General features: G+C 38.5%; 5 protein-coding genes and 2 pseudogenes across 22 annotated transcripts; 4 read left to right on the forward strand and 3 right to left on the reverse strand.

The window, feature by feature from the left end:
• Positions 1-48,139: 48,139 nt before the first annotated feature.
• On the forward strand, positions 48,140-151,246 carry PRICKLE1 (prickle planar cell polarity protein 1). Of its 4 annotated transcripts, none has more exons than XM_058558482.1 (8): positions 48,140-48,262; positions 140,353-140,534; positions 142,203-142,316; positions 142,967-143,104; positions 143,755-143,958; positions 145,249-145,435; positions 146,377-147,240; positions 149,392-151,246. In XM_058558482.1, the coding sequence occupies exons 2-8, from the start codon at positions 140,403-140,405 to the stop codon at positions 150,249-150,251; spliced, it is 2,499 nt and encodes an 832-aa protein (XP_058414465.1). In that variant the 5' UTR covers positions 48,140-48,262; positions 140,353-140,402; the 3' UTR covers positions 150,252-151,246. The 4 variants fall into 4 exon arrangements, with proteins under 4 accessions (XP_058414465.1, XP_058414463.1, XP_058414464.1 ...); XM_058558480.1 differs by lacking the exon at positions 48,140-48,262 and adding an exon at positions 129,843-129,986; XM_058558481.1 differs by lacking the exon at positions 48,140-48,262 and adding an exon at positions 130,450-130,504.
• LOC131415554 (aladin-like) lies at positions 85,966-87,567 on the reverse strand (annotated as a pseudogene).
• A 10,035-nt stretch (positions 151,247-161,281) lies between the features above and the next one.
• PPHLN1 (periphilin 1) lies at positions 161,282-280,002 on the reverse strand. Of its 6 annotated transcripts, XM_058558486.1 has the most exons (11): positions 279,057-279,073; positions 269,999-270,041; positions 266,683-266,774; positions 253,254-253,418; positions 250,535-250,596; positions 227,797-228,008; positions 218,542-218,598; positions 216,005-216,084; positions 209,573-209,692; positions 198,194-198,334; positions 161,282-162,009 (listed from the first exon to the last, which is right to left on the reverse strand). In XM_058558486.1, coding segments are annotated over exons 2-11 (1,125 nt in total). In that variant the 5' UTR covers positions 270,000-270,041; positions 279,057-279,073; the 3' UTR covers positions 161,282-161,814. The 6 variants fall into 6 exon arrangements, with proteins under 6 accessions (XP_058414469.1, XP_058414472.1, XP_058414468.1 ...); XM_058558489.1 differs by lacking the exons at positions 269,999-270,041; positions 279,057-279,073 and adding an exon at positions 279,946-280,002; XM_058558485.1 differs by lacking the exon at positions 269,999-270,041 and having other exon boundaries at positions 279,057-279,460.
• A 177-nt stretch (positions 280,003-280,179) lies between these two features.
• Positions 280,180-299,184, forward strand: ZCRB1 (zinc finger CCHC-type and RNA binding motif containing 1). The gene is made up of 8 exons (XM_058558492.1): positions 280,180-280,262; positions 281,335-281,420; positions 283,463-283,491; positions 289,361-289,472; positions 289,830-289,937; positions 293,154-293,266; positions 293,368-293,443; positions 298,571-299,184. Exons 2-8 carry the CDS (start codon positions 281,337-281,339, stop codon positions 298,700-298,702), a joined length of 654 nt encoding a protein of 217 aa, XP_058414475.1. The 5' UTR covers positions 280,180-280,262; positions 281,335-281,336; the 3' UTR covers positions 298,703-299,184.
• A 53,585-nt stretch (positions 299,185-352,769) lies between these two features.
• YAF2 (YY1 associated factor 2) lies at positions 352,770-417,469 on the forward strand. 9 transcript variants are annotated; one of them, XR_009222548.1, is made up of 7 exons: positions 352,770-352,926; positions 353,342-353,467; positions 355,088-355,465; positions 357,425-357,595; positions 376,817-376,888; positions 376,981-377,080; positions 414,691-414,753. XR_009222548.1 is itself a non-coding variant. In XM_058558494.1 (6 exons), the coding sequence occupies exons 4-6, from the start codon at positions 384,612-384,614 to the stop codon at positions 415,859-415,861; spliced, it is 576 nt and encodes a 191-aa protein (XP_058414477.1). In that variant the 5' UTR covers positions 355,296-355,465; positions 376,817-376,888; positions 376,981-377,080; positions 383,907-384,611; the 3' UTR covers positions 415,862-417,469. The 9 variants fall into 9 exon arrangements, 6 of the variants coding, with proteins under 6 accessions (XP_058414476.1, XP_058414482.1, XP_058414481.1 ...); XM_058558494.1 differs by lacking the exons at positions 352,770-352,926; positions 353,342-353,467; positions 357,425-357,595 and adding exons at positions 383,907-384,796; positions 415,624-417,469 and having other exon boundaries at positions 355,296-355,465; positions 414,691-414,843; XM_058558495.1 differs by lacking the exons at positions 352,770-352,926; positions 353,342-353,467; positions 355,088-355,465; positions 357,425-357,595 and adding exons at positions 375,810-376,012; positions 383,907-384,796; positions 415,624-417,469 and having other exon boundaries at positions 414,691-414,843.
• Positions 417,470-425,658: 8,189 nt separating this feature from the next.
• On the forward strand, positions 425,659-476,901 carry GXYLT1 (glucoside xylosyltransferase 1). Of its 2 annotated transcripts, XM_058558483.1 has the most exons (8): positions 425,659-425,913; positions 434,345-434,437; positions 446,822-446,993; positions 449,581-449,706; positions 452,512-452,763; positions 458,730-458,853; positions 459,494-459,666; positions 469,278-476,901. In XM_058558483.1, exons 1-8 carry the CDS (start codon positions 425,693-425,695, stop codon positions 469,437-469,439), a joined length of 1,323 nt encoding a protein of 440 aa, XP_058414466.1. In that variant the 5' UTR covers positions 425,659-425,692; the 3' UTR covers positions 469,440-476,901. The 2 variants fall into 2 exon arrangements, with proteins under 2 accessions (XP_058414466.1, XP_058414467.1); XM_058558484.1 differs by lacking the exon at positions 434,345-434,437.
• Positions 471,561-473,165, reverse strand: LOC131416177 (cyclin-dependent kinase 16-like; annotated as a pseudogene).
• Positions 476,902-576,716: the final 99,815 nt, after the last annotated feature.

Below are 576,716 nucleotides of genomic sequence, written 5' to 3' on the forward strand. Positions count from 1 at the left end.
TACAGGAATTAATTACATAGAATTATATCTCAAAAAAAGTATTGTCTGGGTGATTTTTATTATTGAAGTACTGTCACTTTTTACTAAAATTACATTTTTGCATGTATGCGTACACACACACACACACAGAAGAAATTGTGATTCTATTTTGAAGACTTATACACTACCCAGAAGCATGAAAATGTTAAGCAGCCATCACTGGTGCTGGCTCCAGTCACATAGTATCTCTTTTCATTAAAACAGAACTTTTTTCAGCAGTAAGAACATGGCAAGACCTGAAGGAGGTCCAGCCTTTTGGCTCAGGAGTGCAGACACAGCTCTACTGTTTCACACTGAAATGCTATTTATTAGATAAACATTACATTGAAATAGCCAAAGAACACACAAGGCCATTACAAGAGTGGACTTTTTTTTGCCACCACTTATTTCTTTTTATGTTATCTTCTTAAAGAAGGACTTTCATACCAGAGCAACCTTGGGGAAAATGAGACCACAAAAAAGGCATTCATGGTGGTGATTTTCTAGACCCTCCATTCTATTATTTTGGATATTTCCTTTTGAACATAGACTCTCTTTCCCACAGCTATGCTTCGCCTCCTGGTTTGCAATGACGTTATGTCTGTGTTGGTGACTTCCCAAACTGCCACTAGAAAAATTAGTCCCACAAATTTAACATAAAGAGCTAAATTCTAGCCTCAGTTGTTCCACTCTAATTCAAGGGCCCTTTGACTGTATATGTACTCTTGATATAAGCATTCATTTTTTTACCATTTATGGAGATGGAAGAGAAAATAAAAGTAAAAATAAAATCCATATGCCAAATATATATCACCAATATGGCATCCAATTCCTCCCAACTCTGTCAACTGATGTTTATCAGGCACCTTCTGCTTGAAACACAACAAACAAAATTCTCCAGGGGCTACTAAGATAAATAAGAAACAATATTATTTTCAAAGAACTCACAATCTAGTAGGAATACCCGGGGGAAAATGACTACCATACACACTTCTAGATGTGTACCGAAAGAGAAATACAAAGAACTAGAAATTTAAAAAGAAGAGATTACCTCTGGAGGAGAATGAAGAAGGTAAATTAAATAAGCTTTAATGAAGGAAAATGATTTGAGCTGGGTCTTAGAGAATGATTGAAAGTTCAAAAGGCTGAAATTGGAGAAAATAGAGGAAAGGCATGTGCAAACAACAGAAACAAGCAAATAAGGTGCGTGTTTGAAGAACAGCGAATAGTCCAGTTGTGTGGCCATGATCCATTCGGCCAGCATGTGCTATGGTTTGTGATGGCAACACCACTCACATACTGCTTCTGCATAGTTCTTTCTCTCCTCCACATGGTTGTCCAGCATCAACTCATGCCAATCAGTGTCCCAGGCTTGTAAGGGGACAGTTGACTTCAATTATAATTGACATGGCCCAAGAGAGCCAAGCACTAAAAGAAATTAGGTTGGACCAAATTCTAATCTAGAGGATTAGAAGATAAATTGAATGAATATTCCTAAATATGAATAAGAAACTTCGGACCCTTAATGTTTACTGCCATTAGCTATAGAATCAAGTGAGGTTCAATAAATATTTTTTTGAAATAATGAATGAGTGATGGGAAGAACAAGAAAATTGATCAAATTTTTTGCAGGTTGCTAAAATTACTAGCAAACTGTTAGATTTTGGTCAATGTATCTGGAAATGGTATTCTTTCAAATTTGCAATATTTTTGTTAACATAAGTACATTTAAAACATGACCTATTTATTTGTTCATATTCAAATCTCTAACCATTCTTGGGCATATGCCTTCTAGATCATGCTTCCACAGCTCAAGATGGGGAGAAATTCTTGGAGTAGCCCCATGTTTGATTTCCTAGTTGTTGAAAATCAGAGTCTACCATTTTTTTTTTAACTTTCTTCTCAGCCTTCCACTTTTCAAACTGAAATGCTATGACAGTATTTATGTTTATAATTTCCTAACATGACCAAGCAAGATAGAAAACGTAAGACTGAAAAGATCAATTGCTGTTGAAAATGCAACCCCATCACAACTTATTTTAAAAGCCCAGGACTAATGAAAAAAGAGTTAAATCTATTTGTTTTTAAGGAAAAGCTTTCTTCAGTCCAACTTTAAGAGATGATTAATTGCCATGATTTTCCTGTGTGTTCCACTGATTTGGCTGAACAGCTTTCACTGAATCCAATGGGCAGTTGGAGCTGAATAGCTTTATATCTTCTGGTATCACATGTCCTGCTTCAAATGTAATTACAAGTTTCTAGAAGCTGAATATAAAGAACTCATTTAGAATGGCTGTTCAGGTTGTTTACCATAGACCGTACATACAGTTATTTAGAACTGTAAACTCATTCAGTTACTAATAGGCTTTTTGTAAAAAAATGAATAAACCTCTTGAAACAGGGAGGTTTTACTTTAATCAGGACCTCAATGTTAAATTGTGCCATTACACCAAAGTCCGAAACTCGGGTTTGATTTTGTGCCATTACAGCATAAAATGTTCATCAGTCTGTATGTTCACATTGACCTGGTTTTCTGGCACGCACGAAACAGCCTTAGCATCTGAAAACCTAAAGAAGGAAATGCCTTTATCTGCTAAGGAAAAATGACAGTTGTCAATCTGGAACTATGACATATAGAAAGGAACAGCTCATGGTTCATTTTTTAGTTTTAAAGCAACAATAATCCCAGGAAAATTCTAATTAGCAAATTGGTACCCTCTGCGTTCTTTTTAACAAAAAAAAGGTAAATGTTTATATTTTATGCCCTGTTTTAGGAGTTGAAAAATCCTAGGGCACTAATAAGTGTGGAAAGCGACCTGTCACATAGTTGAGTGCTTCAGTTTCTGTGAGACGGTAATAATATTACCTAAATTAAACACCACTGGAATTTTCATGAAATTGTATTCATTTTTAATAAGATCTTTTTTGAAACATTAGCAGGTTGATCTGTCCTTTTGCAGTCGGCTTCATTTTTCTTCCCAGGAATAAAATAGATTATCATGGGTCTTTATTTCATCTGGTAGCTCTCAGATTGCTGTTCGTCCATGCCAGGAACAAAATTATGAAAGGTCATCTATCTTCCAATACAATATTTCCATATGAAATTGCGAGACCAGCTATCCTGACTGCTAAATGACTGGTAAGATTTGTGTAGTTACACAATAAATGGAATTTCTGCCATTTCTAATATTCCACCATACATATGTTCATGTGGATATGTAGTCCTCGCCATAATGGGCAAAAAATGTTCAAATAATAATATCACCGAGCTACTGCCACCAGGGTGGGTGTTAAATGGGGTGCACAAGAGATGTAGAGATCCATATTGCTGCCCAATGGGGAAATCTATCTTCAGTTCTGACTCCAAGCAGAGAGTAGCTTTCCCTGCCAGAGGAAGTTTAATACTCCTCTCCCAGTACCATGACATACAGAGTGCTGATTCCATAGGACAACACACAAACCACAGGATACACAAATGCAGGAGCCCACACTAAAGTTTGAGGGGGTGAGGGTGCTTCAGTTAACCTGCAGACTTTTTCACTAATAAGTCAAGCAGGCAACTAGCATTTGCAGAGCATGTTAGAGGGACACCAGCAGATGCCAAATGTCCTGGACCTCGCACAAGTGGTTTCAGGGGGACAAGAACTATTGCCTTTATCAAAGGTTATTTAGTGGAAAGGAATGAGAAACTGCCTTCAAGGAGTTTAGATTCTAGAAGGAATCAGAGGAGAGAAAATAAAAACTTGGACAAGTAAATAATGTCAGCTGCTAGTAGAGGTATGAAAACCACAGGACAGGCTAAGGTGCTAGAGGTTGGCTGTGAGGGATGGGAGCACAAATTGTAGATAAGACTGGTGGGGGTGCCCTCTACGAGGAGGGGATACTTGTATTGAACCTGGGAGCAGAGAATTCCAACTGGAAAGCACAGAACACAAAATTCCTGGGACAGAAAAACTGTATTCGTTTGCTAGGGCTGCCATAACAAACACCACAAACTGAGTGCTTACACAACAGAAATTTATTTTCTCACAGTGCTGGAGGCCAGAAGTCTGAGATCAAGGAGTCAGCAGGGTGATTTTTTCTGAGGCTTCTCTCCTTGTCTTACAGATGGCCATCTCCTCTCTGTGTCTTCGCATGATCTTTCCTCTGTATCTGTGTCCTAATCTCCTCTTCTTATAAGGACACAGTCATACGGATTAGGGTTCACTCTAATGACCTCATTTTACCTTAATTACTTCTTTGAAGACCCCGTCTCCAAATACAGTCACACTCCGAGGTACTGGGGTTTAGGACTTCTATATATGAATTTGGGGGCACACTATTCAGCCCATTACAAGCTCGGTGTGTTCAAGGGGCGGAAAGAGCACTCAAAGGGCTGCAGCATGATGGGAAAACAAGTAGAAGGAGAGGTAAGGACCCCAGATTTTATTTTATGTGTGTTATTCAGGGGATTAGAACAACACTAAGCAAAGCCCTTTCCATGACTTCAGTGTGTCTTATTCCAATACCTTTTGAATGGCTTATGTATTGGGCTGACTTACTGCATAGTTTGTTTTTGTTTTGTTTTGTTTTTTCTTTTTTTTTCTTTTGCTGAGGAAGATTTGCCCTGTGCTAATTACTGTTGCCAATTTTCCTCTTTTTTTTTTTTTGGCTTGAGGAAGATTAACCCTGAGCTAACATCTGAGCCAATCTTCCTTTTGTATGTGGGTCACTGCCACAGCATGGCTGACCAGTGGTGTAGATCGGTGCCTGGGATCCAAATCTGGGAGCCCAGGCTGAGAAGAAGAGCATGCCAAACTTAACCACTACGCCACAGACCTGGCCCCATAGTACATAGTTTTATACATTTTTCTGTGCTATTTTGAAATCATTGGCACATAATAATGATAAAATAGTTCTTAAGTCATAGCATTATCATGAGAATTTAATGAGATGATGCATGCAGACACTTAGCACAGTGTCTAAAACATAGTCAGCACTCAAAAAAATGACAACTACTTATTTAATTATCATCATCTTCATTATTGAGAAGCAAGCCCTAGATCCCAGTCAGGAGTAATGTTCCCCTTAGCTACCCAAAAAGAGGAAAACTAAGGCGTGTCCCCGAAGAGCCTTCTCTGGACACTTCCTCAACTAACTACAGAGAAGCTCAGAAGATAAGAAAACAGTATGCTCACCACCTTTTGAACGCTCTTGCTCTGTTGATTGGGATCCACCTACCTGGGATTATGGTGGCCTAGGGCTGGAGGAGAGTTCACTCCACAGAGGGAAACGCAGACCTTCACCTCCCTCAGACCTGCTGCTGCCTGACCCCCCTGCAGAGCTTTTTGCCGTCCCTTTCTCCATTCCTCACCGTCCAAGGCAGTCCTTTCCGTATAACACTCCTTCCTTAGCACCTGGTATGATCCCTATGCAACATGAGTAAAAATAAATAGAAAGGAGCAGGGGAGAAAGGTTTTTTTTCTCCCCTAGTTGCTGGAAACAAAAGCCCTCAGAAAACTCCAGAAGGACTTTGACTTGTGTGAACAACTATATTTTGTTCCATGGTATGAGCAAGTAAGGAGAGATGCCTTTGTTGAGACTAGTGGAGGCAGCTAAAAAGAAGTTGGTGAGCCAATTATTTGGGGTCCTGGAAAAACTTCCTTTAAAAGATCCAGAATCTTCCTGGGATATCCCCCAGAGATTTACACCAGAAGGAGGTCCCACAGCTACTTTCTCTCAAACTCAGCTAGTTCCTCAGCTGTCCCTCACCTCCCAACCTCCACCCTGCTCGAACCCATGCCACAGACCATGGGAGTCACCACCTATGCTTAGAAACTGAGTCCTCACTCACAATTCCCAAACATATGAGGTGAAGGGAGAGGCAAGAATAAGGATAAGGAAAAAAGAAGAGGCTGAGAAGACAGGGGAAGGGAGATGGTCCCAGTATCCTCTTGGGAAATCTACACACGTTTTCCTAAGGAAACATTGTTATTCATGGTTTTTATGTCAAATGGTCCCATCAGTGCTCTTATCTGGTGGTACCTGAAAGAGCAAAGTCTCTTCTATTGTGGGTCATATAAGCTCTAATGGCTAGCCTGGGAACATAACCTCATACATGGCATTGTTTCCATTGGACAGTACATTATGAGTTCAGCAGGGATTCAATGCATTTTTACAAAATGTTTTTTTTGTCCTGACCACATGTGGTAGACAGAATAATGACCTTCCAAAGATATTCATGCCTTAATTCCTGGAACCTGAGAATATGTTACTTCACCTGGCAAAAGGGACTTTGCAGATGGGATTAAGGTTAAGGGCCTTGAAATGGAGAGATTACCCTGGATTATTCAAGTATACCCAATGTAATCATGAGAATCCTTAAAAGCAGAGAACTTTTTCCAGGTGAAGCCAGTCAATGGGAGACATGACTATGGAACAATAATCAGAGAGATATAACAGTGCTGTGGTTGAAGATGAAGAAAGGGGGCCCCAACCCAGAAACACAGGTGGTCTCTAGGAGCTGGAGAAGGTGAGGAAATGGATTGCCCTGGAGCCTCCAGAAAGGAAAGCAGCACTGTCAACACCTTGATTTTAACCCAATGAGACTCATGTTGGACTCCTAACCCACAGAACCATAAAATAATAAATTTGTGTTTTTTAACCCATTAAGTCTATTGTAATTTGTTATGACAGCAATACAAAACTAATACACCACTAAAGTAATGAGCGTTTATTTTAGGAACTTTGGAAATTTAGGGAAACATTTAAAAAGGAAACAAAAGTCACCCATAATTCTACTATCCCATAATATCCATTGTTAATTGTTTGGGATACATCCTTCCAATCTTTTTTCTTCTTACAACATTAAAGGGTGCCTTTAACCATTTATTTTTAAAAACACAATCAAAAGTAGAATCATGGGGCCGGCCCGGTGGCGCAAGCGGTTGGGTGCGCGCGCTCCGCTGCGGCGGCCCGGGGTTCGCTGGTTCGGATCCCGGGCGCGCACCGACGCACTGCTTGGTAAGCCATGCTGTGGCGGCGTCCCATATAAAGTAGAGGAAGATAGGCACAGATGTTAGCCCGGGGCCGTCTTCCTCAGCAAAAAAAGAGGAGGATTGGCGGATGTTAGCTCAGGGCTGATCTCCTCAAAAAAAAAAAAAAGTAGAATCATACTTCACCTGTTCTCTTTATAATCTGCTTTTCTTCTGTCTTGTGTGAATATTTCCCCACATCATTACATATTTTCTATAGCAGTGTTGTTTTCCTACATAATATTCCTTACAATTGTAAGATAAAAATTATGTTAAAAATTCTTTTTAAATTGACCATGTTGCATTCACCTATAAAGTTGTAATTATAGATTATGTGTGTATACATTTATATATTATAATGCAACTATGTTGTATTAACTTATGAACTTGTACCAGTATATATTATTTATATTTATTATTACACTGTTATTTTTCCATCACCTTGTCTTATCCGTTCCCACTCAAAGACCTTCTCATTTAAAAGTGGTGGCTATATCATCATAACCTATGATCAGTCATGTGTTGGCCAGCAGGTGTCAGGATAGAAAAGGTCAATCAGTGGTAGACTATCTCAATATAAGCACACATATTGTACTGTATAGGTTAGCTATATGTAACTTATCAAAGATTCTCCCTCTGGAAGGGAGATTTAGTTCAATTTTCCATCTGAGATAGGAATCCGTTGAACTCCATCTCTCACAGAGGGCAATATAATCTTTGCCTAAATATTCCCAGTGGCTCAGAGCACTCTATAACATTAGACAGCTTAGTCATGTTAGGGCAACTCTTATTCATAGAAAATATAACCTCCTATTAAACCCAAGTTGGCTTCCCTCTAATTTCTCCCCACTGGTCTAGTTGGCCCTTGGAAACAATACACAATAACACTATACCCTTTCTTCCATGGTAGCTTTTCAAATACTTGAAGACAGCATTCATAATCTTGAAATGTGAGGATCTTCTGAAGGAATGTTAGGATTTTTAGATCATGATTGAACCCTATTTAAGTATGGTCTCTCTTAAAAACAAGTTGCATGGACACTCTGCTGTCAACCTTCAGAGAAATGGCAAGCAATTCACTTATTACTCAGAAGGCAACAAATAGAACAATTCCTCTCTCTTGGGGCCTCATTTTCTTGGATCTAAATTTCAACGTCTTGGAGACACTAAGAATATTCAAAAGGGGTGAAAGTTAAAAATGGTTTCTTCCTCATGGAGGAAGACCAGGGGCTATGCAGGGAAGTATCCTTCCAGAGGATCACAGGCTAAGGATGGGTTAGAGAAAAATGGGCAAGACTATCTAGTTTTATGTTACTGTTTCCATTTTGTTATTCATCTAGCCTTGATTGCAGTTCTAGTAAAACACTCCAATCTTGTCTCAACTGTTATCTGGGTATTCAAATAAGGACCATTAAGCCCCCTTGGTGGTTGAAGGGCAGAATTACCTTCCTAGTAGCAGTAATTAGTAGGAGAGATTTAAGGTAGGGATTGCAAATAGATGTCATCTTTAATGCCAACACAAATCAATTAGTACTGGCTGCCTGGAGCACTGTTAAGAAAGATTCTGAGTCCATATCCAGATTTAGCAGGAAAGAATGCTTTGATCAATTACTGCTATAGATCATGAATATGACAGAGGTAGCAACATAGAAGAATGATTAATACCATCCTTGCCCAAAAGGAAGTTGCATATCAAGGAAAAAGGGTTACAACCTTGAAGGATCTGAATTTTCTTTAATTAAGAAAGAAAATGCCTTTTATTAAGAAAGAAAATGTACTACAGAAGCTACCACTTATCTTACAATTTCAGAATGTTTGCCTCCATTTCCTTCAAATGTTCATCACTTGGTATGGTTTTCAGATCTTTTGACATCCAGATTATCCTCCACGGGGCACGCTCTGGTTTATCTCTGTACCTTCTAAAACGCTATGCCCAGAACTCTCTGGAAAGTGGAATAGAAAACAGCACAATCAAATACACTCTCGAGTAATATTGGAAACAAACAAATGGAATGAAAACCACAAAACAGCAAGACAAGCCTCAAATAACCTTTACCAAATCCAAGAAAAACAATGGAAATGCATGTAACAAGTATGGCACCTCTGAAAACAGGAGACAGGCAGAGAATCTAAGGAAGATGCTCCCAATGGCAGAAACTCCAGTGCTAGGACCAACAAATTTTTATTCTGTATTTTTTAAAAAAAGATTGATGGGGGCCGGCCCAGTGGCATAGTGGTTAAGTTCACGCACTACGCTTCAGCTGCCCGAGATTTGTGGGTTCGGATTGTGGGAGATCAAGACTTGGCCACCCTGAAATATGTCTCTTCACCTTGATTGTTTTCTCTGATGGACGTTTGACCTCCTCCAAACTGCCTAAAGAATTTAACATAGAAGACCTGTTCCAGGAAGGAGTTACTATCATATGATGGCTGTAATCTAATGCAAAATAGATGTTACAATAGGAAAGGCACCAACAAGCCCATCTTATCAAAAATTCTGTCTCTCCCAGGCCACATTCTCTAGGTGGCCCTGTAAAGAGTTGCCAGACAAACATTTACATTTATAAGGGAAATCTCCATTTGTAAAGGTATCTCCCTCTCTGTATTGGGAAGCAGGGGGATGGCCTTGTCTCTGAAAATTCTTATCATTGTGGAAGGAGAGGACTTAAATCTACATACCCTTGATTACTGTAAGTTCTTTCTCCCTTCTAACTCCCCCCACGCCCAACATCCTCCTTTGTCTTTAGCTGAAGATGGTATTTAAGATGAGAATCACTGCTCTTGTGTTGAGAAACTCAGTTTCCCTGGTTTCTCCCATGTATACATGTTATTAAACTTGGTATTATTTTCTCCTGCTAACCTGTCTTTTTAATTATTTGGCCAGCCGTAAGAACCTTGAGGGAAAGGGCGGAGGGGGATTCTCCCTCTTCCCTGACAGGATCCTGGGCATAGACCTACACATCGCTCATCAAGCCATGCTGTGGTGACATCCCACATATAAAATAAAGGAAGATTGGCACAGATGTTAGCTCAGCGACAATCGTCCTCAAGCAAAAAGAGGAAGATTGGCAACTGACGTTAGCTCAGGGCCAATCTTCCTCACTGACAAAAAAAAAGTTTGATAATTGAATAATTATTGCAGGAAATATGGTGAAATACTTCATTAAATAACATCTAAGAAATAAGACATATTTGTGGAGAAATGCAATAGTAGACTTGTACATATATAAAGTAAAAGTACCAGGCCTGAAGCACAATTATAAATGTTCAACATATTCTTGGAGTATTCCAATTTATTTGTTTACACATCTGATTATTTTTCTTTTTTTTTCTTTTTTTTTTAATTTTTATTTATTTAATTTTTTCCCCCAAAGCCCCCGTAGATAGTTGCATGTCACAGCTGCACATCCTTCTAGTTGCTGTATGTGGGACATGGCCTCAGCATGGCTGGAGAAGCAGTGCGCTGGTGTGCGCCCGGGAGCCGAACCCGGGCCGCCAGCAGCGGAGCGTGCGCACTTAACCACTAAGCCACCGGGCCGGCCCTGATTATTTTTCAATGTGCATGAAATCAAAAGTCACGAGACAGGACAAAGTGGCACAGTGTCTATTCTTCCTGTAGAGAACCATGTGGTCTCTAATTAAAAGTAGTGCAGTCCAAAGATTTCTTATAAGGCTGGCTTGGTCCCAGGAGAGTCATGGGGTTGTGTGCTTGTTGTTTTGTTTTATCTTGTTTTATTGTTGTTGTTGCTATTAATTCCAAAGTTTGGCTGATTCAATCAAGCTCTCTGGAACAAAACTCTCCAGGGGACTCTGATGAGAAGCCAGGTTGAGTCCTAGCTAAATTCTTGTACAGTGTAGCCTACCACTTCAATTCTCTAACAACTGCTCAACCCAGCGTACCAGCTGTTAGGATGAAAATTGACCATGAGCTAGGAAAATTCAATTCTTCCAGCTCAGCTTTTATCAGATAACTTCTCTCTGTTCCCAATTCAGCCATGACCCAATACTTTCTCATTTATGCAAATGGTAGATGATGTGTCCAAACTAGGAGGACATAAGAGAAGCAAGGTGCCAAATAAAGACTGGGAGGTCAAACGTGTAAGTAATAAAAGTATTTCTTCAATCATGTTCATCAGTCCAAAGCTATGAAGACTTGGTTCCAAGAGTGCAGATGTTTTTCAACAAAGTAAGAGCATTTGGTGTGTTTTTTGGCAGATAGCAAGATACAGCCCATTTGCTTAGGAAGCCACTCCTTCTTTGATGTGGTTAATTATGACCTCTTGGGGTACATACCGACCTTATCAAAATCCATCTGGGTAGTGCTCGCTCTTGTAAAAATGCCTCCTGTTGCTTTACTGTTAATGTTGCTTTCATGCCAACAGTGTTCCTCACAGTGTAATCCCAGTAAGAGGAGTTCCACACCAGTGACTTGAAACTTGAATAAGACAGACCCAGAAATTGAGACATAAAACTGCAGGTGAGAATGTGGGCAGATCTAAAGATTGTACGTTTCATTTTCATTTTTCTTCATCTTTCCTTTTGTTATCTATTAATCCACGGTTAAAATTTCTTTTCTCCTTATTTTTTTCCTGGGTTACAGAATAGAACTTGCTGATTGTGAGGTGGAAATTTTTTCCCAAAAATGTCAAAAGTACATAAAGAAAAAACAGAAGGTTCTCTCTCACCAGTTCCAGTGCTAACAACGAGGTATGTGTTTGTAATTCCAGACTTTTTCCCTATGTATATACTATACGTGATTTTCAATGTTGTTTTTATTAAAAAACTGAAACAGTTTCACACAGAGACAGCCACACAAAATGGGTCTTATAAAGATTTTTAGGAGAAAAGTCTTAAGTCAGCATGGTAGATTCAGAGGGAAAAGAACCAAAGAATTGCTATGGGCAATAAGAAGAGAGGAAAATAAAACCAGAAGGAGATGAGAAAAAAGTCTAAAGTCATCAGTGAATGAATAATTAAAGAAAGACTTCACTGTGGCCCAGAGAGTTAAACAAAGGCAACAAAAACAGTAGAGAAAAAGATGGGGCTAGCCCTGTGGCCTAGTGATTAAGTTCAGTGCACTCCACTTCAGCGGTCCAGGTTTGCAGGTGTGGATCCTGGGGACAGAGCTACACCACTCATCAGCCATGCTGTGGTGGCAACCCACATACAAAATAGAGGAGGACTGGCATGAATGTTAGCTCAGGGCAAATCTTCCTCAGCAAAAAAAAAAAAAAAAAGTAGAGAAAAAAGAATAAAACATTTATTTTATCCTCAGTGGTATACCCAGGGCCTAGCAGAGTATGTGCTTAACACATATTTGTTTACTAAATGAGTTCCACTGTATAGCCTAGATCAGAATAGAACCCAGGAAGGCAGAGACAAGTTTATAACAGTTAATGAGACAAGAAATTAGCTCAAGAAAAGCGTTTTGATAATGAGAAAAAAATTGACATTTGGTGCTGGCTTTTATGTGTGGAAGAGAAAGAATACAGAGGGAAGTTATATGAAAAAGGGAAAAAGGTAAGACAGATCAAATATAGTCAGTGATAACGGCAGATACAGAGGGAAAACTATAAAGTATTTGTTAGGAAAGATAGCTGGACAGGATGAATTGTGGAGCCTGGGGGAATGATAACCATTTGTGGAGTTGTAGCACGTGACAGACTTTATTGGGTTATTTCATTCATCTTCAACCCTGTGAAGGAGGGATTAATGATATCCACTTAAAGATATGGAAACTGAGGCTCAGACAGGTTTGGTGTCCCAAATCTCTCAGCTAATAAGTAGCAGAACTGACTTTCAAACCCAGGCCTTAGACCTCTAAGCACAAGCCTCATTGCAAGTGACCAAGATTTCCTCCAAAGCAGTACATTGTGGGAGCGGGCTTATCCGATTGATAAGCAGTAGCAGAGAGTCTTACTACTCAGAGCATGATATAGGGACCATTAGTATCATCATCACCCGGAAGCATAATCTCGGTCCCCACTCTAAAATTACTGAACCAGCATCTATATTTTAAGAGAGCCCTAGGCGATTGGAATGCGTCTTAAAGTTGAAGAAGCATTCATATAGGCCATCATATTCCCTAGAACTCAGCACCATTCATTTTGGGGAATTTCAAGAGTTCTCTACAAAAAAAACCTATTTAGTTGTATTTAGTTGTTGCTATTTGCCATTTGGTCCCTGGCAAATTGCACATGGGACCCTCTTGAATCATTTCATCCTTTTTATGTGCGTATCAGATAGTTCATATGGTGGAATGGAATAAAACAAGGCAAAGACCACGATTGCTCCAATTTGGCATGTAGTGGACCAATGCTTCTCAACAGCATCCACTGAAAAGGCAATTTTCCACACAAGTTCATTCCTCTCCTTCCCATTCAAACACAAGACAGCCAATTTTAGCCCTGTCTCTATTGCTTAGACCTCAAAAACAACCCCTCACAGGCTGTGCGTGTTGTATGGTTGGGGAAGGGAAAGTGTTTGCTTTGGAAACTTGCCCTGCGTTTCTGTGCAGTGCTGGGGTTTAGGTAACTAAGACCCAGAAGAGTGAGCGCTTCATTCCGGTGTGGTCCCTCCCACTCACTCACGCACAAGATGCAGCTGGCTCTGGACAGCTGGACGTACAGAGCTCCTCAGGCTTCTGAGCTCTGTCGTCAGCTACCAACGGCCTTGAGAAAGCTACTTGTCCTTTCTTTGCCTTAATTGCCTCACCTGTAAGAAGGGCCTCACCTAATTCACAGGGACACCAAAATTAATTAGTGTTTGTTAAGCTTTGAGATTCCCTAGATGAAAGTGGCTATATAAGTGTAAATGATTATCATTATCGTTATTATTATTATTATTACATAGAGTATGGATGACAGATGAAGCATGGGATTATATGTCAACCTCCTGGGGAGAGTTGATTTCTGGATAAACAAAAAGTGTTGTAGACTGTTATTATCCACCCTCCTTTCTCATGTCTGCTCAGGAGAGCATCATCGTGTTTACTAGACTAATAACGAAAAAAGACGTCTTCCTTAATTGACTTAGTTCACATCACCTAGTGACGAATTCAGATGAGGTGGTAATGACTGAAGACTAGCAAATCTCTTGAGCTGTTTATCTCCAGGATCAAGCAGATCCTGCTACTCATGTGAATTGTAATCATCTAGTGAATGCATATGGAGACAATTCTGAACCTAGCCTACCACCGAACCAAATTACCAAGTCAGTCCAATTAAAAGCTTGCATTTTCCTTTCAGACATACTATAAATGAATGTATAAATAAATGCTAAGAAGAATTTTAAATCTCCCCCAGATGATCTCACCACACAACAAAGTTAAGGAAATCTGTGGGACATTAAGGCCCCTCTGTTCACTCTGAGTAAAACTGAATCAGCCTCGCAGCATACGTTCAGTCCTTTCCATTTGCTGGGAGCGGGCCCTTTCATGTGTGTGTGTAACGGGGTTGGAAGTTCCAGGTGCCAGCCAGGCAGAGCTTCCACATAAGGAAACCAGGAACTTTGGGGGGAATAGCTACAGAAGAGCCACTTAAGTTGGGGTCTCACACTGCTATGGTGTCAGGGGCTCTGTGCACTCCCTGAAATGGCCTAAAGGCTTTTACGTGTATATGAATTTTTCCAGGCAGAAGATTCACAGCTTTCAGAGATGTTCAGCAGATTCTGTGATCTAAAAGGACTGAGATCCAAATGTTTCCCCCCCATCTAACTTCACTATTCTTGGACATACCCAATTTCAGTTCCTCTGAAACTCTAATTCACGCTCCTTTCTGATATGGAAGTGATAACTGCATCTGATCTCATGGTTTTCTCAGCAAATCCTCTACTCTGCAGATCGTTTTTAGGAATAAGTTTGATCAAGTCAACATGAGCCCTAAAGCCTGGATCTGGCTCTGATTTTACACTTACTTAGGGACACTTCGTTGATCCAAACCTTTCTCCATTTGGAATAACATTTGCGCTCTGCCGTCCAAGTTTTTGACTAAACTTCTAACGCTTATCCTGTTCATTTAACTGCCCTTTCACTGTATTAAAATGATCAGACTGTGATGGAAATTTGGTGGAGAGGGAGCTCAGCCTGAGAAAGTATGAATCTTGATTTTATTTCAGATAAGCTCCTGGAAAATGTACGTATTTTCCAAAGCAATCAATCAGAATTCACTTGGCAGCTAAGCCATCCCACAGGCCCCAGATCCCTTATGTGATTTATGAGAGCTTCTCTTTCCAATAAAGTTGAGAGTACCTGGAGAATAGCTTCTCACCCAGCAGTTTTTAACTGTAGCTTTCAGGCTAAGCCAAGAACCAGAAAGAAGCAAATTGGGATGCAAAAATTCAACAAGTAAAAGAAAAGATGGGACAAATTCTATTTGGAGGCAGAACAACCTCCTTAAATCACTTTCTAGCTCAATGACTCTGCATTTTTCAGTGATGCAAATATTAATTGAAATGCTGGTTTACACCATCACTCAGAAAGGGTCCTGACAGCTTTGGTAGTATAAGAGCTTTTTTTCTTTAATTCACAAACCACCTTGGGTCAGTCTAAAGAAGATTGGACTGGGAACTAGGGGGCTTGAGTCCTAGGCCACCACTTGCTTCCTCTGTGAACCATCACTTTCTTATTTGTAAAATGAGGAGGGTCTGCTAGATGCCCTCCAGTTCTAAAATTCTACACCCATGGAACACTAGAGAAATACTCTGAAGATTATTTAGGGGCATCCTGTTCAGGTTTCTGACCTCTCTGGCTACCACAAAGAAACATTTATTGAAAAACTGTTTTATGCTAGGAGATGAGCCTAGTGTAGGATATTCAAGATAAAGAAGACAACATCCCTGCCCTCAAAGAGCTCCCGATCTAACAGTGTACCAGTAATATAATATTATGGGATTAAACTAGTAGAATCAGCAAAGTTCCTTAGGCACATAGTGGGAGAGGGCAAGGGCATCTGAAACAAAAGAGGCAACATGTGCAAAGGCACGGGGGTATGAATTGCCTGGTGTATCAGGAGACAGAATGAGCCCAGCTTTGCCTCCTTCTCTACCCTAGTGAACCAGCCCAGGCAATCTGAAAGGAAACCCCAAGGTCTTCTTATCTCTCTCCCTACAGCTAATCTCTCCCCTACTTCTTTACTCTGGACCCATCTTTGTGTCCTCTATTTCTGGAGCCAAGCAAAAGGCAGCCCAACCCTAGAGAGAAGGACTCCTACTGAAGGTTCCCAAATTCATCCTCATTTATCATTTCTTTACTCCCTCCACCTTCCCTGGCTCTGTGTTGTTTGTGCCTAATCAGAGGAAGGGTGGGACGGAAGACTGGGGTTGCCTTTCACCCTTTCTGCTACAGGGTGAAGAATTATTTCATTTCCACCCAATTTCCTGTTCAAATGTATTTACTTCTTTTCCCATTGTTCAGTTTGACTGGCATTTCTGGAATAGCTCCTTGCGCCTCTCTCCATATCTTCCGTTGTAAAACAGTAACCAGATCTTTTCCCTGGGGGTGTAGAGTGAGGAGGTAGAATGTCTGGGCAAAATACATTCCCATACAACATTAATACAACAAGTATTAATGTGTTGCTCTTCATAGCAGATGACAACATCAAGAGGGCTTCCTGTTTAAATTAATTTTCTAGCAATGGCTCTGGATTGTATTAACTCATTCTTTCATTCCATCTCCCTTGGAACTGAGGGAACGTTACTGGTAGGCAACTGAGCCAACAGTACAAAATCCAGGATTCACACTCAGAATCTCCTGTCTAATGTTGTTACTAAGATACTACATTAACTCATTAGTATCAAACTAGCAAACAGCTGCAACAATCTACAATTCTTATGCTATTGGTTAGAGTAAACTTTCCCAATAGCATTTGGTCAAATAACAGATGTTCCCACAAAAAAGTTTTGTAGTCAAATTATTTAGGGACATCTTGGATTTAAAAAGTTAAGTCTCAGACCCTTTAATGTGCTAATTTGGTTTGTAAATCTTTAAGAAAGTGTTTCACAAATTTATTAGACCCTTTATTCCCAAAAGATGGATGAATCACTCTGAGGAACAGTTAAAAATCTAGGTTGCCAAGTCCCACTCCCAGAGAATGGGAGTTCGCTGCAGCCCTGGAGTCTATATTTTAACAGACACCTCAGGTGGCTCAGATGCAGATAACCTGCACGTTGAGAAACACTGACCTGCACTTTTTCCCTAACATGCTCCTCAGAATACACTTTGGGAGCTCCTCAGAATACACTTTGGGAAACGCAGATGCTGGTGTAGGGAATTAACTGAAAGTCAGTCAAAAAAAGGGCCAAGTTGTTTTGTTCCACTACACCACAATTCTCATTCACATTAATTTCAATACATTTTTTGTTATAGCCACAAGATAAGACCTCGTTAATGAAAAGGGGGCAAATTAGCAATAGAACTGAGAGGGGGCAGCCAGCTATCAACAACAAGACCCCAAGGCTCTGGCATTTAAGAATAATTCTAACAGAGCTAATAGCACCAGTGTCAAGATTTTTGTTGTTTAGTTTGTCTTGCAATATGATCAACCCAATCAAAACAGAATTTCTCCAACATCTTTTTAAAGCCAGAGAAAGAAGAGAACGCTATATTTTGGCGGTGGTAAATTTAAACCATCTTAGCACTTGACACATTATCAGATTTGGTCTCAAGCTTTTTGTGAATGTTGACAATTACCCACTAACACCTTTGAGTTATCAACAGTCAAGTACCGGAAAGTTAACATGCCAATGGGATTCTGATTCTTTTGAATCCACAATATGTGAAATGAGTCATAACTGTAGTGAGCCAGGAATAAAGCATTAACTACACACTGGAGCAGTGTCAAATTGGAGAGTATTCCTAATTTCAACCTCAGTAGGACCTGCTCTGAACCCACTTGCTAATTAAGAAACAGTACCTCAGAGTACACAATGGCAGGCAGCACTGTGGTAAAATGAAATCAATATTTCAAAGAGGGAAAGTGCAGCGCTCTTAAAAATGCAGAGTAACTGTGTTCTAACTGGGTTTCTGGAGACAGTGCTGTGATCGAATATGGGTAATACTCACTATCTGAGGATAATTAAAAGTAGGGTTTTTAAAATCCTCTTGAAGTGAATCAACCTAAAATAAAGACAATATTTCATTTTAAAAGGAAGGGGAAAATTTTGTAAAATAAACTGAAATTATTAACATAGATTTAGGCCGGCCCCGTGGCTTAGCGATTAAGTGCGAGTGCTCCGCTGCCGGCAGCCCGGGTTCAGATCCCGGGCGCGCACCGACGCACCACTTCTCCGGACATGCTGAGGCCGCGTCCCACATACAGCAACTAGAAGGATGTGCAGCTATGACATACAACTATCTACTGGGGCTTTGGGGGAAAAAATAAATAAATAAATAAAATTATAAAAAAAAATTCAGAGAAAATCTTTAAAAAAAGAAAACATAGGTTTATTTCATCTATCTTATGGCTTAAAATTTGGTTGTAAGACATTTAATGCTAACGTTATACAGGATTGAAAGTTGGAGTGAGGACAAATTGCATGAGTTCACTAGACAATATCTTTTATTTCACTTCTTTTCAAAGATAATAACTATGGGCACTCAAATATTTAGCTACGGAATTCCCCTCTTTAATTTTAGAATCATGTATTATTAAAGACGTAAAGGAGTCTTGGAGATCACGAAATCTGTATTGTCAAGACTTTCATTCATAAGTTATAGAAACCCAAGGTACTTTGAGCCAGTTTCTCATCCAAATAAAATACCAAATGCTTACCTGACCCTAAGAATCTTTTCTCACTGCATCTCTCAGCTCTGCTCTCCTTTTTGTTGGTATTCTTCTTGAGCAAGCTCTCCCCAAATGACCAAAATGGCCCTGTAGCTACTTTAGGATTATATTTTACTAGCATAGCAACAAAGTAAAAAGCAAAAGGTCCTTTCCCAATAGTTTCAGCCACTGATGCGAAGTAAACGTTTAACAGCTGGCTTTCCAGAAAAAAATCTTAGCTTGTAGCATTTGCCAATTTCCATGGTGTAAATATTCCCACCATGGCCGATTTCAACCCGCCAGCTTGACATCACTAAACATGGAGTTGGGAAGAGATGTGCGGTAGTCCATTATATAATATTTCCACCATACAAACACAAGACACATAAATAACCTCAAGAGTATAAGTAATAATATAATATAGTACAATAATTAAAAAGCTCTGAGTTTTGAGTACTCACTACCTTGATTTTAATATCATTGAATTGTAAGTTTATATAATCTAATTTTTAATAATGGCTGCATTTAACAACTGATTGGCAAAATTCCTAGAAATTAACATTGGCTCCTGTGGGCCAGTTTGAGCCAGCACACTGCTAGTCCCATCAGAAATCCAGAAGGATGGTTCACAGGAGCCTGGCTTGGATCACATGCCCATTTCAAGATCCATCTCTGAATCCTAGGGGATGTGGCGTTCTAACTAGCCAAGCCTGGTCATGTGCCTGGGGATGGAATTAGATTGCAAGCGTATAGACAGGGAAAGAGTCTATGATGATGAGAGAGTGGTTGTACAATAAAAAACAAGAGAAATAGGCTGGGCAGGCAAAACAACAGACATCTATTTTAATAGGTGAAATACTGCACCTATAAATAATAAGATAACCACAGAATTTACAGTCCACTTTGAGAGTAAAAGAAAATACTATTAATTATTATGCTGGAAACACACATAAGGAATCTAAGGCCCAGCTAGAATAACTGGCTGGCTTAGAGTCACACATATCAAATGAATGTCAGAGCCAAGAATAAAGGCCAAATTTCCTGATTCCCAGTTCAGTGCACTCCATAAACCTTTTCCATTGTAACAGTGTTCCATTTGTCTTTCTTTGGCATGGTTGTCAAATAGAAAATCCCCCAAAATGAAGGATCAGAATACACTTAGTGGTTGAAATTTACTTTTTAAAATTACGTATCGTACGTTCTACATTTCAACGTTTCTTATTCAATGCTTTAGCTCACCGTATATTACTGGTGGGAGTATAGAATTCTGAGAACAATTTGACAAAACTAACAAAAGGCTTAAAATTCTATACACCCTTTGACACAACAATTTAACTTCTGTGAACTAGTTTAAGGAGCTAATCACAGATGTGCTCAAATATTTTACTTTAAGAGTAAATAATAATGTTTGTTGCAGCATTATTAATAAGAGTGAAAAATTAGAAATAACTTAAATGGTCAATAGTAGACAAAGAGTTAGATAAATCGTAATACATCGATCCACTGAACAGCCATAAAAATGATGCAACGAAAAAGGAAATGACACAGAAAAAGAAGTCCATAACATATGATCATATATTTTTTGTAGGAGGAAAGCATGACTGAAAGGATAGACTATACCAAAACATTAACAGCAATAACTCTACATTGAACAAAAGTTGACTTTGTATCTTACAAAGATTATCAATTTTATTTCTTTTTAAAGATTGTTAATTGTACAAGCTGCTCAACTGTTTTAAAACTTGCTATGCTCTGTCCACTGTAATGTACTGGCTTTCTTCACCTTCCCATTGCTGCATTCATCCTGGTTTAAAAGCAGTTTAAAACTTTTTACTGGAGATAAATCTGTCCCGTGGCAAAAATAAAAGGAATGGGGAGAGCATTAAAAATGCAGCTAAAGAAAAATCCCTATGTAAACATTCAGGAAAAGGAGACTGATGTCCCTGGCCTGCAGATGCTAGGATTTGCAATTCTGTGCTGCCTTTTTCACACTTGTTTTAATTTTATTTTAAACTGCTTACTTTAGGAGACTGTCGTAAAACAGCAGAAATCCACATCAACTCAGATTATTTCCAAGAATCTCTCCTGTTTCCCACGTAAAGGATGAATTCAGAGAGCCTCAGGCTTTTGAGAATCCAGCAGACTTCACTGAGGTTTGAGCGACTCTCCAAACACATAAAAGAGTCAAAGGATCTAATTTTGAAATTCGTTTAGCCAGGGGAAACTGAAGGAATAAAATTAACTAACAGATATGAAACAGGGAGGGAAAGATTATGGTAAGTGAATTTCTTTCAAGTTATTTAAAGGAAAGTTTATGAATGCAAATGTTTTTTAAAAAGCACATATTTTTTTTGCAAGTTGTAATGAATTTTTAGGCTATCCAATCTCATCTAACTGAAGATAAAATATTACTCCAGCAATACATATGGCAAGAAGCCCCTGAAGGTAGAAATCCGTTTCTCTAGAAAAATATTTATTTTGCAGTTAATTATAAGTAAAAGAGTGAAAGAAGATATAAGGATGCTTCTACAGGGCCCAGATTTTAAAGTTACAGCTATTGCATTAGAAAAAGGACTATACTTAGAAACTGAAAATATGAGTTTGGGTCTTGGCTCTGCAATTTACCAGCCTGTATTACCTTGGGAAAATAACTTCACCACTTTAAATCTCGAAATTTTGGTCTTAGGGGCTGGCCCAGCGGCGTACTAGTTGAGTTCTTGTGCTCCACTTGGGCAGCCCAGGGTTTGTGGGTTCAGATTCCAGGCAGGGACCTATGCACCACTCATCAAGCCAGGCTGCAACAGCATCCCACATACAAAATAGAGGAGTATGGGCACAGATGTTAGCTCAGGGCCAATCTTCCTCACCAAAAAAAAGAAAAAAGAAAAAAAATTTGGTCTTAAAAAATGGATAAAATCATAACAACTCTACAGTTGGTTAAGCACAATGGCTGGTACATATTGGATGCTCAATAAATATTTGTTAAATGAATTAATGGTGTTTGTGAGATTACTTTGCAAACTGTGTAGACAATAATACTTCCACACCACAACAGCACCTGATAGAATAACATATCTTACTTATTCATTTTTTGTGTTTTCTGAGCTTGAATGTAAGCTCCATGAAAGCAGAAATTTTTTTGTCTTTTCTGGTTTTGTTTCTCAATTGTTTTCACCTTTTGAAATTTAAAACAAGGACCTCAGGGCAGAGAAATTGAAATGACTATGGAAAAGTTTGTGTTTCAGGCCGTCTCTTCTCATATCATCTTGATAACCAGATTAAGTTATCTATAGCAGAAAGAGCTCTTGGCTCTGAATTACCAATGTCTTAACACAGCAAATGCAATTTTCTCTTAATAAGAATTCCGTCCTGATCTTGGGAGGATGTGTTTGAACTGCACCGGTACACATCTTGGGATGAGAAAGCCAGGGAAGATTTAACGTAGGTCAGCTTATATTTTCTAAGAAGAAGCTGATCTCCCCTCCACTTGAGTATAAACTGCCTGAGGACAGGGATTTTCTCTGTCAGGTTCACCAAAGTATTCCAGCACCTAGTAACACACCGCCTGTAACACACCGCCCTTCAGTAACGAGTGGTGAAAAAAAACATTTGGAGAATGAACTTTCTCTCTGATTAGATTTCCGAATACAAAGCTGCACTTGGACAATGGAAAGGCAAGTCTATGAGTTGGGTCTGGAGTCCAAGAGACAGTTACCATAATCTTAAGAGAGTAGGTTAGAGACAGGCATGCTGAGGGCAAGAAAAGAGAAATATTGGTGTAGATTGATCATTCCTTAGAAATAGAAGCCTGAAGATGATGGACCCACATCTTTTTAGGCAGGTGATAATTCCTAACGTAAGTTGAACACACATAAAAAATAAATCAGCCAGTAAGAACAATTTTGGTTTCTACATTTTGGAAGGCAGCTACTAAAAATTGTCAACATCTTTTCAAATAATTGCTCTTGGTCACCTAGAATCACTACCACAGAGAGACAAAGGCTAAAATCAAATTTCCCCACATAATGCCTTCAAGCAGCTTCAATTTTACCTATTTCAGAGGCATTCACCAGAAAATGAATTCTTTTTTTTTCTCTCAGACAAGTCGGGTTGTCTCAATGCTTTCTTCATGTGCATTCTAACATTGACAGGCAATTAAACAGTAGTTGGGAAACTGCACTTAATAAAGTGACAAGGTATGTTTTAAAACATCTTATAGTGACCTGAAAAGCCTCTCTCATCTCAGAAGTTGTGACTTCCTCAGTTTCCCTAATTGTTGACACCTCAAGGAGGTAATTAAAGTTAGGTCTGCTCTATGCAGTGCTCTTAAAAAACAATGTTCCCTTCAGACGTCAGAGGGTAAAAAGAATATAAAGTTGAATTTCCTTTTAAACTGGGTGCAAGAGACTCCTAGCAAAGGCTCCGTAGAGATTTCCTGTAAAGCCAAGAGCCGTGGAAAGGGCCAGAGTTTCCTGCCACACGACAGTGACACAGATTAAAACGAAGAGCTAAATGATACACCTTGTTAGCATGTGCTGCAATTCTTTATCAACACTATGGAAATTGGAATGTTTCTTTTATCCTTCTGAACTTTCTTAAAATGACTACCCAAATTCCCTTAATACACAGGCAGGAATGCACTTGGCAAGCTTTCTAGAGAGAAAAGAAAAAAAAGAGTTCAGCTTTGAAATGACTTGACATGATTTAATAGGAGCTTTAGACAGAGAAAATGGAAGCTGTTGGCCAAAACTCAGGCCATGTTATTGCAATGTAGACCTGGAGACCATAGGGGACATCATTTCTAACCATCACTGGTAGAAGCAAACAGGTTAGGGAAATGCGTAAATAACAATTACAGATGGTGATGGCTGCAAGAACAGAGCCAGGGGGATCAGCCAGGATCTCACCCAACAGACATTTCCACTGAGACTTTCTAAAGCCAGCTACGCGGTCCAAGCCAAAGCCCGACTCTCTAAAGTACAAGAAGCTTCTAATATTCAACAAAACTGAGACACTGGTCTTGAAAAGCTGAGCCAAAACAATTCTCACACAATAAAACACAGGACTTTATCTATCTCCAAAATTGTGTTATAAATTAAAAATGTCCTCCTAGAAACTACTTTTAACAATTAGATATTCTATAGAAAGATACTACAGGCTAACTGTATAGGATCTTTGAGAAACAAAAAAAGATCGTAATTGCTGAAATATCCTTGTGCTTTGACAGGGGTTATGGCTACAGAAAACGAGCAATCATGGTGGTGTTGGCTGTCACCATCTGTGACCATGACTCTGCAGGTATACACGTTGTGCAATGGTAACTCAGAGCTGCCAACAGTCCATTCACATTTAATTTCACTGTGGTTTCATTGTAAACATTGTAATTTGAAATGGAAGGGTTGGTATGACACCCAGCAGTATTTCTCTTAACTGTGTTTTATTTTATTCTTTCCGTGGACCATTCCCTCCATTAGAGTGATGAGTAATCAGTTTCATGACCTGCCACAAGTCTCTGATAAATAATCAATTGATTTAGTGATTTTATGTTACAGTTTACATTTCAATAAAAAGGGGAGAGGGAATTCTTCCCGGAAGTTAGAAAAAAATGAGGCTTACTTAAATGATGTTTAAAATAAAACACAAAAGCACTAAAATAATTCAGAGTTCCATCTTCCACTCCACTTTGACTCATGACATTGCCATGACTGGGGACAAGGGTAGGTAATGACGTGAAAACGATGTGGAAAAACAAAGCAGCAAGAATTTGATAAAACAGGTTATTCCTATATTTGGATTTAGCCAGTTCATCTGCCTGATATTCTGACCTGTGGGTTTATACAAAGATGTTCTTAGGGCCGGCCCCATGGCTTAGTGGTTAAGTGCACGCACTCTGCTGCTGGCTGCCCAGGTTTGGATCCCGGGGGCGCACTGACGCACCACTTCTCCGGCCATGCTGAGGCCGCGTCCCACATACAGCAACTAGAAGGATGTGCAGCTATGACATACAGCTATCTACTGGGGCTTTAAGGGGAAAAAAATGAATAAATAAAATCTTTAAAAAAAAAAGATGTTCTTAGAGGCAGCTGCTGCATACTGATAGGAACTCTGCACTATAAGCAGAAATCCTTTTCTAGAAAAGTCTGAATTTGACCTGTATGATCAAGTCACAAACTCTCTAAGTCTCAGGTACAATATGGGGTTAATAATTCAGATTTCACAATGTTATGTTGAGGACTCAATAAAATAACGAATGGAAAATATTTGGTTAGGTACAAACTATCTGTAGTTGGATGTTAAATTCTAAATGAGAGTCCCATTCAGTTGGGGGAAGCTTAGATCATAACAGCTAATGCCCCACTTCCTACAGTCTAGTCTGGGAGAACTCTGAGCCTCTCAGAAAACGGGGAGTTCTATTGGCTGCAGGGCAGGTGAACGGCAATGCTGAGCAAGGAGCCAAGGGCAGTGTCCTAGGGTTGTCTTATAAACCAAAAACATATCTAATGTTTACTATATATCATGCACTTTTAAAGGCATTTTGCTTATACTAACCTATTTTACCTGACAACAGCCATGTAAGGTAGAGGTACTATCATGATCATTCCCATTTTACAGGTTGAACAACTGAGACAAAGAGGAAAACATGAAGAGATTCCAGGTCACTCAGTTCTGCAGAACCAGAATGCAACCCAAGCTCTGAGGCTCAAGAGCCCGAGTTCTTAATGCCTCTCACCGGCATAGAACAAGACAAGCCCCTGAGGGTTCCCGGCCCTACCAATGCTGAGGGAGGACCAAAGAGGCCTGAGGTCCCAACAGAGAGCCCCAGGCTGCTGGGTGTGGGGTCCTGGGGATCAGAGGCGGTGGTAAAGCCAGTGGTCATCAGCAGTGGTGACCAGATTAAAGTGCAGAAGAGAAAGCAGTATCAGGGCACCTTGCATTAACCTCAGCGGACAGAGGAAGGATGGAGGCTGATAGCCGTGGACAGGGCAGGACAAGACATCTCACCAGGACCAGGTGCTCCCTCTGCTCCAAGGGAGCCCCATGCTTGAAGGGCTTGAAGGTTGAATCCCAAGAAGGTGAGGCGGGGGGAGCCCCTTGAGTAGGGCAAGGAGGAACCCCCCAGGCAAGGCTCTACTGAAAGCGGAGGAGGCCCCGGCATCTTTCATCAACAAAATCCAGTGTTTCCTTCCCTAAGGGAGCACAGAGCCTGGAAACCAAGATCAGCTCATGTGGGGAAAATAAATTTGCAGGCTTGTGTCTGCCCAAGGTCTTTTACTCGCTGTTCCCTCTGCCTGGAGTGCTCTTCCCCAGATCATTAGAGTCTTTCTCTCACTTTATTCAGGTGTCTGTTCAAATGTCACTCCTACAGGGACCCCATTGCTCTCTCTCTGCCCTTACCCTGCTTTAATCCACCAAGCACCGGCTGAAATCACTTTGTTTGTTATCTTTCCTTCAACTAGAATGTAAGCTCTGTGAGCATAAGGCCTTTGTCTCCTTTCCTGCTTATTTTCAATGCCTAAAACTGTGCCTAGCGTATAGTAGATGCTCAGTAATATTTGTTGACTGACTGAACGTGTCAGAATATGTTCATGTCAACCTCAATGCTACATATTTAGGATAACAGAGCTAGAAGAAAACTTAGACTTCAATTTGGTGAATTCTAAGTGTTTTTTTCTTTTAATCAGCAGAATACATTCTTCAAATTCTAAGATACAAGCAGAAAAACCTTAACAGCTCTGTTTGAACCCTGGAATTGAGGAAGAGGTGCTTTCTAGGAAGATTTGTAGAGAACTGCTTGGAGAACATTTATCTAGATCAACTGCTTCATTTTTTAACTAAGGAAATTGAAGCCCAGAGAGGTTATATAATTTGCTGTAAGTCACAAAGTCCAAAAGTTAGTTTTCATGAACTCCAGTCTAAAACAAGACCATATCCGCAAGTTATCTGTTTTATACCAGGCAGAGTGAAGGTTCTGGTTCCAGAAGTAAGCCCCTTGTTTAGATTTCATGTGATGGTTTTTCTGCCTAGAGATTCCAAGAGTCACGGAATTTCTTCAATATTACAAATCCAGGCTCTGGGTTAAGAGTAGTTCCATTTCTTACTTTTTTGTTCTAATAACTAAAATTTGGCAAACACAGTTAATGGCATGACGTGAGTTTCTCTTACCTTCTTAATACAGTTTCCCACACCCAGCCCTCGCTTGCGCACCCAGGATCTTAGGCTCATCTCTTTTTGCAGCTCAGCAATGTTCCTCTCTCCCCTTCCCCACACATGTCCTCCCCTCCTCCCCTCCTCCACACATGTTCCACATCTGTCAAAATGCCCTTCAGCTACACACTCCAAAACACTTACCTACACAATTCTTCCTGAGTATGTGCATGTGCCTCTGTCTCTCTCACACTCAGACACACACACACATGCACGCACCCCACTCAGCTCTTGCTATAATAGACTTTGCCTTCATGTCTTTGGCAATCCAAGCCTCTCTTCACTTGGTGTATCTTTCCCCCTCCTCCTCCAGGCTCTGCCAGACCTGACTCATTTGCCACTTCACTCCACTCCATGGTTCCTGCAGATGGCAGGGGGAGTGGGATCATCAGCCATGAGTACCAAGTGATATGTTATTATGGAAAATTCTTCTCTAAATGAAACTCAGCCATCTGGCAAAACGTGTAACAAGGGGAAACCAAAGCGAGAAGGAAAAATCCATGAAACATTTGCTCATTTCAGGTTGGGAAGCAAGACAAAAACAGAAGATGATCTACTCAAATCCATCTAGTTAACATGGAACATAAAGTAGAACAGCCTAGATTAGTGAAAGCAACACCTGTATTCCAGTTTTGTGTACATAATATTTAAATTTAAGATCTGAATTTAAGTTTTGCCAAGAGAAACTTGTAGCAGGCAACATTTTTAATGGAGTTAGTTGGGGAGAAAATTTGCACCTCTGCCTGGTATGATTCATAAATAACATTTCTTTGCCTTGATCTTCCTAAGTGAAAGTAAAAACTATCCTATGGAAGATTTTTCTTTAATGTCTTTGTTAATTTAAAAAAATATGTTTTAACGTCAAAACAAAAAAAGTATCTAACATTTCTCTTTTATGCCCGTATTCTAAATACTCTCTCTGATTTTTAAATATTCTACTCATGTAACCTTAAATCAGAACAGAAGGTCAAAGGATAGAGTTAGAATCATAATATATTTCTTCTCATAAAAAGCTATACATCACCCACAATGAAGATTTTTCCACTTTATTTTCAACTGAGACAGAATTTTGGCACGAAGTGGAGAAAGAATGTGCATTATGAAAAACAGACAATGCTGACTTTTCCATAACTTGGCTCTATCAAGTAGAAAGTTATTTTCTAATAATGAAAATACAAGACTATTTATGTTTGAATAACAATCATATTTGAATTAGTCACATCATAATTGGGATATGAATTATCGATGTCAAAGGTAGAAAAAGGGAGTGGTGATTATCAAAACGACTTGCTAGGCCCTCTTAGTTCCCCCAGTATGCAAATAAGATGACAATATGCAAATTTCAAAACATCTTAATTGGTCCTTCAAGAACAAATCATTCCTGGCTCCTACCAATAGTATGTGTTCTATGGAAGGAGCTAAGACTCAACATTTGGTCTGCCCGAGAGGACCAGGATCTTTCTGTCAGGCACACATTCCACACATGTGAAACTTCAGACTCGGACTCTGTCTTTCAAAACCTTATTTCTTTCCTGATTGTAGCCACATCATGCTCTTCATTACTTGTTGCCGTGGGCTCTGATCTCCAACCTCTCACATACACCACAAAGTTCCTCTCAAGGAGGGAATCTGTGAATTCACTCAAGGAGGGAATCAAGGAATGACTGTGAATGAAAAAAGGAAGAAAACCTCCCATTTTCCTGCTTGATGATGACAATTTGTTTATACCTTTCTCCCTCCCTCTTTCTATCTTTATCTGCTCCTTTAAGTAGTGGCAGTGTCAACTGAAATACTGACTCAGGAAATGTAAACTAGTTAAGATTCTTTTGATTAGAAGCAACAGAAGAAAACCTCACACTTGCTCAGGCAAAAAAAAAAAAAAGTGAGGAGATTTATCATAGTGATACAGAGGTGATTCACACAACCCCAGGACAGGAAGGCGGCCAGGCCTCAGGAAGACTAGAACAGGAATAGAAAAGAGGTCAAGAATTCCTCCACCTCTCCTCGAGACTCTTCTTCCTCATCCTTCTTAACATGGTGCTACTTTATCCAATTGAGTGAATATAAAATGGACACCCAGAGCTCTTGAATTCAAATACTAAAGTTCCAGTCTCTCAGAGAGACCAGAAAGGGTTCTGATTGGCCCAGCTATACACCCTTGACCTAATCAGTGGTGACCAGGGAGGGTAAGGTCATATTCCAGTAGAGCTGCTGGGAGCCCACAATTCAGATGGGGTGAGTGAGGTGTGACTGAGGGCAGACACAAGATAGTAACTACCCGGTAACTGAACCAGGAAAACTAACCAGGAAATGGAGTCAGGGTGACAGGAAAGAGAAAACTGACATTATTTTAGCCACCAGAAAAAATATATTTGTGACAGACAAGGCTTAAATAAGTATAAACCACATAGAATCCCAACATAATAGAAAGATTAAATGTGTAACTTGGGTGACCTATGAGGAAACACTTCTCTCTTCTCAGAAATCCCCAGGAAAATGATCCTACTGAATTATAGTTTACATAGAGTAAGGCTTCTTAAACTCTCTGATAATTTTCTTTTTAAACTCTGTGTACGAGTTGGGGTCAGTGAGGAGGAGTATGGGAGTACAGGGGACAGCTTGAGAAGAAAACATTTGACTGAAGTGTCACAAGCGGCTCCATTCTGCTGTGCCCTTGAGACCAAAGGAGGGGGAACTTCTTCCAGCCGTGGGAAAGCCTGTATCATCAGCAGAGGCAGCTTCACCTCAATCTGCTTCTTTGGCTGTGGTCCCTCCAGCCTGAAGCAAGAACAGTTCGAAACCAGGCTCTCAGTAAAGACAGCTCCCACCACTTAACATCTCCCAGACCCAGAATCCAGCGCCCTGGGTGTTGTAAGTTCCCGCACGTCTGTTATACATCACCGCGGCAACGGTGTCTCCTAAATATAAACGGGATGTTGGGAAAATGAAGTGCCTTTGAAAAGGTGAAGGATGGACAATGTACAACAGAAGGCAGTCGCCTCATGTTAACATGACCTAAGAGACCATCTCAGGCTTAAAGCCAAAGGCTGGAACCCAGTTGTGAAAAAGGGTAAGGCCTTGTGAGTAGGACTTTTTTTTTAAGGTGTGACTGTCCTTAGAATGTCTCTAGGGACCAACATGAAATTTAAAAATGTATGTTATTGTCTATTAAACATAGTTCCATCCCGGAATGCTAGCATCTAAAATTAGAGCGATTGAACAAGAAGTCAGCAACCAGCAAACAATGTTAAGAGCTTAGTTTTAAGCGTCTGCCAGGTCTCCCACGTAAACTGCAGCCCACTCCCAGGACGCAGGAACACTGATGTGTCACTTCTTTCCATCTGTCCCAGCAGAATACTCATCCTCTATGAGAGAGATGGCAGTAGCGACAGAGCCTTTCCCTCTCTGCTTCTCTTCTCCCCTCTTAGAAGCTTCACTTGTACAGGAAGTGTTATTTGAGAGAACAGGAGGGGAAGAAAGAGAAATGGATGGGGCCAGGACAAACATGAGTTCATTTAAAATAAAAGAATGATGTTGCTGAGCAATCATTTTAACTCCTGAGCAAATGACATTACTAGTTAACTTGGTAATGAAAAACATGCTTTAGAGTTTGTAAGTTCCCTGTGAAGAAAGATGAACTTCATGGGCTTACTTGACTTCTTGCCAGAGAGTTTTCCAAAGACCCTAGGACCATTTATCTCCAAAGGGAGTACCGGCTACAGAGCCTTGTTAAATACCTATGAGATTTTAGCTTCTGTCACCCTCACCCTTCTGGGGAATATCAGTGTTACTGAAATCCAAATGAGATCCAAATGAGCTTTTATCTGAGAAACCTCAATCCTTCCATCCATTAGTCAGTCAATCTTTCATTAATTTATCAAATACCTTTTTTTCCCGGTACCTACTACATCCCAGGCACTGTATTAGATGCTGAGGATGCAACAATGAGTAAGACATAGACGCTACTCTTAGGGGTCTCTCAGGGGGTGGAACAAAAACACTGATAGAAACAATACACAATATTCCTGCCTGGAATCCCACTGAAACTTGCAATCCAGCCTGATGGTCCCAACCCTACTGAGCAGTGTGTGGCACAACATGTTCCAGCCACTCTCCACAGTCAAATGGTTGCAGTGATGGAAAAGATGACATTTTCTGATCACAGGAGTATCAAATATCAAGATAAAATATCACCCAACATATAAGGAAAATCAAGCTGAAAAAAAGTAAATAAATTACAATCTTCAGAGAAAGGGGCTAGGCCACAGAAGCACCAAAAAATGAAACAAAATTTTTTCAAATGGGCCAGCCTGCTGGAGTAGCAGTTAAGTGTGCACGCTCTGCTTCGGCGGCAGCCTGGGGTTCGCAGGTTCGGATCCCGGGCACGGACATATGCACTGGTTACCAAGCCATGCTGTGGCGGCATCCCATATAAAGCAGAGGAAGATGGACACGGATGTTAGCTCAGGGCCAATCTTCCTCAGCAAAAAGAGGAGGATTGGCATCGGATGTTAGCTCAGGTCTAATCTTCCTCACACACAAAAAAAAATTCTTCAAATGAAATTTATAAGATAGAAAGAGTTAAGTACACTCAAACATGCACTCCTAAACCATACATTGGACTCTGCTTTTACTCAAAAATCTCCCTTGGATGATGGTAATCATTTTGCAATATATAAATGTATCAAATCAACATGTTGTACACCTTAAAATTACGCGATGTGATATGTCAGTTATATCGCAATAAAGCCGGAGGAAAAAAATAGAAATCTCCCTTGAAGAGGGAATGAACACAAATAGTTCATTCATTCATTCATTCAGCAGAACCTACAATATGCTGTGTAACATTCTAGGCAATGAGAATACAAGGTCACGATCACTGCACTGAAGAATCTCAGTCCAAATGAGAACACAGATTAAAAAAAAAACCCTGCAATACAACATCCTCAGAGCCATATCATGTTATGTACAAGGTGTCATGGAAGCACAATGAACAGAGAGCCGAATTCCTTCCCAGGGCAGAAGGGAAATAAGAGAAGGCTTTAGACAGAATAAATTTTCAAATGGAGACTTGAAGGATAAATGAGAACTCTAAGAGATAGGGGAAGAAAAACAACACAGCAAATTAGGTAAAGCAAAGGGACTGAAGCATGATTTTACTAATTCTTTTCTATGGAATCATGCAGCTGTCCAGATGGATTAGTCAGCCATGTCGGTCAAGGTGATTATTCCTGTCTACACAGCCTGTACTGGGCAAGTATAACTCTGGGCTTTAAGAAATGACAATTTTTCTAGGAATGTATTCGTATTTGAGCCCTTGACCTGTTTGGAGAAGATTTCTCAAAAGTATTGTATAATGAGAGCAGAAGACTTGATGTTTACCACTGGCAATCAGGAGTTTTATATACCTGTGCGGCTTAACATCTTATAGATATATTTATTGTTTGATTACTTTTTTAATCTAAAAATCAAGGGTGCTTTTAGTAAAAAGTGAAAGGAAAAGTTGGCAATTATCCATGTAATTTGATACATATAGATAATCTTTATTGCATGCGCAAAGGAGATAATTTGGCAATAATCTGGTAATTTAGGCTCTGTACATAACTGAATGATAAGATTTATTTATTCAACAAACGTCTTCTAAGTGCCAGATTTGGTGTTAAATCATTGAAAAGACACAGCCGTCCCTCAGAGAGTGTATATTCTAGTGAGAAAGACAGACAATAAATAGGAATGTAAGTTTCAAAGATAATGAAAGTTGTAACAAGTGCCAGGAGGGAAACACAGAGCTACGTGATAGGCAGCTGCACCTCTCTGGGGCGGCGACACTTCAGCAGAGATCTGAAGTGAGACTGAAAAATTGTACTTCTAGAGCCAACCGTTTCTTTGGGGTTTCTACATAGATTAAATTAACAATTATAGTATAAAAGGGGAAAGAATGCATTTTGGAGTTGGACACAGAATCTGGGTTTAGCCACTTTGGGCAAGTTACTTCTCTTTTTTGGGCATCTGCTTCCTCCTCTGCAATTTGGCCATAATAATATCCACCTAACTGAGCCATTGGTAGAAGTAAGAGAGGAAAATACAATAATAGGTCAGATACATGTTTCTGTATTAAGTCATTTATACCTCCCAGGAACTCTAGAACATAGATGCCATTATTATCCCCATTTTACAGATGAGGCAACTGATCATCCATAAGGTAGATCTGGGTTTTAAATGAAGGCAGTTTGACTGCAGATCCCATGCTTTTTAAATGCTATGTTATGCTGCCCCCGATGTTAGTATCTAGCAAACAGTCACGGCTCAGTCAGTCTTCTTGCCTTCACTTCGGATAAATATAGTTTTAGAAAAAATAATTTTTTTACAAATTTATCCTGAGAAAATAATGGATGAGCACAAAAAGTTAGCTAAAGAATGCTCATCACTACTAAAGAATGTTTATTAAAAAATTTTTTTAATGTTAATGTCCAACAAGTGTGTCATTTAACCATAAAATAAGGAATGTGAGATAATATTAAATAACATGGAGAAATGTTCATTATCTATTAACTGGAAAGTAAGTTTCATTTGTCCAGTGTGATCAATTTTTGTAATATACGTATGCCCAGAAAAAAAAGACCAGAGAATACATTTTCTTTGTGCTTTTCTATACTTTTCAAAAATTTTTATAATGAGCATGTTCTTTCCGTGCAAGAGAAGCAATAGAAATGGAAGTTAGCAAAACACTACTCCTTTTAAAATGGCCCTATTCATCTTTATTTAGTCATATAATATTTTTCCTTGTGGAATAATACTTCTATTAACAAAGATAAAACATTCCAACCATACGCTGCATTCTCAGAAGTTTAATGACCAGGGGTGGACAAATGTAGACTCTACTTGGGCATTTTTGCTGTCTCCCCATTTGGCTGCAATAGGGCGCCTCCTCCCAGAAGCCCCGCTCTCCAACTTCATTGTTTTCCTCACCAAGGATCTTACCCATCTCTCTCAGAGGCAACAAAAGGAGCAGGCGGAACGGTGTGTGTCCCTGATGGAGAGGAGTGGCATCTGGTTCCTTGCTACTTAAAACAATTAAACGCTGATCTTTAATGTGGAACAGAGCTAGAGAATGGGTGGTTGGAACGAGACATGTTAATTGAACGACCATCCTGCCAGGGTAAGGAAATCGGACCTCATTTTATCTGAATTTAAGCGGAAATCTCATCAGCATTCTTCTGACTACAACTACAAATGATACCTTTATGGCTAGAGAGCCCTATAGTGCCCCAACCTATAAAACAGATAAATTAGAGGAAGACTTTCTGCATCACACACAAAAAAGATGCTTTGCTTTACAAAAGATTCACCTCAAGGCTTTTTAATATATGGACCCCTGTGAACAGTTTTTTATTTGTTTACAGGCCATTAACTCTTCGGCTGAAAAATGAGTTGAGGCCAAGTTGGGCTCAAGAGCCAGTGCCCCTATGAACCAGAGATAAGTTAAATGTGGAAACAGAGCTTTCCGGGGGAGAATCACACCCTTTTTTCCTGCCGTGTGTCTGGGAAGGAACTGCTTAGGGAGCCAAGAAAAGACAGGAGATTAGTAAGAAAGTAATTTTAGTGTAGTTCTGAGAAAGCCACAATGGGTTCACAAGCAGCGGGGGAGGAGGAAAGGAAGACAAGGAGGAGCAGGGAAGGAGGGGGCTCCTACAGACCTCAGTGGGAGGCTGGTCCCTGAGGCGGGTGGCTGGGGCTTTGTTGCTCCCGGCAGGACTGCAGTGGAGGAACTGTGAATTACAGATCCCTGTCAATCCAGGGCTCTGCTGTTGAGGCTTTGGGAGACCTCTTGTTTTGCAGACCCAGAACACTCCCAGAGAAGGCCCTCAGGAAGACCTGTCCCGGGGGGCTCTTCAACCTCTACTGTAATTAACAGGCCCTGATTTTTGTAAAAATCTGTAAGTCCATTAACTGGATGGACCCAAAGACGGTTAAAGACAAAAATAAGATAGACCCGGTTTATCTTCTCTCCTTTCCTCAGACTTCCATGCCAAAGCTTTCTCCTCAACCAATTCCAGGCCTGGGTCTCACAGTCTATAATCCTCCCCCCGTGAAAGGCAGGTTGGTTTTAGGTTTAACTGCTCAACAGTTGCTTTCTGTTTCACTTAATGAAAAATTTAATTTTTCTGGCAATTATTGATCTGGTGTCAGTCCTTCATTCTTCGGGCAATGATTTACGGCCAGATTTCATGATGTGCATTGATCCAAGGCTTTTAATACGCTTTTACAGCATTTTATTTTCTACTTTCTGACAACCATAGCATCATTTTCACTGGCGCATACAGGAGTCAACCATAACCCTCCTCTGATTTTAACTTGTCCCTAAACTATTTGGTGCCAGCTCCAAATCCGCGGTTGACCAACAAAAGGTAAGGATCCTTTCTGTGCTGATTACATGGTACGACTCACATTCCAGGAGTGGCCTCTAAAAGCCGTCGAACCTGTTGACCATTACTGCCTAGAAGAACAGCTAAATAGTAATTACGCCCGACCAAACTCGGCTCCTTTGTCATCAAACTCGGCTCCTTTGTCAGATGAACTGTCACATATACAGTCACATGTAGCTTAACGACGGAGACACGTTCTGAGAAATGCATCGTTAGGCGATTTCATCTTTGTGCAAACATCATAGAGTGTACTTACACAAACCTAGATGGTGTAACCTACCACACACCTAGGCTATATGGTACCAATCTTACGGTACCACCATCAGAGACGTGGTTCATCATTGACCAAAACGTCATTACGCAGTGCATGACTGTAAACAGATAACACTAAACAATTTTATCCAAAAGATTTCCCCATTCGGTTACACAGTGCTTCATTTTGGGGCTGAATTATCTTGGAACCAAATCAGGTTGTAGCCCTATTCAAAATGAAACATGATTCAAGAGCTAAATTAAGATTCCTGTAGGGCAGAAATAAATTGGGTTTTGGGTAACCTCTTCCCTCAAAATACTCCAGACCAAAGTCTGTTCTTCTCTGCTTTTTTAATGGGACAGAATTTTGGGAATTCAGCTAAGTATTTCTTTAAGTTCTTAAACAGATAAAGAGCTCAGAAATGAGAAAATCCTCTACTTTGTGCATAGATTTTACTGAGTTTCTTACCCATTATTTTACTCAAGAGCCTTTGTGTAGGTATCCTTTTGACAAATTTCTTTAAGAGCTTAAGATTCTCCTCTCTCCAAAAAACAAAGCCTGTCTTTTGTGATAAACCTTAATCCTTGAGGGCTTTGCAAATTGTCATATTTCCTACCTTATCTTGGTAGCTAGAAAGCATAGTGCCTGGCAAGGAAGACTGGGTGGCTAGGAGAGGGGTGAGAGGGAGACTTTTTATTGTCTACATGTTTTACTTTTTGAATTTTGAAACTTATATATGTATTATCTATTTTAAAAAATTAATAAAATTTAAGTAAGATGACATGATGGCAACTTAGAAGACTGTTCCTTACTCTGCTGTTATGCCTTCCCTGTTTTGGGTGAGAATCGCTAGCTTGTTTGGCTTTGCTTTGTTTACTTTTATAATACTCTTATTGGACAAAATTAAAAGGTAGCAACGCTCTGGCATGCCTGTCCACTCTGTACTACTTGACTTCGTCTTCTTATCTAGGTTTAAGGTTTTGACTCTTATTGAATCAGTGCCTTTTATTATCAGTTGCTTCATATTCTCATTGGAATTAGGCTAGAGATAAACACACAAACACACATCACACACATACACAAAGTTACACACTCCAATCCTAGTGCTGAAAGATTCCTGGGAAGCTCCTGTTCCCATCCCCTAACCTGATGAATGAGTAAGACAGGCCGAGGAGGATTCCCACCATCCCCTGTTAATGCCAGAACTGGACCCAGACCCAGGTCTCCATAATTCCCAGTCCATTGCTCTTTCCATTAGCATTGAAAACACATTTTAAATCAATCAACAATATGATTTGCTTTATAAAAGTACTATTGCATACCGCTTGGAAAAACCTAATGATTGTAAAAACAAAAGTTATCTCCAAGAACAAATTTTCTTTTTTATAGGAAAATGAAATGAGCCCAGATATATTTTTTCCTTTGGCAGTGCCATTTATATTCAGCAACTTGTGTTACTTTGAGGAAAGGGACATGAGTATAGTCAGTTTCTGCTCTGCTGGTTCCTTCCTCCCATCACTGCAAGCTAAAATATCCAAGCACCGTGCGTAGCGTCCTGTAGATTTCTACTCTCCAGCCTCGGCTTTCACCTCTCCTCACACAACTCCCTACTGTCCACCATGCCGATCTGCTTCTGGCTTCCTAGACATGCCCTTTCCTCTCATGTTTCCGTGTGTCTGCACATGCTGCCCCCTCCACCCAGGACATCTCTCTTCCACCGATACCACCCCTGCCATAACTGTTGGTAAAGGCTCAATGTCACTTCCTTGAAAACACTATCCTGGCCTCATAGATGTCGTTAGTTGTCTCTTTCTTTGTGCTTCCCATTAACACTTTGGAGATGCCTCTTTTGGCATTTATCTCACTGTCGGGTGACTATTTATGACATTTGTCTCCCTAATAAAACTGTGAGCTCCAGAGCGGACAGCTGTCTTTTTCAAAATTGTCTCCCTGTTGTCTACGTAGCATTGTGCTCAGCATATAGTAGGTGATCCATAAATGCTCTCAGAAGGAAAGAAGGGAAAAAGAGAAGCCATAATCTGGAATATAAACAGAAAAAAGTCCTCTTGTGTGTTCTCCTTTGGATTGTGGTCAAAGAAAAGAACATTTCCCCCATGGCTAGTGGCCCAGAAATAGCTGCTTAAAAAAGAACTTTTACAGAAAACCATGCAGCATGGGCCTTGGGTAAGAAAGAGAGCAGGCACACTGCTACTTGTTCTCTTCTTTATATCCAGGCACATGCCTGGGAGCTACCACTTAGTGGAACATTCTCTTTGCCTTGCATAAAAGCAGAGCAGCATTCCTACCAGCCTTCAGCATTGAGTGACACGCAGAATGACTTGCGCTGTACTTACATAATAGCTATTATACACAAAACTGAGAACAGTGACAATCCAGCCTGTAATATATGCCACTAATTCATTGACCACCCAGTCCCTAGTCTCTGGAACTTTACTTAATGACACCAGCTTCTCAGCTGGGGAGGAACAAAAGAAAAAAGAAATCTGACAGCTGAGATCTAATCCCACTGTGCCATGTGAATGTGAGCACATTCTTTTCTCTTTCTTCTCAGTTTCCTCCTCTATAAAATGAGATGTTTGGACTAGTGGCCTCCCACAGGTCTTCTAAATCTAAAACCTATAATTTTGTGTCAGAGCATATTGAGGATGTGGAATTATACACTTAATCAACATAAGAGTAATCAACCAATATTTATTGCATTCAGGTGACGTGCAGCCACAGTACCAAGTACAGAGGTACATGTGAGGGACAGAAAGAAGGCTCAGAAACGACGCCTGCCCTCAAAGGGCTGATAATCTAATCAGAGCATTAAAACATAAAAAATATGCCAAATATTATAAGCAGCAGAGGTGCAAAGTGCCAGATGAGAGGGAGAGATCATAAAAACTTTGACACCACATAGCTGATATGTTAGCAGACCTCACTCATAACAGAATAGGGAGAGAATGAAATACTGGCAATAATACAACCAGCTTCCTCATCTTCATGATGCTCATAAATCAGTGAACAATCTATGGTTTTCTGTTAGACATTTTAAATCAGTTTCAGCATGGAATTTAAAAAGTGAGGAGAAAAGAAAACGCAATCCTCCAGTATTAACCCTCAAGACCCTAATAAATACAATGTTAATAAGAGTAACAATAACAACTTGCCAAGCGCCAGTCACCAACTCCACTGATAGGCATTGCACCATGAAAAATCATATGACTTAGATCTGTTTTCAATGACTTTGCTGCCATGGAGAGCACTTCCCTGACAGACGCATCCACCCCAATTGTGGGGAAAAAATAGTATCAATATATTCCTGCCGTGGTTGTGACAAGAGCTTCATTTCCCTTGGCTGTGTTTTGAGAGCTACTCCTCCTTTCTCTTCCTTTTCCTCCTTAACACTTGTCACCCACACACCTTTCCTGATTCTTACAGAGTGAATCCGCAAACGAAGACATAAACATCCTACTGTATTCACATTTCTCTCAGGCCCCGCTGACAGGATGGCCTGACTATTCTAACCTATTTAACCAGATAGTAAGAGAACTATAGCGGTTCACAGGCAAACTCCAATTTCGGATTAGATGAGATTTCATACAATTTGCAAAACAGAAATTCAAGTGCCATCAGAAGCACAGGCTGGGATCTCACCATCTTGAGTCATTCATTTGGGGAGAATATGCTCCTGATTCTTTGACTTCGTGTCAGCTCCCTTCTCTGTGGGGTCTGGGGGTGTTTTTTTTTTTTTTCTTTTTCTCATACTGAATTATTCTGCTTTAGTGGCTGAAACAGTACTTTTTAGCAAGAGTGGGTTGTAACTCTGAAACTCTATAAAAAAGATTAAGTGTGTTGATTTGCTTGGCATCCTAATTTCCTCTGTTTCTCTACAAGCCTCCTTAAACTTCATTATTTCACAATGTAGAAAGTGAAATTAAAAGAGAAATTTCCTGTCAGGTAACTAATCCCAAAAATTAAAATATTACCGTTTGATTATTGTTTCAGGCTCCCACTTGCCTTTTAACCTAATGGAGTTAGTAAACTAATTTCCTTTATCCACTTTGCTCAGTCGCATCATGAGTGACACATTATTTTGCTAATGCTTCAGGCCAGTCATGTACAGGAGAGTGTGCTCGAGTCACACGGTCAGCACACTAACATGAAAGGCTAATTTCTAAGCCCATCAATGGCTCTCACTCACCAGAAAACCACATCCTGGTGGAGGGTGCCAGTCTGGGAGCCAGTTCCCAGGGGATCAGGAAGGCTTCCACCCCCGTCCTACCATGTGACTGTCTATCTGGATTTTCAGAGCGGGTGAGCAAAAGTCAACAGTTTCCTTTTTTCTGTTTCTGCTTGTGAAATGGCACATAGCCACCATTCCACCATTTCCCCCATCCCATCTTAAACTCCAGAAGAAAATGGACTGTAAATCCAGCAATCTCTATTTGAAAGTTTTTCCTTTTTTATACTTATAGCTCATAACCACACTATTGAGCGTGTAATTTTTTTTCTTATGCTTGTTGAGCTTTGTTTTATTTTAATGCCCCACAAAATCTGGGCCGAGGGTGGGAGTCGGGGTGTGGGGTGGGAGCATGACTGGAGTTGTGGAATTCTTTATACTCTGACATCTGGGAACTTCTGCCCCAGCCAAGGCACCAGCGGGGGGAAAAGCTAAATCAGACCTTGCAGGTCATACTTGAAGATATTTATGGAACGCCATGTGCTATCTATAGGAGATATTCAAGCCTGGAGCCAAAAGAATAAGCAACATTCTGAAGCAGGAATTGCTGCCTTTTATAAAAGGAGAGAATATAGAGCAAAATCTAAGATCTAGAGTTTGAGAGGCAGAGGGTTGATTTTAGTCTTCCTTCAGTGATTCAACTACAAGTTCCAAAGTTCCTTTTAGATGAAAAAAGAGAAAATAAAGGGGCCAACCCCGTGGCCTAGTGGTTAAGTTCTGCATGCTCTGCTTTGGCAGCCCGGGCTTGGTTCCCCGGCACGCACCTACACCACTCGTCAGCAGCCATGTTGTGGCGGCGACCCACATACAAAATAGAGGAGAATTGGCACAGATGTTAGGTCAGGGAGAATCTGCCTCAGCAAAAAATAAAAAGAGAGAGAAAATAAAGCACCATTTAACGCAGGATATTTCCAGAAAGGTCATTAGAAACCATCATGTCACTTTCTTAAGTTTTTATAAGCTGTCAAAGTGAATGAACTACTCTTGGGTGTCTCTACATTGCACAAAGAAGATCTGAAATAAAGTAGATAGGGTTAAAACTGTTAGCAAAAAGGACATTTATTTTTCCTCTTTCTCTCTCTTTCTCAAACTCCTAGGAATACAAAATTGAAGTGTCTAAGGCTTGAAGTAGAAATAAAGAAGCCAGAATCAGAGAACCACAATCAATAAAATACCAATCCATTCTCCACGCCCAACCCCCTCCATTTTGGTGGTGGAGGTCTGGAATTAATCTTGTTCCCCAAAGTTGAGGGTCTGCTATGGGGGTCCTCCAAGCAGCAGCTCTGCCCTTATCACATGCAAACACCATTGGATGTCACCCTGCTTTCTAATTTGGCCAGTGGGACTCTGGTCCACACTTGAACATCAGCTCCTTTGCTGACAACCTGATACTCCCTCTTCTTGGGAGGTTAGACCCTGCCTCTAAACCCTGATTGCTGCTTCACCTAGCCCACTGCCTCCCCATCTATGCCTGTCTCCACTGCCCGAATGCCTGCCCCTGGGCTCCTTCAGACTGTGGACCACACTAGTCTTGGTGGATCACCTTAGGGTTTGGGCTGACCAGCCCTACCTGCCCCACCTCACTCCTTTCTCCCAGCAGCCCTCCTTTGAGGTCCCAGTAGTCATTTATAATTCTATGCCTATTAGAACACCTACTCTGTTCCAGTCACAGTGCAAGGCATTGGAGTAACAACATTGAATTAGGCAGCACGCTGCCCTCCAGGAGCAGACTAGAGGACGAGACAACAAATCAAAGATTATGAAGATTGCTGTGACAAAGGAGTGGACCCTGACCCAATGTCCTTCCTCCAGTCACCTTTGGAATGGCCTTCGATTTTTGCATATGTCCTGGGTTGGCTCAGTTTTCACAAGAGATGATCAATTTGGCTCAATTGACTGTTAAAATATATAATTCCTTTCTTAATGACCAGCAGGGAATAGTTGAGTGTTACTCAAAATTATAATTTCAAGATCACTGCTGGCCAAACTCCCGAAAGCCTGGTGCACATTTATTTATGGAGAATGGCCTAAAGGGCATGCAGGTTAGCCAGTCCACTCTGTAGAACTACGGTAAACTGTGGAACATTCTGGAGGTCCCTAAGGCCCAGCAGTCAGGCCCTCTGAGGGCCACCATCAACCTCTTAGTTTAGGCATTTGATAGAACTCTTAGGGCTCCATGGAACACGGCTTGCTCTGAGCAGTCTAAAATTTAGCAGAAGAGGGTAGGTACTACTCTTTTCTTGAAATACCTTCTTCTTTTGAATTCTTTCACACCACTTTCTTCCTCGCTCCTTCCTATCTCTTTGGCTTCTTCTTAGTCAATTTTAGGTTACTTTCTCTTGTCATCCAAAACCGAACTCATCATCTTTCCCCACCAAACTCGACCCAGCCTCTTCCCCTCTCTCCAGGCTCGTCCAAGCCTCCACCACTGCTTTCCCTTTGCCCCTCACACTGCAGCCAGAATGGACATATTTCGGTTTCTCAGATTCACCATATTGCACTCACCTCCTCACTTTTACGTATGATGATCCTTCTGCCTAAAATGCTTGAACACGTGCACACACTTACACGCACATGCACACATACATCTTTCCCTAGGTTAGCTCATCTTTGAGGTGCCTCTTCCACCAGGAAGCCTTCCCTGACTCTACCCCTGTCCCCTCTAACTACGTGGCTTGCCCCTGCTATGCACTACCAGAGCACTCTGGACTATTCACTTTATTGTGATTGTCATACATGCTGTGAAGTGCCTGTCACAAAGTGATGTGAATTAAATCGCTCCTTCTAAAAAACGAGTTTTCTGCAAAGTGAATTGAGGGATGCTCTGAGAAACAGCCCAAGGAACACATTGTTGTGTGTTCTGTGAGGATATTGTACATCATTTTTCTAGAACCTTCTTCCTGATGACCTGGGGTGGGATGCTTCTGTCTGCTCTTTGATTTAGCGATAGTAGTGTTTCTCCCAATAGGACCATTTTATCTTAGATACATTTTCAGTTGTGTAAGAATTATGCAACCCTTGTAACCATAGAAACCTGAAAGCTAAATTGTGTCCCACTTTTTATGGGATGAATTTTATGAATTTCTCTCATTTCTCTTTCTCATTTCATAGCTACTTTCAAACTACAATTTCAAGTAAACTTGCTATATGTTATTGCTGCATAATTGTAAGTGGTCTTAAATCTTTTTTGGAATAAGATCAGGTATAATTAATCAAATAAACAAGGGATAAAGGAGTAGAAAGTTGAACACAGAAAAGTGGCATCTAAACGGTGAGGGGATGTACCAGTTAATATCCTTTAATTTGCAAGTCACTTACACCCCAAACTGGCTTAAAAGACAATAATAAAAAATTTAATCTGAAAAGTTCAGTTGTTGTTTTCAGGTAGGGTTTGATCCAGGGGCTCAAAGAAGATCCATAGGGGTAGAGACTTTGTCTATTTGGTTTACTGTTGAATTTCCAGCAAAGAGGTGGCTGGTACATAAGTGCTCAATAAATATTTGTTGAATGTATTGTTGTGGAATTCTTAAAAGTTCCTGCAAAATCCCAGGACCTCACCTGGGTCACGTGCCCATCCCTGAACCAATTTTTTGATCAGGGGGATCTAGAGCTCTAATTTTCTAGTTCTGGGTCACATGCTCCTGAGAGCAAAACAAGGGATGAATTTCCAACAAAACCTTGGGCACTGACAGTGGGGGAAGATGGTTCCCCAAAGGAAATATGGGGCATTACAAGGAAGGAGAAACAGACACTAGGCAGACAAAATCAACAAATATGCACATCAATGGACTATCAGGAAGGTGAGGCTTGAGTTGAATTTTAAAGAATAAGCAGGAGTTAGCTAATAAAGAGGGCAGTTATCAGTGGATAACATTCTAGGTATGTTCAAAGCACAGAGGCATAGAATAGCTTGACGCTTTCGAAGAATTGTAAATAGTTTAATATGGTTAGAGCAAACAAGGGTGGGGAGCAGTAGGAAAATAAATTAGAGAGATAGGTAGAATGCAAACATGAGGGACCTTTTAGGCTAATCCAAGGAGGGTGCACTTGATCCGGAAAGCCCTGGGAAGCCCAGGTAGGATTTCTAGCAGGGGAACCTGCCTTACAGTATGCCTCTGTAGGTCATTACATGGTCAAGATGATTCACCTTGGAAACACTGAGAGGGGCTGAGTCTGCAGGGCAGGGGAAGGAGTCCCAGATGTGAGCAAACACAGGGAACAGGGACCAAGCAATGCCTAGGAATCAAACAGACCTGGGAATCAAATGGGGTCTGCCAACACCATCAGGTTCTTGCTGTTTTAAGGCCCAAGAGTTCATCTTCGTGTGAAAGTACTCTTCCAGGAGCCAAGAGACATTCACGTCATGACTTGGTTGGGTATTGCATTCATTTGCTGGGACTGCCACGACAAAGAACCACAAAATGGGTGCCTTAAACAACAGAAATATATCATCTCATAGTTCTGGAAGCTAGAAGTCTGAGATCAAGGTGTCTGCAGAGTTGGTTCCATCTGAGGGCTGTGAGGAGGAATCTGTTCCATATCCCTCGCCTAGCTTCTGGTGGTTCCTTGGTTTGTAGACGCATCACCCTGATCTCTGCCTTCATCTTCACATGGTGTTCTCTCTGTGTGTGTGTCTGTTTCCAAATCTCCTCTTTTTATAAGGACTCCAGTTATACTGGTTTATGGCTCACGCTGGTGACCTCGTTTTAACCTGATTATTTCTGTAAAGACCCTATCCCCAAATAAGGTTACATTCCAAGGTATTGGAGGTGAGGAATTCAACATATGGATCTCTGGAAGACACAATTCAACGCATAAAGGTATCCTTAAAAAAAAAGATACATTTGTTATCAAGGCTTTAAAAGAAAAGTAGACACTCCCTAAGTGAATTGATTTATTTATAAAACGCATGGTACTGAAACCAGGTACCTGAGGGTTACTGTAGATACTCAATTAGCAATTTGCTGTTTTCGTGTTTAACTTCAGGGGCAACTCAGGGGTCTCGAGGATTTGTGAGCTTGTTTTCCAGAAGATTTGTGAGCTTGCTTTGCAGAAGAGAGAGATTGCCTTCAGGGAGGTTGTGATCACTGGATAGACGGATGGCCGGCCCTCAGCAGACGCTGAAGCCCAGAAGTCAGATTGCCTACAGGCTTACCAGGAGTGACCCCTTTGTTTCTCTGAAGCTCCTCCTGCCAAGCCCCTTAGCTCTATAAAATCTCCTGTTTTCTGCCCTTGTTAAGGTGAATTTGAGCGAACTCGTGCTCCCATCTTCTCATCTTGGCCAATTCTAATAAAACTTTCTCCATCTCCAAGCACTGATGTCTCAGTGCTTGGCTTACTGTGCATCAGTCAGACACACAAGCTTGAGATAAAGAGGTTCAGTATTAGTATCATGTTGGTTTGTAAGGACAAAGAAAATAGCACCATTAATATAAAAGACCCGGAAGAAACCCAATAGTTCACAATGAGGAATGCTTTTCCAGATTAAATTAAAAAATGGTTCTTTTCTAACTTCTAGGATTGTGCATGGAGACTGGTGTAGAGAAGGGTGGTTGTGAGAAGATGCCTTATAAATTAGCCTTATACAAACTTTCCACCTATTGAGCCTTTCTGCACACCTAGCATTCAATCCTCCCAACAGTTCTCTGAGGTAGATATTATTATCCTCATTTACAAATGACAAAACTAAGCATCACTTCGAGGTTCACTACCCTATTCCAGGTTACATTTGGTAAGCAGTGGGGCTGAGATTTGAATTCAGACTTCTCTGACCACGAATCATCATATGTATCACCCAAAGTAATTTTATGAGAATCCTAGTTGAAGACCAAAGGTTCACATTCGCATTGGGTCCAAAAGATGCTGCCCAGCACGCTGTCCCAAGAGGAAATAAGGCTCTTGAGGGAACAATTGTGGATGCCCTACAGTGCCCAACATGTTTGCTCATACAATAGATGCTCAATAAACAAAACCTTTGTGACATCATCATAGAGCTGTAAGCCCTCTGATAACAGATTCTTTTCTTATCATAAGAAATAGCATTTTCCCCAATGAACAGGGAGATCCAAGTATAGGCTTTATAAATATTTTCTCCATGAGCTTTTCTGTACCCAATTCTGCCTGCTACAAATGCCTACTTGTCCCCTGAAGAGGACTGTCTCACGAAGATGCAGCTGTAGGAGTTCAGTGATGCGGTCCTCCACTCCATCCTCCATCCATTCTATTCCTCTGCATCATTCAGTTTGTTAGGAAACTGCTTTCACTTGAAGGTCTTCATTGAGACAATAGACAGATAGGCACCCAAAGACACTACCCAAGAAAGTGGACTCTTTGCCCTTAAAAGTTCTAATTTTCACTACCTCCATGGGTGGAATAAATCATTTTGTCAGTCTTCTTGGGCAGTTCTGGAGGTTAGATAGAAGCTAAAAGTGTATAGCTTAATAGAAACATTTGTAACCCTGGCATGGTAAACACACACAACTTAAAAGGCCAACTCCAATAAAATGCTGAGGAGCAAGACAGCCTAGGTTGTGTTTCCCCAGATTCCCATCTGGTACAAACACCAGGAGCTAGTGGAGTTATTTCAAAAGAAACAGCCCTGTTTCCTGAGTGATCTGTGCTCAGAGGATTAGAAACTCAGCTCGTGTTATCTAGAGGGGAAAGAGTCTATAGTGCGGGAGATCTGAGTCAGACGTGGAATTACAGAGCACAGCGCTGAGGCCAAACATTTCTCTAGATTTGTACCATTTCCTCCTCTTTTTGTCTTTAGATGTCATCTCCTTACATCCCCTTTTTCATCAGCTCCATTTTTGCTGAGTATTCCCTTGTTTTATTTCCAGTGAAACCCAAGAGACTCGGTGCCCTGAAAAATTCCGAAATTGGCAGTTTTGATTTTTCTTAAAGGGATAAAAACGGCGTCGATCAACAATCCGCCCCCGACCCCCACCCCCGCACCGGGACACACACATCCTCATCTTCTTGGAAGCTGATACAGTATCCTAAAGGGTTGTGGAAGGGGTTGAGAGATCAAGAAGCCCAGGCTTTGCAGAAACACCTGTCAAATTGGGGTTAGCAGCTGTCGTGGGGTCTGCCCTGTACAAGTAGTTCCCACACGATGTGAGACTCCACTGACCTGGAAGTGGAAAAAGTGAGGGGTTCTAAGGCGACACAAACGTCAGGGCAGAACTTTCGAGCAGGCTGAGTCCCAGTTCATCCTGGGCTAATGTGCCTGAGAGCCCAGCCCTGGGAAGTGGTCAGATTGAAAACATGGAGAGCAGTTTGACCAATGAAAAATGATTATCATGATCAAATTAATACCTTGAACACGACTTTAAGTGAGCCGTGCTAACTTGGGTCGGTCTCTGGACATTGGGATGGCCTGAGGTTCTCACACGCACTCCCCACACTTGGAGGTTTTCCTTGAGATGACCAGGACCGTCGAGGAGGGGAAGGGAACGGACTAGAGCCTGAATCTTTCGCTTCTTGCTGCGAGGAGGAGAGAGCCCAGCCTGCGGGATTCTACGAGATAGGGTAGAGCCCAAGTGGGTCCCTAGCGAGGCGAGGCGCGCGGGAAGGAAATCTAAGAGTTTAATTAACTACACACCCCCTCCCCCACGCACACACCAAAGGAAAAGAAACCCAAAGGGGCAACCCCAAAACTGTTTGATCAGAGGAAATTGGGTTTGTCTTCTTCCCCCTTCACCCTTCCTGTCTTTCAATCCATCAGGATTGTTGGTTTAAAAAAATTTTTTTAAAAGGCATAAAATCGGGGGCGGGGCAGAGGAGACGACCGAGCTGCACTTGAGAGCCTGGGCTGCGCCTGAGTGAACTTCGTCTAGCAGGTAACCCGCCCTCCGCTCAGCCCCGCCGGCCGCGCGCCCAGCCCTGCTGCCCAGCTCGCCGGCCGCACGCCCGCGCGGCCGGAGCCCGGCACCGACCTCGCCTCTCGGGGCCGAGCCGGGTGGGCGCGCGCCCAGCGGCCTGGCTCCCGCGGCGGCGTCCGCGCTCCGCGTTTTCGCTCGCGCCCGGCCCCGGCGGCCGAGGGCGGGGTGCTCGGCGGCGCCGCGGCGCGGGGCTCGGAGTCGGTGCGCACTCCGCCTGCAGCCCGCAGCGAGCGCCGCCTCCCGCGGCCCGCCGCCCGACAGCGCGCCCCGGACATGCCAGCCGCGCGCCGCCTGCGCTGACTTCCCCGAGGGCCGCCGCGGCAGGCACGGCGACTGTCCGGGCTCTCGATGGTGCGCGTGCTGCCCGCCCTCACCCAGCCCTGACGCCGCGGACCGCAGCTCTGCAGACCCGGCGCGGCGCCGAGGACCGTCCAGCGGAGGTCTCTGTCCCTGGCGCGAGTGAGTGGCAGCCCAGCTCCGAGCGGGGTCTGCAGAGGGGCTGCGGGCGCGGCGGAGACGGGGGGAGGGGGGCGCCAGCGCCGCAGGGGAAGGGCCAGGCACTTCGGTGTCACTGCGGGGGGTCTGTGACACCCAGACGGGGTCGGTGTCGCAGAAAACAAGGGAGAAGGGCATAATCGGTTTGCTGGGCTGTGTAGACAGTGGAAGCAGATACTGGCTGCAGCACCAGGAGGGCTTCGCAAAGGCTACCCGCATGGCTCCTGTTTGCTGCATCACAACCAACTCTTCCCTTGATTCCCTCCTGCGTGGAAACCGGTTCCGTGGCCCCAGAGTTGGGGCGATGCGGGGCGCAGGGAGGCGAGGGTGCGTTGGTGTGTGTCCGCCGCTTAGGATCGCCTGTCACCTACTGGCGTCCGGAGGGAGGGTGCTGATTCTCTCCTAACGCCCTGGGGAGAGGGCCGATTGCTTTTTGGCAGGGGTGCATCACCCCCTGTCCCCCGACCTCCACCCCAGCAATGGTATTTTCCGATTGTAGCACGTATATGGGAAAGAATGGGAGCGTCTTCCTCCTTTTAGGCAGAAAAAGTTGAAGAAACTGGGGGCATGTTAATAATTAGCAGGACCGGGACTCAGGATGCAGCAGAAAGCTGTTAAATTTTCATTGCCCTCTAAGAAAAACAAACGGCATCGCCAGTGACTGTTGGCAGTGCCGTGTTATTTTTGGGACTTGGGGAAAATTGTCCACAGATTGTCTCCGGGCGGCTGAAGGAGGAGGTGGGGATGAGGGAGGACGGCTGGCAATGCACTGAGTTCCAGCTTGCCTAAGGAGGATTCAGAATCACAAGCCAAACACGTTTGGTTGCTGATTTTGAAGAGTATGGGAGGCAGAACTGCGGCCATGAACAAGGTGAAGAACACGCCATGGGAACCTGCCTAGAGGGAAAGAACATGTAACGATCTGGCCTATCTGGAACAGTTCAGATGCATTTATAAAAGGCATGCATATATAAGTGGCTTTTAGGATGCATTTTGTGAAGGACAGATTATACTTAATGAAATTGTATCTGTGCATGCCGTATAGTTTTGTCTACCTCCTAATTTTAATCAGTACTTCGGAAGGCTGTGTCTGCAGTTGATGTTACATAATTGGTGTGGTCACCATCAGATATTTTTAATGTGCTTTTGGAGTGAAGGGAACTTCTATCCATCCCTTCAGACAGGCCCAAGGTGTAGACGGGTGCGAGTTGCTGAATGTTTGCCCTGGTCTGGCTCCAGATGTGTGAGCTCAGCTGTTGCCTGTCACTTAGGTGACAACTGGCCTTTTCCCACTAAGCCTTTGCTGTCTCCATTCTCCTCAGTAAAGTGTCAATGTTCAGCCGCCTTCTATTATCAGGAGCGGACTCCAGCCCCTTGGGAGGCGGCAGCCTTGTTTGACCATCCCCAACAATATGTCTGTTTTCAGACTCCAGGAAGGGGAAAAGAAAAATCCCATGACAGCAAGATAGATACATTTTGAATTGAGCACCAACTTAATCCAAAGATTCTGCTTTAATCAAGACAGCTCTGGAAGGATGACGCAATATTTGTCAAGCCTTTTTCTCTAGAACAATATTTACTCCCACCAGGGGATTTAAAACTTAAACAGCAGCCATTTATCTTGCTGTCTGGTGGGGCCCAGTTTAGTTTGCCTCCAATGTGGTCCTAGCCTAGGTGGCTGGGCTTGGCCTGGGATGGGAATCTGTCATTGTAACCCAGCTGGAGCTGGAAGAAAGCAAAATACAGCACCTGCTGGTACCAGAGGGTTTCTAAATGCCATCAACTGGCCAGTCAGGAAACACGGAAGGAGATATTTTACAAGCTCTTCCAGAAATGTTTATACAAAGGATTTAAAGGTTAACAATGCATGTGCTCTACATATTAAAATGAAAAGGTGCTAGAAATAAATGGACGTTATCCACAGTCCAGAGTTAGCGCACTTGCTGGAACTCAAAAATCTCTGTTTTAATAAGTCAGGGCTAACAGTAGTGACTCATTCTTTTGAATAAGCAAGGAAGGGAGGGAGGGAGGAAGGAAAGAAGGAAGGTAGGAAGGAATGGAGGGAGAGGGGGGAGGGGGAAGGGAGGTGGGGAGGGAGGAAGGAAGGAAGGTAGGAAGGAATGGAGGGAGGGGGGGAGGGGGAAGGGAGGGGGGAGGGAGGAAGGAAGGAGAGAGGAAAAACTGGATGGTACGTAGAGGTAGCCATATTGATGTGAGCCCATGGGTTTAGTAAATTTATTTTTCCTTCCTTAATTTGGTACTAATTGGTGATTTATCACTGAGTGAGCCTGTTGGTTCATAGGTTTTTTTAAAGAAAAGTGATATATTTTACTAAAGTGACAGATTCAATCAGTTCTGCCAGCAATGCTAATGAAACTTAAAAAGTTGCTCATGTTTTTATAATCAAGGTCCATGGAACCACCATTTGTCTTTATAATAAAGGGGGTTGTAGTGGGTCAGTGTGGTCACCCAAATGAAATCTATCAGCTGGGGAGAAGAAAAAAATGCTTATAGGGTTAATAGATAAACTATTAAGTTTAGAGTCAGATGTGGGTAAAAATCTGGTTGTTCCTAATATCCTCTCCTGTGATAACTCTGAAAAGATACAAGAAAAACAGGTTAAATTTTGAAGTTTCTTTAATTAAGGATTTTTAAAATTAAGCTGAAATCTAAGTTTTAAAAAGTAATGCTGTAAGATAATTTCTCTAAAACATTTTATAGTTACTTGAAAATAAAATACAGAGTTGAGTATTATGAGTGATTGTTCATAATACTCATGAAATGGAATAAGAATTTTAAAAATTATTTTCCAGTAATTAAGTAACTGTTTTAGTGGCATATATCTATAGTTTGGGTTGTCCAGTATTATGGAAAACAATTTTCAGAAAATATTATCACTATTCTAGTTACTACAGTTAATTTCCTGGTTAAAGTAGTTTATAAAGAGTAAATTTTTCCTTTTAAAGAAGGAAAGTAATTTAAAAAGTCAGAGTGATTCTCATCTGTGCATGGAAATGTTAAGGATGCCACTTGACCAGGATAGACTCCTTGCCCTTGGAAAAAATAGCTCTTTTTTCCCTCCATTTTATGTGAAATAATATCAGTTGTTTAACTCTTATTAGTGTGAGAATATTCAATTTGCTTAAATCCAGATGTAATTATTCCACAATAAAGAGGAGTTAGGAATGTGAATGAGTTGTGTTTCTTGGTTGGTTGGTTGGGTGGTTGATTGGTTGGTTGGTGTTTTAAAGGACCATTACTGCTTTTTTTTCGAGTCACAGGATAAAGCATTACCGTATTATGCACTCATATCTTTAGAAGGTCGGTGTGAGCAAACGAGTTGGGAGAGGAAAATACAACAATCCAGGTGCCAAGTCCAGCATCAGTGCAGTTCCTCGAAACCTCAGGCAGCCTATGGAGCCAGCACTCCAGAACAGAGTGCCAGGGACCCAGATGGCATTGGGGAACTGCGAGAGCCCCCTGCTTCTGGACTTCTCCATCCCTGGACACACACAAGTCTAGCACCTTAGCTCCCCTGGTAACCAGTAACCACACCTTCTTGTTTATGGCCATGCTGAACTGAAGTCACAGAGGTTTAACTACACGTGTGTTGGTGAAGGAACATTTTGGAACAGTGGGAAAGGCCTGGCCAGAAATTGCACGGGGTTTCCACCTAAACCTTTGTTTCCTTCATTCTCCTCTCTCCTGAAGGAGGGATGGTGGGAAGAGACGTGCTTTACAAGTTGGAGTGCGCTGATGTCATGACACTTCTGGCACAGAGATACGACAGAATAATCAGATCCCTTTCCTATGTGCCAGAATGACAATTTTTCCAAGAACCATTCCTGAGCCAATGGTCCACTGGCACTGACTATTTCCAGTTACTAGGGGGGATCAAACCTCTCAAAGAGAGTGTAATAATTCTTCCTGCGTCTCTGTTTTGTGTGCTTGTTTAGACTAAACTCTAAATGCATTTTGGTCACTTTTGAAGGGACCTCTCTAAGAACAAGAATGATTGTCCATACAGCTGAACTGATTAGACCTTTCCAGGTTCATTTCCCTATAAAGAGAGATTTTAAATTTAAAATAAAAATAAAAATGTCACCAAGGCAGAAGCCAATGTAAACATTTTAAAACTTAGAACTGTATACTAGCAAGGAGCCATCATTACCTTTACTTAACATTTTTCCCCCCTGTTGGTAAATTGAGTCCTAGGTGAGCCTAAAAAACAACTGACCAATTAAACTGGAGTTGCATTTTTCTCACCAGTAGATTTGGGGTAAACTCTTGGGAGAGACGCCTTTCATTTCTAGTGGATTTCACTTCAGGGGGAAAAAAAAAAAGTCGAGGCTCTGTTATTTCAGTTGTTCTAATACTGAAGTCATGTACTTCTTTCTAAGAGTTTTGTCCGGATTGGTGATTTATAGCACCCACCAGCTTTTGCTTTGTGTATGCTGCTCTCTGTTGGGTCTCTGGAAGGAAAGATTTGTCAATACTCCAGTGAAAATATTGCAGTCAGATGCAGACCCATGAGTAGACTTCTCTGAGCAGCCCGCTCTCACTCAGCTGCCCTTCTTTTCTCTGAGGCGCAGATCCCACAGCTCGCAATTATGGTCTTTGACTTTGGTAACAATTCTGTTTGAAATGTTTCCAATTACACACAATATTGGCGGCGTGTAGCAGCTGCATGCCAAAAAGCATTGCGAAGTATGTTCCAAGAATCAGGCTGTGATTGCTTTTAATTTAAATAAAGGCTATTTGGTTTCCTGTGAAGTTTTTATAACCACCTCCCCCCCACCATGTTTGTTGCCTTTTTAAAAAAAGTGGGATAGAAAGTAGCCACCACTTCATGTGATACAATATTGGCCCTGGTTTTCTAGGATGGCCTTTTGCTTCCTGCAAGCATAACAAACTGTTCAATAAAGGAAATTTTAAAGAAACATTGTATAGCTGCTTGGATTTCCCCAAAGAAGAAAAGGGGAAAAGGTTATCTGATAGTATATTGTAAGTTGCAAATGTTTTCAAGTCCCCCCCCCCCTCTTTTTTTAGGGATCTATCGTTATAATTATCTTTTTAGGTCACTGAGATTATTTGGTGCATGATCTTTCCTTCAAATTCTTCTGTTTTTCTTTTTGCGAGCCATTTACATGTATTAAAAACACATTAAAAGGGTAGAAAGGGGTCAATAAGAATATTCTTATATGGGGGGGTGGGGGGGGCGGGGCGGGGAGGGTTGGGGAGGAGACACCAGCAAATAATTTCACCATTCTACAGCAACCAACACTCCAGATCTGCCCCCTCTGTGGGCTTGAAATCTCTGAACACTGAAACCTTTTAAAACAGTAGTGGTTTAAATCTTTTAATAGCTACCAGATATTCTTGACTTATTAAATCTGAAAATAAGAAAATATAGACTCTCAGGACTTGGAGTGAAGGGATTGGTTACAGGGCTTGGGGGTTCTGTTTCCAGGATAGTTTGTAGGCTCATTTGAAACATAACACCTAGGGCTAGAGGGTATCCAATAGCTGAGGTGCTAAGATGGTCCTCATTAAGGTGTTTTCACATAGGCTCTTTCAATCCTGGCAAAAACATCCTGTAGAATATAGTGCTTCTTTGGGTTGAACAGGAGTTGACTTGCATAAATGCCAACATCTCTTCTGGCATTTTTGGAAATCTTCCATCATGTAATAAATAGTGCTGTATAATCCAAATTTGTAAATGCCGTGTTTCATGTAGCCCCTGTAGAGACAGCTGAAATTAACCCAGGCTGCTAAGGATCGTTGAGTTCCTGGAGGTTAGGTTACTCCCTTAATCCAAAGTACCACCACTAATGAACCAGAGTAGAGGCCTTTGATCAAATCTAGGAGGAGGTGTGAGGTTGGCCTTAAGTATAGCAGTGTACTGTGAAGTACCCATCAACCGATGCTTGGACTTTTTGTTTATCCTTGGAAACTGTCTTTCAATTAAGCAAACCTTCTTAGAGGAAATTTGCTCAGCTCATGGTAAAATGAGGTTTATGTTGCTTTACCAGCTGAGCACACCAGCCTGCCTGCCAGACAATCGCCCCACCCAGGCCCATTGCTATAGTGACAAAATCCACAGTAACTATGGTTGAAATAGAAAGTCTATTAAAACACTTTTCTATATTGGCCAGCTCCTCTGCCTTAGTTAAAATGCTGTCTTCTGAATACACACACACACACACACACACACGTACACACCCCACTCTTTCAGTCTAACAACAGTAACCTGATTTAAACCATGTTATAGTTTCACCAAAGGCATTTGTGTTTCCTTTTTGCTTTTATCCCACTGATAAGCAAATAATATGGTAAACTTCTCAAGAAACTCATAACTTGTTAACTGTAGTTGATATTTCCAACTCTGTTATTTACATGCTTGAATAATCTAAGGATCTGAAAAAGAGCTAGATAGTTTTGCATTTTGTTTTGCTTTAAAATGTCTCTTCCAAACAATTTAGGGAACTGTTAGATGTTAATGTAAGAAGACTACTTAGTGCTCTAGTGTTGAAATACTTGTTATAATGTGTGTCAAAAAGAGCCGGCATTTTAAATTCTTCTGTGACTGGGTAATTAATAAGTGTGTTCAGCGCTTGAAGTGTATGCATGTTACATAACTTTTAGAAAGAGATAAAGTTAGGTCTGAAGTGCATTAGGGAATCACAGATGTTTCTTGTAAGAAGATACATATGCTTCATAGGAATTTTGAACTCCTTTCTGATGCTTAGCTTTGTTCATTGCAAGGATCATATGAATAATTTCATTGAGTTGCCTTAGCTCTTATTTACACAAGCCTTGAGAAAGGAGCCGAAGTGATAAATAACTTGCCCCTCTCACCTAGTTCTGTAATGTTTTAGCCTTTTATGTTTTTGTGAATGCGAAGGGAGGGAATAAAATATACAGAGAAGATGTTTGTGTTTAACTTAATCATATAAGTTCCCTTTGTGGGCCTTCTATAAGCTTAAACAGCTTGGCAGGCTAATAGCCAAGAACACGTCCTCAAGTACTGCCAAACGTGTTAAAAGCAGACCAGGCTTTCTTCATATTGAGGTATTGGGAATATATTCTTTTTTTAACCTTCTGAGTTTTAAGGAATAAACCAGAAAAATCACTCTCTTCTCCCCCTCCTTACCCACAGAAACCAAAATTATTATTTATTGCAGTGCTGAAATGAGAAACTGATAGGAATAATGATATTTGTGTGGGAGTGTTTTAAACTAGCTTGACTTGGCTGCTTAAGCAGGAAGCAACCAGGTTCCTGATGGGTCTTTTTGTTATTTACATGTTTATGTGGCCTATAGACACTGGCTTTTTTACTTTGGTTTCATAGCTTTGGGCCAAATACTTGTCCATTTATCCTGTTTCTTCTTGAGCAGAGATTCAAGAATAGACAGTGGTGATATGGTCTAATAGTGCAGAAAAAGATCGTTTTTCTACAGTCTTTTTCTCAAAATTAGAAAACTTGGCCTATGATATAGCTGTGTGATTTCAGGTCAGCCTCTCAGCCTCTCTGGGCCTCAGTTTCCTCATATTTAAATGAGAGAATTAGGCTGGATCAGCGCATATTAACCAAAGATTTGAATTGTAAACACCTATGAGGCTTTTTCAAAATACAAATACACAGAGATTTTAAGGCAGTAGGTTTTGGGTGGGGTCTTACACATTTGAAAAAGCTTTTAGGTAATTCAATGCACAGCTGTGGTTAAAAGCCACTGAATGAGATGATCTCTAAGGTTTCCTTCCAGTTCTAAAATTTTATGTTTCTAATCCTAGTAGGCTGGATGCTTTTCTTTCCTTCTTTTCTTCCTCCGTCCTTCCCTCCCTTCTTTCTTTCCTTTCTCTCTTGTTCATTATTTATTTGTTTATTCATTCATTCTTAATGGCTACATTCATTTCTAATGTTGCTGTCAAAATATCGTAGATGTGGTTTTAACTCGGTTCCAAGAAAATCTGTGTGCTGCTCCTGTGAGTAGATGGTAATTAACTGAGGGAAGAGCCGTGTTTGTTCATCATCGCACACCCAGTGCCTAAAACGGTGCCTGGTACACAGTAGGCTCTTGAAAAATACGGAGAGCCCAAGAAGTCATGAAACTTCTTGAAAATGTAATAGTATGTTTTCCAGTAATATTTTCAATATGCTTTTTGTCAACCTTTCAGACACCTTTCCAAATTTAAAACAATGGGTACTAATTCTCCATCTGAAAAACAACATAATAAATACATTATTTTCCTTATGTTTCCAGACTTTTGGGATACTCCATAGTGTATTGATTATTTCTTTCCAGGTACTTCACCTGGAAAGGTATCTGGAGGTCCACAAAAAAAAGATATTGAGCATATTATTTGAAAATGTAATTTATATACTGTTAAAGAACAGTTTATCCTATGAAAACGTAGCTTTTCTTGTTTTCTTACCTTTTCATTCCTGTATGTGTTGAATGAATGAATGTCCAGTTTTCTGTGGTCATCCTAACATATCACCTTAAGAAATATAACCCAATCATATCACCATAAAGGTTTCAAAGCTTATCTGACAAATTTACGACTTTATTACAATTTTTCTTATTTTTAAATATGAAAGTAAAAAATTTTAAATAGATCTTTTTTAATACAAATTTCTTAATAAAGTATGTGTGTGTGTGAGTAAGCCCTTTGTCCTTTTCAACAACAGAAATGCTGATTCCCATTTTTTTTGGATTAGTGAAACAATCTTTAAACTAGCTAGTTATAATTATTTTTTATAGCCAGCAATTATTTTCAGCCTTTTACAGTCGTGATTCCATATTATATCTTTCATAACATATAAAGTGCTTTAAAACTGTCCATATCCATACTATACAGGGATCCATATCCACCATGTATATATAATTTTTGTTCTAGATGAGATAAATCAGTCTCAATAAAGTATAATAAGCACACTCAGTTTTTCTCATAATAACTATGATGTATCTGAAAGTTTTATTATCAAACATTGGAAAATTCTTGGTTGCCTAGTTTGGTAGAAATTGATTAAAAGAGTTTATTGCCCATTTTGTTTCTTTGCTTTTTCTTCTTCAGTCTTTGAAAATTTATTTCCTATCATTATCCATTATTACCATTACTGTAGAATATAGACTAAATAAAGAGAACTTAAACCAGTCAATATGACTATTGGCTGTGTCTACATAGTATAAGCAAGAGGAGACATTTGATACTTACCTAGGTTACTGGATTTTTTTGTTGTCGTATTTTGCCATTCTTGTGGGGAGGCGGGTGTTGTTGTTTTGTGGTGTTTTTCTTTTTAATTAAAAGAAGAACTTTAAAAACTCATGATTCTGAAACCTGGATAATTGTCCAGCTTTCTTTGAACTTTTTCACTGTATAGGCATGGCCAGTAGCAAAATCAGATAGCTTCAGCTCATTTTTTCCTACTGTATGTTCACTGCCAAATCAAATAATCAGGGCCTCAGAGTGGAAATTTCTACCTGAATTATCTACTTGGGTTGTTTGCACAATGTAACTGGAAAACTCTCTCTCTTAGGCATTATGTGAAGAGATACTGTGAGGCATTTTAGTCAGGAAAAAGATTAAGCTGTAGCTAAACAGGGTTTAAGGATCATTGGAGATCTATTGAGAGCTGGTGCAAAGTATTGTATAAAGCCTTGTCATTTGTAGGTTTCACTTTCCTGAAGTTTTCGGCTAAGCTCCTTGTTTGTGCTAGGCTTCAAGCTAATAGAAAAGGACACGTGTGGGTTTTTCCACGTGGGATCATGGCTCACTCCATCCTTTCAGGTGTCTGCTCAAAAGTCATCTGATATCAGGGAGGCCTTGCCTGATCTCCCTATATAAAAGAGCAGCACCATTGCCTTCCCCCAGCTACCACCTAGCACTCGAGAAACCCCTGAACCTGCTTCCCTGTTCTCCATTGCACTTGTCACTATTCGCCAGGTATTTACTTATTATAGCTGTCTGTTCCATGAAGACATCTCTATGCTGTCTTGTCTACTGCTTTATTCCCAATCTTACAGTCGTGCCTGGCACATAGTAGCTGCTTAATAAATATCTGCAAAATGAATGACTGCAAGAATATAGGGAGCTAGCTATGCCTCGAATTGGAACGTCCCCTCCCCAATCTAATAATATGTGGCACTGAGCAAGTGAGAGAGTTTTAAGCTTCTATTCTCATTCTTATAATAGGACTATAAAGTTAAAGGGCCACCCTCGTTTTACAAGGCAGGCATTTGTGGACCATTTTAATATTATATATAAAACAAAGACAAATAGACACCAGTATTCTGTTTTTACCTGAGTGAAAATTTCTAGAACAGAGATTTTTGGGGTTTTGTTTTATGGGGTTTTTTGCAGCTAGAATGGAGTTTCTGAACTGTTTTCCCCCTTATCTGAATAAAGCCAGAGAAATCTGTACAGTATGAGGAGAGAAATTGATCAAATACCTCTCCTCCCTTCTCTCCGATGAAATGTAATCATGTAGCAAACAGAGGCCATATTAATAGACTTAAGATTGAACATTTGCAACAAGGAAGCTCTGTGACTTCCAGCTTCATAATGCACCCATGCTACTCTGTAACCTTTGAAAAAAAGAGAGGCAGTATCTTCAGACAGACTTGTGGTATTGCCTTATATGTTAAAACAAGGATGACTGACTGTCTTTCACTCCAGAAATCCTCTTACTTAAATTCCAGAGGTGAAAAGCTAATCCTCTAAGTGATTTCAGCCAGCTTGCTAGGAAACCTTGTTGGCTTGAAATTATTATTTTAATGTCTCAGGTTCCAGGGCTAAATTGGCAGTGAGTCAGCTTTCCTATTAAGGAGCTGAGCCAACTTATTTGTCTAGAAATTATCATGTTTTAACTCAAGAGGTCTTGACTAATAATAAGGCTAATACCTTTGAAGGACACAAAGCACTTTCACATTCATCTCATTTACCTTCCCTGCATCTTCGTGTGGAGGGCTGACCAAGGTTAGCCCGAATTTACTGATGAGGAGGCTGCCTGTTAGTTCAAGATGCAGCTTTGGTTCGGCAGTTCCTAAATAAATTTATGTTTGCAGTTCAGTGTTTAGAAAGAAAAAACAAAAGAAAGAGAGGGAAAATAAACAAGCATTTGTAGCTTATTTAAAATTGTTTGATAATGTTTTATTATTTCATAAATATTGCTGTGTATGTTTGTTCTATATTAAATGCTTTTAGATAATTATAGTCTCTCCTACTACTAATTTGCATGTGATCTTGGATAAGTCACCTAATTTTCTGGACTTCTTACTCACTCTGTGCCTCAGTTTCCTCAATTATAAAGTGAGGCGCCTGATGAATTTTTAGGCTGAAAATTTCCTAAATCTAAGATACTGGATTTGGAGGCTGTTACTTCAGGGGTACAGATAATAAATTGGAGCTGATATTATTATTATTATTATTATTATTTTATTTTTTGTGAGGAAGATTAGCCCTGAACTAACATCCGTTGCCAATCCTCCTCTTTTTTGCCGAGGAAGATTGGCCCTGGGCTAACATCCGTGCCCATTTTCTTCTACTTGATATGGGATGCCGCCACAGCATGGCTTGATAAGCAGTGCGTTGTTCCACACCCGGGATCCGAACCTGCGAACCCCAGGCCACTGAAGCAGAGCGTGAGCACTTAACCACTACGTCACCGGGCTGGCCCTATATTATTTTATTATTAATTATCATCATTACCTGAGTCCTTGACTAGAATTATTTAACAATCTACTCAAAATTATTCATATTTGCCAGGTGCAACTTTAAAAAATGGTCTCTTTATTCATGATTCAGTGTGGCCAATTCAAAATTCAACTATAGCTATGTTTTAAAGACCTAAGAAAATATACATTTCCCCTTACCAAAAGTCTGGTTTAATAGGTCACATTATAATTTAATATGACGAGCTAAAAAAAAATACAGTAACATTAAGAGTAAATTACTAATCTGATGTAGTTATAACAATGGCATACTTATATTCATAATAAAAATTACAAATGTGAGTACTGTCTTTATGCATAGGAAATGTGGAAAATTTATAAGGTGGAACTCAAAGTATTGTGTTCACTTATTTATGTAATCACATAGTGATTATAACTTTGTTTAAAATGTGTATGTCCATTGACCAAATTGGAATTAATTTGGGGAGGTTTAGAGAGGGTTTGCTGGAAAATAAAAATAGCCCAACATCCATTTTAGTTGCATTCCTATTATTTTTTAAAACCATGATAATATTCTTATCTCCCCCACTCCCCAAATAAAAGCTGGTCTAAATGTGCAGCATGTGGTGAAACTCTTTCTGTATTAACCATAAATACTATGTGTTGGCCTATGTCACCACACCTACAGACCTGGTTGTTCCATTTTTGTAGCACTGTCATTAATTAAATTACTAACTTTTAAGCAAATTCTCAGGTCCTTGGATCTTATTCACATTCTAATTAGGCCGAGCCTGAAATTACAAATGGCCCACAGGGAAGTATTATACCGTCTGTATTATATCTAAGAAGATGGAGTTTGTGAACTGTTCAGATGAACACAGCCATGAGCCATGGCGCCTCTCCCGGCAGATTCAGAAATGACTATGAAGTGCTGTTCCAATAGGAAAGACTATATAAATGTGACATTAATAATCACCAGTTGGAATCTGGGTCACTTCAGCCATGACTCAAAGATCAAACGCTATCGGATGCTAATGAGTATGTGAAAGTACTGCAGGAAAGCATTCCATCTCTTAATGACACCTTTGTGGGCCTCCTCAGCAGACTGTGAGAGGGTAGAATAGAAATAAAGTTGCATATGCTCCTCAGTCTAGAGGCCAGCCCTCCAGGTTACAGTTGGCACGCTTTTGCAGAGATGTTTTACGAACAGTTCACAGTGGTTTCTGTTGTTCCAACTCCTTGGATATACAGAACCTTTCATCTTCTGCCTCTTTTCCTGACCATTTATTCACTTCAAAGTAATGGCAGCTCTTTTGCATATTCTCTGCCACCATTTCTCTTCTCTGAAAAGTAAGAAGAAATTGCACTTACAAATGCATTACCATTTAATGTTAAACTTTCCCATTTTTATTTCAGTTTAGGAGCATCATTTTCATTTAATACACATTTATTGAGCCCCTGTGGTTTGCCAGGTACTGTGTTAGGCTCTGGGAATACAAATGTTAAATAAGAGTGGTTCCTGTCTTTAAATAGCTCTCCGTTTTGTAGGGAAGGAACGCATTTAAGCCCTTACTTGCAAAAGATTGTGGTAGAGGCAGGAATAGAGAAATGTACTAGGTAGAGTAGTGGCACAAAAGCAAAGGCGGAAGTCATTTGTTCTATGTGGATGGTTAAGGAAGGCTTCTGAGAGGAGGAGATGGTTGAGCTGGGTATTAACAACTGAATAGGAGTTGGCCAAGCCATTAGAATTGGAGAATGATTCATTCTAGGTAGAAAGAAAAGTATGTGCAAGGGCAAGAAACATGAGACAAGCATGCTACTCAGTGAATTGCAAGTATTTATATTTGGGTCTAAGATTAATTGTGCTCTTGGTTATGGACTTATTGCCACCTTTATAAAACCTCAGTTTCAATCAGAAGTAAGATATGAATTTTGACAACTGCGATCCTCTCTGTCTTTTCTGTGGTTAACTTAAGCTTCTGAATAAGAGCTCTCTATTCTCCTTAAATGTTGCATTTACCTGGCCAGCCTGTCAGGCATTTATCCTTGTGTCTTTTCATTGTTATGTTGGCACAATCTAAACTTATTTACTCTTCGGTTTCACTGCCAGGTTTCCATTTCAGCCTCAAGTGTTTAGACAACATTATATAATGAGTGTTATACTTTTATGACATTTGCTTAAGGACTGTAAGAGCTTTCCATGAAAGCTAATGGTCGGAAAAAAAGAAGCCTGATTGTCACCAAGTGGCCTCCAGATGTGTTTTATTGTGTTGGTATCTCTGTTTTGTTTTCATAAAAAAATTTTTTTAAGCTTGAAAAACCTTACCAAGCAGAAGTAGCAGACGATAGACTCATAGGAGATGAACTGTTTTCTTCATTTCCTGATGATTTCTTGAACTCCCCTTTTAAAAACTATGATTCAGCTGAAAAAAATCCATAACAATATAATTTAAAGTACTGTACTTTTAAAAGCAAATCGTGTATGTTTGTTTTTCAAAGATAAACTCACTTCTTATGTTGGAAGTTTCTGCTGTGTTTCAATAGGTGGGGATATTAAAATTGTGATTTAACATCTTTTGGAATTGCTGCCATCTAATTGTTCAGTGAGCAGTCAGTATGTTTTCAGGCAGTCTGGCATGTGATAAATATTTTGTAGCATATGCGGCTGAACATGCCAATTTCAAAGGGCTTTAATTAATTTTCACAACAACCAGATGCACTCCACTTTATTATTGGGAAGTCCACAGACTGTGGAGTTCAGAGTCTTGCCTGGGTTTGTCTAGCAAAGTGGTTTTCAAACTTTTTGTGGATAGCTGAACACTTTTCTCAAACCCAAGGTTATGTGGAACCACAGCATATAAAGTAGGACTTTTGTTGTTGAGAGGCAGAAAAGAGGTTCATTATAGGGCTGCCAGATTATCAAAATAAATAAACACACAAGATGCTCAATTGGAATTTCATATAAACAGGGAATAATTTTTAGTATAAGTGTGTCCCAAATATTGCATGTCTCTAAAAAAATTATTGGTGGTCTATCTAAAATTTAAATTTAACTGAACATCCTGTCTCTTACCTGGCAACTCAAAGCTCCTGGCTCTAGCCCCATCTTCCCAGCACCCTTGTCTCCTCCCCAGGTGGGGGTCCTGGTTCCGAACACAGTTTGAAAAACACAGATTGAAGAAATCTATACACATGCTGAGAGAGAATTAGTAATATATTTTTCTTCTCAGTCCAAATTTAGAGAATACTATCACTTCCTTGACTATGTTAGAGAATCTCTGTGATCGTGCATCATTGCTGCACATGATCATTTTAGAGAATTATTGCCTTTGTTTTGCCTTTCTTATTTCTTAGAATAAAATACTTTAGTCTCCCAATCTTTGGGGGCGATGTGTGTTAAATCATCTATTTGTAGAAGTCAACAGTTTAACTCCTGTGAGTAAGGAGAACTGAGGCTATAGTCAGAATTACAGGTTGGCCAAAAAGAGTCTAGAAAGAGGAAAATTGATGGGATCTTGTGAGTGTGATTCAAAAGCAGCCCAGGGGAGAGGTGACGCTTGTGGGCTTATCCTTATCTTTTGGTCTAATTAGCCTGTACATGTTTTAGTGGTCCTGGCTTGAGGACAGTACCCATTAAAGTAATTCAGTTATTTTGTTCCAATATTTTAAAGTGGCCCTGGGATATTACTCTCATTTCTCAAGCTGACTCCTCCGTGGAGTATTCTTAGTTATTCGGCCATTATATTTCTCAACGTAATTGAGTGCAATCTGATTAGTGATCAGAAGCCCCTAAGTTTGTTCAGGGTGAAACGATGCTCCAATGCCCAAGGGACTCCCTGGACTAACTGATGAAAAATCTTTTTTTGAACATACAAGAAACTGAGGATGCCTCCTGGAAACCCAGGGGCTTTGCATTTGATGCCTTGCATGGGTGGCCTGCTAATTCTGTATAAGTTTTTTGTGTTTGCAAAATGTTAATAGTGGTTTATTTCATGTAGTTAGATTAGGAATAGCTATGATTTTATTCTTTGTCCCTTTTTCAGTTTTTCCAAAATTTTTGCTATGTGTGCTATTTTTAAAATAAGAAAAACAAGTATTCGTGATACATTTTAAACATTTTGTGTGTTTGTATGAGGAAGACTAGCCCTGAGCTAACATCTGTTGCCCATCCTCCTCTTGTTTGCCGAGGAAGATTGGCCCTGGGCTAACATCCATGCCCATCTTCCTCTACTTTATATGGGATGCCGCCACAGCATGGCTTGATCAGTGGTGCATAGGTCCGTGCCCGGAGTCTGAACCTGCGAACCACGGGCCACCGAAGCAGAGCGTGCAAACTTAACCACTACGCCACTAGGCCAGCCCCTTAAACATTTTTTGGAAAAAAAAAAAAAGCCCATAAGTAACATTTCTATGTTTAAATGTACCAGAGTATAGAATAAGATAATCTTGGATATAGATAATAATTTTTTTTAATTTGCAAATGCTTATATGTCTTTGAAGGTTAATTGTAATGTGAAATCTACCCAAATCGTTTACACTTAAAATTTATCTCTTATTCATTCGTTCATTCATTCAACAAATACTTATTACAGAAACGTAAGATAAATATATTCCTATATGTCACAAGAAAAGGTATGGTGGGTGGAAGGAAAAGGAATGAGAGATCCAAAGATACAACCCCTAATCTCCACCCTTCAGGGCTTTATTATGTAGTGAGGCTGGGCTGGGAAATACACTCACACAGGTCCACCCGAAATGGGAAGGAAAGATGATTGGCCTCAGATAGCAAATGAGCCTTTTTTTTTGCTGAGGAAGATTTGCCCTGAGCTAATATCTGTGCCAGTCTTCCTCTATTTTGTATGTGGGTTGCCGCCACAGCATGGCCACTGATGAGTGGTGTGGGTCCCCACCGAGGAGCTGAAAAGCGGAGCACAATGGACTTAACTACTCGGCCACAGGTCTGGGCTGCAAATGAGCTTTCTGATGCTCAGTGAGAGCAAGTGACTTTCATGGGGCTGTGCGTCACCATCAGTACCTGAAGACCCAGGTCACCCAGGTGCCTATTAGGGGCTCATACTCTTGCACCATAAACACAAGTGCAAACTCCCATCCCAGGAGCTGGATCTGAAAAGTCATCAGAATCCCTGCTTGTTTCCAAACACAGGGCCTGGGACCCAGAAGTTCCTCTGCTCCCCCTGACCAGCTTTAGATACAGGCTGGGTTTGGGCTGGATTGTTCATCTCCCCCAGGCTGGGTTCAGGGATTTTGTTTTTAATCAACTATTTAATATAAGCTACAGGGACATTTTTTTTTTCTATTAGCTTCTTTTTGAATTCTCATAGAGCAAGAAATAGCCTATAATTTTATTGTTAGAATATCCCTTCATAAAATTCCTTTTATTGGTCTTTTTTAGACTCTGAAACTCATACTGTATCTATAATATAAAGCCCAAAATATATATATTTTTCCTTTTATAATATTAACACGGGAAAAATTAAATATTAATTATGTTTACTTCCTTTCACAGTTCAGATAAGCCCATTTTACTCCACATTTCTCAGTGGCCTGATGAAGGTGGAATTTGTCAGACGATTTGAGGGGATTTGCATGATAAAGTCTAGGAAATTAAACTTATTGTATTTGATAAAACAAACTTTAGGGTCAAGGGTAAATTCAGACAAACTATTGCGTATTAAATTGAACTGAATTATTGTTGACATTAATATGTAAATGCTTGTGAAAATAATCTCCCAAATATACAAAATAGTAGCTTTAAAATAAAGCTAAATATTTTCTTCTTTATTTTAACTATAAATATGAATGTTTATATAATTTTCAAGAACTTACTGAATATGGAATTTTTTTTCTTAAGATGCGCATTTGCACTTGGAAATCCACTGAAATAAATATGAAAGAACTTTATTAAACTTTCATTTTTCTTATGAATAAATTAGGTGTTCTCTAGAAGGAGCACTATGAGTGCCATTCAGAACTGCCTAATCATAATTCTGTGAGCTGTTGAAATCAAATAAATGTCTTGGTCAGTTGAGCTGCCAGATGGAATTTTATCTAAAACCTGTACAGCTTCTTTCATACTTTAGGACTCCTGTGAATTTTATCACTAAATCACTTCATACCCCATTTAGAAGGTAGCCATGTAAGCACGGAATATGACAATTGTTTAACAGTGTGTAGTAAAACTTAAATAATTTATGACTCATGGAAGGGAACTGTATCCAATTGAAACTTCCAGGGTAATGGAGGTAGGTGGACATAACCACCCAGGTGTCTTGGAACTGTTCCAGTTTGAATTGGCTAATGAGCTCAGAAGGCTGAGGTCTCGTTTGCTAGTTTACTTGTCCATTAGCACAGTGCCACCTACCATCATGCTGGGACATTGATTTCACACTGATTCACAAAGGAATGCCTTGGGTCACACGGTGACTAGCTAGTCTATAGCAGGTGTCTCTGCGGGACTCTGGTTTCAGAAACTTCGCTGTTTGCCTGATGACATAATCTTTCAGCTATACCAGCCAGAGCAGAATTTCCAATACCACACTGCTCATCTTAAACATGAACCTTGGCAGAGCGATGTGTTTCCATTATTGATCCATCTGTTCCAGGGATTACATCACCACAAAGGAATTAATTTGTCTTGTTTTGAGGGTCATGTTTAATTGCATAGGTCAGCAAAGAATGATAAATGACTGCTTTTTACTTCAAGTCCGTGCCTCCCTTTTTCTCTAAGACTGCTGAACAGTACAATCATTTTCTTAATCGGCACAGCGGGTACCCTAAGGACGACATACAAGCTGAAAAAGGTTACTGCTATCGAAAACCTGAGTTAACCAGTCCGGAAAGTGAAATGTAGAATATCCTTAAACTAACGCTCGAAAAGGAAGCCTCTCGCATCCAACAGGAAGGGAGGCACTAGATGGCAGTCTTGCACAAACTTGAAATGACCTTTCTTCTTAAAACAAACGCATTCCCTGAAAGCAGTCACTTCTGGTCCAAATGAACTTGGATTTGAACTCTACTTTATAAACGTTGGGAACCTAAGAGCATTATGAGGTTTTAATGTCACATGACAGAATTTTGTTTTTGAAATTAAAAACGATTCCATGTATACTTTCAAGGCCCGTTGCTGAACTCATTTATTGACTGAGTTATTTTAAGGCCCATTTTAACTTTACATTTTAAAATGCTGTCAGAGCCTTTTTGGACTTGAAAAGCTAGAAAAAAATGATAGTATGTTCATAAGGTGGAAAATTACACAGCTGTTATAAAGATACAGAGGTAAAGTTGTATGAAAACATATTCAGGATAATTTAAGTGGAAAAGACATAAAATAGCAAGTTGGACGTGTCCCTCTTTGGAGAAGAAGAGTATATACACATCTGTGTTCGTTTTTGTGTGTCTGTGTTGGTCTCTGGGAGACGAAATATGGATTTTTTCTTTCTGCTTATTATTTTTCTACCAAAAACTGTATTTTTTCTGCCATACAATAGAGTTTTTTAAAGGCACACAAGAGAATAAAATTGCATTCCTGACCTAAGATGAGCCTCTTGAAAATACTACTTACTGTCATTTCATTTTTTCCATCAGGCCTATTTGTCACCCTACCTTGTGAGGTTTTTCGTGTGGTACGTTAGTATTACCTGTGGGAGTTTTGTCATTTAAAATAATGCAAAAAGTGTTCCTCATGTTCCAAAGTATGGTAAAAAGGATACTATACATATTAGCAAGTTCTATACAGATCTTGATGACGATTTTTATGTTTAATTTATTTTCTTTAGTTTTATCTCCAGGTGGGTGCTTATTGGACCAGATTCCATCCACAATGAGCATTTATTAAACACCAAAGATGTACAAATCACATATTATCGGAAATTATAAATATTGGGTTGTAAGGTTGGAGATGAAGGTTTGCAGGGGTTATAATGCGTTTCTCTTCAGTGTGTGAGTGTGTGTGTGTGTGTGTGTGTGTGTGTGTGTGTGTGTGTTTAAAGAGGAATACATATCCCTCCTAAGGGTGATAACCCTTATACTTCTTACCTTCTGTCTTAGACCTTAATGTCATTTAGGAATTAATGTTCCATTATAAGGTGGAGAAAAGTATCATTAAAAAAATAATAATTGAAGTATTTTTTTAAATTAACAGCAACGATACACCAAAAGTTTATTTCCATTTGGGAAACACCCAGAAACAATCTGGCAAGACTGAAAATTTCTATACCAGACTGTACTCTAGTAGCTTTTATAAAGAAAGCTCGCAAAGTGCAGTTCCATTCAGAAGGGGTCACGGCCTCGCCCCGTGGCTTAGCGGTTGGGTGCGCGCGCTCCGCTGCTGGCGGCCCGGGTTCCATCCCGGGCGCGCACCGACGCACCGCTTCTCCGGCCATGCTAAGCCTGCGTCCCACATACAACAGCTGGAGGGATGTGCAGCTGTGACATGCAACTATCTTCTGGGGCTTTGGGGGAAAAAATAAATAAATAAATAAATAATTTTTAAAAAGGGGGTCACTGTAGACTTTTGGGGGATATTAGAGATTATTGAAGACTCTATTCTGCCATTTAATAGAATGCCTGGCACAGAATATGTATTCAATACATATTTGTTCATCAATTGATTGGGTCTGTCAGGAGCATTCTTAGTACACAACAGATCGCTTGGATTGACTATCTCTATATACTAAATGTAAAGGCTTTAGAGAAGAGTTTTGGCAAGGTCTAAATCTACTAGACTTTTCATTAAAGTATGTTGGTCCCCCCGGGAGACTAGTTAGTTCCACTGCAAAAATTATTAAAAATAGTAATAATAATCTCTTTTCCCCTTCTATACAGAAATTGGAATAGTAAGGAGATTAGCCAACCCTTTGGCAAAGATGGCACACAAATTCATCCAATTCATTCAGCCTCAGACCTCTGTTACAGTGCTGGACACACATTATAATTCGTCTCTCTACATTTTTCTCTTCTGCACCCTGAACTTTGAGGTCCTTCAGGAAAACAATTGTGTGTTACTCTTGTTTCTATTTTTAGAATCAAGCATATAACAGGGGCTCAAAAATTTTTACTTCATGAGTAAATAAATGTTTCTCAAGTGAAGAGCCAAGTTTGGGACACCAGAGCCTGATGACTGTGTCAACTCCGTGAGAGTCACTGGCCACTTCTTTATCTCTGGTGCCTGGCTGAAAAGGGTGCAAAGTGTGTGATGAATGGAGAGAGAGAGACAGAGACAGAAGGGAAGTTCTTAAGTTTTAAAACTTCAGAGTTGAAGAATGCTTTTATACACATTCTCATTTAATCCCCTTAACAAACGTTGGGTCCATTTTCTCATTTTCTAAATGAAGAAGCAGGTTCCAGATGGTTGAGAGAATCATGTGGGTCACACAGTGACTAAATGGTGGCACCAGACTAGGATCCAGGTCTTATACAGTCCAGTCCTCGCTGTCCCAGTTTGCTTGAGATGAACCCTCAGAGCAGTGGGTGCTGAGACACTGACTGTGACACAGCCATCTCCCCCTGCGGCCACTCTGTTTGCCATTGTCCGTCCCCAAACCTTCTCCACCATCTATGTTTCTCCATCTAGATAAGTAGTTTCAAAAACCACCTAGTTAACCAAACTAGAAACCTGGAAGTTGCCCTCAACTCCTCATCTCTTTTTCGCATTCATTCAACTACAGGTAATTTACCTCCTGGGCATTTCTGGGACCAGCCATCCTCATCTCTGTATCTGAGTTCACTAATCCGCCATCCAGGCTTCTGGCCTCCAGTCTTTCCGCCTTCACACTGCAGAGTGATCTATCTAAAATGAAAATCTGACTGTGTACTTCCCCTCTGAGCCCTCCAGGGCCCCAGCTCTCCCGGCACGTCACCATCTCCCTCTAGTCTCTCCCTTGCCTTGAACCTCTAGCAACACAGGCTAGAATAGAGTGGCCCCCATATCTTGCTTCAGTTGTCTCCTTGCAGGGTAGAGCCACATTTTTATGCCCCCTCCCCCCATCCCTAGTCCCTTATTCTGGCCCATTTTGGGTGAATATAGTAGTCACAGAATCAGACTTCAAAGCCAGACTTCAACACAGCTCCTCAGAGGGTAGTTGTAGTTCTTCGTCGGTTCCTTCAGCCCAGTCCTTCTCCAGCACCCTCCCCTCCCCAGCCTCTGGGATCCTGAGGTCAGCGCTAGCTTAAAAAGAAAAAAAAATGAAGCTAGGGAAGCTGGTTATGGGTGAAAAGCAATTAGCAAAAAAAAGCTGGTGTAAACGAATACACACAACCAATGGATAAGACCAGGATGGGCCAGGCTCTACCACCGAGGAGGATTTGCTGCTTTGGTTGTTGGGGGTGTGAACCCATAAAAAAGGCTCTCTGTTTTCCTCTTCCCTGTCCCTGTGTCCACCAAGGATCCCATCGTATATTCCATGCTGCCTTCTTTAATGGCAGTTCATCCTAGTGGTTATGGCCTTGGAAAAAGCACCACTTTGGGATGGGGGAGGAGGTTGAGGTGGGACAGTTGCTTCATGCCCCTCCTCTACTCCTCCTTCCCCCAAAACGCACTGCCTTCTGGATAGAAGTACTTTCTGAAGTCTCTTGGTTCCTAAGGTGACCCCAGGCCTTTTCTTCTACCCACTGCTCTCCCGTATCTCTCCAAATTGCCTGGCTGACGAGAGTTTAGAAGAACATCCTGTTTTAAAACTTTCAGAGCTAACAGCCCTCCTCAGCCGTCACCCACAGTCTTGCTGTGCTGGCCGAATGTTCTCTCAGCATGGAGAGAGCTGCTGTTCCCAGAAGTCTGGTGATATCTACTGGCAACTCAGAGTTCAGTGAATCTGGGAAGCCCAATTAAGATATTAATATTTGTATTTGTCCTTGACTGTACTGACTCAGTTATGAATCATATTTTTAAATAAGTGAATATCTGTGTTAACTCTTTTTAGGGGTTTTTTGTTTACTTTCAGTTGCCTACTGCTAGTGTTCTTGCCCCAAATAAGATGTATTTAAATAAATGTAAATTAAATCAAGTTAATCCCTTTTGCAATAATAGGATTATTGTTCTTCGCTACCAGTGACATGGAGCCCTACGTCTGGATACATTACAGTAAATGTATCCTTTTGCTTTTGTTTACATTCCACTAGGACTCTGGAATCCAAATAGTTCTGAAGTTGACCCAAAAAAAAAAAAAAAGAAATTAAATCCTCTTACAACTACCCTTCCAAGGATGTTTCTTTGAATACTTCAGTGAAGTTTGGGAAATGTTGGTATTCCTAGATTTTAAAATATGACCTCAAGAAAGGTTTCAGTAGTGTTTTGGAAAGGGACATTTTTCATAGTGGGAGAAGGGGGGCGTGATGAGTCCAGTTTTCTTGATGTTCTTTCACATTAGAAATTGCTCCATATTTAGGGTGACTGTACATCCTGGTTTATGCCTGTTGTCCCAACGAAATTATTAATTGCACTCTAAAAGTGTCGTGGTTTGCATAATAAATTATATGTTTTCTCTATCTATATTCTATTTAATTATCAAACAAGATCAGGATTTTTTGTTTGTCTGTAATTAAGTCTTGCAAGGAAATGCAAAAAAAAAAGTATTGGGCTTTTTAAAAATTCCAATACTTACGTAGTTTGAGAAAAAAGCGGTCAGTATTCTTACTCATCCTGCTTGACGTTGGCTTGCCACAGGTAAGTTTCTGTTTTGGCAGTAACTTCGCTTTTTATCCTCCAGAGCCATGCAATTGTCCCGATCGCAGTTTAAAATTTTTAATTAAATCTGCTGAAAATTTGAATGCAAGCTGTGTCTTTGGTGATCCAGTGTTTCTGAGCAGTAATCTCCATCAACTGTCTTTGTAGTGCAGTTTCTTCCACCTTTATATAATTCATATAATTTATTTTTTCTCTCTTCCTTCTGTGATTTAGGGTACTGAAGCTGCTCTTTGTGTAAGGAGGATGTTCACATCTCTTCTCTACATTATGAAGCTGAGAGTTCATGTTTATCTTTCTGCATCTGCCTGCGGGTCTCTGTCTTGCTTTGGTTCTTTCTTGTCTATTTGCTATTGAATCCTTAGATCTTCGGTTTTTCTTACGTTTATTCATTCATTTCTTCATTTCTCGTTTCTTTCATTGCTAGCCCTAATTTTTTCATTTCTTATTTATTTTTAAGATATCTTCCAGAGGTGCCTTATTTCAGAACTCACTGTTGTTAGTACTTTATCAGCTAATTTCAAGTACACTAGCAACTTTTCTTCACTTCCTTTAGCTCTAATATGTAAATCATATGCTTTGAGTCTGCCTTTTTAAAAATGTTATCAATATCTTTTCCGTCCTCAAATTGAATTTCTCTGTCTTTTACACAATCTCTAGTGAGGTTTCCGTCCCCCTCCTAATCTTTCCCTTTGTAATATTACCATGTTAGCATATATACTCTAATTTTCTAATGCAATAAGTGAGATAAGATATCTCTGCCTTCGATTGATTTGAAAATGGGTGAGACATTACATTTTCACCTATTTGTCTTGGAGCAGATGGTGGTTCAGTGACTGTGACAAATTCCCAGAGTAATTTTGAATTAGCAATATATCTTGGCCATGCTTAAGAGATGACTTTTCATAGTTACTATACATAAGCATTGAGTCACTATCATTAAAAACGGACATGTAAAATAGAAAATAAGATAAATTTCATTTTACACTCTGATAAAGTCTCTAGTGAGAATTTGTCACGTATGTATTAGCCTGCAATTGAAACTCTTTGGGGCCTCTAAAAATATGACCTTTACATTTAAACCAAATTAGTTCATTAATTCTTGGACAGAATGGAATTCGCTTTCTACTGTAAATAATGCCTCTGAAAACATATCCACAGAAGATAGATGCCATCAGTAAGCTATTCTATGACTGAGTGTTATAAAATCTGTAAGTTCAATGGTGTAAAAAAAAAATAGTATTCAGGAGGAGAACTTGGGTGGAGTAACAGGGAAGTTTAGTAGAACAAAGGAGGTCAGAGAAGTGACTGGGAGTGGTTAGAATGGGCTTTCTTACTGAAAAATGCCTTTGTCTGCTTGCAACTTTTCTACTGTGGTGTTATTTTTTTAATGGATCTTTCCCTCACAAACACACACAAAAGGAAAACAGAATAAAGGTTATTACTAAATATATAATCCCATTGTTGACTCAGTACCCACCATCTTGCTATTAGCAGATGACGGTTTATTATTAGTGGTCAGCATTTGAAGGATGTTGGTTTGATAAAGTATGACCCCTAAGCCACTTCCCTAACATGATCTTTCTAATATCTTCAAAAAGTTCCTGAGGCTTATCTCATTCTAATCTTGTCTGGCAGTGTGACAAATGCCTCAGGGAGGAGGGAAGGATATAACCTGTCTTCAGAGATTTATAGCATTTCAGGCATCACAAATCCTGTAAGACATTTCTGTTCTTTTGGGGGATAGGACTCTATTAATATTTTTTATATTATTAACACAAGTTAGCAATATTATTACCAGTTATCAGAACTGCCAATAGTGCATGTGTTTTTTGCATGAAGATGGCTCTTTTGACCAGCCAAGATTAAGGAATATTTTTTGCAGAATCAGATGCACGTCCCTTCTTACCTAACCTTCATTGTGAACAGTGGTGGCCATGTGTGAGATGACTGTCCAGAGTTGGGGACGCTGGCTTCAGCCATGGCAAAGTACAGACATAACTAAATAACTCTCTAGTCCAGAATAAAATATAGAAATAATAAATGCTTGCCTTTAATGCGAAATGGGATCCCATGTTCTCTCTCTCACTGTTTGTCTCTGACATTGTTTCCACGCTATCTAACAGATGGTCCCAGACAATAGAAATGGTCTAAATAAGTTTGAATACTGAGTTCAAAGACTAAGACTATCTAAATGTTGAAAGAGTTCCCGTTTTATCTGTGGTATCTAAAAATTTAATTCTCTACCTTAAGTTTGAAGAACTTGTTTCTGTTTCTTTCTTTTCTGGTCTATATAAAACTATTGGTGAGCACATTAATTTTGTGAAGTAATGTTTAGGGAGCGTGGATAAAATTGTCTTACTTGCATGAAATTTGTGTATTGTATAAAACTCTTCAGCATAGACTCTAAATTTCACACCTGGAATGTAGCTTCCCCTGCTGTGCGAACTTGATAAAGACCTGTTTAATTATGGTCAATCATATCAGGGAGAATCAATAGCAAAGCCAAGGGCAAGTCCGTTGCCTATATCTAAGGAAGGAGACTAGGATGTTTCCCTTCACATGGAAAGTCTTAAGTAGATTTTATTTTGGTACTTTTTTTTTTTTTTTTTTTTTGGTGAGGAAGATCAGCCCCGAGCCAACATCCATGCCAATCCTCCTCTTTTTGTTGAGGAAGACCAGCCCTGAGCTAATATCTATTGCCAATCCTCCTCCTTTTGTTTTTTTCCTTTTTCTCCCCAAAGCCCCATAGGATAGCTGTATGTCATAGTTGCACATCCTTCTAGTTGCTGTATGTGGGATGCTGCCTCCACACGGCCGAAGATGCCGTGCGTCGGTGCGCGCCTGGGATCCGAACCCCAGGCTGCCAGTAGCGGAGTGCGCACACTCAACCGCTAAGACATGGGGCCGGCCCCTATTTTGGTACGTTTTAATTAGGAATGTGCATTAAAGCCTCTTGACATCCAAATAACTCTTCTGAATATAAGACCTTTGACAGCTCAAATGGATTATATAGGTTAACGTTATTTTCTAAAAGCCACCAGGACACAGTTTGAAATGAGATATGATGGCAATGACAAGGAAGAAAAAGTGATTTCTTTGTAAGAGTTCTGATGCATGTCTAGCACTTCACAGAGGTCTGAACTCATTATCACTTTGATTTTCTTTTTGGAAGTAGAAATGCTCCTTTCTCAAACTCCTTACTGCTCCCAATTACTTAATTTTCTGCAGAAATTTACCCTCTACACTGCAGCCTAAAAGCTAGAACTTCTCACAAATGAAAAATGTATACAATCACTCATGCAATTAGTACACCTGGTTAAATGTCAGGTTTTTTTTTTTAATTTCATACCTGTTTGCTAGCTATTTGACTAGGAAAATTAACTAATTCAGTATACTTGCACTTCCAACAATGTCTTCTGCCTTCTCAGTAAAGCTTCCCTTGACTGCGGTTTGCACTGTATCCGCCATATATATCAGCTCTGACTCCTCTATGGGAAAATGAAGTTCTTTAAAAGAAAGTAAAGTCATAAAAGCCAAGGAATTACACTTTATTACTTTCTGTAAGAAGACTTTTAAAACAGAGTGTTTCTTTGTAGCTTAGTGGCCCAAAGGCAACAGCAGTGCTAGTCCCCGCGAGCTTGTGGTCCAGCGCCCACTCCTGGCTGACATCTGCTGGCCCAGGGTAGAGCCGGCTGGACCCAGACAAGCAGTGTCCTGTCAGAGACCTTCCCTGCATTTTCTACAACAGCATCGGAATTTTCCTAAGGCGATTTCACATCTGGAATTTTAAAGAAAGTTTGCCCTTCAATAAAATGGTAGTAAATCTTAGGAAACATTGTGCTTTTTTTGTTTTAATTAACCTGGCATTTCTGTACTAAACCATTAACAAATTATTGGTTGTTCCCTCTCTTTTTCACCCTTAATGGTAATAATGGACAAAGAGAAGAATTATTAAATGCTCTTTTGTGTGTTACTTTTGAATTAAGGTGGCAGAAATATGTCACAGAATATCTGTTACATTTCTTAGATAATATGTATGCACAAATCTAAGGTATAAATATTACATTTTATTCATGCAAAATAGCATCATTCTGAAGATGTAGAATTTGTATGATTAAACAATACTGAGACACATTTCAACCGGGTGGCTTATGTGGGACATGCCTTTATCCAATCCTCAGAGATACTGTCTTACTTGGAAGCCTGATTCGGAGGCTGTCATCACTACAATGTGTCAATTACTAAGCATGTAAAGTATCTCTCTAAAAGCCAATTTTAATGACTCCAGCCTGCTATTAGAATAGTCTAATCAAATTGTGAAAGTGACAGTTACTTATTTTAAAATGTCAAAGCTGTTCGCTTTTTGATTGAAAAAATTGTGATGCTTTTGGAATGAGTATCTTACCGTGTTTGAAGAGCTTTTTTTATATAGATAGGAAAAGTTTGCATGGTTATGTAAAACAGTCATGAAACCTAACATTTTGATTTGCCAGTTTTATAAAAAACAAGATGCCTCCCACAGAAACCTCTGAGTTGTAATAACTCAAGTGTTCCGTGAATTGTGCATGACAGATAACATAAGGATGGATCCAGCCCTTCCAGCTCCTAAAGCAACTTTTAAACAGACAAACATGGACGTCTTTACAAGTAGACCATTTGCAGAGAGGAAGAGAGGATGGTGTGTGAATAGGTGATATAAAATCTGGAGTTCCATTATTGATCTGCCCCCCAATTTTAAGGGAAGCACATGGTCAGGAGTTTGCGAACTAGAGCTGATCTGCTCTAATGTACAAAGAGACCTGAACTACTGAGCTTGCAAGTTATTTAGAATTTGCAATGCATCTTCCCAGACAAACGGTGTGACCAGTTACAATTCCCTTGCTTCCTTCATTTGTCCCTCCCTTCATCCATTTAACAAATACTTATTGCATTGTTCCTCAGTTGAGACTGTTCCCAGCCCAGTCCACAAAAGGTTAAAGCAGAATGCAGATGTGTTGACTAAACTGCCTTTATTTAAAAAGAATTTAACCATTGTCTTGAACCCTCCCCAAAGCTTAGCTTGGTGCAGCTAGAACAAGGTTTCCTGGGACCCAGTAGCACCCAGTCACCACTCTGGTAGAAATGAATGGCCTGTTCTCAGTGTGTGTCCTACACTGAGCTGTAACCTCTTTGAAGGCAGGACAGTATCTCCTCCAACCTGGGTGCCCAGCACCTTGTAGGTGCTCAGAAATATTTGTTGAGCAAATTTCTGCATTATCCATTTGAACCCTTCTTTGAAGCCCATAATGCACTTATGTATAGCAGAAAATTAAGTCACGATTGACTGTACAGACTTGACTAATTGTAGAACTCATTTGTTCAGTCATTTAATAAAGACTTATTAAGGCCCTCCCTACTTTGTGCCAGACCCTGTCTCTGAAGAAGGGTCAAGATGCAACAGCACAGACCTGGAGCCAGACTGTGTGTGTCTGAATCCTGACTACAACACTTACTGGCTGATCCAGGCAGGTTGTTTAACCGCTTCTGTAAAGTGAAGGTAATAATGGTCCCTCCCTTAAAGAGTTGTTGTAAGGATTAAATTAATGGCTTTAAACATAGTGCTTAGGCCCTATATAGGTATCAGTTATTACTCTTGTGGCTGGGGTGTTGGTGGTTATTAGAAGGCAAAGACAAGCATGTCATGAGATGCAGCTGGACAGATAGGAGGACGAGGTCTCCCAGTTTGGGGCTTCATCTTCAGCCCTGGGAAGCCACCGAAACCTTTTAAGCTGGGGGTGGGGATGGGGGGGTATGAAGTCTGCCTGTAGCTTTTTGCCTCTGCCAAGGCCAGAGAACCTCATTCAGTGAATTCAACAAGCAATTGCTTAAGGCACCGTTGTAAGTGGCCACTTGAACATAATCAATAGGGCTTTATGCCTGAGTCACAGAAAAGAATATGGATTGTGTTCAGGAACTGAGTGGGGTGGTAAATGTTTGCTTACCTTCAAAGTGGAATTAAGAGATACATAATATTACAGACCTGCCTTCAGGCTATTTGTAAAGAAAATCAAATTTGGTGATTAAATATTGAAAGGTGTAATTCTTTTTACTCTCTGGACCTCTTAGAATAATGGAAGGTTTATGTGCACTGGGAATAGAAGTGAAGTTATTGCTAATTCTGAGTAACCAAGTAGCATATAAAAAAAAAAATGCCATATAGAAATAATGGGCATTCTAGAAAGATTTTAGAGGGAAGATTTTAAAAAGCTATTCTTTAATAAGTAACCTTTCTTTCTTTTTTTTTTTTTAATTTTATTTTATTTATTTTTCCCCCAAAGCCACGGTAGATAGTTGTATGTCACAGCTGCACATCCTTCTAGCTGCTGTATGTGGGACGCGGCCTCAGCATGGCCGGAGAGGCGGTGCGTCGGTGCGCGCCCGGGATCCGAACCCGGGCCGCTGGTAGCGGAGCGCGCACACTTAACCGCTAAGCCACGGGGCCGGCCCAATAACCTTTATTTCTTATTGTTGTAATATTTAGAATGTATTATAACTTACAAATATACATTTATTATATTTTAAAACTGTGTTAAACCATAAAAAACTGTAATGAGAAAAATTTCAACCCTGAACTCTTGTGTCATTTGAAACATGACGAAACATTGGAAATAATTATTTTTGTACTTTTCTATTTAAAAAATTAATTATGTGTATGTAGTACTCAAGTAAATATATGTTGTGAAAGATCTTAAATTTTAGAGGTGGGGGTAAGAAAAGCACAGAAAAGAAACATTGCTGAACTGATTTTATACTCCCACATAAAGATTATCATTTTCCACGTATTTAAACACAGTGATACTACTTAAATCCAAAAAAAATTTGGGCTAAGTTTATTCTGTTTTCCTCTATCTTCTAACAGAATTTGTGTATTCTAAAAGAGTTTAAGATTTCTTTTTAAAGCTACCCACCCAAAGCGATACTTTTAAATGGACCATCCCATCTAAGTGTCGGTATTGCACTACCTAGTAAGGTACTCTGTGTAAGAAAAAAAATTCTAGATCCATTCTATTTTATTCAAACTAGAGGAATTTTTATATTAACACCTATTATTGCCAAGTGCTCTAGGGAAAGAGTTGATGAAGGGAACAAGAATCTAGATTTTAGGAGGAAAGTTCTATGTTTTAAAATCTCCACGATGAATAGAATTTGGATGTGTTGGCGTTAACATATTCATTCCCTTTATTCTCTTGGGTTTGGCTAAAAGTCTTTTTTAAACTTGAAACTTCCCTTTTTTAGTAGGAATTTGCCTCACCTTGTGTGATGCTTTTGCTGTCTTATTGGTTTCTAGCTCCTCCTTTGAATAACTTGTGAGCTGTTAACTAGTCTAAAAGGGAAATAGAGAAGTAATCTCCCACCTTTGGAACATATTAGCATCCTATTCCAGACTCCTTTTATAAAAGATAATTAGGGAAATAAATTTCCACAGTTTTCTGGGAAATAGTGTCTTTCTCCAACTACAATTTTGGTCATTTTTATAGTGTTTTACTTCATTCTACAAATTTCCATTTAAAAATTATGAGTTATTTTACTTTTTTCCCTTTTTTGCTCATTTGTGTTTTCTAACTTCTTTACAAGAATGAGAGGTACTGTATAATAAGCACTTAATACATACAAGGCTTACATGCATTATCTCTTTTAATCTTCACAATAATAGGCAAAATGAATTCAGTTCTAAGACCCTTTATAGTATCAGCTTATTTAATGCTTACCACAGCTTGATGGGTATTTTTATTATCCCTATTTTTCAAAGAAGGAAACTGAGGCAGACGGTCAGTGATTTGCCCCAGGTCACCTGGGTAAGTGGCAGAACCAAGCTTGAACCCAGATAGTCCAACCATACAACCCATTCTCTTAACGGCTGTACTGTGGTACCTTTCACTCCATCACGTTCAGATGGCCTGATGTTATCTGTATTTTAAAGATGAGGAAACTGTAGCTGAGAGAAGTTAAGTAACTTGCTCTAGGTGACCTAGCTGGGAAATGGTGGAGCTGGGGAGACACCCAGCTCCTCTGATTCTAGAGCCCTTATGTCTTTCAATAACTTAATACAATAGACATATTTCGGGGAAAAAGAAAGAACCTGAGGGTAGCATCCAAATATTCATATTCTAAGACCCCACTTCCCGTTTGCCAGAGAATCTGTTCTGTTGACTCAACTTTAAAACAAGCTCTTTGTATGCATTTCTGATAAAGCTGCGGCTTGCTACTACTGCTCACAGCTACCTGAGCCCAACTCCTTTAACTTCCTCCTCCCTCGATTCCTTTTCCAAAGAAGAGAAAGGATGTCTTCTTCCTGGCAGTGATGCCCCTGGCAGTGGTGGTCCCTCAGGAATCTTGATGATTCCTGAGACATTCCCGCTATTTCCTACAATGTGGTTGGCCATAAGGATAATAAGAAAAAAAATAACAAATATAACTCATTTGTGGGGCATTTTCTCTGTTCTAGGCCCTGGACTAAGTACTTTTCATGCATTATCTTATTTGATTTTCACAGCCCTTTGTGGTAGATACTATTATTGTCTCCATTTTACAGAAATAGAAAATAAGCTATAATGACATTAAGTAACACTCTTGAATGTATACAGGTAGTGAATAGCTAATGGAGCTATTGAATAGCTTTCAATTGGTATCTGCCATACTTTACAAAACCCATCTTCTTAACCCCCATGCCATTCTGTAGGTTAAGGACCGTAGTGATGACTAGTTAAACATTATAGAACTAGACTGGGGTTTTTGGTGGGCTGGGGTGGTATGGATCAGCTGCTTCTTCCCAAGTGGTTTTAAAAATTCAAAATCCTTCATTACACTGGTTAAAAACACTATGGTCTCTGCCTCTGAAATTAACTGGGCTCTAGCTTTGGACCCTTCCAAAAGCAGGCAGTCTTTTCAGAAGGGAGGATGTCCAAATAAACATCCTCCTCCCTTGGACCACACACAGAGAGAAGACACCAGCTTGAAGCTGTTGGCCTAATGTGTGTTTTTCTCTTTCCTCTGCTCTCCTCCTTCTTTATTTATTTGCCACCATACAGAGATGGCACCCTTATTCTTTACAGGTGGATCAATATTTACAGCCATTCAAAGAAGACGTTGGCTCTTCCCGTTCTGTAGACTGCTGGGTAACAAGTTGCCTGTTTTTCTGGGGCCCTTCGCATCTGCTAGCAGAACCACAGTTAGAATTACTAGGAGCTCTGAGAGGTGGCCAGTTCAAAGGAATTTTGTTTGGAGTGCTCATAGCCATCTTCCTGTTTGCTAGGAAAGGAAACTAACCCTGCTACACACCAGAAGGTGGAGATGTGCTTCACGGTAGACATTTATTTCTCCATCTTTATTTTTTCTCATGATCGCCTCAACATTCTGATGTGTGATCACAACCATCTGTACAATTATAGTTATTTAACCTACTGTAAGTTTAAAATTGAAGGTTTCGTAGGTGCATATTAACAAGGGTGGTGCTGATAAATAAAAAATAGAGGCAGCTGATCACAACAGCATTTTTAAAGTAATGAATGTGATTGGCTTTAATTATAAAAAAAATACATATGTCTAGCAGGCTTCCTCAATAAGGCTCTTTTATGCTGACTGCGGCACATTTTTCCTCAAATAATTGCAGAGCTCAGCTTTATCATTAAGCAGATGGTTTCTATTAATTCCCAAGGAAAGTAAATGATTGCAATTAACCGAATACTCAAAACTTGAGTATTTCAGAGTTAAGTCCTATGACTTCAGGTATGAATCTGTGTCACCCTTTTTTTCAAGGGATGCAAAGAAGAGAAACTCTTTTGACAATTTTATAATCTCTCCGACTTTATAGAGGGGCTTTGAAAGTAATTTTGAGAGTTCTCAGAGCTAAGTTAGTGCTAAACCCTGTAGCCTGGCTGGTTCTAAATTTTTGTGGTGTTTTTCTCCGTTTTGGTAGTGGAGAAGGGGTTGAAAATAATCTAATAAATTTGAGTATCAGCTGAAAAGAGTTCAAAAATTCTGTAAATTTCAGGTAGTACCATAGAGGTTATTTCTTTTAAACAAATGCTACTTTGTCTTTTTTTGCCCTGTTGTACCACGTGTGAGACTATTTCATCGGCAGTTTCAAAGAAAAGATAAATTGATGGAAAATATCCCCATGCAAGTCGACCCCTCCTCCCAATAAAATAAACTAGTGTTTGCAGCGGATTTCTTCACACTTGTTGATTTTAACCAGATAATATTGATTCCTCTCTTCATTTTAAAGCTTAGTCATTTGCTCAACACGTTTTTGTCTGAGTGGCCTACTGTGTGCGAGATGCTAGGTCTGGAAGGAGAAAGGATTTTGTTCCTGATTTCGAGGAGCTTACAAAGCAGGTGCAAAGAGACATTGTAAATAATCACAGTTCTCTGAGATACGAGGATGGGAGCATCTCAGCACATGGGCAGGTGTCAAGAGTCAGAGCAGAGATAGTACTTGAGCTAAGGCTAGAAGGATGAATAGAAGTTTCCCAGGTTCTCAGCATGGTGGGGAGGGAAGAGTGTGTGCAAGGTAGGGGGGCCCAAAAGCAGGCTAGGTGCAGGGACCTCTCAGGTAATTAGATGTTGCCGGAATGCAAATTTCAAGGGAAGAGTGTTGGAAGCTCAGGTCAGACTGGTCGGCTGGGGCCAGATAATGATGCCCTTTTATGCCTTGTTCAAGAGGAGTTAAGATTTTATCCTGTAGGTGATACTCTTTGTGGCAGCAGTCTGGAGAATAGATAGATTAGAAGAGGTGAGACCAGACTGGGGAGATAAGTTTGCAGTCTAAATTGCAAAATCTAGGGAAGAGAGAGAGTCTATGGTGACTTTTAGCAACTGCTGGGAGGAGGCAGGCCCATTCTATGAGATAGGGACTGTGGAAGGAGAAAGTAAAGGGTGCCTTCGAGTCATCCAAGTGGACGTGGTCAGTATGCAGTGGGATTGGAGGGTGAGGGTGTTACATGGTCCCTGAGCACAAAGGACACATATGGCTTTGAGTCACAATAGGCCCTACCCTGAGAACTCTGCATGTGACTCATGAAACTATGTCAAGATAAGCTTAACAACAACAGATATTTTAATCTTTGTCTCCCCCTTGTGTTCCTTAAACTAGTTATTTTGTACAGAAACTCCCTTTGGTGTGGATCCTGCTGTAGCTTGTTCGATGTATGTTCTTACCCTGACCAAGCTTCAGGCGTTCCCCTTGATGCCACACGTGCTGAGAACCCTGGGAAATGAGGAACGCTGGGATGGGTACAAATTGTTAATTAATGTTACTCCTAATACTTTTATTCTAGCTTCCTATGGGGAGAGGTGACCTTTATCTAGAAAGCTAGAAACCACACAAGTGCTCTGCCTTCTTCTTACACCAATCACAGCCCCTTCTGAGACTCAGGTTTGCATCTTTATCATTACTTGAAATTGGAGATGGGGGTTGGACAGGATAGCACATTCTTTCCATCTGAAATAATGACCTCCATCTTCCTCGCCTCCTATCCAAATACTGACCTTTAAGGTCCAGCTCAAATTCCACCTCCTCCCTCTGAAAGTGAGCCAGTCCTCACTCCTTGGAACCTATTATTTTGCACCCCTTATTTGCCACTTAGCTTATGCTGCCTTTTGCAGTTAGTTATTCTGGTGTGCATGGATGCCTTCTACTCCAGGTGGAACTCTCCTCAGAGGAGTGCCCTGATGTCCTCTTGTCTTCTATATTATGCTTATGTTTAGGAAGCACATAATAAATACTTTTGTGTTAATATATTAGGGGATTTAGAGATATAGGATATTTTTTTTCCTACTACCTACACTGTGAATGTTTAACCTTGATTTTCCTCTCATAAATTAAAATTGTCAGTTATAAACATAGCTGCCTTTATTAGGTACATAATATTGTTAATCTGAGAACCTTGGAAATAGGTTCATCCATTTCCTAGCTTTTAATCTGATTTGGCCTAATAATAATAGCTCATATTATTTGAGTATCACATATGTTTTCCAGTTCAGTCTTTAAAAATAACATCATGAATTAAGAGTATTATTTTCTCCATTTTGTAGATGGGGAAACTGGGCCTTAGAGAAGATGAGTAACCTGTCCAGAAACACACAGCTGTGAGGAGGCAAAGCTAGGACATGTGCCCGGCTGGGTTCAGTTCCAACTCCAGATCCTGGGCTTTTATCCATTGCATTGTGTTCCTGGCTCTGGTGCATCTGTTACGTTACTTAATCTGTCCAAGAACCTTCTACATACCTACCTTTAGCCTCATTTACAGATGATTCAATCTGTCTGGCTCCCAAGCCCTTGCTCTTTGGACCATACAGCACTTCCTCCTATTAGCGCTTGCTAGGAGGCTGCCTCAGGTGGAAGTTTGAGGTAGCTCAGAGATCTCTAAGAGCCTTCCCATTCTAAGATTCTGTGTTTGTAAAAGCTAGAGGGACCGGCCTTGTGGCCTAGTGGTTAAGTTCAGCGCATTCTGCTTCAGTGGCCTGGGTTTGGTTCCCGGGAGTGGACCTACACCACTCGTCAGCGGCCATGCTGTGGCAGCGACCCACATACAAATTAGAGGAAGATTGGCACAGAAGTTAGCTTAGGGCAAATCTTTCTCACCAAAAAAAAAAAGCTAGATATAGAAGATTGGCACAGATGTTAGCTTAGGGCAAATCTTTCTCACCAAAAAAAAAAAGCTAGATATATAAGAGAAATAACATTACAGGGATAGAAATTATTTCAGCTACAGAAAGTAATTTCAAATCTGCTCCAGATTGCTCCTATTAGTAAAAATACATGAATACTTGGGAACTGCAGCTAATTACAAAAAAAGTAAACCCAAAAACTCAGGGTATATTTTGTCAGAACTGTTAACAAGTCATCAAAATGGCTGGTTCAGATTTCTCTTTCTTCCTTTTCTCTTCTTGAAAAATAGTTGAAACACAATGAAAGAGAAAGACCCAATGACAGAACAGAAGTAGAGTTCTTGGAAAATTCACAAAACTACATAATTTAGCCAGGAAATTTAAGAGTTTTATTGCCTTGTTAGAAAATTTGATGCTCATTGAAGTCAGCTTAAAAAATTCTCAAGTACTAAATGGAAGATTCATCACTTTAAAGGGTTCCAAGTAAAGAAGAATATTTAATTCTTTCATCAATGTGCCTCAAAAAGTCCTGAAAGCTGGATAGAGTCAGCAGCAAGTCAGGTGAAAAGTTCCTTCCATTGTATGAATCTGTTTTCATTTAACTTTTATTAATGTCCACTACTCCCATTTTGTCTCTATATAACATAATGTTGTCTGTGATTGATTACCAGTCCATTTCAAATTTATGTGTGCTGTGATTTAATTAACTTTACCCTTAAGCAATGTGTTTTGAGACATATTAATGAGGTGGGAGTCTTTTCAGAGTATTCATAATTTATACATCTTTGTTTTTTCTTTTGGCTTGGCATCAAACTTTGAAATTCTACAAGGCAAAAGGCTGGATTCTGAGCCTACATGACTCCAAGGAGAGTCTCCCAAATATTTTCAGGCATGTTTGCTCATCATTGTTTAGAAAAGATTACTTTCTTACATCTAAATTCTTTTTTTCTCTGCTGCCAATTGAGAATTTACTTGAAAAAAAATCTTTTGGCTGCATAGATTCTTTTAGAGTCATTCAAATTAGTTTCATGACAGTTCTCCTATAAAAAATATTTTAATGTGTTAAATTTTAATGTTGTCCAAGAACATACTGAAAGGGTACAAATAACCAATTTAATGTATGTGATTTGGGGAGATTATGTATTTCTGCTATATTCTACTCAGTGCATACTTGTTATAAGGAACTGCACAATGCAGCCTTGCTTTATGCATCTGGATATCTGTGTCATTCATCCAATGACATTCAACAAGTATTTTTAAGGCCCGCTAACTATGTGCTAGTTGCTGTCACAATTCAGTGTGGTAGCCCTAGGTTCATACCCACTTCTCCTCTAAAGCAAGAAATAGGAAAGCAGCTAACCCATATCTACTATAATAGGAAGTCAGAGATCATGACTAAAATTTTAAAAGCAAGTATAGTAGTTCTACATGTTATTTAGAAATATGGAGATAAGTATCAGAGGAAATAACTACAAGAGTTCAAAGTGGTTGACTCTGGGGGCCGAACAACTGTGGGTAGAGATTGAATCCTGTCTTTATCTTGATGGAACTCTCCTGTCCTGCAAACGGTAAGGCCCATCATCTTTTGTTGTTGTTGTTGTTGTTGTTTTTGAGTGGAAAACAAAAAAGGAAATTTTTTATTATTAGAAGTGGAAGTGAAGGGAGTTGGGCCAAACAGGTGGTGGCCCTGGGAGAGAGTCTCAAGGGCCAGAGGTTGGGGATGTCTCAGTAAAGAGGAGCAGATCGTGAATAGAGCCTCTGCCGCCCGCTGGGGACTCTTGGGTTTGGCCAAGCGCTGGGCTAAAATGTGGAAACTGGGCATTCACAAAGTACAGAGGGATGTGGGCAATTTGGCCTGTGGACCAGCACACACTGAGCAGAGCCCCTTTGTTGAAGGAAGGATGGAAAGTGATGAGCTGGGCCTAGGCTCCTGGCCCCCCAGAATAATGCCACAAGGAAGTAGTTCAAACACGGGGCTGTTTCAGGTGGGAAAAAGGAGGATGAATGGACCTGTGGATTTCCTTTCATGAGCACAGCCAGACACTCCCCACCAGGGTCCCAGACCATGGAGTGAGCCTCTCCCCCAAGTCTTTCTTCTCCATCTGGTGTGTGTATTGTTATCTCTGACAGTTCTGCCACAATTGTTGCTGACTTCGCACCTCCAATGCACTCCTTTCCCCCCTCACAACGTTCTGGGAATGGCAAGGAGTAAATCAGTGATTCCTCCAATACAGCGATCAGCAGTTGGTTTCTGTCTGGGCTCCAGCAGCCAGTCTGACATCGCCCTGGTACAGTAGGCCACATCTGGGGCTCTCTGACTAGAAAGACACCTGAAGTGGTAGCCGTGACTTTGCTGCCATCCAGGGACCAGAGCAGGTTGCTAACCCCACTTCCATGAAACCAGGGAAGGGGGACACAGGTCTCTGTTTAGACATCTCATACCAACATAGCAGCATCCACAAGTGAACCTGGGTGCAGCCGCCCCCAACTAGGGGCCCAGGCCAAGCTGGTGACAGGTGTGTACTCAGGGTGAGAGAGCAGTTGGGCACAGCCAGAAGATAGTCAGATAGGCCAAGAAGTGGAGTTCAGGGTCCAGATGAGAATGGACCAGGCCACAGCCAGAACAGAGGCACCGAGGGGCTTCCAGGCCAGAGCCGCCACATTTCACTGCTGCAGGTGCTTCAGGGAGGGTACTGTAGTGCTGGACTGATTTGTGACTTAGGCAAATTCAGCAATCAGATCTTCACTCTTGAGAGATGGATGGGGAACAGGGACCCAGGGAGGGAGGAGGCCAATGGACAGAGTGCCGGGCCCCACGGGACCCCTCTCCACCCACTCAAACACCTTCTCCTCTGAGTTTGCAATTTCACCCAGCACCCCAAAAGGCCCATATCATGCCAAATGTTGATGCATCTCTTCCATACTTGCTCCCAGTGATGGATGAAGGCAGTTCTTGTGCCATGGTCCAGCATCCCAAGGGTCTACAGGGGATCCTTAGTCAGGTTTGGTACAGGAAGATTGGTCCACTGGCCCTGGAAGTTGAGAGGCTGACTCACATAGCTATTACCCATCACCAGCTCATTATTGTGCTGGTACAGGGTAACTTGACCCCTAGGCGGCACTGGAGGGAACAACTCAGGGAGCACTTCTTGCTGTCCAGGACATCTGACTCTTAGTTCCCCAGCTGGATTCGAATACATATGGGTAGCCACCTGAGACAAACCGTATTGTAAAAAGGCCCCCATCTTTACTTGGCACATGGATGAAAAAGCCCTGGACCTGGACTCAGCTGCATGAATGTAACACTGGGGGTGGGAGTAGAGGAGATTTTGCCTCACCAGATTCCCAGCCCAAATAATGAAGGTTGCAAAAGGATTTCAATTGGTGAAACATGATAGACTACAAATATAACATAAAAATTAGCTACAAAAGTTGAAAAATTGTTGAGTAATAGGATATCGACACAGTACCAAAAAATTACATATACTAACATTGGCAAAGAAAAAAAATACTTCTATAATGGAGAAATCTGGTGCTCACCAACTTAACCAAGTGATCACTCCTAAATTCAGTAATAGTGGAGTAACCTGATATATTTCTTGATGTGAAACAATATGAAGTACACAACATCACCAATGAAATCTTCTTTCCAAGAACGTCTAACATGAATCTCATCAAGCCTTACACAGTTTACAGGAAATAGAGAGGCTAGCAGAATGTGCCAAAAGACAACACAAGGAAACAATGAACTGCATGATGTCAGCCCTTCTACAAGACTCTTCAAAAAGTCAATATCATTTTTTAAAAAAAGGGGACACTATTGTAGACTAAAAAGACTAGAGACCTAGTGATCAAATGCAATGTAGAACCTTGGTTGGATCTTGGCTAGGAGGAAAAAATACTGTGGTTAAAACATTTTTAAAACAAATTGAAAATTTTGAGAGTAGATTAAATATTTGATTATTTTATGAGAAAAATATATAAAAGCCCTAGTTTTATAACCTTGCTTGCTTTGGCAATGTAGAAAAATAAAGCAAAATGCCACAAGAGCCCTATCTTTGTGAAATCTCGTCCTGTCACAGCCAAGTTCTCAGTGCTTACCTCTCTATAAATCTTTTCTCACACTCTGCCCATGGAATGACAGGATGTAGCTTCCAGCTCTGTCATTTACTCGGTTGCTGATATTTCCTAGGCAAGCCATCTTCCTCTCCGAGCTTCATTTTCTTGGTGAAATAAAGTAACTATGCCAACCTCATGAGGATTGTGTTCAAGTGAGTTCTGCTATAACCTTGTAAATGGAAAAGTGCTGAGTGAATGTGAAGTTTCAAGCCTGTTTCTCCTCCTTGCTCCAAGCTCCCCACGCCCCATGCCTGGAGTGGGGCATGACTCTCTGTTATTGACTAGCACTGTCATAAACATGGTAAACGTGAAGAGGTCCACTACTCTCCCTTCAGAGAAAGGTCAACCCGATGGAGGGAATGTGCACATCTGATCCCTTCTCTCTGGTGTGCTGATGCACAAGCCCGTTTGATGATGGGAGCCTGGCCAGCCTTTGCTGTTGTTCCTGGGACCACAATGTCTCTTGCCCCCAGTGAGCAAAACAGTTCTTGCTCTACCTCAGTCAGTTCTGTGCTCAATAAGAGAAGAGAGAGTTGGCATGATTCTTGTTTAGGCAACAACCAAACAGGAAAATTAAGGACAAAAACAATCCCCTTTGTGACCTGAATAAGTCAAAATTTTCCTCTATACAATATCAATTATACACTTAGTTGCCAACTTCTACATTGTTCTGAGCTATCTGGACCCTCACTTCAGCAGTGCCATGACTAAAAGTTTTCTTCTAGAAGAGCACATCTTATGTCATTGACTGTATCTACGTATTAATACATTTGTTGAAATTGTACTTCAATGTCTTTGAATCATTTTATCTCTGAATGGGGGCTATAGAGCAATTCCAGGTGAGCGGATAAAATACTTGTTTTTAATATACAAATCCCCAAATATCTCTTCTATTTCTCTCATAAATAGATATTTTGTATATCTTAAAAGATTTCTAAGTACAAACAGAAAGTAAGGGGTCTTAAAAGAGCTTGGTGAGGGTGGAGGAAAATATTTATTTCATGGCCGCTGAGCTGTGATAAACCCCTTTCAGATCTAATAAAAATAATTAACATTCATTTAAAGCTTACTGTGTGCTAAATACTTATTTACCATGTTAAGTGCCATGTGGTCAGTATTGCATTTAATACTCACAACAATTCCATTCTCATTCCCATTTTACAGATGAAGAAACTGAGTCCTAAAGAGAGAGTTAATTTTTCTAAGGCCAACATGGTGAAGCTAAGTGGAGAATTTGTATTCAGTCTGCGACTCCAGAATCAAGCTCTCAGCCATTACACTGCTGCCATCTTTCTGTCAGAGCAATTTAGTCTCCTCCTGGGGGAAAAAAAATGCTGTCATTTAGTTACCCTCCTCAAAGTGAAGTGGGAGTTTGAGGAATCTTAGCACAAACTTTTATTGGCTTAGGTTATGTAGCATAAATAAAATCATTGATTTAACTCTTGAAATTTTTCCATCTTTTAATATGTCAAACAAGATCTTAAACAAAACCAGGGAGGTTCATGATGTACACACAGTATAATCCCTGATTAAGTTGACTGGGTGGAATGATTTTACGTTGTACTAATCGCAATTGATTTTCTTCTCACACTGGCTAGAATGCCAACTGGAAGAGATATCAAATATTCTTCTCTAGGACATTGGATTGTAATTAAAATGCTCTGTTTCACTGCTTCTTTAACTTTCTCTGTAGTCCAAAATCAAAACCAGAACTCTAGCATACTTGACATTTCTTTCAGTCTTGTGCATTAATAAATTTTTTTTCTTGGTGCTTTGTAAGGAATACATTTAGGAAGGCACAAAGGACTCTTATTTCTTTAAAAATTTAATGCATAAATATGTGACTTTTAAATACAAAAATGACCTTTTGATCCTAATCACAAAGTTCTTAATTAATAACCCATTACAAATAGTAATAGTAATAACCCATTACAAATAGAAATTTCTAGAAAAATGAGAATTGCTGACAGAAAGTTATCATAAGAGGTGCCTGCTTATACCAAGACAGCTGTCAGCTGTCTCATTAAAAAGGTTGCTCTCTATTTTCAGGGTAGGATGTAAGATCTCAGTAATATAAAGACACAGATAAAATTTCTGGTTGTAATACATTTGTAAATATTTTAATCATTTTCTAATTTTAAGACAGAGCTTGGATATCCAATTGTACTTTCAGGAGACTATTTAGCATCCCTTCAGCTATCAAATGTACATTATATATATTTTTTCTCAACTATTTCTTAAATTATCTGAAGTATGTATGCTCTAATAAAATTTACAATTCATTTTAAAGCCATTAAATGGAATTGATTGCCATGTGTTTTCTTAAAGTTGACATAGTACAGCCACCAATATCTAACTTTTGGGAAATCGAAGGCAATAAATGGTTAGGCTAAAGACCTGATGTCTTTTAAAAAGAAAAAGAAACTGTATTTATCTGTAACATTGCAGTAATTTGCACCAAATATAATGCACTTATAGATAGGAAAATTAATTACCCGTGTATCCCTGTACTGTGCAGTCCATGATGAGGGATGTGAGGAATAAGATGTGGTGCTCTATCTTAAGGAGCTTAAAATTTAATTGAGGCGACAAAAAGATCATACACATGGAACTATTAGCGCACTAAACCTTGCAGTATTAGCTGTAGTATTGAGCTAGAATCTTGATACTCCATACACCAAGTGTGGTCCTCTGACCAGGAGCAGTTCTCTTGCTCAGAGCTTACTAGGATTGTAGAATCTCAGGCCCCACCCCTGACTTAGTGTATGAGATTCAGCACTTTAACAAGATCCCCAGGTGAATACTATGCATATTAAAATTTGAGAAACGCTGAGCTGGCATAATGCAAGCAGTGTGTTTTAGACCCCATGGTGCTGTCGAGTAGAACTGTCTGCAGTGTTGGAAACAGTCTATTTTATTTGCTGTCCAATATGATAGCCGCTAGCTCCTATGGCTCTTGAGCACTTGAAATGTAGCTTGTGCAGCTGAAGAACTGAATTTTTTTTTTCATTGGTGTCTTAAGAGTTTATAACATTGTGAAATTTTGGTTGTACATTATTGTTTGTCAGTCACCGTATAAATGCCTCACTTCACCCCTTGTGCCCAGCCCCCAACCCCCTTGCCCCTGGTAACCACCATACAGTCTGAGGAACTGAATTTTTAATTCTAAATCTAAATTTAAATGGCCACATGGGGCCAGCGGCTACCATATTGGACAGTGCAGGAGGAGAAAGAGCACTGGATTAAGAATCAGGAGATTAAATACTGTTTCAACACAGACACTAACTATATGGACCATCTTGGAGAAGTATTTTTAACTTTCTTTTGCCTCAGGTTTGTCATCTGTAGATGATGGTTTGAATTAGATTATCTCATAGGTTTATTTTAGTATTACTGTTACAAGACTGCTTCTGTTGAAAGAATGCTTCTTTGAACAACTGAGTCTTGAGATGGCCATGCCATTTTAAGAGTGTATCCTGAGCAGAGTCGTCAAGGCAAAAAGGAATAAAAGAAGGATGTACCAAGTGGTGGTTCCCCGAAGGAGGAGAGCATAGTTTGATACTCTGCACATACAAAATAGTCAGAAAATGTCTCATTCCCCGCTGTATCCGCAAGGCCCAGAGCACTGTCTGGTACACAGTCAACGCTCACTAAATATAGGCTGCATGAAAGAATCAATGTGATGATTAAATGAATACACAAATAATCAGAGTTGGTATTCATGTCTGTTTGATTTGGTCCATATTACTGGGTTTTGTTTTATTTGGTTTTGGTTTTTGTTCCTTGGTGGATTTGTTCAAGAATAGTCTCACCTCAGGCCCCAGTTAAAGCAAAACTGAGATAATTCAGTAGGGGTATTTGTGTTGAGTGAGGAGTTTTAATTTAGCAACACCTAAATAGGATCTTTATGTTGAGACTTTGTAGATATAATAATTAGGAACCAAAACAACTCTATAGGTGGATTACATATAGTTTTACCAAACAGTTAATTTAAGAGCATTGCTGATGATATGTATACTTGCCAGTGCCACCCCCCTACCTCAAAGATGGATTAAATTTTCCATGATTTGGGCATGAAATTTAATGAGTTTTTATACCAAATAGGGTAAGAAACCTACACACCCATACACTAAGTAAGGGAGAGGCCTGAGAGATGAAAGAGTGGGCAAGAGAAGTGGGCAGAGGAAGAAGAAGACAGTGATAAGCTCAGGGGCGGTTCAGGCAACCTCAGCATCAGGCGTCCCAAAGGAGGTGGCAGCATCTCAGCCAGGTGAGCAGAGTTCAGGAATTCAGGAACGAGGGCCTTCTGCAGGAGCCTTCTGCAAGAGCGTTCAGGGACCAGGTGAGAGAAGCTGTGAGAACCAAGCAGTGTAGCAAGGACCAAAGAAGAATTCTCAGTTCTGAAGGCTGAGCCATGTGAGAATGTAAGAAACCAGAACCCAGGAGCTCTCGGTTAGTTCTGGGGCACTAGATCCTGAGTTTCAGAGAGCAGTTCATGTCCAACCTCACTGAGGAGAGAGCTGGATGTAGAGTTGATCTGGGGAAATACAGTCATTGGTCAGGAGGAGAGCTGAGCTACAGGGAGCTAGGGGTGGTAAAAACCAGGAAAAGTTCACAGAGCTAATGTTTTGCAGCAGCTAGAGGCATTTTTAATTCTGGCCGTCTTTTATCGTGTCCCTCCTTATATTCTGTCCTCAGTTTCCTAGGCTGATTTCTTTCTTTAGCAACTTCATTTCTGGAAGTAGACCAGAGTCCACTTAGATTCCCTCAGTTCGAGTTCTAAGTCTTTCTGCCCATAACTACTGCTACTACTGATGCTGATCTTTCATCATTCGGATCTCCTTCTCTTTTGGCCTCTGCACATTTGAGCCTTTCATTATACAATTCAGTGGAATATATTTATGTCTAGACCAGAGAACCAAGACTTTTCTTTCTAATCAGGTGCTGCTTTTACTGCACTGTGTTCAATTTGTAGGTAAATTATGATGTAGGTGTGCTAACCCCTTCCTTTGCCCTCTAGAGTAGCCAATGGACTCCAAGGGGGAAAGGGACTATGTCTTGTTCATTATCATATTCCTGCACCTAGTGCAGAGTCGGGCGCACCTTAACCAGCCAATAGCTATTTATTGACTGCTGGCTGTTTGCACCTGCATTTCAAAGTTGTGTTTTCCACTTTGTTGGCTGCCTGCCTCCAAGGAAGAGGAGCAATTTCACTCCAACCACTTGAATTCTCAGACAGTTTTCTCAGTGGTAGCATAATTTAGGATCTTTCTGACCACCTTTCTGCCATTTTGGCTAACACTGGCCTTACTTTGACCCTCATTTCTATCCAGTCTTCTCTGACTCCGGTCCATACTAGGTCTCTTCTGGTAGAAAATCCAACTCAAAATAGCTTCTCCGAGAAAGGGAATTTGTTGGTTCATTCAACTGAAAAGTCTAGGAATAAATTTGTTTTTAGCACATGTTGGAATCCATGTGCTCAGTGATTCATAAGGACTCCATCTCTTCATCTCCAGGCATATGTTTCTCCTGTGCTGGCTTCATTCTCAGGCAGTATTGTCCAACATGGAGGCAGGTGTGCGTACCAGCAGCTGTAAATTTACACCTTTCTCAGTAATTCAGGAAAGTCTCAGATTGAGCTCATATGCCATCAGTCATATACCCTCTCTGAACCAGTTACTGGCCAAGGGAATAGAATGTTCCAGTTGCCTAGGTTTGAAGGGTCATGTACTATGCCCTAAAGCCAAGGGTAGGGTCTGCCCCACCAACACCATCATAGACTGAGAGTGGGGGAGGAATAGTTTCCCAAATAAAAATTCTTTTTACGAGATAAAAGGAAAATTGATGTGAAGAAGACAAAACCCATAGATATCTACTACAGCATGCTCTATGTATTTCTTTGTCCTTCCTCCATGGTTTAGACATGAATGAATTTGGTCTTTAGTGTCCATAAGGTAGTTTTATCTTTCTGGGAACATAAATCTCAGTTTCTTTGTTTTTTTCCAGTATCCTCTTTCAGAAAACAATTCCTTTTCCCACATCTCTGGGGGCAATGGATGTCAGAGTATAAAATTGGGAAGGAGAGGCAGTCCACTAAAGAGTGTAAGAGCTCTGATTCAAATGTCAGCAGATCCCAGCTCTGCCCTTTACAAGTTGTGTCACCTTAGACAAGTTGCTAACCTCTCAGGTGCTTAATAATAGCTCCCTCAAAGGGCCGCTGTAAGGAATTAATCCATTATTATGTGTAAAGCTCTGAGCATATGTCTGGCTCATTGAAAATGCTTAAGGCATATTATCTATTGCTATTGTTGTTAATAATAATAATAAAAGCCGTGGCTTACACACTGTTGCTGGCCCTGTGCTAGACTGCCACAGGCTGAAATGGCTTCAGTATTCTTCCCCTCCTTCACTGTGGTCCAACCAACACTGAACGTCCTGAATTCACCTGAGTCCTCATTGACCCTGGACTGGTACATGCACCTCGGCAGGAAGGCACTCTTCCCACTTGCTGCCTCTCATCCATCAGGTCTCATCATCAATGAGTCTGTCCTTTGTCAGTGGAGAGGCCTTTCCTAACCACTCCCCCCTCTTCCCCACCAAGCCCCAATCTTTTATTTTCTTTCATAGCACTCTCTTCTTGTTATTTATTGCTCTTACCACCATCTGTACTTATTTTGGTATTTTTGCGTAGTTCTCCTACTGACTGTAAGCCCCACTGTAAGTAGGAGCTCAGTAAATATTTCTCATTAAAATAAATTAACATCAAATGTTGTCTGTACCTACTTAAGTGTCGCAGGAACTTTGTTGAGGATACAATGAGGAATGCCAGAATGGCTAAATAGTGCAGAGCTAGTGATGGGGAAATACTGAGAGAGAAGGCTAAAGAGGAAAGGTGGGCTAGTTTTGTCCTAAGAGCCTTTTATGGGGGGGAGGGGGGTGGGGAGTGTTGGGTGGGTATAACACGATGAAGAGGTCAGCAGAATAAGATCTCTGCAGTGTGAAGTGGATGCCAAGCATGCAACATTCATTTCAGTTTAGTCTCACTTTTTCAAAGTAGATTTTGTCTGTATTTAGCATCTTTGCCAATTTTATGTATTTTCTCTCTTTTTGGGTGTGTGTGTGTGATTTGGGGGTACAAGGAGGTGTTGGTGACATTGCCTATTTATTATACAATTCCCCAGGTACTTTGAATGGAAACTTTATAAATAATGGCTATTTATGATTGTTGTCTAGACTTAACAAATGGTTATTTAACAGGCAATGAAATAATTTACTCACAGTTCTTATATTGTAATTACACACACCACATTAAGGGGCAAATGAGGGCCCGCACTCAAAATATGAGTCCTGTTCATAATGGTGAATTATTCTCTATGGACAATGAAATTTGTATTCGCTAGTATGCAATACAGAACAAAGACAAATACAGTCACTTTTCAGGGATCACATTCTTAGAAAGAGTTGAATGTCTAAGGTCATCATGTAGCTAATCAGTGCTGATTGGAGAATATTAATGGAGTCATTTATTAACTTCAAAATAATACAGCTTTATTGTCAAACATTTAGAAAGTATAAAAAAGAAAATAAGAAAACAACTGTTATCCTGCTTCCCAAATAACACTAAGCATTTTGGTATAGACCCTTCTATGCTTTTTTCTTCTATTCATGAATTTTTAAAGCATACAGTTAGAATCATGCTGTACATATGTCATATAATCTGTTTTTAAATTTTAATATATTATTAATGATTTTCCAAGTCTAAACATTGTCTGTAGCTGCACTGTTCAATACTGTAACCCCTAGCAACATGGGCTACTGAGCACTAGAATTGTGGCTTGTTGGAATTGAGATGTGCTTAAGTAGGAAAAACATACCGATTCCAAAGGCAGTACCAAAAAAGGGAAAATATCTCATTATTAATTTTTGTATTGATCACATGTTGAAATATTGGATTAAATTAAATATATTAATAAAATTACTTTCACTTGTTTCTTTTTACTTTTTTTCATGCACCTACTGGAAAATTTAAAGTTACAAATGTCATTCACATTCCTTTCTGTTGGACAGCGCTGATTCTAGAGAATCATTTTATAGCTGCATAATTTTATATGACATGAATATAGTTATTTAACCAGTTCTTAATCAATTCCATCATGTTGAATCTTCAACGTACCTCTTATTTTTCAGTATTAAAAATTACTTTCTGAATAGCCTGTGCATATATCTTTTTGCACATCTCTTATTGTTTCCTTAGGATTTACTGCTAGAAATAGAATTGGTGGAAGAATGGAAATTTTTAAATTAGAAATATTGATATAAATAAATGAAGAAATAAAAAATAATGCTCTCGCTTCCCATTATTTGGTTGTCGTTCTCCTTGTAGAAAAAATGATGATTCCAGTCATTAACAATTCTCATTTTTGCATCAAATCAAAAACACCATGTCAACTCTATTCAAATAAATTAAAATTAGCTATGACTAAGTTGTTTTTGAAAAGCCTGCTCTGAATTTTCCTGTTTTATGTGAATTGCAAAGTATTAAGGGTCAGACCTCAGCATTGTTCTTCCTCCTGAATTAAAACACATACATTTAAGGTTGTTGACTGTAGACAATCATGAAATGGGAAAGATTAACAATATATAGCTTTTTAAACCTTTCTGATTTATCTTTGTAATACTACATGATGGGGATGGGGAGGGATTGTGAGCTTAAAAGATCATTTATCAGAGGTCCAGATCTATTATTTGTGTAAAAGTATAACCTAACACTATTTTAACACTATTTATTGTCGTACATTGAAAACAAAGCCTTAGGATATTTAGCAATAAGGCATATATCCAATGAAAAAGGTTGTACTTTTCTTGCAATGTTAATTGGATAAAATACACTGAATGTTTTGCACCACATGGCCAGTAGAGCCTCTGTAAAACCTTCCTTCCTTACTTAGGATTTTTGCATTTTGAACTTTTCTCTGATGTCTCAGGAGTTCTTAGGGAAAATGTCAGGAGCCTTTAGAAGTTGCCAAACTCTCTTTCATATCCTCTGGGAAGTATTAAAGAAAATGCTGATTCAAGAAATAGAGCTTATGTGCGACTCAGTAATTTAACATTATTGAGGATTTACGGGACTAAACAGTGACTTGAATATAATTCAGGGGAATGATTCATGGTGTGTTTCTAAAGTATAAAATGAAGAGTTTTTGGTTCTCTGTCAGTGTTTCATCTAAAATAATGAATTGCATTGTCTACCAATGGAAGAAGCAGAAATAAAAATCCATCATTTAATCCAACTTGGCAAATTCTTCCTTTATCCTAACTTTGGGGCTAAAGAATTTGAAGAATCAACCCTACCCCCATGAAGCAGAAACTCCAAGCTGGATTTTTCTCCTTATGAGTAAGGGGAGAAGAGAAGACTAATTTTCGAAAGAATAGTATTCAGAAGTACAAAAAAAGAATGTTTACTTCCTAAAGATAATGTTATATAAGACTCTACCATCTATACATTTTGGATTATTATTTAGTTACTTTATCTTCCCTCCGTAATAGGTAATCATCCAAAATAAAAATATTTACATAGCCCTTTTATTTCTAATTTGCAGTAAACTTTACCCATCTTTGCCATCTGATTGCAAATGAGAGTTTGTCCATTTATTAATTTAAAAATGTGTCTTCAGGGGGCCGGCCAGTGGCGTAAAGGTTAAGTTTGTGTGCTCCGCTTCGGTGGCCCAGAGTTTGCAAGTTTGGATCCCAGGTGCGGACCTACACACTGCTCATCAAGCCACGCTGTGGCGGCGGCCCAATACAGAATAGAGGAAGATGGGCACGGACATTAGCTCAGGGCCAATCGTCCTCACAAAAAAAAAAAAAAAAAGGTGTCTTCAGTGGACATGATCTTTATACATAGTCTGCCTTTCAAATAATGTACATGAAAGTGCAACATGTTGTACATGGGATAGCTTTCAATTTTAGATCAGATATAGTAGCAATAGATCTGAGATGGCTTGACTTCTCTAAGAATCACATTTTTATCCTGTGGTGGCATCTTAAATAAAAGACCAATATTTTATTTCCCATAAACAAGTAGCAAAGTACACGCACTTCATTCTTATTCTTATTCTAGCTTGATTCCTATCTGCCAGGTAGGTAGACGAGCAGCTGCCATTTTGTCAATTACAAAATGTTTAAAGGTCATTCATTTAGATTTCTTTTAACTTGTGTATATAATTAATAGCTTAGTTTAATTCCATTTTAAACTTTTGCCATCTGCAGGATTATCGTGCAGTAGTGACATAAAAGTCCCATAGGAACATGTTTAATTGAGTAATTAAGACTGCAGAAAATGCTTCCAGGGGAATATTTTGATTACAAATAAAATCAAAGTGAAATCTCTAGTTTTGAAGGACTAGGTATTTTCCTAATTAAAAAAAGAAACCTGCCATTTATTTTAGTGTAATTTTGTAAATGCTTCCATGTGTAATGCTACACAGCAGAAAGTCTAAATCCAACACATCCACTCATTTAAAGAAAAGAGTAGAGGGAGAGGGGAGGATTTCCAGGAAGGCTTCCCTTAGTGGTGGTATTTAAGAGGCAAAGAGTCATCTTTCGTTTTTCACATGAACATGTCTTCGAGATGCTACAAGTACTATTTTCTACCTATGAGGATGAAGAAGAAGCTGTGCAGTCCTTTTAAAAAATTAAATAGCACAGCTAATTCACGGGTTTATTGTACAGCTTACACAGACATATTAGGTATGTGCTTATTGTTTCTTGAGTTCATTCACACTCAATGGTCTTTTTTAAAAAGACTTTATTTTTTTAGAGCAGTTTTAGGTTCACAGCAAAATTGAGAGGAAGGTCAGATTTCCCATATACCTGCTACCCTTACACATACATAGCCTCCCCCACTATCAACATCCCCCACCAGAGTGGTACCTTAGTTACAATTGATGAACCTACATTGACACATCATAGTCACCCAAAGTACATAGTTTGCATTACAGTTCACTCTTGATGTTGTACATTCTATGTGATGTAATGACGTGTATTCATCACTATAGTTTCATACAGAATATTTTCACTGCCCTAAAAATCCTCTGTGCTCCACCTATTCCCCCCCACCTCCTGGCAACCACTGATCTTTTTACTGTCTCCATAGTTTTGTCTTTTCTAGAATGTCATATTGTTGGAATCATACAATATGTAGCCTTTTCAGATTGGCTTCTCTCACTTAGTAATATACATTTAAGTTTCCTCCATGTCTTTTTATGGCTTTATAACTCCTTTCTTTTAGTGCTGAATAATATTCTATTGTCTAGATGTACCACAGTTTATTTCTCCATTCACCTACCGAAGGACATCTTGTTTGCTTCCAAGTTTTGGCCATTATGAATAAAGCTGCTATAAACATCCATGTGCAGGTTTTCGTGTGGATATAAGTTTTCAACTCCTTTGGGTAAATACTGAGGAGTGTGATTGCTGGATCATATGGTAAGAGTATGTTTAGTTTTGTAGGAAACCACCAAACTGTCTTCGAAAGTGGCTGTACTATTTTGCATTCCCACCAGCAATGAATGAGAGTTCCTACTGCTCCACATCCTCACCAGCATTTGGCATTGTCAGCATTCCAGATTTTGGCCATTTTTATAGGTGTGTCAATGGATATTTTTTGAGTGTTGACTACAAGAATATCAAATGGGGTCTTACTGACTGTTATATTCCAAACATTTCTGATTACATCAAAATCTACCTGATTGATAGAATATATAAATTTCTGGCAATTCAAATTTTTAATATAAACTTTTAACTTTTTCATACTACTGAGAATTTTCAAAATAATGTTTTATTATGAAATGATGTTTAAAAGCAGATGTAAAACCAGGCTATCTATATTATGTTCTTTTATTTTTTATTTTTGTATTTATTTATTTTTGAGGAAGATTGGCCATGTGCTAACATCTGTTGCCAGTCTTCCTCTTTTTTTCCCTCTTTTCTCCCCAAAGCCCCAGTACATGGTTGTATATCATAGTTGTAGAGTTGTAGCTCTTCTATATGGGATGCCACCTCAGCATGGCTTGATGAGCAGTGAGTAGGTCCGCGCCCAGGATCCGAACTGGCAAACCCCAGGCCACAAAAGCAGAACACATGAACTTAACCACTACACCACTGGCCCAGCCCTTCTTTTCTTTTTAAATATGAAGACTTCTTGCAAATGTTCAGTTTTTCTCAAAACTTAAGAAGAATTTCTTAATTCCCTCCTTAAACAGGACTTTTTCCTTACCACAGTAAGACTTCCATACAAATTTAGCTTTCCCATGTAAATTTGAGAAAGCTTGCCCTTCATTTTATTTGTTTAATTACTTTATGACAAAAAAGGTGAAAAAACTTTAGGTAGACATAAAATAGTGTAGGGTATATATAAATCTTTAATAGATTACTTATCATTAGATAGAGAACTTGGAAATTTACCCCTTTTTCCCAGCATGAATACTTCTTGATCATATCTTACTTATTCTAAGATTTTTCTTCCTTTAATTCCTAATATTTCCATCTCCATTTTATAAATAAAGAAATCAAGGCACAGAGGGGTTCAGAAGATTCAGGTAATTTTGAGACCCAGCCGCACTGCTTTATTCACTTCCTGCTTAACAAATTCAACAGACAAGCATTTATTAAGCACCCTCTACATGCCAGGCACAAGCCATGTCTTCTTGGGCTCCCAGTAAAGTCGGAACAGTTGTCTTTGTCATAAAAATGGGCTTCCAGTAGTGTGTCATCTTGTTGCCTGCTAAGTGAATCTCGAGTTGCATCTCGACTTCCACTATGGAAGGAGGAGAGAAGGAAACACGCCTTTAGATTCTACCCTTTCCCATTGGCCCCATCTGACTTCTTCACTTCTCCTTTCCTAACTGTTCTAGTCATCTGAATGTGTTGAGAGGCTGCTGGTTCTCAGTTTGGCACTGGACACATCATCCTTGACAAGACCCTCCCACCATCGCCCCTATGTCATTCAAGCACCATAGACTGTTGGTTCTACTTGGGGACTCTTCCTCAAATCTAAGCCCTCCTCTCATCCTCATTGCCATGCTGGAGGCACTGTCATCATTATTTAACAGCTTCCTAACTGGTCTTTCTCCCTCAGCTTCTTTTTGTACTCTTCTGAACTATTTCTACACTGCAGCCATGGTCACTGTTCTAAAAGGCAATTCTGATCACGGCCTGGCCCTGCTAAAACATGCTGGTGGATCGCTACTCACCAGAGTTCTCATGCAAGGCCTTTGCAAAGTGGTCCGAGCCCTCAACTCCAGGCCTTCTGGATCACGTCTACTCAGTTCTATCCACGATTTTGCAGTTGTACTATCTACTTCTCAGCTACACTGAACCTCTCACTATTCTCTAGGCAGGAAAGTGCCCAGATTTGTCCTCCTTATTCCTAAAGGACATGTCCATTTTTGCCTTATATACTGCGACTCATCTTTCCAGTTCTAGTTCAGATGTCATCTATGAAGCTTCTCCTAATTCTCCCCAGACACGTTGAGTCTTGCCGTCCTCCCACCCCAACCACCACCTGCTCCTCAGCACTTTCTTCACACTCCATTCATACCTCCATGTATAACTTAATGCATCAGCTTATAATTGTGCGTCTCCCCTACCAGATTATAAACTGTTCAAATACAAAACTCTTTTTAAAATTATCTTTGTCCCTTAGGATCTAGAAAAGTGCCAAGAAATACATGTGAATACATCTCTGGCCTGAGTTGATGCCTATATATCTCACTGGCTGAGTTCAGTCCTGGTAAGAGGGTTCACTAAGATATGGCCATCTGAGCTTTGCACTGTATTTATTGACGTTTTAAAATCCTAGAGCACTCTGCTACATGTTTCCAAACACTTAAGATCCCATAATTCTGTTATAAACAAAAGGCAGTGCAAATGCTCTGCATTATCTTCTTGGGAAGAAGCAATCATCCCCTCCTTGTCCTTCGTAATGGACTTTGGTCCATTGGTAATAGTGACATTTAACATCTGTTGAGCTCTTACTATGTAGCAAGTCTGGTGCTCTGTATGTATTATCACTTTTATTGCCACATCAACAACAGTATGATGTAGGTGCTACTATTGTCCCCATGTTAGAGAATAGGAAATAGAGGCACAGGGAGGTGACACAGCTCATGAGTGGCCAAGCTGCCATATGAACCAAGTCTCGATGATTCCAGAACCCATGCCCTTAACTACTATGCCTCACTATCTTCCAAACAAATGTCTGTTCTAAAAAGGATCATAACTGAGGTAGAAGAATTTTAAGATAAATGTAAAAAATTTAAACAATGATTATTACCAACAATTTTTACTTGATGGTTTAACTTTGGTTCTTCTTTTATTATTTCAGGAAAACTTTAAATCTACTACTGGATTAGTAGGAAGAAATTATGAAAGAAAAAATCAAGGTTATATAGCTAAAATTCAGGTGCTCGTGCTTCTTGGTCCTTTGTTTTTCTACAAAATGCAGTGCTTCAGAATAGCCTTGATTTTCATAGTCAAATATTCTGTACAAAAGAACAACATTTTGTAGAGTTGCTGTATTATAAATGTACTTGCTGTTTCAAATTACCTGTGTTGCATGGGCCATTTTAGTGGAAATAAAATTAGCTTAAAGATAGGAAGTGCCTTTGATTAGCTCAATGAAACCATGGTCAATTCAATTAAAGTGTTAAAATATATTTCACAGGAAAAAATGTTTAGGGTCATAAATTAATTCAACACAGTTGTTCCTAAGCACTTACTATTACCTGGGATGGGTACTGTCTTTGGTACTTTGACGATAAATGTTACTTACAAAATGCCTAGTTAATAAAAACTTGCTTGAGAATGTTGTGTTTGACATCAAAGGTCTTTATCCTGAACTTTGTGGTTGACAAGGTTTAATTTCAATTAAGTGTGGGATAGGAGAGTCTTACTGGATAAGTTTGCATATAGATAAAAGTTGCAGATTTATCCAAATCACCTGTTCTGACTGTGTTTATAGATGTATTTCCACCTGTACTCCATAATGTGACCCCAGAATTTTACCCTTTCATACACCAAGAGAGCTTCTGTTTGTAATTGGGCATTCCTTGAGCCATCTGAAACACTGAATATGTGAAAGACACGTATGTGACACATATTCATTACCTTTACCAGTTTCCCTTGTTTCCTTTCTTGGTTGTTTCAAGGCTCAAGAGAAATGGTTAATATCAACCTATTGCTTTAAACAAGCTTGAGACCAAATGTACTAGTGCAAAAAATAGTTTGTTGAAATATTTACCAGATGACCTTTGTAAATTAGCCATGAAAAGATCTAGTTTCCTGTGCCTTATTCAAAATTCAAGAGTTGCCCCTGCGTAAATTGGACTAGAGAAAAATTAAGAAAATGGGCATCTTGGTTTACCTTTAAATGCCTGTTCCAAGTTTAAAGGGGATTTAAAAAAAAACAAACTCTTTTTCAACTAAACGAACTGCTTTGGGACATGGGTAGTCTTTATATTCAGGTGGCTAAGGATAAAATGGATGGAGTAGCATAAAGCTTGCTTTCTACATGAGAATCCGCTGAAAATTCCTAGATGCTTTAAGATCAAATTTATGGAACATATCCACTTTAAAAATAACTTTGCCAATTTCTTGCTTTAAGTTAAGATTCTGTTTGCTAATGGAAAAAACAAAACTTTTTCCAGCCGCAAAGTAATAAAACTTATTTGATGCAGTGGTGGCTTTCCAATGGCAGAATGCCACGTGGGATGCTCAGGAAAGGAGCATTAATATGACCAAGGCCCAAACCCTGCTGGAGGTACACGGCTCTCAACTTCAAATTTTTAGAGTATTTTTGACCATATGTTACATTTATTAAAATAAGACACATTTTCAGATAAACGCACTTTGTCTTGGCACATTAGGTGGTAATTCTGTGGACTGTGCTGTGATATAATTTAGACACCAGATTTATAATAACAAACTTGCAAATTTTGAGGCTGAGATACAGCCTGAATTAGCTGAGAAAAAAATCAGTAAAACTTGCCTTGCTTTGATCTAGTTGTATTGCAAATGCACTATTTAATTCCACATCATTTTATTTTTATAAGCAAAGTAGAAAATGGCAGTCCTAAAAATCCCTGATTTCACTTGAAACATTTAGGTAAGTAAAACCAAATTAGGTTGTTCTGAGGGTGATTGTCTCACTCTTCATGGTTGATTTATATGGTATATGGCCTTCACAGGAGACATTCTCAATGCTTGGAGAAACAGGACAGATTACAAGACGACCATTTCTTCTGAATTTTCGCTGGTTGGTTAATTTCTACCCTTATCACTTTAAACTGTATTCTGTTCATAACCATTTTGAAATTGAATTACATTTTAATTTTAAAGGTATTTCCCTTCATCCATTAAATATATAATTAGTAAAGAAATATAATGTTCCTCAAAATACGGTTTTAACGTTTTTTACCATCATTATTTGGACTTGCAATTATATAATCAACAAATATATAAATACAATTTAAATCATCTAAATTGATTATAAGTTACATCTTTAAGTTTATCCTTGTCTCAGTAGATGTAAGCACACACCATCACATCATGACACTATATCTGATTCAAATTGTGCACATCTTAACATTTCTTTGAACCTTACATTCAGATTATAGCATTTGCAATACCTCACTGTGTTGTTAACCAACCAAATTCAGTCAACAGTTTGATGCTCTGCCTAAATTAAAGAACTTTTTTAAGATAAAGCCTTTCTAATTGAAAGTGTATTTTTACGTTAATGTAGTTAATACATAAATTAGAGTGAAGCCTCAATCAAATTAAAACAATATAATAGACTATTTGGCATTGATCTTTTTTGCAGTATCTCCTCACTGTGCTAAGCACTTTCCATGCATCATCTTATTTAATCCCCATCACAACTTGGTGAAGGAAATTTTACATTTCCATTGAATATTTGAGAAAAATGAGGCTGAGAGAATGAGATGACTTTCCCACACCATGAAGTTAGTAAATGGGAGAGTCAGGATTCTAACTCAGGGCTCTCCTACTGCAAAGTCCACTATCTGGTAATATTCTTCTCGTGTATATTGACCACCAAGGTCCTACACCCTTCTTTTCCACATTTTAGGTTGTGTTGGAAAAGCATGGTGAGAGGTTGAGTTGCTAGTGTGTATTGGGGGGCTCCTCTGTTCTCCAGTGGAGATTCCACATTACTCTCTTACTTCCATGACTCCAGATCCACCTTAGATTGGGTGATCCATAGATATAGAGTAACCTTATAATTTATTGTCCAAAACTGGACACTTGAGAAGGTGAAAGAAGGTGCTGTCAATAGTTTTAACCTGAAAAAGAGGCACAAACTAAGATTTTCCAGAGCAAAATGGGACATATGGTTACTCTACATCAAGCAGTGGTTGCAGGAAGGGCGTGCCATATCAGAACCTGGTGGGAGGGAGTGTCGTGGGTTCAGATATACCCTACTGGGCTACAGCTACAGATAGGGAGAAGGAAGATTGAGAAATTCTGGTTTAGATCAGTATTTCTCAACTGTTTTTTAAAGCACATACCTATGTTGCTAGACACATAGGTCTTCCTTTAATGTTATTTAAATTGCTAAATAAAGTAAATATTGGATTAAAACACTCAAAGCTGTGGGTCAGAGTTCTGCTTTGTTTTCAAGCTACCCAACTTCACCCCACCCCTTTTAGCCACTCCTTCTGGAGGTGTTTCTTCACCTACTGCATCACCGGTCTAGAATTATGGAGAGCAGTCTGTAAATGTTCATCCAGCTGTGGATTAATCAGAAGAATAGGCCATTTTACTGAGCGTAGGAAGGCTGTTTTGTTATCATCACCACCACTGATCAGTTTTCACTCACCGAGATCAGAGAAGGGGTCGGAGTTGATCAAGTACATCAAGCCACAAAGGTCTGAAGTATCTCTTCCATCTGGCAAAAGTCTAAAGCTCGTGCTAAAAATTCAGTAAATGCCTGTTAACAACACAGGCGAGGCAACAGTTTTGTTCTCTGAATGATGCTATTTAAGAATTTGTCCTGTGGAAGACACTTTTCAATATTAAAGATGATAATGATTACTAATTGAGGATTATGTACCACAAGGGAGAAATTTTATTATTTTTTTTGGTGAAGAAGATTTGCCCTGAGCTAACATCTATTGCTAATCTTCCTCTTTTTGCTGAGGAAGATTGGCCCTGAGCTAGCATCTGTGCCCATCTTCCTCTATTTTATATGTGGGCCGCCACCACAGCATGGCTTGATGAGCAATGTGTCAGTCCACGCCAGGGATTCAAACCTGCAAACCCTGAGCCACCGAAGCGGAGCATGCGAACTTAACCACCACACCACCAGGCCGGCCCCCACAAGAGAGAAATAATGTAACCCTTCTTTCAACATTTCAGGTCTGCCTTTCCTAAATAAGGCAGAGCCTTGTCAATTATGAAGCCGTGGTGCATTTCATGGCAGGCCTAGTGCTTCATATGTTATGATCACTTTATTGCCCACAGCAACAACATTCTGATGTATGTGCTATTATTGTCCCCATTTTAGAGAATAGCAAATGGAGGCACAGTGAAGTAACACAGCTAGTGAGTGGCAAAGCTGCCATGGGAACCAAGGTTCCAAGATTATCTTGTTAATACATGCAATTTACAGTTTATCAGAAGGCTATAGAGATATTATTGCTAGCTTTTTGAAAAATATAAGATGTACTACTCCTGCCTCAATCAGTAGATGCCAAATAAATTTCAAGATCATTTTAACTTGATGCTAATATTGAATACTGTTCAGTCCTAAATAAAAATGAGATTAAAATTCATCTTATAGCTTTTATATAAGTGAATTCAATAGTGTTTTAGTTTTAAAATTGGAAGACAGATGCAAAGACAAATATAGGACAGATGCAAGGACAAATATAAGGACCACTGAGCTATTTTTAACACTTTCAAATTAACTTGGCAGCTGTCGTTAGTTAGAAATAAAATAACTTTGCTTGGGTAAAAAATAAGTCCACGACATATGGATTTCAGCATGTTGTATATTTATTGTTTGTACTTATTAGAGAAAGTCACTTAAGTTGGAAAAAATGAGAAATTCTCCAGGGTATAAAAAAATCATCCTTGTTAGCAGGCAAGCAATCATAGTGTTATCAAAAGTATCTGTCCTCAGAAAAACTTCTGATGCTTTTAATTTAGCTCATCTTTCACAGTAAAATCAGTTTCCTTGCTAATGGAATGAAGGCATTATATTAGGCCTGAATTTAAATTCTGTTAGTTTGGGTATTACAAACTCAAGGCTAAAAGAGACATTCTGAAACCTTTTAATCCCCCCATCAAAACTCCAGAAATTCATGCCTATCTGGTGTGCAGAAAGAAACCCATCTATTATGTAGAAAAAACATCTTTCAGACTACCACAGAAAATACCCCACTCTTCTTGTTAAGTGCCCAGTTAAGTATTTAAAAACACATTTGCCTTTTATTGACTGAAATTCCTCTCCTCTCCTTTCAAACTCAGACCTCAAGGACTGCAAGATGTCCCTGACCTAGAAGGAGGTCGTGAAGCTGGTATTTTGGGGATGGCCTTAAAAACCAGCCCATGGAAAAGAATGAAATAGGGACCTCCAGTTAAAGATGGCAGATTGAAGACACCCATTTAGCTCTGTCCTCTTGCAACATTTCACTAAAATTACCGTAAAGAAATTATTTTGTAAAAGGAGATAACCCACAAATATGAAGAGAATGAAGAAAGAAGAGAATGGGAAAGAAGAAAATAACAACAAATTTGGGAGGCTGGAAACAGGATAATTGGTAACTAACTTAGAAGACCCAAGGGGGGCAGATCCTAATCTAGAAGTGAAGAGAGTTGAGAAGCAACCTGAGTTATACCGTAGAACTCCCAAAAGGCTCAAGACAGTTTATCCTTTGGTGAGAGTGGAACAGAGGCTCTCTAGATGCTGAGACACCAGGCACGGTTGAGGGAGGGGTACCTAATCAAAAGCAGAGGAATCAGGTAAAGATGCCTCAACGTGGCTTCCACATCATTCAACTGGGTATCACCCTGCTGAATGGGAGATGGGAAGTCTTCTCTGGAGAATGTGGTTAGCCCAAAGTGAAGAAAAGATGAAACAAAACTAAAGATACTGACTTGGGAGGTTCCCCAAGGAAAGAGCCCAATTTATATTATCTTAGTCTAGAGTGAAGACGGGATCAAAAAGCTCTCTTCCACTGGCCCCATCCTCCCAAATACAGATCGCTTCCAATCAGCTTTTTAGTGTCTCACTCTGAAATGTGAACAGATAGCCAAGGATTATCAGACATTGAAAGAAATATCTAATATGAAATGAACAGAGAGAGAGAGAACAGATAAAACAGGTATTACCCAGGAAGAAGAACACTTTAAATATATATCATTAATGTCATCTGAGAAAGGAGAAGATATTGTACCCAGTAAACAAGAACAGACTACTACAAAAAAACAACCTTCGTGGACCAGGGAGCTCATGGAAATTAAAAATAAGAGAGAAGAAACAGAAAACCATTCACTAGAAGCCTTGGAAGCTACAATATAGGAAATCTCTAGAAAGTAAAATAAAAACACTAAGAAATGAAAAATAGGAGAGAAAAGATGAGAAAATTGGAAGTCCAGTCCAGAGATCCAACATCAAAGGGATAATTCTATAAATTTTCCTGAACTGAAGGACATGAATTTCTGGATTGAAAGGCCCACTAAAAACCCTGTACAGTGTTTGGAAATAGATTAATACTAAGGTGCATCATCAGGTAATTTTAGAATGCTAGGAACATAAAAGGCAACCTTTCAGGGCTGGCCCAGTGGCACAGTGCTTAAGTTTGCATGCTCCGCTTCAGCGGCCCAGGGTTCGCAGCTTCTGATCCCAGGCGCGGAGCTACACACTGCTTATTAAGCCATGCTGTGGCAGGTGTCCTACATATAAAGTAGAGGAAGATGGGCACAGATGTTAGCCCAAGGCCAATCTTCCTCAGCAAAAAGGGGAGGATTGGCAACAGATGTTAGCTCAGGGCTAATCTTCCTCACCAAAAAAAAAAGGCAACCTTTCAGAGAGGGAAAAAATCCAGATTTCATGTAAAGGATGAAAAATCAGAATGGCAACACTGGAAGCTAGAAGACAGCAGAGCAGTGCCTTCAGAATTCTAAGGAGAAATCACTTTTGGCTTAGAATTCAGTAGTCCACCAACTATCATTTAAAGTTAAGGGTAGATGGAAAGTTTCAATAAGTTTATCTCCTGTTAAAGGATATGTGGGATAGAGTGAGGGTAGAAGTTAATAGATAATGCATTAAAAAAAAAGAAAAAGAAATCAAAGGAGTAATATCTCTGTGTTATCTAGAGAAGTGGAGATGAACAGTAAAAGAATCAGTGAAAAGAGCTGAACATGGTTGCCTTTGGGAAGCAGAAAAGGGGAGAAGCATGGGACAGCTGTTTTTCAAAACAAGCCTTTTAGAATTGTTGGATTTTTAAACTATGTGTTTGTATAATTTCAATAAAATTAAATTTTAAAAATAGAATAGGCCAGGATGGGCAAAGAAACTTTGTTGTCATTTTAGTTTTGTAATGTGGATCTTTCAATTTGACATGTCCTTGGAGAACATATAATAGATAAATTGTTCAGATTTAATTTTAGCTCATTGGCCCTTGAGTTTCCCAAGGTGTTACTGTTGATCAGCCTGCGTTAGTGAAATCATTCTTTTGTAACAGTAATTAAGCTGCATCTGGCTAACTATTTCTTATGGGAACACTGACAAGAGATTCAGAAAAAAAAAAAAATAGATGGTGATCTTTCTTCTTCCACCCAAGAACCATGAGATAAGAGAATTATCTGCTGGGGATTTAATAGTTTCCCAGCATACACAGAAGAAAGGTTGAAATGCAGAAAATAAAAGGTTCTTAAATCCCAGAATAGAAGACATAGTTTCAGTTGCTGCAACCGGAAACTAATTGCTTTTATTAGATCATTAATGTTTCATGATTTGGGAATATATTTGTATACCATACAACTATTGGACTATTTTATTACAGTGATGATGCCTCAAAGGATTTTGAAAAGCAACAACTGTATCTTGGAATGATTATAGTCTTGGGGCTACTGTATATACTAAATTGAATAGCTTCGTAATATACAATGAAATTGTATCCATAGTTTATTTTATAATAATTTTTAAAAAGAGACACACTAAAGCTTTAAGAGAGAGACATAAAAAATGAGGAAAGTATTAAAGATATATAAATACGGGGAGGAGATAGTGAGTTACTTCAGGGCAAAGAGCAGCTCTTATTCATCTTTACACCCCAGTGTCCAGCACGGTTTCTTATATCCATTTATGTAACAAATATTAATTGAGTACCTACTACGCACCAGGTGCTCGAGCTACATGAGTGAACAAAACAGATAGAAATCCTTGCCTTCAAGGACCTTACATTCTAGTGGTGTGGGGGGACAGGGATGGAGGCAGGGGCCAAACAAAATATTTACGTAAAATACATGGTCCGTGAGATGGGGACAGGTGCTAGGAAGATAACTAACTCAGGAGAAAGAGATGAGGAGTGTGGGGCAGAGAGAGGGCAGGGGATGCAATTTTAAATAGGATGAATACATAATAGGCACACTATCATGCTTGTTGAAATTATTACTTGATAAAAAACAGATCTGTCCATCTCTCTGGGAACTTTGTCTGAACTCTTTATTTGGTTTAGTAGTAGGACCATCCTGTTGGGCATTCAAGCACTTCATTGGGGTTGAAGCAAAGAAAGAAACTTGAAAAGAACTAGGACAAGGTTGCTTGAATAGCACCCCCCCCCGTGGGGGATGGTTGTGTGATGGTAGAAAGGAGAATCAGATGCAGATCCTAGTTTCCCAGACCTTACAGTCTTACTGGTCTTTTTTTTTTTTTGTACTTTGCAAAGTACAAAGGATTCCCTATAATAATGGGAGGTTGCTTGTTTTTAAAACACCCTTGATATCCTAGAATGTACAAAGCACAGGTTTTGAAAAATAAAGAAAACTTTTTAACTTAACCTTTGATACAGAAGAGATCAAGCTGTTGCCCATTTGGCCTCCTGCTTCCAGCATCAAGGTGCCTGGGTTTCTTTGAAATAATACTATTTATATACATCTCTAATACATATCTCCAAGAAAGGGCCGGGGACCCTCGAGGGTAAGCTTTTCAATCATTTTCACAGATACTGGATTTCCTTCTCCTGTGGAATCTGATTTGGGAAAGTAGGTCTTTGTTTTTGATTTCCAGGGAAGTTAAACAAACGAGGCCAGCAGATCAGAGCCCCCACCACAAGGCCAGACCCTCAGAGGGAATTCAGTAAATACTTCTTTCTGTTATCCTCGTATCTGTAGGCCTTCTCTTTGCATCCCGCAAGGCAGGATAGTCTTTTATTCTTATTCTTTCCACATCTGCAAAATGCATGTGGACACCTGCAGATTGTTCTGGGTTATCTGCAGACGTACTTCTTTCTCCCTCTCTCTCTTTCTGTCTCTAATTATGTGCTGAGAATGTAACCCCTGAAGCTCAACTTCCATTCCCCCGGCAGCTTCCTCACCCTAGTAGAGTAATGAGACCCTGTCTTCTGAGAACACAGTGTTTAGAGTAAATGGTGTTTAAACTGAAGTTTCCCCCTGGCTTTGCTGGTAAAGACAGAGAGTCCTTGGCTACTCTGCGGGCGCCATGCCCTTGACTATCCTGCCTGTCCTTTGCTGTGGGAGGAGCTGTTGGAACGTGTGTGTAAACATCGCAGTGAGGGGCAACCCAGAGCATCCTCCACGAGGTGCCTGCTTCTTTTGAAGTGTCTGGTGATTGTACCATTGTCATGCCAGTTTAGAGGAATCCTTTGTTTTACAATGGCAAGGCTCTGAAGAGCCAGCTGATAAGACTTGGGGCCCTGGTGTGAAACTGACCCTTTGAACTAGGAAGGATCTTTTAAGATAAGTAAGCCTTGGCATTTTTATCACACTACTTTTTATTAGAGCTCTTAACGAGCAGGTTAGTGTCGTTGCTAGGCATGTAAATAAAGGGTTTTCAAGCTCTCCTGTATTAACACTAACATAGGACATGGGCTTCTGTTTTAAAAAAATGCAAACCTTCGAATTGCCCATCTCAATAAATATTTTTGGGAAAATAGCATCAATTTCGGGGATTCGTTTGTCTACTCATTAAAAAAAAGATTAATTGTACCAGGAATAAAATACAAATAAAACCCATTTAAAGACTTTTTCAAGAAAATCTTATGCTTTCTTAAGAAAGGTCATTGGTAGAATAAGAAGTAGAAAAATAGAATAAATGGTAGTCATGTTTTTAATTGATATTTTAATATCCTGAGTTATACATGTTGGATATTCTCATAAAATTAATTGCATTCATCGTTCAGCCACTTGGTCACTCAGCATACCCCTTACTGTGTGCCGGGTGTTAGGCTAGTTCTCGGATGCAGGGCTGAGCAAGGCAGTCTTGTTCTCCCTCCTCACAAGTCTTCCAGCCCAACGGAGACCACAGACATCAAACAAATAATTAAAGGGTGAACAGGATATGGTAGGGAAGTGACAGGTGCTGTGGGAACATTCTTTTTAAGTCCTTTAGAACTTTATTCTGGAATATGCTTTAAAGGAAGAATTTCATTTTCCTTTTTCAACAGTTCTTTGAGTTTCCATGTTTTATGTTCAAATTTGCTTTCCAACTTTTCTTTCATGTTAGCCTAAATGCATTTCTAGATGGTTTCCCAAAATAGAATTTTCCATTTCAGACTAAGGAGCTGCAGATGAGATGGGGAATGTAGGGTACATGCCTGGGAACTTTCATTTGAAGTTTTCATACTGTCTGAACTCCAAAGAGACAAAAAGCATCTGTGCAGCTGCTCAGACCTTCAGGCCCATCACTGTCTATAGTCTTCTCTGTGAGAGCAAGACCCACCACCCACAGGCTGCCGCTCTCAAAGGGAATACGTGCAATTGTTTCTACTTCACCACTCTGGGGTGTAGCAACAAATTCTAAGGCAGCCTTTTGGTATCAAGTGGCTTCTATGTATACAACTGACCTCCATTCCTAGCTTTTCTAGTCCAAAGAATCAGAGAATTACAGGGTTTCACAGCCAAAACAACTTAAGAGATCATCTACCACTTTGTGGATGAGAAACTGAGGCCCCGAGGGGTAAAGGTCTTCCAGCCAGTGAGGGGCAGAAGCAGAAGTACATTGACGAGCCCCAGACTCAGAGTGGAGCACCGCCACCTCCCGAGGATCCTGACAGCGCACCCACTCCGCCTTTGTATCCATCCTCCTTTTCCTTTTCGCTGCTTTCAGTACCTCTCTGCCCATCTGTGTTTGAAGCCAGGCAATTTTGAGATATTTCCCACATGGTTGACCTAAAGCAAATTTCTCTCCCCATTGTTTTTCCTTTAAACAAACAAATAAATAAATAATAAAGCTATTTATAATAGCTCCCTAAATAATAAATAAAGCTCTAAAGAATAAAGCTATTGATGCAACAATGCTTTATCCATGAGTTCCGTTGATGGATTTTACATTTCTCATTTGGTGTTTGTCATATATACCTATGTATAAAACTGTTGAGCCCAGACCAATAAAGTTATCCTAAATACTGCAGTAGGGATTTACAGATTTATTACCACTTGCCTTTTTTTTTTTTTTTCCCCAAACAGTAGCTCATTTGTGGGAATTACATTACACATAATGTTCAGGCAGACTTCAATTTTAAGCCAAGAGTTCAAGGTAATGGTACAGGATATTCTAACAGGAAAGTATGTTGTGCTAAGATTATTGCCGTATAATAAAGTTCATAGTGCCCTTAAGCAGTGTGAGTGTGGAAGATCCTTTATAAAAATTCTTAGTCTAGGGCCGACATTCAACCCCTTCCCCTTTTCCTGTCCCCCACCTCCTCCTCAGGGCCACATTCTCCATACTTTTCATTTTCCACTCTAACCATTGCAAAAGAAGAGTTATCTTTTCATGATTTTTTAAGAGTGTAAAAGCAGTGTTCTCAATCATCATTAAAATATACGTTCACTTTGTTTATACAGTTAACTTTTGTGAAACCCCAAAGTGACAAATTGATGGATTAATTCAAATGAAATTGACATAATTGCATTTCATACCCTGATAAAAATCACACAGAAACAGGAGTTGCAATCTTATCCTCCTCTGTGTCCTCGGATATATCTTTACCTTGTTCTCTGGCTAATGAGGAAAAATTAATACTGTCAATACTGCGATTCAACCCCATGATAAGCTTATGTATCATCTATCACATGACCAGCCATTGTCATCTTTTATTTCTCTGCATTAAATCAACACAGATACACTGGCTTTGGAAGTGTCCCTCAACATCATTTAGGCTCTGCTGCGTGCTCAGTGCAATGCTGCCTTCATTGATGATGTGATGAGGACTGGAGGGTAGTTCTTCAGAAGAACTCTTCTTTACGGTAATATAATAGCTCAAGAAAAATTCTTCCATGCAGTAAGACAAACTAGAAGACTGAGCCAGAGAAAAGCTGTAGAATTGGTGCAAGAAGAAAGGAAAAATACTGGAGCAGAGAAGAGCAAGAGATACAATTGTGAACAGATTGAATCGTTCGTTGTTGTCGCTTTGGGGCAAATAGCGAGTTGTGGGATAGGAGAGACTTTCTATCCTCTGCCAAGACAGTACTGTCCCAGTGAGAGTTTGTTTAGTTCATAATGGTTCAAACACCGTCCCAGCTTATGTCTGTAAAGGTCATGTGATTTATTCTTTTTCTGCTTTGTCTACACAACTTGATCTGCTTAGTATTTTCAGTAAATATCCCCTGTCCCCCCAAATGACATGTGATCTGCCTGCTATGTGTCCATGTGCTGGGACATGGAGTGTTCAATGAACACTCAGAACTCAGAGACAGCAGCTGCCCAGCAGCCTTCAAGTTTCAACAGCCCTACCCAGCAGGACAGCAGTTAATTTACATCAGTGGGAGCAGCGCTTGCCTCAAAAGCTTCATGAAAGTGGAGCTTATGCATAGGAAATGTGTTGAAATTGCAGAAACTATACATAATTAAAATTAAGCTTTGCATGTCCCAAAAATAATGGGTTTAAATGTTAGATGTGAAATGGCTTCAATTTCTAAATTTCTCATTTCATGCTTTTTTAATGTGTTCCACTAACATTCATGAGAAACCATAGTTTTCAAAAATTGTGTGGGGGGCCGGCCCAGTGGCATAGTGGTTAAGTTCAGCACACTCCACTTCGGTGGCCCAGGTTCTTGGGTTCAGATCCCAGGTGCGGACGTACACCACTCATCAAGCCATGCTGTGGCAGTGACCTACATACAAAATAGAGGAAGATGGGCACAGGTGTTAGCTCAGGGCCCATCTTCCTCACCAACAAAGGAAGGGAGGGAGGGAGGGAGGGAGGGAGGAAAGTTAGTTGTGTGGATTAAAACCAGCACCACAAGCCACACCAAACGAATAGTTTCGCCTAATATAATAAAAGAGAAGTTAACTTTCACTTGAGAAAGACATTTTAACTAAGATGGGTCAACTCCCTAAAATGATATTTATATTCTTAGAGCTTTCCATAAAAGAGATCTGAGATTTACTCATCAGCATGACTGCTTCATGAGCAATATTGAAGACCTTGGAGTGTCCGGGTAGAATTTTGCATTGACCAACTACTCAATGAAAGCTTAAAGCAGCTCTTTTTTCTCATTCCACAAATGTACTGTTTTCTTAGGGAAGCTAGCAACAAAACTGAATGGTATCTATAAACCAATGATTAGGAAGCCCATTTACAAATTGCAGTTACCTAGGGAGACTATATGAAATGCAAATTTCTGGGTCCTAACTCAGACTTACTAAATCAAAATCTATGGGGATATGGTCCAGGCATCTATATATTTCTAGGCTTTCCAGGTGATTCTTACATTGTCAGCCAGCTCAGCATCAATTTCTGTTTGATCACTATTAATATGGACAACCTAATTCCCATCCATAATATCTAATTGCAAGTACTCTTGCCCCATTCTACAAACAGAATTTTTAAATCCATATGGTAGATATTTTTGGAGTATTTTGGACAAAACAATTCCAACTTTGCTGGGACTTAATGCCTGCAGCCCACAAAACACAAACACCCCAATCCAAATCCATCTGTCCCCGTGGATACATGGTCAAGGGGCAGGCCCTTGGCAGTCATGTTGGATTCTAACCCCAAAATTGGGAGGTGGCCATTTTTTAACCTCATGGACTGAGGAGCCACAAAGTCCTGTTTGCAAGGAGAGAAGCACAAAAGTTTTAACCAGAAAGAAGCAGAGACAGAGACTGGAGGAAGAATTCTGTCTAGATTTCTGAGGGTTTCTATTTCTGAATTGCAGTCATTTCCTGAAGCTCAGCTACATTCCTGCCTTGTGTTGCCTGAGACACCTCTGTATCCTTCCAGTGAATGATCACTCTTCACCCTTTTCTCTTTCAAATTACTTTGGTTTCTGTTACTTACAACCATAGAGTCCTAACTAATACAAACCTCATTCAGTATTTTCAGCACAGCCCAGTTTGCATCAACATAGCTCCCAAATGTACCTGCCGTGCTTGCATGCCACCAAAAGGGAAAGGTGACCCATCTGTGGAGTCAGTGACCCTCTTTCTATTCAAATTTTCTGCCCACTAAGTGTGCTTTTTTTTTTTGGAGGCAGGTACCCATTTGTTCCCCATCAGAGTGTTCTCCTTAAAGACACTTGAATTATAACTAAGCAATTTTCTTGTACTCTGCCCACCAAATTTCCCTGAACAAGAAGTTTCTTACCTGGCACCACTCCCAGGACTTCTGTCCAGGAGAGGCGCCTCTGAGCTCACTCTGGCTCTGTTTTCAGAAATCTGCATTCAACGTTTGCCATTCCCTGCTTCTAAAGTACCCTCATATTTCACGATGTAGACTTTTCCTTGGACCCCACTTTTATTCACATCTCGTTTCCTTTTTTTAAAAAACCATCAGCAGAATTGACACTTAAGTGTGATTATTATTTAGAACTTCTGAAAGCCCGTGTATGATTTTTGTGAGGAAATGGGTTTTGGTTTCTGTTTTTTTGCCACAGATTCAGAATTTAAACTAGATGTTTGTCTCAAACCTGTTTTTCCCAAGAATCCCCTTTGTCACGTAATTCAACAACCAGAACCCCCTTTGGAATTATATGCAGATTAATGATGAGAGGACCACAGGGAGGATTTGTGGAGGTTGTAGGAACCTCAACTTGACCTAGCCTTCATCCCTTTATTAAGTGAGTTGAGCTGGGGTATGAAGAAGAAGTGGGGGTGAATTAGAAATGCCTACAGCTGAGAATTACCTCAGCAGCTAAGAATATTCTGATGTGCATTGATTTCGGGCATTCACATTTCCTACAACTAAGACCCAGAAGAAAAATTAGCTTACACAATTTCTGTTACTTTTCATTTATTTTTGGTTATATAGTGCTTTCCTTAGAACAGATATTGAAGTCAGTGACTCTTAATTGTTTGTTTTGTGTGTATGTGTTACATTGAAAAGCTCTAAATAGACCATCTTTTGTGATGGTTTTATAAGGTCTATGCTGCTTTCTCAGTGGTTACTTTGGTTAAGATCTGTATTGTGATAGTCTATTTTAGGAAAATTCCAGGGATTTTAGTGTGTCTTAATTTCTTTACTACCAGGCACTCCAAAGAATCCATCCCCTTGTGTAAAATGAGTGTGAGGGAAGTCTGGACATGCTCATCCCAGGTGGGAGTAACTAAGCCCAGGACTTCACTAGATAAGTAACAGGTGTGAAGTGTTGTCAAGAGGCTCTTCTCTTTGACAGCTGAATTGAGCCATAAAATTTTTGAATAATTTATGCAAGCCTGTGGAAGCCCAGATATAGATTGTTAATCCAGGGTTCAGAATGCACTAGTGTCAATTTCACAATGAAATGCTTAAAATTAATTTTTTATTGTATCTCTTATCTTTGGCTAGGTGAAAATATTCAGATTGTCTCCTACGTCAAAATTAATTTTGTAAACTATTATCCATGGTCTTAACATCTTATGTTTGCTTTTAAGTAAAATCAGAGTTTATCATAATCATATGTTTCAGTTTATATTTTAAAATATTACAAGATGGCCAAGACTGGGGTTAAGAAATCTTTAAAACATCTTTAATTTCAGTTAACTGCTAACTTTTCAGAGTCTTCATGTAAGCTGGATTTTTCCTTCTCAAAAAACGAAAAGCAACACGTGGTTTGTTGTATTCATTGCTTTTCTTAGCCTGTTTTGCATTAGGAGGTTATGGAAACCTAAGACTGAGAGCTCCATAAAGAAAACCTTACAGCACAGGAAAGAAATAGAGAAAAGAGACATCTAAAACTTGGCCCTTTTTCCCTCTCTGCCCTAAAAATACATTCCAGTGTAAAATGTGGGTCCCTGAGAGTTGGAAGGAGAAAGGAGCAGAGAAGGAAATAATTTTTTTTTTTAAATCATACCTATTAGGTACCCTGGTTAAATAGTGCCTATATTTCCCCTTTAAGAACTATCTAAAACATAGAAGCATGTGGAAACAAAACTGTAAATGCCCATTCTGTAAATTAACTGTTGGTTCCTCCTCTACTCAAAACCAAAACTGTTGCCAGGAATCTAGCCAATGAGGATCATAGCTGCCATACCTATTGGCTGACTTCTAGGAGTAACATGGCAGAGGCCCCAGCCCACTTTCTCCTAATTTCTTCTAGCAGTGTTGATGATCACAGTGAATATTTTCCTCACAATGCACAGAAAATTTGCAGTAGATAGCACACTAGTGGTCATCTTAAATTCTTTTTCTCTGTATAATTCCACTATAAATTAAATTTATTACATAGCATCAGCATCATAATGCATCAAGGTTCCTACTATAGGCTTTCAAGGATCCCAAATATTCTTGTATGTGATCATATTTTTTCTCCCTAAGAACTTTCTTAATTAGGCATGAGAAACAGAGTGACAAGCATTTTTCTGTAGATTTCAGTTTACCCGATTGTGCAAAAAAAATGCTGCTCTTCATGAAAGGTGTTCTTAGGGATCAGTCAGTTGCATGTTCGAGAAAGTCATTTTAAAGGTTTTTGGAAAGACAAGAAGATGATTATAAATGTTGCTCATGTAGGAATTTGCCCTCCTCTTTTATCTTTTGAGTGGTGGCTCCATTTGAAGAAGTTGCCTAACCATATCATTGGGTTCTTTCAAAAAAACTTTTGACTGCATATCCTAAAAACATATGTCATGAAACTATTTTCTAATGATACTTTCAGTCTTCACTAAATTGCTCCTGTCTCCCAAGAGGTAGAGAGAAGCATTTCAGAGATTCCTGGACTCTTGTTAGAATCTATTGAAAGAGTAGCTAAAAACTTCAAAAATGGTTGATAATGGAAACATAGTTTGATCTATTATGTAAGCAACAATGCAATCAGCAGTCTTAAATTGAAACTAGAGTTTGTGTTAAGTAAAAATGTTTGCCCTTCAGTAGGAAGCAGATTGTCTTCACAAGCTTGTGTAATGTAATATTGAGTCCTAATAGTCTCCTATCATTTGAGCTCATCTGCAAGAAATTTTTGTTGGGGGACATATTGGCAAATAGAATTGCCGAGAAATGCTGCCAGACAGATTATTAATTCCATTGTCTTTTTTTTTTCATTTGCTGCAACTAAACTGAAGGACCTTAGTAAAAAAAAAAAAAAAAAAGGTAATGTATTATAGTTCTGGGAGTTGAGCTGTAGTCAATTTTGTCTGACAACTTTATTAATGGCTGCATTACTTCAGTGCCTTTTGCCTTCAGGATGTCATGTGAGATGTGTTCAGTAGAATGGGTCACCCACAAACTATAAATTGACCATTCTCATGGTTTGCCCTTTGTTCAGCATCATCTGCCTTGAAGTTGAGGAGATGATGGTTGGGCTGCTGAACCATCCAAGAATGATACCCTTATTTGAGTAAGAGATTAGTAAGCCCTGATACTGGTAGTGACTAATAGGCAACAGAGCAACTGTTATATAAATGATCTTCAAAGACAGGCCAGTTTTGTTGTATTTGGACAATAAAATGATTTTCGATCTATAGAAATTAAAATGGTACAAGTGAACTGCTTCCAAAAGCTTAGGGTCTCATTTGTCTGAGGATCCCCAGGGTTGGGGCAGGGGTGTCCAACTCCTTTGAGCTGCACACCTCTTTGGTCTTAGAGGCCAGCAAAGCCAATATTTTGTCATTGGGCTCCCCTAAGAGAGACCGACAATTATGGCTTCATTTCTACCTCAAATAACGTGGTATTAAAAACTTCTAGAATTATCCCTTCTATTTTCTGATGATGTTGCTGAGGAACAAGTTGAGGGAAGCAAAGCCTTTTATTTGGCTATTTATAAGAAGCTCTGCTTTAAAAGCAATAACGTAGTGATTTAAGACTATGGGCTTTGATGTCAGACTAGGTTTTGAATCCAGCCTCTTGCACTAATTAGCTGATAATTAGATGGTTGAGCAAGTTACCTTACTTTTATCATTTGTAAAATGAGGAATATAAGATCTATCTTATGTTGTTTTAAAGATTTAAAAAAATATAAGTATAGGATTTAGCACAATGCCTAGCATACAAGTACTCCATAGATTATAGCTGCTATAATAATAACAAGGGAGGTTCATTTGGCATTACTGTGTTCTTACTCAAAATATCACCAAAAAAAATGTAGTAACATCACACTATGTGTCCAAAACACACAATTCTAATACATACTTGACTCCTCATTCTATACTGATTCCATTACTGTCTTTGAGTCACTGAATATTCAGCGAAAGGAAGGCCTTATACCAGGTACTCAATGGAATGCTATAAAGCAGTGCTCCCTTTCCCTAAAGGGTGTTAAGGATGTTCACAGCCTCCAGATCCACTCAGATCCCACTTTTATCCCTGACAAATAGCTTCTTCCCCATAATAATCTTCAGAGAAAGCACAGCCAGCTTTTCCTTTGAAAATCCTCGTTTTCTTCTCTTTCTATATCAGCCAGTTCCACCTTTAGCCTAAGGATTGTGTTTGACTAACATAGCTTCCAATTTCACTATCCCACACACTCTAAGGCTGATGTTATAGATCTCCTATCACTTTACATTTATTTTTGTGACTTAAAAATCATTCTTCCATGTGGTCCACAACAGGCTGTTCATGACTTGGTTGTCTCTTAAAGGTTTGGATTTGAAGCAGTGTAAATGGGTTTTGGATCAGACAGTTTTGCATATGGAACTACAGACCATGCCACTTCAGGGTGTGGTACATATGCAACTGACTGGAGAAGAGCCCACTCCTGGAGTCCTGGCTTCTGCACCTTACCAAAATTAACCGTATTTAACCAAAATCTGCTCCATCAAGTCATCCTTATTATACTCAGTACTGTGAAATAACAGAAGGGGGCAGATACTGCTCTCAAGAAGCATCTAATCTAGAGACAAGATTAACATACAGGAAATTATGAGCTGACAACTCAAGAGGAGGTATCATGTTTGCTGTGGTCTGTGTTAATCCAGCAATCCAACATGACTGTTTTCACTGAGAATAGCTAGATACTGAGCCATTTGGGATGGGTTCATAGAAGGAGAATGGAAGAGAATGGACCTAGAAACACCAGAAGGTCTCTTGCTCAAAGATATCTCGCTTCCACACAGTAATATTAACCAAAATAGTGACTACAGCCCATCCTTATTGGTGTAGCTGTTGAGTGAAAAGGTTGAGCCTCTAGGTTATCCAAAGCTGTGTGCACATAGGAAGAGAGTCACATCGCTCCAGTTAATAGAATTTCTGATTGAAAAAGAAAATAAGCAGTAATTTTGGTGGAGGGACTGGCCTGAATGAGATGGGAGTCTTGGGAGTAAAGGAAAGTCCTGGAATAGTGGGAGTGCAGTGTAGAAGCCCTTGGTCTAATGGGCCTCAGGAAACCTTTCCTGGACCCATCATGAATTAAGTCTTGAAGTAAGAGTTAGCCAGGCAAACAAAAGTCAGTGACTCAACAGCTCCAAGAAGGATTAAGCCAAGGTCATGAAACAGCATGATATGGTTGGAAACCACCAGTTACAGAGCCAAAAGTGAGGTAGGACAAGTGATAGAGATAGAGCTGGAGAGATCAATAGGGGCCTGGAATGGAGGGCCTTCATGGCAAAGAACCTTAGTTTTATCCCATGGAGGTGTTGGGACAACTTTGAAAAGGAAATTTTAAAGTAGGAGAATGACATAGTCAGATCTGTGGTGGTCAAGTGAAAGAGAATGAGTGTGGAGATGAGAAGACCTGAGGAAATGAGTTAGGCTGTTGTGGTATCCCAGGGTGGGGAAGAGGGGGAGGCAGTGGTCATAGCGGTAGGGAGGAAGGATAGAGAGTCAACAGAGAAAATTTAAAAGATACACAGATCTTATAAATAACTGAATGAGGGTAGGCAAGGAGGAGAGCCCCTGGAGTGAAGGAGGCATCTGTGATAATGAGACTTACTTGGAGTATTGGTGGTACCAAAAACAGACTGCGAATAGACAAGGAAGGAAGATATTGGTTTGGAGGTGGGTGGACCCCATGATTGAGAAATTTGAGCTTTCTAAAAAGATCTTGTTAGCCAATTAGTTTGAGTTCATATCAGATCTTATAAGCTGAAAAGAACAAATGGCCTAAATGATAAATTTGATGAGATTCCTTTAAACATTAAACTGGAAAATTGAACCTCAAATTAGTTGACTCACTTTTTTTTTTTATCCAAATAAAAATTTTAAAAAACCAGAATCAAAGGACAGATAATTGAGATTTAAATAGGAGTGCTGAGTATGTGCAAGGTCTGAGTCAGGTTCCGTGGAGGACCAAATGTGAAGAAGACATTCATTCACCACCCAAAAAACATTGCCTGAGAATCCACTGTGTACCAGGCAAAGTGCCTAATGTAGCAGGCCTGTGCATCTAAGTGTTTGGGATATATCACGAAACAAAACAGATGATCCGTGCCCTTAGCTCCTCTATAATTCAATGCAAACTCAGTGTTGAAGAGACAGAAGGTCCAAGCAAAAAGGAGAAAGAAAATATTAAAAGTAATTTGTATCAGAAGACCATCACTTACCTAGAACTATGTGATTCCAGACCAATAGAACAATTTGAATTCCAAATCCTGGTCCTGGCACATCTAATTAAAGCTTGTAAACCTGTCTCCACTGCAAAATGACCTTGTTTAAATTCCCACCGTTGTAGAAAGGGACTTGGGATCTTAGATAAGATAAAGAAATGTTTTGGAAAGCACTGCTGACCTTTTTCTTTTTGGCAAGAGGCTTCTGGCTGCTTGGAATAATTCTTTGCTGACACCTCTCCAAGAACACCTTGACTAGTTATCTCACACAATAACAGTGTTAAAAGCTGGCATGCCTTTGATGGCCCAGATTTTCCCATGTGGAGAACCGGCCATCTTAGAGGTGGTGGAGAGTTTAAATAGCTTAAGAAAATACACAGGTGAGCAAAATAGCTTTGGACATGTAGTTTCTGAAATAAAGCGGCAAATATTTTATAATTTTAAAATTTAAGACAAAGCAATATTTATTATTCAGATGTCTTGTATAAAACACTAACCGCTAGACAGTAGACCCCCACTCAACATACTAACTCTCCAATGCCATTTTGATCTCTGCAGTAGGAGGTAGTTGGGTAGTTCTTTTATGTAGATTATCTTCCAATCTGAAAATCATGTGCCTGTTGATTTCATAATGATGGACCTGGAGCTCTTTAACACTAGAGGGTGTAAATACTATATTTTAAAGGTGAATATCAATAGGAAGATAAAGTTTGAGCTTAGAAATGTCAATTTTTCTGGTTACCTTGACTTGTCTCCCATGGGCAGTGGAAAATATTTGTGGTTTCAAGTTAGAGCTCACATCACGTCATGTTGGTTGTTTTCAAGTAACCTATGGGAATGCTGACTCATCGAATCATGTCAGCACCCCGTCTGCCACCCCTGCAACCCCCACTGTACACATTGGGCCACCCCACGTTTGGTTTATTCACCCTCAGACACACTGTCTTGTCTTCTCTGCCCTTGAGTGCTGAGGCAGCTTCTAGGCTCTCTCCGTCTGGTTTCCTTGCACTGTCCTCTCCGCCCTCCCTCTAATTGGGGCATAGATACAATCATGTCACTCTTCTGCTTAAACTTCTGGCTCCCGGTAGGTAGTCCCTAGAATCGCTGAGAGGTCCTGGCATGTACAGCCGTTCACAACCTGGTCCTGCCGTCCTTCAGGCACTGTCTCCAGCCCCTCCCTGCTATTTTCCCGTCCTCCAATCACATTCCCAGGGGTTCACTAAGAGCTACTCACTCTTTTGGCCCTCAAGCTTTGATTGGCTCAACTTGGACTAGGCCCTGCTCCCTGTCCCAACTCCCTTCCATTAATTACCCTGATCAACTACTTCTGCTCCTTAAAGGCCCAGCTCAAAGGTCACCCCACTGTCACACTTCCTTGATCCTCACCTTCTAACCAGAATTGATTGATCAACATTTCCTCTTATTCCAATATTAGAATTTTAATCACACCTCAACTGTAGTGTAATCACAATGTATCCAGGTTTGTTATATATTTTGGAAAATAAAATCATTTATTTTCCCTACTCATCTTGTGTATCTTTTCTATGCCTCTTTTTTGAAATAAATCAAGATATGAATAGAATATGAAATTTAGAGTATGAAGTCCTTAAGTTAAGGGGAGGGTCTAGGTCTAATAGTGCTGCCTTTTAACAAATTTCTTTTGACTCAACTAAAGAATCTATCAGTGAATCAATGGGTGGGTACATGAGGCGTCAGTTGGAGCAGCTCCTGCTCCAATATGTCTGGCTCCATGGGCCTGGTGACACCCCCTTCCCAAAGTATTGTAAATAAATGCAGCAGAGATGTCACTCTTGAAGTTTATGACTGAGAGGAAGACAGCAGGGAGAGGAATTATGTATTCATGTATTTTCCCATATCAATTAATACTTGAATCAGGAACATCACTTTCTGCTTCCGAACTTTTCTTCCTTATATTAATATTGTAATATTGTAGTATATTTGCTTTCTTGTTTCTTAAACCATTTACAAAAGTTTTTGTGATCATTATAAAAAGAAGTTTATAAATGTGAAACTATGAAGATACATTTATTTTACAAATATAAATTCACTTCAATTCAGAAGTGATACCATTAATATGGTTTGGTATTTATATTCCTCTAAATAGTTTTGCTATGCATATACTAGCCTATATATTATTAGTTATAACAATGTGATCATACTGTATATTGAGTTTTGCATCTTAATATATCTTGGATATCTTGGCATGTATAGATCTCTTAATAGTTATTAGAAGATTTTATTCTTCATTTCTTAACGTTTTGGCAGTTGTTCAGTAGTGAAGTTGTAAGAATGTTTGTATTAAACCACAGATCTACAGGAGTTGAGAATGTTGAAGAACTTAAGGTCAAGCTACTTGAATACTAGTTTAGTTCTCCGTCCCTGAAAAGCAACAAACATTTCCTGGGGTGGGGAAGGGGTATTTCAGAATAGTTGGGAGACAGGGCTGGGGTGGGTGAAGATGGCTGCGGTTTTCACTAGAAGTTATAACCCTGAACGAGAGTCAAATAAAAGGACCTGATCCCATATTCTCCCACCCAGCGTGGGCTGTAGACTCTTCACAGCACAGCTGTAGACACCTATCTGGTATTAGTGTTGTAACCAGCTATTGAGTTTTAAGGGAGTCAGGAAATATTAGAACTGGTGGAGCCTCTGGGAGCATCTAGTTTGAGATGGAGAAGCCTGAGGGCCACCTTAGAAGAATGGGGGGCAAGGGAGGTAGTTGTGGGAGGGGTTTGGGGAGGGGTTTGGAAAGAAACCAACTCAGAGCTTCAGCAGACCAGTTTCGCTTTCATCTGTTTCTATATTGAAATTCCTATTTTAGTTGAAAAATGGATTGTGTTCCCTCCTCAAAAGTTCTAACCATTGACCTAGCGCAAACACTAGCTTTTTTAGAAATGATAAAAACTAATACCTTAGAGAAAAGATTTATCCCAATGTCAGCTAGTAATTGACAAAGAATAGATATTTAAGTCTCCTAACTCCAAACCTAATGTGTCAGGGTACTTGGAAGGGAGGATCTGCCTCACTCACAAAGGAGATTGGAGTCGGGGGAGGGAACTGATGGCTGGGAGGATTAGAGTAGTAAATCTAAAGAGGGATTGGGTGTAGAAAATGTTAAAGAACCAGTGCTCTCTAATCACACTGCTTTAAATATAATCAAAGGGGAAAGAAAGTAATTGGAGACCTAGAGAAGTGGCAACCTATTATAAAACAACATAATGTCTGTTAACTCTGGGAAGATCTAATATCTGCCTTGGGGCCCTTCCCTGGGGGTGTGACAGACTCAGCTAATGGTAGCTAGAATTTGCAAATGTTCAGTGACCCACCTGAGTATATTGCCCAATCTGATGTACAACAGAAATGTTTAAAATTAACAGGAAAGAAAAACATTTTACGTAAACTTTCAGTGGTAATGAATTTGGTAACAAGCATGAGGAGTTGTTATGATTATTTCTCTGGAGCTCATTTATTCATCTGGACAAGATGTAGGATCCCACAGGATGTTGTCAACTCTACAATTGTATGATTTGTGATTCTTTTTTTTTTTTAATTTTAAAAGCCGTTTTAATTAGAAATTACATCCTACAGACAGGTGTTATTTGCGATTCTTTTAGTTACTTATCTCTAGTCATACAACCCATGGTCTGAACAACCAAACTGCTGTCCTAGACTATGCTGTCATTGAAGACTGAAGCTGTCACCCTACTTAACATTACATGTGCCAACTGCCCCTCAAATTTAGTGAGTGAGGTGTCATTTGATGACTGTTAGGGCCCTCCATCTCTCTTTTCTATTAAGAAACTTCAAGACATCCAATCATTTAAATAGACTCTTCCTAGATTGCTGGCATTTAGTTACGAATCCTTCCAAATGTCTGAGACCAAGAGCAACTCTTACTCTTAAAACTAAAAAGCAGGTCTGTTTTACAAATGAAAAAACAGAGGCCAGGAGCAGAAAAGACCTCAAGGTCACTAAGTATAAATCCCAGGAGAACGGAGGAATGGCACTAAGGTTTGCTTCATATTTTGTACTTTATCTCTTTCTTCCAGACCCAGTAGAGCTGGCTGGCATTTGTCAAACAAACGCTGGCTCTATATGTCTCTGCCCTTGGCATATTTTTGTTTTTCTATCATAGTCTCCTCCATTAGGACACTGCAGTTCGGTCTGGCTTTAGGTTAGAAACGGAGTTACTTGTACAGGTATGGTATAGCTGTGAGGGCCTGAGAAGAATGTCCAAAAAGGCATTCATTCACTTAACTCATGTATATTGGACTTGTCTGCTACATGCCAGGCATGATTCTAGGTGCGGAGACTACAGTAGCGAATCCCCAAGGTCCCCACATTCTCGGGGAGGACAAAGACAGCAAACATGAACAAATAGACATATAACATCAAGCAAAGCTAAGTGCGATGAAGACGAATAGCGCAGACATGAGGAAGGGTGATAGAATTGGAGGCCTTGGAGAAGGCCTCTCTAAGGAGGTGACAGTAGAGCAGAGGCCAGGATAGGGTGAGGGAACCAAGTCCTGTGAATTTCTGAGCTTCCTTTCTCAGCCTCCTCTGAAGTGTAATCTGCAAGCAATGAATATTCCACCTGGCTGAAACAAAAGGATGCTGGTTGGGTGCCTTGCTCCTCATCCTGCATAAATTCACCCCTAACAATAATAATGCCTTTCAGACCAGACTGAAGTCTATTGCATTCAGATCGAACATTAGTAGGAAGCTTTTAACTCTCTCCAAACGGCTTCATCACTAAAAACACTTAGAATAGGCAATAAAGCTGACAGTACCTGTTGAAAATATAACAAATGGTATTTACAAGTTACTGCCTTAGAGGAAGCACACTTACAATGGCTGACATTTAATACTGATAAGTGTTGCTATGGTTGGTAGTTGGGAGGGTTCTGAGGCCTTGGCTAATGTGTAGCTCTCCTTAAAGTGTTTCAAAAAGGATCCACTTGGCTTAAAGCACTGGCTACTGATAGTCCCTTGATCATAATGATATGATAGTTTGTGGTTTGATTTAAATCAATAACTGATTGCACATTTGTCCTATAGATACTGTCAGCTGATGACTTCCCTGAGGAAGCCCAAAGGGAATGAAATGGGGGAAAGGAAATCTGACCTAGGTATTCATGGTTAATTTCACAGCTCCCCAGAGGAAAGTGGTAACCTTTGAAGTCCTCTCCCCATCCTCCCACAAATCCCCACACAATTTGAAGGCTAGAGGAGCTCAGTGTTAGAACTGTTCGGGAACTGTCTTCAAAACGAATCTATATTGGCCAACAGTGTCTATTTGAATTACAAATCTTGTTGTCTGAATCAGTGTTTCCAAACCAGTCTACTGGCAGAACCACAACTTTTTTTTTGTCTCTGCCACTTTAAAAATGTGTCTAAAAAATAGAAGCCTCTCAGCTGCCTTGCTTTGCAGCAAAGATAACAGAAATTGGCCACAGAGTTATTTACTTGACTGCTCTATTTATGGCAACTCGTTTGTGTATTTTTAAATCACAGTTCCAATGGGCTATTGTTCAGCTGTATACTGTAGAAACATATATGTTGCAGATCACTCCCAAGGGATCCTGATGGTGCAAGGATTTTTTTTAACCTAAAAAAAAGATGGGAACAAGTGACCATTTTAAGTTGCTTTTATTTACTTGCATTTTATAAATTGACAAAGCTCCTAAATATCGCGTCTTTTTCTCTCCTTTGCCTTGGCATTTTATCAGCTGTGATAAGGAGGCTGCAGTAGAAATTAAAATTTGTAGTTCAGAAGAGATTCAGACCTCTGCTGTGGATTATTACTAATCTATCATTTCTTTCTGGGCTTGCCTTGAGGTCCTACTTTTGCGTCCCTTGGTCCTTTCTGTAGACAACTAATGCCAGGCTTCGCTTTCTCTTAGTGTACCTAGAAATTGCTCAGAAACAAGATTAGCCTTGCGTAATTCTTGCTTGAATAATGATATTCACTTAACCTATTTATAAAAACTCTTGTTCGTGTACTTAAGTGCATCCCGTGACCTGGCTCCTTTTCTTTTGCTGTTATTTACTGATAAAAATAAATCTCCTGCGCTAAGCAGTAGGAATCTCTCCGAAATGCAAGAGAAGCCCTAAGCGGAGAATTCATATGTTAATGAGCCCTTCCAAGTGAGAACTTGGTTAAACGTGCCATTTGCTGACATCATTGTTATGGGCAGAGTGGAGATGATTTCTTTAAGAAGTGGCTTGCATGTTACCCCAGCGTTTTGTGGTCCGCGCGTGCACCTGTGGGAGGGGGACGTTTACAGAAGCATCATGGGGTCTTGGCATCTCAGCCGCTCCACTCACTAGGGTTCCCGGGAATGGAGCGGGCGCACTGAGGTAGGTGTTCGAGCCACGAGGCTGGCCAAGTGGGTGGGTAACTTTTCGAGGACTAACGTGCGCGCAGGACCTCGTGGAGCCCTGCCAGGGGCACGGTCAGCAGTGACAGTTCCTGGAAAGCGGGCAGCGGCGAGATCAGGCTCCCCTGCGGACGGGAGCGCGGAGCCGATCAGGGCTGGGATCGCGCGCCGGGCGGCCAGCCCGCCGCCCTCCGCGGAGGGTGGGACCGGCAGAAAGCGAAATAGTTACTTTTTAATACGAGCTCTGGTTACTTTTGAAGATCACCGGCCTCGGGCGGGCTGCCGGCGCAGAGCGGAGACGGGGTTTTCTCTCCGCGGTGGAGGATCTTGGAGAGACGCAGAGCGGGGATGTGGGGGATGTGGGGGATGCGGGGGCCTGGACGAGGCGACTCAGACACGGGGGAGCAGAGTCGGCGACGCTAGCGGGGACGGAGGGTCTCCGGAGACCTGGAGGACCTTTTGCGGGGCCCCGCACGGCTGGTTAGGGAGCTGCGGCCGGTGAGAATCGCCGCGTTGCACCCAAAGGGGCTCCACAGGAGGGGCCCGAGGGGGAGTGCGTCACCGCGGGCGGGGGGGGCGACCCCTCGCCGGCCGGGCGGGGCCAGCGCTGCGCCGCGACGGGGGGCGCGGCCGGCCGCGGGGTAATGGGGCCCTGAGCTTACCGCCCCCGCCCCTCAGTCCCCGCCCGCTAGGGTCTGCTCCGGAAATGGGTGGGCGAGGGTGAGCAGGAGGGCACCCAGCCCTGTTTTCCTTCGAGAACTGCGCGGGGTCGCCAGCCTCGGCGGCTAGCAGAGCGGGTGGGCGGCGAGTGCGCGCCGGGGCGCCGGGCGGGGGCGCCGGGAGGGGCTGCAGGCCGCGCTCGGCCCCGCTGCCCGCGGCCGCAGGTGGGGAGCCGCTGTCTGCGTCCCGGGGCTTGATGGCAGCCGGGCGGCGGGGACTGAACGGCCAGGGCTGCAGGGGTGCGCGTGTCGGGGCGCGCCCGCGAGGGGGGGACTGCTCGTCGGGAGCTGGGGCATAGACCGGCGGCCGCTCGGAACCGCCGTCCAGCCGCGGGGCGAGCGCCGTTCCTTGGAGGTGACGCTGTGCTGGCAGGCGGCGAGGCTGGCTTCTGGAGGTGGGTAAGGGGGCTTCGAGGGCCACCGTCTGTCCCCTGGGGTTGGGGGGCTGTTCTCTGCGGGCCCCGCAGCGGCGCCGCGGAGGGGTTCGCTCCCAGCCGCTGGGTCTGGAGCTCGGCCTCGGGGTACGGAAGGCCGGGGAGGCAGAGAGGGGCAGGGGCCCGGGTCCGACCCGCGGCCCGGGGCGCCCCCTCGCGGCTCGAGCGGCCGCCGCCGCGCGGAGAGCAGGGACAGCGGGGCGCAGGGGGCGCTGCCGCCTGCTCGAAGGTGGCTCTTCGCGATGCGGGCCTGGGTTGACCCAGGGGAGCCCCGACAGCCATCACTGCAGCCGTATCTAGAATTAGCCAGCTGAATTTTCCCGACGAGGGTGCCATCTTTTCCCCCCGGCTCCCCTCCCGACCCCTTTGTCAAAAGCTCAGGTTTTCACATTAATCTGTGTCACTATAAACCAGGCTATGTGTGGAATTTGTTTTTACAACTCGAGTCTTGTGACTTCTCAAACACTTTCTTGAAGTGTTTTCTCTGGAAACTTGTTTCCAACGAGTGCTGTAGGTTTCACAAAGAGGAGTGTTGTTCAGGAGCCAACAGGTGACGGGGTGAAACCTGAGTCTGTGTGTACATTGGAGTCAAAAGTCTGGCTGCCGTTTCCTTGGGCCGCCGTTGAAAATAGAAATTCAAAAAATCAATAGGAGACTGACTGGAACCGATTTGGAGAAAATACCTGCGTCCCCCGTTATGAAAAATAGTGAGTTCATTAGAACAGCGACTTGCTAGGTCCGCCTCACACCACAGCGTGCGTTTGGGATTTTGTCTTTTTATCCTAGTTTAGAGCCAAATCACTTGACCCCAAAAGCGTCGCCCTGGCAAAGGACTATGCTTTGTCATCATGTTTCCTCCTTTTGTTAAGCAGTCTGTCTTACTGTCGTGGAATGTATTTGTGCATGAAATTAGAATGCTTTGAAACCCCGCAGAGCTCCACACTTCCTCTTGGAAAAATGGAGAGCTTCTTGGCAATTGGATGGTACGGGACAGGCCACTCAGCTGTCCGAAAATGTACAAGTTGGATGGAGGTTTACCTGGGAAAATAGAGCAAGTGCCAAAGGGCACATGGCCTAATGCCGCTAATTGCTGGTATGAAGTACTTTTAGTAAAGGAATGTTTCCAAACAATATCTCCGGATACCTGATGATGTTTTTATTTTACAGTTATCTTTCCAGTTCATTTCAATGTGAGTGAAATGGAATTGGGCTCGGTTGGCAATGACTTTTGTCTTTAGCAGACAATAGGTATTGAGTACTCTTTGGTTGTGTGACAACTTTAAAGAGGTAACAGTTGAGTGTCTCTTTACTGTGAAATTCAAATCTTGATTGTAATGGTTTTGATACCTATGACTTCTCTAGGTTTCTGGGTTTTTTTTTTAAGTTTTAAGTTGACACCATAAACAAAGAAATATGTCTATCCGTTAGGGTGGTGTATTTTGTGTGTTGAAAAAAAAGGGAAGTGTAACAGGTTTCTCTACTACCAAATGAGTCTGTAGTTCAATTTAATTCACCTGCATATTTAGCCTGGCAGAATCAGAGTAGCCGTTGAATGGGTGTGTGTGATCTGCATCTTGTAGGTACTAAGGGCTTGTTAACAAGCAGTTTAACAAAGGAGTTGTTAAGCAGTTTGTGGCCCACTGGATGGCACTTAGCAGCAGGGGACACCTACGGAATGTTAGGGAATGTTAGCCCAACTGACTTCACAAATCAGTATCTGTTCTGGGTTTTGGTGATCAAAGGATTTCTAACTTCCCTGGGCATGTTCACACAAGAAATACTTTTTCATAGAGACCCTACGATGCCATGGTAGTCTTCACATAGGAACTAGAGTGGAATTACACTGGGAAAAGTATTTGTAATTAGGGGTATGATCTTACACTTCATTTGGCAGGCACTGAAAATTATTCTATCTTCTGTTTGCATGATTTTGATTTGATTTGGTGACTTGGTCCAAGAAAATGATGAATAATAGGAACCATACCAGAACTGATGTACAGTTTTTTTTAACCTCAGTATGTATCTGATTGCACTTGTTCTCCTCAACCCCCTCAAATCCTCACTCCCCTTCTGACTTGCCTATGGAGTATTTCCATATTGGTATATGGCCTTTCAATCACCTAAGACTCAAAACTATTTTTGACTCAGTTGTCTCCTTTCTTATTTGTTCTTTTTACTTTCTCTCCCCAAGCCACCATGTTTAGGCTCTCTTGGTGACAGTGGGCTATTAGGCCCCTCCCAGGTTCCTTTTCTCTTTCCTGAGCATCATGATCATATTTTAAGACCAGGAGTGGCACCCTCCTACTCATGTGCCTTTTGTTGTTTCCCATTGCCTGTAGGGTTGAGTCCAAAGTCTTCCACCTGATGTGTATAATTCTTGAAAATCTTACTCTCTGCTACCATTGCCGTCTATTATTGCTTCTTTGGAAGAATCTGTGTTCCAGTGAAACTGTCGACTCTTGACTGCCTCTGGACCTTCATATAGTGTGCTGACTTATTAAGCTTTGTAGGGAAAATTAGTAAAGGCTCATTTATATATATGTCAAGGTCAATCAAAATAATAATCCTTAGCTATCCTGGATGTAGCTACAGCCCAGTAGAAAATAAATGATCCCCCGATGACCAAAATAGCATAGCAAAATCATACAGCTGCTTTTTAGCTTGAGTAACACCTTCACGTACTGTACATTATCTTATTTAACCAGTGATTACTGTGCTTGTTGGAGGAAGGCTTAAGCCATTTCCACAGCATAATTGTTCTATGTACTTTTAGACAAATTTCAAACTGTAGTTGCCTAATTTACAGAATATTGAAAGCAACAAATTAAAAAAGATTTGAAGGTTGTCAGTTGTGGACAAAGGGGAAATGGCTACTTAAGAAGAGACTGAAGTAGCAGGACTCCAAACATCATGAGGGCAGAGAGAACAACACCTATAAAAAGTTTGTCAACCATCTTAAAGTCATGGTGTGGGGCCATGCAATTCTGAACATCAGCTCTACGTTGTGAGATAGGCCTGAACCCCTCGTATTCTAGTTGGGGAACTAGGTTCCCACGTCACAGCCAGCTAGATGGCTGGACTAGAACTCCTGTTCCTTGAATCCTGAAGCCAGTGTTCTTTCTACTGTTCATTTTCTACTCAAAATGAAAACAAATAATCAGCCAAAGACTAAATCACATATAATTTATACACATACCACCATTAAAGAAAGCAAGGAAATATATAATGGATTTTGGAAACATTTTTATCACACTGGATACTTTTTTTTTTAAGTTCCGGCTTTTAATGGAATAAATGTCAGTTGCCGCCTTCTTGATATCTCCCAGAACTGCTCAGTAATGGTCTTTTTTTTTTTTTTAATTTTATTTATTTATTTATTATTCCCCCAAAGCCGCAGTAGATAGTTGTATGTCATAGCTGCACATCCTTGTAGTTGCTGTACGTGGGACATGGCCTTAGCATGGCCGGAGAAGTGGTGCATCGGTGCGTGGCCGGGATCCGAACCTGGGCCGCCAGCAGCAGAGCGCATGCACTTAACCGCTAAGCCACGGGGCTGGCCCAGTAATGGTCTTTAAATATAAGGATGAATGAATGAATGGAGTGAATGAATCTGGAAAGTAAATTTCATGAGGAACCCCTCATTACATCGTGTTGGATGAATGAGGCCACCGTCTAATTTGAGGACCAAGTGTCACCTCACAGCCAAGCATACACTGGGTGCTCACAGTTGTTGCTCTACCTAGGACAACTGGAAAGACCCTGCCGTGCTCCGTAGACCATTACAAACACTGTATGTGTGTGTGTGTATGCATGTGTGCGCCCATACATGCTATGTGTGCTGGTCTTAAAGGTTTTATGTAGGGAATGGTTAGAAGCTGATTCCAAGAGAGCTGGGAATGGTGGCCAGTAATTTGGCAAAATTGTTTGCCCTTCAGGAAGCTAGAGCCCCTTCCCAGCTCAAAAAGATGATGAAACTCACATGTCAACATTTGGTCTGTTTTATTAACATATTCTTATTCCAGACGTTGCTGATCAGCTTCAAGAAAATCTATGTAGTGACAGTGGAAGTACGAATGCCAATTGGTACATGTCGATAGTAACACTAACTCATTATATTCATGTAATTCTTTTCTTCTTTAAAACTCGTGTCCTTAGAGCGTCTTTGGAAGGAAAATAGTGGGCGTTTTTAAAGAACCAGGCCCCAAGATATGTGGTGCCTTGTCAAAGGCATGAAGACTTCAGGGCTGAGTTGACTGAATGCTCAGAGCACCAGATTCCATTCCCTGAGTATTGCTCTGTCCCTTGGGTCAGATGTTCTCTTGACAATTATATGATGATTGAGAAGTGAGACATCTGCGAGCTGTTTGTCTTTGAGTCTTTTTAAAGGGTGAGAAGTGGCTGCTTAACTATTTTGAAAGAAGAAGGGAGAGAAAGGACAAAGGAGGGAAATGGAACTCTTCACTTGCTGTCGCATGGCTTGCCTGGACTTACTCCCACCATAATCCTTGTCTTTCTAGGAAAAGAGTATCTCACCTCTCTCTACCCAACCACAGGCTTCTCTGCCCCCTCCCTTGTGTCCATGCTTTTTTCTTCTGGTTGTTACTCATTTCTCTCCTTGACTTGTATAGTCGGCTTTTAGTCTTCTCTTCAAAATATATCTGTAAATCACTCACAGCGTGCTAGAGTTTAGTTCAGGTACTTCTTCTCTGTGCTTGACCTCAGTGCCAGCTTTGATGGTGTTGCTAGCTATTAAAGGGGTTGCTTCCTCTGCACATTTCCTTAATAGTCAGACTCTGTTTGGAGCCTGAACAAACCCATCCATAAAAACTATTTTACTTTCCCTGCATGATGCAATGTATTTACATCCAGAATTATAAAGAGACATTGGAGAGGTGGGGCCCCTACTGATTGATTTCCTTAACAGGGGCCAACCTAGCACACAATTGGCTAATGCATAATTGTCGTTCACGTGTGATTAAGTTCATTCCGTTTATGACAGCATTTCAAGACCAGGACAATAAACCTGCTTCAGAATAATCACAGAATACTGGTTTGAGCTATTTTGGCTTTTTATTCTGTTTATCTCCAGCATCTAACATGATATCTTGCACATAGTTTTGGGTTTTTTTAATAAATTTTTTAAAAGAGATCATGTTTAATATAACTGTGGTTAGGAGAATCTAAAAAATACACACTTATATAGTTCCCACAAAAGTGTGTGTATGTTGTCAGAAAGAGGATGATGATGATGATGATAAAGCAAATGCAGCAAAATGTGAACTGTTGATGAGTCTGGGTGAAGGCTACATAGGAGTTCCTTACTCTTCTTGCAATCTTCTAAGGTTTGAAATTACAAAATAAAAACCTAGAAAAATAAGTAAATGACATACAAAATAAATAAAGCCTGGGGCACAGGACAGTGCCACTCTTGTCCGTCTAAGTGTGATTCTGCAAAAAAAACCCAAAACTTGAAAAAATGTTTCAGTCTGTATCATAACGCTGACTTTGAAGAGTTCTATTTCATTATGATTCAACTGACTTGTAAACCTGATGTGTCCCTATTTCACATGATCAACCTTAAGAGACAATGCCTGGAAATGAAATTAATGGAATTTTACCATTAGATCTAATTCACTCGTGGTTTCATGTTTGGCCTAAAAGGTGGTAGTTTGGCAGACGATGCACAGTCACGTTTACATGTTATTAGGGAGACCCTTCATCATGACCCAGAGCATAAGGAATGGCCAGCCGCCCCTCTTTCTTTTGTGCTGTCAAAGCAAATACGATGTAGTAATGTAAATACCTGTGTAAGGGATATTTGTGAGATCATATTTTTATTTATCATTTTTATTGTTTGAACTTTTTACAAGTGTAAGAACCCTGTTTAGCTGTCAGTTGCTTTCATACAACACAGTATGAGACAGTAATATACTTAATATACTGTCTGGGTCTGCTGACAGGTACAGGTAATTTAAGAAAAGAAAGACCCAAATTCAAGTTTTTTTTGTTATCAAGAAAAAGTAGCTACTGGTGATGTAGCATCTCTTACCACAGCCTGATAAGTGGAGATCATGCTATGTAACTTGCACTTTTTTTTTTTTTCGGTGAGGAAGATTAGCTCTGAGCTAACGTGTTGCCGATCCTCCTCTTTTTGCTGCGGAAGATTGGCCCTGGGCTAACACCCGTGCCCATCTTCCTCTACTTTATATGTGGGACGCCTCCACAGTGTGACTTGATGAGCAGTGTGTAGGTCTGCGAAACTTGGGCTGCCAAAGCAGAGCACAAGAACTTAACCACTGCGCCACTGGGCTGGCCCTGTAACTTTCACTTTTTTAGTGTTATTTTTTGGTCAGCTCTGAGAACTTGCTAATAAATGTAATGTTTTGTCATTTTAAGTTATTCTCTTGTGATAGAAAAAGAGAGGCTTGCTCCAAAAAATAAACTCTGAACCAACAGCTTATGAGGCCGTTGAGTTTTTATAATCCTTTTTGACTGTATGTTCTCCCTAAAATGCCTCCTCTGGGTAAAGCAGACTGTCTCCCATCAGTTGTATCATTTTTTGTGTCTGTGGTGCAGTAGCACGGCTAGTTTACCAAAGAAAAGGAATTGGCTTAACCTGGTTCCACCTCCAGGGGGCGGTGCAGGGCTGTAGGGGTTTAAGATCACAAGTGGGCCCAGTTCTAAGGCCACTGCTTGTTAAGTTACCTTGGGCAGCTGACCTGTGGCAAATCGCTCTGAGGCTCAGTTTCCCCCTCTGTTAAGCGAGCTAGGCCTTCCTTGGGTTGCTTGATATGGTGATTAAATGTCATCACACTAATCATGCCAGGCTAGGCACGAAGGAGTAGCTTAGCTGTCAGAGTGCCAACAAATGAAACTGAAAGCCGTGCTTGTGATAAAAATAACTTTGTTACTCGTGTTCCCTCAGTCATATTCCTCACGTTGTTGATGAATGACAGTCCTCAGTGTCGTTTGTGGAAGGGATGGAATGAATGTGTGGGAGTGGTGGGCTGGAGATGTGACCAGGACATCCAGATGATTGGGAGGAGGGGGATCGTGGCATTTAGTGCTCAAGTTGATTTACCTTGATTAGGATAGTAATTTACTGTACATTTTTCACAAAAGGCTAATCAAGGAATACAGCTGTAAAAGTAATTCAGATCTTCAGCAATCTGCATCTTTGTGCTAGCTTGGAAAATCCATCGCTTGTCTTAATTTGTAGTGTTTTCTTTTATAATATAGTGACATTTAGTTTTTAGGTTCTATTTAATATTTATGTTCTTTGTAAGTTTCTGTAGAGCAAGTACCTTAGTGTCTCCCTTCTCAGCCGGATTTGGCAAAGAACAGAGGTGCATATTTCATGGTTCAGGTTAAATTGCATTGAAGGCACCCTGTTCTCCTGGTGGGGGTTTTTGAGTTACTAATTAAATTCTTAACCTCTAGTTCTCTTCCTTTGACATGTGGGAGTTGTTTTTTTGCAAACAAAAGGGAAAGACCAGATCCAAGAAATTTTGTGACTTTCATTAACACATCCTTTTTTATTGAGGGGTAAGAGGAATGTGCCTGTGTTTAGAAAGTCTAAGTCAAGACATGAATGAGTTGCACCTGTGTCAAATGATGACTTGTTTAAAAGGTCGTAACCTCCCAATGGTAGTGTAGGAAATGAGGTCATCTTTACTTTTTGTTCAGGGTGAATGAAAGTTAAATTTATTAGTTGGAATAATATCTACTGTGTGGCATTGCTCCCACTGCTAATAAAGATTACAGCCACTGGATGTTTGGCCTTCCACTGGTGAACTGTTATGACTTGAATTTTTTTATTGCCTTTGATTTATAAAAGAAAAACTAAGTTTTAATAATCATAGGTTGTAATAGGTAACATTTTCTAATACTATAAGTATTTGGAGTTGCAATGAGATAGTTGCTGAAAAATGACTTCGTCTGAGGCTGAAAATGTTCAGGTTTCTCTGCCTTTCCTACTTGTTTCAGCAAGCAAGAGAATTTGTTAAGGCAGAATAATTTCTGGAAGTCTGATGGGTCAGGCACGTAGTGTGACTAGTCTCTGGCTTTTAGCTATGTGACCGTGGGCAAGTCATTTAACTTCTCCGAGCTTTATTTTCTCTAAAATGGGTTGGACTAATTATCTGTAATTTTCTTTCTTTCTTGGGAGGAAAAGGGGCAGATATAAAAAGCTGCATCTAATTCTGAAAGTCTTGTATCTTTATTTCTTCTTAGTGCCTTGGGATGAGGGATGATTTAAGAATCAGAAGGAACTTAGAAGGAACATAAATGGTGGTGACAAAGCTCCTGGGTTGTAGGGCAGGGACTGTTGTCTTGACACTTCTCTTCACCTGAGAAGACTTTTCCTTCCGAGCAGGATTTACATCTTTGCCCAACAGCAGGCTGATAGCGCGTCACACAGTAGGTACCACATAACCTTTCCATGAAGGCCTGCTAAGAACACAGTTCAGCACTAATAGTCACCAAGCTGCATTTTATTTTAACCTAGTGCTTGGATTCAATTACTTTTTGTTGAAGGAACTCATTCATGAACGTCTGGCTGACTTTAGCCCATTGATAGTAAAGGCTTGTGGATTTAATGTGCTATGTAAGGATTTACCTGTGCTGTTTCTACTCAGTGAGTCAACTGAGTTTAATGCCTCTCAGAACTTTATCAGAAGCCTGAAACCTAAGCACTTTGGCCCAGTGAACCCAGTCTGTGCAGGCAGTGGTGCCTCCGTTGGGAAAACTGATAGGAAACATGGGGGAGCAGAGTGGGGTCCCTGGAGCCATTTTTCACGGCCCATAGTAGTGGGCAAGGCAGGAGGAGGTGCCATCTCACACGACTTCACAGGGGTTTCATCTGTGGGCAAGTTAGAAAGTCAAAGCAATTTTCTTGAGAACCTTTCTAATGAACAGTGCATCAAGAGGCACCTTTTAAAGGCAACTGGAACTAAACTAGTTTTGGGGGCATTTTCTGAAATGCTGAGCTGGTCAGGGGACTGTTTCTGAATTGTGTAGCACTAGATTTTAAGTTTCAATGGGCCTAGGGGTTAGGGGTTGAGACACTAGTAATTTGGTGACTTTCCCTGGGTCCAGCTGTGTGTAAACAAGAATTCCATACAAGCTCGTGGAGGGTAAGAGGAACATCTTCAGGTTTTTAATTTCTTTGTTTTTTCTTATTTTGTCCAAGCAGCCGTTGTTTGATGTCCTGTGACTGAGAAAACGGCTTTTCACTTGATTGTTATGCCTTTGGAGATGGAGCCCAAAATGAGCAAACTCGCCTTTGGGTGCCAGAGAAGTTCCACATCAGATGACGATTCTGGCTGTGCGTTGGAGGAGTATGCCTGGGTCCCCCCAGGCCTTAGACCAGAGCAGGTAGGAACCGAATCATCCCGTGTTTTCTGTTTTTCAACATGATTTAAGATTTTTTAAGAATTAAAAAAAAAAAAATTTGTAGAACATCACTGCCACACTGACCTGCTACCCTCCTCAGTCCTCACTCTACTTTGGATAGTTTTAAATTTTTGCTTTTTAGGGTCATGCTTAGTTTCTCAAAGGAAGCTTTCAATCACTTGTGTACTCATGGATCCAGAAGCCCTATATTGCTCCAATGAATGAAATCTAGAGTACTTACATGCATGTTATATGGATTTCTGATGAGTCCCTTTGGAGAGAATGAGAGGAATCGACTTTTTTAAAAACTTCAGTAACAACAAAAAGATAATAAAAGGAAAGAGGCGAGTTCTCAGCTACACTTCTGCTTTGGAAGAGAGAAAACGCAGAGCTGTAAGAAATCGTCTGAAGTGTTACTGTTTAGACATTTGACCTTTGATAACCTTGCACATAAAACAGTCTGTCACCACACAGCGTGGATTGGAAAAAAAATTAAAGAGCTAATTTTGTGCTTTGTTTGTATTGTTAAGGAAGATGAGAACATTCTATATGCCTATTTTTATTTTCCCAATGTCCTTATAATGATGAACTTGTTAAAAATTGCTGGTGGTAGGAATTATCACAAGGGCCAAGGCATGGTTTGGAATCGAAGCAACTGCACACCCAGCTGGCACCTTCTGAGTTATGCTTGTTTCCTGTATGGTGCAACTCTTGAGAATAGTGACTCCTTATTCATCCAGGGCCTTGCACAATCCCTGGCACACGTGTAGCTGGTGTTCAGTAAGTGTTTATAACTGTAAAAGCTTCTGTAGCTGATACAGTGTGGAATGCGGGCACAGCAGTTAGGAAAGCAATATTTTGACAAACTACTTAAGAGAGAATCCCTTCTTGAAGCTTAGGGTGGGTAGGTTTGTGTGATACTAAGAAGCAGATAGGCCCCAATCTCCCTAATCTCCCCTCTTTTTCCTTAAATCACTTTCCTTCTTTCTCAGCACTGCAGTATGCTTTGCAGTACTCATTAAGGGATAGTCCTTTAAATACAACAGGAAAAAACGAAAACAAACAAAAATTGAGTTCTCCTTTCAAAGTGAACTGAGTATAGCTCATTATGGCTCCCCTCCAGTTTCCATGGGGAAATTGACTCCAGGTATTTAGAAAATATAACACCCATGGAAGCAAAGAAAGCTGATGCTTGAGAGAACCGGATAAGGGGGAGTTTATAGAGTTTAACAAAACAGCTTTTGTCTTTGTAACATGTAAAATTCAGAGAGCAAATTCGGTGTGTTGGTGTAGTGGCGGGATTTTGGACAGTGCCACACAGCCTGTGTGGTCATTTGCAGCATTCACCCAGACTCTCTTGACTCCAGGGAGAGTGGCTGGGGAATGGTAGCATTAAATGTGCATATTTTATGGTGCATAATTTATGATGCCCCTAATTGTCATTACCACTTACATTCCTGAAGAGCAATTTAGCAGCTGGATGCTAGCTCTCTGAAGGTCTGCAGTTCTGCTGGGTTGGCTCAGCTGGTCTTCTCATTAGCTGCAAGAGGCCAAACCCTGCACCTAAAGGGAAAGGTAACTATTTAAGGCCGAATATAAGTTACGTTGTTCACTTTCTGTTTGCTGATGTCCTCTCTGTCTCTCGCTCAGATCCAGCTCTATTTTGCCTGCTTACCAGAGGAGAAGGTTCCTTATGTCAACAGCCCTGGAGAGAAACATCGAATTAAACAGCTTTTGTACCAGTTGCCACCACACGATAATGAGGTAAAATAACAGGAAGAGGGCTCATTAGGAAAAAACATATGCACTAAGCATTGAGATGCCTATGTAAACCCCAGCTCCTCACTGGCTCGGGCTCTCTGCCTTTCTTCAGTTAAAATTTGGCTGGAGGATACAGCTTTCCGTTCTTTAAGAGAGAAAAGGGTGTCACTGCAATAAACTTAACACAGCTGGGCTTTTGTAGTGTTTGCAGCCACCCTCCAGTGATCAGGAGGCCACAGAGTCCTGAGCTTTCCCTGCCCTTCATCTAGAGTCCGCGCTTCATGGTGGTTCAAGCCTGCAGGGGAGGTGGGTGCCCATAGAATGTAGAGTGAAAGTGGCAATTCACAAGTTTGAGCCTTTTGTGGAAAGGTTCATGTCTTACATTTTTTTAGTGTCTCTGCTGATAAGTGTTTAAACATCTCATATTTTTTTTTAAAATAAAGACTGCTCCTTCAAATAGCATTTCCTTCTTGCTAGAGAGGCTGCAAGATTTGGTGTCATTTCAAAAGTATGGTGTCATTTTTAAATTGGAGATTCAGGGGCCAAGCCAGCTAAACTTGCTGTTTTATTCCCGAAACTCTAACTCTGGAAAAAAAGAATCGGTGAGGTAGACTGCGCTCCAGTGTGGTGCTTCTGTTTCCCTTTCTGTGAAGGTGCGGTATTGCCAGTCATTGAGCGAAGAGGAGAAAAAAGAATTGCAGGTGTTCAGTGCTCAGCGGAAGAAGGAAGCGCTTGGAAGAGGAACGATTAAACTCTTGTCCAGAGCGGTCATGCATGCTGTGTGCGAGCAGGTAGCCCTCTCTAGGATGAGTAGCTTGTGGGAGTGGTGTGGATGGGGTGAGTTGGGGGGAGCCTATGGGGCTAACACAGGGTGGGCCCTGAAAGCCTCTGAAAACTAAGAGAAAGAAAGGCAACTTAGCTTTTTATTGAATGGGGATTAATGTTTATAACTGGCTACATTGCTGTGTATGACGGGGGAGGAAGTCTGTCCTTCTGTAAACATTGGAGGAAATCCTGCCTTTCGTAGGATCCTGGCATGGAGGGAGATGCTAGGTATACCTAGTGTTCAAAAAACACGGAGACATATTGAAGACATTCAGATCCTTCCTGGCCATTCTCAGAGTAGGAAACTCTGGATAGAAATACTTTTTGGATAGGAAACTATCCAAAAGGAGGCCGGCTCAGGAAAACCACTCTGAATGTGAATCAGATGAAACCGTTCTTAGAATAGTCAGTCTAGTGTGGGGCGGTGTATCTGAGGCCTGTTCCTTCCAGTTGAGAATCACGAATAACCCAGCATTAAAGAGCTATTTAATCACTAACAGGAGGGGACAAAAATAAAAGCTTTCCTGACAAATTTGGGATTTAGTGTGAAGTGGGAAAGGCTGAGAATCCAGTCATTAAAAAGGATCATTTTAAATTCAAATCCTTTTGTTTTTAGTGTGGGTTGAAGATAAATGGAGGTGAAATTGCAGTGTTTGCCTCCCGTGCCGGCCCTGGAATATGCTGGCACCCATCCTGTTTTGTCTGCTTCACATGTAACGAGCTGCTGGTCGACCTCATCTATTTTTATCAGGATGGAAAAATTCACTGTGGCAGGCACCATGCTGAACTGCTCAAGCCACGGTGTTCGGCATGTGATGAGGTAAAAAAAATTCATCCCTTAACACTGGAAAAAATAAGCTTCTAGTAAGCCAATATTCCACTGTTCACACCTAAGAAAAATATAAATATCTCCTGCTTGTGCTGTGTTTGTATATTTTTAAGATGACCCTGTACATTCGTTCGTGCAATGGAATAATATGTGGCTAATCAAGAGAAGGCAGCAGGGGTCTTTGTGTCTTGAAAAGTAGGATATCCTTGATGGATCGTGAGAAAAAAACAAGTTGCAATAGTATGTAGCAAATGATCTTGTTTTTGTTGAATAAAGGAGGAAAAAACCAAAATTGTATACATATTTGTACACACTCAGAAACTATATGGAAAGACATACACTAAGTTAACAGTGGTTACCCTGGGGCGTGTGGGAAGGGATGGTGGTGTGAAAGGAAATTTTTTTTCCCTTAAGCATTTTATTTTAAAGTAACTTTAGATTTATAGAAGAGTTGCAAAGGTATTATCGAGAGTTCCTATATACCCTTCTCTTAGCTTCCCCTGTTAACATCTTACATAACCATGGTATAGGCATCGAAACTAAGAAATTAACATTGGTATAATACCATTAACTATAGGTATTTAGATTTTCCTAGTTTTTCTACCAAGGTCTCTCTTCTCTTCCAAGATCCCATCCAGGGTAACTCATTGCATTTATTTATTATATCTCCTTAGTCTCCTTCAATCAGTGACAGTAAATTTTCCATTGATACTTTTATAAATTTATTTATTTTTTAAGCCTTTTCAATGATGTGCTATTTGAACTTCTTTTGAAACCAAAAATGTAAAAAATAAAGTCCTTAATCTGGAGTTGGCCATCAGGTCAAACGAAGCATTATCTACACAAGGGCTGTTCACATGATCCAGTATCGGGATAGCTATAACTGTTGATTCCCCACGTTTTTGTGAGTTTTCTTTCTATTAAAACATGCACAGACCACTAAATTATTTCATTGTTAATGTATTCTTTGCAAGATTATGCCAACAAAGTGTGATTGGGGAGCAAAAATATGACAGAATGAATTAGCTCCAATGTAGAAATCTGTTTTTTTAAAGTTTAAGCAAACACTTAGGGTTTTTTTCAACATTTTAAATTTCTGCTCTTATTTTGTAGCTGAATCAAGTTAGATTTAAGCTTGAGGCTGTGAGAAACAAGGTTAGGTATCTTAAGTGATTTTTTTGAACAGCTAGTGTCAGTTGCTCTGAAATTGCAGTTACTTAGCCTTTAAAATAGCTCACAGTGATTTTCTTTCATCCTGTGGTTTCATATTTCTTTTTAAAGATAATTTTTGCTGATGAGTGCACTGAAGCTGAGGGTCGCCATTGGCACATGAAACACTTCTGCTGCCTTGAGTGTGAAACAGTCCTAGGAGGACAGAGGTACATCATGAAGGACGGCCGCCCATTCTGCTGTGGCTGTTTTGAGTCTCTGTATGCCGAGTACTGTGAAACCTGTGGGGAGCATATTGGTAAGTCCATAGCCCAGCCTGTCTGCTGTCACTTATCCATTAGTCTGTCTATGATTGTCCACTGTTTTTTTTTTTATTGAGGCATAATTTATATATAGTGAAATGTACAGATCTTAAATGTTTCCATTTGATGAGTTTTGATAAATGGATATATAGTCGATTCTCATTATTTGTGGTAGTCACATTCTGTAAAGTCACCACGAACACTGAATTATTGAACACTGAACCTTTGCTCCTAGGGGAAATATGGGTTAGGTTCCTGCGAGCCTCTGGTCACAACATTTCCATCAACCAATCAACATATAATCCTGTTTCATGTGCGTTTTGGTTTAAAGACACTTTATTTAAGATGTATTGTTGATTCATTAACATTGAAGTCACAGCCAACAGCACTATAGCTCATGCCTGAACAAAGCTTATCTAATGGATTTCATCTGTAAGGCACATCACAGCCTTCCTGTATATAGGAACCCTAGACAGCACTTCAGCACTACGGTTGAGGGCCATTTTAAACAGCAAAATCACCAAGAGAAAGCACAAAAATGTGAAAAAACATGGCACTAAACTGGTCACTCGTTTAACATAAAGAGCTGAAACAGAAGGCAGAGTGCCACTTTGTTCTCAGCTGGGAACATGCGTCTCAACTCACATTTTTTGCCACTCTGCACATGTCTGCAAATGACCTTGGAAGCTCTGCGAGTATTGATTTTTGGGGTTACAAATAAATTTTAGCAAGTAGGCAAATTCACAAATACGGAATCTGCAAATAATGAGAATTAACTGTACCAGTGTAACCCATATTCGTATCAAGATACAGAACATTTCCATCACCTCTGAGACTTCCCTCATGCCCAGAGTCTTTCTCCTCTCTGTTTCTTTGTTCTTCTTTTGTTTCAAGCATTGAACTGTATAACCTGTTATTCTATCCTTGTTTAAAACAGGCGTTGACCATGCACAGATGACCTACGACGGGCAGCACTGGCATGCTACAGAAGCGTGCTTTTCTTGTGCCCAGTGTAAAGCCTCGTTATTGGGGTGTCCCTTCCTTCCCAAACAAGGTCAGATTTATTGCTCAAAAACATGCAGCCTTGGGGAAGACGTCCATGCCTCTGATTCTTCCGACTCTGCATTTCAGTCAGCCCGATCAAGGGACTCCAGAAGAAGTGTCCGGATGGGCAAAAGCAGTCGGTCAGCGGATCAGTGTAGACAGTCTCTCCTCTTGTCCCCTGCTCTGAACTACAAGTTTCCTGGCCTTTCAGGCAATGCTGACGACACCCTTTCTCGGAAATTGGAGGATCTGAGTCTCTCTGGGCAAGGAGCAAGTTTTGTCAATGAAGAATTTTGGAAAGGCAGAGTAGAGCACGAAACCCCAGAAGACCCTGAAGAATGGGCTGAGCATGAAGATTATATGACGCAGCTCCTCCTCAAGTTTGGTGATAAAAGCCTCTTTCAGCAGCAGCCCAATGAGATGGATATTCGAGCCAGTGAGCACTGGATATCTGATAACATGGTTAAAAATAAGACTGAATTAAAGCAAAATAACCAGAGCCTCGCAAGTAAAAAATACCAATCTGATATGTATTGGGCACAGTCACAAGATGGACTGGGCGATTCTGCTTATGGCAGCCACCCAGGCCCTGCAAGCAGCAGAAGGCTCCAGGAACTAGATCTGGACCATGGAGCTTCGGGATATAATCACGATCAAACACAGTGGTATGAGGATTCCCTGGAGTGTCTGTCAGACTTGAAACCAGAGCAAAGTGTTCGGGATTCCATGGATTCTTTGGCTTTGTCTAATATCACAGGTACGTAATCCAGGGATTATGGGATATTTGAAAAAGGAGCCACTAAAAAGTTTATTCCAAAAATTACAGTTCAGCACCAGGAGGGGCTATGTTATTTAAAACTGTAGACCATGGGAAGGAAGAAGGAGTTTCAGTTAAATGCCAAACACTATAGCAAAACAAACGTGTACGTGTATGCGTATATATAAAATACATTATCAGTGCAATCTTTTAGGGTAGGTTTTATTATCCCTATTTTGAAGAGGAGGAAATTGATTTATCTGGGTAATGGAGTCTGCATCTGTATCTGAAAGACACTGGACTCTTTGGATCATGCTATATGAATTTCAAGATACGAAAATCAGCATGTGCCCTTGATAAGCTCATAATACTTTTTATATTTTCCTGAATTGCCCTGTGGCCATAGATAGCTCAAAAATAGCTAAGCTATTTTTAGCTATTAATAGCTATTTTTTACCCAGATTATACCATAATTTCACTTTGTTTTCAAAGCACATTCATATCAGTTAACCACTTCACCCTTAAAATGACCCTGAGCTGTATGCAGTATTACTGCATTTTACAAATGAGGAAATTTGAGTTACCAAGAGGCTAAACGCCCAACTTTACATGGGTTTTTTTTTTTGTGAGGAAGATCGGCCCTGAGCTAACATCTGCCAATCCTCCCCTTTTTGCTGAGGAAGACTGGCCCTGGGCTAACATCCATGCCCATCTTCCTCTACTTTATATGGGACGCATGGCGCGACAAGCGGTGCGTCGGTGCACGCTCGGGATTCAAACCGGCGAACCCCGGGTCACCGCACCGGAGCGTGCGCACTTAACTGCTTGTGCCACTGGGCCGGCCCCTTTACATGAGTTTTTAAAGGCAAGATTGAGCCTAGAAGCCAGCCCTTCTGAATCTCATATTTGCAATTAAGTCTTTGCATACATGCTGTTACATGGCTAGTTTTATAGTCAGACAAATGACATCCAGCCTGTTCATAAAGGTTCTGTTGCTGTAATATAGACAGGAAGGGCTTTAGCAGCTGCCCTTAGCCGGGAATGACCCTGTGCCAGGGGCTGCAGTGGCAAGGAGGGATAAGACAGCTACCCTCCTGGCTTCTGTTGGACATGTCAAAGACCACATCTACAACAAAGGGGAGTCGAGGAATGGTGGGTGAGACTAAATTATTAAGCACCTCCTGTTTGCCAGGCCTTGATAGGTGTTTTAACATTTAATATCAAAAATAGACATCACTGGGTACGCATAAAGTGTTAGAGCTGACATTTCTTGACAACAATGGGCTGAAAAACAGGTTCTGTTTAGCAAGTATGAAGTTACGTAGTCTCCAGTAGACAAGAGTCTGCACCACTCCCTACGGTCATTTACAGTCTGCTGGGTTATGTCCGTTTATCTTACCTTGCCTGGGCCCTATTTATAACAAAGGAGAGCAATATCAGTTTTGAGAAGTTTTAAAATAAGATGAATCTGAAAGTGGCATATCGCTTTATGGGTTGAAGGAGAAGAGGACTGGATGAAGGTCTAGGCAGTGAGTGGCAAACTTCTTCCGAAAAAGGCTACATAGTACTTTTTGGGCCTTATAGTCTCTGTTGCAACTACTCAATGCTGTCATTGTAGAAGGCAACCATAGACAGTATGTAAGCAAATAGAAGTGGCTGTGTTCCAGTGAAACTTGATCCACAAATAGGCTGTGGGCTGGATGTGGCCCTTGGGCTGTGGTTTGCCAACCATAAGAGGAGGACCATCTTGGTAGCCATATGGATGCAAAGAAAGGGATTGATTTGGGAGGTGTTCAAATGAAGCAGTCTGGCTTTAATGGATTGAGGCAGGAGTTCTACGTGTCATGTTAATAAACTAATGATGGGACTTTTATGAAGAGCTTTTACACGTTGGCCGCTCATGCTATATGCTATAATTGGCTCCAAAACAGCTGGGCTGATAAGACAGGCTATGCCTTTGTATCAATAACAAAATTCATACCTCTTCTCAATTAAGTATATATGAACCTTGGCTTTACATAGTGAGTGTGAATCAAATATTGAAATTTGGGAGATTTGTCTTTGAAATGCTTCTTTCAGTAGCTTGTTTGTAGTAATTGTCAGAATATTAGGATTATTGAGAATCACATCTTGTCTTGGCTTTTCTTCTAGGGCCTTCAGTGGATGGAGAAAGCAAGCCGAGGCCATCGTTATATTCTCTGCAAAACTTTGAGGAAATGGAAGCAGAAGATTGTGAGAAAATGAGCAATATGGGGACTTTGAACTCTTCCATGCTGCACAGGAGCGCAGAGTCCTTGAAGAGTCTAAGTTCAGAGTTGTGTCCAGAAAAAATCCTGCCTGAGGAGAAACCAGTACATCTGCCAGTGCTCAGAAGATCCAAGTCTCAGTCCAGACCACAGCAAGTCAAGTTTTCAGATGACGTCATTGACAATGGAAACTACGACAACATCGAAATCCGGCAGCCTCCAATGAGTGAGAGGACTCGGAGACGGGTCTACCATTTTGAAGAGAGGGGATCCAGGTCTCATCACCATCGCCGCAGGAGAAGCAGGAAGTCCCGCTCTGACAACGCCCTGAATCTTGTTACAGAAAGAAAATACTCTCCCAAGGGCAGACTGCGGCTTTACACCCCTGATAACTATGAGAAATTTATACAGAACAAAAGTGCCCGGGAGATCCAAGCATACATCCAGAATGCCGATCTCTACGGACAGTATGCCCATGCCACTTCCGACTATGCCCTGCAGAACCCGGGAGTGCACAGGTTTCTGGGACTCTACGGTGAGGAGGATGATTCCTGGTGTTCCTCCTCCACCTCCTCCTCCGACTCAGAAGAAGAAGGCTATTTTCTTGGACAACCAATTCCTCAGCCCCGGCCACAGAGATATGCCTACTATACAGATGACCTTTCTAGTCCAACTTCTGCGCTCCCTACTCCTCATCTTGGTCAGAGGACAACTAAATCTAAGAAGAAAAAGGGACACAAGGGCAAAAACTGTATTATTTCTTAACCTAGTAGCTGGTGATCATGTTTAAACTTAGCCATTAACCATCTTGAATCATCTTTTTTCTTCCATAGGAAGGTTGCTAAAATAGTTTAAAGTGCTTTGCCCATGTAAATGAGACCCCAACGGCTGTTTACAGTGTCACATTAACATATGGAAGGTGTGATTGCTCCAGTTTACCCTCCTTGGATGGCGCCAGGTTGACATGACATCTTGTGCCTGTCAGGTGCACTACAGTTTTATATAGCTGCTTTGGTCTCCAGTCCTCAAGAGAATCCTCGAGAATCTTCAAGAAGCTCTCATGAGGTGATTGGACAGGGGTGTTGATTTCAGACAATGGAGAACTTCAGCCACCTTTGTAAAGCAATAGTGTTTGTTGTTCGTCTACACCAGGTTGGCCCAGGTCCTGATCAGTCTGGTTGTGCAGCATGCACGTAGTCACACTGACCCAGCCAACACTGTGCTTCCCATCGTGCGAGGCCACCTCAGCCCCTTTCAGTCCTCAGTAGCCAGGTAAATGTATTGTATTAGCTCCAGCTACAGACTGAAAAAAGCATTGCTATTTATAATGTAGTATTTCATAGACTTAAGTGTATTCCTAATTTAATGGTGCAAATATTAATGTACATACTGTACAGTTCAGATTTTAAAGCTGATATTTTTATATCCCTGAATTGCAAGATGTTTGTTACACTGCAGTGCTAGATTTGTTAGGGAACCAGAAACAGCATTTATGGATGAAATGGTAGCTTGTATTTTAGTCAGGGTTTATAAGTTTAGATGGTCAAATTTATATTGCCTAGTGATGGAAAGTTCAATTTTTTTGATTTTTCAATATTAAAAAGGCTCTGTATGCATGGTGGGGCTATGTAAATACTCTTTAAAACTATGGCCCTATTAATCTTACAAGTGTTATTTATGGGTCAAGCAATGTAAACTGTATAAATGTAAAAACAAACAAAAAAACCCACACATACCCCTGGAATATATGGTAAAAACAAGTAGAAGCTGTTTGGGTGAATGTTTTTCTTCCCCCTTGGGGATGGTAGGGGGTGCCTTTCCCATTTTTAGCAAGGTGGTGATTATCTCCTAGGAAGAGACCAAAACTACAAGGATCTGCTTTTTGTGTCAGAGGGCTTTGTAGATATATTATTTGCAGAGAGGTCATTCCTTTTTATCCTCCAGCTAATTTGTTCGCCTGTAAGAGCAATTTTGAAAACTGGGCCTTCTAGTTATGTTTTTCTTTTAAAATCTTTAAATTAGAGGATGCTGTGCCACTGACTACATCAAGTTAATATGAGGTTCTATTTCAAATTTTCTTGGATTTGAACTAATCAGCTTATATTTTGATATGTGCCATTCTTGCACATACATTTCAGTCCTAACTAAGGTCACAGTAGTGTCTTGGACCTTTAGGACGGTATTTAATAAAGGCTTAATAAATAACAAACTACCTTTCTGAACACAAGTCTTTGCAAACACATCCAGATAACTTCCGTTTTGCTCCTTGGTTATTTTGCCATTCTTCTCCCATTAGCAGACCACCATGTGACTCCTGCATATCCACTTGCCCCTACAAGTAGGTGGGAAATAGGACTTGAGGCACAGAGGTAAAGTCGTCCGTATTGACCATAATGGGGAAAAGCTGTTAGACCGTGGGGAGGAGGAACAGGAATCCAGGTAAACCAGTGGTCTACAGCGTCCCCTATACCCATCCCTGGATAGTCAAGGCTTTGTATTAGGGCTAGACAGGGCCCCTTCAGAAACACACCACTGGTGAGAGAGCTCTTTACTCAATAACTGTATCATCATTTCCCTAGTCTGGTTCATTTTAAAAACATATCAGCAATGAAAAGGAAATGCATGCATATGGTAAAAAAAAAAAAAAAATTCAGAGAACAAAAGACAGTCAAGTGTCTCCTTTCTACTCTTCATCCCCAGTCCCTCAGTTCCCCTCCCCAGAAGTAACCACTGTTATCCATTTCTAGTGTATCCTTCAGATGTTCAAAGCATATTTATGTAACGTATCTCTTTAAAAAATGGTAGCAAACTATACACGCTGAGGCTTGCTTTTTTCACTTTATATGTGGACGTTCCACGTTAGTGCGTATAGGTCTACCTCATTCTTTCAATGACTGCATAATATTCCACTTTTGGATAAACCATAATTTACTTAACCAGCCCCTTAGTGATGGACTTGAATTTCTTCATGGATACGTTATCCTGCACTACCACACATGCACATACATTCTGAGCAGCATAATTACTGGGACCAAGGTTATGCACTTAAAATTTTGGTGGATATCACCAATTTTCCTCCAAAAGAAATTCTTATTTACATTTACACTAACGACGTATGAGAGTGCTTGTTCCATCACGACTCACATATTAGCAAATTTCTTGATTTTTGAAGACCTTTTCAGAACCTATGCTGCAAAGAGTAGGCATCCTTTTAGAAAAGACTGCTGCAATGTGTTGCTTATAAAGGATGGATAACAAATAGTAAACAGGTAATACTTAACCTGGAGAAGTGCAGGTATAAGCTGAAGTCACTGTCCTCAGTAGTTTCCAAGTCATTCTCAAAAGATTAGTTGCTCTTGCTTCTGGCAACAATCACCCTATTTTTTCATTTCCTTAGGTAAAGGTTATATAGGTTGCCAAAGGTTTAAGGACATGCAGGAATATTTATTCACAATGATAACGTAACCTTTAAAGATTTTAAATCTTGGTTAGTAGCATTAACAAAGACGACTACATAACAATAACGAAGAAAGGGAAGCACTGTCTTGTAGTCTTGTAAAGAAGTAGGCAAGAAAATTAAGCATATAGTTGCTAAAAGGTGTTTGTAGATTTAGTTAGTGAATGACCAGATACCCTGCACTCTTATTAAACTCTAAAATTTGGTCCCAAGATAAATATCAAATGTTAAAACACTGCCTTTAATCTCTACAGGGGTGAAGCAGAACCCTAATGGTTGCATTTTCCTCACTTCAGATCAAATTGGAGAACATTCTGCTTAAAAGGCCCATGGAGTGATGCTGATAGAATGTCAATAGGAACTCCTTTTAGCTCTCATTAAAAGAAAATGATTTGTTTTGTGTATGCATTTGCTATTCTTGACACTCTGCTTTCTACTTCCTGAGTTAAATAAAATGTACCAGAAGTGAAAGGAGATATCATGTGCTGTCTAACCCTCGCACTTTAGACAGGAATCATGGGCCTTCTTAAAAGGGTAGTAACATTGGAATGGGCACCCAAAACAGATTTCCGTGTGTGCACGCGTCCCTGCCCAACTTAGTCCTGGAGGACGGGACCTGGAAGTATTGGTGTGGACGTAGTTCAGGAGTGCCCAGAGGTTTCAGTGCAGGCCTTAGTAACATAGTGTGGGCACACTTTGGCTTATTGAGCTTCTTTCTAATGGACACTTGACTACTGCCATGGAAAGGAGAATCAGTGTTACTAGACCTTCTGATTTTTCCAGAGAAGCCAAGAATTTAAACTTTTGTGAAATATCCCAGTTTTTAAATGTTAGCAACTAATTCAAACATTTCTGAAACACGTGGAACAAAATGAGCTTGCCATCAGCAAGTCTCCAACACATGGGTTATAAGTTGAGCCTGAAGCTGATTCCCTTATCCCTTAGCTGTGCCCTAAGAGGCACAACTAATTACTGTTTATAGATATAAATGTGACCTTTTTTGGATGCACAAAGAAAAAAAAATTATTGGGATCAAAAAAAAAATTCCATTGAGCCTCATTATCAATTCAGTACTAGTAACACAATTATGATAAAAATCCTTTTTAATTAGTCAAATTGCCTAGATTCTCGGGCCATTCTTTGGAACTATCTAAAAGCAGAAGGCACGCTCCTGTACAGTCACATGGGTTCTCTGCAAACTCTCAAACACGTTAGGAAGGCTTCCAGGTAAACTGAGCCAAGGAGAAATAAGCAGGAGCAAACTGAATTTTGCACCTCTGAGCTCACATTTTGCCAAGGCCATAGAATCAGAAACTTTTCCGGGGGAATAAAGTTTAAGGATGGCTTTCACAAAATGGTTTGGGAAGGAAGTGTGCAGGAAAAGTAACACGTTGGGTACATAGAGACTTAGTCACAGGATTAGAGCTGATTTATTCTTTTTGAACAGACTCAGCTAGCTGGTCAAGTATTCCCATTTTGGGGATCAATTTTAGCCTCAACTTTTCTTTTTGCAAAGGAAATTTCACTCTCTACTGGTGTATGTGCACAAAGTGCTGTTATGCCAACTCTAGAAGTAACTCACAATCTACTCTCTGAAATCCTTTGATTGCAGCAATATAAACAGTACCATTCAGAATATGAAACCAGTTCTCTTAAATGCTACTTTAGTGTTTTAAATAAATGAACCAAGCAATTGACACTGGAAAAGATGATTATTAGTCTAATATAAATCCACCACAAAGCGGATCCTGCAGTGGTGCAAAGCACACTGGACTACAGGATTCAGGAGATCTGGGTTAGAAGACTCACCTCTCTCATTAACTCAGCAGGTGGAGTGCTCTGACCCAGTTTCCACTTCTGTAAAATGAGAGGGCTAGACCATCTCAAAGGTTTCCTTCCAGCTTCAGTATTCTGTGCAGACTGAACTGAATTTATCAGGTCAGTCAACAGAGAAGTCTTCCCACTCAGCACAGTGTTGTTTCCTTTTTCTGACTCTTTCATTTACCAGCATGGCAAGGATTCCTGAAAGGATGATCCCGCCAAAGACCGTGGCTCACTGGAGTTGGGAACTTTAAAGAGGCTTGGTAATGCTTGGGATTCTGATGAGCCAGAGGTTAAACTAAAGCATGAAAAAGAAGTTTGGAGATGGTTATTTCCCTGTCGGTGCATATGCTTCAAGCTGGCTTTATCTTCATTACGAAGACAGTCCGGAGATTGCAGAGTCTGGAGGTTGCATAGAATATGTGGAAGGCAAGCTATTTTCCTCTGTCATGTTATTTCTCTCCAATTACCAGGATGAAAAGATTTTTTTCTACATTTCAGAGGGCTGCTACTGGCAGCAATCATAGTCTGGAATCTCTGAACGTCTTATAAGCAAAGCTGACAAGGTGTTAACTATGTTTAATTAATCTAGGTTCCTAGAAGAAAAATTGAATTACCAGGTTCATTCCACTTAAAGGCTCTTGTCAAAGTTCCCATGGGTCCAGGTGTAGCAGCCAAAGAGCCGAGTCCTGGGCTGTGCTGTGGCCATGGGGGAGGTAACCCTACAGGCTTCTTGCCCCTTACTAACTACCCCTTATGAACCTCAAAGGTGTTTTCTAAAATAGCTCCAAAGCAGAAGTCCTAGGAACCAATATGGAAGATAGTAGCCACTGAGGATAAAGGGAAAAACAGGAAAAACCTACTGAACTAGGATTTGAATTTTCTCATAAGTTTTTTGTAAAGTTATTTTACACATTACCCATTACAATTACATTACACATTAACTGCACATACATCAAACAGCTAACGTGTGCTGAATTCAGGATTTGAACCTAATTCTGAATGACCACCAAACTTTCCCACTTCTTCCTAGAACACTGAGTTTAGAGTTGAAAGATTTGGGTAAATCTCTGGCTCTGCCACTTCCAGCTGTATGACCTTAGGCAAGTTATAACTTCTCCTGCCCTTGACCGTAAAAGGAGAATAAAATCCTCATCAGTTTACTACATGTGAAAGTGTTTATGAATCAAAAACACTAGAATGGTGGTTCTAACCTTGTTCAGATAGTGAAATAACTGAAAAAAATGGTGCTTCTCAGAATCCTACAAAGTATTTAGTATATTAAATCTGAAATATATTTTAAGCTACAGCCAGTATGGTTCACTAGATTCTATGCTACAGAAGTAGCAGAATACAAAGTTTTAAAAAATGGGAGATTCCTGCGAAAGCAGGACTAGCCCCAAACCCCTACCCCCAGCTTACGAGGGTGGGCGCACAGTGTCTCCTCTTCACTCAACGTTCCTACCTCAGAGGCAGGCCATGGAGGCAGGGCCTTTGCAGAGTTCGAGCTGCCCCAGGAGATGAGATGCTGAGAGAGCTCTGTCTCTCCTCTTGGACCCTGAGGTGGGTCAGGTTGCTCCTATGCTGTAAAGAAAAGGAGATTCTCACACAAGACTCACCTCTCAATCGAGTAAGCCCTGCAGTGTTCAGCAGACCACCACCCGCTATGATGTCGTCAGGCTGTGGTGGTGGGAGACCATGGCAGCATGAGCCCACAGCATGGCTAACACTCAGTACTGTCCAGGAAAAGAAACACACCAAAAGCTGGAGCACAATCAGATACCTCAGCCTGGTAAGGGGCAGCTCCGTGGAACTGCATCTTCTCACCCCTCCCCCTACACACACACCTCTCCATCCACTAGGGGCTGATTTCTGGCCTCCGCTTTCCCCACCTTACCCATCAGGCAAGTGCAGGGTACGGGCAGAGAAGGGCGTCTGGGATTCAGTGCCAGGGAGGAGCCCAGCTGGCTGGCACTGGGCCCACTTGAAGGTGTCACAGACATTTGGCCAATGTGTCTTTTTCAGGGGTTTGGTCACAAAGGATGGACTCTTCCCACTTAGGCACACTGTGTCTTTCTGGTCATTGGATTCTCTCCCTTTCCTCAGGCAGCCTGCCCAGCCACACCCTCTCTGTGAACCCTTGCTGCCTCAAGGACAACAGCAGGGCCTCAGCCAGAAAGCCTGTGAGTGGGGGTGCCAGTATGTGCCCCCAAGAACAGGGCCCTGGGCCAAGAGGAGCTTTCCCCTAAGGTGCAGACCTGAAGGCCATGCGGCCAGTCAGCCAGGGCAGCTCTGTCCCCTCCTTCTCCTCATCTTATATGCATTCTACCAGGAAAAATGTGACAGCACATGGATAGCCCAGGTAGTGGACAAATATCTCAGACATCCTCTTGTAGCAAGTGTCTGTATATGTTGTGGTTATTTTCTATCTTACATATTCTCAAATGTTTATATTTCAATAAACCTCTACCTTTTCACACACAAAAACGGGAAAAGTTTAAAACTTTTTACGATTTTAGTGATAATGGTCTAACATTTGTTGTTAGTGCTGTCAAGTCGATTCCAATTCCTAGTGACCTTGTGGACAGCAGAGGGGAATCCTGCCCGGTCTTTTTGCACACTTCTCTCACCCTCTGGTGCTGTATCAGACAATGCTCCACTGCTATTCATAGGGTTTTCATGGCCAATGTTTTTTGGAAGTGGGTGGCCAGTTCCTTTTTCCTAGTCTGTCTTAGTCTGGAAGCACTGCTGAAACCTGTCCACCATAGGTGACCTTGCTGCTATTTGAAATACGGGTGGCATAGCTTTCAGCATCATAGCAACATGCAGCTGCCATAGTATGACAACTGACAGACGGGTGGGTGTGGTTCCCAAACTGGAAATAAACCCAGGGCACGGCAGTGTGAGTGCCAAAGCTTACCCACTAAACCAGCAGGGCTGGCTGTCTAACATTAGAATACCATTAATCCCTGGGAGCAGAGCTCAAAAACACAAATGCTATAGAATCAGGCTGTCTCTACTGCCATACCAATGTGCATGAGGCTTTAACAATATTAAGTATTTTTTTTAACAGATATTAAATATTTAACAAATATTTGTCATCAAGTGAGATTTTAAATACAACTTGAAATAAATTCAGTGGACTGGCAAAGCCTTTTATATAATCAGTCCCCATTACTCCAAGATCAATTATTACAATGGAAATGCAGGACTGTTACATCCTGCTAAGGGCCAACATCAGTGAAGCTAACCCTCAAATATCATTTGTATTAATTTGAGTAAAAGGTGAGCTGTTAACAAGAAACCAATAATATGGCTTAAACAATAAAGACACTGATTCCTTTTTTCACATAACATTTCAGTACTCCATGTGGTCGTGCAGGGATCCAGGCTCCTTCCATCTGGTGGCTCTGCAACAAATCAAGGCTGGGGTTGCTATTGCTACTACTTGTGGGAAAGGATAAAAGAGCATGACTGAGGCACATCTATTGTTCTAAGGGTCCCAGCCCAGAAGTAGCAGTACTTCCACTCAAATTCCATAGGAGAGAACTTAGTTACTTGGTCACACTTAACTGCAAGGGGGACACAGCAAAGATAGTCCTAATTAGGCAGTTACGTGACTCAATTTCAATTCCATTACCATGGGAAAAGCAGAAAATAGATGCTACTATCTTAGTTACTAGTCCCTCCCCACCTTTTTTCTTTTTCACTGAATTGGGTAACATCAGTGCTCTCAAGAGAACTGGCAGGAAGGAGATGATAAATGTACCGTGCTTAATCTACAAACCTTGGTCTGGCAAGAAGAGTGTGGCCGTTACTCACAGGAGCTCCAGGTGCCAGCTGAACAGTGTTGCAGCTGTAAAGCCACCTGGGTGGCAGGCTGCCTGCAACACTGAAGACTGCCCACCATGAATACTTCAGGGACGACCCAATCACTGTCTCCAAAGTTGTTGCCAAAGAACTGTCAGAGCCTTCCTTGGAGTTTAGGATCCCTTGCAGGAAACTCTGAAATGAAGCTGAAACCACTATATGATATTTTGGCAGTGTTGCAGAGTCCTTTCTTAAGAGGATCTAGCCTCCTCTTTCTTCAAGAGGTTCTGGGTCTAAGAAGTGCTCAGGGCTGGGACGTGGCTGAGAGGCTGTGAGAAATCAACATTTTTAGCAAGAATAAATACAAAGGTAGTATTTTCAAATCTCATTCTTAAGTAGGACAGAACGGATAAAGCTACAAGCATTCAAAATCCTTCACATTCTGCTCTCAACCTTCCTTTCCCTACATTCATCCTCTACCATCTTCCCCAACCAGCTTCAGTCACACAGGCCTACACATTTTCCCATACGATTCCCTCCTCTGGGACTTCTAATACTTCCCTTTCTCTGCCTAAATAAGTCCTTTTCCTCCAAGACCCCAGGGCCAAATGTCACCTCCTTTGTGAAACGTCAACAAATATAAGTACCTCCAACAAATATGAATACCTACAACATTCCAAACTATGCTAGGAATTGGGTCACAAAGACAACATGGTACCTGCCCTCCAGGGGTTACTATAAAGACGTAATATTTTAATCCTACAATTCTCTGAAACTCAGATTCATAGTTACAAAATTATTGAGCACTACTGTGTGCTCAATCTTATCTCGTTTAACTGCTTTCCCAGATATCAAGACTGCCTAAGTCACCAAAGTTAATAGTTTCTCAATTCTCAAAAATTCCTCCATCCTGTTGCTGAGTAGGTGAACTTAACACTGAGGAGTAATCTTGCAGTAGAGAGTAATAAAAATCTACATTTCAGCGAAAACTTTTTAAGCCTGTTAAAGAGAAAAGAGACAATCCAATTATTTAAACCTGGTTGCTTTATTTTGCACTTTTAAAATTCACAAAAAGCTTCACAATATCTGCTTTCCCCCTGTTGATCATCAAGGCTTTACGGTGAGACAATGAAAATTTTATCACATCACTTGGGCATACACATAAACAATGGATAATTTACAAATTTCTTTAATCACAAATTTCTTTAATCAAGAACATTTTGCAAAATACACACTCTGGTACACACCTGAATTCATCTATACTAAAATAAGACTTTAAAAAGCTTTCGGGAAAAAACAAACAGATTTGACACTGACAAGCCTACCAGAATAATGCTGATGGCAAGCTATAAATAGCTTTAAATGCTGAATGTAATTTGGAGGAAGGGAAGAAGAAATTATATGTTGAACCTATATTTAAATGCATCTGTGAGTAAAACTTTCTAGTTTAATGAATTTCAACTAGGTGAATAACTCCTTTGCCTTGTTTCTCAAGTTTTATTTTTAAACTGGTGACATCTTGGCTAAAGGAACTGAATCTTGGAATTAGAATATTTAAGGAGAAAAAAACATGTGGGCAGGGGAAAAACAAAATCAGTACTTTCTCAGTCTTTCTAAAGTGGGTAACAAATAAAATCACTGTTCATATTAGGGAAGAATACCAGAGATGATACGTGGGGTTTAGTTTTTGGCTTATGTACAACATCTAAATGGCAAAAATAAAAATTCAAGGTGGTCTCGTACAGGAAACTTAAGAAAATAATTGTTGCCTTCAATTAGTTCTTAAATTTGTGGAATGGCATAATACATATTTTGAGGCACCCATTACAGGATCCGCTAAAATTATTTATACTGCTGTTTCCACTTTTAATATAATTTTTATCTACTCTGGGGTAGCTCTTTAGATACTATCAATAAAGGTCACTAAAAATAATGCCAGAATTCAAGTGAGAAGAGAGTGGAAATGGGAAGAGGATGGGAGGATAATGAAATTGGGTAGTAATAATAAACATGATTTTTAAGGTTTCCTAACTAATGCCACAAAATCACATATTTTGGCTAAATGCCCTCAGGCAGCTGCAAGTGATCAGGAAATGAGTGGAATATCTTAATCGTCCCAGTTAGATTCCTAACTAACCCGTGATTTGGACGGCTTGCTCATGAAGGATTGTTTACATAGACTGCTTGGTGAAGGGTAGTTATGCTGGGCTTACTGCCTATTCTGCTTTGTTTCTTTCAAGAACACTTTTGAAAGGCTAAGAACTCCCAAAAAGGGCAGCAGAACAAAGAATTTGTTAGACTACAGAGATTAACAAAGGCATAATCTGTAAATGGTTATATCATGGACATGTTATTAATCATCTTCTTTCTTGAGATGAGAAATATGGGCCTATGGAAAAAATGAAACTCCACTACTCCCTCATATTCTAAATTTTTCTCTTTTGATTACAAAATTTTAAAAGAAATCTCAACTTGAAAATAGCACTCATCTTTCACCTCCAATTGCCCCTTCTCTTAGTCTCATATATATTATTGTTTAAGACTCACACATCAGTGCCAGTAGCCAGGAAACTCAGGATTATTTTAATAGAAGCCATTGAGTTCACTTACTCGGAAAACAGCATTTTATTGTGAGGAGTCTTTTAGAGACGTAAGTGCTCTATGTTATCACAATGAGAATTATTCTCAAAGCAACGATTCTCTAAGATACCAAAGTATTCAGTTTATTTGGATATTATACTTAAACATACTAAAAGTTACAAAGCCTAAGATAAGCAAGCAACAAGTCAATAAAATCACAACTCAGAATTCTCACATTTTCACATGGTATCATTGACTATGAAATGCAAAAAGACTATAAATGTTTAAGTAAAATGATCTCTAACCTATAAATTACACTAACTTGACCAAACAAATGATTGCATACTATGGAAGACTACAGAACATGAGTAGGTACAGAAAGCTGTTCTCCAGGACTGCTTTTTCAAAGCTTGAAAAATTAGCTGACCCATCATTTAAGGAGGGGGGTGAGATAAGTATGGATTAGGAGGCTCTACATGTAGATAAAAAAAATCTAACTAAAATATCTTAGACTATTTTAGATGTTTATTTGATATTGGAAATGTGGTCAACTATCATAAAGTATTTCTCTTCATCACAAAAATTCCATATATTAAGGATTTATACAATCCAGGAAAAAAAAAAGTCTAGAAACATTTTTTTTCCTGAGCAAGTAATCATCTAAAAAGGCTCTCCAAAATCTTGACTAGAGGTGTCATACTCTGCAATGAAATGCTTGAGTTCTTCAACACAGCGCTCACCTATTTCATGTAAATTCTGTCTCAGTGCAAACTGTATAGACTTTTCTAATGAAGGATCTTTTTCAATCAGCATCTTCACAACCATCCCGAAAGTTTCACAGTCTTGCCGGTAAACCTAGAAAGGTGAAAAACATTGTGGTTAGCTAAAAGCGAAAATAAGCCAAACGTTGAGCTGATTCAGTTGGCAGAATTATGATGCTACAGTCTAAAAGGGAGACACAATAATACAACTGCACCTCTCTTGGCCCTGAGTAGTCACTACTGCCAAAGGCCATTTAAACCTCTATCTTTGAGATCTGCTGACAATTTGAATGAAGAGAAAAACACTGATGTATCACATCACTGAATGTATAAGTCAGACATGGCATTTGTCAGCATTAAGGACATCAGACCAGAGATGAGAAGAACTAAGAACAAAGGCTAGCTAGGTAAAGCACATCAATGGCTTTACTCATTTACTTGTTTGGAAGAAAAAAGTTTCTGAGCCCCTAACTTCACATTATTTGCTTGAATTATGACCAGATGACAAATTCAAAATTCTGTTTAGTGTATAACAAACAACTACAAGAATGCCAAAAGTATCTATCTGAAAAAAACTTTTCAAGTTATAAATATTTAACCATAGTTAAAGTCACTAAGGCAAAGTTAAGATCAAAACAATATGTTATACACACATGGCTGTACATGTATATATTTTCTACCTCAAAGCGTATATTTTACTATTTTACTTCAATATGTATATATAATTTTTATCAGTGGCAATTAGATATAATTTCCTGCCCCAAAATTGCGACGTTTCCTCCACGCTAAATTTCCTTAATTTGTAGTCACAAAATGCATTTTAGATTTCCATGCTATTTTTCATACTTTGTAATTCATGTATTTAAAGAAAAATTACAGTTAAATCTCCATGAAAATTAAGTAAAATATAAATTATCTGATTTAAAAAAACTGTTACATGGGGTCGGCCCCGTGACGTAGCGGTTAAGTGTGCACGCTCTACTGCTGGCGGCCAGGGTTCGGATCCTGGGCGCGCACAGAGGCACCGCTTGTCAGGCCATGCTGTGGCGGCGTCCCATATAAAGTGGAGGAAGACAGGCACAGATGTTAGCCCAGGGCCAGTATTCCTCAGCAAAAAAGAGGAAGATTGGCATGGATGTTAGCTCAGGGCTGATCTTCCTCACAAAAAAAATAAAATAAAAATAAAAAATGAAAAAACTGTTACATTAATTTTAGTTTTTCTAAATTTAACAAAAAACAACATAACATGTTTATTCTCTGAAAAAGGATTTTGTTCATTTTGAAAAACTAGAAAGAAGTGATTTGAGACGTTGCTTGGCTTATGACAGTTTTTATTCCTCAAATGATTGCTAGTTGTTGTAGTGGTCACTACTGCATTTTTTAAATGTCTGCAATATTTTTTTTGATCCCTTAAAAATAGCTATTTAAAGAAGATTACATAATTTTGACTCTCAGTACTAGATTACTAAATTATACTAAATTCATTTCCTTGCTCTTGAAAACCATTCACAAACCCCAAGGAAATTAAAAGGGTAAGTTCTTTAAATGACACAGAAATTAAAATATATAAAACCCTTAGCTGCCTTTTCCATCTCAGCACTAATACACACACAAACATTTTTCTAAACAGTGATGAAATTTACTCATAATAGCCATTAAGTTTAATTCAACTATTTAAACCAACCATTTATTCCAGTTTATCCTAAGGTTTATATGACCCAGAATTGATATTACTATTCTAATAAACCAACTTAGAAAACAGTATACCATTCACATGATATTACTTATGATGTCAAGGCAATAGAGCGCATTAACTGGTCTAACAAACACATAGAACCTTAGTTAAGCCAGTGCAGTCCCTGTGGGGGAAACTTAGGACCATGATGTTTCACAGTCTTAGTGGAGGTAAATTCCTTACCAAACCAGTCAGGCCACATAATAACAGCATTTTATCACCAACCACAGGCCTCAGCAGACCACTTTGTGGGTGGCCTAAATTTTATAGGCTTCTTTATAACAGATCTACTAGATGAGGATAACGTTACACTGTGAATTAACCTGCAAATTCATTAATGTAAATCTGCTTTTACCTAAACTGTAACTCTTCGTTTAGCATATTTACAGAACATAAATGTGCTACAGATTTGCATATCAAAAGTAAAACCATGTTAAATGTGTACATACATTTATTTAAACTCTAAACTACTGTCACTCTGGAGACAAGATAATGCAAGCATTTAAAGGTTGTGTTTTATTTTTTAATTGTAAGTCCTTTTTGAATTATCCATTGAAATAGACAAATTTTTGTACATTAGTTGACAAGAACAACCAGAACTGCCCAAAGCAACATAATTCTCTACTAAAGGGTAAATTTTCTAAAAAGACTGCTTAAAATGCACTGTTGGGTATTAGACAGGAAATAATTAGTTTTTTGTTAAAGGAAGAACCTCACCCTCCAACATTTTATAAATAAAATTCACAACTGTCAGAAACCTATTTCTGAAATCTGTTCCACAGTAAACTCAATCCCAAACAGGAAGGGTGTAGTTATCTGTAGGGGAGTTTGTTTGCTTATGGTCCCTAGCTGGAAATGCATTAATAATCTTCAGATTTGATATCTACAGCCCACACAGGAAGATTTTTTTGTTGTTGCTTTTTCCCCTGATTGGACCTCATTAAAATGGGAAACAGGTTAAAGTATGGGTGGGGCTCACATAAACTGCATAGAAACGTAGTTAAATTTGCCAGCATAATGAAAACACTGTCCAAATGTGGTTTTACACAGTCTTTTATTATAGTAGCCTGCGTTAATAGTTAAATTCTCATGAAGTACTTCTAGGAATAAAGGAATATGATAAAACTATGAAGGCTTTTTACAATTAATTATGTTGTCCGGTGACTGGAAGAAGAGTATTGGGCAAAACAAACTCCTCAATGGCAAGTTTGTTCATCTAAAATTGCTTGTAATGACATAAAACTCCTCTAAAATGTATATCATTTTAGTTCTTACCTGTGTTCCCACAAAAAGAGAAACCAAAAATGAAGACAACATGAGTTGTTAGAAGAATTTTCATTTCAGACAAACCATCTTTAGCATATGCATTACAGTTCTGTAAGAGTAGTTTGAGGGAATGGTAGATATTACAGACCTGTGCTATCTAAATCAGTAGCCACTAGCCACAGGAGGCTACTTAAATCTAGATATATATGCATATATTTACCTTAATATTTAACTTATAATTTATATTAATATTAGGAGGTAACTAACTAACTGCAGAAGTCAGACATGTATACAGTCTTAAAAGGCTGGGGAATCAAATGAGAACAACTATTTTCTCTATTGTTGATGTCTCATCATTCCACATAATTTCCTTTATCTAAACTCATTTGGTTCAAATGCTCTATGTCCTGTTTCAGGAAGGTTACATCCTAGTGGGAAAGCTAAACACAGACAATTAAAACACAGCATAAAGGAGACATTTAGATGTGCAAGGTGGTAGGAAAGCCAAAAGAGTAAAGAAGTGGTTCCATGAGCAGGCTCACTGAGTTCAAATCCTTACTCTACTACTGTGGTAGGCTGAACAATGCCCTCTACTCCTGCCCCCAAATTGTCCATATCCTAATCCCTGAACTCATGAATATGTTACCTTTCATGGTATAAGGGACTTTACAGATGTGATTATGCTAAGGATTTTGAGATTGAGAGATTATCCTGGATTATCCAGGTGGGCAAAATGTAATCACAGGAGTCCTTAAAAAGGAATACAGGAGGGTCAGAGAAAGAGAGGAAATGTGATTGCAGAAACAGAGGTTGAGTGATGAGTTTTAAAGATGGAGGAAGGAGCTACCAGCCAAGGAATGCAGGGAGCCTCTAGAAAGTGGAAAAAGCAAGGAAACAGATTCTCCCCCAGAGCCTCTGGAGGAAGTGTAGCCCTGAAGACACTTTGATTTGGGCCTGATGAAACCCATTTCAGACTTTACACATTCTTTTCAAGCTCACATGGAACATTCACCAGGATAGACCACATTCTGGGCCTTAAAACACAGCTTAACAAATATAAAAAAATACAAATCATACAAAATATGCTCTCAGACCACAACAGAATTAAATTACAAATCAACAGACAGATGTCTAGAAAATCCCAAAATATCTGGAGATTAAACAACGCACTTCTAAAAACACATGGATCAAAGAAGTCCCAAGAGAAATTAAAAAATATTTTGAACTAAATGAAAATACAACTTACCAAAATTTGTGAGATGCAGCAAAAGCAGTGCTCAGAGAGAAGTTTATAGTGTTAAATGCATATGTTAGAAAAGAATATATAAAATTAATAATCTAAGATAGGAAACTAAAAAAAGAAGAGCAAATTAAATCCATAGTAAGTTAAAAATAATAAGAGCAGAAATGAATGAAATTGAAAACAGGAAATTAGAAAATCAACGAAACTAAAAGCTGGTTCTTTGAAAAGATCAAATTGATACACCTCCAGCAAGGCTAATTAAGAAAAAAAGAGAGAAAACACAAGACTTACTATAAAGTCACAGTAATCAAGACTGTATGTATTGTCAAAAGAACAGGCACATAGATCAATGGTATAGAATAAAGAGCCGGAAACAGACTCATACAAATATAATCAACTGATCTTTAACAAAGCAGCAAAGGCAATTCAATGGAGAAAGGACAGTCTTAACAAATGGTGCTAGAACAACTGAACACCCACGTGCAAAATAATCTAGACACAGATCTTACACCTTTCACAAAAATTAACTCAAAATAGATCACAGACCTAAAGGTAAAATGCAAAACTATAATACTTCAAGAAGATAACAAAAGAAGAAACTCTAGGTGACAACCCCAAAAGCATGTTCCATGAAAGAACAAAAATCAGTAAGTTGGATTTCATTAAAATTAAAAACTTTTGCTCTGTGAAAGACACTGTTAAGAGAATGAAGACATAAGCTACAGGATGGGAGAAAATCTTTGCAAAACATGTATCTGACAAAGTACTGGTATGCGAAATATACAAAGAACTCAACACTTAAAAATAAGAAAACAATTAAAAAATGGGCAAAAGATTTGAACAGACAGCTCATCAAAGAAGACACCTGGATAGCAAATAAGCAGATAAAAAGATGTTCAACATGAAATGTCATTAGGGTAGTGAAAATTAAAACAACAATGAGATGCCACAACACACCTATTAGAATGGTGATATCCACAACACTGACAACTCCAATTTCTGATGAGAATGTGAAGCTATAGGAACTCTCATTCATTGCTGGTGGGAATGCAAAATGATACAGGCCACTTTGGTAGACAGTTTAGCTGTTTCTTACAAATCTACACAGTCTTAACATATGATCCAGCAATCGTGCTCCTAGGTATTTACCCAAATGAGATGAAAACTATGCCCACATGGAAACCGGCACACAAATATTTATAGCAGCTTTATTTATAAATGCCAAAAATGGAAGCATCCAAGATGTCCTTCAATAGCTGAGTGAATAAACTATGGTACCTCCATACACTGGTATAATTCTGGTGATAAAAAGAAATGAGCTATCAAGCCACAAAAAAGATATGGAGTAGCCTTAAATGCTTATTGCTAAGTGAAAGAAGCCAGTCTGAAAAGGCTACACAATACATGATTCCAACTGTATGACATTCTGGAATAGGCAAAACTATAGAAACAGTAAGATCAGTAGTTGCTGGGGGAAGGGGAAGGGATAAATAGGTGGAACACAGGGCATTTTGGGGACAGTAAAACTATTCTGTATGGTATGATAATGAATGATACATTTTGCATTTGTCAAAATCCACAAAACTATATGACACAAAGAGTGAACCCTAAAGTGTAAACTATGGACTTTAGTTAATAATAATATATCCATTTTGGTTCATCAATCATAAGAAATATATCACAGCAATGCAAAATGATAATGATAGGGGAAGCTCTGTGGAGAGAGGGAGCATGTGGGAACTCTCTGTACTTTCTTGCAATTTTTCTGTAAACCTAAAACTGCTCTAATAAATAAAGTCTATTAAAATTAAAAAAAAAAGAAAAAGAATCACACAAATGAAGAAAAGGGAAAAAAAGTCACTTACCCTCTGTGCCTCAGTTTCAGTACCTACAGACCTGACTATGCTGTTATAAGGATTAAATGAGATAATAAAGAGCAGTCAGAATAATGTCTGTTACATAGGAAACATTTAATATATGTTAGATATAGTGATATTGATGATGGAAAGAGGAGAAACAACCATTCTGACTTTGTCTAGAGAAGGAAGTATTAGAAAATGGTGTTGGAACTGATTCTTTAAACATGAGAAATTCACTCTAGGAAAACATACAGGAGGAAAAGGAAATGGCATTTTGGGGACATTCAATTGGCTTGGCACAGCTAAAGCACAGGGTGTGTTCAGCCTCAAAGGGGAAAGAGCTATAAGGAGGAAGTGGATCCTTTGAATGTATCAGTGAGAGAAAATGGTTAAGAATCAATGCTACGGGCTCCTGAAAGGACAATGAAGTGATAGATGTGTTAAGGAAAGATGAGATTAGAGGTTTTATGAGTAATTAAGAAGCAATATAGATGTGATAATGTGAAGAATGATGGGTGGAAGGTTTTTTATTTTTATTTATTCGAAGGGGGAGGGTATTGGGAATGGAAGATAAGTTCAGTACCTAATATGTAATTGAGGCACCTGACAATAGGAAGTTCAGTGTTGAGTCTAGACTTCAGGAGAAGGAAACTGAGGAGGGAAGAAAGGAGGGAGGAGGGGTTGGAGAGAAAGAGATCTTATCCTCTTTGGCACTGATGCCAGGTGAGGCCATGGGAGTTCCTTGAAGAAGGGGGTAAATTCTCTTTAGCCCCAGTATCTGATACAAAGTAGATACTGAGTAAATCTTCAAGGAATAGCTCAAGTCCACTCTGAGAGAATGTATAAGAGCGAAAGACAGCCAAGACTAGACACCTAAAAACATAGCCACAGAAGAGACAATAAGGAAGACCAAGAATCAGGAGAGAGTGAAGGCACAGGAAAAAGCTTGTAAAATAAGGATACAGTCAATCAAATGCCAGACAAAGATCAAAGAAGCTGAGAAACAAAACATATTGATTGGATTTTGAAATTAGGGGGTAATGGGTTAACTGCAAGAACAGTTTATTGGATTTTGAAATTAGGGGGTAGTGGGTTAACTGCAAGAACAGTTTATTGGCATGGTGGAGATTACAGAGCTGTGCTGTCTAACACAGTAGCCACTAGCCATATGCGACTATTTAAATTGAAATTTTAGTTGATTAAAATGAATTGAAAATTCATTTCCTTGGTCACACTAACCCTATTTCAAGTGCTAGTGGCTACCATATTGGACAGTGCAAATATAAAACATTTCTATCACCACAGAAAATTCTATTAAGCAGTGTTATTATAGAGGATTGAGGAGTGAAAAAAAGGTAAAGATGTAGCGACAAGTGTTGACCTGATAAATTAAATAATATATATTTGCAACTATTTTACCATTAAAGTAGAAATAAAAGCTTACCACTTTAAAAGGAGCACTGTAAAATATAATTATTATTTGCAAAATATTCTATATCTTTTGATGAAATGCATATAAAAATATAAGTTAAAAAAAGAAACTCCAATTGAGGCTTAATATATAAGGAAACATAATGTCTAAAGTGTTGACGAGGTCGGGGTAAAAACTGACAACATATTGATGTTAAATACCGGAAACAAATTTAAACCCTTTAATTTGGGTCTGTAGTAATGCAGAAGGTGTCAAAACTATTGTAATCTATGTTGCTGCTTGTGCTATATTAATAGAAAAAGATATCTTTCAGACGTCCTTCTCAAAGCTGCAGCCCCATTGGCTCTTAAAAGCACAGCTCCTGAAAAGAACACTGGTGGTTGCTAAGAAATGCATAACGAACACATGGATTAGATCTCAACTGCCTACCTTCAATATGTGGACACAAATATTACAGCTATATAAACAAGTATCTCCAAAATTAATAAAGTGGATAAACGCTAACAAACCTTGGCAATCAAAGTTCATAGAATTCTCATCCATAAATAAAGATCAATTTATAAATTTACAGAATTCAGTGAAAGAGTAATACTTAAATGATTTCCTTTTTACTCTTCTGGCTTATTAGTTCTTCGATCACAATATTTACTAAATAGATAAAAATAAATGAAATAATTCCAGAGACTACAGAATCTTTCACTGATGCCAAAAGCAGATCCCACAGAGAATACAGGAGCTAGACAAATCTCAAATTAATACTGAGTGGAAAAAGTTGCAAAGAAAATATATAGAGTATGTATGTTTTAAATAGTTTGTTTAGTTTAAGGATACACACATATATACTAAAAACACAGAAACACACATAAGAATGACAGCTCTGAGAAGGGAGGGAGCCAGCAGGGATCTGAGAGGGGCTTTATCTATATCTGTAGTATTTTATTTCTTTAAAGAGAGAACAAAAGCCACAAATATTGAACTCTAGTTAATGACACGCATGCTGAAGTATTTAGGAGTGAAGTGTACTGAGATTTGCAACATACTTTGACATGCATCAAAAAATAAGATGAGTTAATGGGTGAATAGAGGAATGGATAGATATGTGACAAAGCAAATAAAACAAAATGTTAATTATAGAATCTAGATGATGAGTATATGAGTGTATACTGTATAAGTCCTAATGTTCAAAAATTTTCATAATACAATGTTAAGGGGAAAGAGAGATCTAAAGCAAAATAAGGTCCAATCATGGGCATATGGGTCTGATCATCTCAGCTTATAAATGAAGACAGATGTCTGTTTTGCTTGGACCCTGGATGATAAGCTTTGCGTCTTCTCAATGTGGGTTGAGAATAACAGATATTAATGAAATTATAAATACAGAAGTAAACTTGAATGACAGATAACTGTGCCTGCCAGATAACTAGAACTCACCTACTATGTGCAAAACACTTGATTTGGTCAGTAATATAGAGCGCCTTGCGTAAGGAAATTAGATTCTAGTAAAAAGAGTAATGCACTTAAGATAACCATAAGACAAGGCTGAATACGGTAAATGCCATTAAGAGAAATAGAGTATTATAATAATTCCAAAGAAACAATCACACTGGGTGGAGAGGGGGAGAAGTAAAAGCACTGAGACAGTGTTGGCTACTCTAGGCAACTGGAAGCTTGGAAACAAAAAAGCATAGGATGTTTAAAGAAGAATGCATCTTGGAATACAGGGAAGTTTTGGAAAAGATGGTTATTGGATAGACTGGAATCAAAATGGAGCTAAATATGAATAGGTTGGACTTGAACTGACAGTTGGACTTATGGCTTAACTTATCCTTGGACTTATGTTACACTGTAGACATTTTTTTTCCTATTCATCAGACAATAATAAACAAACCACTGAAGACTGTGATTAGAGAAAAACTAAGTATTCATTACTCAATATCCCCTTCACATCTGATTTAGCAGAACAGGAAAAGTAACTCTGTGTTCACTGTCAGTTATTAGCTTGAGAAAAGAACTTCGAAGATTCAAAAAATATAAAAAGGCTAAAAATCTAAAGAAAAATATTCTTAATGAAGACAAGATATAAAAGGAAATTAAATACATTATAAAATAGGTTTAAAATTTTTAATTGCTGAGAAAATGGTCAACAATAAATAGTTTTCAAAATGACAAAATTTTTCATATGGCTTTTAATATTTTCATGTCTGAGAACAATAAAAATTCTTGAATAAAGGCAGGGAGGGGAAGGCTTAATTTAGACATTTCCCAAGTTAATGTCTAAAACATTCATCACAATGAAATAGATCACAGGTTAAAATGTCAAGTCAGCTCCTTAAAAGATATTTGTCACTGAGAATGTATTTCCCTTGAGTAAAAAAAAAAATCAAGTTAAAAAGGTACAATTACTTATGTATATATTGAACTGATATATATAGCTATTTGTTATAGAAGAAATTATATTGAGTAAGAATTAAATGAAGCTAATGAGTATACAACTAAAAAAAAATCTAACATACAGTTTGAGTTATCCAAAGAAAATTTATTTTAATTGAGATTACTTCCAAACAAATCTTTTTAGAAATTAATAGATGATTTTAAATTGCTCATGAGGTAGTCCAGTCCTCAAATGATTTAACTTTAGTAATCAGATAAGTGCAATGTCCTAACTGTACAAAAGGTCACGTTTTAGATTTGACTAAGGCTAAATGAAAGTAAGTAACTGGCAAGAGCCTGTTCCATAAGTGAAAAATCTTACATTGGTTTGCGACATCTAAGAGGAGCAACCTCCATCTACCCAGTTACCTCTGACAGGAGAAATCTGTCAGTAGCAGTGACTAAGCAGGAAGCAGCTTAGCTATTTCAAGACCCACCCCCTCTGCCTCCTCTCAGTTCATCTCTGGACAAGGAGGTTGGAGAGAATCCAATATTAAGGTTGCTTTAACTTTGTGAAGCTATGGAGAAATGGCTCAGAATCTACAAGTATTAACAGTTGCTGAGCCCAATCAGTGAGGCCTCAAGGAGGGCACGACAGGAAAAATCGGAGAACCAGGAGGAATCCTACACAGAGGTCTCTATGACTAGAAATGGTTATGGATTACAATTCTAACAGGTTTTTGTTTATTTAAACATAATAGCATTTAGAAACTATTGGCATATTAGAAACATTAAGTCATATAGGCTTTTACATTATTTTACGTAACAGGAATCCTCACAAGTACTCGAGAATCACTATCCTGATTTTATATTATTAATGAAGCAGAGAGATTAAAGGGAGTTAGATGTAAGACGTACGACTGACATTCACAGCCCAGGTTTCTAATTTACCCCTTATCATATTGCTGCTATAACCCAAGAGAATTATTTAAATCCAAAACTGAAATAAAGCCATGACTGAGACTAAGTCCTTGGCAAAGATAAATTAATCTGCTTGATTTCAAAGAGTGGTGTAAAGAAAGTGGCTTGGAGGGGCCTGGAAGGCAGGTCACTATCATGAGACAAGATGGGCGCGGGCGCGCGTCTGTGCACGCACGCGTGCTTCGTGTCTAATACTTCATCCTTCTCTTAGTGAAATCTGAAACTTGGATTATTTTTCCATACAGCTTCAGGGATGCCACTAAGATAAACTTATGAAAAATAAATAGGTCAGATCAGCCATCTTCCCCAAGCTGGGAAAAGCACTACTACTCTGGAAGCTACTTATGCTGGGGTTGGTTAAAGAGGATTTTATGGCTGAAATGGGACATTTTCAAAGTATTCTGCAGGGGAGGCTAGTTCTTCTTTAGCTTTTTATGCCAGGTGATTCAGTAACCAGGTACATTCACTCTATCATCCCATTTCTTTCATCATTAAAATTCTATACTGTAAAGCTGATTTTAGGGGAAATTCATTTTTTCTACTATGAAATTTCCCCATGTCTCACAGTGAAAAATGAAGTTATGGTTTCAGCACACAAATGCTGTTGTACTACTACTTTCTTTTCCTCTGTTTTCTGTGACATTAAACAGTTTATATATCTTCTAAGTTCAACAGTTTAGAAAACCTTTCATTTTTGTTATAGTATCAAGGTATTGTGAATTTTCAGCTCAAGATAAAACAATTCTTGCTAATGCAATAATTTTGGGAGATTTTTTAAAGGTATGCCATAGTCTCTTTTTTAGTGAACGTGATGGGAGTGGGGGCTGTTAAGAGGTCACTGAATGGAAAGGTCCCAGTGAAGCAGGAAACATGACTAGTAGTTAGGAGTAATTATAACTCCAGTATATAGGCAGCTTCTGCATTTTCTGCTTAGCTGTCCCTTCCCCACCTCTAACCGCCATCCTGAGAGAGGCCTCTGGCAGCTATATTTACATTATATGCCAGTTGAAAAATAGATATTTATAGAAGATAGAATTTAAGGAATTTTGGTAATGAAGACAAATCGCAGGGTTTACTAGATCATGAATCAGGTTTATGATGTTGACATTGCCACAGAACAGAGGAAAAGTGGATGGTAAGTGGAGAGGGAGGCATGGAGGAAAAGAAGTGAAATTAAGGAGGAAGAGAAACTGACAGATAGCCTTCCACTTCCAGGCTCTAAACCTGGTTTCTGCCCTGCGCCCCATGAGAAATCCCTATAAGCTTTCAATACTTTCCCTTAACTTGCTAAAGGTAGTTTGAGTGGGTTTTATAACTCGTAACCAAAAAGAACTTTCTCCAGATACTTAGCATAATAGACTGCTACATGGAGTAGATGTTACCTGGCCTTCTGGGCTGGGGTGGCAATCTGGGAGCAGCACAGACCTGTGCAATGACCCTTGCACTGCAGGTATCTGCTCATCAGCAGGGCTTTACCACTGGCAGAAACACCAAGGTAATGGAATAAATCTATTTTCTCTTCAACGCAATTGCAAACCTGCCAACAGTGCTTCACAAGGCTTTATCCAACATAGTTAAAGACAGGCTATACTTTTCCATGGTAAAAGCCAAACAATTACCAATCCTTGGAGTTTCCATGGGAAATACAGCTTTTGTTACTCCTATTGAAAAAAAAAGTAATGTATCTGTTTTCATCTCATCAAATGCAAACGTAGGAAACAGAATATTATTGGTCTACTTAATCATACTTCTACCACAGAGGGGCTTTTCAATTAGATAACATATAACACCACTCTAAACACTTCGAAGATGTGTTTTTTTCTTTCCAGAAGAAAAGAATTATTCATAATTAACAGAAATAGCACAGCTTCATTTTAAAAATAGGAACTGCATTATCAGGTATGTTAAAAGTAGTTTAATATTAATTAGTATTTAAATTAATTCATTATTTTACTTTTATCTCTGAAGGCATTATGTACAGTGGGAAAAGTTCATAAATCCCATCACATATAAATTGAAATACATATTTTCAAGGTCTATCTGCAGTTATTTTCTAGTCTGTACTTTCAATAGCAAATTTTATAGAGTAATTGGCAAATGATTTAAAATTAATCTAGATCTGTCCACTTGACATCATGAATAAAACTAATGACTTCTCAAATGATCCTGAAGTTCCTTCCAAGAATCAGAGACATACTTATAAGAACATTGTGCACACAAATAAATGGACTTGTCTAGAATTATGATGCCATCTACCACCATTACATCAACAAGTTATATTGCTATTTCCATTTCATGCTCAAGAAAAGCACCAGGTGTTAATCACGAGTATGATGTTATTAAATTTTAGTAAATGAAGATATGAGTCTGGTCCTCAAAAAGCTTTTTTTTTTTTTTTTTTTTTTTGCTGAGGAAGATCTGCCCTGAGCTAACATCTGTGCCAATCTTCCTCTTTTTTGCTTGAGGAAGATTCGTCCTGAGCTAACATCCGTGCCAATCTTCCCCTATTTTGTATGTGGGTCAGCACCACAACATGGGTGCCAATGAGTGATGTAGGTCCGCATCCAGGAACTGAACCCGGGCCACTAAGTTTGGAGCACGCCAAACTTAACCACTAGGCCACACGGCTGGTCCCCTCAAAAAGCCTTTTTGAAGACAGAATTTAAAAGTCTATACTTTTAAATTACTCACTTTTCTTGGTTGGCAAAATCACCAAGAATGGAATGATTGGTATATTTTAGGTAAGAATAACAGGGAAAACCAGAAATGAAATCTTTGTTTGGATTAGCAGCACTGAACATTGAATTGGTTCAGATAAAATAAGGGTCAAAGGCTGACCACCTTACTATAAGAGCCAAAAGAAACAGCAGACTGTGGTTTCCCCTTTAACCTTGCTTCGTGCAAGATTACCGCGTGCTCACGTAGCTACAACATAGACAGAACTTTTTCATATAAACACATCCTGGAAAAATGCATTAAACCATTCCTCTCCTCATACATATTTTCAGCATCCTATGTCAATACAAAGCATAAATATCAAAATGTGGCTTCACTCTCTGCAAGTTCAGTGTTATAGTATTTAAAAGTCCAAAAATTAATATTTATGGTTAGGAATTATTTCCTGAGCAAACACTAAATCATTTGTAAAAATTAATTGCTAAGTTGTTCTACTTTTAAAGGCACTGTTTACCTGCTTTCAGAGGTACCCAGTGCTGAAATCTGACTCTGGTATACACCTCCTTATTTCTTGGTTTTGCTATTTCTATAGTCACAATACTAGCATGGACCTAACCAATACAACCCTGTTATAACACAGCAGCTTTCTAAGTGCTTCTAGTCTTTTTATTCTAAACTTTCTGACTCACAGGCACTATCATCTTAAAGATGGACAAACCCTTCTAAGAACACTGCTGCTCTGGCTCCCAAGATCTGACCCAATTAAATTCTTCAATAAAATCTTAGCTACTAAAATCTTCTCATCACCCACCAAAATACCACCCACCATACATTTTTCAATATTTTACCAGCTCTCATATGGCATTTGCATTCCCTTACTTGCTTTTCTATTTTAATTTCTTTAAAATTTTGTTCAAGACATCTTTCACAAAGTTTTTTCAGGTCACTTTTTCCGGGTTACTCTAAATATTTTAAAAATGTATGTTCCTTTCTGTCCATCCTACCTCCTCCATTATATTGATGGCAAATATAATTTCTTTTGCTTCCATTATATCTGTCTCTCATTAAGTATAAGGCTGGGAACAAAATGGATCTTTCATTACCTCTGATTAATTTAAAAGTTTAAAATCATATATTCTGGCCTTGGCTCAAACTTTAATCAGACATTTTGACCATCCTATCCAACTGATCCCATATGCAAATTCTTGGAGATTAGTAAATGAATCTGTTCACAGGGGTTGTCAATAAATATTGTTCCTTAATCAAGTAAAGATCATAATTAAATCGTTAATTGATTTAACATTACAAGGAAGTGAAGTATAAGAGACAAGTGTTCTGAAATCAGGTAGGGCAGAAAGTTTACACTACAAAGTCATCTCCAAATAATGAAAAGCCTAAAACACAGTGCATCAAAAGGTATTATAATTTTATTACTTCTAAATATATAGAGTCACCTCGACTTTAAAAGTATTTAAAACATAAAGATCTTGGCTCAGGGTTGTTTTTAACAAATAAGACTTCCTTGTATAAAATTATATACAGAATCTTGCTGATAGTTTGCTTAGCAAAATGTTTTTTTTGTAGATTGCATAAAATGATCCTTAATCCAATACACAGACCATATTTTGGTTAAAATATCCAATTCCTGTTGCACAGATTGACAACATTGTATTATTTTTGAGAATCAAATCTTCTAACCAGAGTCCAAATAAGATTTGGTCTAAAGTTTTGATCCCTACAAGACAATTATATTGGAGGAAGAGAATAAAATTCAATTAGAAATGCCCTACTGTACTGTATAGTCATATAGTTTTCACTACTAAAACTGAACACCAAAGGAGAAAAGAAGTTTTTTAAAAAGATTATTATACAAAAAGACAAGTTTCAAAATGTCTAAAAAATATATTTATATTGTCTTTTGCAAATAACAAAAACAAACAAAACACACACACACCAAAAAAAAAAGCCCACACATAACAAAAAAACCCAAACTTGTCCAGAAAAGGTACCATTCAGGATGACACTATTTAAGAAGTCAAAAGGACTGCATATTACTAAAATGAAGCATAATTAAAATGTAAACATATTATATGTAAAACAAAAGAAAAATTTCCAGTTCTGCCTCTGTTTCCATTGTGTAGGTGTGACAGGAAGGCTCTAAAATTTTTCCCCAAACAGTGAATCATCTCCAGTGATTCAAGCCAGTATTTACCCCATATAGCTCAATTGTGTAGCAGCTGCATTCTGTATTCTATTTTTTTTTTCTTTTTGCTTGAGGAAGATTCGCCCTGAGCTAACATCTTTTGCCAATCCTCCTCTTTTTTTTCTTCTTTTTGCTTGAGGAAGATTAGCCCTGAGCTAACATCTGTGCCAATCCTCCTCTATTTTGTATATGGGTCGCTGCCACAGCATGGCTGCTGAGTGGTGTACGTCTGCACCTGGGATCCAAAGTGGAGAGCACCGAACTTAACCACTATGCGGGGCTGGCCTCCAATGTATTCTATTTTTTTTTAAATGGCATTTAAGTTATTTCAGTTTTATAGACAAAAGAAGTCACATTAAATTGGAACAACCAAAATACAACTTTAAAAGTCAAACTTTTGACTATAATGTCCTATATTTTTGTTAAAAAAAAAAAAGAATATATGCTCCTCACATACTGAACACACTCTGAACTATCCATATGGTAATCAGATTAAACTATGTTTTCTTAGCCTTCAAGTCATCATATGTGGATATAATTACACAGCAAAAGCTTCAAACTCAAATCCTTTGCACAATAAGAATCAATCTGTTATGATCTTGAGGAATGAGCCATTCATAACCACACGCAAGCCAAAAAAGCAAGGAGAAAATGTAAAAAATTACCATAGGTATAATTTCTTATCATTTTCTTTCTACAAAAGAAGTAATTTCTCATTCATATTGAACAACATAAATGTGATCTAAATAAAATGCAATCTTCAAAACTGAAAAAAAAATCTTAGTCTTCAATCCTTTTTTAAAGTCTCATAGATTCAACTACTATAGAAAGGTAGGCTCACAAGCATATTAAATGTCCACTTTTGTTTTGTCTTACTTTTAAAAATATGTATGAAAGGATTTAAATTATGAATGGGGCAGGAGAGGAATATAGCAGAGTGATAAAGATCATGGATTTTATGGTCATGGAGCTCCTAGGTTTGGGTTGCTGTGTGACCTGGGCACATTACATAATTTTCTAAGCCCCAGTTGCCTTATTTGTAATGTGGGGATTCTAACAGTACACTAGCTCACAGGGCTTTTATGAGGATTAAATGAGAGAACAAACATAAAGTACTTAATACTCAGAAACCATTCACTCAGCAAACGTTTGAGGGTCTACTAGTTGACAAATATTTGAGGACCTACTATATGCAGGCCCTATATAAACGGTGGACAAAAAAACATACAGTCTCTATCCTTAGGAAGCTTTCTTTTTAGTGGTAAAGATATATAATAAAATGTAAGAAAACACATAAGAATTTGTATAATTGTGGTAAGTGTTATAAAGGAAATAAAGTAGGTTCAATGATGAAGAACTACTTAGATTGGTTAGGGGGATATGGAAATGTTTTAGTGAAGGGGTAACATTTAAGCGGAGGCCTGGAAGATGAGAAGAAGCCAGTGAGAGAGTTCCAAGCAAAAGTAACAGCATCAACAAAGGCCACCAAGAAGGGGGCAAAAGCATGTCCTGTGGAGAGGCCAGTATGACTGCAGCACAGTGAACCATGAGGACAATACGAAAGAAATGTGGAGGGAGAGGCAGTAGACAACCAGTAGATCACTATAGCCATGGTAAACACTTTGGAGTTAGTTATTCTAAGCATAATGGGAAGCCACAGGAGAGTTTCAAGCAGGGAAACCATTATATTTAACAGGTTTACAAGTCAGGAAATAACCGTAGCAACATTCCATTTGGCTAGGAAGACTGAGATTCAAAGTATTCTGGAGCACTGCAACTCACCTTTGTTTAAAAACACTATTGTTTGCTCCTTTTACATGGAAAATTTTAAAATGTTAAAGCTATTTCCTCCCTTGGTTTAAAAATAAAAAAGACATCTCAAAAACATTAAAAACTAGAGTTAAATTATTTTCTTTTGTCCTTTTCTCCCCCTTTTGAATGCATCATGATGAACAGCTATGCTCAGTAACAGATGTGTTTAATTTTTATCACTTGCCTCTCTAATTTTGACCTGCCCAATACGTAGCTGCTCAAGAACCTGGACAACAGCACTGGTCAAACTCCCTGGCATATAAATAACTGAATGAAAGACTAAAAGAGACTAAGTTTGTGTCAATTTTTTTTCAATAAAATCATCACCTTTACCATCTTATCAGTGAGCTTTTTTTGGTTATTAGTAACATTTACACAGTTCTCACCTGGTGAACTATGGATAAACAATCTGGTTTGCCTTTTCTACTCTTACTCAAAGGATGCTGTGAATTGTTGGCAAAAGTCCAAAACTGCAATTACTTGATCTACCAGAACTCCTAATCTCTCTTGATGACTTCCATATCAACATACACCATATGGGGTATTCCAAGCCCTTTCCACACCCAGTTCAGGAACTCCAACTGCTGATAGGACTCTCCCCTGCCTACCCCATTTCCCCTTACTCTCAGCAAAACTTATCTCCTCTCCGCCTCAAAAATGCTGCCACTTTATATTCTCCTTTGCCCTAGTCCTAGAAAAAGGTTTCCCTGAATTTTCAAGGTTAGTCCCTCTATCTGTGCTATTGATAGCTCCTCTTGCTTCATCAATTATTCCATCTGTTTTTTATCTTCAGTCTCTCTCATATTACCCTTACCCTTTCACAAGTGCTCAAAAATAAATAAGTCAATAAATAAATAGGTCACCAAGTTCTACATATTCTCCTGCCACTCACTCTCATGCAATTGTTCTCCATTTCTGACTTCACCAATCTAATTCAAGCTCTCATTATTCCTCGCCTAAAGAGCAGCCAAATATTTCTTTACAGCCAAACTAATCTTCAAAAAAAAAATCCTGATCTTAATACTCATATATTTGAAATTCATCCATAAACCAGACTGCCTATCAATAGAAATCAAATGCTTTTTTCTGGCATTCAAATCTTTCAACAATCTGGCTCCAGTCCACCTGTCCTCAGAAAACTATCCTGAGCTTGCTATCTTTTCTCTACCAACAAATTTCTGTAATATATAGTCTATAATCACACTCTTTCTCACACTACCTAGTTTCTCACCCATGCCTTGGGGACCGTGTCCTTTAACTTGTGGGGTCTGTACTAACTCTGAGCGGTTAATGCCAGAAGTGAATTGTACACCAATTGGGGTTGAAACAGAATACTTACTTCCTGATTTGTATCCTTTCTAATAAAACTAACCATAGTATAGCACTTTCCTGAGTTCTGTCAGTTATTCTAGCATATTATCAGACCTGACGGGGTCATGGGAACCCCAAAATTTGTAACCAGTTGGTCAGAAGTGAAAGTGGCCTGGGACCCCCAAAGTGCAGCTGGTGTCTGAAGTAAGGGCAGTTTTGTTGGGGACTATGCCCTTTAACTTGTGGGGTCTGCACTAACTCTCCATGGCTCGTGACAGAATTGAATTGCAGTACTGAAACAGAATACTTCCTTCCAAAGCTTTACCAAATTAAGACAAAGTTCCTGAGCCCATTATTCAAGACTACTCAAGATCCTTCTAATATACCACAGTAAATAAAATTTTGTCAACATCTACTCTATGAAGTCATTGCAATAAATTCTGTGGTCGGGGAGTAGCACAGGGTAATGAAGTTATAGAGGGAGAGATTAAAAAATACCCATGTAAGATATGGTTTACCCAAACTAAACTACTTGTAATTGTTGACTATTCCCTATTTTCCATCTTATGCTCGTGTCATTCACCTATATCTAGAATCTTTTACATCCTATCTCTACCTATGAGACTCCTACCTGAATTTTAAGGGTCTAATCAAATGTCACTTCCAAAATGAAGCCTCCCTTTGGTTTTCCTAACTAAAACTGATTTTTTTTTTTTTATCTCTGTTTCAAGGCAAATGAGCATAACAGAAGGCACTAATTAAGGAGCAGTCACATTTCTACCATTTCTGGTATAAATTTGAACAAGTCACTTGAGCTTTTTAAACATGTAAAATCAAGATAGGGCAAAAAACACACTGTATTTTCCAGAATACTCTCCTGCCTCAAAAAACTTAGAAACACATTCTTTTAAAAGCATAGCTAAGCTCTTAAAGTAAGTAAGGGGAATTGCCAGCAGTCATAAATAAAGCAGCACAAGAAACCAGAGTGATAAGCTAATATCATGGGCTGTTGCTATCCTAAAGAGCCAGGAACTCAGAGCCTGGTGGAGAATGAGGGACATGACCTCTGGCCTATGCAAGACAGAGCTGGATCTGAGGACTCTGCATAAAGGTAGGATCTCTGTGAAAGGATGAACTAGAAAAAAACAAAAAATTGCCTGTCAATAAAAGAAAATGATAGGGAAACTTCTCTGCCTTGGTCTGGGCTCTTGAGGTGAGGAGATGCAGTTTCTTCTGAGAATTCATACGCACAGGTCTACCTTCACATGCATTTAAAGTTCTAAATATAAGCTTACAACCCCAAAATACAAATCATATGAGCGAACATGCTACCATGAGCAACAGCCAGCAGAACAACAGCTGGATTAAAGTCCTGAGACTTCAGATAGTAAAATTATCAGTTACAGAAAATAAGATGTTTAAAGAAATAACAGAGAATGAAAACACAAGCAATAAACCAACTAATTCTAGGCAGATTTACAAAGAGAACCAAATTAAACTTCTGGAAATGGAAAATATAACAACTGAAATTAAGAACTCAATGGATAGGTTAAACAGCAAATTAGATACAACTGAAGAAAGACTTAAAGATAGTCATGAAAAAAATACCTCTAATTTAAGATTTTAAAAAAGACAGAAAATATGAAAAAAAAATTAGAGAAATGAAAGATGGGGTAAAAAATCTACCTATGTTCAACTTAAGTACATAAAAATAGAAAGAATAGAGGATACTCAAAATTCAAAGAGATAATACTTTATAATTTTCCAGCTCTACTGAAAATGTAAATTGTCAGATACAGGAAGCACAAATTATCCTAAACAGAATAAATTTTAAAACAATCCATATCTAGACACATTACAAACTGCACATCAAAAGTAAATAAATTTTAAAATAAAAATAATCTCTTCCTTGTCCTTTCACAGGTTGTTGTAAAGGTCCAATTAAATGAATAATTTTTATATCAATCTTCTCAATATATATTTTGTCATATGTAGTAAATTTATGAGAAATCTTCTGAATCTTGTAGACTCTGAAAACCATCAAAATCTGACTTTTTTTTGCAACCAAATGAATGAAGATGGTTTTGCTTCTTCCTTTACTTCCTAATTCCTTGAAGGGAAAGATTCTTGAAGACTTGCTCTAGTCTTTATCTTCAAGCTAAAATGGCAGAGCCAAACTACATAGGACTGAGGGTGCTTCAGGCACTCGTCTTCCAGTTCCATTCATTCAACTGCTAAACACTGAAAGTGAGCATACTGTAGGCAAGGAACTTTGGATGATACAATGATGATTAATTAGGTAATTTTCTTTTATGCCTACTAAAAAGGTAAGTAGTATTGTAGTTGAACATATGCTAGCTAGGAGTAGGAGGAAAAGATGTTATTAACTTTTGGCTGTACAACTTTCTCGGGCCAACAATAGTTGGCCACGCAACTGATGAATTCAGTGAATAAAAAAATATTTTTAGTGTAAATAAAACAAAATCTAGAAAGTTAAACATACTTCAAACAAACTATGCTCCCTTAATGCCAGGTTTCAACTAAAAAGGCAATTAACTTAATATTTTTTACTCTTTTGCTTTAAATAGGGCCCTGATCTCTTTCAAAATCACAATCAAGAACGTACTACATTAAAAAACACAGAGTGGAAAAATATTTTTATGTAAGAACAAATTCTCTAAAGAGAGTCACATGCATTTTTTTCAAGCTTGGTCCCAATGATACCAAGAATTCTTACTAAAATAGCTTATGATTAAACATTTAAGTAGAATAACAATGAGTACTATTTAAAATCTCTAAATTAAAAAAATCTTTATTAAGACCTCATCTGATCTGTAACTTTTGGACAACAAATATAAAGGACAGAAAAACACATGTAGTTCTAACAGTTGTTGAAATAAGCACAAGAGGATTTTCTTCTTAGTTCTCCTCACACAGTGCCAATGAAGGATGCTAATAATAGAATAAAATTTCAGGGCAGAACAATGCAAACCATAAATAGAAATCAATGCAGTATAAAACTGTCAAAGCTCCTGGGCAAGGATTATAATTGAGAATCCTCAAAAGAAGTGTGTGTGTGTATGTATATATAAGCCATACACCCCATTTAAGCCAATGAAGCTAATGAAAAGAGATAAATAATCTTCAAAGACAGTTATCCTAAAGATAGAAGTAAGCACCACAATTCAACACAGTCTATATACAGCAAAGGACAATAGAATGGATACGTTCAGGAAAAATCTGACACAAAGAGTGGTTTAATGAGGAAAGTGTATACTACTATATTTGCTGACATGGAATTTAAAAACTTTGTAACTTGAATTCTTATCCACAAATGATTATTTCAAAGGTACCATGAAATAAAATATTTCTTATCCATCTAACACGGGGATTGTATGGATAAAATAATAAATAAAAGGCAAAAGTCCTACTCAAAATATAACGCTGCTATTACATGTTTTAAAAACTTTTTCACAAGCAAATTAATCTTTAAAAGGTATCTGTACAAAACCCAAGTCCTAATAGCCTCAATGTAATCACTACCATCACAGATAAATGGAGATGACAATATACCATTATATTATCAACATCCCTACACATTTCAGTTATTCAATATCTGCTTTGCCTTTTACCTTTCACTTCTAATAAGAAGGAATCACTAGATGAAAGTGACAGGAGGAGTCATTTTTTCCCTTCTTGGTTTTAATGAAGTTAATTATAATTTCAACCGATTCACAAGGATCATAATTTAAAATACAGTGATTACCAAAGGAACAGATTACTTTTCAGTGTGACTTATAAGTTACTTGGTTGGAATTTGGGCCTTATTTTTCTAAGTTGGGATTCAAGGCTAACCCACAAAAGCCTTCTAAGCATACAAGAAGACTTAAATACTTTCCATCTACCATGACAAATAGTACAAAACAATAACAGCAGCCATTTTGATTACTGACAATGTCTCAGTCAACTTACATATACATTCCCATTTACTTCTAAAATTACTATGGAGTAATATCACCATTCCCATTAGAGCAGTGAGCAAAGTAAGACTCAGAAAAGTTAAGCGACTTTCCCAAAGACACATAGTAAGTGGCTGAACTGGGATTCAAGTTAGATCCCCAACTCCAAAGTTCTTACACTACTTACTCTAACTGCAGCAGCGTTTGGACAATTCTCCATAAGTCCTTCTGCTGTGTATATAAAATTCCATAGTGTGGATGCACTAGAATCTGTTTAGTTATTGTTCTTCAGAAAGAAGAAAAATGATCCTTGATGGAAGTCAGAGACGCAAGAAACAATGAAAATAACAAAAGGGGTAAATATTTAAATGAAGATTACTGGCATAAAATACTATTAGCATCTCGTGGGGTTTAAAATATATACGAAAGTAAAACATAGACAGTAATAGATCAATCAGAAGGAAGTTCAATGGAGTTAAAATGCTCTAAGGTGCCTATGCTGATCATTAAGAAGTAAAAGTACTAGTTTATATCAGACTTCAATAAGTCAAGGATGCATGGTATAAAAGAATGTATAACCATCAAGAAAATGTGGGTGTATGGAAACAATGATAATTTTTAAAATCCCCAAGAAGGAAAAAAGGAGAGAAAACCAACTAGAGAACAGAAACAACAACTAACCATAAATATATCAGTTACCACATTAAATGTAAATGGACCAAATGCTTCAAGTAAAAGACATATTTTATCAAAACGGATGAAAAAACAAAACTCAACTATATGCTGCTTACAAGAAAAATACTTAAATACAAGAATATTTAAGAAAATTCTTGAAACTAAGGTGACAAAGACATGCCAAAACTAACTTAAAGAGGCAATATTAGAGATTAAGAGGAATGCTTCATAAAGATAAAATAATTCTAAACTCATATGCGCTTTACACCAAGCCTCAATATATAAAAGGAATAGAAACATTTAAAAGATATATACGAATCCACAAAAATATTTGAAGGTTTTAACACAACTCTTTCAGAAACTAAGACAAGCAAACAAGATCATAAGGATATGGAAGACTCGATACAATAATAAACTTTACCTAATTGGCATACTAATAGAACAATGCACTCAACAAATACAAAATACACCTTCTTTTTCAAGTATATAGAATGCTTAGAAAAACTGACCCTGTGTTGGGCCACAACATAAATTATAACAAATTTCATAGGACTAAAATCCTAAAGAGTATGTTTTCTGACTGCACTGGTGTTGAATTAAAGAAATTTATTTTTTTAAAAAACCTACAAAATGCCTATATGTTTGGAAATTAAGAAATATTCTAGGGGCCGGCCCCATGGCCTAGTAGTTAAGTTTGGTACACTCCACTTCAGTGGCCAGGGTCGGGTTCCCAGGAGCGGACATATAGCACTTGGCGGCAGCCATGCTGTGACGGCGACCCACATACAAAGAAGAGGAAGATTGGCAACAGATATTAGCTCAGGGCAAATCTTTTTTTTTTTTTGTGAGGAAGATCAGCCCTGAGCTAACATCCATGCCAACTCTCCTCTTTTTTGCTGAAGAAGACTGGCCCTGAGCTAACATCCGTGCCAATCTTCCTCCACTTTATGTGGGACACCGTCACAGAATGGCCTGACAAGCAGTGTGTCAGTGTGTGCCCAGGATCCGAACCCGGGCCGCCAGCAGCGGAGTGCGAGCACTTAACCACTATGCCACAGGGCCGGCCCCTCAGGGCAAATCTTTATCAGCAAAAAAATAAATAAATAAAAAATCTAAATAACTCTAAATAAGAAGAAATCTAAGAAAAATTAGAAAACTGTTTTAAAATTAATGACAATAAAAATAACATCAAAATTTGGAAGATGCAGCCAAAGCCCTATCAAGAAGAAATTTAAAAGAAATTTAAAATTTAAAAGAAAATACAAATGAATAAGTATCTAGCTCAAGCTAGAAATCAGCAATAAAACCCAAAAAAGTAGCAGGAAAGAAAATAATAAAGATAAAGGCAGAAATTAATGAAACATAAAATACAAAACAAGAAAGAGATGAACAAAACCAAAAGTTGGTTCTTTGAAAAAGACTAATAAAACCAGTAACTTCAGGTAACACTGATCATGGGAGATGTGGCAGCCAACCCCCAAGATAGCTCCCAGTGATCCCCACCCTCCTGATATTTTCATCCCTGTGTAATCCCTTCCTGTTGATTGTTGGCTAGGCTTAGCGAGTCACTTCCAAAGAATTGAACAAGGTGGAAGTAACAGACAGTATGTGACTCAGAGAATAGACCAAAAAAGGCAGCAAGGCATTGCTCTTTTTCTCTCACTTTTGGGTCACTAGTTCTTGGGGAGGCTATGTCATGAGCAGCCTTGTGGAGAAGCCCACGTGGCGAGGAACTGAACTTGTGCCTACAGCCACATGAGTGAGCTTGGAAGTGGATATTTCAACTCCAGTCACCTCTTCAGAAACTGTAGCCCTCACTGTGAGCTTGACTGCAACCTTTTGAGACATCCTAAGCCAGGATCCCAACAAGCTTTGTTTTGTTTGTTGTATCTGAGAACTTGAGAAACCAATTCTAAAATTTCTATAGAAATTCAAAGCTCCAAGTACAAGCACCCTTGAAAAAGAACAAGGTAGAAAAACTTGTTCTACTTAATATGTCTATATTAAGATTTGTTAGAGTCCAGAAACAGATTCACACATATATGGACACCTGATTTATAACAGAGGTGTCAATGCAAAGCAGTGAGGAACACATGGTCTTTCCAGTAAACAGTTCAGGGTCAAACGGATGTCCACGTGGAAAGAAAATGGACCGTGATCTCTGCTATACTTAATATACAGTATTACATAAAATCATTTTCAGATGAACTGTAACTCAATGTCAAAGACAAAACAAAAAAGCTTCTAGAAGATAATAAAAGAGAATGATATGGAGACAAAGAAGTAGGAGACAAATAATAGTGATAAAGAAAAAGACTGAAAAGTCTGGACTACATTAAAAGTAAGAATTTTTATTCCTTCGAAGATACCAAAAGAATGAAAAAGCAGGGGCCGGCCCGGTGGCGTAGCAGTTAAGTGCGCACAATCCACTACTGGCAGCCCAGGTTCGGATCCCAGGCGCACAGCTACGCACCACTTGTCAGGCCATGCGGTGGCAGCGTCCCACATAAAGTGGAGGAAGATGGGCACGGATGTTAGCTCAGGGCCAGTCTTCCTCAGCAAAAAGAGGAGGATTGGCATGGACGTTAGCTCAGGGCTGATCTTCCTCACAAAAAAAAAAAAAAGAATGAAAAAGCAAGCCACAAAATTGGAAAAGATATTTGCAACACACATAACCAACAAAGGGCTTGTATTCAGAATATATAAAGACTTCTACAAATCAATTTAAAAAAAAAAAAACAAAGACAACTCTACAGGAAAATGGACAAAATCTCAACAGGTACTTTACAAAAGAGTACATCCATGTGCCAATGACCATATGAAAAAGTCCTCAGCGTCATTAGTAATCAGGGAAATGCAAATTAAAACTGTAAGGAGCTATATTACATGTAACAATATCAATGAATCTCATAAACACAATGTTGAACCAAAAAAACTAGACATAAAATACATATACTGTATGATCCTATTGTATAAAGTTCAAAAACAGACAAAACTATACTATAATGTTAGGAATCATTTAGTGGTTACCTTTGGGAAAAGGGAGGAGGTATGAAGGGACCCTTAGGGTGCTGGTAATATTCTACTGCTTGCTCTGAATGGTAGTTTTCACCAGTGTTTGCTTTGTGAGAAACCACTCAGGCTTACAATTACATTTTGAACATTTCTTTCTGTATATGTGCTAAACATCAGTAAAGTGTCTTTTTTTAAAAAGTGGAGCACAGTAGCAAACATGGCAGAATTTAGCATAGTTGAACTTCAGCTAACCAGGAAATTAAATGATGCTGAACTGCTCATTTTCCCCCAAGTCTAGATAACTGGGGGTTTAGAAATCTTAGGATTCAGCTTTGAGGCAGACAAGAAAACCGACAAATACTCTCTCAGCTAATTCAAGTAGACAGGTATTCTAACCAGAAATGATACATACTGCATTGTCGAATTTCCTGGAATGGTTTTCTTAAAAAACAAAATAAAAGAAGAAAGAGTAAGGCGAGAACAACAACAAAACAGATGACAACATAACTGGCTCCCAATGAACCAGACACTAAATCAGCAACGCACTTCTAATGTTTAATTTCAAGTTACCTTTAAGTAGAAACATAAGCTTTTCTTAAAAAAAAAAAAAAAATAGAAACATAAGCTTTTCTTACTGCAACTTTAAAACATCTACAAATGAATTGAGAATGTCAATTAACTCACACTGCAGTTAGCACATGAGTATATTAGACAGATAAGCTTGTTATCTCCTGGCACAATACTTGAATTAAAGAACAGTTAAGAGAAGACAGCAGATGTTATAGGAGGGATCACATCTTAAAAATGAGGGATGACAAATAAAGGGGAAAACATGAGAACAATTTATGTTTTAGGAATGGGGGAGGAGAGCAGAGAATTCTAAGGAGAAGTAAACATTAATCTTTTTATGGTACTTACGTCTAAAAAAATAGATAAGAACCAGTGAGATAAAAGAGCAAGCCAAATGGAAAATGTGAAAGCAAAATTACAAAGTCCCCCAAAATAAATAAAATATTTTATAGTAAAATTATTTTTACCTTTCATTTTGAACGAATTAGGAATGGGGGCGGAGGATGGGGGGACAGAAGTAAAAGGGCAAGAAGTAAAGAGCCCAGACCCTGACACTGATGAGAAAATGGGTTCTCAAAGTGAAACCTATATAGGAAACTTGCTAGGAAGTAATTTGAAAGTAATCACTCCAAAGCTGCAAAGAAACAGGTAAAGTAATACTTAATATTACCATAACCACTTGTACAGTGATTTTCAATATACAAAGAGCTTTCACACACAATAGTTTGTTAACTCTGTGGGAGTAATTAATTAAGTGTAATTAATCCCATCTAACAAATGAGGAAAAGGGCTCTGAGAGGTTAAAACACTAAGTGGAAGCATCCAGCGCTCACTATGCCACACAACTTATAAATGTCGTTAATGTAAAGTGCTCGGAGACTAAATAAAATTGTCAACTTACAAATGGGGAACTGAATAGCAAGGAATAGTAATGTGGAACCACTAGAGAAAATCTTTACCTAACACTGGGAGAAGTGGACAAGGAGAGGCGAGAGAAGGATGCTCACACTTGGGTTTATGCCATGGGGAACACCTGTACTAGAACTGCTTTAAAACTGGGTATTTTTGGTGCTTTGGTTTGATGACATCCCCAGGGATAGGGTCCAAGATGGCCTCATCTCTTATGGTACTTGTAACATTTTAAGTATAATTTTTTTTAAGACTTGCTATCTGTATTGTCCAAATTTTATATTTTATGTAAAAATAATATCTTGACACAGTCATCAATCTTCACATTTATGAGTTTATACCAGGTATAAAAAATAACTAACCAACCTTTAAATTTAAAGGCTGAGACGCTTGGTTTTGACATTTCAAATATGAGACAAATTACGTTACGAGATAGCTTTCAGATGCAACTCCCTTAAAACGAAAACTTTATACTTGTACTTCAGCAACAAGCTTCTGTGGTAACTGCATGACCAGAATCTTCCTAATAAATTGTAACTTTCAAAAACTTTGAAATTTGGCCAAAATAAATTATTTATTTTTAATTTGTCTTAGGAATAAGAGATTTTTCAGAGGTGAATCTTATGTGATTATATTTTACTAAATGTATATATGGAAAGTCTGAACAAGTGGTTGGTAATAATGGATTGTTAAATACAATAGGGTAGACCTGATGTCTAGACAAGATAGTAGTGAGAGCTGCACTTTTAAGAAGTTCGTTACTTGCTCTGATAAAAAGGAAAAACAAAGAATCTTTCTATTATGTAAGATTAGCATGAAATGCTTACATCATGCATATACAACAACAGATAGAGTTGCCACTACTTTGAAAACAATTTCATTTTAATCCATCATGTGTTAAAAACTGATTTTTTCCTATGTCCCCAACTCTAGTTAACATTTCAGGAAGATAGTACACTTGATTAATCTGCTAGCCTTTTTACTTTAAAAGTAAAACAAGAATATCCTATTATACATTGAGAGAGAAAGCAAACGCTAGTAAGAGCTCTGGGAACCACCAAGCTATATAGATGGTGACTGAAACTAGACACTGTAAGAAGAGAAGAGGGCCACAGAGAGAATACTGATTAAATGTAACATCTTATTTACTGAAGAAAACATTTTCTACACAATTCATTACCTCAACCAACACTAATTAATTACTGAATGATGCACAGCAATAGTGTATTTGAGGTTTTTTAACATAAGAACCCTGTGTCCTAAGAGGTTAAAAAAAAATTCTACAGTTAAATCTGAAATTAGCTACAGATAACAGTGTGTACAGAAGAAGCAATATTTAGCTCTTAATTTTTAGTATGGCTTAGATTAGGAAGGGATCTAAGATTATATATTCAGTCTAACTTTTCTATTTTTTTTTTTTTTAAAGATTTTATTTACTTATTTTTTCCCCCCGCAAAGCCCCAGTAGATAGTTGTATGTCATAGCTGCACATCCTTCTAGTTGCTGTACGTGGGACGCGGCCTCAGCATGGCCGGAGAAGCGGTGCCTCGGTGCGCGCCCGGGATCCGAACCCGGGCCGCCAGCAGCAGAGCGCGCGCACTTATCCGCTAAGCCCCGGGGCCAGCCCTAACTTTTCTATTTTGAGGAAAAAATGAAGAAAAGCTAGTAAGCAGCCCACATGGTCACAAAAATGGTTAACGTAGAATTCAAATTAAAATAAAAATTATATATTAAGTAGATTGATCTAGATTTACAGTAAAACCTTATTAACCTTATAAGACTAATGAACTAGACAGGCAACAAAATGATTCCTGAATTAACTTGATTTTTCTTAAGTAACTGGAACAAGGAAAGGGAGTCCTAGATGGCTAAGAACTAAAATTTCTTCAGCATAACAAGCCTGGCATAGCTATAAGTGACTAAAAAAAATAATGTCTTTATGAAAACAAATATATATTCAGTTTAATAAGTCTTTTGAAGTTAAAAGAAAGAAAACAAAAATAATCTCCTCGATCAAGTGTCTCTTAATACGCTCTCTGTCTCTATGTTTTAGAACATCAAGATTGGCACCCTCTCTTGATCTGAAAAGACGCCCATCGACATTTTAACTATAAATTATCAGATAAATATATAATCAACTCTTCGAGAGAGAGTAACTTACTTCTAGATAGAAATATCAGCATTTTCATACAACAGCATTACATTAGGATAATGTTCTGCAGTAGCCAAAGAGGTTTTAAAAGTGAATTTGCCTTCATGGTACTTGTTCTTCTTTTAGTTATTACCCACCAAATAACAAGAAAGAAGAGATGGATTTTTTCCCCCTACAAATAATAATTTTCTGTCATTTGAGGAATACTATGAAAAATGCTTTCAAAGAATATTTCACGCATATTCCTACAACTGTATTGGTTTAGATTTTATTAATTGTACCTACTAATATAATTTTTAAGAAAGGTTTACAATGACTGGTACAAACAAGAAATTAAGATTCTCTGCAAACTCATATACTCCAGCTACTCTCAAACTTGGCATGCCATTAGAATCAAGAGAGGTTAAAATTCACTCTGGTGATTTCTCATACAGTTATTAAAACCTGCACAGCACCTCATAAGATATAAACATAGGTATTTGACACCCACAGTACTAAATCAACTCCCCCCCAAAACTGTTTATTTTAAATGTGATAGTTTATTTAAAAAATACACATACACACCTTTTTTAAAATATGGAGAAATCAGAGGAACTGTATTTTAAAACATGGTTCACAAGGGATTATAAATATCTATTAACAGCAGACAAGTTATATATACTGATATAGAATGGACTCTAAGATATACTGAACAGGGAACACTGTATGCTACCATTTGTATTTAAAGAAAAAGTATGGCGACAAATACACCAACTCTTATCTCTACTCATCTGGATCAACCATGCTCCAGATGTATGTCTATGTCCATGTGTATATGCACACACAGTATGTATACACATATACATAAATACTGTATATAAACTGTGTGTATACATATACATATGTGTACCACATTTCAGCTAGGTAAAGAAATTGGGCAGCTAAGAGTTACGGGTGAGAAGCAAACTTGTTTTTCACTGCATAATCACTTGTGCCTTTTGAAATTTTATGCTTGTGTATATTATCACTTAAAATATAGCCTTCAACGGATGGGTTGGAGGATATTTAACATAAACCAAATCAGAGCACATGCTTCTGAGATATAACCATAACTTTAGTTCCTAACTAAACCCTTATTACTGTCAGTATAATCAGCTGTTCATATCTGAAAAGAAAGACTTTCATAAATATTTGCTTTGGGCGATAGTTACACAGTGTTAGAACTGTCAAAACGCATCAAACTGAATATTTGATATTTACGCATTTTATTGCATGTTAATCACACCTCAATTAAAAAACAGAACTTCTCTAATTTACATAAAAGTAAGGTGGCAATTGTTTCCAACCTTTTAGCATATTAGAAATTATAGAACTTAAGAAAAAATAGTCACCTCCTTCCAATTCCTTGTTACTCCAAATGGTCCATAGACAAGTAGAATCAACATCACCTGGGTGAATGTTAGAAATTCCAATCTCAAGCCCCATCCCAGATCTACAGTCAGAAGCTGTATTTAACAAAATCCCCAAGTGACTTATGTGCATATTAAAGTTTGAGAAGCTCTAATAACCTACTTAACAGAATATTTATGGTAGAAATCCAAGAAGCTCTACTTTTAAGAAGCCCCACAGATGTACAACAAAAGTAGTGAGTCACAATGTAAGCACTACATCTTAAAGGTGAGGAGATGGAAGGTTCTTTTTGTAAGACTAGTTTGCACAGCAAAATATCCTAATAAACTCCAGCTACTCACCAACTATCCTTAGTAGTTATTTTATTTCATTAGGTAACTGCTTCTCTGCTACTTCTCATGTTATAGGAGGATTTTGGCCACCCTGACACTCTTCGTCAGATGATCTGCTAGGCAGAGCATGCATATACATATTTTATATATATATATATATATATATATATATAATATACATATCTCCACCCATTCCAGATATACTCAGATTATCTGATTCCATCTGAAGAAAGAGGAAGATAGAAGAATTTAATCCAGATCTTGCTAGTGGGGAATTACAAAGAGACGTTTAAATATCATTAGATGCCAGGATCTCCAAGAAAACAGAGAATCTCACTGACAGGCTACATCTAAGCACAATTTTATTGAAGTATGAAGGACCTTGCAAATCTTAAATATGAGAAAGTCCCAAAGAGTTAAAGTAAATATTGTTTTATCCCCAGAGGAGCAACAGAGGGAAGAAGGGTATGTAATAATGGAGGATTTCCATTTGTGTGGTTCATCCAAAGTAACAATTTGTTAAAAGACACAAATTCCTCACTGGTAAAACAGCTAGTGGTGGGATGCACTTTCGAATCAAATATTTCAGTAACAGTAGGTATGTAAGGACTTGTGGCATATCAGTCAAGGGGATAATGCTAAACACCTGAACCGGAATATGAATCACCCATAATTTTGTGGGTTAAGTCTCTCTAGGAATCACTATAATGAAATGAGAAATTCCGAAATCTGCCTCTCTCAGCTCAGGAGCCAGGAAGCCTAGGAAAATATTTCAATAATTGACTGTGAAACATGGCCCAATTTGAGTAAAAGGGGGTAATCTGAGGAAATGAGGGGAAAAGAAGATATAGCACAGGATCCAAAGCATAATGAGGCTAAATGTGCTGTGGCAACTGAATGGATCATACCTACTAAAAGATGTTCAAGTAAAACTGGGATGATTTGAATGATCTCTAGCAACGCAATATTCAGAGATGCAACTTGATCTCTTTTGGCTCAAGGATTTTAGACCAGTGGTTCTCTGCCATATCTGGCTATAACCTGGGCAGGTTTTTCAAAAAGCACCTGCACCCCCAATCCTACCAAATTCTTATATGCCCAGGGATGAGACAGCAATAACGTGGCAAAGGACATGAATTTGCTCCTCATTGAGGCGATTCTGATACAATCTACTTCCACATGCATGCCCTTAAATATCAAATAGCTGCATTTGTAGGCATTTTGAATTAAACCAAATTCTGGCCTGGAGATTTAGTTTATTTTATATTGTAACACTGCCTCAAGTTAATGACTTTCTTGGGATTCAGGGGTGAAGGACCCAATTTATATAAATCCTCAAAAAATTATAGTGGTGATTTATCTTTACAAGATATCTGAACATATTGCACTTGATATAAAAGAGAGAAAAAGCAGTTTAGGTATTACACCAATATTTACATTTCTACATTATTCTAAGCTTGATTTGTTGGCCTCATCTATGCAGGGCTTCTTTGGGCTATTACTCATTTTTTAAAATCATGAAATATTTCAAGCATATGGAAAAACATAAAGAATAATTACTGGACAGCTGTGTAACAACCATCTAGCTTTCTCAAGCTTTTATAATATTCCTATCCATTTGGTATTTAATCCCTAAAAATAAAATGTGCAAAAGTTGGAAATGGAAAAAAATCCCCTTAAAACTATTTTTTTCATTTCCAAAAATCACCGTAACTTTTAGACACGAATTTGTAAAACAATTATGTATCATTGCTTACTAGCTTTCTGACATTTTGAGCGCTTTTGGTTTGATTTTCTCGTCAATATATGAAAACCAAAGTACCCTAGCAAAAACACAGTAGTTACATTCCAATATTTAATATCAAGTTTTCTATTTTTTAATACTTCTAAAACTGTTTTGCTTCCCTAGTCACAGCAGAATATAGTAACATCCTTTTAGACTTCTTTTTCTTTTTTTAGGTCATTGTTCCTTGCTGTAATAGTTTCAATATACTTTAGTGTCAGATTTTTCATGTGTTTGAACAATGGTCAGAGTCATAGGTCAAACATATATGGGTGTCTATAAAGTACTATAAAAACTGGTTTCATACTAAGTAATTTTACGTGTGTACTGCTAAGCTAGGTTCTACATCTGACTGGTAATCCAACTTTTCAAAATCAAATAGATTAACTATGAATAACAACAGAAGATAGCACAAATATTAATAAATGACAACCCAAAATACTCCCCCCCCCACTATTTTTTTTTTTTATAATTTTTATTTATTTATTTTCTCCCCCAAAGCCCCAGTAGATAGTCGTATGTCATAGTTGCACATCCTTCCAGCTGATGTATGTGGGACGCGGCCTCAGCATGGCCGGAGAAGCCGTGAGTCAATGCGCGCCTGGGATCCGAACCCGGGCCGCCAGCAGCGGAGCGCACGCACTCAACCGCCAAGCCACGGGGCCGCCCCCCCCCCCACTATTTAATTTAAGTTTTTCTACCAGTTATATTCTTAAGAGAACCTCTCATTTAAAGAACTGCAATTCAGGTGGAAAATAAAAATAACATTAAATCATTCATTCATTCAACAAACACTTATCAAGCACTTACTACTAAGTGTTGAGCCTAGGCACTGTTAGGTGGTCAGGTTAAGATGCAGTCTCTGATTTCAGGTAACTCAGAGACTATTCAAACGTCACTTCTAGGTTTATGACTCCATCCATCATCCATATAACAAATATTTCTTGTGAGCCCACTACATGCCAATCACTGTTCTAGGTAATGGAAATAAAGCAGTAAACAAAACAAAGTCCTTGCTCTCATGAAGCTTCCCTTATGGTGAGAGGAGACAAGCAAACAAATAAAAACATATGTCAAGTAGTAAAAAAAAAAAAAAAAGAGCTACAAAGAAAAATAAGTCAGAGTAAAAAGACAGAAGGACAGTAATTTTATATAAGGTAGTGATACTCACATTCATGCTGAAGATACAACTATTGAGCAAACCTTTTATTTACGCTCTCTTTTAACTGATATCTTGAAAGGTACCAATCCTCCTTCACATCACCACATTAAACAGGATTTTCTCAGTCTCCATTTTCCTTACATCCCTCCAAGCATCTGATACTGCTGACCACCTCCATTTTGAAACTCCACTGGTTTACATGACAAATTTCCTGTCCAGGTTCTTATCTTTTGCCATTGGGGTGACATCAATATAAGCCACACAATCACATCTAGGATTTAATTAAGATCCTCTCCTATCCAACCAAGGGATATAGATTTTAATTAATGTGGAAACAGGCAGCACTTTGAGAAAAGATTTAATTTCGTTCTTAATTTCCAATAGTTTTTAGCAGATTATATAACAATATAATGACATTTAGTCAAGGCATTGGATAGTAACATCAAAAATAAACACTTGTACAACATGCTACATTTTATAAAGCCCTTTCACATTTTATTTACTTCATTTAATTCTCATAAAGTGATAACACCCTACAAGGCAGGTAATATTTCCATACTGAAACACTTTAAGTTTTGCTATGCATAATAAGCATATGTGAGGAGGATTAAAGAGAAAGTGATTGCTACTTTTTAAATCTTAGGTAAGACAAAGCCTCGAGGCATATTCCATTTCAAAACTATATTTCACACTATATTAAGATACAACCAGAAAGTTTTGTCCTATAACTATTCCTAGCAATCTATTTAATCGATTAAAAACAAGATTCTAACTTTTCAGAATGACATCATTAAAATTAGATTTAAATACCTAGCTTTTATTTTTTCTTTAACATTTAAAAAATGTTTAAAAGTATAACGAAGGGCCAGCCTCAGTGGCCTAGTGGTTAAGTTTGGCATGCTCCACTTCAGCGGCCCAGGTTCAGTTCCAGGGCACGGACCTACACCACTTGTCTATCAAAGACCATGCTGTGATGGGTGCTCACATACAAAATAGAGGAGGATTGGCAACAGATGTTAGCTCAGGGTGAATCTTCCTCAACAAAAAAAAGGGTAAAAGTATAATTAGAAACATCTGTAATCCCATTATTCAAAAATAACATTTGCCAACATTTTGGTACATTTAATATTTCTTTCAGCTCGTCCCCATCAAGTTTAATAGTTTTTAAATTTCTTCATACTAACTAGAATATTAATATTCTCTAAAAAGAAGCTTGCTTGTTATTTAAAAAATAAAAAGTAAACAAGAGTGGGGGACCAAACTGATCAAAACTACTGTGAAATCAAATCAAACAATTTTTATAATTTTTTAAACTGTAATTTCAGAGTCACAAGTGGAAAAAGACAAAATGAACTATATTCACTCAATAAATATTTACTGTAACTACCATGTGAAAAGCGACAGGAACAAAAGATTATGTACTTTAAGAAGACTGGATTCTCACCTGTTCAATCTCTTTGGTTTTTGATGCTATTGCTTTAGAGCGACTGTTCAGCTGACTGTCTTCAAATAATTCTATGCCATCTGTTGCATTTGACTCAGGTTCTTCTGGCTGGTCAATGAACAATGGTGCTGTGGATCCCGCCTTTAAAAAGATATAGAAATCTTTAATTGCTTTCTTCAAGGACATACAGCATTTCAATCACTGTATATAGGCACTAACTGGCAGATTATATCAAGACAAAGTGCAAAGTTCAACCTGTTTTAAGAAAACACTTTGAATTTTGCTATGCATAATGAGCATATGTGAGAATTAAAGAGAAAATGATTGCTATTTTTTAAATTTAGGTAAGACAAAGCCTCTAGGTTTATTTCAACCCAAAATTATATTTCAGACTATATTCAGATACAGCTAGAAGGTTTTGTCCTATAACTATTCCTTAATCAATCTATTTAAGAAACACTAAAGAGAAAAAGTCCAATTGGAAGTAAGAAGAGTGTGTACATATAAACAAATATATGTTAAAAAGGAACATGGAAAAGGGCTCTACTTTCAGAATTTAAAAATACCTTGCTCCTGTAGCCTAAGAATTTATTGAAATACCTGAAAAGAAAATCCTAAAAAGCAATAATGATCACTCTATTTTAGAGCAACAATTCACTAAGTAAGTAATACCACAAAAAGCCCACAGCCAATTATTGCACTTTCTAAAAACACTTTTGGGGGCCGGCCCGGTGGCGCAAGCGGTTAAGCGCACGCGCCCCACCGTGGTGGCCTGGGGTTCGCCGGTTCAGATCCAGGGCGCGCACCGACACACCGCCTGTTAAGCCATGCTGTGGCGGTGTCCCATATAAAGCAGAGGAAGATGGGCAAGGATGTTAGCCCAGAGCCAGTCTTCCTCAGCAAAAAAAAAGGGGATTGGCATTGGATGTTAGCTCAGGGCTAGTCTTCCTCACAAAAAAATAAATAAAATAAAAACATTTTTGATGAAAAGAGAAAAACTAAATGAATGAGAGAAAACTATTATTAAACTACATTCATTAGCTCATTCAAAAATTCACTATATGACAAATGCCAAGCACTGTTCTAGGAATACTGGATCAGAACAAAGTTCTTGCCTTCATGTTGCTTTCAGTAAGCAATAACTTGGAGTAAACTGTAAAGTTTGAGCTCATATATTTTACTGTTGCATATTTCAGGTGGGTGGGAGGTAAGGCAAGAAATAAGAAACTTGTACTTATTAACAAGTTTATAAAAAACTTAGGGTTTTTGTGATTGAAGTAGCAGCATAGAGCAATAGGTTAGAGAAGTCACAAGATATATACTAATTAGTGGTATTTTTCATCACCACTAAAAGCAGTGGCATTCCAACACCTAATGTGTTGTATACCACCACAACCTCTTGAGAGAGTAATGAGAGAGTAATGTGGCAGTATTTATCAAAATTAGCACATGTCCCTTCTACCCACCAACTTCACCCCAAGGAACTTAATCTACAGATACACACATGAGCAACAGATACTAAAATATGGCTGCCATTAATAACAAACAATTGAAAACAACCTAAATGTCCATCATTAGGGGATTGCTCAAATAAATTATGCACTATCTAGAACCCTAGAATACTTAAAAATCATTTAAAAGGACAGTCTATATATGTTGTATGATGTAGCCTAATTTTTATCCTGCCATGTCCTGGAGGTCATTCCCTATAAATATACAACAATTGTGTCAAAAAAGAAAGGGAGGAGGAAAGTATGGGAATACATATACATTTACGTATATATATGAATAGCCTACCTCTGGAAGGATACAATGTATGGGGAAAAAAATGATAAAAGAGGTTGCCTCAATAGGGATAACTTAGAAGTAAGGAATGGATGGAGGAGGGGAGACACTGTACACACTTGGGTGCCATCTGAATTTCTGACACTTTAATGTATAATCTACTTTGTAAAAAACCTAGTTTTCACAAGTCTGAGTTATATATGTTAAGGGATTTAAATTCAAAGCATATGAGTCATCTAAGGAGAGAAGATTCTGGGAAAATGGCAGTGTAGGAAGCACTAGGCGTCTGTCTCCCAGTCTACACAAAAATTACACTGGCAGACTTTTTCTGATGTAACTATTTTGGAACTTGGACTCTGCTGAAAGCTTGCACCTTCCAGGGGAAGACATGGATGGTAAATTGAGGTTAAATTCAGCTTTTAGCAGAGTACCAGCTGCCCATCCCCCACCCCTAGCCACTTGGCAGGGAGCTGTGCACGTGTTCCTGAAGCAGATTGTACACAGCTTGCATGAGCCAGGTTGGGCAAAAAGTACCCTATCCTCCAACTAGCAGAGAACTGTGCTCTGATCATTGATTGCTGCTTCTATTCACAGAAGTGTAGACAGAGACAGACAGCCATTGCTGCTGTACCTCCCAGCATTGTTGCAAGGTCCTCGTCCTCTGACTGAAGTGACTTCCAGGGGATTTAAAAGGTCAGCACCATTTTTTCTCCTTCATTTTTCACTTTTTCCCCTTTCGGGAGCCAGACATTAAAGATTAGGACATTCAAAATAATTGTATATACAGGGAAAGTTAGAAAGTGACTGCACATGCCAAAGGAAAGGCTCAGAAAGACCGGAGAAGACTTTAAGTTTACACTCAAGCCGATCCTCAGCACAGCAACAGCCTACAACAATCAAAAAACAAAAACAATAACAAAAAACAGCAAACCCTGAGAAAGAAGGAGAATTTGATTTCAAGAGTTATCATATTATTCAATTCAAATGCCCAGTGTTCAACAAAAAAAAATCACAAAGCATACAAAGAAACAGGAAAGTGTGGCCCATTCAAAGGAAAAAAAATTAATCAACAGACACTGTCCCTGAAAAAGACCAAATGGCAGATCTACTAGACAAAAAACTTTATAATAACTGTCTCTAAGATGCTCAAAGAACTAAAGAAAGATGTGGAGAAAGACAAGAAAATGATATGTGAAATATCAATAAAGAGACAGAAAATGTAAAAAGAAATTCCAGAGTGAAAAGTACAATAACTGAAGTGAAAAATTCGCTAGAGGGATTTAAAGGCAGATTTGAGCAGGCAAAAGAATCAGTGAATTGAAGATAGGACAATGGAAATTATTGAGTCTGTGGAACAGAAAGAAAAAAGACTGAAGAAAAGTGAACAGGGCCTAAGGGATCTGTGGGACACCATTAAGAAAACCAACATATGTATTGTGGGAGTCCCAGAAGGAGAAGAGAGAGAGAAAGAGGCAGACAGATATTTGAAGAAATAATGGCTGAAAACTTTTCAAATTTAATGAAAGACATGAATATAAACATCCAAGAAGCTCAACAAACACCAAGTAAAAGATGAACTCAAGGAAACTCACAACAAGACACATTATAATCAAACTCTCAAAAGACAAAGAGAATCTTGAAAGCAGTGAGAAGTGAAATCATCACATACAAGGGATTCTCATTAAGATTAAGCAAATTTCTCATTGGAAACTTCTGGAGGCCAAAAGACAATGGACTCATATGTTCAAAGTGCTAAAAGAAAAAACTGTCAACCAAGAGTCCTATATCCAGCATAACTTCAAAAAGGAGGGAGAAATTAAGACATTCCCAGATAAATAAAAGCTGAGCGTTCATGACTACTAGATCCACCATGTAAGAAATGCTCAATAAAGTCCTGCAAGGTGAGATAAAAGGACAGTAGACAATAATCTGAAGCCATATGGACAAATTAAGATCTCAATAGAGGTAAATGCACAGGCAATTACAAAAGCTAGTATTATTGTAACAATAGTTTACAACTGCACTTTTTATTTTCTACATGATTTAAGAGACTTACATTTAAAGAAAAAAAATTCTTAGTGTAAAAGCTAGTATTATGGTAAACTTGGTTTGTAACTCCAAATCTTGTTTTCTAGATAATTAAAGAGAAAACACATTTAAAATAATTGTTAGTTTATGTTTTGGGGCACACAGTATATAAACATGTAAGTCTGTAAAATCAACAACCAAAAGGGGTGGAGACAGAGCAATAAAGGAGCAGAGTTTTTGTACGTTATTTAAGCTGGTATAAATTCAAATTAGTGTTATAACTTTAGGATGTTTAATGTAATCTCCATGCTAATCACAAAGAAACCAGCTATAGAATATACACAAAAAGAAATAAGAAAGGAATTTAAACACTTCACTACAAAAAAACCAAGTGAAAATAAAAGACAGGAATGCAGGTAATGAGCACATTGCTACATGCGCTATGGCCAGACAAAAAAGCCATAGCGCATGTAGCAAACAAACAGCACAATGGCAGAGGTAAGTCCCTCTTTCTCAGTAATTACTTTAAATGTAAATGGTTTAAATTCTTCAGTTAAAAGACATAGCTTGGTAGAATGAATAAAAACATATGATCCAACTATATGTTGTCTATAAGAGACTCACTTGAGACCCAAAGACACAAACAGGTTGAAAGTGAAAAGATGGAAGAAGACGTTCCGTGCAAATACTAACCAAAAGAGAGCAAGGGAGGCTATAACAATATCAGACAAAACAGACTTTAAATTAAAAAGGTTATGCGATAAGGACATTATATATTAATAAAAGGTTCAATATAGCAAGAAGCTATAACAATTATAAACATTTATGCACCTAATGACAGAATATCAAAATATATGAAACAAAAACCAACAAAATGGAAGGGAGAAATAGACAATTACATAGTAATAGTTGGAGACTTCAATATTCCACTCACAATAATGGACAGAACAACCAGATAGAAGATAAGTAAAGAAATAGAGGACTTAACACAATACACCAACTATATCTAACAGATATATACAGAACACTCCACTCAACTACAACAGAATACACATTCTTCTCACGTGCACATGGGACGTTTTCCAGAACAGACCACATGTTAAGCCAAAAATTAAGTCTCCATTTAAAAAGGAAAACTGGAAAATTCACAAAATTATAGAAATTAAACAACACACTTTTAAACAACCAATGAATTAAATAAGATGTCACAAGGGAAAGTAGAAAATACTTAGAGACAAATGAAAATGAAAACACAACAGGCAATGAATGGATAAGCAAAATGTGATACATAAATAACAATGGAATATTATTCAGAATTTAAAAGGAAGGAAATTCTATAATATGCTATAACATATATGAACCTTGAAGACATTATACTAAATGAAATAAGCCAGTCACAAAAGACAAACGCTGTATGATTCCATTTAGATGAGGTACTTAGAGTAGTCAAAATCATAGATAGAAAGCACAATGGTGGTTGCCAGGGACTGAGGGGAGAGGAAAATAAACTGATAAATTGCTCTGGGGAGTCACTGTTTAACTGGTATAGAGTTTCAGTTTTACAAGGTGAAAGTGTTATGGAGGCAGATGGTGGTGATGGTTGCACAATAATATGAATGTATTAAATACCACTGGGGGCCAGCCCAGTGGTGTTGTGGTTAAGTTCGTGCATTCCATTTTGGCCACCTGGGGTTCACCGGTTCAGATCCCACGCATGGACGTACTCACCGCTCATCAAGCCATGCTGAGGTGGCGTCCCACACAGAAGAATTAAAAGGACCTACAACTAGGATATACAACTATGTACTGGGGCTTTGGAGAGAAAAAAAGAAAAAGAGGAAGATTGGCAACAGACGTTAGCTCAGGGCCAATCTTCCTAAAAAAGAAAAAAAGAAAGAAATTCCATTAACATATTAGAAGTCACTAAATATCAAAATCTTAAAAAAAAAACACTGAATTATACACTTAAAAACAGTTAAGATGATAACATTTATGTTATGTGCCTTATACTACAATAAAAGAATAATTTAAGAAATAAATCAAATATCAGTAATATCATACTAGGTTTCTAACACAGGGTAGACAACAGTTAGTTCTGGATGATGTTAAGAAAGATTACTTGTACTACCACTGTTCTGACTAACTCAAGATCAAAATAATTCTGCCACTAGAGTCCATCTTAGTTAGGTCAATGCCACAAAAAAAAAAAAGAACTGTTAAAGTTTTAAAACACACTCAAAATAGGAATTTCAGGCTTCATAATTCTAGGCCTACACACAAAAATGTAAATTGATGAGCAGAAGAAACATGTCAGAGCAGATATGAGTTTTTGGAAAATGAAAAGCAGGAAAAGAAGAGCATAAAAACTTGACACTAAAAGAGCTTAATAGCTATAGTAATCAAAACAGTATGGTACTCGCATAAAAACAGCCACGTAGGCCAATGGAACAGAATCGGAAGCCCAAAAATAATGGTCAATGCATGTATGGTAGACTAATATTTGACAAGGGAAACAAGACAGTCTCTTGAATAAACAGTGCTGGGACAATTGGATATTTGCATGTAGAAGAATGAAGCTAGGCTAGACCCCTATCTTACACTATTCACAAAAATTAACTCGAAATGGATTAAAGACTTAAATAAAAGACTGGAAACCATAAAACACCTAGAAGAAAAGACAGGAAAAGAACCCCTTGACATGGGTCTTGCAATGATTTTTTTTGGATATAATACCTAAAGCACATGCAACAAAATAAAAAATAAACAAGTGGGACTACATCAAACTAAAGAGTTTCTTCACAGCAAAAGAAATGATTAAGAAAACGAAAAGACAGGGCTTGGCCCAGTGGCAAAGTGGTTAAGTTCGCGCACTCCGCTGCAGCGGCCTGGAGTTCGCAGGTTCGGATCCCGGGCGAAGGCCAACGCGCTGCTTGTCAAGCCATACTGTGGTGGTGTCCCATATAAAGTAGAGGAAGATGGGCACGGATGTTAGCCCAGGGCCAATCTTCCTCACCAAAAAGAGGAGGATTGCTAATGGATGTTAGCTCAAGGCACATCTTCCTCACAAAAAAAAAAAAAGAAAGAAAAGAAAATGAAAAAACCTACAGAATGGGAGAAAATATTTTCAAATTATATATCTGATAAAGAGTTAATATCCAAATATACAAAGAACTTATACAACTCAGTGGCAAAAAAACAAATAATCCAATTAAAAAAATGGGTAAAAGATCTGAATAGACATTTTTCTAAAGAAGATATACAAATGGCCTTCAAGTACATGTAAAGGTACTCAACATCACTAATCATTAGGCAAATACGAATTAATACCAAAATGAGATATTAATTCATGCCTGTTAGAATGACCAGCATCAAAAAACAAGAGATAAAAAATGCTGGAGAGGATGTGGAGAAAAGGGAACCCTTATGCACTGTTGGTGGGAATATAAATTGGTGCAGCCACAATGGAAAACAGCATGGAGGTTAGTCAAAAAATTAAAAATAGAACCACCATATGATCGAGCAATCTACTTCTGGGTATATATCCAAAGGAAACTAAAACACTATGTTGAAGAGATCTCTTGGACCCCCATAGTCATAGCAGCATTATTTACAACAGCCAAGACATGGAAACAACCTAAGTGTTCATTGATGAATGAATGGATAAAGAAGGTGTGGTGTTTATATACATAATGGAATATTGTTCAGCCACTAAAAAAAACGAAATCTTGCCATTTGCAACAACATGGATGGACCTTGAGAGCATTATGGTAAGTGAAATAAGTCAGACAGAGAAAGACAAATACTATATGATCTCATTTATATATGGAATCTTTAAAAAAAAAAAAAAAACTCATAGAAAAAGAGGTCAGATTTGTGGTTGCCAGGGCGCGGGGCGGGGGTAAGGGGGCTAATTGGATGAAGATGCTCAAAAGTTAATAGCTTCCAGTTATAAGATACATAAGTACTGAAAATGTACAATATAACGACTATAGTTAACACTGCTGTATGGGATATTTGAAAGTTGCTAAGAGAATAAATCCTAACAGATCTTGTCACAAGGAAAATAACACTTTTTTTCTTTTCTGTATATCTATATGAGATGATGGATGTTAACTAAACTTATTGTGGTAATCATTTCATAACATATGTAAGTCAAGTCATTATGCTGTACACATTAAACTTACGCAGTGCTGTATGTCAACTATATCTCAACAAAACTGGAAAAAAGAACTTATTAGTAATTAAATTTAGTTTAGTTAATTAGATACATATTATCCAAAGTACTGGAGGGAAAACAAGACAAGTGCTTGAGATATATTCTATATATATATATATATATAACTAGATAAGGAAAAAATTTTTTTAATAAAGGCAATATAAGGCCATAGAGAAACAGAAAGTAGCATAAAATTTTACAATAGCAAGGGGAGGAAAGTGAAATCAAGAAAGATCTTGAGTTTTATTTTCTCAAACACTATTGATTCTACTGAATGAATATGAATTTGACAGTGGTCCATGGAAGATGGACATTCTTCACTGGGGACAGAATAAGCGGAGATATTGAAGCAAATAATGACATCTTATATGTGTATACAACATATTTCACATTTAAAAGAAACATGTTAAATTTTTCCTCTACAGCAAGAAGCAACCTGTTCTACTGGGACATTCCAATAGCCTTCAAATAATTTGCTTTTCATTCTGATAGCCAAAAGCAAAACTCTCATAGCCATTTATTTAAGGATAGTAAATTATATCTCTACAAAACTTGATTGCAAGCTCCTTGACAACTAGGATGGTGTCTCTAATGCAGAGTTTCACACAAACAGATGCAGAATGAACATTCAGTGAATTTAAACAAACTATGAGAAAATCAGTACAGTATTATTTTCTGAAAATATGAGCCTTACAACACAAATCCTAAAATATGCACTGTGAAAAAAATTTCATAGTCAAAAGTGTGATAAATTGTGCAAACTTTATTATTCATTCTCCTTTCACAGATCACTGATAAGTATATTAACATACTAAAATCTCTGAAAAATCAAAATCAACCTATCTCTTTTAAATCTAGCATTTCCCAAACATACTGGCTAACAGAATCTTATAGAATAGAATAGAACAGAACAGAATAGAATAGAATAGAATAGAATAGAATAGAATAGAATAGAATAGAATAGAATCGAATCTTGTTTTTCCTTCTTCAGACCCTTCAGAATTACTATTCTATCAAATATTTTGGGAAATTCTCCATTACAGTCCAAAACGTAAAAGTATAAAACTGAACATAGGAATGAACTACAACACTCCTCAATATTTAAGCATATCACTGAATTTATCTTCAATTTCACTGGACTTTATTTATAAACTACACGGTCTCTCAACCAAACTGCCTAAAGCTATTGATGGCAGCAAGAGAAGATAAACTGGAAACCCAAATATTTAATCTCTCCCTACTCATAAAAATGAATCTACACAATGTTTCTGAAGTCCACAAACCATTATTTAAGTAGTTAATATAAAATATAAAATAAAAATATTGTCGCAACTAGATTTAAACACACACACACACACACAGTACTATGTCAAACTCTTTCCTAGCATCAAAGTCCTTCTTTCCTTCCAGCTTATTCTCTCAAATAAGATCTGAATTTACAGAACCAAGGTGAAAATTCTCAACAAGTCTATTTCTCAAAAAATGTAGATCACTGAAATGAATAACTAATTAACAACTGCCCAAGAACAAATGTTACTATCTGAGCACAGTGTTAATAAAATATGGTGGAATTAAGTTTTTAAAGACATAATATTTTAAAAATTTCCCAACTGCTTTATTTCCAGTATGACAAAGTATCAATCTAACTTGAAAAACATTTTAGACAATGCTACAAAATTTATGCTGCTGCTCAACATTAATGATGTACACCAAGTAACAAACATACTGAAGAAATCTCAATCCTTCTCTTACTCACCTTTGTCTTTGGTCCAACAAAAGATCATGTCTGACCTATGACCTCACTTACATATTTTTATGGTTATTTACTTCTCATTAATTCAAAATCTAGCAAATTCTCGGCATATTTTAGAGAAAAAATAAGGAGGTTAAAAAAAAGTCTTTCTAGACCCAATGTCACTGGCTACTCAGAGTCAAGATCCAGTCAAACAATGATAAAAGAATATAAGTAGAACATTTAAAATCTTGGAAAGGTAGATAGTGAGTTTTTTTTTAATTAAGAATTAAAATATGATGGGAGAAAAGATGAATATATCTTAATAAAGCCTTGCTAACTGAAGATAAAGTATTTAGCAAACAATAAAGTAGTATTTTTGGAGGTTTTTGGTTTTAAGTACTCTGAGAAAAATTATCAGTTCTCCAAAACAGCAATTTTGAAGCACAGATACCTATTATTAATATAAAAACCATTATTCTAAATTATTAAAGAAAATAGGCAAAATGACCCTATTAAATGTACCACTCTATTAAATGGTGTTGGAAAAGCACCAAAGAGAGACAGCTTGATGTTTTTGATACATTTACTTGAGAATATGCATAAATATCTACTATCATAGCTATAATAACAAGGAAATCTTGACCTATTTAAGAACAATTGATATCTAAATGACAGATCAGACTATATGTGTAAGTACGGAAATGGCTTGTACTGTTTTGTACATTCTATGAACAGTGTACATCAGCTACTTTGGAAAGGATCTTTTCATAGTGTATGAAGACGTACGTGGTATATAATTTGTATGTCAAATTCAATGCTTGCTCTCTTCTGTCCAAGGATCTTCAGTAAAAGCCATGCAAAAATATATTAAAAAGCCAGAAATCTCTACCAAATCTTCATAATTTGTCATGTACAGAGATTTTTATATTCTCTGCCTATCATGTCAAAATAATTCCTTTAGTACCAAATCCTGACTCTAAAAGCTTAATTTTACCCATGAAATGTCCATATTTCTCTATTAGAAATGTTATAGGTTATAGAGAAATTTTTCAGATAATTTTCAAATATCTTAATACAAACATTTCATAAACAGTATTCTATAAACTCAAAAATGCTCTCATCTTTCAGTACTCAAGACTCATCAAAGGTCACATGTAGCCCAAACAATGCATAATTGCATTTCTTGGGATATTTATGAGATAATTTGCATAGAATATAACATGCAATATAAATATAGCCCAAGATCCAAGGTCTAATTAGATTTTTGTTCTGAATTCACTGATTTATGACTAGTGGCTTACCATGATTTCCAGAGATACGTTTAACAGTAAAGCCCATAAAAGAAGCATATACATAATGCATTTTCCTTATACTCCATATTTATACTATTCTTAACACTTCTAAACTACTAGAGACATTCAAATACAGTATAATTATTGAATTCAGAGTCATTCATATCTGTACTATTACTGTGTGTGGTCAATTTTAATAATCCATGAGGACATTCTCCTCAAATATATTTTAAAATACTAGAATAAACCACATTTTCCACCCATAATTTAAAATCCAGACAAAACTCTCAGATGTGAACCATAAAGGAGAAATTATGCCTTACCTCATACTCAGAAATTTCAGGTAAGTTACTTTCATCTGCCTTCTCTAGCTTTTCAGCAGCCCACTTGCTTGCAGCCTCAGCAAGTTCTTTTTCAGTTAGCCTACTGGGTTTGTCTAACACCTAATAAAAACAAAAGAACAGTTCTGTTACAATTCTCAAGGGCTTTTAAACTTTAAATACATCGAGAAGTATACCCCACTTACACTTAAAATCATATAAGCCTTCAAATTTATATAGAGAACAAGTAAATTCTTTACTTGCTTTTTCAAAATACTCAACACAATTTAAGGAGCAATTCCTTTGGGACATATAGACTAGATCTGATTCAAATTCATTTACATAAACCTTCAGAAATTCGTTTAAGGAACAAAACAAAAGACTGTCAATTAACTAATATATTAACAGTATTTAGAACATGCAAGCCATTATACTGATTTCAACTTTCTACCTTTAATTATATTCAATGAAATAAATAATGCCAAAATTTCATCAAGGTAAATTCCTAATCAAAGCAACAGAAAAGTCCAGATATGCTGTTTTTATAATTTGTAATAATTTATATAACTCCTACCCTTGATACAAAATTTATACACTTGAATTTCATTTTTTGCTCTCTACTACTACTTTCCTTCTTCAAACCACATACAATAGTAAACAAGGTATAGGATTTGGAGTTACAGACAGAACTGGGTTTGAATGGAAGTTTCATCACTTAACAGGTAGATGATTTTATATACACAATTTATGACACTGTGAGCCTTGGTTTCCTCATTTACAAAATAAAGATTAATAATATTCACTGTTTTACAAATTAATTGTGAGAATCAAGAGGTAACAGAAAGCAGCTAGCATAACGCTTGGTACTTTAGTTTTTCTTTCTTTTCCACATGCATTGCTATAAATCTGCTATACTAAAACATATTTGAAGAAGATCAATCAGTTCATGGGGTCAATAAAAAAATGAAGAAAATGTTTTTTTCTGGATCACATGATTCCCCTATGTTACAGAATAAGATGTAAAAATTGTAAGGCAAAAATTAGAAAAATTCTTTCCTCAGGCCCTTATGGTAACTCTTTGATTCCATCCTATTTCATTAGCATACATTTTCAAAAACTAGGCCCTTTACCCCGAATTTTGCCCCTACCTCTAAAGTCACATAACTGATTCCAAGTATACCTCCTATGGATGACAGTGCCAGTAAAAATCCCCATGTTATGGTACACTACCATTTATAAAGTGCTTTTATATGCAAACCAAAAAAAAGTATTTTAATTAAATGGAATTCCAGGAAGGTGGCTAAGGCAGACTTCATTACCCCAACTTAAAAATGCTGAGCTGGAACTTAAAACTAGGTCTTCTAGATGAAGAAGGCCCTTGACCTCCCTCCATAGCTTACTCAAGTCACCAAACTACTGGCTTGCCATCCCTAATATTTACTGGAAGATAATAACAATGTACCCACCTGGAGTGTTTCCACAGCCACTGAGGAAGCCTAAATATCTCACTCCAAAGCCCTACCCATTCATAAGGTTAAAAAGGTATAAGTAATATTATTATTATTTAGTAATAAGGTTAAAAAGTTTTAAAAAAAAGTCAGAAGGAAAAAACACACATACATGAATATATGCAAGAAAAAAAATTTATACCCCACTTTTTTTTGATATCTGTTTTGAAAAGAAAGCTATAGAGCAAAAACAAAACCTTATAAGTTATCTCTAGTAAAGAAGGAAGCCAAATCTTCTACAACTGAATCCTTCTATTCATCTGTCATTAAATCTGTACACTTGAAAAATTCTCATTTGAAACTAATTTCCAATAGCAGAAAATAAACTCTGAAAAATTATTACTACATGAGGGCAGCCATAATGTTTAAAAGAAAAAGTCTTCTGCCAAATCAGGAAATCTAGGTAATTAAGCCCCCCACAGCCACCACGTAACCCTGCGCAAAGAACACAGGAGGCCGCACTTTCCCAATACATAGAATAATAATACATCTAAAATTCTGAAATTCTAATTTTAAGACAAAAATGCAAACATCTATGTAAACTGTCAGAGGAAAATATCTAAAACCCACTATGGTTTGTTTCCCACTAAATATGTTTTAAAATGTACCACAAAGTCCTATGTGGTAACTTACATTTACATTGCATCATAGTTCAGGGAAATGAATACTTCATATATCATAATTTAAATATTCAGAGTGACTTGGATGGGCAGGTACTATTTACTTTTCTTTCATTTCTACCTGACAAGAAAAACAAGCCAGTCTTTCAGGTGGATAAAGCACCCTTGACATGGTAAGACAGAACCAAAAAAATCCAATCAATCTTTCCTATTCAAAACCCAGCATTCTAGAATCCTCAGACTTCTGGGAAAGCTCTAAAGACACAAGTTGTCACAAAGACATTTTCTTCTTTTTTTCCTTTGAGGTAGAGAAGCAGCTGCCCCCTGAACACCAGCACACACTGCCAGGTGATATGTATTCTTGCTGAAAAGCCAAACATACCAAGGACAGAAAAACAAAAAGAAGTGAAGAAAGAAGAGAAGTAACAACATTATGGATAGAGACAGAGTGTGAAGTCAGTGAAGAGAACCTCTTAACTGCAGAGAACAGATGGAAACAGCAACACTTCAAATTTTTAAGTTTTGAGGATTAGAACCATAGATCATCTTTTCAACACGTTTTGGGATGCTGGGAAGGTAAGAATGAGAAGAATGATGCAGTGAAGAGCAGCTATGTCCTTGAGAAAATTATTTAATTTCTGAGCCTTTTCTGTAAAACAAAGATATATACCTACTTTTTTTTCAATTGCAAAATAATTACAACCATAGCATTAGCTAACATCTGCATCACATCACATAATTACCATTTCTTTCTTGTGGTGAAAACATTTAAGATCTCTTATCAAATTTCAAGTATATAATACAGTATTATTAACTGTAATCACTATGCTGTCAATTAGATCTCCAGAACCTATTCATCTTATACTGGAAGTTTGTAATCTCTGAACAATATCTTTCCTTTTCCCTCACCCATCATCCCTTGGTAACCACCGTTCTTGTCTCTGTTTCTGTGAATTCGGATTTTTTAGATTCCACGTATAAGTGAGATCATACAGTACTTGTCTTTCTCTGACTTATTTCACTTAGCATAATGCCCTCAAGTTCCAACCACGTTGTTGCAAATGGCAGGATGTCCTTTTTTCTCATGGTTGAATAATATTCCATTGTGTATATATACACCATATCTTCCTTATCCATTCATCCACTGAGGGACACTTAGGTTGTTTTCATGTCTTGGCTATTATAAATAATGCTGCAATGAACACAGGAGTGTAGACATCTCTTTGAGATCCTGTTTTCATTTCCTTTGGAAATATACTCAGAAGTGGATTGCTAGATCATATAGCTCTATTTTTAATTTTTTGAGGAACCTCCATACTGTTTTCCTTCATGGCTGTACCAATTTACAATCCCACCAACAGTAGAGGGTTCCCTTTCTTCTACACCCTCACCAACACTTGTTATCTCTTATCTTTTTGATGATAGTCATTCTAACAAGTGTGAGGGGATATCTCATTGTGGTTTTGATTTGCATTTCCCTGATAATGAGTGATGTTGAGCACCTTTTTGTGTACCTGTTGGCCATCTATATTTCTTCTTTGGAAAAACGTCTATTCAGTTTCTCTGCCCATTTTTTAATTGAATTTTTTAGTTTTTTACTGTTGAGTTGTATAAGTTCTTTACATATTTTGAATATTAACCCCCATCAGATATATGAGTTGCAAATGTTTTCTCCCACCCCGTAGGTTGCCTCCTCTTTTTGTTGATGGTTTCCTTTGCTGTGCAGAAGCTTTTTTTTTTTTTTTTTTTTTTTGTGAGGAGATCAGCCCTGAGCTAACATCTGCCAATCCTCCTCTTTTTGCTGAGGAAGACTGGCCCTGGGCTAACATCCTTGCCCATCTTCCTCCGCTTTATATGGGATGCCGCCACAGCACGGCTTGACAAGCAGTGCATCTGTGCGCGCCCTGGATCCGAACCGATGAACCCCGGGCCGCCGCAGCAGAGCATGTGCACTTAACCGCTTGCGCCACCCAGCCTGCCCCTGTGCAGAAGCTTTTTAATTCAATGCGGTTCCACTTGTTTATTTTTGCGTTTGTTGCCTTTGCTTTTGGTGTCAAATCCAAAAAATCATTGACAACAATGCTGTCAAGGAGCTTACCAACTGTTCTAAGACTTCTATGGTTTCACTTTGAGCTGATTTTCGTATGTGGTGTAAAATAGGGATCCAGTTTCATCCTTTTGTATGTGGCTACCCAGTTTGCCCAACAGCATTTATTGAAGAGACTATCCTCTCCCCATTGTGTATTCTTGGCTTTTTTGTTGTAAATGAATTGACCATATATGCATCAATGTCTTTTCTCAGACCTTATTTCTGAGGTCTCTATTCTGTTCCATGGATCTATGCATCTTTTTATGCCAATACCATACTGTTTTGATTACTATAGCTTTGTAATATATTTTGAAATCAGGAAGTGTGATGCCTTCAGCTTTGTTCTTCTGTCTCAAGACTGTTTTGACTATTCAAGGTCTTTTGTGGTTCCATACAAATTTAAGGATTGTTTCTTCTGTTTCTGTGAAAAATGACATTGAAATTTTGATAAGGATTGCACTGAATCTGTAGATTGTTTTGGGTAGTATAGACATTTTAACAATATTAATTCTTCCAATCCATGAACACAAAATATCTTTCCATTTATTTGAGTCTTCAATTTCTTTCATCAATGTCTTATAGTTTTCAGTGTACAGAGCTTTTGCCTCCTTGATTAAATTTATTCCTAAGTATTTCATTCTTTTTGATGCTATTATAAATGGGACTGTTTTCTTAATTTCTCTTTCTGTGATAGTTCGTTATTAATGTATAAAAATACAACTGACTTTTGTATATTGATTTTGTATCCTGCAACTTTACTGAATTTGTGTATTAGTTCTAACAGTTTTTTGGTGACGTCTTTAGGGTTTTCCATATATAATATCGTGTCACGTAAAAATAGAGACAGTTTTACTTCTTCCTTTCCGATTTAGATGCTTTTTATTTTTTTTTTCTTGCTAACTGCTCTGGCTAGGACTTCCAGTACTATGTTGATTAAAAGTGGAGAGAGTGGGGACCGGCGCAGCAGTTAAGTGCGCACGCTCTGCTGCAGCAGCCCAGGGTTCGGATCCCGGGTGTGCACTGATGCGCTGCTTGTCAAGCTGTGCTGTGGCAGCGTCCCACTTAAAGTGGAGGAACATGGGCACAGATGTTAGCCCAAGGCCAGTCTTCCTCAGCAAAAAGAGGAGGATCGGCATCAGATGTTAGCTCAGGGCTAATCTTCCTCACAAAAAAAAAAAAAAAAGTGGGGAGAGTGGCCACCCTTGTCTTGTTCCTAATCTTAGGGGAAAAGCTTTCAGCTTTTCACTGTTGAGTATGATGTTAGCTGTGGGCTGTCATACACAGGCTTTATTATGTTGAGGTACATTCCCTCCATATCTAGTTTGTGCAGAGTTTTCATCATGAATGGATATTGAATTTTGTCAAATGCTTTTCCTGCCTCCATTGAGATGATCATATGATTTTTATCCTTCATTTTGTTAATGCAGTGTATCACATTGGTTGATTTGTAGATGTTGAACCATCCTTGCATGCCGAGAATAAATCCCATTTGATCATGGTGTATGATCCTTTTAATGTGCTGTTCAATTTGGTTTGCTAATATTTCGTTAAGGATTTCTGCATCTATGTTCATCAAGGACACCGGCTTGTAATTTTCTGTGCTTGTAGTGTCCTTGTCTGGTTTTGGTATTAAGGTAATACTGGCCTCATAAAATGAGTTTGCAAGTGTTCCTTCCTCTTCTATTTTTTGGAAGAGTTTGAGAAGTATTGGTATTCTTTAACTGTTTGTGAGAATTCACTACCGAAATAATCTGAGAAAATTATTTAACTTCTGAGCCTTTGCTACAAAATGGAGATATATACCTACTTATATCATAGGATTTCTGTAATAAGAGAATACTTACTATAGTATCTAGAATCAAGTAGTTATACAATAAATGTTAGGTTTCTGCTAAACCCCCTCTTCCAAAATAAAAGACAGTCTATCAAATATGCCCCATCTGAATATTCATTCCCACCTGGTTATGGTCAAGATGAGCAAGGGCCATAGTAAGTACTAATTTTAGCATAACCTGTGGAAAAAATTCTATGAAGAAATTGCTCATTTACTCTGGTAGCTACTTTCAAATTGTAGTTACTTAAAATTCAAGTTTTTAAATGCAGCAAATGCCCCCCCCCAATTAGGTATGACAGTAAAGAATAAAAGCATTTGTGCTAGACACTCCCTGTCATTTATTTTGTGATTCCTCTTTAAATTAATTTTAGAACTATAACAAACCTTTGATGAAGGAACCGCTGAAGAACTTGAGGGTGAAGTGTCTCTCGATGTTTTCAAAGACTGAACAGGTCTCTCTTTACCTATATAAGAAAATATCAAATGCAATTTTCTAGTTCATTTGTTTTCAATTAGTGTTATTTTGTAATTGAATAAATGGGGGGGGTCAGACACTTACTTTAGTATTGAAATTTTCGTTACACTATTAAGTTAAATCTGTTAATGTCTAAATCCACTATCTCTCTCAGAGGCTGGGCACCATCAAAAATTTCAAATAACCTAGAACCAACGGACAACATATATGGCAATCTAGGCCATACCAATGCCAGCTAGCAAGCAGAGAGCCACTGAGAAAACCTCAAGAAAGGCAAAAAGCATTTTAAAATCATAAATGCTTCCTCCTACAAGTTCCTAAAAGCTGGTTTTTAATAAATCACAAGATCCAACGGTAGTTATTATACAGATACCACCAAAGAGAACTAGCTAATTAAGTGGTAGCTCAAAGAGAGGCATGTAGGAAATTTAGCAGGTATCCCTAAAATGTTGAGATAGTTTAAAAAATAAAAACTAGAACACTATAACCTAGGACACTACTAATCCAGTGCCTGGTACGAATGAGTACCCAAATACTTGTTAAACGGTTAAAAATAAATCTGTATGAGATAAAGTCACTAGCCTTTATCTTTAGGCATTTCAGATATTCACATAGTGCTCTATGTATACCATTATTTTTACAGAAACTTAAGCCAGAAAATAGATTTAAATAATATTACTGTAGCCAGTTCAACAACAACAAAAATGTGTTTAGTTAAATAATAATAAGCTGCTGATAGAAAAAGATTTCATTAAACTATCTATATACGTCAAATATAACATAAATCCTCTGCTCTTAATTGTTAGCAAAACTGACAATTACAGAGAAGAGGAGAAAGTGGCACCAAGTGTGGAGTGACATAGAAGCTGGTTAAGGCTGAACGGTGGGTTAAGGCCAGGAAAGCAGTCAAGAGCAAAAGCAGAGACAAAACAACCTTGAAACTGAGGCAGAGCCAGCTTCAGTCAAAAAGTCTCTTAAGCGCTTCCTGTTATGACAAAGATAGCTAAGTAAGGGCCTGGAGGCTCTTAGGGCAGTAGTCAATAACATTTTTTTCCAATGTTCTGCAGACTCGCAAAGGCTTTCTCAAGATACCCCTCCACCCTCCCCAGGGACATTTGGCAATGTGTGAAGATATTTTTGATTCTCACAAGTGGGAGAGTGCCACTGGCACATAGTAAGTAGAGCCTAGGGATGCTGCTAAACATCCTACAGATGCAAAGGACAGCCCTCCACAACAAAGAATTATATGGCCTCAAATGTCAATAGTGCCGAGGTTGAGAACTGCTCTAGGCACAGTATTCCAACTCTGAAGCTCCAACAGTCTTAAAAAACACATATTCCTAGAACCTTTATTCTGTGGTATCATTAAGAGGCTTTCACACTAAGCAAGTTTAAAAGTTCTCGTAGACCTTAAAAATCAAAAGTAAAATGATACCAACCATCAGTACACCCCCAAATGACTAAAAGCATGGTTTGTTTAGTCATTTCCTATTATATTGCCATTGCATGTGGCAAATTCCACATCATGCTGTGACACTGTCAGTCTACGCCACTGCACCAAAGTTCCTAGAGGAACAAGTATCATAGCTTATTTCTTTCTGAATGTCTAGGACCTACCTAGCTTGATTCCTTTAAGAAAAGAGCAGGCACTTAAAAATTGGGTAAAAAGATGAATTATTTTCCCACTCTTAGGATACAATGACCTCCCCATCCTACTCTGATAAGCAATTCTTTAAAAGAAGATGAGCAGCTGGACCATTCAGCACAGCACACTATCCTAATTAAAGGCATAATTATAGGCTCAATTTTCGCATATAGCAGCTAGACACAGAAAAAAGTCTTTCATGAGCATCTGTTAATCTCTTACATAGCATTTCCTTTACAAATAAGACATCAGCACTACAGGTATGCCAAGTATGATGCCCAAGTGTAGACTTGGGATCTTTCCTGAATTTAGCTGCATAAGGGCTACTTTAAGCAGATTTCAACCAAACTCAGTGTGCAAAAGCAAAGGAATGCTGAAGGGTAAGGCAGGTGATTTATGACATATCCACATATATTCATATATACCTGTTGCATGAAGTGGAAGGGCAGGCAAGAAGCAAAAGATAAAGAAAAAGAATGATACAGATGGCAGCAGAAAAAGCACAGAAAAGGTAAATAGAAATCCCCTGATCCTACTGTTGTCAGGTCCTATCTGCCAATGAACTTCTTCTACAGATCTCAACCTCCAATGAGGCGGCTGTTCCTGACCAGGAATGGCTAGCCCAGAAAACCAACCCATATATCCCCCCAAATCCTATTACCCCAGTCTACTGCTATTCAACTCTGGTTCTGACAGTAGACTAATGGAGCAGTTACACACTTTTCCCATTTCTATAACTTCTATCAATTCAAGTCCCCCACCCCTTCACAAGCGCAAATCAAAATCTAACTCAAAACTCACCTCTTTCTGGCTTTCCTTCATTCTGCCGTTTGTAGGAGGCACCAGCACGCACGGACTCTAGGGAAAGGTGGGCAGGGAGGAATTAACACCAGCACCTCTGTGCCCAGGAGGAACAAGAGAAGAACCCAGAAGTAGGATTGATGAGAATAGGAACTTCTGAGCATTTGCTGGTGACTCTAACCTCTTTCCTATCCTGCCTTCAAGTTGGGCTGCCTGAGCAACCACCACTGAAGAGGAATAAATAACAGAACAGAAGAAAATCTCTGTTTAAGATCAGAAGCTAATTGGGTCCAAGAACAATGAACTATGAAGATGAGGCTAACCAAGGATAGCATGGGCAGAAAGGAATGAGAAAATGATAAGATACTGAAACTTGAAGATGGGGATCCTGTCTTACTCTTCATTGTAAGCACCTAGTCTAATCTCAAGTTGACATTCAAAGGACTGGTTAAACAATGACACCAAAAAATCAATAGTGAAAGATGAATCACCATTAGAAATCAAAAAGAACACTGGGAAGGTTTTCATAGCATATCATATCAGTTTCCTGGGCTTACAATGGTTATCTGCAAGTAGTCATTCTGACTTGCTCTCAACAAGAGCCTATTACTAAATCTTGCTAATTCTTTTTATACAAACTTTCTCATATAGTCATGTGCCGCATAACAACGCTTCAGTCAACAACAGACTGCATATACCATGGTGATCCCATAAGATCAGTACCATATAGCCTACGTGTGTAGTAGGCTATACCATCTAGGTTTGTATAAGAGCACTCTGATGTTCTCACAATGACGAAATCATCTAAAGATACATTTCTCAGAACATAACCCTGTTGTTCAGCAACGCATAACTGTAAATGATTTTCTTTATAAACAAATCCACAGCTACTGTCTTGGTTGAACCCCTAACTATCCCATATTTAAAATCTTGTAAATATTTTGTTAGCTTTCTTACCTGCAAACTCTTAATGATGGAGATAGAATCAGCTTTCTAAATAGCCTAAATATACTAGTAGGAGCTCCCAGATATCTTTCCAATAAAATGCAAACTCGTTAACATTTATTTCAAATTCTTCTATTATAGATCACAAATTGTCAATTTTACCTTTTTTCTGAGAAAATAACACACTTTTTATGAATTGTTACGGCATTGTCAGCAACTTGAATTAAAAAATGTTGTAAGAAATATCATGCAAATACTGCCATCCTACTTTTTGCAAGAATGTTGTTGAAGATGTACTTTCCTTCTCTCAGTGTTCACTGATCTGTCATTAGGAAAATTTTTGTTCCTCCTCAGCAGCCGATTTGCTTTTATCTGAGGTATACTGTGAACACTATTATTGCTCATTTCCTCTTTGCTTTAGGCAAATTCTTAGTTCACCTACAGCAACTGTTGAGAGCCTTATCATAGGCATTTATTTCATATACTAACTTTACTCTTACTTTTATTTTCATATCCTTATTTCCCTTTTACACAAAATCCTTCATCCATTTACTTAATCCTGTTTTATTAAGTGTTTATTTTGTTAGCCTGCCTCAAATTCTTTGTAGATGAAGAGATTAGGACAGTGATATTTTACAGGAGTGTCTGGAGTCTAGGGCTGGCTCATACTAGCTGGTGAGAGTGAACTGTCCATATCTTTTCCAAACTGAGTGATTCCACACTGGTAGCCTGAAATCAGTCGTGGTGGTATATTCACTCCATGGATATTGGCAAATGTCACAAATCAGTGTTTTTTTCCCCTGAAGAGTCAGTTTACTCACACACCAATGGTGCTGTATTTATTGATTTTGATTGCAAATTTCAGAGACAGTGTAGGAATTTCCACATTTAACTACAGATTCCTATCCATATTTGTAGAAATTTCCACATTTAACTACAGATTCCTATCCATATTGCCTTTAACAGGCCTGGGCTATTTAACAATATCCTAACAGACTAGTAAAACCACCCAGCTGAACCCAGCTCAAATTGCAGAATCATAAACAAATAAGTGGTTGTTTCAATCCACTAAGTTTTAGAGTATCTTTTTTTAAAATACAACAAGAAATAATAGAAACAACCCCACTGTGCTTAAACTCTTCATCCCGGAGTTTTCAATGATCTGTTTATTTTAAAACTAAAGGTCTTTCTTCTTTTCCTCTACTATAGCATTTTAACGATTTATAAGCAAGTTTTTCTTAGTATTTTGCCATTTGGTTTTCATGTCTTTGTACTTCTGTGTTTGTCCTCCTCCATCTTCCTAACTGCATCTTTCTCTTTCTTCTGTTGGCTGTTGTCCGTAAATGTAAGTGTTCCTCCTAACCTCAATCCTTTTTGCTCTCCCATTCTTAGGTGGCAACAACCAATACTGTGAATACAAATGTCTCTCAAATCCACTTCTTCCACTCACACTTCTATATTTCTAACTGACAGAATGCTACTCCTTAGCTATTTAGTCATTACCTCAAATTCATCTCACATATCATCTTAGTAAGCAGACACTAACTCCCTGCTTGAAAGCTGGACAAAAAGGCTCAACACATGCCTGTCTTTGCTGTGACTTGCTAAAGAAGAGGAGTTCCAAATTAGGATGACGGAAAGAAATTAGGAAAGGAAAATTCGGAAGGTGACAGTATGGAAACCAAAATCCAAGTCAATATATTGGTGAGTGAAAGAATAAATGGGGAGGAAGAAAATGAAGGGAAATTTCTAATACTGGTTCCATAGATCAGGCATAAAGTTCTTCCTATACAAATGAAATCAAAGCCAGAGAAGCAACTTAATGTTCCACCAAGCATTTAGAAGTTCTGTAAGAATTTAACAATATTTGGTACTCTTTGAAATAACAGCTGATAAGAATATAAATATTAACAATATTTGATGACTCTTTGAATATCGAACTGTAAATCTCATATGAACTTTCACAAATATACTTTCTTCCTGACGTGTTTTCCTGATGAAAGCAATGATGAACCTAACTAGACTCATCCAATCTTATCGTGTTATTAATTATTCATAACCCATATAGGAACAAAAGACACTACTAGGGGAAAAAATTAAAATCATCATTAGAGATGATAAAGTTAGGGGCTATGTCTTGCAAACTCTTAAATTCTTGGTACAGTGCCTAACAGATAGGAACAAGACAGATACTTCTGGATGAAAGTCTTATCAATAAAACAGATACTTCTGAATGAAAGTCTTATCAATAAAACAAACTCCATAGCACAGGTAGTACACTCATCTCTCCTTTGATAGCTGACGCTTTGAAAGAGAAATTTAGATATGAACAAATGAAGACGTGGTGGCTACAAAGATACTAAGGAAATGATTTATTTTTCTGGATCATGGATGAAGATATGCAAATTTGGGGCTCTTGGTTAGGAAGAACATGATTTCCCAGAGATCTACCGGTTTATTCAAGAAGATATGAAACAGAAAATGGAGGGGACACAAGAAAAATGCTCTTGTGATAAAGACACCAAAAAACAAGAGAAAAAAAACCCAACCAGACAGAGGGGTAGAGAAAGCTTTGCACCATCTCTGCTTCCCCTTAACAGTCATCCTTAGAAGATTAGAGATGCAACAAGTTAAAGGCGTATTAACTACTAATACTTGGAAGTGCACTTCCGAATAGAACTCTCCTTTAATGCATCAGCTAAAACCACACGGGCTTACATTTAAAAACATAAATAAGACATTACACCACCTGCACATATTATGAATGTGTGCAACTGACAGAACATACTAAGTCCTAAAACAAGGATGCTATAAATGCCTACACATATGGAAACGTCATTAATTGATTACTGTTTTAGATCCTTGATCACTTAGATGCCAGAAAAGCTATAGCTATACCTCTAGAATTCACCCAGGGAACTCACAGCCAAAGCTCTCTTGTAAGTCAACAATAAATTCTCAAACAAGAAGAATATATTGTAGAATCTAATTCAATAGCACATTCATAGCCTGGACCAGGTAAAAGTCCAAGATCTTCCAGGAAAATATTAAATTACTCTTTAAGTACTCCACATGGTACAGCTCATCTCAATAATCCTTCTCCACTTGCATCCCTCCACCAACTTCTACCCATCCTTCAGATAGCACCTAAAATGTTTATTCCTGTGTGATGACTTTTTTGTCTCCCTCACTAGGTCATAAACTCAGAGGGCAAAGACTGGGTCTGTCTTGCTTGGCAAATCACTTACGTGAAATATACTTTCATTGAATAAAAGACTGTATGAGTATTGAACATAAATACAGTGACTTTCAAGACAAAGAAACACTATGATATTCAGCTGCTATGAGAACAAGTTTATCTTCCCTTCCCACTGCCTAATGTACACGACCTGATGATAAAGTCTTATTTCTATATTTCCATTACCACTCTAAGCCTGCACAGAAAAGCCTTCATTCTAAAGGCAGAATTAAACCTCCAAATTTTATTGGAATTTCAGCTATAATCCAAAAATTTAGGTGGACTTCCAAATTTATTCACAGCCAACAAGTCTGAAGACATGTGTCTTTTCCCATTACATTGAAGTTCAATAATGGAATCTGTCTTCCAAATATACTCTTCTCAAAATAGTTTTTTAACTCTTGTACATTTTCAGTTATCTTAGAAGGTGTGCTTTCAGAAAAGAATAAATGTTGATGAATAATAGTCTTTCTTTAAAATATCTTCTATTCTTAACAATGATTGATGATATCAAGAAAATAAGGGGAGGAAGGGCCCAAAATCAGAGCTACAGAAAATCAGATACAAGATCAAAAAAAACAATAAATTTGCACATCTTCCATAGTAATGATATTTTAAAAATTCAACCAAAATGTCACACAACCTAATTAATAAATGAGCATCACTGCTAAATTTGACATTAATCCATAGCAAATGTTTAGAATGAATTAACAAAGAGGTAGTTTCTAAGTATTTACATATTCATCCCTAGCAGCCACAATGGATTCACAAAAACAAAGCAAGGCAATCTTTATGTCACTGCTTTGATAGAGGAAATGCTTTGTAACTTGAGTTTCCAGAAAGCACCTGACAAAGTCTTCCACTCACTTTCCTCAAGTGGAAAGTAAGACAAGATGGGGGAATCACAACCGCTTAAATAACAGCAAACAATGCAGATAAATGGTTGAGGTCCACAGAGAGAGGTCTCTAGAGGTTTCCATATTTGACCTTATGCTACTCAACATAATTATTAATGATTAACACAAAACACATAAAGCATACTTATGTGCAGGTAAAACAAAGCTGTTTTTATCTGCTGCTAATATATACGATGACTAAATGAGATTTTAGGACATCTATGGAACAGAATAATAAGCCAAAGTTAATTAGATAAAATTTAGCATTCCTAGATTTTTTTTAACGCATTAACTACACACAAACAATTGCACCTGAAAAAAGTACAGGCTGAAGGGCATTTTGTTTAAGAGCAATACATGTGAAAATGGCTTAGGTTTCAGTTGCCTAGAGTCCCATAAGGGCCAATAATACAATGTGGTTGACAAAATAAAAGTTCACTTTTAGCATCACAACTTGAACAGAAAAAAAATTTGGAAAGCAAAAGATCTGAAAAGGATGTAAAATAAAAGAAACAGCTGAAGAAACTAAATATATTTAAACCTAGAAAAAATAATCATGAAGATTAAGATGGTACTCTTCAAATACATAAAAGATGAACAACATAAAAAGAAGAAATATCTTCATGGCTCTAAGACAAATAACTAGCATTATGTAGATGTTACAGGAAAAGATTTTAATTGTTTTATAAAAAATGAGCTGTAGAAAGATGGAAGGACTGGATCATGATACAGTAAACATCATAGGAAATACTTTAACAAAGAACAGGTATGGAAGACTGAACTTGTAATCTCTGATGTCACCATTAACGCTATCCTAAAAAAGGTAAATAACAAAAGTATAAGATAGGAAAACAATGACATTCATTTGAGAAAGGGGAGAAAAAAAGGAAATACATAGCTGAGGGAGTTGGCAAATGGGAAGATGTTTGGTTAGATTAATTAGAATAAAAATAAACTTCAAGTAAAAATACACAAGGTATATAACAAAACAATTTTAACTAGAACAATATCATAATAAACAAGGGGAAAGGAAATGAGGTTAACTTGTACAACCTATACTGTTAGCATGTAAATATGGACAACAAAAATGAACGAAAAATAATATTGTAGTCACAGTATGACCAGGTTAGTTCAAGTTACAGGCAGAAAATTCTTACACGTAAAACACAAAATGAGAACAACAGTTTGATTTAGGAGAATAATTAGTCTGAAGCAGTACAAAGTTCCATAGGACTAACCCAAAAGTCTAAGTAGAAGAAATTTAAATATACGTGTGGACATGTAAGCACAAAATGGACAATACGTAGTTGAGATGAAAAAGCTAAAAATCATTCTGTGGCTTATAATTAAGCACATAAGAGACATATTAAATGCACAGAAGAATTATTAAGAATTAGTCTTTAAATGGTTACCATGGCCAAACTACTAGTGATCACTAAAATAAGTAAAATTACTCTGAAAAGTATAAACAAAAAGCAAAAAGTCAAAAGTTAAAAAATTAGCAAAACAAGAGCATAAGGAGTAATAAAATTATTTTTACCTGTTATTTATAGAAACATTTAAAACCTCTGTCAAAATTCCCATTTACATTAAAAGTAAATTAATACATTATTGCTAATTAACCCAGTTTAAATGACAGATAATCGAAGGACCCTGTTTCTCAGTCCTTTTTTGAAGAAAAAACTAAGTGTCATCAATCTTCGTGACATTTAGATTTAAAGCAAAACCTGGTACCACAAATACACAAATATGTAAAATAACAATAACTTCTTCCATTTATTGTTTAAAATAAGACTTCTCCATTAACTTTTTGCAAGATGATCTTATGTAACTATTCTGAAAACTATTTAAATAAAAGTACAGAAAAACATTTTAATAGTTCAGCCCAAATAGTTAAGGCATTAATGAAAGTAACCTGCAAAGAGAATTTTCCCAGAACAAACTTTTTTTCTTGATTAAAGAACTTCACTTTCAAAGCTAAATGACTTAAGAAAATAAACATGAAGGCATTAACATGAAGGCATTAACAAAGTCGTATGCTCTATTTCATTCAATTTACACCATATTTTAGTCTCTGAACTTTCTGTATCATCTTTTCATCACTCCAGATATTAAACGTATTAGACCTCCAAGGATGGGGAAAGTATAGTGGAAACCCTAAGACAGAAGCATCACCTTGTGGATCCTCCACATTTCATCTCAAGATTTTAGAGTGTTGGCCACTAACTACCAGGCTGAAAGCAGACAAAAGATGCCTCTCTAGAAATTTGTTTTAGAGGAGAAATAAAAAATAAGGCTAATTCACCAATAACTATCTTAAGTGACTTAATAGCTTCACCACAAGCTGTCAAGTAAGGATCTTGGGGCCAGCTCGGTGGCGTAATAGTTAAGTTCAAATGCTCTGCTTCGGCAGCCCAGGGTCTGCAGGTTCGAATCCTGGGTGTGGACCAACACATCACTTATCAAGCCATGCTGTGGCGGCATCCCACATACAAAAGAGAGGAAGGTGGGCACAGACGTTAGTTCAGAGCCAATCTTCCTAAGCAAAAAGAGGAAGATTGGCAACAGATGTTAGCTCAGGGCCAATCTTCCTCACCAAAAAAAAAGAATCTCAAGCTTCCATTTTACTCATGTTTTCTTAAAAAGGCTTTATAATCAGTTTCCAAAGATAAGTTTCTCCTCTTAATCAAATCATTAATAGCTCGGGATTTAAGTAATACACATCCAAAAAAATATGTTCTTAGAAGGTGTCTAGCTAATTATGATATTTATGTCTGTGCATATGAGTGTGCACTGGAGCTTAGAGATTGTTTATCTTCTTAAAGGAGGACAGGGGGTGGGAGGGAAGAAGGAAGTGAAGCAAATGAGAAAATATCAAACTTAACACTGAACTCCATGGTAAAGTTCAGTTACCAGGAACTACTCTGAAAGCATTTTAAGCAATAAGGCATATGTAAGTGACTATGTTTGTTTTAAATCCTTCAAATAACATTCTTAACTCCTACATGACCATTCATACACATGTATCCAAAAATATGTTTTTTGGAAGCCCCTCCCTACCAAGCTCTGAAAATAGAAAATTGATAAATGTTTATTAAATACAGGAATCCAGCAACAGCTACAATGGAGACAATCTGATGACCTGAAATGATCTCAACATGCAGGAGGCAAAGGCTGTTGAAGTAAAACTCTTATTATTAGGGGGAAAAAACAGTTAATAGGAAGGAAGTTAAAAGGAAAGATAAAGAACTATCCTAGATGTTTCTGTACTTTGGCTTATAATTCCTTCTCCCCAGAAGATACTTCTCCACTTGTAGAAACCTGAAATAAAAGATGAACCCAAATATCATTTCCCCTACAACATGTTCTTCCAAACCCCAGAGTGAGAATCTCTCTTACCTTGACCTGCTCATGTCATCTTAACTCATTTATGACATATCAATTCTTATATCAAAGTTATATTTACATATTGATAAAGTTGGTATTAGGGGAAAATACATACATACTCTAGTTCCTTGGTGACAGGAATATCTTTCTATCTAACACAGTGCCTTTCATATAGAAGGCATGAGGAAATTTCTGAATGACCTCAACTGCAGGTAGTAGAGTCTAGAAGATAATACAGAAACGCTTTATCTAGACAATAAGTTGTTTTGTTTATTTATTTCAACATACTGAGCAATTCAGCCCAGACAACATGCACAGAATGCCATGTATGCCCAGGCACTCCAAATTTAAAAAAAAAAAAAGGAAGTTGGAAAAGAATGAAGCTAACGTAGGTTTTAGCTCTAAATTCTATAAAGCTATATCTTATATGTAGGGGAAACCACTGATATTTGTTATGAAAAATATACTATCAGATATATAGAGATACCATCTAGTGACAGAATATTAAGGAGTTTGGACCGGCACAGGAATTAGCAGAAAATACAGGAGGTGTATGACTTTCTGACATGATTACAAACACATCTCTTCCATGCTGAAGAATTAGAAGGGAAATGCCATGCGGCCTGCAACTTAGTGTTCATTATACTATTCTTTTCACTTTTCTAAAAGTTTGAAAATTTTCAAAATAAAAAGTTAAGAAGATATATTTCTTACAACATCTATAAGGCAATCTGACTCTACGTTCTCATAGGTGCAGGTTGCAAAAGAAAAAGTCTTAAAAATACATACTTCTATGTTGAGATTGATGGAAAGAGTATGTTTTGCTTCTTTCTGGAGAGTAGCTTCTACTACTGACACTGGATCCAGATCTGCTGTGTGGAGACTCCTTTCGGCCTACAGGTGATTCTCTGAAAAAAGGTGTGTCTCTTTTATGAGGAGACCGGTCTCTCACATAATGGGAAGAGTAGAAACCTTTTCTTCTAAAGCCATCTCTCATGTCCCTTGGAAGAAAAAGTAAAATAAGTTAATTACAACCTGTACAAAAACTCTTGATTACAAGCTACTCTTTATTTATGTTATAATCTTAGTTCCCTTTTTCTACCACCACCTGACTTTCAAAGTCAGTCAGCAAAATGAAATTTTATCCCTGAAAAACTATTTAAAATGCATTATTTTTTCACAGTTTGGGGTAGAAGCAAGTAGTTAAGTTCAAAAGCCACTTTATTCTAAGCAAGCATAGAAATTTTAAAAAGTGAAAAATATACAGTCATATAGTCTCTATTTCTGTTTGCCATTAATAGTATACCACACAGCTACCATACTTTCAAAGACACCCAGGGAATGCCAAAGATTCCCCAAGGGAGACATTTCATGGCCTACTATCCCCCTCTAAGTATAGTATATACTACTGGTTTTCAACTGGTACAATTTTGCCTCCCAGGTGACAATTTGGCAATGTCGGTAAACATTTTTGTTGTCACAACTGGAGAGAAGGGGGTGCTACTGGTGGCTAGGGGCCAGGGATGCTGCTAAAATCCTACAATGCCCAGGACAGCTCCCATACACAAACACACAACAAAAAACTATCTGATCCAAAATGTTAATAATGTCAAGGCTGAGAAACCCTGCTATATACCTATTAATCCTTGCTCTCTGAGTTTGTATCCTTAGTATGCAGATTGTTGCCCATCTCTAAACACCAACTTTTTATAAATCACCTCTACTTTTACTAATTAAATTTCTTTATTAAGCAACATCATCAACTCAAAGCAGAAAATAAGTCTGAGTAGTAAAACTTTATAAAGCAAAACCATCTTTAAAACATCAAAGCAAAGCAAAATTATTAAATAAAACCATCAAGACATGAGCCTCTATGTAAAAGAATACTTGGAGTCAAACAAGTTTTAATTAAGGTTTAGCAAATGTACCTCCATATTAAAATTAAAGAACATTAAATTTCAGACAGAATGCTTAGAGACAAACCAATGGCATGAAATTTCAAATGCTTAAAAAATAATTTTAGCATACTGATTGGTAGTCCCCAATATATAAGTAGGTTATTGTCATTAGCTGACTAATACCCAAAATATATTGCCCTTACAGATACAATTAAGTTTCTCTGGGCAAAAGCAGAAAACAGCTAAAACTCATTTATGATAAATGAACTTGGACAGAATACTAATATTGAAATAAAGCATTAAAGAGATTCTAATACATTCAAGTTCAATCACTAAAACGACGGGAGTCATATCAACATCACTGAGAGCCAGAGTGGCTATATATGTATTACACAGGTTTTAGGAACTGTACCAGGTGCTGGGGACCCGGTGGTGAACCAAATGCACACAGTCCCTTCCATCACAGAACTCTCCAGCTACTAAGAGAGGCTGATATTAAACAAATAAACATAAAACACGTGAACACAGTCAAGAGTACATGCAGGGAGACTAATTAGGAACCTACTCAGTCCAGGCAAGAGACAGTGGTAGCTTAGATGAGGTGTGAGCAGGGGAGGGGTCACAAATTTAACACACACAAGAATGGACCTTTGTAGACTCAATGGGACATGGTTAATGTTTGACCAAGGAGTGTGCGAGACAAACAAACAACGTTAAGCTGATTCCCAGAATTTTGGCAGGATACATTATTGAAATGAGAAAAGCAGATTTGAGAAATAGAAATGGGGTAGGGGACCCACATTTAGACTCAAACATGTTAAGTCTGAGATGTTCATGTAACATCTTGGCAGGCAACTAGTATCACTCGTGACAAGACCAGAAGAGATTTTTGGCTATTACTATAAATTTTTATATAATTATAAATTTGCCTGTAATTAGGCAGTATTTAAAGCCTTAGGTATGGATGAAAACACACGATAAAAAGAGCAGAGGACCCAGAATCTATGACTAGAAAACTACCACACTGAGCAATGGTTTGTCCAAGAAGAATGAAACAGAATGGCCACAGAAACATGAGGGAAACTCATGAGTAAGTTAAACATGAAGGAAACTCATGAGTAAGTTATCAGGGAAACCAAGGAAAGAGTGCTCCAAGGAGAATAAGTTTCCTACACTGAAACCAAATGAGCTCTTATTGATCACTTACTTAAGGGATAGAGAAGAGCACGTCCACATTCAGAAGAAAGGCTGCCTACTTTCCCCAAGGCAGGTGAGGGGGTCCGGGGGAGACAAAATGCTGAACTACAGTTTCCTAATTCTGACACCAGGTGGCGGTAAAACCACAACAGCACAGTTCAGAACTATGAGCGTGGCCTGGGTGGCTGGATACGCTTGGGCAAAGTATATGTCCGATTTTAATATCTCAGAGCAGAGAAAAAGATGTATCATCTCATTAAATAAATATTTAAGACAACCCAAGTTATTTTAAGTTTTCTCTATCAAATAGGCAAAGGATCCTACCCAGTAGTGAAAATGAGGGTAAATCGAAGACACATAAGCCTCATCATAAATACTATACAATTTGGATTAGACTGGAAATTGCTACCGATTTAAAGGTACTAAAAAAGGAAACACTACTCTAGTCCATAAAAGAGGATTAAACTTCCAAGGTCAACATAGCGAATACTAGATAGAACTGCAAACAGCATACTTTTCTGTCAGAATGCCTTTCTTATCTCCATTAACATGTTTCCTTTCTCTCTTCCTCTATTTATATGTGTGCACACATCTGACTTTTTCTAGGCTCAAAATGCTGCAGAATATTTTGAATTCCTTCTTTTTCTTGGCATAACACCTAACTTTAAGGTAGTTTGCATGTGATTTCAAATGTCAACCGAGAGAGTTTCTATCTTTGAGGGAAAAACAGTAGCAATTATCAAAACAATCCATAATCCATAAATGAGATGAGTGTCTTAATGCTTATCACTGTGTAATTTCCTTCCATCACTGACAGAGGTATACATACAGCTACTATGAGTAATGGTGGACACTTGTAGCTACTATAAGGTGCTAGCAGTGCACATGACATGAAACAGTTGAGTCCTAATTTTCTTAAATTTTTGTCTTCCACTATAATTTATGATAAATTTAGGTAAAATGGATATTCAAAAGCTTAGATTTTTTTTTTTAATTAAGACAATATGGCAGGGGCAAATTAAGCAACCTTACATCTTAACCTTACACCTAAACAAAACCCTTTCATAGATTTACTTCTAATTCTTTGGCATAACTAATGAGAGAATGCAATGAGTTTTTAAAGCACATAATTCATCAGAAAATGAATAATGCTTTCATTAGTAAACTTATTCCTAGTAAACTCAGTAGGAATTTTTTCCTTTCTTTTCGTATTATTTCTATAATGTGATTGTACTACTTTTATAACGGAAACTTCTAAAACTTATTTTTATTTAATAACAAATTGGTAGTTAAGCTATTTTTTCTTTCATTTATAGTTCCTATTCAACTGGAAGACCAAACATTTCACAATTATTAAATAAATCACTTTATTATGAACAACTGACATAACTATTTTCCCTGATATGTCAATATTCTCTCAAGTTCCTTATTTAAGATTTTAAAAAGATAATTGATCTTCCACTGCTCAGTGCCACCTTCCCCCATTCTACTACCTCCCACCAACACCAACCCTCCAAGCCAGTAAGTAATCTGGATGGCTGATATTCCCCCTACTAATTAAGTAGCTGTACCATACACTTCAGAGAGGAAAAGCCACGTACAGACACGGCTCACTGACGCTTAACTGTACTCTTATGACTAGTATAGCTATTATTATTGCTCTGAGATTCTGATACTCTAAAAGCAAAAAAAAAAAACTGCTTTTCCAAATTATAACATGAAAAATACTCAAAATATCTGCAAGAATAAAAACAGATTCTATTAATGAGGCTCCTTACTATATTACTGATTCCCAAATGATGGTGATTTTGCTCCCAGGGACACGTGGCAATGTCTGAAGACATGACATTTTTAACTGTCACAACTGAGTACTACTAGCATCTAGTGGGTAGAGGTCAGGGATGTTGCTAAACTCGTACAAGGCACAGGACAGCCCCCTACAATAAAGAACTATCCAGCCCAAAATGTCAATAGTGCTCAAGTTCAGAAACCCTGAGATACACAGATAGACACACAGATAGATACATACACACACACACTCATAAATTTAATCTATCAGTTTGAGAAATATGTAGAAACATTCTAGAGCTTTCTTAGAACCACTTATCAATTCCAAAATGTTTCTTTATAACATATCTAACATCGAGTATTAAAATTTCTTCAACTCTCCTAAACGTTCAAATTATATTTTACATTTTCAAGTAAAGTATTTTCGACTCTATTTTCAAGTAAAGTATTTTTGACTCTATTTTCAATCTTTTAATTGACATATAGTCCAATAACTAAGAGCACAGGGTCTGGAACAAGTCTGCCAGGGTTTAACTCCTGGCTCCACCAGTCGTTTACTGTGGAAAAGGTCTGACAATTACTTAACCTCTCTGTGCCTGTTCCTCATCTGTAAAACGGGAATGATGGATTACGAGGGATAATGCCTACCAACACATATAAGAACTTTATATATTAACTCATTAACACAAATTAAAAAAAAAACACACTGACAATACCAAGCGTTGACAAGGATGTGAAACAACTGGAATTTACATACCTTGTTGATGGGATATAAATAGGTACAAAGACGCTAGCTCTCAGTCTACAAATCACTGCATGAATAACAAATGCACATAATCATCAGTGACCAATCACATCACATCTTTCGAAGTCTGTTGGATCAGTTATCGTGCATCTGTTATTCAGTGCGCACAGACAGCAAAATGTAGTTTTGTTTTTTTCTTGTCTCCCAATGATAAACCCATGTGACATTTCACAAAAATAGATAATTGAAAGAAAACTGGCCAACAAAGACAAAAGTGCAGCCAAGAAACAAAAAAGTTGATAATGGTAGAAGTGAAATTCAAATGAAACATAATGGAGTTACAGAAGAAACAGCTGAACATGGGAATGCTGGCAATGTTGCCCTTCAGGAGACCCTAGATATGCAGCCAGAGGAAGTTAGTGAAAGGAAAATTATTGACATAAATAACGAAAGTGATTGTGACAAAAAGGAAGATGTCCCAGAGGCAGTGAGGCTAACAAAAAACTTCACATTAAAGGAACTCTCAAGTGATATTTCACAACAATGAAAATACAAAGGAAAAAATGGTGGAAATTGACCCAAATGTAGAATGGAGTATGACAATTCACCAAGGCATAAAAAAGATGCTTGCTCATATCTTAAGATATACAATGAGAAGGCAAGCACTCTTCAAACTACTCTTGATAAGTTTTTCACAAAGAAATAAAAGTCTATCTAAACTGTCAATGTTTCCAATGTTTTAAATTATAGTGTACTAAATGAATATTAGTTTTATAATTTTTTAAATCCCTATACATTTCTAGTTGACTGAAAGAGTTTAATTTAATGTTTTGACAAAATTTAAAAGACACAACAATTACAATTTTTCCCATTGACTATTAAGATTGCTTTAAGTCAGAATAACGATTCCTTGGAGAGGAAGGAGAAAGTAATTGAATAGGGGCATGCAGAAGATTCTGGGATGCAAGTAATATTCTATTTCCTAACTTGGATTGTGATTACATGTATGGTAATTCATTGAACTTTACACTTTGACTTATGTACTGTATGAACGTTACATGCTCTAATAAGTGTTTATTCAAAAGGAAGGTGTCAGGGCCAGCCCGGTGGCACAAGCAGTTAAGTGCGCGCACTCCGCTGCAGCGGCCCGGGGTTTGCCAGTTCAGATCCCGGGCGCACACCGACGCACCGCTTGGCAGGCCATGCTGTGGCAGCATCCCATATAAAGTGGAGGAAGATGGACACGGATGTTAGCCCAGGGCCAGTCTTCCTCAGCAAAAAAAGAGGAGGATTGGCAGACGTTAGCACAGGGCTGATCTTCCTCACAGGAGGAAAAAAAAAAAAAAAAGAGGAAGGTGTCTATTTTCCTCTAAAAATGTGATATTTAAAAACATAGCTCCTTATCATTTAACATGATCTGAAAGGATTTTTTTAGTACGTGAACAGAACTTTTATCTTTGAGAAAAGAATTTTCATGTTTAATATCTATTTTAAGAAAAAGCAAATTGTAAGACTATTGTCTGAAAATCATTAATACATTTTAATGATTTCTTTTAAACACCTGAATAGCATAGCATTACTTGCCAAACCCAAGAGAAGTCACCCTTGTTAACTTCAGCTACCAACATGGTGTCAGGTCATCTTCCCAGAGGATCACTAAGAAATCAGTGCAAAGCGATTAGGTTCCTCCACCTCAGGATATTCTCTCTGAAAAGGCAAATCTTCCAATATGTCTTGACCAAGAAATCATCCAACTGATATTTTGCTTTTATTTATTTTTCCTTTATTCAGAAAAATGCTATAGCTTAACATAGCAGTTCTTTTTTTTTTTTTTTTGTGAGGAATATCAGCCCTGAGCTAACATCCATGTTAATCCTCCTCTTTTTGCTGAGAACTACCGGCCCTGAGCTAACATCTATTGCCAATCCTCCTTTTTTTTCTCTTTTTCTCCCCAAAGCCCCAGTAGACAGTTGTATGTCATAGTTGCACATCCTTCTAGTTACTGTATGTGGGACGCCGCCTCAGCATGGCCTGACAAGCAGTGCGTTGGTGCGCACCCGGGACCCGAATCCAGGCCACCAGTAGCAGAGCATGAACACTCAACCGCTAAGCCATGGGGCCGGCCCCTAACACAGCAATTCTTAACCTTCAACATCATTCACAAATATTATGATTCTCTTTACCTCATCTGCAGGAAAAATCAGTGAATAGATTCAAAGATAACCTTTTATAAATAAAATATTTTTTAAATAATCCTTTATAATAAAAGATAAAATTTAAAGATTTTTTTTCTCTCACAGTTTTTCTTAAATCTTTGGTGCCTGCTACACATCTATGCAACTAAATGCCATCAAATGACTCATGAATTGATAAACACAAAATAATTATTAATAGAAAAATTTAGTCTTCCATTGCCCTTGGTTTAACAGCTTGTATTTCTGTGCGCTCACTCATGGTTTTAATTCTATACTATATATTTAACATATTTTCTACTAATAAAATTTTTGACAAATTTAAAAAATTTTTTAAATATTTATTTTTATTTAAATATTAAATATTTTAAATATTTAAATATACATTTAAAAATATTTATATTTCACAGAGTTCAAGCCAAAGATACCATTACTTCAAGGTTCATCTCAATTTTTGCTACTTCAACAAAAATCCACTGCTACATTCAAGAAATACTTCTACAGCCAAAAATGGGAAACTAAATAATTCTAAGTTGACTGCTGAAAAAACTCTAGAAATACTGGACAAAAAAAATTTTTCTAGCAATCTGCTCAGAGTCATCAGAGAGCTAAGAACGCAGTAAATAACTACGGAACCAATAAACAAGAGAAGTAGGAAGCCCAGAGAACTGGGCCTGTCTTTTTTGGGCTGCTTTTCCCATTATATATCTGCAAATTTCAGAGGCAGCTGCTGAGAGGACGGAAAGCTGAGAAATAATTTTGATAGTCTCATAGGATTAGGATGTAAAAATAGAGTCCAGATCTTACCAAGGAAGTAGGGTTGAAACCACAAAGGGCTACACAATAAAAGCAGGGGGAAGCGGAAATAGATTAGCCTGGCTTTACATGACCTACATTCCTTAAGGTGACCCTGGATTGCTAATGACTAACCCTCTGTTTGAAATACTTAGAGGTTTCTGTTTTCCTGAGTAAAATAAACTTAAGCTAGACATTCTTAAATATAGAACTTTGTTTCCTGAAGAATTGTACAAATTAAAACAGAGCCAAATATACAATTGTCATTGAGTACTTAAAATGCAAAACATGAAGTCTCTATAGATTATCATTAGTTTGCCAAAAACAATTTTTTTGGCAAAAATTTTTTTTTGGCAAAAAAAATTAAAAGGGAAAAATAGATTGACAGAAATATCACAACTGAATTCATACTATTTTTCTTTAAAAATGTGTTAGTTTCCACATTCATGAGTAGCTATAAAATTCAATCAACATCAACTAGTATAATCTTTTTGCAAGTATCGTCCTGATTTTAAGGAAGAATTTTGTTTTTTTGTTTGTTGTAACAATGAACCTGAAGCTTGCTGAACAGAGCAACAGGACACTGGAAACTTGGGCACATTTTTAATGCCATTCCATAAATCACAGGGTACAAACTCTGCACTGCAAGTAAGACAAAATTCCTTTAACCATGCAAAAAGAACTTATACCAAAAGCCTTCAAACTATCAAGTTTCCAGCTATATTGAAAATGATATCAACATATATGATATAATGGGTTCAATACAATGAATTACAAGGCAAATTAAAGAGTCTTTTAAACCAATGTTACCTCAATAAAAATAATAATAATAAAAATATAATTAAAAAAAGAAATGCAAGTTGCTGTTAACTAGACATATTGTGGTGATCATTTTGCAATACACAGAAACATCAAATCACTATGTTGTACACCTGAAACTAATATATAATGTTACATGGCAATTATCTCCTTAAAAAAATAAAATAAAATAAAAAAAATAAAAGAAGCTTTGAAGAAATATAAATAACAGTACAACCAGAATGCTTACTATGAATATAGCCTCGAAAAAACACAACCACATATTTAAGTACATAAAAAGTACATAACTTGAGAGTTAGGACAGCATGTTTGGCTGTATTACAAACATTTCAGCCATAATGCAGAGCATATACAGGAGGCAAAGTCACCTAGAGAATGGAACATGGGAAGAACTAATGCCCTATAAGGCACTCTTTCTCAAAAGGAGGTCCTGGGACCATCTGCACTAAAATTATCTTAGATGCTGGTTTCAAAAGCAGATTTATGAAGCTCAGGATTCTTCCTTGTTAATAGACATCCCCAAGGTAACTCCAGCCCCTCACACCAGTAAAACCAGACAAGTTGTGATAGACCCCTCAGTTTCAGCAGATGTATGTTTACTGGTTAAGAGTAAAATTCAATAAAAAAGTAGGAGGTAGAGATATAAGGGAAGGGAAGAATGGGGAGAAAGAAAGCATTTTACTTCTTATTCAGGACCTCATTTTTCTTTCCTTCCCACATCCAACACGCACAAATATTCCACACAAAATATTGGCTACTTCATTTCTAGTCAACAGGAAACTTCAAAAATGAATTAAGATTTCAGGAATCATTTTGAGAAAGCAGCTTGGTAACAAGTAGGGCAAGCTTAAGTTTGGTGAACAAGTCCCGAGTTCTTTCCACAAAACCACATCTTTACAGTTAGAAGTATTCTAGGCATGAGATATGGACTAAGAGATCTTCCAGCTTAGAATACAGATCTTATCTGTGTTAATCACAGTTTGATCGCTAACACCTAAAACAGCACCTATTGTTATAGAGGTAAGATATGCCTAAATTGCTACAATAAAAATACCAAAAAATGTAATGTTGAATCACTACACAAAAGAAGTCTATCTAACTACCATGAAACAGTCTAGGGCAGGCATTCCAGGGTGAGAGACTCTGCTCCACACAATCATCCAAGAAGCCAGGCTGACCACTCTGCTACCTCAACAAGTGGCTTCCAAGGTCACACGTCTGCTGTCATTCCATTGCAGAGCCCACCCTGCAACATGGGAAAAGGTAAATGTGTGTGGAAGAATTACATGTAGAAGTAGAACTCCTACTCACTATGCTGGAGATAAATTAGTCACGTGGCCACATGTAGTTGGAAGGAAGGCTGGGAAATGTAGTCCACCTGGGTGCCTAAGATGTGTGGAGAAGAGTTGGAGGTCTTTTCAAGAATGATGCATTTCTGGGGCCAGCCCAGTCAGTGGCGCAGCAGTTACATGCACGCGCTCTGCTGCTGCGGCCCGGGGTTCGCAGGTTCAGATCCCGGGCGCACACCGATGCACCAGTTGTCAAGCCATGCTGTGGCAGCGTCCCATATAAAGTAGAGGAAGATGGGCACGGATGTTAGCCCAGAGCCAATCTTCCTCAGCAAAAAGAGGAGGATTGGTGACAGATGTTAGCTCAGGGCTAATCTTCCTCAAAAAAAAAAAAAGAATGATGCATTTCATTTCAATGATAAGTCTAGGATTCTCAAGTGAAGATGTGTCTAACAAGCTGGATATAGAAATGCAGAGCTCAGAAAAGAAGCCAAGGCTATAGATATCGATTTATCTGTTATCAGCAGCAGACAATACAGGTCAGTGTTTCTCAAACTTCAATCTCCAGACCTTCTGCATCACAATGATCCAGGGGGCTTGTGAAAAATACAGATTCAAAGCCTCCCCTTACTGAATCAGAATCTCTTGAGATGAAGCCTGGAAATCATTTTTAATGAGCTTCTAAGTGATTCTTATGAACACAAGTTTTAGAAACATAAGCAAAAGGAATAACTGCTGCCAATGATAAAGACAGATGAAGCTACCATAAATGACGGAAGGTGCCAAGAAGTCATCGTTAACAAGATCCTGTGGTTTCTGGACTGTTGTCACTCAATACTTCCTATTAGACCAATGGTTCTCAAGTCTAGCTTCACACTAGAATATCTGATGGCCTTTTAAAAAATACTGATGCCCAGGCTCCACCCAAGACCAATTAAATCAGATCTCCAAATGTGAGGACCTGGAATTGGTATTTTTCTTTAAAAAGCTTTCTACCTCATTCAGAATACAGCCAGGGTTGAGACCCACTATATCAGACAAGCTACTACTATATTCTCTTCCTTTCACAGTGCCAGATTGTTGCCCTACTCCAGACTGCAAACTTTGGTTTTAATTAGCTGTGAACACTGAAAAATCAAGAGATTTAACATTTTAAAAATGTAGATTTTTGACTTCTTTTGAGGCAGGCCACGCTGGGCTTATATTCCCAAATGGCAAAGATCAGCTGGTACCAAGTAGCAGTTGCTCTGATCTGGCTTTCTGAGCCTCAGCGTTCATTTACATTCCCTGACTGGCCACTGTAGGTACATGAGTTATTTCCACTAATAGACAGGGGCATTATCACCATATAAACAAATAGGTTAACTGCTTACCTATAAGCATTACAAGTACTTGATGCGCAATAGCTGCATTTGTGTACAGTAATTTCAGGTGGTCTTGCAAATGTTTTCACCTCCTCAGCCTCTTCATAAACCAATCCCTCCAACTTCTTCCTTTAACTGAAACCTGGAATTTGAACATAAATACTACCTCCCTTCACACTCTTGAGTAGTAAGTGCACACTGATGACTCTGCCTCAAGGTCCCAAGGAATATGGGGCACAGGATTATGTTCCAAATCCTTCACCCTCTAAGAAAAGGGGCAAACAGCCCAACAAACTCCTTATTTAAGTTCATGCCATCCCACTGTAACTCTATCTGGCCCAGCTGGTAACTTTCCCATGCTTCCCAAAGCCTTTAACCCAAATACACAGTCTGCACTGTAACACTTCCTACCTACATCATGGGTGACTTTCAAAATTCATGTGGATCATTTGTGCAATACTGTAGCCCTTCCCTTACCACCTCCTACCTCTTCACAATACTTTAGCCACACACTTAAATCCTAAACCTTGCCACTCATTACCCAGAGGTGCTCTTCATCAGAATCCAATACTGCATTCTTAACACAACGTCTCATCCTTCAGTTTTCTCACTCCTACAATAACTCCACCTCTGATTCATGGATACCTTTAAGTCTCCTATATTTTCTAGCAAATCCATGAACCCCATCCTGGCCTCACTTATTGCCCTTTCAGCCTAAATTACTATATTTGAACCACTCTATGAATACCAACAACTTTCTGTCCCAGCAATTGTGAAACATTGTCTTAGCCAACCCAAAGCCTGAATTAATTCCAAAATCTGTGATTTCTTCACTGATATAGTTACACTGCTATATCCTAGAGAGAAATTACACAAGCCTACAGATTGGACCCACTACGGATTCATGGTCTCTAACATTCACTGTGCCTTCAATTCCACTAGTAATATTTTTACTTATCATTAGTGAGCTCAATCTCCCATTCACCTCAGCAACTATTCTATATCTTGATAATTCCCTCAAAGTCCTCTAACCTAGCACCAAATCTTTCACTCTCAATGAGTTACCTCACTACGTGAAAAACATGGCAGTCACCAGGCATGAACTACCTCAACTGCCAGCCCAGATGCCCTTTCCTCCAATTTGCCTTCATCTGCCCCATCCTGATTTCATCCTCCCTTTCTTGGTATATGATTCCCTCCCCCCGCCCCGCCCCGTTAAAAGTTAGCCCTTCAATCAATGGTCTTCATCCTGGTCCTCATTGACCTTCCTTCCTCAGTCATCCCTCTTCTGCCTTGTATCTTCAATCTCTCCTTTTCCTTTCTACCTATAAATACACTGAAGTCACTAATCAACTTAAAAAAAAAAAAGGTTTTAGGTGACCTCCCTTTAGCCAGTGTCCTTCAGCTAACATCGTTCCCCAGTCTCCTTCTCAATTAAGTATTTTTTAAAAGGTTATACAACCAGATCGAATCTACCTCCCCACTTGCATTCATCCTGACACAGCCACACCCAAGAGATATTTGAATCTTTATATTACTGGAATACTCAGTTGCATTAGACATTGGTGACCCCTAATACTGTTTTGTTTTTTTGTTTGTTTGTTTTTTTGTGAGGAAGATCAGCCCCAAGCTAACATCCGTGCTAATCCTCCTCTTTTTGCTGAGGAAGACCGGCTCTGAGCTAACATCTATTGCCAATCCTCCTCCTCCCCCCCTCCAACCCCGCAAAGCCCCAGTAGATAGTTGTATGTCATAGTTGCACATCCTTCTAGTTGCTGTATGTGGGATGCGGCCTCAGCATGGCCGGAGAAGCAGTGCGTCTGTGAGCGCCCGGGATCCGAAACCGGGCCGCCAGTAGCGGAGCGCGCGCAGTTAACTGCTAAGCCACCGGGTCAGCTCCCCTAACATTGTTTTAAAAGTTTTATTTTCTACCACTTCCATAAAGGTGTTGCCTAGAGTTCTGACCTTAGTTAGTCCACTGCTCTTGTGTAACAACATCTTCTCCTTGGACAATCTCAATTTTGAATGCAGCTCCTCCCTTGAATCCATTCCTCCTATATTCCTAATCTAAGATAAAGGTATTATTATACATACAGTAAACAAAACCAAGAATCTAGGTATTTCTTTCTTCCTTATTCCCACATCCAACAATCACATCTTGCTGATTTTTTACTTCCTAAGCATTTATCAAATTTAATCCTTGTTCTCCCCATCCCAACTCCTCCAATTCAGATATTCATAATTTCTTGTTCTGTCTCCAGTGCGATCTTTACAAGTCATCCTCTACATTGAAGACGAAGTAAACTACAATCTCATTGGGTTACCTTAGCCCCCTTCTCCCTACCAGGTTAAAATTAGCTCCCCAGTGCTAATAGAATAAAACTTAGACTTAGTTATAGTTTAATCCACAATTCCCCAGCTCATAGATAATCATCTATTATACCTCTACACATCAGGCAGCTTTGCTCATGCTCTTCCCTCTTTAAGAACACCTTCCCCATTACTCTTCTGATTAACTCTAATTTTTCCTTCAAGTTCTGTTCACCTTACCAGCTCCTACAGAAAACCTTTAATGAAACTCCAGCACAGGATAAGTGCTTCTTTGTTTGTCTTCATATGGTACTTTTATGCAACTTCAGCAGCATGTAACGTATTATATTACCTATTTGTATATATTTTTTTTTTTTTGGTGAGGAAGATCAGCCCTGAGCTAACATCCATGCCAATCCTCCTCTTTTTGCTGAGGAAGACTGGGCCTAAGCTAACATCCGTGCCCGTCTTCCTCCACTTTATGTGGGACGCCGCCACAGCATGGCCTGACAAGCGGTGCACTGGTGCATGCCCAGGATCCAAACCCAGGCCGCCACAGCGAACTGCGCACACTTAACCACTATACCATGGGGCTGGCCCCTGTTTGTGCATCTTTATTTCACTCATTAGACTGTAAGCTAGTGATAAAAGCACAATGCCCAACACATAGTAAACAATCAATAAACATCTGTACCACTGAACTAAACCACAGAAGAGGTTTTATACAATTTTTCTCTCTCAAATTGTATGTCAGCTAAGAAGATAAAATTGCTATAATAGGGCCAGCCCCGTGGCTTAGCGGTTAAGTGCGCTTGCTCTGCTGCTGGCGGCCTGGGTTCGGATCCCGGGTGCGCACCGACGCACCACTTCTCCAGCCATGTTGAGGCCGCGTCCCACGTACAGCAACTAGAAGGATGTGCATCTATGACATACAACTATCTACTGGGGCTTTGGGGAAAAAAAATAAATAGATAAATAAATTTTTTAAAAAAACTGCTATAATAAAATTAAAAATTAAATCTACTGTTTTCAAAATATCAACAAGTATGAAAATACTAAACTACTTAATCAAAATTTTCCACATATGAATACAGAAAAATCCCAACATTTAAAAATAAAGTATACTGGCCACTTGGTGACACTCTTGTTCCATATTTTTAAATATTATTAATACTTTATATCAGTTTCATCCTAAGGTTTATTCTAAGACCTCATAATTACAGGTGGAAAAATGGTCCTGTTAAAAACCTCATTCTGTCTAAATCAATAACCCTTGGGAAAGTATGACATATTCCTTGAATACAAAATGAAATAAATCCTAACATATTCTGAATTTCATCTACAAATGTTTTGAACAAATAGATAATATAATCACTGTGTAAATACAGAACCAAAATGAGTAGGTGATAATACACTTGAAAGGCAGATAAATTATTAGAGATGTGCCTCTGTTAAATAATAAAGTGATAACTTTCAGAGTAGGGATGGGGGTGGTTTATAGGAGGATGACAGAAAACTTGATACATTCTCTTTTCCTGTTAGCTGTAGTTTAATCCAGTTGCTTCCAATGATTCCACACTCCCATTAGTGAAACAATTTGAATATGAACCACTAATACGTGTATGCTAGATTTATAAAGTACATAATGTGCTACAACACAAAACACATAAAACAGAAAGTGAAAAAGATTAGATAAATTATAAACAGAAAGTTTCAGTGCCAGTAATAGACCTGTGGAAGATGGTGTGAAAGCAAGACAGCCCAACAGCAGCCAGTGATGGCAATCTGCAAAAAGAAGGTGCTGGAGATAGTGAGAAAGATGACTCACAGGGTCAGAAAATTAACTACATAAAGGAATGTGAACAAATATATTGAGAATACTGGTTTCAGCTCTGGGATCAGATTTTACCCTAATTAGAAGCTAATAAGTTAAACTGTTACTGTTTCATGGACGCTGACAGAAGACACAAGATTCCTAGGTCAGAGACAAAGGACTTTATTACTCTCAGCACAGCAAGCACATAAGCACTGGCCTGTTTGCACCAGCTCTCCCTGGTCCCAACTCCCAAAGCGATGATGTGATATAAGACTAGATGGATGCTGCACACATGGTGGGTTGGTTCACAATTGAGGCACACTGAACTTGGGGAACACACAATTTTTACACCAAGCAATAAGCAAGGCTACTATTTGTCACAGAGGAGGACATTACCTTCTCCTTCAAGACTGCTCACTATAAATTCAACTCTGAGAAACAGCATGGATAAAAAGTGATCAGGGCCTAACATTCTTGGCATAGTTTGGTAAGATGTGTAGCAGTGCAAGAGACCCATGGAGAACTGTGTCTCCCAACAACTGGGAGTCAGGTTTCTCACTGACAGAAAAGGGAGGGAAAAACATGGAAAAGAGGAAAGGACACTGCCATGAACTCATGGTCTTCAATATACATAAATACTGTATACAAATAAATACAAATATAAAAATGTGTGTGTGTGTGTGTATGCACACCTAGTGTCCAGATCTTGGTTTCAAAAAACCACTCTACACTAAAGAGAATCTCTGCTCCTTGGAGAAATAGCTGATTTTAGGGCTGAGGCAGAGAAATATAAGAAGAACCTGGAAGATCTTGCATCAGAAAGTGAGGAAGTGATCAAAGAATGATGTGGACAAGTCAAAACAACACAGAATACTTTGATTTGGCAATGGATTCTTAGATATGACAAAAGCATTAGCAACAGAAGAAAATACAGATAAATTGGACTTCACCAAAATTTAAAATTTTACACATCAAAGGACATTATCAATAAAGTGAAAAGACAACCTTAGAATGGGAGAAAATATTTGCAAATCATATATCTGATATGGATTTAATATCCAGAATATATAAAGAACTCCTAAAACTCAACAAAAGACAGAGAACTCAATTTCTAAAAAGGCAAAAAAACTGAATAGACATTTCTCCAAAGATACACAAATAGCCAACAAGCACAAAAAATGTTGCTCATCATCACTAGTGATTAGGGAAATGCAAAACCAAACCACAATAAGATATCACTTCAACCTACCAGGATGGCAATAAAAATAATAATAATAGGAATATAGTAAGTAAGTGTTGGTGAGGATGTGGAGAAACTGGGACCCTTATGTATTACTTGTGGGAATGTAAAATAGTGCAGCCACTACGTAAAACAGTGGTGGTTCCTCAAAAAACTAAACACAGAATTACTACATGAATCAGCAATTACACTCCTAGGCATGCACTCAAATTGAAAACAAGGATTCAAAACAGATACTTACACACCAACGTTCACTGCAGCATTATTCACAATAGCCAAAAGATGGAAACAACCCAAATGTCCATCAGAGGATGAATGGATAAAATGTAGTATATACATACAATGGAATATTATTCACTCATAAAAAGGAATGAAGTTCTGATATATGCTACAACATGGATGAACCTTGAAAACACGCTAAGTGAAAGAAGCCAGACACAAAAGGACAAATATTGTATGACTCCACTTATATGAAATATCTAGAATAGGCAAGTCCACAAAGACAGAAAGTAGAATGGTGTTTGCTAGGGGCTGGGGGTAAGGGGGAATGAGGAGGTACTGTTTAACAGTTACAGAGTTTCTGTTTGAGGTGATGAAAAAAAGTTTTGGGGGGGGCCAGCCCCATGGCGTAGTGGTTAAGTTTGGCAGACTCTGCTTCAGCAGCCCAGGTTCATGGGTTTGAATCCAGGCGCGGACCTACACCACTTATCAGCCATGCTGTGGCGGTGACCCATATACAAAAAATAGAGGAAGACTGGCACAGATATTAGCTCAGGGCTAATCTTCCTCGACCAAAAAAAGAGGAAGATTGGCAATGGATGTTAGCTCAGGGTGAATTTTCCTCAGCAAAAAAAAAAGAGTTTTGGAAATAGTGGTGATGGTTGCACAACATTGTCAATGTAATGCCAGTGAATTGCACACTTAAAAATGGTTAAAATGGCATATTTTATGTTATATATATTTTCTAAACAAAATATTTTTTTTAACAAACTCAGAAGCCAACTTGAAGGGACTCTCACTGGTCAAATGTGGACATCAAAATAATGATAGCAATAGATTATAACATACAGAATAAAATAGGAATCTATGAGTCCACAGTGATATAAACAAAGTTCTGGTTTTATTTAAAGGGGGTGGTGGAGAGAAGAAAAAGCTGTTCCTCACAACAGAATGCCTGCATAACAAATACAGAAAGAACACTCTAATTACAAAGTCATCCATTAAAAACCATCATATTAACAATTAATTCAGGCAAGAAACATCAGTGACTGCTAAAACTAGTGGGTGAAAGTGGGATGAAGAATGGCATAATCACATAGTTTCAAAGCATCTCCCCACAAAACACTTATTAATTTCAGGAGAGGAGGCTAACTTCATAGAGAAGAAATTTTGCAGACCCCATCCTAATCAAGTGATAAAAGTTAACACCACCAATAAGGAGACAAATCAACAACATGTGTAACCTAATAGGATGCAATAAAAAGAATACAGCATCACTTCAGAGGTTGCCAGAGCAAAAACGCATAACCTGGGTCTCATCACGAAGAAACATTAGACAAGCCTAGACTGAGAAACATTCTACACGATATCTGCCCTGTGTTCATCATGCCAAAAACAGTGAGCCACCAAAGTCAAGGAAAGACTGAGGAATTCTTCCAGATTAAAGAAGTATACAAAAATATGACCCATGAGCTCAGATTAGATAATTTTGCTATAAAGCCCATTATTGGGACATTGTTGGAGTCATTAATGGGGTCTCTGGTGAAAGGTTACAGGAGTTCTTTGAATTATTCTTCAAACTTCTATAAATTTAAAAATTGTTTCAAATAAAACGTTTTAAATGTTCTAATGTTTTCTTCCCACAATACAAAGAATTACCGTGTACACCCCACTGACAAAAACAAAAACGCTGACTAGCATGGTTTTCCTAACTGCTCAGAACCTTATTCTCTTACCAATATACACAATTACTCCTTGCATGGTTTACAACGCCATGATTTTTTTTCCCTAAAACAACAGCTATTTTCTATTCACAAAGTCTTTCAGATAGGAACTCTTCAATGAGCCCATCTGACAGGGAAGAGCTCACAGTCAGTCAGAAAGATCCAGCCAGTAAAAGCTATAGCTTTTGTGATAACATAAAACCTGAGACATTACTGCAGACACCCAGACATCCGGGTGAAGGTGCAGGAGAGCAGGAAAGTGTAGAAGTAGAATCTACTCCACTACACACTTCATTTTTCTTATAAAAATTATCTGTTTTGTTTTTTATCTGTTTACTACCTGTAATCCATACTAAAATGTAGGCTTCATGAGAGGGGGAGCTTTTTATCCCCAGAGACTAGAAGAGTACCTGATATATGCCAGACACACAAGAAATATTTATCAAATGAATGAATATACCATATAGAATGAACTCTATACTCTGAAAACAGAGACTATACCTTGTTTTAATGCCCATGTTACAGTCAAGAATACTGATCAACTAATGAACCATTAATGATAAATGAATTTCAAACAGTAGAATAAGAGTACAGCAAACATTCTCTGAACACAGAATAACTAGAATATAGGGCCGGCCCCGTGGCTTAGCGGTTAAGTGTGCGCGCTCCGCTGCTGTAGACCCGGGTTCAGATCCCAGGCGCGCACCGACGCACCGCTTCTCCAGCCATGCTGAGGCCGCGTCCCACATACAGCAACTAGAAGGATGTGCATCTATGACATACAACTATCTACTGGGGCTTTGGGGGGAAAATAAATAAATAAATAAAATCTTTCAGAATAACTAGAATATATCAGAATCAGTATAAAATTGCAATATATCAGAATCTATGGGATAGTTACAGCAATGCTTAAAGGAAATTTCAAAATCCTACTTATATTAATAAATAAGATGGAAAGAAAAATAAACTAAATATCCAAATTAAAATGTTAGATTTTTTTTAATGGAAACGGTAAGTGTTTCCTCAGTGCCTATAAGGCATTGACAAGGCAAACTGATAACATCTATTAAAATTTAAAATACATATGCTCTTTGACCCAGAAATTTCACTTTTGGCAATCTGTCCCATAGAAACTACAGTACTGTTTCATAAAGACATTATGTCCTCAGACTTACTGGTGCACTGTTTTGTACTGGAAATAGAGTGAATATTCATTAATAAGTGAACAGCTAAATTATTTGGTATATCCACATCAGGGAATATTACTTGGCAGTTAAAAAGATTCAAATTAAAGTTAAGACAAATAACTTGAAGAGATTTCCACAAGCCACTGAATGAGAAAAGCAACTTAGAGAAAAATATGTATAACATGATCTCATTAACAACAATCAAATACCCCAAATGTTTATTAATATAGAGAAAAATATAGTAGAACATGTACCAAGCTGTTAATATGGCTGTGGGAACTGGGGAGTCACATATATCATTTTATTTATGTAAAATTATACACATATAGGAAAAAATAAAATGCTAAAAGATACAGGAAGAATAAAGATAAAAACAGAAACTATCACTTAAAAACTGAAAAACAGTAGAACTAAAACCTAAGAACTATTTCTTTGGGGGAAATATAAACCACTAGCTAATCTAATCAAAAACGGTTTGGTTTTTTGTTGTTGTTGTTGTTGTTTTTTAACAATTTTGCCTTTTATATTTAGGTCTTTATTTACCAGATATTTATTTTGACAGACCAGGCTTCCTATCTCATGTTTTTTTCAAATGGAAGGCCATTTGTCCCAGAACTTGTTTATTGAAAAGTTCATTCTTTCCCCATTTGATTTGTAACGCCACTGTTGCTATATCCCAAACTCCTGGACGTGTCTAGTTCTGTTTTTAGACTCCCTATTCTGGTTCACTGTTTACATTACTACAGCTTTATAAGTTTTGATATATGGTATACTGAGTCTTCACATCTTTTTCAAAATTATTTTTGCCATTTGGCCCTTTACTCCTTCACATTAATTTTAGAATCAGCTTGCCAACTTCCATACAAAAAAATCCTGGAATTTAGACTGGAACCAGATTGAATTCACACCTGAATTTAAGAACTGGTATGATCTGTCTCTTCCCAGGCAGAGATGTCACATATATGTTGCTCTTTTTATTCAGGTCTTTTTTAATGCTCTTTAGAAATGACATATAATTTCACCTATGTAGGTCTTACACACTTGTGTTACATTTATTCCTATTACTCGTTTTTATGCTATGGTAAATATTTTTAAATTACATTTTCTAATTTATGCTGCTAATAGTTAATTTTATCATTTTGAACTTTGTTAATTTCCTAATAGTTCTAATAGTCTACAGACTCTCTTGGATTTTCTGCATAGATAATTATATCATCTGTAAATAGTTTTCTTTCATTCTAACCTTTATACCTTTATTTTTCTTACTGTGGAGGCTGAAACCTCCATACCACTATAAATAGAAGCAGTGATAGCAGGCATCATTGCTTTGTTCTGATTTTTTTTTAAGCATTTTTAACCTTAAGTGTCTTTCTATAACTGTCAAGGTCGAATAGATTTTTTTTTTATATTTATTTATTATTTTTTTGAGGAAGAATAGCCCTGAGCTAACATCTGTTGCCAATCTTTCTCCTCTTTTTTGTTTTTCCTTTTTTCTCCCCAAAGCCCCAGTAGATGGTTGTATGTTATAGTTGTACATCCTTCTAGTTGCTCTATGTGGGACGCTGCCTCAGCATGGCTTGATGTGCGGTGCGTAGGTCCGCGCCCAAGATCCAAACCAGTGCGCCCCAGGCTGCCAAAGCAGAATGCGTGGACTTAAGTGCTATGCCACCAGGCCAGCCCCTATTCTGATTTTAAAGCAAATGCTTCTAACTTTACCATTCAGTATAGAAAACGCTCATTTATCAGATAAAGGAATTCTCTTTCATTCCTACCTGGCTAAAAGTTTTTATAATTATTCTGTTAATTTTAACACAGTAATTAAATTTTATCAAAGTATTTTTTAGCATCTATTCTCTCTATTGCTTCTTTTGGGAGAGGCAGTCTGCCATGAGCTCTGAATGTCCCTACACATCCCTGCCATTTATGCCAAACTGCAAGACCTAACCATCCACTGACACTGAACGGTTTCTGTAGCTGGTCACAGAGACCATTAAATAGGTCAAGGTGACCACAGCGTAACTACTGTGTGACTGCTCCTTCCCAGGGAAAGGAGGACAGGCTTGCTTCCTGCTTGGTACAAAAGGTACCAAGCTCTTGACCCTGGGTCCTCAGCTCTGGTGCATCCCACTCTATGTATAGCCACCATCTCTGTCCGTCACATCGCTCTGTGGGACTTTGGGGCAGGGAACCGGCACCATCACACTGATGCCCCTGCTGACTGCTCTGCTGTGAGTGACAAACTGCCTTGTCATGATCCACTGAATCCTGTTGTTTACTTTTGGCACCTAGGGAGTTGTGGCAGTTGACTTCTTTCCATTCTCTACGGGTTATTCTCTGACAGTTCATAAGAGATCTTTAAAAGGCTTCTTTCACAACTTCCAACACAATCATGGTGAAGCCATTTAAAAAAAAAAACAATCAAGCTGGTTAAATCTGTCCATCTTTTTTTTCCTGACTATTCTATCAGATGCCTCTATAAGTAACCAAAGCTAACTATGATTGAGGTCCTTCCAAAATGAGTTTTCCCAACAGAACTCTATTGATAAAAATAAAGCAACTGAGAAAACAGCTTGTAATAGGAGACACTTTGTAATGACTCAAATAGTCTAAAAAACTAATGTCTTGCCTTCTAATTAAGCAAATATATACCTTATAATCCATACCACACATTAAGAATAATTTACTAATTTGATAAGAAATATCAAGTTCAAATATTTTTAAATATATATTTTTATTATCAATTACAAAATGCTAATAGACACAGAACACTATCAGTGCTCCTGTTATATTACATAGTCACAAAAAGAATATAACGCTTGTTGTTTTCAAAATTTTAATCCTAATAAAACAATTTCATCTATGTACCTTGAGATTAGATTTCAAAAGCATACATCTCAGTGAGTCAAGTATCAAGGTAGTTATGTTATTATTTTTATCTTTTTACCTGTATTCAGGCTGTCGGCCTGTGGAATGATCATCTCTTGTCCACCTATAGCCAGATTCATCCTGTAAAATAAAAAAGTTACTTAGATATTTGTTTATATTATTTTGGTCAACTAGGATATATCTAACAGTACTACTGGAAACTAGTCTCTGAGACCAAAATAAAATGAGGGCAAAAGCACCTTTCTAAATTTCTCTGAGCTTCAATGGCATAAAAAAGAAAAAAAAGATACAGCAAGTCATCCATTTCGGCAACTAATTTATTGACTGAGATCCTGTGGTACCACTTATCTCTATAAAAGTGCTCCAAGTATTTCTTTAGTAGGCCCTAACAGCCTTACATACCAGCATCACAACAGCTAAGGGCTGCTCAAGAACCAAGGCTCAATTTAAACTTAATCAAGCATACATTTCTTGACCTCTCATTTTATTCTTTCTTCTGTCAAATTCTCTCACCAATTTGCAGACATAAATTCAATGAAGAATTTACTACTTTCCCATTTTTGTTCAAGCTTTCTTTTCTCATCTTACTTCCCATTACAAACATTGGAAACAATGTAATAAGAAACCATCACTTACTGACAAGCTATATTAGAGCAACATGTGGCACTAAGTTTAATCAAACAAAGCACATTTTGTCCTCTAAAACAGATACATTTGAAAAGGTGCATAAAAAGGAACCCACATAGTAATCCACACTCAATAATTTTAAAATTATACATAGAACAATATAATATGTGAATTACAGTCAAAAACAGATTCAGCTAAAATAAATATTATCTTCATCTTCCTCTTTAGCATCACATACCCTACTCTTACATAAGTAAAATGTATTTATCATTTCCTTCTCAACATTAAATATAAAAAAACAAAAGAAAAAACTCAACAGCTATAATAAAATATTGGATCAAGTAGTTTGCTTTATACAACTGAACTCTAGAGAAGAACTAGCGTCATGAGAGTCCTAAGGATCTCAACTGGGCTTGTTTGTTTGAAGAGAGTTTAAACAGAAAATGTTGTATAAAGTATGAACAAACACACTTCGTAACAATAATAGAAAAAATTATTGTTGAAGCACTACTATGCTACAAAGTATTAGAAAAAAATCATGTTCGTGAAGCTTCAAATAGAAACTGGTCAAATGAATCCAAAATTCCCTGTCTACACTAAATAGCTACACAAGGTTTTCATAATAGGCCTAACAACTTTATACAAAGGCCAAATTGTTTCTTCCTGAGACTATGTGAAAAAAGGGTTCCAATGGCAAAATCCAGTATTTCTAGAATAGAGGTAATGCATAATGTTTACTTTTCAACATCAAATCCCTCTTCCTAAAGGAACAGCATGACACTTAGAAATTGAACAAAGGGGCCGGCCCCGTGGCTTAGCGGTTAAGTGTGCGCGCTCCGCTACCGGCGGCCCAGGTTCGGATCCCGGGCGCACACCGACGCACCACTTCTCTGGCCATGCTGAGGCCGCGTCCCACATACAGCAACTAGAAGGATGTGCAACTATGACATACAACTATCTACTGGGGCTTTGGGGAAAAAAAAGGAGGAGGATTGGCAATAGATGTTAGCTCAGAGCCGGTCTTCCTCAGCAAAAAGAGGAGGATTAGCATGGATGTTAGCTTAGGGCTGATCTTCCTCACAAAAAAAAAAAAAAAATTGAAAAAAATAATCAATTCTATGAGTAGTAACAAAACCATAACACCCTAACCTCTAAAAACAAGCCCAAGAAAACACTGAATGGTCTCATTACCACTATAGAATTGTCAAGGGTCACTATCATGTAGTAGTAAGAGAAATAGACTCCCATACATACCCACCCTGGGGAAATCACCTTACCTCCATTTCTTCAAGTGTAAAGTATGGAAACTAATTCCAACAGCCAATGTGAGGTCAAATTTTATTATAAACAATGTTTGAATATGTACTGTTAATTATAATATTATACAGTAGGGAAGGGGAAAAAAGAAAATGTAGGAAAACGGTCTAGCAGAGGAATGTTGTAAACATGCAAGCTAGGTCAAAGGAACTTGCATCAAGGAATAGTTGTTAATCAAGTTCAATGACAAATTACTGCAACATTAAATACACACTTCTAGATTATTAAAGATAACCCAAGAGAAACAAAATATAATAGCAGTAGTAATAGTAGCAATAGCAGCTAACATTTAAAGAGTGCTTACTATAGTACATGCAATGTTTTGAGTGCTTTCTAATCTGAGTTAGTAAGTAGACTTTAATAATAACTATAACAAAAATGAGACTGAGTCTCAACAACGTTAATCCAACCTCACCCACAGCATTTCATCATGATGAAAATAATCAAAGTAATTATAAGTGGGCACAAACAGTAAGAGATGGTAACCACCTGCTCATCACTTATTGAGTACAAAGGCAATAATTAATTACCTTTATCTGGTTCTGCAAATCCTTGCCAATTTGGGGGATAAAAAAGCAGGCTAGTTGGAATTAATGTCATGTAGATAGAGCTATCCAGAGTGCTTAATCCAGAGTGCTTACCCACTTTGTCCAGCACCCCAGGATTCTTGACTACCAGTTCCCATTTGACAGCTCCAGCAGGCAACTCAACAGAGCATCAAGCAGGAAGTGTTTATTCAACTGCCTTCATGGCCAGTCACATAAATTTCAAAAATTACATGATTTTTAAACTTATAAAAAATAACAATTAGTACACGGGGGAAATTTACATACTCCTCTGTGAGGTGGACCACTTCTTCGATCATGAGAAAAACTGCGGCCCTCGTCATATTCTCGGTAATCAACATGACTGTAATATCTATTGTAGCTTCCTTCACCAGGTCTGTCTAGTAGTGGTGGTTTCTTTGGCACAATATTAACTACTCTATGGTAGCCATCCTAAAACAGACAAAAAGAAATATATAAAAATCACTAATTTCTCTATTTGGTTTTGGAAAGGTTTTTAAAAAGCACAGGACTTCTTATCCTTAATCAAATTAGGGTAAATGTATAAACAAACAAAAATGCATTAATGAAATAACATGAATATAACTAACAGTAAGTTCTTCACATGGATTAAAGGAAATAAAATTGTTCAATGAAGAAAGCCAGGTGTTTAAAATAACATGCAGCAATGAGAAAAACCAATCATAAATAAAAGAAAAAATACAATACTATTGTTCTAATAAAAAATAACTACAGAAAGAATGTTACAGTAGTTCTAATCCCTAATTGCCTACTGGGAATTTTAGAAATAAAACCACTTAAGACAGCACACATCTTCAGTCTACTGTGTTTGAAGTATACTGTTCAAAGAAATACAAGATTTTTACACATAACCAACAGCAAACAGAGAGGTAATACTGAGCTAGAAAGACCAAAAGGAAACATTTTGCTATTTTTCCAGCAGCACTGGAGAGAGGAGAGCCTTTGACTTCACACTTTTGGAAACAAAATAAAATCTGAGACAAAATTTGCACTAATTTCCAAAGGAATATGTTGTTAGTGTTTTAAAGATTTAGCAACTGAATGGATTTTTTGTAGGGGCTGGGAAATCGGACTGAGGGAGAAGAACACGTCTTAGGTTAGTGGCTGCTGTGAAATAACTGACAAACATGATTACGAACAGTAAGAACTAGAGAGCTACAGCACACGTATCTGTAAATAATCTGGTCTCGAGCATTCACGATATGTCTTTCTATCAGTCTCAGATGAGATATATGGTAAAGAAACTGGAAAGCTATCAAAGAATAAGACATGATCAATATGAGCTAACTAATTTGACAAAATGAAAAACCAAAACATAAGGCGCAACATTCCGTGCTGGTTACTTTACCATCCTAAGCCTCAGTTTCATTATCTGTAAAATGAGATTGATACTAATACCTACTTCATGGGGTTGTTGTGATGACTAAACAAAAAACAGATTGTAAAGCATTTAGCACAGTAGCACACATGAAGTGCTCAAAAAATGTTTGCTATTTTGATTACTACTTTTACAAGTCTAAGTGAAAATAAATTCTTCATTGTGTCTATTTCCTTAAATTACTTCTCAGCATTAATAACTACAACTATTGAGTTATTACATTACAATATCCTATTTGAATTTCTCAATGGGTAGGAAATTTGTCAACGTGCTGGGAAAAAATAAAATCAATAGTTCATACCTATTTGAGAGTTAAAATGACGGACCCAATTTTTTTCCATGGAGATATAGTTTCCTTCTTTAGTATGTTGGATATTAAATTATAAGATTCATTCTATATGTTTACATAAAATATGGTGCACAAAGAAATTTACTGACTCTTCTAAACATTACCTTTCACAGAAATTTCAACTAAATCTAAGCAAATACTGAGCATCTAAAAAAAATATGGCATTAGCAACATTACAATTTACAGCATTTTCTAATTCAAAATTTGTCATTCATCAAGTTAGAATCACTGATTTCTCCAATTCCAAGCAACCATAAAATTCCATTCCACAATATCCTTGTTTGTACATGCTTATTTGGAGGGATGGTGGGGTGAGTGCACACATGTCTAAACACTTCTATGAATAGGGAGCTTATTACCTTACCAAGCAGCCTGATCCTTTGTTCAATTCCTCTAATTACTAGAAAGTTATTTCAGGCTTATAAAACATATATGGTAAAACTTTCAAAGAAGTAAAACTCAAATCACATTTAGTTATATATTTAACAACCTGCTTTTACTGAATAAAAGGAAAAAGTCATTCCAAATTTGTTAACCAGCAAAAGAAAAAAAACTCCTAATGACAGCTCTATTATCTAGCAATGAAGACCAAACTGACATTTTCTTTATGTTTTGAGAAAGTGTTCCAATATAAGTACATTATACCATCTCTGCTCTGTAGGCATCTGATCTTAAAGAAAATTCCCTAGCTACATGAAAAGATTTAAAGAAATGAAGATGACTGTAGGAGTCTGTAACAAAGCAAGTCTGTATTTTCAAAGAGAGTTCATGTCTTATCCAGACATACCATTCAAGGATTTCTTTTCCTTTCCAATAAAATCCATGACAAGAGGCAAAGATTTCAGAATTTTTCTTTCAAAAGCTTCTATTATTAAGAAAGTTCAAACAGCATTTTATATTACCTGCAATGCGAGACCTGAATGGAAATACCATCACTGTTTGAAATTCTTGTACAAATCACACATTAAGCTATAACCAACTAATTTTCCTCTCTAAATGCTAACAGAAGTACACAAGGCTTCAGGTAATGATATGTTTGGAACCTCCATTTTAGAAGTATCTTAGAAAACAATGGCACCATTACCAGAAAACAGAAATAAAAATTATGACTTTAAAAAATATCTTTACAAGTTTTTAGGATAACAGGGTCATTTTCAATTATTTAAAAAATGAACTCAAGGAAATGAAATATTTCTATTAATTAAAATGCAGATATTTCAAATCTTGAGTTTGGACCTAAAATCTCAATTTACCTCAATGAAATAAATTTTCACTGCTTCTCTTCATTATGAAAAAACTATAACATCCCTATCAATTAAAACGATCAGGGGCCAGCCCAGTGGTGCAGTGGTTAAGTTCACGAGCTCTGCTTTGGCGGCCTGGGGTTCGTGGGTTCGGATTCCAGGCACGCACCTACACACACTGTTCACCAAGCCATGCTGTGGTGGCGTCCCACATACAAAATAGAGGAAGATTGGCACAGATGTTACCTCAGGGCCAATCTTCCTCACCAAAAAAAAAAAAAAAAAAAAGATCAGAGTAATAGATCAATTCAATATAATTGTTGCATATTTATACCATATATCAATTTTCTGTGGATGTTACTAGAATTTCCAAAAATATATGTAGAATCTACCAGATTTGCTCCTCCAAAGTTGGTATTAATGGTATGATCAGCCAGTCCAAAAATAAAAAGTCTATGTAGCTCATAAAAAATAAATTAAAAGGCCTCTTTTAGTTAGTCATTTATTTACTCCAGCAGGATGCAGAAAGCAAAAACTTGCATATAAACTTAAATACGTCTATGAAATTTACACTTCCATATTTGTCATTATCTTAGGGGCAAAACAATTCCTACCACAAGGCCCTCTCAGTTTCTGAAATAAGGGTTGTTCACAGTTTGCCTGTGCTAATGAAAATCTGATGAGATTAAGATACACAGCAAATTAGTTTTGCAATTTTAAAATCTGAAATGGTGATTGTATTTTGTTACAAAATAAGCAATTATTTCTTAATTTGCTGTAAGTTCCAATTTAATATAACTACCTGTTATGAGAAATGCTTTCATTTTAGTAACTAAAAGTACCAAGTTTGATGGTTTTGTTTGATTCAATATATATAAATCTATGTCAACATTTCCACACTAATGTTTAGTCTCATTATTAGCTGGGCACAAATTATAAGGATTACTATGTTTCTTTAAAATCACTTATTTTCCAATGTCATTAAAATATACTTTGCACCCAATTTAACACAAAAACATTTTATTTAAAATAAAAGAATTTTAATACATAAGCCCCCCGCCCTTAAGCATCCTTATCTTTTAGAGACACATACTGAAATATTTATTTGCATTTGAAATATGGCATCTTGGATTTACTTCAAAATAATCTGAGAGGGAGGAAAGTGGTGGAGACACAGACAAAACAGATTGACCATGAGGTGACAGTTGCCACTTGGATGATTTGTTCATGGGAAGTTCATTATATTCTTCTGCCTACTTTCATATACTTAATTTTTGCCCTTATAAAAACTCTAAAACAATCTAAAAGACACTAACCTACTAGCAAAATAACTAAGTATGACGGCACATGTAAATAGTCAATGCCATTACTTCCTAACACAATCAACTTAACTGAGTGAATGAATGCAAGCCTCATGGGCATAGAAACCTTGCTGGTCTTGGGGGCCTGCCCAGTGGCCAAAGCGGTTAAGTGCACGAGCTCCGCTGCGGTGGCCCGGGGTTCGCCGGTTTGGATCCCGGGCGTGCACCAATGCACCACTTGTCAGGCCATGCTGTGGCGGTGTCCCACATAAAGCAGAGGAAGATGGGCACAGATGTTGGCCCAGGGTCAGTCTTCCTCAGCAAAAAGAGGAGGATTGGCAGATGTTAGCTCAGGGCTGATCTTCCTCGCAAAATAAAAAAAAAAAAAAAAAACAAGCAAGCCAGCTTGCTGGTCTTATTCACTGCTCTATTCCCAGCACCCAGCACACAGTAAGCACCACGTACACTAGATACATTCTGCTTGGCTGTCTCAATTTCATATTACTTTTGGCGTCACATGTTTTTTACTGGAAAAGTATCACAAAACCACACCTAACTAAAGCACTCTATTACACAGACTAGTAAAATTTTGCTTTCATAAGCTTGAGGTTTCCTCACTCTGATCCCTCAGATTTTGTGACATGCATTTTTATTGTAGCACCTATTGCTTTAATTCACTCACTGAATTTTCAATGAAATATTGGTGTTTCTGGGTCATTTCAGTGGCTTTTAGGAACGATGGGTCAAATATTTGAAACTGCAATTGCCCCCAGAAAATGAGGATATATTGTTACAGAATGTAACCAAGAACTGATCATCTCTCTCTGGAAATAGTGGCAACAAAAAGAAAGTTATGTTCTTGCAATTCTGTCAGCCAAGAAAGTAAAATACCTCCTAGGGCAGCTCTCCACAAAGGAACATTACTAAATCAAAACGCAGTAAATGAACACTAAAGATTTTGCATTTCATGTATGCAATTTTCACATTAAAAAAAAAAACTGTAAAAAAACATTGCACTTTAGCTAATGAGATGCATGCTTAACCAATAAAGTGCACTGTTGTCCACAGTTTACTTTGAAACGTATCCAAAAATTAGGTAGATTATAAAGTGAATGGATGAAGGACAGAGAGAAGGATAAATATATGATAAAGCAAGTTTAGTAAAATGTTAATAGCTGAATCTAAGTGGTGAGTAAATGGGTGCTCACTATAAAATTCTTTCAATTTTGCTGTACGTTTGAAAACCTTCATAATAAAATATTGGGAAAAGTTGTACTTACATGGGTAAATTTACATGAATAGTGACTACATAAAACAATAAGAAAATGTGGGGCATAAATAGAATAGGAATTAAAATATGCATGTGAACATTTCAAATAAAAGTGTTTCATGAAATAAGGGTGAGAAGAAAAGGAATATTTCCACATTAATACATTTTAAACAGTATTATATGGAATGTGTACATAATTGAATTGCTAAGTTAAGTAGGCTTGACTATTTTAAGTTGGATAAAAGAAAGATTTCTGGATTATATTTTGGGTGCATTTATATTTGAGTATATATGGAACAGATATATGTCTCATATTTCCTACAAGGCCTCATAAATTAAAATAAATCATGTTCTAAATTCACTAAAGAATTTATTTTTGATTGGCTAAACTCTCTAGGAAAGAGAAAAAACTAATGACAAGAATTGTAGAAACATTCTACTATCCCAAGGAAATAAACATTGTATTTATATATTCAACTACCCAAGGAAATAAACATTGTATTTAGTAGTTATATAACTACTAAATTCTAAAACCTAATTATGTAATCCATTTAACTGAATGTGATAGAAAAATTTAAAAGATTAAAGTGTTGCTGTTCTTGACATCCCTACCCTCAATCTTTACAATTCTCACTGTGACCAAGATTAGAAGATCTTTTACTTACTGTGTATTCGTTAATGGAACAGAAAAAGAAGGGAGGTAGAAGCAGACAGGACGGCTTCAGGCCCAGCTATATTACAACAGCCAGAACATAAGCTGCTAGTGTTTTGATCCTAATTTCCAAACTTTACAAACTTTACGCCCGGGATCCAAACACGCACTGACGCACCACTTGTCAAGCCATGCTGTGGTGGCGTCCCATATAAAGTAGAGGAAGATGAGCACAGATGTTAGCCCAGGGCCAATCTCCCTCAGCAAAAAGAGCAAGATTGGCAACAGATGTTAGCTCAGGGTTTATCTTCCTCACAAAAAATAAATAAAGAAGGGCCTTATAGACATCTAGAAACTAAATGTAGATAGTCTGTGATAACCAATTTCCTCCCAATAGAGGAATATTTCTGCGTACATACAGATTCTCTGTAGTGTACCTCTTTGGGCTTTAGTCTCCTACCTATCTACCCAAGTTTAAGACCAAATAAAAATTTATGCAAAAGCACCTTATAAAAGTAACTCCTTACTGATAACAGAAGTAATTTTAAAAGTGTTAAAATAGGGGCCGGCCCAGAGGCACAGCGGTTAAGTTTGTGCGTTCTGCTTTGGCGGCTGGGGGTTCACTGGTTTGGATCCTGGGCATGGATCTACTCACTGCTCATGGAGCCATGCTGAGGCAGCGCCCCACATGAAAGAACTAGAAGGACCTAGAACTAGGATATACAACTATGTACTGGGAGAGAAGAAAGGAAGGCTTTTGCCGAGCTAGGAATGTTCAGTTTCTTAATCTGGGTGATAATTACACAGAGTGATTAACTTGTGAAAATCTATCCAGGAGTAAGTTTATGATTTGTACACTTTTTTTGTATGTATGTCATACGTCAATAAAAACTTGATTTAAAATTTTGAGAAGGCAGAATATTATTTTTTTCTAAATATGAAACTTCAGTTAATCCTTTAAAAAGTGAGAACCCACTATCATTAGTTCTTGGGATAGAGAAAGGTAATGTTTTATTTTTTGGTTCTGTTTTCTAATAGAAAAGCAATTTTACTGCATTTCTGTTTTTTTCTTACTTCTCCCTTTGCCTCATTCACTCCCAATTCTGCTACAACAGAAATGTATTTGAGGAACTATTGAATATGATATAAAGGATGACATGAAGGGGGTACTTGAGAAGGAACCTACTACACTAGTATGACCTCATTAATAAAAGCAACTATTTTGTGATAGCTTTGATATCCTGGCTTTGATAAACCTGGAAAGGCAATTGGATACATACATCTTGTTGCGGATATTAAATTAAATTAAATTTGAGTATTGGAAAGCTTATCCTCAATGTACAACTTGACAAAATTTACCAATTGTTAACTTTTTTTTTTTTTTGAGGAAGATTGGCCCTGAGCTAACATCTGTTGCCAATCCTCCTCTTTTTTTCTTTTTTCTCCCCAAAGCCCCCAGTACATAGTTGTATATCCTAGTTGTAGGTCCTTCTAATTCTTCCATGTGGGGCGCTGCCTCAGCATGGCTCCATGAGCAGTGAGTAGATCCTTGCCCAGGATCCAAACCAGTGAACCCCCAGCCGCCGAAGCAGAACGCACAAACTTAACCGCTGTGCCACTGGGCCGGCCCCTATTTTAACACTTTTAAAATTACTTCTGTTATCAGTAAGGAGTTACTTTTATAAGGTGCTTTTGCATAAATTTTTATTTGGTCTTAAACTTGGGTAGATAGGTAGGAGACTAAAGCCCAAAGAGGTACACTACAGAGAATCTGTATGTACGCAGAAATATTCCTCTATTGGGAGGAAATTGGTTATCACAGACTATCTACCCTTCTAGATGTCTATAAGGCCCTTTTTTATTTATTTACTTTTTGTGAGGAAGATAAGCCCTGAGCTAACATCTGTTGCCAATCTTGCTCTTTTTGCTGAGGGAGATTGGCCCTGGGCTAACATCTGTGCCCATCTTCCTCTACTTTATATGGGACGCCACCACAGCATGGCTTGACAAGTGGTGCGTCAGTGCGTGTTTGGATCCCGGGCGTAAAGTTTGTAAAGTTTGGAAATTAGGATCAAAACACTAGCAGCTTATGTTCTGGCTATTGTAATATAGCTGAGCCTGAAGCCGTCCTGTCTGCTTCTACCTCCCTTCTTTTTCTGTTCCACTAACAAATGCATGTTTTGAAACTTTATATAAAAGGAAACATACAGAATATACTCTTGTGCCTTGCTTCTTTCTTTCAGTATTGTTTGTGAGGTTCATACATGTTGCTGCATTTGGCAGCTGTCCATTCATTCTCATTGCTGTATAATTGCACAATTAATTTATTCACTCTACTGTTAGACATTTGGATTGTTGCCAGTATGGAGCTCTTATGAATAATGCTGCTTGTGAACATTCTTGAACATGTCAATACGATATACCAATATAGTTTTTTAAATAACATCAGACAATCTCTGCTTTGTAAAGCAAATATTTTTAAACTTTTAATAAGCTGTGTTTTTATTAGATCCAAAGTCAGAAATTAGAATTTTATTGATTTACATTTCTGGTTCTAGTGTCACTTATCAAACACGTTAATCCAAGGATTCAGTGGGTCCATAAAAAGTGATATGAATATAAAATCACTTTTTCACCTAAATGTAGGCAACAAACAACACAATAGCAATAGCGGTATCTGTGGCTTCATCACTAACAAAAATCACAGATATTTTTATATCATGTCACAGCTGCTGTAGATATCTCAAAATATCATTTACACTCATCACTACTTTGAAAATATAGCAATGAAACCCCCACCTCTAGCTCTTGATATTTAATGACCTACTAAAATACTATATATTACTACATCACAAATTTGGTTTTTAATAGTTTGATAATTATATTCAAATATAACTGGTCTCTTTTAATTCTGTATATTTTATAGTTTAAAAAAAAAATGCTATTCTGAGAAGAGATCCATAGGCTTCACCAGACCGCTAAAGGGATCCAGGGCACAAAAGAGGTTAAGAACCTACGCTTTATTTAACTACAATGTAGGTGTAACATAGAAGGCAAAGGGATAATTTCCAAGAGCCATTAAAAGGACATAATATACTGAGGGGAAGGAAAGACTTTAAATTACTAACCAAAATAAGGCCAAGTTCACCAGAAAAAATGTATCTGAGTCTTGAGAAGGGCGGATGTGGGAATACAGAAGGATTTACAAACTAGGAGAGGTTGACTGGGGGACAGAGAGACCAATGTAATGGAATTAAAAGAAGAAAAAGGAAAGGAATGAACCTGTACAAGGTCTGGGGATAATCTGTGCTCTCAAAAGAAGAAAAGCAAAGTAGGCTCCGTCCCTTCTAGGAGGAACCAAGTAGCCAGAGAATTTAAGAAAGTGAGGTTTACCTTTAGGCTGTTAGAGATGATTGAGTACATCTAGGCTGATTTTAAGGGCAATTGTGGTAATAAACATTCTCTCTCTCTCTGTTTACCACTGATGAAATTATCTTAAAAAGGAAAAGAGCCTCTCTCACACATTTACACACACACAAATGGTATAAAATGAAAATATCTGAGTTTGTTTAGATTTTACTACAATATCCTCCTGCACTGAGGATTTTCATCACCTGTCATCTTTACCCCAACACTTGTCATCATCAGCGACTTCAGTGTTTTCTCTACAATCTGTATTTCTTACCTCTGCATATAAGAATCACCTGATGAATTTTTAAACAACACTGATGTCCAGATCCTACCCACAGAGATTATGACTTAATTATCTGGGATGAAGCTCATACATTGGTATTTAAGAGCTCTCTAGGTGCTTTTAATGTATGGCAAAGATTGAGAGCCTCTAATCTAAATCATTGATCCAAAAATCTAGCCTCCAAGTTTTTTTGATGTCCACTCCAATAACCTTCACCCACCCTCTTTTCCTACCACCAGATACTGGACTTTAATCACTCAGAACTGTTCCATCTTGGCAACTCTACCCTCCAAAATACCCATTGCCTATCTTTCTGCAATACCCTGATCTTCAATCTCACTAGGCCTTACCTATCCCTCAACCCCTCACTTCTTTCAATCCACTGTCCCTCTCACAGCCTTACTCCCTTTCTTAAACAGTCCACATCACGTAATATATTACCCCAATAATTCTCTGGTCAGAACCTTCAATATCTTTATCTCCCTCGGTCCACCATTCATCTTGCAATCTTAAGTCAAAAGAACAACTTGCTTTCTCCACTCCTAAACTGGGCTACTTAGGTAATAAAGCACACAATCCCGCAGACTGGTGTCCTGATAAAATGTACAGTGCACAAGCTTACTGGCCCTCAGCAAGTCTTTTTAAACATCTCTGGTCAGGAGATACCTAAATGGCTACTCCAAAACTTCAGTGCTGGCCTCAAGCCTCCCTCCACCTCCTCAACTTTCAGTAGATGTTCTTGCCACCTCTTACTTCAGGGAAAAACAAAGGCTATTAGATATGAACTTTCTCAAACCCATTCTCACGCAAACAATGACCTAACTAGAGATCTGGAAGGTCCTTATTGGTCTTTATGACACTAATATAACTGATTATCCCCATCTTAAAACTCACTCTTCTCCAGCTTGTTTAAACCAGCTCCCTTGCCTAGCAATAGCCTCCTGGCAGGTCTCCCTGCTTCCAGTCTTAACAGTTCTTTAAGCCAACCTCCACTGCAGTATGTTCTATGATATAATAGCATGCATACATAATGCAAAATGGTGTAATAAAGGTTTTATAGCATAACTTTTTCCATGATTTATCATGAGTATTTCCCATTGTTGTCTGAAATTACGTTTCTCTATATAAACACCTGCCTACATTTTATGGCTTCTAAAACATTCTACTGGGTTCTATAAATGTTATACTATTCACCACTGAGAATTGTTTCGAAGATTAGGAAGTTTATATACAAAACTCCTCACTTACAGTAAGCAGGTACTAGTTAAATGTAAAATTACAATAAATTACCATTTAAAGTAAGTCATCTCTTGGGCCGGCCCCGTGGCTTAGCGGTTAAGTGCACACACTCCGCTGCTGGCTGCCCGGGTTCGGATCCCGGGGGCGCACCAACGCACCGCTTCTCCGGCCATGCTGAGGCCGTGTCCCACATACAGCAACTAAGAAGGATGTGCAGCTATGACATACAACTATCTACTGGGGATTTGGGGGAAAAAAATAAATAAATAAAAATTATAAAAAAAAAAAAATAAGTCATCTCCTCTCTGAATATACCTTATATTACAATTTGGAGCCATGTAAATGTGTTACATTAAAAAAAAACCTAACTAGAAAAGAAAAAAAAGGCAATCCCTCAAAATTGAAAACAAACACAAACCCAACTATATATCCAGTTGGTGGCATAACCACACAGGAAATTCTTTTAGGCATCTTTGAAATACAAATTCCCAATGGGATATATCCTTGGGCAGGTGGGGGTCCTACAAAATAATTTTTTTTAAAAAGTCATCCCTTTTCGTCTGGGAAGATGAGCCGAGGAGTCACCAGCCAGGGCGCAACTGACCTCTGTCCCCAGCTGTTAGAGTTCACCAGCACCCTCATCAGGGACCACCAGGCGATGGGAAGCATCGACCAGCAGAGGCGACCCCTGACTTCCTCTGCCTGTGGAGAAGCCAGAGGCTCTTGGGAGGCTGGTGCCATGGAGCATTTAGAAGAAATTGTCCAGGATTAATACCAATGTTCTGTTATTAATCATGTGGACATAAAAGCTTCCTATTCACGCTTATTCTTAGCAAGCTTCCAGGCAATGTCCTGCTGCCCGTCTGCAGACCACCCTTGAGTAGCAGGGACTAAATAGCAATAATGGCCAGAATAAAAGTAGGGTGAACTGCTTAAAAAAAAAAAAAGTCATCCCAGGGCCGGCCTGGTGGCATAGTGGTTGGGTTCACGCGCTCTGCTTTTGTCGGCCTGGGGTTCACAGGTTCGGATCCTGGGCGTGGACCTACATACCACTCATCAGGCCACACTGTGGCAGGTGTCCCATGTATAAAATAGAGGAAAATAGGCATAGATATTAGCTCAGGGCCAATCTTCCTCAGCAAAAAACAGGAAGATTGGCAACAGATGTTAGCTCAGGACTAATCTTCCTCAGGAAAAAAAAAAAGTCATCCCTTTTCCCATCCCTGTATTAGACCTACATCATGTTTATCTGTATCACTTGTTTGTTGTTCCAGGTAACTATAAAATAATTTTATCAAGTTGAAAAAAATTTAAAAATTGAAATTTTGATTAGAACATAAAGTCTATAAATTAACCTGGAAAGAAATGACATACAGTATTAATTTGGCTTGCTCATTCTGAAATATGGTAGGCCTCTTCATTTTTTCCATCTTAAATCATTTTAGATCAGCCCCAACCTAAGCTGTAACCAAAGCCAAATGACAACCCTGAAGATGACATCACCCATCTAAATGGGTTGTAGGATTTACTTGAAATATGTAAGTAAAAAACAACTAACATACAAACAAGTATTTGTGCCCTTTGATGGTGTATAATGAATACATAATATATCCACATACCATCACCACGAGCCCAATCCCCTGGTGCTTAGAATGGGCCTATGCAAAAGTTTAAGACTGACGACTTTTTTTTTTTTTTTTAATTTTTATTTATTTATTTTTTTCCCCCAAAGCCCCAGTAGATAGTTGTATGTCATGGTTGCACATCCTTCTAGTTGCTATATGTGGGAGGCCGCCTCAGCATGGCCGGAGAAGCGGTGCGTTGGTGCGCGCCCGGGATCCAAACCCCGGCCGCCAGCAGCGGAGTGCGCGCACTTAACCACTAAGCCACGGGGCCAGCCCAAGACTGACGACTTCTTGACCTTCCCCAAACCATCCCTTAGGTCTCTACATAGGATTTTGGGGCAAGAGTTCATACATTCATTCAATAAACACTGAGCTCCTCCTATGTGCCAGGTACTAGATATGGTGCTGGGAATACAATAATGAGCAAAACAGCAAGCTCCTTGAGAACACAAAAGGCCTGGTTCAAAATTCCCAATTCCCAGAGCAACAAAGAGACAAGCGGTAGGACAGCATACCAGAAGCTGCCTGCCTGCCCCTGAGCTGCCCTTTAGAATTTCATATATCCAATTTGCAAACATTTGTAGGAATACAGAAAAATAGGTGAGCAGGTGCTCAAACACATCTTTGTTAACTGAGGGTCTGGCCTTTATCAAACCTCAAGTTTTCTTTATAGATTAAATTCAATATAAACTCTCCATTTTAGAAATTTAAACAAGAAATATAAACTATAGATTTTCTACATAAATAAAATGTTGCCTTTTATTTTTAAACTTTTAACTTTTAAAAATACACTTGGTCTATCTATATTTCAACATACACTGGTAAATTTTTGGCACCTGAAGATTTTAAGAGGCCTAGCTTTGGTGTACCAAATTCACTTAGACCCTAGGTTTTGAATTATTCTACATGCAGCAGCAACTTACACTGGGGTGGCTTCGAGGAGGTACTCGTTCTCTTGGAAGTCTTTCATAGTCATACCGTCCCTCAGACCACATTTCATTTCTTCTATAAGCCACTAAAGAAGAAAAAAGAAACCGAAGAATTACGGTTTTTATGTATTTGGCAGTAACAGAGCAGATAAGGAAGGAGTAAATGATTACTTTCCAACACAAATATTTTCCAGAGATATTTAAGGAAAAAAAATGTAAGTGACCAAAAGTGAAAAAGAATGATTAAAGCAATCCATCCAAACAATTTTGAAATTTTCTTTTTAAAAAAATATAATAGAAAGCCCCACCTTCCTTCTATTTCCAAAGCTATTTAGAGCTTCAAAGAGCTTGTTCCCATCAATTGTGGCAGGAAGAGCCATAAGACCACAAACATTTCTTCATTCTCATATAGTAGAAATAAAAAAATATTCATTTTAACGAATAGTTGAAAAGGCTGATCAGCAATGCTACTCCTATCTCCTGGTGGATGGTTTATATAACATTACTTTGTTGCTTTTCTACATTCTCAGAGCTTACATCTTCTCTCTATATGTTCAATGAAGTGGTTTTTTTTTTTCTTTTTTGTGAGGAAGATCAGCCCTGAGCTAAGGAAGATTGGCCCTGAGCTAACATCCGTGCCCATCTTCCTTTACTTTATATGGGATGCCGCCACAGCATGGCTTGACAAGCAGTGCGTCGGTGCGCGTCCGGGATCAGAACCTTCGAACCCCCGGCCACGGCAGCAGAGTGTGCATGCTTAACTGCTTGCACCACCATGCCGGTCCCTCAATGAAGTGGTTTTAACTGAAAAAAATGTTATGCAATCTTGTAAAAACACACTCAACAAACCCTGAAACAAACCACTCTTGATTTTATTTTTAATGCTATAAATTTATTTTAATGCAAAGACACTCTCACAAAATTTGAAATTAAAAGTTCTGTCAGCATTTTTCATGTTTGAGATGCAGAGAGGCTTCCTATTTTGACTGAGAGCCGCCATATTCTGGGTAGAGTGATAATGCACTGCATTACAGAGTCCAGATGGAAAGAGTCTGTGAACAGGCAGAAGACAAGATAAGCAAGGCAAATGAGAGAGAAGATGAGAATAGGGTGCAGGAAACAGCCCAAAGGTCATTTATATGAAATAGTGGTACAGTAGATCAAAGGCTGGCTAACTGTTTTGTAAAGAACCGGACAAATATTTTTGGCCTTGTAGGTCACAGGTCTTTGTGACAACTACTCAATTCTGCTGTTACAGTATAAGAGCAGCCATGGGTAATATATATAAATATACGAGCGTGGCCATGTTCCAATAAAATATTATTTACAAAAACAGGCAGGTAGCCCACAGGCAGTAGGCCTGACCCCTGGAGTAAATGACAAATGGATAACACGGCAGAACCAGAAGAGAGTGAAGTAATCATGGAGCAGGTTCTGAGCCAAGAACTGTGAACCATCCTGAAGTGCAGGAGGATGATCATGAGCAAGAAGTGAAAATGGGACAGGTACCGAGTTAGGGCCTTTTAGTACACAAAAAATAGGGCACTAAGTCCAGATGCATAGTCCACAGATCTGTGAAGAAGAAAGATATTTCAGAGAAGATATATGTCAAAAGATTTTTGGTGCTCTTTATGATGCAATACTAAGAGGGAAACGTGGATGGACATCCCATTTTGGCAGCATAGAAACTAACAGTTTAGGCTGGTTTAAGCTAAAGAAAAAATAAAGGCTAGAAGAAAAGAGCAATAGTTTTTGACACTATCTTAGTACAAGCAAGCTTAATCTTCCCTGTAAAAACAAGCCTATGACATTCTCTAACACAAAAAAAAAAACAATAAAAGGAACTAACCAAAGATGCCTAGAGAAATATTAATTTAAGTCACAAACTAGCTTTTAACATTATGCATAAATCAACATGAATTCTAAGTCTACAATCATACATCATTAACAATGTTATTTCAAAGTAACCAGTCTTTTAGGTATAAGAATTGACGGAAGCTTGAAAGGAAAAGAAATTATCAACATTACTCCTCCTCTCCTACCTTTACTGAACCCGCCAAAGGTTTCAGTCTAAAGAATGAGTTAGATTTAATTCTACTTAAGATACAGTACAGAGAAATAGTAACAGCAACAAATTGAAATCAAATCACAGGAAAAAATGAACAACCCAAAAGAAAAATGGACATATGAAGACAGTTGACAAAAAAGGAAATACAATGGCTCAATCTGCTGAAAAGATGCTCAACTTTCTTCAAAATAAAGAAGGTAAAAACTAAAAGTATAATAGAGTATTAATTTTCACACAAAGCTCTGCAAAAATCAAACTGCTTTGATAAGAGTAAGGAGAGCAACGCTCTCATACGTTGATGAACAAAGTATCATTTGCTACAGTCTGGGAACAATTTGGCAACATCTATTAAAAACGTTAAATGAGGGGCCGGCCCAGTGGTGTAGTGGTTAAGTTCGCGCGCTCAGCTTCAGCAGCCCTGGGTTTGCAGGTTGGGATCCCGGGCGCAGACTGACGCACCACTTGTCAAGCCACGCTGTGGCAGGCGTCTCATATAAAGTAGAGGCGGATGGGCGTGGATGTTAGTTCAGGGCTAATCTTCCTCACAAAAAAAAGAAAAATGTTAAATGCACATATGTTTAACCTGGCAATTCTACTTCTATGTATACTCGCACATGTGCACAGCAAAGATTGAAAGCAACCTAAAATGTCCATCACAAGGGTACAGATTAAATAAGTGCGTACATTCATATAAAGAAATATTACTCAAACCATTTCAAAAAAAAGTAAGCCCATATATAACAACAGAGAAAGATTGCCAAGACGCATTGCTAAAAACAGTAAAGGGCAGATTAATATGCAGAATATGCTGCCATTTTGGAAAATAAAAAAGCAGGATATGAATATATACACATATGCACAGACTACTGGGAGTATAAGCAAAAGCATGTACCAGGGCCTGCCTCTGGGAAGAACTGGGAGGCTGGAGTATAAGAGTATATTTTCACTGCATAATGTTTTATATATTCTATTATCTATTATAAAAATAAACAACTGTTTTTAAAGGTCCTGAAAATCATCCAATAAGCATAACATGGCAGGTGATGGCAAAAATTATGAATATAAACTAATAAGTTAAAGTAGAACATAAGTAAAAATAAGATTTTGTTAATTACCGAGAAAAAATAAATTACAAGAGTTCTATAGAAATACTATATAGTTTCTTAACTAGATATAACACTAAAATGTTGAAATTTACTGGCTTCTCACAAAAAAAGTAAGAGTAACTACTATACTACTTACTTGAGTCCTTTCAGGAATCAAATTTAAAGTTTTCAACAATCTCCTGCAGGAGGGGGGAAAAATACAGACATAAGGATTTGTGTCTGTATAAACCAACCAATGGAGAAAGATAATTAAACCCTCAATATCTGTATAAATAAAACTCTCAAAATAAAAAATGATGAGCATTAATATGCCAAACTCCCTTCAAACTCACCACCAAAAACAGAAGATATTATTTTGACCACCAGAGGCCACCCAAGTTTCATAAGAACAACAAAATTTTGTTATGAGAATTCTAGTCCTAATTTTGCCAGCTGAGAGCTGGGCAAGGCATCTCTTATCTTCATCTCTGAAAGGACTGCACTAGATGTTGAAGGTCATTTTAATCTAGAATATTAAGAACACCAGCTTTAAAATAGCTCACATATTTAAAAAAAAAAAAAAACAACTCTGGCATTCTCAGTCTGGAAATCCCTACGGTTTTAAATTGACAATAAATGATTCCATGTTTAAAAGTAATCCCCGGGGGGCTGGCCCGGTGGCTTAGCGGTTAAATGTGCGCGCCGCCATTGGCGGGCCCGGGTTCGGATCCCGCCGAAGAGAAGTGCACCGCTTCTCCAGCCACCCTGAGGCCACATCCCACATACAGCAACTAGAAGGATGTGCAACTATGACATACAACTATCTACTGGGGCTTTGGGGAAGAAAAAAAGGAGGAGGATTGGCAATAGATGATAGCTCAGAGCTGGTCTTCCTCAGCAAAAAGAGGAGGATTAGCACGGATGTTAGCTCAGGGCTGATCTCCCTCACAAAAAAAAAAAAAAAAAAGTAATCCCGGGTCGGCCCCGTGGCTTAGCGGTTAAGTGCGTGCGCTCCGCTGCTGGCTGCGCGGGTTCGATCCCGGGCGCGCACCGACATACCGCTTCTCCGGCCATGCTGAGGCCATGTCCCACATACAGCAACTAGAAGGATATGCAGCTATGACATACAACTATCTACTGGGCTTTGGGGGAAAAATAAATAAATAAAATTATTTAAAAAAAAAGTAATCCCAAAATCAAGGCAACAATCATCAACTCATCAAAGAATATTAAACTTATTAGGTAAAAATTTGATGGAGAACTTTTTAATGACTTCCTCCCAAAATAAAGTTCACTGAACAAGCTTAGGTAAAATGGAAAAAAACGGGCAATGTGCAATCCATGATGAAAACTGTAAATATATGACATATTCTTGCCTTAAAAAAAAAAGTGCATCTAAATCTACTCAAGTCAGTAGCTCTACCTACACTTCACATGAAATGCAAAGGATAGATGAGTGGCTCTACTGGAAAGATTAGGCTCACCTAACTGATGCACAGAGATTTTGTGAAGTGTCTCACTAGCTGAGCGCAGAAATAAGACTGTATTTATAGTCTTAAATTTATAGGTCAGTCCTGACCAAGTTGCCTTTTTCAGCCTGGCAGTTTGGGAGAAGAATAACAGAATTTTATTCAATTACCTCCAAGTATTTCTACTTTAATTAATCAATTGACAATCTATAGAAGCTAAAAAAAAAAGTAAAAGTATATAACTTTGATGAAAACCTAACCATTGGAAACAAAGCAGCTAGAACAAGGCAAAAAATAGAAATATAATCATGTAGGAATTCAAAATAGGATTATCTAGAATATACATCATCAAGAGGCAAGAGACGAACTAAATTCATTTGTGGAAGAGCTAAATATGAACAAATGAATCAAAGAGCTAAACCCAGAGATACTTCAACAAATGGAAGCAGAAAAAAACCTAAGTAAAAGTAAATTTATCTGACAGGGAGTTATCATTTAATGGGTATGTTGTTTTAGTTTGGGAAGATGAAAAGTGTTGGATGGTGGTGATGGTAGCACAACACCGTGAATGTACTTACTATCATTGAATTTGCACACTTAAAAATGGTTAAAATGGTAAATTTTATGTATATTTTACCACAATAAAAAAATTTTAAAAAGGAAACATGAATTTATCTGGCAACAAACTCCCAACTGAATTTGCTGAATGTAACAATCACTTCTGCAGGGCATCAATCTATTCAACTTAATTTCTACTGGAAACAAACTGCATCAATGAAACAGCTAGACACTGCACTACTGTTACCACAATTTCAACTCCTACAGTTAATCCTGTAACAGTTTTGCATACTTGACTCCATACCTGACTCCATGCCCCAATGGAGTAGTCATCTTACAGGAAGCTATAGAAATCACAGTTTCAGATAAAAATGTTTAGTAAATAAAGTAAATAAATTCTCTTTACCTTAAAAAGTTGACAATTTTTAAAGATCTTAAAAATTTTAATTACTGTACATATAGTGAAAATTTTTATAAAAGGAAATTAGTTTCCTTTACAAATAGTTAAATTGCTTAAGTGTCTATAATACAGTGATCAATTATTTCATTTTTTTAAGTTATACCTTACTGGTGAGTATACTAAAATATTACTATCTTTACAGAACCTGCAGGTATTTAGTTTTTAAATGTACTCTTACCTATACTGCTTTTACAAAACAGCAACATAAAAATATAATGCTTTGTTATCTAAATTACTATATATTTTCAGAATAAAGAATATAAAAGAACACAATATAATGGTAAAATTAAATAGAGCTTGATGTAGCGAAATAATTAGCACCCACTAGTACGAAACACCCCACAAAATCAAACAGCACTGGTGAGGCCCATGTCAAATTATTAAACTTCTTTCATCCTTAAAAAATCAATATAGGGCCGGCCCCGTGGCTTAGCGGTTAAGTGCGCACGCTCCGCTGCTGGCGGCCCGGGTTCGGATCCTGGGCGCTCACCGACACACCGCTTCTCTGGCCATGCTGAGGCTGCGTCCCACATACAGCAACTAGAAGGATGTGCAGCTATGACATACAACTATCTACTGGGGCTTTGGGGGGAAAAATAAATAAATAAATTATTTTAAAAAAATCTATATAATTGGGGAAGGCAGGAAAATAAACAGAAGACTCCATATGCAACCTTGTACTGTTAGTAAAACAAAACTGAAGACAGACTGATGATTAAGTACAAAAGAAAAGAAAGAATATTGGGCTGTAAAGAAATGGGTCTTAAGCTGGATCTTGAATTAAGACAACAGGAAAGGGAAAAGGTATTAGAGGAGATGATAATGAAAAGTACTGTAGGGTAACTAGGGCAGAGAATATTCTAATATCACCTTAAATTCAAATAACACCTTGTAATTTTCAAAGGATTTTAAAACAGCTGATGAGCACAGCAACTATCTGATTAGCAGCACATGTTGTTTATGACAATATCCAGATGTAGGAAATTGACCCATCCCGCAACCAGAAGCCAATCAGCTAAATTTAAACAAAGGTGCTCTGATTCCCAGTGAAATGATCATGTTACTTACAGGCATCATCATTTCACTAATTTCTTCCCACCAGTGGAGTCTCAGAAGTACTCCAGTAAAGTTCTCTGATAAGAAAACTGAAGGATACAACTGGAAAACAGAAGGACCCTCTACCTCACAATTAGGCAGAGAACCAAATTAGAATTCAGTGTGGAGAATGTAAGCTTCACTTAGAAGTTTGCTAATAACTGGTTCTAAATTATAAAAATCTCATTATTTTATGCCATACTCAAACAAAAGAGTTTGTTTAATATACCATCATGGTATGTTTAATTCCAGAAAGAAATAAGCCTTTCTTAGAGCACTCCATTGAGCTACCCAACCATTGTTATGGTAACTCCAATTGAAAGCTAAGAAGATAGGGAGGACTTGAATTCTCAGCGAGCGTAGCCTGGAAATTGAGAAAACAAAGGTACAGGCAATATTCTTCTGTCAAACCACTCACACTTTGAATCCACAGGCAAGCTGACAGAGAAAGATCTTTCATTTCATCCAAACTGGTTATGGTAGCAGCTCAGACTATAGAGTAACTCTGCACATGGTGATAAATAGCTTTCCCTCCTCCTCAAACTCATTCCTTTCATTCTTTGTATTCTTTCAATAACTATTTTGATAGCCAACCATGGTTAGTGAATAGAAAGGTCACATTTGACCTCATACTTTAGATGAGCAATAGGTCTTTGCACTGGCAATTCCCCACCTAGAATGCTTTTCTCTGGGTATCCATCTGCCTGGTTAACTTCTTCACCCTTCAACCTCACCTTCTTAATGTCACCTATCTACCAGATCCCCCAATCTTGCTATTTTTCTCATAGCACTAATCATCTAAGATACTATATAATTTACATTTGATGCGTATTATTGGTCCCTCGCTGCTAGGAATATGAACTATATGAAAGCAGGAATTTCCATGTTGTTTACTGACTAATATTAAGCACCTAGAACAATTTGCACAACTTATATTCTCAGTATTCATGGAATGAATTTATTAATGTCGGTAATATGCTCCCTCTAGATAAATGATTTCCACATCTCCACTTCCATCTTGACTCCTTTCAAGAGGATGTCTCACAGACACCTCCAACTCAACACACCAAAACAATTCTTCACACTTCTCAGAAACATGCTTCATCTCCTGTCTTCCTCCCTTTGGTCAATGACACTACCAGGTACCCAAAGGCCCAAATCAGAAACCTGAGTCATACAAGACCCAAAATTTTTCATATCTAACTAGTATTCACTAAATCCAGTTATTTCTATCACCACAACATATAAAGCACAGCTGTCGACACTTCCCTCTCCCTGCTACCAATGTCTTTGTTCAGATGCTCTTAATTTAGCCATTGGACTCCCCAATAGTAAAACACTGGGCTCCCTGCTTCTCCCCACCCTGCAAACTGTAGCCATAGTGTTCATTCTGATCAGACACCTGATTTGAAAGTCTCACTGGTTCCCCATAACCTAAAGGAAAAGGCTTATTTATGACCTTGCTCCTACCTTTCCAGCTTCACCTCCTACCACTTCCCCAACGGTCTCCATAACCTCCACATATCAAACTACTTACTTTTCTGCAAGTGTGCCACTGTTTCTCACCATCACACCTTGGCACACTTTTCTTCTGCCTAGAATATCTTTCTTCTACTTATCTGCCTATACCTTCTACTCTTCCTTCAGGATTCAGCTCAAATGTCAGCTTTTCTGATATTCTCCAGAAAGAATAAAGTTGTTCCTTCTTTGGGCCTCTTAAAGCACCCTGCTATAATAGTACTATATAACATCATATTCAATTTACTTTTCTTCCTCTCTTCGCTCCCAAACTAAACACCACTGCAAAGGCAATGACTGTGTACCTCTCTTACTCCCGTTGCTCAGCAGAGTCAAGGTATTTATTAAATATTGGCCAAATAAACACGTTATTCATACAATCATCACACACACCATTTTGGGGAATCTAAATATTAGTTTGTACCTTTTAATTATTCAGAAAACTTCCAATGAGCACTATTAGATTATGGCTCCTGTCACACTTCTTATGACACTAATGCCACTTCATTTTTGAGCAAAAGGTACCAATGAGAATCTTTTAGCTCTAGCACCTAAAGCAGTGATTCTCAACCCTGGCTGTACATTAGAATCATCCAAGGAGCTTTAAAAAATACCAACACCTAGGCCTTGTCCTCTGAAATCCCTATATAATTGGCCTGTGCGGGGACCCTGACACTTTTTTAAATCTTAAACTCAACTCATCTCAGGATGAGATCCACTGATCTAAAGCAAGGTAAACATACTCCTGACATCCTAAATGGAAACAAGAAGCTTTTAAGGGCTGACTTGAATCTAAAAACTACATAATACAATTTCTATTGGAAAATGTCTAAAATTCTAGACAACTAAATTAAAAAGGAATTTTAGAACATAATTAATTAAGGTCTGTGAAAAAAAACTAACAATGATGCCAATTAAAATGGTCAAAATAGAGCAAAGTATCTCCTAGAATTAATCATAGTTCAGTGTTCAGGGAGAGATAAATGCAGGCGATGGTAGTTAAGAAAGCCAAGAAAATTTAAATAGAATCTTGAGAGACTGCTTAAATGTGGATGAACAATAGTGAACAGGAGAATCCAAGAAAAGGGAAAAGAATTCAAGAAGACAAACTGTGCATGAGAAAGATGGAAGTGACCAATGCAGAGGATTCGCATTGCAAAGGAGTGGGAAACAAGCCGGCACAGGTATTCAACAAGCTTTCATTTCCTCCCCTGAAGTAGATATTACCTCTCCCATTCCAGATAAAACATGGAGGCTCTGAAAAAGCTCAAAGCCCAGAGCCAAACGGAGCCTGGAATCAGACTCAGGCCTGCATGACTTGAAAGCCCAAGCCCTTTCCATCATATCACATTGCTTCACAAAGGAAACAGGCAAGGACAAAGAGAACAAATTTAAGGGCAGTAAATGGTACAACAAAGCAAATAAACTAGAGGAGGAGCTCACTGCAGGCTTTTAAGCCTAGAAATAAAGTGAGGGAAAAAATGTCATTCTAGAAAATTAACCCTGGCAGTATACAAAATGGATCAAAGAAGAAAGAGACTGGAGAAAAGGAGACCACTGATGCTTCATAATGAACCACATAACTTAGTATTCTGAAGTACTGCATTCTCCACTAGGTTCACAAGTTACTTGACTTTTCAATGCTCTAAGGATACTTCTTTTAAAGGTTTCCCTAATTTCTTTCTTTTTTTGGCAGGGGCGGGCGGGGCGTGGGGGGTGGGATTTGCCCTGAGCTAACACCTGTTGCCAATCTTCCTCTTTTTTTTTTTCATCCCCAAAGCCCCAGTACATAGTTGTATATTCTAGTTGTAAGTCCCTCTAGTTCTTCTATGTGAGCCACCGCCACAGCATGGCTACTGACAGATGAGTGGTGTGGTTCCACGCCTGGGAACTGAACCTGGGCTGCCGAAGTGGAGTGCGCCAAACTTTAACCACTAGGCCATCAGGGCTGGCTCCAGGATACTTTTTTTTTATAAGACCCATTATACTGTATTAAATACTGTTAAAAAGAAACATGCTCAGGGGCCGGCCTGGTGGCCCAAGCAGTTAAGTGCATGCACTCTGCTTCGGTGGCCCAGGGTTCACAGGTTTGGATCCTGGGTGTGCACCAACACACTGCTTGTCAAGGCACGCTGTGGTGGGATCCCATATAAAGTAGAGGAAGATGGGCATGGACGTTAGCTCAGGCCAATCTTCCTCAGTTAAAAAAAAAAAAAAAAGGAGGATTGGTATCAGATGTTAGCTCAGGGCTGATCTTCCTAATAAAAAAAGAAACACACTCAAAATGGAGTCACTTATGCTAAGCCCCACCAAGACTTAGCCTCTCCCAGGAGTGAAATTTTAAACCAATCAGTCCAGAATTTCCTAATCAACACTAGGGAGGTAATCTGCCTGACAAGACCCCCTGCCTTCCCTTAAGGGAGGTGATCTTGTCTGAAATCCACTCTTTTCACTTCTTTGTCCCACTCTCTTTTTGCCTATAAAAATCCTCCTGTTGTACAACTCCTCAGAGTTCCCTTCTACTTGCTAGATGGGATCCTGCCCTATTCATGAATTGCTGAATAACGCCAATTAGATCTTTAAATGGGTTGACTTTTTCTTTAACAACACTTAGTAGGAGATTCTTGATTGTTCATTGTAAGTGATCAAGTAACAAATTATACATGTAGACAAAAATATCAGATATTTGCCTAGGTATAATATTTACAAATCTAAATCTTATTTCACATCTGGATGGAGATTATGGCCTCCTTCCAGTCTTTTACTCTCCATTTCACCCTTAAAAAAGGATACTCAATTAACTTTGCTACTACAGCATTCATATCTGAAGTTTCCCTGACCAAGAATCCAAATAGTTTCTTATTAATTAACTCTAACAAATCCAAACTTCTCTACCCTCCATGTGCCCCCTTCTATCATCTCACCTCACCTTCTGTTCTCTCCAAAAAGATCAGTCATGCCAGCTGCCTCACTGTGCCACAAAGGAACACACATTACCGTGGAGTTGTCTGACTTATTTCCCAAACTGGAATACCTCTTTCCATTCTCGCATTCAACTTCCAACCCTCCACCAAGGCCCAACTCAAAATCCAGCACTCTCCATAAAGCCCATTTCTGAACCCTACCACACAAAACAGATTCCAAACGGGTGACTGACTGGCCACAGGCGTCTTGTGTTTGGTCCAGGTTTTTTTTTTTTAAATAAAATTTTATCCCATTGAAAACACTTAAAAACTGGGAGATATCACTTTAGAAAACTGTATTTCCAACTTTTCTTGAAAAAAACTGGATGCTCTGGCCACACTGGGATCATATTCTCATATGGCCACAATCAGCTGTAGCTGAGTAGCACATGAGCCCTTTCCAAAGTCCTTTCATTTTAAGGTCAGGAGATGACGTGGCAACTAACTGCCTGACTTGTGAGACTATACCTGCAGCAACTGCAGTCATTCAAGAGATACCTAACTGCCTATTAGGCACTGGAATTACAAAAATAAACAAACAAGACAAATGCAGTCCCTCCTCCATAGCCTAACTTAGTAGGAAAGGCAGAGATAAGCAATTAGGATACATGATAAGTGCCATGATGAGGGAAGAGGAGGGCACTTAATAGCACATGGCAAGGATACCTAACTCTGTCTAAGGGAAATTAGGGAATACCCCTCAGAGAAAGCGACAGCTAAACCGAGATCTTTAGCAGTACAAGAATTATCCAGAAAGAGGTAGGGGAGGATTCAGAGAAATTAAATGCCATAGAGCGAGAAAAGAACCTTTCCAAAGACTCTGAGGAGAGAAAAAAGTATTTTGAGGAAGCGAAATCAATTCAATATAGTTAGAGCCATGACTCAACCTTAAATGTAGGTATCTGAGAAAGGGCTCAATTGAAAGAGCTGGAGGGAAAAGCCAGGCGTTAGTTAGGGTCAGGAGACGAAAGAGAATTACCGTAAAGAAGTTGAATATGTAAAAGAGTTTGTTAAGCAAGGAATAGAGATTTCAGAAAGCAGGTGAAATGTGGAAGAAATAGAGGGAGAAGCAGTGATAGCCTAAATCCAGGGAGGGGAAGCACAAAGCAGCAAGGGGATGAGGAGGTAGCATAGAAGACCAAAGGGGCTTACATCTTGGGCGGTAACCAAGGATAACGGGAATGTGAAGCATGGTAGTTTTGGCTGGCCACAAGTTTGCCAAGAGAATTAGTCCCAGCGGTCCCCTGGTGGACGCAGAGGGATTCAGGCCCCTCAAAATTCAGCTGCGCCCTGGCTGGATTGCACGTCCTTCTCTCTAGAAGACATCGGCTTCAGTCTGGATTGATTGTGCAGGCTCCAGGAGAGGCTCTGGGTTCCAGGCTGCTGACACGCAGGCTCCCAGGGAGTGGTTAGAGGCCTGGTCTGTGTGTGCTGGTGGGTAGAAGTTAAGTATAAACTACCTTGCATTATTTTCTGATTTTTCTGTAGGAATGATGGGCCTGTTTACAGCCTCTTAGAGAAAAAGCAGTGTGCCCATTATAGATTTACAGGAAGGGAAAAGGTGCCAAGAAGTTCAACATGTGTTCATACCAATACTCAAGACGAGTCGTTCTGTGAATCCAAGTCTCCTCAAGTTGACCTTGTCTCCCCAACTAGACTGATTTATCCGCCAGAAAAAGGCCTGTTTTACACTTTTTTGTAGCTCTCAACGTGCCTAACACCGAACTGGGTACGTCGAGCACATTCAGTAAATTTACTGACTTCCCAACTGATCTCGGGTCATTGAAGTTACCTAGTTTAGTGCTCTTTCTGCATACTAAGGCGCTAAAGAGAAGCGACCCTATATCTCAGACTCAGTTTCCTTTATTCCAAACTCCACTGCGTCTCTCCACCCTCAACCGCAGGGGCAGAATTGTTGCACGATTCCAATGCAGCGGGAGACTCCAGGTGCCGCCACGGAAAACGCCCGCCCGCTCCCCCCGGGTGTAGCAGCCCGCGCGCCCGTCCCCCTTCGCCTCCTGGAAAACTAAAACGCGCTCACCGACTCTGGGCCGCCGGGAGAGCCCGCAAATCCACTCGTCCGCCCGTCGCCGCTCTCTCAGGCCGGCACTTCCGGCGCGCGCAGAGACGTCACAAGAGCGCCCGCCTCTGGGCCCGCCTCCGGGGCCTGGGTCTGGCGAGAGCCGGGAGGAGGTGCTGCTGCTGTCGCTCCTACTGCGTTCTGCTCTCCGGCGCCTGACCCATCCCAGGACGCGTGATGCCAAGGCAGCTGCGAGGGGCGAGGAAGAGTCGGGGTTGAGCCCCAGCTGAGCCGACGGCTCGCGCTCTTTTTGTCTCCCAGGCCCGCCCCACTTGAAGGTAAACGCCTCCTCGGCTGCGGCCTTTCTCCCTGCGGGCAGCTCCCCAGACCTGGTCGCCGAAACGATTTGCCCCCCCTCTCCCGCCACCCTTTTTATTCCAGGACCTTTACCTGCCCTCGCATTCTCACCAGAGCGGCTAACGTGTAAAGAGTGTCCAATAGGAAACTTTTAAAAAGCGACCTGTCGATGTTGAGTTCTTGAAGTTCTCTAAATAATCCCCCCCCCAAATGCCGAGCATCAAGCAGTTTTCCCATTACTTCGCGAGTTGGCACGCCTTACAGTCAGTATTTTGCCATTAGTGATAATCCGTACCCCCATCTTAAATACGCGCCACAAACGCTTTTGAAATAGGAAACTTGAACTTGGTTGAGTCCGATATAATTTTCACAGATAATTTGCTGACTGTAAACTACGCTGTGAAAATTCGTTACAGATTATACTTGTAAACTTAAAAATACATATACGGGTCAGTATCCTTCAAGGCACGGAAACCTATTCATATAACAAAATGTATCATTTCATAATTTAGCAATAATATTCTAAATTAGTGATTCGAAAGAAGTTTATTTACATCATCAAAATGTGAGGCTAAAATTTCCTCTGAACACCACTCCAGCGAAAAAGATTAAGACAAACAACAAGGTACCCATCCATAGTATTAGTGAAAATCAATGGCTAAGGTTCTTTCTGAGCTCCTGGGCTCTTCCTGATGTAGGTAGGCAAGGTATTGTGCATATTTGAAAGCACTTTCTTGCTCTTAGTGTGAGGGTAGGTTAAGAGTAACCTGTTTTTCCTTCATCTATTTAAAACTCACCTCTGCCTTCACACCATCATCCAGCACTGAAAGGGTTAATGTAAATAATCCACTTGAAAGAAGACTCTTTTAAGTGGTGTCTGGAGAAAAGGAATTTCTTAATTCACCCAGCTGCAGTCACTGTTCCTATCTATTACTAAGAAGTAGGGAAGGTGTATAAATCTGACATAATTACATCAGTGATTGCCTGTATTGGTTTTACTTGGAATGAATGATTTCTGGTTTAAATTGCCACTAAGTTTGTTTTCCTTTTTAGAAATGAGTGGTGGATTGGCCCCAAGTAAAAGCACAGTGTATGTATCCAACTTGCCCTTTTCCCTGACCAACAATGACTTATACCGGGTAAGTAGATTTTAGTATGGTTATCTACTGAATTCTCTATTTGAGATACAGATATAGCTTAAGCAAACAGTTCTCCTTAGCAAAATTCTTATTAAGTACCTTGCAATGCACTTAAACCATCAATACCAAAGACCTCTATTGCAAAGGTAAGTGATAAAAATTAGACACTTTAATTTCCGAAGAGAATTTGCAGTGCTTTTATAGAGAGTAACAAGTTCTTGATAACACAGAAGACGTGGCTAGGATAATGAAGTGGGAGCAACTTGTGATAGGCTGATTTTTCCTGCTTGCTTACTTGGCTTTTGAAACTGGTAGTAGGGTGGAGGTTTTGGAGGAAAGGGCTGATGGAAGCAAACAGATCTCTTTCCTAAGCCTCAAATTCTGAAAGTATATCTTAATTTATGGATGTGGCAGAAACTTAATAATTTAATAAATTTTGTTTTCAGTTCAGGATAGAGGTGATTGAGGGGGAGAAAAAGCCCGTCTGGCATCTTTTTTCACTTCTTTACCTTACAGAGAAAAAAATTCCCTGCTGTGCCTGTCCTGCAGATGGGTGGTTGAGAGAAACTGAAAGGAATGACATGAATCCTTTCTGTCAAGTGTGCCCTCTTTTCCCTAATACTTTGGGTAGATGTTAAGTAGAGAGATGCTGCATAGGTGCTACATAATACTTGATTAATTACTTGATTAAGATAGCTTGAGTCTCAAAGAACTGGGGAGAAAATAAACTTTAGCTTTCTTCCTTACATGGAAATAGAGACATTTCTTTATTTATTGAATGCTTACTATATGCTGAGCACTCTTACACAGTGACCAAAAAGATGAAAATCCCTCTTGGCACTAAAATATAGCAAGATAGACAATGTGAAATATAAAAACAGCAAATGATATTGTTTGTTAAATGCTAAGATGTTTCTCCTTTTTATGAGGAGAAAAAATAAAGCAGGAAAGGAGGGTTATTAAATGTTAGGTTGGGAATGGAGGTGAAATTTTACATGGGTGGTCTAAAACCTTTATTAAGAAGGTGACTTTTGAGTAAAGACTCAAAGTAAGAGGCAGCTCTGCAGATGCCTTGGAGAGAAGCATTTCAGGCACAGAGTCAATCAGGTGGATGGAAGAGGAGGGGCAGTCAGAAGTAAGCCCATCCAGGGGTGCCTTATGGGGCCTACATAGATAATGGTAAGGACTCTGAGTGAAATGAGAAGCCATTAGAAAGTGGTATACAGAAAACTGTATTAGTCTTCAGAATTCACTGTTGCTAACACTGCAATCTGGTTATACTACATTCCAGCATTACACAACTTAATCGTAGACCTCAAAAATTTATTCTTACTGATTACATATATTAATGTAGTCTAAAAGACTTTTCTAAGAAGTGTTATATAGTAAATAGGAACTATTAGTATATAGGTAGTGGCTGAAACAGTGGAAATAGATGAGATTGCTTAGAGTGAAGATGTCGAAGTACAAGTGAAGAAAGGGCCAACTATAGAGTTCCATCAACGTGTTAAGGGTGGGCAGAAGGAGACTGGATGGGAATGAATTTTTCATTATAGAAGCTTTTTTGTTTTATGTTTTATAAGTAGTTTAAGGATCTGTCTTCTGAAACAGTGGTTGCTTGATTGGGTGGGGATAGGCTAGGAATAGTGATAGTCCACTACATTAGTATCTGAAGCATAAGGTTTTTCTGGAGCCACGGTGATCTTGATAGTTGTCATGGATATACTACAGGAACACAACAGCTGTGTAATGTGTGTGCCTTCGCTCTGCCACACATGAAAAGTGTTGGGTTTTTTTTCTCTGTATGGACTCTTTTGTCAGAAATTTAGGAACTGAGGCAGATAACTGTGACTTCAATAACAAAAATAAGAATATTATTCTAGTCACTAAAAAAATATATCTTCTAGGACCTGCCTTATAGACTAAAAGTTAAAATTTTTCATACACTGACCACATTCTTTGTTATAGTTTATAACCTGAAATTTTAATTTTTTTATGATTTTAAATTAAAGTGTAAATTATCATGTGGTCTTTTGTTTCAGATATTTTCCAAGTATGGCAAAGTTGTAAAGTAAGTATTCACATCAAATTTTGAAACTTCATTTAAAAGCTTATCTGAATTTACTTCTCCATTATTTTTTTAATGGAAGTAGATTTACTATTTTTCTATAAAATAGATATTTGATATGATATAACAAAGAAAATGAAAATACTACTGTTAACATTTTTATGTATATTTCAGTCATTTTTCTGTGTACCTAAACATGTATAGATGATTTTTTAAAAGACTCAGTTCTGTACATGCAATTTTGTTGTCTTTTTTTAACTTGACATTATATCATAAATATCTTTCCATTTCCTATAAAGATACATCCTCATATTTAATGATTTCATGGTATTTCTTTATATATCATAATTTATTTAAATGATATAATTTTTTATAATATTACTAAGAACTAAAACTGATTCTGTTATCCAACATAAGACATAAATTAAAGCCTCCAATTAAACATACATTTTGGTTACTAGGTGTGTTATCAAGTGTACTATAAATGGATTATCATTTGTCAAATAAATAGAATGTAAAAACAAATATCTCAATGCATATGACATGCAAAGTGCTCATGAGACTGATAAATAAATAGAAAATGTGTTCTATGCTTTCATAGAAAGTTTAGATATCATTGGAAAGACTAGAAACATACAGAAATGGTAGGAATGATAATATCAGTTGGGGCTGAGAGTTAAGAAAGGATCAAAGGAACTTGAGGTTCTCATTTAATTCACTGTTTTAAACCAATCAAGGGCCGGTCCCGTGGCTTAGTGGTTAAGGGCGTGCACTCCGCTGCTGGCGGCCCGGGTTCAAATCCCAGGCACGCACCGAGGCACTGCTTCTCCGGCCATGCTGAGGCCGCGTCCCACATACAGCAACTAGAAGGATGTGCAGCTATGACATACAACTATCTACTGGGGCTTTGGGGGGGAAAAAAATAAATAAATAAAATCTTTAAAAAAAAAAAAAAAAGGGGGCCGGCCCCGTGGCTTAGCAACTATATTATGGGGCAAAGAAGTAAAAGCAAGAGACTGTCATTGTAACTATCTTTTAACCAATGTATATTGTGGTATAAATTTAAAATCATATTTAAAATCCCAAGAATTTAGAGCATATTTATCTTGACTAGTTGTTTTTCTTCTAGCTTTTGATTTGCATTCTGAGGTTAACTTCTTTTAAACTTCTTTATTAAAAAACGATCAAACATGCTTCTAGGTACATTTTGGGGTCTTGAGAATTTTGAACAGTCATCATTATCAATCAAAACACTAATGATATGTAACAGTGAGCACATAAATATGCTAAGCGTTGTTCTAATTTCTTTACACATATTATCTTATTAAATTCTCACAACTACCTTTTAAGGTAGATACTATTATTATCCCAATATTGTAAATGACAAAACTGAACCACACGGTAAACATAAAATCATACTGCTAGTTAGTGGTGGAGATAAGATTTGAATCCAACAGTTTGATTCCAATGCCTACTTGCTAAGTACCATTACCTTTTCTTAGTTTTTCCTTGTCTGTCAGAATCTCTAAATAAATTTCCATATAAATATATAATTATAAACCATGAGAATGCTATGAAGTTAAAGATACAGAGTTATAAGCACCTATAAACAGGGAAGATCTGATCTAGTCTAGAGAGTCAGGGTAGGTTTACCTAAGTCAGTATCCTTTGAGTTGAAACCTAAAGTCTGAGTAAGAGTTAAGTAGGCAGAAAGAAAGGGAGGAGGAACATTTCAGGTAGAGGGAATAGCTTGCGCAAAGACCCTGTGGCAAGAGAAAATAAAGTGAGATCAAGTAACAGAAAGAAGGCCAATATGACTAGAGATGAGTGAGCAAAAGGAGAAAGCACAAGATGGGTCCAGAGATGGAAACAAGTGCCTAATCTTGTTTCTTGGCCATGTTACATGATACTTGATTTTCATCCTAAGAGCACCAGGAATCCGTTAAAGAATTTTAAATGAGGGAGTGACATGATTTGAATTTTCAGGATCTTATTCTGACTTGAATGTAGATATTGGATAGGAGGAGAACAAGAGCAGCTGCAGGGAAATCAGTCCAAAAGCTGTGACTGTAGCCCAGGGGAGGAATTTGGACTAAGATGGTACAGATGGAGAGGTAAAGACATGTCAGATTTGAGAGATGGTCAGATTTGAGAGATTGTTAGGCAGTAAAATGGGTAATACTTAGTGATATACTTACTTTGTATATAAAGGTTGTGTGAGCAATAGGGGAGTGTTATGGATGACACCCCAGGTTTCCCAGAATAGTGTCTGCCTCATACTATGTGCTTAAATGAGTACATCTTACACCTTATATCAGGAAATGGTGCCATCATCTACCTCTTTTCCCGTGCTGGAAACATAGGAATCATCCTAGATTTGTCCTTTCAAATCTTTGGTGTAATAATTTTTTTCTGTTACCGTAGAAAGTATCTCTGTCAAAGTAGTGTATTGTAATTGTTTTATAGGTCTCTCTCTGCCTCTAGACACTAAGCTTTTTCCTGAGGGTAAAAACCTCATGTTAATGCCTTTATCTTATCAGTGCTTAGTGCCTGGGCTTGAGGCTAGTGCAGTGACTGGATGACCACATGAATAACAAATAGATGCAACTTTTGAGAAACTACTTTCCCATTTGTATCTATCTTTTTGTTTTACTTCATATTGAGCTAGGCTTAATAGAAGTTACAGAGACAACCTTAAAGGAGTTTATATTAAAATAGATGAGATGAGGCATTGTTTATACATAAATGGATTATTTCGTAGAGACTAGCAGAAAGAAGCAGAAATTAATTCCAGTTAGAGTGATTAGAGAACTTACTTGTTCTGAACCCTAAAGAATGAGTAAAATTCTAATGGGCAATGATTGAGAGTTGAAAGAAGATAGAAGTCATGTGAACAGAGGCACCAATTTAGGGAAGTTCAAGCCATGCTCTGTGAACATTGAGTGGTTTGTTATGGCTAGACCTGCTAGTTTGTGAGTGAGAAGGACCAGTGAAAGATGAGGGAAGAGGGAGCCAAATCATAAATGATATTGATTGCTGGAATAGGCAATTTAAGAATAGGCAATTTAAATAACCAAAGATTTTTAAGCAAAGGAATGATGTGATTTTATTTATTCTTTGAGTGTAAGACTCTTCCACCAGCATATGAGAGAGAATTAACATCAAGGGAACCAGTAAGAATACAGTATTGAAACAGTAATTTTCTTGTCCACTGTAGAAAAGAGCACAAATGGAAAAGAGGGACTAGATGAGAGAGATTATTAACTGAGGATGACTTAGAAAGCTAATACTTCTGAAATACTACTTAAAAAAAAAAAAAAAAGATTTGTGACTTTAACTGACCTTCACAAACGTGAAAATTCCAAAAAGTTAAAGCAACCATCTTATTTCATATTTCTTTTAAAATTGGTTAAAAACTTTCCTGCATATCCCCAATAACTGTGGTGACCTTGAAGAGAACCAGTCTACACTTGAGCATCATCAAGTGCTTGGCTTCTCTTCTTTCCTAAGCCCAGTGAATAAACAGATGCAAAACCATTTTACTTGCCCATTAATTATTTCTTTTTTGAATGAAATAAGACATCTCTTTTCTTAATATAGTGGCATCTTTTTACTAGTTTCATTCTAATAACTAAGTACCTATACCCAAAGTTAATATGTGAAGTGTAATATTTTTATTTATTCATTTTTGTCCTCTTGTCTGTTTTCCTCTTAATTCAGGTTTTAGAAAATTATTAAGCTGTGTCTTTTTTTGTCTTCTTTTTTTTACTATTTGGAAATAATTGCAAATTTATAAAAAGTTGCAAAAATAGTACAAAGAACATCAAAATATCCTTTACCCAAATTTACCTGTTGTTAACATTTTACCCCATTTACTTTACCATTTGCACTCTCTCTCCCCATGTGTGTTAATTATGTGTGTGTGTGTGTATATATGAAATGCGTACGTGTGTGTATATATGTATGTGTGTGTATACACAGTTTTTGTGAGTCATTTAAAGGTAAGTTACAAACATCATTGCCCTTGACTCAAATATGTCAGTGTGTATTTCCTAAAATTAGGGTTATATATTATATAACCATAGTACAGTCACCAAATTCATAAATTTATACTGGTTAAATACTTTTACTGAATCAACCGTCCATGTTCTGATTTTATCACTTGACCTAATAATGTCCCACATAGAATTTTTTCCCTCTAGTACAGGATCCAGTCTAGAATTAGATGTTGATTTTAACTGTCTTATCTTTTTAGCCTCCTTTAATCTGGAACATTTATGAAGAATATAGCTCTCTCCCATCTTTTTTTTTTTTTTTTTTTTTTTTTTTGTGAGGAGATCAGCCCTGAGCTAACATCCGCCAATCTTCCTCTTTTTTTGCTGAGGAAGATGGCCCTGGGCTAACATCTGTGCCTATCTTCCTCCACTTTATATGGGACGCCGCCACAGCATGGCTTACCAAGCAGTGCGTCGGTGCGCGCCCGGGATCCGAACCAGCGAACCCCGGGCCGCCGCAGCGGAGCGCGCGCACTTAACCGCTTGCGCCACCGGGCCGGCCCCTCTCCCATCTTTTTTATCCCCTCATTTTGTGTTTTTCTGATGTTGCCTCATGATTAGGTTGGGGTTAAATAGTCTTGGCTGGTATACTGTTTAGGTGATGTTGTGTTCTGAGGGTATCACATCTGGATTCATACAGTGTCCATCTGTCCCTCATTAGTGATACTAATTTTGATCACCCAGTCAAGGTGTTGACCAATTTTTCCACTGTATAATTACTTTTTTTCCCCTTTGCAACTAATAAGCAGCCTGTGGGAGACACTCTTAAGACAATGAAATATCCTGTTCCACATAAAAATTTCATGTTAGATTTAGCATTTGTTGATAATTCTTGCCTGATCCAGTCTTTACCATGATTGTTGTAAATGCTGACTTTCCAACTCCAGCACTCTACATTCACCAGTCATCCCTTGGCATTCTGCTGTAAGCAAGAACCCTGCCTTCTCCCGTGTTTATTTATCTATTATTGACATGAACTTATGAATTCCTCCTTTTAACTATGGTTTCTAATTCATTTACTATACTTAATTGGTACTCAAATTGTCCTAGATTTGGCCAATGGGAGCTCCTTCTATCTGGCTTCTGTATTCTTGTGCCATGCCCCATCATTTCTTTTTAAGTACTTCCTTTCTGGCATAACAAGATGTTCCAAGTTCATCTTGTACCTACCTGTCCCAGCCTTGGAATCAGCCATTTCTCCAAAGAGCCCTATTGAACATTGTTTTTTAAACTATATTTAATGACATATGATGAGCAAGGGTCACAGGACTAGGGATGCGTAAGAGGTCTGAAGAAAGAGCAGGCTCTGAGCTCTTATCACCATTGCTATCACTTAGGTTCCTTGGGTGGTGTGGCTAAGAACCACAGAACTGGAGATTCTTTAAAAGAATATTAAGAATATAGTTAGATTCTAAAACCTAGAAAAAAATAAGAATACCTTAGTTTTGTTTTGGCTTTTTTCTGCGTGGTGAGGGAGTTAGTAGAGAAGAGGAATTACGCTTACTCTTCAAGAGTCCGTTGTCTCTGTAATCTCTTTACTTCATCCTTCAACATCTGATTAATGTTTGATTTATCAGATACTCCTAATCATAGCTGTGCTCACTTGTGTTAAGTCAGTATCACAGTTTCTCATTTCCATTCTTCTTGATATCCCATGACTTTGAAGAGATAACTGATTTGTCAAATGTATTAATTTCTCTTACTTTGTGTTTTATTAACCCTTTTTTGAACACTTGAGTTTTCCAAGTATTTATTAATATCTGTTTTATTTATTGCTGCCTCATTATTTTTAACTGGTTTTTTGTTTATGCTTTAAGGGTTACTATTATGAAAGATAAAGATACCAGGAAGAGTAAAGGGGTTGCATTTATTTTATTTTTGGATAAAGACTCTGCACAAAACTGTACCAGGGCAATAAACAACAAGCAGGTAAGCCATTCATTCCCAGCAAGCTCTTTAACCCAAAAGCCTTTGTGTTCATCCAGGCCAAAAATGTGGGGATGCAGTGGATGGTCAAGTCTGAAGGATATCAGTAGATTCTGAGGGAATTTAACTTATGGGAAAGAAAAGAGGTCAAACTGTACTGGATTCCCACAACATTGGTGGAATCTAAGAAACAAGAATCCATTCTACAGGATAAAATTTGTCACACCTGAGTAGGCAATTGCTAAAATAACCTAAAAAATAAAATGGAATTGAAGGTTTGAGGAAATGAGATCAAATAACTGCAGTTTTAGGTTTCAGTGAAATACGTCCTCGTGCATTTAACATTTCTCTCCGGTTTAGTTATTTGGTAGAGTGATAAAAGCAAGCATTGCTATTGACAATGGAAGAGCAGCTGAGTTTATCCGAAGACGAAACTACTTTGATAAATCTAAGTGTTATGAATGTGGGGTGAGTATACCTAACACTTAATGTAATTTCCCATAGTTTAGTTTAAGATACTTTTCAGTGTTTTATTTGTGCTCTCCAAAATTTCTGGCTAAAACTGAGTTATGAAAGTTGTTCTCTTTGGAACTGTAGACTCATCTAAGTAAACTCAATTGAAACGCAGTATGTAAAGATAACCTGAGCTGGGTAATATAGAGTGGTATTTTCTCCAGTTTGTAAATCTTTGAAAATTGTTAGATGAAAAAAAGTTAGACTAATTACTTATATTACTGTCTTGAAAGATTATAGTGATGCATAAATTTTTGTGGTAATAGGATATTACCTGTTTCTATAATATTTTGTCAGTGTTTAAGCATTACAGTTCAGTGTAAACATTATCATATGACCTATCCTCTATGGGATATTGTGTTTATTAGGAATATTAATTAGGATATTATTATTCCTATTAGTACTGCTAATGTTTTGTAACTGAACTGTACCCAAATTTTCTTACCTCATTCCCATCCTCTCTTGTTATCCATCTAAACCTTTGGTGATTAGGAAAGATATAGCCAGAGAACAGTTTTGCACAAGGCCCATAATGGTACCAAGAGAACTTCAGTCTGGGTCTCATTACTCTCAGTTTCCAAAATGCCTATATGAAATACTTTTTATTTTATTTTTTTTTATTTTATTTTTTGTGTGTGTGAGGAAGATCAGCCCTGAGCTAACATCCGTGCCAATCCTCCTCTTTTTGCTGAGGAAGACCGGCTCTGAGCTAACATCTATTGCCAATCCTCCTCCTTTTTTTTTTTTTCCCCCCAAAGCCCCAGTAGATAGTTGTATGTCATAGTTGCACATCCTTCTAGTTGCTGTATGTGGGACACGGCCTCAGCATGGCCGGAGAAGCGGTGAGTCGGTGCGTGCCCGGGATCCGAACCTGGGCCGCCACTAGCAGAGCGCGCGCACTTAACCACTAAGCCGCGGGGCCGGCCCTGAAATACTTTTTAAAAAAGAATCCAGAGGTATTAATGGGGAGAGGATTACTGAGAGACATTTTCCTGGCTACAAAATCACGTGGAAAACATAAAGAAATGTGTTGGGGTCCTTTCCCCACTGCCGCTCCCTACCTCTCCCTCCCCCAAAAGATATAGAGATAAACAGATAGACTGATGGATGGATGGATGGATGGATGGGTGGGTGGGTGGGTGGATGAGAAGAAAGAGAGAGCAAGCAGGGCCCTGGGTATATTCTGTCAATCACATTCTGATTGACAGAATCACATTCTGTGATTCTAACCTGTGATTCTCACCTCTTAAGTTAATGTTCCAGAAACTGTGTTCTAGAGTCCTGAGTTTTGTTAATAAAGAAAAGAAAAGAGGGAAGGGAGGAGTAGTTATGGTCAGATAGATTAGTATGTATCATATTCACAGTAAATATCAAACTATCTGAGAAATCATGGATGAATCTGTTAATCTTTGTTTTTAATTTATAGATCCATAGATTTGTTATACTTTTAAATTTTTATATTTCTTAAATTTCCCTCCCCCAAAAAATCTGTTTACATTTATTTAGCCTAGTTTTTCCCAAAGTTATTTCACTATTAAATCCTTTTTTTTTAATATGGGATATGTTAACATTTTTTGGTATACCATTATTCCAAAAACAGTTTGGAAAATGTTTCTCTAAGTACCTTCTCTCAGTACTTCATTGACAATAACACCTCTCCGGTTCAGCCATGTCCCCAGGTATACAAAGGACACAGACTATTTGATACTTTGTGAAATATACTTAAAAAGCATGATTGTTTTTCTCTTCTGTTGTTCTAATCCTGGCTTAGTCTCTCCCCACTCTGTCATTCTCACATAGGATTTCTTAAATGTATTTTAGGGACCTAATGTACAGATTATACAGTCATGCATTGCTTAACAACGGGAATACTTCTGAGAAATACATTGTTCGGCGATTTCATCATTATGCAAACATAGTGTGTGCCTGCACAAACCTAGATGGTATAGCCTACTACACCTAGGCTATATGGTACTAATCTTATGGGACCACTATGATATATGTGGTCCTTTGTTAACAAAAACATCATTATGCAGCACATGACTATAGTTCATTGTCTTGTGTTTTACAACTCAGTGTTATGGCTCATTATAATATTATGGCTAGTCCAGCCATATGTATATGTCAAATATATATATAATGATGGGGCCAGCCCGGTGGCATAGTGGTTAAGTCCACAAGCTCTGCTTCAGCAGCCTGGGGTTCACAGGTTCAGATCCTAGGTGTGGACCGATGCACTGCTTATCAAGCCATGCTGTGGGAGGCATCCCACATATAAACTAGAGGAAGATGGCACAGATGTTACCCCAGGGCCAATATTCCTCAGCAAAAAGAGGAGGATTGGCAATGGGTGTTAGCTCAGGGCTAATCTTCCTCACCAAAAAAGAAAAATATGTGAACATAATACAAGCCATAAATGTAATTTTAAATTTTCTAGTAGCCACATTAAAAAAAGAAACAGGTAAAAATTATCTTTTACTTAACCCAATATATATCCAAATATCATTTGAACATGTAATTAATATTTTTAACAATTAGGATATTTTACATTCTTTTTTCATATTGTCTTCAAAATCCAGTGTGTAATTTACCCTACCGTGCATATCACCTCAAACAGGTTCTCAGTGGCCACAAGAGAATTATGCCTAGTGGCTCCCATAATCGGACAGTGCAGCTATAGTCTAGGTATAAAAGGAGCAAAATGAAATTAATTAATAGGAAAAGTGAGGAAGACTTTAAATTTTCCATTTACTTTTAAAACAGAATGTTGAGCAACATTTTGGAAGTTAACAGGAAATTTTGTCCCCATTCTGTCAAATAATACCTTAAAATTTTTACATTTAAGGTAGATGGTCTGATTAAATTTTGAATTATTTTATATCCTGAATCTTGAGATTTAAAATGTTTGAAGGAAGAATACTTCTTTTACTCTTAGTGAAACTGCTGAAATACTCCCTTATTGTTAAAGTAGTTTATTAGGAGTTATAATGTAATCTCTTCCCTCCAAATATTAAAATAATGAGTTTTGTTAATTTCTTTGTGTATATTCCTAGTGTGACAATATTCTTTTTTAACTTCTAAAACCTTTTAGTCTTAGGGTACCAGGCAAGTTTCTGTTAATAACACAACAAATATAGTATTTTTTCTTTCCTTTTTAATGGGAAACAAAAGGAAAGTGGACACTTAAGTTATGCCTGTCCTAAAAATATGCTTGGAGAACGTGAACCTCCAAAGAAGAAAGAGAAGAAGAAAAAAAAGAAAATTCCTGAACCAGAAGAAGAAATGTATGTATAACCATTCTTACTAAATACATTATTGTGTTGCTTCTGTCTTTTTACTATTGGCTGAGTGCATTCTGATTTTCTTTTTTTTTTAAATAATTTAGTGAAGGAGTAGAAGAAAGTGAAGACGAAGGGGAAGATCCAGCTCTTGACAGTCTCAGTCAGGCCATAGCTTTCCAGGTACTAAATAGTCCTTTTAAAAGGCACATGCTGGTGTTGGCCCAGTGGCATAGTGGTTAAGTTCGCACGCTCTACTTCAGTGGCGCAGGGTTTGTGGGCTCCAATCCCAGGCACGGACCTACACACAGCTCATCAATCCATGTGTGGTGACATCCACCTACAAAAATAGAGGAAGACTGGCACAGATGTTGGCTCAGGGCTAATCTTCCTCACCAAAAAAATAAATAAATAAGGCACCATGCCATAGCTGCCCTGGGTTGATAGTTTTATATGCCTTGCTTACTTTATTGATCATCTCGTGGCAACCTCCATCTTTCCCCTTTACATCCTAAACTTTAGGAGACAGGTTATTTCCCTAAGGTCTTTTTTTTTTTTTTTTTTTTTTCACTGAGGAAGGCCAGCTCTGAGCTAACATCTATTGCCAATCCTCCTCCTTTTTTTTTTTTCCCCCAAAGCCCCCAGTAGATAGTTGTATGTCATAGTTGCACATCCTTCTAGTTGCTGTATGTGGGACACGGCCTCAGCATGGCCGCAGAAGTGGTGCTTCGGTGCACGCCCGGGATCCGAACCCGGGCTGCTGGTAGTGGAGCGCGCGCACTTAACCACTAAGCCACGGGGCCGGCCCTTCCCTAAGGTCTTTAGAGCAGTGTGATGGAAAAGTTCCCATTGGTTCTGTCTAGATTTTAAGGGCCCCACAACATTTGTAATGTTTAATCTGTTTTCATTATGAGAATTGAGCAGAACTATTTGATTAAAGTGAGTTTAGCCCAACAGAAAAAATTTTATCAAATCAAAGATGTTGTTTTATTTTTTTTTACAGTTTTTTTTTTCTATTTTTATTGAGGTAACATTGGTTTAAAACATTATACAGGTTTCAGGTTTATAACATTATACAGGTTTCAGGTATACAACATTATAATTCAACATCTGTATACATCACAGCATCTCACCACCAAAAGCCTGGTTTCCATTCATCACCATACAATTGATCCCCTTTACCCATTTTTCCCTTCCACCCCTCCTTCCCCTCTGGTAACCACAAATCTGTTGTCTCCTTCTATGAGTTTTTGTTTTGTTTTTTTCTTTGTCTTGTTTTTTATATTCCACATATGAGTGAAATCATATGGTATTTGTCTTTCTCCACCTGACTTATTCTACTTAATGTAATACTCTCAAGGTCCATCCATGTTGTCGCAAACAGCAAGATTCTATCTTTATTATGGCTGAGTAATATTCCAGTGTAGATACAGTCATGTGCCACATAATGACATTTCAGTCAATGATGTACCATATATATGACACTGGTCCCATAAGATTAGTGCCATGTAGCCTAGGTGTGTAGTAGGCTATGCCATCTAGGTTTATGTAAGTACAGTCTATGATGATAACACAATGACGCAACCACCTGACGCATTTCTCAAAATGTATCCTCCTCGTTAAGCAACACATGACTGTATATGCCACATCTTCTTTATCCATTCATCCATTTATGAGCACTTAGAGTGTTTCCATATCTTGGCTATTATAAATAATGTTGCAACAAACAGGAGTGCACATATCTTTTCAAATTAGTGTTTTCATATTCTTCAGATAAATACCCAGCAGTGGAATAGCTGGATCTATGGTAGTCCTAGTCTTAATTTTTTGAGGAATCTCCATGCTGTTTTCCATAATGGCTGCACCATTTTGCATTTGCACCAACAATGTGTGAGCGTTCCGTTTTCTCCACATCCTCTCCAACACTTGTTATTTCTTGTCTTTTTGATAATAGCCATTTTTTTTTTCCTGAGGAAGATTCGCCTTGAGCTAACATCTGTTGCCAATCTTCCTCCTTTTGCTTGAGGAAGATTTGCCCTAAGCTAACATCTGTGCCAGTCTTCCTCTATTTTGTATGTGGGTCACCGCCACGGCATGGCCACCAACAAGTGGTGTAGGTCCACGACTGGGAACCAAACCTGGGCTGCTGAAGCAGAGTGCACCGAACTTAACCACTAGACCGCAGGGCCAGCGCCAATAATAGGCATTCTAACGGGAGTGAGGTGATGTGGTTTTGATCCACATTTCCCAGATAATTAGTGATGTTGAATATATTTTCATGTGCCTGTTGGCCATCTGCATGTCTTCTTTGGAAAAATGTCTATTCAGATCCTCTGCCCATTTTTTAATCGGGATTGTTTTTTGTTGTTGAATTGTATGAGTTCTTTATATTTTTTGGATACTAACCCCTTATTGGATCAAAGATATTATTTTAAAAGAAGCTTCACTTCAAAACAAAACCAAAAATGTATTTTTAATCATTAAAGGCCCTAATACAAGTACAGGCATACCTCATTTTATTGTGCCTCACTTTGTGCTTTGCAGATATTGTGTTCACAAATATTAAGTTTTTTACAAATTGGAGGTTTGTGGCAATTCTGCATTGAGCAAGTCTATCGGCACCATTTTTCCAACAGCATTTTCTCACTTTGTGTCTTTGGGTCACATTTTGGCAATTCTTGTAATATTTCAAACTTTTTCATTATTATTATATTTATATGGTAATCTGTGATCAGTTATCTTTGATGTTACTATTATAATTGTTTTGGGGTGCCATGAACCACACCCATACAAGATGGCAAATTTAATTGATAACTGTTGTGAGTATTCTGACTGTTCCACCAACTGGCCATTCCCCCCACTCCCCGGAGTTCTTCAATATTATTCCCTGAGACAGGATAATATTGAAATTAGGCCAATTAATATAGTGGCCTCTAAGTGTTCAAGTGAAAGGAAGAGTCGCACATCTCTCACTTTAAATCAAAAGCTAGAAATGATTAAGCTTAGTGAGGAAGGCATGTCAAAAGCTAAGATAGGCTGAAAGCTAGGCCTCTTGTGCCAAGTAGTTAGCCAAGTTGTGAATGCAAAGGAAAAGTTCTTGAAGGAAGTTAAAAGTGCTACTCCAGTAAACACAGGAATGATAAGAAAGTGAAATAGCCTTATTGCTGATATGGAGAAAGTTTGAGTGGTCTGGATAGAAAATCAAGCCAGCCACAACTTTCCCTTAAGCCAAAACCTAATCCAGAGCAAAGCCCTAACTCTTCAATTCTATGAAGGCTGAGAGAGGTAAGGAAGCCACAGAAGAAAAGCTTGAAGCTAGCAGAGGTTGGTTCATGAGGCTTAAGGGAAGAAGCCATCTTCATAACATAGAAGTGCAAGGTGAAGCAGCAAGTGCTGATGTAGAAGCTGCAGCAAGTTATCTAGAAGATCTAGCTAAGATAATTAATGAAAGTGGCTACACTAAACAAGGTTTTCAATGTAGATGAAACAGCCTTATATCGGAAGGAGATGCCATCTAGAACTTTCATAGCTAGAAAGGAGAAGTCAATGCCTGGCTTCACAGGACAGGCTGACTCTTGTTAGGGGCTAATGCAGCTGGTGACTTGAATTTGAAGCCAATGTTCACTTACCATTCTGAAACCTAGGGCCCTTAAGAATTATGTTAAATCTAGTCTGCATGTGCTCTATAAATGGAACAACAAAGCCTGATAACAGCACATCTGTTTACAACATGGTTTACTGAACATTTTAAGCCCTCTTTTAAGACATACTGCTCAGAAAAAGAAAATTCCTTTCAAACTATTATTGCTCATTGACAATGCACCTGGTTACCCTAGAGCTCTGATGGAGATGTACAATGAAATTAATGTTGTTTTCATGCCTGCTAACACAACATCCATTCTGTAGCCCATGGATCAAGGAGTAATTTTGACTTTCAAGCCTCATTAATTAAGAAATGCATTTAAGAAATATATATAAGAATATATATAATACAATACATTATTGAGAAATACATTTCATAGTGATTCCTCTGATGGATCTGGGCAAAGTAAATTGAAAACCTTCTGGAAAGGATTCACCATTCTAAAGGCCATTAAGAACATTTGTCTTTCATGGAAAGAGGTTAAAATATCCACACTAACAGGAGTTTAGAAGAAGTTGATTTCAACCCTCATGGATGACTTTGAGGAGTTCAAGACTTCAGTGGAGGAAGTAACTGCTGATGTGGTGGAAATAGCAAGAGAACTAAAATTAGAAGTGGAGCCTGAAGATATGACTGAATTGCTGCAATCTCATGATAGAACTTTAATAGATGAGGAGTTGCTTCTTAGGGATGACCAAAGAAAGTGGTTTCTTGCGATGGAATCTACTCCTAGTGAAGATGCTGTGAAGATTGTTGAAATGACAACAAAGGATTTAGAATATTCCATAAACTTAGTTGATAAAGCAGCAGCAGGGTTTGAGAGGATTGATTCCAATGTTGAAAGAAGTTCTTCTGTGGGTAAAATGCTATCAAACAGCATCACATGCTACAGAGAAATCGATTGTGAAAGGAAGAGTCAATTGAAGCAGCAGATTTCATTGTTGTCTTATTCTAAGAAATTGCCAAAGCCACTCCAACCTTAAGCAACCACCACCCTGATCAGTCAGCAGCCATCAACATCGAGACAAGACCCTCCACCAGCAAAAAGATTATGACTCACTGAAGGCTCAGATGATGCTTAGCATTTTTTAGCAATAAAATATTTTTTAATTAAGGTATGTACATTGTTTTTCTTGCACACTTAATAGACTACCGTAGTGTAAACATAACTTTTATATGTACTGGGGAATCAAAAATTTTGTGTGACTCACTTTATTGCAGTGGTCTGGAACTGAACCCGCAATATCTCCAAAGTATGCCTGTATATGAAACATTTTTTGAAGAAGGGCATATAATCTCCTGATTTTATATAACCACTTATTTTAATGTAGTTAAATTGTAAACCCATGCATCAATTTGTTTTTCCTTTTAGTTAACGAATGTCGTATTTTATATGACATTCCCACCTCCAGCAGGGATGGCAGATAGGCTTCATTTCATGTGCCTGTTACTTAGTAGTAATTGCCTAGAATAATTTTGAGTAACATGGTGAGACTAGGACGTAACTCAGGTGGGGGAGGGGTATCCTGGTGGAGAATTGTCTGCATGGGCTGGGAGGGTAGGGAGTGTTGGCACTTGTGGTGTGTTTTGAATTAATGCACCATAAATAATAATAAACTGGTTCCTGGTTTTGTTCTGTTTTGTTTGTTTTCTGAATCACATTACAGCAAGCCAAAATTGAAGAAGAACAAAAAAAATGGAAACCCAGTTCAGGGGGTCCCTCAACATCAGATGATTCAAGACGCCCAAGGATAAAGAAAAGCGCATATTTCAGTGATGAGGAAGAACTGAGTGATTAAAATTGTATTTATTGTGTAAATACCATTAAAAAAATTTTTTTAATCTTGGAGTACCAAGTTCAGTTGAGACTAAAGATTACTTTTAGAATTTAAGCATAAGAACACTTAGTACCGAATAGTTTTTTACTATAAAATGCTTCATAGGAAATTGAGAAATAATTTAAAAGTATCATGTTTCTATCTTGCCTTAGCAGAGTAATAAAAATCAAGATTTGCTAATGAGCACTAATCTTGAAAACAGTTCAGTTAAATAAAAAAGAAAACTTAATACTATCATAGTAAAGCTATTGTCATCCCAAGAAAAAGATTTGTTTGAGAAGTTCATTATAAAAGTTTATTCGTGTCTGATTGGTTTACATGAGGACTTTTGAAATCAATTTCCTCTTTAAAACAAAAACTTCATAAAGAGTGTGAAAAAGCTGGATGATTTATTGTTATTAAATGTTAATAAAATTTTCAAGAGAATTTTGTTTTTAAATATGGGTGATTTGTCATCTTATTTCTTTTAGCTTTATCTCAATCTAGATAAGTTGTAATTACCCATAAAAAATAAAGTAGCTCTAAAAAGCCTAAAACCAAGCAGCAGTAATTTGTCTGCCCTGCCCCTCGGCACCACGTTCCATCCCCAGAAGCAACTAACTTCTTGAGCTGTTTCTTTTCGTATGTACATACATATATTTCTGCAACTTAATTCATAAAGGGATAAAGGAGAATTTTTCAGTCTCCTATACTCCCCCCTGCCCTCCTCCATCTTCCCAATATGGCTATGTTAAAATTTTCTGTTAAATCCATATTTATTGTTTTTATTCTATGACCATGTAGATACTGTTCACTTCTGAGCTAACAAGTGTGCTGTGATTACATTTTTTCTAAAGTTAATAATTGCCTCATTTTTTTTCATGTTATTTTATTTCTTTGTATTTATGACTAAATCTTCCCATACCTTCTGCAGATAGTTATATGGGAATGGGATTATGGAGCCTTTAATTTTCTACTTTGTGTATTTCTGTACTGTTTGAATGCTTTTAAAAAGAACACTCATTTATTAGTTTTTTAATTACTGAAAGCAATAAAAATATTTCCGCTTTGAAAACTACAAAGCCAATTAAAATGTTAAGCACTAGCCAGCAAAGAATCTTCCAGATTTCAGTGAGGAATCCAGACAAAACAATGGAATGCTGGATTCTCCTTTCTATTCCACCTATTAATTCATCAAATTTAAAGCAAAGGAAAAAACGGGGAAAAATTTGCCACAAAATTATGGAAAAGTTTATATGAATACCTTAAAACATAGAATAGAAAATAAGCTACTGGGGGCCGGCCTGGTGGCACAGTGATTAAGTTCAGCTGCTCAGTTTCGGCAGCCCAGGGTTCATGGGTTCGGATCCCCGGTGCAGACCTACACCACTCATCAAGCCATGCTGTGGTGGCGTCCCATATACAAAAAATAGAGGAAGATGGGCACAAAAGTTAGCTGAGGGCCACTCTTCCTCAAGCCAAAAGAGGTAGATTGGCAACAGGTGTTAGCTCAGGACCAATCTTCACAAAAAAAAGAAAAAATGAGTTAGTGACATCAACAATATATAGAAAATGAAAACAGTAAATAAAATGAAAAATTCATTAGTTATTAAAGAATCTATTACAACTAGAAGAACATTATTTTTTATCTGATAAAAAAATTTAGTGTTGCTGAAAATGACGTGAGAGTACTTGTAGTATTAAAAACTACTGAATTTCTGAAGGGTGATTTAACAATAAGTATCAAATATTAAGTATGTTCTGTTGTTTGAACCAGAAATTACATGCTATTTTATCCTGGGGTTCTAATCAGAAATACAAATATTTATGTACAAAGATATATATTGTTACTTAAAATTCAAAATAGAAATAATTAAATGTCAACAGAAAATAATTAAAGCATGATACATCCAAAATGATAGATTATGAAGCATTAAAATGTTTCAGAGAATTCCTAATGGTATGCAAAAACATACTGGATATAATGTCAAGTACAAAATACCTACTATTGTGTGGATACATATATGCATATGGATGGGAAAAGTCCACTGCTAAGGTAGTAATGCATAGTAGTTACGCGTATAGTCTCTTTTGACAGACATACCCAGCTAGGTTCCTGTGGCCAAATTGCCACTTAGAGCTGAAGGTCTTCGGCCATTTACTTAGCCTGAGTTATTTGAAAAATAAAAAGGTACGAAGGACACAAAAGAAGAAAGATTATATGATTCTACTTATATAAGGTACCTAGAATAGTAGGCAAATTTATAGAGACGGAAAGTAAGATAGAGGTTGCCAGGAGCTGGGAGGAAGGGAGGGGAGTGGTATTGTTTAATGGGTACAGAGTTTTTGTTGGGGATGATGAAAAATTTTGGACATAAATAGTGGTGATCGTTACGCCACATTGTGAATGTACTTAATGCTACCAAATTGTATACCTAAAACTGGTTAAAATGGTAAATTTTATGTATATTTTACCACACAAACAAATGCAGAAACATAACTGGTTGAAAATTTCATGTAAAGAGCAGTTAGTTCACCAAGACCCTCCCTGCCACCTCCCAGTCATGCTGAACCATGAGATCTGTAGTCTCCTCCTGCCTGTGTCCAGAACACTATCAGATAGGCTCATTCACCTCAGGCAGGGGATTGAGACATATACACACAATATTTGGGGCCCTAAAGAAAAAGTCAGTTCAATAATAAAGTCCCACAAGTTGATATGCCCACAGCGTAGTGATATATGCTTCTGATCAGCTTTTTAGTGCTTCACGTTTGAATATGAACAGACAGATCAGCATCAACGAACATTTGAGGAAAGCCTCTAACACAATCGAGATCCAAATGACCAGACAGAAAAAAAATGAAGGGAGCTTAGAAGAGCTGAAGAATTCCGGCTTTAAAAATCTGGCCCCGTGGGTTTCATAGAAACAGACTGTGGACCTGTAATAGACTCAGTGATCTCTAATATGAAATCAGAGGATGCCTGTCTTGCTGGATGTAAGTTATGTTTTCTTTCCCACTGCAATCATTTACTTATTCATTTACCTTTTTGACTAGATGCCTATTCTGAAACTGCCAATTATAATTTTCAGATTATCACAAAAATCAGTTATGGCAACATATAATAGGACATATTTATAAGAATTAAATGTTAATTCATTTCTTTGTTTTATAGTCCATAAGTGTGTGTATATGTGGTACAGAACAGTGATCATGAAATATTTAGACATTAAAATATAGAAATAGTAAAACCTAGACTACCACATCTAGAAAAGTACTTGAAAGCTTTACATAGAATATACCATAGATAGATCTGTTTTTCTTTGTCTCTTCCCACTGCTTTCCTCTGTACTACCTTCATTTTCCAACAAGCTTTCTTTATGTGACAGCAGAGATGACCACTAGTATCCCTGAAGCTGGGAATCCTGATAATGAGAACCCCCCTTCCCCAATGGTTCCAGCCACAGGCCCAAGAAAAGCCCTGATGGGCCAGGCCTGTGTCACAGTCCTCATTCCTGAAGATGATGAGTAGGGTCAGTCCCACCCCACCCACATAGAAGGGTGTTCCTAGGCAATGTGGTATCTATTTTCAGTTTGGAATCAATGTGGAAATTACTTACCCTGTCAAAAGAAGCTTAAGCTCTCGTTTCATCATTGTCAACGGCAGAATACTGAGGCAGCTGAGCAGGATGCACAGAGAAAATAGAGATGCAGTACCAAACAAAAAGAAGCAATTTCCTGTAATAAGCAATTTTCACAGACTATTTGCAGAACATATGGAAGGAGGGTAAAGCCTCTTTGGAAAGCAGTTTGATAAGCACTGTTACTTAAAGTAACAATGTAAGCAATTACAGTCAGAGATGGAACCCTAAGTCCACAGAATGGGTTTAGCCATTGTCAATTATTTTAAAAATTGCTTTTATAAGAGCCAAATTTTAAGAATCCTTAGATACTGTTATAGACAGAACCAATTAATAATTTAAGATCTGGTACCTAGAGTAAGCAGACCGGAAATATAACAGCTTTTATAGAATGTGTGTTGCATTTTTCATCAGCACATCTTTCCAGATGCATGGCTTCATGTGAAACACATAACCTTGTATAAGGAAATGGTATAGTTTGATTAGGACTTGATGAGTATACTCAAGACAAGTTAGATACAAAATAGGCTTTTAGCAAATTATCTGAAAGACAATTTGCATCACATATCTAACACTGTAAATCAGGCACTGTTCTAAAAACACTGCAAGTAGAAACTAATCCCGTTTAAGTAGGCATTATTTTCGTCGTTATGTAGATGACAGAATTGAGACACAAAAAGGTGAGGTCATATATCCAAAGTCACACAGTCAATAAGCACAAGGATTTAAATCCAGGCAAACTGGCTCTAGAATCTATACATTAAACTACTAAGCTATGATGCTTCTCTCAGTAAGTACTCAAACTATATTACTGCCTTATCAACTAGGAAAAAGTGGGTTAAATTCCATATTATTTACATATGAATAACAATTAGAACTGTTCTTTCTTAATGACTTTTCTGAGATGGAAATATTCTTTGGAAGAGCCAGCAAATTTTGAAGTTAAAGCTTAAAAGATCAAATGTAGGCACCAGTGCCTTGGTGTTGTGGTTGGTTTCAGTGCACTCTGCTTCAGCGTCTTGGGTTTGCGGGTTCAGATCCCGGGCGCAGACCTACACCACTTGTCAGCCATGCTGTGGCAGCAACCCACGTACAAAATAGAGGAAGATTGGCACGGATGTTAGCTCAAGGCTAATCTTCCTCAAGCAAAAAAAAGAGGAAGATTGGCAACAGATGTTAGCTCAGGGCAAATCTTCCTCAGCAAAAAGAAAAAAGATCAAATGTATTATGTCCAACTGCCTTCTTAAATTTTTAAAATAATCTCCCCTTGGAAGTTTCATGAGATCTCAAACTTACTTGTCCAAAACTGAACTGCCAATCTTCTAGATCAGCTATACCCACAGCCTTTCCCTTCTCTTCATGTTAGCTCCATCCTTTAGCTCAGGCTGAAAAATCTTGGAGTTATCCTTGATTCTTTTCTTTTTCTTATACCCCACATCCAAGTCATAAGCTGTTGGCTCTATCTTTAAAGTATATTCAGAGATATAGAGCTAGTCCATGGCTATCACCTTGGCCCAGGACACCACCATCTACAATTACTGCAATTGCCTCCTAACTGCTCTCCACAGAACAGTGATCCTTTTAAAACTAAAGCTGTAACCCTCCACTCAAAACCGCTTTCTTTTTCTCCTCCCCAGAATAAAAGCTAAAGTTCTTGCAATGACCTGTATCTGAGGTCCCAAAAGAAGAGCATTATTTCTCTCACCTCATTGCCTACAATTCACCTACTAGGTCAGTCTGCTGTAGCCACACTGGCCTCCTTACTGTCTCTCAAACTCACCAGGCAGGCACCCACCTCAGAACCTTTGCAATAACTGCTCTGTCAGCTTGACCATACTTCCTCCTAATTTCTTAGGACATGCTCCCTCGTCTCTTCCAAGATTTGACTTAAATGTCACCTTGAGATTTTTAAATTACATCATACGCACACACACATGCATTTTATTTTTCTCCATGTCAATTTATCTTCTGATAACCTATCTAATTTACTTATTTTATTTATCTGTCTCCCTCACTAGAATGTAAACTCATGAGGGCATGGATTTGTTTTGCTCATTGCTGAGTCTCCAAAACCTAGCACAGGGCCAGATGTGTTTATCAAGTAGAAATGTAGTAAACTCTTCTTAATTAAGTGAATAAATATTACTAGTAGACGAAGCATAATTAACATAGCTTAAGAACACAAACTTTGGAACCAAAGTGCTTTGGTTTAACATCTGGTTGTGTGACCCTAGTCAAATTACATACACAGAACTGAACCTCAGTTTTTTAATCTATAAAATGGGGGAATTGATTATTACCCAACTCATAGGATTACTATGAGGATTAAATTATGGAATCCACATAGATAGCTACAAGTTTCTGGCACATAGTAAGCTCTCCATAAACGTTAGCTAGTTTAGAAATAGTATAGTAAGTCAGGTCATTTTGGATGAAGATAAAGTTGTATACAGGCCTTTGTAGGAAATGAAAATTTTTGAATAATAAAATTTTTAAATGGATAGATATACCTATTGTTTTGGGATACAATCTTAAAGGTTATTCCAACCCTTACTGCATTATATAATGTTTCTTATTGACACATCTGGTCCTCCTCCTGGTTTGCCCTTTGTAGCAGATCAGGTTGGTTTCCTGCCTATACCCAGTTCCCCACTTCTTTTTATTTTTTTTTGTGAGGAAGATCAGCCCTGAGCTAACATCCACGCCAATCCTCCTCTTTTTGCTGAGGAAGACTGGCCCTGGGCTAACATCTGTGCCCATCTTCCTCCACTTTATATGGGACGCCGCCACAGCATGGCCTGACAAACGGTGCATCGGTGCTCACCCGGGATGCGAACCGGGCCGCCAGCAGCTGAGGGCATGCACTTAACTGCTATGCCACAGGGCCTGTCCCATCCCCACTTCTCCTTTTGGTTTTAATACCTGAGTTATTGACAGTATTGAAGTATCCTTCCTTTGTGAATTTGACTTACTAAAAAGTGCCATAGAAATATTTTTTCCAACACTTACACAAACTTCAGACAGCCATGAGCTTCAGAAAAAAGTAACCTAATCCCTGGCTCTGGAAGGTAGATCCCGATTGGGCTGAGCCAACCATTATACATTCCTCTTGCCAGTCATTGGTTAAGAATAGACATGTGGGGGCCGGCCCCATGGCTTAGCATGTAGGTGCGTGCACTCCACTGCTGGCGGCCCGGTTCGGATCCCAGGCGCGCACTAGCGCACGGCTTGTCAGGCCATGCTGAGGCCACGTCCCACATCCAGCAACTAGAAGGATGTGCAACTATGACGTACAACTATCTACTAGGGCTTTGGGGGGAAGAAAAGAATAGACATGTGATACAGTTCTGGCCACTACTAAGTGAAGGAAGTCTGTTGGGGACTTCTGGGAAAAATGTCTTTGCTGTTAAGAATCGTGATGGTCCTTCTTTTTCTGAGTGCTATTTCTCTAGGTGTAATATCTGGACCTGTTATTATGACCTGAAGGGCATCAGCCATTAGTCGAATTTGATATTCAGTATGGTAGCCATTCAATATTCAGCTCACTAAATATCTCTGCCTAGTAGTGATGCAATTCCTGGCCCACTTGTGAGTGAGTGGGAAAAGTGACCAGTACTGGTCAGTGAATAAACAATGTGTGTTATTTCTGAACTAGAACATTTAATTGTTGGTGCAAGACACTCTAGAGTTCTCTTTTTCTTCTGGCGTAGTATCAGCAATGTTCAAGGTGTCACCTTGGGTCCTTAAGTAACTACAGTGAAAAGAGCCCTACAGCTGCCCTGGATATATCTATTTTCAACATAGCATTTAAAAAATACCAAATATGGGGGCGGCCTGGTGGCGTAGCAGTTAAGTGCGCACACTCTGCTTCAGTGGCCCAGGGTTTGCAGGTTCGGATCCTGGGCACGGACCTACTCACCACTTGTCAAGCCATGCTGTGGTGGCGTCCAATATAAAGTAGAGGAAGATGGGCATGGATGTTAGCCCAGGGCCAATCTTCCTCAGCAAAAAAAAGAGGAGGATTGGCATTAGGTGTTAGCTCAGAGCTAGTCTTCCTCACTCACACAAAAAAAATACCAAATAAAAAAACTAATATCTTGCTGTTAGAGTCTAGGCTTTGACGTCAAACAGAAAGATCTCTGAGTCCCAGATCCACCCTTCTCTGAGCCTCAGTGTCCCCATTTAGAAAAGGGAACAATAATACATAATTTTCTAGGTTCATAAGAGAGACAAATAATATAAAGAGGTTAATAAAGAGTCTCACACATAGATGACACTCTATAAATTATAGCAATTATTAAAATGTTATAATTTTGCTTTGTACCAGGATGCATATTTATTGCAATAAGAATAACTTCATAGCTTTAAGCTTTATAATGAATATTAAAATGAAATTTCTCTACTTGTCTAAGGAACTCAGTTCAACTTTATCCAAACATATCATTTAAATTTTGATCAAAATGATTTTTATTTTAGGGCCTTTAAAAATTAACTGAGGAGTCTTTATTCCAGAAATCCTATTACCAAAAAAAAAAAAACAAATAAGATTGTCCGTTGAATGTTCTTGGGCATAACTGTAGTCACCAACTAGTAATATCCCTGGGGCACTTGACAGAGCAAGTGAAAACTGGTTCTAGGTGAACATGCCTTCAATTTAGACTGCACAGGATCCTCAAAGATAAGACTACATTGAAGATGAGCTCACAATCTAAAATTACAAAACATGCAAGCAAACAATCCACATGTGCAATTCAATGGACAAAATTAACAGCAGGATTAGACTTCCAAAAACACAGATAAAAATATTATCCGATATATTCAATAAAGATTATTAAAATTATAAAAGACAAAAATGGAAATATAACAAAAGACCAAGACTATTAGAAAAGAAAAAAACGGGATTGAAAAAGAAGTACAACTTATAGAAGTAAAAATATAGAGTCATTAAAATATTTGTAAAACTAAGTGGACTCTGGGGAAAGCTAGATACTGTATCAGAAGACCATCATGCTGAAGAGGCCGCGTGCAGATGCTCTGGTCAACACACAGCTGAGCTTTCAGTCAACAGCCAGCAATCAACCAACATCACACCAGTGAACCGTTCTGGACATCAGCAGAGATGAGCTTTCAGAAGACTGCAGCCCCAGCTGACATCTGACTGCAACTACATGAGATAACCAAAAAAGGAACTTCTCGTTTGAGCCCTTCCTCTATTTCTGACTCACAAAATCATGAGCAAAATGAAGTTGTTGTTGGTAAGGATATGGAGAAATTAGAACCCTCATACACTGCTGGTGAGAATGTAAAGTGGTGCTGCCACTTTGGAAAACAGTCTGGCAGTTCTTCAAACAATTAAACATAGTCAATGTTTAATGGCTAGTGACCTAGCCATTCCCCTCCTAGGTATGTACTCAAATTATAACATATGTGCACACAGATATTTGTACATGAATGTTTATAGAAACATTATTCATAATAGCCAAAGGTGGAAACAACCCAAATGTCTTTATGGAATAATAATATGGAATATTATTTCTCCATAGAAAGGAATGCAATAATGATACATGCTATAACATGAATGAACCTTGAAAATGTTATGCGAAGTGAAAGCAGCCAGTCACAAAAGACCAAATACTATATGATTTCATTCATATGAAAGTCCAGAATAGAGAAGTCTATAGAGAAAGAAAGTAGACAAGTGGTTGCTTAGGGCTGGGGGTGGGAGAGGAGAGGATATGGGAGATGACAGCTAAAGGGTACTAGTTTTCTCTTTGAGGTGATAAAAATGTTCTAAAATTGTGATGATAATTGCACATATCTGTGAATATACTAGAAACCACTGAATTGTACACTGTAATGGTTGAATTGTACGTTCTGTGAATCATATCTCAATAAAGCTGTTAAGAAATATTAAAGAAAGTTCTTCAGGCTGAAAGGAAATGATACCAGATGATATCTCAAATCCATAAAAAGAAATAAAGAGCACCAGTAAAGCTAATTATGTAAATAATGATAAAAAAAAGTATAAATATATATTTCTCTCTTTTCATCTCAACTGATTTAAAAGCAAATGCATGAAACAATAATTATAAAATTGTGTTGTTGTATTTATAACATATTACTATGTAATATGTATGACAATAATAGCACAAAAGAGGGTGGATAAAATGGAACTATATTGAAGGAAGGAAATTACATAGATGGTAACTCAAATCACAGGAAGAAATAAAGTACTGGAAATGGTAAATTCCAGTAAAAAAAAAACTATATATATTTTTTCTCCTTTCTTCTCTTACCTTCTTTAAAAGACATACCATTATATAAAGTAAAAATTGTAACACTGTATTGTTGCGTTTATAATATAAATAGATGTAATACATATGACAATAATAGCACAAATAGCAGAGCAAAGTTTCTGTATTTTAGTGGATTTAAGTAAGCATTAATCTGAAGATGATTGTGGTAAATTAAGATGCATATTTGCATATTGTAATCACTAAATCAACTACTAAAAATATTTTTTTAAGCAAAGAACCAACAAAGGAATTAAAATGATATATTAGAAAATACTTATTTAATACCAAAGAAGGCAGTAAAGGAAGAACAGAGAAACAAAAAATACATAAGTAATGCAGAAAACACATAGCAAAATGGCCCATATAAATCCAACCATTTTGATAATAATATTAAATGTGAATGGATTAAACACTCCAATCAAAAGTCAGAGATTGTCAGACTGGATAAAAAACAAGATTCAACTCTATGCTGTCTATAAGAGACAAACTTTAAATTCAAAGACACAAATATATTGAAAGCAGAAGCGTGGAAAAGATATACATGCAAACAGTAACCAAAAGAGAGCTGGAGTGATTATAGTAGACAAAATAGACTGTAGAACAAAAAATATTACTAGAGATGAGGAGGGACATTTTATAATGACATAATGGTCAATTTATAGGAAGAGAAAACAGTTGTAAACACACATATACCTAACAACAGAGCCCAAAACACATAAAGGAAAAACTGACAGAATTGAAGGAAGTAATAGACAATTTGACAATGATGTTGGTACTTCAATAACCCTCTCTCAAAAATAGATAGAACAACTAGACAAAAATTCAGGAAGGATATAGAAGAATCAATACCATCATCCAACTTGATCTAACACAATAGAACACTCCATACAACATTGGCAAAATGCACATTCTTTTCAAGAACACATGAATCATTCTTCCAGATAAACAAGGTTAGGCCATAAAACAAGTCTCAATAAATTTAAGAGAACAGAAATCATGCAAAGTACATTCTCCAACCACAACAGTATTAAATTAGAAATCAACAACAAAAGACAACCTGAGAAATTCACAAACATTTGGAAATTAAACAGTACACTTCTATATAACCCATGGGTCAAAGAATAAATCAAGGATATTAGAAAATATTTTGACCTGAATGATAATAAAAACTCAACATATCAAAATTTATAGGATGTTGGGCTGTCCCTGTGGCCTAGTGGTTAAGTTCGGCACCTTCCGCTTCGGCGGCCCAGGTTCGGTTCATGGATGTGGACCTACACCACTAGTCAGCAGCCATGCTGTGGCAGTGACCCACATACAAAATAGAGGGACATTGGCATGAATGTCAGCTCAGGGAAAATCTTTCTCAAGCAAAAAGAGGAAGATTGGCAGCAGATGTTAGCTCAGGGCTAATCTTCCTCAGCAAAATAAATAAATAAAATAAAATATATACAAAATTTATGGGATGTAGCTAACACAGTGCTTAGAGGCAAATTTACAGATTTAAACACTTATATCAGAAAAGATGAAAGGTGTCAAATCAACAACCTATGCTTCCACCTTAAGAAAACAGAAAAATAAGAGCAAACTAAACCCAAAGCAAACAGAGGAAAAGAAATAATAAAGATCAGAGTGGAAATCAATGAAATAAAAAACAGAAAAAGAAACAGAGGAAAAGAAATAATAAAGATCAGAGTGGAAATCAATGAAATAAAAAACAGAAAAAGAATAGGAAAAAAACCAATGAAACCAAAAGTTGGTTCTTTGAAAAGATCAACAAAATTGAGAAACTTTTAGATATACTGACCAAGCCAGAGAGAGAGAGAGAATGAGAGAGAATACACAAATTACTAAAATCAAGAATGAAAGAGCAGACATTGCTACTGATGTTATAGACACTAAAATGCTTCTTAGGGGATACTATGTACAGCTTTATGCCAACAAATTTGAAAAATGAGATGAAATAGACAAATTCCTTGAAAGATGTAAGTTACCAAAACTAACTCAAGAAGAAATAGAAAATATGAATAGTCCAAGTATTCGTTTTCTATTGCTGCTATAACAAATCACCTCAAATTTAGTGCATTAAAATAACACAAATTTATTATTTTATACTTCTGTAGGTTAGAAGTTCAACCCTCTGCTAAAGTTTATAAGTATCACTGGGCTAAAATCAAGGTGTGAGCAGGACACCATTCCCTTCTGGAGGCTCTATGGGACAATCTGTTTCCTGGACTTTTCTAGCTTCTAAAGGACACCTGCATTCTTTGGCTCATGGACACTTCCCTCCATCTTCAAAGCAAGCAATAGCGGGTCAAGTGCTTTGCATATCGTATCATTCTGACCTCTTCTCTCTTTCACTTTTAAGGACACCTGTTATTACATTGGGCCCAACTAGATAATCCAGGATATTCTATCTCAAAGTCCCTAACTTAATAACATTTGCAAAGTCCTTTTTGCCATGTAAAGTAATATGTTCATGGGCTCAGGGGATTGGAACATGGATATATTTAGGGGGCCATTATTCTGCCTACCACATCCTATAGCAAGTAAAGAAATTGAATTAGTATTTAAAAATCTTCCCACAAAGAAAAATCTCAGGCCCAGCTGGCTTCACTGGTGAATTCTTTTAAATATTTGAGGAAAAAAATAATACCAGTCCTCCAAAAATTCTTCCAGAAAATGGAGGATGAGGAAACACTTCTAAATTCATTCTATGAGGCCAATATTACCCTAATATCAAAGCCAGACAAAGACATCACAAGAAAAGAAAACTACAGATCAGCATCCCTTATGAATACAGGTACAAAAAATCCTCAACAAAATACTAGCAAACCAAATCCAGTAATATATAAAAAAGATATATACCATGACCAAATGTGATTTATTCCAGTGTGCAAGGTTGGTTTAACATACAAAAATCAATTATTAGGGGCCGGCCTGGTGGTGTAGTGGTTAAGTTCGTGTGCTATGCTTCAGTGGCCCAGGGTTCACAGGTTTGGATCCCTGGCGTGGACCAATGCACCGCTTGTCAAGCCATGCTGTGGCAGCGTCCCATATAAAGTTGAGGAAGACAAGCACAGTTGTTAGCCCAGGGCCAATCTTCCTCAGCAAAAAGAGGAGGATTGGCAACAGATGTTAGCTCACAGCTAATCTTCCTCACACACACACACACAAAAATCAATTAATAGACCATTTTGATAGACTAGAAGACAAAAATCACATGATCATCTTAATACATACAGAAAAACATTTACTTTAACAATATCCAACCCATTCTTGATAAAAACTCTCAGCAAACTTGGAATAGAAGGTAACTTCCTCAACCTGATAAAGGGCATCTGTGAAAAACCTACAGCTAATATACTTAATGGTGAAATACTGAAGGCTTTCACCCTAATATTGGGCATAAGACAAACATCTCTGCTCTCACCTCCTCAACACTGTACTAAATATTCTAGCAAATGCAATCTGGCAGGAAAAAGAAATTAAAATCCTACAGATTGAAAAGCAAGAAATAAAATTGTCTTTATTTGTAGACAACATGATCCTATATGTAGAAATCCTAAGATATTCACAAAAAATTATTAGAGCTAATAAATGAGTTCAGCAAAACCATGTGATTCAGGATCAATATACAAAAATCAACTTATTCCTCTAGCAAGAAATGATATGAAAATGAAAATAAGAAAATTCTATTCACAATATCATCAGAAATAACAAAATGCTTAGGAATAAATTTAACAAAAGAAATGCAAGATTTTGTACACTGAAAAATATAAAACATTGCTGAAGAAACTTAAAAAGATTTAAATAAATGGGAAGACATTGCATGTTCAGATTGGAGGATTCAGTATTATTAGGATGGCAATGCTTCCCAAGTTGATGTATAAATTCAATGCAATACCTATCAAAATTCCAGCAGTCTTATTTTCATGAAATTAGCAGGCCAATCATAAAATGTATATGGAAATACAAAGAACCTAGAGTAGCCAAAACATTCTTGAAAAAGAAGATCAAAGTTAGAGGACATTTTACTACCTGATTTCAAAACTTATAAAGCTACAATAATTTAAGAGAGTGTAGTACTGGCATAAGAATAGACATATGGAAAAAATGAAATATGATTTTGAGTCCAGAAATAAACCTTTCCACTTATAGTCAATTAATTTTTGACAAAGATCTCATGACAATCCAATGGGGGAAAGGATAGTCTTTTACAAAAATGTTGCTGAGACAATTGGATATCCACATACAAAATGATCACAATCTTGTAATCAGGTTGGAGTTAGAGGAAAAAGTCTGCATTTGAAGTTCTTTCATGGAGAAAAGATACAATCAGAAGCAGAGTATTAACTTCATAGGCTGAAGCTGGGGTTTGGGATTCAAGCCAAGTGCAAGGACACAGTTCATACCCAGACAGGAAAATTCTTTGGATCCAAAGTAGAGGGATGAGGTCACACAGTAGTGTAAGCCTGGATTAACACATCTGCCCACTGCTCTAACTCTCAGTGGTTTAATGGACTGGACAGATTAGTCCCAACAAGTGTAAATTACTCCTTAGAGCAAAATACATTTCAAGAGGTTGCAGCTAATGTGTATTTGTGTATTTTTAAAAGAAGTTATGACAATCCTTTTTTAAAAATTTTACTTCTAATTCTCTTTATCTCTAATAATACTGAAAATAAGAAGCCAAACGTTTCTTCTAAATTAGGGTTTTCTATATGTGAAAATTTTTTACAAAGTGACTACAAGATGACTCAGAAACACATACACAGAATTGCCATATAACTCACCAATTCCACTCGTGGGCCCCTTTAGGGCCTCCTATAGACAGAGTCTACAGGGAGCCAGCTGGCAAAGAAATGTAGTTTGCAGAGTCCCAGAACCAGCATCACAAAGTGGGTTTCAAGCTCAAAGACAATAGCTTAATAACCAGCACACTTTCTAATCCTTAATTCTTTTATTTCTTTTTCTTGCCTTATTGCCTTCGCTAGGGTCTCCACTACAACACAGAATGGAAGTGGTGACAGCACTTGTCTTATTCCTGACATCAAAAGGAAAGCTTTCACAATTTCACCATTTAGTATGATGTGTACTGTCACTTTTTGGTAGATTAAGAAAATTCAGGGCCAGCCCGGTGGCATAGTTGGGTTTGTGCTCCACTTCAGTGGCCCAGGGTTCACCAGTTCAGATCCAGGCATGGACCTATGCACTGCTCATCAACCCATGCTGAGGCAGCATCCCACATAGAGCAACTAGAAGGATGTACAACTATGACATACAACTATCTACTGGGGCTTTGGAGAGGAAAAAGGAAAAAAGGAAGAAGATTGGCAACAGATGTTAGCTCAGGGCCAATCTTCCTCAAAAAAAAAAAAAGAAAATTCCCTTCTATTCCTAGTTCTGTAAGAAATGTTCAATTTCATCAACTAACAGATATTGAATTGTATCAATGCTATTTTTCTGCAACTATTTAAAGGATCTTATCATTTTCCTTTTATTCTGATAACGTGTGAATTATATTGCATTCCTTGAATAAATCCCACTTGGTCATGATGTATGTTATGGACTGAATATTTATGTCCCCTCAAAATTCATATTAAAGTCCTAACCCCCAGTGTGGCTGTATTTGGAGGTGGGGCCTCTAAGAAAGTAATTAAGGTTAAATGTGGTCATAAGGGGGGGACCCTGATCCTATAGAATTAGTGTCCTTATAAAAGACACTAGAGAGCTCATGCTTTCTCCTTGTGGACACTCAGAGGAAAAGCTCAATAAGGACCAAGTGGCCATCTATAAGCCAGGAAGAGAGCTCTCAAAAAACTGAACCCTGCTGGAACCCTGATCTTGACTTTCTAGCCTTCAAAACTGTGAGAAAATAAATTTCTTCTGTTTAAGCCCTGCAGTCTGTGGTATTTTGTTATGGCAGCCCAAGCAGACTCATATGATGTGTTATCTTATTTATATTTAAGTAGCTGGATTTGGTTTGAGAATATTTTGTTCAGAATTTCTTCATCTATATTCTGAGGGGGTTTTATTTCTCATAATATTCTTGTAATTTTCATTTCTTATCATATCCTTGTTGAGTTTTGGTGTCAAGGTTATGTTGGCATCGTATCCTCTAGATTTAAAATGGCATTATTTCTTTCTTAAATGTTGCACGAAAGTATGTAGTTAGGCCATCTGGGGTTGAGGGTTTTTTTTGTGGCAATTAGTTGTAGGCTCAGTTTGTTTCATGGCTGTAAGACTATTTTGATTCTCTAGTTTTCTTGTATCATGTTAGATAAGTTGTATTTTTCTAGGAATTTGACCATTTTTTCTAAAATTTCAAAATTATTGGTATAAATTTGTTCATAATAGCCTCTTATTAACTTTTTAAAATAGCTTAGAACAGATGGTTATTTATGCTTTCTCTCCTTTTTTACTTATTAGTTTCACGAGCAGTTTATCGGTTTAATTTTAGCTTTGTGGATCTTTTCAACTGTATGCTTGTTATTTATTTTATTAATTTCTACTCTTATCTTTCTTATTTCCTACTTTGACCTTTTGGAGTTTATTTTGTTGTACTTTTTCTACCTTCTTGAAATGAATGCTTAGATCATTGATATTCAACCTTCTCATTTCCTAATACGTACATATTTAGCCTAGAAATTAACCTCTAAACCCTTATTTAGCTGCATCACACAAGTGTTAATAAGCTGTATTTTTATTATCATTCAGTTCAAAGCATTATCAAATTTCCATTGTGATTTCTTCTTTCATCCATGATTTAGTTGGTAATGTATTTATAAATTTTCTAATGTATGAATATTTTCTACTTTTATAATAAATTTCTAGCTTAATTTCACTTTGATCAGAAAACATACTATATATGATTTCAGGCCTTTGAAACATGTTTAGACTCTATTGCACAACAAATGGTCAATGTTTATAAACATGCTTTTTATTTTTGAAAAAATACGGATTCTGCAGTTGTTGCATGCAGTGAAATCAAGTTTATTAATTATATTGTTCAAATTTAGGACCTGATTTTCTTTTCTACTTGTTCTGTCAATTACTGAGAGAGGAGTATTAAAATCTCCCACTATGATTATGATTTATCTATTTATTCTTGTAGTTCTGTCCATATTTTGCTTTTTTTTCCTTTGAGGCTGTTACTAGTCACCATAGAGACAGAATTTTTTTATACCTTCCTGTGAATTAAACCTTTTATCTTTATGAAGTGCTCCTTTTTATCTCTGGTAATTATTTTTGCCTTAATAGCTATATCAGCTTTCCTTTGGTCAGTCGTTTTGTAGTATAAATTTTTCCATATTTTGACTTTCAATCATTCTGTATCCTTATGTTTTAGCTATACCTCTTGTATGCAAAACATATTTGAGCATTTAGTCCATGTTTCAGTCAAGGTCCACTCAGGAGAGAGAAACCGCATAGTAATTTGAAAAGAAAATGTAACATAAAGAATTATTGGGGCCGGCCCCGTGGCTTAGCGGTTAAGTGCGCGTGCTCCGCTGTTGGAGGCCCGGGTTGGGATCCCGGGCCCGCACCGATGCACCGCTTCTCCGGCCATGCTGAGGCCGCATCCCACATACAGCAACTAGAAGGATGTGCAGCTATGACATACAACTATCTACTGGGGCTTTGGGGGAATAAAATAAATAAATAAAATTTAAAAAAAAGGAATTATTAACTATAACAGGGGGTTGAGGTAATAAGGGATTAGCTAGTAAAAAGCAAAGAGAACTCTAATGAATAAAGCAGGTATAATGAACAGCCACTACTCTAAGGCTGAGATAGAGTGTCCAAGGAAAAGTCACCTCCCACCCCCACCACCTCAGTGCTGAGAGATCATAGCTGTGGCTGACTGGCTGGCAGAGAAATCTCTGTGGTGCCACATGGGTGGAACTTTCTAGAAATCTGCCCTCTGGAACTTGCCGGAAATCTTCACTTCAGAGTGCTAGGGAAAGCTGTTTGTGGGGAGGCATCTCACATGAGGCATTCTGCTACATAGCCACCCAAGAAATGGAAAGCTGCTGGCCACTGGATGCTGCTGGCCACCATGCACTGCAGGAACCTTGTGCTGGAGAAAGAGCAAAGGCTTGAGGCTGGGGAAGCCATGGGCACTGTAGGAGCTGGATGCTGGAAATCCATACCTGCTGCAGGAGCCTAAATAGAGAGCACAGCGGAACCAGGAAGTAAAAACCCTTTCTTCTTGCAATGTCTCTCTAGCGCCCTCTACTGACAAGACTTCAATGCCATCTGGCAAAGGAAAAATATTTAGGCCCAGAATCATTTTCACAGAGCAGATAAAAGGGTGAATTTGGAGCTGAGGCAATAAATCGATAAACAGCACATAGTCCATTTATATTTTAATGTTATTACTTATACATCTGAGTTTAAATCTACCACCTAACAATGTGCTTGATATTTGTCCCCCTTTTCTGTGTTCTTCTTTTGTCCCCTTTCTTGCCCTTTTTTAGTTAAGTATTTTTATTATTCTATATTCCCTCCTCTATCAGTTTGGAAAATATACATTGCTTTGCTACTGTTTTAGACATGTTTCTTTGATTACAAAAATTTTTAACAACTTTATTGAGGTATAATTTACATACCATAAAATTCACTCATTTTAAGTGTACAATTAAATTATTTTTTAGTAACTTTACAGAGTTGTAAAACCATCACCACAGTTTAAGTTTAGGATGACATTTCTATCATCCTAAAAAGAAACATTGTGGCCGGTTTGCAGTTACTCCCTTTCCCATCCCCAGCCCCAGGCCACCACTGATCTGCTTTCTATCTTTATAGCTCTGCCTCCTCTGGAAATTTCATATAAATGGGATCATACAAAATGTGGTCTTTTGTGTCTGGCTTCTTTCACTTAGTATAATGTTTTTGAGATTTATCCATATTGTAACATGTATCAGTCTTCATTCCCTTTTATTGATGAACAGTAGTCCATTTTATGTCTGCACTATGTTTTGTTTATCCGTTCACCAGTTGATGGACATTTGAATTATTTCCACTTTTTTTGGCCATTATGAATAACGTTTCTATGACCATTTGTGTACAAGTCTTTGTGTGGACATATATTTTCATTTTGGGGGGGGTAAATACCTAAGAGAAGAATTGCTAGGTTATATGGTAAATTTATGTTTAACATTTTAAGAAACTGCTGAACTATTTTCCAAAGTGGCTGCATCATTTTACATTCCTGCTAGCAATGTATGAGGGTTCCAGTTTGTCTACATCCTCACCAATACTTGTTACTGTCTTTTTTATTATAGCCATGTTTGTGGGTGTGATGTGTTCTCATTATGATTTTAATGTGCATTTTCCTCAATAATACTGAGCAACTTCTCATGTGCTTATTGACTATTCATATATCCTTTTTGCTAAAATGTCTATTCAAATGCTTTGCCCATTATTTGTCTTATCATTGAGTTGAAGGAGCTCTGTATATAGTGTGGATACAAGTCCCTTAGCAGATACATGATTTACAAATATTTTCCGATCTGTGGCTTTTCTTTTCATTTTCTTACTATGTCTTTTGATGGGCAAAAGTTTTTAATTTTGATGAAGTCCAGTTTATCAATTTTTTCCTTCCATTGCTTGTGCTTTTGATGTCCTATCTAAGAAATCTTTTCCTAACTCAAGATCATGAAGATTTACTCCTATGTTTTCTTCTTTCTATTTTCATAGTTCTAGCTCATACATTTATGTCTAAGATCCATTTTGAGTTTTTTTTTTTTGTATGGTATGAGACAAGAGTCTAAATTTGTCATTTTGCATGTGAATGTCCAATTGTTCCAGCACTATTTGTTGAAAAAATTTATCCTTTTCCTCATTGAATTGACTCTGCACCTTTGTTGAAAATCAACTTAGAAAAATATAAGGGTTTATATGTGGACTTAAAAATACGTTCGTGACTCGTCAAATTCTAATTATAATTAGTACTTTGCTTTCTCCCCAGAGTACCTTAACTCTATTTAACCTCTCCTATTAGTTTATATGCTACTGATATCATATATATTTCAAACCTCCAAAAAAACTATTATTAGTATTTCATACATTCCATATTTATTCGGATTTACGCATACATTTACCATTTTTGTGCTCTTCATTGCTTCTTGCATCTGGGAACTTCTACCTAGGACCATGTTCTTTTTTTGCCCTTAGAACAACCTTTAGTATTTCCTTTAATATGGGTCTCCTGGTGATGGATTATCTTAATTTTTGTTTGTGTGCAACATTCCTGAAGAATATTTCAGTAGATATAGAACTTTAGGTCAGTAATTGTTTTCTTTCAGCTCGTTGAAAAAATTATCCCATTATCTTCTGGTTTCCATTGTCTTTTTTAAAGTATCTTTTATTATCTTCGGGATTTTATATTCTGGATAGTCTCTTTCAGTTCTATCTTCCAGATCATTAACTATTTCTTCAACTTTGTCAAAAATTCTGTGAAACCCGTGCACTGTTCTTAATTTTGTACATAATAATTTTCATTTCTAGAATTTTTTTTTCAAATTTGTGGTTGGTTAAGGATAGCCACAAATTCTTTGTTACACTTTCTATTGAAAGATGGAGTCCAATTCCTCTCTCTGAATCTGAGCTGACTTAGTGACTTGCTTGACCAATAGAATGCATTGGAAGTGATGTTCTGGGATTTCCAAGGCTAGATCACAAGAAGTTTTGTGACTTCCACCTGGGCCTTTTGAAATGCTTGTTCTGGGGATGCTTAGCACTCAAGATGCTCCCTTTGCGAGCCCAGCCATCATGCTTTAAAAAAGAAGCCAAGTGGAGAATGTGTAGGCACTCCTCAAAAGTTCTAGCTGAGCTCCCAGCAGGCAACAAACACCAGCTTGTCTGCTGATATCCACGTAAATAAGTTGTCTTGAATATCCAACCCATTTAAGTCTTCTAATAACTGTAGCCCCAAAGACAATTCTGAAGTTTGTAGTCAGACATGGGAACAGATTAGGATCAGCACTAGATTAGACTCAATGCTTCTCTTTCACCTCTCTTCTTCATGCCATCCTTCTCCTACTTTTTTCTTATTGGTCTCCAGAGTTTTGGAAACTCCATTTTTCTGTCCCTTTTTCTGCCACTCTTTTATTCTTCTTTCTCTGGACACAAAAGCATCCATTTTAGACTATAAAGAAGAGATGGAAAATGGGGCTGAATGTATATTAATATAATTGGAATTCATGAGAGAAAACAATGTACATAAAATATGCAGAAGATTGAAAAGAGTGGTTTTAGTGGTTTTATTTTTATTTATTTTTTTTTTTTGGTGATTTTTATTGATATTTTAATGGTTTCTAACATTGTGAAATTTTGGGTTGTACATTTTTGTTTGTCCATCACCCCATATATGACTCCCTTCACCCCTTGTGCCCACCCCCCACCCCCACTTCCCGGGTAACCACAGTCCAGTTTTCTCTGTCCATGTGTTGGTTTATATTCCACATATGAGTGAGATCATACAGTGTTTGTCTTTCTCTTTCTGGCTTATTTCACTTAACATAATACGCTCCAGGCCCATCCATGTTGTTGCAAATGGGACGATTTTGTCTTTTTTTATGGCTGAGTAGTATTCCATTGTATATATATACCACATTTTCTTAATCCAATCGTCAGTCGAGGGACACTTAGGTTGCTTCCACTTCTTGGCTATGGTGAATAATGCTGCAATGAACATAGGGGTGCATAAAACTCTTTGGATTGTTGATTTCAGGTGCGTTGGATAGATTCCCAGTAGTGGGATGGCTGGATCATAGGGCATCTCTATTTTTAATTCTTTGAGGAATCTCCATACCGTTTTCCATAGAGGCTGCACCAATTTGCATTCCCACCAGCTGTGTATGAGGGTTCCTGTTTCTCCACATCCTCTCCAACATTTGTTGTTTTTTGTCTTGGTGATTATAGCCATTCTAACGGGCATGAGGTGGTATCTTAGTGTTGTTTTGATTTGCATTTCCCTGATGATTAGTGATGTTGAGCATCTTTTCATGTGCCTATTGGCCATCTGTATATCTTCCTTGGAGAAGTGTCTGTTCATTTCCTCTGCCCATTTTTTGATCGGGTTGTTTGTTTTTTTGTTGTTCAATTGTGTGAGTTCTTTATATATTATGGAGATCAACCCCTTGTCAGATGTATGTTTTGCAAATATTCTCTCCCAGCTGGTTGGTTGTTTGTTCATCTTGATTCTGGTTTCATTTGTCTTATAAAAGCTCTTTAGTCTGATAAAGTCCCACTTGTTTATTTTTTCTTTAGTTTCCCTAGTCTGGGTAGGCATGTCATCCGAAAAGATTCCTTTAAACCCAATGTCAAATAGTGTGTTGCCTATATTTTCTTCTATGAGTTTTATAGTTTCAGGTCTCACCTTCAGGTCTTTGATCCATTTTGAGTTAATTTTTGTGAATGGCGATAGCACATGGTCCACTTTCATTCTTTTGCATGTGGCTGTCCAGTTTTCCCAACACCATTTATTGAAGAGACTTTCCTTTCTCCATTGCATGTCCTTAGCACCTTAATTTTATGACGTTATCCTACAGAGCTAGTCATTAATGATTCATAACTTATATAAATCTGGAAAAACAACTATGCCAATTATACTGCCAGAGTATGTTGGAAATTACTAGCCCTACTAAACACAAGTATACAGAAATCCTGGTTGGTGAGGAAAACTAATGCCTTTTTTTAGTCTAACACTATAATATTTGTTTTTCAGGGACATGTTATTTGACCCATAGCTTAAACAAAATAATAAATTAATAAGATGTTTTCAGACAAGATATAATTTTCAATGGAAATGATTTGACATGATTTGACATCATGATTGATGAGTTTACAAATCTAGGTGCTAAGAGCTGTGTTCTACTGGGGCTTTAACATAATAATCCACAATGGAAGGTTTTCTAGGGAACTTCTAAATTTAGGGGGAAAAAATTTAAACAATAAAATGTGTGATGATAATAAGCACTACTTTTTGTTTATAACATTTTAAGTTTGTTCTCTATGCTTAATGGGCAGTAATTATGTATTACTGAATGCTCACTAAATATTAATTGTATATTGGGTATTTTTCAGAAATTTTATTTTTATTGATTAGGAAATTTAAAATGTTTTCTCCAAATTTTAGGTGAGTAAATTCTAAAACAATATGCCCTTTATTTATTCTCATGTAACTACATATTAAGCCATCATTTCCCATATGCAACTACTGCTACTGATAACATATATCCTATGTTGAATGCTTACTATGTATCAAGTACTATTCTAAGCACTTTAAATGTATTTTTTAATTTAATCTTCCCAAGAATTGAAGGAGGTATGCCTATTTTAGAAATGAAGAAATTAAGTCACAGAGAAGTTAAGTAATCTTGTTTTACGGCTGCATGTTTTACATGTTTTGTGGCTGCAGTATTAGATGATGCTTAAGTTTATGCAAAGTCAGTCTAAATAACACATCTTACTTAAATTATATGAGTTAGATTGGGCTTTATCTTACTGCTCTCTTTTTCTAATACCTTTTTTGTTGTTTTTTATTTTGGGGTTTTTTTTTCCTATTATTTTATTGAGATCATAATGGTTTATAGCATTGTGTAATTTCGGGAGTATATTATTATTTATCATTTTCTGAATAGACTTCATCATGTTCACCACCAGTAGTCTAATTTTTGTCTGTCACCGTACATATGTGCCCTTTTACCCCTTTTGCCCACCTCCAGCCTCCCTCTCTGGTAACCACTAATCTGTTCTCTTTATCCATGTATTTGTTTATCTTCCACATATGAGTGAAATCATGCAGTATTTGTCTCTCTCTTTCTGGCTTATTTCACTTAATATCATACCCTCAAGGACCATCTGTGTTGTTGCAAATGGGACAGTTTTGTCTTTTTTTATGGCTGAGTAGTATTCCATTATATGTGTATGCCACATCTTTTATCCATTCATCTGTAGAAGGGCAATTGGGTTGCTTCCACATCTTGGTTATTGTGAATAATGCTGCAATGAACATAGGGGTGGATAAATCTCTTTGAATCTTTGATTTCAAGTTCTTTGAATAAATATCGAGTAGTGGGACAGCTGGATTCTATAGTATTTCTATGTTTAATATTTTGAAGACTCTCCATACTGTTTTCCAAAGTGGCTACACCAATTTGCATTCCCATTAGCAGTGCGTGAGGGTTCCCTTTTCTCCACATCCTCTCCAACATTTGTTGTTTTTTGTCTTGGTAATTATAGCCATTCTGACCAGTGTAATGTGATATCTCATTGTAGTTTTGATTTGCATTTCCCTAATAATTATAGGCAGTACACTATTTGATATCGGTCTTAGCAGCATTTTTTCAAATACCACGTCTACTCAGGCAAGGGAAACAAAAGAAAAAATTAACAAATAGGACTACATCAGACTAAAAAGATTCTGTAAAGCAAAGGAAACCATGAACAAAATGAAAAGACAACTCACCAACTGGGAGAAAATATTTGCAAATCATATATCCGACCCGGGGTTAATTTCCAAAATATATAAAGAATACATATAACTAAACAACAACAAAACAAACAACCCGATCAAAAAATGGGCAGAGGATATGAATATCATATATGAATATCATATCCTCATATTCAAAAATGAATAGACATTTTTCCAAAGAAGAGACACAGATGGCCAAGAGATGCATGAAAAGATGTTCAACATCACTATTTATTAGGGAAATGCAAATCTAATACCCTTTTTTAAATGACTGTTAAGGGTACTACAGTTAACCTCAGTAGAATACCAGATGCTAAACCTAGAGGTTATGATAACCTTAAAGATTAAAGATTAATTTGGCTTATTGTGAAAGCTTAGCCAACCAAAAATTCCAGTGTAAATGAAAAAAATACCTAGTTACCCTGATACAATCTTACTGGACTAGTCTTTTAAAACCCACATTTTCATCTCTATAGCAAATGTCAGAAATTCTAAGCTTGCACTTGAATGTTTTATGGTGACAATATTAGACGATGATCTCAGTATGAGCTCTTCCAACATTCTGCATTAGTCTTATACTGTCAAAAACCATCATAATTGGTTTTTAAAATCCTTGCTCACAAAGATGTCTGTATTTTTATGTTCTGTGTTCTCTAAATAATAGTTTAGCATGGAAAACGTCAAACCTCTTTTTAAATAGAACCTCTGCCTCCTTTTAAATAGAAAAAAGCATGTTTTTGCATTCTTTCACTTAGTTCTCATCTGATAAACCCAAACATGTAGCTTTAGATAACGTATGCCCTCTCCACCATACCGTTTGAAATTAAAGAACCAAATTGCAGAAACACACATACATCAAATTATGAACTGCGTCTGTCTTTAAAATATCCTTTGAAAAAAATCTTTGCTTGAATAGACTAGAGAGATGATGATTCATGCCATAATTTTATCTCATGAAACTATAGCAAATCTCTTTTGGCTAACATCCCAGCCAAGCTCTAAATGTGACTTAAATCTAGATGGAACATAGCTGTCAGATTCTGTACTCATTTTAAGTTTCTTAAATGTATGCCCAAGTGCTGTATTTGACCACCTGTAGCCACCAGTTACAGAGAAGTCTGACAATAAAACCACTCTTAAGATTTTAAGTCCCAAGTAGTCAATCACTTTTTGCTACAGTTCTGGGAGATGCAATTATAATGTCAACCACTATGTAATTTTTCCTTTTTTATTCAGTTTTGTGTGTTTTCATTCAGTTTTGTATCTAGCATAGAAGATTTTCTTTATAATAATAATAGCAAAATGAAGAAAAGTAGCTACAATTTGAGGGCCTACTATGTGCCATGTGTGTTACATACATCACTGCCAATCATCTTCGCAGTCCTGGGAGATAGGTGTTGCCCATAGGCAAAGGTAGTACTCTTTGTTCTAGTCCTTTGTCCTCTGACTCAGTCCACAACAGGGAGTTTCTAAGGTTTGATTTGGTTTAAGGAACATTGCAGTGGCCATGGCTAGCAGCTTGCTGTGTGGCCATTTATCAAATGCCCTACCAAGACTGGGATAGCAATAAGAGCTAAGAGCTAGTGCTATACCTTCTAAACTGAACCAGCTCTTTCTCTTCTTTTCAATTCTGCACCCATGAGGTTATGGAATCAGACTTAGGACTTGGTAGAAGCCTAAACCACCTCCCATTTCTCTGCTCTCCATCTGTCTCTTTTTTCCCAGGTGACACAATCAAGCTCAGTGTCTTGCCCCAGCATGAGAATGTCTGAGGTGGATAGCCCTGTGGTCAGGGAACGTTTTTTCTCTCATTATTTGTCCGTTGTTTTCTAGCTCTGGCAGGTGTGATTTTCATACCACTGGAATGGCAAATTCCAAGAGCTGGGTGTGAATCAGGGGATGAAGTAGGAAGGAAAGAAAAGTCTTGCCATTTGGCTTGCTTTGGCCCTTGGTTTTTGCGACCTCCAGCCTATACAACTGGAATTTTACTCTTCTTCTGGTCCAGCTCTCTGGAGTTTTGCATTAGGGTTTGGAGCCAAAGATCTAGCTAACGATGAGGTATTATTTTGTCTAGTTTTGCCCCTGTTGTGCATACAGCTCCCTCAACACTATCACAAAAAGAAGAAGCAACAGGCCTGAGACCAAATTCAGATATTCCTGGCTAAATACCATCCTGCACCATCTTGATACTAATCCATTATTATCATTTTAATAAGTTATACTAACAAACGTGTATGCTATGTGCTAGGCTCTCTTCCAACTGATTTAATCCTCATGACAAACACATTGCTTCTGAAATGAATTAATCCAATAAGAGTTGAAAAATACTATATTCTGAATGTTGGCAGTAAAGAAGGAGTTAAAATATGTGAAATGGCAACTTGTAGGGGTGCAAGCCTCTGTAGTGCTGGTATGAACAATTTTAGCTCTTAGCTGAGACAATCGGAAAACTATAGAAGTCACTTAAATTCACATATGGTATCATTAACTGCTTCAGGGAAAAATATTGAGATTTTTATTTCCTAGATTTCTATCTTTTAATTAACGAGGCTATCATTCTGTGTCTATTATTGTGGAATAATAACCTCAAATCATTTGTAAAATTATTATTTACCTAGTAAATGAAGCACTTTCTCCCTTGGATACTCAGCATTCATATTATAAATGTAAAGGATGGTAATTGAGAGAAGAAATGTTACTTTCTATCCAGCCCCATCACAAGAGTCTTATTTATAGGTCATAGTCCTAGGCTGTCAGCCAGCTTCAACCAAAAAGCCTACAAATAAAATCATTTTAGAAGATGGGAGGTCATAGGGCGGGTAAGCCAGTTTACACGCTCTAATGGAGCTCTCCATGTCTTGTGTTGCACGATGGATCAAAGTCTCTACAGACTGTTAGGGAAGAGCTAAAACAAAAGCAGCCGGAAGCTGAAACCAGATACAAAGGAGGGCACGAGCAGGTCAATGAGACCTAGTAAAATAAAGCAAAAGTAGACTTAGAGATTGGTCAAGGACAGAAACCACGTTGCCCAAACGACACAATGCAAACTAGTAGAGATAAATAAAAAAGCAGAGACCTAAAAGACACTTAAGATTTAAATCTGCTTGGGCTAAAAGAATCAAATCAAGGGAGAGCAAAAAAAAAAAAAAAAAAAAAACAATTCTTTGTGAAATCTAGCAAAGTTGTGCTGTGGCAGCCTCTGTTTTGGACCATGAAGCCTTATAGCTGTTCCTCCATTGGCTTTGCTCTCAACCTGGCATTTGATAAATACTAAGCTCAGACTCCCATGGGTCAGATAGCTTAGTTATGTTCCCTAAATATTAATGTCACCCTACTGTCTCTTAAGTGCATTCAGGTTGCAAAAGGCACTGAGCCAGAAAGCATGAGCATGGGTGTAAATCTATCTCTGCTAATAAGAAACAACTCAAAGCACATGACCCACCAGCATTAAATCAGAAGAGCCCTATTTGTATCGTGTTACTAAGAGCAGGAATTGGCCCATTTGCAAAGGTCTGCCAATTGGCTCTTTCTAAATGTGGAAAACATTTATCACCACTCTTGGGATCATTGAGATTATTGGCTCTGACTTCAGATAAGTAGGATAAACAAACCTCAGCTCAAATGGAAGCTTCTTCTATTACATTTCTGCACACCAGACTCTCACAGCTAATTCTAATTAAGAACTTCTAATGAATTACCCATATTTGCTTATTTGCTCTTCTCATGTGTCTGTATCTTCACATATACCTGATCTAGTGGACAGCTCTTAAGAGGGTTGTCATTTAAATTGTTTCCTAATGACTAAATATTTGCCCTATTTTGGCACCGCTAATAAGCTCACTTGCAGGTAATCCAGTGGATTTAGTTTTTGTTTTTGTTTTGGGCAAGGGGCCAAATAGCTTATGACAGGCCCCTTTTTAAAAGCATAAGTGATATATTTATTTAAATAATATTCCCACTTAAGTTACCTTATATAGAGACATAAGGGATTAGATATCTATATGCCACTGGACAGGCTGATTTCACATGATCTCTCCACTAAAAATTATGACATAGGAAATGAAAAACACTAAGATTTTTCTAGACTTCTCTTTTATTGTTATATGCATTGACCTACACCTACCATTCTATGCTTGAGATTGTGATGATAGAAAAGTAGGATAAGAGGGGCCGGCCCGGTGGCGCAAGCGGTTAAGTGCGCGCGCTCCGCCGCGGCGGCCCGGGGTTCGCTGGTTCGGATCCCGGGCGCGCACCGACGCACTGCTTGGTAAGCCATGCTGTGGCGGCGTCCCATATAAAGTGGAGGAAGATGGGCACCGATGTTAGCCCAGGGCCGTCTTCCTCAGCGAAAAAAGAGGAGGATTGGCGGATGTTAGCTCAGGGCTGATCTCCAAAAAGTAGGATAAGAAAGGACTGGGCGTAAAGTGCAAGAAAATGGAGTGAAGGAGAGAACCACTTGTAATTTGTTCAGATTTAAATACTGGATTATTGATTTGCAAATAGGCTAGTTCTCCCATATGGAATTTTCCCCCATAGGCAGAGTTGACATATAATTTTTATTTATTTATTTTTTTGTGAGGAAGATCAGCCCTGAGCTAACATCAATGCCAATCCTCTTTTTGCTGAGGAAGACCGGGCCTGAGCTAACATCTATTACCAATCCTCCTCCTTTTTTTCCCTTTTTCTCCCCAAAGCCCCACTAGATGGTTGTATGTCATAGTTGCACATCCTTCTAGTTGCTGTATGTGGGATGCGTCATCAGCATGGCAAGAGAAGTGGTGTGTCAGTGCACGCCCAGGATCCGAACCCGGGCCGCCAGTAGCGGAGTACGTGCACTTAACCACTAAGCCACGGGGCTGGCCCCCTAATTTTTATTTTTTTAGATTGCTATATATAACTATACTTCACTTGTCTAAAAGACATTTATCCAACAACATTTCTTCTCTGTAATATAACCAAGAAGTAAGAAATAAGGGAGAAAGCTGTGATAAACCAAATGAGAAATTATAACTTTTGTACACCAATGCTCATGAACTTTACCCAGAAGACAGCCCTTTGGATTTTCAGTCAGTCCCTGTTTTCCGCCCCTATGGCATCATAGAAGCAACAGCTTAGAAAGGAGGACAAGACAGGTAGTAGCAAGCACAACAATAGTATAAGAAGTAGTAGTGGACAGCAGGACAATGAAGGAAGTGAGAGAAAAAATGTAAAAGCAGATTAAGACCTTAAAAAATTTGGGCATCTGAGTATATTTATTATATGGACAAACAAATCTGCACATCTGATTAAGGGACTATCTTACATGATACTAAAGAGTTTAGATAACTAATTAGAAGTCATTAAAGACCTTTAAGTGCTATAATAACACAATCAGATTTAAATTTTAATCAGCCAGACCAGAAATATTTAGCAAGAACCCTACTACCTGGGCTAGTGCTCGGGTCACAGAGGTCAACAAGCTATACTCCCTGTCCTCGTGGGCTTTTACAATGTCTAAAAGAGATTATAGGAGTCAAAGGAGCTAGGTCAGGTGAAGGAATGGCTAGAATACAAGAGATGTTAAAGAGATGAAAGCAACAAGACTTAGATGTGGAATGTGGATGTGAAAGGTGACAGGGAGCCAGGATTCTAAGATGAATCTTTTTTTTTTTTTTTTTGTGAGGAAGCTCGGTCCTGAGCTAACATCTGCCAATCCTCCATTTTTTTGCTGAGGAAGACTGGCCCTGGGCTAACATCCATGCCCATCTTCCTCCACTTTATGTGGGACGCCGCCACAGCATGGCTTGCCAAGTGATGCGTCGGTGCATGCCCGGGATCCGAACTGGCGAACCCTGGGCCACCGCAGTGGAGCGCTTGCACTTAACCACTTGTGCCACCGGGCTGGCCCCTAGGATGAATCTTGATGTGCCATGTGGGCAGTTGGGTAGATCATGATGACGTTCACCAGGATGTGAAAAGCTAGAGGAAAAATATATTTGGGGGAAAGGATGAGTTCACTTTTGAGATGCTTATAGAATACCCAGAAGTCAGCAATACTGTTCTGGGTTCCAAAAAAATTCTTTGGCATTATCATTGTGATGGTTAATTTTATGTGTCTGCTTGACTGGGCTAAGGGATGCCCAGATTGTTGGTAAAGCATTATTTCTGAGTGTGTCTGTGAAGATGTTTATGGAAGGGATTAGCATTTGAACCAGTAGACTGAGTAAAGAGATCAGCCCTCACTAACGTGGGTAGGCATCATCCAATCCATCAAGGGCCCGAATAAAACAAAAAGGTGGAGGAAGGGCAAATTCTTTCTCTCTCTTCTTAAGCTGGGACATCTATCTCCTCCTGCCCTCAGACATCGAAGTCTGGTTCTCCAGCCTTTGGACTCTAGGACCTGCATCAGTGACCTCTCTGATTCTCAGGCCTTGGGTCTTGGACTGGGAATTACACCATTATCTCCCCTGGTTCTCAGGCCTTCAGACTCAGCTTTCCTAGTTCTTCAGCTTGCAGATGGCACATGGTAGCATATCTCAACCTCCATAATTGCGTGAGCCAGTTCCCATAATAAATCTCATATATATGTCTCCTGTTGGTTCTGTTTCTCTGGAGAACCTTGACTAACACAGTCATGTATATGTGATGATGGAAGTTGCAGGTGAAAATGAGAATACTATATATATATCTAGAAGAAGATGTACAGAAACTTATGAAACATCTACATTTAAAATATGCATAGATGAAGAGGAGCTAGGAAAGGCATTGAAAAGGATTTGGTCCAAGGAATAGGGTTAAAATCAGGAGCGAGTGGTGTTATGAAAGCTAAATAAAAGGTCAAGTAAAGTAAGTACCGAGAAGTGATGTTTAGATTTGACAATTAGGGCATCTTCAGTAAGCAGTGAAAGCAGGAACCCAAATTTAAGGTTTGAAAAGGGAGTAAAAGGTGACAGGATGGGGAGAGCAAGTGTAGACTTTTTCAAGAGGCTTGGCTATGAAGGCATGGTTGACAGCTTGGAAATGGCCACCTGGTATTCATGCCTTTGTGTAATCCCCTCCCCTTGAGTGTGAGCTGGACTTTGCCACTTGCTCCTAATGAATAGAATATAGCAGAAGTGATAGAGTGTCACTTCCTAGATTGGGTTACAAAAAGACTGGATCTGTCTTGCTTGTCCTTTCTTGTACTCCTGCTCACTCTGATAGAAGCCAGCTGCCACGTGAGCTGCTCTGTGGAAAGGCCCACATGGCAAAGAACTGACAGAGGCTTCTAGCCAATAGCCAATAAGGAACTGAGGTCCTCCGTCCAACAACCTATGAGGAAATAAATCCTGCCATTACCAGATGAATGGGTTTAAGAATGCATCCTCCTCACAGACAGACTCTGAGATGACTGCAGGCCCAACTGACATCTTGACTGCAGTCTTTTGAGACACCTTGAGCCAGAAACCTCGATAAGCCATCCCTGGGTTCTTGAGCCCCAGAAACTGTTATTTTCAGCTGCTAAGCTTTAGGATGATTTGTTATGCAGCAATGGATAACTACTACAGAAGACAAAGTATGAGACAAAGTGATGCCTTAAGAAAAAAAGATTTTGGAAAGAGACTTTTTTTAAGATCAGAGAAATTCAAGCATTTGATATGCTGACGAGCCAGTAGAGAGAGTTTGTAAATAAGGCAAGGAGGAAGGATAATTGGTAGAGCAAAAGAAGACGAAAGGATATCAAACAACAGCCTTGCCACTCAAATTGTGGTCTGTGGCCCTGCAGCATCAGCATTGCATTAGAAATGCACTATCTCGGGCCTCACCCCAGACCTGCTGAATCAGAGTCTGCATTTTAACAAGACCCCCTAGTTACTCACATGCACTGACCCAGAACACAGGTAAACAATATAGCTTCAGCCAGCAGGAGGATAATGTCTGCCCGAGACTAGAGGGACTAGGGAAGATGATGGAAATATAAATAAATTTTTAGGTGGAGTTGAGAAGGGGAGAACTTGTTCACAAACATTGCCTCAGTATTTTCTATGAAATACGAATTCATTCAGGGCACAGAGCTTGAAATGAGTGGCAAAGAATTACAATAGCTCCTGACGTGAGTGGAAGAGGGAACGGACCCAAGAACATATATAAATGTTTTACAAAGCAGGAGTAGGAGCCCAGTTGAGTTTGGAGACTAGGAATTTGCTAGGTGTGGGTTTAAGTGATTTCTTCAGTATTGCTCAGCAGCCTGTGTGTAGAACCAGAAAAGGCAGGTAGCAGGATCAGTGCAAAGATGAGGCGCAACAGCAGGCGGCGTTCTGGAAATAGGATAGCAAATTGAAATAAGGCACTAGAATGTCTTGGCTGGAAAGGAAAGGAATGTGAGTCCAAGCGGGGGAAAGGCAGAGGGCTTAATGGACTGGTGGTTACAAGTCAATATGAAGAAGCAGTAAGAATACTTTAAAAAATGGGCAGTTATTTTCAGAAACCAAAATAAAAGGATAAAAGATTTCACAGGTGAAAAAACTGGATGATCAAAACACTTCAGCCTCTTCCTCCATTTTAAATCCCTAGAAATAACAGAACAGATATAAAAATTATAGCCATATTATTTAACAAGCCCAATCCAAGGGTTGTAATTTGTGAACTAACTTCATGTGGTTGACCACTATCCCTTTAAAACTTAAGTGAGAGAAGGAGTTCTGCTGCCCCCTTGAGAACTCCAGCAGGCCCCGAGGACTCTTTTGGTCTCTCCTAGGAAACAGACACTCGTCTGTTCACTTTAAGTCACAAAACATACTAATGGAAATTAGTATGACCAAATCTTTGTAAGCATCATAATTCTAAAAGTGATTTAGGATGAGATCCTCTCCTCCCCTGCAGTTAGGGCCAGCTTCGGGCAGGCATCCTGATACCTGGCAGAGGAGACGTCATTACTGTAGTTTCTGTTCTCTCTATTTCTCCTCCCTCAGCATGCTGCTCATAGCTTATGGCCCCTTGAGAGGTGAGACACAAAGAGAAAGGAAAAGAAAGGGGACACACAGAAAGCTCTCACTTGACCGATACTGTGATAAGTGATGTCACACTCTCTAGACCTTGCAGGTGTTTAAAGCAGACTCTCTCACACATGTGCGTTTTTTTACATTCTTTGGTTGTGTTTATCCAATTGCATGTGTTGTGATGAATTCATTTTCCAAGACTCAGTGGCCCCTCCTGCTTCCCTTCTAGATTCTCAGTCCACTCACACAGACCCTCTCTTGAGAGGGTATCTCTTTTTCCTTTGGCAGAAGCACTGGAGCACTTTTTAAATGACCCTTGGCTAATATTCCTCCCAAGAGTTCTACACCTCATCCCTGATGGTCATGCCCCTTTGGCTGTGTCAGACGGGAAGGCAGTTACTTCTCTGAGAAGCAGCATCTGTCTGCGTCTCTGCCTGACTCCTCAGGCCAATTGTCACAGGCTCTTGTCTTTTGATGCCTCAGGCCTATGTCAGATGCCAGACCAGTGTGCTTCCCAAACACCAGGTAACACATATCAAGCTCTCCAGTGGTCCCTTGAAGTCTACTCTGGCTAGGCTTCAGGGGAGGGAGGAAATGGAGAGTTATAGGACAGGAGTGGAATTACCTTTATGGCAGTAGCTCTCTCCATAGAAATCTCTCCACAAATTTTCTCCCTTCTCCACTTTCTTAACTCAATTATATCTTCATTGTGTGTCAGTTTTCTAACTGATTCTCAGCCTCCTGCTTTGAAAACCTGTATATGGGTCTATCACTTCACTTTGGGATCTGATTATCTATCGTCTTATGGTCTTGGTCAGAACTTACAATTTCACGACCAGTTACACCATAAATCACCATAAATGGTGAAATTATGAGGTATCCCTGAAAGTAAAAAGTAGATAGGCTCAGTTTGAGAGAGGAGCCAAACCCCAAAACAAAGGAAGAAGAGAACTGTTAAAAATATAGGAGTTGTTTTAGGGGTGCTGAAGGTTTAGAAGGGGAGTATAAGGGGAGCAAGAAAGAGCCCAGTGGAACTGTCAATAATATTGGTTGGAGCACAAGTAGCCAGAGAGTTTAGCTCCTCCCCACTTCCTGGTTTATGCCAAGCAACGGATAGCAGAAACACACACTTCTTCTTTTTTTTTTTTTTTAAAGATTTTATTTATTTATTTATTTATTTTTCCCCCAAAGCCCCAGTAGACAGTTGTATGTCGTAGTTGCACATCCTTCTAGTTGCTGTATGTGGGACGCAGCCTCAGCATGGCCGGAGAAGAAGTGGTGCGTCGGTGCGTGCCCGGGATCCGAACCCGGGCCGCCAGCAGCGGAGCCGCGCGCACTTAACCGCTAAGCCACGGGGCCGGCCCCCACACACTTCTTATATGACCTAGCCATTCTACTCCTAGATATTTACCCCAAAGAACTGAAAACATATATCTATACAAAGACTTGTATGTGAACATTCATAGCAACATTATTCAAAATAACCAAAAATTGGAAATAATTCAAATGTCTATCAACTCATTAATGAATGGATAAACAAAAAATGATATATCCATACAATGAATACTACTCAGCAATAAACAGAATGAACAGCTAATACATGCAACAAAGTGGATAAACCTCAAATTATGCTAAGTGAAAGAAGCCAAACACAAAAGACTACATATTGTATGATTGCATTTATATGAAATTTCTAGAAAAGGCAAAACTATAGAGACAGAAAGAAAATCAATGTGTGCCTGAAGATGAACGGGAGAGGGGACTGACTGCAAATGGACACAATGAAATTTTAGGGGATGATGAAAGAGTTCTAAAATTAAATTGTAGTGAGGGTTGCACAACTGTATAAATTTACTAAATATCATTGAAAAAGCATCCACTTACAATGGGTACATTGTATGGCATATAAATTATACTTCAATAAAACTGTAAACAAAACCTTATTGGTTAAAATAGAAATAGAATGTATATCCCCAAATAGTTAAAATAAAAATGAAATTGATAGAATCTGATTACTCTAACAAAAAGCAAAATAGGGATAAAATGAAAGAAGAAAACATGGTACACAGTAAATACAAAACAAGATGGTAAAATTTGTCCAAACTTATCATAATCATGAGCATTGTAAATGGATTAATTTGCTAATTAAAAAACAGAGACTATCTTTTTTAAAAATTAGGTATACCCTGAAATTCTGAGATATCTTTATAAAAAACAACACAGAGAGGAGCTCAAGGAAATAATGTGGTCCAGAATGTGGCTTTGGGAATGGACTGTTGGAGTGATTGAAAGAAGTCAAGAAACTTTAAGATTAGCATGTTGAATATCGTATTGAAACTATCTAGAATGATTATGGAATTCTGGATGGAGAGTAAGACTGAGGAGGATTTTTCTAGGAGATAGGATAATGATAGCAATGAGAAGTGTTGAAGGGTGAAATCAATGGTGTGAACCTTGAAGAAGGAAGTGTTTTTGCATAAGAATTGAAGAATAATGGCGAAAATTGACAAAGAGAAATGAGGAGAATGATGACACCTCCTCCCAGGCCTTTGTTTCTTGGAGTGTAAGAGGATGAACAATGCGGGGTTATAATCACAATAGTGTGATAAGAAGGCAGTTAGTGAAGGCAAGGGCCCATTCACTGGGGGAAAATGAGATCTAGAAAGAGTATGTAAGAGTTAGGTTTGCATTTGGTAGTATATAACAGATTTTCAACCTAGATTAATCAAATATGGAATTTATTGATCTTATGAAATAAAAAGTCTAAGAATAAGCATTTCAGGGTTGGTATTGTGGCTTCATGAGATCATCAGGGAAGGATCTTGCTTACTTCCTGTGACACAATTCTTAGCATGTGGCTTTCAACCTCACGGTACCAAGATGGCTTCTGTAATGCCAAGCATCATGATCTAGTTATAGACAGGAAGAAGAGAAGGAGATGAGCAAAAATGTGTGCCAGCTTGAGTCTGCCCCTTTCAATAGTAAAACAATAGTTTTCCTGGAAACTCTGAAGTAGACTTCGTTTACATCTCATTAGCTAAAACCATGTCATATGACCACTCCTAGCTTTAAGGGAGTCTGAAAAATCAAAATTGTTTGATTTGGGGCACATTGACGTTCCAGGTAAAATTGGTATTCTATCAGTAAAGAAGGAGAGGTAATAGATTTTGGATAGATAATAAGTGAACACCAGAGTATTCATTTATTATAATCTCATGTTGTTCTAAAAGGTACTGAAGGAGGTTTTACAAAAATGTTAAAAACATAGCAAAATTTTTAAAAAGGCTTAAAGATAAAGCAAAGGAGAAATAAGAATAAGATTATAAGGTAGAGATAAAAGTGGAGTTCATTCACAAAATTGGCTCTAAGCTTTCTAGCAGCCAATTCAAAGAGGAAAGACTTTAAAGGAAACTCAAAGTCCTTGAGAAAAGGGTTTGTTTGTTTGGTTGGTTGGTTGGTTGTTGGGGGAAGCACTCCAAAAGGCCAGAGAGAGGGATTTACTGGGGGAGAAAGTACAAAGCGATAGCCTGACAGCAATACTTTAAAAGACAGGATAGAATATAAATGTTGGCGGAGGACGAGACTGTAGTTTGCAATTGTGAGAGTGATTGAGGATGACAGAGATTAGAAGCATTTTAGGATTAATTGGCTTTGAGATTCATAATGGCCCCAGGCTTAAGACCTCAGATGGTGTCAGACCTAATGAGGCTAAAGTCTATGCTTCTGTCAAGAGTCTCTAGCCTTTGCTTGAATTTTAAATAGAACAGTGCGTGGTATGTGTTGTGAGCTCTGGCAGAGAGATCTGGCCAGATGAGAGTGACATGGTTCCTAAAGTGTTCTCTCGCTGAGTGACTGAGAGGGAAGGAGGCAGGAAGATGTGTCAGTTCTTTGCTCAAAATGGATCATAGATCTAAATGTAAAACTTTAAAACATTAGAAGAATGCCTAGGAGGAAATCTTTGCGACACAGTGTTAGGCAAAGAGTTCTTAGATGTGACATCAAAACCATAGTCCTTAAAAAGGAAAAATTGATACATTGGACTTCATCAAAATTAAAATTTTTTCCTCTTTCAAAAACCTCAAAGAAAATTAACGGCAAACAGCAGACTGGGAGAAAATATTTGCAAATTATATATTTCATACAGGACTTGTAAACAGAACATAAAAAGAGGTCTTTAAACTCAATAAGTAGATACAATGGAATATTATTCAGCCATAAAAAGGAATGCAATTTTGATATATGGTACAACATGAATGGACTTTGAAACATTATGCTTAGGGAAATAAGCCAGACACAGAAGGACAAATATTGTATAATTCCACTTATATGAGGTACCTAGAATAGGAAAATTAATAAAAACAGAAAGTAGAATAGAGGTTACCAGGTACTGAAGGGAGGAACAGGGAAAGGAATGTTAGTATTTAATGGGTACAGAGTTTTTGTTGAGGATGATGAAAAAGTCTTGGGTATTGATAGTGGTGATGGCTACACAACATTGTGAATATATTTAATACCACCGAGTTATACACTTATGAATGGTTAAAAAGTTAAATATTATGTTATGTATATTTTACTACAATTTTTAAAACCGTAATAATAAGAAAGCAATGGAATTTTTTTAAATGAGCAAAAGTTTTGAACAGACACTTCACCAAAGAAGATATATGAATGCCTAATAAGCCCATGAAAAAATCTTCAACATTGTTCATCATAAAGGAAATGCAAATTGAAGCCACAATGAGATGCTGCTACATACTTACAAGAATGGCTATAATAAAAAAAAGACTGACAATACCAAGTGCTGATGAATATTTGGAGCACCTAGTACTCTCATACACAGCTGGTGGGAATGCAAAATGGTATAGTGACTTTGGGAAGAAGTTTGGCAGTTTCTAATAGATTTAAACATAAAAGACCATGTGACCCAACAATCCAAGTCCTAAGTATTTACACAAGAGAAGTGAAAACTTTTATTCATACAAAACCCTGCATGCAAATGTTTACAGCAGCTTTATTCATAATCACCAAAACTTGGAAACAAATCATGTCCTCATACTGGGGAATGAATAAACAAACTGGGGTATATATATATATACATATATACATATACACACACACACACATATAATGGAATTCTATTGAGCAATAAAAAGGAACAAACTATTGATAGAAGTAACAGCATTGACGAATCTCAAATGCATTATTTTCAGTGAAAGAAGCCAGACTCAAAAGGCTACATCTGTATGATTCCATTTATATGACATTCTGGAAAAGGCACCTCTAGGGGTGGAGAGCAGATCAGTAGTTAGTAGGGGTTAGAGGCTGGGAGAAGGGCTGACTGCAAAGGGGCTGCGTGAGGGAACTGTTTTGGGTGGTGGAACTCGTCTACATCTTGACTAGTGAGGTGGTGACATGACTCTATGGATTAGTCAAAACTCATAGAAGAGTGAATTTTACTGTATTAAATTGAACTACAAATTTAAAAAATTATCACATATATGATAATGAAAAGCCTAGTTAATAATAATCCTAGAGATCTGTTAAGGTGATTAGTGAAACAATGAATTTATGATCAAGAAACATATATATATATATATAAATAAAAAGAAACATATCAAGATGGATGCTGCAGAGTATGTGAAGAGATAACATTATGCTGTGCATGATAGTGTGGTTTTGCACTATTTTTCACCAAAAACAAAATACGTATTGGTAAATGAATCACTATAGTACTACTACAAAGATAAACTCAAGCCATATTTTAAAGAATACTGTAGAATTAACCACTACACAATATACTAGGAGCCATAATAACAGATGCACAAATTTTGCCAACAGATTAGTCATTCTGCTATCTGATAAAAGTAAAAAAGGCAGTGGGAATAAAATGCCTTGCTATTAAAAACATCAGAGAAATTTATCTGGGGGTGGGGGTGGGGCACATGTATGTGCCTCTGGCAGAGAAGCTGAAAGCAAATGTGGAAACTCGAAACCATCACAGTAAAGCTGCTCATCCTCCAAGCAACTGGCATGACTTCATATACAGACATCTCACTTAGACATTTTGTCACATAGAAATACTTTAATGTCAGTTTGAAATCAAGGACTTCTATATGCTTGCTAAATAACCAGAGCTTTCCATCTCCACAAATTATTATAAAATTCTTCTGTTAAAATAAGACCAGATTGATTTTATAAATGATCACATCTTGCATTTGTAAAATGTATTAATTGTGTGAAGAACTTTTACATACACATATTTCCTCATTTAAACTTAACATTTTTGCTTGGGCTTGTAAGGATTTGAGAAACTTTCAAACCTTTGAAATTCTGTTATTTCAAAGTAGTTCAGAAGTTTTATAGAAATTTAGTTATAGAAATACATATCATTATAAACATTCCAATTTATTTTGGTCCTTTTTCTCCATAATAACAAGAAATTATAGGATTTGTAGAGACCTGCAGTTTCGGCAGCTGCCACCAACAGTGAGTGGTATTTGAGCTTTGAACTTGATTCAAATAGCAACGAAGGTTCCATATCTCTCTCAGACCACACCATACCAAACACCATCTATCATGTAGACAGAATGCTAGAGTTTTAGAATTTTATACCCGGAAGGGACACGAGAGATTTTTGAGTACAGTCCTTTCATTTCACAAGTGAGAAAATTGAGGACCAGAGAAGCTAAATGATAAATACTTTGATAAATATTTAGATACAAAAAATACTTAGATGAAAAACAGTTCCAGAGTAGGAGAACTAGAGCCAACTCAAATATGTTACAACCTTCAGCTCATTCTATACTTCTCTCCTTGTTGTTTTAATCTAAAGTATAAATAATTATAATTGTCTGTAAACTCTAGTTGCCTGGAAGGGCACAGGGAACCCTGGGAGGAAGGAATCCCGGGCGTTGGCCAGGCTACCCCATAGGAGTATTCAGGGAATTGGGGAGGATACCTAAAAATTCCACTAAGCTGTTAGGGCTTTCAAGCCTCCATGGTATTCAGGGTAAGCGAGGGCTGCTGGTAAAAGCAAACGTTTGTATAGAGCTTACTGTGTACCAGCCGCACTACTTTATGTATAACAACCCACAGTAATTCCATGAGGCAGGTATTATTATCACTCTCATTTTATAGATGAGGAAACTGAGGTACGAAAAGGTTAAATAACTTGTCCAGTGTTGTGCAGGTAGTAGGTTGTAGAGCTGGGATTCTAAACTGTCAGTCCAGCTAGGTCTTTTTTTTTTTTTTTTTGTGGGGAAGATCAGCCCTGAGCTAACATCCGTGCTAATCCTCCTCTTTTTTTGCTGAGGAGGACCAGCTCTGAGCTAACATCTATTGCCAATCCTCCTCCCTTTCTTTTCCCCCCAAAGCCCCAGTAGATAGTTGTATGTCATAGTTGCACATCTTTCTAGTTGAACAGCTAGGTCTTTGATATTACTTACAAGCACTAAGCATTGTTTCTAAGGGCTTTACATATATTAACTTGGTTAACCCTCATTATAATCCCATAAGTACATACAATTATTAGCCCCATTTCATAGATGTGAAAGCTGAGGCACAGGTTAGGTAATTTGCCCTAGGTAACACAGCTAGTAACTTTCAGAGCCAGACTTTGAATCCAGGCAATCTGGCTATAGATAATGCCCTTAACCATTGGTTAAGCAAACAGTTTTGTTTTGCTTATTGCCAAAATTTATTCATACTAAAAATTTAAAATATATTTAATCTGAAACATGTCAAGTAATATATAACATATAAAATAAGTTACTTAAGCATATTACTTATATAAGATGTGTTTTCTTCTAGAATATAATATACTAATGAAATGCATTATTTAAATGGCAATGTGTTTGCTGCAAGAAATCCTTGTAGGAATTTCTGGAGTTCTATTTATATTACTGCAAAAACTGATGCTAGTTCAATCATTTTCTTATGAAGATATATATGACAACACAATTGAAATTTCTCCTTCCACATCTGTCTCCAAGATTATGCCTCAGAGAAATATTATTTTCATTACTGAGAAATTTGACATCACAGCTGTGTTTGTGCTATTGGTGGAAAGACTTCGGGTACTTATAAATTTTTCAGATATGTTGCAGTAGATTTTTCTGGGTCAAACATATTAATACAAAAATGTTTAAAATATATTTGACTTTATTAGTGGTTCTAAGTATAGCTACAGTATTTATATTTTGTACTGGAAGCTTATAAAATTACTTAATGTATGATTGGGGATGAAATCTTTACAACTGTGGAGTTTATTAACATCCTCTTTTTTATAATAAATCCAACACCATCAACTTACTTGGCTGTAAGATATGTACATGGAGTTGTTTTTCCTGCACTCCTCTAATATCTAAAGATGCAGATTTGTAAGGACACTCAATAGAGTTAGTGATGCAGTATGACTATAGAGAACAAAAAATTTTTTCATTTTGGGACCTTGTCTGAATTCTAGGGACATCAAACTTATAACTTTGATCTTCTCAACAATTAATCCAACCATACTATATTAAATATGCTCATATACGGTGTAAGCTTTTCCATTGGAATCCTAGAAGCTCTATAAGGATAAATATAAAACTCTTATCCCAGGGGCATGTGTTAAAAACTGAAAATGGTACTAATAAGAACTAGTAGAGGGGCCGGCCTGGTGGCGTGTCGGTTAAGTGCGCACACTCCGCTTCGGCGGCCTGGGATTCACAGGTTCGGATCCTGGGCGTGCACTGACACACGGCTGCTTTCCCATATAAAGTGGAGGAAGATGGGCACGGATGTTAGCCCAGGGCCAATCTTCCTCAGCAAAAAGAGAAGAGGATTGGCATCAGATGTTAGATCAGGGCTAGTCCTCCTCACACAAAAAAGAAGAACTAGTAGAAATGAAATAGATAATACAGACATAAAAGTGGAGATGAGGAAGAAGAATAGGAAACCTAAGGAGAAGAAAGTAAGCACGTCAAATAGAAAACTAAAAGAAAAGAGGAAAACTTGGAAAAGATCAATTGAAAAAGCAATATCTGTAGAAAACAAGAAGGAAAATATGAGGAAAAAAAAACAATAGGAAAGTGAAGGAAAAATGAACATAAACTGATGATAATAATAGAAGCCAAAATAGAATATTTAGGAATACCGGCAGATCAAAGAACATATTTTTAACAAAAGAGTTCTAACAAGAAAATAAAATCTTCTGTGAGAAGGATGATATTTAATACTCAAATCACTGTACATATATTCACTCTGTTATATAGTAAACAGATATCCTTTGCACCAAAGGGAAATCACAGTGCAGACGTTTAGGGCTTTGGAGCAAATCCCTGCCCTCTTCTACAGATAATTATTCTCCTTTTGAGAAATGGCTCCTGTCTTGCTATTTAGCCCCGGACAGAGACTGAACGCCTAACCATGGGACATCAAGTGACCGTTCCAACTGAGCTTCTCTTTATGAAATGAGTGCTATCTGGACCACCAAGCCATAAGGTTGAGTGTGCATGGCAGCAATTTATCATCAAGTGGAAATGGTAGATAAGATATTGAATTTGAGCAGAAATGGACGACACAAGTAATTGTATGGAGTCCTTCAATGGTGACTCTTCCTCTCCCTCAATCCACATCTATGGCCTTATAAGGAGTTTCTTATAGCTGGTTGACTGAGGAGGAAAAACCCAGGACTGGCTTGCAAATGGTTCTGCATGATATACTGGCACCAACGAGAGATAGTGCATCATTGCAGTCCCAATAAGAGATGGCCCTGAAGGGCATTAGTAGAAGCAAATTTTCCTAACGAGCATAATTTAGAGCCACACATTTGATTGTCCACCTTGTCTGGACTGAAACATGATCAGAAGTATGGATCTGCAGTGGTTCATGGGCACTTGCTAATATCTGGGCTGGATGGTCAGGGACTTGGAGAGGACAAGATTGGAAGATTGATAGAAGAAAGTCTGGAGAATGAAGTATGTGGATGGACGTCTCAAAATGGGCACAGAGTGTGAAGATATTTGTGTTCCATGAGAATACTCACCAAAAGGCATCATCTGAAGAGGAGGCTTTCAATAATCAGATGCACAAAATGATGCTTTCTTGATGTCTGTCAGCCACAGTCCCCAGCCACCCTAGTGCTTTCTCAATGGACCCATTTGCAAAGTGGCCATGGTGTCTGGGATGGAGGCTCTACATGGACTCAGCAATATCATCTTCTCGCCAAGGCTGACCTTGTAGCCTGATACACTGCTACTGCTGGGTGCCTAACTGGCTGAGAGCACAGACCATCCCTGGGTCTCCTATTTGGCACCCTTCCACGAAGGAACAAGCCAGCCACCTGGTTATTAATTGATTACATTGGACCACTTCCCTCATGGAAAAGGATGGAGATCTTTTTACTGGGATAGACACATATTTTGGATATGGATTTGCCTTCCCTGCCTATAATGCTTCTGCTGGCACCACCATCCATGGACTCATAAAATGCCTTATCCATTTTCATTATATTTTGTACAACATTGCTTCTGATTAAGGAACTCATTTCACAGCAAAAGAAACGCAGCAATGGGCTCATGCCCATGAAATTCACTGGTCACATCATATACTCCATCACTCAGAAGCATCTGGCCTAATAGAACAGTGGAATGTCTTACTCAAGACTCAGTCAGTTTGGAGACAATATCCTGAAAAAAAGTGCTGCTATCTTACAAGATGCAGTATATGCTTTGAATCAGAGACCACTATGTGATGCTGTCTTTTCCATAGCCAGAATAAATACAGGAATCAAGAGATGGAAGTGGGAATGGCTCTTCTCACTGTTATACCTAAAATCTTGCTTGCGAAATTTTTGCTTTCCATCCCCATAACATCGAACTCTACTGCTCTGGAGACCTTGATTCCCAGTGTAACAGTGCTTCCATGAGGGGCCACAATAATGGTTCTTCTATTGAATTGGAAGATAAAACTGCCAGTTGGACATTTAGTGTTCCTCATGCCCCTGAACCCACAGATAAATAAGGGAGTTGCTTTATTGGATGGGGAGATTGCTCTTGATTACAAAGGGAAAATCGGGTTGCTGATTAACTGTGAGGGTAGGAAGGACTACGTCTTCAACCCAGGATATTCATGAGAGCACCTCTTAGTACTTCAATGTCCAATAGTAAAAGGTAATGGAAATTTCAGCAACCAAATCAAGGCAGGACCACTGAGCATTCGAGAATGAAGGTTTGAGTCACCTCACCAGATAAAGAACTTAGACTAGCTAAGTGTTTGACTGAGGAAAAACGAAAAACAGAACGTAAAATGGTTAGTGGAAAAAGGTTATGAAAAGTTACATGGCTCCATGACCAGTTACATAAATGAGGATTGTAGCAGTTGTATATATTTTCTTTATTGCTTGTTGTGTGTGTGTGTGTGTATGTATTTGTAAATATGAACTATTTTCTTCTTTCTCTTTCTCCTCTTATTACCTAATACACGTTTTTTTGGAGGTAAACTTTAAAATTTAGTTTTTAGGTAATAGAAAATCAGATAAGACTGTGACTAAATTTAAAGGAAGAACTAAAATAGACTAGAGATGAATGGTGTGATTGACAGCCAGAAATGGATACGATGACTCAGTTGGGGCAATGTGTCGCCTCATTTTCAGGAGAGGGTGGGAATGTCTTTGTACACAGGATAGTTGCATGTAGGGGGAAAGATAGAGATGTCTTGTTATTGTACAGCTGTTCAAATACATTTAGAAGGGTTTGTGTGGATGCTGAGTAATCAAAGGATCACTGTGGCAGTTATTCCGTCGTCGTCTGTCAGCCCCAAACCCTATACTCCTTGTGACTCTACGCTATACTCATTTCGTGATGCGGGAACTGGTCCTCCACTCTACTCTGGGACCACATTTCGGCTTTGTTAGCTGGTTCTGCCAGTGGGGGGTGCCAGGAGGAGACTGAAAGGCAGGAGGAGGAAAAAGGGACTTGCTTTTTTTCTGTCAGCTACTTGTTGCCTTTTTGTCTTCCAGTCCTCTTCCTGCTCCTCTGAGCATTACCCTAGCAGCAGCAGTTCCTTTCTTTGGTAGAAGCTGAATCCAATTTGCAGTTTTTCTAGCATTTGCAGAACCAGCTTCACATGACCCAGTCAGAAACACCAGCACTAGTGGGCCAGTGGCCCTTCTTCAGAGGTGTGGGTTAAAGCCTTGAAACGTCTTCCAACTCCCTATTCAAGGTCGTCCTTTGTTAATACATCTTGTGTCCTCATCACACTACTTCCTGGATTTGGGGAAGGTAGATGAGAGACAACGTGTAGAAATGGAGAGCTACCCTGAAGCTAGTGCTGGACTGGTTTGGAGTAAAAAGGAAATGCAGGAGGAATGGAGTCCTGATGGGTGGGGCCATTACTTAAGGCCAGACCAAGGGATGAAATAGAGAATTGTTGGAAAGGGGTAGGATATAGGGAGAGAGGGGGTTGGAGAGTAGAGGGAACAGAAGGCCAGGAGCTGACGGTAGAAAAAGGGGTATACTGTGCTGAAATGAAACTGAGAGACTGACAAGCCACCATTAATACTTTGGTGTGTTTCCTTCTGATCTTTTTCTATAGTTTAGTCTTTATTGTACGGTCATGCATCAAGTAATGATGGGGACATGTTCTGAGAAATGTGTTGTTAGATGATTTCGTCCTTGTGTGAACATCGTAGAGCGTACTGAAGGGGAACAAAATTTGCCATCCCAAAATGTGTCTCTTTAACATGAGGCTATATTTTAGACTGATTATGTTTAAGAAATAAAAGACACAAAGTTTTCTTGTTACCTCCCCCTTAAATGTCTAAAAGAATTCAGATTAAAAAAACCTGTCTCAGGAAACGAGTTGTCACATTAGCATAACATGAACTAGGTGGTGGACAGGGAGGAACCTAGAAAAGCCTACTGGGCTCCCCTCTGTGTTCTTCTGTTTCTGTGTGGCCAAACATTCGTCTTCCAAACATTTGCTCCTTTTCATCTACCTGTGAATTGCCTTCCTTCCCTTTGAAGTCCCTGACTATCCCCACCTCCAACATCTTCTTTTGTCTTTAGCTGAGGATGGTATTTAAGGTGAGGGCTTTGGCCATTTTGGCAAGTTACTCAGTTTTCCTGGGTTTTTTCCAACTTTAGTTTTTCTCCTATTAATCTGTCTGTCAGTTTAATTCTTAGACTAGCCAGAAGAACATAGAACACAGAGGAAAATTTCTTCCTCCCCTACATACTTACACAAACCTAGATGGTCTAGCCTACTAAACACCTGAACTATGTGGTACTAGTCTTACTGGACCACCACGATATATGCAGTCCATTGTTCACTGAAACATCATTATTTGGTGCATGACTGTATATTCAATTTTATATCCTGCATTTTTCACTTAACATTACAACATAAGCATTGCCTCTTGTTAGAAATGCTTCATCAATATAGTTTTTTTGTTTTGCTTTATTATCTGAGCAAGAAAGTAAAAGAGAATGTAAAGGAAAGATGATACACAGGTGCAACGAACAATGTTTACCATACATTTATTTATTTATTTTTGAGTCGATGCCATTTTATTATTTTTTTTACTAAGGTTTAATTGACATACATTATATTAGTTTCAGATATACAACATAATGATTCCATACTTGAATATATTGCGAAATGATCACCACAATAAGTCTAGTTAACATTCATCACCATACATAGTTACAGAATTTTTCTTGTTATAAGAACTTTTAAGATCTACTCTCTTAGCAACTTTCTTTTTTTTTTTTTTAAAGATTTTATTTATTTATTTATTTTCCCCCCAAAGCCCCAGTAGATAGTTGTATGTCATAGCTGCACATCCTTCTAGTTGCTGCATGTGGGACGTGGCCTCAGCATGGCGGGAGAAGCAGTGCGTTGGTGTGCGCCCGGGATCCGGGCCCAGGCCGCCAGCAGCGGAGCGCACGCACTTAACCGCTAAGCCACAGGGCCGGCCCCTTAGCAGCTTTCAAATATGCAATATAGTATTAACTATTGTTGCCATGCTGTACATTATATCCCCATGACTTATCTATTTTAAAACTGGAAATTTATATCTTTTGACTCCTTTCACCCATTTCACCCACCCTGCCTCTGGCAACCACCAATCTTGTTTTCTATTTCTATGAGCTTGGTGGGTTTGTTTTAGATTCCACGTATAAGTGAGATCAATGGTATTTGTCTTTCTCCGTCCGACTTATTTCACTTAGCATCATGCCCTCAGGGTCCATTCATGTTGTCGAAAATGGCAAGATTTCATTCTTTTTTTATGGCTGAATAAGATTCCATTGTATATATATACCAAAATTTCTTTACCCATTCATCCTTCAATGGACACTTACTTTGTTTCCCTATCTTGGCTATTGTAAACAATGCTGCAATGAACATGGGGGTGCATATGTCTTTTCAAGTTAGTGTCTTCGTTTTCTTCGGATAAATACTCAGAAGTGGAATTGCTGTATCATGTGGTATTCTATTTTTAATTTTTTGAGGAACCCCTGTTTTTCATAGTGGCTGCACCAATTTACATTCCCACCAATGGTGCACACGCGTTCCCTTTTCTCCACATCTTCACCAACACTTGTTATTTCTTGTCTTTTTGATAGTAGCCATTCTAACAGATGTGAGGTGATATCTCATTGTGGTTTTGATTTTCATTTCCCTGATGATTAGTGATATTGAGCATCTTTTCATGTGCCTGTTGGCCATCTGTATGTCTTCTTTGGAAAAATATCTATTCAGATCCTCAACACTGTTTTTAATGACTGCTTAAAATTCAGTCCTTTGGTTAGATCATAATTTATTTAACTATTCCTCTTCTGATGGGCATTCAGATATTTTCAAAATTTATTAAAATAACTGCAATGACTGTCTGTGTAAAGGATTTTTGTGCACTTCAGGTTGTATCCTTAGGATATTTTCCCCAAAGTGGAATTGCTGTGTCAAAAAGTGTGGATTTTTTTGTGTGTGTGTGAGGAAGATCAGCCCTGAGCTAACATCCGTGCTGATCTTCCTCCACTTTATGTGGGACGCCACCACAGCATGGCCTGACAAGTGGTGCCTCAGTGCGTACCCGGGATCCGAACCCAGGCCGCCAGCAGCAGAGCGCGAGCACTTAACCACTACGCCACAGGGCAGGCCCCAAGTGTGGATGTTTTTAATCTTAATCTTTTCAATATTAATTTTTCCTCAAATTCCTACAGATATACAGTCCTTTTTCCACAATCCTGTAATCCAAAAAGCACTAAAAATTGAAAGCATTTTCATATTTTACCTGATGTGTAATCATTTAGCAGTAAAACCTGAGTAAAACTGATAAACTGAGTAAAACCTGTAATCATTTAGCAGTAAAACCTGAGTAAAAACTGAGGTGATTTATAGACTTTATTTTACCACATAGTGTGAATATTTATATGTTTTACAGAAATATTAGTGCATTTGATTATGGGGCACTACTTCAGAACCCACTTGGAAGGTAATTACGTAGTATTTGTACCATGCTGCCTTTTGAAAATCCCAAAACGTCTTATTTATGAAACATATCCAGCCTTAAGCGTTTCAAATGAGAATTGTGAACCTGTACTAGTAATGTTACAAGAACGCGCTGCATGTGTTAATTAAAAAAATATTTGCTGGGGCCGGCCTGGTGGTGTAATGGTTAGGTTTGTGTGCTCCACTTCGGCAGCCCAGGGTTTGCAGGTTTGGATCCCAGGCACGGACCTACTCACCGATTGTCAAGCCATGCTCTGGCAGTGTCCCACATACAAAATAGAGGAAGATTGGCGAAGACGTTAGCTTAGGGCCAATCTTCCTTAGAAAAAAGTAAAAAAAAATTGCTGAACTGTTTAAACATTGGTGTTATGGGCTGAATTGTGTCTCCTCAAAAATTCATGTTATAGTCCTAACACCTAGTACCTCAGAATGTGACTGTATTTGGAGAGAGAGTCTTCAAAGAGGTAATTAAGATAAAATTAGGTCATTAGGGTAGGCCCTAATCCAATATGACTGATGGCCTTATAAAAATTTATGAGATTAGGACACAGACAGATACAGAAGGAAGACCACGTGAAGACACAGGGAGAAGGCAGCCATCTTAAGGCAAGGGGAGAGGCCTCTGAAGAAACCAACCCTGCAGATGCCTTAATCTCAGACTCTAGCCTCCAGAAGTGTGAGAAAATAAATTTCTGTTGTTTAAGCCACCCAGTCTGTGGTATTTTCTTGGGGCACCCTAGAAACAAACACAGTGCTAACATATAACTTTTATAACCAACAAAATCAGCAAAGGTATCTCCATGTTGTAAAAACAAACAAAACACCAAGCAACCAAACAAAAACCAAAAAATCAATCTTTTAAAATGTGATTGGTTTTAGGGCCAGCCCCGGTGGCCTAGTGGTTAAGTTCAGCATGCTCAGCTTTGGCAGCCTGGGTTCGGTTTCCAGGCTTGGACCTACACCACTTGTCTGTTACCGGCCATGCTGTGGTAGCGGCTCACATACAAAAAAAAGAGGAAGATTGGCAGCAGATGTTAGCTCAGGGCAAATCTTCAGCAAAAAATAAATAAATAAAATAAAATGTGATTGGTTTTACAATTATAGCTTACTATTGTTATCCTTCATTTTGAGTCCTTCTGTCAGGGAAGGTTTGTAGCTCATTTTTCCCTCAGTTATACCATTTTCTCTCACATTCCAGTTGATAAACAAGATGGCACTCCTTATTTCATGTATTAGCTCCTGTTGTCTAATAACTATACACAAAATGTTAATACATAGTTTCTACCGTTATTGTGTTTGCCTCGTTGATATAAACTCAGGACTAATCAGAACAGCCTGGGGTCTCTGGGATCCCAAGCTCAGTCTCTCGATCTAAGACAGGGGCTCTCAATCTTTTTATCGACCTCAACAGAGAACAGATTACTGCTCGCCAGTGTACAGTACCCCATGCACAGTTTCAGTAAATTCTCCAGTCTCTGCCATTCTAGGAAGCATATTCGAATGGAAATGTATACTATCATATCAATGACCTAGGGATTATTTTAATTTTTAAAAGGTAAATCATTAGAAAACGTCAACGCTTTATTGTTAAATTGCTAAAACTATCGTTAAAGTGCTTGTGTCATTTTACAAGTGCATCTACTGAATTGCATGTCTAAAGCATTGAACACTGTTAACGTATTGAAAAGACAGCTGAATGGTTAAGAATCTGGGTCACTCTAGTGACGAGGATCTTTTTCTTCTCCACCAGCCACTCTTCCAGATTAGCAGGAAACACTTTAGGGAAAAGGTGTGACTTTCGTGGTGAAGTAAGAGAGGCAGCTTCTGTATTACTGTCTCCATGAAGCCTAGTAGAGGAAGGGGTTGTTCTAAGGGAAGCACCGATAAATAGGAAGCAGCTGGTGTAGTGCAAGCGCATGTGCTTTTGTACTCCAAGGAAACTGGACTCCTGGATCATCTACAAGAACTACTTTGCAGAATTGTAAAGTTCAGTTTGAAGGGTTGTAAATTTTAGCGTTTACTGACCATCCATTGCACGCAATATGCTTAACAGGCTGTCAATCATGTTATGAAAAAATACCTCATGCAAGAGTTGTGAAACAGGTGAATGTATTCATCCTCAGAATATTTATTGAGTGCCTACTGTGTGTCAGACTATTCCAGGGGCTGAAGATGCAGTGATAAAGACAGCAAATAAAAGTTCCTGCCCTTCTTGAGTTTATGATTCAGCAGTGGAGCTTGTGTTCTAGTGGTGGAGGTTATAGTGTAGTGAAATGGTGATTTGCAGCATTGGGGATTTTTAGAGTGCTCGATTTGGTTTTCTTTTGATTTAAAAATACATTGTTGCCATCACTTTTGCAAGCAGACCAGTTCTCGTAAGTCTCCTTGATGATCCATCCAGTTGAAGAATTTAAAAATATCACAATGCCTTAGACTTGGAAAGGACCTTAGTTGAGATAATAGTTTTAATTCCTTTATTTTGTAGATGGAAAAAAGGAAGTGACTTACCTAAGTTTACCCATTGCATTACTGAGAGATTGAAGACTAGGCCTTAGATCTCCTCCTCTTGTATGCTTTCCTCAATCACACTCCTCATGGTTTCTGGGTTTCTGAAGTAAGGTCTGTGTCTCTAAAAGTGACACTTGCTGAAAGTATAGATGGTGCAGAGAGTTCAGAGAGTGCAATAATTGAGGTGAGTTGGTTAATCAGAAAGCATGGCTTGGTGAAAGACTAATAGGATAGCTAAGCTCTAAAGCTGACTTGTTGATTAAAGAAAAATCATTGAACCTGGGCCCTAAGCTCCTTGTCTTTCAAATGAAGGGATAGGCTAGTTGATGAGAACATTTGCATAGTACTTTGAGTCCTTTAAACTATGCATTTGCGCAAAGAGATTACAAAGTGCCTGGCATACAGTACTAAAAAATGTTAGTTATTTTATTATTAATCACACCTCATAAATATAGATTTCATTTTGCCGATGAAGAAGCTGAGAATTACAGAAATTAAGCACAATTTTCAAGGTCTTTCCGTGAAGGAACAAGGAGTAGGCTGAGAATCCTGGACTTTTGACTATACTATTCCTTTGTAGTACATTAAGATCCTTTTAGCTATAAGATTATTATTTTACAGGAATTTGAATTGAACTAGAAAGATGGGTAGAGAGTACAGGCAGAGAGAAGAGGGAAATATTTTATGCAGAAGTAAGCCATGTGCGTGAAGGAAGGGTTTTGAGAAGGGAAGGAATGAGTTTTATCTGCAGTCTTTGCCAGGAGGCAGCTCTCCTGATGGGGAGTAGGACGGGGAGGTGGGGAGAAAGTGTGGAAGTCCTTGAAGACCAGGCTACGGAGTCTGAGAACCTTAGCAAAGTTCTTGATCAGAGTGGTGGCATAATGTTACTAGCATTTTATTATTAATCTGGTTGTAGATTACTGAATAGATTGGGGAGGTGGGGCTGGAGCTGCAGAGACCAGTGAGATGGCTGTTGTGCAAGATGAGGGGATCCAGTATGTCGAGGTAATTAGATCTGGGAGGAAGGTGTTCTTAGTCAACATTCTGGGTACATGCAAACTTGTTATTTTCAACGAGTGTTTATGAGTACTTTTTTTATTTTAATTTTTTTATTTAGGTATAATTGGCATCATTATATCAGTTTCAGATATGTACAACATAATGATTTGGTATTTGTATATATTGTAAATGATCACCACAATAAGCCTAGTTAACATCTGTCACCATACAGTGACAGAATTTTTTCCTTGTGATGAGAACTAAGATTTTCTCTATTAACAACTTTCAAATATGCAGTACAGTATTAACTACAGTCACCATGCTGTATAGTACATCCCCATAACTTATTTTATAACTGGAAGTTTGTACCTTTTGACTCCCTTCACCCATTTCACCCCCTCCCCACACCTCTGGCAATCAGCAATCTGCTCTCTGTATCTATGGGCTTGATTTTGTTTTGTTTCAGATTCCACATATAACTGATATCATATGGTATTTATCTTTCTCTGACTTATTTCACTTAGCATAACATCCTCAAGGTCCATCCATGTTGTCACAAATGGCAAGATTCCTTTCTTTTTTATGGCTGAATAACATTCCATTGCATACACACACACACACACCCCAAATTTTCTTTATCCATTCATCCATCAATGGACACTTAGGTTGTTTCCATATCTTGGCTATTACAAAATAATGCTACAATGAAGTGGGGGTGCAAATACCTTTTCAAGTTAGTGTTTTTGTTTTCTTTGGATAAATACCCAAAAGTGGAATTGCTGAATAATTTTATTTATTTTCAATATTTTTATGCTATTTTGAGGAACCTTCATTTTCCATAACGGCTGCAGCAATTTACATTTCCATCAACAGTGTACAAGGGCCAGTGTACAAGAGCTCATTTCCTCCACATGCTGTTGGTTCTTATCTTTTTGACAATAGCCATTCTAACAGGTATGAGGTGAACTTTTTTTTTTTTTAAGTAGCTACTCTAGAGGTCTGGGAGGCCAAAGGAGCGCATTTGAAATTCAAGCAGTGTTAGATTCCTGGCTTTGTCATTTCCTAATTATGTAATATAGAGGAAGTCACCTAACCTTTCTTGAGCCTCGGTTTCGTTTTCTCAAAATTAACGGCGACAGTCTGTACCTGGTAGAGCATGTGTGTGCATAAAACCAGACAGTGTCTTAAAACACCTAGCAATGACGCTCCCTGGTGACTCCCACCTTCCCCCAGGTACCCTTCGGGGCCAGAGCCGAGCATCCAAGGACAGGCGAGGCCGGGAGAGCGGTTCTACCTGGGGAGCGCGGCCGCCCACTCGTCACGAGCTGGGCTGACCTCCGAACGCCCGGCCCACCTTGGACCAGGCTTCGTGCGGGATGACGGAGCATCCCCCGCCGGCGGCAGGACGGACGCTTCCCCGCAACAGGGGCTCCGGAGCGCGTGGCAGCCCCGGGGCCAGCCGGGAGGAGCCGGGCAGCGAGGCGGCGCCGGCGCCCGCGGCTGCAGCGGCCACCCCCGCCCTCCCCGCCCGCGAACTTGCCGCGGGCGCTGGGCCGCGCTGGCCGCGTTTGAAGTCTCCGGCGCGGCCGCCGGTTGGCGGGCGCGGGTCACGTGCGCGCAGGCAGGAGTTTCCCCGACAGCTGGAGGCTGCGTGGGCTCCGGCGGCGGCTCCCGAGCTCGGCGGTGCGGCCTTCCCCGCCCCCTCCCGCCTCCCCGCCCGCTTCCGCCCGGCTTTTCATCCTCCTTATTGACAAACAGAGCGGCCGCGGCGGCGACTCTGGGCGTGCGCTGGTAGCCAAGCCATGGGAGACAAGAAGAGCCCCACCAGGTAACGGCGCCCGGGCCCCCGGGCCCGCAGCGTGCAGGCGGCGGGGCCCCCGACCCCGGCTTCGGGCGGCCGCCCAGCTCGCCGCCAGGGCAGCGGGGCGAGAACGGGGGCGGCGCCGCTGCCGCGTGAGCGCTGCCGCGTGAGGGGCCGGCGCCGGCCGCCCCACAATGGAGCCGCGATGGCGGCGGCCGGAGCGGCAGCCCGGGGTGTCGGAGCGGCGGCGGCGACTGCGGCCGCGCTCGCGCCCTCCGCCTTCCAGACCCCCTGCCCCTCCGAGCCGGGGCGCGGCGCGCCGGGGGCCCGCGGGGCGGGGGGCGCGGAATGGGGGCGGGGGGCGGGGTGGGGGCGGCCGCGGGGCCCGGGCGCGGCCTGCTGGTGACCCCGCGCCGCGTCGTGTCCGGGTTGTGTCCTGCAGGCCGAAGCGGCAGCCGAAGCCGTCCTCGGATGAGGGGTACTGGGACTGTAGCGTCTGCACCTTCCGGAACAGCGCCGAGGCCTTCAAGTGCATGATGTGCGATGTGCGGAAGGGCACCTCCACCCGGTGAGTCCCGGGCCTGCCCCGCGCGCCGCCGGCCTCCGGTCGCGGCGCAGAGGACGCCCCCGCGGCCGCCGCCCCCTCCCGTGACACTCGCAGACCCGGCGCGAGGACGCGACACTGAGGTGGTGGCCCCGATAGGAACTGGGTCAGATTGATCGCGACGCAAGCGATGGTTTGCGGTGAGGGGTAATTGAAGAGGCTGTCACGTTTTTTGCAGCCAAGAGAGAATAAATTATTTAAGGGAGGCATTAGCTACTGCGATTTAATTCCTATCGCTGGGTGTAATGCCCCCCCCCCCATTCCGGATATAATAACCTTGGCTGCATTGTTGTGTTAGTGTGTAGGAATCAAAGAAAAATCATGAAACTGTCTTTAAGAGCAAAAGATGTAATTCACTTTCATTCCTCAAAAACGTAGTATCTGCTTATAGAATACACAATAAATTAAACTTCCTTTTTTATGTAAATGTCTGGAGGGGTCAGATCAAGGTTTTGTTTAGTGTGTTTATTCTAGTTCTCTAATGTTTTATAAATAAATAGTTGGAGGTGAGCTTAGTCACAGAGACACATTTTTACGGAAAGTATCTGAATATCTTTAGTTTGATTAAATGGCAATCTATTAGACTATACAAATGAAATAAAATGATCTTTGTCTATTTTTAGCCTTTATTTTATTGTAATCTTACAGTGTGATAACTCAGTGTTTTAAAAAACCACTGAAGTGAATTAAGTGGATAAAGAAAATCATCCAGGAAATTCAGTCATTGACATTTTTGATCTGCCAGCACTTAGTTACAGAGTTCCTTCACCTTTATAGGAATGTAGCTTTTGAATTAATTAATTATAATCTTGTGATTTATAGCCTAATATTTAGATAACGTGTTTTGAAATTACCAAGTCTGTTAGAAACTAAATTATCACCAGAGTATAAGTATACTAATGTGAATTACTGTTGTTTATAAAAGGCCTACATGACATTGACATTAGATTTATATATTCATTAGAAGTTAGATTTCTAAAAATGAGATATCCAGATTTGTAAACAGCATTTACAGCATTTTATTTAATTTTTAAAATTTAAAGACAGAATTGGTTCGCAGTACCTTAAAATTTTAAGATTTGCTTAGTGAAGCCAGCTGCTTTTGACATACCTGGTTTTTTGTAAATCGTAATACGCTTTTTGTATATTAATTCTCATTTACATTAGATAAAATATATTGAACGTTTTTCATGATATCCTTTAAAAAGCAAACTTTCATACATCTACTAAATTCAAGGGAATTTAACTGAATATTTTAAAGAGAAAAAAGTACCTATTTGCTGAAACTAATGTGGTAACTATTTTTGGACCCGTGAGTAAAGTATGTTGAAAAGCAGAGTATCTTAAGGTTGCATTGGGTTTAGATTATATTTGTATATCTATGTTAGTACTTTGTACTTTTTAAACTGCTCAATAAGCATTTTCAGAAAATTTGGTTTTTGGAGGCAGGAACTTTAAAGTGGAGACAATTATTATAATCTTAATTTCTGGTACGATATTGTTGCTTTTTGTTGTTCCCTCTCTATTGTCTTGTAGCCATTAGAAAAATACTGAAACTAGAAGAGCCTATATGTTTATTTGCAGGGACAGCAAGGAAGGGGGGAAGCTGGTGTCCTACTCCACAGCCAGTCTTGGGGTTAGAGGAACCCTGAGAAATAGAGTAGGTGGTGGCAGCTCAGAAGAGAAGAAACAGGCCGAATACCTGGCATCTGGAAGAAGAAGGAATATAGTGCACAGGGGAGTTGGCCCAGGACAGAGAAGTGGGCCTAGTTTAAAAGAGGCTTGAGGCCCACATGGGGGCCCCTGACATTTTTTACCAGTCCATCTGAGCTCTTGTAGATCCAATTTTTAGTGGTGGAAACCTTACTTGAGGAGGACTCAGAGAAGCGTTGTCATTTGGATTGAAACTGAAGAGGCTCTGGGCAACTCACCAGAAGTCTAAGGGACACTCTGTTCCTAAAAGTAAGTGTTCTACACTACGACCCTCTCAGCTTCTTCCTTCCTCTCTCTGAATTGTCTCTTCTCTTTTGATTTTGGCCCTAAGTTAAACCTAAGAGCTCTCATTTCTCTATCTGTTATTTTCCTACCGCTGTTTCTGAAATTCGGAGTGGAATCCATGTTTGGATAGAACAATGGAACGGGCATTGTTAATAGGGCAGATATTGATTGCACCACAAAATATTTCCCTCTCTGGTAATGTTAGAAAAACAGGATTAAAGGACTGCGGAACACTGTTGAGAAGCAGAATTTTCAGTAGTTGGAAGAAATAATTCTCTACAGCTAACATGTTAATTAGCCGTTAGGGTAATTTCAAGGATAAGGTTAGCGATTACCAGAGCAGGGACTGGATAGCTGCAGAGCAGAAGGATGCAGTTTGCTAATGACTTTTTTGCGTGACCAGCAGACGGGACTTGAATCCCTTGGGTCAGACTGACCTTTGAACTGATTCTGTCTCAGTCGCCAAATGTGAGGCCAAGTCTAAGCCATCCCAGACATTTGAAAAATCTTTTCTTTTTAAACCTCCAGAGAAGATGGAGTCCGTGCTTTCCCTTTAAAGTCTTCACTGACAATTTTTTTTCATTAAAACATATCTACTTCAAAACCTTTATATTGCAACAGAGGACCATTTCCTTTGGCTATATCCTTGGTAGGTCATGTTTTTCTGCAGAATAACTGTATGAAATGAAATGAGGTTATATTCATAGCAGTGTTTCAAAATGAAATGTGATTTGAAGTAGCTTCAATTCCTAAATTGATAAATTATATTCTTTAAATTTATGCCGGTTCTATGATTGAATTTCACTTTTGTACTTGCTGGCCTTAATTAGTTTAAGTTTGATTCATCTCTTTTTTTATCTAGAATCTAAATAACTAGATGGTTTAAGTGCCTGAAGTTTTCTACATTGTGCTTTTGTGAGAGAAACAGTGATAAATGTCAAACTGGCAGGAAAAATGTAAAAAAGAAAAAGCTACAGTGACAAATTATTATCAAAGGTACTACAGAGTCTCCTTCATCCTTATATCTTAAGTTCTTATAAGTTCACTATATTTCAAATGTAAACCTAAGAAACTTGAAGAAATTAAGAACCATTCTGAATCATCAGAGAAAATTAAATATTTAGTATAGTGTGTATGAGGGTAGTACAATCAATGTGTGATGGTTGAGTTAGACTAGTATCTTATTGCCACTTCTTCATATAGGAATGGAAATTACTGCTTAATTCAGATAGTAGATATTTAAAAATGAAAATGATAGTGGTTTTGGTTTTGAACTATAATCTAAATGAAAACCTATAAAACACCTAGGCCATAGCAGGCTTTCAAGTGTAATTTCAAGTGTAACAGGTAATGTTATATTTTCTCAGGGTAAACAGTAATAGTTCCTTTAGGTTTCTCAGATGTTATTTTAGAGAACTGTGAAAAAGATTTCACATAGTGGAAAGAGCACTAGGTGTTGTACTAAAAGTCCGGCAACCTGGGTTCTTATCTCGTTTCAACTACTTCATCATTCAGCAGTATTCGTTGAATCTCTTATTTTATAGAAGAGCTGAGCTAGGTACTAGACATACAGTTGTGAGCAAAATAGACGTTTCTTTGTTCTGTAAAATTTTGTAACTTTGTTGTTAGATCAGAAACACTGAATTATATCAAATTCTGTACATGAGTAGTATTAGTAAATCTTTCCTTTATGTATGAGCCGAACAGGTGAAATTTTCTCATTTAAAAATAGTGTTTATAACTGAACACAGTGTTATGCTTAGGATCTGATTGTTGGCAAAAAGAATGAATTATTTCAACTTCTATAAAATGGGAGTAAACTGTATAAAATTCACGTTTTGAAGAAATCAGTTATCATCTGATAAAAATCTTTTCAATATCATTGATATCTTGTCATACTTGCTTTCTGTCTTCTAATTTGAGGTTTGGCACAGATTCTCCTAGACTCCTGGTGTGGGAATGGGAGAAAAAATTGAGGACCATCTAAGTCAGTCCGTTTTTCAGAAATGCAGAGTTCCTGAGCCTCCCTTACCTGTCTGAGGAACCTTTCCAGCTACCACACAGTTGTTGTTCAGAGACTCCTTATTCTAGGAGGTTGGTTGATTTGTTTGTTTTCCTCCCTCTGTGTCGGGTTAGAGTAGTCATATGGGCTCGTTGTTTACAGAGAGATTTTGAAAGTGATTAGCGTTTGGATAGTCTGGAGTAGTGGTTTTCAAAGTGTGATCTGAGAAACCCTGAGGGTCCCCGAGACCCTTTTAGGGAGTCTGTGAGGTGCAAACTATTTTCCTAATCATGCTAAGATGTTATTTGCCTTTTTCACTGTGTTGACACTTGCAGTGATGGTGCAGAGGCAATGGTGGGTAAAACTGCTGGCCCCTTAGCATGAATCAAAGCAGTGGCACCAAATCGCTATATTCATTGTAATCTTCAAACCACCATGCACGTGCAGTAAAAATAACACCAGTTTCGGGGCCGGCCCCGTGGCCTAGCAGTTAAGTTCGCACAATCCGCTTGGGCTGCCTGGGGTTCGCGTGCCCGGAACCCCGGGCAAAGACCGACGAACCGCTTGTCAGGACATGCTGTGGCCGCGTGCCATATAAAGTAGAGGAGGATGGGCATGGGTGTTAGCCCAGGGCCAGTCTTCCTCAGGAAAAAGAGGAGGATTGGCAACAGATGTTAGCTCAGGGCTAATCTTCCTCACACCAAAAAAATAAAAAAATAACACCAGTTTCACTTAAGACTATCCTTGATGAAACAGGAAAAGTTACTAATTTTAGGAAGTTTCATGTCTTTTTTAATATTCTGATGAACTGGCAAGTACAAGTAAAGCAGTTCTGTTGCATACTAAAGTACAGTGGTGGATTCAAGGGAGAGTGTTTGTGTAGTTTTTTGACTTGCAAGCAGAACTAGCTGCTTTTTTCTTAGAACATCATTTTTACTCTAACGAATGCCTGGCATACTATGGTTATTCAGACTTGGATATTTAGCAGCTATTTTCTCAAAAATGAACACAGTGAGTCTGTCACTTCAAGGAAAACAATTGGTGGTGTTTGTTGCCAGTGATAAAAATTGAGCTTTCAAGTGAAAATTAGAATTTTTGAAAACTTGTAACCACTACAGTGAGCTTAAGGCTTTCCTAGTACTTTAAAGAGGAGGTTGGGTGGTGATATCAATGACTATAATTTCTGATATTTTATCATGAAATTTGTCAATATTTGGAAGATCTGCATAACTCATTGAACTAATATTTCCCAATAACCAATGTATGATATTACAAAACCACACATGGATAACCTATTCAAAGGACAAAATAAACCAATGGATTTTAAGGGAACACCAGGAAAACTTCATTGATCTGGTTTTCGATTTCACATGTAACTAACCTTTGGGAAACAACTACTTGTTGTGTTTTATGTAGTATCAAAGGAGAATATCCACAATTACCTGAAAAGGCTATTAAAATACTTCTTCCTTTTTCAACTACATATTTGTGGGAGTCCAGATTTTCTTTGTTTACTTGAACCAAAACAATGTATTGCAGCAAATTGAATGCAGAAGTAGATATGACTATCCAGATGTCTCTATTAAGCCAGATATTAGAGATTTGCAAAAATATACAAGTACCACTCTTCACACGAAATTATCTTTGTTCTGGAAAATATAGGTTTTTTTTCCTCCATGTTATTTATGTTAACGTGATGTGCTTTTGTTATTTTTTTTAAGGAACTAATATATATTTACATTTTTTCTCAGTTTTTATTTCTAATATAGTAATTTATTTCTGGATAGATAAGACCTACATAAACAAAAGCTCTTGTAGCTTTTGAAAGTGTAAAGAGATCCTCAGACCAAAAAGTTTATGAACTGCTGGTGTAGAGTTTTACTAGCTTGGGTTTCTACATATAACAGATTTACTTCAGCAGACATTCTTTTCCTTTCCTTTGTCCTCTGTGGAGTAAGATCTCTCTGATAACCTAGTAACCTAGTTGTTAAACACAGTGGCCTAATCTCAGTCTTCTTTCCATGTCACCTCTGCAATATTCAGTGTTGGTAGCCTTGTTTTTTTAACTGAAATTCTCCTTCCTTGACGTTTCTTAACACTATTTCCTAGTTTTCCTTGTGTGTCTCTGAAATCAATTTCTGCCTACCCAAACCTGGCTTCTTCTCTGTATTCTTCACTTTGTATGTGACATAAACTTTCTGGAACCTAAGGTAGAAACTATCATTGTCTCAGCTTTGATTCTAACTCGTCATTCCTCATGTCCAGTCTTCCTCTGGATTCTCTCTTTTCCAATGTATATAGTAGTTTAGAAGCCTGTATCATTTCTCTCACGAGTCATTGGACAAATTGGTCTCTTCTCCAGAATGCTGCTAACGTTAGCTTAAGTATGTTTTCTGAAACCTATGTGATTATGTTGGTCCTTGTATTTAAAAAAAAAAAATTGAGACCTTTCCAGTGACTACTGAATAAAGGTTGGACTCCTGCTCATGGTATTCAAGGCGATAATAATCTCTCCCTAAACTACCTTCCTAGCTTCCTTTCCTGCTGTGTATCCCACCCAATCCTGTGCTGCATCAACACTGCAGTGTTTTTATCAGATGGTATTTCCTAAAAGAAACCGTTTTGGGATTACACGCCTCCATCATATTGATTCAATCTATGTATCTATGTGTGTGTGTGTGTGTGTGTGTGTGTATAAAATTATTCCTAGAGAATCGCCATATTGTAGTGTAATTGTTTGGATGTTTATCTGCCCTACTAAGTGGGGACTGTCTTACTTTGGTATCCTCAGCACCTAATAAAGTACCTAGAACATTGTAGGCATTTAAACATTTTCAATTAATGTTCCTTTAAATTTGACTATTGCTATTTGACACCTGGCATTGCTTTTCCTATAACTTTTAAGATTATGTTTGTAAAAACAGATTATTTTGTCCATAATTTGTAGGTATATATTAATTGTCTTAGCATTATTATATATTTTTTTATTTTCACAGTTTTGCTTTGTATTTTGATGCTATGTTATTTGACTTAAAAGCACAATTTCTACAGTTAGACTAGTAGCTGAGGTAAGTGACTCTGAGTCTTAGTTTATCTTTAAACATGGGCATAGTATTTTTATAACACAATGATGTTATGACAGTATGTGGTTGTTTTGAAGATTAAATGAGAACATACTTAAAGAACGTAGCGCACGTCTTATACGTATTTTTTTCTATTATTGTATTTTTTTGTTCTTGTCATATATAGTCTTAAGAAACATGATATGTGTGCAAGTAGAAAATAGAACTTTCAATTTTGGAACATTTTTAGCTTTATCATTTTCTTTAATTGACATATAACATTATATTAGTTCATGTTTTAGCATTGTATCAAGCATTATATCATCAAGGAGGATATTATAAAGCAATACCGTAGCATTTTTACAGTATAACTTTGGAAAGTTGTATGTTCATTGTTTTGCTTATCTCATTTACAATCACTTATTTAGGTCTCGTTATTCAGATTATTGAAATTTACATAGTATAGCTAAAAATAAGAGGTATTTCTTGACTAAAGTAAACTATTGAAGTCATAAAAGAGTACAGCGTATTATGAAATGTATTCCTCGACTAAATTGTAATTTCTCTGTTGAGTGATTTTTAAAGATCAGATAGTTGATGTCAAAGGCCTATCAAAAACTAAAATATGCTAACCATAGATTTGTGGTATTTGAGATTGTTTAATTGAAAAATAGTTTAGAATTCAGATTTTGCATTTATTTGAACTATACTGAGTTTAAAATTAATCAGCGGAACAAATTAAATTTAATTATAATTAAAATGGAACTAACTTTTACCTTGATTGAGATACTATTGTTTTATCTATGAAATCGTTAATTTTAAAGCTAAATCAATTATACAAATTAGCAGATACCTATACAACTATAGAAATTGGCAGACATTAAGAAAATAATGGAGGGGCCGGCTCGCTGGTGTAGCGGTTAAGTGCACACGCTCTGCTTCGGTGGCCGGGGTTTGCCGGTTCAGATCCCGGGTGCAGACCGACACACCACTTGTCAAGCCATGCTGTGGCGGCATCTCATATAAAGTAGAGGAAGATGGGCGCGGATGTTAGCCCAGGGCCATTCTTCCTCAGCAAAAAGAAGAGGAGTGGCATTGGATGTTAGCTCAGGGCTGATCTTCCTCACAAAAAGAAAAAAAGAAAAGAATGGAATTTTCCCTCATCTTGTACTTCTTTACTCTTTCTAATTGTCCAGAGTCAGGCTAACAGAATTAGTTGCTGATATCTTTCTAGAATTCCATCATCATTTTGCCTGCTCACATATCTGTTCCTTGTGATGGTGTCCTAGGCCCATCCCAAACTTGCCTTCCCGTGTCTGTCTCTTGTGCATTCCTCTGATTATGATCGCCATCTAGCTTTAGCATTTCTTCATAAACCCAGGGTTGATTTACGTCTTTTTCATGAAGCTAAGTATTCTCCCTTAGAAGGTGAATGAACCAGAGAGAGGAGAATGGCTCTTTGGTTAAAGCTGTGAGAGTACCTCTATTCTTTCTAGAATTTAAATAGTCCCGCTAAGTCAATTTGTGATACTTACTTTTATTATATCATTTAGCATACTATAGTTCTGTCACATGTATACATTTACTCTTCTTATGCTATGAGTTTTTTAAGGGAAATAGTGAGTTTTTCATTTTCTTTCGTGAAGATGCTTGACAAAGTGTCTGGGAAATAATAGGTGTTCAGTAAAGGTTTGTTGAAAGAGAAATATAGGTATTAGAAATGAAAAGTTATTGTTTTTTTTTTAAATAAGCTTTGAAAAAGTTGGAACTCTCATACAGGTTGTATAAGTCATTGTTTGGAAAAGAACTCTGCTGTATATATATGTGTGAATTATTGGAAGTAAATGCTAGTGGACAAAATTCTAGAATTCTGCCCATGCTTATTGGACATGTACCATATGCCAGGAATTATTGCTAGACTATAGAATTGTGGATGAGACCCAGTTCCAGCCCTCTGAGAGTTTGAATTCTAGCAAAGGAGATAGATAATAGTTGCTAGTGAGGAAACGGAAGAAAGAATTTAAAATTAGTTTTCTAACGTAGTCCTAGTTTTTGGAGAAGTTGTATGCTCAAATGAAGTAAGAAATCAGTTATTGTTGTGGCCATTATTGGTAAAGCACTTTTGGTAAAATGTGCTCTAACATCATGGCTGATTTCCAATTTGATTGATTACCTTTCTCCTAAGAAATTTCAGCCAAATGAAGTTGCCGCTTCATTGTGGGTAAAACCCTCTCTTTCTCTCTTGGTATATGTATATATGTTTTTATGTATAAATATGTATTTTTTTTTAAAAGAAACTGCTGTTTTTAAGATGATAGATGTTATATAATTGAAGGAAGATTTCCAAAGACTAAAATGATTACTTGCCAATGTCAAATTTACATAGGATGGTATAGACTGTTAAATTTATATATATATTTAGTACTTAATCATTTCAGAAACTATCTTTTTTGAGAAGAAAATAATTTTATAATAGGACTACATTATTAAATTTAATGTCTGTTTCTTCAGTTGTCTTATTGGTTTGGCAGTGGTCTTCAGTATGCCACTCAGGTTCTTTTTCTTTTCTTTAAAAAGCATTGTTGACAAGATTAAATGAGTTAATTTTTGTAAAGCCCTTGTCGCAGTGGCTGACACATAGTAAGTGCTCTCTAAATGGTAGCCATTACATTAAGGTATGTATTTGAAAGAATATTTATAATTCATTGCTGCAAAATTAATTTTTAGTTACTGTTGGTGGTTTCTGGGGGTGGGAATTCAATAAAACACTGTATCTTTAAATTATTTATCATTCATGTAGTGCTCTTCTGTGTTCACAATGCTTTCCTATAAATCCTTCCATTTGCTCATCAAACCACTGTACATGAAGGAGAGGAAGATGGTGGTCTAATCATAGATTTAGTGTCAGAGGCTAGATTGAAGCTCAGGTGGTTTGGCTACTGGTTGATCTTTTTACCCTTCTGTCTCTGATAAAGAGGTTTATAAAACTATCCTGTTTGGGTGAAAGGTTTCTTTGCTTATTTCTCTTTCCTTAAAGGTTAGATGTAGGGCCAGCATACTTTGGTAGAAAGATTAGCATTCTATGAGGTATCAAGTTTTCATTTAAGGATTTAATGAAACCTTAAATTAAAAAAAAAAATGTATTCCTTAATCATCTTTTATAGCTTGTATTTTAGTGGTATTACAAGTGTATAAAATATTATGTCATTGTGACTTTGAAAATAAATTATTCCTTTTGCTAATATTTATTGAATACCTACAGTGTTTTGTTTATTGGCTTTCATGGTTGCTAAAATCTCTGCCTTTTGTTATATGATCTGTGATTGATAATCATCTGTTTAAAAGAATCATCTGTTTTAAAAGATTCAGTAGGCACTCCATTCTGTAATATTGTTTATTATGGAAAATTACAGAATTACTGAGAATTTTAGAGCTAGAAGGAACCTCTCAAGAGCTCCCATAGTGTTTAGTCATTTCCTGACACAGGCCAGATTTTATTACTTGAAACTTTAATGGTAGAGGGATAAGATAGTCTCCAGAGGGAAGATCTTGAGGGGTTTGGGGTAGAGATGTTGGTATTAAAACTTTTGAAATGGGTTGAGGCCACTATTATTTGCTTCTTGTTTGGGATTTTCAGCTCAGTTTGGAGGATTCTTTTTGCGGTACTGTCTTAGAGAATTGCCGGGCACCGTGTAGTGATCTGCTGGGTGAGGTCTTTTCTATTTGTTGGAACTCATCACTCTAGCCTAGTATCCCCTTGAAAGGTAAGAAAACTGGCCTGGGAAGATTGAGACTTGTTCAAGGTCAATAGCTGGTTAGTGTGAGATTCAGATATTTGGATTTCTAGTCCTTTTTATTACCTTGCTGTGGTAGCATTTAAATTCACTAGCAAGTAAATTCTTAAAGATTTTTTCTTGTAAATTTCATTATACCTAGATCTAGTGCTGTACATCTTGATAATTTCTAACATTCAACCTACTACTTACAGCTAATATAAGAACTGTTTAAATCTGGGCTATCAGTATAGTGAACGAAGAACAGAATGACTGTCAAATATTTTCCCTATGTTAACCGATATTTTTGAAGTACAAATGTTAACAAGCACTTTATTTTGATGTCTTTTAGAGTAACATTTGTTATGCTGCATATCCTGACTTCTATAATATCATAGTATTTCTTAGGAGAAAAATCCCAGTACATATTATTTCCCTCTTTTATTTGTGATATAAATACTAAGAATCACTAGTAGTATAATTAATAACCAATTTGATTATATGTATGTATGTGAATGTGTGTGTATGATAAAAGGTTTGTATAGCCTCTGACAATTTTTAGACATGAATTAAACCACTTCATCTTTACATGTTTTATAGTCTGATCAGAGTTCTTTTCACAATATCATACTTTACTTTTATAGGCTATACTAGGGACAGTCAGCCAAGAACAGCAGCAAGTAGATAGTATTTGATGCCGGAGAAGTAGTTGCTGAAGAAGTAGAGCTGGAGGTGCACTAGCAGAGTAGGCAGAATTTTGGTCTTCTTTCGTCTTCCATCCTTTTTTGCTGTTTATTTTGTGTCTCCTCTGGGTCTAAATTCTCCTCATTAATTTTCATTTCTTGCCTATCTTCTAAAATGTTCTGATTCCTTTATTTTCTTTACTCCACAGTTTTTCCTTTACTAAAAAATCTTTTCTGTTTTATGTAAATCTGAATAAAGTAACTGTTTCAAGTGTGAATGTAAATAACCTGAACATGGGGGATAGAGTTTTTTTTCCTTAAGGTAATAACACTCTTTCTTTTCTTTTTTTAAATAATTTTATTTATTTATTTTTTTGTCCCCAAAGCCCCAGTAGATAGTTGTATGTCACAGTTGCACATCCTTCTAGGTGCTGTATGTGGGACGCGGCCTCAGCATGGCCGGAGAAGCGGCGCGTCGGTATGCGCCCAGGATCCAAACCTGGGCCGCCAGCAGCAGAGCGCGCGCACTTAACCGCTAAGCCATGGGGCCAGCCCAATAACACTTCCTGATGATAAAAGTATTAACGTGTTCATTGAAGATACTAAAGAAGTATAAGGAGGAAAATAGGGATGCCATTGTCATATCTCTCTAGCCAGAGAGAACTACTTCTAAAATGTTGCATTTCCTTTCTGTCATTTACATGTGGATATTAGCGTTTAAAAGTGGAAGTTCAGGTGTTTCTCTTTGGAAGAATGGGAATAAGGAGGAGACTTAAATCAGGGGCCTCTCTGATTTCCAGTGACTGCTCTCACCTTGCCTTGATCCTCTCTGTGTTCCTTATGTTTCACAAACACTGGTCCCAGGGAATGCGCTTCGAAAACAAGTCAAGGAGGTTGGAAAGATAGTGCATATCATATCTTCTTGGAGTTTGATAAATTAAAAGTTCTAAGAAGTCAGTAGGACAGCTTGTTTTAACTTATTTAACTGAGCAATTCTCTGTCTTATTTGACTAGGGGATTTTTTTTTCTATTATAATATAGAACACATTGGGACATACTGTCCTGTAGGCCCTTGCTATCGAGGTGTGGTCTAAAGACCAGTGGCATTAATATCACCTGGGAGCCTGGTAGATATGTAGAATCTCTAAGGCCCTACCAAGAACTTAGACTGAGTCAGACCCTACGTTTTAACAGCGTGCATTCATATACACATTAAAATTTGAGAAGCACTGCTCTAGTTTTTTTCAGGATAAGATAATGAGGTGGCAAGGCTCTGAGGTGTTCATTCCACTTGAGCTGCTTTTTCCAAAGGGCTTTTCCCCCCATTTTTGTGTGTCCATGCATGTGTGTGCAGGCAGGGTTGTGTGCACGAGTGTGTGTGTGAGCATGCATGCATGTAGAGGCATGTGAGTGTGTGGATGTGTCTCTGTTTATGGTGCCCCTTCTCTCTTTGGCCAACACTTTCCTCATGAATCTCATGTCCAAAAATGCCTCCTCTGTTAACATCTTCTCCCTCTTATCCCTGCTTCTGACATCCATACACAGTCATACATTCCTTTAGCCATACAGCTCATTCAGGGCTGGCTTTGAGAAGTCTCCTGTGAAAGAGCAAGTTGCAGGAAATAACGGAGTAAGGAGGAGATGGGTTTGCCAGTTATAATCAAGTTAACAAGTTTCTTGGGGTAGAAGAGAGCTTGACCTTCCCTCAGAAGGGCCCAGAGGTTTTGAACTGTAATGACTGGAGTCCTGAGGTCTTATGGAATTGTCTCAGTGGCTGCCAACAGGAGCAAGCAAGTGGGGATTCATGCTCCACACTGCACTTCAGCCAGATCATCTATGCTCGTATTCATTTTATTTATTAGGATTTCTCTTAATTTTTATTTCCTAAAAGTGTTTTGCTATCAAAACATTTTTTTGAAAAGCACTGCCCTATTCTATACATTTAGCCTTCTACCTCTCAAATTCTTCTGTTCCGCACAGGCTGGGTTAATTGTGACTGGACTTCTTAGCCTCACATTTCAAAGGGAGGAACTAGTAATGAGTTTGTATGCTGGTGGGAAGATTTGAAGCTTTCTCTCTTGAAAAGCCTTTACTTCCTCCTTCCTTCTCTGTATCCTTCCTTTCTTCTCAACCATCTTCTTAAACACTGTGCTTTTTTTTTTTTTTAAGACCAACACTAGTAAGGCCCAGAGCTACATAATCATTGATTAGATGAGTAATGAGCAGTACAATTTACAGATGAAAAATATGTTAAATTCATAATGTCATCAAATTTTACTTTTTGATAAAATTTAATGACTATTCCATTATCTATATGAATGTGCTTATCAAATTTGATCAGTATTGCCTTGTTGCTAATTTTCCATAAACTTAATGTCTCTGATCACACAACATTTTTCTGTAATATTCCTTGGTAATTTACATTTTAATTATAATCTTGCCATCCTCCACTGGTATAGGATTTCATTATATGTTCATATTTTAGTGCAGGAAAACATATCGTGTTTTTTAACTCCATATTTGTTTTTAATTTTTATGTGTATTCAGTATAATAATGGAAAGCAAAAAAAAAAAAAAAGACAAGAACTTCACTATTTAAGTGTTCCCTGCAATTATGTAGCATAGTAGTAAAGAGTTTGGACTCTGGAGCTCGACTGTTTGGGTTTAAATATTGGTCTCACCACTTACTGGCTGTGTGACCTTGTGCAAGTTACACAACTTTCTGAGCCTCAGTTTTTTCGTTTGTAAAATGGAGATAGTTGATAACACCTACCTCATAGGGTTGTTGTGAGGATTAAATGAGATAATTCTTGTAAAGTACTTGGCACAGTGCCTGGCAGATAGTAAGTCCTCAAAAAATATTAGCTAAAACACTTAAATACATGAGTGGCAATATAATAATTGATATCCATATAGGGGTACAGCAGTTCCTGTTGTCAAATTGTGGATTCTAGTGGGATGACTGACAAAACCAGAGCATAAGAATAAGTATTTTCTACTAAAAAATAACATTTCCACAAATTGTTTCAGGAACAACTTTGCCTACCCACCCTCTCTCACTCCCTCTCTCTTCCCTTCCCTCCCATCCCTGGGTGTGTGTATGTGTTTTTCCACTATAGTAACCTGATGTGGACTGTCACATAAATATTTGGGCCTTACCAGTAAAAGTTAACATCTAGAAAGTGCTTTGGCTGTGTAATAGTGGTAAGCAGCGTATATAGACTTAAGAATTGAACAGTTAAAAGCAACTTGTTTTACTATTTGCCATAGTTAAAGAGCAAGTCTGTTTTCCAGGTTGGATTGTCAGAGAGCATGGTCATGGTCTTTTTTAGGCCATCGTGTCATCTTGTGTATTATACTGTTTCTGCTGGCTCGCACTCTCCCATCCTCCACAATTTCTTTCTTATTCTTTACGATTGCTCGGGCATCACCTCAAGAAGCATTTCTTTATCCCTAGGCCAGAATGAATGCCCTTTCAATTACTCTTAAAGCAGTCTATGCAAAAAGTGGTGATTATATTCACACAGTGTATTGAAAATATTTCATTTTTGTTTCTCTCTCTTTCCCTGCACTGTAATCTCCTTAAAAGTAGTACCATTGGTCCTAGAATCACATTTCAGTTTAAATCCCCACCTTGCCATTTATAGCCGTATAACCAGAGGGATTTTTTGTGATGATTAAATGTGATAAATGGTGTAAGGAAGTTAGCATAGTTCTTAGATAATAATAATGATAATAATTATCAGTAATATTTATAAAAATTTTCACTGCCTGTCACTGTGTCTTGCATAGGTACTGATAATGCTTTCTGCAAAGGCTCTTTATCATTTATCTGATTCTTTTGCTTCTTTAAACTCTTTTCCACTTCTTGGTTTTTAAGGAACGTTTATGTAATTTCATTTCAGTTCATGAACTTGTGAGTTGGAAGGAGTATTTTTAATTATGCCCATTTTACTTGATAAAAGAGCTTATATCAACCTAAATTACCTTCATACTCGGCTTTATCAGCAGTTTAAATAATGTTTTCTTTTGCCTTCAATACAGTGCATAATTGATGCCACAGCTCATGGCATTTTATTCTGTCTTATGTCATGCTTACTTGTTTGTTGAATCTTAACTAGAGGCAGAGAAACCATTTAGTGGAAGCCATTACAGTAGTCCAGGCAAGAGACAGTGGTGGCCTGAACAAGAGTAATGCTAGTGGGAGAGAGGACTGAATGGATTCTAGATATGTTTAGGAGAAAATTTATAAGACTTGATGGATGGTTGTATATGGTTGTGGGAGGTGGGAAGTTGGATTGTAAAGAAGAAAGCATCAAGGATGAATCCCAGGATTCTGACTTAATTAAGGAGCTGGGTAAATGGTGGCATTTCTCATTGACAAAGGAAACAGGAGGAAGGACAGTTTTTGGGGAGTGTAATAGTTCACTTTCAGATTTGTTGAATTTCAGGGATCTAAGGGAAATCTGAGGGTGGGGATCTTTGAGGTAGTTGGATATATGGGGCTGAAGCTTAGGAAGGAGAACCAGGCTATAAATATACATTTGGTAATCATCAGCATATATGACCGAGTTGAAGCCATGGGAGTGGATAAGACAAATCAGGGAGAGAATAGGCTGCATAGCATGAGAAAAGAGAACTGAAGGCAGTAACTTGAGAGACGTCACTACTTTTTTGTGGTGGTAAAAGAAGAGCATCCCACAAAGAAGAAGAAAGAAATGGAGGAGAAAGAAAAATTAAATAGGGAGTAAGAAACCCAGGAGAATGTAATGTTACAGAAACAGAGGGAAGAGAATGTTTTCAAAAGGAGTGCCCTCAGATAGAATCTTAATTTTTCCCTTGTACTCTGTGTAATGTTTATTTTAATAAGAGTGGCATTAAAATTTATATTGTTGTAACAAGATGATCATCCTGCATAGTGCTTGCACTAGGCTTTTCATGACAGTTACAACAGTTGTGAATTATATCTATAGGTTAAATAAAGAAGGTTAATATTGGTAGGTCAGGAGATGAATAAAATTGTGTTAGTAACTAACTTTGTTTCTCAAGGAAGAGTGCCTAATTAGTAAAATCTATCATTAAGCCTGTAGTTCTACAGGTAGCTCCTGATTGTAGCTATAGAAATAAGTAGAATTAATAAAAAAAATTGGATGCATCTTGGTATCAAGAATTTTTTAAGTGGTAAGTAAATGTACAGTAACCTTGAAGAGTCTTGAAAAATGGCATGGTTAATTGTGGGGGAGCATGTATGGTCTGAAGAAGTCCTTATCTTTTGTTTCTAGGAGGAATGAATCATAGCACTCTTTATTGATCAGCTAACCAAGCAAATCATAGCACTTTCCATAAAACTGTATTTGGTCTGTAAAGTGATAGTCATCTGTAGAGTACATTGGATTTGATGTGATTCGTGATTCAGATTTTATGAGTACTGAATAACAAAGTTATTATTTAAGACATAGGTGGTAGTTTGAAAACTATCACTGTTGACTTCAGACTATATTGAAATTTATTATGTTAGAAAAATTCGCCATTGTTTTGTAAAATCAGTTTTACACAGAAAATATGCACTTACGTTTTAGAGATGGTTGTTATGAATTGATTTGAAAACTAATCCAGGGCTTTAGAATCTGGTGAGATTATTATTCTTTTTTTGGTGAGGAAGATTAGCCCTGAGCTAACGTCTGATGCCAATCCTCCTCTTTTTGCTGAGGAAGATTGTCCCTGGGCTAACATCCATGCTCATCTTTCTCCACTTTATATGGGACGCCACCACAGCATGGCTTGACAAGCAGTGCATTGGTGCCCGTCCAGGATCCGAACCTGCGAACCCTGGGCCGCCAAAGCAGAGCGCGCGCACTTAACTGCTGTGCCACCGGGCCGGCCCCTGGTCAGTTAATTTTAATATTATAGCCAGAAAAGATGAGAAGAAGAATGTAATTACAGAGTAAAGGTTAGACTTCCTTATTGTGTTGACGTAATTGTTGGCATTGAGAGCATTGTTAGCTGTCAAAATTTTTGTGTATTAGCTTGGATACTAACTATAGTTAGTGTATAAAGGACTACATGTAATGTTCCTGACATTTTGGACTAGGATCAGGAAAATGTTTGCTTGAACCAGAAATCGTTAAGAGTGGATAATATTAACTGTCTACAGAAGTACCTCATTTTAAGATATGGTTTATAAAATGTGGTGCTTTATTAAGGGACAGGGGTATCTGTCAAATTAGGAACATCAAAATATTGTTGAAGACCAATTAATGTGATTAAGGCATCCTTAGGAAGAATGACTAGAACATAAATGATGTAAAAGAAAAACCACACATGGGGCCGGCCCAGTGGCGCAGGGTTAAGTGCGCGCGCTCTGCTTCAGTGGCCCAGGGTTCGCAGGTTCAGAACCCAGGCGCACACCGGCGCATCAGTTGTAAAGCCATGCTGTGGTGGCATCCCATATAAAGTAGAGGAAGATGGGCACGGATGTTAGCCCAGGGCTAGTCTTTCTCAGCAAAAAGAGGAGGATTGGCATCAGATGTTAGCTCAGGTCTAATCTTCCTCACCGAAAAAAAAAAAGAAACAGGAGAAAAAGCACACAGCATTACACCACTGGACGATTGGTTGATGTTCAGCATAGTACAAGAGGTGGTGGGAAGTGAGAGATGCTGATTGGAGGTCACTAGAATGGTCCTTTATTCTGGGGTTCTAGTAATAGAGGTTTCTTTTTATCTAGATTAACTGTGTCTTAACATCATTCAATTTAAAAGAAGTAGCTTGTAGACACAGCAGCCAGTTTCCAGGGCTGCTGCATACTTAGACTGTGTGCATTATGCAGTTCTTTGTAATGCTTTGGCCTGTCCTGATATGTTAATCTTGGGAAGGAAATGCCCTGGAAGGTGGCATCTGATTTATTAATCAGTTTAGTGAAGTCAGTTGGTATAATTCAGTCATTGAGTCTAATCTGCTTTAACTTTAGGTTGAGTTTTTGGACCTAAAAACCAAGAACCAAATTTAGAATTGGCCCCCACCTGTCAATTCATAGATACTTTCCTATGAGTTCCTTTTTAGGCAACTAATTGGTATTTGCTTTGCCACTTTTAGCTAAGTACTCATTACTTTGTAATCTTTCTGTATTAGTTATCTATTGCTGTGTAACGAATTACCGCAAAACTTAGTGGCTGAAAACAAACCTTTATTTATTTTTTTTCTTCTTTTGAGTCAGGAATTGAAAGCAGCTTAGCAGTTGGTTCTGGCTCAAGGTCTCTCAGGCTCAAATGAGGGAGGATCCACATGCAAGCTCACTCTCATTGTTGTCAGCAGGCCTTAGAACACCTGCTTCCAAGTTACTCAAGCAACCTTGGCCGGAGACATCAATTTCTTGGCCACAAGGGCCTGTGCTCGTGGAGCTGCTCACAACATGGCAACTTGCTCACCCCAAAGTGAGATATCTGAGTGAGACCCTCCCAAACGGAAGCCACAGTCTTTTTATAACCCAGCTTTGGGAGTGACATCCCATTACTTCTGCCAAATTCTGTTCCTTAAAAATGAGTCACTAAATTCAGCCCATACTCAGTGGATTACAGATTACAGAAGGGGATGCATACCAGGAGGTGGGATCATTGTGGACCATCTTAGAGGCTGCCCACCACACTGTCCTTTAAAGTTTACAACTTTTGGTGGTTGTTGTAGAATTCTATCTTGAAAGAGAAGCTTTGGGGGAAATCCAAAATATAGAATAGGTAAATGGAGAGCTGTTCTGTCAGAGCAGGAGTTCTGGGGAACTAGAGCTTACCTGCTAGCATCCCTCCCCTTCGGCTTTTCCAAACAGTTTGGGTATTTCCCATCAAATGTCAGTCAAGAACAGGAATATATACTGTTTTTCTCATATTTCGTTTTAGAATTTGTCAGCAGTTGCCATTCTAAAATTCTAGCTTATAAAAATCAGGTATTACAATGTAGAAAACGATTTGTATAAATGTTTATGGCAACTTTTCAAGTCTGAGTAGTTTCCTTTGCTAAAGAACATCTAATGTAATGACTGATTTTGTAGTAGTAGCAGATATAATTTATATATTGGTGTGATAATGATAGGGTTTTACTTAACTACTATCTAGAATGTTTTATTAACTATTTCCAAATTATGTGTATTTTTAAAAAATCACGAGTGTATAGTGGTATTTGCAGTTCAATTTTAATATTAATGTATTCTTGTAGCTCTTTGATGCTGCAAATCGTGATTCCTAATCAATAACATAAATTACTTATTTTCTTTATCTTGCAATATAAAGAATATAGTTTCAAAATAATAGTACCAAGATTAATACAAATAATAAATCTCTAAAGTTTAGAATTTCTTTATAGTTCTTTTAGTTCTTAGGATACATCCCTCTAAAGATGTATAAAATCATTTGAAAATAACTTCATTTCTGGGTAGTTATGTTAACAGTTTGATAAAGTTTAGATTCCAAGCATTGTTTCTAAACGCTTTACTTACATTAACTAACTTAATCCTCACAACTGCCCTGTGAAGTAGGTTCTGTTGTTATCCCTATTTCACAGATGAGTATAGTTTTTGCCATCTTTATTTTAGGCTAATTTGCATTAACAAGAAAATGGTACTGTTTTGTTTGTTTCTTTATGGGTTGATAGGGGGAAGTAGTAGATAAAACTGAGGGAAAGGAAAATTTTGAAAGGAAAATTTTGATTAGGAAATGAGATGGTATTGATAATTTGGGGACCCTGAGGGTGGTATAAGTATATCATGGCACTGAAAAGAGAGATAAGACACAATAGACTCACTAAATTTTGGTCAAATGTATTTAAAAAAATAAAACCTAATACCAAAGTGCCAGTCTTATAATTTCTGTTTTGTAACTGCTGTGCCCTATAGAACTTTTCCCTTTTGGATGATAATGAGAGGGAGGATCTAGCTAGGAAAAACCAAATAAAGTGAGATTCTATACTTTACCTAGACTATCTGATGAGCTGTTTAAGGAGCAAAAAAGAAGACAGTTGCTGTAAATAACATTACTTAATAAGTAAATTTATAATTCACTTTTGACCTTATTTTGGTTAATTGAGGTTCAACACAATTATATGTACACACACCCATCCCCCCATTTCATATATGAACAATCAATAATGTCACTTAAATAGGTGTGAATATGTGTATAATATTTTATTACACTGTTACAGGATTCCAAGTCCAGGATTTACCCTGAACAACTTTTCAGAACCATAATACTTTACATTAAAATTTTAGATGTTAATTGAAAATTGGAAAATAATGTACCTGGAATCATCAAAACCAGTTGAAATTTAAGTTGCTTCTAGCCGAAATATAATGTCCAAACCAGTAGGTAGTAGTGGAAGTGAAAGATAGCTACCACATTTTTTTCTGAGCAGTTCGTGTGCGTGTGTGTGTGTGTGTGTGTGTGTGTGTGTGAGAGGAAGATCAGCCCTGAGCTAACATCCATGCTAATCCTCCTCTTTTTGCTGAGGAAGACCGGCTCTGAGCTAACATCTATTACCAATCCTCCTCCTTTTTTTTTTTTTTAATCCCCAAAGCCCCAGTAGATAGTTGTATGTCATGGTTGCACATCCTTCTAGCGGCTGTATGTGGGACGCGGCCTCAGCATGGCCGGAGAAGCGGTGCGTCGGTGTGCACCGGGGATCCAAACCCAGGCCACCAGTAGCAGAGCATGCGCACTTAACCACTAAGCCATGGGGCCGGCCCCTGAGCAGTTTTTTCATAAGTTCAGATAGATTTTGTGGAGTAGAGTTTCATTAGTGACATGCTTGATTTGGTCTTGATTATTAAGGAGTACCTTTTTGTGGATGAGCTTTATAATTATTAGAGCTTACACAGGATACTGTTATTTTTTGGTGAGGAAGATTGGCCCTGAGCTAACATCTGTGCCCATCTTCCTCTATTTTATATATGGGACGCCACCACAGCATGGCTTGATGAGTAGTGCATAGGTCCGTGCCTGGGATTTGAACCTGCAAACTCCGGGCTGCTGAAGTGGAGCGTGCGAACTTAACCACTACGCCACCGGGCCGGCCCCAACACAAGATACTTTTGAATAGAGCATCCTAATTTCTGGAATTTCTTTTCTAAGCTATTCTGATAAAATCCATCTTAGGGGAGCTTATGGCATGATAACAACAACAAACATAGCTTTCAATGCTGGTCTGTAAGTGTCCTTTTTGGTTACTTTAAAATATTTTCAAGGTATTTTAATTCTCTTAAATTATTTAAAAAAAATGCACTTGATTCTATCCTGAGTCTAAATGGAGACTGCATTTGCTATAAATAAAAATTGGAAATTATTGTTTAGTTCTTAATGATATCGTTTATACTAGCTTATATAACCATAAGGATGAAATATTTGGATTATTGCCCCTGTATCTGTTTATCAATCCAACATGTAGGACCTTTGTGCCATGTACTTGCTCATTCTTCAGGGAATAGACGTTAACTAGGAATCTAGAAAAGTTAACTAGATGACCGTTTTAACTAATGCACTAATTACTATTATTTTTTAAAATTCAGATTTATAGATAAATGGATGTAGTTTACCCAAGACAGTTTGTATATTAAAATTAAGTAGGAATCTAGCAAAAATCTTGACATGTGTGCTATCAACCTTTACTAAGTACAAATATTACCTCATAACAAGGTTGAAATGTAAGATTTTCATTAGAATTACAATTTCAATTTGTTTTTGTTGAATAATGATTTTATATACCATCTTATCCTATTTGCTTGGAAAACAAAGGAAGAGTTTTACGTTATTTTAATTTGTTTCCATAGAGTGAAGAACCATGAAATGGTACTTTTCTTGAAGGTAGGGTATGATTACTTAGCAACATAATGATAAAGGGGAGGAGTGTTACTGAAACCTGTCTGTATCTTCAGCAGGAGCTAGTGTTGAAGTCATTGCTGCTGTGGCACATTAAAACGAACATGTTCCTGGTTAATATGTGTTGAGTTAAAGGTAATAGGATAAATTCATGTGAGCTTGAAGGTTAAAGTTCTATTGAGGAGACCTTTTTTTCTTATGTTAGAAATAGTTTTGTTTTTTTAATGACATCTGTTTTTAGGTAGTTGTTTTAAAAGTATAACACTTAATAAAAAATATTACTATACTGCTTTGTACAAGGATTTAAATTAAAATTAAAATCAGCATTATTATTTATCAGTGGCCTGGTATACTTTTATATATGTGTGTGTGGTTGGTTTGTCATAGATGACAACTGGTTATTTTAAAGACTTATTGAGTGATAAATAGGAATTGTATTGATACTTTTTGTCTGAAGTTGTGTAGATTGTTAGTCTACCATGATGGCCTCTACACCAATATTCGGTAAATGTTAATGACAGTGGCTAGTTAAGAAACAGCAGATATTGATCAACTAATTATCCTTGTACTAATATTAAAAAAAATGATGGTGGTGTTTCAGTGAAATGGAATAGTCTGATAACTGATATTTTTGTATATTAAAATAAAGCTGCCATTGTAGTGGAAATTTAAAAATGAAACCATTCAAATCATTTTCTTTTCCTTGTGTTTCTGATAAGGCCAGAAGTTTCTGCTGACATTGTAGTTAGTACATTGTTTCTGTATTTGCTTTGGTGCATGCGTATGTAGTTGTCTGGTGAATTTACAACCCTTTCCCCTGTAGTTCTACATGTATTAATAATCTCAAATAAAATTAAATAATCTTCTTATTCTGATAGAGAAGAAAAAGCTGGATCACTTACCAGTAACTGGAGTTCTCCTATTGGGTAATCTCCACAGATCCACATTCTTTGAAGTTATTGTGAATGCCTCGAGGACCAAGGAACCGTTGAAATTTCCAATTTCAGGAAGGTAAGCAAGTGCGCTGAAGCATGTCTCTAGCATCTCCCAAATCCCCTCCCCCAACTTTCTTACATATACGTCTGTACTGCATGCCCCCTCAGTTCCAGTGGATGCCCATCAGGAAGATTCTCATGCTGGACAGAAGGGCAAGAGAGGTGGATCTGTGAGGGAAAAGACCCAATAGGATAACTCAAGTTACTGGTAAGTAATCTAGTTTTCACAAACTTGAGATATTTTTCTCACGTTTTTTCTCTTTAGAAGGAATCTGTTTAATTGTAAAGAAAGGAAGTTGTTTGGGATAGGTTTTTTTTGTGAGGTTGGTTTGGATTATGGAATTTATTATATGGATGATAAATACCTAGTTCTTAATGGGTGTATGAATAAACGTGACATTAATTTTAAAAGGTATCATTTACTTAATAACTTTATAAAAATTATATGTTTATTACCTTTTGGTAAATCATATAATAGTTCTGAAGCTATTTAAGGAAGCTATATGTTGAAATATTTTGTAAATTTTTTAATTCGTGATGTTGCTTTTATTGAAGTAAATACCTGTAATGTAAAATTTACGCTTATGCCAAATTTGGCCGAATTCTTTTGTCATTGTACTGAATAGCAAGAATAGTTTTATATTAATTGACTAGCACCTCTTACTGACATAGTTTTCGATGTGCCTTTTAACTTCAATGAAGGTATATTTGGAAAATAATTCAGGGTATGTTGCAGTTCTATTTACCACTTCTTTGTTCGTAATGGATGGGCTTATTGAGGTGAAGGGTGGCACAGTTGGTTCCGTGTGAGCTCTCTGGTTCCTCAGGTACCAGATAATTTATTGAGCTGGTGTGTAAATGTTAGACTTGGACAGAGTTCCTTACTTCTCATCTCCCTCTCACTCATACTGCATTGTTACCAGGTTGCAGTTTCTAAAAGGACACTTTTAGCACATAAAGAGCCTGTAGTGGTGTCCTGCTCTAGCTGTTTTATAAAATTGTCATCCGTTTGCTGGGTATTTAAGGCCTCTCATAGTCCACTCCCATTCTATTTATCCAGCTTTGATTTCTTCAATTTGAAACTTTTGTTTTGGCCTTAGCTGGATGCTGGTCATATTTATGCTTTGGCTTGTGCTTTTCCATTTTCTTGAAATGACCTTCTTTCCATTCTACTTTTCTATACTTTAAGGTTGAGATAAGTCCTACCCCTTACATAAATTCTTTTATGCTAGCATTTCTCTGTTACCTCTGTTTCCTCAGTGGAAAAATGAGATTGCTTTGAGGATTGAATTAATTAATTCATGGAATATACTTAGACCAGTGCCTATCGGCACATAGCAAACATTCTTATTCGCTGTTATTTGATTGTAGATTGATCTTAAACATTTCTGTGATTATAGATGTAATTCTTATCTGTATGACACAGTTTAGCCTTAAAATACTAGCTTCAGGTTGTATTGCTGTTTCTTCTGATACAAAACTCTTAAGCTGACTTGTGTGGTATTTTTGAGCAAGGATAGGGTTTTATTGTTTTTTATCTTGCTTAGTTCCTAACATCTGGGACTGAGATTAAATCATACCGACTGAAAAATTGGTTTTTCGTGGAGATTCATGAATATACTTACCAGTTTTTTCATGTATAAAACAGGTTAATTTGGCTCATCAGTCCTATTTGTACTGTTTTTCTTAAGAACAATTTTTTTCCTTTAAAACTGGTACAGTGAAATTATAATTGTTTAGTACAATATAAATTTCTTTTATGTCATGTAAAAAAGGAGTGTGTAGTTTTGAGAGAGTTAATTAGATCAATTGGCTTCACTTTAAGACTCTGTGTAGTGTTATACTGGAAATTCAGTATACTTGATTTTTGAGGTTTGAATAACTTAGAAGATTATCGCTTGATTTTCAGAAATGTTTGGATTTAAGAATACTTGTCCGATGAAGCAGTAAATGAAATCTAGTTTCAAGGTCTTCGAAGGAAGGAAATGCGCTTTGACAGATTGTCACTTCTGAATAATCAGCAGAGAACCAATTCAGGTCCAATTAGACAAGCCAAGATAAAGAACATTTAGATGACTTAAGTGCTTGTTTTGAGTCTACTTTCCCACATCCATATAAGAGACTGTTCAATCTCATGGTTTCTTTGGTGTGATAATGGTATGGTGGTAATATTGAGAATGACCTTATTCTTTTAGAGATACATGGTGAAATATTTACAAGGGAAATATGATGGGTTCAGGAATGGGTTCAGAAGAAAAAGTGTGTGGGTATTTGGATGTAGTGTATATGTATTTGTATATATAGAGAGATAAGGCAAATGTGGCACATGTTAACAATTTTGAATCTAGGAGAAGGGTATATGGATATACATTGTACTTTCGACTTTTCTGTGACTTTGATATTTTTCAAAAAAAAGTTGGGGAGAAAGTATTTTAAAAAGAACTTTATCGTGCTTCAGTTTCTCTAATTCTAAAATGGGAAAAATAGAACTTGTTCTTTCTGTGCCTTGATGCAGGCAGGCACAGTGGGATGACATTTGGTAGAATAGCAGTCAAGAGAACTTTTAAGAAGTGGGGTTTTTTTGGACATGAAAGAAGAGTTTTATAGTGAGAACTTTTCAAAGACAAGTTGAAAGTGAAAATGGTGAAATGGTCTGTTTTCTAGGAAGAAATCGTTCCAAAATTGACTGTACAAGAAAAAGAAAATCCAAAGAAACTAAAATTGAAGGTGTAGTAAATTTCCCCAAGAGAAATAGGGTTTTTAAAATAGCAACCCATTTAAAATGTACAATTCAATGGTTTTTAGTATTTTTACAGTTGTACAACCACTACCATAGTCAATTTTAGAATTTTTTCATCACCCCAAAAAGAAACTCTGTAGCTATTAGCGTTCAATCCCAGTTCTTCGCAAACCCTCCAGCCTTAGGCAACCACTAATCTCCTCTCTGTTTCTGGAGATTTGCTTGTTCTAGACGTTTAATATAAATGGAATCATATAAAATGTAGCCTTTTGTGATTCACTTCTTTCACTTAGCATAATATTTTTAAGGTCCAGCCATGTTGTAGTATGTATCAGCACACTTCATTCCTTCTTATGGCCAAATAGTATTTCATTGTATGGGTATGCCACATTTTGTTTATCCGTTGTCAGTTGATGGATATTTGGATTGTTTTCTACTTTTTGCGTATTAATGAATAGTCTTGCTGTCAACATTTGTCTACAAGTTTTTGTGTGGACATTCGCTTTCATTTCTCTTGGGTGTATACCTTGCAGTGGAATTGCTGGGGCATCTGGTAACTCTACGTTTAACATTTTGAGGAGCTGCCAGACTGTTTTCCAAAGCGGCTGCACTGTTTTACTTTCCCACCAGCAATGTATGAGGGTTCCAGTTTTTCCACACCTTCACCAACACTTCCGTTATCTGTCTTTTTGATTATAGCCATCCTCACTGGTGTGAAGTGGTATCAGAAGGAATAGTTTTAATTGTGATATTTGTAATCATAATTTCAGATATACTTTTGGGGAACAGATAATCCCAATTTCATACAAACTGACCCAGATAATAGAAAAAAAGGGAAAGCTACCCTGCCTGTTTATCAGATAAATTTAGTGTTGAAACCTAAACTGGAAAGAATACAAGGGAAAATATATTACATTCAATCTCCTTTATGAACACAGGCATAAGAATTTTAACTAGGATAAGAATGTAAGCATAGTTTAATTTTTGAAAATCATGTCAATATAATTTATAAGGTAAAATTTAGGGAAAAAATCAAAGATTTAGTAAAAGTATATGATAAAATGCAATACCCATTAATGTTTAAAACAAAAAAAAGTAACACTCAAACCATGAAGAGAAATGAAATTTTTCTTCCAATAAAGGCTGTCTTTCAAACAGCAAGTGTCATGCTTAATGGTGAAACCTTAAAAACATTCCCATTAAAGTTAGGAATAAGACAAATACATCTCTACTAGAAGATAAGAAAAAAAATCCAAAAGGATTGGAAAGAAAGACAAATGAGATGAACATAGCACTCGGAAAAAAAAATCAAGAGTGTATTAATAAGAGAATTCAGTGTTACTAGATATACATGATGAACATTCAAATTGGCAACAGCCAATTAGAAAATAAAAAATATCTCCTTTACAGCAAATTCTATAAAGTATCCAAAGTTTTATTGAAGGACATAAAATTAGACATGAATAAGAGGCAGGCTATACTATATTTATTTACAGGTGAGAAATATAAATATTACTAAAAAATTACTTTTCTGTGAATTATGTATAGTTTTAGACAAAAGTCTCAGTAGGATTTTTTTTGTGGAAAATGACATACATATACAAAAGTAAAGGCACAAGAATGACAGAGACGCTTCTGAAAGAACAAAAAGGACAAAGAGGAGGGGATTGCACTGTTGAATGTCAAGACTAACTTTTAAATTATGGTATTTAGAATGGAATACTACATAGCAGTGAACAAGGATAAACTCCTACACACAGCATGGGATGAATCTCCCAGACTTAATGTTGAGCAAAAGAAGTAAGACACAAAAGATTACATATTGTATGATTTCACTTAGAGAAAGCTCAGAAACAGGTAGAACTAATCTGTGGTGATAGAGATTGCAATAGTGGTTATCTTGGAAGCCTGGTACTGATTGGGAAGTGGTATGAGGGAGCGTTCTGGAGCATGAGAAATGGTAATACCTTGGTCTGGATTGGATCACACAGGGATATACGTATTTAAAAGTCAGGCTGTACACCACATTTGTATACTTTACTGTATGTAAATTATACCTCAATTAAGAAAATAAAGGGGCTGGCCCAGTGGCGCAAGTGGTTAAGTGCGCACACTTCGCTGCGGCGGCCTGGGATTCGCCGGTTCGGATCCCGGGCATGCACCCATGCACTGCTTGGCAAGCCATGCTGTGGCAGCATCCCATATAAAGTAGAGGAAGATGGGCACAGATGTTAGCCCAGGGCCAGTCTTCCTCAGCAAAGAGGATTGGCATTGGATGTTAGCTCAGGGCTGGTCTTTCTCACAAAAAAAAGAAAAGAAAAGAAAAGAAAAACTTATGCTATTTAAAGTAGGATAGCCTTAATGCAGGAAAATACAGATTAATATAACAGAATAGAGAGTTCAGAAATGGATCCATACATATTTGAGAAGTTGGTAAGTGCTAGAGAAGGCATTTTCTTTCAGAAGAGAAAGAAAGAGTGGACTGTTGAATTGGTTTTCTATATGGCGGAGAAAGTAGATCTCTACCTCAAACCATATGCAGAAGAAAATTCCAGTTGCATTGAACACTAAACATGAAAAACCGTTTTGAAAAAAGAGGAAAATATAGTAGCGTATGTATCTTTAGGATATGTAAGGCCTTGTTTAATAAGTTGAGAAAAGAATGAACCATCAAGGATAAAAGATTTGACTGTCTCAAAAAGGAAAGCTTAGGTTTAATAAAAGACATCATAAACCCAACTAAAAGATAAGTGACACGACTGGGAGGTTTGTGCAGTATCTGTAATAGCCAGTGGATTTGTGTCCAGAACATATAAAGATCAAAAGAATAAGACAGATGATACGAATATAAATTAAGTGAACAATGGATATTAAGGCAATTTACAGCAGAGGAAACTGGAAATTGGAATGGCTAATGAACTGAGAAGACAGCTTAGTCTCATTTGCAGGGAAATGCGGTTAAGTTTTCACCCATCAATTTTCACCCATTAGATTGCAAAGCTCAGGATCAGTTGAAAATGTGCATACCCTAGTATCCAGTAATTCCTATTCAACGTATTAGTCTAGAGAAACGTGCACATTTGCCCAGGGAGATTTGTATGGGGATATTCATTTGGAAAAGAAGTCTTCTCACTTGGAGGCACAGATAAATAAGATATAAAATAGTTATATAACAGAGAATTATCTAGATCTATGTTTAGGTGATTATCATCAGTGATTTTTTTTTTAGTTTAAGAAACAGCTGGTTCTGTCTATGCCCAGGAATTGTTCTAATCATTTTATAAACATTAACTATTTTAGTCCTCATAAGAACTCAGAAATAGGTACTACCACCATTTTCTCCATTTTACTTATAAGAATACTAAAGCATAGAGGGGTAAATAACCTGCCCACTCTTATAGGTAGTAAATAGCAGAGCTGGGATTCAGAGCTAGGATTTGAACCTCAGTCGCCTGGCTCCTGAGTCCACTATGTGATGGTACCTTTTGATATGTATGTAAATATGGAGAGACCCTTAAATGTAAGGAAAAGTTAATTGCAGAATAATGTGATCTCGTTTACACCGAATTCATGGTTACGATTACCTCTGGATGGGGTTGGGAGGTGAGGGAGATCTGCTGATAGTAGTGAAAGGAAACTAGCTTTATGGAACTGCATGTTTTTCCTGAAAGAATATGTAAATCACTTTATAGCTTTTAAACATCTAGGTTGATGTCTATGCTTACTTTTGTAAAAAGAAACACTGAAGGATTGACCTTTATTGTTTTAGTCTTCATTTATTCTTGGTATTGGTCTGTAGTAGAAAAGGAAAGCGGTGGTCTCAGCAGGGTGTCTGTAATTTAATCTAGTTCTAAGATAGTGAGCAGCAGATGAGAGCCAGATGCTAGGTTAGGTGGGGTGATTAGTTTTCATCCTCTCTCTTTAAGGAGTTAGGGTCTTACAGGGAAAACGATAAGAAAAGTAATTGTAATTCAGTATGTTTTAATTCAGTATGTTATGTGCAGATCTCTGTTTTTCTTCCCTGTTTCTCCATCCCCATCCCTTTCCCTCCAAATACAAATAGGAGAAAGGAGAAATGTCTTGATTTGGCATGGGAAACAGGCAGTGAAATACCAATGTCGATCCTACTTCCTATTCTTTTACAAAACTGCCAGAGAGTCAGTTCTATAATCATCAGAGATTGTAGCTTGTTCACCATTTCCAAAAGTTAGTATAATGCCTTGTGCTTAGTTGACTCCTAGATGTTTGAATGAATAACTGATACACTTTCACACTTTCCTCTCAAATTAACTAGCACCTGAACCCAAAGTTTCGCTTAAGCCATCTGAGATGTCTTCCATTGGTTCCATTTCTTCCATTGGTTACCAGAGTCTAAGGTAATCCGACTGAGAACAGCATATGAAGCCTTGAATTGTTTTGTGCCAAAGAACTCCGACTCAAGAATATTTTAATCTATAGGAAATTTTGGATCTTTGAATTCAAATTTTATTTTCATTGGGCTGAATCCAATGCATTTTCTTTAACTTAATAATCTTCTAATATTGAGATAGTACAATTGTTTTTCTCAGAGTTACTGTATGCTCTTTGAGTCAGTGCTGTCCTGTTAAATGTGTTTATGTTCTGTATCTTATTTGTGAAATTTTTAATTTCCTAAAACCACATTTCTCTTCAAGTTTCCAGATGGACCCATGGACTGTTTCCAGATGATATTAGTGAATGTATGAGAATTCCAGTGTCTTTTAAAATCTGTCATGGTATTTCATAAAAAATAATTTCTATTATTTCCTTTCACCCTAGTGAGAGAGGTCTGTTTTCCTTGGTAGCAAATTGAGAGTCAGTGTTAGGTGAGATATTTCCCAAAAGGGCGAATTTGCATATCTGAAAATTGCTGAGAATGGATAAACTTGAATATATCATAGTGAAAGATGTTTATCTTTGTAAGTTTAACACTTGAATTGTAATTGAGAAAATCCTAAAACAAAGCATATTATTGTGCTGGATGAATTTAGTTAAGCTATTTATTGGTCAAATCCTATTCCATGTGTACGTAGTGCTTCTTTCTTACTGTGTAACCCTTTTGCCAGAGATAACACGGAGAGAGCCTGGTTACCATTTGGTGGAACAATCCTGCTGGCTCAAGCCCCTGCCCAGAAATTTGATTCAGTCTCTTTTCTGGACAGTCTGGTAAGCTGTCATTGTTCTTCACATTAAAATCTTCTTCTTCAGGGTGTACCCAAAAGGAATTTAGTACTAAAGGAACAAACAATATTGAATTCAATGAAAATGTTAAAAAAATCATATTTAAGACTTCACGTGAAACATGACTAATTTATAACAGCACTGTCTAGTAGAAATACAATGCAAGCCACAAAAGGGAGCCATATCTGTAATGTTAAAATTTCTCGTGGCCAAATTATAAAAGTAAAATGTAACCAGTGAAATTACTTTTAATACTATATTTTATTTAACCCAATATATCTAAGATATTATCCTTTCAGTTATTAGTGAGATATTTTACAATCGTTTTCATACTGTCTTCGAAATCTGGGGTGCATTTTGTATTTACAGCGCACCTCAATTTGGACTAGCACATTTCAAGTGCTCAGTACCCACATGTGTCTTCTGTATTATACAGGGCAGACTTAAAGCATCTGAAAGAACATTTGGTTTTATATAATTCTCCTTCTGTTACTTCTCATTAAAGGTGCTTTGAGTGTGTTTTTTTTCGTTTATTGCTTCACCTGTTCGTGGGTGCTCAGCTTTACTGTTGATCATTGGTAACCTGAAACTTTACTGTCCATTCCTAAATTCGACGAGCATTTAGCTCTTTCTGTAGTGTTCCCTGATACCTAGGCCTACTTAATTTCTTTAAAGTGTAAAGTTTGCTTCCTGTAAGCTTTTAATTAGAATATTGGCTCCTGCTTTTTATCAGACTATCAGACTCAGACCTTCTACATGGGCTATTGTAGGTAGGATTACTATACGTTAATGTCATTGTCATTTCCCTCACCCCAGCAGTGTAACAAACCTCTTTTTTCTTGGTTTCAAGTCATTGCTCTGAACCAGAAGGAATCCTCATATGATGACTTCTTTTTTATAAGATGAGGTCCAACATCTTACTTTATGAGGATTGAATGTCCGTTATGTAAGATACTAATTGCTTAGAGATTTTTGAATCAAGTCATTTTTCTATACGTTTCCCCTTGTAGATACCATTTAAGAATGAACATATTGCAAAATAAAGCCATATCTAAGGTACAACACACATGACTTGACATTTTGATAGCCTTTTGGTTTCACTTTTCCTAGATGAGGGACATTTAGGAAGATTATTTTCAGTAAATAAAATCTCTAATCCTGGTTGTCCATGTGTCCCAAAACCAGCGGAAGAATCTTCTATAATTTATTTTAAACAGTGCCAGACTTTGCTCTTGCAATATGAGATTCCTTGGACTCTGAATACGTAAATGCTCAGGTTCTGGGGTTTCCTGGGCTACCTGTTTTCTTGTCTTATTATTTAACTTTCATACTGTTCTGAGTTTCCAGTCTTTCTCAACCTACCTCTTTGTTACTCCATCTCCCTTCTGGCAGAATCTCAATCCCATGCATGTCCTTTGTAATCCCCCTATCCAGGCATACCCATTATTGTTGGTGGGTGTTGCCCAGCACAGTTAGTGCAGTATTTGACTGTTACTTATCCCTGATGTTAAGGTAGCAGTTTTAGCAGCTGGAGACAGCCTTAGAGTAGGGTATGGAGTTAGCCTTGGAGGGCCTGGCCTAGTGTTGAAGTGTAGCAAAGAATATTCATCTCTTTCTTCCATCTACTGGGATCATTCATCCTATTTAATTTCATTGTCCCTCGCAAGGTGAAAGCTGATAGTTGCTAATTTTGGTCACTGGGGTGTTTGCCAAATTTCTGAGATAGAGGCAGTTATATGCCCAGAGAAAGAACACTAGGCAGCATGAGGTAGGAGCTGACTGTGAACAAAGCTAAAAACCAGCAGAAGAACAGGCTAGGCTTGGAGCAAAAGAGCACTGGATTAATTTTCTTTCTTTTATTTTCTCTTCTCCAGTTGTCCTATCTACTGCCAGACACTAATTTTCAAAAAATTCCAGTTTTAACTTCATTTCTAAATATTTACTGAGACCAACGAAGCGTCAGGTACTTTCTCAGCAATGAACAAGACAGATGCTGTACCTTCTCAAGTGGTGGTTACTTGTCATTCTTCTTTAAATGTCCGGTAACTCTGCTGCCGTCAGGTCCAAGTCAGAGGCCTCAGCGTAGTCTTTGAGGTTCTGCAGTAGAGATTGGATGACCGGTGGTACCAGTTTAACTCTTCGTTTTGTTTTGTTTGGTCCCCTCAATGTTGGTCTGCACTATGTTTCAAAGAAATTGAATTGCCGTTATTAAAGATTCAGATTTCTTGTGAAATTTCAAATTTCCAGCTTCTTTTTAAAAATTGGAAGATCTAGCAACACTGAGACACGTCATTCATTGCAACAATGCGCCATTTAGAGGGGACTTTTGCTCTCCACAGTTCTCGTCTCTCTCTGTTGTCTCCTGAGTTTTTCTTATACCTGGTTCTCTTTACTCATGTTATTACTTATCTAGTCTCTGTAGATAATTGAGCTCGCATCCCCTGTTCTGGATAATCTGGTCCCTTAATACTCTAAACTTTCTTTTCTTTGATGTGAACCTGTTTGTATGGCCAAGAGGACACCCTTAGGTAAAGTCTGTGCTCCTTAACATGGCTTACAAATCGTTTCATGGTCTGATTCCTGTTTATTTCTTCAGTCTTAGCTTTTGCCATTCACCCCAGTCATATTATGCCGCAGCTATATCCACCATCCACCTATGGTGTTGTACTCTGTTGTTTCTATTCTTTACACACACTCGAATCTCTGGATGCTATTTTGCCTTTTCTCCCATTCTCCATCCCCACTACTTCCTTCTCCTCACCCCAGGTTTGGTTAATTCTTGTTAATTCCATGTCTTAGTTTTAGATGTCACATCCTTCAGAAAGCCTACCCTGCTCCCATAGGATCTGCCTAGGTACCCATCCTATGTATTTCTGTAATTGCCTGAATTTAACCTTATTACTACTAACCTTACTACAACTGCTTTTGATAGTCTGCTCTCCGTACCATTCTGTAGACTGTTTAAGGGTGTCTTCTTCACGTTTGATTCCCAGGGCCTGTCATAAAATAAGTGTAGAGTAAATATTTCTTGAATCGATGACTTTGTCGTCGTATATTTCTTCTAATGCATATATTTTAATTGTGTATTTTTCTGTTTCTCATACTAAACTGTAAACTAAGTAAGGGTTGAAACCATGTCTGTCTTACTATAGCCACCTGTTAGTATTTTAACTTATTGGAGTTTATAAGATCTTGATATTCGCTATATGCATGTTTAAATGTGACTATAAAACAGTGAGTGTTTTCAGTAAACTAGGTGTGAACATCTCTCATTTCTTTACATTTGAATTATTAGGCAATTATTTAGGCAACTCCACTTGTATGTCTTCTGGATATCTCAGACTTAACATGTGCAAAATTGAACTTACCTTTCTCTCCCCAAATTCTTCCTCTTCTCTTGGTGACACACTCTATCTCTTATCCTCTACTTCCTATTCATCTACAAATCCTATATGTTCTATCTCCAAAATATGTTTAGAATTCCACCACTTCTTCTACCTCTACTGTTGCCATCCTAGTATAAGCCACCATCATCTCCCGCCTGCCTATTATAGTAAGTTCCAATTGGTTTCTCTGATGATTCTTTGCTTCCCTACCATCTGGTCTCTAAATTGCAACCAGGTAATTTTTTTTGAGTTTCCAAAGCTCTGACCCTCACAAACCCCTTTGTAGAATGACTATTATTATTGTAATTATTTTACCAAGAAAGCAGAGTCCAGAAAGGTTAAGTGAATTATATAAGAACAGAAGCCCTTCAGTAGTAGAGCCAGAATTTGTTTATAGATCTTCATGTCTCAAATCTTTTTGTCTTGTGGACCACAAATTCTAATGTGATTGATGTGGGAACCCATAAGAAGAACATTACTTTAAGATTTTCCCCTAGACTGTTTTGTAAAGGGATATGTCATTCATACCATTTATAGTCACTCATAGCATCAGTGTTTTTTTTAATAGACTATTTTTTAGAGCAGTTTTAGGTTCACAGCAAAATTGAACAGAAGGAACAGAGATTTCCCAGATAACTCCTGCCCCTACACTTGCGTAGCCTCTCCCACTATCAATATCCCCACCAGAGTGGTACGTTTGTTACAATTGATGAACCTGTATTGACACACCATTATCCCCAAAAGTCCATGGTTTATATTAAAATTCACTCTTAGTGTTGTACATTCTATGGCTTTGGACAAATACATAATGACATGTATCCACCGCTATAATATCATACAGAATAGTTTCACTGCCCTAAAAATCTTTGATGTTCTGCCTATTCATCCCTTCTTTCCCCCAGCCCCTGGCAACCACTGATCTTTTTACTGTCTCTATGGTTTTGCCTTGCCAGAATGTCATATAGTTGAAATCATGCAGTCGATAGTCTTTTCACACTGGCTTCTTTCACTTAGTAATATACATTTTAGGTTCCTCCATGTCTTTTGATGACTTGATAGCTCATTTCTTTTAAGTGCTGAATAATATTCCATTGTCTGGGTGTAACACAGTTTATTTACCTATCCAGTATCACCTATTGGAGAACATCTTGATTGCTTCCAAGTTTTGGCAATTATGAATAAAGCTACTGTAAACTTCTGCATGCAAGTTTTTGTGTGGACATAAGTTTTCACCTCCTTTGGGTAAATACCAAGAAGTGCTATTGCTGGATTGTATGGTAAGAGTATGTTTTGTTTTGTAAGAAGCCGCCAACCTGTCTTCCAAAGTGGCTGTACCATTTTGCATTCCCACTAACAATGAATGAGAGCTCCTGTTGCCTCACATCTGCACCAGCATTTGGTGTTGTCAGTGTTCTGGATTTTGACCATTCTAATAGGGCAGCCAGGTAACTTTTATTTTAACTTTAGTCAGATCATGTTATTCTCCTGCTCGGAACCTTCCCATCCTCATTAGTTTCCTGTCCTACTTAAAATAATAAAATTCCAAGTTCTCTCCATTGTATGAAAGGAAGGCCTTACATGATCTGATTCTTGACTGCCTCTTCAAACTAATTTTATCATTTTCTCTCTCACTCATTAGAGTTCTGACATTTTGGTCACCTTAGTGTTCCTTGAACATGCCAGCTTTCTGCTTCAGGGACTTTGCAGTTGGTCTCAACCTTCCTGGAATGTTTCGCGTCTAGATACGTGCATGGCGTCTAGATACTTATTTCAGGACTCTGCTTAAGTGTGACCTCGTCAGAGGTGCTTCCCTGATTTCCCTGTAGAAAAATAGCACTTCTGTGCAACTCTCTCTTCTCATACCCTGCTGCAGTTTTCTTCTACTACTACCTAATAATATTTCATTCATATATATAAATATATATATATATTTTGCCTATCTCTACTATATCTTTTTTTTGTGTGTGTGAGGAAGATCAGCCCTGAGCTAACATCTGTGCTGATCCTCCTCTTTTTGCTGAGGAAGACCGGCTCTGAGCTACCATCTATTGCCAATCCTCCTCCTTTTTGTCCCCCAAAGCCCCAGTAGATAGTTGTATGTCATAGTTACACATCCTTCTAGTTGCTGTATGTGGGACGCGGCCTCAGCACGGCCGGAGAAGCGGTGCGTCGGTGCGCGCCCGGGATCCGAACCCGGGCTGCCAGTAGCGGAGCGCATGAATTTAAACGCTAAGCCACGGGGCTGGCCCTCTACTATATCTTTACTAGAATGCATGTGTGCTCCATGAGGGGATATTTCTCTACAGCTGTAGAAGAAGACCTGGTACGTAGATGGTGTTTAGTAAATGTTTGTTGAGTGAATGAATGACTATATTATACCAAAACATGTTTTAATGTTATTGATTTAGAATATTATGGTAAGACATAATCAGATACATAAGGAAGGCTTAGTTTTATTTTAATTTACAACTTGTAAGCTTCATGAGGCTAGGGATTTTTTTCTTTTTGCTATATTCCCATGTCTAGAATGTTATCTGGCAGTAATATACATTTAATAAATATTTATTGAATGAATGAGTTTATGTAAAGGATCAGGGATGTCTTTATTATAAAAACAACCATATTATACTATATGTGAAAATAACCTTGAATAGAACTGAAAGTAGACTGTATAACTCCAAAATTGGGGGAAGAAGAGGAGGAAGAGTGATAGTACTGCCTTGATTAAAATCTTTGGATCCAGTCACTTCCATCTGTCTCCACCATTTGCCAAGTACTCCAAGCCACCATCATCTTGTCTGGGCTTCTCCAATAGTGTACCATTTGCTCTCTCCAGTTCCACGTGTGTCACACTTCAGTTCATTCTCTACACAACAGTTTTAAAATGGAAGTATAATAGAGGTCACTTCTCTCTTGAAGAGTATTTCAGGATATCTGTTGTACCTAGAATAAAACCCGGTTCTTTAACTTGGCCCATTTGTAGACCTGCCTACCTCTTGATCTCGTGCAGCTCTTCCCTCTCACTCAGTTTCTCCAGCCTTACTGACTTTCTTTCAGTTTCTGTAATGCACCAGGTTCTTCGCTGCCTTTGTACACTTAGTGCTTACTTTCTACCTGAGATAATCTTCCTCCCACTCTTTCATTTGGGCAACTCTTTTGTATTGTTTAAATCTGAGCCTGTTGGATCTTATGAGAAATCTTCCATGAAAGCCTTATCTACCCCCACTCCGGTGAGAATGGAGTGGGATGGGGAAGGACAAAACCACAGTTTGTAATTATATATATCTAGCTAACTTTTTTGTTTACCATCGTATTCCTAACACTAAGCATGGTGCTTGGCACATAGTAGGTGCTCTTTAACATTTGTTTCATATATGCAATAACCATACAGCAAAAGATGGAACCAAAAAGAATGAGCATGGAAGGAGAAAAAACCCCAACACCTCAGAAAACATAAAGACAAGACCAAATGTTCTTGTTAAAACACTAAATGGCCATGACTTAAGCTCAGCTATTAAGCAAAACTTGGATTAGATGAAATACAAAACCGAACTATACACTTGATGTTAAAAACACATCTAGAACAAAATTACTAAGGGGATTGGAAGTAAATGGATAGTCAAAACAAGATACTAGGCAAATACAGACAAAAATTAATCAGTAGATTGATATTACTGTTAGACAAAGTTGAATTAAAAACAATAAACATCAGGTGAGAAAAAATCAAGGATATAGTTACTACTATAAAGAGAACACATTTTTTTTTTTTTTAAGATAAAGCATTGGAGTATTTAAAGTAAAAACTATAAATTTAAGGAGAAAGAGAAATATAGTAGTAATGGGAGACTTTAAAACATCTTTCAGTCCTTGCCACATCAAAGACATAAAAAGTAAGATATGGAGAATCTGAATTACATAATCAATAAAGCTGATATAATAAATATATCATACTTTGTTATTGTAAAAAGAAAGAATATCTTTTCAATTCCTTTTGGAACATTTTCAGAAATAAGTACTAGAAAGAAAACTTGAAAAAAAAAGTAAAAATGTTATCAACCACATACTCTAAATGAAATTTTAAGTTAATAACAAAAGCAAGAACCAGAAACCAAACCACAAAACCTTCCCAAACCTCCAAAGAAAAACCACAATCACTTGAATTTAAGAATGTAAAAATATTCTCCTAAAAAAATCTTAGGTCAAGGGTCTAAAGATACTGCAAACTGCTGGCAATTGTTGTCTGTCTAGAAAACAATTACAATAAAAATTATATACTTAAATAATATGCAAGACACAGGTAAAATTATTTCTAAAAATTTTATTACTAAAAAAATAAAAATAAATGAGTTAACATTCAGCTAAAGAATTTAATAAGAGAGCAATAAAATAAACCTAAGGAAAGCTGGAAAAGTAATTACTAAAGATAGCAAGTAATAAATTAGAAAACAGAAGAGGTAATTAAGATAAATAAAACCAAGAGCTGATTCTTCGATTAAAACAAAAATGAATAAGACTAGCTAACAACTTTTTTTAACAAAGAGAGAAAGTAGAAAAATCGAAGTTAGGATTATGAAAAAGAAAGTAACCAGAGATACAAAATAAGAGTGGTTGGCACAATGAATAAATTAGAAAATATTGGAAAAATACATTATTTTCTAGGAAAATGTAGACTATCAAAATTGATCCAAGAGGAGGCTGAAAACCTAAACCTACCGGGCCCAGATGATTTTACAGGGGACTTCTTTCAAACCTTCATGTAACAGATGATTTCAGTGATATTTAAATTGACTGAGAGGAAATAGAAAGAATGGAGGTTTCTTGTTATTTTTATAAAACAATAAGAGAACTTACCAGAACCTAAAGTTGCTGTGAAGATTAAACAGGTTAATACAAATACAATTCTTAGAACAATGCCTGACATATAGAAAGCGTTCAATAAATGTTAGTGCCACAAAGATAGAGCAATAGAGTGGGCATAATACTCATAACAATACCTGATAAAGATATGGTAATAAAATAAAACTATAGGTCAGTATTATCTAAGAATATTGATGCAGAAATCCAGTAGTACATTCAAAATATAATATACCATGACTAAGTAGAATTTATTCCAGGACTATAAAGATGTATTGAAATGCTCTTAATATAATTCAATATATTAGTAGATAAAGGAGGAAAAGCTATGTGATCATCTCAATAGATCTTGAAATGCAGTTAATAAGATCAGATTTTTATTCTTGAAAACAGTCTTTAGAAAAACCTGAACATAATTAAAATATGCACCTCAAAACCATGGTCAGGAAAGTGCTTCATGGAGATATATTAGAAATTAAGTGAAATTAATATTAGAAACAAGGCAAGGAAATTCTCTTATCACTATTATTTAACTTTGTTCTAGATGTCTGAAAGTTATAGAAAATTAGAGAAGCATGATACAGAAGCAGTCCCCAAGCTCTTTGGATAACATCCAGTGCTTTGTTCTGGGCATTTAGTTACTGTCTGTTCAAGAACTGTCTGTCTTGTTGAATCATCAGCTATTTTCCAGTAACTTCCACCCAATGCAGTCTTACAGTGTTTTTGATTAGCTTATTTTAATAGTTTTCACATTGAGAAGAATCTCACAGAGTTTTGTTTGGAACTCGGATTAGTAAAGCAGAAAGCAGAGCTACATTGGTTGCAGAGGGGTTAAGGAGCTCTGTAGTCGCCTCTGCCTTGTCATCCACCCCTCCTCCACTAGGTCCTGGGAATGCTGTACGCAGCTTTAAAAGTACAACTCTTCTGTTTTATACAATTTTCTATGTCACAGTCTTGAACAGTGATATAAGAGAATTATTTTATCAAATACGATCACCAATTTGATAAGATCTTCTTATTCTTATCAACTTTCAGTTCTTTGGTTATGGTAGATATTAAATTAGAAGCAGATTGGGGTTTGGAGTTGTGAATGGGATAACTAAGGTTGCTAAAAGCAGATATACCGAAAAGTGGTAACTGACAGCAAGACAGGAGACAAAAGCATCACCAACTAGAATGACACAGCATTCTGGAACTGCCATTTTCAGATAAGGACAAACGGTTTAAAACATCTTAATGGCTCCAGAGAGACATGCTGTATGAGGTTCTAAGTAGTGGTTCTGAGTCATCAGGACAACACAGCATTGTGACGTATAGAAAGAATGGGCTTTAGAAAGATAATACTGCATGATCTCACATATCTGTGGAATCTAAAAAAGTCGAACTCATAGAAGTAGAGTAGAATGGTGATTGTCAGGGGCTGGGGAGTGGGAGAAATGGGGAAATGTTGGTCAAAGGGTACTAAGTTTCAGTTATACAGGATGAATAAGTTCTGAGTATCTAATGTAAAGCATGGTGACTATAGTTAATCATATTGTATTGTATACTTGAAATTTGCTAAAAGAGTAGATCTTTAATGTTCTCGCCATAACAAAAATGGGTGGTGTAAGGTGATGGATATGTTAATTATTATGGTTGTGGGAACCATTCCCCAGTGTATATGTATATCAAAACATCACGTTGTATACCTTAATTATATGCAATTTTTATTTGTCAATTGTATCTTAATAAAGCTGGGAAAAAAATAAAGCATGTACTTTAGAATCAGGCATACCTGGAGTTGAGTATGAATTGGAATGTGATTATGGCAGGTTTCTTAAACATTTTGAGCCTTGGTTTCCTCATCATGTAAAAAGGAATTTGACATTAAATGAGTTAGTGAATGTAAAGAGCTTAGTATGATCCTTGGCACACAGAAGACACCCTTAAAAAATTAATAGCTTTTATATGTTATAGTATTTACTAAGGCAGTGAAGCATGTAACATATTTTAGAAACAAAATTAAAAGATTTGGTTTTTTAAAATGTATAGTCAGCTGGAAAATCAATTTTATCTAAATACTTCATTCTCAGTTACTTATAACTAAAATCTTGCTACATTTAATTTTTTAATTGACGTATAATTAATATACAATAAAATATACCGATCCTATGTGTTCAGTTTGACTACACTTAACTTTGAATATTAATGTGATGGTATCTTTCCTTTGCACTGAGCTACTTACTGGTGAATTGCTAAATATAGTTGATAATTGTGATAACTTAGTAAATTCGTGTGAAGAAAACTCTTTTATAGCAAGTTAATGTTATTTCAAAAAACTGAGTTGATTTGTAGTCATTATTGATCTACGTTAACTCAGTGGCAGTGTTTTTTAGTAAATTCTGTTTATTTGTGGCCTTGTCTAACAAAAATTTCTGCACATAGCTTCCATTTATTTGTACATAATAAACGTTAACTGGTATAATCCTGTGTAAGATTATAAAGTTTTCTCAAGTTTCTTTTTGATCTCATTTGGGGATCCTAATATACTTCTGTTCTTCCTTATACTTCCCTTGTATCAAAAAGCAAAGATCTGAAGTCATTTGTGCCTGCTGGTTGGTTGACTCATTACTGGTATGTGTTTATAAATTTGTCAGTTCACCCCTACATGTGTGGTTTAGCTCTGTAGGTTTTGGCTAACGTGATGCAGATGGGGAACTATGGGATGGGAGGGAAAATCACAACTATTTCCTCAGCTGATCTGGAAAGTAAACTTGACTTAAATCTCTAAGAATCATTAGGATTAGAGGATCCTGAAGTGGTTGCTTGCTGTCTTTGGAAAGAGAAGGTAGGACTTCACTTGTGTTTGGCTGAGAAATGCTGACAGTAGAGGGACATGTGTCCTTCCTAAATTAGGACTCGCTGTCCAACAGAAAACCCTTCCCTGGCCTTCTCCTCCCCTCTTTTACTTTAGGTAAGCCTCTTTTATGTTGCATGTTTTTTTATGTTTAATGTTATTGTTAAACCTTAACTTCCCCTTTTCAGTTATTTTGGAGTACATCGTTATGACTCATTTATTCTATATTAATTTAGTTCACTTCTGTACAATGCAAGTTGGTCACTTATTATCTTGTGATATAATTTAACTGACTAGAGCTAAATGTATCTTAGCAAACATATGTTTATTTTCATTCAGAATACTGTTTTTATTCTAAGAAATAGGGTATTCTGCCGTAAACTTCATATATAGCCATTAATCAAAATTTTGGAGAACTCAGTGAAGGCTGAATTAAATCTTCTTTTAGCAGATAGAAGTTAACCATTTATTGATTTCTTATCATTAATTGAAAAAATTATTGTGTAGTATAATCAAAAGGAAATAGACTAGCAAGGTTATTATTAGGCTCAAATTATTTTTAATCTTTCCAGTTATAGGATAGCTATCTTTAAAAGAACATTCTTTAAATGAGAGTGAGATCTCTGATTATAGGCATCTTGAATTAAGTAGAAAAATAAAAATCTAAAGAAAATGATAAAAGTAAATTGTATGGCATTGTATAATATGTTAAAACAGGTAATTTTGGTCAAGATTAAGCTGTGTTTAATGTGGCTGGCCCAGTGGCGTGGTGGTTAAGTTTGGTGCACTCTGATTTGGCAGCCTGGGTTCATGAGTTTGGATCCCAAGCATGGACCTACACCACTCATCAAACCGTGCTGTGGTGGTGACCCACATACAGAGTGGAGGAAGGTTGGCACAGATGTTAGCTCAGGGCTAGTTTTCCTCAAGCAAAAAAATGATTTGTATTTAAGACTTTCAAAACTGTAGCTGTTTTTATTATCTAGAAAGTATATGCTATAGTGATCTATACATTATCAAACCTATTGTTTGTCTTGAACTGATTATTTGTATATGAATTATCAACAAAATGTGCTTATACTGGGGTAATTTTCCTCTCATACTTAGTATGGGTTTGTTTATCTTCTCTCTCTGTAGCATATACCATCAATTGCTTCTTATGAAATTTCATGTCATATTAATATTAACCTAAGAAACATAATCAGGAATGTAAAATTTCTAAGGATTTTATCTGCTGCAAATGTTATATATTATAATTTTTATATGTAATATATATAATGTATAATCATATTTAAACATCAGATTATATAAAGATAGTATGTGTCTATGTATATGTGTACAAACATAACACACATATACACACTCACATATATACATACCCAAGGCCAAATAGCAAACTTTTAAGTACATTTCTGCTATTACTTAAGGCTTTGTTTAAATACTAGCTCTTTGGGCTCATTTCTTTTGCACTCTGATTCTCCCAGTTGTAGATGTGCTATTTTAGTATTTCCTACCTCTCATATTTATTCAACAAATATTTATTGAGAATATACTATGTTCTAGGCCATTATTAGATTCCTCGTGTCTATTTCTCCTAAATTGAGGCAACATGATGTTAGGAACGATGTTGTCTTCATCTTTTAGTCCCCTCTTGCGTTTAGCACAGTGCCTTGCATATTGGTGAAGCTTTGAAGTGAATAGTGATCTCAACAGTTGACCTTAAGTTATTTTCAAGTAGATTATTACATGTGAATTATACATGTGAAATACATGTGAATACTTAGCAAGTTTTTAAATTTAAAAAATATATTTGTTTTTATTTTTAAAAGTAGAATATATTGTTAAAAGTGTGGAAAATATAGATAAAGACAAAGAAGAAAATTAAAATGATCTTAGAAACCTAGAAATAATGATTGCCTAAAATATTTTTGAACACTTTGTGTTGATTTATTCTGTTCGTTTTGATTAGCTCTATTCCCATTCCTCTCCCTCTTTCTCTCTTCTATGTTCCCCTTTCACACACCAGAAACCACTGTCTTTTCACATGGATTTTTGGCAAACAGATTTATTATGTATTTCTGTGTAACAAATTATCCCAAAACATTTATATTCTCACAGTTTCTGTGAGTCAATTTGGGAGCAGCTTAACTTGGTTCTGGCTCTGGGTCTGTCATGAGATTGCAATTAAGATACCAACTGAAGCTGCAGTTATCTGAAGGCTTGACTCAGCGGCAGCATCTGCTTCCAAGATGGCGCAGTCACATTGGCTGTTGTTGGTAGGCGGCCTCGGTTTCTTGCCATGTGTAGTTCCCAATAGGCCTGCTTCAGTGTCCTAATAACATAGCAGCTGGCTTCCCCCAGAGTGAATGATCCAAGAGTGAGTAAGAAGGAAGTCACAGTGTCTTTTATGACCTAGCCTTGAAAGTCCCACTTAGTCATTTCTGCAGTATCCTTCTGGTTACACAAGTCTGCACTGTTCAGTGTGGGAGGAGACTGTACAAGGGTGTGAATGCCAAGAGATAGAGGCTCGTCAGGGACCGTCTTGGAGGCTAGCAGCAGTGTCTGACCCTACTCTGGAATTGGGAAACACAGAAATGGAGAAGCCATTCGGTTTTTCCAAATTGGGACTTGATAGTGTAGTATTGCCATTTTGCTTGAAAATGACAAAGTATGACAGACTTACCAAACTCTTATAAAGAGGCATTCCTAAATCAGATTTTAGTAGCACCCTCACATGTTAGCTTTCACATTTTTCTTACATTCAATTGTCCTGAATAACCTCAAAGAATAAGAATAAATAATAGTTTATTATTAATATTTATTAATACTTATGTGTAAGACAATGTGTTAAGGTATTTTTATGCTCACACTTTTTACTCACAATATTTTCTCCTCATAATTACTATTTTATAAATGAGAAATGAGATTTTAAGTATCCGAGTAGGATTAGACTCCAAGCAAGCTTACTTCAGAGCCAAGCTCTTAAACACTATACCATTGCATCTCAATCTTTCAGTGTCCTGGGAACACAGAGGGTATATAAGCATACTACTAATTTTTGGCAAATAAAAAAAAAGATCACATCTAAAATAGTAAAAAAACAGTGTTTTAAAAAATAATAGTTATTATTTATAATAAGTCAAAGCTGTGAAAGAGATGTTCACTAGATTTTCTGTAGGGCTCATGAGCTTGGACTATAGATCAGGTTCCCCATATTGTATGTTGCTTTCCTTGCTCTTAATTTCTGCTAACTTGAAATTATAGATTGCTGAAATGGTCGAAAGCAGTGGCTTGCTGGGATAATTCTGGACATTCACATTGAATATGACTCAGAAATTATGGACAATTTCTTACTGAAAGCTGTTTCTTGTACTCTGTTGATGAAACTTGTCCTGCTAAATGCTGAAAGTTTGAATATTTTAAATTGAGGCAGTGGCAAATGTAATACCAGTCAGCTTCCTGGTTACTCTTAGTGGGAAAGTCAAGCTCTTGGTAATCAACCCTATACACCATATTTGGCTTTTTCTTAAAAAAAAAAAAATTTAAATTTATTGTAGTGTACCCCAAATCAACATATTCATGCTATTCAAGATTCCAAACATTGCTCAGATATGCATACCACTTGAGCAAGCCTCTAGAAATCATAGAAATGATCATTTTGGATGTTATCAGTGTGTAAAGAAATGCAAACACTTTCTCCTGTAACAGTTTATATTAAGGTAGAAAATTCAATAATGTTTTCTTTGTTTAGAAAAGACATATGACCATTCTAAGCATGTTGAATCAAAATTGGGAGATGTATTTTTGATTGCCAGCTGTACATTGAGGACTAAAGCAATGTTTAGATGAGGCAATCAATTGCAATCTCTTTTATAGCTTCACAGCTACACAAATAGCTGGTGTTCTACCAATACTGAGCCCAACCCACCTTTTGCAGCTGACATCCTAGTTCACGGTTTTTGGTATAGTTTCACTATACTGGAAATAACTTTTCTGTAGCTTGGGAAGTCATTGGTAAAAAGTCATTGATCACTTCTCTCTCAAACAGTTTGTCTGTAATTATATAACAAGAACTGATTGATATTTTTTCACATTTGTGGTTTGTTCCAACTGTACAGCAAAAATATGTTAGCATGTACGTGTAACAGTATTAACTCTTCTACATTGTGTGCTATTAATATACAATGTCCAACCACATCATATATTAAAAAACTTCTGCTTTCTCTTCAAACATATGTCATCAGTTTTGTGAATTTTTTTTTAAAACTTCTCTTTATAACATTTTTGCTGTTATAAACACAACTATGAATGATGCCTTTGTAGTTTTAGACTTCTCTCTGTTTTTGGTGACAGAATTCATCAGTTTTACACTGAAGAGCGTATTTTGCCCTTGTTTTGTAAAAACTTACTTGCCACAGAGGTACTATATCTTGAAAATCATTCAAAAGTTTAATGCCACTATTTGATGAAAGATTATACTATGGTTACTAGAGGCAAGGATGCTGGTTTGTTAAAAAATAGTTTTCAGATATTTATCAGTACACTCCCCATTCACACTTTTCTTTTCCAGGTACTTGTGCATACACATCAACACTTACAGATTTACTTATTCTAGTTCATACTGATTGACATTCTATATTCTGTTGAAGTCCTGTTCAGTATTTACTTTACATCATTATTCTGAATTCTGCCATTTCCGGAATTATTTTCATCTCTACTTTTATGAGTTAAAACAATTTTTATGAGTTTGGATTACACATTACAAAATAACAGTGGGGTTTCTGTGAAAAATCATAATTGATCTTTTTAAATTTATGATTATACCAGGCTGCCTGTGGAGCACTTGCTAGACTGACAGGGCCCACTAGTGGTACACAGACTGTGCTTTGAGAACATTGCACTAAGCTGTTCCAGGAGCAGTTATTAAAACAACCAAAGATCTGATTATTACACAAGAAATAACAGATCTGGCTGGTAAAAGTTAAAGGAGAGATAAAATGAAAGGAGCAGTACTATTGCCTGGTGATGACTCAAAAAACCAGTGTCACCCACACCAGGCCAAGAAGCAGAGGACAAGCAATAGGACAAGGAGTGAGGAGAAACTACACAGTGAACAATGTAAAAGGAATAACTGACAGCACAGCATAAAGGTGAACATTACAGAGGAGTGAAAAGAGGCACCAACCAGAATAGCTGTACGAGAACGTTAAGTGAAGGGCAAATCAAGTGTTATTTACTCAGTAACTTCAAGCAAAAGACAGCTTATCCCACTCTGAAGGTGCTGTAATCTGATAGGTGATTTGTGTAGTCCAATGATGAGCTTCATGAGTACCATAACTTTTATGTAATACATAAGGATTCAGTGGACCAGAGAGAGCTAGGTGTATCAAAGAAACCACCCTCCATTATGGGTACCAGATTTTCTGCAATGAAGGATGGGATCTCAATGCTTAGAATATAATAGGTGACAATAAGTATATGAGTTATGTATTGTTGTGTAACAAATCACCCCGACACTCAGCTGCTTAAAACAGCAAATGTTTATTACCTCACAGTTTCTGTGGGTCAAGAATCGGGGTACAGCCTAGCTAGGTCCTCTGATTCAAGGTCTCTCATGGGCTGCAGTCATCTCTATGCGTCACTGGGGGAGGAATTACTTCCAGGCTTACTCAGGTGGCTGTTGGCAGACCTTAGTTCCTCGCTGGCTATTGGACAGAGGACTTCAGTTCCTTGCTGACCTGTTGACCAGAGGCTTCCCTCAGCACTTTGTCACGTGGACCACTCTATAGGGGAGCTCAGAACAAGGCAAGAGAGGGTGAGCAAGATGGAAGATAGAGTGTTTTAGTAACCTAATTTTGGAAGTGGCATCCAGTCAACTTTGCTGTATTCTGTTCATTAGAAACTCTTTACTAGGTCCAGCCCACTTGCAAGGAGAGGATTAGACAAGGGCATGAATTCCGGGAGGCAGGGTTTATTGGGGACCATCTTAGAACACTGCCTGCCATAATAAGCACTTTGATGAATGAGTAAATGAGTGAAGCAAAGAAGAGAAACTTAGGAAAAATAGCTTGTATTGTAATTATAGGCTGCAAGAATGGGAATGAACCATAAAAGAGAAATTAATTTCTGGGTAAGACTTGTTTTAACTAAAAATAGGCATATTTTGATCACTAAGTACACCATCAGTTCATCCATATCATAAAAGAAAGGCTTGGAAAATATGAGTGCTGTTTTCTGCAGACTCTAAATCAAATAACATCTTTTAATACTGCCAATCTCTATATTTAGAAAGGTAGAGCATCCAGATTTGATGTATTTCAGTCATTCGCTCTTAGCTCTCCCTGCACGTTGGAATCACCTTGGAAACTGGAAAACCAAACCAAAAAAGGATACCTGGGCTCTATCCCAGGCTAAATAAATCAGAGTCCCTACAGGTGGGGCCTGGATGAGGCTAGATTTTTTTTTTTTTTAAAGCTCCTCAGATGATTCCAGTGTGTAGTTAGGATTAGGAATCACTGATTTAAGTGGTTCTTAATGGAAGGACTCGAGTATACATCCTTTCTCTGGTTTAGTACAAATTGAAAAAGGGAATAATTTTATGAACAAGCTCTCTGCATTGAGCATGTGTTTATTCAGTGTCCAGTATGTGCATAGCATTTGAGGAGGATAAAAAAGAATGTAAGTAGTTTTAAAATGGGAACAAGCTATACTTCATGATAAAGTTATATATGTATTTACTGTGATTATCTGACACAGTCCACATGTGCTGTGGAGTTTCAGAGAGGGGAGAGATGAATACAGACTAGAGTAGATAGAGAAGGCTGTTTGGAAAAGGTGAGATCCTGGGTGCATTAGGAAAGCACAAGGCAAAATGCAGTTACTTGCTTCACTTGACAGATCCTGATCCAGGTCTAAATCAGACCTGACAGTGTAGTTAGCACTTTGATCTTATTCTGCAGGGCAGTGACTGCACAAGAGAATCAACTGAGCAACTTTGAAAAATACCAGGTTTCACTCCTGGAGATTTTTATCCAGTTGATCTGGGTGAGCCCAAGGATTGCAATTTTTAAAAGACTCCCTGTGATGGTAATGTAAGCCAGAGTTGGAAAAAACTGGAGGAGGGTTTACCATTCACCCATCCATTCAAAACACATTGGGTATTTTTATGCCACAGGCATAGAGCAAACAACAGTGAATAAAAAACAGGAAGAAGTCCCTGTTTATACTGATGGGGGTGGTAGGGAGCTTATCTTCTTTTCTGGTAGGAGAAGACAGATAATAAACTAATAATATCTAATATGGTAAGTAGAAATAAGTGCTTTGAAGAAAATAAAGCATAGTGATGGAGACAGTAATGGGCAGAGTGGGGAGTGGAGTTGGAGAGGAGAGTGCTATTTTATGTGAAGTTAGGAAAGACTTTCCTGACAGTTGTCATTTGAGCAGAGACCTAGAAGAAGGGAGTGAGTGAGTAGGCAGAGGGGACAGCAGGGAAAACCCCCAGACAGGAGTAACAGGCCAGTGAGGCTGGATGCTATGGATGAATTGTGTTCCCCCGAAATGTATGTGTTGAAGCCCTAATCTCCAGTGTGACTATATGTAGAGATAGGGCTTTTAGGAGGTAATTAAGGTAAAATGAGATCATAAGGGTGAGGTCCTAATGCCATAGGATTGGTGGCCTTATAAGAAGAAAGAGGTCTTGAACCAGCCCTGATGGCCTAGCAGCTAAAGTTCAGTGCGCTCTGCTTCGGCAGCCTGGATTTGGTTCCCGGGCGCGAAACTATGCCACTTGTGGTGGTGGCTCGCATGGAGGAACCAGAAGAACTTACAACTATACACAATTATGTACTGGGGCTTTGGGTGGGGAAAAGGAAGAAAAAAGGAAGATTGGCAAGAGGTATTAGCTTAGGGCGAATCTTACTCTGCAAAAAAAAGATGGCAGAGGTCTGTCTCTCTCTCTCTTTCTCTGTCCGCCATGTTGAGAACACAGTGAGGAGGTTCTCTGCAAGTCAGGAGAGCACTCACCCAAACTGAACCCTGCTGGACCTTGATTTTGGACTTTCTAGCCTGCAGAACTGTGAGAAAATAAATTGCTGTTGTTTAAGCCACCTAGTCTGTGGTATTTTGTCATGGCAGCCCAGGCCAAGACAGTGGAACAGAGGGGAGAGTTCCAAAGAGGAGAATATAGAAGATGAGGTTGGGAGAGAGACCAAATCGTGTAGATATATTTTGAAGGTAGAGTGGAAAGGATTTGCAGGTGAATTAGATGTGGGTGTGAGAGAAAGAGGGGAATGAACACTGCTTCTGAGTGTTTGGTCTGACCAACTGGAAAATGGAGTGCTATTTCCTAAGATAGAAAGACTGTTAAAGAAGGGAAGAGTGGGAGAAGGGAGGATTCAAAAGTATGTTGTTGAACAAACTAAATTATTTTGAGGTGGCACTAGACATCCAGATGAAGATGTTATGTAGAGAGTTGGTTATGTAAGTCTGGAGTTTAGGGGTGACATTAGGGCTGGTGTTACAAATTTCGGAGTATCAGTATATAGATCAGTTGTTCTCAATCTTGGATGCACTTTAGAATCAGCTTCGGAACTTGCAAAACATTTCTGAGCCTGGCTCCACCCCTACAGATTCTCTTTTAACTGGGAGTGGGGCTCAGGCATTCCTGTTTTAATTTGATTAGTGGTTAGGTTAAACTTTATTTATAAATAGCTTTTATTGAGGATAATTGACATACAATGTGCTGCACACATGAAAGTGTACAATTTGATAAGTTTTGACATATGAATACACCTGTGAAACCATCACCACAATTAAGAGAGTGAACATATCCATCATCACCAGAAGTTTCTTTGTACCCCTTTTCAGTTCTTCTCTCCTGTGCCTACCTCATCCTATCCTCAGTTGCTAGGCAACTACCGATCTGCTTTCTGTACAGATTAGTTTGTATTTTCTAGAATTTTATAAATGGAATCCTACAGCATGTACTCTTCTGGGTGGCTTCTTAAGACATAATTGTTTTAATATTTATCTGTGTTGTTGCATGTATCAGTAGTTCATTCCTTCCTGTTGCTGAGTAGTATTTCATTGTATGAATGTACCACAATTTCTTTATTCAGCTGTTGATGGACATTTGGGTTGTTTTCAGTTTTGGGCCATTACAGATAAAGCTGCTGCGAATGTTTGTGTCCAAGTATTTATACTATATAGACATATATTTCCTTCTCTCTGGGTTAATATCTTGGAGTAGAATAGCTGGATCATATGGATCACATTTTTTCATGTGTTTCAACGTGAAGGGTTTTGTGTGTGTAAGTGTGCTTGTCTATATGTGTCCTTGATGAAAACTTTTATGCTCAGAAAAGATTATTCAGGGACTACTTTCATTATTAAAATTAATGTTCGATTTATTAGTTCCAAGTTAAAAATCTAGTTTTTTCTTAAATGTTTGTTCATTTTTACAAATCTTATTCTATTTATAAAGTTTCACAAAATTTAACTTTTTTCTCCCTAGGCACAGTTCTTTTTAAGAAGCATCACAGGTTAATTGTAACGTGGAACCAGGGCTGAGAACCATTGTACAGATGGTATTTAAAGCCAAGGACGGAATGAGGTCACCCAGGACAGCATTTCTCAACCTTTTACGTGCTTGAAAACACCCATAGTTCTGGGGCAAGGTCTGAGAATTTCATTTCCACGAGGCTCCCAGTGCTGATGCCCTTGGTTGGGTTTGTGGACTATACTTTGAGTAGCACCCTCCAGAGGGTTAGTGTAGATAGCAGAGATATCTGAAGACTGAGACCTGGGGCACTCCAAAGTCTAGAAGTTGGAAAAGAGAGAAAGGAAGCGGTAAATGAGACTGTGAAAGAGTAGCTGGTGAGGCAGGAGAAAAATCGGAAGAGTGTGGTGTTCCAGTGGCTTGTGAAGAAAGTTTTGTGTGAAGGCAGGGAGTGATAAACTCAATTAAATGCTGCTTGAAAAGACTGAGTAAGATGAGAGCCACGGTTGACCAATAGATATGGTAAAGTGATTGTTGGTGACCTTGCAAGAAGTAATTTTTGTAGAATGGTAGGGATAAAAGCCTAACTGAGGTGAGCCCAGGAGAGAATGGAGGAAAGAACTGTGGAGAGTAAGTATAGACAAATCATTAGATGATTATAGCGGAAAAGAGAATAGAGACATGAGGCAGTGGCTAGCAAGGGATGTGGACTTAGGAAAGGGTTTTTTTTCTTTTCTTTTTGGTAAGAATTATTATAATGTGTTTGTATACTGACAAGTATAACCTGGTAGAGAAGGAAATGTTGTTGGAGCAGGAGAGAAAGGAGGTCAGTAGCAGGAGTGGTGTCCTGGAGAAGGGATCCAGTCTGCAGATAGGGGCATGGCCTTACATAGGAATATGGGTAGGGAAGTTAGAGTATATGGGCACAGATGGGAACTTATGGAAATATATATATATTTTTTTTTTGGTGAGAAAGATTAGCCCTGAGCTAACATCTGTTGCCAATCCTCCCCTTTTTGCTGAGGAAGATCAGCCCTGGGGTAACATCCATGCCCATCTTCCTCTGCTTTATATGTGGGATGCCGCCGCAGCACGGCTTGATAAGCAGTGCATAGGTCCGCACCAGGGATCCAAACCCGAGAACTCTGGGCCGCCAAAGCAGAGCTTGCAAACTTACCCATTACGCCACCAGGCCAGCACCACTTGTGGAAATTTTAATTGAATACCTTCTGTTTTCTCTGAAATAAGAATCAAGGTCACCTCATGATAAAACAGCACACAATAAAAGTAAGTTTTGTTCAGTGCTCTGTCCCTAGTCCTTGGAACAGTGACTTGGACATAGTGAGAGCTGAATAAATATTTGTTAAATAAATGAGTGTAAGGAAGAGTAATCTTGGATTGGAGGGAAGAAGGCAAGGAGTCAAGCAGGTAGTACAGAAGGGTGCATTGGGTTAGGCTAGAGTGGTGTTTGTGGGAATGATAAAGGGGAACCATTCGAATAATATGGAAGAAAAATTGAAAGGACTTGATCTTTATTTGGCTAAGGAGAAGGAAAAGTTGAGAATGACCTGTTTATAGCTCTGGAGCATGTCCTTAGCCTTTCAAATTAAGTGAACTGTGATGTTGTTTGAGGGATTTTTCAGAGACTTAATTGCTGAACACTCTAACCTAGTTTTATAAAGCTGATGTAGTCATCTGTTTTGTCCTTACCAAGGACTATCTTGGTAGCTGCCAGGAGTCAAGTCTCCCCTGCCACCACCTCCCAGGAGTTCAGGGAAAATTGTGTTCTGGGCTTTGACAGAAGTGTTTGACGATGAAAATTAAATAGATATAGACCTTGAAGTAAAAACTCTTCAAAATAACAAACAACAATAACAATAACAAAACAATAGCAAAAACAATAACAAAAAACATTTAAATATTATCACTATACGTAATTTTTGAATTTTGCTGATAAGTCAAATAGTGCTGGTATTAGCAGAGTAGATTTTTTTCATTGTTTGGAAGTGGGAAAACCACTTAGAAAGGACTCTTTTATCTTTTGATTTAGTAATCAGAGTTTTTAGAAAGCAGACACGTACATTAAACCCTTCACTCCATTTTCATGAGAAAGAATTAAATGGCTCAAAAGCAAGATGCCATCAGTAATTTTTTCAAGAAAGTGAATCCCTGGAAGTTGCCACTTAGTCAAATCAGTGTTCGCACAGTTGATTAATAGTTGTATTTATGCATCATATTTAACTCGTTTATAATGATCATTAATGTCAAGAGGTGTTTATTGAGCATCCGATACACGTAAGATCTACTGTAGTAGGTGTTGGGGATACAAAAATAGGTAAGTTGGGATCTTTTCCCATGTTAGGTATAAGAGTCCAGTTGTGGGGAGATAGAACACAGCCATGAAAGGATCAATAGCATTACACAGGAGTGTGGAAGACCACAATTCTGCAGAGGTGCTGCAGGGGTTCCACAAGTATTTGATGCACATTTCTTTTTAACATATTTTAACCATTAAAAAAAACGCAATTAAAATAACATGTTATGGAAATTGTGTCCTATGCACCAAATAGTAACGTGCACAGAAGGAAGACCACTAAAGCTAATTAATTTATTTTGCAGATTAAGCCACTCTTTTTTTACAATTTCAAAATAAGTAGCAAAGCCTTTATTTGTATTTCTCAAACACAGTGGAAAAAAGGCACATAGCCCTAACAACATTTTTTAGTCATCATTTTCCCTCTCCCACCTCTGTCCTCACGTTATAGTTTTGCTCTCAAGCTTCACTCCTCAAAACGTCTCCAACTCCCACAACAAAACAAAACCTCTTTTTACGTTTGTGTACTCCGCCTTGGTGGCCCGAGGTTCACAGGTTCAGATCCCGGGCGCAGACCAACGCACTGCTTGTCAAGCTGTGCTGTGGCAGCGTCCCATATAAAGTAGAGGAAGATGGGCACAGATGTTAGCCCAGGGCCAGTCTTCCTCAGCAAAAAGAGGAAGATTGGCAACGGATGTTGGCTCAGGGCTAATCTTCCTCACAAAAACAAAACAAAACAAAAACAAAAGGAAAACCTCTTTTAGCAGTTTCTTTCTTTGCTTCTGATTCTCCATCATAAAATCTCAAAAACTGATCTGTCAAATAAGATCTATCTCAGAAAGCCTGGGAAGGGAAGGGTGTTTGAGCAGGCCAGGCTAGAATACTCTTCAGAGGGCTTTGGGGAGAAATCTAGGGAATTCACATGAGGAACTTACATCCCTTCATGCTTATTAACCCTTTGTAGGCTGCATGGTGCTAGAGGTTTCTGACTGTGAGTCTTCAAATGACAATATCCTGGGTGAGTTTTTGCAAACTCAAGAATTGTTCCGTGAGCAATATATTTTTAAGGACAAAAAAGAAATATGGTTTTTCACAGAGAGGCATTCAACAGAAATACTGCAGTATTTTGCAACAATGAGCCTGAACCATCTTGTTTCACTATAGGACATGTGATGGTATTCTTTCATCTTCTGTGATATTGGGCACCAAAATTTACTTGCTATGATACATAAGTGGACAGATGCTGAAGGGTAGGTATGTATATCTAGTCTAAAAATGAAAATGATTGGTAATTTTGGAGCAGAGAAAATGTCTGTCCTCTCTTCAAAAAATTATGAGCTGTCAAGGTTTTCAGAAGAAGTGGAAGTAAAGATGAGCCAAAATCTCCTAGAGATGTATTTGAAATCAGAAATCAGTATTTACAAGATAGAAACATTCCTAGGATTAGGCATAACAGCTGATGAGGAGTTAGTTACATTAAAAAAACTTTGTCTAGGGGCCGGCCAGGTGGCGCAAGCGGTTAAGTGTACACGCTCCGATGCGGCGGCCCAGGATTCGCCGGTTCGGATCCTGGGGATCCAGGTGCACACTGACGCACTGCTTGGCAAGCCATGCTGTGGCAGTGTCCCATATAAAGTGGAGGAAGATGGGCATGGATGTTAGCCCAGGGCCAGTCTTCCTCAGCAAGAAAATAAATAAATAAATAAAAGGAGGATCGGCAGATGTTAGCACCGGGCTGATCTCTTCACAAAAACAAAAAAAACGCTTTGTCTATTTCAAGTCTCTATACCTTCAAAACTAAGTTATTATGGAATAAAAGTTTGGATTTACTATGTTTTAAAGTCTTACTAAAATTTTTAATATTCATTGTTCTTTTATTTCTTTTGTAAATTATTCATAAAATATTTTTTAAAAAAGGATTCATGGTGATGGCTGTTTTTCCCTGTGTACTGATGGTTTAAACATGAACTAAAGTTCTTTCTACCCTGTCTATAATAAGTCCTCTTTTATTTTTTTAAATTTTTATTTATTTATTTTTTTGTGAGGAAGATCAGCCCTGAGCTAACATCTGATGCCAATCCTCCTCTTTTTTTTGCTGAGAAAGACTGGCCCTGGGCTAACATCTGTGCCCGTCTTCCTCTACTTTATATGGGACGCTGCCACAACATGGCCTGACAAGCGGTGCATCGGTGTGCGCCCGGGATCCAAACCCAGGCCGCCAGCAGTGGAGCGCGCGCACTTAACCGCTAAGCCACAGGGGTGGGCCCCTCTTTTTTGTTTTAAATCACAGCATACCGTTTTTTTCTTCTTAGTGATTTTGACAAAATTTACTTTTATTTAGTTTTCTTTTGTGTGGTTTCTATCTCATCCACTAAGTAAGCTCTGTGATGGCACAGAGTCTGTCTTGTTCATGGGGAATTTCCCTCACCTTACCTAGTGCCTGACATGTGTCAATGTGAAATACATTTTCAAACAGGGTGGCTGCTTATAAAATCTCCCTTGGTTAGATTTTTGGGCTTTTATTAGCAATATATCAACAGACTCACAGCAGGTTTGGGTTTAGTTCGGCCTTTTTTACTGATTGAGATTTATTATATTGCTTCAATTTACCATATATTTCAGTGTCATGAAGCAGATTACTTCTTTCTGAGCTATGAATAATGCTGCCTCTTTTAGAATAGAATCAGTAATTGTTTCATATCTTGTTTGTTTTGCCTGTCCAACTTGACAAAGCTAAATATAGATGAGGATGATTAAGCTTAAAGCATTTTTCTTACGCTCTTTGACACACAGCATTTTTATTGGGAGGTGGGGAGGGTGGAGGGCAGACACATAGTTAGAAAAAGCATATATTAGTCAACATGCACCAGCCTCCTACTCACATGCGAGGTCCAACAGCTCCTAAAAATATTTTGTTCTGATGAGTAGAAGATATCCATTAAATGGTTGTTGAAATATTTCCCTTTTTCTTATGTTACAGTAAATCAACAGACCTGCCAAACTTTACACAGTCTATTTGGGCTATTTGTGAAAGATACATAGGGACACAGAGGGATCCCCAAATTTTTGGACACCATATTTCACGAGTTACAGCCTGATCATGACACGTGTGAATATGTAGATGACAGTAGAGTGCTGTTGGGACATGGCTGACAGCACTTATTGTACTAAGTGGGTGACTTTTTTCTCCTCATTATCACAGAACCTTTGGTGTTGCACTTGTATTGTCAAAACCGTGAATCATAAATCCCTGAACATAAAAAGGCATACCTTATACATGATAGCCTGCCCCTTATTTCCTGAGTTAAGTATCTCCCACCTCTAAAAGTCCCTAGTATCTTCCAGATTTTTCTCATTAAGTAGAAAAGGGATCATAGTTAAACCTTCTTAAGACCCCTGGAGATAGAAGGGCTTTCTTTTTAATAGGGCTTGGTAAAGGTGAGTCACTTTATGACATGGTGAAAAGATCATCAATAATCTACGTATTTTCTACCTTCAATGAAGGATCTTCAAAGCTCATTCAGCCTCTAGAGAGCAGCAGAGAACTTTATTTTGATAATTAGGCTATATGTATACATATGTTTGTATTTTGTGCTTCTTTTCTCCCAAAGTTGAACCAGTTCACCAGTTCTTTCTGTGTTGGTTTTGCTTGTAAGAGAGTGTACATTTATTGAGTATTTTGTTCTTACCACTGAAAGTATAACACTTAGAAGAATTCTAGATTCATAACTGATGGAAAAATTATTAATTCATTTAACTCAACCTCATGGTTTTATGAAGCAAAGCGTGGTCTACTAATATGCTTTCATTTTCAGATTGATGGGCCGTATAAAAAGGGAAAATGATTCTAGGAAGATTCTGTAGAAATAAAACTTGTTAAATTTGAAAAAGACTTGGCAGCAGTTATATTGCAAGATTCATGAGTTGGGGAATTAGGATTATGCCTTTCTCACATATAAGCGGGACTGAGAAACAGTGTCACATAATAGATGGGCACTAACTTGGAGACAAATGCTGGGGGGGGGCAGTGATTGATTGTGTTACAAAAATATTCTGTACGTAACCACAGCACAATACTGATATTCTTGAAAATCTTCATGATCGGAGTATCCATGATTGAGATGTTAGATCTTATGGGAAAAATAGTATTGGGATACCGAGGTCATTAATGAATCCAAAAAAACCTAGAAAAATATACAATTTTACTTAAAGGGAGCACAAATAAAGAGAATATAAATAAATTATATATCTTAAGTTAGTAATAATGGCTACTAAATAACTAACATCAATTTATTGATTGCTAGAAACATCAGGGTTTCTACTCTAGGTTCAAAAGAATATAAATTTTAATGTTTGAAATTTTATTGTAATTCAATTTAATTCATTAACATTTTTGTAAATTTATTTTGCATTAAATTTTGGGACGGAGAGAGCAACAGTACAAAATGTAATAAAGGAAGTTGTCAAACCTTCATTTGTTATGGAGGGGAGACATTCAGAGAGCCGTAATACCTTGGGAGACCAAATGATGACTACACGTCCATTGCATTTTATATCTTAGAGTGACTCTCAATTTTAGGTGACTCACTGTTCACTAGGTACTAGTCTAAACAAATCTTTTCTCAACCCTGCCACACCTTTGAGCTTTCTTTCTTTCCATATTCCAACATAATTAAAAAAGAAATTAATTCTTGCTTCTCTTATTTTTTCACTTGTATGTAGTGAGTGGTTGATGCTGGCCAATGAGTAAGATTAGAGACAGTACTCCTTTTCTTAAAAAACATCTTTCTTCCTCATTAAACCTGATTTTATCATTCATTCATTCTTCAACAAATACTAAGTATCTAGTATATTTTCAGTACTATCCTAGGTACTAGTTATACAGTGGTGTATAAAGCTAATTCCATCCGTTTCCTTGTGGCGTTTATATCCTAGAAGAGGAAACAGACAATAAAATTACAGCTCCTTCCCCAGCACTCCCTATGTTCCTTCCTTCCTTAATTTTTTTCCATAGCATTTATCAGCATCTAAGACTCTATGTTTATTTGTTGTTTGATTTCACCCACAGAATGTTGGCTACTTGAGGGCAAGGATTTCTGTATGTTTTGCTAAAGGAATATTTGTTGGTTGAGAAGTGAGAAAGGCACATCTAATTAGTCACCATGTCCCCTTGATTCTGCAGCTTCAGCCTGTCTTAAATAACCCCACTGCTGCTTCCATAGTTCAGCCCTATTTATTTTTGCCTGATCTATTATTAAAGTAGCTTCCTAACAATTTCCGTGCCTCTGTCGTACCTTTTCCCTTCAGACTGCTGCTAGTAATCTTTGTAAAATTCAAGTCTGGATTTCTTCAGTGATCTCCCATCTTTTAAGGGTAAATCAGACTCTTTAGCTTTTTGTTATCGAGTTCCTTCCCATCTGTCCAGCCTCGCTTTTTTTATTTCCCTGCTCTCCATCTCAAACTTTATGCTGCAGTAGTACCAATATATTCACTTCTTCAAACTTATTTGCAAAGTGTAGTGGCTAGACTAGAGCATCAGCACAGCTTGGAAACTAGTTAGAAATGCAAATATTATTAGACCCCAAGGCCTACTGAATCAGAAACCCTGGGAGTAGGGCTAAGCAAGCTAAACAAGCCTTCCACGTGATCCTGATGTACCTTAAATTTGAGAACCGCTGCTTTAATCTTTTTTTGTAAGTTCATTTCCTTAACAAGCTCAGCCATTAATTACCATGCTTTCAATATCACTTTCATTTGTGTAACTCTTAATCTACATCATTAACCCTGTTTTGTATTTTAAATTGTGTACTGGACATCTTTCCTGGACACCCTTCCTGTAGGCTCTAAACAAAATTTATTATCCAGCTACTGAAATCTGTTTTACATACTGTTTCCTATTTCCTCCTTCAAGCTTTGAGTCGTAAATTGTGCAGTATTTTCTCATTGGTTTCTGTTTTGTCTTGCTCTAGAGAAACAAAAAAAAAAAGATTTTTTAATAAGCCTTCTGAACAAAATAGGGTCAAGATTTTCCAGGCAATAAAATTACTATTGTTTGTAGACCATCTGTTAGACTGTATTTTTATCTTATTCTCCCTTACTTTTTCCCTCCCACCCCTTTCCCCTCCTTAGTCTTCTTTCCCTCTCTCATTTTAAGAACTTAGAGACTATTCACTTTGAATCTTGACCTCAGTTGCTCAAGTTCCAACATTAAGCTGGAGGGATCCTTGACCCTGGGCCAACAGAGTGACAACTTGTACTGGCACCAAAGGTTGAAGCCAGGCAACATTTCAGATATCTCAGTGCAGTTCCTACAGTAGGTTCTCAATAAATATTTTTTAAATGAATAAGTAAGTGAGTAGGCAAGTCTCAAAGGACTGGGCAGATCTCCAAGGTCAAAAGAGCGCGGTGAGATTGCAGCTAGAGGTATAAGGAAGCAATATGAGATACTGCTCTCAAGGATTTGAGCAATAAGCAGTGAGAAATTTTGACACTCAAATATTTATTAAATGAATAAATGAAAGATTTTAAAGGAAAGAACAAATAGCCATTGTCACAGATGGTTAGATATTTCCTTCTCTGAGGGAGGAGGGATAAATTTAAATCTTAATTCAGTGTAAACTTTCAAGTTTAATTTTTAATATTCATGTTTATTTATATGTGTGCTTCCCTATGAGCATTCAGTTTGATATAGATTTTTAATAATTTTCATGTTGATTTATGTAAAAGTTATATTCTAATGATTTGGCCATGTATCTTGGGCTATAACTTTTAACTGTTATTATAGTTGTATTTTTGTTGGATAGGAAAGACAGTAATGTTGTATGTCTGTATATATATAGATCTCAAATTGCACATCTGAATTACCTTACGAAGAATTTTTATACGTGAAAATTGTAATATATATCTTTTTGTAATTTGACCAATTCTCTCATAAAGAACATGTATTCTTAAGTTATAATAATAAAAAACCCTTTCTTTTTAACATGCACACAGGAAGCCTCGACCTGTCTCCCAGTTGGTTGCACAGCAGGTTACTCAACAGTTTGTGCCCCCTACACAGTCAAAGAAAGAGAAAAAAGATAAAGTAGAAAAAGAAAAAAGTGAAAAGGAAACAACTAGCAAAAAGAACAGTCATAAGAAAACCAGGTAATTTGAAGAGTGTTTTACAGCAGTTTTGAAATAATAAAATTAACCATTTAATATTCTTTTAACATTGATATATACAAAGCAGAAGTAAAAGATTTCATTTCCTTTATTATAAAGTATCATGAAAGTGTTTTTCTGAGTTTGAAAGGTAGATTCGACATTAAACACAGAGGCCACAAATATAAGCTTAAATGTGAGGATGCTTCCTTTTTTTTTTTTTTTTTTTTTTAGCAGATTGAAAGATGCTTGTGTTTGAGGTATTTCTTTTTCACTCTAAAGCCAGGAGTGATTGTCACAATACTGAACAGATATTTGCATGGGCTTTAACCACTCAAAATGATCATGGATCCAAGCAGAACAGGCAATCATGATGCCCTTATCAGTACACATCAGTGGAGTAACAGCCCTGCATATAACTCAAGCTTAGCTGTTATCAGCTTCCTCTGTGATGCAACCATGTCATTGCTGATTTAAAACATTTATTTTAACAAAATTGATAAGCTCTCTGCAAAATTATGATACAGCTATGAAAACACAATTAAGAGACCATTCCAGAGTATCACAGTTTTTTGTCTCATTAAAAAATATTCATAAATGATTGGTTTGATTAATGTTAATGATTTGAAAGTTATATTTTTGTGGCTAGTTACATATGAATCTAGAGCTTTAAACATAGATGTATTCATTTTATTATTTTTACCCAATTTACTATTCATTATATGCTGAGAAAGTTGGTAGAGAGAAAAGCTAGTTTAAAATTTTATCATCTTTTGTGTTTAGGCCAAGATTGAAAAATGTGGATCGGAGTAGTGCTCAGCATTTGGAAGTTACCGTTGGAGATCTGACAGTCATTATTACAGACTTTAAGGAGAAAACGAAGTCACCGCCTGCATCTAGTGCTGCCTCTGCAGATCAACATAGTCAGAGTGGCTCTAGCTCTGACAACACAGAACGGGCAATGTCCAGGTCATCTTCACCCAGAGGAGAAGCCTCATCATTGAATGGAGAATCTCATTAAAGTTTATTTTCTCCAATTTCTTAGGTCACTTCTGTCATACCATGCAAATACACAGATTATGCCAAGAAGTACCACATTTTCATGACAAACATATTCATGCACAATCCATAATTTGCGTTTTACATAAGATAGAAATTTGTGAGAATTTGTTGGATTTTATTGCAATCTACCCAACATTTCCAGACTCAACATTTTGGTCTTCACAGTTAAACGTGCCATGAAAATGTGGTTGAATTATTCATTATGCAGTGTTATTGGTAAGTCTATTTTCACTTTTAGTTTAGTGAATTCTAACACATAATTCTTGAATTCTCTACTATTGGCATGTAACGAATTAAAATTTTTATAACATAGTGCAAGCTGCCTAAATATGTATTATTTGAGAATTGTGAAACAAATAGTTATATGTATACAAGTCAAAGATCAACTTAATCAACTATTGCTGCAACAGGATTTTCTTAATGGTATCCTCTTAAATACACCTGCTGGTACTTGGTGTGGCTAAATAGGAAAATTGTTATTAAATAAAGAATTTGTATGAACCGTTGCCAATGTTTTTGACACAGTTTACTAAATTATTGTTTCTGAATTATGTTTCTGGTTTTATCTGTTCTTTTTGCGTATCTTTCAAAACATTCATTTATTGTAATGTTTACTAGCAGACTAGTAAACAATAAAACATTGATTATTTAGCTTTATAATTCAGGTTTAGTGCTGTTGTCATTGAACACTGGTATTTTCTGTATTATATAAAACGTTAAAATTCAAATAATTTTAAGCATTTGGCAAAAACGGAAGAGAAAAGAAATCTGCCATATTTTTAAAAGCTGCAATTTTAGAAAAGCTTTAACTTAATAATAGTTTTATCACTGTTTCCTTGCCCCAAACTTATCCAGGGTCATAGAAGTATGAATCTAATTAATACAGAAATGGGAAGTCTTGCACAGAACTGGAAAATAAGTAATCTTAAATCAGTTTAATTGGCCTCTTACTAAATATAACAATTCTTATAAAATCATAGTGCCCTGTTTTCAGGCACAACTGCAGTTTATGCATTCATCAATATCCTGAAATTAAAAAAGTATTTACAGCCCCACTTACTATTATGTAAAATTCAATAAAATATTTTTATGACTACCGATTTTGCATTTTTGTTTACAATTAATATTTTATATTATATTTAAAAATCCAACCTAGAAACCACACAGTACTTCTTAAATTCTCCGAGGGTCTCCTGCTTTCTCTTAGCCATTTGTTTAATATATATCCACTTATAGGAGACTTCTGAAATATAAATGAACTTAAAAACATAACTTGGATACAAAATATCACATAAAGACATCATGATAGCGTTTGAAGAAAAAACCTGTAGACCCTGACTCACGGTTGTGATATTTGGTGGTTTCGCGTGGTAATGTGATTTTCTGTTTAATTGCAGTACTTTTTACAGGCACAATGGTACTGTCTTTTTTGTAAGATGCTAGTTGTGAAATACAGTTAATTGCGTACAGTAAAAATCTGTGTTTAAAACATTTATATACCTCATTCTTTAGTATTGTTAAATGAAAAATTAAAATTTGTGTTTATTATAAGATACTTTCAGTGGAACCCCTAGTAACTGGTTATGTTCTTTTAAAACATGAATTTTTTTCGTCTTATTTTATTGTTTTTCACGTTTCAAATGTTTTATATATATATTCATTTTTAGACACAGTAAAAATTACAAATGTAATAGGAAAATATTCTAATTTTTTAGTCAAAACTATGCTTTGGAGGTACTGGGTCTTCTGATGATGATCAAACACTTTCAGGATGTATTTTAAATATATTGCAAAAGTGAGGAAAACCAGACAAAAGATGGGATTTTACCTGAAGGGGGCATAGTCATCTTTCCATATAGATGGGGAGACAGTAAAGCATGGAAATTAGTGCTAACTGGTATCTGGTGTTTGAATCCCTGTCATAGAACCCAAGTGAGCTTGAGTAAATTACTCAACATCACTTCTCATCTATTACAGAGGGACAGTGATAATCATATCTAACTCATAGTGTTGTTGGGAGGATTAAACGTCAGTCCATCTAAATTCTTATCTGATGCATACCGAATGCTCAGTAAATGTGAGCCTTTACTATCTTTATAGGTAAAATCCCATTACAAAAATACAAACATGTTTTTGTAACAAAAATTATTTCCATGCCCTCTCGGATGACTGAAAGGAATTGTGTTCTCTAGGTTACAGTGAATTTTCTACATCCAGTGTTTGCTCTGATCCTAGCTGTCTTTCTGTAATTACAGAAGCTGATGTGATGGTATGCACTATGAGACAGGAGGAATGGACTGAGTTGGCTAGTTTGAAATTTTGTTTTCCTTTCATTAATCACAATTATCCTCACTCCTTTCATTTCGCCCTACCTGGAAACACTTCCAAACCAGGAAACAGACCCAAATTCCATAAATACTTACACCTACTGTTAAAATATGCAAAAAGATTCAGAGCCTGGGCTTAGGCTACATTTTTAGCTCTGTTACATCAATTTACCCTGTGGTTTTAGCAGTGGGTTCTTTTAGCCAAATTCCATACAAAAAAGAATTTGGATGTTTTTCAGAGTATAATTATTACCTTATTTTGATATAAGAGTGAAGATATAATTTGAGGCCTACAAGAATACGTATTCTTAAAACCTTTTATATTACACAGTAGAAATAGTTGACTTAATAACTTAAAGGTTTTATTTTTATTAAGTGCTTTCCTAAAATTATAGTGATGATAGTAAACAAAGTGAAAACATTAAAAAAGGAAGAAAAACCTCAGCTTTTAAAGTTGATAGCATATTTATTGCCATTCTTTTAGACAAAAATCTTTATTGCCTGAAAAGAATGTAGTTTCTGCATATTATATGCATTAATGCTAAATGGTCTAGAAGTTTTAGTTTCCACTGAGGCCCTTATTTTGCTTACTTTCTTGGTCTGCAACTTACCTCTTATCTGGAATCTTTTAAAGACCTGTTGTAGGAACTGGGCCATTGATAGAAATTTCTGTACTATACTTTGAAAATTAAGTGAAAACAGAAAAGAGAGGGTGTAAGAAGAAGGGTAACCATAAAATAACGCTTTCACTTATAAGCACCCCCCCTCCCGCCCCCTGTCCTTCAATCACAGGCACCTTCAGGTGTCTGGATCAACAACTGAAATGTAGAAAAATTGAAGTTTAGAAAAATCATCAGTGGCAAAAAGAGCTGAACAGAATCAAGGGACAACGAAGGTTACAGAATATAGGATGTGATTGATCATTTTGTGAAAACAGATGGAAAAGAATGCCCCTCACTGGCTACTGAGGGTGATGAAAAAAGCCCCACTAATATCAAAGACAAGTAAGGAGAGAACTGGAAAAATAATGAGGGAAGAGGAAGGGGAAAAACAAAGCAGAAAGAGTAGCAGAAATTAGAAAATAGGGCACTGGGCTGCAATCTGGATAAAAGTAGAGAAAGAAGGGAGAGAGAACAAAGAGAACTTGTAGCATGTCCGTCTCAGAACATTTTAAAAACGTGATAAATTGTAATGACTCAGTCATGCAAGTTTCAGTTGTGTTTAGTAGACTGTTGGCTGGGGCAGCAATATGTGTAACAACTTTAGGACGATTTTCTTCAAAACCAGTTCATTTTAAGGAGCTATCAAGAGAAGTTTTACCTTAAATTATATGAAAAGTTTACGTTCCTAAATGCACATGCCTGCTAGCCCAGATAATTCAAATGTTATGTTTTTAGTGTGGCTTTGTATTTAGCCAGTGCAGATATTCCTGCCTTTATGGAATGGGCCAATTCTGGAGCATATGAAATGCCATGATGAGACCAGGTCTTTCTATGGAAAAATCAAGTAAGCTTTGAAAAGTTGCAGTGCTCTGGGACATGTTTCACGTTCTGAATCGTTTTTTGGTGGGTTTTTATTTTTTCCTGTCAGTAGTTGTAGAGTGTGGTAGCTATTTTACTGTTGCAGTACTCTCAATATTTTCCTGATCTAGGTTTTCTTTACATCAGTATTATGCACATCAATGCATATTTATTGAGTATCTTTTGTGTGCTAGGCACTGGGCTAGGGGTTGGTTATGAAGAGGACAAAGGTGTGGCATTTATATCTTAGAGATCTGTAAATAAATGCCATCACTGCAACAATAAAAATATGTATAAGATACAGAAGTAACAGAGAAGAGGAAGTGCTTGCCACATTTTTGTTTCTAGAAAATTCAACATGGCCTAAGTATCCACTGCAAATGCACACTGAAAATGTTAGGATCTCGTCTTGATAGTTGCAGCTGTTAATTTTGGGTATCACTATAGTTTTAGCCAGCTACCATTTTGAATTTTCTCCTGCTTGAATTTTCAAAATTTAAGACTTTAAGCCATGTAATGTGAGATTATTTATCATTTTCCTATACTAATTTTTAAAAATCAATAAACAGCTGAATGAGGTCTGCTATTGCCTTTTTGTGAAGATATTGAGGAAACATTACATCACTCAGAATCCAAATGAGCAATTTTATTCTGACCTGTTCAGGAAAAGCTTTACTTCACCTCAGAAATCAGTTTTTCTTTTTCTTATGGACAGTGCAAATCCTTAATTGATTGTCCTCAGTTTTTGCTTTGGTCGTGAGAAATCTCAGATTAATATTAGGCTTACTTTTAATAATTATGTAGGGCTCAGTCGCACGTCTACATTATAACTTGTTATTCTTGATTTGTATTTTTCTAGATTCCAATTTTTATCTACTTGTTTTTCCTCGTGTTCTTACAAAGTTCCTCACATCTCTTCTGTAAATAAGGCTACATAGTAATACTTTTTAAAAAATCTCAGGGTCGGCCCTGTGGCTTAGCGGTTGGGTGCGCATGCTCCACTACTGGTGGCCGGGGTTCGGATCCCGGGCGCGCACCGACACACCGCTTCTCCGGCCATGCTGAGGCTGCGTCCCACATACAGCAACTAGAAGGATGGGCAACTATGACATACAGCCATCTACTGCGGCTTTGGGGGGAAAAAAAATCTCAAAAAACTGCTTTATTTCAAGATGTGAGGATAAGCCCCAACGGGAACTTTTTGGGGCAAGGATTCAGTAAAATGGGTGCCTCCTCTCCAACTGGAATTCCTGAGGAGTGGAAATAATACACGAGTTTGGCAGGTGTTGAAATTACATGTAAGTTTGGATCTGCTTACCTACCTGGAAGTAGGGAGTTTGGATGAAAGCTACCATCTCAACTTCATATTTCCATTAATACTTTTAGCAAGAGAATTCAGAAACTGGGTACCAAGATTCATTAATTGAGACTTTTTTATGTGTATTATTTTCACTATCCTCTTTTAATTCATAATAATAGCAACAATGAAATGAGCCTATGTTTACTTTTAGAGTCAGCAAGATTGAGAAGAGTTGGGATACTGTGTGAAACCAGTTTGGGAGAAGAAGGTTCCTAAAGGACAAAGTGGCGGTGAAAGCATTTAAAAAAAAAAAAAAAAAAAAAGGGAAAGGAAAGTAGGCTGAGTTCTCAGAAGAAAAGAGCAGAGTGATCTGGCCTTAGGCCCAAGACGTAGCTTTTGGTCTTTAATAAGCAAAAATAAAAAAGCCTATGTTTCCAGTACAGGATAAAATAAAGGACACCTTAATTAGAGCAAGAAAGAGTCATTTTTTTTACTTTATTAAAAATAAAATATAGAAATGTAAAAAGAAAAAGATACCAAACATAACATAGGACTGTCTAATGAGGTAGTTTCTGTATAGAAAGGAATATGGGTAACAAGAATTCTGATTTTATTTTCCAACTAAGCACTGGACTTCTGAAGTGTAACGGTATCAGAATTATTAATTATTTTCAGCCTTAAATTTTTGGGAACCTGGGTCAGGAGAGACTTATCTGTTACTTAATATTGTAATCATGACCTTGATTGCTGGCAGGTTTCGGAGAACTTGTGCATATGTGTTTTAATCGTAATTTTCCCTATGACTAAATTTCCCTGCAAATCTAGCTTTTAATTTTACTGACAGTATTTTTTTTTAATATTATATTATAATCTATGGTATTAATAGGAATGGAGGGTTCCTGAAGGTGGAACTTGGGAGAAATACAGGGATGTCCATCAGATATTCCTTATTCCCCTCCCCACTGTGCCCCTCCATTCTCTCCCTCCCTTGTGGATGGAAATGCCAGCTAAATTCTGGGATCATATAGGACCTAAGTTGTCCCCGTTCACTGGTTTTCCACTGCCACTTTTTCTAATCTTGTGGCTTACAGCTGAGTTTTTTGAGAATGGAGAGAATCACTTTACTGTTTCATCCTACCCCTGACCGCACGCTTTTCCTACATTTACTGGTCTGAATGAACACTTAAAATGATACACTTTTTGTTCAAACTGACAGCACTATTTTCCAACTTTTTTCTCCAGTCCAACAATGTCTCTAGGAAATAGACTGTGGAAAATGGAAAAATTTCATTCGAGGCCAACTGGAGGAGAGAATGATCTTCACTTTTAGTCTGAGTTTCTGATTCTGTGTGCTCTGCAACTTATCTGACTTGTATTTCTCTGTAAGTTTTGTTTTAATCCCCAAGACCAGTCTAAGAGGTTTTCGTATAATATTTTTTCCCTCTTTACTTTTACTTCTAATAGAATTTACCTTTTTCACCATAGTATGTCTTTTTTTTAAAAGAAGTACTAAAAGGTAGACAGAAGTGGGAAGAAATGTTGAGCAGGACCCCAAATTTGCTCTAGAGTGACTTAAGAGAAGACTTATAAAAAAATAAAAACACTCATTAATTTAATGTCTATTAAATATCCAACATGTACTAGGAGCTATAAGAAAAATCAAGATTAATCTTTTAAATATAAGATCCTTGAGATTTGGATTATCCAGAATCCAAGAATTTTCCAGATCATGTAAGAGGTCTCTATCGCCAAAATTTAAACAACAAGAAATATTGCTACTGTTCAATTTCTTTTTGTGCACCTAAATTTGCCTTTTTCAGAGGATGAAGGGAAGATCAACATTGATTAAAAATTTGGATATAGTCAGCCTGTCATTGGAGAATTAAGACAGTGGTCTAGGGATGAAAAAATAGATTTAGGGGGCCGGCCCCATGGCTTAGCGGTTAAGTGCGTGCGCTCCGCTGCTGGCGGCCCAGGTTCGGATCCCAGGCGCGCACTGACGCACCGCTTCTCCGGCCATGCTGAGGCCTCGTTCCACATACAGCAACTAGAAGGATGTACAGCTATGACATACAACTATCTACTGGGGCTTTGGGGGAAAAAAGATAAAAAAAAAAAAAAAAAGATTTAGGAATCCATACATACACACAATAATGAAAGAAATACCTAATGATTATGACATCAAAAATATTTTAAATCATTTTTAATAATTTAAAATTAATTTTAGGAATATCAAAATGTAATGTGTGAATCCTGGATATGATCAGAAGGGCAGGGACTCAGCTCCTTATACTCCAAGATAACCAGTTAAGACAGTGTGGGGGTTATACAAAAATCATTTCTATTTTTGGAATAGAATTTCCAAAAATAAATTTTCAACAGAATTTCCTTTTTAATTACAGGATTAAAACGAACCTAAAGGGATGATATGGTCCAGAACCCTGATGTCAAGTAAATGGATGACTATTCTTCTGGATATGCTCTTCCCATAAATTTTTGCAGAAATGAAAACTGCCATTCCAGTATTTCAACCATCGATGGGTCATTATTTTTACTACATTTAGTTTCTTTGTTGAAATAGAGAACAATTGTAGTGAGCATCTCTTTAAATTAAACATCCTGTATCTGAGTACTAGCTCTTATTCTAGTTTCTTGGTTACCATATCCTTTAGTTTTCCCTCTCAAAATCTATTTTCCATTCTTATAAATGCTTTTATGATCCATCTTTGTACCTCGTTAAGTTGATCTTGGTTTCTCTAAGAGTTGTAAGGTATAGTGGAAGGAGGAACTTCATATTGTCCTTGTTTTTACTTGCCTGTCTCTTTGAGGGCAGTACCCTCTGGCCTCTCTCTGGCATGTAGAATATATTCAATAAATGTTTATTGAATGAATAAGTGTATGTTTTCATTCTATTCACACATCTTGATAGCATGCTCGAAAGGCAAGAAATTTAACCCTTACAGGGGAAGAAACTGAGGCTTAAACTTGTTTATGACTTTCCCACGGTCACAGAGCCAGCAGTGTTTTGGTGAAGGGATTCCAAATGAAGAACTGCTAAATTACACTGCATTTCCCCACCTTGTTTCTCATGGCCAAACTCTTCAAAGCTCCAAATGCAATTTGAAAGTTTAACAGCATGATTTTTCTCTGTGAAATATGTGTGTGTGTGTGTGTGTGTGTGTGTGTTTGAAGCCCCCTTTCCCTCACTTTTTGGCACTGTAGCTGCTTTCTGGCTCCAGTCTCAATCTCTGTCCCAGCCTCCACAGCCAGAATCTGCTCTCTAAAATGCAAATGTGATCATGTTACTCCCTTACTTAAAAACCCTTCAGTGGTTCACCATTGTCTGCCAGATTAAGTTCAAACTCCTTGGTATACTAAACAAGGCACTCAAATATCTGGCCCCTTCAACCTCTTGTCTTATCCTCTCATCATATCCTCTCTTGCATTCATTTAGCTGGTGGTATCAAACTTCTCACAGTTCCCCCAACAGAAGAGCCTGTTTCATCGATCCCTCAGCCAAGAATTACTTCCCTTTCCCACCCAAGACTCTAGGGCCACCTTTGCTATGAAGTGTCTCTTGACTCCTTTTAAAATGTGTGTGCGCCCACACCTTTACAGGCTTATATCCTAATGTCTGTATGGTTGTATCGCATTTATTTACAAATGTCGCAGCCCACCCCTCAACTAGGCGTCTTCATACCCCAAGGTACTCACTCAGTGCTTGGCACCTAGTGACCCTCTATAAATGTTCAGGAAATGAATGGAATGGAAACGTGGCTGAGAAAGAGGGAGAAAAAATGGAAAGGTAAAGAGAGAAAGCTCTTTAGGGAGAATGTTAAGTTGTTCTGGACATGCAAATAAATTGTGAGGAAGGTCAGAAGGACGTAAAAGGGAGGACCGCAGCTTCCCAGGCACGCACAGCCGCGTTAAGAGGCAGGGGCATGCATCCTCAACAGCATTACGAGGTAATTAGATATCTGGGTGAAAATGGCTCGTACAGACGGTATTATAGAAACTTAGAGGCTGGGGAAGTCCCTGCTGAGGATGGAGCTGAAAAATGGCTTAATCAAGTGCCTTCTAGGTGCAAGGTGTGACTTTAATCTTTACAGCCTGATGAGTATAATATTATCTCCATGTTAGAGATGAAGCAAGATGCTCAGAGAATTTAGGTGGCTCAGTGTCACAAACTACCATGTGGAAGAACCATAACTTGCCTCCAACGCCCTGTTCGTTTCGCCACACCTCCCCTCTGCCTTTCGGAGCCACCGGGCTCGGAGTTGCCTGCTCCGGGGTCAGCACCCCCGACACCCCGACGCAAGCCGGGTCCGCACGCCCGGCGCCGACCCCCGGCGCGCCCGGCCCTCCCGCGCTCAGTGCGCCGGCGCGCCCGGCCGCTGCCCGCCCTCGGGGGAGGGGCCCACGGCGGGGGAGGCGGCGTCGGGGCTTCGGGACCGGGAGTCGGCGCGCTCGCGAAGGCGGAGGGCGGGGAGGCCAGGGGGGGAAGGGGGCGGGCGCGAGGCGGCGGCGGCGGCGGCGGCGGCGGAGGAACTTGTTGCGCCCGCGACTGCGCAGTGCCGCTCCCTCCGCTCCAGTTCGCCCGGGCGGGCGCGGCGGCGGCGGGCGCGGCGGCGCGGGCCGGGGCGATGCGGCGCTACCTGCGCGTCGTGGCGCTGTGCCTGGCCTGCGGCTTCTGCTCGCTGCTCTACGCCTTCAGCCAGCTCGCCGTGTCCCTGGAGGAAGGAGCGGGCGGCGGGCGCGGGAAGCCGCAGGCCGGAGCGGCTTCCTGGCTCGCGGGCGGCGGGCGCGTCGCCGCGAGAGGGGCGGGCAGCGGGGGCCTCGCGGCGCATCCCGGCCGCTCGGACAGGTACGGGTCGTTCCCTGCTCGCAGCCGGGGCCGGGGCGCGGGGCGCGGGGCTCGGTCCCTGCCGCGCCTCCCGCCCCCGGGCCCGCGCCTCCCGCGGCTTTGCCGCCCTCTCCGACCCCCTCCCCTCATTTCCCTCCTTCCCCTCAGCCCCGGAGCGAGCCCGGCGCTGCTCCAGCCCGGGAGCACCCCACGCTTTTTGTGTTTGTCTCCTGACCCCTTCCTTATGCGCTCTTTAAAGCAGTTAGAAATTAATTTCCAACTTTTAATTGACAGTTGCTTTTTTTTTTTTTCTTTTTAGGAGTCGTTGAAAATAAGAGGTGCCCCACAAAAGCCGTCTTGCTGTCTGGCTAGTGGGAATTCCCTCTTGTTTCCATGGAGTTCAAGTTGAGATATTTAAACATCAGGCTGGCGCCCTAGTTCAGTTTTTTTCCCTCTCCGGAATGGGGCGTCTCATTTTCGTGTGTTATCGCTTAAATTTTTCGTTATTGGTCGGTTAGTTAAATCTGGACAACATTCATGCGGATTGTGAATTTTTCTTTAGGAAACAATCGGTCTGTTCTGAAACTTTTACAGCAAGTTAAGAAACGAGCGATATTTAACATGCTCGCGTCTTTTGTGAGATGGGGGATAGAGGTATCTTTCTTTAAAAATCAGGGTTTGAAAAGCAGCATAATGACTTAAGTGGATTTACACAAATCACTGCCAGAGTTGGAATCAAGATGGGATTTAAATGGAAAAAAGAATGCAACGCATTATGAATGTTTAACAGAATCTGAGCGTTTCCACTTCCTTGACAAATAGGCTCCTCTGTTTGTGGGCATCTTGCTGCTCCCTTGGTAAGAGGCAAAGGCTGCTTTGATATGGGAAGAACGTATCGGGCCGGTAGGAGGAGGGAATGCAAGTCGGCTGTAGGCTGCTTAACATTCTTCTGAGAGTTGATGGTCTTTCCCCAAATGAAAGGGGGACGTTTGGGCGGAAGAGCAGCGTGGAGAAAGCTGGATTGTCGTGTTTTTACACTATGACTTGATTACAGTCAGGCGAATTCCTACGACGTCAGGACTCTATTCATAAAAGCAGAACCACTTCCAGAGCCGGGTGTGTCAACTCTCTGTTATCCGTTCTGGGCGAGGCAGTGACTTGAAGACCTGGATGAGCTCATGACAAATGAGATACTCATGAAAAGCTGGTCATGGTCTATTATGTTATTGTGAAGCATTTAAAATTATGGAAAATAAATTGTTTTTGTATTGGGTAGAATTGTAAGGAAGCAACATTTTAATCAAAACATTGAACAGGATTGGATTGTGATATTAGCATTTCAATTTGATACAGTAACATCCATTTTTAGTGCTTTGTTTCAGATACTTTATTTTGTGACAGATTTTTTATAAATTGTATTTGCTTGGCCAGCTGATTCTAACAAAATTACTTTATTTGAAATTCAGAAAATAAACACCTCAGTTTTAATAAATGCTTTATAGAGCCATTACTGAAATCTTAAGTTCCATGTGTCAGAATCCGGCAACTAAAAAGCTGTATGTTACAGGTCCTGTGAGCAGCAGAACTCCTCATTTTAAATGAGGCATACATTTAAGTTAAAACTAAAAGTGTATCAGTCTTTGTAAAAATGTGGTGAAGTACATTTCACCACATGTGCATGTAGAAGGAGAAATTTGGGCAGAGGAACAACATGGAAAAGCTGAATTGTCACGTTTTTACCCTATGATTTGATTTCGGTCAGGAGAATTCCCGAGACATCAGGACTCTTTAATTTTAGATATTATTATTTATAACATCTTATTAGATATCTTGTAGAGTTCAGTCATCTTTTTTGGCTACCCTGCAATAGGGAGTAGGTATCCTTAAGCTCTTTTCCTGCATCTAAATGGTTTGACCAAGCTCTAGAGGGCATCAGTAATTGGACCAAGATTGGAAACTATGTATCCCTTGATTGCTCTACCACTGCTGTTTCTTTCTTTTTTTTTTTTTTTTTGTGAAGAAGATCAGCCCTGAGCTAACATCCATACTAATCCTCCTCTTTTTGCTGAGGAAGACCGGCTCTGAGCTGACATCTATTGCCAGTCCTCCTCCTTTTTTCCCCCCAAAGCCCCAGTAGATAGTTGTATGTCATAGTTGCACATCCTTCTAGTTACTGTATGTGGGACGTGGCCTCAGCATGGCCAGGGAAGCAGTGTGTCAGTGCACGCCTGGGATCCGAACCTGGGCCGCCAGCAGTGGAGCGCGTGCACTTAACCGCTAAGCCATGGGGCCGGCCGCCTATGACTGCTGTTTCTATAAAGCTGCTGTGATAAGAACTTTCTCTAAACAGCGTTTCATCAATGGAACATGGGGCTCTGAGGCAAGCAACATCCTCCTTTTATCCGTAGGACTCAGTTATCATTGCATTCTTACTTTTTTGGAAGCAGTCTTACTTGAAAGATTAAAACTATTATGTCTCACTTTCATTTAAAACATGGGACCTAGGGTCACACCCGGTAGGTTCTGTTGGTCAAATCTTATAGAAATTCATTGCACGAAATTCCGTGACAACAAAATACTTGGAAAGGTCCTTCCAAGTTGTCAAAGTAAAAGCTCTAAAATGATAGGAACAGTTTTTTAGTGAAATCTACTATTAGTGCATTTTGTTTAAATCCATTTTCTGGTAGTTAGAAAATGCACAGGTCTTAGAGTTGGACAAACCAGTGTTCTCATTCTGGCTCTGTTTGCTCTGAAAGCTTGAACACCTCTCGGCTTCAGTTTTCTCACGGGTAAAATGTAGACAATACTTACCTTAATTTGCAATAGTCAGAATTCTTAATTGTCAGTGATTAAAATCCAAAACAAAATGGATATTTATAGGCTTATATGGGTTGCTGGAAGGAACAAAATTGAAGGAAAAATGCCTGGGCAGCTCCAGGAACCTTAATGACTGAAGACTCTTATTCTTTTTCACTGTAGACAGGCCTTGTTCATGGGGTCTTTCTGCTCCTTGCAGTGCTGCTTCTTTAATCTCAAATAGAAAATTCTAGGAAAAGGCTCTCATTGGACTTGCTTGTATCACCTGTCTGTCTGTGGACCCGTCTGTCAGTGTTGCCTGGGATGAGGACCTCTGATTCTCTGGCTTTGTGTGGCTTGCACTTGCCTGTAGCAGACACAATAACATGACTGGTGTTGGAGAGGTGTGGTGCCTCAAAGGAGGGGAGTGCTGGGTGGGCAGTGGCTCTTCCTCAGAGAGAGACTCTTAAGCTGTGCAGTATGGACAGACTGTATGAAGGTATTCAGTCTAAAGCGGTTGTTATTACCAGGCATCAGTACTTCTTCAGGAGGAGTTACACCCTTTTGTGACTTGAGCTACTCAGGGTGATTAACTTCTCCCAATTCACTGATGAATCTTGATGGTGATTATCAAAATCTCATCCTCTTGTGGCTCTACAGCAGTGTGGTAGTGTGGAACCAAGAAATGTCTAAGCATTTGAATGATACATTTCTGGACCCGTCATGCCCTTTGTGTGGAGTCGCCTCACTCTTTTTCGATCTCGTTTGGCCATCGAGTGTTTTTTGTTGGGTCCTGTGAACACAGTTCGGATATACTGAGAATTTAAAGTGTGGGAAGAGCAAGGGCTTTGGAGACAGAGTTCAGCTTTACCACTTAAGGGCTGTGTTAACCTTGAACACATTTCCTCATCAGTTCAATAGAGGTAAGAGTATCTGTGATATTGGGTTGTTTGTGAGAATTGAAAGGAAATAGCTTGTATAGATTCCTGAGCATGGTGCCTGGCACAATAAAATTGTAGCTGAAATGGTGATCATTTTGATCATTTAAATTTTAATTGATTCTTTTCAATTTCTGACGTCTGGGAAAAATATGTCCTCAGGCCTCAGTCCAGACCTTCTAAAGCAGGATGCCTGGCAGTGGAGTCTGGGAATCAATCTTCTGGATACGTGCTCTGGGTTATTGTGATAAAACCAAAGATGGAGAACCACCGATTTAGCTAAGCATTTTTGGACCGCTATTTTCACACTACTGTTTTTAGTGGAGACTTTTTTTCTCCCCTCTTCCCTGCAGTTATTTTTGAAGAAGAGAGGAGTTGGGGCAGTGAACAGTGAAGAAAGCTGTATTACTTACTAAAGCCACCTTAATCTCTGCTTGGTTAATGCTGAGATGTCTTATATAAAACCAACACCCCGTGCCTTGTATTTTAGTTCATTGAGGATTGTACTTCACGTGGTTGTAAGTGCTTAGCACAAACCTGACTCGTAATTAATTCATTAAAACAGTATTGTTCTATGCTTTTGGAGGGGAAACTGCTTAGGCTAATGAAAAAATAATGTGTACTGTTGATTTAAAAATCCTATGTTAAAACATTAAGATTATCATCTATTTGTCATACCTGTTGGAAATACTTCCCCCACATGTTGACTTAAATTTTTTTCTGTGTGTATACCATGTGAAGTTTAAAATTTTTGCGTATTCAGATTGGCAGTTTTTTCCTTTATTGTTTCTACTTTTGTCACGCATAGAAAAACTGTCTACAACAGGGTTTTTTGCCCACTTCTTTAACATTTAAAGCTTCAATCCAGTTTTTTTTTGGGGGGGGCAGGGTAAAGTGATGCTAACTCAGTTTTGAAATGGTAATTGTAATTGTTCATTGCCATTTGTATATAAACAGTCCCTTTCCAACTTCCTTAGTATTCATGAAATTAGAGATTTAAGAAAGAGAAGTGAAGACGTGACTTAGAGTTAGAAATTAAGTAGTCTGGAGACACAATTTTTAGTTGAAAATGAGTAACCCAGGCCCTGATCTTCCGATAATGGTGGTTTGCAGTATCATAGGAATGGTCTCCTTTACTGTGGCTGGAGGCATCTCTGCTTCTCTCACACAGTCACAGTGTAGGTGTCTGGGACTTAAAGCTGCATTCGTGGCTTGCAGCCCTTCATCCAGACTCACTCCCACATTCTTATGCTGGATATGCCTAAACTTATCCCCGACTCTGTAAGTTGTGCGTGGTTTTCACTCTAGCCTCGTGACTATCATGGACATTTTGAAATAAAAAAATACCTTTTCCAGTTTAATTTAAAAGTATAAAAGACTTCCTGTTATTGGGTTTAAGTAAACTTCAAGTGTGAGAACTGTTATTGTGGAGAGCATTGTTGTTAAATGCTCTGTTGAATCCAGAGTGTGAAATGTCTCAATTTTTGAAACATTTTTCAAGTACTGAGATTTTGGAGAATTATGTTTTTGATTAGTTTTCTTTAACTTTTGAAATAAATGTAAGTTCACAGGAAGTTGCAGAGACATCCCATGTACCCTGCACTCAGTTTCCCCAAGAGTTACATCTTACATGAGTGTGGTGCAATACCACGATATCCGGAATATATACGTATTAATCTAGTGCAATATTATAACCCCAGAAATTAACATTGGACAACCTATAGACCTTGTTCAGATATCACCCGTTTTACTTGCTGTCGTGTGTGTGTAGTTTTATCACATGTAAATTTGGGTTACCACCTCCACAATCAGGATACAGAACTGTTTTCTCACCACAAAGATCCCTTGTGCTACCCTTGAGCAGTTTGCTTGTAGACAAGCCACCTAGAACCTGAAACATTAGGCTGTATGAAATTTGAGGACGAGCCATAGTAAAATTTTATTTCAGTTTGATACACAGTGAAAAACCTTTGCCTTTATGGACTTCACTGATTTTGGATGTCAGTGTTTACTGAAGTCATACCCACTGGGCTCGGCTCTCAGTTTTTCCCCGTTAAAGTTACTTAATAGAGTTACCTCTTTGGGTACTGTATATCAAATATTCCATTTCCAATAGTTTTAAGAAATAAAAGCAAAAGCAGCTAATAACCAGAACTTGGATAACTCCCTTTACCTTTCCAATATATTTAAACTTTTATTTTTTTCTGGCTTGAAAGTACAAGTGCTGTCTCCAGATTAGTCGCTTTTCCTAATTTATTGCTTGTAGTAACAGTTACTGGTACGTCATGAGTTTCTACTCTCTGTCTTGATCTTTAAAACCAATTTTTTGTAAGTGAGAGAATGTAAGTTTTGGAGATAAAAAACTTCAAGTGAATTATTACTACCTCTTGCTGGCAGCAGCTCAGTATTTTATAATTTTTTTTTAATGGTACACAGCATGTGTACTCACTGGTGCATATGTTTCATATTTCCATTAAAGAAAGGCAGAAAGAAAACATCCCTTCTATAAACTGTGTTTTCTAACATTGACTTATGGTCAACAAACTTACCTAAAACCTGACTTTTTCCCTGCAATTTCATCTGCATTAATTACTTTACAATGATTACATGATCTAGCAATTCCACTTGTAGGTTATACTCAAGAGAATTGAAAACATATGTTCACAGAAAAATTGTACTTGAATGTTCATAGCAGCATTATTTATAATAGCCAAAAAGTAGAAAACAACCCAAATGCCTATAACTGATGAATGGATAAATATGTGGTATATCTATCCATAAAATGGAATATTATTTGGCCATAAAAAGGAATGAAGAGTAATGATAAATGCTACAGTGGATGAACCTTGAAAATATTATGCTAAGTGAAAGAAGTCAGACTCAAAAGGCCACGTATTGTATGATTCCATTTATGTGGAATGCCTGTAACAGGCAAATCTATATATAGACGGAAAATAGTGGTTGCCTAGGGCTGAGGGATTGAGGAGTGCAAGTTGAGGCAGAAAATGGTATTATTACATAATTTCAAGCAATAATTTTTACAGAAAAATTTAGGGAGTCATTTTCTTTGAGACTTCATTTTCCATTTTCATTTTCTACTGTTGTAAGGTTTGACAGGGGGAGATGGGATAACCAGATTATTATTTCCTTCCTGGAACAAAGGTGCACTTTAGGTGTTGATTATGAATAAATTGTGGATTTGTTGAAAGAAAGCTGTAATAATGTCTGCATCTGAAAGATGGAGATCTCTATTTGAACAGTTTGTTGTGAGGCTTAAATGGCTGTGAAAATACTTGAATCTGAAAAGATCCCTGTGTTAGTTGATACCACTAGCATTGAGCCTGTCTCTAGCATGAAATGCAAGACTTAAAAAATACATAACCGTGTCTGGGAGGGGACAAACATAAGTTTCCTGATCAAGTTGTATGTTTTACTGGGCTGCACACATTTTCTTTTCTTTTTCTGATTTACCTACTGTTTAAATTAAGTTATTTAACTTTTCATGCTGTGCTTGAAAATGGTGTCCCTTTAAAGGAAAACCAAATTACAATGTAACTTTTTTCCATTGATTTAAAAATTCTGACTTTGTAGTTTTTTTTTGCAGTATAACAGAATTACCTAGGCAGCGTTACTTAGGTAACCCCTGTGCCTGCCCCTGTTCTCAGAGATTCTGATCTGGTATGGGGCTCTCTGGGTGATTTCCCAGAGAGAAACAGATCTACCTGATAGATCTGGTATGGGGCTCTCTGGGTGATTTCCGTATGCAGCCTGGGTAGCCTCCCTTAGACTTGCTATTTGTGAGAGCGTGCTCAGAGATGTTTGCAAATCTGAAATTTCGTAGACCTTTCGCTTTAAGAACAGTAACTTATAATTGAATTTATAGTGAGAGAAAACATAGCTACGGGTGATGGGACATGAGGTGACCTGGTTTAGTGACTCACCCTGACTTCATACTTGCTTCCTTTAGTACCCAGGCCTCCACTGTAGTGAATTTCAAACTAGACTATTGTTTTGAAAAGGAGTAACAAGGAAAAAAAATGCTTTTTGTAATGTGAGGCCTTGCTGGTTTTTTTTTAACTCCAACCTGCAATCTAAGAAGAAAGATCACCCTTGATCCTCCATTTTAGCTTGTGTAATATAGTGAAACTGAGATAATGTAGGTAATGAAACTGAGCCATGAATATCAGCATGATTTCTTATTTTTCAATTTAAAACACCTTACAAGTAGCTTGGATTGAGGATTAATTTAAAAGCGTTTAAAGATCCTCTCTTCCCTTTCCACCAGCAGTTATGGCATTTTAATTTTGTTTCAGAATAAGCAAATATTGTGTTTGGCTGAAATGGATTTTATTCTAGGGGGAGTATATATAGTCCATGAAGGAAAATTTTAGAAGTATTTCCATATTTTCTGTGTTATCTGAGGAGGAGATTTTAATATAGTAGGAGAGTTCCTGACTAGAAAACTGTTTTCCACTCTGTAGTGTATTCTATCTAAAGGTTTTAAAGTTCTATTTAAAATAATGGCACCCCAAGTAAGGGAGAAGTCAATTTCCAAAAATCCTCAGGTTACCATAGCAATCTTGGATTTGCAAAATTGGATTTGCAGTTCTGTTGGTGTAAAATAGAACAATAAGTTACTGTGTTATTGAGTAAGTTCCTTGTTAGTTTTAAACCGAAATACTCATGTAGGACTCTTTATTTGTGTCTTACTCTGTTAGGTGTAAAGATTTCCCTCTGTGTTACTGGAATCCCTATTGGATGCTGCCCTCTGATGTTTGTGGAATGAACTGCTTTTGGGAAGCGGCTCTTAGGTAGGCACTTAATATTTAATTGGTAGATCAGTGTAGGTAAGATTAGATAGTAGATAATACATTTTTGACTGTAATAGGATGTAAAAATGTTTCTTTTCATGTAATGTAATACTATCATACAAGTAAATCATTTTCTGATTGGGTTTTCTATTCTTTTTTCCCACTTTGTAGTTGTTATCACTGATTTTTATAGTACATACTGTATAAAATGCTCTAAATATTTTTTAGATGTTATTAAGATAAACTATTGCTCTCAGAAGAATTTATGATGTAATTTTAGGTAACAAGTGATAAAGTGATAAACAGGTGATGAAGATAGACTTCCACTGGTATTTACAGACACATATATGGCATTTATCTAATCTAAAGCTGGTATGCTGAAAAAATGTTTTGTAGGTGGTTGGGGACAACTGGGGAAGCATTAAATTGGTTATTAGCAGAGATTGAATATTGGGGAGTGGGAGGATAAAGATAAGTGTTTAATGATGGAGTGAAAGATACGACATTGTTTATTGACCTTTCAAGTTACTGAATAGTTTGGCTTTGTTCATTGAGCTGGGTGATGAAGGCACTGGGTTGGCTGACCTCTCAGGCTGCTTCCTGCTCTAACCTTCAATGAAGGAAACAAGTGTCGATGGGAATGGGATAACAGACCATCTCCCTGAGACAGTGGCAGGGGAGAGTGAGGCAGTAGCCTGAAATGCCCTTCCTGAGAGTAAAATTTCTTTGCGAGTCACCTATTTCTACTGTATTTTTGTGGTTCACTTAAATTTTAATTCTGCTCATTCCGTTTGCCAGGCGCAGTGCTAGGTGCCAGAAACCAGACTCTGAGCCCGGTTAACATGGCTCCATCCTTCTGGAGCTTACATTCTGATGGGACTTTCACTCTAGTAAACCTGAGACCACAATAGAGGGGGACAAGTTGTAGCTATGATGATGGGAGAAACAGGTGAGTCATCAGGTGGGGTCATCTTAAGGCATCAGAGAAGGCTTCCTGGAGGAGCAGCTACCTGAGGAACAAGAAATTAGCCAGGCTCAAGGGCAGGAGGTGAAGTACTCTGGGTGGGAAGAGCTGCATTCTTAATATACATTAGGAGTATATATTTTTAAATTCTTGTGTTCCCAATACTTTATGCATCCCATGAACAACTGGGAGGGAATTGTTGAAATCAGATATTTTAATTATATCTCATTGCTAGGGAAAAAATTGGGTGACTGAAATTCTAATATGGGTTAGTCAAGTAAGATTATTCAAACTTGTAAAAACTAACTTTTTAAAGATAGTCGTACCCTTCAGCTTGTTCATAATTTTGGAGAATTGGAGCTCCATATTTTTCATTCTTAAAAAAGTTTGCCAATGGGTAGAGATTGACAAACACCACTGTGCTATCTCCAGCCATGTGACATAAATCTACTCACTCTGGGAGCTGACTAAGCTTGAAAACTTTTGTGTACTCTGATTTATACAACCGGGGCCCTTTTGTAGTCACAGCATGAGTAATAATCTCCCTTTCTCCTCGACTGCAAGAGTAGCCCAGGGAAGTTGACCTCATCCGAATCCTGGAGCCTCTGCTTATTACTCCTTTTATTTTGGCTTCTCACTATTTTCCTAATGCTTCCAAGTGTTCCTTGGAAAGAATTACTTGTGGATAGATACATAATGTTGTAAACCCTCGTGCTTGTTACTCTCTTAAATTTGAGATTTTAAAAGTTACAGTTCTCTTTTATACTTTCTACTTGTAATATTGCATCTGTAGTCTATATCTGTAACCTTTTTGTTACATGTATCATGTCGTTATGTAAAATCTCTTGAACTTAGTTTCTTACTTAGAACTTAGGCTCTCTCACAGTTAATCACTCTATTCAAACATACAAGCCAAAATGCCATACAATTGCCGTATCATTCTCACCCTCCATTTCAGTGTTTACTCTAATACCTCATTTTTGCCTGACTCTAAGAGCTTGTCTGCCCACCTGGTAAAGCTTCTTTGAAATTCCCCTTTCCTCTCACCTTAGGTCTCACATTTTGCCTGACACCAGGGGGCCCTTAGCTGGCACCATTTTCTCCTCCCCAGGCCTGGCCTAGCTTTCCCAATTCTTTACGTAATATGAATTCTTTACGTAATTTTATTTTGATCAAGGCTCATCTGGGGGATTATTTCCTCCCAATTAATTTATTCTATGGTGAACATAAAATAACATAAAAAAGCAAAAATCACCTCAAGACCCATCACAGATGTTTTCACCGTCGATGTGTATAGGCTTGTAGTAATTCGTGTCTGCATCTGAGTCATCTCCCTGACTGTCCGAATGTTCCCACCTCTTCTCTCTTCTGACCTTGAAACAGAACCAAACACAAAATCCCTACAGCAGCTTGCTTTCAACCCTTTTTCCTTCAAGCATTCTTGGCTTACTCACTTTCTCTTCAAGAGCAAACTTCTTACAAGCGTATCTACTGGCCTTGCTTCCTTAAACAGCAACAAAACAACTTCACACCTCAGCCTGCTCATTATGAGCAGCGCCTGCCACCTGAGTAAAAACCAGCTCTCATTGCAGTCGCCTCTGACCTCTGAGTTGTTCTTCTGGGGCTAATCTTACTTTTCTTGTCCATTTGACACTGGTTACCACTTCCTCTTTCTTTCTTTCAACTCTGTCAGTCTCTGGCTCCTGAGACGTGTCTCAGCCCTTTGATCCCTCTGCTCCTGGAATCTTCTCTCTATTCCTGACTTCTAAATATTGATGTTCCTTAGAACCCTGCTCTTTTCTCTCTCTACTCCCTGGATAGTCACAGGATCAATCCAGAGCTCTTTTCTGAGCCTCAGGACTGTATTTCCAGCTGCATATTGGTCATTTTGACCTTGCTGATTCGGATGCCTCAGACGCTCTTGTTCAAACCTGTATTCTTGGTCTAGCTCCTCACATCTTCCCTCATCTGTATTTTGTATCCTGGTTGACAACTGACTTTCCACGTGTCAGTCCACAATGGCTCTTCTTCCCGATCTCCTTCCACACCTTTGGTCCTGATAGCCTCTTCCTTCCTATTGCCTTAACTACGTGTTCATCACTTCTTATCCAGCTAGTGTGATCTCCCTTCCCTGCCCACTGCTTCTCCCTTTTCTGTATCCTCTCTGTTAGTGTACTCAACGGCGTCTGTTGTGGTTGTGAATCTTTATCCACTTCTAGACTGTCGACTTTGCAGGTAGATACCACATGGTGTTCATCATTTAAGCCCCATGCCTTGCAAGGTGCTTGGCAACCCGTAAATAACCAGTGATTTTCCCCAGCCCTTCCAGACCAGGTAGGATGTTTGTGTAGTGAGCTTCTCTAACAATCTCTATTTTTTTCCTACTTAAGCAATTACCATGCCCTCTAATTAAATCTTTTAAAATTTTGTCTTTGCACAATAGGCTGTAAATTGTGTGAGGTTAGGATCGTGGCTTTCTTGCTTATCCCCAGTGTCTAGCATATGAAAGGAGTTAAAATATTCATTAAAAAGAATGAATTATATCACTAAATTGTGTTCTACAAATTATACGGATTTAAGCCTGCGCCAGCATTGTGTGAGTGTACTGGTGTCCCATAACCTTAGTATTATTGGGAGATGTAATTTTACCACTTATTAGGGTAAAATGACAGCTTATTATTGATTTGTATTTCATTATTTGTTGAACATATATCCATATTTACTTAGCTTTTTAACCTTTTGTACTTTATATTTTCTGTATTGATATTTACCTGTTGAGTTTTTAATGCTAATTTTATGAACTCTTAGAATAATATATTCTGCTTTTGCCATTGATTACAGGTATTTTCCTAATTTGTTTCATTTTTTATGTTAGTTATCTTTTTATTATGAAAAATCTTAATTTTAGTATTATAAAATTCTGTTTCAATGTACAAATTTTTCTATGACTTGAGCTATTAGAATATTTAATCTTTCTCTTTATAGTGGGAATTGATTTTCAATGCATGGAGTCTGTGATTTTAGGTGAATTTAATGTTACCTGTATTATCTTGAGTGGTCCTATGCTAGTTTTAAGAGATATATTTTTACAGATTATTTTAAATTGTATTTTAGCAATTAATACTTATATTTCATGTTGAATTTTTAAATTCTCTCTTTTATGTTTTGCGTAAAAATCCTGAAGAATTTGTTTTTAGGTATTGTATTTGTTTCAAAAGTGATTTACATACAACTTTTAAAGTAGTTTTACCTAGTATGCTAATTCAGCACAACTCATTTTTTGTAGTAAGAGGAAAAACGTTTCTTTGAAGCTGTACATTAAAAGAAGTTATCATTAGTGTTTCTGAATGTAGTTTTCCATTTTTTTCAATTGCAAGTTTTTAAAGATAGGTTCATGGCCGTTATTTTTTAGTTTGGGGAGATTGTTATCAGAAATTTAATTTATTTAGTTTGACTTTATATATTTCATTAAAATGCTAATTCTAGTCCAAATATTAGTATACATTGTTTCTTTTATAGAGAAAACACTAGTTTAATAATAGGCTAGAAGAACACACTGGAAGCTTTTCATACTGTCTAAATAAAAAAATAGAAGAAAAATTATTATGATGTCTTTATAGCAGAAATGTTACTTAAAATAAGTCTGTTCGTAAGACTTAGAAGTCTGTTAACAGTGTTTGTATTAGAATTTGTCATCTAAAACTGTCTTTAAATATTAACTTTTTTTTTCTGATTCCCTCTCTCAGGTTTTTACTTTGATAAGTTTTGAATCTACAGAGGTTACGAGAATAGTATAGTGAAGACACTGCGTACCCTTCACTGGATAGTTACCTATTATTGACATTTTGCCACTTCTTTTTTTTTGGTTGAACCATTTGAGAAACAGCTACAGCCGTAATGACAATGCCTAAATATTTAGCATGTATCACCTAAAAACAGGGATATTCTCCAATATAGCCATATCACTTCAAGTTATTTAACACTGACAATATATATATTCTTATTCCTATTTCCTTATTTTCTTATTAATGAACTTGATATTTTTTCTTCCTCATTCAGGACCCAGTCAAGGTTCATTTGTTGCATTCAAGTGTTAGGTCTGTTTAGTCTCCTTTACTCTAGAACAGTTCCCCAGACTTTGTTGGGAGGTGGTGGTGGTGTCTTTTGTGACATGCTATTTTTGTTTTGTTTTGCAGACTGTCCCTTTATCTGAATTTGCCTATCTCCTCATGATTAGATTCAGGATTTTTGGCAGGAATACTGCGTAGGAGACATTGTGCTCTTCTTGGGCCATGCCACCAGGAGGCACCTGATGTCATAAGTTTTACATTTTTGGTTAAGTTTGATAATGTGGTTAAGGTGGTGGCGTCACATTTCCACACTGTAATAATATCTTTATCTCTTTTGTAATGTGTGGGGTAATACCTTGGTACTCTGTGGTTTTTGCATCCATTAATTATTCTTGTTCAAATCATTTATTACAATGGTGATTGCAAAATAGTGGTTTTTGTAATTCTGTCGTTCCTTCTATATTTATTGGTTGGTATTCATCTTTAAAGAAGAGTTCCCCCTCTCCCTTACCCCATTATTTAGTGTCATTTTAGACTCATGGATTCATTTTTTTAATCTAATGTGTTATCATTCGTTGCTGTCATAATTCCTATATCAGTTGGCTCAGGTTATGCCAAATTTAGCCACGGGAGCCCTTAAGTATTACCTTTGAATCATCCGAAGACTTTCTTCTAATCATATATCTGTGCAAAAATAGGTTTGATTTAAAAATGTCCTTTTGAATAACACTTCTTGAAAGTCATAGGGACTTTTCTCTTGTTCACACTGTGATTAAAATGTAACACATTTTTATAGACCCTGACAAGATTATGCCATTTAATTGGACCAGAATTACTTGAATGGCTGCTTCCCTGTGACTTCTTAGAAGGCTTTGGTCATCCCTTCCTCTGGGAGCTTACCTTGGATTTCTCCCAGTTGCAATTATTTCCTGTCCTTGAGATCTGGGGACAGAGTGGTGGGCAGAGACATCTTTAAAGTGTACGTTCTGTCTTGTCAGTTTAGGTGTTGGAGTCTGTACTGTATAATGCTTTTGCTAAAAAGGGACATGTAATAGAAAAGCAAATGTGGTGTAGTTGATGGTACTTCTTTTTTAGAAATTGGTGGAAGGGATGATGGCAGTGTGACTAAAACAAGCCTTGCTAAAATGTCTAGGAGAAGTCCCTGGGACTGATTGTAGAGGAATTTTTTTTTCCTTGAAGAACATTTGACTTATTTTTCTCTTTTTGGTGAGGAAGATTCACCCTGAGTTAACATCTCTGCCAGTCTTCCTCTATTTTGTATGTGTGTCGCTGCCACAGCATGGCTGACGAGTGATATACGTCTGCGCCTGGGATCCAAACCTGCGAACCCCAGCTGCCGACCTTAACCATTGGGCCACAGGGCTGGCTCCTGACTTATTTTTCTTAAGAAGGTTTATTATACTTCTTGTCTCTGTGTGTAGAGAATTCTGTGCAAATCAGCACCTGACTATTATGACTTACTTTTTAAATCTCTTGACTTTTAGCTTTGGGGCAGGATCTAGTTATGGCCAATTAAGCAATCTGAACCCATTATAGATTCTCAAGTCTTGGTGCTTTAATGAGGCATCATGAGAAGTAGGATCTGGAGGCATTTACCTGAAAGACGAGATAATTTAGAGCTCTGTGAAATTATGTCTTGATTGCCTTGTCTTTTACTTGTGTCATTGTGGCTTCCACTGATTTGAGATGAACTGGATTCACATCCCTTTGGTATGGGTCTAGAAAGTGTAGATGTCTAGTCTCCCCTCTGTTGGGTTTCAATGTTATAAACTGAGGGGCTCAACAGAAAAGAGGGGAATGGATAGAGGGTGTAGACAAGGGAGGGAGGTGCTACTTCTTTCCAATTGCTGTCAATAGAAAAGAACAGAGAGCTTTAAAAAGACCCAAGCTTATGCTAACACTAGATACACGGAAGAAGAGGCACAGCAGGTGAGTGGGGAAAGGATAAACTCTTGTGGTAACTGTAACAAATGATGTTTTGCACAGTTGGGTAGCCATGTGCAAAATTATGCAATTGTCCCCTACCTCAAACTATTCATAAAATTCAATTCCTGGTAGATGAATATAAATTTTAAAGGCAAAGTATGTACTTAATATTATATCTTAATTTAATGATAATCTTAATACCTTGATGAAGAATGAAATATCACCACTGCTTCTGGGATGATAAATATACTTCTTGGAAGAACACCACTTTATATGTGACTTCTCCATTTAATACCATTAACCAAATGGTGTAATAATATTTAACTTTATGAATTATCTGGGGGAGGTTTCTTTTTCTTAAGAACAGGTTGTTCTTTTATTGTTGTTTTTAAAGAACCTCATCTATGGAATAATTGGCCCGTGAGCCTGAACAAAGGGCAAGTTATCAAGGTATTGAGGAGTTTTAAGTTTCAGCCTCCCACTAGAAGGATCAGGGAAGGAAATGACTCCTACGTTTTCTAGGATATAATATTTCGGCTGAAGAGCTTTTCTGCTCTGCTAAAGGCTGGCCGTTACCAGTAATTGTGTATGTGAGAGATGTCCCATATAAGAGAAATGAACCCATCTTCAGACTTCAGGAACCCAGGCAGACCAGAATAGCATCAGTTTCAACCACTGTCTTTTTTGTTTGTTTGTTTGTTTATTGTGGTAACATTGGTTTATAACATTGTATAAATTTCAGGTGTACGTTATACTTCTATTTCTGTATGGATTACATCATATTCTCACGTGCACCCCCCAAATACTAATTACAGTCCATCACCACACACGTGCCTAATTATCCCTTTCGCCCTCCTCCCTCCCCCCTTCCCCTCTGGTAGCCACCAATCTAGTCTCTGTCCCTATGTGTTTGTTTGTTGTCGTTATTATCTACTACTTAATGAGTGAGATCATACGATATTTGACCTTCTCCTTCTGACTTATTTCACTTTGTATAATACCCTCAATGTCCATCCATGTCACAAATGGCTGGATTTCATCGTTTCTAATGGCTGAGTAGTATTCCATTGTGTATATATACCACATCTTCTTTACCCATTCATCCCTTGATGGGCACTTAGGTTGCTTCCAAGTCTTGGCTGTTGTGAATAACGCTGCAGTCAACACAGGGGTGCGTGTATCTTTAGGCATTGGTGTTTTCGTGTTCTTTGGATAAATACCCAGCAGTGGAATAGCTGGATTGTATGGTAGTTCTGTCCCTAACTTTTTGAGGAATCTCCATACTGTTTTCCATAGTGGCTGCACCAGTTTGCACTCCCACCAGCAGTGTATGAGAGCTCCCTTCTCTCCACATCCTCCCCAGCACTTGTTGTTTCCTGTTTTGTTAATTATAGCCATTCTGACGGGCATGAGGTGATATCTCATTGTAGTTTTGATTTGTATTTCCCTGATAGTTAATGATATTAAACATCTTTTCATGTGCCTGTTGGCCATCTGTATATCTTCTTTGGAGAAATGTCTGTTCAGGTCTTTTGCCCATTTTTTAATTGGGTTGTTAGTTTCTTTGTTCTTGAGATGCATGAGTTCTTTATATATTTTGGAGATTAACCCCCATATGGTTTGAAAATATCTTCTCCCAGTTGTTAGGTTGTCTTTCCGTGTTGTTGATAGTTTCCCTTGCTGTGCAGAAGCTTTTTAGTTTGATGTAGTCCCATTTGTTTATTTTTTCTATTGTTTCTCTTGCCCGGTCAGACATGGTGCTTGAAAATATGTTGCTAAGACCAGTGTCAAGAGCATTCTGCCTATGTTTTCTTCTAGAAGTTTCATAGTTTCAGGTCTTACATTCAAGTCTTTAATCCATTTTGAGTTAATTTTTGTGTATGGTGTAAGGTAATGGTCTGCATTCATTTTTTTGCATGTGGCTGTCCAGTTTTCCCAACAACATTTGTTAAAGAAACTTTCCTTTCCCCATTGTATGTTCTTGGCTCCTTTGTCAAAGATTAGCTGTCCATAGATGTGTGGGTTTATTTCTGGACTTTTGATTCTATTCCATTGATCTGTGTGTCTGTTTTTGTGCCAGTACCATGCTGTTTTGGTTACTATAGCTTTGTAGCATATTTTGGAATCAGGGAGCGTGATACCTCCAGCTTTGTTCTTTTTTCTCAGGATTCCTTTAGCAATTTGGGGTCTTTTGTTGTTGCATATAAATTTTAGGAGTCTTTGTTCTATTTCTATGAAAAATGTTGTTGGAACTTTGATAGGGATTGCACTGAATCTATAGATTGGTTTAGGAAGTATGGACATCTTAACTATGTTAATTCTTCCAATCCAAGAGCACCGAATATCTTTCCATTTCTTTGTGTCGTCTTCAATTTCTTTCAGCAATGTTTTATAGTTTTCAGTGTACAGATCTTTCACCTCTTTGGTTAAGTTTATTCCTAGGTATATTATTCTTTTTGTTGCAATTGTAAATGGGATGGTATTCTTGATTTCTCGTTCTGTTACTTCGTTCTTAGTGTATAGAAATGCAACTGATTTTTGTATGTTGATTTTGTATCCTGCAACTTTACTGTATGCGTTTATTACTTCTAAAAGTTTTTTGGTGGACTCTTTAGGGTTTTCTATATATAAAATCATGTCATCTGCAAATAGTGACAGTTTCACTTCTTCCTTTCCAATTTGATCTCTTTTATTTCTTTCTCTTGCCTGATTGCTCTGGCTAGGACTTCCAGTACTATGTTAAATAGGAGTGGTGAGAGTGGGCATCCTTGTCTGGTTCCTGTTCTTAAAGGGATAGCTTTCAGTTTTTTACCATTGAGGATGATATTAGCTGTGGGTTTGTCATATATGGCCTTTATTATGTTGAGGTACTTTCCTTCTATACCTGTTTTAGTCTGAGTTTTTTTTATCATAAATGGATGCTGTATCTTGACAAATGCTTTCTCTGCATCTATTGAGATGATCATGTGATTTTTATTCTTCATTTTATTAATGTAGTGTATCACCTTGATTGATTAGTGGATGTTGAACCATCCCTGCGTCCCTGGAATAAATCCCACCTGATCATAGTGTATAATCTTTTTAATATATTGTTGTATGCGATTTGCTAGTATTTTGTTGAGGGTTTTTGCATCAATGTTCATCAATGATATTGGCCTGTAGTTTTCTTTTTTGTGTTGTCCTTGTCTGTCAACCACTGTCTTAAATATCTCCAGGCTCTTAACAAAACAAGCTGGTTAATAGGAAGGGATAGATCCACAGTAAAAGCAGGAGCACATTATAGATATTCAGACTTAATTCTTTTTCTATTAGTATAAAATAATTCCAAATGTTCTAATGTTAAAACAGTAAGATGTATGAATTTGATGTTCAGGTATGTTTTATATAGTCAATTGTTAGTATTTAATATTATTTGGTATGATTTTCTGTTTTCTGATATCCTGGTCAGTTGAGGGACTACCTATGAGCAAGAGCAAGATTTTCCTCAGAACACAGTTCCAGGTCCACTCTAACACAGGGACATGTGAATACTCAAGATTCCAAAGTCCTATGTTGAGGATATAACTACAGTAATTTTAGCTTGTAAATTTAAGAAAAATGATTAATCACCCATCCCTGCTACTTTAGATCTCAATCATGTATACATACAACTGTTAATGTTAAATAGTATGATTTCTAATTCTTACACATTTTACAGAAAAGGTCTCTGTAAGAAAAAGTTGAGTTAAAGTCACATTTGTGTATTTTTAGCTCAGAGTTCTTTTTTTTTTTAGCGAGGAAGATGAGCCCTGAGCAAACATCCGATGCCAGTCCTCCTCTTTTTGCTGAGGAAGACTGGCCCTGGGCTAACATCCGTGCCCATCTTCCTCCACTTTATACAGGACACCGGCACTGCATGGCTTGACAAGCGGTGCATCTGTCTGCGCCTGGGATCCGAACCTGTGAACCCTGGGCTGCCGCAGCGGAGCGTGCGCACTTAACTGCTACGCCACGAGGATGGCCCCTCAGAGTTTTATACTCTATAATACTTTAATGTGTAATTAGTTTTGTATTCTCTTCCATTCTTAAATTCCTTTAGCTGTCAGTTCCAAAAAGATTATTTTATGCCATAATTACAGATGAGATCTTTATTTTATATTATAAATATGTTATTTAATAACAATGAAGTCAGTCACACATAATTAGTTCTATTCTTTATGTGCTAGTGAATTATTATTAGTCCAGACTGTTAAGGGGTGAGAAGTTTGCAAGCTTCTTTAGGCCTGGTGCTGGGCACTGCTGCTCCGTGTTAGAGGGAAAGTCTAGCGTAGCCTAGGCAACGACTCAGGTTTAGGAAATCTTTCCTTCCCAAAAGACATACTAGTGTTTCATTAGTATGTTCTAGACCATCCCAGAAATTTTTACGTCTCACTGGTTACTTAGTAAATGGGACTTAATGTGTTTCACTGAAAAAAGTTACATAAAGGCAACTTTTTCTTGTAATCAACATGGTTAAAGATTGGATATAATACTGAACTATTTATGGATGAATTTATGTCTGGGGTTGCTTCATAATGATCCGCTGGTTGGTGGAAGGGATGTGGGGAGGAGTTTTAAATGAAAGAAGAATGCTTTTGAATGGCTAATTGTTGCATCTGGGAGATGGGTACATAGGGATTTATTGTTGTATTCACTCTACTTTTTTTATGTGTTTAAGTTTTTTTTTAAATAAAGTCTTAAAAATATTTGAAGGAAAACCTTCAAATCAGTGATGCTCCCTTTCTCATTGAACTCCCCTTTCTCTTGAAATCTCAAGGGGAGTTCCTTATGAGAATTGAGCCCTGGTGCCCTACGGCATTCAGTGAGTAGTGAATTAACTTCTCTCCAGTGCATCTGTATTGGTGTTATGTACCATTTTTGGGAGAATTGAGAAAATAGTCATTTTTTTTGTCGTGTGGTTCCTAGTGAGGAACACTGGCTGAGAAAGGCTGTTTGATAGTATAGAAATATACGAGTGATTCAACATTGTAATCTGTGGTAATTTGGTGTGTCTTTTTTTTGGTGGTGAGGAGGATTTGCTCTGAGCTAACATCTGTTGCCTATCTTCTTTTTTTTTTTGCTTGAGGAAGATTAGCCTTGAGCTAGTATCCGTGCCAATCTTCCTATATTTTGTATGTGGGTCGCCACCACAGCATGGCTGATGAGTGGTGTAGGTCTGCGCCCAGGATCCGAACCCGCAAACCCAGGCTGCTGAAGCAGAGCACGCCAGACTTAACCACCACACCACAGGGCTGGCCCCAATGTGTCGTTGCTTTTTAAATAGAAATTTCAAACTTCAGTTTTTGAACATGATCCAAATACCATGTTGTAAACATGTTACCCTATACTAAAACTGTTGGAAAATGTGGTTTTCTTTTCTATTAGGTATAGTCTGAAAATACAGCCCGTTGAGAGAATGCACCTAGCCGTAGTTGCCTGTGGCGAAAGACTGGAAGAAACTATAACCATGTTGAAGTCAGCTATAATTTTCAGCATCAAACCTCTTCAGTTCCATATTTTTGCTGAAGATCAACTACATGATAGTTTTAAAGGCATAGTAAGTATTTGAGACTTAGTCAAGACTATGGAGTTGAATATTTAATGGTATACTGTAACAATGTTGTTTCATTCCTTCATTGAACGAGAGTGTTTATTCTGTACCTCTGCCGTCTTAGAGTGGGGAGTGCTCTCTGCTACCGCCTCCATGTTAAGAGTCTGGATCTAGGATGTAAGAGGAAGGTTTGTTTTTGAAAAGGAGTAGGCTACTTAAAGTCCTTTGCCAAGCATGGAGGTTTTATTTTGCTGACTATAGTTGCAGGATGTTTTGACTGAGAAGTCCTATGATTCAATTTTTTTCCTATCCTTGGCTTGGCAGTGCTTCAACCAGAATGTACACAAAGGTTTTAATTCCCTTTTGAGGGGAGGGAATTCTTGATTGACAGTATGGAGGGAAGTGGCTTCTTGCTTTGATAAAAAAAGTTCTTTATTTTGGTTTGTATTAGTTACAATCAATTTGGTTGTAATGGCAAAAAATCCAAAATAACAGTGGCTTAAATAAGATAGAAGGTTATTTCTCTTTCACATAAAAGTAGGCAGTCTAGGGTATGTGACAGCTCCACATCTTCAGGGACTCTGACTTCTTCCTTGTGGCTGAGCCATCTTAAACATAAGGCTTCTACCTCATGGTCAAAGATGGCTACTCAAGCTCCAGCCATCACACCCATATTCTAGCCCATGTGAAGAAGGAAGGAGTGAAGAAGGGTGATCCCCTCCTTCCCTCTAAGGACACTTTCCAGAAGTTACACCTCACATTTTTGCCAGTATTTCATTGGTCTGAACTTAGTCATGTGACCATACCTAGCTGTTTGTGAGGGTTGAAAATATACTCTTTAATCAGGGCAGCCGTGTAACCTCCTTAACAACAAACAAAAATACTGTGCAAGAAGAGGATAACAGATACAAGGGGGAGAATATTTAAGAAAAAGAAAATTCACCTGAAGTCTCAAATCTCACTACCTTTTGTTCTGAGATTGGTGGTAAAAATGATGATAATGATTATTTCCTTCCATCTATCTCTATCTGTCTACACTAAATTAAGATTTGAAGCCGATTTGAATTTTTGTGCTTGGTCTATGTAGGGAAAAAAACGTATTTGATGATTTTTCAGCTTAAATTAGTTCATTTTGCCTATTGAATGAAAAATACTACTTGGGACCTCAAGTCTTCTAGTTTACTGACAAAATCCTTGATTCCAAGAGGTATAAAACTTTACTGTTTTAAAATATTTCTAGTGTCTGTATTTTTGATAAGTGCTTTTGTGATCTTGATCTCATTATCTAGATTGTTCTCTAAAATATTAACTGAGGAATTAATCTTGTCCTAACAGTTCATAGGATAATAGCAGGTTGCTACTACCTGTGGAAAACTTTGAAAATGTAATAAAAAAGCAAAATAAATTTATAGCATCATCTTATATGCATCCTCTGTGTTGTGTTCAAATCTGACTGAGTTGTCGTTTGTGTAACATATACTACATTTTTAAACGAAGTTTAACTCTCGTAGTGAACTCTGAGAATGTTTGGTTTTGCTTGTGATGAAAGAGTATCAAATATTTTATGGAACATGCTTTTACTGCAATAATTTAGATTTACTGATTAAATACTAGAATGTTAATAAAAAATGACTAAGATTTCATTTTGAAGTTGATATTGAAAGGATCTTTAAGTGATTTACAAGTCATAGAGGGAAAATAACATGCTAATGTTTTAAACTAATTACCAGAGACATCAAAGCAGAGTGTTGGAAGTAAAGATATTCCCTTAAACTATGTTGGAAGGCATTAATGTTTTTAAAAATTACTTGAACACAGTCATAATTTTAAAAAAGAACATCTTCAGCCTGTTACATAAACTAATTAGTTTTTTTCTCCCCCCATAAATAGTTTGCAAATACTCTGTAGGAAATTTGAATCAACAATTCTATTGAAGCAACCATGATAGGTAATAACCTGAATTTGAAACAATTCAGTGTCTTGAAATGCACTCAGGATACTAAAGAGTAAATGTGTTCATTATAAATTTTCAGATCTGTTTTGCTTTTTGTAATAATTTTTTAAAAATTAGCATTGGATATATATTTATCAGAATATTTTATCATCAGGAATATGCATGCATATTGAAACTACATAGATGGATAAATATTTTCTAATCAGTTTCGTATTGGTCTGACTTTGAATGAAGCGTTTTCTGCATCGTACATACTATGGGAATAAAATTAGTGCTTAATTTTTCTGAGTTTAATTTGTTTAGAGTTTGAGAGGATTTATACATCAGTTAAAGTTGAGGGAGATGAACAACTTTGCAAGGCTCTGTTAACTTCCTGATTTTGTGATTGATATCTTTATAACTTTTATTGTGCCTCGGATCTATATGTGGAGTCTTTCTGGAATATTACTATGATTTTAAGATTTTGAATGAAAACAAAATGATGGGATAGAAGAATCTGACTTTCTCTTACCTGTCTACAGCATAAAATGTATATCTTATTTTTTAGCTGTTTTTGTTTCATAATCTGTTTATGAGTTTACAGAGAAAATGGAAAGTGAAACAAATCTGAACTTTCTTATTTTTTTAAATATTTTTTAGCTTGACAGCTGGTCATTTCTACAAACATTTAATTATTCATTATACCCGATAACTTTCCCAAGTGAGAATGCAGCGGAGTGGAAAAAACTCTTTAAACCGTGTGCGTCCCAGAGATTGTTCTTGCCAGTAAGTTTTTCCCCCAGTGTTCTTTTTTATTTTTTGAATCTTGCTTTTACACATGAGTTAATGAAGAGTTACATAAAAATCCAGTTAAATAAGCACACACGTATGATTTTCCCTTTGAATGCTAAAAAAACAAACTTTCCATAGAACAAATAAAAGCGACAATAAAAACCTCTGTTAAAAATGAAAAATGTAAACTATGAAATGAAAAACTATTTATTACGTTTTAATTTATTCAGTTGCTATAAACTCTTTTATCTCTAAGGAGGAATAGAGGTTGCCAGATCTTAATGGAGCCAAGTCTGTTGCCAGCAGAAATGCAGTGACAGTATTGCCTTCCACTTGCAGACTACATTTATAGTTGGGGAAATGAGGTAGATTGCATCATTAAATAACCATTTCTGTCTTATACCAACCAAGCCAACTTTTTCTAACTGGTATTTTAACACAAACAGAAAATTTAGGGCATGTGAACTCGAAGGGATATGGGAACCATTTATTCAGTGGGGCTGGTGTTTGGTGATGTTCTCTGGTGATAAACCCTGAATGTCTTTTTTTAATCTAAAAATATTCAGAAGCAAGGTTATCTCTTCCATTTTAAATTGATTTCACCCATAGTTTAAAAATTCACAGTGGTTGTTAGGACCACTGTAATGTTTAAAATAGTAATGGTAGTAGAAATATTTTTAGGAAGCTCAGAAGTTTCTGGAAAGTATGTGAATTATGGGGAAGAAACCCCAGTTACTTGCTATTAAATATATTATGGCAATTCTTAGCATATTAAGAATATAGTTTACCAAATCCAGGATGTCAGTGAGATTTAAAGTTGTTATAATTTTGATAACTGAATCTGCCTAACCAGTATCTTTGTTGCTGTGCATAAAAAATTTGGATCCTAGGATCTTTCTCATTCTCCTCTTCCATTGTAAGGAGCAGACAAATAAAGGATTAAGATTGGAAAAAAAGCCTGAGAAGTTTTAGATACTTCCTGGAGGCTTTATAAGTTTTTAAAAAAATTTTGTGTTGAATCATGCAGTGTCACATTTGTTTACTTAATGTTTAAGTGCCTGTTTTCTCCCAAGTATCTGTACTAAGTCCTAGGGGTGTAGGAAGGAATGGAACAGACAGGTTTCTTGTTTTTGTAGAGCTTATTGTCTGATGTGGGAGACAGACATCAAACAAACATAATATGACATTAAATAAACACAAATATATTACTGAAAGGAAGTGATGAAAGAAACGCGAGGTTACAGCTGCTTCTCCTTTTTGTTCTGCATTATGAACAAGTTTACTTGTTGAGGTTGTGATATGAAATTTGCCAGGTCATTTTGTAATGTAATCTGGTTAAATTCCTAAATGGAATTTTAAATACTAAAATCAAATACTTGAAACCTGTCCAATTGTCCTCATATTTTACTGTTACTTCTGTGGCTTTTTAAGCAGATTTAAGTAAATTGATGCTTTATTTTTCCGAGGGATAAACTTTTTTACTGAGTTTCTCTTCCTTTGAACTAGATGGATTAAAAGAACTAATGTAAGCTGTGCCAACTCTGTCTTCCTCTAAAAGGAACCATAGAAAAATACTGACGTGGTTATTATTTAACCTTATGTCTGATCTCCAGCTGGTAGTGGCTCCCAACAGTGTTATGCAGCATCTTCCTAGTCTGCTAAGAATACGGTGATCTGTAAACACATGATGTATCGTGATACAGAGGCAGAATGTTGCTATAAACACAATTCCCCTCACCCTTCTCCCTGGCCAAAAAGACACAGACTTACAGACACATACACACATATCCTTTTAATTGGGGTCTTTGAACAAGTGACCCTTCCCTACTCAGGCTCTGCAGTCAACCATCAGACTTTTTTTCCGCAGCCTGATACTAAATCAGCTGGTGGGGGGAATGGGCCTCATAGCTGTGCGTTAAGGTGATGGCTTAACTTTAGCTGCAGGAGGAGGTAGCAGTTTTGAAAGGGAGCAGAATGAGGATCAAGTTCTTATTCTCATTATATTCTTAACGAAAAAGGTTTAGGTTAACCTAATTGTTGAATCTTACTAACACCCTAGGATAGGCAGTAAATTTAAATTTGCAGGAGTCAATTCTAAAGTGTGGGTAAGGCAGAAATAAAAAAAATTACCCTTGAAAATGCCTGTGCAAGGCACATGTTGGAGATTTAACATCCTCCAGAAAGTAACAACGCAGCCAATCTTTCTTCCAAGACAAGACTTGTCTTCACCCTTGCTAAGTGCTCATTTTCTTTGAATTGTTGGGAAATAGAAAGCATAGGAATAAGAGCATGAACTCTAGAGCTGGGTGGTCTGAATTCCAATTTTGGCTCTACCTTTTACTAGTTGAGACCGAAATGATGTAAGGTGCCAGCCATTGGTGTTACAGGCTGAGGGGGCAAGTTCAGAAGATCTTCATTTGCATTGGTTTATTTCTGTATTTATTTCAGGAAATTAGGATTTGAAATATAAATTCACCTAAGTTAATGTTATTTTCCATTGTGAAAAACATTTCCTCTCTGCATATAGCTTTTATTTTGTTTATTCTTCCAATTGTTAGTGTTGACTTTTTCTTCTGATTTGTTTTTATAGCTTTTCTTCTCTAAAAGTTAATATAAAGATTAGCATAGTATCTCTGTATACGCTGTTGTAAAAAATGACAGATTTAGGAAAAATTACTTTAAAAAACTATTGTAAATTAGGTTAGCTCTTAGGTATATCTTTTGTAATTAAAGCCTCTTGTGTGTTGTATATTAAATATATAGAATTATATTTAATGATTCAAATATCTCTCCTCATAGTTAATCCTGAAAGAAGTTGACTCACTATTGTATGTCGACACTGATATCCTTTTTTTACGGCCCGTTGATGATATTTGGTGTTTACTAAAGAAATTTAATTCCACACAAATTGCTGCAATGGCACCAGAACACGAAGAGCCTCGAATAGGATGGTATAATCGCTTTGCCAGACATCCATACTACGGAAAAACTGGAGTAAACTCTGGAGTCATGTTGATGAACATGACTAGAATGAGAAGGAAGTATTTCAAGGTGAGTCACTGATACAGGTGGTTGGTTAACTTTTTCCTTTTTTCCCTCCAAACTGTTTGATTTTCCGTTTAGTTTTGTTTTATTAAAAAACTAGGTTGAACTATTCAGAATTTTTCCACTTATCTAGAATAGTTGAAGAGAAGTGTTCTTAGTATTCTGTTTATTAGAGCTTTGCAGTAGGTCAAACCACATGGTGTTACAATGAAGTAAGATAACAGTGCACTAAGTAGTGAGCATCGTCTTCCTACATTGTTATTCCAGGCAGTAGTGGTGCAACCACAGAATACTTGAATCAGAAGTATGATGTGTCTTGGGGGAGAGCACAGAGTTGTGGTTAAGAGCGTCAGACTTTGGAGCCTGTGGGCCTGGTTCAAACCCTGGGTGTTACTTAGTAACTCTGGGGCCTTGGGTAAGATTTGTCAGTCTCTGGGCTTCAGTTTCCTCATCTGTGAAGTGAGGGTGATGGATAACAGTACCTACGTCATAGGGCTTTTGTGAGGATTCAGTGAGTTAGAACAGTGGCTAACACATAGTAAATGTTGCTGCTACTGGAAGTGAACTTAAAAAAAAAAAATCCCTGCATGTTTCTTGTCTCTCAAATTGTGGGGAAGAGGCAGGCTCAGTGCTCTGATTCTGAACACGAGTATGTTGTTCTGCTGACCAGTTCTACGTTGATGAGTTCTGTGTGCTGAGTTTTGAGTCATTGTGGTTTGTGGGCTCTGGAGTCAAACTGTTTGGCTCTCCATCTAGCTTTGACACCTGTGCACTGTTTAACCACTAGCCAGGTAACTTTTCAAACGTCAGTTCTCTCCACTGAAAAACAGAGATAATAAATGGACTTACTTAGGTTGTCAGTTTAAAAGAGATCCATTTAAAGTGCTTAGTACAGAGCATGACACATAGTAAGTACTTAAACGTTAGCTGAGAACAGCGACTTGAGAAACGCCAATATAGACATGCTATTTATCCCTTTACATCCAGTTAGGACTAAATTAAACACTAAGGGATATTATGTCTTTTATGATATGAGTATATATGTATGTTTGCAGGCATATATACTTGTCAGATATTTTTCTGTGGCTTCTGGTGGACCAAAATTTACACCAGTATTTATGACTCCTTTCTACGTGTCTGATTTAAATCTCTGCCTCATTTAGAGTTGTTCCCCTTACCTTTTGTACAGGTAGCGGTGCTGTTTGTAGCCATCACCACCCACGTCCCGACATCTCAGTCTTAGGACAGATCATTCCCATCACTCTTACCTTCCGTAGATCTAGTAAACCTAGTTTTTTTTAGCCTTCCCATTTTCTGAAATCTTGATTTCATTTCAGTTTTGTCTCCCACAGTTGAATGCATTAATGAGGCCAGTGTAACCTGTGCTCTTGCTTAACAGTGAACATCTTTGTTCAATTACCCAATTTGTTAATATATCTTGTTTCAAAATTTCATGTACCATAACGTTTTACTAAATAAAACAGATGTTGTAATGCCATCAGTTTTCTTCCTTTTCTTCGTGTTAGGCTATGCACAGTAATGTTATACCAGAAGATGGTGCTGTAAGATTATCTGCTAAGGAATAATGTGACTTCTCAGTAACTCTTGATTTGGAATTCACAGAATTATGAGAAGTTTAATGTTGCAAAGAACCGTAGAGATAATTTAGTGTAACACCATTATTTGATTTTTTAAAAATTTCAAAATCAAGCTATATCGTTCAAATCTATGATTATTTTTTACTTACCTTTTACTTATTTAAATGTCATTCTTAAATACAGTAACAGTTTCTCCCCTCTCCTTCTCCTTTTGTCTGTGGCATGGTCTAAACCAGCTAGACATGTAGATACGGGAGTTGAAATAATTTCTAAACTTGCAAACTTTTGTTGTCTTCTGTGCATTAATGACTTAATGAAGAAAACCATGAGTGGCATGACTGTGCATTAATTCAGTAGGTACAGTTTCCTTCACACCTACTGTCCCTGTGTTCCAGACAACCCTATTCTTGTCCAGTGGGAACAACACAGACTTGCTTTGTTTTCAAATATTATCCTTATGATTACTGAGATATTTCTACAAAATTTATTATTTTTAATTCCTTTTCTCATATATCTTTGTTTTTCTGGATTGTTTTCCAGACTATATCTGTAGCAAACATTGCGTTGTTTTTTCCTACTAATTCTACAATTTCTGGCACAGATCTTAAATATTAGAGGTCTAGTGATATAACTGAATTACTAATAACTTTCCAAACTGTTTCATACAGATCCGTGAATGTTGCCCCATGGTTCTTATCACGTGAAAAGCTCTAAAACTACCTATGTAGAATAATGGCCGTGTTTTAAATTCTTAGTTTGCTTTGCTGTCACGCAGTCAGTCTCTACCATTTGTGACTGTTCAGTTCTGACCTGATGTATTATGCTTATATATATTAAAAATTAAAATAGTAAAAATTCTACTTTTTTGTTCTTTGTTTCTCATAATGCTTGATAGACAGTGATATAGCATGTGTTAAGCTATTGCTTTGTATTTTGTGTTGTGATTGTGTTTGCAGTGTCAAATTCCTATTAGGATATTTCTTAACCTTTTCTATTTATTAGAGAAAACCCAAAGAATATAAATAAGGCATCTTGAGAATCTTTTCCTTATGTGTTTACTGTACCCTGTTCATATCCTGCCATATGTTACTTTGTAAAGTAATTTTTGTCTATTTTCTGCACCTACTGAGGGCAGGGTGTATCTTTCATACAACTTCGTATTCAGAATATTTAGCATGGAGTCTGGCATAAAGTGGTGACTCAATAGATAATTAATGGCAGAGGACAGACGAAAGTTTTAGAAACCAGGCCATTGATGAATTACTGAAAAATATTGGAAAAGAGAACACCTTACTGTGAGGTGGACATGATGGTTGTGTTTACGTATTTGAAAGATGTAGGTGATGGAGGACTTTTATTGTCTTTTGTATATAGCTTATGAGAACGAAATATCAGTGAATATCTTACCAAAAGGGATAGAACTTTTCAGTGATTAGTGGAGTAACTAATCTTTGGAATTGATGAGTTCCCAGTTTCTAACATTGTTGGAGCGTAGTATGAATAGCCACCTGTCAGTTTTATGTTTATGTATAAGATAGGCTGATAATGATAATGGGTCCATCTATTTTCAGAAGCATACATAATTCTAAAACTGAAACTAATTGGTTTTAATATAACACATGTGCATTTTGGTAGTAGGTTTGCTAAAAATAGTAAATTAGAACTACATTTTTTTTTTAAAGAAACTAAATCATGCTTATAAAAATATAAATAATTCAGAGGCCGGCCTGGTGGTATAGCGGTTAGGTGCGTGCACGCCGCTTCGGTGACCCGGGGTTCGCAGGTTCAGATCGTGGGTTGGCCACCAGTGCACCACTTGTCAAGCCATGCTGTGGCAGCGTCCCATATAAAGTAGAGGAGGATGGGCACAGATGTTAGCCCAGGGCCAATCTTCCTCAGCAAAAAAAAGAGGATTGGCATCAGATGTTAGCTCAGGGCTAATCTTCCTCCCCTCCAAAAAAGGAAAGAAATTTAAATAATTCATTATATGTAGAATAAAAAGACATGTCCCCCCTTTACACACCACTCTCCCCAATTTCATTCCTTTGCCCAAATGATATTATAAACTTTGCTCTGTATTCTTCCGATCCTTTAAAAAAATGTATTTTGAAACAAACATGTACATTAGCACTTATATATAGGATCCTTGTATACATCTTCAGCTTGCTTTTTTCACTTTGTAAATATATAATTGACTGATTTTTATGTCCGTACACAAGGTCTATCACATTTTTAATGTGCATGATATTGTGGAGAATGGATGATTTGGTTTTATTGTTGTTTACTGTGTATGAATATGTAGTTATATGGCTGAAAAATACCTCATATATTTTAATTTGTACTTTCCTGGCTATACTGCCAGTGTGGATGAAAATCTTTTCATATAATTTCTAGCCATTTCTGTTTCCTCCTTTGTGAATGGCTGTTCATTCATATCCTTTGACCATTTCTCTACTTGGTTGTTTTCTATTTCTTATTGACTTGAACTCCTTTTATAGATAATGCCTCTTTAATAAACTCATTTCTCACAGTTTTTCATTGGTTGTCTTGGACATTCTAGGTTATATCATCAGCACATAATACTAGTGTTAGTGCTTCTTGTCAAATATTTTTCTAGCAGGACTTTTCCTTTAAGTTGGAAAGGTTTTTCACCCCCTTTGACTTTTTTCTTAAGATGGCACTAGACCTTTAATTTTATCTTTCATTGATTTTTCTTTGAATAGATATATTTCTTTGAATAGATACTTATTCATATCTGTTGAATGTGTTGCTGGTCTTTGTCCTTGTGCAATTCAGATTTCCCTTTTCAGATCCTAAGAACACTTACTTAACATGCTCAGTGACTTTTTTCAGAGTCATCCTTTCAATAAAATATTTTATTTCCTTAATTAAAACTTGTTGCAGTCATTTTTCAAATTTTTTGGGGGGGAATTTCTGATATTTTATAATTACTGTGTTTACTGCATTCTGAGAAACTTCACACGAGGGTAATGCAATTATGGCAGGTCATATTTAATTTAAATATGTAGATTTTTTTTCAGGAATTCTGGCTTTTCTTTCTCTTTCTTGAAGGATAGATTGTTTATACCCCCACTGAGTTTATTATATATCCTAGAGTAGCTTATAACAGTGTTTTTCAGACTATCTATGGAAAAGGATCAATGTTTTAAAAATTTATAATCTGTCGTAATCCGATACTTGTGTAAAAATGGTGTAAATAAGTTACTAGAAAAAATATTAGATTACATAGACAAAATTATTCTGTTAAATTGCTGTAAAAGTTTCTAAATCTTACTCTTAATTTCTGTACTTAATCTTATAGAAGACATAAAAAATTCACTGGTGGGCACACTGCACACTGCACTTTGAGGAATACTGGTTCAAGTCTGGAGAGTTTAAGAGTCAAGTAGGTCTAACGGGCTTAGTTATTCAGCCTTCTCACCCCAGATTCACACGATCCAGAGCTCTCTTTCAACTCTGTTGTTTCCTTAGGTATTTGACTTCGAGTTTTTAAAGAATGAGCTATGAGCAACTCCGTAGAGGTTGAAAAGGCACGTGACAAAATTCAATATCTGTTTTTGATGTATCTATTTCAAGTGATCTCTTTGAGATGCCAATTATAAAAGATTAGCAAATCAGTTTAAGAATAATAGTGATCGTGGTAGCAGTAAGAATAGCTAACACTGAATATGTACCATGTGCTGGGTATATATATATTATTATTATATATATATATATATATATTTTTTTTTTTTGTGAGGAGATCAGCCCTGAGCTAACATCCGCCAATCCTCCTCTTTTTTTGCTGAGGAAGACGGCCCTGGGCTAACATCGGTGCCTATCTTCCTCCACTTTATATGGGACGCCGCCACAGCATGGCTTACCAAGCAGTACTTCGGTGCGCGCCCGGGATCCGAACCAGCAAACCCCGGGCCGCCGCAGCGGAGCGCGCGCACTTAACCGCTTGCGCCACCGGGCCAGCCCCTATTATTATATATTAATCCTCAACAACCCCATGATGTAGACATAGACATTGTGTCTAGACATATGGCATAGGTACTAAAACTATTTAAGATGAGGTGACAGTCATAGTACTGAGACTGTCACCTACTTTCTTTTTCCCTTTCTTTCCCAACGTTTATTAGTCTTATCACATCTACATGCACCTTCAGATATCTTTTGTTACTTTACTCACTCCAACTGGACAGCCTTACTCACATCTAGGTTTACATTAGGGTCACTTGGTTTTGTAACAAAAATTTACCTTTCTCCTTGTCGCTCTGTAATGATTGCTAAGAGAAGATTGGGAACTGTCATTATGCTGCCATATTAAACCTGGAAGCCTGAGGATCTTTTTAATGTATTTACCAACAGAATGATATGACAACTGTACGACTACGGTGGGGAGATATACTTATGCCCTTGCTTAAAAAATACAAACTAAACATCACATGGGGTGATCAAGATCTGTTGAACATCATATTTTTTCATAATCCAGGTAATCATTTAAATTTCTTTTATTCTTTGCATTTGTAAAAAAAAGTCATAGATAATATTTAGTCAAAAATGAAGAAATGCATTTATTTGATATTGGCTTATGTTAATGGTTATCACTATGTTTAAGACAGCGTACAGGCCTACCTTGTTTTATTGTGTTTTGCTTTATTGCGCTTCACAAATACTGCGTTTTTTATAAGACCCACCACCAGCAAAAAGCTTACAACTCGCTGAAGGCTCAGATGATGGTTAGCAATTTTTAGGAGTAAAGTAATTTTTAACTAATGTATGTACATCATTTTTTTAGACATAATGCTATTACACACTTAGTAGACTACAGTATAGTGTAAACATAACTTCCGTATGCACTGGGAAACCAAAAAATTTGTTACATGACACACTTTATTGATATTCTTTTTATTACGTTGGTCTGGAACTGAACCTGCAATATCTCCAGGATATGCCTGTAAAACTTTTCTTGAATATTGGTTCAGTAGGAAGAGATCTAAAGGCCAGACATATTTCTCACTATTTTAAATCTTATCTTTTAAGAGCTGTATTTTTAAACTAAAGTTTTTGCAAATTGTGGACTCTGTGGAATTAGGGTTATTTGCTTCATTGTTTTGTCTTTCTTCATATAGAAAGCCTTTTTGTCTTTCCGTGTCATTGGAATTATCGACCAGATCATTGTATTTATGGAAGCAATTGCCAAGAAGCAGAAGAGGAAGGAATCTTTATTCTTCACGGGAACAGAGGTGTTTACCATGATGATAAGCAACCAGCATTTAGAGCTATTTATGAAGCACTGAGAAATGTAAGCATTTGGTTTTTTCTTTTATGTTTTTAACTTTTTACGTGGAAACACTTCCAAACTTACGGAGAATTTGCAAGAATAGTACAAAGAATTTCCATATCTTTTACTCAGGTTCATCAGTTACTAACATTTTACCCCATTTGCTTTATCATTGGTTCTCTCTGTATATACGTTGTTTTTTTCTGAACCATTTGAGTGTAAGTTGCATACATCATGCACTTATATCCCTAAAAATTTTGGTGTGTTTTCACTAAGAACAAGGACATTCTCTTATTAACCACAGTTCAGATGTCAAACTCAGGAAATTCCATATTGATACAATTCTTCAATCTACCATCCATGTATCTTTAGTCTACTTTGATCTATAACAGTTTGTGAATCTTTCATCGACTTTCACAGCGTCAACATTTTGGGAGAATAGAGCCCCTTCACCCTTTTTATTATTAGAATGTTCTTCTTATTGGCTTGTCTGATTTTCCATATGATTAAGTCCAGGCATGGCCTCCTGGTCGAATACTACATAAGTGACGTTGTGTCCTCAAGGTATCATAGTCACCTTTGTCTACCTCCGCCTCATTGGTGATGTTGATTTTGGTCACTCAGTCTAAGTGATGTTCAATTTCTCCACTGTATAGTTATTTTTCCCCTTATAAGCAGTCTGTGGGGGAAACTCTTTAAAATCATGTAAATACCCTGCTGCTCATCAAAATTTCCATACTAGATTTAGCATCTCTTGTTGGTTCTTGCTCAAACCAGTCATTACTATGGTAGTTGCAAATTGGTGATTGTCCAACTCTAGCACTCCTTCCACATACAGCTTTGGCACTCGGCATTCTACTGTAAGGAAGAGCCCTCCCTTTTTGCCCATTTATGGATCTATACATTATCAGTATGAACTCATCGATAAGTATTTTTTTTGATGATTTATAATGCATTATTCCTTTTTATTTATGTTGATGCTGAAGTTGTTCCAAATTTGCCCACTGGGGGCCCCTTTTGGCTACTTCTGGTGCCCATAGACATATTCCCATCTTTATTTTGAGTACCTCCTCATTATCTGTCACTACAAAATATTCCAGGCTCATCTTATGATACCTTCCCTACCCTGGCCCTGAAATCAGCTACCTGTCAAAGGAGCTCTGGTTCCTGTTAGTGGGCTCTGGCTCCTAGGCATGCTTGTTGCTACAAGAGTGTCTTCGCTTCTAAGCCCTTTCAGCGACAGAGCTAGAGATATAAACACATACCCAAAATCATGTGCTCACAGCGACACCTCCAGTTCTGCCCCGCGAGACTCTTCCTTGCCTTCTACTCTAGTTTCTATGTTTTATCTCCTTTCTTACACAGTTAGAATTCTGGCTCCTAACATAAAACATTTCCCCATTTGCTTAATCCTACAGTACATTTAAAATAATTTCAAAAATGCTCCATTCATACTGTCATCTCCACTCCCTTCATCGCACAAACCAACTACTAAAAAGTTCAGGATTTGTTTCCAGTCCTCCCTCTCCCCTCCCCGCCCCAGACTGGGGTGTGTGCTCGCTGCTGTGTTCAGCAGTTACTTGGATTAATTCTTGTATCCTTCCTTTCAGTGTGGTTATTTTATTCATTTGAAATACAAGGGGGTTCATTTGTTTCAGTATGCTTTCAGTTTTAAGGTTGTTTTCTCCCATCCTTGTCGATTTAACTTTAATTTGATATGTGGAATATTAATATACTTCAAAAAGTGAAAACAATAGGAGAGTTTACTCAGAAGTCCATCACTCCTTCCCCATCCGCTCCACCCCAAAAGCCCCCACCCCACAGGTTACCAGTTTCACTGTTTTATGGTTTTGTCCTTCCTGTATAGATGAGCAGATACATGTATGTTTTGTAATTCCCCGTTTCTTACTCAGAAGATAGCATACTGTTTATATCTATATGCTCTTTGCTTTTTTCACTTAAAATATTCTGGAAATTCATGCACTTATAAATATCTTCTTCATCCTTTTTTCTTTTCTTTTTTTTTTTTTTATTTTACAGCTGTATATACTGTGTCTTGTGCATGTACCAGGGCTTATTCAACCAATTGCTTATGTTTGAACATTTTGGTAATTTCCATCATTTTGAATTATACGTAATGCAGCAGTGCATAGCCTTGCCAGATGTATGTTTGTGTTGTAGGGATTATTGGATTGAAGATACTGCCTATTTCCCTACATAGAGATTATTTGCATTCCTGCCAACAATTTATGAGGAGGCCTGTTCCCCACAGCCTCATCAACGGATTGTATTATCAAGTTTTTAAAATTTTGCCATTTTGATGAGTGAGAAATGAAATCTTAGTTTAGTTTTAATTTGCATTTCTGAGTGAGGTGAACATCTTTTTCTATACTTAAGAGCCATTTTTATATCTTTTTTTGGGTGAATTTTCTTTTAAATCTTTCACTTATTCTTCTATAGGTTTTTAAAAATAATCTTATTGATACATATTTTATAAACCACAGAGTTCACCCCTCTAAAGTATATAATTCAGTGGTTTGTAGCATATTTACAGTTGTGACACCATCACCAGGAGGGGGTTTTGGTCTTTACTTACCACTCCCCACCAACTGTTGCAAGTTCTTTGTATATTAGAGATATTAGTCCTTTATCTGTGATATCTGTGGTAAATATTTTCTCCCAATTTGACTTTATGGCATTTTTTTGCTGTTCAGAGTTGTTTTTTAAATTTTTGTGTAATAAGTTTAGCAACCTCTTTTTTTTTTAAAAAAAAGTCATAATTAAAAAGCCTTTTCCTACCTACACTCAGGTTGTAGAAAACTTCACTTATATACTGTTTCATTTATTACTTTTAGTCCTCTGCTCAATTTGGAATTTCCTATTTTGTATTGGGTGAGGAATGGATCTAATATGATCTTTCTCCAAATGACTATTTTGTTGTCTCAACACCATTTATTTAAAAGTCTGTTTTTAACCCAAAGATTTGAGACACTGACTTTATCATATACTGAAGTTTCACTTGTGATTTCTGGATTTTCTGTTTTTTTCCGTTGGTCTGTCCATTTGTGTACTAATACCACACTATTTTAATTAGAAAGGCTTTGTGCTGTGTTTTAGTATCTGGTAGGGCTACTCGCTCCTCATAGCCTGTCCTTCTCACTGTTTTCCCAGCTGTTGTTTGTTTATTTTTTCACAAATATCAGCTCGTTTAACTACATAAAAAACTTGTTGGTATTTTTATTGGGAGCATATCAGCGTCACGTATTAACTTAGGGACTGCTGACATTTTGATGGTGTTGAGACATCTTAATCAAGAATAAGGGCTGTCTTTCCACTTGTGTATTTCAGGATTTTTTTTTTTCTTTTTTAAATTAATTAATTTTTTAAAAAATTTTTTGTTTATTGCAGTAACATTGGTTATAACATTGTATAAATTTCAGGTGTACATCATTATACTTCTATTTCTGCATAGATTACATCATGTTCACCACCCAAATACTAATTACAACCCATCACCACACACATGTGCCGAATTATCCCTTTCGCCCTCCTCCCTCCCCCATTCCCCTCTGGTAACCACCAATCCAATCTCTGTCTCTATGTGTTTGTTTGTTGTTGTTATTATCTACTACTTAATGAGTGAGATCATACGGTATTTGACCTTCTCCCTCTGACTTATTTCACTTTGCATAATACCTTCAGTGTCCATCCATGTTGTCGCAAATGGCTGGATTTCATCGTTTCTTATGGCTGAGTAGTATTCCATTGTGTATATATACCACATCTCCTTTATCCATTCGTCCCTTGATGGGCACTTAGGTCGCTTCCAAGTCTTGGTTATTGTGAATAACGCTGCAGTGAACACAGGGGTGCATGTATCTTTACGCATTGGTGTTTTCAAGTTCTTTGGATAAATACCCAGCAGTGGAATAGCTGGATCATATGGTAGTTCTATCCTTGATTTTTTGAGGAATCTCCATACTTTTTTCCATAGTGGCTGCACCAGTTTGCACTCCCACCAGCAGTGTATGACAGTTCCCTTCTCTCCACATCCTCTCCAACACATGTTGTTTCCTGTCTTGTTAATTATAGCCATTCAGACGGGCGTGAGGTGATATCTCATTGTAGTTTTGATTTGTATTTCCCTGATAGTTAATGATGTTGAACATCTTTTCATGTGCCTGTTGGCCCTCTGTATATCTTCTTTGGAGAAATGTCTGTTCAGGTCTTTTGCCCATTTTTTACTTGGGTTGTTAGTTTTTTGTTGTTGAGATGCATGAGTTCTTTATATGTTTTGGAGATTAAGCCCTTATCAGATGTATGGTTTGAAAATATCTTCTCCCAATTGTTAGGTTGTTTTTTAGTTTTGTTGATGGTTTCCTTTGCTGTGCAGAAGCTTTTTAGTTTGATGGAGTCCCATTTGTTTATTTTTTCTATTGTTTCTCTTGCCCAGTCAGACATGGTGCTTGAAAATATATTGCTAGGACCGATGTCGAAGAGCGTACTGCCTATGTTTTCTTCTAGAAGTTTCATAGTTTCAGGTCTTACATTCAAGTCTTTAATCCATTTGGAGTTAATTTTTGTGTAAAGTAATGGTCTACTTTCATTTTTTTTCATATGGCTGTCCAGTTTTCCCAACACCGTTTGTTGAAGAGACTTTCTTTTCTCCATTGTGTGTTCTTGGCTCCTTTGTTGAAGATTATCTGTCAATAGATGTGTGGGTAGGAATGTTTAATAGTTTTTTTCATATTGATTTTGGACATATCTTAAGTTTATGCTTAAGTATTTTATCTTCTTTGTTGCCTTTGTAAATGGGGTTTTCTCTTTTATGTATTTGCTTTGTATCGAGTTTGGGAAACAATTATACTGCCCCTCCCCAACCCCTGCCCCAGATACCTGTCCTTCTTTTCTTGTTCTTACAGTCCCCTTTTGTGTAATTAAGGTGGATGGATAGGAAGAGATGATTATACTTCACATACCTCTAGATTGATGCATGAACCAGGTCTCTGTGAATATGCTAGGGACCAAGACTTGGGGCAAATCCAGATGAGGGTTGGATTTATGATTTTGCTAAGTGAGCTACATTACTCACTGTCCATGCAGCCGATTCACTGATAGCTGGGCACAAGTATATGTGCCCACTCATCTCTCATGTCGATGTGCTTTCTGTTCTGCTAGACTGTACCTATTCTTATGTGGCCATTAAGACAAAACATAAGTAAACAGTAAGAGTGCTAGTTTGGTTTAAGTGTGGGGTCAGGAGAAATGCTGATGCTCCTGTTTGCTAGATTTTCATTATTTGCTAATGACTAAAAACCTCTGGTCTGGTATGGCCTCCTTAATAGCAGTGAGGATGAGAATACTTAACTGTAATCCACTGTGACAGAGACTGTACTAGAACTGTGAGAGAGTGTAACAATTTGCCTGGAAGGGCCAGGGAAGGCCTCATCGAAGAGGAGGCATTTGAAGTGGACCCTGAAGAATGAATGAGTTTGCCAGATGAGCAGGGGCTATGTGGGCCAAGAACTGCCTGAGAAAAAGGCTCAGGGGTTGTGAAAAATCCCCAGAGAGGTCAGGCGTTGAGTGTTCACGGTGTGACTAGAGTGATGGGTGCTGGTAGGTGATGGCTGGGACCAACATGGGGATGATGCGGTAAGGTGACGATCTGCAGGGATAAGGAATTGGAGTTTTCTCCTGGAAGTCGGTGTTTCTCAAATTTGGTGGTAGGCAGAGTGCTAACAGCATTGTTGGCTACAGTTTGAGTGTATTGTTTGCTTGAGTTTTTGCCCTATAAACATGACAGATAAGGTTTCTGAATAATTAGTGTATCATGATAGAGCTACACTCACTGAAGAATTATAAAATTTAGTGTTAATGTTCATTTTAAAGTAGCAGACTTTGTATGCCTTCAGAAATCAATATCATATTTTAATAATGCTTTATCATGTGTTGTCAAAAGGTGATAAAAATGAAGAAGAGTACTTTTGGGGTTCTGAGACTTTGCAGAATAAAAAAGAAATGCTTTCCTGTAAAAATGTGATTTCTTTGTTTCCTTTGATCATTAAACAAATCCATTATTAAAGAATTAAATCTTACTAGTTTTCCTTGATCTTGTCTTTGATCTTTTATAAATATACATCTTTAAAAAGCTGAGTAATGGTTTTAAGCTGATTAATTACACTTGATTTTTAAAAAATAAATCTTATTTTTAAAATTTCAAATACTGATTTAATGATTTTTTCTGTTTGTTTTGAGTCTGTGTTAACTATAGCTATATCCGTCCATTTTTCAACTTAATGAAGTTAATCAGTCTTTTATGGTGCTCTTGGTTAGTGTTTTTATCTTTTCTTATCTATAATTCAGTAAGAAATATAATTTTTAAAAGAATTGCATTCAGACAAGGGTATTTATGCAAGTTTCAGACAGAATCTTTGTCATAGCCATCAAATGCAGTGAACAAATATGAATTACAAAGGATGTGAACCGTGTTTAAAATGTAAATGCATGGCCATGTCTGCCAGCAAATCAGTTTTTACAGTCCATACATACTTGTGAAATATTAGTTGTTGAGTGAATAAAAATATTATGGTTAAAAATTGCAAATTCAAAATGGCAACAGAACATTTTATTGCTCTATAAGGTGTTTTCTGCTTCATGTGTTTCATTCTGAATTATTATATTTCTTGGTATTTCTGTGTTAACTTTGACTTACTTCACACCCTGCTTATATTTGCATAACTATCACTGCAAGAGAATCTCGAGTGTTTCCCTCCTGCACTTACTTCTTGTATATAGTTGGCACTTAGCATTTGTTGGATTGAACTGCCATATTTTTAAAACATGTTCTATTCTTTGAAAATGCCTCAAATTATCATCATAGCCTCACCGTTTATTTGCTGCCTTTCAACTGACAGTCTTATATAAAGCATGACCTTCGTAAAAGTTTGCCTACTGGGTACTGTGCCAGGGAGTGATTAGCTGTGTGAGGAAAGGCTTCTCAGAGGAGCTGACATTTGAACGAAGCTGTAAGGATGAGGACCAGGCAGAGAAGGAAAGATAAAGACGAGTCAGGCACAGCATGCAATGGGAAGAGGCCTGCAGTCAGGGAAGGGCACGAGTGGTCTCCGGGAAAGGGAACACCTAGATGCTGGTTATGTACTGCAGAGCTCTGTGGGCACTGCAGAGTAGGCCAGTGGCAGAATGCAGTGACTTCAGGTGTATTTATATAGGTGGAAATTTTGGTAATTTATCATCTTCTCCCTTAAAGGTCAAATTACGTATGTTATATGATTGACTAAAAGAGCTCTAATTCATGAGCCACTGTTTTTATTTCAGGAAAATATTCATCAAAAGACTTTCCCAGTGAAGAAAAAAAATTTTTTTTAACCACAAACAGTGGGATTTAAATCACATGAAAATGAACGAACCGAATCTCAAGTACTTGATATTCCTGGGAATTAACTTTTAAATGCCTTTGTAATGATTTCATTTTATTGTCATTGTACAGTAAGAAAAAGATCACAGTCCAGTCTCCCATTATTGCCCACCTCTCAGGCACGTGTGTTTTGTACACATTGAAATATTACTCGACAGTGTCACTTGATAAAGGTGTAAACCTTGATGAAGGTTGCCTTCTTCAACGTGGATGCCACTTTTAACCCCTAGCAAATTTAGGCATATCTATAGACAGCACAGCACTTTTCCCAATTTCCCACTGTTAATTGAGCTTCATCTTTCAACAGGTCTTGAGAAACCACCTTGGCACGGTTTCGTTTGCCTGTCTGCATAGGCAGTGCTGTGTGGTAGTGAAGCGCTTGGGCTTCTGGAGCCGGGCAGCGGAGTGGAATCCTGGTTTAGCCACTGACTAGCTTTGTGACTGTGGGGAAGTTCTCTTCCTGCCTTAGTTGCTTCATTGTACATGGGGATAGTTATATCACCTGTTTCGTCAAGTTGGTGTGAGGCTTAAATGCATTGATACCTATAAAGATCTTAGAATGGTGCCTGGCATGGAGGAAGTCCCGTTTTTTTAACCAGTCCAGCTTTCAGTAATTTCTCCGAGGTACCCATGTGCTAGCTGTTATTATTTTCATTACATTCTTCCTAGTTAACCTTCCTCTCCTCTTTTTTTTTGTTTGGTCTTCAAAACAATTTTGGATATTTATCTTCAGTATATGTGATTTGGGTTTTAAAAATCACCCCAAGAGTGATGGTTTCATGCAGTTAATGCTCCCGTTTTCTTGCTTAAGAGATCCCAAGGTTTAGGATCCTCTCTTTGCATCTCTACGCTGATAAAATCAATGTTATAAATTAGCATCTAAGTTCGTCCTGTTCTCCGTAGATTGGCACGGAGTCCTAGATCCTACAGACTCTAATTGTGATTGGAGTGGTGGCTTTCCTGTCCTCTCCCTCAGTGTCATGTCCTGAACCTCAGGGAGAACCTCAGGTCAGGTGCAGCCCCCCGAGAGTTCAGGTTCGGAATTTCCTTTGGGATCTTGCATTTTTCGCTAACTTCAAACTTTCACATAAAATGTTCTATTTTCAAGCTCCATCCGTCTTTCTAATTGAAAATATACCTACTTGCAAATACTACATCAAAAACTATACCTGGTTGAAAATACTAAGATCACAAGTTATTTCCACTTAGCCACTACTACAGTGTTTTCCAAAATGTATTCCTCGGGATATTTATATATATATATATATATATATATATATATATATATATATATATATACATACACATATTTTTTTTTTTTTTGTGAGGAGATCAGCCCTGGGCTAACATCCGCCAATCCTCCTCTTTTTTTGCTGAGGAAGACTGGCCCTGGGCTAACATCCGTGCCCATCTTCCTCCACTTTATATGGGATGCTGCCACAGCATGGCTTGCCAAGCAGTGCGTCGGTGTGTGCCCGGGATCCGAACCGGCGAACCCCAGGCCGCCGCAGTGGAGCGCGCGCACTTAACCGCTTGCGCTACCGGGCCGGACCCATATTAATATATTTTATCGTAAAAAAGGACTGATCAAAAAATTTTGGAATTAGTGGGCCAAAAACATTCAACAGATGTATTTTCTGTTTTGCTTTTTAGAGTTTTTCATGTGCCCATGTGAATCCCCACGAAGAGTGGGTGATATTTAGGGATCCTGAGATGTTTTTATCCTTGGGATCCTTTTGTGCAGTGCGAGTTCTCTGGGATATGCTGTCGTTTCGCATTTCTCCCACTCCACGCCTCTCTCATTCCTTTCTGGTCCAGCCTCTACACTATTATAAGAGTGATTTTTGGCTTTCATTGGTTTCTCTCAGATACCTTCAGAGCTTTTGGTCATCATCTCACACCAGTCAGTATCTCTGGGTCTTCTCTACCCTTGAACATGTTCTTGCCTTGGCTTGGAATGACCCGCCTCCATTACCTCTTCTCTGAAAAGCTTTTCCGGATACCAGCAGTGATTTACCATGACTTTCTCCGTCCTCTAATGTGAGATCATAGTTCTGTTTAGTTCATTGAAAATGTTTGTTGAGCTAAACTTTTTGGGAGGCTTTAAATGGAGGTTGTCAATATTAAGTTGATTGAAGAAGTTGTTGGGAATATAAATTTCTATATATATCTTTGTCTTTTTATTTTCTTTCTCTAGTGTTCTTTTGAAGATGACGACATCCGTTCCTTATTAAAACCTTTAGAACTGGAGCTACAAAAGACAGTGCATACTTACTGTGGAAAAATTTATAAAATATTTGTCAAACAGCTAGCAAAAAGCATACGAGATCGTTTTGATAGACCACCAAAGGAAAGGTGATTCTTGGTGACCACTGAATCAAATGAATTAAAACAGCAAAGGATTGGAGGATATGTGTGAAGGAATAGTCTTGGATGAAGTGTTCAGGAAGAAATTATTCATCTTCAGAATAATGTTTTTTCCCTGAAGAAGTTAAATGAGCAATATATTCATGTAATGAAGAATAACTTAAAGTCTTGGACCCCAGCAAGAAGACATTTTTGATCTCTGATGTTTTGTAATGTTATTTGCTATCATTCCAGTATTGATGAAAATATTATTGAATGGTTGTAGTCTACAGACTTCGGTTGACTCTTATTCTCAAGTGAGTAAGAACACTGGGAGGGGTGTATGGATGGAGAAAATGTACCTCATACACAGTAGAAACACTCAAACTGTGAGTATAGCAATAATTTTATGTCAGCACTAACCTCACTTTAAATGTGTGAGAAAAAAGTTGTTTACAGGAGCAGAAAAAGTTCTGTTTCTAAAGAAATGTGATGTAACCGATGTGTAATTGACAATCTATGTGTGCCTTTATACATTTCATCTCTGTTTTAAAATATTTTTGTGACAATCATGTTTAAAACTATTTCTAGGTTATAAGTAAGCTGCACATTTAAAATTGAGCTGTACAAGAAGGAAGGAAAATGGTGAAAATTTTGGAGTTTTGGTTTCTATGTGTGTGTTTGTGAAATGTAGTATTTTCATTTGTGTATGCTAAACTGTCTTGCCAAAACTCAGATCTGAGATTGTTAAACAGATATTTTGGGAAATTTTTTATCACTTTAAATGAAAATTTTCAGCTTTACTGGGCATTCTGGAATCTGGTGAGATCCTAAATAGTATACTTATATGATGGTGGAAAATGTGATAGATCAAAATGCATAAGCTATATACTTCCTGTGAACAGTAATTTTAGTTACAATGGAGCAGAAAAAAATAGTCCATTTAAATGTCTTTTCTTCTACCTCAAAACGGCTTTGCAAAATATTTTTGAAGAAGCAAATGTGTAGAGCCTTCTTCCATGTTAGACAACATTCATGGATGATTTTAGTTAAGAAGGTTGTTACATCTGACTATAGGAAAAGTAGTTTTGATTGGTTAATGTGCATATCTTCCCTTTTTGAACATCACTTAAGACAGTTATTTTTTTTTAATCTTGAAGATAAGAAAAAATATTACTTCTCTTAGTGTTCTTGACCCCTGTCTAAAGTAGGTGTAAATTCTGAGTACTTAGCATGTACTGTGCTGGGCACATATCTCATTTTACCAAGTACTATATGGTTGTCTTCTTTTTCTCTTTTAGATATTTTAATGCTTAAGTAGAGAAGGGAAAATCATGAAGGAAAAATATCACTTATGCGAAAATAGTGGTGATTGGCTTATGAAGACACAGTGCCCTCTGTGGTGACATGGAATATACAGAAAGAGGTTGTCAGTACAGTTGTCCCCTGTCTTTTGTAGTTCAATCAGGGACAAATTGAAGGAGGAAGGTGTACGAGAGGCAAATTAGAAGTTGATAACCAGCCCAGTACTCTTAGAACAGCTGCACAGAGAGCACAAGCTATACATCCTTGGCAGAATGCCATGGTGAATGTAAGAACTTGTGACCTGTGTTGAAATTGAGTTTGCTGAGTAGGAAATGAGAATCGTAGAATTTGAAGTTTGGAGGGTGTATACAAGATCATTTCTAATGGTCCCCAAATGAGACCATTGTCCGTATGGCTGTATTAGACTCTCGTGGGGAGCTTGTTGAGAATGGATTCCTGGGTTTCACCTTTGGGGACTCTGGTACACTGTGTCTAGGATGGGGTCTGCAAACATTTTTTTAATGAAGAAATTTTAAAATTACACAAATGTAGAGAGAATAGTACAATGGTGCTCATCATCCAGATCAAACACTTATCAATATCTTACCATATTTGCATCTTCTCTACCTTTTTTCTTCGCTGAAGTATCTTAAAGAAAATCCCAGACGTCATGTTATTTCACTGCTGTAAACACTTAGGTAACTACAGTGACATCATACCTCCTCCATATTAAATGAATATCCAGTCCTTAATCAAGTTTCCCTGATTGTCTCCAATGTTAGAATCAGGGTGCAAAAATAAGCCACGTTAGGTTTCTGCTTTTTTGTTGACAGGCCAGCGATCACGTGTCCAGACAGGCAGCAGGGGACATGTGGGCGGGTGAGCATGAGTCAGGCAGGTAGGCAGGCAGCAAGCAGGGAGGATGCAGTTGGGGGCTGCCCCGGGAAGGGTGTGGCATCCCTCCAGCCACTGCCTGCTGGGGCCTCAATCTGTGCCTTAGAACTCAGCTTAGGACTCGGTGTCTACCACGCGAAAGGCTGGCCTACCTGAGTCGGGCATTGATGAAGACTGAGGGCTGGCCTCCTTTTGTACTTGGATCTCCTTCAGTGCAAAAGTGGAAGTAGCGTCAGGAAGTTTGTGGATCCACTCCTCCACCTGAGGGAGAATGTGTGTTTCGTGGCGTCCTCTGCCGAGATCCGATTACCACCTTCAGACTGCAGCGACTTGGTGAGGAGGTCAGCCCCATGGCTGCCAAGTCGGGGTGCATGGCTCAAAAAGTCCTCGGCTCTGTACTTGGGGTACTTGTGTGTCTTGAACTCTTCGTTGGACAGGATGCCCGGCCACGTCTCCTCAGTTGGGGTTCCCAAGATGGCAGATGAAGTGCAGCTGTTCCTCCACTGTGGAGCCAGGGAAGAGGGGCCGGCCCATGACCATCTCATAGAAGATGCAGCCCACGCCCCACGTGTCAGTCTGGGTGGAGTAGTCCGTGGACCCAAGCAGGATGTCAGGGGGCCAGTATCACCGTGTCAGCACCCCGGTGGAGTAGGCCAGGGGTGAGCTCTCCTCTCTCGTTGAGGAGCAGGTTCCAGGGCTTGAGGTCTCTGTGTAGAACCTTGTGCCTGTGGCAGCAGGCCGGGCCACAGAGCAGCTGGAACAGGAACAGTTTCACGCTGTGCATGTTGATGACGTTCCCACAGTCGTCCAAGTACTGCTTCAGATCCTTGTCCACGTACTCAAAGACAAGGGGGAGGGACTTCTCCATGTGGATGACGTCGCGTAGAGTGACGATGTTGGCGTGTTTGAGGTCCTTGAGCAGGGACACTTCCTGGATGGCGGTGCAGGGTGCCCCCCGTCTGTGTTCCAGTCTCATCTCCTGGAGTGCCGCAAGGTTGTCTGTGAGCTTGCTTTTGCCTTTGTAGGCGCTGGCCCAGCGACCCTTGCTCAGCTGGTCCAGCTTGACGTAGGTCTCCAGTTTCCCAAAGCCAATCTCGGACTGGCTGACGTGGCGGAGTCGGTGGCCGAGGGGCTTGTCGCAGATGGGGCTATTGAGGGTCAGCTTCTCAAGGTCGCCCTCGGGCAGCCAGATGATGTCGGCTGGTAGTGACAGGTGCTTGTTGATGTCCGCCGTGGAAATCTCGGGTGGAGGATGGTTGTGCATGCACCCCCTCACTGGCAACTGCATCTCCGAGGACGTGGCTGGAGCCTGGTCACTTTGCCTGTCAGACCCCATCTTCAAGTCCTCATGTCCAGTCTCTGGTCCAGAGCAAGCTTCCCCAGGGGTGACACATGGGTGGGCCTCTCCAACGTCACTGCCACCGCCACCACCACTCTCATCCAGGCCTTTCTGTTCAGGGGTACCATTGGTCTTGTCTACACCTCGGCCCCCTCGGAGTATCATTGACAGCTGCCCTTTGACCTTCTTCATCTGATCCATGGCGACTGGCGGCGGGGGTGGGGGGACGCCCGAGCAACCTCAGCGCTGCAGGGCCGGCACGGCGGCACCTTGATTCTATTTTTAATAAGCACCTTAGATGAGTTTGATGTCAGCTAATTTGGGAACCACTGGAAATCATTTTGCCAACTTGAAGGTTGAAGTTAGGATTCCATAGTTTTGGCACAGTTGGTGGATTATAAATGTGATTCTGAAATATTAGAGGAAGTGCTTGGGGTTATTGACAAGATATGAATTTGTTATTAGTAAGTTCCTTAGATTTAATTTCCTCAGTGAACAGAGACTCTCAGCCCTGTGGGCTCTACTCTGATTGATTGGGACTATGTGGAGTGTGGTCATAGTTTAATCTAGCTGGACTGTATACTGTGGTCTCACGTGTTGTGGCTTATTTACACTGTCACACACTCTACTTTGTGGATCGTTGGAAGGTTCTTCATCTGGTTTATGCAGACCTGACCTAATTGGGCATTTTACCATAAATTGGGTTATGGTGAAAACTCTCCACTTAGGGACTATTTTTATCTAAAATTTAGGATATCACAGAAAGTCCATAACAATATTAAAATGAGTATTCTCAATTTATCTTTAGATAAGGTAGCTTTTCCCTTGAGAATACTCAAGAAATGCAGTTCTCAGCATTAATGAGGTTAAATTATAGAACAACTTAGAGAACGTATTGTATTTCTTTTTATAAAACAGTATATCTATGCAGTTTATATAAATTACATTATATATTCTTTGAGTCTATGTGTTAGAACAATTCTGACCTCAGAACTATCTCTGGGTTACAGTATTACCAAAGTGGAATGACTTTAAAATGTAGTCAAACTTTATTTGTGTGAAGTAGCCGTCTTAAAGGAACTTGGAAAACCTTTAGAAAATATGTATTGTGATTTATATTTTAAGAAGATACATACTATTTTTTTCCCCTATGAAGAAAAAATAGTTCATAATGTATAAAGTAACCCAGTTATCTTTGGACATTTTTGAGCCTGAAACAATATTACTGCTTACTCATTGCTCTTTGCCTCCAGTCAGATGTTATTGGTATAATGGAAGGAAAACCAGACTGTGAACTAGATCTGGATTCTCTTGGTTAGGGACGCCAGGCATATCATTTAACCTTCTCTGTGCCTTAGGTTTGTAAACAATCAGTATGCCCTTTCAACCTCGTGAGACTCAGAAGTCATGAGTCATGAAGTTGTGAGACCCGGAAGAGAGAATGGATTTGAAAGCATTCTGCGTGGCTTATCTCAGCCCACACCAGCCTTACTGTTGAAGGTCTGTTTTGCCCTGTTGTCTCCTATGCGGCTCATTCTGCTTCCTTAGCCTGAATGTCTTCTGACATATATCATAGCTCCAGTATGAATTTGCTTATATTATGTAAGGAAGAGTTTTTAAGGAAGAGAAAGCAGAGAGGAGAAGAATGATGTAGACGAATGATCGAAAAAAGAAGGAAAAGAGAGGAAGTGAGGAAAGTGAGGAAAGAGGAGGGAGTGAGAGTGAGAATGGCAAAAGGCAGAAGAGTAAGAGAAAAGATGGAACGAGAGTGGGAAAATTGAGACACGGAGATGGAGAGAAATGATGCGGAAACAGTCGCCCCCGCCCTGTGCCGCTGTCTGCCTGCCCTCCTCTGTGTCGGTTCAGGAGGCCCTCCAAGGGCAAGGAGGGTGGTGGCCTTCACGGAGGGGGCAGCAGGGCTACCTTTGTTCGATTGTTGACACTAGAGTCGTTTCCGGGTCACTCTGCCCACTGCGCATTTAGTGCTAATGATTCAACATTATATTTTTCACTGGATCCCAGTTTGTGAGCTAAGACCTGTGAAAACACCATGACAAATATCCTCCTTTTTAATGTTGTCTGTTCAGTCATCCCACATGTTGGCTTATGTGAAGCTAACCACATAGAGTCACAGGGGAGGTTAGGGTTGGGGGCTTCCTGCGGTCTGAGGGGGCCCGGGAATCTACTGCAACAATTTCCCAGATGAGCCGGTAGGAGGCCAGGTTTGGGAATCACTGCCCGGCCCGAGTGGCAGCTTACACAGTACATCACATCTCTTGATTCCTCAGCATACTTTCAGCTGAACCCTTATGAATGGATTCAAGAGAACGGGAGACAGCAGAAATGCATTAAAGGGAAAAACCTTAAGAGAGAGTATTCGGTGTCTTCTTTTTCAGAAGTTTATGTTGTAAGAAATACCTTAGTAGGAATCAGAATCTCTTTGAGGTATTTTAAGAAAGAACACTGATCTGTTGTTTTTCTTTTAAATAATTTTTGGTTCCTTAGACTAAATAGAGAAGGAAAGTAGGGGGTGCAATATGTCAGGTGTGGGGCCAGTTATCCATTTATTAAATGTAATTTCAAGTGTCTTAAAACAACAGTTGCCTTATTGCATTTTAATATTTAATAAAAGTAGATTAAATAATGATTTGTACTGTAATAGTTATCCTTTTATACATTGCCAAAGCAACCCTTTTTTGCCTATTAAAGTCTGGTAAAGTGTTCTGACGTTTGTTGTTTCTTAATTCATTGAACATGAAACTAGATTTTTAAAACTAAGTTATATAAACTTAAGTCTAAAAGGTGGTACAAGATTGTTTTTTTAAAACTAAAAATGAATATGATGTTAATTCAAATAACTAGTAATTACAGAATCATGAGAAGAACATGGAATAGCATATTGGACCAGGTGATTTAAAATTGAATACAAATCAATGTCAAGCTTACTTTTAAATGGAAAATATGTATTGTCACCTTATCTCTACCAATAATTCTAAATGTCTAATGAGCTTATTCTGCAATTTTCTCTAAACTCAGTTTTCAAACAAAAGAGAGCCTTTGAAAAGATATGAAGAAAGAGAAATGAAAATTTCTCTCACTACTAATACTGTGAGCGCTATTTGGAGGGTCGGTGGTCAGATATTTTAATATCAAACTTTAGACCTGATGTGGAACCTTTGATTATGTTTAGTTTTATGTACATTCTGAATTTATGAGCCTAGTCACACACATAACACCATAGCAACTCCTTGTAAAAGTTGAAGAGAACACAACAGTGTATATTCCATTTAAAAAGTAAATTGACTTTGACTAGGATGGAAAATAGCTGTTTTCAACCTTTGTTTAAAATCTCTTCAGGGAATATTGGAATGTTGCACAAAAATAATTCAGGGCTTGTAGTGTAGTTGTAGAATATGTCATCCATTCAAAACTTAGCAGAACATACCTGCATCTCATGCATTGTCATCAAAATTTGAGAGCTGGACCAGTGGTATTTGATGAATGCAGTAACAGAAGACCTATGGAGAAGATGGTGGTTTGCACCATCCTAAAATCAGAAACTAGAAAAGGTTGCAGGTGTTTCAGTTTTTCACCAGTGTTTTGCATAGGTATAGTAATATTTTGAGCAGTGATGGTTCTAAAGCTGCAGGAAGACATCTTGGTCTACTGTGATATGTAGAGATTACTACCCTTAAACTGCTCTTTCTCTTAAAATGGGATATGCTTTTAGGATAATTTGGATATCTTCCTCCAAATATTTTGTGTATCTTGACGTTTATTAAAGGAGAATATAACATTATAGATTCAGATGTAACCTGAGAATAATGGAAAGTTGCATTGTTCTGTTTTGGGGAGTTCACCTCATCTTTTTCTTGAGAAACTGTGTGTTGCTGTTACTAAATAAACATCTACTCAATAAATGTTTCATTTCTTCAAATGATGTGTCTGGATTATTCTAACAAGCAAAAACAGTTTTGGAATCCTTAGGGTTGGGATGCTTGATAACTAGGAGTCTAGGCAGAGGGCAGTTTCTAGATTGGCTAATTCAGCAGCTGAACAATGTCGTTAAGAACCTAGGTACCTTCTGTCTTTCCATTACCCTTCTCACCATATGAGCTTGGTCTCCCCACGTGGCCTCAAAGTGACAGCCAGCGTTCCAGGTCACAAATAACAACCAGAGGTAGAAACATACGTCTTTTTTATAAGAGGAAAGTTCCATGTTCACTTGCCCTCATAGCCATAGCAACGTCTGTGTCTAAAACAATCACTTTGCAAGGGGAATAAAACTGTTTAATGATTGCTCATCACCATAAAGATTTGCCCCAGAACTTACACGGAACCACATCAAGTTCTGTTGGAAGTTGGTGGGGTAGAAGGGTAGGGGGTTGGGGAGGTGGCTGTTGGGTAGGCAACAGACCGTACATTATTTTACTGGCCCAAGTATTTCTTAAAATTTCCAGGGGGATCAAAGATCTAGAGAAGAGCACCTTTTCTGTGCAGGGGTGTAATTTTGCTTTAAAAAGTCTTTGTAATGTGATAACCAGTTCTTAGTTTTACATATTTTATTATTTATACAATGGGTTTTCTAGTCACAATCATAGCATAAAGGGTTTTAAAAGATTGTTGCTTCCAAGAAGAGTTTAAAAGTTATTTTAAATTCATGATGCAAAATGTATTAATAGCTACTTATTAGCAATCTGTCATATTTTTAATTAAATTTTTTCTAAGTTACAGAATGTCCTAATTGAAACAAAAATTCAAAGAATACAGAAGAATTAAAAGTTGATGAAGGGGCCAGCCTGGTGGCGTAGTGGTTAAGTTCGCGCTCCACTTCAGTGGCCCAGGGTTTGCAGGTTCGGATCCCAGGCGCAGACCTACACACCGCTTATCAAGCCATGCTGTGGCAGGTGTCCCACGTATAAAATAGAGGAAGATGGGCACAGATGCTAGCTCAGGGCCAGTCTTCCTCAGCAAAAAGAGAAGGATTGGCAACAGATGTCAGCTCAGGGCTAATCTTCCTCACCAAAAAAAAAAAAAAAAATCTGAAGTAAATAAAAGACCTTCCTATCCATCCATCACAAAAACATTTGGTGTGTATCCTCCCAGTCTCTTGCTATGCGTGTATACAAGACACACACAGGTATGGTTCTAAAAAAGGCTCCAAGTTACACACTCTTCTACAACTTGCCTTTTTTCACATAATATACCATGACATCTTTCCTTGTCGATATGTTAGATCCACCTCATTCTTTATAGCTGCGTATTATTTCATAGTAGTGTACTTAAGTAGAGATGAACACACAGACTTCTGAAGAATAACAGTGTAAGTAATGAGTTTTAACTTGATAGGGGAAGTAGTAATTAACCACTTTTCCCATTTTTTGAGTTGTGTGATTTAATTTACTCTTAGGAGCATTAAGTTGTAAATAAACAAACTAGTGTACCTCAAGCATCAAAGTAAATGTCAGATTGTTATAATTTTATTTTTTTAAATTAAAAGGATGAAAGTTGGAGCTGGCATGGTGGTGTAGTGCTTAAGTGCAGCACGCTCTGCTTCGGCGGCCTGGGGTTCACAGATTCAGATCCTAGGCACGGACCTGTGCACCACTAATCAGTCCATGCTGTGGTGACGACCCACATACAAAGTAGAGGAAGATGGGGACAGATGTTAGCTCAGGGCCACTCTTCCTCAAGCAAAAAGAGGAAGATAGGCAACAGATGTTAGCTCATGGCCAATCTTCCTCACTAAAAAAAAAAAAAAAAAATCCACATAAAAAATTAATAAATTCAACTACATGAAAACATTAAAAAAATTTATTTAAAAATTGACCACCAAATTTACCTGTGCTTTGCCTACTGTTCTTCAGTATTTAAAATATATTAATAGGGCTGCTTAACTGGTTAAAAGAGGTTGTTAATCCTTTAGAACAGTTCTGTCCAACAGAAATATTATGCAAGCACATATTTAATTTTAAATTTTCTAGTAGCCACATTAAAAGCAGTAAAAAGCACTTGAAATTAATTTGAATAATATATTTTACTTAACCCAATGTATCCAAAATATTATCATCTGGACATGTAGTCAATATAAAAATGTGAGATATTACATTTTTTTCATACTAAGCATGTATCTTTCACGTACAGCATATCTCAATTCGAACTTGCCACATTGCAAGTGTTCAGTGGCCACTGGTGGCCACCATGTTGGACAGCGCAGCTCTAGAATGTAAACTCTGAAGGCAAAAACCATTTCTGTTTTTACTGTACTATCTCTGTCATCTAATGCTGTGATTGTACGGGGTAGACACTCAAAATGTGTTCAATGAATTTTAATTGAAAGATATTTTATAAAATTATGGAGGTTTTTTTTTTGGATAAATTTAGAGAAGGGTTTAAACTCTAGCCATTGTATTTATAAAGACTTTAAATAAAATTCTATTCCAAAAAATGTATACCCTCATCTATAGTGAAAGAAATTAAACCAGAAGAGGTGAATTTTTTTTTTTTTTTGGTGAGGAAGATCAGCCCTGAGCTAACATCCATGCCAATCCTCCTCTTTTTTTTTTTTGCTGAGTAAGACTGGCCCTGGGCTAACATCCGTGCCCATCTTCCTCCACTTTATTTGGGGTGCTGCCACAGCATGGCCTGACAAGCGGTGTGTTGGTGCGCGCCCGGGGTCTGAATCCCAGCCGCCAGCAGCGGAGCGCGCCCACTTAACCACTACGCCAGGGGGCCGGCCCCATGAATTTTTTTTTATCTAATGAAAGTGAGTTTTGTTTTGTTTTGTTTTAATGAATGAAGCCCAATGCTGGCAAGACTATGGCAGGCTTAGCTTTGAGACTAGCAACTTCCACTTTGGACTCTTAGAATCCTGAGTTTCCTTGTAAGACGTCTGACTCCCTTGCTGTAGCAATCACCTGGAGACATGCTGAGACTGTATGGCAGGGGAGAGGGTCCCAGTTGAGACCAGGCTTCTGGCCATCCCTGCCAAGTCCTGTCATGTGAATGAAGTCGTCTTGAACCCTCTTGGACCAGGGTAGCTATATTGATCCTCCAGCCCAACCCTGTCACCAGTTGAAAACCACTGAGTGACTCCTGTTGACACCAAGTGAAACAAGCCCTGCCCAAGTTCCTGACCCACAAAATCATGCGATATAATAGAATGATTGTTACTTGAAGTCACTAAAGTTTTGGGGCAGTTTGGAACACAACAGACAACCAGAACACCTACACTGACTACCTATTTAATAAAGTTGCAATTTTGCACCTGTCTGTACTTGGGTACTCTCAATTCTCCTCCTTTGCTCTTTTTTTCCCTCCACAGTGTTTATCACCCTCTAATGTAATGTAGTATATTTATTTACTGTTTATTATTTCTTATCTTTCTCTATTCATTCAACAACTCTCTCCCCCTGTTCACCAGAATATAAACGGATTTTTTTTTTCTATTTTATCTATTGATATATTCTTGGGACATAGAAGTGCTCAACAAATTCTTGTTGGATGGATGAGAGGTAAATCCATCCTTTATCACAGTATACAGAAGTTCTCAATAGAGCTGGCCAAGAATGAGCAAGATATTTAAAAAGTGGCATGGGAACTATGTGGTCATACTACAGAAAAAAAAATTCAGCCTAGAAATTATATCCTAAGGAACAAATTTCCCTCAAGTGCTTCACACTGTTGAACAACTTACTAAAGTCATGAATTCATTAAGGTAAACCTCAAAAATGAAATGAGAAAACAATTGAATGAGATTAAAAAAGAGACTATCGGGCTAAGAAACAACTTGAGGATCAAAGGGATGCCATTGGTGGTGTAGCAGTTAAGTTCTCGCACTCTGCTTTGGTGGCCCAGGGTTCGCAGGTTCGGACCCCGGGCGTGGACAAATGCACCGCTTGTCCAGCCATGCTGTGGAGACGTCCCATATAAAGTAGAGGAAGATGGGCATGGATGTTAGCCCAGGGCCAATCTTCCTCAGCAAAAAGAGTAGCATTGGTGATGGATGTTAGCTCAGGGCTAATCTTCCTCACATACACACAAAAATCTGATAAATAAATTAGAAAGGAAGAGAAGAGACAGTTGAAAATTAATTAAATTGCTGACATCGAGAAAAGTTTAGTACAATGAGTCAAATGCCACTAAAAAAAAAGATCATCACAATTAGAAAAAAGCCAATAGGACCACAGACTAGAAATAGTGTATGAACACATGGAACAGAAAAAAAAAAGGTATTTAAAGATACAAGAAAATTTCCTTCTAATGAAAACCATAATAGAATAATCAGCAAATTGAAAGAACACATCTTATTCCAGGAAATTTTGTTTCTGCATACTAACAACTAGATATATTCTGGGTAAATTGTTAAATTTCAAAAATAAGGATAGATTTCTTCAGATAATATTAGAAAAAGCAAGTCATGCTCATAACAAAAAAATCAAGCTATTTTTAGACTTACAGCAACATTCAACAGATTGAGAAAATGTCTACAAAGTTTTGAACGAAAGAAAATGACACTAACATTTTTAAGCAGGCAAGATCTCATTCAAATATAAAGGCAAAAAACAGACATTCTTAAACATGCATGAACTCGAAAAATTGTAAACCCTTAAACCGTTCTTGAAAAACCTACTTATAAATGAAAGCAGTCAGTTAACTGATGAATCAACATAAAGACCTCAGCAGTAAAGACATCATGACAAAAGAATTTATGATGAACAGTGAATCCATTCAATTATGAGACTAATTGGAAATAGTGGGGGTATTACAATTACATACCAGAATCTAATATAACATATACTTTGACAATAGTAATGTAGTCCACAAAATTGGGAGGTGAAAAGCAAGGAAGTTGTAGAAAGTGTTAACAGACTTTACCAATTTTTTAAAATTTTTTTGTGAGGAAGATTAGCCCTGAGCTAACATCCGATGCCAATCCTCCTTTTTGCTGAGGAAGATTGGCCCTAGGCTAACATCTGTGCTCATCTTCCTCTATTTTATATGAGACGCGGCCACAGCATGGCTTGACAAGTAGTGCCTTGATGCGCGCCCGGGATCCGAACCCGCGAACCCTGGGCTGCTGACGCGGAGCATGCGCACTTAACCACTAAGCCACCATGCCGGCCCCTAACAGCCTTTACTATTAAAGTCATTTTAAAATGTATCATAATACTAATCTTATTTTAAAATTTTTATTTATTTAAAGTTTCAGTCAGATTAATCATAGTCCTTGAAGCAAGATACACTCTTAGTTGTTGTCCATTACAAAAACTAGTCTTTCATTCCTTCATAACAAGCATAGTATAATCCTATTTTTAAAAAATATTTCTACCTATCCTTCTACCTGTATATATGTAGAGAAGGATCTGTGAAATGATGTTCACCTGATGTTAATAATAGTTGTTTCTACGTGGTGGAATTTGAGGTGATGATAATTTTGTTAACTTATTTTTGCTGCGAAGTGTAAGAGACGCTGAGGAGCTGGGTGGGAGGATTGAAATAGCAGCTCTGCCTCTCAATAACTGTAATTTTGAGCAAGTTACTTACCTGTTTTTCAGTTTCCACATCTGTAAAATGGGTACAATAATGGTCCTACCTCATAAAGCCATTGTGAGGATTAAATGAGTTAATACTCAGAAAGTACTTAAAGTATTGTTTGACATATAGTGAAATCTCAATAAATGTTAACTTCATCTCTTTTTTTTAATACTCCTCCTCCTCCTGCTAGTCTTCTTCATGCTAGATATTCTTTAAAATAGGCATGAATCATTTTTATATAAACAAAGTGATTTAAAAAACAGAACAAAATTCTCATGTTTGGTTTTAAAAAACCAGCCTCATGTTCTCGACGAGAAACGTATCTGGTGATTTGAACAACAAAAAGATGATGTAATTGATGGAAAAAATGCCCATGTCATTAGAGGATAAGGTTTCTTTATAGAAAAGGATATAGAAACTTACGGACTTGATTTCACAAAGCAGGAGATGACACGGCAAGCTTCCTGATGGTGGTTTGGACTTCTCAGTCCCCAGTGATTTCCGTGGGGACGTAGAGTTGTGGATTTGTCTAGCTGCACTGAGTAAGGATTCCGCCACATCTTACCTTGCCATTCTCACAGGATTTTCACCTCCTCCTTTTCCCCTCCTCTGCCTATTTCCTCCCGCCCTGACTGTTCTGAAGACACAAGCTACGTGCCTGCCCACTCCGCCGTGACAAAATAATCCCAATAAATTTCTGAATGCTTACCATGAGAGTGGGTGAAGCTAAGGGCAATTTCCCAGGCAGGCCTAGCATCCCTTGAAAGAATTAGCCTTCAGAACTCTCTGAGGTTAATCCTGCAATAACTAAGCAAAGTGACAAAGGAAGAAAGAAAATAAAGGAATGGGGAAAGACAAGGAAAAAAATAAAAACAAAAGAAATCAAATGTAATATTATCAGAAAAAGTAAAATCAAGATCCAAAGTTTAAAATGGGACAGGAATATTTTTTAACAATATTGTATAGTAGTCTACCAAAATACACAATAATTGTTATGTATCAAACATTGTAAATGTTTACATATAGCAAAATTTCCCAGAAATATAAGAAGTTGATAAAGTCACCATCATAGTCTCAATCTTTAAGATTTTGCCCATCTTCTTTCAGAATTTGCACATCAAGAAGACCAAAAGTAAACAGATACATTCAGAGGATTTAAATAATGCAATAAGTAAACACCATGTTATGTATCCATATTTATAGAACTTAATAACTTGCAAAGAAAACCTTCATAAACTTGCATATTGGGTAGGATTACCTGGGATGAGATTTGGCTACAAATGACAGAAATCCAAAATAATGGTGACTTAAAGAAGATAGAAGCTTATTTCTCTCTCACATAAATGTGGGTTGTCAAGACTGATTTGGAGGTTCCACTATCATCAGGAACTCAATCTCTTTCCAGCCTGTTCCTCTGTCATTCCCAATATGTCGTTCTTCTATGAGTGCTACAAGAATGTCATTCTGGTGCCATCTAGCATGTCTGCTTTCCAGCTAGCAGAGAGGAAGAAATGGAAGAGAAAGGGCCTACTCCCAGCTTTTAATAAAACTTTTGGGGAGTATCACAAATTACTTCTACTTATATTCCTTTGGCCCAGAACCTAGTCATATGGACATATCTAGCTGCAGTGGAGGTTGGGATATTTTTACATATTTTCACATGGGCCCAGATAAAATTTGTTGTATCTACTACTGAAGAAGAAAAAGAAGAGGAGAATAAATATTGAGGGAAAACAATCACTGAGATACCTTGCACATCTAAAAATGTGTTTTTTTCCCACTTCCCCTGTTGGATAATTTGGTTGGATATAGAACTGTTTTTTGGACAATTTGCCTTTCAAATTTGCAAGACATTGTCCTATTTTCTTTTAATTTCCAATATTGTTTGTATTAGAGTTCTCCAGGGAAACAGAACCGATATACATACATACATATATATATATATATATATATATATATATAAAATGAGGAATGCGCCTACATGGTTACGGAGGCTGAGAAGTCCTGTGCTCAGCTGTCTGCAAGCTGGAGACCCAGGAAAGCTGAAGGTGTAATTCAGTCTGAGTCCAAAGGCTTGAGAACCAGGGGTGCTGATGGTGTAAATCCCAGTTTGCGATGGAACCAGTATCTCAAAGAGATACTTGCATTCCCATGTTCATTACAGCATTATTCAGAATAGCCAAGCCACGGAAACAAGCTAAACTTCTGTGGGTGGATGAGTGGATAAAAATTCACAGGCACAACTCATTTTGTTGCGCTTCACAGATAACTGCGTTTTCTACAAGTCCCTTCACCAGCAAAAAGATTACAACCAGCTGAAGGCTCAGATGGCGGTTAGCATTCTCTAGCCATCAAGTATTTTTTAATTAAGGTACGTACATTGTTTTTTAGACATAATACTATTGCACACTTAATAGACTACAGTATAGTGTAAACATAACTTTTATATGCACTGGGAAACCAAAAAATTTGTGTGACTCACTTTATTGCGATATTTGCTTTATTGCGTTGGTCTGGAATTGAACCTGTAACATCTTCGAGGTATGCCTATATACACAATGGAATATTATTCAGCCTTATAAAAAGAAGGAAATCCTGCCATTTGTGACAACATGGATGAATCTGGAGGATATTGTGCTAAGTGAAATGAGGCAGACACAAAAAGACAAATACCACATGATCTCACTTATATGAGGAACCTAAAAAAGTTGAACTCGTAGAGCAGAGAATAGAATGATGGTTACTAGAGGCTGGAGGGTGGAGGAAGTGGGGAGAGGTTAGTCAGAGTACAAAGTTTCAGTCATAAGATGAATAAGTTCTGGGTTCTAATGTACAGCAGGGTGACTATAGTGAATAATACTGTATTGTATACTTGAAATTTGCTAAGAGAGTAGATCTTAAGTGTTCTCACCACAGACACACATGAAATGATAACTATGTGAGGTGATAGATATGTTAATTAGCTTAATTGTCATAATCATTTCACAATGTATATGTACATCAAAACATGTTATATACCTTGAATATATATAATTTTTATTTGTCAGTTATACCTCAATAAAGCTGGGGAAAAAAAAAATCCCAGACCGTGTGCAAGAGAAGAGAAGATGAGATGTTCCAGCTCAAGCAGTGAGGCAAGGAAAAAAGGGGCAAATTCCTCTTTCCTTGGTTTTTTGTTCCATTCAGCACCTCAGTGGATTGGATGATGTCCACTGACATTGGGGAGGACAGTCTACTTTACTGAGTCCACCAATTCAAATGTTAATCTCATCCAGAAGAACCCTCACAGACACACCCAGAAATAATGCTTAATCTGGGGACCCCTTGGCCAGTCAAGCTGACATGTAAAGTTAACCATCACATTGTTGTTGACATGTCTGATTGGAACTCTGATTCTTGAGCTCTTGTACATGGCATGGTTTTCTTTCTTGAAACTATTATGATCTTTTTTTCCTTTTCTTTTTCCTTCTTTTTCCTTCATTCTGCTGGGAATTCTCCTTGGAGTTCTGAAATTTCATGATGATTCACCTTGGTGTGAGTCTTTTTCCCTTCAGTGTGCTGGGTGCTTAATAAATATTTTCATTTGGACATTTGGTCCTTCATTTCTTGAAGGAAATTGTTTTGAGTACTTGAATTGTCTTGAATACTTTCTTTGTGCCTTTTATCTCTCTTTTTGGAACGCCAATTTTTCAGCTATTGTATGGGCTGGAATAGTTCTCTAATAATCTTGTCATTTCTCTCCTATTTTTTATAAGTCTAACTCATCTTCCATGCTTCTTTTGAGTTTTTCATTTATTTTCACGTTTTTAATTTCCAAGAATAGTTTTTGCTCTCTGAATGTTCCTTTTAATAGCATCTTGGTCTTGTTTCAAATACGCATTCTTTTCTCTTACCTCTAGAGGACATTAATAATTTTGCATTATCTCAGTGACAAAGTTTCTTTTTAATTCTTTGTTTTGGTCTGTCTTTCGTGTTAGATTGAATCTTTCTAATGTCTAGTGATCTTTGACTATCTTCTCATATTTAGTATTGAGGTACCTAAAAGCTGAGTAGAAGCTCTGCACATTGGTAGGATTTACCACTTGATGGGCTTTACTATCAGGTAATCTGTGCTGTTTTATTGGGAACTCCTGGTTCTCTCATATGTGTAGATCTCTTTTCTTGGGCTGGTCAGATACCTCAGAAAGGAATCCTCATTTACGTGGTTTGAGCCTGACTAAAATATTGGGGGATCTAAGCAGGGGAAGGGGGCTGTTGCCTTTCACTAAATTCATCCCCCTTCTTTTTTTGGTTAAGTACCCCTCACCATCAATTGACCCTGATGTACCTAAATTCAGAGTCTTCTAGTTCAAACTCTAACTCCAGGCTCCCGCCATAGTGGAGGAACGGCATTGTACCGAGGCACAGGGTTGGGGTGGGGGAGGTCTAAGAGCTTCAGCGAATTCTCGTTTGTTGAGTTCACCAGTTCCTCTGCTTTCAGTAGCATCTTGTCCTCCAATTCCTGGTATTTCTCTAGGATTCTTGGATTCAAGTAGCTTTTTCTGAGCTGTCCCCCTTGCCTGCTTACATTTCAGCAAAGAAAATAGTAATTTCTTGTTCGTTTGCTTTGCAGCTTTCACATTTTTGTTGCTGCTTTCATTTCCTTTCCTGTTTTCTTTGACCATGTGGGTTTATGCCTCGCCTATTCTACTGTCACTAGAGTGGAGTTTAGTGAAGAAGCAAAGGTAAATATGTGAGTTCAGTTAACTATGCTTAATTCAGCAATTCATTGTTTTTAACAGGAGTTTTCATTCTCTTTTCTATCTATGCTTCTCACTTTACTATCTGTACATTTTTAGTGGCCTTAATTACATGCAAAAGACTCATTTAGCTAAACTCTAGCTGTTTTAAGCTCCATGTGCTTCCAGAAAGCTCCTTACTCTACCCCACGGATGAGTTTATTAAAGGAGCTAAGCCTTTCCTAATATTGAGCACTAAGTAGGATGCTTTTTGCTTTACATTGATTATCTGGTGAAATCTTTATGACAGTTCCAGGAGTTAGTTAGTACCATCCCCATTTTATAGATGAGAAAACTGAGAGATAGACATGCTATGATATTTGCCTAAGGCAAAGCAATGTAGAAGTGGCAAAAGCAGAATTTAGTGCTCTTATTCTTAAACTCAAAGCAACAAATGTGCATCCTTTTGCTTTTTTGTTGTTATTCTTCCTTTTTTTTTTTACTATATTGTCTTTTTGGGGAAAATGTAGTTAACTACTGAATGAATCATTTAATTTTCATTTATAAAGGGGCATTCTCTTGGTTTTTATGTTAATACCATTTTAAGTCATTTGAGATGGGCAATTTATTAGGGTGCTGTAATGTGCTTTTCACTACCCTCATGCTCCAGGAGGCCAATTTATCTGATACTTTTCCTTTTGATAGCTTAGCACCGTATCCACAGCTCTGTAATCATATGCTGCACACTGCAGATTCATTTGATAAGATGTTCATTTTTAAAGCATTGTCAAGTCTGCTGATCATTTGCCAACTTTTTTACACCAAAATATCATCTGTAAAGCTAACTTACAATATTTATATAAGTTATCCCAAACATGTGCCCACTTTGCCTACTAGAAACCAACGTACCCTGCAAAAGCAAACAAAAAACCCTGATAACCACCTTCCCACCCACCCAAGACAGACCAAATATATACAGAATTTGTATATGCTCACAAATATCTTTGATCTTTATTTGGAATGGATTTAGAAAAACACTAAATATAAAATTTTTATCATAAATTCCTTACTTGACTCTCATTTGCCCTGTGTGTCGGTCTCTCCCTTTGTAAAATTAAGATTTATATATCTATTTTGCCAAGATTGAGAAAAGAATCAATGAAGAAATGTGAAGGTGATTAAAAGTCTGAAAATTTACAATTATCCTGTCTCTCTCCTTTAAAAAAAAAAACACAACCCATAATATTTCAGAGATGCCTTAATTGTCCCAGGGAATAAATTGAGTACTTCCAGCTGCATATATTGAGAAAGTTCTCCTGTTGATGCCAGCCAGCCTGAGTCCCATTCATGCCTACTAGGGTTTCTGTTTAACAAATGATTAAGAATGGGTTGTTACTCAATTGCTGTCATGTAAATAGAAGTTTTTAAAAAATTATTTAAACTTAGTTAACCCATGGTCATTATTAAAAAAAAGTTAGGAAACACAAATGAGTAAAAAGAAAAAAAGACTCTTATAAGCCTAGCGCTCAGAGACAACCAGAGTTTCCATTTGATTGGTATCTTTTCGGACATTTTCCGACACACACACACATATACTGTATCAGTCAGGGAAGCAGAGCTGCCATGAATGTTGTAGAGTAAGGGCTTGATGATAGGAATTAGACCTTACCCAATTGTGGGGGGAGCTGGGGAAGTGCAAGTCCAGATGCGTGTGGTGGAGGATCAAGACAGAGCCAGCTCTCCTGAGGCGCTGGGGCGGGTGGACAAGTCAGAGCTGGCAGGGAAATTCGAGAAAGCCCACCGTGTCCCGCTGCAAAGCGGGGGCTTGTGGGGAGGTCTCTGGGAAGCTGCTGCCTCCTCTGGGGGTGAGGGCTGGGGGAGGGGGCTGCTGTGGCAGCAGCAGAAGAGTTGGATGTGGAATAAGAAGAGTGAGGACACGCTGGAACCCGCCAGGCAAGTCTGTCTGTCTGGCAGTGTATCTGACTGAGAATTCCTTCAGAGAGTATGGCTGCCTGCTTGAACCCAGAGCCAGATGGGGGAGGGGCTTCTGGGAAACCCAGTTCCCAGATTAACAAAGTTGACAATAGCATGTGTGTGTGTCTATAATGTATATGTGTATATATATGTATTTGGAATATATGTAATTCCAGTGTCTGTATATACATGTATACATATGTTTATATATACATGTGTATATTTATGTGTATATGTGCACATGTAATGTATACGTATGTGTGTGTGTATATATGAATTCAAACTCTACAAGATGTTCTGTAATCTGTTTTTTTCTCACTTAAAACATTGTGAACATTATTGAAGCTAGGCACTGAGGGTTACTGTAGATATTCAGTAAGCAATTTGCTGTTTTCCTATTTAACTTGAGGGGTGACTCAGGGGTCTTGAGGATTTGTGAGCTTGTTTTGCAGAAGAAAGAGAACGCCTTTGGGGAGGTTGCGCTCACCAGATGGCTGGGCTCCAGCTGCTGTCGTGGCTGGGCTCCAGCTGCTGTCGACGCTTAGATGTCAGATTGCCCAGAGGCTTATCGGGAGTGACCCCTTTGTTTCTCTGAAGCTCCCCCTGCCAAGCCCCTTAGCTCTATAAAACCCCCTGTTTTCTGCTCTTGTGAAGGCAGATTTGAGTGAACCCATGCTCCCATCTTCTTGTTTTGGCCAATTCAAATAAAACCTTTCTCCATCTCTAAGCACCAACGTGTCACTGTTTTGCTTACTGTGCATTGGGCACACGAACGTGAGATTAAGAAGTTCGGTGTCATTATCAGTGTTTATATGGATCTTTAGCATAATTTTAATGACTGCTGAGTCTCCCATCATTTAGAGGATTTATTTGATCTATTTGTTAATCATCCCGAGTGTTTAACACTGAAGGTTTATTCTGAGTGCTTCTGGTGATGGACTGAAGCAGTGAGTTAGTCAGGTGATGGACACCAGGACAGCCCAGAGCAGAGTGGTAGTTCTTAAATTATAATCTTCCATTATTCCGAGACTATTAGTAAATTCTTATTAAAATAGACTACATTTTCCCTGATGTACTATTATGAAATTAAGAGCGCAGACCATACCTCTGAGGAAGGAGTGATGGCCGCATTAACTGGGCTCAGTGGCATGGTGATCTTACAAATGTCATTGTCATCAAAAACAGGGGCACATGGACACAAGGAGACCAAAGCTGAAGAGAACAAAGACCCTGCTCCTGAGTGCCTATGAGGTGGCCCCCATGGAGGCGGCTCAGATATATCTGGAGGACACTTAGGAAGGATTCATCTCTGAACCATCGGGCCAGGGGAGACAGGGTTGGGGGGAGGTGCCTTAGTAATTCAGGTGATGACTCAGGGTACCAATACCCTGAGTGTATTGTATTTAACAGTATTCACTTACGTTCTGGCTTTGGATTGTGAGCAATTAGAAAGCATGGCCGATGCTTCAGCCATCTTTGTATCTCTAGTGTCTAGAATATTGAACTAAATTGTGATAGCACTGACCTTAGATGAAGTAGCAGGGCATGTCCAGCAGGGCTGGGAGGGTGAGAGAAATAACAGAGGCCAGGAGCCTGGCCGGCAGGAGTGAGAGCCCCTTTTGGAAGGAACGGTCGAGTTAGGCCACTCTGAAATGGTGCAGCAATTAACTGACAATATCAGCAGCTGAAGAAGAACATATATCCACCCGTGTGCAGAAAGGAAAGGAACTTAGGAGTGTGGAAGCATAAAAATTACAAATCAAATACTAGATAAAATTCAAATTTATCTAGAAATTATAACTGAAGTTGGCTTTTGACTAGTTGTTTAATGAGAACCTTTGAAAGAATAGGAATGTGTCAGTCAGGGTCGCAGGGGGAAACTGATGGAGTGTTCAAACTGGGTAACTGAGGAGAAGTTACTGAAGAAACGACTTACAAATATGCGGTCAAGTTTTCATGAAAACAACACCGGCTGGTGGAATATCCAGAGCCCGTACAGTGGGGAACTATTATCACTTCTAAGTTTAAAGCGGCAGAGGAAGGAGGTAGAGGTGGCCAGAACCCAGAGAGCATCTCCCACTGGGAAATCCTCAGAGCCCATGATAGGGTCCTTAGATGTCAGCCTCCCAGAGGTCAAACCCAGGTTGGGGTAGATCTGGATGGGTAAGTGGGAGATACCCAGCACCAGGTGTTGTTAGATATAGGAGTTTTTGAGAAGATAAGCCCTGAGCTAGCCGTTGCACATGTTTATATTTGTTATCATGAATTTTAGGTAACTTTTCATTTTAATGACTTTCAAACGAGAAAAGTTGCAAGAATAGTACAAGGAACTCCTGTATATCCTCAACTCTTGTGCATTTTGCCTCATTTGCTTTGTCATTCTCTTTCTCTCTTCCTCTCTCTCTTTCTCATTCTGGAGTTTTTTTGTCAACCACTTGAGAGTAAGTTGGACACATTGTGCCTCTTTTACCCTAAATACTTCAGTGTGTATTTCCTAGGCATAAGGGTATTCTCTTACATAACCACCGTACAATAATCAAAATCAAGAAATTTAACAATACAATACAATAGAAAAATACAATTCTATTGTTTTATACATAGCTTATATTCAAATATTGTCAATTGTCCTAATAATGTCCTTTATAGTTTTTTTTTTTCTGGTTCAAGTTCTAATCTATGCTCATACATTGGGTTAAATTGTTGTGTGTCTCTTTAGTCTCCTTTAATCTGGAACTTTTCCTCAGCTTCTCTTAGTTTTTCTTGATCTTGACTTTTTTTTGTTTTTGCTGTTACTATAACATTTAGATTAAATCTATACTATCGTATTTATGTCGTCATAAAGTTGAGTTTATAGGCCTCCCTTTCCTTCCTGTTTTCCTTTTTTGTTTTTGCTAAAGGCAAAGAGCTTTCTTGTAAAAATAAAAATTTTATTTTAATAGTTTCGAGGATTGTTAACTTGTTTCCTTGAGATTAGAATATGCTATAAGAAACTACATTTATAGGTATTTTATTGTAGGAGGCTGAGTAGATCAACCTAAAGTTTAAGCTGTGCTAGAGACAGGCATGCGATTTTATTATTTTTTTATTTTTTTAAATGTCTATTCAGATCCTCTGCCCATTTTTTTTTTTAATTTTTATTTATTTATTTTTTCCCCCAAAGCCCCAGTAGACAGTTGTATGTCATAGATGCACATCCTTCTAGTTGCTGTATGTGGGACGCGGCCTCAGCATGGCTGGAGAAGCAGCGTGTTGGTGCGCGCCCGGATCCGAACCGGGCCGCCGGCAGTGGAGCGTGCGCACTCAACCGCTAAGCCATGGGGCCGGCCAGGCATGTGATTTTAGTCACAAACCTTGGTGGTGATTAATTCTCAAAGACATCATTGATTTAGTTATAATGAACTCACCCAGTATAAAAATATGGAGCAAATACTCTTAAAATTAGAAACATAATTAAAGACAGTTTCTCCTTGGGCATTGTATTTATAAAAAATAAAGTGATAGATTAATTTTAAACACAATGCAGAATTTCAATTTATTTGACAGGTAGTAGAGGGACATAAGAGTCCCTGTAACAATACTGGGTCCTGGGGGCTGGGATTTAAATGCTCCTGGGATTGATGCTCGAGTCTTAACTGCTCTAGTGTGGCCCTGGAAAACAGAAGATGAAACCGGCAAAAAGTTGGCCATTGATGATTAAGCAGCTAGGGACTAAAGACTAAAGTTTTTTTTCCTTTTTGCAATTACTGGCTACAGCTTTTAGCTGTTTCCCTGCCCATTGTTAACTGTGCTGTTTAGGCAATATGCTATCTGACTCCCACTAGATTCCTATAGATCACATCTTCTTGAAGCCTAGGTCATCATGGTAATGGATGTTTGAGCTGTTTTTTCAGGAATTAGAACCCCTTGTCCACGTCAGGCTGGTTGAGACCACCCACTCATCAACTGGCCCCGTGCAGATGTCCGATAAGCGACATTTTGACGTCAAGAGGCTAAAAACTCCACCCTCGGGTCATGCCAACGCCGCCATTTTGTGAACATGTTCCTATGACGAGGCATGAAGTCTGACTACGCTTGCGCAGATCGTGAATTACCTCACCTCTCCTCACCTCCAATCATCTATCTCCACATTTCAGACCACCTTGCCCCTTCCAGATTAATAACCCTGAGTCCCTGTTTTCAGGGAGGTGGATTGAGACTCATTCTCCCCATTTCCTCACGTGGCTGCCCTGTGATTAAACCCTCTCTCTCTGCAATCTCATCGTCTTGGTGATTGGCTTTCTGGGTGGCGGGCAAAACGAACCTGGTTTGGTAGCAAAAATATGAGTTATATGTACATTAAATGATGTATACTTTCTTCTTTTTGCTGGTCTAGTGTCTATTACTAGGCCACAACTGACTACCATTTACTAAGCATCTACTGTATACCAGATACTTTCACAATTATCTAACTTAATCTTCACAATAATCTGGCAAGGGTAGTGTTATTTAACCCGTCGCACAGACATGGAAGCCAAGGCCCAGAGAGGGTAGATAACTTGATGTAGCTTGTGAATAGCAAAGCTGGTCCTGAAATTGAGAGCTTTGTGAATCCAGAAACCTCTGTTAATCACCAAGGTAAGAGGTCCATAGTCAAATAATTTGGAAAGTGCTATTTTAGACAAAATTACACTGATTTCTTCATCGTAAGACTTGTCAGAGCTTTTATTATGCGAATGAATGTTGGGAATTTCCAAGGGGGTAAAAGAGTATGCAGCATTTCCTGAATTTGTATACTCAGAGAAGGCTTTCTCACCACCACCTATCCTTCAGAAGACTATTTCTATGCAACGCTGTTTGTAAACATCAGGCTAGAAGGTGGAGTGGCTTGAAGAGAGTAGAAGTACAGAGCTATGGTTGAAAAAGGAAGGTTGAAGACTATTAACAAGAGCATGGTCGAAGGTGTAGTTTTGATAAATGAACTCTGGCCTGGATGCTCTAAGCAGCCATCTTTGCACTGTCTCCTTGGTCTCTTTTTTGTTTTGCTACAGCTGCCAACGCCCCTGCTGCTCCCACTGTTGCAGCTAACACAGCCATCAGGAAAGTGTTAAACCTGGATCTAAAATGCTGACTGGGAATCAATCTAAAAGAAAAGAAATTTGGGGAGAAGAAAGAGCTACACTAGCCAGTTTGAATGCTAAGGAGGAAATAGAAAGCAATGAGTAGGGTTAGGAATCTGAAGAGGAGGGGAGTGATGGCGAGGAAAAGAATGGGGATCAGTGTGACAAAGTAAGAGGGCTAGGGATGGGCAGGGAGTGGAAAGTGACAAAGCTGATGATTTTAATTCCCAGAAGCAGAAAACTGGTGGGGACAATCAGACAGCAGTGAAAGGAAACGAAACAGGGGTTATTTAAAAGGGCATAGATGCCAGGGATGGAGGGGAAGGAGGGCATGGAGAGTTGTTGTTTAATGGATATAGAGTTTCAGTTTTGAAAGACGAAAAGATTTCTGGAGATGGGTTGCACAACAATGTGAATGTACTTGACACTACTGAACTGTACACTTAAAAATGGTTAAGATGTTAAATTTTGTGGTATATGTATGAGGCCATAGTGATCGACACACTTTCAGCTTCCCATTCTAGAATCCAGTTTGAGCAGAGAGTCCCTCTTGCCTTGCCTTAGTGTTACCACCCTATTAGACAACACAACGCTTCTCAACAAAATGCCAAAAAACCAGCTTAGGTGAAAATTGCTACCGGTGGGGAAAAGACAAAAATTCAAAGGACAAGCTTTACTCTCAAAAATTACTTTTAAAGGGAAAGTTTTATTTGTACTTTAACTTACATTACACTAATTTACAATTTAGTTTTTTTAAAAATTAAATTGAGGTCACTTGATGAGCAAAACATCTCTGAAGTATTCTCAGTCCTGCTCAGATATTACTTGTGACGTAACTACGTTTATTATAATTTCAAAGTAATAAAAACTTATTTTATATAATACAAAAACCAACAAAATATAATTTTATTCAGAGCATTTTGATAGCCTTTTTACTCTGAAGTTCAAAACATCTGTAATTTGTCCTTTTCTCTTTCCCTCCTACCTCCACCACCAACTCTCACTGCCCTACTGCAGTTTTATACATGTGCTCACAGACACAATTGTAATTGAAAGTATGGAGCTACATGAGTATTTTGGCAGATGGCCCCCTGTATGTTAAACCAGTACAAAGAACAACTAAATTAACAGCAATATCAGGATAACAGGAAAATCCCAGTCAACATTCTATTAAAAAAAGTTGTGTGACAGTGGCCGGCCGGGTGGTGTAGAGGTTAAGTTTGCCTGCTCCGCAACTTAACCTCGGATCCTGGGTGCAAACCTATGCACCACTTATCAAGCCATGCTGTGGCAGGGACCCCACATTTAAAGTAGAGGAAGATGGGCAGGGATGTCAGCCCAGGGCCAATCTTCCTCAGCAAAAAGAGGAAGACTGGCAACAGATGTCAGCTCAGGGCTAATCTTCCTCACCAAAAAAAAAAAAAATTGTGTGACACAAATGAAGACCTGAGAAGCTCTGAATTTTGTATCTTTGAATAACATATATGGAAATAATTCTCTGCTTTATAAATCCTATTATAGAGAAATATCATACTTTTTTATGCTTCACCATTACTGAATAACAGAAAGTCTATTGTGTAGTAAAGGCCAAACAAATACAGTCAAGATTTTAGAAAGAGCTTCCTTCCATCAGCACGGAAGCAGATGGAGCCAGGTAGCAGAAATAATGGGAATCTCTTAATGTCTGAATCAGTATGATACCACTGAGGCATATTTGTAACTTCCCTTGCTCCTTCTGTGGCTAGATGAAAAACGTAATAACAGGATACCAATTGCATGTTCCAGGTTCAAGGGGGAAAACTCCACAATATAATAAAATGAGAGGTAAATCATATGTTTTGGAATTAGCAATAAAGGAGGCAGATGCTCTGACAATAATGCTGATATATCCAGGGAAGCATCAAGGATCTTGCAGGATGATTCTTCCTTAGTTTAGCACTGCCTAATTATGAATAATTGAATGATGGGCGCTGCTGGTGGGGCTTGTATCATTTGTCTTATTGACAGTAACTCCAAAACACTCCCACACTTGAATTAATTCACTGGTAGTTATTGAAAGAGAAGTAAAATGGTTCAGCAGGCTAATCAGAAGGGCTGGACAGTGGGGGTGACAGCTGTACTATCAATTGCATACTGCGGTCTAGCTACATTGTGCAATATGTTATTGAGCAGATCAGTCAACCCCTCTGCCTCAGTTTCTTTGTGAAGCTGGAAAATACATGCAGCTCAGACCTACATAGTCTTCTGCTCATCTCAACAACCAGTTCTGAACACCAGTGCCAAATTTAGTGGCTCCAAATTCCACTTTGATCATCTAGAAGCAAAAAGGGACACTGCCCTGCTTCTAACATGATTAAGCACTTCATATATGATAGTCAGAGAAAGTATGTAACTCTCTGACATAAACCAAAGATAATGAGGTCACCTTGACTGGTATGGTCCCTACCATAGTGAAACCTTGGATAGTTCCTGTTAACTGTTTTAGACCTGATATTTGCCATGTCGGTGTCTGAAGATACATCGTGACCTTTTGAATGTGATAATCACGTGAGAACGCTACTGTTTCTCCTTCATGGACAGACTAATGTAAATGGAGTAACCTGGGTAATTTTGTAGCTTTTAAATTTAAATCCTTGGGCCAACCAGTTCTTCTGAAGTCTGACTCTCTTGCCCTCTTGGAAAATAAATGTTTTCTTTCCTTTTGTAAATGCTTCTTTCTCTGTGTTCCTTTGACAATCATATCAAAAGCCTTTGTGCAAAACCTCTAATGGTTTCTTTTTTGGGGGAGGAAGGCTGGCTTTGAGCTAACGTCTGTGCCAATCTTCCTCTGGTTTTTGTATGTGGGACGCTGCCACAGCATGGCTTGATGTGCAGTGCGTAGGTCTGCGCCCGGGATGCACAGCGGCGAACCCCAGGCTGCCAAAGCAGAGCACATGAACCCAACCACTATGCAGGCAGGCCGGCCCCTCTAATGGTTTCTTAGTATTTATCCAATCAAATGCAAATTCCTTTGGCTGATATGTCATAGCTTCTGAAATCCAACCTTGAACTCTTTCTCCAAACTTATGTCCCATTGCTCGCTCACGTGAATCCTATAGCAGCCAGGTAGACCATGATGCCTGGATTTTCTCTCTACACCTTTGCTCATGCTACCCCTTCCTCCTGCAAAATCCTCCCCACATCTCTTGATCAATGCAAATTATATCCATCTCTCCAGGCACAGCTTAGGTCTTGTGTTGTCTGTGAACCTCACCGGGTAGCGTACAGTACTTCTCCTTCTCTCAACTCATAGTCTGTGCCACTCAGTCAGCTCTTAATCATTTGTCGCTATGTGAAATATTTTGTGTTAATGTTTTATGCTTGCACTCTTCATCCCTCCAGATAGATTGTAAACTTCAATCCGCAAGTAAAATTGGCTTTTCTAATGCACGTCTACTATACATTGAGGGATTGCAAACTGAGTGCTGTATTGTTCTCTCTGCTTATTGCATAATTGTAACTGCGTTGTTGAGATGCAGAATAAATTGAGTTATAAACCACTTTTAATAATTCTATGCCAAATCCCACTTTCCAACCTGCTAACCACACCTTAGGCAGATGCTGTAACTTTCTGGTCACTTTCTGTTCTTACAACAGTCTAGTCCAGTTACAATCTTCAATTTTATATCTGATTTAAAACTCTCCCCCAGTGCAGGTCAGACTTATTACTCCTCTGTCTAGAGCATGGGGAAAGGATGAGGGGGAGGACAAACACCTCCTATCTTCTCTGGGTGATTGCAACCTTCTTGTTGCTTTTTCAGTAATGCCGATGGCAGACAATGCCCTCCTAGCAGAGTGCAAATGCTAGCTTTCTGGGGCTCCCTACTGCTAAGTTCCTTCATGTGGGATCTCTGGTTCCAGATCAGCCTCTTCCCTTGACTTCCTCTCGCTGCTGGACCAATTTCTGGGCAAATGGCTCCCTTGGGGGTTCTGGTCAGATGACTCCAGCCCAGGTACCTTCTGTGGCTCCGCCAGATGCACAGAAAAGACCTGTGTTATTCAGACCAAGTAGCACAAGTGCTAACTCCGTTCTTGCTCTTGTCTCAGTCCTTCTTCTTCTCACTTGCTCGCATTCCTCTGCTCAGACCGGCATGGGAGCAGATATGCAAGACCACTTTCTAAGAAGACATTAAGTGGAGAACGAAATGACAGAGCCCCCTATTTACACACATCTACATTTTTTAATAACGATTGGACACTCTCAATCAACCATTGACTTACATATATATCTAATAACAAGATACCAATTTTGTGAAGCTATTTTTCTGAGAGGCTCTTTGTCAAAATTTTGCTTGGTCAAAATTGAAAATGAATAGCTGTTTCATTTCTAAATAAGGTAATTCTAATGAAGGCCTAAGATCTCCTCAGCCATCCTGTTAAACTATATTAAAAGCACCGGATTCTTCATTTCACTGAGGAAGACATTATTCCAACAGTTTATTTTCAGTCTGAACCTTTCTAAAATTTGTGATGTATAAATTTCATTCTGTTAGTGACGGTTTGGGACATCTGCCTAAATCTCAAACATCCTTCAGACAATTCCATTATATTTTATAGTCACTCGTTCCCCCCATAATTTTTTTTGGTTTAATTTTTATTTCCAATTAATTTTTGTGTCTGTGTTCTACCCCATCATCAGTGTAATCTTTTCCAGATTTTTACTTCTGGGTCACTGTGCTTCTTTTGTGCATTCTAATTTCCTACTCTCTGTCTGACATTTCCAGTAGCTGAAGTCCTTGACAGCCTAATTTCTTATTTCTGCTGACTTTTGCTCATGGTGGTTTGTTTTCTGGTGTGTTTTGTAATTTTTGATTGTGAAATCATGTTTGCCTGGATTTTATATGTTAATTTCTTGTTTTAGAGTTTCCAGAACCAATCAGAGACTGAATTTTAATCCCAAATGCATGAAGGTAAGCCTGTAGTTAAGAATCTCAGGGGAGATTTTTATTTTTAAGCACTCTGAACCTGTCCCAAGACAGGCATATCTCCTTGTATTTCCTCTTTGCTGGTAGGCAGACAGCATTTTCTTAGCCTTCTTTTTCCCTGAGGGTGAGCTCTTTATGTGGGGCTTCAATTTCCAAATTCTGCCTTTGCAAGTTCAAAGCCTTATTTCCTGCCCCCAGGCAGCCATTAAACCCAAGCCTTTAGAAAATGGAAATTGGCAATCACTGTGAGGCCAACTGTACTTTCAGTGTCAGCCTACAACTGTGGGTTACACCGTGCTCTTTAGTCTTGGCCCTTAGGAATTTCTCTTACTCTTTTTTTTTTTTTTTTTTGCTGGGGAAGATTCGCCCTGAGTTAATATCTGTTAGCAATCTTCCTCTTTTTTGCTGAGGAAGATTCCCTGAGCTAACATCTGTGTCCATCTTCCTCTATTTTGTATGTGGGTCACTGCCAGAGCATAGCTGCCAACAAGTGGTGTAGGTCTGTGCCCAGGAACTGAACCCGGGCCACCAAAGCAGGGTGCATCAAACTTAACCACTAGGCCATGGGGCCAGCCTTTTTTTACTTTTTAAAAATGAGCTCAGCTATGCATTAGAAAGGATGGCTGCTATATTTTATCCAGTTTTTCTAGGTATCTTGTAGGAGAATTTTCAAAACTATCTAGCCTGGGGCTGGCCCCGTGGCTTAGCGGTTAAGTGCACGTGCTCCGCTACTGGCGGCCCGGGTTTGGATCCTGGGCGCGCACTGACGCACCGCTTCTCCGGCCATGCTGAGGCCGAGTCCCACATACAGCAACTAGAAGGATGTGCAACTATGACATACAACTATCTACTGGGGCTTTGGGGAAAAAAAAGTAGGAGGATTGGCAATAGATGTTAGCTCAGAGCCAGTCTTCCTCAGCAAAAAGAGGAGGATTAGCACGGATGTTAGCTCAGGGCTGATCTTCCTCACACACACACAAAAAAAATCTAGCCTGCTATTCCTTTAAATTTCAAATCCTACCTACTTGTATTCCAGAATTTTCTCCATATCTTGTTCTGTAGCAATGTAATAATAAAACCAACTGTTTACTGAATGCCTTTTAAGTGCCAAGTGCTTTGTATCTGTGATCCCACTTTGCTGTCATCTTTACTGTAACACTAATCGCTCTGTATAAATAGGACTGTATCTGACTCGCTGTGTCTACCTCTTGTGTGTATCCTGTATAGGGGTGTGATATTGTGATTTAAAATAAGAAATATATATTTGGTCTTTGTCCCCATTGAGCTCCTAAAACTCTTGGAATTTCCTAAGTGATGAGAGCATTAAAGGTGTCTCTTGTTACTGGTAATGAGGAGAATTTTGGGAAACACCTAAGGATGAAGGCTGGTTGCTAGGAGAACAAACCATGTGATTAGAGGGTTGGAACTTTTAATCCCGCCTTCCTGACCTCTGGGAAGGGAAGAGGGGCTGGAGGTTGAATCATTCAACAATGGCAAATGATTTAATCAATCATCCCTCTGAAATGAAGCCTCTATATAAAACCAAAAGGATGGGGTTCAGAGAGCTTCTGGGTTGGTGAACACAACGGAGATTTGGGAAGAGTGGCATGCTTGGAGAGGGCATGGAAGCTCCATATCCTTTCCCCATACCTTGCTCCATGCATTTCTTCCATCTGGCTGTTCCTGAGTTATATCCTTTGATAATAATTCATTTTTAAATAAAATAGTTCATTTTTAAATAAACCAGTAATCTAGTAAGTAAAATGTTTCTCTGAGTTCTGTGAGCCACTCTAGCAAATTAATCAAACCCAAGGAGGGGGTCGTTGGAACTTCCAATCCATAGCCAGTGACAGCACAGATGACAACCAGGACTTGCAATTGGTGTCCGAAGGAGGGAGGAAAGTCCTGTAGGACTGAGCCCTTAACCTGCAGAATCTGATGCTGTCTCCAGGTAGAGAATGTCAGAATTGGGTTGAATTATGGGACACCCAGCTGGTGTCTGAGAATTGCTGGGTGGTATGGGAAACCTCCTCTCCCCCATTGGAACTGGGTGCAGAATCTTGTTGGTGAACAGAGTGGGTTCAGAGTCAGAATATTAGAAGTGGTCCATCATGATATATAATTACTTTATTTGTCTGCTTCTTTATTTTCCTGTTCCACTGTAATATAGGTTCCATAAGGAGAGGGACCATGTCTATCTTGTTCTTAATTGAATTTCTGGTATCTATGTGACTAGCTCCTAGTGAGCACTTGAGAAGTATTTGCCATATAGGTGAACATAATCTATGCTGTAGACAATATTGTGCCTATTTTCAGATAAGGACACAGGTCCAGGGAAGTGAATTGACTTGTGCAAGGTTATAGAAGTAGTCAGTGATTGATATGTGATAAAAGATCAGATGCCAAAGTCCATCCCCCCACCATTTGGGAAGCTATTCTTTCATTAGTTTCTGGGAAGCCAATTCGAATAGCTAAATTATGAAAGTGGTTTGATTAAATGATAACTGAAATAAATTCTTCACATCATTAATTTCAAATTACATTTAATTTTACTACTGTTAGCTGATTTATTTTGTACAGAATTAAGGAAATTTCATAGAGTCAGCATGTTAGAGTAAAACTTCCAGGTCCTATTGATTATTCTTTGTGTCAATTTTTGTCCTATTTCTGAAGTAGATAACACTTATTTTGGAAAGTATATTCTGAGTTTTCACCCCATTCAAGAGAAATATTAAAAATTGTCGTGCTTTATTTCTTTCCTCCTCTCCTTTCCCTATTTCTTGATATAAAAGAGAAGGTTGGCAAACTATTGTTTTTACTGAGTCCATTATAAAAATGTTTAATATTATTTAAAAAAAATCACAAAAATTAGCAAGTTCAAAATGTTCTATTCTTAAAGTCTCTAAAGATTATAAAATAGATTAAAAATTGCTTTCTTTTACTAATCTATTACAGTTTTTTGTTTAAGATGACATTTTTAAACTGGAGAATATTTTCTGCAATTGAGGCTGAACTGTCAAACTGGTGATCAAAGTCAGGTGAATATCACAAAGAATATTCATAACCTGGAGAAAGTATGCTTTAAAGATGAGATTCTCATAATAGAAGAGTAGATATTGTATGCTGAGTAGAAAGGCCATTTTGGATATTTTCGGGATAAATCTATCTGTAAAAAATTGTAGGTCACCACTGCTGTGGTTCATTCTCAGATGGAAGTTGAAATAAATGAATAGGTGTGCTGTGTATAAAGACTTTGACCTATAGTGCCTTTTTCAGTTTAGTGCTATGAAAAAAGTGACTCTTATTGTCTGAAAGAGTAGTTTTCTGTAGGGTCTGGAAAACATTCTTATACTTTTAATGGTAAATTTAAAAATGTTGTCTACAGGGTTCTATATTGTACAGCTGGAGGCAAAATCTGAGTCCATTTCACAGAAAGCATGGAGCCTTGATTATTGGATGAGTTCCCATGGTGGCGTGCACAGAGAACAGCTCTTCAATCTTTAGAGTCATTGTGTGGGTTTGCTTATGTTAGGTTGTAAATCAATGCTATTTTAACTGCAAAAATGGAATACAAAATATTTTGGTGATATAGGTGTTTTTTTTTTTAAATACACAAGGAGTTGTAAAGGCTATTATTTATGGGAAATAACCTTTCAAAACTAAGACAGATTTGAGTAGAAGTATAATTTTAATAGGTCTTGTTAATTTCCATGTACCTCTGAATGTAGAGCATGATATTATTGTGAGCTCCTAGAGGGCAGGAGCATCTCTTACTCATTTTTTATCCTCCCACCCCTACCACATTAGTCAGCGCTGGATGAAGGTCTTTGGAGACAACCATCCAAATGCTCACAGGCAAGCCTCTGCTTGAACATGTTTCAATATAATAACTCCCCACCACACTGGCCAGCGCATTCTGGTTTTGACAGCTTAGGCAGAGACTTTTTCTTCTCTTGAGTGAATACGTGCTCTCCTCTAACTCCCCCATGCCAGGTCTATCCTTTGAGGCCTCACAGAAGAAGTCTGATTCTTTTTCCAAGTCAAAAAGCCCTTTAAACACTTGAAGGAAAATACAGTGACACAAAATTTGAATTATGGTGTGACAAGGACCACACCTTAAAGTCAGATTCTAGACTTCTCCCTTTTAAGAATTGGATTTTGAAGAGGTTTGTTTTATGGGTTACCACCTCACTCATTTGAATTGTACTGATCTGGTAGTCAACCAAAATCCCTACATCTTTTTCACATGCTCTTAAAAATCTCCACCCCATCCTCAAGTAGTTAGATTTTGAAATTTGCATTTCTATTAAATTTCTTGTATTTAGCCCATCATTTTGGCTTACCAGAATCGTCATGGATTCTTATTATATAATCTAATGTCACTAGTGATTCTCTAAAGCTCTTTTATGTCACCTGCAGCCTCCTCTCTCATTATTCCCACCCTCATACACTCTGCTCTATACATACAATCAGAAATATAATTCTTGGGACAGACCATACTTTATCTCGATTTGAGTCATTGCACATACTGTTGTGTAATACTTTTCCTCTTTTTTCATCTGCTAACTCTTTTTTATTCTTCAAAGCTCAACTGATACACCTCTTTTTCCAGGACCCTCTTATTACTGGGTGAGATAGTCCACCTCTGAGCTGCCGTAGTACTCTATTTATGCTAATCCTATCGCTTATCAAACTACATTATAATGGTCTTTAGTCTTGACTTCTTTTCCTCACTAATCTATAAGATCTTTGAATGCAGGAATATATTTTTTTCACCATTTTATCTCCAGTGCGTAGCACAATGCATGGCATATAGTAGGTTTTTATTATATATTTCTTTAATAAATAATTAAATGAGTCAAGTGGCCTCACCAAAGTAATACTAAACAAGTATATAGGACCAAGGAAGTTGCCCTATGATGTGCCCCCTGAAACCCTGTTCCTTCAATCTATAATCTGGTTTTCAGGCTCTGGTCATTAAGCAGTTATAGACCCGCTGCACTGAGTCACTTCCAGCATACATCCCTTATCTCTTCATGTCTAAGAGGCATCATGAAATATGAAACCTGGTCAAATGGCATCTTGAAATTCAGAAATATTATATATATAGCCTTCACCTGACCTGTCAGTCTCAGGAATGAAACATTTATTGATCTTGAACTACATCAACCCCACAAACTTTGTCCTGCAGCAACAATCACTGATACCTATTGACATCACAAACATGAAGCCATAGCAACCACCATCAGCACCATGTTGACACTACAAACAGTGCCTGCTTTACAGGCCTGCAATCTCTGGAGTTGCACAGGCTCCGTGTTCAGAAGAGCCCATGTGTGGTTTAGTGCTCTGGCGTCACCATGTTGAAATCCTTAATAGCTTTTAAACAAAGGCTTCCACATTTTCATTTTGCACCGGACCCTGCAAATCATGTTGCTGGTCCTGATTGCACACTTGGTCCTGTAGCAATTACCACCAACTCCACATGGACACCACTAACACTGACCTGGAACAACCACCACTGTCACCACCACTGCCACCACACACACATTCTGCTGCAACTGGAATTGCCAACGTGTTAACACCACAGATGTAGTCCTGCAGGAACCCCACTCCTACCCTGAGAGGGAGAGAGAAAATCCACTCAACACAAATTTTATGTGAATTTTAGGGGTTCCTGTATTTCCAAAGGCCACTCTGTGGCCCCAGGTTAAGACTCCTGCTCTAAAGCCCATTTCACAACATGACACTACCTCCAAAACTGGATGAAGAAAGATTTTCATCATGTGTGGACAAGGAATACTGTGAATTTTTGATCTAGATCTGAATGACTGTAAACTTAGAAAATAATGTTAATGCTTATTGTAGTAGAGCATGTACTGTCTGTAGAATGGTGAAATGCTGAAAGAAAGATTATTTAGTGAGTAGAAGCCTGTGGGCTAAAGAGTGGTGGGACTGGAGATTTGGGAGTCATCAACATAGAGGCAGAAGTTGAATTAGTTAATTCAACAAACATGTATTGAGCACCCACACGTGCGGGGTGTTCCGCCAGGCTTAGGGATAAAATGATGAGCATTAGCACGTGTTGCTACCTTTAAAGTTTGTATCTAGTTACTGGAGCAGCAGGGAGAACAGGTAGACAGAGCAAAGGAGATACTTTGATACTAATAATTAATAAGATGTACTTATTCATGTAAATACAATTTCTAATTTTCTAGGAATTGAATTGTAATTCCGTCATTGACAACTGAAATCTGTACCTGGGTTGTCAGCATCACGGCAGAGTGAGTTGTTCCCTTTGTCTCTCCCCTCTAAGGTACAACTAGAAGGACATCCATTAACCAACGAGGATTCCCTTCACAGCACAACAGGATGCCTGAGAGATCCATGCAGCCATACATCTGAAGGTGGGTGGACTGGATCCCTGGGAAGTGGTGGAACTGGGTGAGTGGACCCCTCCCCCTCCCTTTCCCTGGCAGCAGTGATGCAGGTCCAGGTGCTCACACAGTGGCTGGCAAGACTATAAGAGGAGGCAGGGGCAGCCCGGCCTGCATGCACAAACACTTTCTGAGTGGTAGCCTGGCCCACAAGTGCTGGCCGTGCCATGGGGGCCCCACCTGAGGGAATGATCCCCCACCAAGCAGCAGTGGCTCAGCTCCTGAGAGGGAACCCCTCCCATCAAGTGCAGTGGCTCAGCTGAGCTGCCAGCAAGTGCAGAGCCAGCCCAAGCAAGAAAAAAAGCACCCCTCCCATTGCACCTAGCACAGCAGCTCAGCCAGTCCCCTGCTGAGCACAGTGGTCCCACACCTAAGCAACCCACCAGCAGAGCCCAGAGGCCCAGCCTGGATGTGAATATGTGACCCACAAAACAGCTGTGGCCAGGCCGTGCAAACACAGAGCAGCCCTACTGGCACAACCTCCAGCAGAGGAGGTGGGATCTGAAAACACGACTCCTGCTCCCTGCCGCCAGTGATGGCAGGTGGAATCTGTGACCTGATACTACCACAAATGTGCTGGCAAAGGATCACATCATCAAACACCATGAAGAACTACAGTAACACTTCAGAGCAGAAGGAAAATGACAAGTCTCCAGAAACCAATCCTGAAGTCACAGAAGTTTACTATCTAAATGACAGAGAATTCAAAATAGTTGTCATAAAGAAACTCAATATGTTACGAGAAAACTCAGAAAGACAGTTCAATAACCTCAGGAATAAAATTAAAAGAGCAGAAGGAACACTTCACCAAAGAGACTGAAGTTCTGAAAAACAAAACCAAACAAATTCTGGAGATGAAGAACACAATTAATGAGATAAAAAAATAATCTAGAAACCATAAAAAGCAAAACTGATGTTGTGGAGGACCAAATTAGTGATTTAGAGGATAGAAATATAGAAATGCTTCAGGTGGAGGAGGAGAGAGAACTAAGATTAAAAAAATGAAGAAATTCTTTGAGAAATATCTGAATCAGTTAGGAAAAGCAACATAAGGATTATAGATATTCCAGAGGGAGAAGTGAGGGAGAAAGGAGCAGAGTGCTTGTTCAAAGAAATAATAGCTGAGCACTTCCCAAACCTGGGGAAGGAACTGCGCTTACGAGTACATGAAGCCAACAGAACTCCTAATCACATCAATGAAATCTGTAACTGAAGTGTTAAAATAGCAATGTCGTATCTAAAACTTTTGTGGAATATTTAAAAATATGGCATTTAAATTTACACATGAACAGAAAGATGAAGCAAGTCCTGTCATAATTTGACAGGCATAATCACTTATCCTGTAATGCAAACAGTAACCTAATAGCAAGATGCTAATAGTGCGTTGGTGCAGGTGTTGCTAATTAGCTATTGGATTAGGCTGAATCGTATTCTCTTCTTTTACCTATGCATAATGTTTGTGCAAACTGCAAATGTGGGCTGTAAGCTGAAATGTTTAAGTGCCAGCCATGGCTCATGGATTGACCTTGAAACAATGAGAATTTTGAATTGGGCAATGATCATAGCTTAATTGGAGCTTAGAGCTCAGTCTGATTCCAGGTTCTCCTGATGGTCAAAGTTTGCCCTCAAAGTTAAGTTAATCTGGGCTCTGGCCAATGACTATGTGAGAAGACAGAAGTCATTTCTTATTTGCTCTTCTCACCATTTCTAGTAGTTGGACTGCTGTGGGAGAAACGGTAGCGATTACTAGTATAAGTAGAGATCATTCGTTTGTTTATTCAGCAAATATGAATTGGGTGCCTACCATGTTCCTGCACTCAGCATGTAGTAGGAATGTTATAAATATTTGTTGGATACAAAATAATCACTTCAGAGTTAAAAAAACCTTCCATAAATAATTTGCAAACTTTGGACTTATCTGTAGTGAGGAAATTATTTCTATTTGTGTGAATGAAGTGTGGAAGAGATAGTCAAATAGTTCCTTTTACTCTTCTACATTTTTCAGCTTCTTTTCATTTGGGAGGGAGAAAATACCAATCTGGCTCATGAGAGATGAGTTTACTTCTGGGATGAGACCATGGAAAGCCCAGTGATCAAGGAGGGAGTCTATATCTTCTGGATGATGCAGTCAGGAGAGAGTGGAGCTGTGTGGAGCAGAAGCTCTTGCTGACTCCTGCAGGATATGTCACATGAGTAAGAAGTAAACTCTTGTTGTGTAGAGAATTTGTGAGTGTTTTCTTACTCTAATAAAGGATTTTGTGGTTTTTTTTTTTTTTTTTTTGGTGAGGAAGATTAGCCGTGAGCTAACATCTGTCGCCAATCCTCCTCTTTTTGCTGAGGATGATTGGCCCTGAGCTAGCATCTGTGCCCATCTTCCTCTATTTTATATCTGCCACAGCATGGCCTGATAAGCAGTGCATAGGTCTGTGCCTGGGATCCCAATCTGCGAACGCTCGGGCCACTGAAGCGGAGCATGTGAACTTAATCATTACGCCACCAGGCTGGCCCCCAGGGAGTTGTTTTCTAATGCCATATTACCTAGTCTATCCTGACTAGTGCAAGAACTAGTGTGTGCTTTCTATTCTAGAGGATTCTGTTGTTGTTGTTGCAGTGTTCTCTATTGTAATAAAAGACTGTAGATAATTAAATGACCGTGGCTAACAGGTAGCTTAGACAGATTATAGTATTCCATATCACAGAATATCAAGCAGCCATTTAAAATAATGTGCTAATATGGAATTGTCTCTAAGATATGTTGTTATGAGAAGAAAAGAAGGTACAGAACTGTGTTCATATCTTCTATAAGTATAAAAAAGAGAAGATCTATCTATCTATCTATCTACATATATATGCAAACACAAATGAACATATGTGGTTTTTTTTGTTGTGGTAGAGTACACATTACATAAAATTTAACCATTTTTAAGTTTACAGTTCAGTGGGCTTAGGTACATTCACGTTATTGGGCAACCATCACCACTATCCATCTCCAGAACTTTTTTCATCTTCTCAAATGGAAACTCTATACCCATTAAAAAATAACTCTTCATTACCCCCTTGCCCCAGCCCCTGACAACAACCATTCTACTTTCTGTTTTTATGAGTTTGACTAGGTATCTCATGTATGTGGAATCATCCAGTATTTGTTCTTTTGTGACTGGCATATTTCACTGATTATAATGTCTTCAAGGTTCATCCATGTTGTAGAGTGTGTCAGAATATCCTTCCTTTTTAGGGCTGAATAATATTCCCCTTGTGTGTATGTAGGACATTTTGTTTATCCATTCATCCATTGATGAACTCTTAGGTTGCTTCCACCTTTTGGCTATTGTGAATAATGCTGCTATGAACATGGGTGTACAAATATCCCTTCAAGTTCCTACTTTCAGTTCTTTTGGGTACATACCCAGAAGTAGAGTTGCTGGATAATATGGTAGTTCTTTGTTTAATTTTTTAAGGAACTCCATACTGTTTTCCATAGCAGTTGCACTATTTTACATTCCCATCAGCAATGTGCAAGGGTTCCAATTTTTCCTCACCAACCGTTGTTACTTTCTGTTTTTTTATTGATAGCCATCCTACTGGGTGTGAAGCGGTGTCTCATTGTGGTTTGGAGGAAATTTCTCTAATTATTTCTCTAGATTATAAGTCTAGATGATTTAAAAGTTAAAAATGATGGTAGGAAATCTTCCCAGAGTACTTTATTAAGCTATAGGATGGTAATAATTTTTGTTGTTCTCCAAATTGTTTTTTTGAAGATAAACCAGAAAAAGTACTTACAGTTTAAAAAGTTACTTTTTCTTTTTCACCCTGTTCAGATGCAGGATAATGGCTAGTATTTGAATAATTTTCATTTGCAATTTTGACCAATGAGTTTCTCCCATTTTCTTTAACATCTGAGTGGTGCCATTGTGTAGTGGTTAAAAGTATAATTTCTAGAGCTAAGCTATTTGAGTTCAAAGCCTGGCTCTGCCACTTACTAGCTGTGTGACTTTAGACAAGCTACTTAACATTTCTGTGCTTCTGTTTCCTCTTCTGTAAAATGGGGATAATATTGGTACCTACCTCAGAGGGTTGCTGTGAAGATTAAAGAAGTCAATATATGTAAATCACTTGGGACAATTCCCAGGACATAGTAAACACTAAATGTACTAGTTATTATTATAGTTAAATTAAAAGACCATCAATCATCTGGTAACAGTACGGCATACGTTTATATGTATTTGGGAAATATGTTGACAGTGTTATTTAGATCTCAAGCAAGGGAGTCAAATAGCCTATTCATTATGGCTTCTGGAGAAGAGTCTCCGGCGTTGGATAGAAAGGTTTGTCTGGTCTGTGTTAGTCAATAAAAAGTAGTTGAAAGTCACCTTTAGTCCTTCCCTTAAAAGTAACTAATCTTTTGACACCATGGGGCCTTGAATCAATGGTTGCAGATCAATATTTCTATATACGGTTATTGTTTCCTTTCACCTTACACACTACGGGCTGAAAACCAACACACTGTAGACTGAGAAAATCAATGGGGTACCTTTGTGGTTTAGAGAACATTGGATAGGAGACATATGTCCTTTTGGAAAACACATACAAAGGAAATTATGTAAGCACTTTCTCAGATGAATCCTAAAGTAGGATTAATTAAGTTACTGGATGAATTTGTGATCCAACAGGTTTCTCCTCAATTACACCAAGAGAGCACATCAATTCATTTACCTTGCAGTAAATTGGCTGTCTCAGGCGTCCAAATAAAGACGCCATGATTGTCCTGTTACAGTAATTGGCTCAAGTGGGCTCAAACTCAGAATTTACAAACTGCCTCTCATTTCTGGCCCATTTGGCCTTGATTTTCAGGGACAATTACTACTTAAGGGGCTTTGAAAGGAGTCTTATCTTAGCAGTCTCAAGGAAACAGGTTTGAATGTTTTTGAGCTATCCGAGTTAGTGGAACCAGATGAATTACTATCAAAAGCTAATGCATGTTGTGACTTTTGTCTCTTTAATGACACGCACTCCCTCTTGGGGAATTAAGAAAGCACTGCCTTGGTTTTAAAGTTAGGTCCTCAAGAGCGCTGGTTGGTCCAGAGAGTTAGCTCTGCAATAGCTTTCGAGAAATAAACACGTCTGTGGTTTGGATGGGGAGTGGAATTTAATGCTATGATGTCTGAATCCCCAAATGCTGTTTACCCAATGAAGTCTACAGCGGGATAGACGTGCTGTGAGGTTTTCTCAAACGGATAACCACTCCTTTCAAATAGGAGAAAGTGAGAGAGGCAGAATTTGTATTTGCATTTTCTGAATGTACTATTTATTCACGATGGGTTGCTTATATTGTCATTTGCAAATTAGATTCACACAATCAAGATAGAAAACTTATCTCCACTTCATCGTGTAGTTAGCTAGCTAGCATCTGAGCTAGCTCAAGCTCTGCCACATTCTAGCTAAGACACTGGGCAACTCATTCATTCAGTCATTGATACAGTGTGCAAATACACGGTGTGGTGAGCGGCAACTAGGTGCTGGGGATACACCAGTTGACAAAAGAAAATCTGGTCCCATTTGGATTTTATAATCTAGTTGGGGAGAGTGGATTGTCCTAACTACTCAGGTGGCCGTAACAAAGTACCACAGACTGTGGTGGTTTGGGCTGTTACACATGTGAGCAGAGAAGACATGTGAGCAGAGAAGTCAAGAGGGCACTTGAATATACAGTCAAGAGTTTTGGGGTGGGGTCTGAGCTGGAGATATATATTTACGAGTGATCAGTACACAGATGCTATTTAAAGTCACGAGACTGGATGAGATCAGCAATGAGGTCCCAGGACTGATCTCTGGGAGATGAAGAGGAAGCATCAAAAGAGACTGAAAAGGAGAAACAAAGTAAAAGATAATTCAAGAGAAAGTGATATTTCAGAATCCAAGGGAAGGAAGTGTTTTGAAAAGAAGGATGTAGCCAACCGCATCAAATGCTAAAGGTTGTAGTGGAGGAAAAAGAGTGCAGCTCTGTGGACTAGACTGTCCCTTGCCAACTCGGCACCACGTAAAGCTGGAACCACATGTCCCAGAATCCCTTCCCTGTACGGTTCTGAGTTAGAGTAGGGCAAGAGAGAAAATTGCATTGAAATTTGGAAGATAGAAGTGGAAGCTAAAGCCGTTATTCACAGGAAGTCATGGTGGCCACTTATGGTGGCGTTGCAGGTTTCTCTCTAGCTCCCCCTACTGGCAGTTGTGATAGCCAGGTGCACCAGTTCCTTGGGCTTCCCTGCGAAACTCGGCTGCTTCTCTTCCTCCACTGCTTTAGTTTAAGCCGAGGTTGTCGGTGACTGTTTTCCTTCTTTTCTAGCTGCAGAATTTAAACCCTATGTTAAACTCCTTGGTTCTTAATACCTGTGGTGACTGTGTTTTCTGGCCGAATCCAGGCTGACGTATCCTGCTTGGGTCTTTATGGAGACACTTCAAAAATCTTAGATACTTCTTGGGACTAATTAAAAAGGCAGTGAAGCCCCAGAAGGCCTTTTATAAATTTCTCTTTTATGTTGCTCCCAGAGATTCTGAAATGGGTCAAGGAAAAGCATTAATTAAGTAAACCTGAAGGCTACACACACAGTAAATTCTGGTAGAGGTAGAGGTCTCTCTCTCCTGGAGAATTCATTTCCCTTGTCTCTAGTGCCCTGGACATATATGCCAATATTACAACATGACCAAAGTTAGATTGTGAGCTTCCTTTCACTGTCAAGTGAACCCCCTGATTTCACAGGAAAGTTTAAGTTCCTCTGCTCATTAATATTGTATTTTTTCCAATCAAAAATTAAAGCACACCTGACAATTAAATAATTCTCTTGTTCCAATAAAGAACAAAAAGTAGATTTTCCTTCCTCTCATCACCATAATAAAATTAAAGTTCCACAGTATCTCCTCTCATTTCATATACCTTTGTTCAGTCACAGCCAGAGAATCTTATTCACAGACCTGGAAGGAGGTTGGTTACTTCTTCGATACTATGGGGTGCTCAGTCTTACCCCAGATCTCTGCTCCAGAACTTCTAAAAAGGAATCTTTTTATATGCTACAGTTTTCTAAAGACTCAAAGGTCATGAACACATAAAAACTTTGCATCATCCTCACATCCACAGAATTTAAAAAATACAAAGAAATCCACAGACCTAAAAATTCAAGGTAGCAGCTCATAATTTGAACATCTAGTCTCTTATTGGATCCCAAACAAGAAATGATCAAGAATCTAATCATACTATGTTCTAGACTCACATTAATCTTGTCAACCATAGGCCATGACAAAAACTTAATATTTCGTTGAGAAGGATGTAAACAGAGGAAATGGTAAAGAGAAAATGAGAAAGGTATTTGACCTTGGCATGGCCATGGAGCCAGTTAAACCATGCCAGTTGGCCAGAATACAGGGCTATGAACTAAAATTCAACGGGTAGAGAGGTCACTACAAATGGTAACATACTATACATGATATTCTGCACCTTGCTCTTTTTTTACTATAATAACTTGGAGATTATTCACATTCGTACACATAGAGATGCATCAGTCTTTTTGACAGCTGTGTAATATTCCATATTTATATGGTCATAATTTATTTAACCAGTCCCTTGCTAAGTGACACTTAGATTGTTTTAAAATCTTTTTCTATCAAATACAATATTGGACTGAATGGCTTTTGTATCATTTGAAGTCCATTTTGAAAAACAGAATTTATTGTGTATTTCAAACAGAGTGAATTCAATATAGAAAACTGGTTAGAAAGGTCTTAGAAGGAATAGCAGAAGGAAGAAGATTTAGGGGGCCTTGTAAAATAAAAGAAGATGCCATGATAATCTGAGATCAGAAGCTGCTGATAGCCCTGGAGTAGAGACCTGCAGTGGCTGCTGCACCGTTGGAGATACTGTTGCAGCTAGTTGGTTCTGGACCTGCCAAAGCTGTGCACCTAGATCAGCACTGAAATAGCTGGAAAGATGCTGCCTGGGGTGCTGAGTTCAGAATTCTGCTGCCACTACGGTATCTGCCAGCCACCAGCAGCAACCACCACACTGCCAAGAGCCAGAAGCAGAATGTTTGTCTCTTTTCTCTGAACTTTAATCTTAGGATCTCTTACTGGAAGAACCCAATGGGGAGCCAGATAACAAGGGAGGCTAGGAAATGTAGTTTGCACACTCCCAGTCTCAGGAGTGTGGGACGTGGGATAGAAGGATGGATGTGGGGCTGAGGATAACTAGCACAGTCTACGCCTTACAGTACTCAGCACCCATAAAGGTCCTTCTACCCGTATTTTGCCTTTTGTGAGTATATTTATAGGACAACTTCCTCAAGTGGAATTGCCCAGCCAATGAATACGCACCTTTGAAAATTCGAAAGATACAAGCAAATTGTTCACCCTAGAGGAGTATTTCAGAGCAAGTATTTTCCCACGTCTTTGCCAAATCTGTGTATTTGCCCATTTGGTAGAACTGGTAGATCTATAAACCCATACCACGTGTGCTCCAAAGCCTTTGTTCTCAGCAAACTCTATGCTTATCACCCCTAAAAGAATCATCCTGAAAAATGCCTGACACTCATTGTTAATAATATTAAAATAAATACACATCCGGAAGTGTTAAGGCTATCTATCATTCATTCACACAGTCCTATGAATTAGTTCAGCAGCTTTCTGTCTTAAAAGGAGGTAGGAATCTTTTAAAGGTATTCATAAACGTGGCTAAAAAGTTCTGCCGGGTGTCCTACAATTCGACTCAATTCTGACACTATCTACCTGGAGATAGCATCAGATCCCACAGGTTCAGGACTCAGTTTTACAAGACTGCCCCCCTTCAGATGCCAGTGGCAACTCCAAGTTGTCACCTGGGCTTCTGACCCGGGATAGAGATCGGAGGTTCCAATGACCCCCTCCTTGGGTTGGATTAATTTCCTAGAGCAGCTCACAGAACTCAGAGAAACATTTTACTCACTAGATACAGAAGAGATGCATAGGGCAAGGTATGGGGACATGGCGTGGAGCCTCCATGCCCTCTCCAGGAATGTACTCTTCCTCCTGAATCTCCACGTGTTCACCAACCTGGAAGCTCTCCAAACCCCGTCCTTTTTGGGTTTTTATGGAGGCTTCATTACACAGCATGATTGATTAGATCATTGATCATTAGTGATTGAACTAAATCTCCAGCCCCTCTCCCCTCCCCATGGTTCTGAGGGTGGGATGGAAAGTTCCAACCCGTTAATCACGTGCTTGGTTTTCCTTAGGTGTTTTTCAAAAGTCACCTAATGAAAGTAACAAAAGACACCTTGATCATCCTCTTCACTTAGGAAATTACAGAGGGTTTTAGGAGCTCTGTGCCAGAAATGGGGACGAAGACCAGATATATATTTCTTGCTATAAATCACAATACTACAATTGCCTAGGACTGACTCCATAGTGACTGGAAGCAGGGAGTAATTCTTTAGAGCTGGATAGGGGGCTGGATATCATCTAATCAAAACCCTTTATCGTGTTGATGAAGAAAGAGGCCCAGAGAGGTGAAGTCGCTGAGGACAGAAGCAGATGTGGGAGCAGAACAGGCTGGAGACAGATGGAGAATGTCTTATGCTTAGGGAACCAACACATCATATTTTTGGAGGGAAAAATGAAATATTTAACAAAAAAAAATTTAGTATTCATTAGGGGAAAAATAAGTGTTACCACCCAACGTGGGGCCTTCTGCTCACCGCAAGACATGCCAATAGTCAAGAGGCAAGGTGGTAGGAGAAAAAGGACTTTTTATTACAGCTTGCTAGCAAGGGGGAAGATGGCCAACTCATGTCCAAAAGAACCATCTTAAGGTGGCACAAAATCTTATAGCAGTTATAGAGGCCATTGGGTTATTGGGGAGGGGGTTAGGAATGTTGACCTTCTTTTTTTTTAAAATAATTTTATTTATTTATTTATTTTCCCCCCAAAGCCCCAGTAGATAGTTGTATGTCATAGCTGCACATCCTTCTAGTTGCTGTATGTGGGACGCGGCCTCAGCATGGCCGGAGAAGTGGAGAAGCAGTGCGTCGGTGCGCGCCCGGGATCCGAACCCGGGCCGCCAGCAGCGGAGCGTGCACTTAACCGCTAAGCCACGGGGCCAGCCCAGGAATGTTGACCTCCTGGTGTTACAGACTGGGAGTGCCACACCAGATCTTTCAGTTGTCTTTCAGATGATGGCTATCAGCATAGACTCTCTGTTTGGGGATCATCACATTCCCAAGGAACTCAAAAGAACAAAGTTATCATCTTATCGCAGCTGGGAGGTACATGCACAAACAGGGGTCATAAAATCTACAGAGCAGCTAGATCTCCTGGAGGGTGCATGTCCAGCTGGGTTAGTTTGTCAGAGGTCGTTCAAAGTTACGACAGAGTTTTTCCTTTCTATAATATAGCTTCCCTTATGTCAACCTTGTCTTGAGCTGGTATCATAAGGACTGTGTTGGACTTAATTTATGGTTTAGTATTGTTTTAATTTTTAATTACATATTGGTGAGGGGGTACCATTCACTATTTATGGCCTCTGTAGGTCCTATTTCGGCCTGAGATATAAGTTTCTTGAGTCCGGGTTCCTTATTCCCTCTTCCTCAACACGCTGTCTCTGTTTGAGCTCCACTAGACCTTACGCTATACCGGAAAAAATGACACCTCTGGCACTTCAGTATTTATTTTGATTTTAAGTGAAATGGACACTGAGATACACATATTATCTATAATTTATTTAAAACAAAATTTCCTAAAAAATTTCAGTGGGACTAAAGCCTTCACACATTTCAAATTTAAAAATTATAAGTAAAATAATGAAGTAAAATATAAATTTATAAAAATAAACGTATATTATAATAGTATAAATTATCAACAGATGAAATATATAAAATAATGCCGTACTAAAACGGTCTCTTTATAAAAGGAAGAAAATTAAATTAGTCACAGAATGTAAAAATCAAATGTCTGATATAATTTATAGTTCTTTTAAGAAATACCAACTTAAAAAAAATGAGGTTCAGGGTGTCGTCATTCAGTTGCAAGCGTATTTTTGTACAAATGTTTCCAGCCACTGACAGTGCTCTTTCTGATTCTACACACGTCAGAAGTGGGGGAGCAAGCTGCAAGCTAACTCCAGACTTTTACTTTTGACTTCTTCACCTTCAAATAACCCCATCTCTTTGAAGAGTATTTTTTGAAAAATTTTGTATGCTTTTTTTCAGAGTGACAATCTTTTTATTATGGTAAGCTGTAATATTTTGTTTTGAAGCAAGCATTTCGGGTTTGTCTTTCTTACTGTCATTGTGTAGAGACTGATATTGAGGGATCTTTATCAATTTCAATGCTGACGTATATTTCACTTGTTCAGAAAGTCTTTGAATTGGAAGAAGACGTATCTTTTCAGTGGAATCTTTGCAGTTGCACAGCTGGTTACTTATTGTAGAGTTTATGGGTGTGGTCTTGCCTAGATGTAAAAAAATGAGCACGGATTTGTTTTGTGGCATAAATTGAACAATTGAGTCATTGATTTTTGAATACATAAAAGATTCAGATTTCATATTCTTTCGAACGCTAAAATGACAATATCATCCAGAACTAAATATGTATTTCAGTACTTTTTTTGTTTTTTGTGAGGAAGATCAACCCTGAGCTAACATCCGATGCCAATCCTCCTCTTTTTCGCTGAGGAAGACTGGCCCTGGGCTAACATCCGTGCCCATCTTCGTCCACTTTATATGAGACGCTGCCACAGCATGGCTTGACAAGCGGTGCGTCTGTGCGCGCCCAGGATCCAAACCTGGGGAACCCTCTGGCAGAAGCGGAGGGCGCTAACTTAACCGCTCTGCCACCAGGCCGGACCCCTGTATTTCAGTACTTAAAAATAATATAGTGGACCAGAATACTAGAAATAGGGTCACAAACACTAAGTATCACAATGCTACTTTTTGATCCTTTTCCTTCTCCTTCTTGTCTTCCTGCTTCCTCGTCTTGCAATTCAGTTTTGTAAAAGAACCCCATCGTGTAGCTGCAGGGTGAGTTACGCAGACTCTCAGGAGCTGGCCTGGGAACTTAAACATGTTTTATTTCTTTGAGGAAGTGCTTAGTTACTTTCAAGCAACTGCCTTAAAAATGGACTTTTGCAACATAGCATGTCTATTAGTTGATGTATGAAGATGTTAATTTTATATGTATATGTTCTTATCTATATTACAGCAAGAAAAGTTTGACAGAGACTTAATTAGTAAACAAAGATGAGAAACTAAGTCTTAACATCCAAGTGGATAGCCCCTATTAGAAGCTTGAGTGGGTGCATTCTGCTAAGTGATGGTGCTATTTTATAAAACTCGTATAGCAAGCTAAAACATTTGTCCAACTTAATGTTGCATAGACATGACCTCGGTCATAAACAAACTTCTGTGCAGCTAAAAATTGCACTTACAAGGGGTGCTATTCCCTAGATACATCCATGTCGGTGTACCTTTCCTTGAGTTTCCTAAGTATTGAGGTGAATTGCATGAAATTGCTTTATTTTAGGTAAAACACAGTCAAGTGGCAGCAATCTCTTATGGCTCAATCTATAATTTGTTTCATGAATACTGCTATTTCTAGCATCCTGTTCTCTCCCAATATTTTTGAGAATATTTATAACAAGCATAGTTTATCTCTTGCTGTCACTCGTACTTCAAGTTATAGGAATAGAAGCTTGATTAATAAAAATCAACAGGAATCAGATGTTGGCAGGAGGGGCCCGAGGAAGCCACCTCTGGGCATCTCTGTCCAGGTCTCGGCAGTGGGAGCAATCCAGAATTTTAGGGATGGCTGTATGGTAGGTAAGGTTTCTGAGATATTTGTGGCTATTGTTGACATCCTGTTGATGATTTTTTTCTGGTCATAACACACAAGCCCCAAATCACCCAAGTTAGAAAGCCAATATCCTAAATGGGGCTTGTTCATGCATTGTTCAAAGAATCCCAGTGTCCCACTGTCAGCTCTGGAGATAGGCTTTATGAAAATAGAATTATACATCCAGTCCAGTTAAGAAAAGATCAGTAAACTCAGTGCAAAGTTTCAGCTTTTTTAGGAATGCAAGACTACTTTTGAATCAATTTCTTTAAATTCCAATATGTTACTTTAAAAATATTTATCTTAGTAACTCAAAAGGTGCTATGTCTTCTATGAGATTGAATACATTTTCCCTCTTCGATAGTTCCCTTTGTATTTGTATAATTATCAGCTGTGTATATGGCATTTAATTTTATGGTACTTAAAACGAATGCAAAGGAAAGCATTTTGTAATTAAGGTCAGACGCTTTATTAAAAACTGTATGTTGTGGTTCTAGGGAGTGCATAAACTAAAATACTATAAACTAGGTTTTAAACTTCAAATTTCATTTTTGTCTGAAACCTTTATCTAAAATATCAGACAAAAATAAAATGATAACAGATAATAAAACTCATACTACAACAAATAAGTTTCACGCATTCTTTTATAATAGAGAAAATTGCACTAAAAAATGTAGTCACAGTCCCATTGGAAGGTCCTTCGGGACACTGAAGCCGTTCCTTCGCAGCTTCGACTCTCCCCTTGGACGGACACCAGATGGCGCTGCGCCTCCCCTTTTGTCTGCCTTTGGTGATGGGACTGGAACCCAACTTGCGCAGAGCTGAGCTCAAGACTGTAAACAACATAGAGAATTGGGCGAGCAATTGAAGCTATGCATTTAGCCTCATAATTCGCCTCACTTCATACCTATTTGTGCTCTCGAGGACATAGTTTTTATTATCTTTGATCTAGGGGGCTCCATGTGTTGGATTTACCGTGCTCATTACCGCTAAGGGAAGGGGCTGCTTGTCAGGAGAAATGACCCGATTGCTGCTGTGGCAGGTTGAAAGATTTCTCAGCAGTACCCAACAAACACCAAGAAACAGGCGGTCTCTTCTTTGTCATAGCCAGTTTGTATTTATTAAGGATCCCTTGGTGCTCGGTAGGGGGCTGCAACAAAAAGATGTGACTTGTATTTTGAGAAGTTCGTGGTTTAAGAAGGTGACCTACGGATATTGTCAAAACGACCTTTTTTGCCTGTTGATTCTAAACAACCAGTTTCATTTTGCTGTGTTCTTGCATGATTTTGCAGAACAGAACATGGGTAGGCGGCTGGAAAGGAGACATTTCAACTTAGATGGATATCAAGTAAGTTTACAGTCATAGACTCTTCCATGACAAGGAACCATTAAACCGAGCTACTTTTTATAATCTAATGAAAGGCACTGGCACCAGGGTGCAAGAAGTCGTTTAATGAGCATGTGCCCTGGGAACCCCTTCTTTTGTGTGTCTCCAAGGTGCCGCACAAGCTGATTTGGCATCCCACACTTAGGACGGTAACTGGTGGTAGAGACGATCAATCAAGTCAGGCAGTAAAGGACAGGGGTTCCGCAAAGTCCCTTTAAACAACTGAGATCTGTATAGGAAACAAAGGGAGAACCACAAATAAACCAAGGCTGCCTAGTAAACCAAGTGTCTCATTCCAAACAAAGGTTGCCCTTATACCTCAAATATGTGTTTTTTATGGATGTTTGGCATCTTATATTTTCCTCATTCATGTAGTGGGAAGAAATTTGCAATCACAAAATAAGGTCCACAAGAAATTTGATATTTCTTCATTTAAAAAAAGTCCACACAAAACTTGGAAGCAACCAAGGTGTCCTTCAGTACGTCAATGGATAAATAAACTGTAGGACATCCAGACAGTGGAATATTATTCAGTGCTAAAAAGAAATAAGCTATCAAGCCTTGAAAAGACATGGAGGAACCTGAAATGTATTACTAAGTGAAAGAAGCCAATCTGAAAAAGCTGCATATTCTGTGAATCCGCTCTATGACATTCCAGAAAAGGCAAAACTATAGAGACAGTAAAAAGACCAGCGGTTCTCAGGGATTGGGGGTGGGGGAGAGAGATGAATAGGTGGAGCACAGAGAATTTTTAGGGAAGTGAAAATACGCTGTATGATACCATAATGGTTAATACATGTTATTATACATTTGTTCAAACTCATAGAATGTACAACACCAAGAGTGAACCGTAAGGTTGACGTGGACTTTGGGTGATTATGATGTGTCAATATCAGTTCATCATTTGTAGCAAATGTACCACTCTGGTGGGGGATATTGATAATGGGGGATGCTATGCATGTGTATGGGCAGGGAATATATGGGAAATCTCTGTACCTTCCCTATAATTCTGCTGTGAACTTGAAACTGCTCTAAAAAAATTGTCTTAATTAAACAAAAAGTCAACATAAACATGACTGTGGGTGCTCATCTCCCAGGATGAGTAAGAAACGTATTTAGAGTCATTATTGGGGCTCCTTCCAGCTCCCTTGGGTTGTACAAGAACCCAGGAGGCTCAGTGGTGCCTTGGTTTATGGGGAGGACGGTCCAGCTTCAGTCCAGCGTGGTCATGGCTGGTGTCTGCACTGTTCAAGCCATGTGCCTTAAAGGCAGGCAGCTCCGTGGCTTCTGGATCACGCTTGGGCACAAGAACCTTGCCCAACCCTGACAGCCCCACTCTCAGGGGCCCGAACTATATGAGTCTTGAGCACTTTCATCCCCTCCTTCCCTGTAGCATAAATGCAGAGAGAAGTGTAGTATTTCAAAATATTAGTCTGCCTTACCTATAGGGTGGAGATAACCACATCTCTCTCACCTCTCCCTTTCTCAGGGCTGTCGACAAGATTGGGTGAGGTGGGATCTATGAAAGCACTTTCTCAACTACACAGTGCTGGGCAGTGGAGGAGCCACAGCTCCGGGGAAGGTGCCATGGGGGGCCTGACATTGTCCCTCACTGGGGTTTTTCCTCCAACATCTAAGATATGGCTGTTTCCTTGGGTTGAGCACCAGATGAATTAGTTCATCTGTGTTTAGGGGTTGTGTTGTCCAAAAGTACAAACGTTTACTTCTTAGAATCACATTCAGGGAGATGAGATGCTTTCATGATGAAATCATCTGAGAACAGTCAAACAGTGCATGGTGTGGTCCTGCTTCAAATCATTTGCTCATTCCGTGGCATTTCTGGATGAAAAAGACGAGTCAGAGGTGTTGCCTGTACTGCTTAAATGATTCCTTCCTGACTTTTCCTTCTCTCTGTATTTTTCTCCTTCCTTTTTTTCTGTATAATTGAATTCAAGTTTAATCTGATAATGGTGTGACTGACTGTATTAGACAGAATCACAAGGTTTGAAATCAAAAGCCTTGGATTTAGGTTCCAGGTCTTCCACTTACATGCTGTGTGATTTCGACAAATCACTTAACTTTTCTGTGTCCTTTTTCTCACTTGTAAACTTTGGGCTAATGACGCCGATCTCCTGGTGCTGTTGAAAGACAGAAGTGAGGTCATATGTCTGAAGCACACTGTGAATGTGAATTGCTTGACAAGAATTAGTTATTGTGGCTGATTGTGGTTTTTATGATTTTTTTTGACTTGTGTCTTTGATACCTTGTGACCAGTGTTCAACCAACAGTTTGTTAGATAATCTTGTATCCCTTACCCAAGAATGTTATGACCATCAAAAACGAATTAGCTTTTAAGTTCCTGGAAGGGCCTTTTCTAAACTAAAAGTTCATGTTTTGAGTTTCTTGTACTGATTGGGGACCCTGTCAGGAGCAGGATTTAGTGGCCTCTTTAAAACTTTCCTGGGAAAATAGGCCTCTGCTGGGCTCCCCAACCTGAGGAAGAGGGGCTTCGATGGAGGCCCAGGGCCAAAGGGGTTCCCAGTGACACCTGGGCTGCAGGGCTCCAGAGCCGGGCTTTGGAATAGAGGCAGGGCCAGCAGTTTACATCCTTGGAGGCTCTTCTGCTCTTTGGTTGCTTCTCTTCCCTGGTAGCTCGTGAGGCTGGTGTCATAAGATAGGCTCAAGCTGTTTCCAACCTGGTCCCAATGATTTGGAGGGACTCTTGCCTTCCAATGCCTAGGGGTCAGATAACCACAGAATTTATCATCGACACCTGGTCATGCACGAGCGAGGGGGTCTTATTAATAATTATGCCAGGATTGCCCCAGGAAAACCAAGGTTGGGGGGTCACCTTCCCTAGGAGTGTGGTTTCGGGATGGCCTTTCTCTTGGTGCTTTCTTCAGCACCCTTTTTCTGTTTATCTTCTTTCCAAAGAGTGATGAAGATTCAAGAGCTAAGATCAGAGGATAAACCCAGCGGAAGAGGCCACAGAAGTCTTCCAGCCTGGGTTTTTGGTCCAGGCGCACCAAGGTTAGGTGTTTCACATAAGCCTTGTGGCTAGCACGCAGAGTAATCAGCAGTGAACATTTGACTGGCCTTGTTCTCTGTCTTCCTCAGGGCCCCAGCTGGAGCTAGAGGCTGGCTCTAGTAGGATGGGTATCAGAGGTCCTCATGTCCGTTCCATCTATCACACGTTATACTGCAGACCCAAAATGAATAATAATTTATATGAGCTAACATTTATTGAACACTTGCAATGCAAGTTTGCTGAGCATTTACAATGGATTATCTCCTTTAATTCATGCAGGTGTTCCTCCAGGGAAGTTATTGCTTCCGTTTTGCAGGTGAGGAAGCTGAGGTTGGAGGATAAGTTGCCAAGCCCACACAGCCAGTAAGTGGCGGATCTGGATTTGAATTTGGCATTTGTCTCTACAACAAGCTCTTAACCCTGACCCTGTCCGTCATAGGCCTCACCCTGAAGGAGCTCACTGCCCCCTAGAGACAGTGATCCGTTAAGTACACTCTGCTGTAAAAAGCGCTGTAATATAGACATATTCACATCGTAACAGGAGACAGAACAGGGAGCAGCTCCCCTTGCCGAGGAGGTGAGAAACCTGCACAGACGTGACATTTTTAACCTCCTCCCCTTCCCTGTATTGCTTGGCTTCTACCTAGCTTCCCAAACAGCTTGCTTTTTCTTACTTTCTCCTTTAGCCTGACAGCATAATTAGGCTTCTCTGTGACTCCTGTCACCACTCCTTCAAGGTGGCAACTGCTGGGGACTTGGGTGTGTTTTCTTCTGCTGCTGGGTGTCTGGAAATGCACTGAGCTGGGGTAACCCAAAAAAGCCAAGTGAAGGGAGACATTTATTAAGACTTTCGGGTATTCTGTGTGAAAATATTTTCACACGTTTCGCTAGGGATGCCTTTCCAACTAATTTCCACCGAAACTCAGGGCTGGAAATGTGTTTTAAATGCTTGACCATTCTCCTAGGCTTAAATAAATGATGCATCAAACGACAGCAAAAATAGACACGCCACAGAAATGAGTCAACTTGCAAAATTTTTCTTATAGCAAACATTTACACAGTTTTTTGTTTTGTTTTCTAAACTAAGAGGTGGGTCAGATCAGTGGCAGACAACTGATACTTTAAATTGAAGCATGTTACCTAGGGTACTTGTTAAAAATTCAGATATCTGCACCCAATCTAGGACATATTAAATAAGAATTTTGGGGGAGTTGAATCTAGGAATCCATATTTTTAAAAAATTTCAGGTGATTTTTTTTTTAATGCCAACTAAAGTTTGAGAGCCACTGCTTTAAATTAATTAATTAGTTAATTAACTAATCCAGTCATTCGATATTTAATAAACCCTTCGATCTGCCATTCATTGTATGGGTTATAAAGACATGGCCCGCCCACTTCAAGGACTTACATTCCAGCTAGTGACATGTCAGGAGGGTTCATGGAGAAGTCAAGTTGTTTAACCACTCTAGGAACTCTGGAATCTCCTGGCTGACTCTGGAGTATGAGGCTCTGTAATGAGGACCTAGTAAATAAGCTCCCTGGAGGAAATGCTGGAGAGGAGTTGTTCTGTCAATCTGGGAAACACTGGGAGTATCCTCTCATAACAGGGTCAAAAGTAAATCCTGAATTCTAGAAGGGATGAGTAGAGCAGCCAGCAAACTCATCCAGGGAGCCCAGACTGCTCTACCAGGCCCTGGGCTGGGGTTGGCCGGGAGAAGAATTTGGTGCTGCCTAGCAAATGTCTCATAGTTTGGTGCCGGGTGCCAGGGGAACTTATAAATACATGAAAGAGCCAGGTTCCACTTTCCTGGAGATTCTGGCTGGGTGAGAACCTTACCCCACTGTGGTGAGAGACACAGCTGCCATAGTAGCCATGGGAAGCCACGGAGGCCTTTAATTTGCATGTGTCCGCAGACAGCGGTTCAGTTCAATGAGCTGATAAAATTGATTTTCTCACTGCATTGACTGGTTGACAGTGAATCGCTGAGGTGATCGACTGGTTCAGCATCTTGCAGATATAGCCACAAACTCCAAAGACTCAATCATATTCTAAAAAATGAATTTTAGAAATTCAGTTTTCTTCCTTTATCAGGTTCCAACTCATCTAAGCAAGTTGTGAGTTTGCTAAGAAATAGGTAAAAATCTCTTGTTCAGTGGCATTGGCAAAAACTTGGTATAGGGTAACAGGTGACTCAGTTGAACTTTACCCTGATTTGACTTTGAGAACAGTATGAGTGATAACTAAAGAAATGAGATGTATTCTACCTTGCATTCAGTAGGTTAGCAGGTTTTTTCTTTTCTATCTGCTGTAACTACCTTCACATTTTGTGAATCATCATGCTATTCATTGAAGGTTGGGACCAAATTGTGAAGGCCCCTCTATGCTAATCAAGAAGATAGCTTTTCCATAAAGCATCATTTTTGCCTGAATTGCTAGACACTGTTTGCAATTTTCTAAGTCTGTGTAGAAAACAAATATAGTCTGCTTTCAAGTAGGCTACGCATGATGAGAACTCTCAAATGATATTAGTACCACTCATATAGCATTAGTGAAATCCCTGTCATTAGGAAATGTTATTTTATATAAAAAAGCTGATAATAGGATACAAAGATGCTAATATGATTAGGTGATGAGCTGATAATGGGAATTTTTTTTCATATCAGTGATTTTCATTCGTCACCAGCAAAGCTGATCTCCCTAATATGATATGATATTACAATAAAACCCAGACAGATAGTCAGCAGTGAAATTTATGATGCAAAAGAAAAGTCAATAGCATTATAAATCTTAGAAACTGATTATATTTCAGCTGTCAATGTTCTTGGCTGGAAAATTTCCTTTAATTCTCATGTCTTCGTCCTATTTACTTTAGTGATACTGAGCAAGGAAATGAAATAGATTTAAATCTTTATCTTAAGGATAACTGTAATGAGCGACAGTCAATTCCACATGGCCTGGTGGCCACAGATCTGCCACCTTTGCCTGGCTAAACTCCCATCAAATTAAGTGCAAGTAGTTGGCAGGGTGTAACCAGCGGAATTTAATTCTATGAGATATAAACCTGGTTTTCTCTGATATAATGGTTTTAAGCAATAAATGGCTGCCTGAAGGTGTGGGACAATCATTTGAGTATCATCAAAGGATTACTGGCAATTTTGTATCACAGATTAGAGAAGGTAGGTCCTTCTTTTCAGTGAAAATATAGTCTGGCCCATGAGAATTTTTGGAAACGGATCTCCCTGGGTGAGGAGAGGTGGCAAAAAGCAATGAGATTCATTTGAACCATCCAGCCATCCAACTACAGTCTCTTGAGTTTAAACAAAAAAATAGAAGCAATTCACATCAAAGTTGTGACTAGATGGCTGTTGTGACTATCAGTGTTTTGGAGAAATTCTCAAAGGAACCTGGCAGTCCTAGCAAGCTGTTTCTTGTTTGGTGGCACTAACAGAATGTGAAATGCACCACCGGGAATGTTACATGATGCCTCTTCCTTCTGGCTCGTAAGTTCAGAAAGGATAAGCATATAAAAGTTGCTTTCGACAGTATAACAAGTACTGTGATAAGATGTGACAGTCTTCGTGTGAGTCTAATTTCAGTGGCTAATGAATGCATTGTCTATAAATCCTTTATTCAACATTATTAATACACAGCACCAAACATGAGAATGATGACTATGGGTAGCTTGGTGAATTTGTAGGTATAGTCCAAGAACCAGGAGAAACCATTACTGAAAAGGCCTTATGCATGGGGGTTCTAATATGTAATAAGATCTACTGTAGTGTGGAATGCAGAGGTAGGCAGATCCTTCTAGCAGCCTTTTAAAAAAGCTTTATATTGGGGACACCAAGAGAGCTTTGTTAGAACCTTATTTCACCCATGACATGCCAGAGCTATGTCACCCAGAGAGAAGCCCTGTCCATGGAACTTTCATAAATATTTTCACCCTTAGAGTTTCCTAAATGCTTTATAAAGCAGATTCTATGGCTCCCCTCACGTGCCCCGCTCTTGTTGGCTTCAGAATATGGGAGAGAAACCTCATGCATTATGTTTGCTGGACCATTTAGTGCAGCATGAGATAGTCACTTGCATAGTTTAGGGCCAGAGAGCTCACTTCCTTCCTTCCAACAAAATATTTGAATTTAGCAAAATTTCCACTTTAAAGTCTGTGTCGAGCTCTTGATTTACCATGAATTCGGCTGGGCTAACCTTGGACTTGATGGAACTAAGCTTGGGTCAGAAGCCACACAGTGCAGTTTTCCACTCCAGGTAGGGAAGGGTTGCTTGGAGCAGGCAGTAAGAGGAACAGCCCCAAGGAGTTCAGCAGAATCCTTTCTGTGAACTTCCAATATTTCTGCGATTTGACCTTTGGCTTCCATCCAGTTTGACTCCCCACCTCTGGTTTATTCAATGTACCCTTGTTACCCTAACTGCACAGGCTGGACTCAGAAGTTCTTTGGGCTCCTGGTTGTCTGCTCTGTGTTGGTCTGCAGCTCCTCCTGCTCCTCCTTTCCTTGGCTTGGAGGAAGGAAGGTGCATAGTGGGCCGTGCACGCTATGCACTCAGATAGCGCTTTTAATTCATTATGCACTAGAGCCCACTTCAACCTCTTGGTCAGTTTTGTCCCAAGAAATGTGGCAAATGGGCCAGAACTAACTCAGCATCAGGCCAGCCCTGTGAGTTGTTTGACTGATAAAATGAGGTGGAGACAACACTGTGTGGTTTCCAAGGCAAGGTCATAAGAAGGCTTGCTGCTTCCATCCGGCTCTTTGTAATGATCCATTTTCTGGGTGCCACCTTTTGCAGCCCAGCCACCAGACTGCAAGACGCCCAATTTATGTGGAGATTCCACATGTAGGTGTTTTGGTTGACAGCTTCGCCTGGCCAAGAGCCAACAACACGCTGCCATGTGAGCGAGCCATCTCAGACATTCCAGCTCAGTCAAGTCCCCAGAAGACTGTAGCCGTCCCGGCACTCCAGCTCGCACCATGCGGAGCAGGGGAATCACCAGTCTACCCACAGAATTATGAGAGAGAATAAATTGTGTTTTAAGCCTTTGTGTATTGGGGTGATTTGTTACATAGTAATAGATGATTGGAACACACATCCTTTGTGATGATGTGCTTTATGTATTCTGCACACAGTGAATGATTGTGCTCGTGTTGATTCAAGGAGCCATGGCGACAACTCTGTTGCCATGAAGTCTGAGGCCCACTATTTGGGACCAGAGAAGAGGTTCCTGGGAAGCTACTTATAGAGACACATCCTGTGCATATTGGCTATCTCTAAACTCATCCTGGTCCCAGACAGTATCTTTTTTCTTTTTTTTTTAAAATTATTTGATTGAGGTCACATTGGTTTATAACATTGTGTAATTTCGGGTGTACATTATTATATCTCAGTTTCTGTATAGACTGCATTGTGCTCAACACCAATAGTCTAGTTTTTATCTGTCACCATACATATGTGCCCCTTTACCCCTTTCACTCACCTCCCCACTTCCTTCCCCTCTGGTAACCACTATGTGTTCTCTGTATCCGTGTGTTTGTTTATCTTCCACATATGAGTGAAATCATATGGTGTTCCACAGAGGATTCTTAACTGTCTCATAAATTCCTGTGAGGGGAAAGAAAAATTCCTGAGAGGTACTGTGGAAATTTGAATTAAAACGCGCACACACACACACACACACACACACAGAGACACACACAATGTTTAGATCTCAAATGAACACTATGTATCTGGGGGACATTTGAAAGAAGCAGCCATTTGGATTTCTCTCTTCCAAAGATGAGAAACAGGCTAAATGATGCGTCAGTAAGTGCTTTCTGCAGGCATTCTTAATAACCCCTGTTTATATGCCTATAATTCTAACATGGGTTTTTCAGAATGCAATAAACAAAGAACAAAATGCAACCATTTTATGATATTATTAAAATAGTGCATGTAATTGTTGTCTAGTAATCAGAGTATTTTAAAAGACACTTGATTATAATGAGTGCTATGTTTTAAATGTTTTTCTTTTCTCAACATTGGTTCACTTATATAGAAAGTTTTAGAATTATTCCTTTAAAAAACATGATCGAAACCTTTCAGTTTTGATCATATTCTTTTGGTTATAATGATGGCTCCGATTTTTTGAGCACCCATGTGCCCTACATCATGGTGAATTCTTACACAACCTTGCTAGGTAATTATTACCACCACCTTTATAGATGGGAAGACTGAGGCTTAAAGAGTTTAAAACACTTGCCCAAGGTTACTCAGTTAATAAATGCAGAGCCGGGATTTGAACCACTGCCTATCTGAGTCCAAAGCCACATACTCATGCTGTCTTATGATGACTGCATCTCCTATTGCCTTTCTAAAAAAGCTTGGGATTCAAAAGGCAATTTGTAATAAAGAGCCAGACTGGAATTGAGGTTTTAAAAGCACTGGCTGCCCTTTCAGATATAAAACATTTTGTTAGAAGCAATAACAGCGTAATTACAGCAAATGTCTCCACCTTCCCTGTCGCCACTGCACACGGGTCTAGGTTACAAGTTCGAAATTTCACTGATTATTGGTGCATAATTGACTTCATGTAGATGATGAATGTATTACTGATTGATTATCGTGACTTGGTCATATTTGAAATGTCAAAGTAGGAAATTGAATTGTCATATTATCGCAGATTCTCATTCAAGCACCAGATAAATATTACAAATGATGATTTTCCACTGAGTACTATATAAAGAATTTATGGAATATTAATAGTAGTGTTATCCACAACCTTCATGCTTGGTGGATGACCCCAAACTGAAATCGTGTTTGACTTTTGAGAAATAAACCTTAAGAATGATCTGCTTTAACCTACTTCCCTGCTGCCTATGGTTTTATAGTGTAACTGTTCCTGAGGACAATGCTTGCCTTCCTTGGAGAGGATTGGACCTTTATGATTTGCCTGACAATGCTTTTTTGCCTTATCACTTTACTACCCACCATGCTTTATTCCAGTCAGGGTATCCTCTGGGGTGAAATCAGATCTTCGCAGAGAATCAAGTAGTTGCTATGAGTCAATTTAGGCTCAGTCCCCAATTCTAAACATGGTGAAGACCCTGACAGCTTTAGAAAATGCTGCTGTAAACCATCTGCAGAAGCCCAGTGTTCGCTGTGAGTCTTCCCATTTCCTAATAGCTCTGGCCACCCTGCTTTCACTGGAGCACTAGGGCGCCCTTTCCACAGACCAGTTAAGGAGAAGAGTTTGGGAGGAAATCTCTCGAGATAGTAGGCTGGGGCAACAGATCTCAGCCTGCGGGACTCAAACCTCTGCTTTGGGCCCTTGAAATTATTAACGGGATCTTCAAATTCCCCGGTGCACCAAGCATCATCTGTAGACTGAATAAACCATGTGATTTAACTACTTTTTAGATATATGTAGAATGCAGATACTGCTCTGCTTAATAAAATACAAGTTATTTTAAGATAATACTGAATTTATGTCACCTTTCAACAATATGCATTTTCTTAACAGATACTAAAATAATAATGTAATAGAAGATGCATGGATTTTTTTTTTTTCAAAGTATCTGGAGTCATTGACTGGGCCAAGGAACCAATCATTCAATCATCATTGCTCTGAGAGATAGAAGGGCAGCTACGAGAAGGTAGTTTCTGCTCACTGAACCCTTTTAGTTGATGAGGCAGTTGAGGAAAACGTATGTTCCAGCGTTTTTATGATTTCTTTGGTCAGACTGAGTGTAGATGCTCCCTAAACGCTCCAGATCTGCTCCAGGCCTCAGTTTAATCATTCTTTCAGACACTGTCCTCTTTAGGTCTCCATGGTGTAAAGCAAAATATCTTTCAAATCTCTGTTTCATATTATGTGCTCTACATAGTAAGTGTTCAATAAATATTTATTAATATTGATGAAGGAGCTGCTTTACTCTAAACATACCTGTCATCAAATTGTTAATCACGTTCATGTTTATGGTGGTGTTTCTGAAGTGAAGGGAGTATCCTTGGGTTAGAATGAAAGGGGAATCAATGCTTCATAAATGTTAGTGGAAATGTGTCTGTTCTGCTCCTCCTTGTTATTCAGAAAAGAAACAAAACATATTCTAATTTGAATTAGCCAGCTGGCTTTTAGAAGTGGCTTCTTATTACAGAGCTTGATTTACATTCTGGTATCCATTCTTCTTTCTTATACATCTGTGTGTTTGAAGTGGAAATGCCAAAAGGGTGTGGCTACTCTTTTACTTGTAAATATGCAGGAAACATGAGCCCCAGGAAACAAGTGTTTTGCAAGCCTCCATGTTCTCTCTTTCTCTGTGTTCTGTACCTAAAGTTTCTTCAGTTATTAGTATTAGTAAGATTCAACTAGTTCAGTAGTCAAGCCACGTGATGGATAACCCAGCTTTGGTTGGCTAACCTAAGAGTCCAATAGACATTTATAATTTTGTTTTTATGAGAAATGCCAACCAGCTGTCTTTGTGACCAAACTTGCCTGGAGCTGGTGCAACTCTTGCCAGACTCGAAGTGCCCCCTGGGTCAGCCTGTAATTAGTACACAAGTTTCATGCAGGGGAGTGCAGACCAGTGCCCTCAAATATGAGTGAGCTTCAGAACCCCTCAGTGACCCTGTTCAAATGCAGAGTGGAGCCCCACTCTCCCAGGTTATAATTCATTGGATTAGGGGTGTGGTCTCGGAACCTACATTTTAACCAGCCACTGTGGGTGACCCTGATGCCTGTGTTCTGGTGTAAAGAGCTGCAGGTGTGACAGGGAAGATGAGAACTGGTGCTTTGGAACATGATTAGGATTCAGAGAGAAGGGGAGACATTCAAGAGTGGGGGCTAGTGTGAGTGGAAGTAGAGAGGAGAGCGTGAGCTGGAGCTAATAATCCACGAAGTTAGGAGGATGGGTGCTGAGGTCTGGCAGACCTGGTTCTGAGTCCCCCTGCTCTACCACTGGCAACCTTTTAGACATGGACGAGTTACTTATCCTCTCTGATACTTGGTCTTCTCATCTCTAAAATGGGATAATAATGGCATCTATCTGCAAGGGTTGGTGTGAGGATTAAATGAAAAAATGCAGTTAATGTGCTCGGCATATGTTTGGGCCTTAATAAACATTAGCTTTTATTAGGCATACATAAGAAAAGTTGTATTTATATTTCCTTTTTCTCCCTGTAGTTGTAGAATTTATATTTTAAGAATTTCCTTTTTTTGTTGTTGTGTCACTAAGTTACATGGAGAAGTAGGAAGTACCCAGAGTCTGGTGAAAGTCAACAGAATGCTTTGGGAAGGTCATAGAGTACATATTCTCCTGAAAAAATAAGATAATACCTAAAAGTGACCAGTTTTATTTATTTGGAAAGAGAGCCAGGGCATAGCTGCGGAAGGGCATGGAACCATCAGCAGGACTCCAAGTTTCTGGCTTTGCCACTTGCCTGCTATACAATTTTGGGTCACTTAGTCAGGACCCCTCTCGGTGCCTCAGTTTCCTCATTAATAAGTTAAGAAGATTCCAGGAGCTTGTCTGTGCAAAGCTGTACATGCTTTTGAGTTGAGTGGGGGTACAGATGCATGTGTAGCGTAGCAGCTCTGGGGCAGAATCGCCTATGCCTGAATCCCTCCTCTGTTACTAACTGTGGGCCACTTATGCCACCTTTTCTACCTCAGTTTCTTCATCTATAAAATGGGGATAGTTATTATTATCAGTCCTACCTCAATGGATTACTATGAATATATAAGCAGTTAATACATGTGAAGTATCAATTCTTTATTAAAATGTAGCATCTCCATTTTCTAGCCTGGTTCTAAACACCAGGGATACAGCAGTGAAGAAGAGAGACAAAGTCCTTGCTCCCATGCTCTTCACAAACCAGAGGACTGTTTTTTTCTTTTATCATCTCATTTAATTCTCACAACACACATACGCAGTGACCATTCTTACCCTTACTCTCCAGGTGAGGAAACTGAGCCTTTGCCAACTTAAGAAACTTTCCCAAAGTCATACAACTGCTAAGTGACAGACCTAGGACTCACACCCAACTCTGGAGGAATCAAAAGATTTCATTATTCCTCGGCCTGAATCTGTTTTTCTGAGTGAGGCTCTCCTCACTGTCCTCCCATACTTCTATGACGCTTATGGAGAGCTTAATACATGCCAGTGAATGGCTCTTATAGCACGGTCACAGTTAATCTTCACCACAACCCCACAAGGCGTGCATTATCATCTTTACTTGAAGGTAATTTGCCAAAGGTCTCATTATCTAGTAAGTGGCAATGACTCCTCCACAGCACATGCTCTTCACCTCTATGTTTTACTGTCTCATTAACATTCACACTCTGTACTGTTGTTCATTCTACCCCCCATCCCACCCAACCTCAATGCCTCCCCTTCTTTTCAAACTCTAGCACTTATTTCCTCTACTGGACCTCCTATTCTCTAGTTGTCTCATCCATGTGTGTATCTCTCTAAGAGACTGTAAGTTCCTTGAAGAAAGGGTCTATGACATCCCCCAATAGTATAGTTTTATGTCAGACATAGAATGGTAATTATTTGTTAAATTGAATATAATATGCATGTGTAGTAGTTTGCTATGGCTGCCATAGACTACTACAGACTGGGTGGCTTAAACAACAGAAATTTATTTTCTCACAGTTCTGGAGGCTGGAGGTCAAAGATCAAGGTGTCAGCAGGTTTGATTTCTTCTGAGGACTTTCTCCTCGGCTTGTTGATGGCTGCCTTCTCACTGTGTCCTCACATGGTCTTTGCTCTGTGCTTGTGCATCCCTAGCGTCTGTGTGTGTGTCCAAATTTCCTCTTCTTATAAGGACCCCAGTCACATTGAATTAGGGCCCACCCTAATGGCCTAATTTTAACTCAGTCATCTCTTTCAAGGCCCTATCTCCAAATACAGTCACATTCTGAGGTGTTGGGGGTTAGGGCTTGAACATTTGAATTTGGGGGACACAATTCAGCCTGTATTGGCATATATCTTTAAAATAACTCACAGTTGTACTGAATCTGAAATGCTGATCAGAAATTTAGAATTTCTGTAAATGTATGATCTCATATCATGTGTATCTCATATCATATGAGATACATATCTCAATGTATGAGAGACACATTAAGGATATCTCATATGATACATTGATATCCTCAATGTATCTCTCAGGGTGATTTAATGAAAATTAATTTTGGAATTTATCAGGCTGATTACAATAATTTCCAGGTGTCCAACAGGTAAGCTATGATAACTATGCGGCCTGCCTAATCACAGTCCATTTGAGATTTTTAAGTAACATTATTTTGTGCAATTGGCACATGTATCATAGATCAATAAGGCCTAACCACCCACTCACTTCTACTCCTTTCCTCTAGGTGTCACATCAGCAGGTATGAATCAAATTAGTAACTTGTGAAGGAAACTGAATGTAATCAATTACACAATTTCGAGCTGTTCGAATTTAATTCCATTAAATTATATCATGAAACTTGTGCATCATGGAATATTGAAAATAAGCTGGAAATAAGTGTGAATAAAGGTCTTTCACTGGGAAATGCTATTATGAGAGAGGTGATAAGAATACGGTCTTTTGATTCCTCAGACTGAGTGTGAGTCCTTGCTCTGTCACTTAGTAGTTGTCTGACTTTGGGAAAGTTTCTTAACTTGACAAAGGCTCAGTTTCCTCACCTGGAAAGTGAGGATAAGAATGGTCACTGCATACATGTGTTGTGAGAATTAAATGAGACTATGAAAGGAAAAAACAATTCTCTGGTATGTGAAGAGCATGGGAACAAGGATCGTGTCTCTTTTCGTCATTGCTTCATCCCTGGTGTTTAGAACAAGGTTGGAAAATGGAGATGCTCCATTTTAATAAATAAATAAACACTTATTTTAATAATTAAATATTTATTGAATGAATTAATGACTAAATGAATTAGTAAGACAAAAGAAAGAATTTCCACAGAGCAATAGTCATAATTTCCATGGATGAAGGCAGTGGTTCTCAAGTCTGGCTGCACGTTAGAGTCACTTGGGGAGCTTTTGAAAAATACTGATGCTAGGGCCCCACACCTGCAGACCCTGATTTATGGGTTTGCATTCAGCCTCTAGCATTGGGATTCTTTTTCCATAATAAGTATCGTCTTCTAATATACTATTCAATCAGTACACATACTATATAATCTTATGGTGTTTATAATATCATAAATGCAATAATATAATAATAAGTTTTGCTTTTATTGTTTATAGTTTGGCTTCTCCCTCTGGTATGTAAGCTTCACGAGGGCAGAGATTTTTTATCTTTTGTTTCTTGAAGTATTCTAAGTGCCTAGGACATATTTGACAGAATAGTAGATATTCAATAATAAACAAACAAATAAATGAATATATGAATGACTAAGGTATATTATCCAAATAATTTGGAGGTAGCGGAAGTTTATTTTTTTTAAGTAACAGATTTTACTGCTCAAAGAGATATAAGTTCAATCAGTTGGTGGTAGGAGGTGGATTGGAGGGGCTATCATCAGAGCTGTGGGTGCTGGAGAAGGGATCCCACACCTCCTGGGATGAGTCTTCAGCAGGGGTTAGACAATGGAAAGCCCAGAGAAGTCTGGGGGAAGTTCCAGAGCAGGAGTACTTGTGCTTTGCTTCCTGAGTGAAGCCAGATAAAACAGAAGGCCTTTTAGATCCAGTACCCCTGCACCAATTGGGTCCCTACTAGATTAAAAATGGCATAGTGGCTTACTTAAGCAGAGAAGAGTTGACAGGCCACAACCATCAAGTTTCCTCATCCCTAAAGTAGTGTGGAAGAGTAGAGAAAGTTTTGTGTGTCCTTAAGAGGTGTGCAGAAGTGGCTGAGAGTGGCCAAGAGACCTGAGAGGCCTTGACATCCAGACAAGAAGGATGCAGAAGACCAGCATGGCCCTGGTGCAGGTGGAGCCTGCGTGGTTCAGTGGAGCCTGCATGATTCAAGTGGTTAGTGCTTGAAGAGTAAAAACATGCTTCAAGATATATTAGTAGCGGACACAGCATATGACCATAGATGGAGACGGGGAAAAGATGCTGTCTACCAATGACACATGGAGGTTACTAGAGTCCTCATGATTGAAATAATCTCTGGGCAAAAAAAGAGTTAAAAGGAGAAGGTGAGAACTGAATGGAGTTTTCCTAAAAGTGACTAGACAAAGTTTTCTGCTTCAGGTGAAATGGAGGTCTGACAGCTAAGGTAGGTTGAGTTAAGGGGAAACAATTTTTTAAAAGTTCTATTTTTGTACCTCTGAGTTTGTGAATGCAAAATTTATACCCATATAGTAACTATATTATTACTTTTTATCATTATTATGCACGTGGCTCATGTTTGTGTTCGGTTCAGTGGCTGTACATCAAGTGGTCTCCGTAACCTCATCATTACCAATACAATACGCACATGGCTGACATGCGTGGATGACTGATCATATGGACCAACTCTGAGAATTCCTGCCAATACCTGGCCAAGTAAGCTTCTTGGAGCTGAGGCAGATCTCACCCTTGTATGCAGCAGTATCCTCCAGATGGCATTTTGTTGGGTGGTCTCCATGTTTTATCTCAATTTCCCAGTCAATTTATTGAGTCTGTTTGATTTCTGTGGCCAACACTTCCTCAAACTCCAGGATGGCTTTGGAGGCTGCAGACAGCTTCAGGGAACTGGATTGGAGCCCAAAGATTATTCTAGAAGGATAATGAGTTGCTCTCTCACGCAAACACAGATCTGACCTGAAAATATTTTGGTTGTTACAAGGTTAAACTTCTTAGACTGGCATTTAAGAACGTACACACGCTAATCTCCAAACATTCCCTAAAGTACACACGAAATTCTTCTATTTTCTGTGAGTACCAGGCTCTTTCAGTTGTCTCAACTGTCTTTTACAACTGCTCCTTTGATTGCCTGAAATTCCTAGCTTCACATTTCCACTCCTATTCACCCTTCAAATCCCAGGCCCAGTGTCACCTCGTTTTTGAAAACTTTCCTAACTTCCTGGGAAGTTAACCTCCCACTCCCTTGGGCTCCCACAGAATTTGATACGTACTTTCCTAAAGCATTTTTCACATTGTTCTTTAATTATTTATTTTTGTACCTTTTCTTCCACCAGTCTGTGAGTTATTTAAGGGGAAGGATCAATTATGTGTTTAATTTATTTTGAATTATTCCCAGTGTGCCACACATTTTCTTGCACAAGCCTGTGTGTGTGTGTGTGTGTGTGTGTGTGCGCGTGTGTAGAATCTCCTGAGAATCACATAGCCCTGGAGTCTTTCTATGGCGTATGATGTGATCAGGTCTGGTACATTTTGAATTGTTCTGAGCACAATCCCACTCCCATCTGATTCCCATCAATAAAGAAAGACTTGGTCCCACGCTCCACTTTGGTGGCACAGGTTTGGTTCCCACGTGTGGACCTAACACCACTCATCGGCCATGCTGTGGCAGTGATCCATGTACAAAATAGAGGAAGATTGGCACAGATGTTAGCTCAGGGTGAATCTTCCTCAGCAAAAAAAAAAGAAAGCCTTGGTCTCTGTGAACTTAGATGAGTTGTTCCCAAAGTGTGGTTCCCAGTACAGCAGCAGCAGCATCACCTAGGAACTTGTTAGAAATGCAGAGTCTAGCAAATTGGGTATAGAAGGAATGTATCTTAACATATAGGACTTGTAAGACAAGCCCACAGCTAAGAGCATGTTTGTTGGTAAAAGATGGAAAGCTTTTCCTCCAAGATCAGGAACAAGAAAAGGGTGCCCACTATCCCTACTCCTATTCAACATAGTATTGGAAATCCTAACCAGAGCATTTGGGCAAGAAAAAGAAATAAAAGGCATCCAAATTGGAAAGGAAGAAGTAAAATTGTCTCTGCAGATGACATGATATACATAGAAAATCCTAAAACATCCACTAAAAACTGGTAGAATTAATAAATGAATTCAGTAAAGTTGCAAGATTCAAAATCAATACACAAAAATTAAGTGTATTTCTATATACTAACAATGAACTATCTGAAAAAGAAATAAGGAAAACAAACCCATTCACAATAGCATCAAAACAATAAAATACTTAGAAATAAATTTAACCAAGGATGTGAAACATCTGTACTCTGAAAACTATAAGACTTTGATGAAATTGAAGAAGATACAAATAAATAGACAGATATCTCACGGTCATGGATTGAAAGAATTAATATTTTTATATGTCCATAAACCCAAAGCCATCTGTAGATTCAATACAATCTTTATCAAAATTCAAATGACATTTTTTACAGAAATAAAAAAAAATCCTAAAATTTGTATGGAACCACAAAAGACCGCAAATAGCCAAAGCAATCTTGAGAAAGAAGAACAAAGCTATAGGTATTACACTTCCTGATTTCAAATTATACTGCAAAGCAATTGTAATCAAAACAGTAAGGTACTGGCGTAAAAATAGACATAGATTAATGGAACAGAATCTAGAGCCCAGAAATAAACCCATGCATATACGGTCAACTAATATTTGACAAAGGAGCCAAGAATGCTCAACGGGGAAAGGATCATCTCTTCAATAAGTGATGCTGGGAAAACTGGATACTCACATGCAAAAGAATGAAACTGGATTCCTATCTTACACCACTCACAAAAATTAACTTGAAATGGGTTAAAGACTTAAATATAAGAACTTAAACCAAAAACTCCTAGAAGAAAACATAGGAAAAAAGCTCCTTGACATTGGTCTTGGCAATGATTTTTCTGGATATGACACCAAAAGCAAAAATAAACGAATAAGATTACATCAAACTAAAAAGCTTCTGCACTTCAAAAGAAATGATCAACCAAATGAAAAGGCAGCCTACAGGATGGAAGAAAATATTTGCAAATCATATATCTGATAAGGGGTTAATATCCAAAATATATAAGGAACTCATACATCTCAATAGCAAAAAAAACAATCTCATTTAAAAATGCACGAAGGACCTAAATAGACATATTTCCAAAGAAGATATACAAATAGCCAACAGTTACATGAAAAGGTGCTCAACATCACTAATTATCAGGGAAAGGCAAATCAAAACCACAATGAGATGTCACCTCACATCTGTTAGGATGGCTATTGTCAAAAAGAAAAGAGATAAATGTTGGCAAGGATATGGGGAGAAAGGAATCCTTGTGCACTGTTGGTGGGAATGTAAATTGGTACAGCCACTATGAAAAACAGTGTGGAGGTTCCTCAAGAAATTAAAAATAGAACTAACACATGATCCAGTAATTCCACTGTGGGATATATATCTGAAGGAAATCACTATCTTGAAGGGATATCTGTACCCCATGTTCACTGCAGCATTATTTATAACAGCCAAGACATGGAAACCAACCAAGTGTCCATCAAAGGATGAATGGATACAGAAATTGTGGTATATATGTGTAGGGGTGTGTGTGTGTGTGTATATATAATGGAATTTTATTCAGCTGTGAAAAAGAAGGAAATCCTGCCATTTGCAACAACATGGATGGACCCTGAGGGCATTGTGCAAAGTGAAATAAGACAGTTGGAGAAAGACAAATACTGTGCTCTCACTTATATGTGGAATCCAAAAAACACTGAATTCAGAGAAACAGAGAGTAGATTGGTGGTTGTTGGCTTTGGGGGGACGAGTTGGGGGAAATGGGTGAACATGGTCAAAGGGCACAAACCTCCAGTTATAAGATGAATATGTTCTGGGGATGTAATATACAGCATGGTGACTATAGGCAACAATACTGTGTTGTATATTTGAAAGTTGCTAAGAGAGTAAATCTTAAAAGTTCTCATCTCTCTCACACACACACACAAAGGCAACTATGTGAGGTGATAGATGTGTTAACTAACCTTATTGTGGTAATCATTGTGCAATATCTATGTGTATCAAGTGATCACATTGTACACCTAAACTTACCCAATGTTATATGTCAATTATATCTTAGTAAAGCTGGGGGGAAAAGAGAAAAGCAGATTCTCAGGCTCCACCACAGACCTTCTGCATCAGGAACTTTAGGGTGGGGCCCAGGAACCTATATTTTCATATGCCTTCCAGGGAATTCTGTGCCTGTCAGCCACTGCCTAAGACCTACTCTAGGTGTCTCTGCCATTACCAAGTCAGGAAAATGGGGATTGGCAGGGAGTGGGGAAGGCTGAGGTGGGTGGAGGAGTGAACCTAACTCCACAGTGCCTTTCGCTAAGATTGAGGCTATAGTCAAATCCCTGGGGGATAAGGTCAGTCACTCCTCTGTCCCCCGCCTGTTGCTATCCTGACAGATTTTTACATCTGAGCACTTTCGCTAAAATTAGAGCCCTCTGAGGAGGAAATACAGAGCTATATCATCTCACCACGGATAAAATCATCCTGCTGCTTTGATGCATAAAGGGAGATCCACATTCCATGAGAACTGGCAGGCTTCGGGCTGTTCTCTGTTGTCAAGGCAGCGCCTGTGAAAGACGCTGCAGGAGAACGTGGAGCAGCTCCGCCACTCCAAGGAGATATGCGGTGGCTCTCTTGACAGGCAGAAAGACGGGGAAGTGAATGTTTTAGTATTTTATAAATCATTTGGAGGAAATTATGTTTTATTTATGTTCATTTTTGAATGTATTTGAATTTTTATTACAGATACTTTTTAAAGATGCAAGCATTGGAGGCAATCCTGGGGGGACGTGTACCTCAAAAGAATGTGGCAGGGCCCGACTCGATTGGCTGAGGGGGTGAAAATTATTCACATTTTAAAGAGCAGTCTGAAGCTGGCTTTCAAAGGGACCAAATCTCAATGAAACTCGCAAGTTTTAAATCGTGACAATGAAGTACCTCGGCAGATTTAGTATAAGTGAATCACAGTGCCACCTAAGTGAAGTGGAGAAGAATTCAGAGTGAGAAAACAGAAGGAAGAATTAGGGATGAATGTCACGTAAATGGGCTGATTAATTGTGTGGACCACATCATGGCTACTTTTTCAGAATTCCCCTTCTCCAGTCTAATTGAGCCTGCACTTGCGTCCATTCATTGCCCTTGGAACTCAGCTCAGTGGCGCTAACTCTTGCAGCTGCCTTCATTTCCAGGGCTGATCATCAGAGCTACTGCCCCAGCAGATTGATTGTGTGGATCCTGGCACTAATCAGTGAAATGGGCCAGAATGACTATATTGCATGTGTGACAAGGAGGTGCATTTCGTGTGGAGATATGACTGTTGTCCCACTCCTATTTGAATAGCAAAGGACTTAGAAGTGGTTGAAACTAAAATGAAAATGGACATTCTAATTTAAAATTTTTCATTTTGTGCTTTTGCCTCTCTAAACAGAGGTATTTGCTCAGTTTTTGCAAGAATGTTGAATTTAGGGACTCAGTTTTCTTTTTCCGTGATGGTATGAAGTTAGTCATGGGGAAAAATGTATTCTCAATAAGTGAGGAATGGCAAATGCAGACAAGGAGCATTTCTTCTCCAATGTACCACTGAAACAGGACGTGGGAAAATATTTTAGGGTAAAGAGATGCACGCTAATGCTGGAATGTGGTACTTTTCTTATATATCTGATTTCATAGTTCTCCCTATCATGTGATAATACAATAAAACATTTGTCCTGAAAGGAAACAATGCCTTTGGAATGGGAAAGCAAGAGTCAAATAAGAACACTGTTGATGAAAACTATAAATTAAAAGGTTTTAAAAAGGCATTTTCGTTAACAATATTAGTTGTCATTTATTGATGATTACCATGTAGTACCATGCCCAGAACTCGGTGTTTATTCACTGGTTAATTCAACTGATATATATGGAGTTACTAACATGCACTAGGCACTAGTGTGAGCTACAATGGGTAACAAGCCAAACCTGTGTGTACAATTCACACAACTTGTCAAAGCAAGTGTCTACTAAGTGTAGTTCACAGCTGAGGAAACTAAAGCTCAGGGACTTAAAGTCAGATGTTTTCAACTCTGCTATGTTGGAATCATCTGGAAGGTTCTGCGTTTGAAAAATACTGATATCTGGGCCTATCCTGGATCAATTAAACCAGAATTGCTAAATGGGGGTTGGGGACCAGTATTTTCTTTTAAAGTTCCCTTGGGGGTTCTGATGTGCAGTCTGGGCTTAGAAACACTGTTGCAAGGTCACACTAGGCTGGCTAGGGACAGGAGTCTCAGCCACAAAGTCAGGTGAATGTAGAACATTAAGAACGGCTAAACGCAGCAACTGCGCTGTAGTGTCAAATTTTAGAAAGCCAGTCGTTATCAGCAGCAGTATTCTCTGAGGGGCTCATCATTTCTCAGCACAATCTCTGCTTTAGGCCTCTCGGTTTCTTGAAAAGTCTTGTCAAGGTTCCCAGTTCGAAGACAAATATGTGATCCTCTGAAGGCTTTTCTCTTAATAGACTACTACCCACCATGTAGCACGTGTGCTTTGTAATTTCACTTAAGAGGTTTGTTATATATATTCTAGTAATAGGAGTGGCAGAGATAGTGGAGAGAGAGATAGAACGTGCTACTGAAGGCTCCTCTGGTCCTCTCAGAGGACAGCAAGTTATCGCTTTGTTTTCAAATAATGCAGCTGGTAATAAGTTTTTGGATGTGTGTGAGCTGTAAATCGTTCTGAAAATTGAACTGAAGATACAATATCGTAAATCTCTTCCTTGGTGGTGGAATATTTATGGAGAGAGCAATATAATCAGTTATGTGGGTATGCTCTGTCTGACATCTGACTGAATGGGACCCTGTACCGAGGATCTATCGCCTATTAGAAAATTCCTCTAGGTGAGCTCTCGTGTGTAAGGTGGAGGACTATTTTAAATGGGAATATTCAGATGGTCCATTAATAAAATCAGTCTGGAATGCATTAGTGCAGCAGGTAGGGATGTTCAGGGCAGCACGCTGCTGGGAAGGGCAAGGAGATGCAGGCAGCTCTTCACTTTCCGGGAGCAGCCTCCTCTCCTTGCTGCTGTGTAATTTGGTTGCCTCAATCAATGCTTGTTTATTCTAGGAACTCACAATCCTATGAAAATGCACATTTCATTAGATTTGTTTTGAAACTCATTATCATCACTATGAATACCTCTATGTGGAAAGTAATGAAATAAAACCAAAAGAAGTAGTGAAATCATGACACGCTGTGAGAAGTTAAGAATCGAGGCATCAGTATACAACGTTGCTGTGATTTTTCTTTTGAATAATTATGTCAATTATTTAAAAGGAAAAACCCTATAATCACTATTTAATGGTTGTCAGACTTTTTTGCTTTGGTTTGTAGTGAAACACTTTTTGCAAACAAAATCTGGTTTGCAGCCCCGTTGTATAAAACAGGTCAAAAGTCGAAGTAGGGAAAGTGACTCAAATCTTTGCCTACTTGGCCTCTAGTATCCACTCCCTCCAAGGCCCCCGATATAGGTTGTGCCAATCACAGTTCTAGAACAATTGACCTGGTCCAACTCGCTCCATTCATAGATGAGGAAACCAAGTCCAGGAAAAGCCAACTGGCAGAGAGGACAGAGACAAGGATTCTTTTATCCATTCTTGTGCTGCTTCCATTAAACCCTGCTGTCTACTGACACAGAAGAATGGGGCCACTTTGGGCGAGATAAATCATATGTCAAGGGAATGTGATCTATTTCACCTCCTTCAAATCTTTTCTTAAATTTCACCTTCACCTTCTTAATAAACTTGACCCTGATCACTCCATTTAAAATTGCAACTCGGAGAGGAAGTCAAGATGGCGGCGTAGGCAGACTCTGAACTCTCCTCCTCCCACGGACGCAGCCAATTTACAACTATTCCTGGAAAAATTACCCCTGAGACAGAACTGAAAACTGGATAAGAGGAACTCCTGCAACAACGGACAATCCTAATTGAGGTGGAAGAGGCAGAGACTCCCTTCTGGAGAGGAAAAACGCCGCCTTCACAAGCCGCCAGCTTCACGGCCGCCCGGGAGCAGCGCACAGGTACGCAGCCCTCCCTGGAGGCGCGGGGCCCTGAGCCGGGGAGCGCCCCCGCTGTGGGCATTTTGTGGACCCAGCACAATCGAGATGAGTGGCATAATATCTGACTTTGCCTGCTACTAAAACATTGGGGAGTACCCCCAGAAAAGCTGGTTCACAAAGAAATTAAAACCGGGTCTTAAAGGGCCCACGCGCAAACTCACCCGTTTCAGAAAGCAACCTAAAATCACCAGAAAGAAAGGTGCATAGTGCTTTGTTGAAAAGAGACTCACCTAATAGGCCCTGTGTGCATCTCGGTGAGAGGTGAGACCTCTCCAGGGACTGGGACATTGGCGGCGGCCGTTGTTGTGGCCTGGTGTGGGCGTGCTGACACAGACGCCATTGGAATTCTCCTTGGGGCCTGCTAGCCCAGGTCTGCCCCACCCACTAGAGCACGGATTTAATCCAGCTCAGCCAGAGCAGGCAGCCCAACCTAGAGACTGGCCCCACCCAACAACAAGCCCTGGGGCAACTTGTGGGCCTGCATAGATTGGTGACTGGATTCTCTGCAGCCTGGCAACTGAGCTGACTTCAGTGGGGCAGGGCGTGCACAAGGAGCGGGTGGAGAGTGTGGGGCAGTGGCGGAGTGTGTGGGGCTCCCGCCCTGGAGAGACTGGGTCCGCTTCGGGAGGTTGGGGTGCGCACACAGGGCAGGACTGTGTGGACTGTGTGTGTGGACCTGCGGGCGGCAGGGCTTGTCACCTGCAGAAGACTTGTGCTTCTCAAAGACCCACATAGGGGGTTTGCCCCACCTTCCAAAGCCTGAAACAATTGGGTGCTGCCGTGCCTGAGGCCAGCCCCACCTAGCTGCAATCCTCAGAGAGCTGACAAGAGAATTAAAGGCTGGAGGTTTATAGCAATTGTAAGGCCCTGAGCCTAACAACCTGCCTAACAACCTGGGCTGGGGGCCCACTCACTTAAAAGAAATACTGGAACACAAATGTGGTATTAGAACTTGCAGCCAACTGTGCTGGGGCTCCCCACACCTGATAAAGAGACTGAAGGGCCCACAACAACTACAAGCAGCTGAGCATTACAACAGCTGGCCAGGAGCATAACTCGGCCTCCCTGGGTGCCTACAGGGAGAGCAAACAGGCCACAACAGAAGGACACACGTAGCCCACATAGGGGTCACCCCTGGAACATTGAAAACTGAGGGAAGCACACTGCAGGCCTCCTAAGCCATCACTTACATAAGGTCAACTATCCAAGAGCAGGAAACGTAGCTGACCTACCTAATACGTAGACACAAGCATAGGGAAAGAGGCAAAATGAGGAGGCAAAGGAATACATTCCAAGTAAGGGAACAGGACAAAACCCCAGAAAAGGAACTAAGTGAAACAGAAATGAGCAACCTACCTGACAGAGAGTTCAAACAAAGAGTGTTAAGGATGCTCACTGATCTGGGGAGAAGAATAGATGAACTCAGTGAGAATGTCAACAAAGAAATGGAAGATATAAAAAAGAACCAATCAGAAATGAAGAATACAATACTGGAAATGAAAAATTCACTAGAGAGACTCAAAAGCAGAGTAGAGGATACAGAAGAACGGATCTGTGAGCTGGACGAAAGACTAGAAGAAATTACCCAAGCTGAACAGGTAAAAGAGAAAAGAATTAAAAAGAGTGAGGACAGTCTAAGGGACCTCTGGGACAACATCAAGCGCACTAACATCTGTGTTATAGGTGTCCCGGAAGGAGAAGAGCGAGACAAAGGGGCAGAGAATCTATTGCAAGAAATAATAGATGAAAACTTCCCTAACCTAAGGAAGGAAACAGACATCCAAGTACAGGAAGCACAGAGAGCCCCAAACAAGATAAACCCAAAGAGGCCCACACCAAGACACATCATAATCAAAATGTCCAGAATTAAAGATAAAGAGAGAATCCTAAAAGCCACAAGAGAAAGTCAAGTTACATACAAAGGAAACCCCCTAAGGCTATCAGCTGACTTCTCAGCAGAAACCTTACAGGCTGGAAGAGAATGGCATGATATATTTAAAGTGCTAAAAGGAAAAAACTTACAGCCAAGAATACTCTATCCAGCAAGATTATCATTCAAAATGGAAGGAGAGATCGAAAATTTCCCAGACAAGCAAAAATTAAAGGAGTTTGTCACCAAGAAACCAGTGCTACAAGAAATGTTAAAGGGACTGATTTAAGGGAAAAAGAGAAGACCACAAATAGGAAAAATTATCTATTTCCATGATAAGAGGGTAATGGATACAAATGCACAAAAAAGAGGTTAGATATGATATCAAAAACATAAAAGGAGGGAGGAGGGGAGTTAAAGAGTAGAGCTTTCAGACAGAGGTCAAACTAAAGTGACCATCAATTCTGTATAGAAGAAGAAAGGAACAGAGAAGGACTACTAAAACACTGAGGAAAAAAAAGTTAAAAAATGGCAGTGAGTACATCCTTATCAATAGCTACTTTAAACATCAATGGACTAAATGCTCCAATTAAAAGGCATAGGGTGGCTGATTGGATAAAAAAAAGACCCATATATATGCTGCATATAAGAGACACACTTCAGACCTAAAGACACTCACAAACTGAAAGTGAAGGGATGGAAAAAGATACTCCATGCAAATGGCAATGAAAAGAAAGCTGGGGTAGCAGTACTCATATCAGACAAAATAGACTTTAAAACAAAAACTGTAAAAAGAGACAAGGGCATTATATAATGATCAAGGGAACAATCCAACAAGAGGAAATAACACTTGTAAATATCTATGCACCCAATGTAGATGCACATAAATATATACAGCAATTATTAACAGACATAAAAACAGAAATAGACAGTAACACAATAATAGTAGGCGACTTTAACACTCCACTTACACCAATGGATAGATCATCCAAACAGAAGATCAATAAAGAAACATTGGCCTTAAATGATACACTAGAACAGATGGACCTAGTAGATATATACAGAGCATTCCATCAAAAAACTGAAGAATACACATTCTTTTCAAATGCACATGGAACGTTCTCCAGGATTGATCACATATTAGGCCACAAAACGAGTCTCCATAAATTTAAGAAGATTGAAATAATACCAAGCATCTTTTCTGACCACAACGGTATGAAACTAGAAATCAACTATAGGAAGAAAATGAGAAAAGCCACAAATACGTGGAGATTAAACAAAATGCTACTGAAAAACGGCTGGGTCAATGAAGAAATCAAAGAAGAAATCAAAAAATACCTGGAGACAAATGAAAATGAAAATACTACATGCCAGAATTTATGGGATATGGCAAAAGTGGTTCTAAGAGGGAAGTTTATAGCAATACAGGCCTATCTCAACAAACAAGAAAAATCTCAAATAATCTAACAATGCGCCTAAAGGAACTGGAAAAAGAAGAACAAACAAAGCCCCAAATCAGTAGAAGAAGGGAAATAATAAAAATCAGAGCAGAAATAAATGAAATAGAGACCAAAAAAACAATAGAAAAAATTAATAAAACCAAGAACTGGTTCTTTGAAAAGATAAATAAAATTGACAAACTTTTGGCTAGACTCACCAAGAAAAAAAGAGAGAAGGCACAGATAAGTAAAATCAGAAATGAAAGAGGAGAAATCACAACAGACACCTCAGAAATACAAAAGATTATAAGAGAATACTATGAAAAGCTATATGCCAACCAATTTGACAAACTGAAAGAAATGGATAAATTCTTAGAATCATACAACCTTCCAAAACTGGATCAAGAAGAAGTAGAGAATTTGAATAGACCAATCACCAGCAAGGAGATCGAAACAGTAATCACAAACCTCCCCAAAAATAAAAGTCCAGGACCAGATGGCCTCCCTGGTGAATTCTACCAAACATTCAAAGAAGACTTAATACCTATCCTTCTCAAACTCTTCTCAAAAAATTGAGGAAGAGGGAAGCTCCCTAACTCATTCTACAAAGCCGACATTACCCTGATACCAAAACAGACAAGGACAACACAAAAAAAGAAAATTACAGGCCAATATCACTGATGAACATCGATGCAAAAATCCTCAACAAAATACTAGCAAATCGCATACAACAATACGCTAAAAAGATTATACACCATGATCAAGTGGGATTTATTCCAGGTATGCAGGGATGGTTTAACATTCGCAAATCAATCAACGTGATACACCACATTGATAAAATGAAGAATAAATATCACATGATCATCTCAATAGATGCAGAGAAAGCATTTGACGAGATACAGCATCCATTTATGATAAAAACTCTGAATAAAATGGATATAGAAGGAAAGTACCTCAACATAATAAAGACCATATATGACAAACCCAAAGCTAATATCATCCTCAATGGTGAAAAACTGAAAGCGATCCCTCTAAGAACAGGAACCAGACAAGGATGCCCACTGTCACCACTCCTATTTAACATAGTACTGGAAGTCCTAGCCAGAGCAATCAGGCAAGAGAAAGAAATAAAAGGGATCCAAATTGGAAAGGAAGAAGTGAAACTGTCACTATTTGCAGATGACATGATTTTATATATAGAAAACCCTAAAGAGTCCACCAAAAAACTTTTAGAAGTAATAAACGAATATGGTAAAGTTACAGGATACAAAATCAACATACAAAATCGGTTGCATTTCTATACGCTAACAATGAAGTAGCAGAAAGAGAAATTAAGAATACCATCCCATTTACAATTGCAACAAAAAGAATAAAATACCTAGGAATAAACTTAACCAAAGAGGTGAAAGAGCTGTACACTGAAAACTATAAAACATTGCTGAAAGAAATTGAAGAAGACACAAAGAAATGGAAAGATATTCCGTGCTCTTGGATTGGAAGAATTAACATAGTTAAGATGTCCATACTTCCTAAAGCAATCTATAGATTCAATGCAATCCCTATCAAAGTTACAACAACACTTTTCACAGAAATAGAACAAAAAATCCTAAAATTTATATGGAACAACAAAAGACCCCGAATAGCTAAAGGAATCCTGAGAAAAAAGAACAAAGCTGGAGGTATCACACTCCCTGATTTCAAAATATGCTACAAAGCTATAGTAACCAAAACAGCATGGTACTGGCACAAAAACAGACACACAGATCAATGGAATAGAATCGAAAGCCCAAAAGTAGACCCACACACCTATGGACAGCTAATCTTTGACAAAGGAGCCAAGAACATACAATGGAGAAAAGAAAGTCTCTTCAACAAATGGTGTTGGGAAAACTGGACAGCCACATGCAAAAAAATGAATGTAGACCCTTACCTTACACCATACACAAAAATTAACTCCAAATGGATTAAAGACTTGAATGTAAGACCTGAAAGTATGAAACTTCTAGAAGAAAACATAGGCAGTACGCTCTGCGACATTGGTCTTAGCAACATATTTTCAAGCCCCATGTCTGACCAGGCAAGAGAAACAATAGAAAAAATAGACAAACGGGACTACATCAGACTAAAAATCTTCTGCACAGCAAAGGAAACCATCAACAAAACAAAAAGACAACCTAACAATTGGGAGAAGATATTTTCAAACCATACATCTGATAATGGCTTAATCTCCAAAATATATAAAGAACTCGTGCATCTCAACAACAACAAAACTACCAACTCAATTAAAAAATGGGCAAAAGACCTGAACAGACATTTCTCCAAAGAAGATATACAGATAGCCAACAGACACATGAAAAGATGTTCAAAATCATTAACTATCAGGAAAATGCAAATCAAAACTACAATGAGATATCACCTCACGCCCGTCTGAATGGCTATAATTAACAAGACAGGAAACAACATGTGTTGGGGAGGATGTGGAGAGAAGGGAGCACTCATACACTGCTGGTGGGAGTGCAAACTTTTGCAGCCACTATGGAAAACAGTATGGAGATTCCTCAAAAAATCAAGGATAGAACTACCATATGATCCAGCTATTCCACTGCTGGGTATTTATCCAAAGAATTTGAAAACACCAGTGCGTAAAGATACATGCACCCTTGTATTCATTGCAGCATTATTCACAATAGCCAAGACTTGGAAGCAACCTAAGTGCCCATCAAGGGAGGAATGGATAAAGAAGATGTGGTATATATACACAATGGAATACTACTCAGCCATAAGAAACGATGAAATCCAGGCATTTGTGACAACATGGATGGACATTGAGGGTATTATGCAAAGTGAAATAAGTCAGAGGGAGAAGGTCAAATACCATATAATTTCCTTCATTAAGTAGTAGATAATAACAACAACAAACAAACACATAGGGACAGAGATTGGACTGGTGGTTACCAGAGGGGATGGGGGGAGGGAGGAGGGTGAAAGGGATAATTCGGCACATGTGTGTGGTGATGGGTTGTAATTAGTATTTTGGTGGTGAACATGATGTAATCTATGTAGAAATAGAAGTATAATGATGTACACCTGAAATTTATACAATGTTATAAACCAATGTTATGGCAATAAACAAAAAATTAAAATAAATAAATAAATAAAATTGCAACTCTCCCCCTCTCTCTGTACTCCGTACAATGGTCTATATTTTTTTCAGGGCACTTATCACGTCCTTATATGTGATATCATTTATTTATTTTTATTTACTGTCTGACTCCACTGCCCGCCCTGCCCTCTGTGTGCCTTCCACTGGGTAGGATCCACTGAAGGCAGGGATTTTTTGGGGGGTGGTCTATCTTGTTCACTGATGTATCCCCAGTGTCTAGAACAGTGTCTGGCACGTAGAGGATGCTCAATACATATTTGCTGAATGAAAAAATTTTATGAGGACTGATTATAGGTTAATGAGATTACCTCCATAAGTTCTCCATGACTATCTCAGTCATGACCATGTATGCTCAGGTTTTATTGTGGAATAGAAAAGGCTCAGCAAATCTAATCAGCTCAACCATGTTCTCTCTCCAAGGAAAAGGTAATGGCCCTCAGAATCAACATCCTCTAGGGATGCTGTGTAAGTTTTGCTCTCAGTAGCATCCGCCTGAGGAGATGAAAACAGGTATGAATAGGACTAGGCCAGGGGTGCTTAATTCAGGGTGTCCATGAACTTGGATCAGGAAAAGATGACATCTTTATTTTCATTAGCCTCTAGCTGAAATTTAGCATTTTCCTCAACTGTAAATGTAGGCAACAAACCCCAAGAGACTTTGTTAGCAATACAAATCACAGATTTTTTTTCATTTCACATTATTGTTGCAGATATATCAAAATAATATTTTCATTTATTACCACTTCAAAATTATGGTAGTTATTACATCTGTCTCTAGATTTCATTATTTAATGCATTAATAAAGAATCACATTACTATATCACAAATTTGTTAAAAATATTTGATAGCTATATTTCAATATATTTTGCCTCCTTTGTAATACCATGTATTTTATTTTATGCTTTCAAAACCATTATTCTAAAAAGGAGTTCAGGCTTTGCCAGATTGCCAAGGAAGTCCATGGCATTGTCTGTGCCAGGAAAGAGTGCAGTGGGAAGTCTCTGCTGCTGGGTGGATCCAAAGAACCAATCAAGACCAGACTCACAACAAAAAGCCAGAATCCTGCTCCCCTGTAGGGGTGTTCTGTAGGAACCAAGTCTGGTCTCTGCAAACTCAGTCCCACCAAGGGACTTGGGCCAACCCAATCCAATTCTGCAGTAATTAGGACGCCTAGCCCTCAAGGGGTGGATCTTGAATTTATCAGTTAAGTGAACTGTGACTAAGTGAAGTCTTCCCTGGCCACTGTGAAATTTCAGCAACCCTCCTCCCATACATACTTTCCAGCCCCTTGTCCTGCTTAATTCTTACTGCTACTTATCATTCTATATATTTGGCTTATGTTGATTATTATCTCTCTCCCACTAGAATGTATGCTCTGCTCCATAATGGCAGGGAATTTTGTTTTATTCATGCTTTGTCTCCTGTGCCTAAAATGATGCTTGGTACACAGACACTCAATAAACATTGACTGAATCAGTGAGCACGCCCTGCTGCCCTTATCTTGGAATATGTTGTATGTATCTGTGGGGGACTCTGGGTACCTCTTGGCCTTCTAACTGGCCTTTCTTCCTAATATTACCCTGCTGTGTTTAACAGATTGGATGATTAGGTGAGTGCTTTTGTTTTTACAGTGACCTCAAGTTCCCTCACTGGACTGGATACCTGGCCTGAATCACAGACCCCTGGGCTGGAGCTTTAATTCTTAAATACTCTAGTCAAGGCTGACAAATATGGCGCACCTGAGCTGCCCCTCCTGCACTCATGGCAGACATAGCTAACTGATTACATACTCTTCTTTTGCTGGGCTCAGGGTGGTTTCACAGTCCTTCTAACCTAGCGGTCAGGGAGCTACTATTCTTTTGGAGTTGCACACAGGTTTCACCCTTTGGTCTAGTCCTGAACTGAATCCTACTTCTTGTACCCTCCAGCTACTCTCTGTGATCCTGTTCCAGTTTAAACTCACTCCTAGAATCTTGATGCCTCTGTGTACCACTTGCCACAGTCCCTGTCTCCCTTACCAGGTCCAATTCATTCATTCACCAGACTCTGCTCTAGGTAATTTGGTGTATCAGTGAACACCATAGACAAAATTTCCTGCTCTCGTGGTGCTTATATTCTTGTGTGGGGAGAGAGTGTTAAATAATAAATGTAACAAAATTAAATTATGTAGTATTTTAAAGATTTTATTTATTTATTTTTTCCTCTCAAAGCCCCAGTAGATAGTTGTGTGTCATAGCTGCACATCTTTCTAGTTGCTGCATGTGGGACGCGGCCCCAGCATGGCCAGAGAAGCAGCGCGTCGGCGTGAGCCCGGGATCCGAACCCGGGTCGCCAGCAGCGGAGCGCGCTCACTTAACCACTAAGCCACGGGGCCGGCCCTATGTAGTATTTTAGAACATGAAAAATGCTATGGAAGAAACCTAGAGTGAGATTTAGGGGGTCAGCTAGACAATTTTGTTTGATTGGCCCTATTGCTGCTTCTTCCTGCCTTCCTCTCCTTGTTTTATTTGCCTAGTGCTTAATCCCAGCCTGGTGTGGGGACAAGTTGGCGGGGCTATGATGCACATTGTAGATATTCCAAGGAGAGGAAGGGCAAAGCAAGTCAGGGCTAAGCACTGCTGTGCGGAGCCCAGAAAGTAGCTTCTGACATGATATATATGTTTGGGAAAAGGAAGTAGAAGTAAAGCTGAAAACATGCTAAAGACAAACTTTATTGTTGCCATAGTTTCTCCTAGGCTAGTTCCAGCAAAATCTGTTTAAAAATTCAAAGTCTAACAAACCTTCATTCTTTTCCATCTTCCCCACTAAAATGGGCTGCCTACCTGAGGCTATCCAAATTAACATTAATTAAAATTAAATAAAATTAAAATTTCATTTCCTTGGTCTCACTAGCCACATTTCAAGTACTCAATAGCTACCTGTGCTAGAGTGTACCATACTGGACAGTGCAGATAGAACATGTCCATCACACAGAAAGTTCTGCTGGACAGCATTGCTCTGGATTGTGAGTGTGGTTGGGTCCAGCTCTGAGTGAGTAACTGAGTGCAAGCAGCTCAAAGGCCTGAGGTTAAAAGGAGGTGGGCTTAGAACCAGGATTGAGCTTCAGGACAATAAGGAGGCAGGAGCCTGGAAATGAGTCAGTTACCAAAGATTAAAGAGCCAAGAAACCAAATCAGGTCAACTGAGTGGGCTGTCAGACTGACAAGAATGAGCACAACTAGAAATTAGCAGGGATAGAATCCAGCTGGCTGGGATCCAGGGGTGTCTGTGCAAGATCTGTCGGGAATACATGAGTGGATGGACATTTAGTGACTTCCTGGTTACTACTCTTTTGCCCCCAAGAGCTGAAGCTCCTTGCACTTCCTCTATGCTCACCTTCCACCTTCTAGGCATCCAGCCACCCAGGTCAGACATTTTGGAATGATCTTTGGCTCTTTCTGAACTCTTGACCCCCACTACCCACATAATCAGTCTGTCTCCTTAGTCTCTTTCCTGTTGCTCCCACCTGAGTTCATTCTTTATTTTTCTCTCCCTTGGACCATTATAAAAACCTCCTAAAATCATCTTACTAGCACTAATCTTTTCACTTTCCAGTCTTTCTGATGAACTACTATAAAATCAGACCTCTTAAACCATAGCTTTGATCCTTATCTGCTGGAGCCCAAACTTCAGTGGCCTCTCCTGCCTCCAAAATCAAGTCCTCAGTCTTTCTCATCACTTGAGACATTCTGATTCTAATCTATCTTTTCAATGTTTTTTCTTCTTATGCATAAATTTGTGCCCTATTCTACAGCCATTGGATTCATTATGACTCCTAAACCTGTCTTGCCATTTCCTACCCATGCTGTTCTTTCCACCTGGGACACCTTTCCCCACTCTTCCAACTTCATCTTGAATAACCCAACTTTGCTTAAAGGCTCATCTCAAATTCCACCCCTACTGACTCTTTTCCTAATTTCCCCCATAAGTTAAATGTTCTCCATTTACTCCTTCAGACTCACTCTCCACCCTTCTCCGCTCTGCTCTGTGCCTAGGAGGCTGACCTCTATGGATTGTCGTTTGCCCTCTGGCTTCCAATCGAGTGTGGTCAACAGGACACGATCAGAGGGCAAGAGAGACAGGTCAGGGTATTTATCACCCTGGCTCCCTTCTTGTGTCGCTGGCTGCAGGTGGCAGAGACTACATTCCTTACTGGAGGCGGCAGCTCCTGTCAGAGGCCCCTTTCCACAGCTCTGCCCTTTCAGGTCGAGGGGGGGGTAACAGTGCTCTGCTATTGCTAACACTGCAGTGCTTTACCATTTTTGCTTGTTTATCTTAATTTTTCCCATAGCTTAGTAAGTAGCTATTTCATGAAATGCTTCTCAATTATTCCTTTTGGATATTTCATCCATTTCCTACCAATGTCCTGACTGGTATACCCCAAACTAGATACAATTACTCTCTCATTTAAATCCCTTCTCTCTTAGGGCAAATCCTGTAGTCTTGGATTTCCCTGTTAGACTAAAAGCACCTATTGATCACTTATCTATCAGTCACTATTCTGGATACTGGGAATACAGTGATGGGCAATAGATAAAGTCGTTGCCACCTTGAACTAGAATAATAGAACTAGTATTTAATAACTGCTTATCATGTAGCAGGCACTTTTTAAAGTTCTTTACATGTAGTAAGTCGTTTAATCCACACAGCAACCTTCTGATATATTTTACAAATGAGGAAATAGAATCTCAGAGAGATTAAGTAATTTGCCTGAGGTCACACAGCCAGGAAATAGCAGAGCTGGGATTCTAACCCAGGTGGTCTGACTTCAAAGCTCATACTCTTAACCACATCACTATATTGTCTCTCACTAGCTTAGTGTTCCGTGCAATAACTAGCGCTTAGCTGACACTCAACACAAATTTATTGAGCTGATTTGAGTAGACAGTCCCTTTAGGAAAGGGAGATACTAACAGGATTATGCTTTTGGTAGGTTCAACCAAATTTTGATTTCAATAGCTTTCAAGAATAATTTGGTTTTCTTTTATTTTGTATTATTTTCAAATGTTTATCTGCAGTAGCAGGTGGTAAGAAATAGATTCTTTTCCCCATTTAACTGAGCTAAATAGCTGGTCATGTGGCTGGATCTTCATCACAAACAGAATTGTGTGCTCTAGCCCTGGGCAGGAGACAGCCTCCCTTGTGACACAGCAATGCTCAATGGATAGTATTTGCAGCAAATGTTTAGTTACAACAGAATAGCACCCAACTTGTAATCATTAATAGGAACCCGTGTAAGAGTTCACCACAGCCTGCGACTTCTTCTACTGGTGAATCATTCTGTTTGAAATATAATGTACTCCAAAAGCAGCAAAAACTGTAGTTAGAAATCACTGTAATGGCTTTGATGAAAGCTATCTCTAATTTAGGGCCCAATTAAACTAGAAATCCAATTATTGCTGAATAACATAATTGCAAGAAAGTAACTTGAATTGCACGTATGTCAGTAATTAAGAGGAAGTTTTAATAACAAAATCTGTCTGAACTATTATAAGGAGGGGCCAAAGAGTCTGAAGATCTGCCTTGTTTCTCCTTCAGGGTAGGTCAGAGCAAGAAATGCCCCAGCCATTGAGTGCTGGCAGCCAGCTCTGAATCTTGCAAACATGGTGTTTTGTTTTACAGCCTACCTCATGAGGTCCTGATAAGATAAATGCAGAATTTATGAGCAGGGCAGCATTTCTGACAGAACCCTGGGCAGGTGATTTCATTTCACTGTGGAAAATATCAGGTGGTTTGAACTTTTACTGAAATACAGTAGGGCTGCAATTCTCAAATTGTGTGCATCAGAATCACCTGAGGGCTTGTAAAAATGCAGATGCTGGACCTCATCCCAGAGTTTCTGAGTCAGTAGGTCTGGGGTGGGGTCTGAGAATCTGCATTTCTAATAGGTTCCCAGTGATGCTGAGGTTGCTGGTCTGGGGACCAGACTTTGAGAACCACTGAGGTTGGGTACATGTGCTGGTTGGTTCCTACAGGATGGAGATGGAGTTAGGAGTGTGGAAGGTTTACTGGGGAGACCTGTAAAAGGAAAGGGTGGAATCCGAAGTGGGTGGGGGGGAGGGGCAGGCAGTCAGTCCTGATGCAGATCTCACAGTCTCAGGCCTCTGAGTCAAGGTTGTGCAGAGGAGTCCCCTGTTGGGCAGAAATGCCAGGCCCTTGTACCACACAGTCATGCTCAGTCATTGGCTGCAGCCATCCCCAGAAGAGCCTGATGTTGGCAGGAAAGCTGAGGAGACCTGAAGGAGTTAACAGCTGGAGGCTGTCAGCTGACCATGCTCTTTGCATCTGAGCAATGAGTCTTTTCCTGACGGCATATCTGAGCAACGCATCTTCAAGTCTACCACAGATACTCCTGTTCTCCACGTATAGAGAAAGTGGGGTGACCTTGGTCATGAGGCCTGGAGGGAATTCAGCGGCAGTGGCCAGTAGGGAAGGGAGGGTGCTAGGAGCTGGCAGAACCAGTGTGAGGCGGACTGAGCAAAAAGAATAGCCTCGATCCCCCATCATAGATGTTCATCCCTGGCTGCACAGTAGAATCACATGGGGAGCTTTGAAAAATACTGATGCCCAGGCCCCTGACATTCTGACAATTCAAAGGCGCCATGAACTTGCATCACTGTAATATCCTTGTAGGTCAAATCTGCTGGTGGGGTCTGGCAAAAGCAGTGCGGCGGTAGGGTAACAGTTCAAGTCATGGAGGACAGCCAGTTTGGTAGGGGCAGGGGGACTGGCAAGGACTAGGAAGGGGTTAGAGGCCTCACTTATCAGATTGGGGTTCAGGGTATGGCTCCAGCTCCACTGGGCATCAGGAGTGTAAACTAGACAAACAAGGCAGAGCATAAGAGTAGTAGTAATAATAAGCACCATTTCTAGAGGTCGTATGTGCCAGGGGCTTTACTTGAGTTATTTAATTCTTCTGTTTTCGGCCTAAGGTAGGCTATTCTTACTCATTTTGGCTCATGCTGGGACTGTTATAGAGGTCAAGGCACACCCAGTGAATGAAATGCCAGAACCTCAGAAGGAAGCAAGAAATCCTACTCCCTCAGCAATGGGATCTGTGAAGGACCATTTCACTCAGCAATAAATACAGGGCAACGGAGGAAAAAGCAGTTTGGCTCAGGAGGAATAAAATAAAGGCCTGATCAAGTCCAAAGATAGTATCACAGTGGCCCAGACTGTACACCTTTGACTCTTGTCTTGGGTCCGTATCTCCCCAGTTAGGACCTGTGCCTGCTGCTCACTCAGCCTTGTACTGTACTTGCACTCCCATCCCCACACCAATGAGCACAGTCTGGGGCAGGCTGGGCACCTCTTGTCTCAGTCTCCCATTCCAGGTTCAAATTTCTAGGGAGTTTTGTTTTAGTTTGTGACCAAAAGGAAAAAAAGGGACTAAGTTTGAGCATGTCTGAGCCTTCCTCCACTATCAGGAGTTGGAGCATATCCCCTAGAAGGCAGGAGCTAAAGTTCACGGCCTGATTTAGCCTCTCCTCAGGGCAGGTAAGAAGCTGAAAAAGGAAAGACCTAAGACAATCCCATGGGGGAACAGGGCGACCAAGAAGGGAGAAATGTTACCATAGGAACCAGTTGGGGGGATCCTTCAAAAAGCCTCCCACACATCTCCTCTTCCATGAAGAGCCCACACTCAGTTTTAAGGAGTGGGATCTCTCAGAGTTCAGCTCTGGCCTAAAAGGACCTGAGGCAGGCAGTATGGCACTATTAGAGAAGTGTGGGCCTAGTTCTAGGCCTAAGGAGAGGCTTAGAGTTAGATGGTTAATAAACTTTATTGACTATCTTGCTTGGAGTTGCGTGGAATGTTCTGGAATGTTCCAGAAGCTCCACACAGTCTGGACCCTCCCCTTTGCCTGAAGCCTTCTGGAACTTTCTATCTACCTCCAGGTTCTGGGGCCCCAGGGAATGTTCTTGGCTGTGATCTTCACCAAGAGAAAACAAACTTGAGAGGTTTATGTCAAGGAGCCCATGAAAAAGGTCCAAGCTATTAAAGACCACTACTGCTTTTACAAATAAAAACCTAAAGAACCCCAGCCCTTTGTGATAGAAACTTTGATAGAATCTTGCCCGAAGGATACTCTGTTATGCCCAACTCCTTGGTTGAAAATCACTGGCTTCTGGGCCGGCCCCGTGGCTTAGCGGTTAAGTGTGCGTGCTCCGCTACTGGCGGCCCGGGTTCGGATCCCGGGCGCGCACCGATGCACCGCTTCTCTGGCCATGCTGAGGCCGAGTCCCACATACAGCAACTAGAAGGATGTGCAACTATGACATACAACTATCTACTGTGGCTTTGGGGGAAAAAAGGAGGAGGATTGGCAATAGATGTTAGCTCAGAGCTGGTCTTCCTCAGCAAAAAGAGGAGGATTAGCATGGATGTTAGCTCAGGGCTGATCTTCCTCACAAAAAAAAAAAAAAAAAGAAAATCACTGGCTTCTGTACATTTTACTAAGCTTCACTTTCTGTAGTTTGTATTTCAAAAACAACAGACTTTCCCTCCTGTTTTCCAAATATGAAATATAATAACATTATGTGTTCTTTTTTAAAGTACATATGTCCCTCTCCTCAAACAAAGGCTCACTGAGCCCCGCAGGTCTGAACCAGGGTGGGCTCAAATCTTGACTACTGAACTGTATGGTTGCTGCAAAACTATGACTAAGAGCTTGCCCCTACCTCCAAGGCTAGAGAATGGTTTCCAAAGGATCAAGTTGAGATAAACCCACTACTTGAAGTAGCAGTGGGTTTATCTCAATATATACAAGGATTTCACACAAAAGATTGAGTGCAGAAATTGGTATTAATATACCAAAGCACCTCTGGCTTTGTTTAGACCCTGGACTTAGCCCCTCACCCTGGTGGTAGATCTCTTGCAAAGGTTTTCCTATCCCACAGCTTTATGCTCAGCCCCAGTGCATAAACGCTCAAACATCTACAATCTCACAGCCAACCCATTCCCCACGTGCAGTGACTCAGGGTTAACATATCCTGAGTACTACAGCTTTAGCAAGTGATGACCAACTGGCTAGCACAAAATAGAGGGAAAAAAAAAGCCTCAGCCAGCTCTGAATAAGAAACGAGTTTCCACCATATGCCTCCTATCCTTCAGTAGTCCCATCTACTCCAAACTCCCCAAATTCCCCACAGCCTCAAGCAGCAGTGTTTCAAGCACTTGGCTTGTGGGTCCTGCATAAGCACTGCAAGCTAAACAGGAGGATGGGCCACACTCAAGTGACTCAGACTCCCAGTTTGTTGCTCTATTTCTGGGAGGGGTGGAGCTGGCTGGTAAAAGGATGACCAGGTGACAGGCACACTGTGCCAAGGATGAACCTGGCGCTACTAAGCGTCATGTTTTAATCACTGAGACCATTAGAACTACGGATGATGAAGTGTGACAGACCTGCAGAGAGCAAATGATTTGCTCCTCTGCTGTCACACCCACAAAGTAACTTTTCCAAGGTCATACATTAAATAAGTACGGGTAACAGTAACACTCATTCCTTATGCTTGATGACCTTGCTCTCCCACTCCCCCTTGCCACCAACAGAAAAGGGAGTGGGGTCTGGGGTTGACCACAGAAGAATGGCAAGGCTCCCTCATATCACATTTTTACTCTATATCACATCTCAACTATGGCTTGGGGAACTCACAGAAAGACAAGTTTAGTATAACCCCAGAATTTTTCTTTTAGTAGCCAACAATTGGTCACATTGCACGTCTCAAGGTTACAGAGGATCCCCACGGTACAAATTTGGGGCAGGAGCAGACAATTCTTGCTCAGCACTTTACAATAAAGCCAGAGCAAGAGTTCCATAAGTTGACAACATCAGGAAGGCAACCTCTGGAAGCAGACACCTGAGGGACTCCAGAAAACCTTTCATTCTCTGGCTTTTGGGACTCTTCATCTTGGGGCCTCTTTCCTGGACATTGAAAAGCCTCCTTTTCTAGACCTTAGGAGAGGGATGTGCAGGTCAACAGCTAAGGTGGGCAGGTGGGGAAGAGGAGGGGGAGAGCAATTCCTTCACACCCCAGCAGAGGTAGACTGTGGAAGGCAAAGGGTTCAAGAACCCCCATTTTCTTGGGGCTGGCTGGGGGCTCCTCCTCTTCCCTCCTCTCTCCAATTAAAAATGAAAGGCCATCGGGGCCAGCCTGGTGGCGCAGCGGTTAAGTGTGCACTCTGCTTCAGTGGCCCAGGGTTCGCAGGTTCGGATCCCAGGTTCGGACCAATGTACCGCTTGTCAGGCTATGCTGTGGCGGTGTCCCATATAAAGTAGAGGAAGATAGGCATGGATGTTAGCCCAGGGCGGGTCTTCCTCAGGAAAAAGGGGAGGATTGGCATTGGATGTTAGCTCAGGGCTGATCTTCCTCACAAAAAAAAAAAAAAAGAAAGCCTATCATGATGGAGATTGTGAGAAGGAAGACTTAAACTGTGTCTTGTGTCTTGCCTCAGCAGAAGCCCTTCCTGGCCGGGTCCTGCGGCTGCTTGCAAAGGGCTTCACCCAGGCCCTCTGGCACCATTTGTGCTCCAGCTGTTTTCCATAGTGTGCCTGGTAGAAGGCCTAGAAGTCAAACATGGTGCCGTTGGCATCTGATGTGGCCTCACCACACCCACGGTCAAACATGATGCGCAGGAGGGCACTGCCCAGCATCACGCAAGCCTGGGAGATGCGTGTGAAACGCTCGGCAGCCTCCTGGCTCCTGGAGTTGGGGCCGGCAGGTGGAGGAAGCTCTGCCAACGTAGACCGCCTGGATTTGCGCCTGCGTGGTTGAGGAGCGGAGGCGAGCAGCCTCTAGGGCGCCTGCGCGAGTGTGGGCCCTCGCTGGGCGCCCTTGCTTGAGGCCCATGCCCCGTCCTGGGCTTTATGGAGCCACCGGCTGTGCTACAACCTCCATAGTAACAGCCCTGGCCCTTAGTTATTTCTTGAACTAGCTCTACGAGGAAGATGATAAGAGAAAGAAACTGCAGCTCTGAGAATTTACATAAGTTATCCAAGGTCATAGGTGGTGGAGCTGCAACGTCAGCTCTTTCTGATCCCAAAGCCTGAGCCCTGCCTGTGGATGAGCAAAATGGGCGAAGGGAGGGGCCGAGCTCTGGTCACTTTGAGCCCCAAGACTGTTTCCAGAAGGATCTGGTGAGACAGGTTTCTAACGTTCTTCACGTTCCTGTCAGGATTGGCTCAAGCCCTGGACAAAGCTGAGTTTTTAGGTAAAAGGCCTTCCTCAGTATCTCTGCTGAGTGGGTGGGGAAAGTAGGAGCTGAGAGTCCCCCATAAACCACAATCTTAAAATGGGAATGAAACCTTAGTCTTAATTATAGAGGGAAGATCCTTGTATTAGTTTCCTCTGGCTGCTGTAAAAAATTACCGAAAACTGGGTGGCTTAAAATATTCAGAAATTGGGGCGGGCCCAGTGGCATAGCCGTTAAGTTCGAGCTTTCCCTCGGTGGCCCCGGGGATCCGCTGGTTCGGATCCTGGGCGGGGACCTACTTGCTGCTCATCAAGCCATGCTGAGGCAGTGTCCCACATGGAAGAACTAGAAGGACCTACAACTAGGATATACAACTGTGCACTGGGGCTTTGGGGGGAAAAAAGAGGAAGATTGGCGATAGATGTTAGCTCAGGGCCAATCTTCTTGAAAAAAAGACAAAGAAATTTATTCTCTCAGGTTCTGGAGGGCAGAAGTCTTAAATCAAGGTATCTGCAGGGCCATACTCCTGGAGGCTCTAGGGGAGAATCTTTTCTTGCCTCTTCAGCTTCTGGTGGCTGTGGGCATTCATTCCTTGGCTTCCTTGGCTTGTGACCACATCACTCTAATCTCTGCCTCTGTCTTCACATCACCTTCACCTCTATGTGTTTTCTCCTCTTGTGTCTCTTATAAGGACACTTGTCATTGGATTTGGGGCCCACCTGGGTAATCCAGAATGATCTTAAAATTCCTAATTTAATGACATCTGCAAAGACTGTTTTTCCAAATAAAGTCACATTCACAGGTTGTACGGATTTGGACATCTTTTTGAAGGTCACCATCCAATGTACTACAATCTTCAAATAAATGCTTCCTGGGAAATCAAGGGTAAAACACGTTTACAAAAACAAGTTTTGTTCTTGAATGGATGAGATATTTTCTGAAAATTCATAATGAAATAGTTCACTGTTGACTCTGAAGCCCAAATTTTACACATAATGTTTTTGGTAAATACTTTCAGAGATAGTCACCAACACTTCCTCCCAACAATTTCTCCCTATCCTTGTGGGCACATGTGTACGTCAAGAGGTGGAATCTGTTTCCCTCCCCTTGCACCTGGCCTGGCCTTGACAGTGGCTTTAACCAACAGAATGCTGTGGAGGTGACCTTCTGGACTTTTGAGCCCTAGCCTGAAGCTGCCTGGAAACTTCTGCCTCACCCCTTGGGACCCGGCTGCTTTGTAAAGAAGCTTGGGCCAGACAGTTGAAGAATGTGAAGAAAGACCCAGACAGCACCTAGCTGTTTAGGTCACACCCACAGAGGCACCAGACATGAGTAAAGGCATTTTGGACTTTCCAGCTGAGCTCCCAGCTGAATTCAACCACCATGTGACCCCAGCCAATACCATGCAGAGCAGAAGAACCATCCATCCGAGCCCACACAAGATACAGAACTGATAGAAATAACAAATTGTCCTTTCAAGCCGGTAAGTTCTGGGGCAGTTGTGCAACAATAGGTGACAAAAGCAATGCAGTAAATTTTGTCATTCAGAATTTAAAAAAAACTGTTACGTGGGCTAAGGAAAATGATAAAAGACACTGTATAAACAGAAAAATGTTTTGATATTGGGAATGAAAGTCTTCTTTAGTGTTTTGCCTTGAACATTGTTCAGGATCTGAAAAGAAAGTATGTACAGGGCACACAGAACGTGAAGCTACGCAGGAAGAAGCATCTCATGTTCTTGCTGTTTGGAAAATATAGCTTACTGGGGAGATACTTTAGACAAACTGACATTGAGTTCTGGTTGTATTACTAATTTACTGCATGACCTTGGGAAAGTCATGCATTCTTTCTGAGCCCCGTATAGGAACATTTGTGTGGTTGATAATAACCGTTACCAATTGTTCAGCTCCTAGTATATGCCAGGCCTGCAGTAGGTGCCATCCTGCATAAGACTGTTTATTGTCATAACAATGCTACAAGGGATACCGTCCTCATTTTCAGATCAGGAAGCATTGGCTTCAGTAGGCTTAGTAGCCTGCTCTAGATTGCTTGAGGGTGGTGGGGAGAAGGGAGGGTAAGCAGGTATTCAAACCCAGGCAATTAACTCCAAATCTGTGCTTTTTTGGATATTGCTACACCGGTGGGCTCACTTCTCTCGTTTTGGTTTGAGGCAGGTATAGCCCAGCAATTTGAGCAGGTCCTAGTGGGTGTTTGCCACTTACTGGGGCACCTGGGCAGAGTTCATGAGCATCTGTAAAACCACCACAGAATTTATTCTTGCTTTTCAGCTTTTCAGTACATGTCTTTCTACTCTGGTCGATTCCTTAGCTTCATTTCCATGCTCCGTTTCTCTCACCCTTGATCAGGAGCTAACTGCTAGTGATTTTTATTCTTTGCCATATTTCTTTCATCTATCACCTCCTCCCCCTTTCTGCATTTATCCTGGTTTGGCCTGGCACCATCTTTTGTAAGAAGCTCTCTATCTGCCTCACCTTCGATCTCTCCATCAGCCCATTCATCCTTCACACAGCCACCAGAGTTATCTTCCTACACACAAGTTCGAGGATGTCATTTGCTTTTTCAGAAGCTTTAACAGCTTTTTGTTGCCTATAGAATAAATAAAAAGTTTAAAAAAAAATTTTAGGATGTGAGTAACATGTATTTATGGCTAATGGTAGTTATATTTACTAAGTGAAAAAAACAAAACAAAACGCAGCATCCAGCCTTTTCTACTCGGCAGTGTCTAAAGCTATGTGTATCAGAGGTTCTCTACCTGGGATGAAGGAGAACTGTTGTCTACCTCCCACATGGTGTAGCCAAGGCCAACTACGAGAGTTTGCTTTTGTTAGTGTATGTCCCCCTGTGAGAGGTAAACTCCAGCTAGTGGGAGTTTCTATGAAGCATTTCAATTTTTTTGGAAAGAAAAGTATTAAGGGAACACTTGCTTTATGCATTATTGTTATCGTTGTTATTATTATTACTACCACTTTTGACAATGAGAGTGCACAAGAAACTATTGCTCTTTTATCTTCAATATAGAGGGAATGATCAGTCCCTGCCTTGTTCCTGCCCCTTTGACTTTGATATACACATTTAAACTTACTTTTTTTTTTTTTTGTGAGGAAGATTAGCCCTGAGCTAACATCCTATGCCAATCCTTCTCTTTTTGCTGAGGAGGATTGGCCCTCGGCTAATGTCCGTGCCCATCTTCCTCTACTTTATATGGGACGCCGCCACAGCCTGGCTTGACAAGCGGTGCATTGGTGTGTGCCTGGGATCCGAACCTGCGAACCCTGGGCCGCTGCAGCAGAGCACGCGCACTTAACCGCTACGCCATCGGCCCGGCCCCTAAACTTGCTTTTTGATGAGACTAGGTTGGAGCTAGAATTCACTTCTAATAAATGAAAGTCATTTGGTAAAGATCTAGTAAAGTAAGTTTCATTAGCATGGTCCTTTCTAGAACTTCCCAATAGAGAAGTGCCAAGTTAAGCAGAGCTATCCCTGCTCAAACCTGCGCTGGAGTGGGGATGCCCATTTGGATTTCAGTGGGCATTCATGTTCGACAAGAGCCCCTCCAGTGAGCAGAGAGAAAACAGTTGCTGTTAATATCCAAAAATGAAATCTAAGCTGATGTTGCCAAGAAAATATATCAACAATGCAAGTTATTTTGATTGTTCAGCTTACAAAGAGAACCTGCTGGAAGCTCTGCCCCTCAGACGTGGTCAGTTCTAGGTCACAGGTGGGAGTGATTGGGAGGGGGAGAGACCTGTAGGAGGGGGAAACTACCTGTGAACAGGGATGAGAAAGCAGGAACACTAATTCTTGAGTAGCTTTGCATTCAAAAGCAGTAGCTGCTAAAGGAACAGAATTTTCTGATGTTTTATAATCTATTCCAGATTTTTATCTTTCCCCAGACTTTTCAATACCGAAGACCCTTTTAGTAATTGACATCTCCCTCAGGTACAGAGTTTTTAAAATATTTTGCTTACAAAATGATTTTATGTAATGACTAATACATATATGTATTTTTATTAATCAAGCAACAACAACAACACATGGTTGTCAGTCAGATTGTCTGATGAATTAGAGAGCTGATACAATTCCAGCCAAACACAAATAAACTCGTTGTTGTTGTTGGCTTGTGCAGATGTATTGTTTGATTTTCCTTGGACCTTCAGAAACATAAAAATACTTAAGGGCCCCCCTTTGCACCTTCCCAGATTGCTAGGAATCTAGGAAACCCTAGAACTTATACTAGGTCATTTTATAATCTTTCTAGATGGGAAGTAATCATCCCAAGGTATTAAAAAGGGTTAAGTGTACAATTTGGGGTGTTACAAAGTTATGTGATGGACTTCTACTGAACGCTGGTCAAAGACACACCAAAGATAACTGAATTGCGAGCACTTAAAACTAATCTGTGCAGACCTGTCAGGAGAAATTTATGATTTCATTTCTAGAAATAGGGTAAAGAAATGAAATAAAGTCTAATTCCAGTGTGTAAATTAGGGAAATCAACCTCTTCCAGTATGGTCCTGAATAAACTACTTTCTATTTGACATGCTCAAGAGCACGGTCTTCCCTTTAATTCATATTGTGAAATAATTGCCCTGGTGGAAATCAGAAACATGCAATGTAATATATTAGTTTTACTCAATGATTCTTGAGAGGTGATACCTCAATTAACAAATCCTCAGGGAAAGAGGCGGTGTTGAAAAAAAATATGCTCCAATTTCATCTTCATAAATCAAGCCAGGCAGAACTGCCTCTAGGCGTTGGCAAGACAAAAACACCTCTGAGCAGAGTGGCTCTCAGCTCTCCCCAAATATAGGCAAATAGGGACATTCTTTGGCAAACTTATAAAATATTTCAATGTTCTCTCTTTCTCCACCTTCCATTTTTCTGTTACCTCTTAGCCCCTCCTCTGACTTAAGTAATCCTACACCCACTTTTTTTCCTTCCCCATCAGAAACTGGTTTCATAACAATTATGTTTATCGATTAACTCACAGAATGTTAATTTAATGTGAATGAATTTTAATGGATGTGGTAAATCAACCAGGACTTTGAATTCAAACCTTTTACGAGTTTTGAGAATCCTGGGACTCGGAACTGCTCGCCATGGTACCCCCGGCATCTAACTCAGTACCTGGCAGGTGAGTAACAAACTGCTGTGGAATGAATAATGAGATCTTGGTTCCTTCTCACTTGAAGGAATTCAAGCTGAAGGGATAAGAGAGAGGAAGGCTTGGGTGGGATGTGAAAGTCGGGAGGCTTAGGGGAGTGGGTGAACTGCAATCCCAGTAGGTGTCCCCCGAGGATGAACATGACAGTTCCTCCAGTCTGACGGGTATGGCCGAAGCAGGTGGGTTTCTTCTTCCTCCCACACCCCAGCCTTTTTTGTCTCTGATGAAAACAAGGAGGGCTTCTTGTTTGATGAACAAGAAGTGATGAAAACTGTGGCTTCTGGGTGCTGGTACTTTCTTTTATATTTATTTTGCTTCAGTTAGGACCAGCTACATCATTCGCTGGGCCCAAGGTAAAGTGAAAACAAGGGGCCCTTGTTCAAAATTTATTAAGAATTTCATGCAAATCAAAATGACAATGAAATACCCTTTCACACTCACTAGGATTGCTATAATAAAAAATGGCCAATAACAAGTGTTGGCGAGGCTGTGGAGAGATTGGAACCCTTGTACATTGCTAGTGGGAATGTAAAATGATGCTAAAACTTTGCAGAACAGTCTGGCAGTTCTTCAACAAGTTAAACATAGAATTACCATATGGTCCAGCAATTCCACACCTAGGTATATACCTGAGAGAATTAAACGCATATGTCTACACAAAAACTTGTACATGAATGTTCATAGCAGCATTGTTCATAATAGCCAAATAGTACCTACTACCCAAATGTGCATCAACTGATGAACGGATAAAGAAAATGTGGTATATCCATACAATGGATATAATGTGTCCGTACAATGGAATATTATTCAGCATTAAAAAGGAATGAAGTATTGATACATGTTACAACATGGATGAATCTTGAAGACATGCCAAGTGAAAGAAGCTAGACACAAAGGCCACGTACTATGTGATTCCATTTTTATGAAATGTCCAGAATATGCAAATCCACAGAGACACAAAGTAGATTAGTGATTGTCAGGGTCTAAGGGAGGGGAGGAGGGGGAGGAACTGCTAACGGGTACAAGGGTTCTATTTGGGGTGATGAAAAAGTTCTGGGACTAGATAGTGATGACGGTTACACAACCTTATGAATATACTAAAAAATAATGAATTGTACACTTTATTTTATTTTTTTATAATTTTTTATTTATTTTTCCCCCAAAGCCCCAGTAGATAGTTGTATGTCATAGCTGCACATCCTTCCAGTTGCTGTATGTGGTACGCGGCCTCAGCATGGCCGGACAAGCGGAGCGCGCTCTTTTTTTTTTTTTTTTTTTTGTTTGTTTATTGCAGTAACATTGGTTTATAACATTGTAAAAATTTCAGGTGTACATCATTGTACTTCTATTTCTGCATAGATTACATCATGTTCACCACCAAAATACTAATTACAACCCATCACAGTATGGAGATTCCTCAAAAAATCAAGGATAGAGCGGAGTGCGCTCTTAACCGCTAAGCCACGGGGCCGGCCCTGAATTGTACACATTAAAAAGGTGATCTTATGCTATGTGAATTATATCTCAATGAAAAATCGTTAAGAATTTCAAGACAGCAAGAGCAGAAAATGAAACCAAGTAAGGAGCTCTTCTGAGTGCGGGGCCTGGGCAACCACACAGGTGCACACCCAGGAAGCCGACCCCACCTTCAGTCTCTTAAGCCCTCTCCCCCTTTGCCTCCTCTCTTCCTAACTCATACTGCATATTTTCTCCCTTATTTAATGCTGTTAGATGTAGTGTATAAGCCAGTTGAGGATAGAGTGATTAACCATCCCAGTTTGCCAGGGACTGAGGTGTTTCACGGGATGTGGAACCTTCAGTGCTAAAACTGGAAAAGTCCTGGACAAATTGAGATGAGCAGGTCACCTTAGTGGTCAGTGGACAGTAGTTACACTGTCATTTCTCCTAATTGAAATCCTGAAACACATCTCCAGGCCTCTTGTTTCTATCAGTGATGCTGGCAGTGTGGTGTTGAACATTGGTTCCAGGTCCCATAATCACCTAGGTGGTAGGTAGAATACAGAATCTCAGGCCCCTTGCAGGCCTGCTGAATGAGAAGCTGCATTATAACAGGATTTCCAGGTGACTTACATGCACATTAAAGATGTGGAAGACAGAAGATGGCTGAGCAGACAGGAGCTCTGGGCTCTGGTTCTGGGTTTGCCGCTAGCTGGTTGCACAACCTTGGGCAAGTTGCTTAACCTCTCTGGGCCTCAGTGTCTTCATTAAATATGGGAGTTGGATTCTTAAAGCTAGTGGTTAATGGACATATAAATGTTTGTTGAATTTGTAGCATCTGGATTTGAACAACCCACATCTACCTGTCTCTAAAATCAGACAATTCTGCTTTGGTCATTTACCAGCCGGGTAACTTTGGTTAATTGTGTTTCAGTTTTCTTATGTGGGGTTGTTGTAGAGAGAATAAGTGAGATAAATAGCACTTACAAAGTGCCTGGCTCAGGGTACACCCTTATTAAATGGTAGCTATTATTTTTTGTATTATTAGAGTCTAAGGTTCTGATGAGAGCATGCCATTGGAATACATCCTCATTAATAGAGTTGGATCTGGACATCTTTTAGCAACTGCAAGAATCTTTGTGTCCGGTATTGAAGAACATATAATCTTAGTGTTGGGTGGGAGAATGTCTTTAACTCCAGATTTCTTATTTAAATTGTTTCATCTTAGTGGTTTCCTAAAAATCCAGTGTACATCTACCTAACACAAGCTCTTGTGTCTTAGGATAGAGTCATCACTTACAAAGATAAAAAAATCAGGAAAAACGTCTGCAAACAGGATGCATCAATACGGTTTCCATGGTTAAGCAAGCTAAGCTTTGATCTTTGAGAAATAATGGTGACAGAAATTCAGAGCCTGTGGTTCGCTATGCAGGCTGGATTTTACCGATTGACAGGTGTGTGACAGTTTGTGTTTCCAAGGTCTTTGTTGGATATTTTTTGTTGTGCTTTGGTCTCAGCATTCCATCAGATTTACATGTTGGAGATATAATTAGCCATAGACTGATTGCAAAGAATCAGCCATAATTTAAAAATATGAATTAACATAAAATGGCAAGCATTAAAAGTTAATGTTAACTTGATGCTCATTTATTTTCGCATCCAAATGAGCCTTATTAAGTTACTCAGTCCATCGAAACATCAGGATTTTTCTCATATGCTAAGTTGTGATAACAATTTCTTACGTGCTAAACTCTCATAAACGATTTTGAACGACGCAGGCCCAGTCTGCTGTTGATCCACAATTTTCGGTTTCTTTTGTGATGCGGTTTAAACCGGCACCACTATACGGTTTGGCGTATTAAAGTTCAGAATGTAAATATGGACTTTATGTTTTCTAAAGGGCTTTCTAATGGAAGTTGTGTTTTGACTGTCAGTGACCTGTGCTTTCCTTCACTGTCAGTACAGTCAATAACTTTGGGCAGGTGGATGGAGAGCAGATGGGGATGGAGAGTATGGAAATGTAGCAGGCCTGTGAGATGTGGGCTTAAATAAGCAAATCAAGCCAATTGGCTTAGAATTATGATGGTTGGCTTTCTAATGCATATTCAGAGAGGGCTGAAAAAATGTATGAAATTTAATTGTGCCATAAAGCTGTCACAAGAAAATATATGCTGAATATCAAGTAGGGTAACACTTCTTCTGGAGAGTTAATCTGTGAAAGTTAAAAAAAAAATTTAAAGAATGTTATAGTTGAATAAATAACAGGAAGAAGTAGATGGTGCTAGGGAACAGTTTTTGGAACAAGAAAAGAATTGCACAAACTCAAATTTAATAGGTGAAACATATTTGATATTTCATAGGTATTAGCAATTTCTCCATTGAATATGTAGAACAAATTTGGGTAAAAGAGTTTAAAAATGTGAGATTATTTTAACATTTCCTAATCCAAAGTTTTAAGAAAATGTATCAACGTTATTTAGATAACCATTAATATTATGATGTTATATGCATTAGCATCAATGAATAGTTTGCTCCTTTTTATTGAAAACCAGTGTTTGTATAAGCCAGACTTAAAATGAGTGAAAATACCTGACACTTGGTCTAGTAGAGGTTGCTCCTCAAACTTTAATGTGCATATGAATCACCTGGGGGTCTTCTTAAAATGCAGATTTTTTTCTTTCATTTTATATTGAGGTAAAATTCACATAACATAAAATTAATCTTTAACCATTTTAAAATGTACAATTCAGTGGCATTTAGTACATTTACAATGTTGTGCAACCATCAGCTCCATCTAGTTCCAAGACATTTTCATCGTCAAGGGATCCCCATACTCACCAAGAAGTCACTCCCCATTCCTCCCTCTCACCCAGACCCTGGCAATCACTAATCAGCTTTCTGTCTCTATGGATTTACCTATTCTCCGTGTTTCGAATAAATGGAGTCATACGATACGTGACTTTTTGTGTGTGTGGCTTCTTCCGCTAAAAGGCAGATTTTGATTGAGAAGATTTGGAGGCGGAGCCTGAGATTCTGCGTTTCTAATACACTCCCAGATGATGCCGATGCTGCTGGTGTAAGGGTGGCTCTTGGATGGGGCTGGACTCCCAGGTGGAGGGGCTGCAGCCTAGTGAGGAACAGGGCTGGCCAGAGCATTGATTGGCTGACTTCAGCAGGATAAGCAGCCTATTGAACCACTGATGGAATCAAATGAACTTGCTGGCTTAATTTGTGCTCAGAGATATTGAGGATCTCCAACAGATCTTTTCCACAGAGTGTGAAAGACTTCAGAATATGTGCACTGCCATTTATGCTTATTTGGTTAAATTATTTTTGCCATCTATATCAGGGGTTGGCAAACTATGGCTGGGGGGCCAAATCTGGCCCACTGTCTGTTTTTGTGCAGCCTGCAAGCTAAGAATGGCTTTTATTTTAAAAAAGGGCTGAAGAATAATATTTTGTGGCATGTGAATGTTATACGATATTCAAGTTTCAGTGTCTATAAATAAAGTTTTATTGGAACACAGCCACACTCGTTTGTTTATATATTGTCCATGGCTGCTTTCATGCCACATGGCAGAGATGACAGAGACCATACGGCCCACAGAGCCAAACATGTTTATTGTCGGTCCTTTACAGACAAAGTCTGCCAACTCCTGATCTATGTGATTCCTTCAGGCTGCAAGTACAGAATCCAGAAATCAGGATAACCCATAAAGTCCTTGTGAAGAGAAAGGCATGTGATATTAGACACACAAACCAGAAGTTAGATGTTATCAGCTCCCAGAGATGAGTTTTACAAAGCATAGTTTTTAAAGTTCTAATTTTCTAGTCAAGACGAAGAGCTAAAAATCAGACTTCTGCTCCTGAGTGAGCATTAGAACCTTTTTTCTTTCTTTCTTTTTTTTTTTAAAGCCATCCTTGGCCATCTTTTTCGAGCCTCCTCACATTTCCACGGCTGTAAAGCTGTATGTGAAAATGTCAAGTGCTTTTTAAGAATGGATTTTACACTTGCCATTTTCAAGTGCAGTGGATTTACACTTCAGAAAGTCAGACACGACTTTGTAATTGAATTGCACCTGATCTTTTCAAGTGCTGGGCACTGAAACCTGGAGTCAAGGACACGCTCAGGACTAGACTGAGTTTTTAGAGGTTGAATCTATCCTGAATTCCAGCCCTCAGAATGAATAACAGATGACTTATGCGGGTGAAATGCAGGCAAGGAGGGAATACTTCTGAGTTCTTGCCCAAGTTGTTGATAGAGGTTCATAATGTTAATTTTCCTGGATTATTTTTTGATGTTTAAAAAATAATGGGCTGGATGACCTAGCATATCTGATATACCTTCATTTGACTGCTAGAGCCACTAGGGCAGTCTCTAAGGAAATGAGGGATTTAGGGCTTTTCTCAAGTTTTCATACCTTAAAGATAAATGGACTAGGGCCGGCCCCGTGGCTTGGCGGTTAAGTGCGCGCGCTCCACTACCGGCGGACCGGGTTCGGATCCCGGGCGTGCACCGACACACCGCTTCTCCGGCCATGCTGAGGCCCCGTCCCACATACAGCAACTAGAAGGATGTGCAGCTATGACATACAACTATCCACTGGGGCTTTGGGGGAAAAAAAGGAGGAGGAGGATTGGCAATAGATGGTAGCTCAGAGCTGGTCTTCCTCAGCAAAAAGAGGAGGATTAGAATGGATGTTAGCTCAGGGCTGATCTTCCTCACACACACACACACAAAAAGATAAACAGAATAGAGGCTACCATTACTAAAATACCAAGGCTGTGCCAAGAAAGATTTAGTTGAAGTTGACTACCCAGGATCTCAACCACGCAGAGATAGACATGCACACATCTAAGCTTTCACAAAGATGTAATCTTTTGAAAAAATGGAGTGTATCTAAACCCTGGTGTTCTAGGAAACAATTTTTTTTAATAGAATAAATCAGAAAACTAAATGAAACATGTTTTTCTCTGAATCACTAAAAAGCAGTCACGCAAATATTTTGGCAAAATTTGTACTGCTTGCGTCAAGGAAGTGCACTGATTTGAGTCTTTGAGTCCTTATTTGCTTTTCATATAATAAGGGGGAAAAAGATTGTACTTAAATCTTTCTAAGATAAAGTTACAGGTAAAGCATGAAATTAATATATGTAAATGTGCCCTGAAGACACACCTTTCATCAGGACAGTTGTGCATCTTTATAAAACCTGAAAGTACTGTGCGGTTATTCCTTCTGTTAAACTTGCTGAATGATGTTTGAGATTCAAAAGAAATGGGGAAAGAGACTCAGATCATGTAGTCTCACCACAAATGGAAAGTTGAAGTTCCACCAACACGTTGTCTTCTCTTCTTCCTCTGAATGCTCCCTACATAGAGGGTTATTCAAACTGCAAAGTCTGAGGCCACAGTCCTCCACAGGACCATCCTCACTTCTGACACCAAATGCAAGTTCGAGGGGTTCTCAAAACCACCCTCTAGATCCATAATTTCACTAGAAAGACTCACAAGAATTCACTGAAACCATATATACATGGTTATGGTTATTACAGGGAAAGGATACGGGTTCAAGTCAGCCAGTGGAAGAGACACGTAGGGCAGAGTCTGGGAGTGATCTAAACATGAAGATTCTGTTGTCCTCAGGACACGTTGCCCTCCTGGTATCAATGCATGACAATACGCATGGAGTGCTGCCAACCAAGTAAGCTCACCTGAGCTTTGTTGTCCAAAGTGTTTACCGGGGCTTCATTCATAGGCATGATTGATTGATTACCCATGCAGTAGAACTCAGTCACCAGGTCAACTGATATCATGAGACCCAAAGCTCCCACCCTAAATCACATGGTTGATCTTTCTGACGTGGCCAGCCCCCAACCTAAGACTGTCAGGTATGGCCAGCCTCTGCCCTAAACAAAGATACTCCTATCAGATATGACAGAGATGAACTCCCAGAAGCCAAGGGCAAAAGCCAGATGTCTCTTTGAGTAGAGCACATTTTTTACTCTACACTTCTGTTTCAAAATAAAAGCAATTTTTTTTTGGGAGCCAGTTATGTCAAAGGATTGCCAGTCTTTGGGTTATTGCTTTCCTATACTTTCTTAAGCTCTTTGTTTTACACTCGAGATTAGTGAGTGAGTGGAGAAGAATTAAGGTTCTTCTGTCCTTCACTAAGTCCCTCATCCATATCCCAAAGACAAGAATTTTTATTTGGTTATTTATTAAGAGAATAGTAAGACCCTTTATTCTGGATAGACAGTTTCAAGGACAAATCACTGTAAAAAATGTAGAGATTCTCTGTTGTTCTAAATCCATTAGGATTATGTGTTCAATAGAAAATATGAATTAAACTTTTATCCTTTTTATTACTTAAAACTTTTGGAGACTAGCTTTATTGTTTTGAAACAATAAAATATGCTTATTGTAAAAACGTCAGACAATAGAGGAAAGTAAAAAAGAATAAAAGAAAACTCATTAGACATTTCATTACCCAGAGATGACCAATATTAATCATTTTATTTGCTTCTTATCAACTTTAACAAACTGTAATTGTTCTTTTTACTTGCTTTCTTGGCTGTCTTCTCCACTAGACCATGCACTTTATGAGGGCAGGAAACCAAATCTTTGTTGTTTACCATTCAATCACTAGCTAATTACAGCATGGCATCTGGCACAGTCCACAAAGATTTGCTTAATGGATGATTAGTGAACATCCATTTGACTATGTTATTCGTATATACACATATAGATAAACAGCTACAGACTGTAAGATCCATGGAGTCAGAGCTTTTCGTGTGTTTTGCTTCATTTTTATACCCCAGTTGTCCAGAACAGAGGTCAGCAAACTAACAGCCAGGAGCCAAATCCATTCAGCAGTCTAGTTGTTGTAAACAAAGTTTTGTTGGAATACAGCCGCACCCATTTGTTTCCATATTGCCTGTGGCTGCTGTCACGCCGCAATGGTGCAGTTGAGCTGCTGCCACAGGGGCCACATGACCTGCGAAGCCTGAAATATTTACAGTGTAGACCTTTATAGAAAGAGTTCACTGACCTCTGCTGTAGAATGATGCCTGTTACTTAGTAAGTGTTTGAAAAGTATTTGTTGCATGAATAAATTTTATGTGAATTCTATATACTGTACAAAATATTTCTTGTTAAACAATATTTCAACTATCCTATTATTTTAAATGGTCGTGTTAAATTTTATTTGCATAGCATAATATGTTTGACTAGTTTTATTGGGCATTCAGGAAGTTTCCTTTTTTATTTTTTGCTCTTGTAAACAGCAACGCAGTGAAGTTGCATCTTCTTCTATGTGTGCAACTGTATCAGGGTAAATTTATAGAAGGGGGATTTACATTTTTGATGTATTTTGGCAGATTGTCTCTGGAAAGGTAGTACTGATTTACACTCCTAATAACACTACATTTTCCAATAGCTGTACCTACATTTGACATTAAGACCAGGATTTTTATTCAGGCAAGATATAAACACGAAAAAAAAAAGTCAGATGGCAATCAGATTATTTCCAAGCTTCTTTTGGTAATAAAACTGACTTGTCCTGCCACAATGATGGGAGATATAAGTGGTTTTTACTTGCCAAATTAAAAGCATGGTCGTGCCCTTGATTACATTTACATTTACCACTAATTCCCTGAGCTCCTGAACACAGGGGGAAAAATCATTATGATAATGAAGGCAGCTATTTTTAAACAAATGTATGCATGTACATTTGGGAGATAGAAATGTTATATTCTTCTTTAGAGAGTGAAAAATGCTTATATATCATTCGTTTGTTCAAGGCAAAACGTAATATCAGCAGTATAATATAAATTTTTTTTTAAAGGCTTGTTTTACCTTTAAAAAAGAAGAATGAAGTGGCAGTCCAATTTCTGGGCTCTTTGATTGCAGGCTAAAGGTGTGCACTGACAGTGATGTATTTGGAAATTACTGATTCAAGAGTTCACAAAGACGGACCCGGGATGCCTGCTGCAGTCCTGCCTTTCACCACCAAGAGCTTGCTCGTTAGTCTTGTTTGGAGGTGTATAAAATGTCTGGCTACAGGGGGTGGAGAGAGAGGGGGAGGGTGGTGGAGCCATTCTGTCCTCATCAGCTTTTTTGAAAAGCCAGCTGGAAACTGAAATGGAGCTCCATTAGCTGTGCTCCATGAGGGCACACAGGTTAAGTTCCTAGACCTGAATGCTAAGCTTCTTATGTTTTAAATCTTCTGTCAAGAAGATTACTGACCTTCCCTTTGATGCAACGCAAAAGTTAGCAGGTTGAGTAGTCAAATTTCAGACCTCTTAGTCACAGATGAAACTAGTTATTCAGAAGGAAGCAAAGGTTGCCTGTGTGCTGAACTGAGGAAATGGATAACTTCATTGTGCAGCAAAGGGTGCTCTTTCCCTCCTGTTTCATGACTAAAGCTGCAGGTGCAAATT

The sequence above is a fragment of the Diceros bicornis genome, chromosome 17 (assembly GCF_020826845.1).
Source record: "Diceros bicornis minor isolate mBicDic1 chromosome 17, mDicBic1.mat.cur, whole genome shotgun sequence".
Taxonomy (NCBI): domain Eukaryota; kingdom Metazoa; phylum Chordata; class Mammalia; order Perissodactyla; family Rhinocerotidae; genus Diceros; species Diceros bicornis.

Bases quoted from the DNA above. Each gene is read 5' to 3' on its own strand.
- PRICKLE1 (XM_058558482.1), top strand. From the start codon at position 140,403: ATGCCTTTGGAGATGGAGCCCAAAATGAGCAAACTCGCCTTTGGGTGC. The intron at 140,535-142,202 runs GTAGGAACCGAA...TCTCTCGCTCAG, and splicing joins CAGGCCTTAGACCAGAGCAG to ATCCAGCTCTATTTTGCCTG. The intron at 142,317-142,966 runs GTAAAATAACAG...CTTTCTGTGAAG, and splicing joins TGCCACCACACGATAATGAG to GTGCGGTATTGCCAGTCATT.
- PPHLN1 (XM_058558485.1), bottom strand. From the start codon at position 279,096: ATGCTTCACATTCCCGTTATCCTTGGTTACCGCCCAAGAT. The intron at 253,419-266,682 runs GTAAGTTGCTGC...TGTCTGTTTTAG, and splicing joins CTCCTCGAAGCCACCCCAGT to GATGGCTACCATAGAGTAGT. The intron at 216,085-218,541 runs GTGAGTTTTGAG...TTTCTTATATAG, and splicing joins TGAAGGAAAGCCAGAAAGAG to GTAAAGAGAGACCTGTTCAG.
- ZCRB1 (XM_058558492.1), top strand. From the start codon at position 281,337: ATGAGTGGTGGATTGGCCCCAAGTAAAAGCACAGTGTATGTATCCAAC. The intron at 289,473-289,829 runs GTAAGCCATTCA...TCTCCGGTTTAG, and splicing joins GGGCAATAAACAACAAGCAG to TTATTTGGTAGAGTGATAAA. The intron at 293,444-298,570 runs GTACTAAATAGT...ATCACATTACAG, and splicing joins GTCAGGCCATAGCTTTCCAG to CAAGCCAAAATTGAAGAAGA.
- YAF2 (XM_058558493.1), top strand. From the start codon at position 352,901: ATGGGAGACAAGAAGAGCCCCACCAG. The intron at 376,889-414,690 runs GTAAGCAAGTGC...ACATGCACACAG, and splicing joins AAATTTCCAATTTCAGGAAG to GAAGCCTCGACCTGTCTCCC. The intron at 414,844-415,623 runs GTAATTTGAAGA...TTTTGTGTTTAG, and splicing joins AACAGTCATAAGAAAACCAG to GCCAAGATTGAAAAATGTGG.
- GXYLT1 (XM_058558483.1), top strand. From the start codon at position 425,693: ATGCGGCGCTACCTGCGCGTCGTGGCGCTGTGCCTGGCCTGCGGCTTC. The intron at 449,707-452,511 runs GTAAGTTTTTCC...CTCTCCTCATAG, and splicing joins CCCAGAGATTGTTCTTGCCA to TTAATCCTGAAAGAAGTTGA. The intron at 458,854-459,493 runs GTAATCATTTAA...TTCTTCATATAG, and splicing joins CATATTTTTTCATAATCCAG to AAAGCCTTTTTGTCTTTCCG.